This window comes from Hyperolius riggenbachi, chromosome 2 (assembly GCF_040937935.1).
Source record: "Hyperolius riggenbachi isolate aHypRig1 chromosome 2, aHypRig1.pri, whole genome shotgun sequence".
NCBI classification, from domain to species: Eukaryota; Metazoa; Chordata; class Amphibia; order Anura; family Hyperoliidae; genus Hyperolius; species Hyperolius riggenbachi.
This window is the reverse complement of record NC_090647.1, coordinates 367965495-368542210: the sequence shown is the minus strand read 5'-3', so window position 1 is coordinate 368542210 and position 576716 is coordinate 367965495.

The following is a 576716-nucleotide window of genomic DNA, read 5'->3' as shown; positions in this document are numbered from 1 at the left end:
GCAGTGACAACTTCTTCAAAAAAAAGTGTACAGAATGTACAAAAACCTGGACAGTGGCATGGCGGAGGGGGCTCAAAATAGTCCGCAAAAATTATGTATTTTACGCAGAGGCTTTTTTCTCATGTGTAAATGCCAAAGATCACATATAGTTTCTAGATTTTTCAAATAAAGGTCTTTAGAATGGCTGCTGCGGCTATCTGACTATAAATGTTTATTTGCAGCCCCTTTAGCAGAGACCAGAATTGTGTGTCATTGCAGATGTATCTATTTTGAAACTTTTTGTAACTTAAAGTTTCAACAATTCAAATATTTCAACTCAACGTGTCACATTGCAAACATATTTACTGTACAGCCACACCATCCTTTCTGTCTGACAGAAAATAGCACCAGTCCTCAGAGAGGCCTGAAACGTGTCATTCCAAATGTATGCATTACATTTTTAAAAAATTGTATGTCATCAAAATTTTAAATTTCAAATATGTCCTGTCAATTGGTGTACAACACTGTAATTGCTTCCACTGTATGAGAAAAAATGTGGTGCAAGAAACTCCGCTCTAGACCTAGAGATGGCCCGAACCCCCAATTTTCGGTTTACGAACCGGGTTTGCAAACTTCCACAAAAAGTTTGGTTCGGACGAACTTCCGCGAACCGCAATAGACTTCAATGAGGAGGCGAACTTGGAAAACTATGAAAATGTATGCTGTCCACAAAAGTGATGGAAAAGATGTTTCAAGGGGTCTAACATCTGAGTTTTTGCATGGATGAGTGGAATAGACGCCAAAAGTCCCGGGGAAAAATCTGGATTTGACGCAAAGCAGCGTTTTAAGGGCAGAAATCACACTGAATGCACTGAATGCTAAATTGCAGGCCTAAAGTGCTTTAAACATTGTGCATGTGTATACATCAATCAGGTAGTGTAGAGTACAGCTTCACACTGACACACCAAACTCACTGTGTAACGCACCGCAAACAGCTGTTTGTGTTGTGACGGCCGTGCTGGACTGGTGCGCACCATGGCGAGAGTGCAGGCGATATCGGTTTTCAAGCCCATATGGTCGCCAGGCTGAGGTGATTGTCCAGCTGATCGAATTTGGTCTGTCCACAATGAAGCAAAGACCTTATTCATTTTGGGAGGTGGGTGCGGATGGCCCTCCCCGGCGCTGGCCACACTTGGGGGAGTCGTCTGTGCCACCCAGCCTCCCCCTCCGGGGTGTCGCTGTGGTCCCTAGGCAGTGAGAGAGCCTGGGGTCCCGCAGCCCCCCCGGTTGTATGGGGACATTGGGAAGCCTCCCCGTGGTGCTCCTGGATAGTGCTATGTAGCATGAACTAATTCCCGCAGGGCAACCGCTTTGCGGTATTAGTTTTTGACCCTGCAAAGTTTGGCATGCGAAAGCAAATGCAATTTTGCATGAGCAATGCCTCATGATAAGCCAATTTAGCCAGATTTGTAAGGGTTAAGCTTGGTGTTGAGCACGCATAAATCTTCTTGTGGTTAGCATTTTGCCTTTTCTGTCCTTTGGAGGCAGGTGGTGGATGGCTTGCTCTAGGTGGTGTGAGCCCTGGAGTGGGCTGTCTGTGCCTGTCCTCCCCCCCCCCCTTCTGGAGTGATGTGTGTGAGCCAGCCCCGAGCCCTACAGCTCGGGGTGACCCATGCGTCACTCCTTTCCCATGCAGTGCCCCCAAGTTAATGCGCAGTAGCAGAACACAATGGATGTTAAGGTAAGTGCCTGTTTTTAATTTTGGGAGGTGGGTGCGGATGGCCCTCCCCGGCGCTGGCCACGCTGGGGGGGTCATCTGCGCCACCCAGCCTCCCTCTCCGGGGTGTCGCTGTGGTCCCTAGGAAAACCTGCACTGGGGCCCATAGCTTCTTAGCTATGCCACTGGTTCTGCAATCCTAGTGGTGAAAATGATTAATTAGATTATCAGAAATGTATTTCTGCATATATATTTACAGGAAAACTCCAATTGCTTAAGATAATGACAGTCAATCTAGCTGCAATCTAGCTGCTAACCTGGGTTTCCTATCAGCAAGCTAGGCAAAGGGCTTTGCTTTTTTTGCAACATTTCTCAGTTAAAGAGGGTAGAAAAGGTAAGCTGAAAGGCTAATTGTACTGGCTGTGTTGTCTGGCTGTGACATATGAATCACAGGACTGGCTGGAGTGAATGCATTGTAACTGTGTTTTAGTTATCTAGTTTTAGTTCATCTTTAATTTGCCAGTCTAGATATGTACATTTAAATTGGAAAATCAACACGGTAATGAGAATTTTCTTTTCCTTTACATTATACCTCCTTACCCTAGAATAAACATTTTCCATGTCATTGTTGTCCGTCACACTAGCTTTCTGTTTTCCTATATAGCCCTGAATAGACAAATGAAATAATTAATACTGACAATCTCTTGATTGGAACATTTTTACACTGTAAGTCTTCTGTTGCTCTGACACATCTACTGCTTTGTTCTAACAAAATGGAGAGAAAAAAATCCACTAACTTAATAGTGCTTAACCTCATCTGACACTAAGTAAGTCCTTCTATCAAGCAATAATGCTGAATTGTAAATGTCAAGTCAATAAACGTTAAATATCTGGCTATATATATATGTGATACAGTGTATAAGCAAGCTGTTGCTGTAAATGAAGTAAAATGTAACCGGGGCGTTTGTGCTCAACAAAAGTCAGCCTATTAGAGTTAAATTTCCAACACAATGCAATATCAATGTATTTATGACCTTATGAGTGGTGAATTATTGTAGCTAGTGAATGTGCTGCCGAGATTATTGCTTATATCAATCTTCCCATGGCACGCAAGCAATAATTGGCGAAATTTGGTGGAGTACTTCAAGCTGTATAACATCTCGACTCGGATGTGACACCATTATCTGTTTGTTTCAAGAGAGCAGCTGCTTCATCACCATCATATTATCATTATAAACACTGAACAGTTAGGATTTCAAGGCGACATAGTTTCCAAATTTGACTCCAATGCACGGATAATTTTCTTGATAAATGTTGTAATTTTACAGCGATGATGCTCTGTTCAGGTTTAAAAAATGCATGAAATAGTCTTGATCCATCAGAAGCTGCAGTAACCGCACATGTGAGGCAGCAGGCCTGGAATTTCTTTATTGCTTCACAGCTACAATAATATTACAGGCAGTAGAAATCAGAGAATACTATAATAGACATAGAGATGTGTATTCAAAAAAACACAGAAAAAGCACCTATAGGAACACCAGTTTTCTGGTATAAATTATATATGCCCATTAAAAATTAAAACTGAAGGTTGGGTCCAGCAGGGCTCAAGCCTATAGAACAATTCCAGCCACCAACCAATTTCTGCCCAGTGAGTAATTCAGCAAAAATGAAAGAAAAAAAAACCACCGTTATTTTAACTTTCCTTATTGAAATCTATTCCCAACCATTAAAAAAATTAAAAGCATAGTAAGGTAGAATTTGAGTTGCCGTAATTTAACTTTATCCCAATCAGTAGCTGATACCCGCTTTTACATGAGAAATCTATTTCTTTTCACAAACAGACCATCAGGGGGCGCTGTATGACTGATATTGTGGTGAAACCCCTGCCACAAGAAGCTCTGAGGACCGCTGTACTTTTGACAGTTTGCCACAATGTACCAAGCTTCACAGACAGGAAATAGCTGTGTACTGCTGTCTCCAATGGCCAAAACAGCTAGCAGCAGCTACATAAACTGCCCACAGTAAAAATGTCACCATGTAATAAATTTCAGAATGTAAATCGGGGAGAGGAAAGATTTTACAATGAGCAAACACTGACTAAATCATTTATACATAATTATTGTAAAAATGAAGCACTTTTTTTATTACACTATTTTCACTGGAGTTCCTCTTTAAAGTGTGTGCCACAACCCACACCCAGGTACAACAGGGGTCAAAAGTCCAATATCAACAAGTAACTATAGCTCGATTATGTTTATTGATAAGAACACGCAATGACAATAGTGAGAGATTGCTGTTTTGGACAATATCCTTCATCAAGCTGCTATTTGACATCACTAATCGCATAAAACTACAAGCTTATATAGTTGAACACCACACACACCACACAACCATCAGAGATCAGTTAACAACTCATGAAGAGGAAGAGCCAAAACACAGGCCCAGGGAGGAACTACAGTATGCAAAAAATGGCAGCTCACCTGCAAGTACAGAACCATCCGGTATCCATGTCTGTGTGACACCGCAGACAGACACTTTTCTGTCCCACTCTGCACCTGCCAGATACTCACAACACAACTGCTGGACACTCCTGGTCATGTGACTCACCACATGAACGTAGCTGGCCTATCACATATGGTCTGCATACCTAATAATAAATTAATTAATCAGCAAGCAATATACAAAGTTAAAAACAAAAACTGAGGTCCAACTCCCTGCTAAGACCCCTTGGACCCATACCATGCAGCATTCTGATCCACCATGCCACCTTCTCGAGGAGACATTTGTGTTTGATCACCCCCTTCCAATCAGATGGATCCCCATTGATCACCATTACTCGGAGTCGGGACTGAGATTTTTGATTTCTTGTAAAGTGTTTGGCATCTAGATTGGTCAAACCATTTCTGATGGCAGATTGATGTGCTCCTTGAGATGTTGTGTGGTCTTACCCACATAAACCAACCCACATGGGCACTACATATCTAGAATTACAAGCTAAGGGACTCCTAATGGTAAATGAAGTGCCCTGTGTGGGGTGGTAGAACTTATCACCTCGGAGGACATTTCCACACATATGGCATCCCAAGCATCAGCTTTTGCATTTAACTTTGTATTTTGCTTGCTAATTAATTAATTAATTAATTAATTAATTCATGTATTATTAGGTATGTATTTAAGTTGTTGTATATATTATATTGTTATTGATCTTTTACAATCATTTGCATAACTACTTTCATACTAACTATTATTCATTTATGTTTAGAGATGGCCCGAACAGTTCGCCCAGCGGGTAGTCCACGCGGATAACAGCCCGTGGCGGGTAGCCGACACATATCGTGTTTGTCCTGTCTCCTATACCTCGTCATTAGGCTAAACTTTGACCCTCTACATCACAATCAGCAGACACATGGCAGCCAATCAGACTGCACTCACCCACGGACCCTGCCCCCCCCTATAAAATCACTGCAGCGTCGGCCATGTTCTCAGTCTGCTGATCTTGCTATAGTGAGAGCAGGGAGAGCTTGCTGTAGAGCTAGGGAAAGCATTAGTTATGCTGTTGTTAGCTTGCTCCTCACTTAATCTTGTTGCTGAAAGCACCCCACAAAAAGCTCTTTTGAGAGGTAATATTCTTCTGATCTGTTCGTGTGTGTGTGTGTATGTGTGACCACATACAGCCCGGTCACAGCTGGGCCTAATTGCTGTACTGTGCCAGGCCCACACTCTTTATACCATTGCATATCTTTTCCCTGCATTTGTGATTTAACTTACTAAACATAGCTGTCTTTGTGGGTGACACTGCATACAGCCCACAGAGAGACTGGGGCAGTTAGCTAGGCTGTTGCTGGGCCTTGCAGTTTTACTATCGCCTTCTATCTATTACAAGCCAGCACACTGTCTATCATCATAAGCTGTGCTTAGCTTGCAAGTTTATCTGTTATTGATATCTGTGTGGGCTACACACTGCATACAGGCCATAGTCAGTTGCTGGCCCTTGTTCTACTATACTCTTCTAACTATTGCAATTTGCAAGCAAGCCAGCACACTGTCTATCATAAGCAGTGCTTAGCTTGCAACTGTATTTGTGATTTGAAGTACTACATAGGATACCTCTCTGTGTGTGTTAAAGTACGCAGCCCAGTGATACACACACACACACACACACACACACACACACACACACACACACACACACACACACACACACACACACACACACACACACACACACACACACACTAGAGATGGCCCGAACAGTTCACCGGCGAACGATTCCCGGCATACTTTCAGTGGTTCGCGTTCGCCAGTGAACGCAAACTTTTCTGGAAGTTCGGTTTGCCCCCATAATGCACCATTTGGGTCAACTTTGACCCTCTACATCACAGTCAGCAGGCACATTGTAGCCAATTAGGCTACATTTCCTCCTGGAGCCCCCCCCCCCCCTTTAAAAGGCAGGCAGCATCAGGTAGTGGACTCACTCGTGTGCCTGCAGTAATTAGTGAAGGGATAGCTGCTGCAGACTCTCATAGGGAAAGCTTAGTTAGGCTCTTGTAGGCTTGTTAGCTTGCTCCTTGCTGATTCTTATTGCTAAAAAAGCACCCCACAACAGCTCTTTTGAGAGCTAATCTTGTTCTTGTGATCTATTTTTTTTTCTGTGTGTCCCACTGACACTTGTGTTGCATAGACAGCCTTGATAATTCATACTGTGTGTGCCACTGCCAGGCCCAGCACATTCAGTGACTACCTGTGTGTGTGACAGGTGCACATTGTAATACCCATTACTGCATATACCTACCTACCTGTTGTTCACAGTGCACCCACCTACCTACGTGAGTTGAGTGCACGCATTGTCACTGTGCCTGTCTGTGTGTGACAGGTGCACATTGTAATACCCATTACTGCATATACCTACCTAGCTGTTGTTCACAGTGCACCCACCTACCTACGAGACAGGTGTGTGACAGGTGCACATTGTTTTTGGTCACTACCTTGGGATGTGCATGCCATGCCTGCTGCCTTCCTTGGATGTGTGGTAGCCGTTCTTGTTCTTTTGCCCACAGCATGCCTGCTGCCTTCCTTGGATGTGTGGTGGTGTTAGCCGTTTCTTAGGCTCTCAATCCGTACCGGAATTGAACCAGGATTTTCTGGCCATCACCCATGGTCACTCGAAATGGCAGACTTGCCCTCCATAAAAGATTCTTGATGCAGGTACCGAACAGCAAGCAGAAGTATTTAAAAAAATAGATGTAAGCTTTAACAATGGTAGAGAAAGAACCATCTAAAGTTGATAAGGCAGTCAGACATTACCTGACATCACTGAGTGAGGAAAAGCAATCTTGCCATGGTGCGCACCAGTCCAGCACGGCTGTCACTACGCAAACAGCTGTTTGCGGTGCGTTACACAGTGAGTTTGGTGTGTCAGTGTGAAGCAGTACTCTAATTACACTCCCTGATTGATGAATACACATGCAAGATGTTTTAAAGCACTTTAGGCCTGCAATTTAGCATTCAATGTGATTTCTGCCCTTAAAACGCTGCTTTGTGTCCAATCCAGATTTTTCCCCGGGACTTTTGGCGTCCATCCCACTCCACCATGCCCCACTCCAAGTGTTAGACCCCATTAAACATCTTTTCCATCACTTTTCTAGTTTTCAAAGTTCGCCTCCCCATTGAAGTCAATTGCGGTTTGCGAAAGTTTGCACGAACCGAACTTTCTTGGGAGTTTCGCGAACCGAAAATCGGAGGTTCGGGCCATCTCTAACACACACACACACAGCTGCTGTGTATTTGAGACTGATTGTGTGCCTCTTCGTGATTACACACACTGTCTACCACTATTGAATATTGTTAGTAGTACTGCACATGCCCAATATGGGAAAACTAACAGGCAGATGTGGGCCACCCCGCAGGTATGTTCGAGGACGTGCTGGTGTGATTTTGTGAAGCCCTCGACCAAAGTACAGTGTTCAGAAGGCACGTACCCGCCTCAACCCTCACAATTCTGAGGACGTGGTTGACTGGCTTAAACATTGCACCACATCTTCTACAGCTTCCGCTCAGATCATCCATGACACACACCTTCTTCCTCCTGCTCAGCTTCTGGTTTCACACAAAAACGTAACACTACTACCACTAGCAACCCAGTTGCTCCACTTGATGTGTCAGAGGAGTTATTCACACATGATGCATTTAGTTATACACTTGGGGTCATCCAGCCAACACGCCCTTCAAGGCCCACCACCCGATGCCAACATTCCAAAGCTCACCAGTGTGGAATTTTTTTTTATTTGTGTGCCTCTGATACCAGCAATACCATCTGCAACCTCTGCCAAAAGAAACTGAGTCGTGGGAAGCCCAACACCCAACTAGGGACAACTGCTTTGCGAAGGCACCTGATTGCAAAACACAAACACCAATGGTATGCACACATTAATAAAAGCAGCACACAAATATAAACAGCCTTTGCGGCTGTTTGCGGCGGTGCATTAAACAGTGAGTTTGGTCTGTCAGTGTGAAGCAGTACACTACGTATACTACCTGATCGATGTATACACATGCAAGATGTTTTAAAGCACTTTATGCCTCCAATTTAGCAATACAATGTGATTTCAGCCCTTTAGGGATTATAACCCTGCTCTGCGTCAAATCCAAAATTTTCCTCGGGACTTTTGGTGTGTATTGCCCTCCGCCATGCCCCCCTTCAGGTGTTAGACCCCTTGAAACATCATTTTCCATTACTATTGTGGCCAGAAACAGAGATTGTAGTTTTTAAAGTTCGCCTGCGCATTGACATTTATTGCTGTTCGCCGAGTTCGACAGTCCGCATACTTTTGCGGAAGTTCGCGCCTGCAGTCCATGGACCCAAAATCTGAGGTTCAAGCCATCTCTATTTATGATAGCTCTTTCAACATTCCTGGTGATGGAGAGGAGCACCGCTGAGGATTACATGCATGCAGAGGCAACCATTAACTTCGATGGATATTCTGAACTAAGCCAGCTACTACAGCACTGATGATTACTGCAGCATTGTTGTTGGTCACTATGACAACCACTAGCTGCTTTGATATTAGCTACAGTAATGGTGATGCTGCCTTGAGGGGCCTAACTATCCAGTATGTTGGTTGCAATGCAGGCCATCTTTGAGTAGCTGGCAGGAGAGTGGATCTTTTTTATTTGTTTTGTTTTGGATGTGGTGTCACATGGACATGGATACCAAATGGCTCTGAACTGTCAGGTGAACTACTCTTTTTGCATACTTTAGTTTCCCACTGGGTTCATGTTTTGGCTCCTCCTCCCCTACCCCAGGAATTTCAGGCCTCTGATGGTTGTGGGGTATGGTGTTGAATTATATACCCTTGTGGCTGCAGCTTAATGAACGTTATCGCCTGAAACAGCCATCTGTCCTTGCTGTCATTATGTTTTCTTATGCTGTGCTAAATAAACCTGATTTTTTGATATTTCACAAAAGTGAGTATACCTCTCACATGTTTGTGTACACCCCTCAAAGTAACTCAAGACACGTCCATTAATGTGGAAACTACTGGCAACAAAAGTGAGTACACCCCCTAATTAAAGAATTTCAAATCTGTGCTGAAAGTGTTAATAGTTTGTGTGCCCACCATTATTGTCCTGCACTGTCTTAACTCTCTTGGGCATGGAGTTCACTAGAGCTAAAGAGAGGCCACCACAGGAACTCTCTTCCACTCCTCCATGATAAAGCTAGTGGATGTTAGAGACCTTGTGCTCCTCTACCTTCCATTTGAGGATGCTTCACGGATGCTCAATAAGGTTAAGGTCTGGAGACATGCTTTGTCAGTCCAGCACCTTTATTCTCAGTTTCTTTAGCAAAGCAGCAGTTGTCTTGGGGATGTGTTTAGGGTTACAATGTTGGAATACTGCCCTACAGTCCAGTTTCCAAAGGAAGGGGATCATGCTCTGCTTCAGTATGTCAAAGTACATTACTGGTTCCCTCAAAGGACTGTAGCTCCACAGTGTCTGCAACACTCAGGCAGCTCCAAACCATGACATTGACAGCAACATTCTTGATTGGCAAGACACGCTTGTCTTTAGGGCTAGTTCACACAACAAGAGCTTTTCTAAGCACTTTATGATTTTAAAAGCTCCTGCTATTGTAAACCTATGTGTGTGTTCTCACTGGAGAGATGTGATTTTGTAAAAATCCCCCAAAGCAATGCATTAGCAAGAGCTTTTTAAAATCACTAGTGCTTAACTTCTTGGCGACCGTGTCATGTCGATTGGCTAGCACGCGGCAACAGCCCCAGGACCGCCTAACGCCAATCGGTGTAAAGTCCTTGGGGCGGAGTTTGCAGGGGATCGTGTGCAATGATGCGCGCGATCCTCGCTTGAATTATGGAGCGGAGCATTCGCTGTTAGGAGACAGTTAGACGTGAAACCACCATCTAATAACAGTGTACAGCACTGCAAACTAAGGCAGCGCTGTATGACACGGCTGTCCCCTCCAGAGGCGCAGAATTGATCGGTTGTCATAGGCTGATGCCTATGACAGCCGATTACAGTGCTTGGCTGTCAGGGAGGGAGGGTGGGTTATTAAAAAATAAATAAATAAATAGGGAATTTTATTATAAAATAATAACAATACTATTTGTAAAAAAAAAAAAAAAAAACACTGGGAGAGCGATCAGACCCCACCAAAAGAAAGCTCTGTTTAGAATCGGGTGCCTGATACTGTGACCTAGGCAAATGTCACTTGCAAAGTACTTCTCCAATATATCAGCACACAGAATTTTCTGGAATCACGCTCTTTTATTGAGCCATCTGTATCCACAAAGTAATAGTCGACAATTGTTTTGGGGCCTCGCAGGGTCCCCCTTTATCAAGGCGTGTGGTTTACATGCATCAAAAGTGAACCTGTGTTATATACTAAACTAATCCATGATACCCTTCCCCAAAAGTGACCCAAACAGTGATGTCATCTCCCAACTTAGCATAGTAAACATGTCATATTTCAAACAATATCACATAATCAATAAACAGAGATGGCCCGAACCTCAGATTTTCGGTTCGCGAACCTCGTTCGACTTCAATAGGGAGGAAAACTTTGAAAACTAGAAACACTTATGCTGGCCACAAAAGTGATGGAAAAGATGTTTCAAGGGGTCTAACATCTGAGGTTTTGCATGGATGAGTGGGATAGACGCCAAAAGTCCCAGGGAAAAATCTGGATTTGACGCAAAGCAGCTTTTTAAGGGCAGAAATCACACTGAATGCTAAATTGCAGGCCTAAAGTGTTTTAAAACATCTTACATGTGTATACATCAATCAGGGAGTGTAATTAGAGTACTGCTTCACACTGACACACCAAACTCACTGTGTAACGCACAGCAACCAGCTGTTTGTGTTGTGACGGCCGTGCTGGACTGGTGCGCACCATGGTGAGATTGCTTTTCCTCAGTGATATCAGGTAATGTCTGACTGCCTTATCAACTTTCAATGGTTCTCTCTCTACCATTGTTAAAGCTTACATCTATTTTTTTTTTAAATTACATTTTCTGCTTGCTGTTCAGTACCTGCAACAAGAATCTGTTATGGAGGACAAGTCTGCTATTGTGAGTGACCACGGGTAATGGCCGGGGAATCAGGGTTCGATTCTGGTCCAGAGTGGGAGCCTGAGAACTGGCTACCACCACCACACATCCAAGTAAGGACCCATTTTATTATTATTATTATTATTTATTGTATTTATAAAGCGCCAACATATTACGCAGCGCTGGACAATAAATATATACAATGATACAAGGATGACAGACATAACAAGGTTATACAACATAGAACAAAGTTATACATGCAAATTGTACAAAATACATGATCATGCAATATGGGCTAGTTATGTAGGCCCAGTAATACAAGTACAGGCTGTCATAGAACAGGAGCACATGATCCTGTAGATTACACTAGGGAGTAGAGGACCCTGCCAGAGGCTTACAATCTAAAGGGAGGGGTGGAAACACTAGGGGGGGCTGTTAAATATTCCTTAAAGAGTTACTGTGTGGTAGGCGGTGGGTAGACCATCATAAAGAGGTGGGTTTTGAGGGCTTGCTTGAATGTGTTGAAAGAGGGAGCAAGTCTGATGGGTGGTGGAAGGGCATTCCAGAGGGTGGGGGCAGCTCTTGAGAAATCCTGCAGGCGGGCATGGGAGTGTGAAATGTGGTGAGGCGAAGGTCGTTGGAGGAACGGAGGGGGCGACCTGGTGTATACTTGTGAACAAGCTCCGAGATGTAGGTAGGGCAGGTTTTGTGCACAGATTTTTACGCCAGGCATAGAATCTTGAAACTTATCCTGAAACGGATAGGGAGCCAGTGCAGGGATTCACAAAGGGGAGATGTGGATGCAGAGCGGTGCGAAGAATGGATGAGTCTTGCAGCCGCGTTCATCACTGATTGAAGGGGGGCAGTGCGTGTCAGGGGGAGGCCAGAAAGGAGGGAGTTACAGTAATCAAGGCGGGAGATGATGAGGGCATGGATGAGCAGTTTGGTCGTGTCCGGGGTTAAGAAGGGGCGGATCTTGGAGATATTACGGAGGTGGAAATGTTTTGGATGTGTGGGATGAAGGAGAGGTCAGAGTCCAAGGTGACACCCAGACAGCGGGCCTGGGAGGTAGGGAGAATGGTTGTGTTGTCGATTGTGAGGTGGAAATCTGGGAGGGGTGCAGCAGCATGGGGTGGAAAGATCAGAAGCTCAGTTTTGTCTAGGTTAAGCTTTAGGAACCTAGCTGACATCCAGGAGGAAATTGCTGAGAGACACGAGGAGACCTTGTTTATGGTGGTGGATGAGAGATCGGGGGTATGGAGGTAAATCTGAGTGTCATCTGCATAAAGGTGGTAATTGAAGCCCAGGGAGGAGATAAGCTTGCCAATTGAGGAGGTGTATATGGAGAAAAGAAGGGGGCCTAGAACAGAGCCCGGGGGGACCCCAACTGAGAGGGGGGCAGGGGTTGAGGAGGAGCCATTGAAGGAAGTGGTGAAGGAGCGATTGGATAGGTAGGAGGAGATTCAGGCCAAGGCAAGACCATGGATGCCCATGGACTGTAGTGATTGGAGGAGGAGGGAGTGGTCAACAGTGTCAAATGCTGCAGAGAGGTCAAGGAGGAGCAGGATGGAATAACTGCCTTTGGCCCTGGCAAGGGTAAGGTCGTTGACCACCTTGGCGAGGGCTGTTTCAGTTGAGTGTGCAGGTCGGAATCCAGACTGTAGGGGTCAAGTAGGGTATTAGTGTTGATGTATTGGGTAATGCGCTGGTGGACTAGGCGTTCGAGGAGTTTAAAAGCATAGGGAAGGAGGGAGATTGGGCGGTAGTTTGAGGGTAGGGATGGGTCGAGTGAGGGTTTTTTCAGCAGGGGAAGTACAGTGGCCTGTTTGAATGCTTTGGGGAAGATGCCTGTGGAAAGGGAGAGATTGTACAAGGAGGTGAGGACTGGGGCCAGGTCAGGGAAGTGAGGACGAAGAGAATTTGCGGGTACCGGATCACAGGGAGAGGATGTGGGGGGGGGGGGAGCCACTAGCAGCAGGCTGACTTCATCAATGGTGGCAGGAGCAAAAGAGGCCGAGGGGTGGATGAGTCAGGGGAGCAGCTGGGAGGGAAGGCAAGGGGACAACCTGAGAGGCATTGGGAAGGGAGGGATGGAGGAGGGAAATTTCATTGCGTATTGTTGCACTTTTAGTGGTGAAGTGGTTGGCAAAGTCATTGGCTGAGAGGGAGGAGCTGGGAGGGGGAGGAGTGGGGTTGAGGAGGGAATTGAAGGTAGCAAAAAGCTGTCGAGGGTTGGAAGCTTGGGTTCCAATCAGTGCAGCAAAGTACCTTTGTTTAGCCTCAGAGAGGGCAGTGTGGAAGAGTAACAGTTTGGCCTTGTAATCTAGGAAGTCAGAATTGAGATGTGATTTCCTCCATTTCCGTTCGGCTGCTCGAGTTTCTTTCCTGAGGTTACGTGTGTGGGTGTTGTGCCAGGGTTGGGGGGCTCGATAGGGTGGAAGATTGAGGGAGCAGCTTGATCTAAAGCAGATGAGAGGGCAAGGTTATAATGTGCAGCCGCTTCATTGGGGCATGTTAGGGTAAGTAGGTGGGAGGAGAGGTAGAGAATGGGACTTGCTAGGACATTTGGCCTGAGATTACATAGGTCTCTCTGCCATCGACCAGGCTGAGGGGTGGGGAGAGAAGTTGTTGGTGGGGAGATGGTGCAGGTGAGGAGGTGATGGTCAGAGATAGGGAAAGGTGTGATGTCCAGGTTGCTGAGGGAGGTGGACTTTGAGAATATGAGGTCAAGAGTACGACCAGCGTGGTGGGTGGTGGAATTTGTGTGCTGCGAGAGACCAAGGGATTTGGTGAGGGAGAGTAGCTGCTTGGCAGCAGTGGAGATAGGCTCATCAATAGGTAAGTTGAAATCCCTGAGTATGATGGTGGGGAGGTCAGATGACAGGATGTGGGGGAGCCAGGAGGCCAGGTTGTCCAGGAAGAGTGAAGTTGGAGCAGATGGGGGGTGATATAGGACCGCAATGATGGCTGGGAGAGGTTGGTACAGGCGGATTACACGGGCCTCAAAGGATGAGAAGCAGGGCCGGATTTCTGGGAAGGTCACAGAGGCCAAGGCCTAGGGCGTTAAAAATCAGCAGGGCGGCAGGACTTGGAGAGATAAGAGGTCACATGTCAAAGTAAATCACCTCTCCTGCTTTGCTCTGGTCTGCCTGAATTCCAGAGACCCCTGCATCTCTTTTACTTGTGCAAAGTGTGTGTTATGGCAGTCAGCATCTGCTGTCACCTGCATGATGAGAGGGGACAAACAATCTGCTGTGAGAAGAAAAATATATGGTCTCAAGTAGCAGAACTCTTGAGTTCCGATTAGTTTTTTTCATGCAGCACGCATTCACGGGCAGGAATTAGGAGCTCTCCCCCTTCTTGACTGATGTTAGTTTATTACTAGTAGGTCAGTGCTGTTAAAGACCTCAGATCTGTTAGATTTATGGCTTTTTTTTTTCCTCCTAGAGAATGACAACAACATTCTTTGTGCTACAGTTTAACTCTTTCCTGACATTTTTTTTGCCAGCAAAGTACTGTGTTGACCATCAGTGAAAGCAGGATGTTTTGAAACAGAATGACAACTGTGTTATATTTATTTATATTTACAAAACAATCAATGCATTTCCTGCTGACTGTATATATAGCTGTGTGCCTAACATCTTGTATATAGTAACAAAGTCTGAAGACGGCTCATTAGCCAAAGGCTCACTGTTTTTCTTTTGGTTAGCCAATAAAAAGTGTTATTCTGTTACAAAACTTCCTGCTGACTGATTTTAAGATCTGTCTTAAGTGCTAAATTGTCACTGCTGGGTACACACAATGCAATTTTCTGACAGATTTACTGTCACATCGACTATTTCCAACATGTCCAATCTGCTTTCCAATCAATTTTCTGAATGTTTTTTCATAGAAGTGAACAGCAAATTGATCGAAAAATTGAAATTAGATCAGCCATGATGGAAATAATGGACCTGACAGTAAATCTGTAGCATTACACTACATCTATGCCAGCATGTGTAGTGTCAGATCCTTCTACTTACCTGTTCTCTGGTTTGGATGGGCTTCTCTCCATTGCGCTGCACTGTCCCCTATTTGTGGCTCTGACGGCAGAAAGTTGCACAGAGGACAAAGAAGCAGCGCTGTCCACTGGGGCTCCTTGTGATTTTGCACTCCTGTATGCATGTGCACAGGAGCCAAGGGAGTGTTATGGGTATATGTACTTGACAAGTGCTGCTGAGTGCTCATACATGAGCATCATTTCTAAAGTATGCAAGCCCAGAACACTATCGCCTGCTGTGTATGCAGACAGAAGCGCAAAATTACATGGAGTGGACAGAGCATGCACTGCTTCTTTGTTGAACGGGGCAAAGCAGAAACACAGAGGGGGCCCCGTTCAAACTAGTCAGAGTTGGACAGAATGTTTGGGGGGGGGGGGTGGCGGTTGCTGACAGCCGGCCTAGGGCGCTGTAAAGTACAAATCCAGCCCTGATGAGAAGTGCAGGGAAGGGGGAGGTGATAGGACCCGGAAGGTGCAGGGTGTGGAGAGAAGCAGACCCACTCCTCCTCCAGACCTGTTGTCAGGTCTGGGGGTATGACTGAGATGCAGTCCCCCATAGGAGAGAGCAGCGGCTGCGGTACAGTCAGAGGGGGTGAGCCATGTCTCTGTGAGGGCGAGGAAGGTGAAGGATTTGGAGAGGAAGAGCTCATGGATGGATGTGAGCTTGTTGTGGACAGATCTGGCATTCCATAGACCACAAAACAGAGGGAGAGAGTGCCTGGGGGTTGTATGGATGGGAATTAGATTATTATGGTTTGGTCTGCGGATGCAAGAGGAGTGTGGAGGGACTGGAAGGGGGGTGGCTGGGAGTTTGGGGACCAGTGGGGGTCTAGGGATGGGTGGGTTGAGGATGGAGGGAGAAAGTACTGGGACCAGCTGGAGAAGCAGGTGGAGGAATAGCATGTGGTAGTGGTGGAGGGGTAGCAAAGGGTTGGTAGGAATATGGTGGGTGAAGTGTGGGTGAGCCAGAGAAAGGTCAGGGGGGAAGGGGTACATTACGTTGTGTGGTGAGGAGGCTGGCAGTGGTTTGGACTGAGGTAGATGTGTAGAGAACGGTGGAAGATGCATGGAGTAGGAGAGAGGAAGAAATGTGTGTAAGGTTTGGATAGTGATCAGGAATGCAGGTGAGGCTAAAAGATTGAGGAAGTTACCTTGGTGTAAAGCTGATTTCTGCTGAATTGCTGTTGAATTTTGGTAAATTCTGGTTAATTTCCACCCTTTGAAAATTACCCTTAGAAGACGACCCGAAGTTGGCCGACCCGACTACCAGACCTCCTGATATACACACAGCATCAGAGCAAATGAGTAATCAGGATGGTCTGGCAGACGATTTGCAGTTAAGCAGGGGGGTGGGCCGCTAGAGTCTCCTGCAAGTCAAACAAGCTTGTAGGTGTTACAACTTTGTTTGAAATTACAGACAGGCCAGCAGTGTGAAACAAAAGCCAGAATTTCAATAGCAAGTAGTAAATTACAATGTAAATATGTTACTTAGGCGCTACTAATATGAAAAGCAGAGCAGGACAGCAGAAATGAGGCACATGTAATAGATTAGAGATGAAACATACACAGCAGATGGATGCAGTAGGAATCGGTTTTAAATTGAGTGCAGGTCAGATTAGAGGTGAAACATACACAGCAGATGGATGCAGTAGGAATCGGTTTCAAATTGAGTGCAGGTCACCCATTTGCTGTATAAGTAATGTACCTGCCCTCACCGTGCTTTGCAGACTAGGCATCTGTGGTCACCACTTGCCTTTAATGAGAATCTGTTATGGTGGGCAAGTCAGCCATTCATTCAACTGTGTGAAACTTTCGATGGTACCTTCTCAGTAGCATGGTGACCACGGGTAATGGCCGGGGAATCCTGGTTCGATTCCAGTCCGGAGTGGAAGCCTAAGAAATGGCTACCACCACCACACATCCAAGGAAGGCAGCAGGCACGCTGTGGGCAAAGGAGCAGGAATGGCTACCACAAATCCAAGGAAGGCAGCAGGCATGGCATGCACGTCCCGAGGTAGTGACCAAAAATAACAATACAGGAGGACTTTCGAGGCCCTGCTGTATATGAGATGAATCAGCTTTAAATCCTTTAATGAGAATCTATTATGGAGGGCAAGTCTGCCATTGTGACCACAGGTAATGACCGGGGAATCAGGGTTTGATTCCGGTCCGGAGTTGGAGCCTGAGAAACGGCTACCACCACACATCCAAGGAAGACAGCAGGCATGGCATGCACGTCCCGAGGTAGTGACCAAAAATAACAATACAGGAGGACTTTCGAGGCCCTGCTGTATATGACACTGATTGACTTTACTGCCTGTAATAAGAATCTGTTATGGAGGGCAAGTCTGCCATCCATTCAAGTGAAAGGTATGCACTGACTGCCAGGTATAATACAATGTGCAGTCACAGCAGCAGTGAAAGGTATGCAGTGACTGCAAACAGCTGTTTGTGTAGTGATGGCCGTGCTGGACTGGTGCGCACCATGACGAGAGTGCAGGTGATGGCGGCTTTCCAGCCCATATGGTCGCTGGGCTGAAGTAACTGAATGATAGAACAGTGACTGTCTAGCTGATCAAATTTGGTCTGTCCACAATGAAGCAACGGCCTTATTATCGTGGGTGTGCCCCCTTGCCCCGAGACACATATATAGCTGGCGTCATTGCTTCATTCTGATATGCAAGCCCCTTCACCGTGGCAAGGTAATGATCACGAAGGGGAATGGGCACATGTACATGCCTTTTGTTTTGTTGTTGCAGCTGCACTGCAGCCAGAAAAATTAGGCAGGCATGTACACACACTAGAAAAATTATTATAGCGGCCGCTGCTAGCAGCGGCCTTAAAAATTCAGGAATCCACCTGGAGTCCTGGACCCTGTTGGTGGTGCCGGAGAAGGCAGTCAATCGGCCTGCAGGCAGAGGTGCTGTGTGGGGAGCGACTTAGTCTTGGGGCAGGCAGCCAGTCACACAGCGTGCAGGCAGAGATGCTGTGTGTGGGGACTGACTTAGTTTTCGGGCGGGCAGTAGCCCTCCGGGATCCATGCCTCATTCATTTTGATGAAGGTGAGGTACTGAACACTTTTGTGACTTAGGCGACTTCTCTTCTCAGTGACAATGCCTCCAGCTGTGCTGAAGGTCCTTTCTGACAGGACACTTGAGTCAGGGCAAGACAGAAGTTGGATGGCAAATTGGGACAGCTCAGGCCATAGGTCAAGCCTGCACACCCAGTAGTCCAAGGGTTCATCGCTGCTCACAGTGTCTACATCCACACTTCAGGCTAGGTAGTCGGCTACCTGGCGGTTCAGGCGTTGGTGGAGGGTGGATCCGTAAGCGCTAAGTCGAGGTGTTGGACTAAAGAATGTCCGCATGTGATGTCTGCTGCGGTTGTTCTTCCGCCGCCGCCTCCTCCTCCAAAAAAAAACACCTTCCTCATCATCCGAGTCTGACTCCTCTTCCCCACACGACTCTTCCTCCTCCTCCCCCTCTGTGCTGCCGCAGCTGTTGAGGAAACATCTGGTTCTGTTGAAATTTGCTCCCACAACTGTTCCTCCCGTGACTGTTCCTGTTCACGCTCCTCCACAGCTTGATCCACCACTCTACGCATGGCACGCTCCAGGAAGTAAGCGTACGGGATCAAGTCGCTGATGGTGCCTTCACTTTGACTCACCAGGTTGGTCACCTCCTCAAACGGCCGCATGAGCCTGCATGCATTTCGCATCAGTGTCCAGTTGTTGGGACAGAACATTCCCATCTCCCCAGATTGTGTCCTTTTACTGAAATTGTATAGGTACTGGGTGACAGCTTTCTCCTGTTCTAGCAGGTGAGAGAACATGACCAGGGTCGAATTCCAGCGAGTCGGGCTATCACATATCAAGCGTCTCACCGGTAAGTTGTTTCTCCGCTGAATGTCTGCAAAGCGTGCCATGGCCGTGTAAGACTGCCTGAAATGCCCACACAACTTCCTGGCCTGCTTCAGGACATCCTCTAAGCCTGGGTACTTTGACACAAATCTTTGCATGACTAGATTCATCACATGTGCCATGCAGGGTACATGTGTCAGCTTTCCCAAATTCAACGCGGAAATGAGATTGCTGCTGATGTCACACACCACGTTGCCGATCTCCAGCTGGTGTGGGGTCAGCCACTGATCCACCTGTTTGTTAAGAGCAGCCAGGAGAGCTGGTCCAGTGTGACTCTCCTATAAACAACAAGTGTGAGCGCCAAGGCAGAAGGCGACCACAGCCGAGAAGGACAATGTCCAAAAGTCCACACAAGCAATGAATATATAAAGTCAGCGCAGGTCTATAGTAATACAGCTTTCGTCACATTATAAGGTTGTAAACGAGTTTGATAGATGGTCCGCAGAACTTTCAAATGGTGTCGTTTCACCAGCGATGTTGCACACCACAAATTCCTCCGGAATATAGTAGATATCCTGAGGTCGCAGAGACTCGCCAAAGGGGAGTCCAGTAGGATAGTGACATGAAAGAGATGTATGGCACATCTAAGTGTAAACCGTCTTTATTACATAACAAGTAAAACTATTTAAAAACAAAGATAAAAGAAACTCACATACGGGGCCCGTGCACTGGGAACCCCGAAAAAGTAGCATGCATAAAATGGTCAATAGAAGACCTCAAATAAAATGGTGCCGCCTGTCACCTTCCCGACCGGTTTCGCAATCTTCCGTCATCAGGGGAGAAAGGCGACCAGGCGGCCAGCACCAACTTTATAACATTTTTTGAATTAAAAAGTGGGAGTGGTTAGGCTCCACCTTATTCAGACTACACTAGTCAAAGGCAGAAAGCATCAAACACAAAATAAAACATTGTGACAAATTGCATTGTGTCAGAGGGAAAGTAGCAAAAGATCTCTCAGATAGTGTGAATAGGAAGAGGTGAATGCAATATTACCTGCATATTCAATTCATAGTAGGCTAGTTAAGGCTAAATTAAAAACTAGATTGAGGGCATGTCTTTCCTATGTAAAAACTTCTTTCTAGCTGAAAAGCAGGCACTTCCTGTACCGGAAGTAGTCACTGGTACTCAGCAACCTACTTTTTCGGGGTTCCCAGTGCACGGGCCCCGTATGTGAGTTTCTTTTATCCTTGTTTTTAAATTGTTTTACTTGTTATGTAATAAAGATGGTGTACACTTAGATGTGCCGTACATCTCTTTCATGTCACTATCCTTCTGGACTCCCCTTTGGCGAGTCTCTGCGACCTCAGGATATCTACTATATTCTGGAGGAATTTGTGGTGTGCAACATCGCTGGTGAAACGACACCATTTGAAAGTTCTGCTGACCATCTATCAAACTCGTTTACAACCTTATAATGTGGGTTGTTGGAATCTGGTAAGCCTTGCTTCCTTACCTTTTTATTCGAAGATCCTGTATACCAGTGTGACTCTCCGCTTTGAGGCAAGACATGTCTAAGATGGCGTGACACCATTGTAGCTGGCATGCAGCATAGGCCCTGGCGGGGGCTGTGTAGCTGGAGAGGAGATTGCAGCACCAGTAGAATTGAACTGCCATTCAGCCAAGGAGGAGGAGGACGATAGCAGGAGGAGACGGAGAGGAGGTGGCAGGAGGCCTGCAAGCCGTGGAGGTGTCACAAGTTGGTCCGCTGCACAGCCACATACTCCCTGCTTGACATTGGTCACCAGGTTGACCCAATGGGCTGTGTAAGTAATGTAGCAGCCCTGACCGTGCTTGGCAGACCAGGCATCCGTGGTCAGGTGGACCCTTGACCCAACGCTGTGTGCCAGAGATGACACCACTTGCCTCTCCACTTCATGGTACAGTTTGGGTATCGCCTTTTCAGAGAAATAATTGCGGCCTGGTATCTTCCACTGCGGTGTCCCAATGGCCACAAATTTACGGAAGGCCTCAGAGTCCACCAGCTGGTATGGTAACAGCTGGCGAGCTAACAGTTCCGCCAAGCCAGCTGTCAGACACCGGGCAAGGGGATGACTGGCAGAAGTTGGCTTCTTCCGCTCAAAGATTTCCTTCATGGACACCTGGCTGATGTGGGCAGAGGAGCAGGAATCGCTCAAGGGCAGAGGAAGAGTGGAGGAGGGTGGCTGTGAAGGTGAAAGGGAGAAAGTAGCTGAAGATGCTGCACCTGAAGGAGGAAGAGGAGAAGGAGGTGGCTTTTCTTTTGTGTGCTGCTTTTGCTCAGGTGCTCTTCTCATTGCAGTTTGTGCCTTTTCTCCATGTGCCTTTGTAAGGCACTTGTCCCTACGTGGGTGTTGGACTTTCCATGGCTCAATTTTTGGAGGCAGAGAGAACAGATGGCATTGCTCCAATCTGAGGCAGACACACTAAAAAATGTCCAAACCGCTGAGCCCCCCTGGGGTGATGGCATTATGGTGGCATCAGCAGCTGATGTTAAAGGTCATGTTGGCTGGCTGTACATAGGTGGCGATACATGGCGCCGGACACTGCCACCAGCTGTCTCTGATGACGAGCTCCCCCTGCTTCTTACAGGAACTCGTCTCCTCCTACTCCTCTCTGACTCCCCCTCTGAACTGTCCGCCTGTTCATCTCCTCTATTGGGAACATACAGTGGCTTGCAAAAGTATTCGGCCCCCTTGAATTTTTCCACATTTTGTCACATTACTGCCACAAACATGAATTAATGTTATTGGAATTTCATGTGAAAGACCACAATACAAAGTGGTGTACACATGAGAAGTGGAACGAAAATCATACATGATTCCAAACATTTTCTACAAATAAATAGCTGCAAAGTGGGGTGTGCGTAATTATTTGGCCCCCTGAGTGTAACAATCGGTGTAACACAGAGAGGGTCTGATTACCGGTGAACTGCAGTATCACCGAGAATACAGAATATACCCGATTATCGATGATCTGCAGTATCACCGATAATCAGATATATCTACTAACCTCTGGACACCTGAGATAACGAGTGAGTGTTAAGTGCAACAGCAATACTTTGAGTACTGCACAGTAGTATGTTCCTTCCGATGGCCTAGACTCTCCCGGGGGAGGAGCTAGGCTGAGAGTAGGAAGGACAGAGCGTGAGTGACACCAGTGAGAGGGTGTCACTAACAGGTCTGGGAACTGCCTCTAATAGTAAGGCCAGTTCTTGAGGTCGGGCAAGCCAGGTCGTTAACACACAGACAGATAAGGTACAGATTCAGGAGACAGATACGGAATCCAATAAACAGGCAGGGTTTGGCAACGGAGTATCAGAATAGCAAGGTACAGAATCAGGAGGCAAATACAGAGTCTAGGAATGAGCAAAGTTTGGCAACAGGATATCAGAAATAGCAAGGTACAGGATCAGAGTTTCAGAAGAATAGTCAGGCAGGCAAAAGGTCATAACAAATAATACAGATAGTATTCCTAACGCTAAGGTGTGAGGTCCTTGATCGTCAACACCTTTGGAAACTATGCTAGAACACAGATACGAACAAGGTCTGAGTGCTACCACGTTGTGATCGCAACGCCAGACAACCAGAGAATGACCAGCACCCAGTATATATCCACCTGTGCTCTCCGGCACCTCCCTAAGTGCTGGACCAATGAAATTTGCTGTACTTGTCAGCTGACCGGCCTGGTCAGCTGACCCTTCTCTGATTGCCATAAAAGTTCTGCCTCTCCGCGCGCACGCGTGTCATTCTGAATCTAGGTGGACTATCAGTCCCAGTCACACCAGTACTGCTTTGCAATGTCCCTGCTGACCCATGCGCGGGGTTGGTCGCACCGCTATCTGCACCGGCGGCCGCCTTTCCGCGCTGGGTCAAAGTGTCAGCAACAGGGCCATGCGTGCTAACCGCCGCGTCAGACGCAGCGTCTTTTCCGCGTTCCGCCATGCTCTCCATGGAAACAGCCGCCTCACGCTGAGTAGAGGCGGCTGATTTTCAACGTTTCCTTACACTGAGTCAATACTTTGTAGAACCACCTTTTGCTGCAATTACAGCTGCCAGTCTTTTAGGGTATGTCTCTACCAGCTTTGCACATCTAGAGACTGAAATCCTTGCTCTTTCTTCTTTGCAAAACAGCTCCAGCTCAGTCAGATTAGATGGACAGCGTTTGTGAACAGCAGTTTTCAGATCTTGCCACAGATTCTCAATTGGATTTAGATCTGGACTTTGACTGGGCCATTCTAACACATGAATATGTTTTGTTTTAAACCATTCCATTGTTGCCCTGGATTTATGTTTAGGGCCATTGTCTTGCTGGAAGGTGAACCTCCACCCCAGTCTCAAGTCTTTTGCAGACTCCAAGATGTTTACTTCCAAGATTGCCCTGTATATGGCTCCATCCATCTTCCTATCAACTCTGACCAGCTTCCCTGTCCCTGCTGAAGAGAAGCACCCCCAGAGCATGATGCTGCCACCATCATATTTGACAGTGGGGATGGTGTGTTCAGAGAGATGTGCAGTGTTCATTTTCCATCACACATAGCGGTTTGCATTTTGGCCAAAACGTTCCATTTTGGTCTCATCTTCATCATGTTTGCTGTGTCCCCTATATGGCTTGTGGCAAACTGCAAACGGGACTTCTTATGCTTTTCTGTTAACATTGGCTTTCTTCTTGCCACTCTTCCATAAAGGCCAACTTTGTGCAGTGCACAACTAATAGTTGTCCTATGGACAGATTCCCCCACCTGAGCTGTAGATCTCTGTAGCTCGTCCAGAGTCACCATGGGCCTCTTGACTGCATTTCTGATCAGCACTCTCCTCGTTCGGCCTGTAAATTTAGGTGGACGGCCTTGTCTTGGTAGGTTTATCAGATGTGGTACTTGGAGTAGCGCTGGTGGATGCGAAAGATGGTGTTCTGTGTTAAATAGTCAGCCACGTCCTGACAATCTTGGGAGTTGATGGGACGTGCCTTCTTCTGAGATGAAATCAAATCAGCACGACCTTACACAGACCTGCCGGGTGGCCTTCCTCTGGGTATGCCTCTACCTGTTTTGTCAGTTTTGTCCGTATCGGAGGGGATGAAGTGAAAGGTATGCACTGACTTGTCTAATACAATGTGCAGTCACACAGGTGCAGTTAACAGGTATGCACGGAGTGGTATATCACACTGCGTGCACTCACGTAGGTATGTGGGTGCACTGAACACAACAGGTAGGTATATGCAGTGATGAGGAGTGTGCACTGAACACAACAGGTAGGTATATGCAGTAAAGGGTATTACAATGTGCACCTGTTACACACAGACAGGTAACGGACAGGCACAGTGACACTGCGTGCGCTCAACTCTTGTAGGTAGGTGGGTGCACTGTGAACAACAGCTAGGTAGGTATATGCAATAATGGGTATTACAATGTGCACCTGTCACACACAGACAGGTAGCGGACAGGCACAGTGACACGGCATGCGCTCAGCTCACGTAGGTAGGTGTGTGCACTGTGAACAACATGTAAGTAGGTATATGCAGTAATGGGTATTACAATGTGCACCTGTCACACACAGACAGGTAGCGGACAGGCACAGTGACACTGCGTGCGCTCAGCTCACGTAGGTAGGTGGGTGCACTGTGAACAACAGGTAGGTAGGTATATGCAGTAATGGGTATTACAATGTGCACCTGTCACACACAGACAGGTAGCGGACAGGCACAGTGAAACTGCATGTGCTCAACTCACGTAGGTAGGTGGGTGCACTGTGAACAACAGCTAGGTAGGTATATGCAGTAATGGGTATTACAATGTGCACCTGTCACACACAGACAGGTAGCGGACAGGCACAGTGACACTGCGTGCGCTCAGCTCACGTAGGTAGGTGTGTGCACTGTGAACAACATGTAAGTAGGTATATGCAGTAATGGGTATTACAATGTGCACCTGTCACATACAGACAGGTAGCGGACAGGCACAGTGAAACTGCATGTGCTCAACTCACGTAGGTAGGTGGGTGCACTGTGAACAACAGCTAGGTAGGTATATGCAGTATTGAGTATTACAGTGTGCACCTGTCACACACAGGTAGGTAGCGGATAGGCAGTGGCGGCTCCAGCTTCAGATTTTTGGGGGGGCTCAAAGGGGGCACGAGGGCTGGCAGGCCGGGCTCGGGGGGGGGATTCGCGGTGAAAAATTGGGCGTGGTCATGATGTCATGTGGGCAGGGCTAACTGTAATGTAGTTGTACCAGCTAACGTAGTTACATGGAAAAAAAAATGAAGTAAACGCACATAATGACAGGTAGCCTTTCACCAGTAAATGCACATAAGAATCAGCTTTTCAGCAGTTAATGCACGTAATGACAGACAGCGTTTCCCCATTAAATGCACATAAGAGACAGCTTTTCACCAGTTGATGCACATAATGACAGACTGCGTTTCTGCAGTAAATGCACATAAGAGCCTGCTTTTCACCAGTTAATGCATGTAATGACAGACAGTTTCCCCATTAAATGCACATAAGAGACAGCTTTTCACCAGTTAATGCACATAATGACAGACTGCGTTTCCACAGTAAATGCACATAAGGGACAACTTTTCACCAGTTCATGCACATAATGACAGACAGCATTTTCCCAGTAAATGCACATAAGAGACAGCTTTTCACCAGTTAATGCACATAAGAGACAGCTTTTCACCAGTTAATGCACATAATGACAGACAGCCTTTCACCAGTTAATGCCCATAAGAGACAGCTTTTCACCAGTAAATGCGCATAAGAGACAGCTTTTCACCAGCTAACGCACGTAATGACAGACAGCCTTTCACCAGTAAATGCACATAAGAGACAGCTTTTCACCAGTAAATGCACATAATGACAGACAGCTTTTCACCAGTAAATGCACGTAATGACAGACAGCTTTTCACCAGTAAATGCATGTAATAACAGACAGCGTTTCCCCATTAAATGCACATAAGAGACAGCTTTTCGCCAGTTAATGTACGTAATGACAGACAGAGTTTCCCCATTAAATGCACATAAGAGACAGCTTTTCACCAGTTAATGCACATAATGACAGACAGCGTTTCCCCAGTAAATGCATGTAATGAGAGACAGCGTTTCACCAGTTAATGCACATAATGACAGACAGCCAGTGTCCCCAGTATATGTAGCCAGGCGTATAGCTGTCCCCAGTATATGTAGTCAGGCTAGTGATGGTGGGCTGGGGGCCCCAGGGCACCTCAGGCCTGGCTGGTGGTGGTCTGGAGGCCTGAGACCTGGCTGGTGGTGGTGGTGGGCTGGGGGCCCCAGCGCAGCTCTGGCTTGCCTGGTGGTGGGCTGGAGGCCCCAGGCTCAGGCCTTGCTGGTGGTGGTAGTGGTGGGATGGGGGCCCCAGGGCAGCTCTGGCCTGCCTGGTGGTGTGCTGGAGGCCCCAGGCTCAGGCCTGGCTGGTGGTGGTGTGGGGTGGGTTGGGGAGTAGAGGGGAGACAGAGAGAGAGAGGGAGGGAGGCCCCAGGCTCAGGCCTGGCTGGTGGTGGGCTGGGTCTGGGAGCCCCAGGCTCAGGCCTGGCTGGTGGTGGTGAGGGGTGGGTTGGGTAGTAGAGGGGAGACAGAGAGAGAGAGAGGGAGGCCCTCAGCTCAGGCCTGGCTGGTGGTGGTGAGGGGTGGGTTGGGTAGTAGAGGGGAGACAGAGAGGGAGGGAGGCCCCAGGCTTAGGCCTGGCTGGTGGTGGGCTGGGTCTGGGAGCCCCAGGCTCAGGCCTGGGTGGTGAGGGGTGGGTTGGGGAGTAGAGGGGAGACAGAGAGAGAGAGAGAGAGGGAGGCCCCAGGCTCAGGCCTGGCTGGTGGTGGTGAGGGGTGGGTTGGGGAGTAGAGGGGAGACAGAGAGAGAGGGGGAGGGAGTCAGGCCTAGCTGGTGGTGGGCTGGGTCTGGGAGCCTCAGGCTCAGGCCTGGCTGGTGGTGGTGAGGGGTGGGTTGGGGAGTAGAGGGGAGATAGAGGGAGGGAGGCCCCAGGCTCAGGCCTGGCTGGTGGTGGGCTGGGTCTGGGAGCCCCAGGCTCAGGCCTGGCTGGTGGTGGGCTGGGTCTGGGAGCCCCAGGCTCAGGCCTGGCTGGTGGTGGTGAGGGGTGGGTTGGGGAGTAGAGGGGAGACAGAGAGAGAGAGGGAGGTTCAGGCCTGGCTGGTGGTGGTCTGGGTCTGGGAGCCACAGGCTCACATGTCACATCAGCATCACATCACATGCCCCCCCCCCCCCCCAAAAAAAAAGGTTGGCTGCCTACCCCACGGTAACCCACCTCGAGTCACTAGTAGTGACACAGTCTGGTCTGGTCTGGTGTGGCTGGCTGCACTGAGTCCCCGGTGCTGCTGCTGCTGCTGCCACCTACAACGGCTGTTGGTTGGACGGAGCGAAAGTGGCAAGCTTCTCTCTGAAGCTGTGCGAGTCAGGCGAAGGGGAGACTGAGCGCGCTGCACACTACGTGAGTGTCACGTGACGGACATCGTCACGTGACGTGACTCAAATTTAACTGCCCCGAATGTCCCCTTCCCTTGCGGGCTGCTCTGACTGTGCCTGGCTGCACCTGTCAGTATAATTACAGGCAGGGACGTCTGACAGGCCAGCCCTCTTCCTCCTCCTCCTTCCAAGTTCCGACGTTCTGAACCGCGCAGCCATGGCCCGCCGTGGGGGTGGCTTTAAGGGGGGCTAAGAGGTTGACAGCTGGGGCTTAAGCCTGGGTAAGCCCCAGTGTGGCGCCGCCACTGCGGATAGGCACAGTGACACTGCGTGCGCTCAACTAACGTAGGTAGGTGGGTGCGCTATGAAGAACAGGAAGGTAGGTATATGCAGTAATGGGTATTACAATGTGCACCTGTCACACACAGACAGGTAGCGGACAGGCACAGTGACACTGTGTGCGCTCGCGTAGGTGGGTGGGTGCACAGTGAACAACAGGTAGGTTTCTGCAGTGATAGGTAATGTGCACCTGTCACACACACAGGTAGTCACTGAATGTGCTGGGCCTGGCAGTGGCACACACAGTATGAATTATCAAGGCTGTCTATGCAACACAAGTGTCAGTGGGACACACAGAAAAAAAAAATAGATCACAAGAACAAGATTAGGTCTCAAAAGAGCTGTTGTGGGGTGCTATTTTAGTAATTAGAATCAGCAAGGAGCAAGCTAACAAGCCTACAAGAGCCTAACTAATCTTTCCCTATGAGAGAGTCTGCAGCAGCTGTCCCTTCACTATTTACTGCGACTCAAGGAACACTACCATGATAAGGAAGCCTGTGATACAATGGATAATGGACCAGAACGCACCAGATCTAAAAATAAAAAAAATAAAAAAAGATGGACCCCCAAAGAAGGAAAAAACCCGGCCCTGGATAAATACATCAACAAATTCAGACGCAGAATCTCTGACAGGATCCTGAGTAAAAGAAAGACACTGGCCCAGAACGTAACACCACAGGAGCGACAGGCCATCAGATCCCTTAAGGAGAATAAGGACATTATTATTAAACCAGCGGATAAAGGTGGTGCCATAGTCATAATGAACACCAGTGACTACATCCGGGAGGCACAAAGACAATTATCCAACACCGCTCACTATGCCAAATTACAGGGGGACCCCACAAAAGGCTACAGGATGGCACTTAATAGGATGGTTAACAGATTGCCTGCAAACATCAGACAACATGTAAGGACCCTTGTCCCTGAAGAGCCTAGAACAGCCTGCTTTTACATGCTTCCCAAGATCCACAAAGAGGGAAACCCAGGCAGGCCCATAATCTCAGGGAGCGGAACTCTTACAGAGAACATCTCAGGGTGGCTGGAAAACATCTTGAAACCTCTTGTCTGTAAAAGACCCAGCTACTTACAGGATACCACCCACCTCCTGAACAAACTGACAGCCATCGGCTCAGTACCTGAGGGAACCATACTGGCCACGATGGACGTGGAGTCCCTGTACACGAACATTCCCCATGATGATGGTATTGCGGCCTGCCGTAAATATCTTCAGGGTCAGGGCATACCTGTAAAGGCTATTACTGGACTGATCAAATTCATTCTCACTCATAATTATTTCACTTTGCGTGGCAATGGGTTCGCGATTTGCTCCACAGTATGCAAATCTATTCATGGCCAAAATCGAAGAGGAATACCTCAATGCATGTGGCATAAAACCCTTGGCCTACTTCCGCTTCATTGATGATATTTTAATCATCTGGTCCGCAAGTGAGGATGATCTTCTCCAGTTCCACAGGAACTTCAATGCCTTCCATCCTACAATCAAATTGAAACTTACCTACTCTCACACAGAGATTAACTTTCTGGACACCACCATATACATCAGGGGTAACAACATACAAACCTCTGTGTATCGCAAACCTACAGATTGTCCCACATACCTAAGATATGACAGTTTTCATCCCAAGCACATTAAGAACTCTATAATTTACAGCCAAGCTATAAGGTACAACCGGGTTTGTTCTGACAGGATGGACAGAGACAAGCACCTGGATCACCTTAAGAACACTTTCATTAAACAAGGTTACAGTCCTCCCATGGCTGAGGCCCAAATCAGGAAAGCCAGCAACATCCCCAGGACTGAACTCCTGAAATATAAGCAAAACCAGAAAGAGGAGCGTGTCCCTTTGGTTGTCACCTACTACCCACATCTGGAAATCTTAAGGAGGATTGCTAAGGAACTTCATCCCATTTTACACAAGGATCACAGACTGAGAACGATATTCCCTAAACCTCCACTCTTGTCATATCAGCAACCACACAATCTAAAACAGATGATTGTCAGGAGCTCTTTGAATAGGCCTCAACAAAACGGAACATCGCCCTGCCGACAAAAAATATGTGGGACCTGCAGACACATTTACTCCACTGACAGGGCAACGATACCAGGTTCACAACAAGAGTACAGAGTACAAGGTACATTTTCCTGTGGGTTCACCAATCTGGTATATCTGATCATGTGTGCTAAATGCCCCAATGCTATGTACGTGGGAGAAACTGGACAAACTCTGCGCAAACGTATGAATGGACACAGGCACACTATTAACGATACCAAATCTGGACTCCCAGTTGCTACACACTTTCGGTCCAACGGACACAGCATGGATGATCTTCGTGTCACTGCCCTGAAGGGCGGCTTCAAAACGTCAAATGACCGATTAATAGCAGAAACAAAATTTATAAATTGGTTCAAAGCTGTGGAGAAGGGTTTGAATAAGGACAACAACTTTCTATATTGGTATGAGATTGACGATATTTAAACTGTCTCAGCCACTCTAGCTGAACTTGTGAACTAAGAATTTACGATACCTCTGGGTCAATCCTAATACCAGGTCTGTGAGCAATGGAGTAAACAAGGATCCTTATCTTACCCCATTTAGATGGTCTGTTTGAATTAAGGCATCTTAATGACGTATTTATGCTTGAAAAAAATATCTGTTTTCCCTTTTGATGTTGCATGTATATAAGCTGTCTGTACCACCAGCTTGCAAACTAACAGGATGTAAACCTGACGAGTGACGAAGGCTGCAAGGCCGAAAGCTTGTTTATTCTTATTCATTTGTAGTTAGCCAATAAATGGTATCATCCTGATTTAAAACTTCTTGCTATTTACTGCAGGCACACGAGTGAGTAAAATCGCCGGCGATGCCTGCCTTTTATGGGGGGGAGTGGCTCCAGGAGGGAGTGTAACCTGATTGGCTACAATGTGCCTGCTGACTGTGATGTAGAGGGTCAAAGTTGACCCTAATGGTGCACTATGGTGGGAATCAAACTTCCGGTAAAGTTCGGGGTTGTCCGCGATCGTGAACCCCCAGAAGTTCGCCTGGAACTGTTCGCTGGCAAACCATTCGGGCCATCTCTATCAATAATGATAATCATCACTTCATACATGCTAGTGCGCACAGGGCTACTGCAATTTGCAGGCTTACCTGTCCCTAATTTGCCCCATAACGCTCTTCCTGTGAATGGTGATTAATTGGAGAAGGATTCACATGTAAACAGTGGCTGTGCAGCTGTTGCTGTCAGTGAATAACAGCTCACCGCTGCGTGCACAGGGAGGCACACAGTGCTCTCCCTGGCAAACACATATGACGTAACGTGCTTGGAACACTAGGGAGACCCCTACTGTTCAAATAACAAACTGCATTTAACATAAGAATACATTGTCCAACTCACCTATTCAAGCGTTGTCCTTTGCATGATTTTATGGGCTGAATAGGGACAGGGTCCTGAACCTAAAAATAAAGAAAATATGAAAATAATTATATAACTATATGTTCATTATATATGCTCACATTACACATGCTAAACATTACGGGCAAGACATTTTACACCAATAGTGCAAAATTAAAATCACAATTATGATCCTGCTAATAAAATTATTAATCATCATATAATCATTACAAACTGACTGTCATCATGTATTCATATTATTCTACCTCTCCTTAATAAAGCAATTTAGTGGATTATTATGATTGAGACCATTAGGATGCATAGTTCCTAGTTCAAATATCCAGAAGGCCTTTCTCTGTAATAGCATGGTTGTCTCTGTCACCCCCTCTCTTAGGGCATGGCACCTGTTCAATCACATGTCCTCTGAGCTGATATGCCCAGTGGTTATTTTCAATACAGTGGACGGCCACAGGTTTTGTGTAGTCCAGTTTCTCATTTTTCTCCTGTGCTCTCCATGCAACATTAGTTACTTAGTGTTACATTAGTGTTACAATTGTAACACTGACTATTGTGTTTATATGCTGAAATGCCCTTGTGGCCTAGCATATGTTGGTTAAACTACATCCCCATTTAAAAAGAGGTTCCAAAAACACCAAAGTGACATTAATGTTGCATGGAATGCACTGGAGGAGAGAGCTTGGGTTCCGGCCAAACATGTACATGCCGATGAAATTGTCAAAGAGTTTTATGATAAATTTCCTAATAAACCTCGTATTGAGTGTCCAGGGGTCACTCCTTAAAGGGGGTTAATGTCAGGAACTTACCTCCGGGATCCAGCGAGGCGGCCATTCCCGCCGAGACTGGATCACGACCCGGCACTTCCGGCTCTGCGCAGCTCTCGCGCACACACCGCAGTCCCTGCGTTCATAGCAAGGGGGGGGGGTGCGCACTGTGCTGGAAGAAGAGGACGGACGTGTCAGCTTAGGCGTTCGTCCTATGTTGCCAGGCGACGAAGAGTTTAGTGTCAGCTGACACTCAGGCAGGGCTGTGTATTGGGTCAGCAGAATTTGTATCAGCTGAGTCACAGGTAGGGATGCTGCAGCGTGATTGGTTCTTGCATGAGTGGCTGGCCACTGATTGGTTGAATGTATGTATTTAAAGCCTGCTCTGACAGTTTGATGTTGCCCGTGATAGCTTTGGCTGTATGCTTTTGCTGGGTGTGATTACTTATTGGATTATTTGTGTACCAACCCTTTGCCTGGAATCTGACTACTCTCTGTCTGCCACCTGTATCAACCCTTTGCCTGGAATCTGACCACTCTCTGTCTGCCGCCTGCATCAACCTTGGATTGCCTGACCCTGATATTGCCTGCTCCTAGTGTACCTAAATATTTCTGATATACGTGTATGACCTCGGCTTGTTGTTACTAGACTTTCGCTACCTCCTGTTAGGTTCTGGTAAGTTACATAGTTCACTCTATGTTCAGCTCCTATACCTTGAACCTACAAGGCCTGGGTGTAACCAAAGTCGGGCAGGTGTTGCTTGTCCCCTACCGTTCAAGCGGGGACGCCCCACGTAGGGTGAAGAAGGTGGTGGTAGATTGGGGCATAGGAGCTGAGCTGTGAGCTGATAACTTGCCAAGCCTAACAACAACATACCATAATGTCTCTCTAAGAAGTGTTTTTTTATTTAACATGATGCTCTGTTCATACTAATACTGTTCTAAAACAGGAGGATAAAGGAGAGGTTCTCAGGATTGGTGCAGTATTTGAGAGAATACTGAGGCACTTAATTAAAAGAGAAAAGGAGACTTACAAAAATACTTTAATGCTAATGTAGCAGTAGTTATAGCACTTCTTAGAGTTAGTTGAACTTAAGTATGTTAGTCTGGACACGCTGAAACTCACTCTTGCTTTCATGCAAGAATGTGGATCTCCTAGTTCACGTTCACAGTAAAGTTTTTGGCCGGGCTTTAAAAGAAACAGCTGACTGATGGCTTTGAAAAAATTAATGACTTAAAAAACAGCAGTTAAGTGCCTCAGAAAGACAGCTATGCACATGCTTTGCTGAAACTACCTCCCGTTTCTGTTACGTCTTAAACTTTTTTTTTTTAACTGCTCACCAGTATGAGATTTCTGGAAATGCATGTAGAAATAGTGCAGTGTTTTCTTACTTTGAGAGAAATTAATTTACTATCAAAACTTCCAATTGTGATAATCAAATAAGTACTATATAGGTAGTAAACATTTTGTATGCACAGAAAAAAGAGAGAAAAAGAAGCGCTCCGATAGTGCTTGAAAACTTTTAATCCAAATCATGCAGTATAAAATTGCACTTACATCATCAGTGTCTTTAAAAACAACGTGTTTGCGGCCTCCTACGATCAGTCACCTCTGCCGCTGTCTGGCCAGGACTCACGGCTGCTCCGATGTTATCCACGCTGGACGTGATGAGACGAGGAGGGAGTGAGGAGGCTTGGCCGTTACACGTGACAGCCTCTACGTCACTACCGGTTTTGGCGTTTCCAGGTCCCTATTTTGGACCGCTAGGAACAATTTATATTTTATCTACATGTTTTCAGTACATAAGATTGTAGTCATGACAACCTGACTGAAGCTGTGAATTAGCAGAGATACTTTATTGATCATTTCTATAAGAGAGAGGTTTTTTAATAATAATGTTCCAAACATGAACATAAACATGTTCCACAACAGACACATACATATCAATGTGGATTTTGTTTATATTTCTACACATAGTTTATATCATAATTTAAATATGTGTTTTTTACTGCTTGCAAACGTAATGTACGGTGGCTTGCAAAAGTATTCACCCCCCCTTGAAGTTTTCCACATTTTGTCACATTACTGCCACAAACATGAATCAATTTTATTGGAATTCCACGTGAAAGACCAATACAAAGTGGTATACACGTGAGAAGTGGAACGAAAATCATACATGATTCCAAACATTTTTTACAAATCAATAACTGTAAAGTGGGGTGTACGTAATTATTCAGCCACCCTGATTCAATACTTTGTAGAACTACCTTTTGCTGCAATTACAGCTGCCAGTCTTTTAGGGTATGTCTCTACCAGCTTTGCACATCTAGAGACTGAAATCCTTGCCCATTCTTCTTTGCAAAACAGCTCCAGCTCAGTCATCATGGGCCTCTTGACTGCATTTCTGATCAGCGCTCTCCTTGTTCGGCCTGTAAGTTTAGATGGATGGCCTTGTCTTGGTAGGTTTACAGTTGTGCCATACTGCTTCCATTTTTGAATGATCGTTTGAACAGTGCTCCGCGGGATGTTCAAGGCTTTGGAAATCTTTTTTGTATCCTAAGCCTGCTTTATATTTCTTAATAACTTTATCCCTGACCTGTCTGGTGTAATCTTTGGACTTCATGGTGTTGTTGCTCCTAATATTCTCTTAGACAACCTCTGAGGTCGTCACAGAGCAGCAGTATTTGTACTGACATTAGATTACACACAGGTGCACTCTATTTAGCCATTAGCACTCATCAGGCAATGTCTATGGGCAACTGACTGACCAAAGGGGGCTGAATAGTTACGCACACCCCACTTTGCAGTTATTTATGTGTAAAAAATGTTTGGAACCATGTATTACTTTTTATTCCACTTCTCACGTGTACACCACTTTGTATTAGTCTTTCATGTGGAATTCCAATAAAATTGATTCATGTTTGTGGCAGTAATGTGTAGCTTCAAGGGGGCCGAATACTTTTGCAAGCCACTGTAGATGCATTGTTATTGTATGCACTGTGGGAGGCCTCCCAGGATTAATCCCCGTGCTCAAACGGGTGCACATCCCCTCCCATCCACATACCATTTAGCGATCTATAACAGCCACCCTCGGTAGCCCCTACATCACCTGAAGAAGGCATGAAAATGCCAAAAACGGTTGTGATTTAGAGGCTGTTACATGTAACGGCCACGCCCCCTCACTCCCTCCTTGTCTCACCGCGTCCAGCGTGGATAACATCGGAGCAGCCGCGAATCCTGGCCAGACAGCGACAGAGGTGACTGATCGTGGGAGGCCGCAAACACGTTGTTTTTAAAGACTCTGATGATGTAAGTGCAATTTTATACTGCATGACTTGGATTAAAAGTTTTCAAGCACTATTGGAGCGCTTCTTTTTCTCTCTTTTTTCTGTGCATACAAGACTGGTTCCATCCAGTGAGAAGCAGCTCTGATAGTGCACCAACGAAAGATATTACAGTATAAGTGTATACAGCCATTTAGTCAGATAGCTAGCGCTAGACAGAAATCTTTTTGTTCTGCTTCTTCTATGTGGGTCTGGCTGCAGCTCTACTATGGCTGAACCAACTGAGTTAATGGAGTTTCTGAATGAACTTGAAACTCATAATACTGCTAATACACCAACAAAATTGGATGATTTAAAAACAGATATACAAAAACAACTGAAAGTGATTTCTGAATCCATTAGGGCGAATAAGCCAACAAAAAAAACGGCAGAAATATCAACAATAAATCCAATACAAAAATACAATGAATCAACGTGAGAGATGTTAGGTCTATTTAGAGAACTGGATGCATTAAAATATGAGTGTGCCCAATGGCTGGACTCATCTTTCCTAAGTGAGTACTTAGAATACAACATTGCCCCGAGAGGGTTAAGAAATAAGAAGGAATGTGAATTTTTGGAGGAAGATCTACTTGAATTATGGAAAAAAGTTGCTAACCTATCCTCTCAGTGAATGAAAATAGTCATCTTTCAACGCAACCGGAATCTTACTCGAGTAAGAGAAGTGCTGCCCACCATCCGGGAAGATCTAAGCAAATTTAAATGGCTATTTGATTATGGAAAATGGGGATAAAAAACAATGACCACCGTAAAAACCTTTGAGAAAGAGCAACTAGCCAAAAAAGTCAAGAAATTCAGACAGAAAGGGACAGACAAGATTATGCCCTAGGGCATGTGTTCAACTGGGCCCAGCAGAAAAGATCCAATAATAATTCTCATCCACCAACAGAGAAGCCAGACAATCCCCCTAAAAAACCATTAGGGGAAGTGCCCAAACCAAAATTAGCTCCTAGGGACAATATAAAACACGATACCCCACAAAGATGGCAAAGGGTTAAACACAACAATAGAAAAAGAGAATACAAAAGACCTAACAAAACAGCAACAAGAAGAGGATCCCCCAATAAAGGACCACGGAGGAACCCCAATGACCCTCCGAGAATTTCACAATCTGAGTTTGTCAATTTTTTCTATCAGCATTTTAACAAACGATGATAGGTCCAAATACATATGAGATATACCCCAAGAGAATATAGATTATGAAGCGAAAGGTGCTAGACCTAAACACCAAGGCTGAGCATAATAATTATTACCACTACACCAATTCCAGGAATAATCACTATGGAAAATATGATAACAGCAAAAGAGACACTCATCCAGACAAGTTCAAAGTAGTAACACCAAATAATCAAACTCTGATAAAAACTATAGAACAGACACCTGAAAAGAATAACCCCAAGAAACCACAGGAAGAGGATGTTCTTAACACACAAACTTTAATTACAACATTTATGAAAACAAATCTATACCAACCCAACGAGAACAAAACATTGTGACGACACAGCAATCCCCAATGGAAGTACCAATTAGGGATCCTAAGTTGGATCATTTTTTAGGGCTCCCCTCCACTCCCACTGCTGGGAAGAGACAACTAGAGCAAGAAGACGATGTGGGACCAGAGGAGGATGGAGAACTCAAAAGCAAAAACAAAAAAGGTAGGAGGCAGGAGAAACAAGACTTGGAGCAGAATCCACAATAAAAATATTCAATCTGTCCTCCCATACATTAACAGATGGGGACTTATCTCTCCTTAGAAAAGGTTTAAACTTTGCGCCAATGGCAAATCCAAATTCATTTCAATTATTCAAAGATCTCCATAGATTTGTAAGATCATTAACATTAAAAAGATTTTTTGCTCTAAAGGAAATAAAGAAACCAAGAGGAATAATTGCCCAAGAATTACAGACTTCGGGAATGCCCTCCTCGAATGATAGCTGAATCAATTTAGATCTAGATGGGATACTAAGTTTGATAGACAATGAAAAAGATCTCGAGGCCCTAAATGAACTTGAAGAGGAACAGAATTATCCATTTGATCAGTTTCAGATAAATACGGAAATGAAGGACACTGGTCTAAAACCCAGATCAAACTTCTACCCTACCCAAGCTAAAGGGCAGTACATCACCTCCTTCTATCAAACAGTCATGAATCAATTTAAGATCTTATGCAAAAGTAATAATTATAAGAAACGAGGAATGCCTACCAGAAATCTAACCAAAGCAGAACTTGAATCATTAGAGATTTTGAAAAGTACAAGAACCTGGTAATCAGACAGGCTGATGGGGGGGGGGCATTGTTATTCAAGATTTTGAAAAATACCAGTCAGAGGGACATTGACTGTTGACTGATGAGATGACATACCAGAAGCTCAAGACTGACCCGACAACAAAGTATGCTGATGAACTAAATGTAATACTGGCAGCCGGGAGAGAGGAAGAAATCATCAATCAAGATGAACTCAGATTTTTTAACATCAAAAATCCCAGTTATACCATATTTCTATCATATTCCAAAAGTGCACAAAAATATCACAAGCCCTCTGGGTCGACCCATAGTGGCTGGCATGGAAGGGCTCCTTCCCCCCATATCAGACTACACAGATAATTTTTTACAACCACTAGTACAAAACACCCAAGCTTACACCAGAGATTCATTACATGTCTAAATATTGGAGACATACAGCTGGGGTGCTGACTACATGTGAGAATCACTCAATGTTTGTTCATTATATACAAGCATCCCCATGACAAAGTTATTGAAGCAGTTTCATATTTTCTCATGGAAGAAGGATCATTTAACCAAGAACAAGCGCAGTTCATTATAAGCCTCTTACAATTTGCTTTAACACACAATTATTTTACTTTCAATGATAGTTTATTTTTGCAGATTTGTGGTACATCCATGGGGGCAGGGTTTCCTCCGAGTTTCGCCAATCTATACATGAACTATTGGGAACGAGAACATATATGGTCCAATAATCCCTTTGGAGCAAACCTCGCCCTATATACTTGCTTTATAGATGATGTGCTTATTATATGGGAGGGAACAAAGGAAAAAATTGATGAATTTGTCACCTACTGTAACAATAACAATTTTGGACTCAGATTCACACAAGTGGCTGAAAAAAAATGAAATAGTATTCCTGGATTTGGAACTATATGCAGACATGGTTATGGAAATAAAATTGAGGACACATTTCAAACCAACCTTGGGGAATTCATATTTGTATGCAAACAGGTGCCTCCATCCGAAATGAATACGCAATATACCTAAACGCCAGTTCTGCAGACTGCGGAGGAACTGTAGCAGTGATGCAAACTATCTGACACAGGCATCCAAATTAAAAGAAAAATTCATTGAAAAGGGGTATAAACAGGATGAATTGCAAAGGACAATACTAGAATTCCGGTCACAGAAAACAATGGAAGAAAAAGAACAAAAACAAGATCAACAACAAACCGAATCTGGCGGAACAAATAAGAATCGAGGAGAACACCTTCTTTCATTACAACTTACACTGGGAAGTCAAGAGAAATACAAAATATTGTCAAGAGAAACTGGTCACTGATCCAGCAGGGCCCTATTTTACGGAACATAGTATTCAGTGAACCTCAAATAATTTTCAAAAAAGACAGATCTGTAAAAAGATTATGGCCCCTAGAAATGTGAAAGCACCAAATATATCAAATAATTTTACCTGGAGGTCAGAAGAACTACCTGGTACTTATAGATGCGGAGTACCCAGATGCGGCTGTTGTAGCTACATACATCATGGAGTCAAGAATATTCAAGAATCAAGTGGTTCCGTTATTCAATTAAAGCATTTCATTAACTGTGGCACAGAGTTTGTTGTATATCTACTTATTTGTTCGCGCCCCAAGTTGTATGTGGGGCACACCACTAGACCCGTAAGGAAAAGATTTGGCGAACATAACTGTAACATAACTGTAATATTATTAATAAGTCTCATAAACACAGCGTCCCCAGGCATTTTATGGAACGTCACAAATCAGATCTATTTGTTCATGCCCCAAGTTATATGTGTCATGATAGCTGCTAGTTATGATGTTAAGGATAATACAGGAACATATTTTTCATTTTTCATTGTGTGTCACATGTGTATGGTTGAAGGGAGCTGCTAGCTTGAGTCTGTATTCAGTCCTCTGGAAATTGGAAGCTGCTAATTGGATCTCCTGTAGTACATTTGCATCTGAGGGTGAACAATAACAGTCAGGTCTTCACCTTTGATCTGCTGTCTCAGATGTGGTTGTCTGTGTCTGGGTACAGGTAATTACATAACAACATTGCTTCGAACTCTGTGTACATGTAAACAGCTACCTGTTGGCCAAAATACAATTTGACTAATTGAGTCTGCCAAGTTCAAAGTGGACAGGAAAAGCCTTGCAATTTACATATGACAGGAGGAAGCCTCACTCCACAACCTTTTGATGTATGTACTAGACTATAGTTTTACCCCAAACTTCACAAGCTAAAACAGGAACGCTTTGAAGTTGCACGCGTTAAACAGGAAATTGGATTATTCCTGGACCTGGACATTGGGGTGGCCCTAGGGCACAAATTTTGCTATAAAACAGCAGCTAGGACAGTCACAGATCATCTTCTCTTGGAGGTAGCGCATAGCTAGGCAGGATCCCGAGCGAATCGGAAATGGTGTTCTCCCACCAACCACGTTCTAACCTACGCTGGTAACGTTTTTTTTTTTTTAATTTCCCTTTTATCTGTGTAACTTGTCTTGTTGTGTATCCCTGTAACTTTTAATTTGTAACTTTTTACTTTGTTTTTGTAAATCTTTTGTATATATTATTTTCTGCATTGTTCCACTTTTTTCCTGGAATATTAAATCGTTATTTATTAAGTTTGACTTCTGCAGTACTAAACTAACACTCATAGCCTAGAAGGAGAGACTGCAGTGCAGCTTGCATTACAAGTCAGTGCCTGATTGTGCTGTGCTACTGCACTATAGTGTGTGTGTGTGTGTGTGTGTGTGTGTGTGTGTGTGTGTGTGTGTGTGTGTGTGTGTGTGTGTGTGTGTGTGTGTGTGTGTGTGTGTGTGTGTGTGTGTGTGTGTGTGTGTGTGTGTGTGTGTGTGTGTGTTGGCGTTCCCGTATCCGGCCTAAAGCGCAAAGCTGACCCGAATACGAAAACGCGGATTGCGTGCAGATTACTCGACAGCAGAGTGGAAGCAGTGGCGGCGCTACACTGGGGCTTGCCCAGGCTTCAGCCCCAGCTGGCAACTTGCTATCCCCTCTTAAAGCCCCCCCCCCGCTGGCCGTGGCCACCGCAAGTCTGTTAGCCAGCCGCGCTAATAAGGGATGCGGGAGCCTGCTTTATTCCTCCCTCCCTCCCTCCTCCCTTCCTCTGAATGCCCCCACCTGCTGTGAATGTCCCCCCCCCCCGTAGGCAGTGTGTGCGGACGGAGCAGAGCGGAGCGGTAGGTCCTCTTACAGCAATCCATGCTCACCGGCAACTAGTCTCCTGCTTCCTGTGACGTCATGGTAAACAGGAAGCAAGAGACTAGTTGCCGGTGAGCATGGATTGCGGTAAGAGGACCTACCGCACCGCTCTGCTCCGCACACACTGCCTACGGGGGGGGGGGGACATTCACAGCAGGTGGGGGCATTCATAGGAAGGGAGGAGGGAGGGAGGAATAAAGCAGGCTCCCGAATCCCTTATTAGCGTGGCTGGCGCCTCGATCATTTTCTTCCTGTCTTCTCTCCCCAGGGCAATCTCCTCACACACAGGGGCACCTTCCTCCCCACCCACGGGCATTCTCCCCCCTCCACTGACGACCCCCCTACCCACTGGCACCCTCTTCCCCACCCACTGGCACCCTCCTCCTACCCACTGAGACTATCCTCCTACCCACTGGCACCTTTCTCCCCCACCCAGTGTCACCCTCCTTTCCACCCACAGGTACCCTCCTCCCCACCCACTGGCACCCTCCTTCTACCCACTGACACCCTCCTCCTACCCACTGGCACCCTCCTCCCCACCCAGTGGCACCCTCCTCCCCACCCACAGGTACCCTCCTCCCCACCCACTGGCACCCTCCTCCCCACCCACGGGCATTCTCCCCCCTCCACTGACGACCCCCCTACCCACTGGCACCCTCTTCCCCACCCACTGGCACCCTCCTCCTACCCACTGAGACTATCCTCCTACCCACTGGCACCTTTCTCCTCCACCTAGTGTCACCCTCCTTTCCACCCACAGGTACCCTCCTCCCCACCCACTGGCACCCTCCTTCTACCCACTGACACCCTCCTCCTACCCATTGGCACCCTCCTCCCCACCCAGTGGCACCCTCCTCCCCACCCACAGGTACCCTCCTCCCCACCCAGTGTACCCCTGGCCCACCACCACCAGCCAGGCCTGAGCTGACCTGGGGCCGTTTTTCCGCCAACCACGTTCTAACCTACGCTGGTAATGGTTTTTTTTTATTTCCCTTTTATTTTTGTAACTTGTCTTGTTGTGTATCCTTGTAACTTTTATTTTGTAACTTTTTACTTTGTTTTTGTAAATCTTTTGTATATATTATTTTCTGCATTGTTCCACTTTTTTCCTGGAATACTAAATCGTTATTTAATAAGTTTGAATTCTGCTGTACTAAACTAACACTCATAGCCTAGAAGGAGAGACTGCAGTGCAGCTTGCATTACAAGTCAGTGCCTGATTGTGCCGTGCTACTGTACGATTGTACTGTGTGTGTGTGTGTGTGTGTGTGCGTGGTGTTCCCGTATTCGGCCTAAAGCGCAAAGCTGACCCAAATACGAAAACGCGGATTGCATGCAGATTACTTGACAGCAAAGTGGAAGTGTGTAGCGGCAGCTAGTGGTGGCAGTGAGAAGTGTTTGATAGGTCACAGCCTTGGTTTTAGCTTGAATAAGGCTGCTCCTTGCTTGATCTGGTCAATCCCGCAGTCGGGAACTGTATACGCAGGCGTGCCACGGGGCCGGTTCATGACAATATGTGGGGTGCACCACTAGACCACTAAGGAAAAGATTTGGCGAACATAAATGTAATATTATGAATACGTCTCATAAACACAGCGTCCCCAGGCATTTTATGGAACATCACAAATCAGATCCAAGTAAAATAAAAGTAGTGGGGCTGGAAAAGATCCCATCCACATATGCTACTGGTGTGAGGTATAAAAAAAGTCTGTGAGCAAGAAATGCAGTGGATCTTCAAGTTCAACTGTTTAAGCCCTGAAGGATTAAATTAGGACATTGAAGTTAAAAGCTTCTTGTAGGATATATCATGTTCTTATAGTTTTAACCTTTTATGCTTTTATTTTACTTGTTTTACCCCCTGCAACCCAAGGTGGATGCACTTTCACTATACATATTAGCCAAAAGCCATAATCCTTTCCCCTCCCACATCTCCCTCCCCCCCCTCCTTTCTCGCCTTTGTTGTTCCTTTTTCCTTCCCCTTTCCCCCCACACCTGTCCCATTCCACACATCTGGATATATACGGACATCAAGATCCAGAGTTTTATTACATTTCCATCACATTGGTCACATAGATTCCCCTACCAGCTGTCCCTATTTTGGATCACTAGGAACAATTTATATTTTATCTGCATTTTTTCAGTACATATTATTGTAGTCATGACAACCTGACTGAAGCTGTGAATTAGTGGAGATATTTTATTGATCATTTCTATGAGAGAGAGATTTTTTAATAACAATGTTCCAAACATGAACATAAACATGTTCCACAACAGCTTGAAAATGGGGGAGAAACCGAGAGCCCAATATGGTGCAGTATGTTAATATGGAGAGATCTGTTGTGAATAAATGAGATGATTATACTCACAAGGATGGGTCGCCACAAAGGCAACCACTGGAAAGGCCGGCGGGGAGAATTGTAACCTGACCCCGCTCAGGTTAAAAAGTCGCTCTCTGTAGATAGGAGAAAATGGGGATACACCCCTCCACCAAGGGTGGACTAGATAATATTGAAATACGATAACAGAGGCGCCAAGCAGAATCAAATTAGTTAAAATTGTTAAAAAGGGGGAAGTGGGTGGACTCACCTCCCTTCTGAAAAAAAGGCCGGACAATGGACAGGTTACTTACAGTCTAAAGTAACATTTATTAGTAACTCCAAAAGTGCAACGCGTTTCACGGGTAACAGTCCCGCTTCTTCAGGCAAACGATTATTTGGAGGGTGCTGGGGAAGGGAAACAAAAGGAAAAAAAGGGGATTGCCAGAGGAACGCAAATACCAGGCACCCAAAGGTGCACCGCAAGTCTACAGCAATAAAATGTGCAATTATGCATTTAACAGCAAGATATGCATACAAAATAGACTGAGAACGTGTGCAAATAGCATGTATAAAGTGACAGTGCACATATCCATAATATAAAGGCAGAGTATGAGTCACTCTTAGTAAAATGATAAAACAGTAAAAAAGTGAATAAAACAGGGGGAAACAGAGAAAGGTTTAGTTTTTAAAGGAGTGAGTGCAGCAGTATATTATGATAAGGCAAAAAAGGCATACTGAAAAAAAAGGAAGGGCGACCATTCCCTCATTCCTACTTTCCTCACCTTCCTGAACGATAACCCGGCCGGTCTGACGTTCCCCCACCAACATCATCCCACCACCATCGATTTTCTCGATCTAGTTTTATTTACTAACACCCATCACATCAAAACCAAGACACATTTCAAAAAAGTTGACTCTAACAATTACATTCATTTCAATAGCCATCATCACCGACCCTGGACAACCAATACTCCCTATAGTCAAGACCGCAGAATCTTCCGCAATTGCACCGATTTCTCCGATTACCAATCCCAATCAGATATCCTTACCAAAAAGTTTGTAAAACGTGGCTACCCAAAAAAACTGATCAAAGACGCCAAATGGAAGGCCACCATCACCAATACCAACAATACTGTTTCGTCCTCGACCCCCAGTCCTTTCCCCAGATTCATCACTGGATTCAGTAAACACCACAAACAGATCAGATCCATATTACAAAACAGATGGGAGATTCTGCTATTTGCACAGATGCTTTTTGCACACGTTCTCAGTCTATTTTGTATGCATATCTTGCTGTTAAATGCATAATTGCACATTTTATTGCTGTAGACTTGCGGTGCACCTTTGGGTGCCTGATATTTGCGTTCCTCTGGCAATCCCCTTTTTTTCCTTTTGTTCCCTTCCCCAGCACCCTCCAAATAATCGTTTGCCTGAAGAAGCGGGACTGTTACCCGTGAAACGCGTTGCACTTTTGGAGTTACTAATAAATGTTACTTTAGACTGTAAGTAACCTGTCCATTGTCCGGCCTTTTTTTCAGAAGGGAGGTGAGTCCACCCACTTCCCCCTTTTTAACAATTTTAACTAATTTGATTCTGCTTGGCGCCTCTGTTATCGTATTTCAATATGTTCCACAACAGACACATACATATCAATGTGGACTTCATTTATATTTATACACATAGTTTATATGATAATTTAAATACGTGTTTTTACTGCTTGCAAACATAATGTATATGCATTGTTATTGTATGCACTGTGAGGCCTCCCAGGATTAATCCCCGTGCTCAAACGGGTGAACAAATACCCGCCCACCTGCATACCATTAAGCGATCTATAACAGCCACCCTCGGTAGCCGACACGTCACCTGAAGAAGGTGTGGAAACGCCAAAACCGGTAGTGACGTAGAGGCTGTTACGTGTAACTGCCACGTCCCCTCACTCCCTCCTCGTCTCACCGCGTCCAGCGTGGATAACATCGGAGCAGCCGCGAGTCCTGGCCAGACAGCGGCAGAGGTGACTGATCGTGGGAGGCCACAAACACGTTGTTTTTAAGACACTGATAATGTAAGTGCAATTTTATACTGCATGACTTGGATTAAAAGTTTTTAAGCGCTTCTTTTTCTCTCTTTTTTCTGTGCATACAAGACTGGTTCCTCCCAGAGAGAAGCAGCTCCATAGTGCACCAACGAAAGATATTATAAGTCTACACAGCCATTTAGTCAGATAGCTAGCGCTAGACAGAAATCTTTTTGTTCAATAAACATTTTGTAGCCTTCTTTGATAAATCTATCACAACGTGTGTCAAATTGCCTTACAGTGGCGCAGCTAGAGATCATGGGGCCCCATAGCCAAACTTTCATGGGGCTCTCAGATGGAAGCACTACTAAGCAATACCACCTGCCTCTAACCTATGTATATAAGTTAATTGGGCAATTTATATTCTTATGCAATCAACACTACACATAGTTCATGGGCACTGAGACAAAGTCAGAGGGTGGAGAAACACAAAGTCAATGATGGATACATTAAGTACCACCAGGGCCCCCTCTGCTCTAGGGCCCCATAGCAGCTGCTATGGCTATTGCTATGCTCCTGAATTGCCAATCAATCTACATTTATTTAAAACAGGCCTGAAGATTGCTTAACCCCTACCCAATTGTCTAACGCTGATAGGTGTTAGGAAGGTGACAGCTCCAGGACCTCCTAACACCTGGGGTGGGGGTCTTACAGGGGACTGCACATGCCAATGTGCATGCATACCCGGTTTAGTGATGGAGCTTCACTCCGTCATCAGTCTACCAGCAGCGATCGCTGATAGCAGACTATTTGACAGTGAAACCGATATCTATTTACATTGTACAGCGCTGTGATCTACTGCCGTGCTGTACTGGGGACAGCCGTGTCACTTGGCTGTCCCCTAGAGAGACTTTGATTATGATCCCCCCACCCCCTCATAGGCTGATGCCTATGAGAGAGGATTGCCCTGATTGGCTGGCGGGGGGAGGGAGGGGAATAATAAAATTAAAGAAAAAATTGAGAGATATATTTAAAAAAATACAAATAAAATAAATAAATAAATAATACTCCAGTGATCAGAGCCCACCAACAGAAAGGGGGGGGGGGGGGTTAACTTGTGTGCGAAGCGATATGGCTGTGCAGAAAACTATTAAAGCTGCAGAGCATTGAATTGTAAAAAATAGCCTGGTCTCTAAGGGGGTGTAAGCCTAATGTTCTGAACTGGTTAAAAAAAAAGAAAAAAGATTTACTTACCTGGGGCCTCTCCTGCAGCCGCCCTGTCCCGCGCCGGTACTCAAAGATTTTCCACTACACTGCCGCAGCTCAGTATCTTCACTGCCAACCTACCACTGTCAACCACCACTGCGTCTGAGCGGCCCTGGCTGCGTCTATCGCCGGCCGCAGACGCATTACAAAAAAATCTCCACTGTGCCTGCGCAGGATGTGAATGAGGATGCCCCCAGTGTAGGCAACTGGCGAAAAAGAAAGTGAGCCGTGGCGGGGACCTGAGGATCATTCCAGGTACAGGACCACTGCAGGGGGGCTGGCAGAAACACTGCCCTGGGTAGGTAAAACTTTTTTTTCTTTTTTTAGTAATCCTCATGTCCGCTTTAATCCTGTGTCATTTCATAAAGGCCATCTTTGAAGAGGCTTTGTCATCTTCAGCTACAAATTAAATGTCTACTTGCTAAATACTTGGAATCTGCCAGAGGAGCTCTAGTTATATAAGATACATCATATTGATTCAGTTAATAATAAAAATTGGAAAGTGTCCCAATATCACCTGTGCTTGGACATAATTTCCTCTGTCTATTATTCATTTGAAGTCACAGGCATAACAATAACCAAGCAACCCCCACCATCATGGTCAGTTGTTGGCCCTATTGGTTAACAAGTAAAGCAGCAGCAGTGGTGCAGTATCCTTCTCACTCCTTTTCAGTATAGCTTATCACCACACCATGCAGCCATACACCATGGGGCTCTTGAGAGCCTCATGTATGACGCTTAACTGCCACTCTGCCTAATGGGTAGGGACAAAGCGATGACACCTGACACTGTGACTTTTAGGGATGGAATTGGAAAGTGTTGTCACCAGGGCCAGATTTGTGGGCAGGCCACATAAGCCCAGGCCTAGGGCGGGGCTTGAGTTAGGGCGACTAAGTTAGCTGTATCATAATTGCCCTGTGTGCGGTGCTTCACTTGTGCCCTGTACCGCAGGTCTGTCTGTGAAAATTAGCATTGCTCGCCTCCCCTTGCTGACTGCACTGCATACACACAGTGGCTCACAGTGATGACTCATCACTGTGCATCGCTCACTCTAATGACTGAGCCACCACGCTGCTGATTGTCTGCAGCGTAGTGTATGTAGTGCAGTGAGTGATGGGGAAGTTAGTGAAGGAGAGGCGACTTGAGCAGGGCTGTAAATCGCTCACTGAATGTGCGGAGGGGCCCGCAGTCAGGCAGCGGTACAGGAACAGACATGGGTATGTGAAAGATGAAATTCCTCCTTTCACACTGACCTGTAATGGAGTCCAGTAGCTGTATAGATAAGCTGACTTGCCAGATGCTGCTGAATGTTTTGTCTCAGTCAGCCTGCCTGATTTATTACCCATCCCAGTAACTGGACATGTGTAACGTCTCCTTCCCTCCTCCACTCTTTTCACTTTCCTTCCTATATCATCCCCCCTCTCTTTGTTCTCTCATCTTGAGGTCTATTTCTGTCCTTCTTCCTACCCTCTTCCTCATCTTATTCCCTCTCTGTCTTAATCCCTCATCATGTGCCCTCTATCCTTTCCTCCACTTTTCCTCATTTTCCTCCTCCTCTCATTTTGACTGTCCTCAGGAACTCGCAATCTATCCCTACCATAGTCTAAGCTTCACCATATTATGATAAAGCATTTGTATAGCACTGACATCTTCTGCAGCACAATACAGAGTACATAGTCATGTTGCCGACTGTCCTCAAAGGAGCTCACAATCTAATTCTGCTAGTCATAGCCTAATGTCCTACCATACTATCATGTATTTATATAGCACTGACATCTTCTGCAGCACTTTACGGAGTACATAGTCATGTCACTAAATGTCCTACCGTATTATTGTTATTATTATTATTATTATGTATTTATATAGCAGTGGCATCTTCTGCAGCACATTACAGAGTACATAGCCATGTCACTGACTGTCCTCAGAGGAGCTCACAATCTAATATTACCTTAGTCATAGTGTAATGTCCTATCATATTATTATTATGTATTTATATAGCAGTGACATCTCCTGCAGCACATCACAGAGTACATAGTCATGTCACTGACTGTCCTCAAAAGAGCTCACAATCTAATCCTACCATAGTCATAGGCTAATGTCCTACCATATTATTATTATGAATTTATATAGCACTGACATCTTCTGCAGCACATCACAGAGTACATAGTCATGTCACTGACTGTCTTCAGAGGAGCTCACAATCTAATCCCTGTCATAGTCTAATGTCCTATCAAATTATTATTATTATGTATTTATATAGCAGTGGCATCTTCTGCAGCACTTTACAGGCATGTCACTGACTTTCCCCAGAGAAGCTCACAATCTAATCCCTGTCATAGTCTAATGTCCTATCAAAATATTATGTATTTATATAGCAGTGGCATCTTCTGCAGCACTTTACAGGCATGTTACTGACTGTCCTCAGTGGAGCTCGCAATCGGTGATATAATATTGTGTTTCCATGCACGCACATGGAGGGGGGGGCGGTTTGTTGATTGCTGGCCTAGGGCGGTAAAAAGTACAAATCCGGCCCTGGTTGTCACACTTGGGGTGGTGGTGGGGGGGGGGGGGGGGGGGTTCTGAAACAACAATTTTTTATGATGACTAGTTGCTAATATTTACTTGTAAAAAGTAACACTTTCCCTTATTTATGTAGAAGTTGTTGCATTTATTCAAATGACTTCTCCTTTGAACTCCCTGCTGGAGAGAGCATTTTAGCTCCGTAACCTCACTGTGTATACAAGGATGGTAACAGGCAAAGGAAATCAAAGCACAGCACCTTAATACATCACAAAATATCGTACATGACTGTTTTGGCATAAATGCATTGCTGCTGTGCAGATTAATGTATAGATTCCACAGCATCTGTCATTTTAATATCCTTATTTCACCAGAGATTATGACGGAATATTTACAGTCAAATCCATTTACTTTAGCGCTTTGGAGTCATCCAGCAAAAATTGGATTGTTTGCCTTTGCAAGGTGTGCACATGTGATATACTGCTATGTTTGTTCATGATGATTTTGAACCCGAGTCCTACGAAATTCTAATGAACAAAATCTTGACAATATTCCTTCCTGCATTAATCATTTGAAACTGATCCTACAGGATACAAGGGCAAATTAAATTCTATTTGCAATTTCATGCATGACGCACAGAAGCGAGGGATGTCTGAGCTAGCAGTTTTTCAGCAAGACAAGCGTGTAAGTTTTTTTCCCCCCATGTGCCAGCACTCTTATTACTGACAAATTTGTAAATGAGAATATATGAATGGTATTAAATTCACCTTCAAAGATGTGGCAAATTAAAAAGAAGAACTTTATTTTCTGAGAAATGTTCGTTGGTAAATGTTACGTATGAGTAATGGGATCCTGCGCACAAGTGTCTGCTGCTTGTGACCTTCTGTCTCTAGCAGTCTCCAAATCTATCTCGCTGAAAGAAACACTCCATATGCCCTGTGCTATTTTATGCTGCTCGGGCAACGATGATGGGTGATATGTCTTGCGAATTAGGATGATTGCTAGGATTTCACATTCTCTGCAATCCTTTTTCCTTCCTATCATTAAAGCTGCTAAAAGCCGAAAATGTATTTTACTAAAAACTATCCTGTTTGTGCTTTCAAAGGTTGAAAAAGAAAAGAATAAAGAATGAACAAATGTTGAATTTTTGTACCATAAAATGCTGGCTGGGTGCAGTGCTTTGCTGAACTTTGAAGAGAACCTGTATGCAATAAAAATGAAATCCATTTTTTTTAAATACAAGAGTAGATACTGCATATGTTGCTCAGAAGATAGTTTAGCAGTGCAAGCAGTTCTATAGTTTTGAACACTAATGTAGAAAACTTCTAATGACTAAACTCAATGTGAAAACCTACCCATGAGGTTGAGTTCATACGTTGCTTTATGCTGCATGTGAAAGTGCATTTCTGGATACATGTTTTATAATGGACACATTACATGGTCATTTTTCATGCTGTGATAATAATGTGCACAGTTTATCATGCAGATTGTGCATTGTCCGCACTGTTGTGCCACTCTTGAGCATTGTACATGGTGTGAAATTAGCCTGAAAGTGGGGATGGTGCTGATGAATAGAATCCTTTCTGCATAGACTATGGGATATAGTTATAAAAGGTGTGGAACGGCATTTTATTAGTTTTATCACCAAGGAAAGGTGAAAAAGTATCTTTTTCTGTTTCAGGCACACTTATAAATTATTCATCAAAAAGTTTATCAGTAATAGTTGCTTGATTGGCACATTTAAAAGGTGATAAAAAGGACTTCTTAGCACTGTACCATGGAAGTGTTGAAAGCAGAATGAAAATCTAATTTGTTGTAACAATCCACCACATTATAAGTGTTAAGACAAAATGCTAGTGTGAATATATATATATATATATATATATATATATATATGTGTGTGTGTGTGTGTGTGCGTGTGTGTCTGCAGCATTTAAGCAGAGACAACTAGAGTAGGTATAGAGTAGGAATGATTCATTAACACACTGACCCTCCAACTTCTTCAGTTCTTTCCCATTGCTTAAAGGGAACCTAAACTGAGTATGATATGGATTTTTCCTTTTAAAATGATACCAGTTGCCTGGCTGTCCTGCTGATCCTGTGTCTCTAATACTTTTAGCCACAGCCCTTAATCAAGAATGCAGATCAGGTGCTCTGACTGAAGTCAGACTGGATTAGATGCATACTTGTTTCAGGTGTGAGATCCAGATACTACCGCAGCAAAGAGATCAGCAGGAGAGTCAGGCAAATGGTATTGTTTAAAAGGAAACATCCTTATCCTTCTCAATTTAGGTTCCCTTTAATGTGCAGTTCGCTCAGTTGTCAAAGTGTGCGTTAGTAAGTGGTCTGTCTAGGAAGATTGGGAATTAGGAATGAAGTGGGATTCTTACTATATATATACATATACTGTATATATATATATATATATATATATATATATATATATATATATATATATATATATATATTCAATAAACAGTCAAATTAATAAATAAATATAGAATACCATCACGTTCTAAGCAGGATTGGTACTATATGTTTTTCAGTTTGCGAACCTTGAACGCGAACTTCTGCAAAAGTTCGGTTCGCGCGAACTTTCGCAAACCCCAATAGACTTCAATGGGGATGCAAACTTTGAAAACTAGAAACATTTATGCTGGCCACAAATGTGATGGAAAAGATGTTTCAAGGGGTCTAACACCTGGAGGGGGGCATGGATGAGTGGGATGGACACCAAAAGTCCCGGGTAAAAATCGGGATTTGACAGAAAGCAGCGTTTTAAGGGCAGAAATCACATTACATGCTAAATTGGAGGCCTAAAGTGCTTTAAAACATCTTGCATGTGTATACATCAATCAGGGAGTGTAATTAGAGCACTGCTTCACACTGACACACCAAACTCAGTGTGTAACGCACCGCAAACAGCTGTTTGTGTAGTGACGGCCGTGCTGGACTGGTGCGCACCATGGCGAGAGTGCAGGCAGTGGCAGTTTTCAAGCCCATATGGTCACCATACTGTGGTAGCTCAATGATAGAACAACAGTGACTGTCCAGCTGATCAAATTTGGTCTGTCCGCAATGAAGCAATGACCTTATTATCTTGGGTGTGCCCCCCCGAGACACTGATATAGCCGTCGGTCTTTGCTTCATTGTGATATGCAAGCCCCTTCACCGCGGCAAGGTAACGATCACGAAGGGGAATTGACACATGTACATGCCTTTTGTTTTGTTGTTGCAGCTGCAGTGCTGCCAGAAAAATTAGGCAGGCATGTACACGCACCAGAAAAATTATTATAGCGGCCGCTGCTAGCAGCGGCCTTAAAAATTCAGGATTCCGCCTGGAGTCCTGGACCCTGTTGGTGGTGCCGGAGAAGGCAGTCAAGCGGCCTGCAGACAGAGATGCTGTGTGGGGACCGACTTAGTCATGGGGCAGGCAGTCACACGGCATGCATGCAGAGATGCTGTGTGCGGGGACTGACTTAGTCTTTGGGCGGGCAGTAGCCCTCCGGGATCCATGCCTCATTAATTTTGGTAAAGGTAAGGTACTGAACACTTTTGTGACTTAGGCGACTTCTCTTCTCAGTGACAATGCCTAAAGCTGCGCTGAAGGTCCTTTCTGACAGGACGTTTGAGGCAGGGCAAGACAGAAGTTGGATGGCAATTTGGCACAGCTCTGGCCACAAGTCAAGCCTGCGCACCCAGTAGTCCAAGGGTTCATTGCTGCTCACAGTGTCTACATCCACACTTAAAGCCAGGTAGTCGGCTACCTGCCGGTCCAGGCGTTGGTAGAGGGTGGATCCGGAATGGCTAAGGCGAGGTGTTGGACTAAAGAATGTCCGCATGTCTGACATCACCATGAGATCGCTGGAGCGTCCTGTCCTTGCCTGCGTGGACATGGGAGAAGGATTACTGGCAGTGGTACCTTTATTCCATTTTGCTGTGACATCACCCTTAAACACATTGTAAAGCATAGTTGCCAGCTTGTTCTGCAAGTGCTGCATCCTTTCTGCCTTCATGTGATTTGGAAACATCTCTGCCACTTTGTGCCTATACCGAGGGTCTAGTAGCATTGCCACCCAGTACAGCTCATTCCCCTTGAGTTTTTTTTATACGGGGGTCCCTCAACAGGCTGGACAGCATGAAAGATGCCATCCGCACAAATTTGGATCCAGACGTACTATCCATCTCCTCTTGCTCTTCCTCAGTGATGTCAGGTAAGTTCTCCTCCTCCCCCAGCCATGAACAATACCACGGGAACATTGAGCAGCAAAAGCCCCCTGCGATGCCTGCTGCGGTTGTTCTTCTGCCACCTCCTCTTCCTTCTCCAAAAAAACACCTTTCTGATCATCCGAGTCTGACTCCTCTTCCTCCCCCCTCTGTGCTGCTGCAGGTGTTGAGGAAACATCTTTTTTTAATGAGAATTGATCCCACAACTCTTCCTCCTGTTCCTGTTCACGCTCCTCCACAGCTTGATCCACCACTCTACGCACGGCACACTCCAGGAAGAAAGCATACGGGATCAAGTCACTGATGGCGCCTTCACTGCGACTCATCAGGTTGGTCACCTCCTCAAACGGCTGCATGAGCCTGCATGCATTTCGCATGAGTGGGCCAGCACATCCCCATCTCCACAGAGTATTTCCTTCTACTGTAGTTGTAGAGATACTGGGTGACGGCTTTCTCCTGTTGTAGCAGGCGGTCGAACATCACAAGGGTTGAATCCCAGCGAGTCGGGCTATCGAAAATCAGGCGTCTCACCGGCAAGTTGTTTCTCCGATGAATATCGGCAAAGCGTGCCATGGCCGTATAAGACTGCCTGAAATGCCCACACAACTTCCTGGCCTGCTTCAGGAAGTCCTGTAATCCTGGGTACATTGACAAAAATCTCTGAATTATGAGATTCAGCACATGTGCCATGCAGGGCACATGTGTCAGCTTTCCCAAATTCAAAGCACAAATGAGATTGCTGTCGTTGTCACACACCACGTTGCCGATCTCCAGTTGGTTCGGGGTCAGCCACTGATCCACCTGTTTGTTCAGAGTAGCCAGGAGAGCTGCTTCAGTGTGACTCTCCGCTTTGAGGTAAGACATGTCTAAGATGGCGTGACACCGTCGTACCTGGCATGCAGCATACGCCCTGGGGAGCTGGGGCTGTGTAGCTGGACAGGAGATCGCGGCACCAGTAGAGTTGAACTGCCACTCAGCCAAGGAGGAGGAGGAGGAGGATGACAGCAAAGAGGATTTAGCAGGAGGAGAGGAGGTGGCAGGAGGACTGCCTGCAAGCTGTGGAGGTTTCACAAGTTGGTCCGCTGCACAGCCACGTACTCCCTGCTTGTCATCGGTCACCAGGTTGACCCAATGGGCTGTGTAAGTAATGTACCTGCCCTGACCGTGCTTGGCAGACCAGGCATCCGTGGTCAGATGGACCCTTGACCCAACGCTGTGAGCCAGAGATGACACCACTTACCTCTCAACTTCACGGTACAGTTTGGGTATCACCTTTTTAGAGAAATAATTGCGGCCTGGCTTCTTCCACTGCCGTGTCCCAATGGCCACAAATTTACGGAAGGCCTCAGAGTCCACCAGCTGGTATGGTAACAGCTGGCGAGCTAACAGTTCCACCAAGCCAGCTGTCAGACGCCGGGCAAGGGGGTGACTGGCAGACATTGGCTTCTTCCACTCAAAGATTTCCCTCACGGACACCTGACTGCTGCTGTGGGCAGAGGAGCAGGAACCACTCAAGGTGAGAGGCAGAATGGAGGAGGTAGGCTGTGATTGTGAAGGTGCAAGGGAGAAAGCAGCTAAAGATGATGCACCTGAAGGAGGAAGAGGAGAAGAAGGGTGGCTTTTCTTTTGTGTGCTGCTTTTCCTCTGGTGCTCTTCCCATTGCTGTTTGTGCCTTTTCTCCATGTGCCTTCGTAAGGCAGTTGTCCCTATGCGGCTGTTGGCCTTTCCACGGCTCCATTTTTGGAGGCAGAGAGAACAGATGGCATTGCTCTGATCTAAGGCAGACACACTAAAAAATTCCCAAACCGCTGAGCCTCCCTGGGGTGATGGCACTATGGTGTCATCAGCAGCTGACATTGAAGGGCATGTTGGCTGGCTGTACATAGGTGGCGATACATGGTGCCGGACACTGCCACCAGCTGTTTCTGATGACAAGCTCCCCCTGCTTCTTTCAGGAACTCATCTCCTCCTACTTCTCTCTGAACTGTCCCTCTGAACTGTCCCCTTGGTCATCTTGCCTCTTAGGATCCCACGTGACATCCGTATCATCATCATCATCATAATCATCCTGCCCAGCTTTGCTTGCCTCAGACACCTCCAAAACTGCACCAACAGCAGGTACTTCATCATCCTCCTCCTCACACGTTACGTCCATAGTGTCGCCTAACTCAGGCATATGAGGTGGTGTAACTTGCTTAGCACCTTCATCTTGTTGTAACAGTAGTGTCTGTGGATCAGTAATTTCCCCACCAAATAACTCCTGCAAAGTTTCAAATAAAATGGATGTGGTGCTAGTAGTAGCGCTGGTGGCTGCGGAAGATGAGGTGTTCTGTGTTAAATAGTCAACCACGTCCTGACAATCTTGGGAGTTGATGGGACGTGCCTTCTTTTTAGCATTGTACTTTTGTCCCGGGCAGCACAAAATCACATCAGCACGACCTCGAACAGACCTGCCGGGTGGCCTGCCTCTGGGTCTGCCCCTGCCTCTGCCTCTACCTGTTTTGTCCATATTGGGGGGATGAAGTGAAAGGTATGCACTGACTTGACTAATACAATGTGCAGTCACACAGGTGCAGTTAACAGGTATGCACCGAGTGGTATATCACACTGCGTGCGCTCATGTAGGTAGGTGGGTGCACTGAACAACAGGTAGGTATATGCAGTGATGGGGATTACAAATGTGCACCTGTCACACACACGTACCGTGAACAGGTACAGTGACTGGTGGTATTAAATATCACATTGTGTGCACTAACGTAGGTAGGTGGATGCACTGAACAACAGGTAGGTATATGCAGTGCTGCTGGGTATTACAAATGCGCACCTGTCACACACAGACACAGGTACCATGAACAAGTGCAATGACTGGTGGTATTAACAATGCGTTCACTCATGTAGGTAGGTGAAAGGTATATGAGATCCATTTTGTCTGCCCATCTAGTTACACGGCATCCATTTTGTCTCTTCATTCATTTGTGTTAGTTAAATGGTCTATATTCAATGTCTAATATTCATGGTTTAATACTAGTTTTATTTACAGACTCTGTGGAAATTCCCCTCTTGATGTTTTGACATCCAGTGGCCTATGTTTTGATATCTAGCAGCATAAAATGTCATGACGCCCTGAACATCCCAAACCGCAGAATGTATTTTAGTTTCATTTATTGTAAACATGCTCATTTATCCTGAATACTCTCTGCTAATGAGCAATTAGTAGAAAGTTGTCTTTTCCTTAAATATAGCACCTGGCCTACAGGAAATATACTACCATATATGTATGTTTATACTTGTATAACCCTTTTGCACTTGCGCAGTAGAATCATGGTTACCTCACCTAATTTTGGCTATATAAACCCCGTGTCCATTAAAGCTTTCAGGCAATTCTTTGATACTCCTTGGGTGTGCGTGTCATTTCTACAAAGAGTTGTCTCCAGATGCATCTGCCACTCTTGGGTGAACCACGGTGACTATATCTGGGCGACTGGTAGAGGTCCAATTCCTTTCAGTAGGTAGGTAGGTGCACTGAACAGTGAACAGGTGCAGTGATTGGGATGGGATTACAAATGTGCAGCTGCCTGTCACACACACAGGTAGTCACTGAATGTGCTGGGCCTGGCAGTGGCACAGTAGGAATTTAGTGGCCAAAGGCCAGCTGCGACTGACTGACAGGGCTGTATATAATGCAAGTGGGCCACACAAAAAACAAAAAAATAGATCACAAGAACGAGATTAGCTCTCACAAGAGCTGTTGAGAGGTGCTTTTTTTAGCAATAATAATCAGCAAGGAGCAAGCTAACAAGCCTACAAGAGCCTAACTAAGCTGTCCCTATACAGTAGCTCTCTCTGCAGCAGCTCTCCCTTCTCTAATTACTGCAGCCACACGAGTGAGTGAAAAGGCTGACGCTGCCTGCCTTTCATAAGGGAGGGGCCTTCAAGGGAGGGAGTGTAGCCTGATAGGCTACAATGTGCCTGCTGACTGTGATGTACAGGGTCAAAGTGGCTGTCCCTATACAGTAGCTCTCTCTGCAGCAGCTCTCCCTTCTCTAATTACTGCAGCCACACGAGTGAGTGAAAAGGCTGACGCTGCCTGCCTTTTATAAGGGAGGGGCCTCCAGGAGGGAGTGTAGCCTGATAGGCTACAATGTGCCTGTTGACTGTGATGTACAGGGTCAAAGTTGATCCTAATGATGTAGTATAGGAGGCGGGTCAAACCGCCATAAAGTTCCCGTTCGTTTGCAAACGTGAACCACTGAAGTTCGCGCAAATAAGTTCGCGGTCGAACCGTTCGGGCCATCTCTAATGTACACATGTCATGTCACTTCCTGGTCGTAATTAGATATATTAGAGACAGATTCAGGTCCATTTCATTTTTCACCCTTAAAGTACCCTGCAAGCATTCTAAAAATAAAAATAATGGTAAATAGTATACTTAACTTGATAGTGGCAATGTCCAAATATGCAATGACCTCCAACCATACCTTGAAAGTTGTGGCAAAATTGCTCAAAGACAACAATGTCGAGGTAATAAAGTAGCCATCACTAAGTCCTGACTTTAATCCAACTGAACATCTGTGAGCAGAAATGAAAAGTGTGTAAGTAAGGAAGCTTACAAATCTTTCCCAGTTGTATCAGGTCTGTCTGGAAGGGTCCGTCAATATTCCAGCAACTTAATATTAGGTTTAAAGAGACTACCCAAAATGTTTGGCTTAAGTTTAAAGTTAAAGCCAATGCTACCAAATATTAAGAGAGTTTTTAGCAATTCATTGGCCATCCATTTTTCTCAGCAAGTTCTGAAAACAATTCTCAGAGGCTTTGAAGGAATCAGAATTCCTGTGACTAATGATTTAGGCGATAAAGGCCCCTATTCACCTAACCTCTCTGTAAAGGTGGCCACACACGATACAATAAAATGATCCGATTTTACAGCAATTCGATAAAAACGATCGTATCTCTCGAAAAAATCGAAAGCTTTTTTTTCATTCGACTGAAAAATCTGATCGGGTTTCCCGGTTTTTTTTTTCAATTTAAATCGATCCGGAATGCTAGATATTTCTATTCAATTTCTACTAAAGATTGTATGGTGTGTGTTGGATTGTAAGTTTATTAATATACACACCCTAGCAATTTTCTCAGAGTTTCCAATCATTTTTATCATAATTGAGGAAAAATCTAACATAGGTGTGTGGTACATTGGTCATATTTTTGAAATGTTACAATCAGTCAGAAACATTGATTGCAATTCTTAAATTGAACAGATATTTAAAAAATTGTATGGTGTGTGGCCACCTTAAGTTTTTTTTACTGGATTTATTTTCACATCTTATTGATAACATACATTTTAAGCTGCCAACATGCATTGAAATGCTAAGCATAACTTTAGTATTTCTCCTCTATCTAGTTTTCATGACATTTTTTTAACCCCCTTTCCCTCATGCTGAAATGTTAACAGCCCCCTCTCGTTCTCCCCGTGCTGCAGCCACCGCCTCTCAGATCAGCGGTGAACAGGAGATAGGAACCAGCCAGACCGGCGCATAGCAGCCGCGCTGTGGACTTTAAATGCTGGGCGTGACCGATGATGTCACTTCCTGCATTTGAATTCACTGCATGGCTGCTATGCGCCGGTCTGGCTGGTTCCTATCTCCTGTTCGTTGCCGATCTGAGATGTGTTAGAGGCCAGTCAAAATGCATTTTGTGGGGACATATGCCGCCAATCTGATTGCATTTTGTGGAGACATATGCTGTCCATCTGATTGCATTTTGTGGGGACATATGCTATTAATCTGATTGCATTTTAAGGGGACATAGGCTGCCAATCTGATTGCATTTTGTGGGGACATATTCTGCCAATCTGATTGCATTTTGTGGGGACACATGCTGCCAATCTGATTGCATTTTGTGGGGACATATGCTGCCAATCTGATTGCATTTTGTGGAGACATGTGCTGCCAATCTGATTGCATTTTGTGGGGACATATGCTGCCAATCTGACTGCATTTTGTGGGGACATATGCCGCCAATCTGATTGCATTTTGTGGAGACATATGCTGTCCATCTGATTGCATTTTGTGGGGACATATGCTATTAATCTGATTGCATTTTAAGGGGACATAGGCTGCCAATCTGATTGCATTTTGTGGGGACATATTCTGCCAATCTGATTGCATTTTGTGGGGACACATGCTGCCAATCTGATTGCATTTTGTGGGGACATATGCTGCCAATCTGATTGCATTTTGTGGAGACATGTGCTGCCAATCTGATTGCATTTTGTGGGGATATATGCTGCCAATCTGATTGCATTTTGTGGAGAATCTGCTATCATTCTAATTGCATTTTGTGGAGAATCTGCTATCATTCTAATTGCATTTTGTGAAGAATCTGCTATCATTCTAATTGCATTTTGTGGAGAATCTGCTATCATTCTAATTGCATTTTGTGGAGAATCTGCTATCATTCTAATTGCATTTTGTGGTGAAACTGCTATTTTTTTTGCTCCTATTTTTTTTCTTGGGATGGGAGGGGGGAGGGGGGGTGGTGGCCTGCCCTCCTTTATGTGGTCTGGAAAAAAAACAGCCCTCCATGCCCATGAAGTTGGACAGCACTGATGTAAGACATAACATTACCCCCTTGGAGAAAATTATGGATAAAAGTTAATTGGACCCTGAGCAGTGGCCTAATTTGAAAATCTGGATTTAACTTGGACTAGTGTAAGGGTTATAACCGCTTCACACTGACAGACCAAATGTCACGTTTGCTGAGACTGAGCGCTAACTGGTCTGTAAGGCCCTTAGGTGTGTGTGGTGCTACATTTGTGCTCAACTGAACAGATCAGCGTGGCATGCAGCAGAGGCCAGGATGGGAAGTTATTAATGGAACTTTACATTGGTACCAAGCAGACTGGTTCAGTGTACAGCCTATTTTTTTTGCCTTTTGCTGAACTGTGCTTCTGCACTTGTAGTGAATGCACAAATTACTGTGACTTACAGCTTAAGATTCACTGCACTGGATGCAGAGAGCTGTGATATTACACAATCAAAATACTGCAAAAATGGCACTTATGATATAAATGATGACTCGTGCTGGACTGCGCCTTTGAACACGCAGTGAATGCGCAAACTACTATGACTTACAGCTCAAGATACACTGCACTGGACGCAGAGTAGAGTTGGCCCAAACGGTTCGCCGGAGAACTTGTTCGCGCGAACTTAGCTGGTTCGAGTTCGCGGTGTACCGCGAACACTTAGCAAGTTCGACCCGCCCCCTTATACTACATCATTGGGCTAAACTTTGACCCTCTACAGCACAGTCAGCAGACACATGGCAAACAATCAGGCTGCACTCCCTGCTGGAAACCCCCGACCCTATAGAAGGCAGCAGCGTCGGCTGAATGCTAGCTTGTGCTGGACTGCGTTTATGCACATGCAGTAAATGCACAAATTACTGTGATTTACAGCTCAAGAAGATACACTGCACTGGATGTATTTCAAAGTAGAAGAAGCAAGTGCACGCCTTATGTCTGTAGCATCCCAATCCCAGGGCTTCCACACAACTGTAGGAGAACGGTGCACAATCTGGACAAGAGTGGCAGAAAACTACTACATCTCCAATGGAGAAAAACATCCAAGAGCAACACGTCAACTTGCCAGTAAAAAACTTCACAGCTTTATTTATTCAAACAGGGCAATACAGCATAAAAACCAGTATACTTATTGGATGCAGCAGCATGATGTTTCAAAGGAGGTGCAGAAGGAGGTCGACGATCATTTCGCCGTCTGCGGCTTTTTCAAGACCATAAACCCCCACCACACCTGCAAGCATTATATATTACATGTACCACCCACTTATTGACCCACTGTCCAATAGTACACTGCTCTAATTACCTTAAACATCCATACCTGGAGTCAGACGGAGGCTAAAGACGCACTGGGGCCGCCTCGCCGCATGCCGGCCAATGCCATGCAACACATGTCTCCAAACACAGATTAGCCATTTCTCTCCATGCAGCACAAAAGGAAACTCAATTTCTGGCAAAGTCACGCTGGAACGAATGAGGTAAATACCATCATATTTTTTCCATACAAATGCGTCCGAATGGAGGGAGGATACTAACTTGATGCATACAAAACATCGCAACGCCTTCTGCAATATCTGTGCTCCCACCTGGAGTGCAGGATGGCCTATGTCTAACTCAAGAGTGATGGTAGGTGCTCTCTACTGTCATCTAGAGGCAAAACACATAACACACCTCATTTTAATCAATATTACAATGCAAATGTAACGATTGTAAGTGATGACAGAACGCCCTCCAGAACTTGGAGACGAACTGGACTCCCCTGTCTGACACCACATTCTCTGGGATACCATGCAACTGGAAAATGTGGTGAATGAAGAACTCTGCCAGTTCTTGAGCAGAGGGGAGTCCGTCCAGCGGGATAAAATGGGCCATCTTACTGAACCTATCGACTACCACCCAGATGACTGTTTTCCCCTCAGATCTGGGCAGCTCACCCACAAAGTCCAGAGACATATAGGTCCATGGTTGTTCAGGCACTGGTAGCGACTGTAGAGTATCCACAGGAGCACGCCTGGATGGCTTACTTCTGGCACACACTCAACAACCTCCGATAAACTCTTTACAATCAGACACAATGGATGGCCATCAAACACATCTGTCTAGTAGCTCCTGCGTTCTGGCAACCCCTTGGATGCCCTGCATTCTTATGGGAATGGAAAACCTGAAGAATCTTTAATCAGAACTGTAGTTGTACAAAGAGAACGCCATCTGGTTTCCCTTCGGGAACCTCCTGCTGTTAAGGTTTTAGCGTAGATGCCCAAGTCTCAGTAGCAGCAAGAACTACTTTCTCGGGGAGGATGCTTTCAGGAGTTGGGGGCTGTATTGTCTCGGGCTCAAAACATCTGGATAATGCATCAGCCTTGATGTTCTTACTACCAGGTTTGTAAGTAATAATGAATCTGAATCTCGTGAAAAACAGGGACCAGCGGGCTTGTCTGGGGCTGAGACGTTTAGCCCCTTCAATATACTCTAAGTTCATGTGATCGGTATAGACTGTGATAGTATGTTCAGCCCCCTCGAGCCAATGTCGCCATTCCTCAAACGCAAGTTTGATGGGCAACAGTTCTCGATTTCCAATATCATAATTTTTCTCAGCGGGAGAAAACTTCCTAGAGAAAAAAGCACAAGGGTGCAGCCTGCCCTGCAGACCGGAGTGCTGAGACAATACAGCCCCAACTCCGATCTCTGAAGCATCCACCTCAACAATGAATGGGAGAGTAATGTCCACATGTCTCAAAATGGGGGCGGAGCAGAACAATTTTTTAAGTGATGAGAATTAAGACTGTGCGACAGAGGTGCTCACACGCTTTATGGACCTGAACCAGTTTTATATGCTCCTGTACTGTCTGATGAAGCGGGACTGTTGACCGTGAAACGCGTTGCGATTTTATGGAGCTGTGAATAAATTGTATATTTTTAACTCTGCATTTGAGTATATGTCCACTACCAGAGGTAGGTAAGTCCACCTCGACTTCCCTCTTTTTATCATTTTTAGAACATTTTTTTACTCTGCTTGGCACCTCTGTTCGTACATATTACAGCACGATTAAGTCCACCCCTGGTGGAGGGGTTATTTCCCCATTTTCCTATCTACAGAGAGCGACTTTTATACCTGAGTGGGGTCAGGTACTAATACTCCCCACCTGCCTGTCAAGTGGTTGTCTGATGGTAACCCACCTTTGTGAGTATAAGAACTTTTGACATTACATTATATATTGAGCTTACCAGACAATACTGCACTATTGGGCTCTTGGTGTCCTCTGTTTTGTTTTTACAAGACTGTGCATCTGCTGACCAGTTGTAGGTATCTGCCCCCTTTTTGGTAAGCTCGGTGAGAGGTGAGACCACAGAAGAAAATCCTTTGATAAACTTTCTGTAATAGTTGGTGAAGCCAAGAAATTGCTGGAGTGCCTTCAACCCTAAAGGTTCACTGGCGTATCCAGACGGGGGTTCTGGATGTATGGAACACCCCCCCCCCCCTGAGACTCCTGTACCTTTAAAAAAATTCCCTGAAATCGCTGAAGCAGACAAGCTGGTAAATATACAGAGGCTTGCCTGCAGGGTCTGTGGGAAAAACTCAGCTCTTTCCCTATTGTAAAGACTGCATGAAGACAGCTACATAAGGTATGTCACAGGTTGAAAAGTTTTTGACAGTCCCTAAACTCCAGGAGGGCTGCCTGCAGCTTGTGTAAGAGGCTGACCATCCCTTACATCCTCCACACCCCTATGGACGGCAGGGGCGTTTGTAGGGTCCTTGGAGATCGGGGGCACCTGTGGGCACCGGGTGGCAAAAAATGGGCGTGGCCATGAGGTGAGTGGGCATGGCCATAGGTGGGGGCAAATGTACATGAACTTAGCAGTGGTGTAAGCTACAGATAGCGGGCCTGCCCATCGAAATATTGGATGGAGCCCCCTGTCCTTTATTTAGATAATTTACAACCAGTATAGGCATAGATCAAAGATGTATACGCACATACAATTTTGATTGGTCAATCAATGACCCCCAATTTTACCACCCCCATGCAGTAAGTGGGCCAACAGACAATGAATTTTATGAACAGAGCTAAAATTGGCTAATCAAAATTGTATGTGTGTACCAGGCTTTACAGCTAATACTGTACATACTGAAAGTAGCAGGGATCAGCATACAATATAGCTGGTTTACAATCAGTAAAGGCACAGAGTAACACCTTACACTGTACACACTGGAGGTAAATCAGCACACAGTGCAGGCACTAGAGAACAGCGTATACTGTACATACTGTAGGCAGCAGAATTCAGCACACTGCAGCTAGTGTGCCAAAAATATGAGGATCACGATGTGCGGCGTGCTTATCGCGCCGCACCGAAAAATGGGTGGGCCATGGACCAGAATATAGGTGTGTTAACGGGTGGAGACAAATTTACATGAACCTAGCAATGGTGGGACATTAGATTATGACAGTGGTGGCGAACCTTTTGGAGGCCGAGTGCCCAAACTGCAACCCAAAAGTCACTTATCTATCGCAAAGTGGCAACAGCAATTTAAACTAAATACTGTACAAACGTTTTAACTCATACATGAACATTATGGAAAATCCAAGTTGAAAATAAACTGTGAAGATAAACAATTTCATCCATCCTATGCCTGAAAAATGTATTAAATTTTTTAGAACCTCCCAGTTTTATTTTCTGTTTTAAAAAGCTAAAAAAGTAGGTTTAATGCTATTGTCTCATATGATAAGGTTTCAGCTTTTCCCATAGTCTCGCAGTTAGCAATCATGTGACCCCCAACAAGACAAATTCAGCAATCATGAGGCCCCCAACAAATCATGAGGCCCCCAACAAGACAAATTCAGCAATCATGAGGCCTCCAACAAATCATGAGGCCCCCAACAAGACAAATTCAGCAATCTTGAGGCCCCCAACAAATCATAAGGCTCCCAACAAGACAAATTCAGCAGTCATGAGGCACATAAATAGAAAGCATTTCACATAAATAGGCAGAATGCCCCCTTAATATGGTAGCCCCCCAAGTTAGGTAGTGAGTGACAGGGACCCCGATAGTGAGTGACAGGGAGCCCCTTTAGGTAGTGAGTGAGTGCCAGGGAGCCCCTTTAGGCAGTGAGTGAGTGCCAGGGAGCCCCTTTAGGCAGTGAGTGAGTGCCAGGGAGTCCCTTTAGGCAGTGAGTGAGTGCCAGGGAGCTCCTTTAGATAGTGAGTGAGTGACAGGGAGGCCCTTTAGGTAGTGAGTGAGTGACAAGGAGCCCCATTAGGGAGTGAGTGAGTGACAGGGAGTCCCTTTAGGTAGTGAGTGAGTGACAGGGAGTCCCTTTAGGCAGTGAGTGAGTGCCAGGGAGCCCCTTTAGGTAGTGAGTGAGTGACAGGGAGGCCCTTTAGGTAGTGAGTGAGTGACAGGGAGCCCCATTAGAGAGTGAGTGAGTGACAAGGAGTCCCTTTAGGTAGTGAGTGAGTGACAGGGAGTCCCTTTAGGTAGTGAGTGAGTCACAGGGAGCCCCATTAGGGAGTGAGTGAGTGACAGGGAGTCCCTTTAGGTAGTTAGTGAGTGACAGGGAGTCCCTTTAGGTAGTGAGTGAGTCACAGGGAGCCCCTTTAGGAAGTGAGTGAGTGACAGGGAGCCCCATTAGGCAGTGAGTGAGTGCCAGGGAGCCCCATTAGGCAGTGAGTGAGTGCCAGGCAGGCCCTTTAGGCAGTGAGTGAGTGACAGGGAGGCCCTTTAGGCAGTGAGTGAGTGACAGGAGGCCCTTTAGTCAGTGAGTGAGTGACAGGGAGTCCCTTTAGGTAGTGAGTGAGTGACAGGGAGGCCCTTTAGGTAGTGAGTGAGTGCCAGGGAGCCCCTTTAGGTAGTGAGTGACAGGGAGGCCCTTTAGGCAGTGCCAGGAACCTCCCAGTTTTATTTTCTGTTTGAAAAAGCTAAAAAAGTAGGTTTAATGCTATTGTCTCATATGATAAGGTTTCAGCTTTTCCCATAGTCTCGCAGTTAGCAATCATGTGACCCCCAACAAGACAAATTCAGCAATCATGAGGTACCCAACAAATCATGAGGCCCCCAACAAGACAAATTCAGCAATCATGAGGCCTCCAACAAATCATGAGGCCCCCAACAAGACAAATTCAGCAATCATGAGGCCTCCAACAAATCATGAGGCCCCCAACAAGACAAATTCAGCAATCTTGAGGCCCCCAACAAATCATAAGGCTCCCAACAAGACAAATTCAGCAGTCATGAGGCACATAAATAGAAAGCATTTCACATAAATAGGCAGAATGCCCCCTTAATATGGTAGCCCCCCAAGTTAGGTAGTGAGTGACAGGGACCCCGATAGTGAGTGACAAGGAGCCCCTTTAGGTAGTGAGTGAGTGCCAGGGAGCCCCTTTAGGCAGTGAGTGAGTGCCAGGGAGCCCCTTTAGGCAGTGAGTGAGTGCCAGGGAGTCCCTTTAGGCAGTGAGTGAGTGCCAGGGAGCTCCTTTAGGTAGTGAGTGAGTGACAGGGAGGCCCTTTAGGTAGTGAGTGAGTGACAGGGAGCCCCATTAGGGAGTGAGTGAGTGACAGGGAGTCCCTTTAGGTAGTGAGTGAGTGACAGGGAGTCCCTTTAGGCAGTGAGTGAGTGCCAGGGAGCCCCTTTTGGTAGTGAGTGAGTGACAGGGAGGCCCTTTAGGTAGTGAGTGACAGGGAGCCCCATTAGGGAGTGAGTGAGTGAGTGACAAGGAGTCCCTTTAGGTAGTGAGTGAGTGACAGGGAGTCCCTTTAGGTAGTGAGTGAGTCACAGGGAGCCCCATTAGGGAGTGAGTGAGTGACAGGGAGTCCCTTTAGGTAGTGAGTGAGTGACAGGGAGTCCCTTTAGGTAGTGAGTGAGTCACAGGGAGCCCCTTTAGGAAGTGAGTGAGTGACAGGGAGCCCCATTAGGCAGTGAGTGAGTGCCAGGGAGCCCCATTAGGCAGTGAGTGAGTGCCAGGCAGGTCCTTTAGGCAGTGAGTGAGTGACAGGGAGGCCCTTTAGGCAGTGAGTGAGTGACAGGAGGCCTTGTAGGCAGTGAGTGAGTGACAGGGAGTCCCTTTAGGTAGTGAGTGAGTGACAGGGAGGCCCTTTAGGTAGTGAGTGAGTGCCAGGGAGCCCCTTTAGGTAGTGAGTGACAGGGAGGCCCTTTAGGCAGGGAGTGAGTGACAGGGAGTCCCTTTAGGTAGTGAGTGAGTGGGAGCCCCTTTAGGTAGTGAGTGAGTGACAAGGAGCCCCTTTAGGAAGTGAGTGAGTGACAGGGAGTCCCGTTAGGTAGTGAGTGAGTGACAGGGAGTACCTTTAGGTAGTGAGTGAGTGACAGGGAGGCCCTTTAGGTAGTGAGTGAGTGGCAGGGAGCCCCATTAGGGAGTGAGTGAGTGAGTGCCAGGGAGCCCCTTTAGGCAGTGAGTGAGTGCCAGGGAGCCCCTTTACGTAGTGAGTGAGTGACAGGGAGCCCCATTAGGAAGTGAGTAAGTGACAGGGAGCCCCATTAGGTAGTGAGTGAGTGCCAGGGAGCTAGAGTTGAGCTGAAATTTTCGTAATTTCGCATTACTATAATTACGCATGCGAAATTTGCGATTACGATGCGAAATTAGCGTAGCGAAATTGCCATTAAAATCGTAATTGAAAATACCGTAAGCGTAATTTTCAACGCGAAATTTCGCGTTTCGTTCATGCCGTAATTTCGCATTAAACGCTACCGTAATTTCGCGTTAAACCGTAACGCTCCGTATAATATAAAAAAGCCGCCGACTTTAAGGGTTAATAGCAAAGCCCCCTTAAATGCTAAGAGCCTCAAATTTGGAGAATATATTAAGGAGATCAGGAGGAATAAGAGGAAAAAATTTTTTTTCAAAAAGACCTTATAGTTTTTGAGAAAATCGATGTTAAAGTTTCAAAGGAAAAATGTAAACATTTAAAAACCCGCCGACTTTAACGGTTAATAGCAAAGCCTGCTTAAAGTTTAGGAACACCAAATTCCCAGGGTATATTAAGGGGATCAGTGGGAATAAGAGGACAAAAATTTTTTTCAAAAAGACCTTATAGTTTTTGAGAAAATCGATTTTTAAGTTTCAAGGGCGAAAATGTCTTTTAAATGCGGAAAATGTCAGTTTTTTTTGCACAGGTAACAATAGTGTATTATTTTCATAGATTCCCCCAAGTGGGAAGAGTTTTACTTACTTCGTTCTGAGTGTGGGAAATATAAAAAAAAACGACGTGGGGTCCCCCCTCCCAGACCTCTTTAACCTCTTGTCCCCCATGCAGGCTGGGATAGCCAGAATGCGGAGCACCGGCCGCGTGGGGCTCCGCACCCTGACTATACCAGCCCGCATGGTCAATGGATTGGGGGGTCTCGGAAGGGGAGGGGCAGCCAAGCTTTCCCCTCCCCCTCCGAGCCCTTGTCCAATCCAAGGACAAGGGGCTCTTCTCCACCTCCGATGGGCGGTGGAGGTGGAGGCCGCGATTTCCTGGGTGGGGGGTTCATGGTGGAATCTGGGAGTCCCCTTTAAAAAGGGGTCCCCCAGATGCCCACCCCCCTCCCAGGAGAAATGAGTATAGAGGTACTTGTAGTACCCCTTACCCATTTCCTTTAAGAGTTAAAAGTAAATAAACACACAAACACATAGAAAAAGTATTTTAATTGAACAAAAAACATAACCACGAAAAAAGTCCTTTAATATTCTTAATTAACCATTAATACTTACCTGTCCCTTTAAATAAATGATCCCACGCAATATCCTCGGAAATGTTCTATCAGTTACAATGTAACAAAGTTATTACAATATAACAACTTTGTTACATTGTAACTACGCCGCACCCGACGTCACTCACCGCAACCGCCGCCACCGCGTCTGCGCTGCAGGACCCGAGCTCTAAACTATATAGCTCAGAGCTCTCAAAAGCATCTTTGTATTTGGGCTCCAAGGAGCCCCATTGGTCCTTAGCAGACCAATGGGGTTCCTTCTGATTTGAAGGAACCCCATTGGTCTGCTAAGGACCAATGGGGCTCCTTGGAGCCCAAATACAAAGATGCTTCTCAGAGCTCTGAGCTATATAGCTCAGAGCTCTGTCGGGTCCGTGCAGGACGCTAAGTCCCCGCCGGCTCCGCTGCCCTCCCCGCCTCTCCCACATGTCACCCACATGTCACCCACATGTGGGTGACATGTGGGTGACAGATGTGGGCGGGGTGGACAGCGGGAGCTGCGGGGACTTAGCGTCCTGCACGGACGCGTATGCGGCGGCTGAGCGGCGAGTGGCGTCGGGTGCGGCGTAGTTACAATGTAACAAAGTTGTTACATAATAACTTTGTTACATTGTAACTGATAGAACATTTCCGAGGATATTGCGTGGGATCATTTATTTAAAGGGACAGGTAAGTATTAATGGTTAATTAAGAATATTAAAGGACTTTTTTCGTGGTTATGTTTTTTGTTCAATTAAAATACTTTTTCTATGTGTTTGTGTGTTTATTTACTTTTAACTCTTAAAGGAAATGGGTAAGGGGTACTACAAGTACCTCTATACTCATTTCTCCTGGGAGGGGGGTGGGCATCTGGGGGACCCCTTTTTAAAGGGGACTCCCAGATTCCACCATGAACCCCCCACCCAGGAAATCGCGGCCTCCACCTCCACCGCCCATCGGAGGTGGAGAAGAGCCCCTTGTCCTTGGATTGGACAAGGGCTCGGAGGGGGAGGGGAAAGCTTGGCTGCCCCTCCCCTTCCGAGACCCCCCAATCCATGGACCATGCGGGCTGGTATAGTCAGGGTGCGGAGCCCCACGCGGCCGGTGCTCCGCATTCTGGCTATCCCAGCCTGCATGGGGGACAAGGGGTTAAAGAGGTCTGGGAGGGGGGACCCCACGTCGTTTTTTTTTTATATTTCCCACACTCAGAACGAAGTAAGTAAAACTCTTCCCACTTGGGGGAATCTATAAAAAATAATACACTATTGTTACCTGTGCAAAAAAAACTGACATTTTCCGCATTTAAAAGACATTTTCGCCCTTGAAACTTAAAAATCGATTTTCTCAAAAACTATAAGGTCTTTTTGAAAAAAAATTTTTTCCTCTTATTCCCACTGATCTCCTTAATATACCCTGGGAATTTGGTGTTCCTAAACTTTAAGCAGGCTTTGCTATTAACCGTTAAAGTCGGCGGGTTTTTAAATGTTTACATTTTTCCTTTGAAACTTTAACATCGATTTTCTCAAAAACTATAAGGTCTTTTTGAAAAAAAAATTTTTCCTCTTATTCCTCCTGATCTCCTTAATATATTCTCCAAATTTGAGGCTCTTAGCATTTAAGGGGGCTTTGCTATTAACCCTTAAAGTCGGCGGCTTTTTTATATTATACGGAGCGTTACGGTTTAACGCGAAATTACGGTAGCGTTTAATGCGAAATTACGGCATGATACGACTGTAATGCGAAAATTACGCGAAAATTACGCTTACGCGAAATTTCGCGAAATCCTTCTTCATTACGATTATGTACTTACGGCCATAATCGTAATTACACTAATTACGCGAAATTTCGCAAAATCGTAATTAGGTCATTACGCTCATCTCTAGCCCCTTCAGGTAGTGAGTGAGTGACAGGGAGCCCCATTAGGGAGTGAGTGAGTGCCAGGGAGCCCCTTTAGGCAGTGAGTGAGTGCCAGGGAGCCCCTTTAGGTAGTGAGTGAGTGACAGGGAGTCCCTTTAGGTAGTGAGTGAGTCACAGGGAGCCCCTTTAGGAAGTGAGTGAGTGACAGGGAGCCCCATTAGGCAGTGAGTGAGTGCCAGGGAGCCCCTTTAGGTAGTGAGTGAGTGCCAGGGAGCCCCTTTAGGGAGTGAGTGAGTGCCAGGGAGCCCCTTTAGGTAGTGAGTGAGTGACAGGGAGGCCCCCCCTCTAGCCGCCGCTGCTCCCCCCTTACTTTGCACTGCAGACAGTGCGTCACTCAGACCTCAGGATCAGCGGCGACCCGACCAGTAGTACGAGCGGGCGCCGGACGCACCCGCTCTATATGCGGAAGTGATGTCACTTCCGCATATCAGTGCGGGCGCTGGGTCCTAGCGCCCACACGATTGGTCGCCGGCTCGCCACCTGATCGAGGTCTCAGTGACGTGGCGGCGGCGGCGGCTGGAGGGAGCCGCTGACAGAGGGGGTGGCGGCTGGGGAAGAGATCCGTGGCACCCCAGGACAGATTGGGGGCACGTGCCCCTCCAAAATAGGGCTAGCGACGCCCCTGATGGACGGTATACCTATATCTCAGTCTCTCCACTCCACCTGGGGGGCAATCTCCCCCCAGGCCCCCTTTCATTCAGTGATTTAGGGCTGGTGTCTGGTGTATTCAGGTTTGTTGTTGTAAGGCAATCCAAAATACTAGGCTAGCTGATAAAACTGCAATTAAAGGGCAGGCAAGCTGGTATATAAACACAGCATGATGCAGAGCTTGCCTGGAGGGTCCGTGGGCAAAAATCTGTCTCTCCCCTATGTCATAATGAGTGCATCTTGTTAAACAAGGTGAACATTTTTTGACAGTCCCTAGACTCCAGGAGGTCTGCTTTCTGACTTGTGTGAGAGACTGGCAGGGACAGGAGTCCTATTACAGGCAAGTGTGATGTGGGACTGCAATACAGATAATGCTCCATCTCAGGCTATTCTCAATTTCTCTCCACTCCTCTTCTCTATGGGCTAGTGCATGCCAAAATCACAATAGCAATCACTAGCAATTAGTGAGTGCGATCAGTGGTGCTCACCTCCAGGTCGTGATCACGCTTACACGTGGATTCACGACCATTTTGACGCATTCCGCCTCGGACACGCTAAGCCGTGAATAGATTTTCAACCACGAAAATCTACTTCGGCTTCGCGTGAATGCGGACAGAAATCCGCATTCACGCTCGTGAAACCCGGCGCTGAAATCGTGGTTTGCGGAAATGCGTCAAACTATGCGGAAGTGACACATTGCAGGCCAATCAGAGTGCCCCAGCCAGGCCCTAGCAACCAATCACAGGAGGGGAGCTATGCCCTCCCCTCCTGAATATAAAGCGGCGGCCATGATGGAAAAGCTCTGTCCTTGCTAGACTGTGGTGCTGAGAGGATTATCTCCAGGCCATTGTTGTTTGAGCAAGTGCATTTATTGTGTTAAAAACAAAGCTTTTTTTTTGCTAACACTGCTCTTATACTGTACACAGTTAGCTAGTCAGTGAGTGATTGCTGTAGTTAGTTGTAGTCAGTGTAGTGTAGTGGGAGTGTGGGAGTCTAGTGATTATTTAACTGTGTGTAGTGCAGGCAGGTTCAGTGCTGCAGTGTAGTCAGTGTAGTGGGAGTGGGGATTATCTGTGTGTAGTGCAGGCAGGCAGGTTAGTGCAGCTGCAGTGTTCACTTGTATATTCCAGTGACAGTTATACACTTGTACTATTTGCAGGCAGCCAGTCACACCGCCGGCGCCGCCACTCTCTGCCAGCGCTGTTCATTCATTCTGTCAGTGACCTTGAGCCGTGCCCAGTGCCCACTGCTCGCTCGCTGGCATATGAGCATCTCATTACACAGTGTGACATCCTTGTGTGCCCACTGCATCCTTCAGTGACCTAGTTGTATATCCAGTGCCCACTGTTGTGCCCACTGCATCCTTCAGTGACCTTGTACTGTGCCCACTGCATCCTTCAGTGACCTAGTTGTATATCCAGTGCCCACTGCTGTGCCCATTGCATCCTTCAGTGACCTTGTACTGTGCCCACTGCATCCTTCAGTGACCTAGTTGTATATCCAGTGCCCACTGCTGTGCCCACTGCATCCTTCAGTGACCTTGTACTGTGCCCACTGCATCCTTCAGTGACCTAGTTGTATATCCAGTGCCCACTGCTGTGCCCACTGAATCCTTCAGTGACCTTGTACTGTGCCCACTGCATCCTTCAGTGACCTAGTTGTATATCCAGTGCCCACTGCTGTGCCCACTGCATCCTTCAGTGACCTTGTACTGTGCCCACTGCATCCTTCAGTGACCTAGTTGTATATCCAGTGCCCACTGCTGTGCCCACTGCATCCTTCAGTGACCTTGTACTGTGACCACTGCATCCTTCAGTGACCTAGTTGTATATCCAGTGCCCACTGCTGTGCCCACTGCATCCTTCAGTGACCTTGTACTGTGCCCACTGCATCCTTCAGTGACCTAGTTGTATATCCAGTGCCCACTGCTGTGCCCACTGCATCCTTCAGTGACCTTGTACTGTGCCCACTGCATCCTTCAGTGACCTTGTACTGTGCCCACTGTATCCTTTAGTGACCGAGTTGTATATCCAGTGCCCACTGCTGTGCCCACTGCATCCTTCAGTGACCTTGTACTGTGCCCACTGCATCCTTCAGTGACCTAGTTGTATATCCAGTGCCCACTGCTGTGCCCACTGCATCCTTCAGTGACCTTGTACTGTGCCCACTGCATCCTTCAGTGACCTAGTTGTATATCCAGTGCCCACTGCTGTGCCCACTGCATCCTTCAGTGACCTTGTAATGTGCCCACTGCATCTTTCAGTGCCGTTGTACTGTGCCTGGTGCATCCTTCAGTGACCTTGTACTGTGCCCACTGCATCCAGTGAATCATTACTAGCAACATGTCTGGCAGGGTTTCACGGGGTGAGAGGAAAGGGAGTTCAATTGCCTCAGCCACTTCTGGGACTGCTCCACGTCCAGGGAGAGGACGCCCAGCTGTACGTGGTCGTGATGCAGCAGAAAGGGGGGCAGCAAAGCCTGGGCCGAGTCAGCGGACGCCATTGTCCAAATATTTTAAAGTTTCTGGTCCCCGTGTGGTGGTTGAGCAAATGGAACCTGACGTACTCATGGACATCATGACTTCCTCCCAGACCTCTACTGTGAGCACCACTCCAAGCAGCAGCAGCAGCAGCAGCAGCCAACATCCCACGCTTGTTGTGACATCCACCCCAGCACCCACTGGTCAGCAGCCCTCCCAGGATGACAGCGTTCTGTCCCTCAGTCCGGCTTCTGGGAACCTGCTGATGCAAGAAGCTCAGGACTTACTGGGGACTGATGTGGCAGAGATTGAGATCGGGCCACAATCACAAGCGTTGTTGAGTTCTGGTGATGAAGAAGAGGGGTCTGTGTCTGGGGATGTAGGGACAGAAGAGGAGGCGGGGGAGTCAGAGGAAGAGCTGGATTATGATGATGCTGCTGATGATGACGACGTTGTGGACCCTAACTATGTGCAGCCTGCTGAGTCCGTGGAAGAATGGTCAGAGGCAGAGCAGGATGACGAGTCACCTCGGCCTAGGCAAGGATATCGCCATATGCCAGGCAGGGGCAGGGGCATCGGCAGCAGTGGGCGTGGAGGAAGTAGACAGGACACTGCTTCAGCCGGCACCACCACCATGCAACCCCCGGCAACTACTACCACACATTGTTCCGCTGCACCCTCTGCTAGTGGGGGCCGCAGTAAATTAAAGTCACCAGTGTGGGATTGCTTTGAGGAATGTACTGATGACAAAAGGTATGCGGTGTGCAGGTTATGCAGCAAAAGATTGAGCCGTGGGAAAAGTCTGAGCAAGATGGGTACCTCATCCCTCCAGGGCCACATGAAAAGCCGCCACTGCCGCGAGTATGCGGACTTTAAGAGGAAGCAGGCACTGCTGGCAGGGGTTCCTGAGAGCAGAAGGCCCACCAGCGCAGCAGCATCATCCCTCCCTCAGGGTCGTGAATCCCCCACAGCAGCAGCAGTAGTAGCACGCAAGCGCTCTTCCACCTCGGCTACTCAGGACACAGACATTGAGGCTGGCAGCCAGTGTTCGTCTCTCTCCTCTGTCTCCCCTGCATCCCAGCGTCGTCAGACCCTGCTGAGCGACACCTTTCAGGGTCTGACCAAGCCTCTGCCTCCAAGCCACAGGCGGATCCGCAAACTAAATGGCTTGCTGGCCCGGGCCATGGCATCACAGCTGCTTCCCTACTCCCTGGTGCAGGAGGGGAGCGCCATGCGGACGCTGCTCCAATTTGGCATCCCCAAGTGGCAAGTCCCCAGTCGCCACTATTTCAGCAGGAGCGCGATCCCAGCACTCCACAAGTTTGCGGTGGAAAACATGGCCCGTTCCCTGGACTACTCTGTGGGCAAGCGGGTCCACGTGACCATGGACTCGTGGAGTAGCAGATTTGGGACAGGTCGCTACCTGTCCTTTACGGCCCACTGGGTGACACTGATGGAAGGGAGGGAGGACAAGAGCGCATCAGCCCAGCTAGTGGTGCCACCATGCGGGATCAGGGGGGATGCAGAAGAGTCCTGTCACGACACTCCCTCTGCACCCGGAAACAGAGCCGGGACAAGGTCCTCCAGCACCCAAGGCTGAGACACCAAAGTGCGCCCCTCCATCCCTCCACCCCAGCCGTCACACACTGATTGCTCTTAGACTAAGAGGCACCCCAGGGCCCCCAACACCTTAATCTCTAGTTATCTGGCTTGTAGTCACTTCCATGTATCTCCTTTTCTTACTTCTTTCTGCTTCAAACACAATTAGGAATGACAGCTGAGTGAATTGTGCGCCCCCTCCTACACTGCGCCCTGAGGCTGGAGCCTCTTCAGCCTATGCCTCGGCCCGGCCCTGCCCGGAAAGCAAGCCCGCCTCGGCAGCAGCAGCGCCAAGCCTCGGCACTGCCAAGCCCTTTTAAAATTGGTGACCCTGGGGAAGGAGAGGCTTACGGCCACCAACGTCCTGGCCGCCCTCAGGAAGCAGGAGCGGAGGTGGCTGACCCCCAGAGGCCTGGAAGTGGGGTATGTGGCAGCCGATAACGGGGCCAACCTGGTGGCAGCAGTGCAGCAGGGAAACCTCCAGCACATCCCCTGCTTGGCCCACGTGCTCATTCTTGTGGTGCAGCGCTTCTTGCGCACCTACCAGGGGATGAGCGAGCTGCTGCAGGATGCCCGGGCGGTGGTACGCTTTTTCCGCCTGTCAGCCACTGCCTCTGCACTCTTCTCCACCTTACAGCAGCAGTATGGAAGGCCACAACACCGGATGATCATCGACATGCCAGTTCTCTGGAATTCGACTCTGGCCATGTTGGAGTGGCTGTGTCAGCACAGGCTGGCTCTTAGTATCTACATGCTAGACCCAAGTGTCCCCAGCAACCAGCAAGTCCCCATGATTACTGCCACTCAGTGGACACTGATGCAGCAAGTATGCCTGGTGCTGAGTCCCTTCCTGGAGGCAACCAAGATGGTCAGTGAGGAGCGGGCCTCTGTGTGTCAGTGGGTGCCCTTGGTTTGTCTACTGGAGCAGGCAATGGACAATTTAATTGAGCGTGGGGATGAAGCCCTGAGGCAGTTGGAAGAACAGGAGCAGATGGCAGCACAGTCCAGCTCAGAGGAGGGCTCACAGCAGGTAGTGGAAGAGTTGGAGGTCCCTAACCTGAATGAGGAGGAGGAGGAGGAGCAGAGTGCAGCAGGCGTTGTACATGGATGGCGGTTTGAGGAGGACAACGACATGGCTCAGGAAGAGGACAGGCATGCGTTATGGGACAATGGCGAGGACGAGGAAGATCTTGCTGGCAGGGCCCACTTGTTTCCCATGGCTGTGCACATGTTGCGCTGCCTTCGCAGGGACCCCCGGGTGATCCAGATGCGTTCAAGGGAGGACATCTGGATTACCTTGATGCTTGATCCCCGTCTGAAGGGGAAGCTGGGAGACTTAATGACGCCATCCACCACCGAGCAACGCACAAGGGAGTTGAAGGAGGCCCTTGTGCGCAGACTACTGGAAGCATTCCCCCAGCCTTCCACCCCCACTGTAACTGCTCTGCCAAGCCAGCAAGAGGTGCCTGCCATTGCCACTAGCAGCACAACAACAACCACCAGCAGCATCAGCAGCAACTGGCGCCCCGGAAACCTGAAGAGCCTAAGCAAGAGCCTGTATGCAGTGCAGCAGCCCAGAACAGAGGTGCCCGCCACAGCATCCACCACCAACCAGCACAAGCAACGACTGACCACCATGGTGTCTGACTATATGGGGTCATCCAGCGGGCTCAATGACACCGACAGCCCCGTGGACCCCTTGGAGTACTGGGTCAAGAGACTGGACATCTGGAGCGAGCTTTCCCATTATGCCCTGGAACTCCTATCCTGCCCTCCTTCCAGTGTCCTCTCAGAGAGATGCTTTAGTGCGGCCGGTGGCGTGGTCACAGAGAAGCGCTCTCGGCTCTCCCACGCCTCTGTGGACAAACTCACCTTCCTGAAAATCAACCAGGCTTGGGTGGAAGGTGAGTTCCTGGCCCCTATTGTCGGACACAGGGGGACATGAAGTGGCTGCTGCATGTGCTGTTAACTATGCCTGCCTTTATAAAGACAGTTACTACCTGCCTAGTGCCTACCTTGGTTAATTTTTTGGTGTTATGGTACTACTACCAGTAAGTTGCCATGGTCCTCCTCCTGAGCTGCTGAGCTACTACACTCTGCGTTCACACTGCCCGGGTCACTGGGTGCATTTAATTTTTTGGCCAGCACTATGACGCTGTGCTGCTACTACTACCACCAGTATGTTGCCATGGTCCTTCTGTGCTGTTGAACTGACCGCCCGCATTGTCCTCCTCCTCCTGACTGAGTCGCTTCCCACTGCTGCACTCTGCGTTCACACTGCCCGGGTCACTGGGTGCATTTAATTTTTTGGCCAGCACTATGACGCTGTGCTGCTACTACTACCAGGGCCGCCATCAGAAATTTTGGGGCCCCTCACACAACATCAAGCCTGGGCCCCCCTACAGACTGCTGTGCACGCCCAGTACAGTGCCCCAGTATAGCCAGTACAGTGCCCCAGTATAGCCAGTATAGTGCCCCAGTATAGCCAGTACAGTGCCCCAGTATAGCGCGCCAGTATAGTGCCCCAGTATAGCTAGTATAGTGCCCCAGTGTAGCCAGTATAGGGCCCCAGTATAGCCAGTATAGTGCCCCAGTATAGCCAGTATAGTGCCCCAGTATAGTGCCCCAGTATAGCCAGTATAGTGCCCCAGTATAGCCAGTATAGTGCCCCAGTATAGCTAGTATAGTGCCCCAGTATAGCCAGTATAGTGCCCCAGTATAGCGCCCCAGTATAGCTAGTATAGTGCCCCAGTATAGCCAGTATAGTGCCCCAGTATAGCTAGTATAGTGCCCCAGTATAGCCAGTACAGTGCCCCAGTATAGCCAGTATAGTGCCCCAGTATAGTCAGTAGAGCGCGCCAGTACAGTGCCCCAGTATAGCCAGTATAGCGCGCCAGTATAGTGCCCCAGTATAGTGCCCCAGTATAGCCAGTACAGTGCCCAGTATAGCCAGCACAGTACCCCAGTATAGTGCCCCAGTATAGCCAGTATAGTGCCCCAGTATAGTGCCCCAGTATAGTCAGTATAGTGCCCCAGTATAGCCAGTACAGTGCCCCAGTATAGCGCGCAAGTATAGTGCCCCAGTATAGCTAGTATAGTGCCCCAGTATAGTCAGTATAGTGCCCCAGTATAGCGCGCAAGTATAGTGCCCCAGTATAGCTAGTATAGTGCCCCAGTATAGTCAGTATAGTGCCCCAGTATAGCGCGCAAGTATAGTGCCCCAGTATAGCTAGTATAGTGCCCCAGTATAGTCAGTATAGTTCCCCAGTATAGCGCGCAAGTATAGTGCCCCAGTATAGCTAGTATAGTGCCCCAGTATAGCTAGTATAGTGCCCCAGTATAGTCAGTATAGTGCCCCAGTATGGGTAGGTGGTGCTCGTCCCCGCCGCTGTTGTTACCTTAACAGCGGCGCTCTCCCCTCTCCGCCGCGCGTACTTTCCAGCAGCATCTCCCGGCTGCTTTGTGTGAGGCGGCAGGAAGCATGGCAGCGGCTTCCTGTAACGGCGATCTGTATCGCCGTTACTATGGGAACCGAGCCATGCTTCCTGCCGCCTCACACAGAGCAGCCGGGAGATGCTGCTGGAAAGTACGCGCGGCGGAGAGGGGAGAGCGCCGCTGTTAAGGTATTAACAGCGGCGGCCGCTGGGGGAGGGGAGGTGGGAAAAGACCTCTCAGGAGGTTAATGCCGGGGGGGGGGGGCGAGGCTGCGGGCCCTAGGCCCGCCCCGGGCCCTAGGCCCGCCCCGGGCCCGTGACGGCAGTCACGCTTGTACCCCCCTGATGGCGGGCCTGACTACTACCACCAGTATGTTGCCATGGTCCTTCTGTGCTGCTGCTGCTGAACTGAACGCCCGCTTTGTCCTCCTCCTCCTCCTGACTCAGTCACTACCACGGTACCACCAATGTACTCTGTCTGCGTTATCACTGCCCGGGTCACCGGGTGCATTTAATTTTTTGGCCAGCACTATGACGCTGTGCTGCTACTACTACCACCAGTATGTTGCCATGGTCCTTCTGTGCTGCTGCTGCTGCTGCTGAACTGAACGCCCGCTTTGTCCTCCTCCTCCTCCTGACTCAGTCGCTACCACGGTACCACCAATGTACTCTGTCTGCGTTATCACTGCCCGGGTCACCGGGTGCATTTAATTTTTTGGCCAGCACTATGACGCTGTGCTGCTACTACTACCACCAGTATGTTGCCATGGTCCTTCTGTGCTCCTGCTGCTGCTGCTGAACTGAACGCCCGCTTTGTCCTTCTCCTCCTCCTGACTCAGTCGCTACCACGGTACCACCAATGTACTCTGTCTGCGTTATCACTGCCCGGGTCACCGGGTGCATTTAATTTTTTGGCCAGCACTATGACGCTGTGCTGCTACTACTACCACCAGTATGTTGCCATGGTCCTTCTGTGCTGCTGCTGAACTGAACGCCCGCTTTGTCCTCCTCCTCCTCCTGACTCAGTCGCTACCACGGTACCACCAATGTACTCTGTCTGCGTTATCACTGCCCGGGTCACCGGGTGCATTTAATTTTTTGGCCAGCACTATGATGCTGTGCTGCTACTACTACCACCAGTATGTTGCCATGGTCCTTCTGTGCTGCTGCTGTTGAACTGAACGCCCGCTTTGTCCTCCTCCTCCTCCTGACTCAGTCGCTACCACGGTACCACCAATGTACTCTGTCTGCGTTATCACTGCCCGGGTCACCGGGTGCATTTAATTTTTTGGCCAGCACTATGACGCTGTGCTGCTACTACTACCACCAGTATGTTGCCATGGTCCTTCTGTGCTGCTGCTGCTGAACTGACCGCCCGCATTGTCCTCCTCCTCCTCCTGACTCAGTCGCTTCCCGCTGCTGCACTCTGCGTTCACACTGCCCGGGTCACCGGGTGCATTTAATTTTTTGGCCAGCACTATGACGCTGTGCTGCTACTACTACCACCAGTATGTTGCCATGGTCCTTCTGTGCTGCTGCTGCTGCTGCTGAACTGAATGCCCGCTTTGTCCTCCTCCTCCTCCTGACTCAGTCGCTACCACGGTACCACCAATGTACTCTGTCTGCGTTATTACTGCCCGGGTCACCGGGTGCATTTAATTTTTTGGCCAGCACTATGACGCTGTGCTGCTACTACTACTACCAGTATGTTGCCGTGGTCCTTCTGTGCTGCTGAACTGACCGCCCGCATAGTCCTTCTCCTGACTCAGTCGCTACCACCACTGCACTCTGCGTTCACACTGCCCGTGTCCACTGACAACTCTGCTGCGATATCATTGCTAATTGCTGCAAAAAAAACAAAAAAAAAAATTACAAAAACCTCTCTGGGGCCTTTTTGGCGTCAGCCACTCATCCTCCTCCAGCGGTACCTTCGCCGCCAAGTGCTATTGGAACTCGCCTTCACCTCTTTGACTGCTTAACGTGTATATCCCTTTTTAAAACCACTTATTACCGATTAATAGCCCCATTTAAAGTGTTGATTTCACTTTAAAATCCATTTTCTCTAGAAAAAAAAAATTTTGGGAATTTTTTATGTTGAAGTTATGTTGCCCCTTATCACCTCGATAATCCATGCAATTTGGGGGATTGTAGCATGTATGGGGGCTTTGTTATTAACGTTAAAAGAAAATCCACCTCCGGGCGGGAATCCACGCGTGATTACGCCATTCACGGCAGAAAATCCGCGTGGTTGCGTGGACGCGGACGAAAAATTTTTTTTGCAACCACGCGGATTGCCGAATTCGTGAATGAGGCACATCCGAGCATCCCTGAGTGCGATTTTCAGAGCGATTTCTAAATGAATCACTCAAAAAAATGCTGCATGCGGTATACCTGCGATTTTGAAAAAATCACAACGCTGCTGTGGGAACACCCACATAGGGTAACATTAGCCAAGCGCTTTTCAAATCAATGTTGATTTGAAAAACACTCAGAAGCCCTCTTGGTGTGCACCAGCCCTCCCTCATTCAACTTTGTTTCCCTCTCCTCTAGTGCTGGCTGGCTATGTCTTCTTGTCATACAGGAAAGCTAAATAAAAGTGCAATCCTGGTGAGGCAAATTATTATTATTTAGTATTTATATAGTGCCGCCATCTTCCGCAGATGCATATATCCCTGCATCATATGGGTATCGCTTGCGCTATGTGACATGCGACATATTCCACTGAATTATCCAAACTAAAGCAGGCCATACACTGGCTCGATTCACGGCCGTTTCGACAGCAGATCCGATCCTGGGATCGGATCTGCTGCCAATCGCTTGCGCTAAACGCACACGCCGATCCGATTCCCTCCCGAAATCGGATCGGACCGTCGATCGCGCCGTGCGGGAAATTACCCTCGATCGCCCGGCGGTAGGAGCGCGTCGCTTGCGGCGTACGATTCGGGCCCGATCCGAGCATGTATACATTACCTGAAGCTGGCTCCGGGGTCCTCTTCTCCTCGCTGCACCGCATTTCCGCATCTCCCAGTGTACGCTTATACTTCCTGTGTCACTCCGGTGACCAGGAAGTTGAAATAGAGGGCGCTCTATTTGAACTTCCTGGTCACGGAGTAACACAGGAAGCGCCGGGATGGAGCAAGAACAGCGGTGCGGTGCAGTGCGGAGAAGACGCCCGGGAGCCAGCCTCAGGTAATGTATACGGGGGGGGGGACAGGCGGCAGGAGCAGCTGAACAGATTGTGATCGGTTTCAGGCTGAAATCGATTCACAATCTGTTTGCAGTAAAGGCAGCCATACGATCCCTATCTGATCAGATTCGATCAGATAGGGATCTGTCAGCTGGTCGATCTAATGGCACATCGACCAGTGTATGGCCACCTTAAGTCTATCTCCCGTTCCTCTCTCGGGAAGTTGTTCCAGCGCTGTCCCCTGTTCAAATTTGCTGCTTCCAGAAGCCCTCAGTCCTTGAGTACTTCCAAAGATAGGCAGCTCAGTAATACGCCAGCGCACTTTTGTGCATGGGCAGTATGGAGCCACCTGTATTCGGAAGCACTCGGGGACATAAGTGCTTCTGGACCTTTCAGGAATCCCCCCTTAAAAATCCTGCGTTTGCCCCTGAGTAGGGGCGTAACTAGGCCCCACCGGGCCCCCCTGCAGAATTTCTGAGCGGGCCCCCCCCTGGGGCCCGCTCGGGGCTGTTTTGTGGGGGTTGGAGGGGACGCAGCATGAGGGGAAAGCCATGCAGCAATTCGGCGGGGAGGGGGGAAGGTCCCCCCTCTCCCTCACCTCGGGGCTCTCCCCTCTGCGCTCCCCTCCACCTTAAATCTAAGTCCGGGCAGTGTCTGGGCAGCGGCGGGCAATCTTCGGGTGATCCAGATAGTAGTTATCCGGATGACACCCAGTACTGCTGTGCTGTGCGGGCTGGGCGGAGGATCAAGCTTACCCTTCTGACGTCTTCTCTGGCCGTCCCTCGGCGCCTCCCACGATGCGTTCCACTCGGCGCTCACGTGACTTCAAACACTTCCTCCTGTGCAGTGGGCACAGTACGAGTACGATGTGGTGGTGGTATGGAAAGGGGATCAGACATCTTTACAATTGTTTATTAACCATATTAATGATAATACTAATAATCTGGTATTTAATTGTGTTTGTAGTTCTGAGGAAATACATTTTCTCGATCTGACCATTCGTTTGGAATCTGATAGATTTATTACAAAGACCTATTTTAAGGATACCGACAGAAATAGTTTTATCCCTGTTACCAGCTGTCACTATTTCCCCTGGTTAAAGGGAGTTCCCAGGAGCCAATTTACCAGGATTCAGAGAAATTGCACCCTGCCCTCTGATTATGTTTTGCAAAGTGATCTGTTGATCACTAGGTTTGAGGCCAAGGGATATGGTCCGGAGGACTTAAGGGTTGTTAGAGACCAAATTGGTGAGAAAGACAGGCCTATTAATAGAGGGATCAAGGCTGTAAGTTTGAGAGACAATTGTGGACTTACATTTCTCACTCAATATTATTTCCAACACAAAGATATCAAAAAGATTTTGCGCAAACATTGGCATCTCTTGAAAGGCGATCCAGTGATTGGTTCATTGCTTACGGACAATCCTGAGATTATATTGAGGAGAACACCAAACTTGCTCGATCGTCTTGTGCATAGCCATATTGATCCACCCAAAATAAGCCTTTCCAGCATAGTACCACTTAAGTGTTTTTATAGATGTGGAAAGTGTAAAGGATGTAAAGCATGTAAATCCATGCCATGCAGAATTCACACCTTTTCGGGGAACACTACCTCACGGCCCTTTTAAATTAAACAGTTATTAGCACTTTCACAGTTTATCTATTAGAATGCCCTTGCGGTCTAAAATATGTGGGTAGAACCAACAGATCCTTTAAGGAAAGACTGGGGGAACACATCTACCTGATCAGTAAGGGATCTATGGGACATCTAGTACCCAAACATTTTGCTTCCACACATCATAAGGACCCTTCCCTTTTGAAATACTGCATTATAGATAGCATTAAGAAAAATTGGAGAGGCCAAAATCGGGTTAGAGATGTCTCACGACTAGAAACTGAATGGATCTTTAAACTGTGAACACTACGCCCAGATGGGCTGAACGTTGAACTGGACGTAAATTGTTTTATTAATAATTCATAATTTTTATGACTGTTTATAATCTTTTATATTTTTTTTACTCTGGGATTGTACATGTGTCGGTCTGCTGCTTGGCCTATTTGTTTAATATTATATTTAACCACTTCACCACTGAGGGGTGACCACCAGAGCAATTTTCACCTTGCAGCGATCCTTCCATTAATTCGTCTATAGCTTTATCACTACTTATCACAATTAAACGAACTATATCTTGTTTTTTCCACCACCAATTAGGCTTTCTGTAGGTGGGACATTATGCCAAGAATTATTTTATTCTAAATGTGTTTTAATGGGAAAATAGGAAAAATGTGGGAAAAAATTCATTATTTTTCAGTTTTCAGCCATTATAGTTTTTAAATAATGCATGCTACTGTAATTAAAACCCATGAAATGTATTTGCCCTTTTGTCCCGGTTATAAAACCGTTTAAATTATGTCCCTATCACAATGTTTGGCGCCAATATTTTATTTGGAAATAAAGGTGCATTTTTTTCAGTTTTGCGTCCATCCCTATTTACAAGCCCATAGTTTATAAAGTAACAGTGTTGTACCCTCCTGACATAAATATTTAAAAAGTTCAGTCCCTAAGGTAACTATTTACGTATTTTTTTTATTGTAAATTTTTTAATTTTTTTTTAATTACAAAAAAAAAATTGGGAGTGTGGGAGGTAATGAGTTAATTTTTTTGTGTAAAAGTAATTTATTTGTATGTGAAAAATGTTTATGGTGTAGTTTTACTATTTGGCTACAAGATGGCCACAGTAACTTTTTGTTTTAATGCGACCTCCAAGCGTCCTTCCGGACTCTTGGAGGAAGTAATAGGAGGCTGGGTAAGTGTTTTTTTTCACAATTATCGCGCTGCTCATCGGAGAGCAGCGGATCATTGCGGGGCTTAGATCAACGAACGGGAATGGATTTTCCCGTTCATTGATCTCCGGGCGAGCGGCGTGTTTACGAGCGGCCGGGGGCGTGTTTACGAGCGGGAGCACGGGCAGCGGCGGGAGCGCGGAAAGTACGGATTTCTCCGTCCATGGGGGTTAAAGGATGGAAAAAGGGACGGAGAAATTCGTACGGGCGGGGGTAAAGTGGTTAAGGTCACTTGTATAACCTCTTGCTATACTTACTGGCATATCTGGTGTGGTATTCCCTCGACTATACAGTATATATATTTCTAAAAAAAAGTCTAGATGTGGGAATTGTTTCACTGGCAATTTCTTTTGGCATTGGTTAATGGGACCTTTCTTTCTCTCACTCTTGTTTCCTCCTTGTACATTCTTATTTATTCAACATGTCTATGCGTGAAATATTATGCACATTCCTGTAAGGAGCTCATTAGTAATTTGCTGCTCTTTACACATCCCCCCGTCACGTGGGCACGTGTACTATTTGTTTCCCTTTTTATTGGTACGTATGAGTCCTTTTATGTTCTCGGTGTACCTCTCATTCCCGTGATAGCGTTGATTATTACATTTCTCCCACGATTAATAATGGCGCATGCATAGTCTCATGTATTCCATATGTTTTTATGCATACATTTTAAACACGGTTTTATATATTCCAAGCGTATTCCTGCATAAATTTCACGCCGGGTTTGTGCACTTTACACGCATTGCCGCATGAATTTTACGCATATGTGGCACTTTGCCGCTCTAGCGTTACTAATGACACATGCATACTTTTTTTTTTGCATCAGCTTTATACATGTATGTCATTCTGCCACTCAGGCGTTGTATATGACGTGCAATGCAGATATGCGCTGTTTGTCAATCCTATTAGGAGGACTATGTTTTTTCCTCTTTGTAAGTTCCCTATGCCGGCCATTTATCCACTATGCAGTTCTGTACTCTCTGACCTTGGATTTCACTTAATATCTATCTGGCTTTGTCTAGATAAATTTTCCACTTATTTACCTTCTACAATGTGCACTTTTGTGGTTTTATATATGCCAGTATGTATTGCATACTATCGTTTTTTTTAAAAACATGGTTGCTTGCTAGGCTGGGGGAGTCGGGACCTGAACCTGAGATTCCTCTGCCAGAGACAGAGCCCTTGACCATTGCGCTGTCTAGCCACTGAAGACTTTAGATTTCTAATTTTATATCTCATTGTTTTCAATGTGTATTGATCTTGGGTTATAGTCACTCTCCTAGTAGAGTCTGATCTATACTCTATTGGAGAGGTCTTGACTGTTGGTGTTCATAGCCCCACCCTTTTCTTTATTGTAAAAGTTTATATATTTGGTGCCAGCCGCTTGTATCCTTAATCCCCTGATGACGCTAGTTTGCGAAACCGGTCAGGAAGGAGACAGGCGGCACCTTTATACTGTCCTTTACTGCTGACCCATACACGCGTGCAACTTTCTCGGGGTTCCCATTGCATGGGCCCCGTATGTAAGTTTTGTCTTTTTGCTATTTTTAAGCTGTTTTTACTATGAAAACTCTATATTAAATGGTTTACACTTAGAGTTGCTGTTTGTTTGTTTTTTAAGATGTTTACTGATATCCATTCGTGAGATGAATCATTGCTGAATTGGTAGATCCTGGACAGACTGTTGCTTCCTGATGTCCAACCAAAGCCTTGATACAACCTTATAATGTGGGTTGTCACCAGCTGGTAAGCCTCTTTCCTTTTTTTGGGTACCCATGATTGCAGAGCTGTGCCGTGACCCCCATACTTATTGTGGTGGAGATTTACCTGCTCTTATTCTTTGTTGAAGACTCGTATTTTGTGTTTGAACTCTGTGCTGATCATACATAATTTACCCAGATGGATGAACCTCTTCCAATTTTTCAGCTGATTACAATACCCACAAGTCCCACATCGAAAATTACCCTCTATTCTAGTTCGATTAAGCCATGTTCTTGACTGTAGATATTGAAATTCACTTTTAACTAGCTGATCTTTAAGATTCCTACATCTAGTGAAGGATATACAGGGGGGATCTTTGCATTTTTCCTTCAGCAGATGGTCAGACAGTAACAGGCTCCAATTCCTGCGAATGCTATTTGCAATATGGCTTTAGCCTCCGTTTGACTCAGGTGTGGCTGTTTAAAGTAATTAGAGCAGTGTAGTATTGGCCAGTCAGTCAATAAGTGAGTGGTACATGTAATATATAATACTTGCAGGTGCGGTGGGGGTTTACGGTCTTGAAAAAGCAGCAGACGGCGAAACAATCGTCAACCTCCATCCATACCTCCTTTGAAACATCATGCTGCTGCATCTGATAAGTATACTGGTTTTTATGCTATATTGCCCTGTTTCAAGAAGCTTTTTACTGGCAAGTTGACGTGTTGCTCCTGGATGTTTTTCTCCATTGGATATGTACTCTGCACTGAATGCAGAGAGCTGCGATATAACACAATCAAAATACTGCAAGAATGGCACTTATGATATGAATGCTAGCTTGTGTTGGGTTGCGGATTTGCACACGCAGTGAATGCATAAATTACTGTGACTTACAGCTCAAGATACACTGCACTGGACGCAGAGAGCTGCGATATTACACAATCAAAATACTGCAAGAATGGCACTTATGATATAAATGATGGCTCGTGCTGGACTGCGCCTTTAAACACGCAGTGAATGCGCAAACTACTATGACTTACAGCTCAGGATACACTACACTGGACGCAGAGTAGAGATGCCCAAACGGTTCGCCGGAGAACTTGTTCGCGCAAACTTAGCTGGTTTGAGTTCGCGGTGAACCGTGAACACTTAGAGAGTTTGACCCGCCCCCTTATACTACATAATTGGGCTAAACTTTGACCCTCTATATCACAGTCAGCAGACACATGGCAGCCAATCAGGCTGCACTCCCTCCTGGAACCGCCCCCCCCCCCTTATAAAAGGTAGCAGCGTTGGCCATGTTCTCACTCTGTGTGCTGCTGTATTAGTGAGAGAAGGGACATTGGAGAGATAGGGAAAGCAATAGTTAGGAGGTCTGTTAGCTTGCTCCTTGCTGATATTTGTTGATGAAAAGCACCCCAAAACAGCTCTTTTGAGAGCTACTGTTCTTCTGATGTGTTTTTTTTTGTGTGTGTACCACTGACACTGCATATACAGCCCTGTCTGTCGCAGCTGGCCCTTGCTAATTTCTCTAATGTGCAAGGCCCAGCACATTCAGTGCATAACTTTCACTGCCTCTGTGTTACTGCACTTTGTATTATACAATACCACCACCAGTCAGTGCATTCCTTTTCCCTGCACCTGTGTGACTGCACAATTGTATTATAGCAGCAGTCAGTGCATACCTTTTCCCTGCACCTGTGTGACTGCATAAATGTATGATAGCAGCAGTCAGTGCATACCTTTTCACTGCACCTGTGTAACTGCACGTTGTATTATACCAACAGCAGTCACTGCATACCTTTTTACTGCACCTTTGTGACTTCACATTGTATTATACCACCAGCAGTCAGGTCAAAAAAGTGTTCAGTACCTCACCTTTATCAAAATGAATGAGGCATGGATCCCGGAGGGATACTGCCTGCCCGAAGACTAAGTCAGTCCCCACACACAGCATCTCTGCCTGGACGCTGTGTGACTGCCTGCCCCAAGATTAAGTCAGTCCCCACACAGCATCTCTGCCTGCAGGCTGCTTGACTGCCTTCTCCGCCACCACCAACAGGGTCCAGGAATTTTTATGGCCGCTGCTAGCAGTGGCTGCTACCAAACATAATAATAATTATTCCGGTGCGTGTACATGCCTAATTTTTCTGGCTGCACTGCGGCTGCAACAACAGAGCAAAAGGCATGTACATGTGTCAATTCCCCTTCATGATTGTTACCTTGCCGATCATGGGGCTTGCATATCACAATGAAGCAATGACCTATATGAGTGTGTTGGGGGGGGGGGCGCACACCCAAGATAATAAGGTTGTTACTTCATTGTAGACAGACCAAATTCGATCAGCTGGACAGTCACTGTTCTGTCATTGAGCTACTTCATCCCAGCGACCATATGGGCTTGAAAACCGCCATCGCCTGCACTCTCACCATGGTGCGCACCAGTCCAGCACGGCCATCACTACACAAACAGCTGTTTGTGGTGCGTTACACAGTGAGTTTGGTCTGTCAGTGCGAAGCAGTACACTACTTACACTAACTGCTGATCCAGGTATACACACAGAAGATGTTTTCATGAACTTTGGGCCTCCAATTTAGCAATGCAATGTGATTTCTGCATTTTAGGGATTATAACCCTGCTGTGCGTCAAATCCATAATTTTTCCTGGGACTTTTGGCATGTATCCCACCCCGCCATGCCCCCCTCCAGGTGTTGGACCCCTTGAAAAATCTTTTCACTTTTGTGGCCAGAAACAGTGTTTGTAGTTTTTCAAGTTCGCCTGGTAATTGAAGTCTATTGAGGTTCGAGCCATTTCTAAGAGCAGTGATATTACACAATCAAAATACTGCAAGAATAGAACTTATGAAATGAATGATGGCCTGTGCTGGACTGCACATGCAGTAAATGTGCAAATCACTGTGAGGTACAGCTCAAGATGCAATGCACTGAATCCAGAGAGCAGTGATTATTACACAATCAAAATACTGCAAGAATGGCACTTATGATATGAATGATGTCTTGTTTTGGACTGCACTTCAGCACACAGAGTCACTGGAAGTCTGCACAAATCTGTGATATACAGCTCAGATGCCATGCAGTGGATTCAGTGTAAGAAGCCAGGGCACTGTGCAAATACAAGCTATGAACCCATGCCAGTCCTGAAAAGGACTCTTTTGGCACAGCAGGATGCTAACAGCAAGCAATACCAGTCCTGAGAAGGACTATTTGGGTGATCAGGATGCTGTATAAACAGCTAGCAAGGCAGAACAGAGGGCTAACTACTGTTTTCCTTATCTCAGCAATGCTCTCCGTCCCTTCTCTGTCTAATAGCAACTGAGCAATGTGTCCAAAATGGCTGCCGCAATTGCGTTTTTATAGGCGGCGGGGGGGGGGGGGGGGGGGGGGGGAGTCCATGAGGGAGTCCATGAGGGAGTGCAGGCTGATTGTCTGCCATGTGTCTGCTGACTGTGATGTAAGGGGTCAAAGTTTAGCCCAATGATAAAGAATAGGGGGCGGATCAAACACACTACTGTATGTATTCGCATGAGGGGGCGAGCTTGAATACTCCACTCAGCGAATACTTCGGCCTATCTCTAGCTGGAACCAGCCTGAGATGTGTTTAGGGGCAAATTGCCTGGGATTAGTAATGAATTGATAGGTGTTCACGTCCCTTCCTACATATTGTGCTGGCTTGCATAGCCCCTTCTAATTTTCATATAACATTTTAAGTCACTGGCTGATTCTTACATGTCAGCCATAGATAGATTCATCTATACATACTTCTATACTTTAGCACTCTGGCACTTATGTATTGAAGAAGTTGTGTGCGTTGTTTGTTACTATTTTTTTTTAAATTAGACTGTATTAGAAATGGTGGTTGTATACCTTTTTTTTCTGTAGTGTCAAGGAGATCCGGATCTCATGGAAGTAGCGGAGTTTTCTTGCATAGCTGCCAAGCACTCCTTGACTTGATATTTTCGCAAAAATTTACTTACCCATATTTTTCGGAATATAAGACGCACTTTTTCTCCCCAAAAAATGGGGAGAAAAGTCTTATATTCCAAAGACGGAATCCCCGACTTAAAAACGCCGACCCAGCGTTATGTCGGGGACTCCCTGCCTTGTCTCCCTGTGTGGTCCGCCGGCCCCCGAAAGTCTCTGTTCCCGTGAGTAACAATAAGGGCAGAGCAACTCAAATCCCTATTGATTCCAGTGCTGGGTGGTCCTCTCCGCCTCCATCATGTCAGCGCTACCCCTGCAAAAGAATCGTTAGCAGCAGAGCTGCTCACCTTCCTCCAGCGGCAGCGATCTGCAGACATCTCGCATACTGCGTGGCTTCCCCTAGTGACAGCTCATGTTAATGACTCATTTGACTCCTTAACAGGAGCCGATGAGTCATTACCATGAGCTGTCACTAGGGTGAGCCGTGCGGTACGCGAGATGTCTGCTGGAGGAAAGTGAGCCACTCTGCTGCTAACGATTCTTTTACAGGGGTAGCGCTGACATGATGGAGGTGGAGAGGACCACCCAGCACCGTTATTGTTACTGGGGGAGCAGAGACATGCAGGGGAGGGGGAGGAGGGGGGAGGGAGCTGGAGCAGACATAGAAAGGAGGACAAGGGACTGGAGGACAACACAGGGCTAAGGGGCCACAGACACACACATAATGGAGCAGGAGGGGACACAGACACACACAGGAGGGGACACAGGGACTGGAGGAGGACCACACAGAAGGGCTGAAGGGGACACAGACACACACAGGGAGGACAGGAGGGGACACAGACACACAAACAGTAGGACAGGAGTGGACACAGGGGGACTGGAGGACCACACAGGGACACACACACAGGACAGGAGGGGAAACATGGGGTCAGGAGGACGTCACAGGGGGGCAGGAGTGAACAAAGGTGGACTGGAGAACCACACAGGGGGCCAGAAGGGGAACATAGGAGGACAATGGGGGAGAACATGTCCAAGGCGCTCCTAGAACATGGACATTTTCCCTGATTTTTGCCCTCTAAACCTAGGTGCGTCTTATATTCTGAAAAATATGGTATTTGGCAAGATACATATTTTCACAAAAAAATTAGAACCTTCTTGAAAATGTATTCTCTTATGCCATTGACTTTGGTGCATTTGGTGAAAATGTGTTTTCACATTTATGCTTATTTTTTTTTGTAATATTCTCATCTGTGCAAACATGTTTTCTAATGCCTACAGACTTCAATGCATTTAGTAAAAAAAAAAAAATGTTTTCTCATCTCTGTATATTTCCTGCAGGTTTTCTCATCCGTGCAATATATTTTTTCACACCCGACCCATATATTTTTGTGGATATTCTCATCTGTGCAAAAAAAAGTCAGTTTTTCAAAATGTATGGCAAAATGAAAATGGCTATATTTATTTTTTGCTACTAGTGGGGGAGAAACTGGCAGTAGTTTAATCAACACTGAGGCCTAGTGCACACCAGAGCGTTTCCGCTGCGGTTTGCGATCCGCCTGCGGGTGCGGATCCGCTAGGGTAATGTATTTCAATGGGCTGGTGCACACCAGAGTGGGAGGCGTTTTGCAGAAACGCATACTCCCGGGCTGCAGCAGATTTTGGATTGCGGATGCGTTTCTGCCTCAATGTTAAGTATAGGAAAAACGCAAACTGCTCTGAAAAACGCCTGTTCAGAGCGGTTTTGCCGGCTTTTTTGTTACAGAAGCTGTTCAGTAACAGCTTACTGTAACAATATATGAAATCTACTATACTGAAATCCGCTGCAGCAATCCGCAAAACGCCATAGAAAAATTACAAAAAGTGTTTCAAAATCTGCTAGCATTTTGCGGATCTGCTAGAGGTTTTTGGTGTGCACTGGGCCTTAGAGTGAACAAGGCTTTTAATGCTTCTAAAAGTGTATCATTTGCATTCAGATTGATCTTGGCCACTAATTGAGTTCAATTTCGCAAACAAACAGAAAAGCACTTTAAAGTCAAGAAAATATGACAGACCACATTTAAGAATATTACTTAACATGCAACAATCCTGCATTACCGGTACTTATAGGCAGGCATACAACGTCCAATAGAATCCCATTCAACAAGTGTGAAACTGAGTACTATAGGACTATTTAGATGTCTCTATATGTGTGTTAGTATCTCTTGTATATAAAGCTGGTTTTAAATGGGAACAAATAATATTTGTATAGCACTCTTCTTCTATTGGATTTTGAGAGCTGCTATCATTAAAGCGACACCATGGCCAAGCATCTATAGTCTCTTCAACAGAGACCTATAGTCCCTTCACAGGGTTCTGTGAGTATGTCCAGGTATATACAGCAATATCCATCAGGCGCGGAGCTAGGGGGGGTCGGGGTAGGACAAGTGCCCCGGGGCGCCGGGTCCCCGAGGGCGCCCAGCTAAGCTGCAGGGTTTTTTTTGTACCCCCGACTACATATACTGGGGACATATACCCCCCACTACATACACTGGGCACATATACCCCCGACTACATATACTGGAGACATATACCCCCCACTACATACACTGGGCACATATACCCCTGACTATATATACTGGGTACATATACCCCTGACTACATATACTGGGGACATATACCCCTGGCTATATATACTGAGAACATATACACCTGCCTACATATACTGGGCATATATACCCCTGCCTACATATACTGGGCACATATACCCCTGCCTACATATACTAGGCACATATACCCCTGCCTACATATACTGGGCACATAAGCTTCTGGCTACATATACTGGGGACACATACCCCTGCCTACATATACTGGGCACATATACCCCTGGCTACCTGTTCTGTGGACATCTCTACCCCTGGCTACCTGTTCTGGGGACATCTATACTGCTGGCCACCTATTCTGGGGACACCTATAGACCTGGGGCTACCTATTTTTGGGGAACCACAGCTGTCAGATTGAGTGTATTTTGGGGAACTGCTGCCAGGTGAGAGGTGTCTACCATATTAAGGGGGCATTCTGCCTATTTATGTGAAATGCTGTCTATTTATGTGCCTCATGACTGCTGAATTTGTCTTGTTGGTGGCCTCATGGTTACTGAATTTGTCTTGTTGGGGGCCTCATGATTTGTTGGGGGCCTCAAGATCGCTGAATTTGTCTTGTTAGGGGCCTCATGATTGCTGAATTTGTCTTGTTGGGGGCCTCATGATTGCTAAATTTGTCTTGTTGGGGGCCTCATGATTGCTGAGTTGGTCATGTTGGGGGCCTCATGTTTGCTCATGATTGCGGAATTTGTCTTGATGGGGGGGCTCATGATTTCTGAATTTGTCTTGGAACATGCTGGAAGGTACATACTGAGGGAGGGTGGGTGAGCGTGAGCCTGCTAACCTCCATGTACATTTGGCTCCACCCATAACCACGCCCACATTTGGCCACGCCCCTTCACCTTAGGGGGCGCCAGGTTGCGCAAATGGTCTGGGGGGGGTGGCGCGGTGCGGTAGCGGTGAATCGGCGGGTAGCGGCGGCGATCGCGTACTACACGCATCTAGCAAAGTGCTAGCTGCGTGTAGAAAAAAAATTGTGAAAATCCAGAGCCAGAGCAGAGCAATCCTCCTGCGCAGGTTACCCCGAGCTCAGCTCGGGATAACCGGCAAGGAGGTTAATCAATACACTATCTGGCCACTATTCCTTTGCACTGCAGACACCGTTAGGAAAAGTATGTTTGTTGAGTTGGTATATACTGAACATATGTAAGATATAACGTCATAAGTTTGAGACTGTGACCATTTGTGCAATGTGATTAATTGTAGTAAGAGTACAGTAAGAGTATAGGCTAGGAAATGAAGAATAAAAGTGAACACTGGTTGAGACAAGTGTGTGGCTTATCCAAAATAAAGGCATGCTAATTTTTCAATGCCATAGTAAATTTCTGGATGAGTATAAACAGGGTTGGTAGCCTGTGGGTGCGTGAACAGTGGGTGTGATGTTCCATTTTTAGGGACATGAACTGTAAAAGAGAAGTGACGGTTTGACATTATAAGTAGCCGTCAGCAGCCTTGGAGTGATTTTTAAAAAGGTATTCTAGATGCGTATTATAGATAGGTATTATCTTTTTGTGTTAGTGTCTGTTATACTAAGGCAGAGGTTCCCAACCGGTGTGCCGCGACACATTTATGTGTCGCGGCAGCACCAGCTATGTGTCGCCGCTCTCTGCTCCCCCTGCTCGTCTCCCCCGCAGATCGCCTTATTATCTTAGCAGCGGCCGCTCTCCCCTCTCCAGCGCATGTATTTACTCAAGCAGCGTATCTCCCGGCTGCTCTGTGTGTGATGCGCAGGAAGCAGGGCTCGGTTACCATAGTAACGGCGATACATATCGTCGCTACAGGAAGCCGCTGCCCTGCTTCCTGCGCATCACACACAGAGCAGCCGGGAGATACGCTGCTTGAATAAATACACGCGCCGGAGAGGGGAGAGTAGCCGCTGTTAAGGTAATAACAGCGGCGGGGACACCACCTACCCATACTGGCTATATACCGGGGCACTATACTGGCTATTCTGGGGCACTATACTAGCTATCCTGGGGCACTATACTGACTATACTGGGGCAGTATACTGGCTATACTGGGGCACTATACTGGCTATACTGGGGCACTATACTGGGGCACTATACCGGCTATATTGGGGCACTATACCGGCTATACTGGGGCACTATACTGGCTATCCTGGGGCAATATACTGGCTATCCTGGGGCACTATACTGGCTATCCTGGGGCACTAACTGGCTATCCTGGGGCACTATACTGGCTATCCTGGGGCACTATACTGGCTATACTGGGGCACTATACTGGCTATACTGGGGCACTATTCTGGCTATACTGGGGCACTATACTGGCTATACTTGGGCACTATACTGGGGCACTATACTACCCATACTGGGGCACTATACTAGCTATACTTGGGCACTATACTGGGGCACTATACTAGCTATACTGGGGCACTATACTGGGGCACTATACTGGCTATACTGGGGCACTATACTGGCTATACTGGGGCACAATACTGGCTATACTGGGGCATTATACTGGCTATACTGGGGCACTATACTGGCTATACTTGGGCACTATAATGGGGCACTAAACTACCCATACTGGGGCACTATACTGGCTATACTTGGGCACTATACTGGGGCACTATACTAGCTATACTGGGGCACTATACTGGCTATAATGGGGCACTATACTAGCTATACTGGGGCACTATACTGGGACACTATACTAGTTATACTGGGGCACTATACTGGCTATACTGGGGCACTATACTGGCTATACTGGGGCACTGTACTGGCTATACTGGGGCACTATACTGACTATACTGGGGCACTATTCTAGCTATACTGGGGCACTATACTGGCTATGCTGGGGCACTATACTGTCTATACTGGGGCACTATACTAGCTATACTGGGGCACTATACTCGCTATACTGGGGCACTATACTCGCTATACTGGGGCACTATACTGACTATACTGGGGCACTATACTGACTATACTGGGGCACTATACTAGCTATACTGGGGCACTATACTAGCTATACTGGGGCACTATACTGGCTATAATGGGGCACTATACTAGCTATACTGGGGCACTATACTGGGACACTATACTAGTTATACTGGGGCACTATACTGGCTATACTGGGGCACTATACTGGCTATACTGGGGCACTGTACTGGCTATACTGGGGCACTATACTGACTATACTGGGGCACTATTCTAGCTATACTGGGGCACTATACTGGCTATACTGGGGCACTATACTGTCTATACTGGGGCACTATACTAGCTATACTGGGGCACTATACTCGCTATACTGGGGCACTATACTCGCTATACTGGGGCACTATACTGACTATACTGGGGCACTATACTGACTATACTGGGGCACTATACTAGCTATACTGGGGCACTATACTGGCTATACTGGGGCACTATACTAGCTATACTGAGGCAACTAAACTCCCTATACTGGGGCAACTATGCTAGCTATGCCACTGCACCCTCACCAATGCCACCCCCCCCCCCCCCCCCCCGTGATTGTTACTGAGCCCCTCAGTGTGCCTGCAGCATCAGCAAGTTACTACTGAGCCCCTCACTGTGCCTGCAGCATCAGCAGATTGTTACTGAGCTCCCCACCATTGTGCCTGCAGCATCAGCAGATTGTTACTGAGCCCCTCATTGTGCCTGCAGCATCAGCAGATTGTTACTGAGCCCCTATTTTCTATCATACGGGACGTGTCGTGTATATCTGAATGTTTGGCATGATGTGACGTGTCACGGATATCTGAATGTTTGTCGTGATGTGTCACGACCTGGAAAAGGTTGGGAACCACTGTACTAAGGGTTGATTTTAAGTGGAGACATTAACACTTATATTGCCTTTTCATGGTGCCCATACAAGGTACAATGAAAACGTTTGATTTTTCAGTTTATTCGATCAAAACGATCGAATCGAAAATAATATTTTTTTAATCAAGAAAAATTAACGATTATCCCGTTTTTTTTAATAAAAATCCAATCAGACATGTTGGAAAAGTCTTTATATTGGATCTAACAGAAAAATCAAACAAAATGATCTAATTGAGAAAAAAAATATAACATGTATGGGCACCATAAGACTCAAAGTACTTGAGAGCTTCAGTCACTAAGGCTGGGACCACCCTTGTCCATGAAAAAAATTGTTTGCATTTTTCCCGCATGTGATTTTTCGCACACGTGCATTTCTGTTTGTTCAAATGTGTACATTTTTCAACAGCAGCTGATCATTTTCAGTGTAAAAACAAACATACTATTTAGAAACAAAAGGCAATTCAAGAGTGAGCCGTTTGAAATGCGATTTGCATGCAGAAAAAAGCCTTTACAATAATTCTGATAAGTATGGTCACAGCCTAAAGGCACACTGCCACCCTGGACTATAAGGAGATTTTGATAAGGTATCCTTACCATATTGGTATTATTTCTATCTAGTAATCAAACCCTAGTTTCCTGCTCCATCAAGTACCTGGAAGGGGCAGGGTACTCAAGGCATACCTGAAGCTGTTCTGGTTTCACATACTTTGAAAGTTAGGTATGTATCTTTATGGTACACATACCTGCTGCCCCAGTCTGGACCGCGATGCCCAGTGGCATAGCTTAGGAGCCCCAATACAAGTTCTATATTGGGCCCCCTCAAGCAGGCCAGTCTATACATAACAATTGATATGGAGCACCAAAACCTGCCAAAGACAGCTGCAGTGTTAGTGAGGTGTAAGAAGGGGAGGCAAACTGTCTATTAATGTTTACGACTAATTAGATCAAACATAGAGGTGATTATTACCAGCATAACATAAAAAAAAACCCCTAATAAAGCAGTCAAAGGAGGGCCTCTACTAGTCCCCTTTGGTCCAAGGGCCCCGGTGCGGTCACTACCTCTGCATCCCCTATTGCTATGTGACTGGCTACATCCCCTGATGCCTCCTTGTCCCTGTAGCACCTGTGAAAGAAGCAGCAAGGGGTAGATTTTCTGACCTGTTCCCTCCTGCTCTCTGCCTTCTTTTAATCCTCCTCTCCTCAACATGGAGGAGGGGAGGGCTGGAAAAAAGGAGGTGAGTAGGTGGAAAGCAGGAGGGAGCAGGGGAAAAGATCTTCTCCTTCCTGCTTCTCCAAGTTCGACAATATTGTCCCATTTTTTAAACAGGTGCCATGGGACCAGGAGGCAGTGGAGCTGAGGATGGCGCAAACGGGGCAGCAGGTATGTGTGCTTTAAAGGCACATATCTAACCTTATCTGATAATGCAAGCCAATCTCTCTAAATGGGCCCATACACAGGCTGTTTTAAACGATCATGGGGACGGGTCATGGAAGGATTCCCTCCCTCTCATGCATATTCATAACTCTCCACGCCGTTTTTCCTCAATGGGCTACAACTTTTTTATTATTTCATATTTTTCCAAATTAAACCTCACAGATTGTGGTCTGTGGAGTGATATACACTTATATGTGAATTAGCGCTCTCCCCTGATCTTGTGGGGTTTTAATGTTTTTAATAGGTTTTACAGTCTGCTTTCCCACAGTAATATTAATTTTGTACCAATAAAGTTTCATAATGCACATGAAGGGCCTTTTTGCTTTAAATTCTTAATGTAATCCCTTACAGAGAGGCCCTCCTCATTGGAGTAGTGCACATTTGATAGTAACTGCTCGCAAATTCTTATATATTGACTCCAAATTATTTTCTTGCTTGCAGCAGTTTTCAACTTAATCCTCAGTTGAGGGGCGGGACGAAAATATGGTGGTGAAGGCAGACTGGTTATACAACCTAACATTTTAATTGACTGTGGCTAGATAGCAGAGATCGGTGGGACACACGTGGCAAGCACAACAAAAAACACCATGGCATATACACTCACGTTGGAATTAGAAAAAGACATATAGACAGCATTTGAAGTGCAGGAACATGAGGGTAAGGCAGATGCAGGAATAGAACAGATAGAATATTCACAACAATTACGGCACCCTGATACTGCGCTCATATGCTGAGTCAGATGTTATATAGGTCACCTCTAAAAAATGTTTTATATAAAAGATAATGAATCAAACATTCATCAAACATTCATATTACAGGTGCTAAATTCTAAGCAAAACACAATAGCAGGCAGTAACCACATGTATAATGTCCTTGCTCATATAATAATTATCATGTAGGAGCGCTCTTCCTAGATGCGTGCAACCATCAAAATAAAGTTCTTCAGTAAAAATGGTTAAGCGCTCTTCTCTGCCAGTTCCTTCTTAGACACAGCAAATATGTCATATAATGAAAAAGCCCCCCCTTCGGGGAAAGACTCACCAGACTTCTAGGCCTCCAAGGCCAATGCTCGCATTCGGGGTATTGGCCACCCCGCAGCCTCTCTGGCAGTCCTCTCTTGGCTATTCCCAGTCTGTGTAAGCAAAAAGCGGATTCCACATCGCGTAAAAGCGTACCAGTTTATTTTTAAAAAAGTTAAAAACAGATCAGTGGTGTATAACCACTCATTGGGTCAGAAAACTTCATCAAAAATGAAAGACACAGCCAGCCCCTTGTTTTACAAGCTACCTGATTCCAGGTACAGGGGTATGCAGAGATGAGATGCACTAAGCTGGTGACAAGGCGCACGCCTCTGTCATTTAGCGTCCCTCTCCGCAATAGCTTACTGGCTAGTGCTCTAAAAGATACCGAGCCTGCTGCACACAGACAATCCCGCCGCGTCCAGCGAGCGTCGTGCGCTGTGACGTCACTCCGTGGATTATTCCAGCAGGACATCTACAGAATCCGAGATTTATGAAGACATGGAAGGAGGAGTGTATTAAAAGAGGTGTTCACATAATGAGTATGATTGTGGAGGAGGAAAAAATTCAATTTGAAGAATTAAGAGTTGAATTAGAAAAAAGTAAGACGATGCTAGAGCACCGCTGAAGCCCGTGGAGTGGCGACACATGCATAGCTGGATCCAAAGCTACCGGAGCGGTTAGCTGCACAGATGCTAAAGCCGTGAGTACATACACAGGAGGGGTCATGGAAACAGGCAAACTGTGACAGCGCAGCAATCAAGGTACATAAGCTGTTTTTGAGCAAACGCTGAGTATAAATGTATTGAAGCTGAATCACCAATGAAAAGCCTTCTAAAGTATTGTCAACACCAGGGAGACCCATTTTTCCCATTATGAGCATAGAAAGTCAATTGGACTGTTGTGAAGATTTCAGAGGAAACTGGTCCCCGAATTGTAAGCTCTCCGGTTTTTGCACCCTGACGGGAATGTGCAGCTGCTTTTTTTGAGGCCTCTTGGTGTGTGCAGGTGGCGGGTCCACGTAGGGCCAAACCAAACGGGTGGCGGAAGCGATTTGCATAGACTGAGGTTGGGCGATCGCCGTACGCAATAACCCATTGGTGGTCTGTGGAGTGATATACAATTATATGTGAATTAGCGCTCTCCCATTGTTAACCTCCCTGGCGTTTTTAATGTTTTTAATAGGTTTCACAGTCTGCTTTCCCACAGTAATATTAATTTTGTACCAATAAAGTTTCATAATGCACATGAAGGGCCTTTTTGCTTTAAATTCTTAGTGTAATCCCTTACAGAGAGGCCCTCCTCATTGGAGTAGTGCACATTTGATAGTAACTGCTCGCAAATTCTTATATATTGGTTATTATTTAGTATTTATATAGTACCGTTATATTCAGCAGCACTGTACAGAGTACATTGTCTTGTCACTAACTGTCCCTCAGAGGGGCTCACAATCTAATTTCTACTATAGTCACATGTCTATGTATGTATCATAGTCTAGGGCCAATTTAGGGAGAAACCAATGAATTATCTGTATGTTTTTTGGGAGAAAACTGGAGTGCCCGGATGAAACCTATGTAGACACGAGGAAAACATACAAACTCAGTGCAGATAGTCCCCTGGCTTAACATACAAAAAATATGAGAAAAATTCAGAGTAGAGTTTTCATCTAACAATATTCCATCTGATTGGGCCTTCATAGTCAAGCTATCTTAAATCTTCAATTATAACGGTTGTATTATGTAGAATAGAATAAAAAATAGTCTCAGCTGTATTAGTAGTTGTTTCAAAACTCACAATAACCTTCTTGAATAAAATTATGGAAAAATAACACCTAACCGATCTTCTTACTGGCATCTTAACAGAACTTCATACTGAAAAATGTATAAAGTAAATCACCAGAATATTAACAGCATATTCAGGGACGGGCCGAGGCAGAGGCTAGAGAGGCTCCAGCCTCAGGGCGCAGTGTAGGAGGGGGCACACAACTCACTCAGCTATCATTCCCCTATTACCTATAAGGGGATACATGGCAGTGACTGCAAGCCAGATAACTAGAGATGAAGGTGTTGCGGGCCCTGTGGTGCCTCTTAGTCTAATAGCAATCAGTGTTGGACGGCTGGGGTGGGAGGGATAGAGGGGTGCATTTTGGTGTCTCAGCCTTGGGTGCTGGAGGACCTTGCCCCAGCTCTGAGCATATTACCTCCTTGTCTCAATGGAACCACTTGTGGGAAGTAGAGTCAGGGCCCTTTCACACTGGTGCGGTGCATTAATTTTACCACAGCCCACCGCAGAGAAAGGCTATGGGGCCATATTCATACTGATGCGGTGCAGCGTGATACAATGGAAGTGACGTTTTTGCCACATCCCCAATGTAATGAAAGATCTACCTTACCACACTGTTCGACAGCGAGCTGCGGCAACATGCGGTGGACCGAAAGTCATGTAAGTCTATGGTGAAACAGGGTTTTTAAAAAATGTACGCGGTGGAGTTGCAGCACAGAACTTCAGTATTTTCAAAACAGGAAGTGAGACCAAGCAAGCATCACTTCCTTTGGCCGTCGGCCAGAAGGGGATTACTGCGTATTAACGTGGCAATCCCTGAAGGCCTGTTTTGGCAGTGCGGCCCACCACTAATGCCAATTCTCTGTGTAAAACCGCCTTTAGGCTTGTAGCTGGGTAGATGTCTTTCAGAATAGATTTAGTCTGACTGTGTGAGCTATGGGCTTTAGCTTATATTTTTATAGTAAACATTTCCAATATGGCTCCCATGTAGAATTTTGGTCATGATTGGCTGAATTTTCCTTGCGTCAATCCTATTATCTTATTTTAAATTCCTGACATTTAATTTAGCCATAGCTGACAATTTGTTACAAGGGGACCAGGAGGGGGTGCAGAAACTGACTTTGTCCCTGGGCACTGAAAACCCTAGCTACACCTCTGTTTAGTTTATGGATGGGTGAACAGTGGTGGTGTAACTTTCTATGGACATAAATCCAGTGTGAGCCAGTGACATCAAAAGTAGTAAACCTACAAGTCTACACAGTAGAATGAGATTTAAAATTATATTAAAGATGTAGTGAGGTCTCTTGGAGTTTATCTCTTTGCAGTCTGCAGTAGGGTGATGCAGCTATAAATTTGGCAAGTGCATTTGACTGACTCAGTTCCAAGCCACATACAATTTGAATTAAAGAGAACCCGAGTTGGATCTTTGAGGAGCAGATGTGCCACAGAGGCACGTTCTCTGTCTCATGACATGACTCTGTGTCCCCACCCCGCCGCTCTCTCCCCCCACCCCCGCCGCACTATAGCTCGCCGAGGTTTTCAACAATATTTGTAGCTATTCCCTGTTTAAAACGCCCACCAGGGGTCATCCTACAGGGTTTACAGAGCTGCCATTGAGAAGCTCTCTCTCCTTGGCCATGCCCACTGCCACTCTCCTGCCTCCCTGCACGCTGCGAGAGACTACCTTATCTGCTCATCCTCGCGGATCAGGTAGCCTGCTTTTTTTATTATTTGAGCCCACTTCGGGCTTTCTTTAAATGTGCATGCAAGTTATAATTATAAGCATTTCATTGACCACGTTTGTATGGGGAGGAACATGTGAGATCACATTATTAACTACTAGTGGACCTAAGCCCGTTTAAAAACGGGCTAGATCTGTGACTGCGCATGCGTCCGCCGCTCACGCACATTTCTGCCACGCGCGTGCACGACGCGTCCGCCCACCCTCTCATGCCTGCCCGTCCGCCCCTTCGCCCGTCATCGCTCGCCGCGCGTCACTCTCCCTCAATGTCTCTGCATCCCTGCACATGTGTAGAGCGCATGTGGGACACACACAGGGACATGGGATGCAGAGACAGTAGGGTTTTATTATAGAGGATGTTAAGATTCGCAATGAAGAAATGTGCATTATAATTTTAACCATTTCTGTACTGGACATATATGGCCCCTGAAGGAGCAGAGACATCTATTCCTTAAGGGCCTGAGCCCACTAACGCAGTTGTGTCCGTTTTTCAGTTACACATCAATGTTACAGATGCTAATAACTACATTAGTGGGCTCAGGCCCTTATTGATATACTGTGATCCCTCTGATTGGCTCACAGTAATCACTGTCAGGAGCCAATGATATTACACAACTGAGTGAGTGGCCTGCAGCGGTGCCAGCGTGTAAAAAAGTGGTGACATTGACATGACCACGTAAGAACGAGTAGTTGAAATCTGTGCCTTGGCAGGGATAACAAACAGTAAACAGGGTTTAGATCTCAACTACTACACTCCGGAAATGTTTTTTTCACTTTTTGAACTGTCGCAATAGAAGTATCTATTGCTACATAACCAAACTACAGTCATAGTAAATGGAAAAAATATTGCTCAGTAAACCTGTGTCACTATGCAAGCTATCTGCATTTATTGTAAGTAATTTTAATCACATTCTGAAAACAGAAGTCTAAAGTAGGGCCCTGTAAGAAATAGCATGTATTACTGAACATATAAGAGAAACTTAGCCCCATAAAATGTGAACGTAAATACAGTATTTCTGTTAACTGAATAATAAATACTAAAACAGGTGAGGTGTAATTTCTGGCCCCGTTCAGTTATTGTATAGCTTTTACAAAAACTCCTCCCACAATAATAGCCAACTGTTACCATCTCAATCCATTTATGTCCCTTGCTATCCCCCTTGCAAGTGAGAGGCCAGCAGCCAGCTGAATGCCAAACAATGTGGTGTCATACAAATCTCATTAGAGTCAAAGTTTCAGCTTTATGCAAAATGAGTTTGGCACCTTGACAGCTCTGCATAGCACACACATTGTAATGAGATGCATAACATTTCACATTAGCATTTAATTTGGCCATGTAAATGGTTTGATAAATGTGGTTTGCTATATTTTTTTTTTCACTTCAGACTTGTCATTGCATTATATTTTGGAGTGTTTGACAAAATACGTGCTCCTATGTGCGCTCATTTTCACATTTTGACTAGCTGTATGGGTCAGGTCATTTCCTTACAGACACCGAACATGTTTCTAGTCTCTTCATAGTTCTGTTAATGTTATATAGTCTTCTATTCAATAAGGCATTTTTAATTATTTGACTACTGGTAAGTTTTATAGAAGAATGAATGGTATGTGTACAAATACATTACAGCTGCTATAAAGCAACAGGAATCCTTTCTCGAGTTTACATTGTACATTGCTCTGAGATGCATGGCCCTGTATTTCAAAAGTCTTTCATAATATTATTGTGCGCCATCTACATTCAGTGCATCGATTCCAAATAGACAGAAAGGCTAGGTTCACACTGGGGCATTGCATACCCTGTATAAACCATATTGCAACGCAGCAAGGGGAAAAATGTTTTGCGCACGCAATGTTACGCACCTTGTGAAGCATACAATGAAAAATATGCTTCACATAAACTTTAAACACACATGTTATGCGGTACCACACTGCATGCCTCGCGTAATGCCAACTAATCTGTCACCCCACAATGCTAACACGCTGATGAGAGTGTACCATTACAATATGATTGCATCACGCCCCAGTGTGAATATAGCCTTTTACCTACCTATTCAACCACTGCAATACTGCCATTGTTAACTTCCCTGGCGTTTAGCCTGTAATAATGATGGGCAGGAAAAAGAAGTTCAAAGTTTTATGCCCGTCACCATTATTGGCATGCCGCCTAGGAGGTTTTCTGACCTATAGGTGTTCCCCAGTATAGGTTAGCAAGGTATAGGTACCTCCGTAGTAGCCAGCAATAGGTACCTTAGTACATGTGTTCCCAGACCCACACCCCCTGATCCCCCCCAATCCCCAGCACTGTTACTTACCGTGTCTTTCTCCAGTGATCACAGCACCCTGCTGCACAGCTTGGGTCTTCTCTGTGCATCGTCATTAACATCATGATGCTAGGTCTTGATCTTTCGCACAGAGAAGACCCAAGATGTGCAACTGTGCAGTGTATGCAATGCATGCATACTGACCATCAGGAAACCCAAGCAGGAAATTTCCTGCTATTTCTGTATATGCATATACAGTGGCTTGCAAAAGTATTCGGCCCCCTTGAACTTTTCCACATTTTGTCATATTACTGCCACAAACATGAATCAATTTTATTGGAATTCCACATGAAAGACCAATATAAAGTGGTGTACACATGAGAAGTGGAACGAAAATCATACATGATTCCAAACATTTTTTACAAATAAATAACTGCAAAGTGGTGTGTGTGTAATTATTCGGCCTCCTTTGATCTGAGTGCAGTCAGTTGCCTATAGACATTGCCTGATGAGTGCTAATGACTAAATAGAGTGCACCTGTGTGTAATCTAATGTCAGTACAAATACAGCTGCTCTGTGAGGGCCTCAGAGGTTGTCTAAGAGAATATTGGGAGCAACAACACCATGAAGTCCAAAGAACACACAAGACAGGTCAGGGATAAAGTTATTGAGTAATTTAAAGCAGGATTAGGCTACAAAAAAGATTTCCAAAGCCTTGAACGTCCCACGAAGCACTGTTCAAGCGATCATTCAGAAATAGGAGTATGGCACAACTGTAAACCTACCAAGACAAGGCCATCCACCTAAACTCACAGGCCGAACAAGGAGAGCGCTGATTAAAAATGCAGTCAAGAGGCCCATGGTGACTCCGGACGAGCTGCAGAGATCTACAGCTCAGGTTGGAGACTCTGTCCATAGGACAACTATTAGTCATGCACTGCACAAAGTTGGCCTTTATGGAAGAGTGGTAAGAAGATAGCCATTGTTAACAGAAAAGCATAAGAAGTCCCGTTTGCAGTTTGCCCAAGCCATGTGGGGGGCACAGCAACCATGTGGAAGAAGGTGCTCAGGTCAGATGAGACCAAAATGGAACTTTTGGGCCAAAATGCAAAACGCTATGTGTGGCGGAAAACTAACACTGCACATCACTCTGAACACACCATCCCCACTGTCAAATATGGTGGTGGCAGCATCATGCTCGGGGGGTGCTTCTCTTCAGCAGGGACAGGGAAGCTGGTCAGAGTTGATGGGAAGATGGATGGAGCCAAATACAGGGCAAACTTGGAAGAAAACATCTTGGAGACTGCAAAAGACTTGAGACTGGGACGGAGGTTCACCTTCCAGCAGGACAATGACCCTAAACATAAAGCCAGGGCAACAAAGGAATGGTTTAAAACAAAACATATCTTTGTGTTAGAATGGCCCAGTCAAAGTCCAGATCTAAATCCAATCGAGAATCTGTGGCAAGATCTGAAAACTGCAGTTCACAAACGCTGTCCATCTAATCTGACTGAGCTGGAGCTGTTTTGCAAAGAAGACTGGGCAAGGATTTCAGTCTCTAGATGTGCAAAGCTGGTAGAGACATACCCTAAAAGACTGGCAGCTGTAATTGCAGCAAAACGTGGTTCTACAAAGTATTGACTCAGGGGGCCAAATAATTATGCACACTCCACTTAGGAGTTATTTATTTGTAAAAAATGTTTGGAATCATGTATGATTTTCGTACCACTTTTCACGTGTACACCCCTTTGTATTGGTCTTTCACGTGGAATTCCAATAACACTGATGCACGTTGGTGGCAGTAATGTGACAAAATGTGGAAAACTTCAAGGGTCTCTTTGAAACATTTTTTTCACTTATTCCCATTTTTCTTCTTAACCCCCTTGGCGGTATGAAAAATACCGCCAGGGGGCAGCGCAGCAGTTTTTTTTAATTTTTTTTTTAAATCATGTAGCGAGCCGAGGGCTCGCTACATGATAGCCGCTGCTCAGCGGCATCCCCCCTCCGCTTCGATCGCCTTCGGCGATCTCCGATCAGGAAATCCCGTTCAAAGAACGGGATTTCCTGGAGGGCTTCCCCCGTCGCCATGGCGACGGGGCGGGATGACGTCACCGTCACAGTGAGGGTCTAGTAGCGTGGCCACCCAGTACAGCTCATTCCCCTTGAGTTTTTTTATACGGGGGTCCCTTAACAGGCTGGACAGCATGAAAGGCGACATCTGCACAAAGTTGGATGCAGACATACTATCCATCTCCTCTTGCTCTTTGTCAGTGACGTCAGGTAAGTCCTCCTTCTCCGCCCAGCCACAAACAATACCACTGGAATGTCGAGCCACACAAGCCCCCTGCAACGCCTGTTGCGGTTGTTCTTCTGCCGCCGCCTCCTCCTCCTCCAAAGAAACACCTTCCTCATCATCTGAGTCTGACTCCTCTTCCCCACACAACTCTTCTTCCCCCCTTGGGCTGCTGCAGATGTTGAGGAAACATCTGATTCTGATGTAAATTGCTCCCACAACTGTTCCTGCCATAACAGTTCCTCTTGACACTCCTTCACAGCTTGATCCACCACTCTACGCACGGCGCGCTCCAGGAAGTAAGCGTATGGGATCAAGTCGCTGATGGTGCCTTCAGCTCGACTCACCAGGTTGGTCACCTCCTCAAATGGCTGCATGAGCCTGCATGCATTTCAGTGTCCAGAGTTCGGGGGCCAGAACATCCCCATCTCCCCAGATTCTCTCCTTCTACTGTAATTGTACAGGTACTGGGTGACGGCTTTCTCCTGTTATAGCAGGCGAGAGAACATGACCAGGGTCGAATTACAGCGAGTCGGGCTATCACATATCAAGCGTCTCACCAGCAAGTTGTTTCTCCCCTGAATGTCTGCAAAGCGTGCCATGGCCGTGTAAGACTGCCTGAAATGCCCACACAACTTCCTGGCCTGCTTCAGGACGTCCTCTAAGCCTGAGTACTTTGACACAAATCATTGAATGACTATATTCAGCACATGTGCCATGCAGGGTACATGTGTCAGCTTTCCCAAATTCAACGCGGAAATGAGATTGCTGCCATTGTCACACACCACGTTGCCGATCTCCAGCTGGTGTGGGGTCAGCCACTGATCCACCTGTTTGTTAAGAGCAGCCAGGAGAGCTGGTCCAGTGTGACTCTCCTCTCTGAGGCAAGACGTGTCTAATATGGCGTGACACCATCGTACCTGGCATGCAGCATAGACCCTGGGGACAATATAAGTGGAACTCCGCTCACTTTTAGCTTGTTATGTGTATTGATTAAATAAAGCCACATTGATTCTACCGACATCGTGCAGATTTCACTTTCGACAGTATAGGCCCTGGGGAGATGGGGCTGTGTAGCTGGAGAGGAGATCGTAGCACTAGTAGAGTTGAAGTGCCACTTAGCCAAGGAGGAGGAGGAGGATGACAGTGAAGAGCATGTAGCAGGAGGAGAGGAGATGGCAGGAGGCCTGCCTGCAATCCGTGGAGGTGTCACAAGTTGGTCCACTGCACAGCCATGTACTCCCTGCTTGCCATCGGTCACCAGGTTGACCCAATGGGCTGTGTAAGTTATGTACCTGCCCTGATCGTGCTTGGCAGACCAGGCATCCGTGGTCAGGTGGAACTTTGACCCAACGCTGTGTGCCAGAGATGACACCACTTGCCTCTCAACTACAGTTTGGGTATCGCCTTTTTAGAAAAATAATCGCGGCCTGGTATCTTCCACTGCGGTGTCCCAATGGCCACAAATGTACAGAAGGCCTGGTATGGTAACAGCTGGCGAGCTAACAGTTCCACCACACCAGCTGTCAGACACCGGGCAAGGGGTTGACTGGCAGAAATTGGCTTCTTCCGCTCAAAGATTTCCTTCACAGACACCTGTCTGCTGTGGGCAGAGGAGCAGGAACCGCTCAAGGGCAGAGGCGGAGTGGAGGTGGGTGGCTGTGAAGGTGCAAGGGAGAAAGTGGCTGAAGATGCTGCACCTGAAGGAGGAAGAGGAGGCGGAGGGTGGCTTTTCTTTTAAGTGCTGCTTTTGCTCAGGTGCTCTTCCCATTGCAGTTTGTGCCATTTCTCCATGTGCCTTCGTAAGGCACTTGTTTCTAAGTGAGTTTTGGCCTTTCCACGGCTCAATTTTTGGAGGTAGAGAGAACAGATGGCATTGCTCCGATCTGAGGCAGACACGTAAAAAAATTTCCAAACCGCTGAGCCCCCCTGGGGTGATGGCACTATGGTGGCATCAGCAGCTGATGTTGAAGGGCGTGTTAGCTGGCTGTACATAGGTGGCGATACGTGGTGCTGGACACTGCCACTAGCTGTTTCTGATGACTAGCTTCCCCTGCTTCTTTCAGGAACTCATCTCCTCCTACTCCTCTCTGACTCCCTCTCTGAACTGCCCCCATGGTCATCTTGTCTCTTAGGAACCCATGTGGGATCCGTATCATCATAATCCTCAAAATCATCCTGCTCAGTTTTGCTTGCCTCAGACACCTCCAAAACTGCACCAACAGCAGGTACTTCATCCTCCTCCTCCTCACACATTAGTGTCGCCGCCTAACTCAGACCTCGCACAGACCTGCCAGGTGGCCTTCCTCTGGGTGTGCCTCTACCCCTGCCTGTTTTGTCCGTTGTGTCAATATCGGGGGGAGGAAGTGAAAGGTATGCACTGACTTGACTAATCCAATGTGCAATCACACAGGTCCAGTTAACAGGTATGCGCGGAGTGGTATATCACACTGCGTGCACTCATGTAGGTAGGTGGGTGCACTGAACACAACTGGTAGGTATATGCAGTGATGGGTATTAGAATGTGCACCTGTCACACATGGATAGGTAGCGGACAGGCACAGTGACACTGTGTGCGCTCAACTCACCTAGGTAGGTGTGTGGGTGCACTGTGAACAACAGGTAGGTAGGTATATGCAGTGATGGGTATTACAATTTGCCCCTGTCACACACAGACAGGTAGCGGACAGGCACAGTGACACTGCGTGTGCTCAACTCACGTAGGTAGGTGGGTGCACTGTGAACAACAGGTAGGTAGGTGTATGCAGTGATGGGTATTACAATGTACACCTGTCACACACAGATAGGTAGCGGACAAGCACAGTGACACTGCGTGCGCTCAACTCACGTAGGTAGGTGTGTGGGTGCACTGTGAACAACAGGTAGGTAGGTATATGCAGTGATGGGTATTACAATTTGCACCTGTCACACACAGACAGGTAGCGGACAGGCACAGTAACACTGCGTGTGCTCAACTCACGTAGGTGGGTGGGTGCACTGTGAACAACAGGTAGGTAGGTATATGCAGTAATGGGTATTACAATGAAAAAAAAATGTGATCACAAGAACAAGATTAGCTCTCAAAAGAGCTTTTGTGGGGTGCTATTTTAGCAATAAGAATCAGCAAGGAGCAAGCTAACAAGCCTACAAGAGCCTAACTAACCTATCCCTATGAGAGTCTGCAGCAGCAGCTGTCCCTTCTCTATTTACTGCAGGCACACAAGTGAGTAAAATGGCCGGCGGTGCCTGCCTTTTATAAAGGGGGGAGTGGCTCCAGGAGGGAGTGTAACCTGGCTGGCTACAATGTGCCTGCTGACTGTGATGTAAAGGGGCAAAGTTGCGGGGACGAGCGGCAATCGATCCGTGCAGACGAGCGGGGACGCGGCTGGGGTCGATCCGGCGGCTAATCGGCAGCCGGATCGACTTGTGTATTCCCAGCATAATACAGCTCATAAACTAGGTACAACAGAATGTATTTCTGGAAAGATCAGTAGTAGCAAAAACCCACCCAGAGAGGGATATGGACCAATGGTCTATTGAGTGGTCTTTTGTTCTTGAACCCTGCTTAAATGTGAGTTGAGACCCAACTAGAAAGAGGTAATTAAAGCCACACACCTATGCATCCTCTATAATAATACTCTAATGTCTCTGCGTCCCGTGTCCCTGTGTGTGTCCCACATGCACTCTGCGCATGTGCAGGGACGCAGAGACATTGAGGGAGAGCAAGAGCGATGACGGGCGAAGGGGCGGACGGGCCGGCGGGCGGGCCTGCATGGGCGTGTCATGCACGCGCGTGGCAGAAATGTGCGTGCGCGGCAGGCGCATGCGCATTGACAGACCTAGCCCGTTTTTAAACGGGCTTATGTCCACTAGTATATGTATATTTTACTAAGTAACTGAAACGTCAGTGACTTAAATTGGTTAAGCAGGGCAGTTTTAGTCATCACCCATCAAGACTACCAGAGCAATTCATTGGTCAGTTCAGATATGTGTTTAGATAGTTGTATGTTTTCTTTCTATTCTACAGTAGAGCTCTACACTTCTATAGCTGTTTGATAACAAAAGATATGTTTGGTTTATTAGTGTTATATAGAGATAATCAGCACAATGTCAAAAAGAAAATTATTTTGAAATCAAACTTTAGTTGAAAAAATGTGTAGTATTGGCATTGATTCATCAAGTTGCACTGCTAAAGCAGTGCAGCTTAATGTGAGGGAATCCTTACGCATGCCTTACATAGCAGCACTTGTTGCTATGTAAGGAGCATGCCCTCCTTAGTTACACACCTTGCTTACATAGCAATGCACATAACTTTAAGGCCTTGCTCATATCTAAAATTGCAATTGCTGACGCCAGTGTTTTGCAAATTGTGCGCAATTATTTTTAGCACCTTCCAGCGCTTACCTGTGTGTTGCGATTTTATCTAAATCACTTTTCTAAGCGCTTTTGCAGAGCAATTTGTTTTTTCAGTTTCTGACGCAAGTCAGGAAGTAAACTCTTTGACCTGGAAAAGAATAAAAACAATGGGCCTGATTCACATAGCGGTGATAACCAAGTTATCACGCCTAAAAGACTTTAGGCGTGATAACCTTTGCACCGCTGAGTTAGCACCGCTTTGTGCTGGTGATCGCGCGCAAAGTCCTGTGCGCAAAGTTTTGTGCGTGCAATTGCGCAATTCCACACGCGATACTTTGCGAGTTTCTTCTTATCACGCCTAAACTCAGTTTAGGCGTGATAAAGGGCTTTTCACTGGCGTGCAAACAGTTTGCACCACTTTGTGAATCAGGCCAAATGTATTTATTCTTAAAAGCGCTGGGGAAATTGCTACACAAAGCGCTTTTTCCAGTGCTTTGCGATTTCCCTATATCTTCCATTAAGGCAAATCACCCTAAAAATGGTACAGGCACCGCTTTGGTGAGCGGATCGGAATTGAACCACTCATATGTGAACATTCTCATAGGGAATCATTGCACAATCGCTTTTAAGGCAATTTTAAAAATCGTTGGCACTTAAAAAAAGCCAAAAGTGCGCTTACTGCATGCAGTCTTTTAAAGTATTGTGACCGCAATAACTATGTTAACTAGCATAGTAGCAGTGGCTAGTGAAGTATTGTGGTCACAATACTTCACAGGACCGCTTGCAGTTAAAGTTATGGAAGCAGCTTTAGCAGCACATCTTGATGAATCAAGGCCATTGAGGTTGATGTCCTACACCTGTTAATAGCACCCAGACAATCATTGACTACTACAGTTGAAAGTCAATTCTTTAGTAGTCTCAGACAGAAGAAGGTTAAACAAATCTCAAATTAATTTGTAACAAAATAATTGTAAGCAATGGTTTGTATATTTACATTCATTATGTGAATGGATCCTATTTCAGAAATAATAAGTTTGTTCAAATGTACAAATGTACCTTTTTATGTTGAAAACTCAATAAAAACCACTGAAACAAAAAATAAAGACTATAATGTGTAATGATCTGCTCGGCTGCCTGTGCAGGCAGGCAGCTTTTTGGCCATTGTTTAGGTTTGCATGCTGCAGGACTCTGGAAAGAAGAGCTTCTGTCAGTTCTGCAGCTTGCTGCAGAGGAATTTGCATACGTTTATCATGCAAATTGCCTAGCCACATCCATTGTGGGCTTGCTCTATAAGTACTATCTGTTTCCCACAATGCTGGGCTGGTCATAAGGAGTCTTCCTATGAAACACTCTGGAGGAGTGTCAGCCTTACTCTCTGTTTGAAGATCAGCTTAGAGTAATTCCTGGAAAACTGCACTAGGCAGGTTTCCTTAGTGCAGTTAGGATTGCTTATCTGTTTGTTTGTTCTGTTGCTATTGTCCTGTCCCAGCGGTGGTCGACAGGAAATGGTTCTGATCTCTGTTTTTGGAGTATAGCTGGTGCAGCGGTTGCTACCAGCTATCTCTTCTGATCTGTCTCCTTGGATCGCGCTAGCCACTTTCCGCTAGTGCTGTGGATCCTTCTGTTCTGCTACTCTGTACCTGGATCGCGCTAGTCACTTTCGCTAGTGCTGTGGATCCTATCTCTCGCTTGTCCCTGTTTTTGTGTGTCTGTCTTGTCTGCTACGAACACTTGCTGGAGGCTCGGTGAGGTAACCGTTAAGCAAGCGCTCGCATTCTCTGTTTCATGTTTGTCTGTCTTTGGTTAGTTAGGCGTGCTTGTCTCTGTTGTGCGTAAACACGTGGAGACCGCGCACGAACGCGTTCACTGTTGCAAATGAGTGCAGTGTTCGCGTTCAGCTAGCGTTTATTTTCCTTATCGTTCTCTTTGTGTTATTTGCTGTGCCTTTGCTAACCTCATATTCTGTTCTGATCTGCCTTGTGTCACCTCTCGCGATCGCGTTCCTATTTCATATCTGCTGTTGTGTGTGCACTGTCGCAGGGTGGCGACTAGGTTGGCGCACACACATACAACCTGTCCCTTTGCTCGTTCTCATTTGCAATCGCCTGTCTTGCGATTGCGTTCTGCGCTTCGTACAATTCCTGTCTGGCATTTGTGGAGGTACAGAGGATTGGTTCCTCTGCACTCCCCAGCGCCATCTGCCGACAGGAATTTCCCTCTACGGGTGCGTAGCACCTTTTGCTGGGTGCCTGCAATTATACGCTTGTGGAGGATTTCCGCCGTATCAGCGCACGCGTTGTGCGCTGATCACGGAGAAAGTTCCACAATCGTTACAGTATGACCAGCCCAACCCAAAACCCCAGTATAGACGGAATTTCTGATTTGTACGATTTTGTCGAGTTTGGGTCCTGTGTCTTTAAGAGCTTTAAAAGGCTAAACTCAGAGACCAAAGCGGAATTTCTTTCTGAATGTGTGAGGTTTTGTCTGAATCCCACCTTTCAGATTACTGATCCGTCTACGTCGGCTCTTCAGTTTGCCTATGTGCTCTTAAAAGATGATTTGTTCACCTGGGCATATGATGTGCTAAAAAATAATTTTTGGAATGGTAATCTGTATCAGTTGCTTGCAGTGATATTCTCTCACTGGTTTAAACTGCCTGGCTTACCACCTGCTCTGATTGAATGTGTAGCTGCTGATAAGTCAGCTGATCTTTCCCTTCCATGCAAAACTTTTCAGTATGACAATCAGTTCAATGTGTCTGTTGCCACTTCAGGTTTTAAACAGCAGACATGCAAAGTGGCTAAAAAGAGAAAAACTAAAAAACGCAAGCATCGGAATAAAACACTCCCTATTGATGTTTATAATGATGTTGTTCCGTCTCCGGCTTTTTTGCCCCAATCCAAAGCTTATGTGGATCCTGCTATAGGTAGGATCGCACGCTATATTAAAGCAGTTAAAAAATCTGTTCTTGTTCCTGAACTCCACCCATATGGAGAGTATCTGGATACTGGCCTGTTTGAACCCCCATTTGCTTCCTGGGATGTTGGGGTCCTGCTGGAAGAATTCGATTTTGATTGGAAAGCCTTTTGCGATTTTTACATCGCAAAAAGCGAAGATGTCTTGAATGATTGTCTCGATTCAATGTACCTTTTGATTGATTCCGATGAATGTGACGAGGGTGATGTGGATCTGGTGATTTATGTGTGGCAGACGATTTTGGATGAGTTGCACACACACCAACCAATTGATTCCAATAAAGAGACATCGTTGTCGGATGATTGTTCCTGCCTTTCTGGGGTAAAGCATGAGAGTCTTGACTTTGTGCAATCTGAAATGAATGAGTGTGCCGCTGTGGTTGATTCCTGTGCGAATCCTGAAGGATTCTCTCCTGACAGTGTGCAGTTTGAATCTGTGCGATCTGATGCCTGTTTCCTGGATGTTCCTGCAGATTGTGATCGGCATGAGTCTGCCGGTTTCCTCAAGGATGTGTGGGATCCTTTTTCATTTAGAAACAGATCTTTGAGATCTTCCGTCTGTGACCCTGCTATGGGGAAAATTTCTCGACTATGCAGCGTCAAAAGTAAAATTAATATGCCTAATAAAGTTTATCCTGTTGATGTCGCTATTTCTTCTGCTAATAAGTCTCTGTCTCACCCTGTTCACACCTGTAAGGGCCCGTTGCCTGGTGACAGTTGCTCCAGTGTTTCTGTCCTGAACACCTTACAGTCTGCTCCGCAGATCGCGGAGGTTTGCGCTATGGAAGCGTCAGTTTCACAACCTAAAGTGAATTTTGATTCACAGGTTTTGCGTTCTGGTTCCTCGGATTCGACATTGTTAGCCGAATCTAAGAGTGAGACAGCGATTCGGTTTTGCGAATCTGATGCTGAACCTACTTTGCCTTATTCAGAGACGCTTTCTCTGAACCTGCTCTGTACCAGGAATGAAAACATGTTTTCCTTTCACACTGACATTTGTGAGCCCCTTTCTTGCTCTGAGGGAAGTACTGAATCTGCACCCTGTACTTTGGATGAGTCAATGTGGCCTTGCTTAGAATCCCCTGCAGTGTCCCTAGAGGCTCGTCTAGGTATTGCCACCATACTCACCTGTTTTTCTGCAGTTTTGGAATTACAAGCTAGTTTGACTGCCACACAGAATTCTGGGTACAGTGAGAATGAAGTTAGGGAGTCAGTGTGTGCTCCAGTAAATATTCCTGTACATCCCGCTAATTATGATGAAGTTCAGGCTCAGGTTATGGAGGAACCATTCCTGGGACATCTGCCCTGCCTGCAGGAGGTATTTAATGTTCAGCCCTGTAACATGGATAGTTCAGAATCCTTCTTAGAAAACCTGGAAAATGATGTTCCTGAGGTCTTGTTTGATGTTCTGGAGGTCTCCGAGTTCCTCCCAAAGGGTCCAGAACTTGTAGGAGATGTCTCCTGCCCTCCAAGTCCTTTTGGGGTGTTGCCCTCTTCCGTAGGCATTGCTGCCTTGCTGGCTACCTTTTTTAGCTCTGGTGGAGCTTCAGTCATGTGTAGTCAATAATGAATTTCTGTCAGATACCATTACAGTCATTGAGATTTCTAAGCCTGAGACCGAGTCTTCTTTTGAAAGACCAGTACCTGTGACCTCTACTCGTGATGATTTTCTGCCCGATCCTGGTTTTGGTCTTGTCGTGCCAGACTCTGAGGTTGGTAGTTCCCCGACATGTCCTGAGGTTTCTCCTGTGCTGGTGCACCCCAGTGTGCTCTGTGACCCAGAAAGCCCTAGTGTGCCTCGGTTACCAGCGTACTCAGATGCTTTCTCGGTGGAGACATGTTCTGATTTAGCCTGCCTGCTTGCATGCCCCGAAGTGGTCCCTGAAAGTCCTGATCTCGATGGGTGTCCTGCTAATTCTGAATCTGGAGCTGTCATAGGTTCCATAGGGGTGCTTGGTAGCTCTACATGTGAGCCTGGTGAGCGTTCTGGCTTCTTGGAATCTCTGCGGAGCTTCAAGGCGTTCTGGGAGATTCCGAGAGAAGTTTTGCTTGGTACCCTGAATACGATCAACAGCGGCTTTTGTTTTGAAAGAGACACTTCGAACAGGTTTTGTGGCAGATTTGGTATTTTTGGACGCTCCTTGGAAGGTGGTGGGTATTGTCTGGAGGGTGTCGGTGGCTTCTTCTCTGGTATCCACAGTCCTGATGGGTGTTACGCCGAGACTTGTAGTGCTGATGGGCATGTTTCGGTGGCTTCTGTTTCCGATGAGGTCGGTTTCGAGTGGACTGACTCTGGAATTGGACCTTGTCGGGCTGTCCCGACCTTCATGAGTCTTCGGTTGGAGTCTTTTGCTAATAGCAGTTTTGAGGGTCGTCTGGAATTCGACCCTGGAGGGGGGGGGGGGGGTACTGTAATGATCTGCTCGGCTGCCTGTGCAGGCAGGCAGCTTTTTGGCCATTGTTTAGGTTTGCATGCTGCAGGACTCTGGAAAGAAGAGCTTCTGTCAGTTCTGCAGCTTGCTGCAGAGGAATTTGCATACGTTTATCATGCAAATTGCCTAGCCACATCCATTGTGGGCTTGCTCTATATGTACTATCTGTTTCCCACAATGCTGGGCTGGTCATAAGGAGTCTTCCTATGAAACACTCTGGAGGAGTGTCAGCCTTACTCTCTGTTTGAAGATCAGCTTAGAGTAATTCCTGGAAAACTGCACTAGGCAGGTTTCCTTAGTGCAGTTAGGATTGCTTATCTGTTTGTTTGTTCTGTTGCTATTGTCCTGTCCCAGCGGTGGTCGACAGGAAATGGTTCTGATCTCTGTTTTTGGAGTATAGCTGGTGCAGCGGTTGCTACCAGCTATCTCTTCTGATCTGTCTCCTTGGATCGCGCTAGCCACTTTCCGCTAGTGCTGTGGATCCTTCTGTTCTGCTACTCTGTACCTGGATCGCGCTAGTCACTTTTGCTAGTGCTGTGGATCCTATCTCTCGCTTGTCCCTGTTTTTGTGTGTCTGTCTTGTCTGCTACGAACACTTGCTGGAGGCTCGGTGAGGTAACCGTTAAGCAAGCGCTCGCGTTCTCTGTTTCATGTTTGTCTGTCTTTGGTTAGTTAGGCGTGCTTGTCTCTGTTGTGCGTAACACGCGGAGACTGCGCACGAACGCGTGCACTATTGCGAATGAGTGCGGTGTTCGCGTTCAGCTAGCGTTTGTTATTTTCCTTATCGCTCTCTTTGTGTTATTTGCTGTGCCTTTGCTAACCTCGTATTCTGTTCTGATCTGCCTTGTGTCACGTCTGGCGATCGCACCTCTCGCGATCGCGTTCCTATTTCATATCTGCTGTTGTGTGTGCACTGTCGCAGGGTGGCGACTAGGTTGGTGCACACACATACAACCTGTCCTATTGCTCGTTCTCATTCGCAATCGCCTCTCTTGCGATTGCGTTCTGCGCTTCGTACAATTCCTGTCTGGCATTTGTGGAGGTACAGAGGATTGGTTCCTCTGCACTCCCCAGTGCCATCTGCCGACAGGAATTTCCCTCTACGGGTGCGTAGCACCTTTTGCTGGGTGCCTGCAATTATACGCTTGTGGAGGATTTCCGCCGTATCAGCGCACGCGTTGTGCGCTGATCACGGAGAAAGTTCCACAATCGTTACATAATGTAGTGAGGATTATTTGTAGATAGTTTCCCATGTGCTAATTTTACTAGTGACTCTCTGCCAAAACACTAGTGAATTTGTTTTATTTCTTTCAGGCACAGAATATCGTGAATGGTGATTTGGGTGCAAGCATTTGGTTTTTCTGGGGTTGGAGCTCTGGATCAGTCAAGGAAAGGAGGTTGGAGAAGCCTCTGGATTGTCTAGGCTTCCCTCTACTGAGATAAGTATCTAAATGTGGCACTTTTATTTCCTTGCAGCTAGACTTTGGGCTCGATTCATTAAGCGGTGATAACCCAGTTTTCGCGCGCCCTTGCGGTTGCGCGCGGACATGCGTGCGCCGTGGCTCGCGATGTGCGGACTCGCGCGGAAAATGTGTGCTCGCGCGCTATATTGCACACGCGCGAAGAGCGTTGTGTTTCGCGTGAACCGGGGCTATTCACGCGAAGTACTGCTCTTCGCGCGATGCCTGCACATTTTAAAATCTCGCCGGCGCGTGCTCGCGTGCTCGCGTGCTTGCGTGCGCGCGTTCGCCGGCTTCGCGCGAAAATGTGTGCAATTACATGTAATTAATTCTATTGGTGATTTCAATTGAGCTATTTAGTGTGTGTATTAAAGGATTAGTTGGAGGCTGCTTTTTTGTGGGTTGACATGGATCCAAGCAGGAGGAGAAGCTTGCGCCTTTCTTCGCAGGTGCAGTCGCCCACCCCTGATCGTCATGGCCGTAGTGGCCGATCAGATCGGCATGCCTCTGAGCGCAGCCGCAGTCCCCGTCGCCGCAGTCCCCATCGCAGCACTAGTCCCCATCGCAGCAGTCCGAGTCCCCGTCGCACCAGTCCCAGAGGTGGCAGTTACCGCCACCGCAGTCCCAGCCCCCATCCTGGCACCTCAGGCACTCAGAGGAGCTCGCACCAGACCACCAGCCAAGAGCCCCGGAGAAGGGGGATCAAGTTCTCTGAGGCGGAGAACTTGGCACTCTGTGAGGAGGTTGTGCTGAGGTTTGATGATCTCTACGGGCGAAATTCCGGCAAGACCGATGTGGCCACAAAGAACCGCCTTTGGCGAACTATTTGCACGGAAGTGTGCGCTGTTGACCATCGTCAGCGTACCGAGCAGCAATGCCGCAAGTGCTTCGCGGATATAAAGCTGAGGCTGCGGAAGAAATTGTCCAAGCTGCGTCAATATGCGTAAGTTTTTAAAGCATGTGTAATTTTTAAAACAATGTTAGTTAATTACCCATGTGCTAAACTACAATAATGGTCAATTTTATTGGTGGCATGTATATTATTTGTCTTCCACAACGGAAGCCACAAATATGTAGTAGTGTAATTGATGTTGGCCATCCATGGTTAAAGTAAATTTGATCCAATCTTAACCGTTTATATGTAGTATAATGGGCAATGCAATGCATAAACACAATTTTTTATTATTTGCGTCCTGGCACATAGCAAAACCAGCTATCACATCCACTAAATGCTAGCATATGTTTCAAGGGAATCTGAGATGTGCAAAATTGTGTGAAGTGTAAGCTTTGCAATATATCTGGGGTGTTAAAGGCCCATAAGCCTGGATTGCTATCCTCAGTATTGGCAACTCATCCCTTTAATTAGTGACATATCTAAGTTATACCGGTTCAGGGGCTATTTGGACATAATCAGTGCCTTAACTGCATCCACCTAGCCCCAAAACAAGCATAATTCATGTGTAATTAATTAAAGGGATGAGTTGCCAACACTGGCTCCCACGCCGCCATCCTCCACTTCCTGGATGGTCGGTACCGCCTCCAGTCACTTTTGGGGGACGTGGACAATTGTCTGCATCACAGGGGCGCCCTCCATACCTGATTGCAGGCGGCTGCGCAGTAAGCTGTGTCATGTGTATGGATATGGAGGGCGCCCCGTGTGATGTGGTACATTGGCCGCATCTGGCCGCTGACTGGCGGACATGACGGACCCTTGTACCGGCGGATCCAAGCAACAAAGGACGGCGTTGTGGGAGTGATCCGTGTGTATGGGGCTGGAAGTTATGTATACAATCTTTTGCTATGGACTCTGGGTCCCTTTAATAGGTTTTGGTTATGTTTTCTGTAGCGCTTCACCTAGCATTTAGTGTTTTGTGAAGAGTCTTAAGGCTCATACACACATCAGACTATAGTGTTTTGGAAATGAAAGATCACAGACCAATCTTACCACCCTTCATGTAGTATGAGAGCCATACTCTACACAGTCTTTTCTATGGAGCCCAACTCCACATCAGATAAAAATCTTTGAAAGATGCTGCACACACAGATGCTGGACACACCCAAAAGATCAGTATCTGCAAAAGAGGTGTTCTTGCAAAAATGCATTCCTGCAAATTGCAATGATCGTCGATGAGATCGGCAGATCAGCATACACACGATTTAGCTGTCATTCATCTGCAGATCAAGCAATCTTCTGCAGATCTGTAAATCCATCCTGGTGGATCTGATCTGCAGATGAATGTCAGTGAAATCATGTGTGTATGGTGATCTGCATATCTCATTGACTATTTTTGCAATTAGCAGGAATGGTTTTTTTGCTGGAGCAGATATTTGCCAGCTACTGATCTTTTGAGTGTGTGCAGCATCTTGCAAAGATTTCTGTCTGCTGGGGAGTTCAGCTCCATAGAATAGACTGTGAAGGTATGGCTCTCATACTACATGAAGGGTGGTAAGATTGGTCTGTGATCTTTCATTTCCCAAACACTATAGTCTGATGTGTGTAGGCACCTTTAGTTGTTTGAGATTTCAAACATTCTTAAAGGGCCCAATCTCAGCTCAGCATGAGTTGCACAATTTGCACTCACGGAAAAAAGCTAGTGGTTTGACACAATCCGCTACCCAATGTAGCGAGTGGCAGTGGTCACACTGCTGCATTAGCATTTTGTGCAAAACGCTGTGGTTTGGTGGCGATGAGTGTTCCTCAAGTAGCGTTGGTGATTAGTGTGGATAGAATGCTAATTGCGATTGGTCATAAACTGTGTTAAGTGATGTTTTTGTCTGAATGGCCGCCAAAGCACTCCCGCAAAAGGCTACCGATAATGTGCGGCATTTTGCCATTATAAGTGTGAATGAGCCCAGCTTCTCTATCCCTAAATTGTGTCAACCAGCTCCTAAGTGGTTATTTTTCTGAGTGTTTGATTTGCTGAATATACTTTTGGTGCGGATTTCCACGATGAAATGGCGTTGCGAATCCAAATCACAATTGCTTTTCACTGTACAGTATGCTATTGTGTTTGAGCTACTATACTCATTATAGTACATCTCAATTGCATACAGCTCTATCGCATACTAAACGCTGCAGGATGACGATTGCACGGTTACCAACATTGCATCGCTATTGGCTCACACAAAGGCCCTTTTGCCACTCGGCTGCGCTGTGCATATTTTTAGGAAAAGGCAAGGTACATGCAGCAAATGGAAACTGCAGCAGCAATTTATTAGGGCCGTTTTGCACTAGCAATCGCTAGCGTTCACGCTGAACGCTAGCGATTGCTGTATCTCAAATGTTATTGAAAGTTCAGGCCATTGCGTTCCCGATGTTGTTATGCTGTAGTGCATAGCAAATTGGAGGGAAATTTGGTTCCGTGCCGCTATTGCGTTTGCTGCAAAAGCAAAGCACGGTAGTGCAAATAACCTACCGCCATTCATATGTTATTTAGCAAACCATAGTGATTGTACAATCAGTAGCGCTTTTCCATTTGGCACTTCACCTAGCGCAAATGCGCTAGCGGAAAAGGGCCCCAAGTGCCATCCGCGTGACATGCAATGTTGGTAAAAGCACAATTGGTGGCCTGCCGCATTTGGTATGCGATTGAGCTGTACTCTAATGAGTAGAGTAGGTCACTTGCAATCGCATACTGTCAATTGAAAGCCAATCGCTATCGCATTTCATAGTGAAAAACAGCCCTTGGAAATTGCTGCTGCAGTTTCCATTTGTTTAATGTACCTTGCCATTTGCAATCACAAGCAAATTGCAGGGTAGTGGAAAAAGGACCTAAGTGTTGTGACCCACCCCACTCAGATTCATTGACCAAGCATATCTGCATCCACAAGTGGCTGCAGAAGCGCTAACAAAGCAGCTTGGTGTGCACCAGCCCTTTAGCAGTTCCCTTTTATACGACATGCAATTGTAAGCCACACATGTCAAGATGGATAACGAAGTTAATGGTATTTTGCAGTGTGAATTTGCGATTGTATTGTGGAAATGTTGTGATGATATGTCATATAGTTGTGTTTAGTGTCTGCATGGCTGTTGGTGGTGTGATTGTTACATATGTACATAAGGCCAGTCTGTAATGTATCAATTGGTACAAGGCACAACTCTCAGCTCTTCCTGAATCCACACTTCGGTATGTTGGATGTGTCAAACCGCTAATTGATTGTTCAAGATGTGTAGGCGCCCATATGTGTAAGGTTTCATGCAATACCACTTGGCTGCTTGTGCTGTTGATCATTTGCCTATGGTACTTGGACCCAGGCCATGACCAAGCATGCATGAGTGCATGGATTTGTGTGACTAATTTGGTGTACCTTTATGTGTTTGAACAGTATAACTAATTCATACATATGCATCAGCAGGGCCGGTGTGCTGGTTTGTGTTTTTACTTTGTCTTACAAATGGCATTCAAAACATCACTCTCAGTTGATGACTTCTCGTTTTTAAAGTGACCGTGTACACTGAGTGATTGACATTGTTTTTGATTACCTCAAACCCAGTGAAGCTACAGGGATATTGAGGCTGCCACAAGTGTTCCGATTACAATAGCACAAAATGGCTGCATATCATGCTTTAGTCACTGTAAGTTTTGGAAACATAGGCCTAAACCACGGGGCCACATAACCCCTGGTATTGTGTTTGTTATTCTAATTGGATTACAGTTGTATTGTAGAAGTGGATAGACATCTCTGGTTGCTTATGGTATGCAGCAAACATGAATGTATCCCAAACGTTGCAACAACACTTTTCCCTTTCAGAACATAACAAGCAATGCTATGCTCCATTTTGTTTTCAGGTAACAAGGAGTCCTTTGCGCAGCCATTTTATGATGACTCCTGCAGAACAGTAAAGGTGCCTACACATGTCAGATCAAAGTCTTTTTCAAATGACATTTCTCCTAGCAATTTTACCACCTTCCATGTAGTATTAGGGCCATACTCAACACGGTCTCATCTATGTAGCTGAACTACCCATCAGTTAAAAATCTTTGCAAGATGCTGCACACAAAGATGTTGGACACATTAAAAAGATAATTAGCATCAAAATATCACTTCCTGCTATCCGTTGCTGCTAAATGCATTTCAAACTGATATCTGCACATCTCAGAGACACCTTGTTGAAGGGACAATTATCTGCAGTTCCAATCAACCAGGTTGTATATGCACATCTGCATACAATTGTGTGATCTGCACATGATGGCCCATTAAACAACGTGTGTGTGAAATCTGCAGATATTATAGTCTTTGAATGTATTTTGCATCAACTGAATTTGGCCACATACTGATCTGTTGCATGTGTCCAGCATCTTTGTGTCCATCCTCTTTCTAAGTTTTGTATCTGAGGTGGAGTTCAGCTCCATAGTCTAGACTCTGAAGGTATGTCTCTCATACTACATGGAAGGGGGTAATATTGGTCTGTGAGCTTTGATGTGGGCCACACTTTGAACTGACGTGTGTACCCACATTAAAGGCTGCAGTATTGTGTGAATTCGACATTACAAAGGTGCATGCAGTATGTGTCGGGTTTAAATACTAGCATGTGAAGTGCATGTTGAATGTTTGCCACTGGATCACAGTCACACAGACAGGATTATCAGGATAGTGCAGACAGTTTAGTTGTATTGGTATAATTATTTGATGTTCTTTTTTGTTTGTTCAACATAGCCTTGGTACCGGTGGTGGTCCCCCCGCATCACTCACTTTAATGGATTATGAGCAGGTGGTCGAGCCACATTTGATGACCGAGGCCCTGCATGGCATCCGGGGTGGCTACGATGCCGACGTGCCAACCTCAGCAGCTTCGGATGAGGGTAATTCATGATGCTGTTTTCCTGGAAAGTGAACACGTGTTTGAGTATGCTTATCACATTTCTAATGTTTTTTTTCTCAATTTCAAAATTGTAGGTGAAGGTGTGTCTGGGCTTCAGGCTCATGCTGGAGTGTCTACGAACATCCCACAAACATTAGAGGGCCCATCACGTTCTGCCCAAAATCCTGGTGAGTTTCCAGTGTATGTAGAAACTGCTGTTGAACAAGGCAGTGGAGGAGCAGCCTGTGTTGCCTAGTGTCCTAACCTTTGGTTCCTCTTCCTTTTGTGTAGCTGATGTTCGCTCTGCCGCTGCTTCTGGGACTGATGCTGCAGTGGGTGTTCTGCCAGTCCAATCTGTGGACTTAGGTCCGCCAGGACAAAGTGCTGGTGAGTTTCCTGTGTATGTAGAAACTGCTGTTGAACAAGGCAGTGGAGGAGCAGCCTGTGTTGCCTAGTGTCCTAACCTTTGTGTTCCTCTTCCTTTTGTGTAGCTGATGTTCGCTCTGCCGCTGCCTCTGGGACTGATGCTGCAGTGGGTGTTCTGCCAGTCCAATCTGTGGACTTAGGTCCGCCAGGACAAAGTGCTGGTGAGTTTCCTGTGTATGTAGAAACTGCTGTTGAACAAGGCAGTGGAGGAGCAGCCTGTGTTGCCTAGTGTCCTAACCTTTGGTTCCTCTTCCTTTTGTGTAGCTGATGTTTGCTCTGCCGCTGCCTCTGGGACTGATGATGCAGTGGTTTTGCTGCCAGTCCAATCGGTGGACTTACGTCCGCCAGGACAAAGTGCTGGTGAGTTTCCTGTGTATGTAGAAACTGCTGTTGAACAAGGCAGTGGAGGAGCAGCCTGTGTTGCCTAGTGTCCTAACCTTTGTGTTCCTCTTCCTTTTGTGTAGCTGATGTTCGCTCTGCCGCTGCCTCTGGGACTGATGCTGCAGGGGGTGTTCTGCCAGTCCAATCTGTGGACTTAGGTCCGCCAGGACAAAGTGCTGGTGAGTTTCCTGTGTATGTAGAAACTGCTGTTGAACAAGGCAGTGGAGGAGCAGCCTGTGTTGGCTAGTGTCCTAACCTTTGGTTCCTCTTCCTTTTGTGTAGCTGATGTTTGCTCTGCCGCTGCCTCTGGGACTGATGATGCAGTGGTTTTGCTGCCAGTCCAATCGGTGGACTTACGTCCGCCAGGACAAAGTGCTCTTGAGTTTCCTGTGTATGTAGAAACTGCTGTTGAACAAGGCAGTGGAGGAGCAGCCTGTGTTGCCTAGTGTCCTAACCTTTGTGTTCCTCTTCCTTTTGTGTAGCTGATGTTCGCTCTGCCGCTGCCTCTGGGACTGATGCTGCAGTGGGTGTTCTGCCAGTCCAATCTGTGGACTTAGGTCCGCCAGGACAAAGTGCTGGTGAGTTTCCTGTGTATGTAGAAACTGCTGTTGAACAAGGCAGTGGAGGAGCAGCCTGTGTTGCCTAGTGTCCTAACCTTTCTATGTCTGCTCCTTTTTGTGTAGCTGATGTGATTTCTGGGTCCAGTGTGGATGAGGGCCTGCAGTCTGACCCATGGCAACCTGACGACTCTTCACATGGAGCAGCAAGTGGTGGTGAGTTTTATGTGTTAGCATATGTCCTTGAGGCAAAGGGATATGAAGAGGGATTTGCTGGATAACATATCTTCCTTGTTAAAACACTGTCACAGTGTAGCATGTGGCTGGTGGAGAGGTGTGTGGGTAATGTTCAGACTCAATACATATCAAAGCATGCAGCTAATCTGCAACAAAGGACCTTTCAATGGCTCATGAATGGCAAGTGACACATGGTTGTTGAGGTTGTGAGTTCACATGAGCATATACGCCTTTGTGAAGGATTTCCTAGGGCCTGAGTCCATTCTTTTTCTTGTATGATCTACAATGCTCCATGTCCAACCACACCTACATGGCATGGCATTTTGCAGGGACTATCAATTTTGCCCAATAGGAATGCTGCAATTGGAGGTTAGATGTTGTAATTCACATTGAAAGTAGGAATCTCAGAATCCCAACATTAATCCTCTACATGGTGTTTTATTTTGTGTAAGATATGTTGTTGGTATGGGGAAATAAGCAGACACCATTCACTATTAAGTTTCAGAAATGCATTGGTACTGACCATGGGTGTGTGAAGCCTCATCCGCCTTCAGAGGCTTTCCACCTTTTCCTCGGTCGTTGGTGGTGCAGGGCAGGGAACCCAGAGCTGACCATTTGTTTATTTGGCCAATGTTACCCTTTTGCCCCTCCAGTGGGGGCACTTTCGTGACATTTAGAATTGTGATTGTTGTGCATAGGCATTTTCGGTGCTTCACACTGTAGTATGCTGCCCACTTGTGTCTGAGCATTACAGTTGCTGCATGGCTAATGCCTATAGTAGTCACTTTCTGTAAAGAGGACCCGTACTGTGCATGTGGTTGCGTGTGCTAGGTTCCGAGGTCAATTGCCGTTGGTTGAGGAGGATAGTGTCCACCACCATGGGACGGAGGAGGGGGGAAACGGTCAATAGGATCCAAAGGCTTGATACACCACAGGTGGTTAACCCCCCCCCCCCCCCCCAAGGTAATGTTTGTGCAAGACTGGTTCACTGTAACCACCATGGAGGTTGTGCATGTACTTAACAGTGCAAAGCATATCCAAATTAGATATCTATTTTGTCTGTATGTGCTTCTCACTGTAAATTCCATGGCCAGCCTCCATGGTGGTTAAATTGAAGCAGTATATATGTATGTCGATGTCTACAATCAAGGCAATTGTTAAGATAATTGTACCATGTACCTGAGTCTGCAATACTTACATGAAAGGGTGGCAAAAGTAACAGCTGGCATATACTGGTATATTTGATAGCACATCCAACCAACCAATCACTCAGGCAACAAATTCGATGAGACAGGGATTGTATGGGTGGCTTCAATGGCAACAGAATGTGATTCTATTTCAGTATGAAAATGATCAATATCTGTGGAGATGCTGCCAATGCCTTGTGCTTTCCACAGACACCACTCATACATTACCTGCTCTGGCGAGCGGTAGTCCACCTCTGTCCCTGTTGCTTCTTCTCTGCGCTGGCCTCCATCTGCACTTATTGCTGCTTGACTTTTAACCACTTGAAGACTGCAGTGCTAAACCCCCCTAAAGACCAGGCCATTTTTTACAATTCAGACCACTGCAGTTATAACTGTTTATTGCTCGGTTATACAACTTACCACCCAAACAAATTTTACCTCCTTTTCTTGTCACTAATAAAGCTTTCTTTTGGTGCTATTTGATTGCTGCTGCGATTTGTACTTTTTATTATATTCATCAAAAAAGACATGAATTTTGTCAAAAAATGATTTTTTTAACTTTCTGTGCTGACATTTTTTAAATAAAGTAAAATTTCTGTATACATGCAGCACGAAAAATGTGGACAAACATGTTTTTGATTAAAAAAAACCCATTCAGCCTATATTTATTGGTTTGGGTAAAAGTTATAGCGTTTACAAACTATGGTGCAAAAAGTGAATTTTTCCATTTTCCAGCATCTCTGATTTTTCTGACCCCCTGTCATGTTTCATGAGGGGCTAGAATTCCAGGATAGTATAAATACCCCCCAAATGACCCCATTTTGGAAAGAAGACATCCCAAAGTATTCACTAAGAGGCATGGTGAGTTCATAGAAGATTTTATTTTTTGTCACAAGTTAGCGGAAAATGACACTTTGGGACAAAAAAATTAATAATAAAAAGTTTCCATTTCTGCTAACTTGTGACAAAAAAAAATGAAATCTGCCACAGACTCACCATGCCCCTCTCTGAACACTTTGGGATGTCTACTTTACAAAATGGGGTCATTTGTGGGGTGTGTTTACTGTCCTGGCATTTTGGGGGTGCTAAATTGTAAGCACCCCTGTAAAGCCTAAAGGTGCTCATAGGACTTTGGGCCCCTTAGCGCACCTAGGCTGCAAAAAAGTGTCACACATGTGGTATCGCCGTACTCAGGAGAAATAGTATTATGTGTTTTGGGGTGTATTTTTACACATACCCATGCTGGGTGGGAGAAATATCTCTGTAAATGAGATTTTTTAGATTTTTTTTACACACAACTGTCCATTTACAAAGATATTTCTCCCACCCAGCATAGGTATGTGTAAAAATACACCCCAAAACACATTATACTACTTCTCCCGAGTACAGCGATACCACATGTGTGGCACTTTTTTGCACCCTAACTGCGCTAAGGGGCCCAAAGTCCAATGAGTACCTTTAGGATTTCACAGGTCATTTTGAGACATTTGGTTTCAAGACTACTCCTCACGGTTTAGGACCCCTAAAATGCCAGGGCAGTATAGGAACACCACAAATGACCCCATTATAGAAAGAAGACACCCCAAGGTATTCCGTTAGGAGTATGGTGAGTTCATAGAAGATTTTACTTTTTGTCACAAGTTAGCGGAAAATGACACTTTGTGAAAAAAACAATAAAAATCAATTTCTGCTAACTTGTGACAAAAAAATAAAAGCTTCTATGAACTCACCATACTCCTAACTGAATACCTTGGGGTGTCTTCTTTCTACAATGGGGTCATTTGTGGTGTTCCTATACTGCCCTGGCATTTTAGGCGCCCTAAACCATGAGGAGTAGTCTTTAAACCTAATTTCTCCAAATGACCTGTGAAATCCTAAAGGTACTCATTGGAATTTGGGCCCCTTAGCGCAGTTAGGGTGCAAAAAAGTGCCACACATGTGGTATCGCTGTACTCGGGAGAAGTAGTATAATGTGTTTTGGGGTGTATTTTTACATATACCCATGCTGGGTGGGAGAAATATCTCTGTAAATGACAATATTTAGATTTTTTTACACACAATTGTCCATTTACAGAGATATTTCTCCCACCCAGCATGGGTATATGTAAAAATACACCGCAAAACACATTATACTACTTCTCCTGAGTATGGCGATACCACATGTGTGGCACTTTTTTGCACCCTAACTGCGCTAAGGGGCCCAAAGTCCAATGAGTACCTTTATGATTTCACAGGTCATTTTGAGAAATTTCGTTTCATGACTATTCCTCACGGTTTAGGGCCCCTAAAATGCCAGGACAGTATAGGAACCCAACAAATGACCACATTTTAGAAAGAAGACACCCCAAGGTATTCAGTTAGGAGTATGGTGAGTTCATAGAAGATTTTATTTTTTGTCACTAGTTAGAGGAAAATGACACTTTGTGAAAAAAACAATAAAAATCAATTTCCGCTAACTTGTGACAAAAAAATAAAATCTTCTATGAACTCACCATACTCCTAACTGAATACCTTGGGGTGTCTTCTGCCTAAAATGGGGTAATTTGTGGGGTTCCTATACTGTCCTGGCATTTTAGGGGCCCTAAACCGTGAGGAGTAGTCTTGAAACCAAATTTCTCAAAATGACCTGTGAAATCCTAAAGGTACTCATTGGACTTTGGGCCCCTTAGCGCAGTTAGGGTGCAAAAAAGTGCCACACATGTGGTATCCCCATACTCAGGAGAAGTAGTATAATGTGTTTTGCGGTGTATTTTTACACATACCCATGCTGGGTGGGAGAAATATCTCTGTAAATGGACAATTGTGTGTAAAAAAAATGAAAAAAGTTGTCATTTACAGAGATATTTCTCCCACCCAGCATGGGTATGTGTGAAAAGACACCCCAAAACACATTATACTACTTCTCCTGAGTACGGGGATACCACATGTGTGACACGTTCTTGCAGCCTAGCTGTGCAAAGGGGCCCACAGTCTAATGAGTACCTTTAGGATTTCACAGGTCAATTTTACTCATTTGTTTTCCAGACTACACCTCACGGTTTTGGGCCCCTAAAATGCCAGGGAAGTATAGGAACCCCACAAGTGATCCCATTTTGGAAAGAAGACACCCCAAGGTATTCCATGAGGGGTATGATGAATTCATAGAATATTTTATTTTTTGACACAAGTTAGTGGAAATGGATTTTTTAGGTTTTTTTCTCACAAAGTGTCATTTTCCACTAACTTGTGACAAAAAATAAAATCTTCTATGAACTCACCATACCCCTCATGGAATACCTTGGGGTGTCTTCTTTCCAAAATGGGGTCACTTGTGGGGTTCCTATACTGCCTTGGCATTTTAGGGGCCCTAAACTGTGAGGAGTAGTCTGGAAACCAAATAATTAAAATTGACCTGTGAAATTCTAAAGGTACTCATTGGACTTTGGGCCCCTTTGCACAGCTAGGCTGCAAAAAAGTGTCACACGTGTGGTATCGCTGTACTCAGGAATAGTAGTATAATGTGTTTTGGGGTGTATTTCACACATAACCAATCCTGTGTGTGAGAAATATCTCTGTAAATGACAATTTTTTCCATTTTTTTACACTAAATTGTCATTTACAGAGATATTTCTCCCACCCAGCATGGGTATGTGTGGAAAGACACCTCAAAACACATTATATTACTACTCATGAGAATGGCAATACCACATATGTCACACTTTTTTGCAGGCTAGCTGCGCAAACTTGCCCAAAGTCCAATGAGCACCTTTAGGCTTTACAGGGGTGCTCACAATTTAGGCCCCCACCAAACAATTCCAGGACAGTAAAACACCCCAGAAATGACCCCATTTTGGAAAGAATACACGCTAAGGTATTCCACGAGGGACATACTGAGTTCATATAAAATTTTATTTTTTGTCATAAGTTAGCGGAAAATGACACTTTGTGGGAAAAAAAAATAAAAAAATCCATTTCTGCTAACTTATGACAAAAAATAAAATCTTCTATGAACTCACCATGCCCCTCAGCGAATACCTTGGGGTGTCTTCTTTCTAAAATGGGGTCACTTGTGGGGGTCTGTCCTGGCATTTTAGCGTCTCCACAATCATTACATGTATGGCCAGTATTAGGAGTTTCTGCTATACTCCTTATATTGGGCATACGGGTGATGCACTTTTTTCTCCATAAAAGGAAAAATGAACGGCAAAGATTCTCACATTCGCATTGATCAATGTGGATGAAAAAATATCTGCCGAAATATGTGAAAAAAGAGGGGGGCATGGCGTTTGCCAGGACATAGGAGCACAGCCCACAAAATTTTCCAAACCCACTTTGCTCCTATGCCCTGGCAAACCAGCTTAATCCATTCACATCGATCGATGTGGATGAAAAAAGCCTTTGCCAGTTTTGATACAAAGTGCTTGCCAAAGCATAGGAGCTCCAACACCACCCCTCAGCTCATATGCCTTGACAAACGTATCTTACTGCGGAGGAGAAATCTCGTCCTGCAGCGCTGCATGCACCGACTTGTGTGTAATCTGACAGACGCGCAATGCTTCTGTCAGGATGCACCATCAGTGCTGCAGCTGGTTGGTCGATCAGTCGTTCGCTCGGTCCACCTGGAAGGGTAAAGGATGGAAACAGAGAGAGAAAAAAACATACAAAAAAAAACAAGCAAGCAGCAATGCAAGAAATTCATTAACATTAACTTTTGTAAACTTTTATTAAACCTTTTTAACCAAACAATAACATTTGGAACTTTTGCTTACCTGTTTTTTTTTTGTTTGTTTTTAACTTACCTTCCGAGGACAAACTTCTCCTTCCCCATGGGACAGTGTGCAAAGCGCAAATCGCACAGAGATGTAGCAAAGTACACTATGCACTTTGTCCCAAGTGAAAGGAGAGGTTTCTGGCACCCCTGTGTATTTGGGTCTCTCAAAAGCAGATGTCTGGTTTCACACACAAGAGTCGCGCAGTAGCGTAGGTATGCAGTAGCTTTAAGTCGAACACTTCCGGCGTCAGGGGGGACCGCAAAGTGGGACTTTCGCTAGGCAATTTGCTGCAACCATCACTCCAATGTATTTGGGTCTCTCAAAAGCAGATGTCTGGTTTCACACACAGGAGCCGCGCAGTAGCGTAGGTATGCACTAGCTTTAAGTCAACCACTTCCGGCGTAAGGGGGGACCGCAAAGTGGGACTTTCGCTAGGCAATATGCTGCAACACATCGCTCCAGTGTGAAAGAGCCTTGAGAGACTACTACTGTGTCTCACATTCCCTACTCCAATAGCGAATGTGTTCGTGGAACTTTTCAAAACACTCCCCTATGCATAGGGCAGGCTGGTCAGGACAGTAGGGACAATAAAAAGTGGTGTCACGCCTCATTCCATCCCTCTTACAGACACGACAATGTTTTCTTGGGGTGCGTTGACCTGGGGTACTCGGAAAGACATAAGCATAGTGTCTTTCATGTAGCCGGCTAACTACATTAGGGGGATTGGCCACGGCCCCTCCTGGATACAGGAGTTCCGAAATGATCTCTTCCTGAAATTTAAGGAAGGATCCTGTTCTCCCAGCCTTACTGTAGAGAACAAAGCTGTTGTACATTGCCAATTGAATCAAGTAAATAGCCACTTTCTTATACCAGCGGCTGGTCCTTCGGGAAACTAAATAGGGAGCCAACATCTGGTCATTGAAGTCCACCCCTCCCATGTTTAAATTATAGTCGTGGACGGCGAGGGGTTTCTCAACAACCTCAGTTGCTCGCTGAATTTGGACTGTCGTGTCTCCGTGAATGGTCGACAGAAGGTAAACGTCCCTCTTGTCCTTCCATTTCACTGCAAGAAGGTCGTCATTACACAAGGCAGCCCTCTCCCCCGTGCAAGTCGGGTAGCAGTGAGATATTGGGGGAAGCCCCGGCGACTAGGCCGCACGGTGCCACAGCAGGGAATTCCAAGTATCTTCAAATGCTGATAGAGGGCCACACTTGTGTAGTAGTTGTCCACATAGAGATGGTACCCCTTGTGGAATAAGGGTGACACCAAGTCCCACACAATCTTGCCACTGCACCCCAGGTAGTCAGGGCATCCGACCGGCTCCAATTTTGTGTCTTTTCCCTCATAGACCCTAAAGCGATATGTATAGCCTGTGGCCCTTTCACAGAGCTTATACAGCTTGACCCCATACCGGGCGCGCTTGGTTGGGATGTACTGCTTAATGCCAAGGCGCCCGGTAAAATGTACGAGGGACTCGTCTATACAGATGTTCTGTTCAGGGGTGTAAGCATCTGCAAATTTGGATGACAGGTGGTCTATGAGGGGTCGAAATTTGTGGAGCCGGTCATAGTCAGCGTGGCCTCTTTCATGACAGGTTGTATCATCATTAAAGTGCAGGAAGCGCAGGATGTCCTCAAAACGTGACCTGGACATGGCAGCAGAGTACATGGGCATGTGATGTATTGGGTGCGTAGACCAATAGGACCGCAATACATTTTTTTTAGTTAGACCCATGTTAAGGAGAAGGCCCAAAAAGATTTTAAATTCGAAAACTGTGACCTGTTTCCACCGAAAAGGCTGGGCATGGGAGCTGTTCGGATTGGCGGTGATAAATTGTGTGGCCTTACGGTTGGTCTCTGCCACGACTAAGTCGTAGAGATCCTCGGTGAAGATCAGATGAAAAGCGTCTAGGGCCGATCCTAGATGATCTGTCTCCACCTGGACTCCAGACTGGGCGGTGAAAGGGGGCACTACGGGTGCGGCGGAATTAGGGAACTTCCAATGAGGGTTTGCCAGCACCTCTGGGAGCCTAGGGGTACTACGGGCCCGTGTTTCTGGTGGCTGCGACTGGGGTCTTACTGCACGTACCACCGAACCAGTTTCAACTGCCATGCTGGTGCTCGCCACTTCACCAGGGTCTACGGCAGTACTGGTTTCAAGTCCAGGATGTGCTGCGCTGTTGGTGCATGCCTCACCATCAAAATCTGGATCAGCGCTAGCACCACTCTGCTGGCCTTGAGGTTGATCCTGCGCAACCTGTGGTCCACTGACATGGGGTCGGGAACGCCTGGCGCTAGCAGGGACCACAACCTCGTCATCAGAACTATCGGTCAGAGAGTCACTGTCCTCTACAGGTTCATATTCTGAGCCGGATGATTCGTCGGATGAGAAGTTCCAATCACTCTCACCCGACTCGGCCATAATACTGTAGGCCTCTTGCAGGGAATACATCTTTTTTGCCATTTTGGGCTGCTAAATTTAGGGGGTATTCCTCTGAGACCACCCAGGAAAAAAATGCACCTGTCTAGCAAACGGGAGTATTTGTTAAGTAAAGAGCTGCGATCGCTCAGTTTTGATTTAAAAAAAAAAATCAAAACTGATCTTTATAGCGTCGCAGCTATTGTGTTTTTTTGCAGTGATCAGAAAACAAAAATTTCTTTCACTTGGTGGGGAGGGCTGAACGCAAGTGCGGCAGAACGATCAGGCCTGATCGGGCAAACACTGCGTTTTTAGTGGAGCCTACTCTAAGGTGACCCTAACGTACTTATATAGATCTGACTGTGATCAGTACTGATCACTTACAGATACTATATAGTACCAATGCAGATTAGTGATGACGCTAATCAGCGACTTATAGTGATTGCGGTGTAGTGGGCTGGGCGCTAACTACCTAACAAAAGGGGCCTAGCTAACTCACTGGCCAAAAAAACAGTGCACAGGCAATAGATGTCACTCAGACCTCGATCAGAGCTGTGACAGGCGACCAGATATCAATCACAGTGCCGCTGTCAGATGCCAACAAATGTAAACAGCAATTGGAATCACAGGGAAATCACAGATGATCAAAAACCAATCACTAATCAATCAATCAATCAGATGTCAAAAATCAGTACACAGACAATAGATGTCACTCAGATCTCACTCAGACCTCGATCAGAGCTGTGACAGGCGACCAGATATCAATCACAGTGCCACTGTCAGATGCCAACCAATGTAAACGGCAATTGAAATCTCAGGCAATCAGATGATCAAATACCAATCACTAATCAATCAATCAATCGTCAAAAATCAGTGCACAGACAATAGATGTCACTCAGACCTCGATCAGAGCTGTGACAGGCGATCAGATATCAATCACAGTGCCGCTGTCAGATGCCAACCAATGTAAACCACAATTGAAATCTCAGGCAATCACAGATGATCAAATACCAATCACTAATCAATCAATCAATCAGACGTCAAAAATCAGTGCACAGACAATAGATCTCACTCAGACCTCGATCAGAGCTGTGACAGGCGACCAGATATCAATCACAGTGCAGCTGTCAGATGCCAACCAATGTATACAGCAATTGAAAACACAGGGCAATCACAGATGATCAATAATCACAACGCAATCAATCAATCAATCAGAAGTCAAAAAACTGTGCACAGGCAATGATGTCACTCACATGTCACACAGACCTCGATCAGAGCTGTGACAGGCGACCAGATGACACTCAGACCTCAGTCAGACGCCTTGGCAGGGCCAGTGAGGGGGGTAGTGGGGGTGATCAGCGGCGATCGGGTGGGGGATCAAGCGGAGAAATGTGTGTGGCTTACTAAGCAGGGCTGCCGTCCTCTCTCCTGGTGGTCCGGGCGCGCTGTGACCAGGAGAGGAGGAGGCAGCCAGTATAATACACGTTGTTTACATAACAACGTGTATTATACACTTGGGATAGGGCTATTTGAAAGATCGCAGCCCGCCGGCGCTGCTAATTGGCCGGCGGGCTGATGACACAGGGGGGCCGCAAGTCATGCCGGGCGATGTGCGCGCGCATGCACGCGCGATCGCCCGCATTTCTTGTTGACAGGACCTTCCGCCAATCGGCGTTAGGCGGTCCTGGGGCTGCCGCCGCGGCCACGCCTACTGGCGTGACGCGGTCGGCAGCTGGTTAAACAGAGGGTGGTGTAGTGTGTCAAGTTTGTGCGGTGCCAGGAAGTTTTATGAAGCTGCAGTCAAGTGCTGCACAAAAAGCTGGGGGGGGGGGGGGGGACACAGGGTGACTTGTGCTGGCAGGAGCCGGGAATGTATTGCTGCTACCGTCAGACATTTGAGTGCCACTCCCAAAGGCCCCGTCAATGTTGTCCATTTTATGCATGGATTGTTTGAAACTAAAGATTTGACTCCAACAATGGTGTAGGCAGTGTTCGGGCACTGATTTCACACCATATTCCATCACACTGAGGGATTCAGCTGTATATAACCGGCACTATAGTTTTGTGTTTTGGTCCCTTGAAAAGTCAATAGCATTTCCTTTGGAACTAAATAACAGTTGCATGACTTTGCTGGTTGTGTGTCCCTAATATTTAGTGCCACTGGCCCTGAAGAAGCATGTAGATCATGTGCTGTGCCGAAAGTTAGAAAGGATTTGAGACATCTCATTTGACCATGAAGACAGGCAAATACATCATCAGCACTGTCAAGCAACTGTTATTGTTTACAAGGAAAGATCCATATTAGTCCATATCCCTCTCAATGTGGTTTTCCTTTAAAGCCACATCACACGCTTTGCAATTTAATGCAGTACATGACCTTTAGGTTCAGGCAAGGTGTTTCTTTGTATTAAACATTGTGGGCCATTGTGACAGTATGTAAATGCAAAAGTGATGTTTTTTTTGTTTTTTACTGTCCATTTTCAACTATACCTCACACTGACTCGAATCATGATGTTGTCATTGTGTTTGAGCCTGTGCATGCTGACCCTATTTTTTAGTTCTTGTATTTGTAATGTATTGTTTTTTGGGAAAGGTTTTTTGGGTTTTTGCAAACTTCTACTTAGAAACCATGTACTCTTCCCTTCCTAGGTGATGAAACGTCACTGCCTAGTGCTCCTGATGTGATGGGTGAATGTCCAGGGCCAAGCCTAGACCTACATATATCTGCCGAATCACACACCACTATACCAATTCTCTCGCCAAATTCAGACCAGGCCAGCTCAGGAACCTCGTCCCATTCTTCAAATTACTCGCGGGCAGACTATAATAATGACAGGTGGCATTCCCGCCAATTTCTTCACGCACAACAGGAGTATCGGGGACTCATGGAGGAACACATGACCCGCTTCCACCAGGACTTTGCATACTTAAATCGGAGTGCTACCGACATGTGTGGAAGTCTGCAGAAAGTGGCCAATGCAGGAGTGGGCGTAGAGGCTATCCAGATGAGTTTGTCCAAGGGTCTGGATAGGCAGAACCTAATTCAGAGCCGAATGGCTCGGATTGGTGAAACCCAAAATCTGATATTGGGTCGCTTGGCTGATGGTCTGGAGCGCCAAAACATGACTCTAGCCAGAATGGCTGAAGCCAGTGAAAGGCAGAATGAAATATGTGAAAGGCAGAATGATTTTCTAAGCCAACTTTTGAATAAATAATTTTTTTGGCCACACATTGCAGTTCCATTTAATATTTGTTGGGGGTATACCTTATTAAGAGTGTTAATCTTTAAAAAACATGCATCTTATTAGGTTCATACATTAGTGTCCTTTGAAGAGTACTTTATTGTTCAAACCAAACAATTCATACTGAGGTATGGACACCAATAGATTACTTGACATTGTGTACGGCGACTTGTTTATCCTAATTTGTTCAACAAGCTTGACTATGTCCTTAGTTACACATTGACTATTGGAATATTATAATGCTGTCTGAGTGTGAAGTTCTCAGCCATCATTGTAGTTGGGCGCTTGGTACTGTGACCATGCCAATAGGTTATGTATAACAAGTTGACCACACACTGCAGAAAGCATTGGCCTGAAGGCCCACAAACAGTGAAATGGATGTAAATTAAAATCAGGCTCACTTTCATGCATATTGCCTATGTATGTTGCCTGAGAATACATTCACTGTTGGTGGCCCGTGTGGCGAGGGAGTTCGAACTGTGCATTATGCTGGATACACACGGTGCGTTTGCGCACTCGATGTTCCCATCAATTGGTTGTTTTCAAACATTTCCAATGCGGAAAATTGAGTGCGCAAACGCACCGTGTGTATCCAGCATTAGGTGTTTGGAGAAAGATAATGAGGCCAGTAATGTAACCAGAATCTCCTAATCATGTGTAGTGAAGGAAGCCTAAGTTGTAGCAACTATAGAACAACAACACAATGCTAACCACAAGTGTACCATTCGAAACATATATTTGAAAATTTTTGAGCAAGATAAAACTATATACACAATATATACACACAATATACAATATCAAAATATATACACAATATACAAATATATACACAATATAAAAATATATACACAATATATACACACACAATATACAAATATATACACAATATAAAACTATACACAATATATACACACACAATATAAAACTATCTACACACCATATCAAACTATATACAGCAGCTCGACATAAAACAAATTTAACAAACAAAACTATTTACATTATTCTGAGGAGTCTGACAGGGTCCCCTGCAAGGCAGCAGCCAGTTGCCCCAATTGGCGGGCTATGGCTGCCAATTGCGAACGTCCTTAAAAAAAACACAACAAAACAAAAGTTAGTTTTAAAACAATATGCATGCAAACTTTCTTGAAGTAATAAGAATGGTTAAACTTACTCTGGCGTCTTCGCCCATGTTGTGGGGCTGCAGCTGGTGCTGGGGGGCCTTCCGGGGCCACAACAACATCTGGTGGGACTCCCAGGGGTTCGGCGTCCAGAGCTGGGGGCCCAACATCAGGTGGGTCCTGGGATGGCCCACCTTCTTCACCCACATCCAACTGAGGTGGCTGGTCCAGAGCCTCGTCCGAGTCATCCTGTGCCGCATCCCCGCGGTGTCGGCGGGATGGCATTTGTGCATCTATGGAGACCAAAATAAAAGCATAGGTATTTAAGGCCCATGCAACATGAAAGGTGGTCATTTTTTTGGGGGCTAATGGTTACCAGCCATTATATAGTACACAGTCACCAATACAGGCATTCAGAACGCTCCCTCCCTAATAGTGGCTCTGAAAGCAGACATGTGGCAGATATGTACAGCTATTAGTAAGGATTCCATCATCCTGTAGGTACCTTCTCGGATCATTAAGGGGGCTGTGACGGATGGTACTTAAGTGGCTCAGCCACTTAAGGGTGATCAGCACTGTTTCACACAACACAATTCGTATACCTCTGTATTGTGTAAAGAAGTATATTGCTAACTAGATGTAAGATTACACAATGCTTACCAAATGTACTATGACATTGTGCACAATCGATGTCGTATAAGGCAAGTGGATTCAATTAATTACGTAGCCATTTCCCTTATCTTCATTAGAAATAGTTTGAGTGACAGAAACAGATTTAATCATCAGTGGGGCCCATTCCAATAATAAGCCATCAATCAAACCTCGCCTATAACGTTTCTCACTGTTACTTTGCTTTATAAATGCACATGGATGTGTGTGAAATAATTTGTATATTCCCACAAAGCAAGTTATGGTTTGAGAATGATGGTGCAGAGAACACACCTGTAGTACTGGTGTATGGCCAATCACACAAACACTCGCTGCTATATCTGTAGTGCTATTTCATGGTTAAATGCAATGGTGTGTCCAAGGCATGAAGGGATCTGCTTGGCCTCTAACGAATATTCACAATTTCTTACACAACAGTGTACCAAACATAGGTTTCAATCTCACTGTAATGCTAATAGAGATGCATGCTCGTTCCTGTGCTCTAGGTAATGATCCCACATAAAACCTACTTAAGCTACCCCTGCAATATGCATTGAGGCTCCTTCGGTCCACAATTTGGGCCACAAACACAGAAAGCATGGCACACACAATAATTACATAGGGACCTGTAAATTACATATTTATATTACCAGCGGCCATCCATCATAATGCTGATCGTTCATATACATTACTTACCAGGAACATGCTCCCGGCGGACCTCTCGGACGAAGCTCCGCTCCCTGCGCTTCATGTCGGACCACCTCCGTTGGATCTGGGTAATGGTGTGGTGGCCCCGGAAGTTCTGGCGGAGATCACGCTGCAGCTCCTCCATCACCCGCCTCTTCTCATACATATTGGTCATCCCGTCATAGTTGGTACGGAGGAGTGTCTGTAAGAGAAACAAGATTGGGAATAAATTCTCATTTCAAATGAAAGTATAGCCGAAGTGAGATGCTGAGATAGACATGTGTATGGACAGTGGGTAGCACACAAATAACCAACTATGCTGTGTTCCTTTTCACTTTCTGTGTCTGAAAGAGTGACATATGTGGTATTTTAAGTGGGTGACTCACTCCTGAGTCTGTACTGACACTGATTGGATTGTTGTTAACTCTAATGTAATGTATTTTATTATAACTCATTATCTGGATAGTAAGTAGTTAATATTAATTTGCTTGTTGCAGTGAGGCAACTCTCACTTGCTGTCTGAGTCTGAAATGAGTGAGCCACTTAACAAACAACAAATGTTTCAAGTACAGAATGACAACAAACACAGCATTGCTGTGTGTATGCTACACACTGTACATTACACATGTTTGACATGAGACTTTGGGGACCTTTATGTTGGCTAATGCAAATAATGTTAATTGGTGAAGTTAATACATACTTTACCTAAAATGTCACCCCGTCTGTTTGCGAAAAGAGTGAACGTTTGGTTAAGTTACACAAACATTACCCACACACAACCAATTCCTCATATTTGATTGAGGACCTTTTCTCAGTGTCAGCTTGCCAGTGATACAGTAACCAAGATAAGGAGTTATGTTGGCTGCTGCTAGCGTGCCATTACCAGCGCCCACACCCAATACATACAAACTATTACTGCCTAAATAACACTTCACAAATCCCACCCAAGTCATCAGTACAAGGAGGGTAGAGTGATCTGTCGCCACAGTATTACTACGATCAGGCTACTAGTCACAAACATCATTTACAACACAGGACACCAAGGGAGAATAGGTTTGTGGTGGTGGTGCCCTCAGTGACTTAATAGCCTAAGTGGCCTCAAGCCCTTCTCACACACACATACATTCCTCTAAAGGTCGCTACAGGGGCATGAGTATTAATGTAATGGGTTATAAACCCTTGCCTTCAGCAACTCCACATACCATGGTGTTGAAATTGTGTTGTCTGTGGCATTGACAAATGTTTCACCAAGTTGGTGACACAGCCTTACAGTGTGTGCAAAATACCCAGCTACATTGCATTCCTGCATCAACAAGGTCAGCAGCTAATTAACCACTCCCCCCCCCCCCCCCCCCCGTGTAGGTATTTATCTGCCCATTTTTCTCTCCTTTCACTAACAGGGATGGGCAAATCCCTTCTTCCCGCAGTCCCAGGCGCTCATGGGAACGCTCACATGCACACTGGCTGGTGAGCTGGAGATCAATGAATGGGCTAAACTATTACCGGTCATTGATGTAACCCTTGCAATGATGCGCTGCTTCTATGAGAAGCAGTGCAATTATTGTGACCTTACAAATTTGGGCTCAGCATCGTACTACTTCCTGCAAGCGTACTTAAGAACGCTTGCAGGGCGCATCAACCAAAAGTTACTGTGGACATCTTGTGGGCAAATAGTCCAACCACACCCTAAAGCATTTTTCACATACCACTATTTTTTTGGGCCCACACAAACATTCCATAATTCCCGGCCACAGTTCCTCAAATGTTATGATTTCATATGACCAAAGACAACAATAAAATTTCAAAAATACCTTAGGGATTGAATGTGGAAAACTGTTCTGTCAAGAGGGTATAACACTGTTACTTTCCAAACTATGCACTTGGAATTATGGATGGAGGCCAAATGGGAAAACATTCTCCTTAATTAGCACATGCAATATTTGGAACAAAAAATGAGATCAAGACCCAAATATCATTGGTTTCTAGCCGGGACAAATGTGCACCTAAATTTCAGGGTCTTTAAAGGGACTCCGAACAGGGCATAGCCTATGGAAAGATGCAGCTAATTTGAAAGCTCTCTTTCTCCTCTTTGAAATGATATATAAACCAGCGCCCTACACCTTTTATTGTTGAGTAGTTTTGCTATTGTAATGTGCGCGGGCCACATTTTGGTTGCGAAGATAGAGAAAACAAAAAGGCGTAGAATGTCGATTGAGCTGTCGGCAGAAAGAGTAAAACAATTACTTTACAATGAAAGCCATCTTTCCATACTTAAATTGGATTACACACGGCGACATTTGTGGCTGAATGGAGCTGTTGACTTAGCAAAAATGTCGCCCTGTGTAATACAAGATCACTATGGCAAGATGGGCATGATTGAAAAGGTATCTTTCTCCGCTTTCAGACAACACCAAATTTGTCATTCTACGCCTTTTAGTTGTCTGGATATTTGCAAGCCAAATTTTTGCTGCGGCAATTACAATCCTGAACATAGCAAAACTGAAAAGGCATAGGGCGGCGGTGTATATATAATTTGAACGAGGAGAAAGAGAGCTTTACATGATATTCATCTTTCCATAGTTTATGCACTGCTCGGAGTCCCTTTAACCACTTGCCGACCGCCCACAGCCCATGGGCGGCGGCAAAGTGGATGCCTTAAGGACCGCAATACGGCGGGTCCTTAAGGCGTGTCCGGGGAGCGATCGCGTCATCTATGACGCGCGCTCCCCACGGCGAAAGGTCCCGCCCACCTTGCCCGATACCCCGCCGGCCAATTAGCAGCGCCGGCGGGGTTTAAAATTACGATCTGGGCCAATGAAATAGTATAATACACTTTGTTTACATGACAAAGTGTATTATACTGGCTGCCTCCTCCTCCTCTGCACTCTTCGTCGCACGGATCTCGGAGGAGGAGGCAGCCCTGTGCGGGAGCAGCAGAAAACAGTTTGTGAACCCACAGATCCCCCCGATCGCCCACCCCAGCCCTCAGGACCCCCCCTGACCACCCCAGCACAGCAATAGTTGCACCCAAGCACCCCCCAATAAAGCCATCAATCACCCCCTGCCACTATCTGCCGACGCTATCATTTAGGTTAGGTCCCTAACTGCCCCCTAGGGTCCCTTGATCACCCCCCCTACCCTCAGATCCCCCCAGACCCCCCCCCCCCAGCCCCCCACCCCTGTATACTGTATACTACTGTATACATCTGCCTCACCCACTGACCACCTGTCTATCACCTGTCTGTCACTTGTCTATCACCCCTTGTCACCACCACCCATCAGAGCAGACCCTAAACTGTCCCTTGGGGGCACCTGATCACCCACCCAGACCCCCAGATTGTCCTCAGACCCCCCCCCTGATAACCTCCCCAGTGCATTGTTTACATCTATTCTCCCCTGTAATCACTCACTGACCTCCCATCGGTCACCCCCTGTGTCTGCCACCCATCAGATCAGGACCCAATCTGCCCCGTGCGGGCACCTAATCAACCCCCCTCACCCTCAGATCGCCCTCAGACCCCCCCCCCAATCACCTTCCCAGTGCATTGTATTTGATTGTGCTGTCATTGTATTTCATTGTGCTGTCATTGTATTTCATTGTCCCGTGATTGTATTTCATTGTCCCGTGATTGGCCTGTGATTGTCCCGTGATTGGCCTGTGATTGTCCCGTGATTGGCCTGTGATTGGCCTGTGATTGTCCCGTGATTGGCCTGTGATTGTCCCGTGATTGTCCCGTGATTGGCCTGTGATTGTCCCGTGATTGGCCTGTGATTGTCCCGTGATTGGCCTGTGATTGTCCCGTGATTGGCTGTGATTGGCTTTGATTGTCCCGTGATTGGCTGTGATTGCCCTGTGATTGCCCTGTGATTGCCCTGTGATTGGCCTGTGATTGGCCTGTGATTGTCCCATGATTGTCCCGTGATTGGCCTGTGATTGGCCCGTGATTGGCCTGTGATTGGCCCGTGATTGGCCTGTGATTGGCTTTGATTGTCCCGTGATTGGCCTGTGATTGTTTCTGATTGCTTCTGATTCCCCACTCGCCACCACCCCCCTGTCACTATCCTAGTGATCTAAAAACAGTGATCAGTGGAAACTGTCACTTTTTTAGTATCACTAGTGTTAGCAGTTAGGCCAGTTAGCTAGGCCCCTTTGTTAGTGTCAGTTAGTGCTCAGCCCACTGCACCACAGTCACTAATTAGCGTCATCACTGTCGCTAATCAACATTGTTACTATATAGTATCTGTAAGTGATCATTACTGATCGCAGTCAGATCTATTAGGGTCACTAGGATCCACTAAAAAATGCAGTGTTTGCCCGATCAGGTCTGATCGTTCGCCTGCACTTGCGTTCAGCCCACCCCACCGCAGTGACAGAATTTTTTTTTCTGATCACTGCAAAAACCACTGTACACTAGCTGTGCACTGTAAACATCAGTTTTGATTTTTTTTTAATCAAAACTCAGTGATCACAGCTTTCTACCGCTCAAATACTCCCTTTCGCTAAGTAGGTGCTCTTTTTTCTGGGTAGTCTCAGAGGAATACCCCCTAAATTTAGCAGTCCACCATGGCAAGAAAGGGGTATTCCGATGATGAGGTTCTCAGGTACATGGCCCAGTCGGATGAGGACGATTGGGACGAACCATTCGACGAATCATCTGGGTCAGAGTTTGTACCTGAATTGAGCAGTGGCTCACTGACCGATAATGATGACGAGGTTGAGGTCCCGGCTAGAGCCAGCCGTACCACACCCCATGTCGTTGGACCGCAGGTGGCGCAGGATCAGCCTCAAGGGCAGCAGAGTGGTGCTCGTGCTGGTCTGAGATTTCATGGTGGGGCAGGCAGCACAGCATCTCCTAGACCTAGAACCAGTACTTCCGTACACCCTGGTGAAGTGGCGAGCACCAGCGTGGAAGTTGAAACTGGTTCGGTGGCACGTGTAGTAACACCCCAGTCGCAGCCATCAAGTAGACGGGCCCGTACTACCCCTAGTTTACCAGAGGTGCTGGCAAACCCAAATTGGCAATCCCCTGATACCGCCGCACCCGTACTGCCCCCTTTCACCGCCCAGTCTGGAGTCCAGGTGATGACAGATAATCTAGGATCGCCCCTAGACTTTTTTTATCTGTTCATCACCCAGGATCTCTTAGACCTAGTCGTGGCAGAGACCAACCGTAAAGCCACACAATTTCTAACCGCCAATCCGAATGTCTTCCTTGCCCAGCCATTTCGGTGGAAACCAGTCCAAGTTTCCGAACTTAAAATTTTTTTGGGCCTTCTCTTAAACATGGGTCAAATCAAACAAAATGTGTTGCGGTCTTATTGGTCTACAGACCCATCACAACATGTTCCCTTGTACTCTGCTGCCATGTCCAGGACACGATTTGAGAACATCCTGCGCTTCCTGCACTTCAATGATGATGAAACCTGTCATGAAAGTGACCACCCTGCTTTTGACCGGCTCCACAAAATGCGGCCCCTCATAGACCACCTGTCATCAAAATTTGCAGATGCTTATGTCACAAGAGCCCCACTGGCCGTGAACACGCAAAACCGTCCGATCCGATTCTAGCACACAGATTGAGAGCTATGGACGCAATCTGCGTAGAATTGGCGGAGTTTGAGCGTCACGACGCAGTAGGGAGCCTGTGAGGTTACGAAAATACACTTTTACTCCAACCCAGGGGTAGATTTGCCACCATCTCTGTTTTCTATCAGCCCAGAGAAAACTGCTAACTGGCTATAGACCTGTGAAACAAACAACCGGTTAAAACTGTGCAATTCCTATCTATCTATCAAAACAGTAGCGTCCCTTCGGAAGTTTAGGTCTCGTCTGTGTATACTGAATAGAAGGTTTTACTGAGAGGTAAAGACCTTTTAAAAAGCCTTTATTTGTTACAATATAAATAATTAATATATACAGACAATCGTGAACAATTAAACGATGAGAGACAGTGATAACACAGTACATAAAAGAAAAAGGGATAAAAAGAACGAATACTTATGATTCTGTGGAAAGTCAGTTCGGGAAAAGACAAAGTTCCTTTGTTGCAGTTAGTTCGCAATATGGCCGAACCACATGGCCGTTGCTCCGCCTGCAAGATGGCCACTGCTATTTCCCCAAGCAGTGGCAGTCTTTTCGGTATGATGGAAAGTGGGGGAATTGGCTGGGGGTCCTCATGCAATCAGTTTTGAGCACTGACATTTCTGGGCGGAGTCTCAAGCTCAGCCCAGGGGCGTGTCAGGCAGTGAGTTCTCAGGGGAGGAACTTCCAGCCATCCACAAAATATGTCCAATTTCATACCCCGCCGGGGTTTTGTCGCACATGCAAACCGATTTCATATTCAGATTGGGCTGAGAATACACGTTCATAGGACATCAAACTTGCAATATTTGGGGCGCACGGGGACCCCATTATTCATATCTCAGCCCCTGCTCGGGTTACCTGGCTATGTCTAGTATCACCATATTCTACAGAATTAGGGAAACAAAATTATGTAATTTTCATATTCCTCCCATGGATGGTATTTGCAAAATGTGACAAAGTTATCAACACCATGCATTCCATACTCAGTTTAGTCGGTGCCGTCAAGACTGGGAGGAATGTAGGTGTCAATAGACCTCATGCTGTGCTAGCTTCCCCTGTTGAATAGACTCTGTTGGTATTTCAGCTCTGCCCAATTAGCACATTAGTGTCACCAGAGCTTTTCCGGGAGCCTTAACAGGATTTCTTGCTAAACCAGGTTGCTTTAGCCATATGCTAACGCAGGCCCATTCAGCCCTCATGGCAAAAGGGGGGGGAAGGCAGGAAGGAAAAACTTCTATTTTAAAAATAAAGAATGTCAGTTTTCCGATCACGGTTGCGATCGGACAATCGGCCGCGAATCCTCGGACGACTGGGCGTCGCCCGGCGTCACACCTCCCCCTTCCCGAGCTCTGCTCAGGGAGGTGTCAACAGGACGCCTTCCGTAGCAGCTATTGGCGCTGTTGGGTCGGGTTCCCCCTGACACCGCGACAGCCCATCAGTGTTTTGGTGTCGGCTGCCTGCTTTGTGTTGGATCGTAAAGTCGTACTGCTGCAATGACAGGCTCCACCGTAGGAGCTTGCCGTTGGTTCCAGCAGTACGGTTTAGCCAACTCAGGGGATTGTGAGCAGTGACGATCGTGAAGGAGCGGCCGTACAGATACGACTGCAGTTTCTGTAGGGCCCACACGATCGCCAGGCACTCCTTTTCAGTTGTGGAGTAGGCTACCTCTCGGGGCAGGAGCTTCCGGCTCAGGTAGAGGATAGGGTGTTCATCCCCCTTTCCATCCACCTGGCTGAGGACTGCGCCGAGACCGTAGTCAGAGGCATCGGTTTGCACCACAAACCGACGACTGAAGTCTGGGGCCTGAAGCACAGGGGCGCTTGCGAGGGCCTGCTTCAAGGCCTGGAAGGCATTCTCGCAAGCGGGGGTCCAGCTAACAACCTTGGGGTGCTTCTTGCTAGTGGCATCGGTCAGGGGCTTCGCCAGTGTACTATAGGCGGGAACAAATTTCCTATAGTAGCCGGCGGTCCCCAGGAACGCCTGGACCTGCTTTTTCGTGATAGGTCGAGGCCATGCCAGGATGGCGTCCACCTTTCCCGTGTCAGGTTTCAGGGTGTTACCCCCCACCCGGTGACCTAAGTACTGCACCTCGGTCATGCCAATCTGACACTTACTCGGTTTAACCGTCAGATTGGCCATGGCCAGCCTCTCTAGTACCTGGGACAGGTGTTTGAGGTGTTCTTCCCAGGTGGGGCTGAACACCGCAATGTCATCCAGATACGCTACAGCGAACCCTTGCATTCCCTCTAGCAGGTCGTTCACGGCCCGCTGAAACGTGGCGGGGGCGTTCTTCATCCCAAAGGGCATCATCGTGAACTCGAAGAGGCCGAAAGGGGTGATGAAGGCCGACTTTTGCCTCGCGTCAGGTGCAAGTGGTATCTGCCAATACCCCCAGCTCAGATCCATGATTGATAGGTACCTGGCTGATGCCAGTGTATCTAGCAGCTCATCAATGCGAGGCATGGGGTAGGCGTCTGTAGTGGTGATGGCGTTCAGTTTCCTGTAGTCTACGCAGAACCGAGTTGTCTGGTCCTTCTTGGGGACCAGGACAACAGGGGCTGCCCAGGCACTACTGGACTTTTGAACCACCCCTAACTCCAGCATCTCCCTCACCTCCTTCTGCATGTCCGCCTGTACCTCGGGAGAGACACGGTAAGCGGATTGCCTGATGGGGGGATGGGTACCTGTATCTACCCCATGCACCGCCATACTGGTCCGCCCCGGGATACCGGAGAAGGTGTGCTGGTACTGGCCCAGCACCTTCTGTAACTGCTCTTGCTGGGCTGAGGCGAGCTGTGGATTGACGTTTAGGTCGCCGTCCACATCTCGTACGTCAGCCAGCAGGTCTAACAGGGGGTCTGCCTCTCCCTGCTCTAACCGGCTGCACACTGGCAGCGCATACTGGGTCCTGTCATGGTGGGCCTTCAGCATGTTTACATGAAAGCTCTTCTGCTTCCTGCCCCCCATGTTCACTAGATACGTCAGAGGGTTTAACCGCTGCACTACAGTAAAAGGCCCCTCCCAGGCTGCTTGCAGCTTGTTCTGCCTCACGGGAAGAAGGGCATATACCTTGTCACCCACATCAAATGACCGCTCTCCAGCAGTGCGGTCGTACCATGCTTTTTGTTTAGCCTGAGCCTGGGCCAGGTTGTTGGTCACTACTGCGGACAGGGACTCCATTTTGTCCCTGAACTTGAGGACGTAATCGACCACGGAGACATCAGTGGGGTCGCCCTTGCCCTCCCATGTCTCCCGCATCAATTGTAAGGGTCCTCGGACATTCCTCCCATACAGGAGTTCAAACGGGGAAAACCCGGTTGACTCCTGCGGCACCTCCCTGTACGCAAACAACAGATGAGGCAGGTATCGTTCCCAGTCCCCACCTTGCGACTCAACAAACGTGGTCAGCATTTGCTTCAGCGTCCCGTTGAACCGTTCACACAGTCCATTGGTATGCGGGTGGTAGGGACTGGAGACAATGTGCGTCATGTGTATCTTTTTGCACAGGGCCTCCATGAGTTCGGACATAAACTGGGATCCCTGATCGGAGAGCATCTCCGCAGGGAACCCGACTCGGGAGAAAATGTTAAGTAGCGCGTCTGCTACCTTGTCCGCCCTCAGGGAGGAAAGCGCCATGGCCTCAGGATAGCGGGTGGCGTAATCCACCACCGTCAGGATGTACCTTTTGCCACTGCTGCTGGGAGTGGGCAATGGTCCAATTATGTCGACTGCCACTCTGTGAAAGGGCTCACCTATGATTGGCAGTGGACACAAGGGAGCCTTGCGGGGGTTCCCAGCCCGTTTTACCTTTTGGCAAACAGTACATGAGCGGCAATAGTTGGTCACATCGATCCGCATCCTGGGCCAGTAGAAATGACCCTGGATACGGTCAAGTGTCTTGTGGATTCCCAAGTGCCCTGCCAGGGGAATGTCATGTGCGGACTTCAGCACATGCCCCCGGAAGGCACTGGGTACCACAAGCAACTTGGTACCCACACTTGTTTCACCTTCGGTGGGCTGTACAGGCTCGCTGTACAGCTTACCACCTTCCCAATATACCTTGAAGGTATCTTCATTCGTGAGGGGCTCCGAAGCCTGCCTTCTGAGTGCCTCGAGGCTAGGGTCAGTCTGGAGTGCTTGCACAAATGCAGCACTCTCGCTCTCAGCCAGCTGGCCCGTGGCATATGCAGTTAGTGGCTGAAGGCTACCATCCCTGTGGTCAGAGGAGGGGGAGGAGGCCGGAACCTCTTCCACCTGCTCTGAGCCCAGGTTCTGAGCAGCGCGGCTGCGTGTTACTGCCAGTACAGGTACACCTTCAGACTGGCACATACTGGCATTACTCACATCCTGGCTGCATGCATGAATTACAGTGACAGGTACAACAACATTTCCATCACAAACAATCGGTAGATCAAACACAGGTACCTGTGACACAGGTACTATTGGACTCGGTACCCCTGGACTGGGCACATTCAACCCACCTCCCCCCTGTTCTTGCCCCTTGGTGCAAAGTACCTTAGTGTGGGCGGAGAGTCCGTCTCCCTCCTGGCAGTCTGAGGGGCTTGGGGCAGGTTCATAATAGGACACAAGCTTGCCCAGGTCGGTCCCCGACAAAACTGGGACCGGCAGTTGGTCCAGGACCCCAACAACCTTCTCTTGAACCCCCACCCCCCAATCGATGGACACCCGAGCCTGGGGAATGCGAGAAAGAGTGCCCCCCACTCCAGTGAGGGTAAGGTATTTGTCAGGGAGGATATTTTCCGTCGGGACCAGGTGCGCACGCACCAGGGTGACATCCGCTCCAGTGTCGCGGAAACCGGTAACAAGCTGGTCGTTCACTGTAACCAGCTGGTGGTTGCTCGTAGCGGAGTGGATCCCTCTCCCACCTGCGAACATGACGTTGTTGGGTGCTCCCGGCTGGGGTGCGCTGGCTGGCGGCAGTTGCCGTGGGCGAGGTGTAGGTGGTGCAGGAGCTGGCGCGGTCTGCCTCCGCTCCGGGCAGTTAAACTTCATGTGTCCGGGCTTGCGGCAAAAGTGACAGGTGATGCCCTCTGTTACTGCAGGCCTGGACGCAGCAGCTGCGCTGGAGGGCCTCTGGGGCGCACGGCTCACAGAGGTAGGAGAGTCTGCAAAATTGTGGGACTGACCTCCTCTCCAGCTAGATGGGGCAGTCCTGCGGGTCTCCGGCACCCTGGTCGTTGCAAAGGTCTCAGCGAGGTCTGCAGCGACCGTCGCTGACGCCGGTCGGCGCTCCAGCACAAACTGGCGTACATCAGCCGGGCAAATGTTCAGAAACTGCTCCAGGACGATTAAGTCCTCCAGGACACCGTAAGACCCTTTAGTGAGGCCTAGCGTCCACTGGCGGAGTGTGGTGAGCAGACTGCTGACCACATCTTGATAAGAATCAGTAGATTTTTTCTGCCAGGACCTGAACCTTTTCCGGTAGGCTTCTGGCGTCAGCTGGTACTTAGTGATTATAGCCTCCTTTATAGCGGTATAATCATTGTCCTTTTCCACAGGCAGCTCTGAGAAAGCATCAAGCGCTTTGTAGCGCAGCAAGGGTGTCAGATGTCTGGCCCACTGGTCTTGGGACAGACGATACTGACGGCAGGCCTTTTCAAAAGACCTCAAAAACAAGTCAATGTCAGTGTCTTTTTCGATAATAGCAAATTTAAATTTTGCACTTACTGGAGCGGCAGTCCCTTCAGCAGGGAGGCTGGGCGTTGAACTCCGGCTGGCTTGCTGCACTTTCGCCATGTTCAGCTCATGCTGTCGTCTCTCCCGCGCCTCTGCAGATTGGCGTTCCTCTCGCTTTTGCTCCGCCATGTACTGCAGGTACTTGTCCACATCAGTTTCCATCAGCTTTTGCAATGCCTGCTGCATTACTGGATCAACATAACTGGACAGTCCAGTACTGGCCGGTTCCAGGCGAGTACTTTCAGGGGTTCTGGGGTCGGGGATCACACTGACAGCCTCCTGCGTATCTGTTGCCGCATTGCCCGCGGGTTGCTCAACCTCGGTACGCACAGGATCTTCAGTCTCTGGTTCCCCTCGACTTGCGTTAGATGAGCCGGTGTCCTCCACAGTGGACACCTCCAGCGTCCGCAGATTCTGGCTATCCCATCGGTACAAGTCCGTTATCAGGTCCTGCTGTTTCTTGCCGCGGATGTCCATGCCTCTCGCCTCGCACAGACTCTGCAGGTCGGATAGGACCATGACCTTGTAATTCCCGGACATTTCCATGCCAAATAAAAGAAAACTTAGGGGAGGGGTACTGGTTACACAGTCTCTCTGTATATATGAAAAATATATTGCACTCAGTCACTACCAACGAATTAGTTCGTTTCTCGATAGGGCTAATTCGATAGCCCTACCTGAGATACTATCAGCACACACAGATCCCAAACGCTGCCGACCACTGTCACAAGAGCCCCACTGGCCGTGAACACGCAAAACCGTCCGATCCGATTCTAGCACACAGATTGAGAGCTATGGACGCAATCTGCGTAGAATTGGCGGAGTTTGAGCGTCACGACGCAGTAGGGAGCCTGTGAGGTTACGAAAATACACTTTTACTCCAACCCAGGGGTAGATTTGCCACCATCTCTGTTTTCTATCAGCCCAGAGAAAACTGCTAACTGGCTATAGACCTGTGAAACAAACAACCGGTTAAAACTGTGCAATTCCTATCTATCTATCAAAACAGTAGCGTCCCTTCGGAAGTTTAGGTCTCGTCTGTGTATACTGAATAGAAGGTTTTACTGAGAGGTAAAGACCTTTTAAAAAGCCTTTATTTGTTACAATATAAATAATTAATATATACAGACAATCGTGAACAATTAAACGATGAGAGACAGTGATAACACAGTACATAAAAGAAAAAGGGATAAAAAGAACGAATACTTATGATTCTGTGGAAAGTCCGTTCGGGAAAAGACAAAGTTCCTTTGTTGCAGTTAGTTCGCAATATGGCCGAACCACATGGCCGTTGCTCCGCCTGCAAGATGGCCACTGCTATTTCCCCAAGCAGTGGCAGTCTTTTCGGTATGATGGAAAGTGGGGGAATTGGCTGGGGGTCCTCATGCAATCAGTTTTGAGCACTGACATTTCTGGGCGGAGTCTCAAGCTCAGCCCAGGGGCGTGTCAGGCAGTGAGTTCTCAGGGGAGGAACTTCCAGCCATCCACAAAATATGTCCAATTTCATACCCCGCCGGGGTTTTGTCGCACATGCAAACCGATTTCATATTCAGATTGGGCTGAGAATACACGTTCATAGGACATCAAACTTGCAATATTTGGGGCGCACGGGGACCCCATTATTCATATCTCAGCCCCTGCTCGGGTTACCTGGCTATGTCTAGTATCACCATATTCTACAGAATTAGGGAAACAAAATTATGTAATTTTCATATTCCTCCCATGGATGGTATTTGCAAAATGTGACAAAGTTATCAACACCATGCATTCCATACTCAGTTTAGTCGGTGCCGTCAAGACTGGGAGGAATGTAGGTGTCAATAGACCTCATGCTGTGCTAGCTTCCCCTGTTGAATAGACTCTGTTGGTATTTCAGCTCTGCCCAATTAGCACATTAGTGTCACCAGAGCTTTTCCGGGAGCCTTAACAGGATTTCTTGCTAAACCAGGTTGCTTTAGCCATATGCTAACGCAGGCCCATTCAGCCCTCATGGCAAAAGGGGGGGGAAGGCAGGAAGGAAAAACTTCTATTTTAAAAATAAAGAATGTCAGTTTTCCGATCACGGTTGCGATCGGACAATCGGCCGCGAATCCTCGGACGACTGGGCGTCGCCCGGCGTCACAGCTTATACCCCTGAACAGCAAATCTGCGTAGATGAGTCCCTCATACGTTTTACCGGGCGCCTTGGCATCAAACAGTACATCCCAAGCAAGCGCGCCCGGTATGGGGTGAAACTGTATAAGCTCTGTGAAAGGGCCACAGACTATACATCTTATTTTAGGGTCTATGAGGGAAAAGACTCCAAATTGGAGCCGGTCGGATGCCCTGACTACCTGGGGAGCAGTGGAAAGGTTGTGTGGGACTTGGCGTCACCCTTGTTCCAGAAGGGGTACCATCTTTATGTGGACAATTACTACTCAAGTGTGGCCCTCTATCAGCACTTAAAGTTAGAAGGAATCCGATGCTGTGGCACCGTGCGGCATAGTCGCCGGGGCTTCCCCCAACGGCTCATTACCACCAAACTTCAACGGGGGCAGAGGGCCGCATTGAGTGCTGACGACCTGCTCGCGGTGAAATGGAAGGACAAGAGGGACGTTTACTTTCTGTCCACCATTCACGCAGACACGACAGTCCAAATTCAACGGCGAACTGAGGTCATTGAAAAACCCCTTGTCGTCCACGAGTATAATACCAACATGGGAGGGGTGGACTTCAATGACCAGAGGTTAGTGCCCTATTTACTTTCCCGCAAAACAAGGCGCTGGTATAAAAAAGTGTCCTTTTATTTAATTCAATTGGCAGTTTACAACAGCTTTGTTCTCTACAGTAAGGCTGGGAGAACTGGATCGTTTCTACAATTTCAGAGACAGATCACTATGGAACTCCTGTATCCAGGAGGTGCCCGGGCCCAACCCCAAGATGCAACTAGCAGGCTGCATGGAAGGCATTACGCCTATCCGATTCCAAGTACCCCAGGTCACCGAATCCGAAGAAAACGCTGTCGTGTCTGCAGCAGGGCTGGAACAAAGCGTGACACCACTGTTTATTGTCCCCGCTGCCCTGACCAGCCTGGACTATGCCTAGGGGAGTGTTTTGAGAGGTACCATGAGCAGGTACACTATTAGAGAGTAGGGAACTACAGACACAGCGGTAGGCACACAAGGGTCTCTCAGTGCTATTTCACACTGCTGCGATGCGTTAGGGCAAAATGCCTAGCGAAAGTCACACTTTGCGGTCCCCCCCTACGCCGGAAGTGCTTGACTTAACACTAGTGCATGCCTACGTTACTGCGTGGCTTCTGTGGCAATTTCGATCGGCCCGGAAGTCATGTTAGTCTATGGCGACGCAGTTCATTACTAGGCCGAATGCTACTCTTGTGGTATTCCCTGAAGGTCTGTTTTGGACGATACGGTGCGGCGGGCTCGACCCACCGGATATGTCAATATGCAGTGTGAAACCAAACATCTGGTTTTGAGAGAGCGTAATACACAGGGCTGCCAGAAACCTCTCCTTTCACTTGGGACAAAATGCGTAATGTACTTCGCCACAACTCTGTGCGATTTGCACTTCGCACATTGTCCCATGGGGGAGGAGAGGTTTGTCCTCGGGAGGTAAGTTAAAAAAAACAAAAAAAAACAAAAAACAGGTAAGCAAAGAAGCTAATGTTTAGTTTGCAATGTTAAGGTTTTTATTAAAAAAAAGTTCAGTTTATTAATGTTAATGAAGTAATTGCTTTGCTGCTTGCCTGTTTTTTGTTTTTTTTTTTTGTATTTTTTTTCCTTTTTCCATCCAATAACCTTCCAGGTGGACCGAGCGAACGACTAACCAGCTGCAGCACTGATGGTGCATCCTGACAGAACATTGCGCGTCTGTCAGCTTACACATAAGTCGGTGCATGCAGCGCTGCAGGACGAGATTTCTCCTCCGCAGTCAAAAAGATACATTTGCCGAGGCATATGGGCCGAGGAGTGGTGTTGGGGATTCATATGCTTTGGCAAACACTTTGTATCAAAAAAGAACTCTGGCAATGATTTGTTCATCCACATCGATCGGTGTGAATGGATAAATCAGGTTTGCCAGGGCATACGAGCTGGTGGGTTTGGATTTTTGGGGCGGCAGCTCCTATGTCCTGGCAGACGCCTTCCTCTTTTTTTTTTTTTTTTTTCTCCAAAATTTTTTGGCAGATATTTTTTCATCCACATTGATTGATTGTTTGACGTTCATTTTTCCTTTCAGCCCACAGTGCATTACCCTTATGCCCAATATAAGGAGTATAGCAGAAACTCCTAATACTGGCCATACATGTAATGATTGCAGAGACCCTAAAATGCCAGGACAGACCCCACGAATGATGCCATTTTGGAAAGAGGACACCCAAAAGTATTCCGTGAGGTGCATGGTGAGTTCATAGAATGTTTTATTTTTTGTCACAAGTTAGCAGAAATTGTGGTTTTGTGTTTTTTTTTTGTTTTTTCACTAAATGTCATTTTCCGCTAACTTGTGACAAAAAATAACATTTTCTATGAACTCACCATGGCCCTCATGGAATACCTTAGCGTGTATTCTTTCCAAAATGGGGTCATTTGTGGGGTTTGTTAACTGTCCTGGCAAGTGGGCGGGGTGATAAATTTTGAGCACCCCTGTAAAGCCTAAAGGTACTCATTGGACTCTGGGCCCCTTAGCGCAGTTAGGGTGCAAAAAAGTGCCACACATGTGGTATCGCCGTACTCGGTAGAAGTAGTACAATGTGTTTTGGGGTGTATTTTTACACATACCCATGCTGGGTGGGAGAAATACCTCTGTAAATGACAATCTTATGATTTTTTTACACACAATTGTCCATTTACAGAGTTATTTCTCCCACCCAGCATGGGTATGTGTAAAAATACACCCCAAAACACATTGTACTACTTCTCCCGAGTACGGCGATACCACATGTGTGGCACTTTTTTGCACCCTAACTGCGCTAAAGGGCCCAAAGTCCAATGAGTACCTTTAGGATTTCACAGGTCATTTTGCGGAATTTGATTTCCAGACTACTCCTCACGGTTTAGGGCCCCTAAAATGCCAGGGCAGTATAGGAACCCCACAAATGACCCCATTTTAGAAAGAAGACACCCCAAGGTATTCCGTTAGGAGTATGGTAAGTTCATAGAAGATTTTATTTTTTGTCAAAAGTTAGCGGAAAATTGATTTTTATTGTTTTTTTCACAAAGTGTCATATTCCACTAACTTGTGACAAAAAATAAAATCTTCTATGAACTCACCATACTCCTAACGGAATACCTTGGGGTGTCTTCTTTCTAAAATGGGGTCATTTGTGGGGTTCCTATACTGCCCTGGCATTTTAGGGGCCCTAAACCGTGAGGAGTAGTCTGGAAATCAAATTCCGCAAAATGACCTGTGAAATCCTAAAGGTACTCATTGGACTTTGGGCCCTTTAGCGCAGTTAGGGTGCAAAAAAGTGCCACACATGTGGTATTGCTGTACTCGGGAGAAGTAGTAAAATGTGTTTTGGGGTGTATTTTTACACATACCCATGCTGGGTGGGAGAAATAACTCTGTAAATGGACAATTGTGTGTAAAAAAATCAAAAGATTGTCATTTACAGAGGTATTTCTCCCACCCAGCATGGGTATGTGTAAAAATACACCACAAAACACATTGTACTACTTCTCCCGAGTACGGCGATACCACATGTGTGGCACTTTTTTGCACCCTAACTGCGCTAAAGGGCCCAAAGTCCAATGAGTACCTTTAGGATTTCACAGGTCATTTTGCGGAATTTGATTTCCAGACTACTCCTCACGGTTTAGGGCCCCTAAAATGCCAGGGCAGTATAGGAACCCCACAAATGACCCCATTTTAGAAAGAAGACACCCCAAGGTATTCCGTTAGGAGTATGGTAAGTTCATAGAAGATTTTATTTTTTGTCAAAAGTTAGCGGAAAATTGATTTTTATTGTTTTTTTCACAAAGTGTCATTTTCCACTAACTTGTGACAAAAAATAAAATCTTCTATGAACTCACCATACTCCTAACGGAATACCTTGGGGTGTCTTCTTTCTAAAATGGGGTCATTTGTGGGGTTCCTATACTGCCCTGGCATTTTAGGGGCCCTAAACCGTGAGGAGTAGTCTGGAAATCAAATTCCGCAAAATGACCTGTGAAATCCTAAAGGTACTCATTGGACTTTGGGCCCTTTAGCGCAGTTAGGGTGCAAAAAAGTGCCACACATGTGGTATCGCCGTACTCGGGAGAAGTAGTACAATGTGTTTTGTGGTGTATTTTTACACATACCCATGCTGGGTGGGAGAAATACCTCTGTAAATGACAATCTTTTGATTTTTTTACACACAATTGTCCATTTACAGAGTTATTTCTCCCACCCAGCATGGGTATGTGTAAAAATACACCCCAAAACACATTTTACTACTTCTCCCGAGTACAGCAATACCACATGTGTGGCACTTTTTTGCACCCTAACTGCGCTAAAGGGCCCAAAGTCCAATGAGTACCTTTAGGATTTCACAGGTCATTTTGCGGAATTTGATTTCCAGACTACTCCTCACGGTTTAGGGCCCCTAAAATGCCAGGGCAGTATAGGAACCCCACAAATGACCCCATTTTAGAAAGAAGACACCCCAAGGTATTCCGTTAGGTGTATGGCGAGTTCATAGAAGATTTTATTTTTTGTCACAAGTTAGTGGAAAATGACACTTTGTGAAAAAAACAATAAAAATCAATTTTCTGCTAATTTTTGACAAAAAATAAAATCTTCTATGAACTTACCATACTCCTAACGGAATACCTTGGGGTGTCTTCTTTCTAAAATGGGGTCATTTGTGGGGTTCCTATACTGCCCTGGCATTTTAGGGGCCCTAAACCGTGAGGAGTAGTCTGGAAATCAAATTCCGCAAAATGACCTGTGAAATCCTAAAGGTACTCATTGGACTTTGGGCCCTTTAGCGCAGTTAGGGTGCAAAAAAGTGCCACACATGTGGTATCGCTGTACTCGGGAGAAGTAGTACAATGTGTTTTGGGGTGTATTTTTACACATACCCATGCTGGGTGGGAGAAATAACTCTGTAAATGGACAATTGTGTGTAAAAAAAATCAAAAGATTGTCATTTACAGAGGTATTTCTCCCACCCAGCATGGGTATGTGTAAAAATACACCCCAAAACACATTATAGTACTTCTACTGAGTATGGCAATACCACATGTGTGGCACTTTTTTGCACCCTAACTGCGCTAAGGGGTCCAAAGTCCAATGAGCACCTTTAGGCTTTACAGGGGTGCTTACAATTTAGTACCCCCCAAAATGTCAGGACAGTAAACACACCCCACAAATGATCCCATTTTGGAAAGTAGACCCTTCAAGGTATTCAGAGAGGGGCATGGTGAGTCCGTGGCAGATTTCATTTTTTTTTTGTCGCAAGGTAGAAGAAATGGAAACTTTTTTTTTTTTTTTTTCTCACAAAGTGTCATTTTCCGCTTACTTGTGACAAAAAATAATATCTTCTATGAACTCACTATGCCTCTCAGTGAATACTTTGGGATGTCTTCTTTCCAAAATGGGGTCATTTGGGGGGTATTTATACTATCCTGGAATTCTAGCCCCTCATGAAACATGACAGGGGGTCAGAAAAGTCATAGATGCTTGAAAATGGGAAAATTCACTTTTTGCACCATAGTTTGTAAACGCTATAACTTTTACCCAAACCAATAAATATACACTGAATGGGTTTTTTTTTATCAAAAACATGTTTGTGCACATTTTTCGCGCTGCATGTATACAGAAATTTTACTTTATTTGAAAACTGTCAGCACAGAAAGTTAAAAAAATCATTTTTTTGCCAAAATTCATGTCTTTTTTGATGAATATAATAAAAAGTAAAAATCGCAGGAGCAATCAAATAGCACCAAAAGAAAGCTTTATTAGTGACAAGAAAAGGAGCCAAAATTCATTTAGGTGGTAGGTTGTATGAGCGAGCAATAAACCGTGAAAGCTGCAGTGGTCTGAATGGAAAAAAAGTGCCTGGTCCTTAAGGTTTAGAAAGCCTGTGGTCCTCAAGTGGTTAAATACAGTACCAGGCTTGTTTGAACTACTATATTTGGCCTAATGAGGGCCAAACTATTTGGACACACATTTTGGGCAAATTCCCCATTACAACATATGAAAAAAAGCAAACAACAATTGCCATAATGTCACACCTCCAAAAACCCTATTTTGTGTGGATAAAAACAAGATTGAGTTCATTTCATTGTGAAAAGTAAAGCTAACGTTCAAAACAATTGAATGGAAGTAGCACAGAAGGGTGAAAAATGCTCTGGTGCTCAAGGGGTAACATCACTCATGGGAACAAACCATTTCACAAAGGACAAACCATTAACCACTGCCACATAATTAGCCTTTCAATACAACACTTTTCCATCCCAAAAATATACTGTGCACTGGCCCTTTAAGTACTACAAATAACATTGTTAAAAGAAGCTTCTGCTTCCCCAATGCCACATAACAGCACAAGACATTTTCCAGCATTAGCACATGACAACTTAATAAACCAACACATTTATAATACTGTCATAAAAAACATGCGGCTGAAATTGACACTGATCAAAATGTAGAATGTAGACAGTCAATATCATCAATCAGATCTAGAGACATGGCAACATTTACAAAAACAACAGTCTGTGATAGAGGCAGGTTGGAACCACACCCTGATATACAGTAATGAAGAAACAACAACAACAAACAACTACATACAGACATATATACATACAGGCAAGACAACAGATACATGTAATACACAGGCACAAACTCAGATACTTACGGTGGCCAAATAAACTCGCTCACGCCTGGTGAAGTGCTGGACCATGATGGGTGATCAGTCTTCTTCCCTCTCACCAGATGAGTCACTTCCTGTCACTTCCTGTTTCCTAAGGGCGCCAACGCGCGCGTACCACGTAGCGCGCTATGCACATGTCACTGAACGCCGCGCGCACACGGTGTCCCGCGGCGTGTGCGCATACCACTCTGCACTATACGCGCATAGGACTCTGCGCTATACGCGTATATTGCACACAACACAGGAGAGCCTGAAGTAAAAATTAAAGGTAAACATACAGAGCTATTAATTAGCTACTTAGGGCCCGTTTAGGCTGCTTGCACCCAGGGACATTACAGGCGCAGGTTAGGGCAGCCTGTAAGACACAACAATGTCACAGGAGGCCTGTTCACACTGGCCACGTTGCATTACATGTAAGTCTGCACGTTGTAGTAACAGTCCAGCCTGCAACTGCGTTTTTCGTGCCTCAAAATGCATTGCCAGGTGCCTTTTGCAATAACTATTGCAAGCAGAATTAATCCCAGTGATCACACAGTTGGACAGTGTCCAACTGTGCGATCACTGTGATTTATTCAGGTGCTAATAGTTTGTGCAAATGGCACCTGGCAATCCATTTTGCGACCGTAAATATTTTGGGGGCCTCTATTGCGGCGTGCATGATTAGTATGTGGCTGGGGCGCGGGCAGGGAGCGCAACGCTAGTGGCGGTCGTTCCAATACAGGTAGACATTACCTGACACTGCCCAATGGACACATGCAATGGCATGCAGTGTGCAAATTACATACATTATTCATTAATTTTTGACAAATACACGTGTAGGCCACAATATACATGGACAACAGCATTGCAGGCCTATGCCCAGCGTACTATTGATAGTCCAAATATTTACTCTACGCTGCAAAAAAGGGAGCCAAAAAAAAAAAAAATCACTCAAAAAAGTCTACAATTACTCTTCCACGCACTACATTGCCAGCCTCATCGGGCTCCTCTTCCTCATCAAAGGCATCGGATTGCACAGATAAGGGTGTGTGTGGAAGCCTGTAGCCAGGGAGGTTTTGCTTAATGCAAATGTTATGTAACACACAGCAGGCCACTATAATGTCAATGACCTTCTGTGGTTTGTATAACAACGCACCTCCACTGTTGTCAATGCAGCGGAAACGCGTTTTTAAGTGCCCAAAACAACGCTCTATAACAGAACGGGTACGCACATGTGCTCTGTTATAGGCCTCTTCCGCATTATTGCTTGGATGGCCAAGAGGTGTCAGAAGCCAGGGCAGGCAAGGATATCCTGCATCACCTTGAATGTAATACAAAGCAAACAAATTAGTAGGGCAACATTAGACATACCGATATATCTAGGACAAATGCAAAACTCCCCCCAAAAAAAAAAAAAAGGATAAACTTACCAAGCAACCAGCCGCCTTCACCATAAAACGCATGAAAAAAATTAAAAAGGCCAGATTCACGCAAAATATGGGCATCATGACACGAACCAGGGAATTTAGCGACAACAGAGAATATTTCCATGTCAGGGCCACACACTACTTGGACATTCAACGAATGGCCAAGCTTCCGGTTCCGATACATGTATTCATCGGCACTTGGAGGAACAAGTGCAACATGGCTGCAGTCAATGGCCCCGATGACATTGGGCATTTGGGCAAGATGGTGAAATGGCACTTTGACTGCATCCCATTGGGCACGGGACCTAGGAAAGTGGATAAACTCTCCGCTTATCCGCCGCATGCCTATCAGGAACTGGGATTTAACCCTGCTCATGGTGGACTGGGACACCCCACAGGCAAAGCCACCTAGCCGTTGAAAGCTCCCATTGGCCAGGAACTGCAGGCAGGCAAACAACTTAGTTTGCCCACTCACAGCATGACTTTGAGATGTTAATGGCCTGAGATAGGTCTCCAAACGAGCATACAGCTCATCAAAGGCTGCCCTGTTCAGCCTTGTCAGCCTCAGCAGTTCTCTGTCTGAAAGCAACGCAACATCAATGCGTTCCGGGATGAGACGTGGAATCCGTCTCCTGCGCAGATTATAGCGGCTCATGCGGTCAACAGCCCGAGCCTCGCTCAACCAACTAGCAAAAGGCTCCATCTGCAAATGAAATTGGAAAGGAAATAACAATAACAACTTTGTACTAACTAACACTGCACATACAGGACATTTTTGACCTACCAATGCTCAAGGCATTCACACTAGCAGGGGCCCATGAGCAGAGGGACCCCTCAGGACATCATAGTCAACTCACTTCAACTCATAATAAAAATACACATTCATTCACATTGACACAAACAAATATGTTACAAAAGTAGCATTTCACCTTGAAAATAAATGGAAGGCACAACATCAAACAGCACTTACTTGCTCAATCACAAACTGAATCCTCAATGAATCCTCTCCTCATAAGCCAAACTTATAAAGGCCAAAAACACCTGTTAGATGTTAACCACATTATTGTATTAACATCATTAATTGATTGGGCATGCGCGGCGCCTACTGCCCATCGCGCGTAGTGGCAATGGCGCACGCGCACCGCCGAACGCGCGAAGTCAACGCTGAAACAGATGTTATTTTATTTATAAGTTCACTTCGCGTGATTTGGACGTAGTACGCGCAATCGGAGGCATGTTCACGCGGAAACAGCTGCATCACGCGGTGCGCCTCGTTTGCGCGCGGAGCGAGGTGCGGTTCGCGCGCACGCTGGTACGCCCAAACTTTGCGCGCGAGGCCTCCTTTATCATGCCTAAAGTGACTTTAGGCGTGATAAGGGCCTTTTCACCACGGTGCTAACACTTTGCACCGCTTTGTGAATCGAGCCCTTTGAATCAAACACTCTCTTCACACTTTGCAAACCATTTTTGTTATTTCAGTTACTGCTACTATAATATACAGTATAACTATGCATATGTGCTGTCTTCAGTCTCCTCACATTAGCCACTTTAAAGAAGGGGGGTCAGCCATACTATGCCAGGAAAAAAAACACATTTATAAGTAGATAAATGCTTGTTCTACTTACATAACAGATGTTTTGATTTCAGTGAATTTTATAAAGTAAATTAAGAGAATTATGTTCCTGGCAGACTCCATGTCTTTTTCCCACAGTCTGAGGCTAAATCCTAATGACATTTCTTCCCTTATGCTGGGGATACACGGTACGTTTCTGTACCGTGTATCAACCAGCTGATCCGGTCAGCTGATAATATTCAGCTGGCCCGATCATACCGCTCGACCCGCGCCCGCTCGATTCCCGCCGGTGGACAATGGTAGGGAATCGATCAGCTGATAAGGACCGCCGGCGGGGATGAGCGCAAATCAATACGCGCGGACGAACGGGGATGCGGCTGGGGTCGTTCCGTCGGCTAATCGAGCCGCCGGTCGACCTGTCCCCAGCAGTTCTCCTCCAATCTGCTGTGTCATCCTGGCTTGCTTTCCTTACCACATGTCAGCACAGGATCATGTTTCAGCCAACCCTGTCACACTGCAGTGTGCTCAGCCCAATCAGAGAGGAGCAGGAAGGTGGAAGGGGAGATAACAAGCTTCCCTCTCTCTCCGTCTTCTGCATCGGTGAGAGAATAGAGCTTGGTATACTGAGATAAGATAATTACAGCAGAGACATTTCTAAATAGATTGGAGAGTTTTCACTGCAGGGTGAGATTCCTGGCAGCATTATAAATATAGTTAAGTGTTTAAATTAAATTTGATTTTGTGGCTGACAATCGCAATTTAACAATTTTTTAAAATACAAAAATAGGGAATAGATTTTTTTGTAGAGCAAACTAACCCATGGCTGCACAGGAAATTACATTCCTTTAACTTCAGACTAGTGATGTTGTTATGTTATACTTGTGTATATGTATTATAGATGCACTATATTTCATACATTCAGGCCCTATTTACACTTGCATCGAGTTGCACTGAGTTGCATCGCTTTGCATCCCATTTTGATAAATGGGATTCAACGTGATGCAACTTATCGCAATGCATTAAGTGTAAATAGGGCTTTAAGGTTCTCCACAATGAAAAGTGAAGGTGCCTATACAATTGAATAGGCAGTGTGTTCACGTGCTGCTCAAAGCAACATGCATAGCATGAATTCGCCTTTAGTTGTATTGTCTATTTAATTATTTTCTGTTCTGCGCATCTCCAATTCCTGATAACAGAACAAATAATATGTACATTTTAATAATAATTTCTCCACTTCAAGACATTTTAGTAGTTGTAATATTATAGTTAGAAATAGACTATTAAGTTTGCTGGGAGCAAAAGCTGCTGGAAAAAAGTGTCTGCTGTATATTTCTGTCAGCACCATGCAAGGTTAAAGATTATATTATAAAGTCATGCTGGTAAGTTTGTACATACTACATTACAACTTTAATGTACCCTTGAGATTTCCTTCTTACAATGTGTAGATGAAAAGTACACTAGTATTATAGCAAGACTCATTAGCATATTAATGAACAGAATCTCCAGCTTCACTGGAAATAATATATGAGTCGTATATAATGTAAAAAGGCTAGTTCTAGACTAAGTGGAGTAAATTTACAAAGATGATTGTCATTTGTTGCCTTTCCTCTGCAAGACTAAGCAGACAGAAATGTTTTGGCCCTATTCTGAAACAGTGTATTTCAGCAGCGTAAGTAAATGAATAGCCTAGAACAGAAATGTGCAAACTACCGGTAATAAATCTTTTTGCAAAATGTGGGATAAATGCACCATGGATTAAACTCAGCTATGGGAACAGGTCTGGGGTGAGAATCTAGCACATGTATAAGAGGCCCCTGCCAGATCTTTAGCAATGTCTGACACCCCGAGCGACCCTTGACCTCACTGTTCTCCTACTCACTCCACCCTTGGAAAACTGCTTTGCCATATACCACATTTCATCTCTCCTCACTGATCCATAGTAACAGATGTGGCACTAGCCATTAGCAGGGCTGGATTTGAGCCAAGGCCACATAGGCCATGGCCTAGGGCACCACAGGATCAAGGGGCAGGTGGGCAGCAGGCTATACTAGGAAAGAAAAGAAGAGTCACATGACTACCTATGCTGGAGGGAGGGGTGATCATTAGGCTAACTGTACAGAAGGGGGAGGGTCATCTGGCTTGTTCAGGCCTAATTAGTACTGGTAGTGTTGTGTGCTGGCTGCACACGGCACATTTATGGGCGATTGGCCGAAGTAACGGGATTCAATACCGGAGCGGAAGGCAGCAGAAGACTGCGGCGTGGGAGCGATCCGTTTGCATGGGGCTGGAGGAAGACCCAGGTATGTATAAATCCTTGATTATTTTTTATCTCTAGTTTGTGGTTTCCTTTAAAATATTACAGTATGCCTGAGGCAAAAAGGTGGTAGATGTGTGTTTACCGGGGTATCATAGCTGTTGCTACACATGGTGTAACATGCGTTATCAGAACAATGGGTGTGCTACCCCAGTAATGCTAATGGTCGGTGGCGTAGCAATAGGGGGTGCAGAGGTTGCGACCGCATCGGGGCCCAACCTCAAATGCAATATTAGCTCTTTATTTGGTCCTTTATTGGTAATTATCATTTCCATGGATACGTTGAATAGTAGTGATTATTAACAAACTGTTCCCCATCCCCTTCTTGCACCTTCCACGGCTACCACTGATCCCTCCACTCTCCCACCACTGCAGCCCACTCATGGGAGGAGCAGATTTCATTGGCTCACAGTGATAACAAAGTCCAGAGGCAATGAAATCGACCCGTGACTGGCTCACAGAGTTCTGCTGCCATACTGACAGCAGAGCAAGTGGGCTTCATCAATGGGAGAGCGGTGTGAATTGCGAGAGAGACGGATCCATGCGGCAAGACATCAATGAGCCCTGTTTATTTTACCCAGAAGTCTCTTAGGGGGCCAGATACTTCTGGTACTGAAGTGGCTAAAGGAGGCTTCCAGATACCACATAATTCCCCCTATCCCCATATGTGTGGGGCTTAGCTACCCCCACCTTTAAGGCATAGAGGTAAGGATGAGTCACTTGTCTATGATATAGAAAGGGCTGTGTAGGTAAAGGGGACCCTTTGAGGAGGGGGGGGTTACATTTTTTTTTTTACATATAACTCAAATAAATAAAAACTTTTCAAAGTATTTCTGACAGTGAATCATAAATGGGTGTGATTAGCCCCATCAATATCACAGAAAAATATAGCATGGTCAGCTACACCATAAATGGTGTATTCAAATATTAATTTTGAAAATGGATTTACATATTTGAAATGTGTTCCCATTGTAAGGAAAACTACTTTTCAGATTACATTACTCATTTAAACTGATGCATACAGCAATGTGGGAAGAAGTCTAGTCAGAAATTATTTAAAAAGTATGTACACTAAAAATATGTTCAATAGCCTTTAGACAACTTAAAGTTACCAATTATACGTTGCTCAAGTTAACAAACTGATGGAATTTATGTCACTGCTTGTTACCACCTTAATATCATGTCACTATTATTAACCACTTTACAACTTCAGTGTGAAATTTGTCCAAATTATCACCTTTTACAGTTTCTTATGGCTAAAAATTCTTTGCTCTTCTGGAGACAATTTAATAATTGGCTTCAACATTTTTCTTAATTAGCCATGTGCTTATAAATGTAGAACAGAATGTAGTTCAGGGTTTTCAGAGTTTGAAAGTTAAAGTCACGTAATGTGAATTAAGGCTATAGCAGTGCTCAGTGACTAATTTAAGGTGCAATTGCCGGAGCTCAAATTAGAAAGAAACTAGGTTATTTGGACGTCGAAAATAGCTGGTGCCTGATTTACGTGTGTGCCACTCCTCTCCCCCGATTTGTTATAGTTTGGAGAGGAAATGGCATTATTGCCAATCCGGACTTTCAGCTGGTAGAGGGTGAGCTGTCTTTCCGCTTCACCCTGCGCCAGAATTTGGCGGCAGCTATTTTACCAGCCAGAACGCGTTGTGACTTAAGGTGGCCGACTAAGTCCCAAAGTTTCCTTCACCACTCCCCGCCACCAGCTGCTCTCCTCTCCCCACCGCCAGGAAGCCCTGCTCACTGCTCCTCCCCCGATGCCACTACTTAGACCTCCGATCAGGGCGACCAGGGAGAGGCATAGCAGCTCACACGCGACCTGCATGCGCGCTGCTCTGCCTTTCTCCGCCTCTCTGGTCATCCTGAGCAGAGGTCTGAGTAGCGCAGGCAGCCTCCAGCAAAAGCCCCCCCCCCCCGCCCAGCAAAGCACCTCCAGCCTAAAAGGCACCCAGCAAAGCCCACTTCCAGCCATGCAAAGCCACCCCCCACCACCACCATGCAAAATGCACAGCAAAGCATTTCCAGCCATGCAAACACACAGCAGAGCCCCCCAGCAAAGCACCCACAGCCACGCAAAACACCCAGCAAAGACCCCCCAGCCATGCAAAGCCCCCACAGACCATGCAAAGCCCCCAGCCATGCAAAGCGCCCAGCAAAGCACCCCCAGCAATGCATCCCCCCCTCATCGGTGACTAATCACCACTGTAATTTGATCTCTCCCCTGTGTCACCTGACTGCCACAGCAGAGCAGCTAATTTAACCTCCCTGGCGGTATGCAGTTTCAGTGGCTGCGTCCGCAGGAGGGATTTTTTTTAATCAAAAGTGTTTTTTATTTGTTAGCTAGCACTAGGCTAGCTAACTATGTGCCCCAAGTCCCTCGACACCTCTCTGACCCCCCCCCCCCCCCAATTGCTGCCGGCTATATTTACCCATCTGCGATCCCGCAACAGCCGCAGCTTCACCAATTAGCTTCACTCGTCACTATGGCAATGATCGGACATGACGTCATGCACAGTTCCGATCCTCCCCATAGCAAAGCCGGGTGCTGATTTGGAGGCTGCATCATCACAGGATCCCTGGGGGGTACAAATTACTGCGGCAATCGGAGGGGACTGGAGGGACTTGGCACACATAATTAGCGAGCCTAGTGCTTGCTTAACAATAAGCAAAAGATTTTATTTTAAAAAATCCTCCTGGGGCGATGTGATCCTCTGCGACAGCTAGCCCGAACGTGGCGTAGGTGGGGCTTACCGCCAGGGAGGTTAAAAGCACAGGATGTTAACAATATGTCTGCTCCCAAGAAAGCAGGATGTAGACACACTGCAGATTTGTATCAGCTGTAACAAAGAAATGCTTTTTTAAAAAAGAATATTATTTATTTATTATTATTTATTTATTGTACTTATAAAGCACCAACATATTACGCAGCGCTGGACATTAGTTTAGGTTACAGACAATATTTAGGGGTGACATACATCAAAATGACAATACATGAATACAAGAAAGACCAGATCACACAGCACAGTATGAGTTCAAGGTAATGCTTAGTCACTGGAGGAGAGCATGGAGATTAGGCAAGTTAGGTTCACTCAGATGCATAGCATGGGTTCACAGTAATAGAAGTGCATGATCAGGTAGGACACAAAAGGAGGAGGACCCTGCCCAAAGGCTTACAATCTAGAGGGAGAGGTAAGGACACGAAAGGTAGGGGACCAGAGTTCAGCTGTGGGTTTGGAGCACTTGTGAGGGGTAGTAGGCCAGAGTGAAAAGGTGAGTTTTGAGGGCTTTCTTGAAGATGTTGAAGGAGGGGGCTGCCCTAATGGGTGGAGGTAGGGAGTTCCATAGTGTTGGAGCAGCTCTTGAGAAGTCCTGGAGGCGTGCATGGGACTGGGTGATGCGGGGGGGCGGTTAGGCGAAGTTCATTGGAAGAGCAGAGTGAGCGGCTAGGTGCGTACCTCTGAGTAAGATTGGAAATGTAGATTGGACAGGTTTTGTGGACAGATTTGTAGGTCAGACACAGTATCTTGAATCTGATTCTGGACTGGATAGGAAGCCAGTGGAGGGATTCAAGGAGGGGATCCATCGTGGTGGAGAGATGGGAGCAGTGGATAATTCTGGCTGCTGCATTCATGATGGACTGCAGTGGGGCTGTTCGGGTCATAGGGAGACCAGACAGCAGGGCATTGCAGTAGTCAAGGCGGGAACTTATAAGGGCATGGATGAGGAGTTTCGTGGTGGCAGAGGTCAGGAAAGGGCGAATCTTACAGATGTTACGAAGGTGGAAGTGCAGGACTTTGTGAGGTTTTGGATGTGGGGAGTGAAGGAGAGTGCAGAATCCAAGGTGACACCCAGACAGCGGGCTTGAGAGGTTGGGCGAATGGTAGTGTGGTTAACAGTGACATGCACATCTGGGAGGTTTATGGATGGCCGGGGTGGAAAGATCATAAATTCCGTTTTGTCTAGATTTAGTTTCAGGAACCTAGCGGACATCCAGGAGGAGATGGCTGATAGGCAGGAGGATGCCTTATCCATGGTAGTGGTGGATATGTCAGGGGTGTAGAGGTAGATCTGGGTATCATCTGCATACAGATGATAGTTAAAACCCATGGAGGAAATAACCTTGCCAATGGAGGATGTGTATAGGGTGAACAGTAGGGGGCCAAGGACCGAACCTTGGGGGACTCTCACCGAGAGGTGGTTGGGGGTGGACAAGGACTCATTGAAAGCGGTTGGAGAGGTAGGATGAAAGCCAGGACAGGGCGAGATGGTGAATGCCCATGGACTGGAGGGACTGAAGGAGTAGGGGATGATCTACTGTGTCAAAAGCTGCTGAAAGGTCAAGGAGGAGGAGAATGGAGCATTTACCTTCAGCTTTAGCTAAGGCAAAGTCATTGACCATTTTGGTGAGAGCACTTTCGGTTGAGTGGGCAGGCCGAAATCCAGATTGCAGTGGGTCTAGCAGTGAGTTGGCATTGAGGTACTGGGTCAGGCATTTGTGAACCAGACGCTCAAGGAGTTTTGAGGCAAAGGGGAGGAGGGAGATAGGACGGTAGTTGGAGGGTAGCGAGGGGTCGAGGGAGGGTTTCTTGAGCAGGGGTAGTATTATGCTGTTGTGTATCTTTCAGTGCAGAGAGGAAGTTCCGAGTGCCATTCATAGTGCTGGATAGGACCCGGGATGTTCTGGGATTTGTGCGTTTTGGACTTTGGCCGACTGACTTTGGCCATTTTGCAAACTGGCCACCCAATGTCAGAAATTCCCAGCATTTTGGACTTTGGCCGACGTCAAATCGGCCGCAAATGTCCGGCCAATTCCCACTTTGGCCGATTTCTGGTTTTGGCCATAACATATATATATAATTGAATATGCTAATTTTCATGGTCTGTGAATCAAGTTGAGTTATTCCAGTGTTTCCTGCCACTGTCCCCTGTATGTAGCATGCCTTGTCTAATGGTTATACAGTGCTGCCCATAATTATTCATACCCCTGGCAAATGTTGACTTAACCACAGTGCTAAACCCCCCTAGGCCAGGCCATTTTTTACTAAAAGGGCCACTGCAGCTTTAAGGGCTCGCTGCAGGGCCATACAACACAGCCCACAAGTGATTCCCCCTCTTTTCTCCCCACCAACAGAGATTTCTGTTGGTGGGGTCTGATCGCCCCCCAGATGTTTATTTATTTTTTGACAAATATTTATTTATTTATTTTTTTATAAAAAAAGAGTATTTTTATTTAATTTTCCCCACCCCCCCTCTCCCGGCCAGCCTATCACAGCGATCGGCTGTGATAGGTTTCAGCCTATCACTGCCGATCGCCCCTATGTCACACGGCTGTCCCCAGTACAGCACTGCTGCAGATCGCAGCGCTGTACAAGGTTTATAGACAGTCTCCCACTTGGATCGCCGCAGATCACCACTGGGAGACTGAAGACGGGGCGGAGCTTCGCCTTCCAAGTGGAGATGCGTGGACATCAGCGAGTGCGATCTTCTGCAGTAGCCGGCCCCAGGACTTGATGACAATTGGCGTTAGGCAGTCCTGGGGCTGGTGTGACGCGGTCATTAGGTAGTTAGAGGGGCAGTATGGCGAAAAAAAATTCTGTCAGATTTCTACTACCTACTGTAAGCGACAGCAACATAGGAGAAAAGTAATTTATGGCTCATTTTTACTCTGGAAAAAACATACTTCTTATTTGTATATGTTTGCACGTATTTAAAATTTTAATTTTTTTGCCATAATGTCCCTTTAGAGTTACTTTTATTCAACCAGCAAATAGTTTTTGATGGGAAATTATATACCGTATTTTCCGCCGTATAAGATGCACTTTTTCTCCCCAAAAAATGGGGAGAGAAAGTCCCTGCGTCTTATACGGCAAAGGCAGGGAATCCCCGACTTACGGACGCCCGCCGATACAAACCGCTGACCCGACGCCATCAGGGATTCCCTGCCTTGCCTGTGTCCCGCTGTGAGTCCCCCCCCCCCCCCGCTTGTCTCCACCCACTACTGTGTCGCCGGGTCCCCCCCCTGTGTCGCCGGGTCGCCCCCTGTGAGAAGCGGCAGCGGCAGAAGCTTACCTCCTCCATCTTGCCCGCGGCGACTTAACCACTTCCCGACCGCCTAACGCACAGAGGCGGCCGGGAAGTGGACCCTGCAAGGACCGCCGTATAGACAGGAGGCGGCGGTTCTTGTAAGGGCATGGGCGGAGCGATCGCATCATCCGTGACGCGATCCTCCGCCGGCGCCTCTCTCCGCTCACCCGCCGCAACATCCCGCCGGCCATACGGAAGCGCCGGCGGGATGTTAACCCCGCGATCGCCGCATACAAAGTGTATAATACACTTTGTAATGTTTACAAAGTGTATTATACAGGCTGCCTCCTGCCCTGGTGGTCCCAATGTCCGAGGGACCACCAGGGCAGGCTGCAGCCACCCTATGTCGCACCCAAGCACACTGATTTCTCCCCCCCCTGCCCTAGATCGCCCACAGCACCCCTCAGACCCCCCCTGCCCACCCCCCAGGTCCCTGTTTGCACCCAATCACCCCCCTAATCACCCATCAATCACTCCCTGTCACTATCTGTAAACGCTATTTTTTTTATCCCCCCCCCTGCCCCCTGCCCCCTGCCCCCTCCTGATCACCCCCACCCCTCAGATTCTCCCCAGACCCCCCCCAGACCCCCCCTCCTCCCTGTGTACTGTATGCATCTATCCCCCTAATCACCTGTCAATCACCTGTCAATCACCTGTCAATCACCCATCAATCACCCATCAATCACCCCCTATCACTGCCACCCATCAATCAGCCCCTAACCTGCCCCTTGCGGGCAATCTGATCACCCACCCACACCAATAGATCGCCCGCAGATCCGACGTCAGATCACCTCCCAAGTGCAGTGTTTACATCTGTTATCTACCCTAAACACCCACTAATTACCAATCAATCACCCATCAATCACCCCCTATCCCCACCTGTCACTGTTACCCATCAGATCAGACCCTAATCTGCCCCTTGCGGGCGCCCAATCACCCGCCTACACGCTCAGATTGCCCTCAGACCCCCCTTATCAATTCGCCAGTGCAATATTTACATCTGTGCTTCCCTGTAATAACCCACTGATCACCTGTCAATCACCTGTCAATCACCCATCAATCACCACCTGTCACTGCCACCCATCAATCACCCCCTGGCACTGCCACCCATCAATCTGCCCCTTGTGGGCAATCTGATCACCCACCCACACCAATAGATCGCCCGCAGATCCGACGTCAGATCACCTCCCAAGTGCAGTGTTTACATCTGTTATCTACCCTAAACACCCACTAATTACCCATCAATCACCCCCTATCACCACCTGTCACTGTTACCCATCAGATCAGACCCTAATCTGCCCCTTGCGGGCACCCAATCACCCGCCTACACGTCTCAGATTGCCCTCAGACCCCCCTTATCAATTCGCCAGTGCATTAGTTACATCTGTTCTTCCCTGTAATAACCCACTGATCACCTGTCAATCACCTGTCAATCACCAATCAATCACCCCCTGTCACTGCCACCCATCAATCACCCCCTGGCACTGCCACCCATCAATCACCCCCTGTCACTGCCACTCATCAATCAGCCCCTAACCTGCCCCTTGCGGGCAATCTGATCACCCACCCACACCAATAGTTCACCCGCAGATCCGACATCAGATCACCTCCCAAGTGCAGTGTTTATATCTGTTCTCTACCCTAAACACCCACTAATTACCCATCAATCACCCCCTGTCACTGCTACCTATCAGATTAGACCGCTATCTGCCCCTAGGGCACTCAATCACCCGCCCACACCCTCAGAATGCCCTCAGGCCCCAGCCCTGATCACCTCGCCAGTGCATTGCTTGCATCTATTCTCCCCTCTAATCACACCTTGAGACACCCATCAATCACCTCCTGTCACCCCCTAGCACACCTACCCATCAGATCAGGCCCTAATTTGCCCCGTGTGGGCTCCTGATCACTCGGCCAAACCCTCAGATCCCCCTCAGACCCCCTTCCGATCACCTCCCCAGTGCATTGATTGCATCTATTTTCCCCTCTAACCACCCCCTGAGACACCCATCAATCACCTCCTGTCACCCCCCTAGCACTCCTATCCATCAGATCAGGCCCAATACAACCTGTCATCTAAAAGGCCACCCTGCATATGACCGGTTCCACAAAATTCGCCCCCTCATAGACCACCTGTCATCAAAATTTGCAGATGCTTATACCCCTGAACAGTCATTTTTAGACATTTGGTTTCCAGACTACTCACGGTTTTGGGCCCGTAAAATGCCAGGGCGGTATAGGAACCCCACAAACTGACCTCATTTTAGAAAAAAGACACCCCAATGTATTCTGTTAGGTGTATGACGAGTTCATAGAAGATTTTATTTTTTGTCAAAGTTAGCGGAAATTGATTTTTGTTTTTTTTTCACAAAGTGTCATTTTTCACTAACTTGTGACAAAAAATAAAATCTTCTATGAACTCATCATACACCTAATGGAATACCTTGGGGTGTCTTCTTTCTAAAATGGGGTCACTTGTGGGGTTCCTATACTGCCCTGGCATTTTAGGGGCCCTAAACCGTGAGGAGTAGTCTAGAAAACAAATGCCTCAAAATGACCTGTGATTAGGATGTTGGGCCCCTTAGCGCACCTAGGCTGCAAAAAAGTGTCACACGTGGTATCGCCGTACTCAGGAGAAGTAGTATAATGTGTTTTGAGGTGTATTTTTACACATACCCATGCTGGGTGGGAGAAATCTCTCTGTAAATGGACAATTGTGTGCAAAAAAAATCAAACAATTGTCATTTACAGAGATATTTCTACCACCCAGCATGGGTATGTGTAAAAATACACCACAAAACACATTATACTACTTCTCCTGAGTACGGCGGTACCACATATGTGGCACTTTTTTACACCCTAAGTACGCTAAGGGGCCCAAAGTCCAATGAGTACCTTTAGGATTTCACAGGTCATTTTGCGACATTTGGTTTCAAGACTACTCCTCACGGTTTAGGGCCCCTAAAATGCCAGGACAGTATTGGAACCCCACAAATGACTCCATTTTAGAAAGAAGACACCCCCAGGTATTCTGTTAGTAGTACGGCGAGTTCATAGAAGATTTTATTTTTTGTCACAAGTTAGCGGAAATTGATTTTTATTGTTTTTTTCCACAAAGTGTCATTTTCCGCTAACTTGTGACAAAAAATAAAATCTTCTATGAACTCATCGTACTACTAACGGAATACCTTGGGGTGTCTTCTTTCTAAAATGGGGTCATTTGTGGGGTTCCTATACTGTCCTGGCATTTTAGGGGCCCTAAACCGTGAGGAGTAGTCTTGAAACGAAATTTCTCAAAATGACCTGTGAAATCCTAAAGGTACTCATTGGACTTTGGGGCCCTTAGCGCAGTTAGGGTGCAAAAAAGTGCCACACATGTGGTATCGCCGTACTCAGGAGAAGTAGTATAATGTGTTTTGGGGTGTATTTTTACACATACCCATGCTGAGTGGGAGAAATATCTCTGTAAATGGACAATTGTGTGTAAAAAAAATTAAAAAATTGTCATTTACAGAGATATTTCTCCCACCCAGCATTAGTATGTGTAAAAATACACCCCAAAACACATTATACTACTTCTCCTGAGTACGGCAATACCACATGTGTGGCACTTTTTTGCAGCCTAACTGCGCTAAGGGGACCAAAGTCCAATGAGCACCTTTAGGCTTTACAGGGGTACTTACAAATTAGCACCCCCCAAAATGCGAGGACAGTAAACACACCCCACAAATGACCCCATTTTGGAAAGTAGACACTTCAAGGTATTCAGAGAGGGGCATGGTGAGTCCGTGGCAGATTTCATTTTTTTTTTTGTCGCAAGTTAGAAGAAATGGAAACTTTTTTTTTTTTTTTGTCACAAAGTGTCATTTTCCGCTTACTTGTGACAAAAATTAATATCTTCTATGAACTCACTATGCCTCTCAGTGAATACTTTGGGATGTCTTCTTTCCAAAATGGGGTCATTTGGGGGGTATTTATACTATCCTGGAATTCTAGCCCCTCATGAAACATGTCAGGTGGTCAGAAAATTCATAGATGCTTGAAAATGGGAAAATTCACTTTTTGCACCATAGTTTGTAAACGCTATAACTTTTACCCAAACCAATAAATATACACTGAATGGGTTTTTTTTTTATCAAAAACATGTTTGTCCACATTTTTTGTGCTGCATGTATACAGAAATTTTACTTTATTTGAAAAATGTCAGCACAGAAAGTTAAAAAAATCATTTTTTTGCCAAAATTCATGTCTTTTTTGATGAATATAATAAAAAGTAAAAATCGCAGGAGCCATCAAATAGCACCAAAAGAAAGCTTTATTAGTGACAAGAAAAGGAGCCAAAATTCATTTAGGTGGTATGTTGTATGAGCGAGCAATAAACCGTGAAATCTGCAGTGGTCTGAATGGAAAAAAAGTGGCCGGTCCTTAAGGGCGGTAAAGCCCTAGGTCCTCAGGTGGTTAAGGGCATCCGGCTTCTGCGGGCGGCTTCCTCTAGTGCCGGCTTCTAATGATGCGTAATTGATGATGTGTCATTACAAGCTGGCACTAGAGGAAGCTGCACACGGAAGCCGGATGTCTTCAATCGCCGTGGGCAAGATGGAGGAGGTAAGCTTCTGCCGCTTCTCACAGGGGGAACCTGGCAAAAGGGGGGGGGGGAAGAGACAAGCAGGGGGGGACTCACAGCGGGACACAGAGTGTAGAGGACACTTGGGGGGACAGGAGGACACTTGGGAGGACACTTGGTGGGACAGGAGGACTCTTGGGAGGACACTTGGGGGGACACTGGGGGGGACAAGAGGACACTAAGGGGGACACTTGGGGGGGACAGAAGGACACTTGGGGGGACAGGAGGACCCTTGAGGTGGAAGGACACTTGGGGGGGACAGGAGGACACTTGGGGAGAGGAGGACACTTGGGGGGTACAGCACTGACACATGGGGGTGCAGCACTGACACACCTGAGGGAGACATGGGGACACAGGAGGGCACCATTTGGGGGAGGTCATGCACAAGACGCTCCTGAAATATGGACGCACCAGGTTTAGTTTATATTTTTTTCCCCTGGTTTTTGCCCTCTAAACCTAGGTGCGTCTTATATTCTGGAGCGTCTTATACGGCGCGAAATACGGGTAGGTGTCTGCCAAAACATAATGAGACGATGTACGAGAGGCATTATTGTGGAAAAAAAATTCTTAGCTTTTATTTACATTTGAGCAAAAAGTGTCCAGTCCAAAATTATTCATACCCATCACAAACTGTGACAGTCTGTGAGGAAATCTAAAGTTCTATACCATTTCAAATTGTCCACGTTGTTCTAAAGCATCCTAAGTACCCTGATTAATTGGAAACAGCTTGTTTTAATCAAATTAACATGTGAAAAACAGCATCTCTATGCAGTTGGTTTGTGGACAGTCATGGCTAAGACAAAGGGGCTCAGTGAGGACCTGTGGCTGCGCATATTGGCTGCTCACAAGTCAGGAAAGGGCTACAAGGCCATTTCTAAATGTTTTCAAGTTCCAGTGGCTACAGTACAAAGTTTTATTAAAAAATACAAGATGTTCTGTTTCACTGTGTAAAATCTCAGAGGACGTGGTCAGAAGCCAAAAGTGACACCTATGCTGACCAGGAGGATAGTGAGAGAGGTGAAAAAGAATCCAAGGATCACCAGGGTTGCTCATCACTTTTCGCAAATTTGAATTTACCCATGATCACGGGTTGTTTTTCATGAATCCAGACTCGAATTCGAGATTAATAAGATTAATACCGATCCCGAATTCGAATGTAGCCGGATAGTGACGCTTGCATTCGGCCGTGATCACGAATCCGGATTGTGGTATCCAGGGGATGATGTCATCAGGCTAATCAGAAGGCCCCCAGCTGAGGCCCTAGCAACCAATCAGAGGAGGGGAGCCTGGCCCCCCATCTTAAGTAGCACGTCCTTGTTTGTGACTCTGCGGTATTGAGAGCATCTCCAGTGCTGCTGTTGGTCAGAGCAAGTGCTTTCCTATTGTTAAACCCAGCGCTTTACATTGTATTCACCTCCTGAACACATATATTATATTGATTTATAGATAGATAGTGATTTGATTGTTATAGTTCAGTCAGCTAGTGTAGTGTATATATTGTATACTGTGCTAGGCTAGTGTTAGGTCTGTGTGCAGGCTAGGGCCTGCTAGCCTAGGTAGCCTTAGAGATTATAGTTAGTTGTTGTGTACTACTAGTTTACTTAATTTGTACTGTACTAGTCTGTGAGTTTATTTAGTGACACAGCTGCAGTAGTGTGTTAGTTACTTTACAGGCTAGCATCTGTTGTAATCTGTGACTGCATCTGCCTGACCCAATTGATTGCATCCGTGTGTGACAGACTTTTATTGACACTGTCTGCCACACTAGTTATCGACTACTGTCTGTAGACTTGGGGAGTATAATTAGTAATAGTTGTGTTACCTACAAACTAGTTTACTTAATTTGTACTGCTAGTCTGTGAGTTTATTTAGCGCTGCAGCTGCAGTAGTGTGTTAGTTACTTTACAGGCCAGCATCTGTTGCGATCTGTGACGGCATCTGCCTGACCCTATTGATTGCGTCCATGTGTGCCAGACTTTTATTGTCATTTGTCACTGTCTGCCACTCTAGTTATCGACTACTGCCTGTAGACTTGGGGATTATAGTTAGTAGTAGTTGTGTTACCAACGTACTAGTTTACTTAATTTGTACTGCTAGCCTGTCAGTTTATATAGTGCCGCAGCTTCACTACTGTGTAATAGTTACTTTACAGGCCAAATTCCAGAATCAGTCCCACCAAGACTGAACCAATTGGAACCAAAACCTCCAAAACCATGCCCATCAGTACTAGAAGCCCCAGTGTGATACCCATCAGAACTGTGATTTTCAGGAAAAAGCCCCCAAAACTCTCCGAGTGATACACACCACCTTCCAGGGACTGACCAAAAATGCCAAACCTTTTAGGCTGCTTTCACATAAAGACGTTACAGGCGCACGTTAGTGCAGCCTGTAATGCAGCCCACCGCACAGCAGTGAAGAATCAATGGGCTGTTCACAGTGCCTGCGTTGTGTTACATTGTAACGCAGCACGTTTAAAGAAAGTGCTGCACGCTATACGTTATACGCGGCAAAGCCGCATTAGACTGTTTGCACATGTGCAGTAATGTTGGAGGAGGAGGTCTCACCTCCTCCTCCGCGGCCAGCCACATGGCTAAGTGATATTCACTGCACTGAGTGACGTGCAGTGTTTACTTCCTGGAGCGGCCGCTCTGTGCGGCGATTGGCTGGCTGGACCATGTGATGCGGATCACGTGGTCTCCACATCTCACAGCACAAAAAAGGCGCACCAAGAGCTGCATAACACAGCACTAGGTAGCGTCCGCCTCCAACACCACCAGGTGTTGCGTTAGGGGCACGTTTTGCGACCTATAATGTCCCCTAAAACACAACGTCTTGGTGGGAAAGAGGCCTTAATGCAATGCCCACCGGAACTGTCCTTTCCAACACAGTACCCACTGTCGAACCAGTCCAAGGCACCAGGACAAGTTTCCTCAGAAATCTCCCAGAACACTTTGAAGCTCCACAGAGATCCCAAGAGGTTAGAATGCCCTTTAGGCTCACATGGAGAACTATCAAGAACCCCTATGAAACCTAGGGCAATTCCAGAGTCAGGGTTAAGGACAAACATCAAGATCAGGGCTTTCAGGGACCAGAACCATCTCTGGGCATGCAGGCAGACTGTCAATATCAGAACATGTCACCACTAAGGAAGCATCTGGGTACGCTGACACACAAGACACACTTGGGCATTCTGGCACAGAGAGCACATCTGGGCACACTGGTACGAGAGAAACTTCTGGGCATGTCAAGGAACTGTGGACCTCAGAGTCAGTCACGATAAGACCAAAACCAGGACTGGGCAGAAAATCATCATGACTGGACTTTACAGTTACTGGACTCTCACTAAAGAATCAGACTTAAGTGTCACTGATTTCACCGAGGTTATTAACAAGTCATGTTCAGGGGCATTAACAGGACAGGACAAATCTTCTGATGTATGCACTGAACTAGATAGGGTCTCCACAATTCCTCTGGACTAGACAGAACTCATCATCTACTACACTGGATTGGAGCTCCAAAAGAGCTGCAAAACAAGTCAGTATTGCAGCAACCCCCACTGAACTGGGCAAGACTGAGGAACTCACTGGACAGGAAGGAGACCCCGGAACCTCTGCCATACTGCACAGAGAACCACAACTTTCCAAGATACAAGGCAGGATTTCAGGAACACTCACTAAACAGGACTGAAATTTTGAGACTTTTATTATTTTTACCAGAGAGTCAGAATTATCCATGTTACAGGGCAAGACTTCTGAAACATTCAGAGGACAGAGCTGGAGTTCCCTGGCTGCTACAACATCAGACATAGATTCAACAACATTAGCTAAATCAATCTGTGTACAGGGTAAGGTATCTAAAACACTTGCTGACGAATACAATGCCTCAATGGCTTCTGATTTACTGGACAGAGATTCATCAAATTTTACTAGAGTGGACTGTAATTCTAAGACAGCTGCTAAACAGGTGAATATTACTGCAACACCAACTGAAGTAAGCAGAGCCTCTGAGTCCTCTGCTAGAGATCTTAAAGCATCCAAAATACTGGTGAAGCATAAGACTCTGCGACCTCAGCTTCACTGGACAGGATCACTGAACAGTCCATGTTGCAGGGCAGAACCATGGAAGCACCTGCTGGACATCATAATGATTCTGTGACCTGTGCTTCATTGGACAGAATCACTGAACAGTCCATGTTGCAGGGCAAAACCGTGGAAGCACCTGCTGGACAGCATAATGATTCTGTGACCTGAGCTTCATTGGACAGAACTACTGAGTAATTCATGGGACAGGGCGAATTTACTGGAACATTTTCTGGATAAGGCAATGATTCTGTGATTTCAGGTTCACATAACAGAGGCTCTGAACCATTCGCGGAACTAGAGCAAAGTGTGAAAATAGAAGTATCAGAACACAGAGTTTGCGAATCTGAACCACAGTTCTTCAACTGTGAAGTTGGAAAATTCAGATGCTGGGGTTCTAAGGTTACTAAACATGATTGCTAAGACTGAGGAACTGATGTAGTGCATCTATTGGTGTCTGTTGGATCATATGGTTTGCAGGATGCAGAAAACAAATCAGTAGGAATTTGTTTGTATTTTTTCGCAAAACGTTTTGCGATCAATTTAACAAAATCCAGGGGGTCATCAAAAAACCTCCTTGTTTTCATCAGCAACTTCCTCAGCCCAGGTTCTCATCTTGCTATCAAGCAGGTATAATAATAAACCTGGACTGCTGAAATGTTGTAGCTGATCTGAAGAAAGAACATGAATTCAAAATTTTGCAATTCTGCAAGAAATTAAAAAAAGGCTTCTTGCCACCATTGTAACGGGTTAGAGAAGCATGGCGTGCACCTGGAGCAAGGCTAGCAGGTGATGTTGTTGCTAGGGGTAGAATTGACATTGGTTACTGAGTGTTGCTCACACTGACTCCCAGAGCGATCATTCAAGATCTCATTCCATGCATCAATTAACGGAATCACAAAGTCATGCACACACAGATTCATTTCAATCAAAGAAAAAGCAGACTTTTATGTTACTCCTAGCAGTGTAAAATTCAGTGCAGTGTAAAAATATTTTCAATTGTTCTCCAATTCATAAATCAAAGCTTCAATTTCCCATTTTTCAAACGGAGGATCCCATTCATTCTTGTCAGGAACTAAACAATTATTCTGGGCATAATTTCCAGTTGGACCACTCTGCAGGAAGCTAGCTGGAGTGGACTTGGCTTGGTTTACTCCTGACAGAGAATCAACTCGATTAACTGGATCATTACTAGGGTATTTCCAATTCTTAAAGGGATACTGTAGGGGGGTCGGGGGAAAATGAGCTGAACTTACCCGGGGCTTCTAATGGTCCCCCGCAGACATCCTGTGTTGGCGCAGCCACTCACCGATGCTCCGGCCCCGCCTTCAGTTCACTTCTGGAATTTCTGACTTTAAAGACAGAAAACCACTGCTCCTGCACGCCCGTGTCCTCGCTCCCGCTGATGTCACCAGGAGTGTACTGCGCAGAGACAGACCATACTGGGCCTGCGCTGTGCGCTCTTGAGGACATCAGCGGGATCGAGGACACGGCAACGCAGGCGCAGTGGTTTTCAGACTTTAAAGTCTGAAATTCCAGAAGTGAACCGGAGGCGGGGCCGGAGCATCGGTGAGTGGCTGCGCCAACACAGGATGTCTGCGGGGGACCGTTAGAAGCCCCGGGTAATTTCAACTCATTTTCCCCTGACCCCCCTACAGTATCCCTTTAAGAATGCCCAGAACTTGTAACAAGTGTTGAACTGCAGAACATGCAAATTTTCCTTGCTGCACAAACAATTTGATTTGCTCAATACTCTGTAATATTTCATCATAAGAATATTTAGACAATTCTTTTAAACAAAAATCTTTATTCTTTATCCCTGGCTAGCAAGGAAAGTTCATTGATAGCTTCATAGGTCCATTTGACTCCCATGAATGACAATTTTGCTAATGACAGAGTCTGACTATGGGTCTGATGCGCAGTTGCAATAGACAAAGACTCTACTGGTTGTGAACATTTTCTGGAACGTTTGCGTTTAGTTTTATGCAAGACTTTAGACTTTGCTGCATACATATTGCTTTTAAATGCTGCTGAAGAGACATTTGATTGACTAGCAATCAGGAGTTCATTAAAAGGATATGATAATGGAGATATTCTTAACCAGTTATGGCACCAATTCTGGCATCAATTTGCTTGCTGTTTCACAGTCAAGCTTTTCAAATCTTTCAAAAGACAGGGAACCATAACACATGGTGTTAGAGGCCTCCTCCATGGGATTTTGCCTTTGGCCCATCATAATGTAATGCTTGGGGGGTATACCTTGACCACCCAGAGCAACAAGGCTGGTAGCTGAATAATGGAAGAGGCTAAACAGGCTGCCCAGAGCAACTGCAGCTCTGGGCTTCTGATATTGCTACAAATAAAACACAATGGCAGCGCAGTGCGATGTTGCGCTGCCTTAGTTTGCACTGTGCTGCCCTAGCGATAGCAAGCATTCAGACAGGTACAAGACAGGACTATAGATTGGAGCGTAACTAGTAGCAACCGCAGCTCACAGTCACATCCACAGAAGAAGAGAAAGCAGGCTAACAACAGTCACTAGCAAGCATCCACCGAGGCAAGACTACAGGATAGAACGTAATTAACAGCAACTGCAGCCTATAGTTACGTTTCCAGAAACTAGAGTAGCAGGAATACTACCAGTCACCAACGTGGTAATGGCAGAATCCAAGCTATCTGGATAATGGCCTTAACTGACCAACCACGGAAGCAGCGAACGTCCATCAAACATGGAACTTGCTAATACACAATAATAACACAATAATAACAAAAATAACAAACGGCTCAACTAACAGAGATATATATATATATATATATATATATATATATATATATATATATATATATTAGCAAGTCTGCATATATATTTAACAAAAACCTAACTAGGTGCCCAGCAGACCAGCATACTGACCTCTATAACGGGCCGGGTCTAAAATGGGAGGCAGACTTTTAAACCGGCTTCAGCCAATGGATGCAAGTATGCAAATTTCCTCACAGCTGAATGGTAAACATTCAATCCTGAGCTGGCTTGAATACCATTTGCTAGCTGGCTGTGAATGCAAAGGACTCCCATAAGAAATACACGCAGTATTATGTAACAACATGCATGCAGGAAATCCATGGCTATCTTGACGCAGCTCAGCTGCAACAAGCAATTGGTGGAATGATGACAGCATCCTGAGCTGCCCAGAACTGCAGATTCGATTGCAAATGACAATGAGACTTATTGTGAATGCACAACCGAATGCAAGCAGATAAGCCAGAACTGTCAGTTTGCAGCTCCACTGCAATGGACAGAACACGCTACAGGAGGGATCCTGACAATCCCATAAGAACTTCATACTAGCATTTGTCCAATTTTATGCAATATGCATCTGAATAGTCATTCTTTTTTTACTTTTGTACTTTTTCCATCCTTACTTTCCCCCCCTTTTCTTCCAATACCCACATTAGTTGTTCCATGTCCTTTTTTGGGTTTTTAGGTTTCTATCATTGGTAATGACACTGGGATTCCCTCTTACTATACTAAAATAAGGTACTATAGCTATGTATATTCTTTACCTTTTATCCACTCTTCAAGTGCTTTTTGGTATACTAGTAACTGTCCATTTTGGATCCTTTTGCACTATCTTACTGCTCAATCACTCTGGATCATCTTTCTGTACCATATTGCAAAATATACGATCCTTTTGTCTTTATATACTAAGCCGTATGGCTATTTCTCTTCTATTTGAGTAATTACGACTCCTCTATGCCCCACTATGCAATCCCCATTGGCCAATTCCCCATGATGTATGACTGCCCATACTTTTAAAGGCAACGTGGTTTAAGTGTATGTGTATATTTGACTTGATAAAAAGGAGGACTTACCTCCATGAAACTAGTTGTCTCCTTTTAAATAAACATTTTTTTACTTTTTTAAGCCCATTGCCCTACTTTATTAGCCACAACTACATCAGCGGCTTCCTTTACCCAGAACCACCGTGACGTCCATGCGCCGCTCGCTTACTCCATACAGTAGCATGCTGGCGTTTTGGTTTCCATGACGGCCAGTGGATGCTAATGACGTTCCTTCGTTGACACCGGCTGCATCACGTGATCTACAGCGGGATCTCGGAGAGCTCGGTCCCCGGCTGCCTAAGAGGGACGCAATCGCTTCCTGACTAGGCACTTGTTGTCAGCCATACTTTAAACAGGTGAGACCTGTCTTGGCATTATTTTCTTCCTTCCAGAAATACTATCTCAGAGCGCACCTTTCTTCTTTCTTCTTGTTATTGAGGTAAGCCACCTCTCCCTTTATTATTTTAGCTGTTTAACACAGTTTTATCTATCAATTGGTGCCTCTTCCCCCTTTTGTGCTTTAACCCCTCCTTTGCAGTTGTGTACTCTGCTACGGATAGGTCCTTTGTTATTTTGCCAAGAGTGCGACCGGATCCAGGTCCAGCAGGTCACCCAAGTGGATGCAGGTTTATAAATCTCTACCTGCCTTCAGTGGTTGGTTGCCCCCTGTGCAACCTTCCTTTGTGAGTACCACAACCCCTTTTTTACATTTGCCTTTAAAGGGAAGGTTCAGGGACAGTTGAAAAAAAAATAAAAATCCGAATCCACTTACCTGGGGCTTCCTCCAGCCCGTGGCAGGCAGGAGGTGCCCTCGGCGCCGCTCCGCAGGCTCCCGGTGGTCTCCGGTGGCCGACCCGACCTGGCCAGGCCGGCAGCCAGGTCGGGCCTCTTCTGCGCTCCATTGTGCGTTCCACGCCGGCGCGCTGACGTCATCGGACGTCCTCCGGGCTGTACTGCGCAGGCTCAGTAGTTCTGCCACGGGCTGGAGGAAGCCTCAGGTAAGTGGATTCGGATTTTTATTTTTTTTTCAACTGTCCCTGAACCTTCCCTTTAACTTGTGATGTTCTGCACCATTTGGGCCCCCACTGTTTCTGTGTTCCTTTTTAGGGTGTCAATAACCCTTTACCACAGTCACTGATTCAGTACTCTTCTCATAAGTTTTCTTTCTTACCTTTCTTTATTATTATTATTATTATTATTATTATTACTATTATGTATTTATATAGAATAGCATTAGTATTTTCTGTCCTTAAGAGGGCTGATTCACTAAACTTCTTCAGTGCTTCTAATGTCAGTTTTATTTCATTTTTGGGGTAGGATTTAGTAGATTTCACTTTTTTCCTCGATGTGCTATCACTGAACACTCACGAAAAAAATAGCATTAAGTTAGTTTTCAATTATGAGGTTAAAAAGGATAAACTTAATGGTATTTTCCCCTCAACTTTTATGTACTTTCAAATACCATTTTAAACTCAGCAGCTGACTACATGATAATAATATATTAACTTTTTTCTTACGTTTTCTACCAGGAAATATTTGTTTCCACCTTATCTATAAATTAATACTTCAGCATCTAGCAAATAATATCACTAAAATATAGGTTAAAAATAAACTTATGTTGAGGTCTGTGAAAATGTCTCCTGTGAGAAAACATCTACTTTGAGAAAACTCAGGAGAAATGCTAATTGACTATTCAATTAACAAACTGAAATGCAAATTGATCACATTATTGAAAATAATCAATCTTTACTTTTAAATTAAAAAAATCACTATTGAACTGACCAAATTTATAAACACACAAAAACACAATCCCAGCATACAAATGCATATCAAGGTTAAGCTCTTATGGGAGCAACCTTATACATTGTGTGCACTGTTTATTACAGGCTGCACTTGAATTTGCAGCAATGACTAAAAGGAATTCTCTGTGTTGGTTGTTTGATTGATATTTGTAAAGACATTAGAGGAAAGCATGATCAGATCAGTAGACATAATTGAAGGGGAATTCCACTAATAGCATTTTGAAACTATGTTCTATAAATAGAAGCTATTTTATAGAGTCTCACTCTGCATAGATTACAATGCTTTTTTCCCCTGAAAGAATATAAAATGCTGCATTAAACTGATTTTTTTAACCATACACAGTATGCACCTCTTATGGATATCATTTTCCTCATGACTTATTCTGACTTCACATTGTCTCTCTGCCTTATTTCTGACATGGCATGAATAAAAAAGGTGGGTAAAGTGATGTCTGTTCTGGCTGCCCGGCATACACGGGGCAGATTACAATATCTGAGCTATTGCTGTGTTCGCAAAAAGTTAAGAGGTATGAAATGTTTGTGTCGAGACAAAAAACAAACAAAAAACAAAACAAAATACAAAATGTGCATACCACACATAGGGCCTGATATGCAATTTGCAAATGATTCGATTACACTTTACTGTCAGGTGAATGTTAAAGTGGACCCAAGCTCTTGCAAAGAACAGACTGAAAGCCGTTCATTCCACATAGAAATGCTGTAGAAATCAGCTGCATTGAGCTGTGGTTGTTTATTTAGATACAATTCAGTGTAATAAGTGTGTAATCAGTAGACATGATTCACAGCGCCTAAGGCTACATACACACATCAGACTATAGTCTTTGGAAAATGAAAGATCACAGATCAATCTTACCACCCTTCATGTAGTATGAGAGCCATACTCTACACAGTCTATTCTATGGAGCTGAACTCCCCATCAGAAAAAAATCTTTGCAAGATGCTGCACACAAACATGCTGCACACACTCAACAGATCTGTAGCTGCAAAAGATCTGTTCCTGTCAAAAATCCATTCCTGCAAAAAGCAATGATAGTCTATGAGATCTGCAGATCATCATACACACATGATTTAACTGACATTCATCTGCAGATCAGATCCACCAGGATGGATTTTCAGATCTGCAGATGATTGTCTGATCTGCAGATGAATGTCAGTTAAATCATGTGTGTATGATGATCTGCAGATCTCATAGACTATCATTGCTTTTTGCAGGAATGGATTTTTGGCAGAAACAGATCTTTTGCAGATACTGATCTTTTGTGTCTGTACAGCATCTGTGTGTGCAGCATCTTGCAATGATTTTTTTCTGATGTGGAGTTCAGCTCCATAGAAAAGACTGTGTAGAGTATGGCTCTCATACTACATGAAGGGTGGTAAGATTGGTCTGTGATCTTTCTGTTTCCAAAGACTATAGTCTGATGTGTGTATGCACCTTCGGTGTTAGCTGTACAGGAAAGAAAGATGCTTTAACACTTCCTTTGCTCCCTGACAGTTCATCCAGTAAATTTTCTGAGCTTTTTTTTGGATTTCTGTGCATCATAACAAATCATTTTTTTCCCTGATTATTTTCATACTATCCCTAATCTTTTAGAGGAAGTTCTGAGCTCAGATCCACTTGAACTCACCCAGCAGCGTGAGAGAGAACTTTTTTTTAATCTGATTAATTTAGTAGATTCCAATGTCGGGAGGTAAATGAGGGTCAGATGAGATCTTGGTAATAAGCTATACTGCTCATCCTAGAACTTTTTTTTTTTTTTGACGCAGAGTCGTGTTTTAATCCGTAAAGGGCATACCGGTAAATCACAGTACATTCCTACATTTGAGAAATAAAGGGCTGCTTTTAAATGTCCAGAGTGGTAATGTAAGGGTCATGCCCACTTCACACTGACAAACCAAATGCAGTGTTTACCGAGTTTGAGCGCTAACAGGTCTGTAAGGCCCTTAGGTGTGTGTGGTGCTGCATGTGTGCTCAACTGAATGGACCAGAGTTGCTAGAAGTTTTACCAAACAGGCTCAGTGTACAGCCTAATTTTTTAGTTTGTTTGTTTTTATAACCTATTTGTGAACTCCACCATGCTAACTAGTTAAGCGTCCATGCAGCCACGCGAGATTGAGTGTAACAGGTCTGTAAGGCCCTTAGATGTGCGGGTGCTGCATGCACCCTCAACTGAACGGAACTTTGTGAGCTCCACCATGCTAACTAGTTACGTGACCATGCAGCCACGTTAGATGGATGAATGTAACATAGACATGAGGGTGCTACATACACGCTCAACTGAACGGACCAGCGTTGCTAGAAGTTTTACCAAACAGACAGGGCTGTGTGTACACGTGGTAGTGTAATGGTAATGTCCGCTTCACAATGACAAACCAAACTCTGACAGACCAAACCCGCACTTTAACCTCTTGAGGACCATGGTGTTAAACCCCCCTAGTGACCAGGACATTTTTAGAGAAAATGGCCACTGCAGCTTTAAGGCCAAGCTGCAGGGCCACACGACACAGCACACTAGTGATTCCCCCCCCGCCTTTTCTCCTCACCAACAGAGCTCTCTGTTGACGATAAACCAAAGACAAGTCCCAGCAGCACCATGAAGCATAAGTGTGTGCTATATGACAATGTGCTCAAAGGAATTTATGACTATATATAGCACCACACAGTAGATATCAAAAATTATAACAATTTATTAGAATAATTCATCAAACAGCACTATACAGTATTAAAAACATCTAAAAAAGCAGAAGAACACCTCATCTCATTGGTATATATCCATAAACAGTTGCTCAATGAAAGCTATAATAGCAATAATATAAATCTCCTGTGCAGCGCAATGAGAGCTGCCACAGGGATTGAACCCGGGTTCAGAAAGCCACAAGCTAACCTATATGACGTGAATGAAACTTGAATAAATAATCAAACTACAGTGACAATATAAATACCTGTGGAAAAAGTGCGTTAGTGCAAACAATGAATGAAGATCAGCCCAAACCAATGGATGCTGAATAATAAGTGTTAGGATGCTGGGACTAGCCTAATAGAAATAGTGACGGACAAAAGCAAGAGGCTTACGTGACCCGATGGAGGATGAAACCACGGAGGTGTCCAGGAGTGGAGGAAGGCCCCCGGTAGACTTCTCTACCGGTATCGCGGCAGTCACGCCGCTTTATCAAGAGAGGGGGGATCCAGTGTATTTCCGGCTGGCGTGCCGGCTAGATATAGTGCCAAGGAGGTGGTCACGTGAGCGCCAGACGCGCATCACGTGATCCGCCTCAGTCCAATGCGGAAACAAGGAGAGCGAGGCGGAAGTAAACCACGCTGGAGCGCATGCAGTGTAAGTATATGGTGGGCAAGAGGGGACAATTGGCAACGCTCGTTCCTGCTTGCTATTAGCAGCCGGAACGGCGCAAAAGCGCTTATAAACAGTATTATTCAAGCATCCAAAAGTTTGGGTCCCAAAATGTTTATTAAAAAATAGCAATACAAGCCCAATATACCAATCTCTATCTAAACATAATACATGGGCACAGATGACAAATATACATGGGGGGAAAAAAATCACAGTGTCCCTACATTATAGATTGTTACAAGCACAGTACAGATTACAGGGAATTGATCCAATCCTCATAAGGGCAGAGTCCACACAGCACCAGAGACCATGAAGAGATAGTCCCACGTCACAATTCCAAGGGCAACCACGATGCAGCGTGGAAAAACGTAGAAAAAAACGTAGAAAAAAAACGATAGTCCATTCCAGAGTAGCAACAGCGGCAGTCCATTTTAAGAGGCAATTAGATAGACAACATAAAGTCCACCAAAAGTCCATCCAGTAATACAAAGAGGCAATTACATAACCAGTAGGATCCACTAGAGGTCCATCCAATATGAAAAAACAGTAGATTAGATACTACAGAATCTGTAATAGAGAGAATAAGTGTTAATTATGATTATAAGAATCCTGTAAAATCCATTTCCTCATTGAGGCCCTGGGGGATTTTGACCCAAGATAATAAATCCACCTAGCCTCCCTCTGCAAAAGCTTGGACACTAGGTCACCCCCTCTAATCGTGGATCTAATGTGTTCCAGCCCTATCACCTGCAGACCAGAATAAGAGCCAGAGTGGTTGTATAAAAAATGTGCGGCTACTGAGGTCAATGTTTTACCATCGTCTAGATCACGTTGTGCCAATCTAATCTTGGATAGATGTTGTTGTATCCGTACTTTTAGGGCGTTTTTGGTTTGCCCCACATAGATTTTAGGGCATGAACATCTCAATGCATAAATGACCCCCTTAGTTTTACAATTAATATACTGTCTCAGAGCAATTTCTCTTGTATTGGATGAATCCATAATGTGACCATGTCTATATATCAACGGACATATGTTACAATTGCCGCATGGATAGCTCCCACGTAAACAACCTGTCTGTGATCTTCCACCCACAGATCTAAGGTGGCTTGAACATAATCTGTCCTTCAATGTAGGGCTTCTTTTAGCTGTAATAGAAGGGTGTGGAGAGATACAGCACGAAATATCAGGATCAGATTGCAAGATAGGCCAGGCCCCTTGTAGAGCCTTATAGATCTCAGGCCAACCATTATTATATGTAGAACAAAGTCTCACCAAATTAGTGGAGGGTGGAGGTCTGCTGTTGATCAGTTCAGTCCTAGTTCTATGTAGTGCCGTATAAAACGCCTTCTTGACCACCTTTCTGGGATATCCGCGATCCAGGAATCTCTTTTGTAGTTCATTGGCCTGTCAAAGTCAGAATCATTAGAACACAGTCTGCGTAACCTGAGGAATTGACTCACGGGTATGTTATTTTTCAAGGATTTGTTATGGGAACTCTGATAATGTAACAAACTGTTCACTGCTGTGGGCTTACGGTACAGATCCGAGGATAAGGAGCCATCATCTTGTACTTTGATGGTAACGTCAAGAAATTCCACTTGATGTTGTGACATCTGTGCAGTAAAAAAAATATTCATATCATTCTGGTTAAGTTGTGAAATAAACTTCTCACACAATTCTTTAGGGCCATTCCAGATAATGAGCAGGTCGTCAATATATCTATGCCACCCCAATATATATGGGTGGTATTGGAGGAACTGGTCCCCAAAAACGATTTCTCTTTCCCAGAACCCCAAAAATAAATTAGCTATGGCCGGTGCACATTTGGCACCCATGGCCACGCCACATACCTGCTTATAAAATCTTCCATTAAAGATGAAATAATTATGGCCCAACACGAATTGTAACAACTGTAATAAAAAAGAATGTAGGTCAGATTGTGATTGATCCTCCATCTCCAGGAAATACTGGGTAGTGTGTAATGCCCACCGATGAGAGATATTAGTATACAAGGATTCGACGTCGCATGTGACCAATGTCGAACCAGGTGGAATCCGGATATCTTCAATAATCCTCAGAAGATCCAAACTGTCTCGTAGATAGGAATCAAGAGCCGTAACATGGCGTTGAAGAAAAAAGTCTAAAAAGGAACAAGCAAAAGAGGTGAGACTGGTAATGCCGGCAACAATGGGTCTACCAGGTGGATTGGTGACTGTCTTATGCACCTTGGGGAGCATGTAAAAAGTAGGTACCACTGGTGTTTTAGGTAAAAGATTTTCATACTCTCTAGTAGTGATGGGCGAACACCTGGATGTTCGGGTTCGGGAAAGTTCGCCGAACATGGCCGAGATGTTCGGCATGTTCGGGCCGAACCCCGAACTTCCCGAACATCCCGCTTTTGGGGGCCCTATGGGGTCGCAGGCATAAGGGGGGAGCATGCCCCGATCGCGGGGGGGGGGGGGGGGGTCGGAAATTCCCCCAACCCCCTCCGCTAGCGCTCCCCCCTCTGCCCGCTTCCCCATACAAAAGTTTAAGCAAAGTACCTGTAATAGTGGATGGCCTGGCAGTGGCACTGTGAAGTGAGGAGGAGGAGTCCGGAGAGTGACGCGTTGAGGGAGGCCGGGCAGCGGGCGTGAGGTCAGAGAAAGGGCGGAAGTACCACAAGGGTACTACCGCTGAACCGCCCGCTGCCCGGCCTCCCTCAACGCGTCACTATTATATTGGACCGATTCCTTTGAACATTCATCTGGGCAATAGACTTCCACATTACCTCAAAAAATATTTTAATGGGAGGATAATTACTAAAACTTGGCATAAATTTAGAAGGATTCCTAAACAATCTGGATCGTGCACTCACCACATGCCGGCTCTCCTGATTTTCACTTAATAAGTCCATCAAGTCATTGAGGGCCTGTCTATCCATTTCACTAAGACCCAATTCCATAGGTGTAGAGGAAGAAAAATGTTTCTTAAATGAAAGTTTCCTGCAAAACAGATAAATGTCTTTGACCAATTCAAATTTATCAAGCGTTTTTGTTGGTGAGAATGAAAGACCTCTCTCCAATACTGCAATTTCAGTGTCACATAGTTCATAATTGGAAAGATTAATTACATTTAATCTGTTTCCGTGTGATGGCCCCTCAGCCGTTTGCGTCTCTGCCGTATGGGCTGTCCAGTAGATTTCTGAGTCTTTCTATATTTACGCCCGCCCCTTCTAGTTCTCCTTCGTTGTCGCTGGATAAAAAATCGCTCTGAGAGTCAGAGTTGTCAACAATACTATTATCTGCACCAACTCCAGAACCACTAGGCTGGTTAGGTCTTGGTTTATTGGGGGGATGTTTAGGGGCAGGTTTCTGCCCTTGTGGTCTACCTCGAGGTCTACCTCTGCCTCGTCCGCCATTGCCCCTATGGGTCCACCTATAAGCAGTCCCAGCATCATAATCACGCCTGTCTCGATCCAGCTTTTTCTTTTTGTTATCAATGATCGAGACTTCTAATTTTTCTATATCCCTTTTAAACAATACAATAAATGGTTCTACGATCGACTTTTTATCCAACCTGGAAATTTCACCTTCAAGAGCAGTGATATCAGACTTAACCTTGGCCAATACCTGTACGTCATGCTCTAACAACATATCAATAATGATAACTGAGCATTTGCCCAGTCCTTTTTCCCATGTTTGTTTGCTATCGCCAAGTAGTTCCCAAGTGGGGAAAATTTGTACTCGGAGACCTCTTGGGTAAATTTGTTCCTTTTTGTATTGTTCCAGACTATGTATATTCCACCATAATTTGAGGTGTTTTTTTATGAAGATCCTTATACTGTCTCAACAAGGACCTGGTTTCGTCTGGTATCTGCTGCTCAACATTAGTTTTGATAGAGAAAGTTTTCTTAAACTTAGCATCCCAGCTGGCTTCCATAGAATCTAATAAGCTCTCCATTTTAAAGATTTTTTTTAAAAATAATAATAATAATAATAATCAATGATTATAGTTCACAGGTGCATGGAACAAAGAATGAGGGAAAACCCCTCTGGAAATTGCTAAACCAAAGACAAGTCCCAGCAGCACCATGAAGCATAAGTGTGTGCTTAGTCACTATATGACAATGTGCTCAAAGGAATTTATGACTATATATAGCACCACACAGTAGATATCAAAAATTATAACAATTTATTAGAATAATTCATCAAACAGCACTATACAGTATTAAAAACATCTAAAAAACCAGAAGAACACCTCATCTCATTGGTATATATCCATAAACAGTTGCTCAATGAAAGCTATAATAGCAATAATATAAATCTCCTGTGCAGCGCAATGAGAGCTGCCACAGGGATTCAACCCGGGTTCTGTTGACGATGTCTGATTGCCCCCTAGATGTTTGTTTGTGTATTTTTGTTTATTTATGTTTATTTTTAATAAAAAATGTTTTTTTTTTATATTTGTTATACTCCCCCCTCCCCCCGCCAGCCAATCCACGTGATCAGCTGTCATAGGCTTCGGCCTATGACAGCCAATCACCCCTGTGCCTAAGGAGGGGACAGCCGTTTCACATGGCTGTCCCCAGTACAGCGCTGCTGTAGATCACAGCGCTGTACCAGTAATTAGACAGCAGTTTCACCACCTAACAGTCTCCAGAGCAGCGATTGCCGCTCGGAGACTGAAGGCGCAACTCCGCTGCACCCACCAAGCAGGAGATGCGCACGCACCCTGCGTGCGATCTCCTGCAAACAGAGCCCCAGGACTTTATGTCGATCGGCGTTAGGTGGTCCTGGGGCTGCCGCCGCGGCCTTGCCCATCGGCGTGACGTGGTCGGCTACAGGTTAGTGTACCATAAACAACCACAAAGAGTTGTTAATAGTTGACACTCTCAGGACTTATATGTTAGTCCTCTCGGTAACAATCTTTGTGTAGTGGTTGCCGTGCTAATGTGCGCACGATGGCGAGAGTGCAGGCAATGGCTGTTTTCCAGCCCCTATGGTCGGGCTGAGGTAGTTTAATGACAGTAAAGTGACCCAGAAAACAGTGATTCTGCAGTGTGGGCCCAGTGTTGGCCTAGGAGGCTTTATTGAATGATCACCTAAGGTGACCATAAAAAAAAAAAAGGTTTTGCCAAAACTTATCAAGCCAATCGAATTGTGTCTGTCCCCAATCAAGCAACAACCTTATCATCTTGGGTTTGCCCCCAACACATTCATATAGGTCATTGCTTCATTGTGATACACAAGCCCCTTCTTCATGACAAGGTATCAATCACAAAGGGTAATTGACATCACGTACATGTCTTTTTTTTTGGCTTTTGCAGCCACTGTGTAACACTAGAGGCCAGAAACATTGGGCATGTACAGTCAGTTACATGCCAGAAAAATTAGGTTTTGAAGTCATATAGCAGGCAGAGAGGATATACAGCTGTGTGGGGACTGATTTACAAGTCTTCCAGCAGGCAGTAACCCTCCAAGATCCATGCCTCATTAATTTTAATAAATATCAGGTAGTCAACACTTGATATCGGCAGTTAAGGCCGGGTAGTCCACTACCTGTCGGTTGAAGCATTATTAATATTATCATGTATTGTATTTATAAAGCGCCAACATATTACGCAGCGAAGCATTCTCGGAGGGTTGTTGCTGGTCAAACTCCTCTACGGCCTGATGCACTGCTCTTCACAGGGCCCACTCCAAGAAGAAAGCGTATGGGATCAGGTTGCTGATGGTGCCTTCATTGTGATTCACTAGGTTTGTAACCTCCTCAAAAGGATGCATGAGCCTGTAGGCATTGCACATGAGCGTTCAGTAACTCGGCAAAAAAATCCACAGCTCCCCAGAACCATACTCGTACAAATACTTATTTATGGCTTTCTCTTGTTTGAGCAGGTGGTCAAACATGAGCAGACTTGAATTCCAGCGAATTGTGCTGTCACAAATCAAGCACCTCACTGGCAGGTAATTTTGCTGCTGAATGTCTGCAAAGTAAGCCATGGCTGTGTAGGAATGCCTGAAATGGCCACACACCTTCTTGGACTGCTTGAGGACCTCCTGTAAGCCTGGATACTTAGACACAAAGCACTGTATGCTAATATTCAACACATGTGCCATGCAGGGCACATGTGTTAACTTTCCCAAATTCAATGCCATCAACATATTGCTTCCGTTGTCACAGAACTTTTCTGATCTACAGTTGGTGGAGGGACAGCCACTGATCCACCTGTTCATTCAGAGTGGCCTTGAGTGCTTGTCCATTGTGAATCTCAGCTTGCAGGCAAGTCAGGCCCAGGATGAAATGACACCGTCTTACCTGGGATGTGGAATATGCCCTAGGGAGATGGGGGGAGTGCAGTTGTTGTTGTTATAGAGGAGAAATCTGCAGCAGAAGAGGAGGACTCAGCCGAGGAGGATAGCAAAGAGGTTGCAGGAGGGAGTAGGAGGAGAAGAGGAGGTGGCAGCATGCCTGTCTGCAAGTCGTGGCGGTGTCACCAACTCCACTGCAGTGCCACACGTTCCTTGCTTGGCAGCCGTCAACAGGTTTACCAAATGCGCAGTGTATGTGATATACCTGCCCTGACTGTGCTTTGCAGACCAGGTATGAATGTTCAAATGGACCCTTGCCCCAACACTTTGTGCCAGAGATCCCATGACTTGTCTTTCCACATGACGGTACAGGTTGTGGATAGCCTTTTTGCAAAAGAAGTTTCTGCTTGGTACCTTCCACTGCAGTGTCTCAATCACAACAAATTTTTTAAAGGCCTCAGACTCCACCAGCTTTTATGGTAGAAGCTGGTGGGCTAACAGTTCCAACAAGCAAACTGTCAGATGCCAGGCAAGGGGGTGATTCCCTCTTGCAATTGGCTTCTTCTACTCCAAAACTTCCTTGACAGAAGGCTGACTGTGGGCAGATGAGCAGGAACTGCTCAAGGTGAGAGGCGGCAGAGTGGAGGGTGGTTGAATGGGGGCAAGGACAGCGGCTGAAGATGCTGGACCAGGAGGAAGAGGGTGGCTTTGTGTTTGTGTGCTACTTTTCCTGATGTGTACATCCCATTGGTATTTGTGCTTGAGATCATGTGCCTTAGCAAAGCAGTTGTCCCTAGGTGGGTGTTGTACTTTCCACGACTCAGTTTCCTTTGGCAGAGGTTGCAAATGGCAATGCTGTTATCACAGGCAGACACACAAAAAAGTGCAACACTGGTGAGCTTTGGAATGATGGCATTCTGGTGGTGGCAACAGCAGGCGGTGTAGGGCGTGTTGGCTGGCTGACCCCAGGTGCTGATACATGCTTTCTGAGAGTGCCACATGCTCCTTTTGACAAGCTCCCCCTGCTACCGTAGTTACAACTAGTCTCCTCTTCCTCTCTATCTCCCCAACTGTCCCCTGTTCTTAATATCTTCTTGCAGGCACCCACGTGACATCCATGGACACATCGTCATCATCATCATCATCATCCTTCCTCACACCTTACGTCCATGTGTGTACTGACACCTGACTGAGACATATCAGATGGTGTAACATCCTTATTACCTTCATCTTCTGCCTATAATGGGTGTGCATCACTAAATTCATCATACGAATGTGTGAATAACTCCTCTGACGTATTAAGTGGAGCAGCTGTGGTGCTAGTGGTGACTTTGGTGGCCAGGCGAGTGGCAAGTTGTTGTGGGGCACCCGAATCAGAGCAGAATGAGGATGGTGCATCAAGAATCCATGTGGAAGCTGTAGAATGTGGGATGTGCTGTGGAAGCCAGACAACTATGTCCTCTGAATTTTTGATGTTGATAGTACGTACCCTCTGAACACTGGGCATTCTTCCAGGGCCGCAGGAAATCACAGCAGCACATTGAGGACCCCTGCGGGGGGGCCTTCCTCTACTTGTCATTTTTATTTATTTTGGGTACTGTGCCTGCAACAAGTTAAAAATTAATGCACTGAAGTGGTACTGTGTCTGCAACTTAATGTGGCAACAACAATAGCAGTAGTGTACACATCCCTGGGTGTCAGTGGGCTGTGTAGTGTCACACACAGAGAAATGCAATAGTTCCATAACAATACAGTGGAAAATAAGGCACTGGAGTAGTACTGTGCTTGTTTTTAATGTGTCACACAATTATAGCAGTAGCAATGGGCAGTGGGCACAGCTCTGAGTGAGTGCCAGTGGGCTCTGTGGAGTGACAGACACAGAGATATGCAGTAGTTCAAACACAATACAGTGGGAAAATGAGGCACTAGAGTAGTCCTATGCTTGTGTCTAATGTGGCACACAATAGCAGTAAGCAGTAGTACTGGGCACAGCTTTGGATGGGTGCCTGTGAGCTGTGGAGTGTTGCTCACACAAAAAAAAACAACAACAACACAGTAGAAGGATCTAGTAGTAGTAGTAGTAGTAGTAGCCTTTAGAAGGGCTTTATGAGGTGCTTTAACAGCAAGTCATTCAGCGAGGAACAACAAAAACAGACCTAGCTAATGCTCTCCCTATGTGCAGCAATGTCTCTCCCTTCCTCTCACTTTATCAGCTGAAGACAGAATGAAACATGGCCGGTGCAACTGCGGCTTTAAAGGGGGGCAGGTATCCAGGAGGGGGTGCTAGCTGATTGGCTGCCATGTGTCTGCTGACTGTGAGGTAAGGGGTCAAAGTTTAGCCCAATGATGATGTATAGGGGGTGGGTCGAACACGCTACGTGTTTGCTACCTGCTGCGGGCACAAATAGCTGATCTTTGCTGGGAGCTGTCTGTCGGCGAACCGCTCAGGCCATCTGTACCCTCTGTTGGAGATACAACTGCATGTACTTTATATAGTACTGAGTATTAACACCACTAGACCAGTAGATGGCACTGTAGCAAATACTAAGGTTAACAGTTATGTGTGTCTGTCTGAAAACTTGTTTTCTTTATCTCTTCCTCTCTCTTCACAACTGAGATGTCTGCTGTTACAGTTTACTGAAATGCTCTGTATGCTTGCAACTTAAAGGGAACCTTAACTGAATGGGGGGTAAAGAGTTTTACTTACCTGGGGCTATTACCAGCCCCCTGCAGCAGTCCTGTGCCCTCGGCGCTGCTCTGGAATCCTCTGGTACCCCGCTGTCACTTAGTTTCGTTTTTGACGACTCACCAGTCGCCGGCCGCCATGCGTATTATTGGACGCATTCACCAATATCTACAACGCGTATTTTTGTACGCGTTGCGGTCCGCAATAGCGCTAATTGCATTGGTGAATGCGTCCAATAATACGCATGGCGGCCGGCGACTGGTGAGTCGTCAAAAATGAAACTAAGTGACAGTGGGGGACCGGAGGATTCCAGAGCGGCGCCGAGGGCACAGGACTGCTGCAGGGGGCTGGTAATAGCCCCAGGTAAGTGAAACTCTTTACCCCCCGTTCAGTTAAGGTTCCCTTTAATCCAGCGAAGTAAACCAAGTTCTGCCTCATCACAAGCTTCTAGTGTCTTCTCTAATACATAACCAACAGGTTATGGGCCCAGCTCCAGACACTAGAAAGAGGAAAACTACAAGCAAGTAAGTGCTGCATCTATAATCATACTGAATCCTGTGTGAGGAAACAAGAGCTGCATCCGGAAAGATGGCAAGTGCTTCAGATATGAAGTTTACAATAGCAAAGCTTAACAATACAAACTACCAGCTGTGGAAGTTTAAGCTTGAAATGCTGTTATCCAAAGATGACTCGTGGCAGGTGCTGGATACAGACAGGCCCAATGACAACCCAGAAGAATGGGACAGGAAAAACAGGCAAGCAAAAGCAGTCATAAGCCTGCTAGTGGAGGATGATCAACTCATTCATATAAGGAAAGAAAATACAGCTAAAGGTATGTGGACTGCATTACAAAGGCTGCATGAACGTGCAAACCTAAACAGTAAACTATATCTGCTACGCAAACTGTATAAGATGAGGCTGGAAAAAGGGCAGGAAATGAGTGAACATGTAAATGCTATGCTAGAGATTGTGGACCAGCTGGGTGCAATAGGCGAAGAAATGAAAGACAATCACGTAGTAGCATTACTGCTATGCAGCCTCCCGGAATCATACAGTGCCCTTATAAACGCTCTAGAAACTAGACCAGAAACTGAACTGACTCTAGAATATGTTAAGGGAAAACTAATTGATGAATACAGCAGAAGAAAGGTAAACCTGCATAGTGAAGAGAACAAGAGATCAGAGACAGCTCTAAAGGTGCATGAGCGTACATCAAAAAAGGGCGTCGGGAAAAAAGGGCGCGTGGTGTAAACGATAAACAGTATTATCGTTTATTGAAATATTGTGTAGAATTTCATTTACAAATAGTGTTTTAAGAATTTATAAATCACTAAATAATGTGTATCAGATCGGAAATTCTTAAAACGTTAATCTTTCCTATTTCTAAACTGAAACTTATATTTACGTTTATTAAAAACCCTCCCTGTACCTATCCCTAACCCCTAGACCCCCTGTTGGTGCCTAAACCTAAGATCCCCCCTGTTGGTGCCTAAACCTAAGACCCCCCTGTTGGTGCCTAAACCTAAGACCCCCCTGTTGGTGCCTAAACCTAAGACCCCCCTGTTGGTGCCTAAACCTAAGACCCCCCAGTTGGTGCCTAAACCTAAGACCCCCCTGTTGGTGCCTAAACCTAAGACCCCCCTGTTGGTGCCTAAACCTAAGACCCCCCTGTTGGTGCCTAAACCTAAGACCCCCCAGTTGGTGCCTAAACCTAAGACCCCCCTGTTGGTGCCTAAACCTAAGACCCCCCTGTTGGTGCCTAAACCTAAGACCCCCCTGTTGGTGCCTAAACCTAAGACCCCCCTGTTGGTGGCTAAACCTAAGACCCCCCCTGTTGGTGCCTAAACCTAAGACCCCCCTGTTGGTGCCTAAACCTAAGACCCCCCAGTTGGTGCCTAAACCTAAGACCCCCCTGTTGGTGCCTAAACCTAAGACCCCCCTGTTGGTGCCTAAACCTAAGACCCCCCTGTTGGTGCCTAAACCTAAGACCCCCCTGTTGGTGGCTAAACCTAAGACCCCCCAGTTGGTGCCTAAACCTAAGACCCCCTATGGATAATAATGTTTTACAGACATTAATAAATAAAAAATGTAAATAAAATAATGTAATTAATTTTTTTGGGTGGATAATAATGTTTTAGAAATGTTTTAGAAATAGTGATTTATTATCTTTATAAACGTTATTCGTCACGGGCTCATTTTGTAAAGTTAAATCATCACAAACATAGTTATAAATCCTTAAAAATCTCCGGGCGCCGTTTGTAAAACGTTAATAATCTCCGGCGCCTTTTTTTCCCTGTTCGGCGCCCATTAAACGATATTTATAATGGGAGTGAATGGGGCGCCCTTTTTGTCCACTTGTCTCATGCGCCCAAATCTCCTGCTTCCGGTGCATGAAGGCACAAGACAAAGCAAAGGAACCAGGGTGTGTTTTCGCTGTAAAAGGCCAGTCACCTGAAAAAGAACTGCTCAATCTGGAAAGCTGAGCAAAGAAAGCAGGAACCACCCACAAGAGAAAGAGCTAAAGCAGTCATGCAGGAAAATGAAAGTGCATCATGGTGTGGTACTTTTAAAGTGACTGAGAACAGCACCTCAAGCGGATGGTACATCGATTCAGGGGCAACAAGCCACATGACAAGCGACGAGACATTCTTCACAGAAATCGATTACAGTGTTAAAGACAAAGTCTTCCTAGCAAATGGGAAAAGTATTACTGCTGAAGGTAATGGTCAGGGATTTCTGAACTGCAAAACACCATCAGGGGGCAAGCAGAGTATCCTTGTAAAGAACGTTCCATATGTTCCAAGCCTAGAAGGAAGCCTCCTATCAGTGAAAACCCTTGCAAGCAATGGACTCGCCGTCCAGTTCAGAGGTAATGAATGCACAATTCAAAATGGAAAGCAAATCCTAGCAAGAGGAAAGTTAAATGAACACCTGTACAGGCTCCCTTTGCCATATCGACTTATTCATTTGGCACTTTTGTTGGCCTGATGAAGCGGGCTTGGACCGGCGAAACGCGTTGCCTGTGCTAAATAAAAATCTGTTGTCATATACAAGGATTTCGTTATTGAGGTAAGCCACCTCATATTATTTCCTCGATTTTAAGCTGTTTTTAGATGCTTTTATTTCAACCAGGGCGCCTCTTTACCTTCAATTGTGCATAGCTATACCCCCAAACAATCTGTGTTTGAGGGGTGGTGACAGACCACCTGTGGGTGCCCCACAGTGGACACCTGTCCCTACTTTTTCTTTTTTTTTTTTCAAATTCTTTATTGAAAAAGAGGTACAAACAGATCAACTGACACGGTACAATAAAATATCATCATATGGGGTTCAAGTCCATCATGTCAAGTACAGCAGAATCCTCTCAATTTGCATACAAAAACCATACGTTAATAGCAAAAACTGATCATAGCGAAAGGTTGGGGTTAGGTTGTATGAAAACCTCTAGGATATTTCACCCTCCTTGTCACTAGTATATATCATAAAATCTTTGGAGGGATTAGCTTCTACTGCTAACGTAGCAGGGTTTTAAACAGAACATTAACTGGTCCGGTTCAGGGTAGGGACAGGGGGGTTTACAATACAGAGTCAAGATTTTTGCGTGTATACATGACAAACACCAGGAGGGGTATGCTGGGGATACAATCTGTTATTTCTCAGGGGCCTCTTTGCCACTATGATATGGCTTCTCTCAGCTCTTCTGATTCTCTATATACAGACCATAAATTCCAAGTCTTGGAAAACAGCTCTTGTTTATTTATGAGAAACATCCTATCTCTCTCTAGACTTTGGATCTGATCTAGTTCCTGGATCACCAAGGTAAGGGAGGGTATGGTGGTTTTCCCCCAGAGTCTAACCAAGACTGTTTTGGCCGCATTTAAAATGTGTCTGACGACAGATTGTTTGTAGGCTTTCATTTTCCAGTTGTGCATATGTAACAAATAAAACTGGCATGTAAAAGGTGTGTCTCCGTTTGTCATTTCTCTGATCGTTTTCTCAACCATTTTCCAAAAATGAGAGAGTTTATTACAGTTCCATAGGATATGTATCAGGGATCCCATCTCAGATTTACAACGCCAGCAATAAGGGTCTTTGAGTGGAAAAATCTGACTAATTCGTAAGGGCATATAGTACCAACGTGCTATTATTTTGTAATTGATTTCTTGGATGCGGACTGCCACGCTAGATTTATGTGCAAAGATGCACATGTTAGCTCTCTCCTTCTTGGAAAATGTGACGCCCAGGTCTCTTTCCCATTCTTTCAGATATTGTAGGTCATCTAGGGGTTTGTCAATCAAAAGTTTATAGATTAAGGACAAGGTTTGTTTGATGGGGCCTGCTGCCAGACATGCATCCTCAAAGGGTGTCTTAATGGTTCTGTGTGATGTGTTTACATCTAATGAGGCTAAGAGATGTCTGATTTGGAGAAGGCCCCACCAATCCAATGACTGGTTGTTGAATGCCAATCCAAGTTCAGTTAGGGTGAGCCATTTTTGGTCCTTATGGAGCCTACTGATATCAAAGTGTGGTAGTGTCCTCCACTCCCTGAGATAGAGCGGGGAACAGCCCTGTGGAAACTCTGGGTTGTTAAAGATAGGAAAGAGAGGTGTAGGCCAGGGGGAGATCTGTTGGGAGGATCTGACTGCCTGTAATACTTTAAGAGTTGTGTAAACTAATTGTGAGGAGGACCATTGGTGCTTAGGGTTATTTTAGGGTTATAGGCCCAGGGGAGCAGGCGAAGAGTGGAAGGGGTGAGTGATTGTTCCAAGGATACCCATTGTTTGGAAGTAGAGTGTCTATTCCAGTCTACAATGCGTGTAAGTAAAGCAGCCTGGTAGTAGCTCAGTACATCAGGAACTGCTAGGCCACCATTCGCTTTAGTCCTATATAAAGTGAATCTATTGATTCGTGGGGGTTTGCCTTTCCAGATATACCTGTTGAAGGTAGTTTGTACTCGCGTGAGGAACTCTTTTGGGATAGCTACTGGGAGAGTCTGAAAAAGATACAGCAGACGAGGCATTAGATTCATTTTGATAATAGAGATTCTTCCTAGCCAAGAGACATGTGGCATATTCCATTTTTTAAGATCTGCAGATAGTCTATCTAAGAGAGGTGGGAAGTTAGCCTTAAATATGTCCCCAGCGTCAGGTGTCAGTTTGGTGCCCAGGTAAGTGATGTGGTTTGTATTCCATTTAAAGGGGAAGTTGTTCTTTATCTGGGCCAGGAGGTTAGCATCTAGGTTCACATTCAGGGCCTCACTTTTATCGTAATTAATTTTAAAGAGAGTGAGAGCCCCAAACTCGCCAAATTCTGCCATCAGGTTAGGAAGAGAGATGACCGGGTTGGAGATGTAGAAGAGCAAATCATCTGCATAAGCGGCCACTTTATGCATAGTATGTCCCATTTGAAGGCCCGTAATATCTGGGTTGTCTCTTATGTGGCAAAGGAAAGGCTCTAGGGTTAAAGCAAATATTAGGGGAGAGAATGGACAGCCCTGTCTCGTTCCGTTGCCAATTGCCAGACTGTCTGATAGGACTCCGTTAACTCTAATGCGAGCAGATGATTTGGAGTATAGACAATTGACACACGCGCACATTCTGTCACCTAGGCCAATGTGAGACATCACCTCCATCATCCAGGTCCAGTCCACCCGATCAAACGCCTTTTCGGCATCTGTTGATAAAAGCATACAGGGTAAGTTGGCCGACCGGGCGGACTGGACCAGGTTCAGAGTGCGTATCGTGTTGTCTCTGGCCTCTCTATTTGGTATAAAACCTACCTGGTCCCAGTTGACCAGGTGGCTCATCCAAGGGGCAAGTCTATTGGCCAGTATTTTGGCAAATATCTTTAGATCAAGGTTGAGAAGCGAGACAGGCCTGTAACTCGCGCAAGAGGTGGGATCTTTGCCGGCTTTATGGATCACAGAAATATGTGACTCTAATGTTTGTGGTGGGAACGAGACAGGGCTATCCAGGTTAGCTATTGCATTAAAAGTGGCGCACAACTTGGGGATCAGAACTTGTTTGTATTTCTTATAATATTCTATGGGTAGCCCATCTGGCCCTGGTGCTTTGCCAGGCTTAATCTGAGCAATCACCCTAGCTACCTCATCTTCAGAGAAGCAAGCATCAAGTTCCTCAATCATATGTGGCTGGAGGCTTGGCATTTTTGAGGAGCTTAGGTAAGCCTGTATTCTACTGCGAAGGTTCACTGTAGAATGTTGATCTTGTTTTTCTATAAGGTTATAGAGCCCTGCATAGAATTCTTTGAAGGCTCTTGCCATTGATTCATTCCTGATGTGATGCTTAGCCTTACGATCGATAATCCTAGCAATATAGTTTCTTTGTTGCTGCTGTCGAAGAGCTCTGGCCAGGAGCCTACCTGATTTATTGCCATGTAAATAGTAGAGATTCTGTAACCTGAAAGCTGCTCTCTGGGCTTTGAAGTGCATGATTTTCTTAACTTTTTCCCTGGCCATAATTAGGTTTTCAAGGTCTTGTTGAAGGAGATGTTTTTTGTGTTTCTGCTCAAGGGTCAGGATTTTCTGAAGCAGTCTGGACAACTCTGCGGCTCTCTCTCTCTTAAGTTTCGCCCCAAGTTGAATAAGATATCCTCGTAAAACACATTTGTGGGCCTCCCAAACAGTGGGCTCTGGGGTTTCTCCAGTACTATTAATCGTAAAGTAGTGTTCTATTTCTTTTCTAATTCTGTCGGAGGTGACCTCATCATTTAGCATTGTGGTATTAAGTTTCCAATGGAAGGGCCTTTCATTTTTGGTCTTATTAACTAGAGTCAGGAGTACTGGGGCGTGGTCAGAGTATGTCATGACACCGATTGAGGCATTAATCACATCAGACAGTAAGTTATGCGTTATCAGTATGCAATCAATTCGGGAGTACACGTTGTGCACAGCAGAATAAAAGGAAAAAGTCCTTATCAGTGGGATGGAGGGCCCTCCATACGTCTACTAATTGTCTTTCGGCAAGGGCTTTTTTAATTTTATTAATCTTAGAGTAGGAGATAGAAGATCTGCCTTGGGATGTATCCAGCGCAGGATTAAGCGGGACATTTAGATCTCCCCCTATAATGATACTGCCTTCTGCAAAGGATTCTAGAGTGTTTAAGAATCGTAATAAGAAGGAGACCTGATCAACGTTAGGGGCATAAACTGAGCACAACGTGTATCTCTGTTCATTAATTAAACACTTGAGTATAACATATCTACCCCCTTCATCTCTAAGCACTTGTTCTTGAGATATTGGGACATTATTACCAATGAGGATTGCCGTGCCCCTAGACCTGGACTCAGGTGTGTTGCTAAAATAAGCTTTTGGATAGTGTTTATTCCCAATCCTAGGGGCAGAGCCCTCCCTAAAATGGGTCTCTTGAATAAAAACCACGTTTGCTTTCTGCTTCCAAAGGTCATTTAAAAGGGTAGAACGCTTTTCGGGGACATTAAGCCCTCTGGCGTTTATCGAAAACACCCTCAGGTCTGACATTGCATAAAATTAAGGGTGCCAATATGCCCCCATGCGCCACCCAACCGGAACCATATACAACAAAACCTAGAAATTAACCAATAAAAACTAAACACGTAGTCGCGTTTGACTAACGAGTGTACTGTCTTACAAGACAGTAAATCAGCCATATTGACTGCCCTATGTGGGTGCGGGGAGGCCAGGACTAGCACGAGAGAAGCTGGCCAGAGTTAATAGAAAAGCAAAAGTGGAGTAAGGAAGAGAGAGGGGGTGAGAAGAAGAAGGAAATGGGGTTCTGGCTCCTCATCTCTCATATATCATTATATTTTAATTCCTCCGGGTGCCTGTAAGGAAAAAGAACATAAAACATATCTCTATTTTGCAAGCTCATTAATAATGGTGGTTTAACCTAGAGGGAAAAAAAAGGAAGAAAAAAGAGAAAAAACAGCAGTGAGTCTGCAACACTTTGCTCAAGTAGCTGTAAGCCTTAGTAACAGTAGGAGTGCCAAACCCGTACGCTATTTTTGCAGGTGGAAACAGGTAGGTGTCTGTAGTAGCACACATATAGTACATATGTCAAATATGAACAGGAGCAAAGGAGGCCGGCTTTGTATATCATGAGCAATATTGCAATTGCGTATGAGTGCATGGAATGTTGCGGCCGACCCCCCTCAGGCGGACGCGTCCAAGTCGTTCTGTGGCGCACTTGGTTTAGAGGCCTATGCAGTAGTATTGTAGAGGGTAAAAAAGTGCCAGACCCTTGTCTTGTCAGATGGCGCAGATCAGGTGAAGATAGTCTCATTATCACGGAAATAATCCCTAGCCCTCCCCACCTATCTGTTCCCCACCCATAGAATAGGATAACTAACTTGTGCTTACGGACCCGAGGGGTCGGATTTAGCAAACCAATCTTGGAGTGGACTCCTTTGATAGCAGCGTTCGAGCAAAAAGTTCAGATCAAAATGAATCGCCACAGTCATTTTGCCTAAAATAGTAATGCGCACCTAAAAAGGAGATCACATATATGGGTCATAATGGACCATAGCGTGAGCCTATTAGTCCCTCTGGGCATGGAAAAACAGAAAATAATAGGTATAAAAGTACTTAGCTGAGTCACGGAGGTATGGAAGGATATCTCAATCTGGTTGTTGTCTGCGGAGGTTGGAACGCTGTCTTTTCTGCCGTTGTGGAAGGCCAGTGGAGACCCGATCTGGCTGCCATTCGGGGACTTCTACGGCAGGTAAGTCCAAGCATTGGAAGAGCTCAGGCAGCTCAGCAGGTTGTCGTAGGATGAAGGATTTATCCCGCAGCGTAAAGGACACTTGGAAGGGGAATCCCCATTTGTAACCCACGCCATGTTCCTGAGCGTGTTTAAGAAGGGGTTGTAGGGCTCTTCTTTGCTCGAGTGTGCTAGGCGCGAGATCCTGATATAGGCCCAAAGAGGCTCCATTGTGGACGATTTCCATTCAGTTTCTGGCAGCTCTCATAATGCAGTCTTTGACTCCAAAGTATTGGAGTCTGCATATGATGTCTCGCGGCGTTTCTCCGATTGCTGGCTTAGGCCTAAGCGCCCGGTGTACTCTGTCAACCTTGATGGGGTCGTCTGGAGGATTGCCCAGTAAGCCATTAAAGATGGTGGTGAGAGTAGCTAATAGCTGCTTATCTTCCACTGCTTCTGGCAGGCCTTTTATACGAATGTTGTTCCGTCTGCTGCGATTTTGCAAATCTTCCATACCAGTTCGGAGGAGGTAGTTGACTTTCTGCTGGTGGGTATGTGCCTCTTTGAGCTTGGCCAGCTCCGAACGGACTTCTGTCAACCCGGTTTCCAAGACTTGTAATCTGCTATCATGGTCAGAAACTTCCGCGCGGATTTCTTGTAAGTCAGCCCGAGTAGCCGAGCTGATCTTTTCGGCCAGTTCCGCAAGGTCATTTTTCGTCGGTAGACTGTGAAGGTAATCACGGATCTCACTCAGGGATCTAGCTGTGGTGTCTACGCTATCCGGGCCTTTGGCGCCTTTGTTTGTGGAAGCCTCCACCATCTTAGGTTGGGCCGGGTCCAGTGAGCGCAGATATCTCGTAATGGACTGCTGCATGGGGGGTTTAGCTTTAGGTTCCTTAACAGCGTTCTCCTTCTTCTTGGAGTTACCTCCCATACCTTTTGGGGCAAAAATTGCAAGTTTGATCAGGCTAACGTAGGTGTAATTGCCATGAGAGTGAGGAGCTCTGTTCAAACACGTCTTCACGCCATCCCAGTCGGCTCCGCCCCCCTGTCCCTACTTTTTCAAGGAGAACGACCACATCCAGGTCCCGGCTGGGACTACCCCGAGTGGAGTCGGGTTTATGGTCTCCACCTGCTTCCTACGGTTGGTTGCCCTTGCAACCTCCTTTTGTGAGTAGTAATTTTTTGAAATTCCTTTTTTCAATTACATACTAATATACTACACTATTGGGCTCCCGTATTTGTCTCCTATTTTTTTTCCTGCAAGGTGCTGAGACACCCCCACTACACTACCTGTACAAGCTCGTCACTGAAAATGAGAAGGCTAAAGCAGCAACTCATAACCCACATGACAAGAGCATCCACCTGTGGCACAGAAGATTGGGACATCGAAACCCAGAAGCTATAAAGGACCTTGCAAAGAGAGGTCTATCAGAAGACATGAAGATACTGCCTTGCCACACACTCAGCAAGTGCACGTGCTGCATCAAAGCAAAAGCCATCAGAACCCCTCTTCCACAGACCAGTCAGAGAAAAACCACTAAACCTATGGAACTGATACATAGTGATGTGTGCGGACCAATGAAAACCGTCACACCCGGCGGGAACAGATATTTACTGACTTTCATTGACGATTATTCTAGGTACACAATAACTTATCTGATGAAGCACAAAAGTGAAACTTTAGAAAAACTTCAAGAGTTTATAGCTATGACAAGCAGCAAGTTTCAAAGAAAACCTGGAATAATACGCACTGACAATGGAGGAGAATATACGAGTAAGGAGATGCAATCATACCTGAAGAAACAGGGCATCCTACACCAAACAACTGTACCATATACTCCTGAGCAAAACGGTGTAGCAGAAAGGAAGAATCGCACTCTTGTAGAAATGACCAGATGTATGCTTTCAGATGCTGGCTTACCTAACAAATACTGAGGAGAAGCTATAATGACTGCAACATACTTACAAAACAGGCTCCCATCAAAAGCTATTGAGAGTACACCATACGAAATGTGGAATGGATCGAAACCTAATGTAGGCCACATCAGAGTGTTCGGCTGTAAAGCATATGCCCACATTTCAAGTGACAAACGCTCCAAGTTGGAGAACAAAGCCATAGAAGGCATTCTGGTGGGCTACAGTGAGCAGAGGAAGGGATACAGAATACTTTGTCCAAAGACCAATAAGGTGACAGTCAGCCACAGTGTCTATTTTGACGAAAGCGAAGCACCAGATAATACAATTCTTGAAAAATGCGGAGAGGATTTTAGGGCTGAATCATCAAGAGTAGTGTTGGGCGAACAGTGTTCGCCACTGTTCGGGTTCTGCAGAACATCACCCTGTTCGGGTGATGTTCGGGTTCGGCCGAACACCTGATGGTGTTCGGCCAAACTGTTCGGCCATATGGCCGAACTAAGAGCGCATGGCCGAACGTTACCCGAACGTTCGGCTAGCGCTGTGATTGGCCGAACGGGTCACGTGTAGTGTTGGGCGAACATCTAGATGTTCGGGTTCAGGCCGAACATGGCCGAACTCCGAACATAATGGAAGTCAATGGGGACCCGAACTTTTGTGCTTTGTAAAGCCTCCTTATATGCTACATACCCCAAATTTACAGGGTATGTGCACCTTGGGAGTGGGTACAAGAGGAAAAAAAATTTAGCAAAAAGAGCTTATAGTTTTTGAGAAAATCGATTTTAAAGTTTCAAAGGGAAAACTGTCTTTTAAATGCGGGAAATGTCTGTTTTCTTTGCACAGGTAACATGCTTTTTGTCGGCATGCAGTCATAAATGTAATACATATAAGAGGTTCCAGGAAAAGGGACCGGTAACGCTAACCCAGCAGCAGCACACGTGATGGAACAGGAGGAGGGTGGCGCAGGAGGAGAAGGCCACGCTTTGAGACACAACAACCCAGGCCTTGCATGAGGACAAGAAGCGTGCGGATAGCAATTTGCATTTTGTCGCCATGCAGTCATAAATGTAATACAGATGAGAGGTTCAATAAACAGGGACCGTAAACGCTAACCCATCACAGATGTTCATTGTTCATGTTACTTGGTTGGGGTCCGGGAGTGTTGCGTAGTCGTTTCCAATCCAGGATTGATTCATTTTAATTTGAGTCAGACGGTCTGCATTTTCTGTGGAGAGGCGGATACGCCGCCGATCTGTGACGATGCCTCCGGCAGCACTGAAACAGCGTTCCGACATAACGCTGGCTGCCGGGCAAGCCAGCACCTCTATTGCGTACATTGCCAGTTTGTGCCAGGTGTCTAGCTTCGATACCCAATAGTTGAAGGGTGCAGATGGATTGTTCAACACAGCTACGCCATCTGACATGTAGTCCTTGACCATCTTCTCCAGGCGATCGGTGTTGGAGGTGGATCTGCACGCTTGCTGTTCTGTGTGCTGCTGCATGGGTGTCAGAAAATTTTCCCACTCCAAGGACACTGCCGATACCATTCCCTTTTGGGGACTAGCTGCGGCTTGTGTTGTTTGCTGCCCTCCTGGTCGTCCTGGGTTTGCGGAAGTCAGTCTGTCGGCGTACAACTGGCTAGAGGAGGGGGAGGATGTCAATCTCCTCTCTAAAGTCTCCACAAGGGCCTGCTGGTATTCTTCCATTTTGACCTGTCTGGCTCTTTCTTCAAGCAGTTTTGGAACATTGTGTTTGTACCGTGGATCCAGAAGGGTATAAACCCAGTAATTGGTGTTGTCCAGAATGCGCACAATGCGTGGGTCGCGTTCAATGCAGTCCTAGGCCGAAGAGGTCATAGCCTAGGGTCACAAAACCTGTTTATTTGGGCAATTTCAATGGTGGCGAGTCTGACGTACATAAATCGCAGCAATGGCCGTTAGCAACGTCTGAATCTCACGAAATGTCTCATGCAGGTAGAAGACATATTGTTAGACTTGGGCTCCAAAGATGGGTTCCCTACATCTCTGCAAACCAGAGTTACAGGGCTCCAAATTTGGTAAAATCCCCCATAGGCTTTCATTGGGCCTCCTATTTACAGTTCCAAAATCTCACATCTTTTCAAAGGGCAATTACTCAGCAGTGGCAAATTTTCTAGCATTGTAGGGACCCTTAGGGGGAACATGACTGGTGAGTTTCGGGCCCCTAGGCCCAAGAGGTCATAGCCTAGGGTCACAAAAACCTGTTTATTTGGGCTATTTCAATGGTAGTGATGGTGACGTACATAAATCGCAGCAATGGCCGTTAGCAAAGTCTGAATCTCACGAAATGTCTCATGCAGGTAGAAGACATATTGTTAGACTTGGATTCCAAAGATGGGGTCCCTACATCTCTGCAAACCAGAGTTACAGGGGTCCAAAATTGGTAAAATCCCCCATAGGATTTCATTGCCTCCCTATTTCACTTTCCAAAATCTCACATCTTTTCAAAGGGCAATGGCTCAGCAGTACCAAATTTTCTAGCATTGTAGGGACCCTTAGGGGGAACATGACTGGTGAGTTTCGGGCCCCTAGGCCGAAGAGGTCATAGCCTAGGGTCACAAAAACCTGTTTATTTGGGCTATTTCAATGGTAGTGATGGTGACGTACATAAATCGCAGCAATGGCCGTTAGCAAAGTCTGAATCTCACGAAATGTCTCATGCAGGTAGAAGACATGTTGTTAGACTTGGATTCCAAAGATGGGGTCCCTACATCTCTGCAAACCAGAGCTACAGGGGTCCAAAATTGGTAAAATCCCTCATAGGATTTCATTGCCTCCCTATTTCACTTTCCAAAATCTCACATCTTTTCAAAGGGCAATGGCTCAGCAGTACCAAATTTTCTAGCATTGTAGGGACCCTTAGGGGGATCATGACTGGTGAGTTTTGCCACTGCTGAGCCATTGCCCTTTGAAATGGTGTGAGATTTTGGAACGGTAAATAGGAGGCCCAATGAAATCCTATGGGGGATTTTACCAATTTTGGACCCCTGTAACTCTGGTTTGCAGAGATGTAGGGACCCCATCTTTGGAATCCAAGTCTAACAATATGTCTTCTACCTGCATGAGACATTTCGTGAGATTCAGACGTTGCTAACGACCATGGCTGAGATTTATGTACGCCACCATCACTACCATTGAAATAGCCCAAATAAACAGGTTTTTGTGACCCTAGGCTATGACCTCTTCGGCCTAGGGGCCCGAAACTCACCAGTCATGTTCCCCCTAAGGGTCCCTACAATGCTAGAAAATTTGGTACTGCTGAGCCATTGCCCTTTGAAAAGATGTGAGATTTTGGAAAGTGAAATAGGGAGGCAATGCAATCCTATGGGGGATTTTACCAATTTTGGACCCCTGTAACTCTGGTTTGCAGAGATGTAGGGACCCCATCTTTGGAATCCAAGTCTAACAATATGTCTTCTACCTGCATGAGACATTTCGTGAGATTCAGACTTTGCTAACGGCCATTGCTGAGATTTATGTACGCCACCATCACTACCATTGAAATAGCCCAAATAAACAGGTTTTTGTGACCCTAGGCTATGACCTCTTTGGCCTAGGGGCCCGAAACTCACCAGTCATGTTCCCCCTAAGGGTCCCTACAATGCTAGAAAATGTGGTACTGCTGAGCCATTGCCCTTTGAAAAGATGTGAGATTTTGGAAAGTAAGATAGGGAGGCAATGCAATCCTATGGGGGATTTTACCAATTTTGGACCCCTGTAACTCTGGTTTGCAGAGATGTAGGGACCCCATCTTTGGAATCCAAGTCTAACAATATGTCTTCTACCTGCATGAGACATTTCGTGAGATTCAGACTTTGCTAACGGCCATTGCTGAGATTTATGTACGCCACCATCACTACCATTGAAATAGCCCAAATAAACAGGTTTTTGTGACCCTAGGCTATGACCTCTTCGGCCTAGGGGCCCGAAACTCACCAGTCATGTTCCCCTAAGGGTCCCTACAATGCTAGAAAATTTGGTACTGCTGAGCCATTGCCCTTTGAAAAGATGTGAGATTTTGGAAAGTGAAATAGGGAGGCAATGAAATCCTATGGGGGATTTTACCAATTTTGGACCCCTGTAACTCTGGTTTGCAGAGATGTAGGGACCCCATCTTTGGAATCCAAGTCTAACAATATGTCTTCTACCTGCATGAGACATTTCGTGAGATTCAGACTTTGCTAACGGCCATTGCTGCGATTTATGTACGTCACCATCACTACCATTGAAATAGCCCAAATAAACAGGTTTTTGTGACCCTAGGCTATGACCTCTTGGGCCTAGGGGCCCGAAACTCACCAGTCATGTTCCCCCTAAGGGTCCCTACAATGCTAGAAAATTTGCCACTGCTGAGTAATTGCCCTTTGAAAAGATGTGAGATTTTGGAACTGTAAATAGGAGGCCCAATGAAAGCCTATGGGGGATTTTACCAAATTTGGAGCCCTGTAACTCTGGTTTGCAGAGATGTAGGGAACCCATCTTTGGAGCCCAAGTCTAACAATATGTCTTCTACCTGCATGAGACATTTCGTGAGATTCAGACGTTGCTAACGGCCATTGCTGCGATTTATGTACGTCAGACTCGCCACCATTGAAATTGCCCAAATAAACAGGTTTTGTGACCCTAGGCTATGACCTCTTCGGCCTAGGACTGCATTGAACGCGACCCACGCATTGTTCGCATTCTGGACAACACCAATTACTGGGTTTATACCCTTCTGGATCCACGGTACAAACACAATGTTCCAAAACTGCTTGAAGAAAGAGCCAGACAGGTCAAAATGGAAGAATACCAGCAGACCCTTGTGGAGACTTTAGAGAGGAGATTGACATCCTCCCCCTCCTCTAGCCAGTTGTACGCCGACAGACTGACTTCCGCAAACCCAGGACGACCAGGAGGGCAGCAAACAACACAAGCCGCAGCTAGTCCCCAAAAGGGAATGGTATCGGCAGTGTCCTTGGAGTGGGAAAATTTTCTGACACCCATGCAGCAGCACACAGAACAGCAAGCGTGCAGATCCACCTCCAACACCGATCGCCTGGAGAAGATGGTCAAGGACTACATGTCAGATGGCGTAGCTGTGTTGAACAATCCATCTGCACCCTTCAACTATTGGGTATCGAAGCTAGACACCTGGCACAAACTGGCAATGTACGCAATAGAGGTGCTGGCTTGCCCGGCAGCCAGCGTTATGTCGGAACGCTGTTTCAGTGCTGCCGGAGGCATCGTCACAGATCGGCGGCGTATCCGCCTCTCCACAGAAAATGCAGACCGTCTGACTCAAATTAAAATGAATAAATCCTGGATTGGAAACGACTACGCAACACTCCCGGACCCCAACCAAGTAACATGAACAATGAACATCTGTGATGGGTTAGCGTTTCCGGTCCCTGTTTATTGAACCTCTCATCTGTATTACATTTATGACTGCATGGCGACAAAATGCAAATTGCTATCCGCACGCTTCTTGTCCTCATGCAAGGCCTGGGTTGTTGTGTCTCAAAGCGTGGCCTTCTCCTCCTGCACCACCCTCCTCCTGTTCCATCACGTGTGCTGCTGCTGGGTTAGCGTTACCGGTCCATTTTCCTGGAACCTCTTATATGTATTACATTTATGACTGCATGCCGACAAAAAGCATGTTACCTGTGCAAAGAAAACAGACATTTCCCGCATTTAAAAGACAGTTTTCCCTTTGAAACTTTAAAATCGATTTTCTCAAAAACTATAAGCTCTTTTTGCTAATTTTTTTTTCCTCTTGTACCCACTCCCAAGGTGCACATACCCTGTAAATTTGGGGTATGTAGCATGTAAGGAGGCTTTACAAAGCACAAAAGTTCGGGTCCCCATTGACTTCCATTATGTTCGGAGTTCGGGTCGAACACCCGAACATCGCGGCCATGTTCGGCCTGTTCGGCCCGAACCCGAACATCTAGATGTTCGCCCAACACTAATCAAGAGACACTGACTCATGTGAAGCAGAACAAGAGCCAGACCAAGAAGTGGAACTTACAATCAATGAGCCAGTAGAACCCACTGAGCAACAAGAAATCAGAAGATCCACTCAGACTACAAAAGGGATACCACCCCGCAGGTTATCATATGCTGCAAAAACACATCAAACACAGGAGCCAACATCCTGGGAATACATAGAAACTTTGCCAAGAAGGGAAGCTGATCAATGGAGAAAAGCAGCTGAAGAAGAAATAAAATCACTTCAAGAAAATAAAACTTGGTCACTAACAGAACTCCCTCCTGGTCGTAAGACAATCGGAAGCAAATGGACTTTTAAAGTGAAATATGATGTAGAGGGAAACATCTATAGATACAAAGCAAGATTATTTGCCAAGGGATACTCTCAGAAATTTGGAGAAGATTATGATGAAACATTTGCTCCAGTTGTGAAATATTCCACCATGAGAACACTCCTTAGCGTTGCTGCCGGAAAGGGAATGCAAGTGAAGCACCTAGACGTCAAAACTGCCTTGCTATATGGAGACATAAAGGAGGATCTATACATGGAACAGCCACCAGGATTTGAGGAGAAAAAGAACCTTGTATGCAAACTGCAGAAGAGCATCTATGGGCTCAAGCAAGCGGCGAAAGTGTGGAATGAAAAAGTGAATGAAATACTCACGAAGGAAGGTTTCTCAAGAAGTAAAGCGGATCCATGTCTGTACTCAAAGAATCAAGAGAACAGATGGACATATATCCTAATTTACGTTGATGACATCTTGACGTGTTTTAAACAAGAAGGGGACTATGACCAAATAGTTCACAAACTTAAACAAAACTTTGAAATTAAAGAGTTGGGGAACATTACTCACTACCTAGGAATTCAAATAGAGCGGGAAGAGGATGGAAGCTATCTTCTTAACCAAAATCAGAAAATTACAGAAATATTAGAACAGTTTCACATGCAAGATGCAAAGGAAGTGAGAACACCAATGGAACCAGATTATCTGAAATACAATGGAACAGAAAATGTGTTACCTAACAATGATTACTACCGCAGGGCAATTGGAAAATTGCTATACATTACCACCGTGACAAGACCAGACATTGCTGTAGCAGTGGGAATACTTTGCAGAAAAGTCGCATCACTGTGTCAACGCGACTGGAACGCAGTAAAAAGGGTAATGCAATACCTAAAGGGAACAAATCAGATGAAGCTGAGACTTCCAGCATCGTCAAACCCAAAATTGATTGGATATGTGGACGCCGACTGGGCTGGAGACACCACTGACCGGAAATCTACAAGTGGTTACATCTTCCAGTATGGACAAGGAACCATAAGCTGGTCAAGCTCACACAATCTGAGAAGGTTAACCCAAGAACCAAGCACATTGATGTAAAATATCATCTGCTTAGGGACATGCAAGAACAAGGAGTTATTGACATTCAGTACTGCCCATCGGAGGAGATGACTGCAGACGCACTCACCAAACCTTTGCCAAGGGAACGTCGTTGTTTTCTACAAAAGAGACTGAATGTTGTATAATAACGCACATGCCGTTGAGAAGGGGTGTTGGAGATACAACTGCATGTACTTTATATAGTACTGAGTATTAACACCACTAGACCAGTAGATGGAACTGTAGCAAATACTAAGGTTAACAGTTATGTGTGTCTGTCTGAAAACTTGTTTTCTTTATCTCTTCCTCTCTCTTCACAACTGAGATGTCTGCTGTTACAGTTTACTGAAATGCTCTGTATGCTTGCAACTTAATCCAGCGAAGTAAACCAAGTTCTGCCTCATCACAAGCTTCTAGTGTCTTCTCTAATACATAACCAACACCCTCCACAGCAACAGAACACATTGCTAGCCTGTGTCTATACAGAACTTGACCCCAGACGGTTGACCGAGGGATCAAGTCACAATCCTTCTGGTTAAAGCGGGATTGTCACCATAAAAATCTAATTTCAACAGCAACTGGTCTAAGTGTATTAAGTGATAAAGATGTTAATCCTGCATTCAAAACTTTCAAAACCTGTTCTGCTGTTATGTTTTGGAGTTATCACATACCTCAGGAGCACTGGCCCTTTAGTTGCCATTGCCAAACAGTTGCATGCTGGGGGTCTTTTTATCTATAATACTGTATATTCCTCCTCCTCTTCCCTTTATTTCTTCTGCCTTCTGATGATATAAAACAGTGCACTTCCTAATATAGACCTCAGTTGGAATGTCTGAAGACAGGCAGGTAATGAATACACAATTGGCAAGAAAGAAAGAGGGAGGAAATGTCGTCAGGAGATCAAAGGTAACCAAGATGGAAACTGTCTAGAATAGGATTCTCTGCCTATACTTTATAAAATTCACAGGGATCATAATGTGGACAGTGCAATATATCTGTTATGTAAGTAGAACTAGTATTTATCTACTTATACAGTATATGTATTTTTTTATTTCTAGGTTAGCATGGGTGTCACTTGTTCTTTAACAGTCCTCATATTGTGTACAAGGCATTCGTAGTTTTGGTAAAGCAGGTTTGAGAAATCTTGAGAACGTTTAGTTCTCTCTAGTTAAGTCTCTCTCGCTCAGCTACCGTCCAGAGCGAGCGGGATTGAGCAGCTCCTGATATTGCCAATACAGCATTGGACCATGGACATCAGACCTCAGCGTCATTTGGATGCACACTGAGGCCTGGTACACACCAGAGGAGTTTTTCTGAGTGTTTTGAGTTTTTGAAACCTCCTGCTAATGTTATCCCTATGTGTCTATGCACACTGGAGCGATGAGGCTTTGTAAAAAAAAAACCCATAGTATTACATTGAGAAGAGCTTTTGAAACCTCTAGCGTTTGGGAAGCTTTTCTGGTGTATCTCAGCCCTTACTCAGATTGGGACTAAACTTCCTTACATCCGCATAGGACTCTACATTCTACACTAACTGTATGAAGAGTCGTGAGTATATTAGCTACTAATGTGCACATTAGATTTCATCTGGAAACTATGTGTTGTTCAGGAATTTATGCATATGAGAAGGAACACTGCAAGAATATATACTATTCAATTCATTGGAGTGACTCTGCTATTACTGAATACAGGATCATAGTAACATCTGAAGGATTATTAGTATACCTGAAAGATGGGGACAATTCCTTCTAAACAGTGCTTCATTTTAAATTGCGCAATAGATTAGGTTTATGAGAAAATTTTAGGATTTTTTCATTTTTTTTACTGCAGTAGAGTGTTATTCATGAGATCACCATATTGGTGACTTGAGAATAATTTTTGCCAAGATCACTATTTAGATTATTAATAAAACCTTGCATTTTATGTATGAGCGCTGTCTGTATTATTAATACATTGTCACGTTTAGTAATTAGCTAGAACTACTGGTCAAAAGCAGAAATATTAATTGCCCCTCATAATAACATTTCTTAGACCTTAAAACTGTTAATCACAGGGTGTGACTCTCCAAGGCGATTGTAAAAGGGGAATCCAAAGTTCATTACCACAGAGCAGAGCAGAACGTAATAAGGGACATACTCAGTGATGTAGAGCCCACAAGTACTATCAGCACACCAGGAGTATCAGCACACACTTCTTTTATTGAGCCGGTTTCCACAATATGGTCAAACAATTGTTTCAGGGGCCTCACAGGATCCCCCTTTATCAAGGCATGTGGTTACATATCCATCTCACAAACAGACATTTATATATCTACATAATCCCAAATACCCCACCCCTACTAGTGACGTCAAACGAGCATAATGGTGATTGACACTGGTAAACACTAGAACCACAATACAAAATATACATAATCAATACATTCTCTGGAGGCAATAAAGGATAAAGTGCACACTGTATTTCCATTGCCCATGATCTTACCATTCAAGAATGCCCATTCTGTCTCCGGTGTCTGTGTGTATCAATTAGGTCCACAAATTTGAACATAATCATGCCCCCTTTCACCGTTATGTCCTGGGGCTCCGGCAACTCTCCGCTATGCAGCCATCTCCGTGATGAACCTGGGAAGAGTCTGCGCTTGCAAACCTTGGCACCTGATTGGCTAGTGTAATTTCTTGCTGCCCCCAATAGTCACGTGAACTCCCCCATGACCGCAGCAGCCAATCGGAGCTATCATAGAGCGGAGTGTGTCATTGTTGACGCAACAGGCTGTGCATGCGTACTCTCGTCGCATGTTGCGTTTCACTTGACGCTTGCATCCCACATGACACGTATCTCTACCGACGGTGCCAAGCCCAAGCAGGGAGTAACAGCCTGACTCGTTGCTTGGAAACCAATAGCAACAAAACCTCGGGCATGTGTGATAATGAATTAGGCAATGATAGCCTAATTCGTTGCTTGGCAGTCCCTGACACAACAGCTTCGGGGGGATAATTTAGGTTGCAAAATAGTGCAAAACTATGTAAAGAGATTCAAGTAAACTCACCACCCAACGACCGGCAGGGCACTCAGAATGTTGACCATTAAAAGATAGGGAGGGGAGTAGGATCCAATCCAGTCCTACTCCCCTCCCTATCCTTCAATGATCAACATTCTGAGTGCCCTGCTGGTCATCGGGTGGTGAGATTGCTATGTAACCACATGCCTTGATAAAGAGGGACCCTGTAAGGCCCCCGAAACAATTGTTGGACCATATTGTGGAAACTGGCACAATAAAAGAAGTGTGTGCTGATACTTCTGGTGTGCTGATAGTACTTGTGGACTCTATTGACTTGTAGCATTGCCTGTGCCACTCTATCAAGCACCCACAAATACAGATGGTGTGCCTACTTCATATGTGGAAATACTCAGTGATGTGGTACATGCACAACAGGTGTATTTTATGCACACTGGCCCTACTCAATTAAATTAATCGCCTAAATTTTCTCCAAGGAGATATATGTTCATCTTCTGTTTAAAATAATTCTTCATTATTCTGCAATTAAACAAAAAGTATCAAAACGTAGGTAAAGAGTACTGTCAACATTGTTCAGTGTGAGGCCCACCGGACTCTTCACCTTGAATCCGCTCCTATGTCCCAATCTATCTCAGCAGTCTTTATCCTATGTGGCATGTCCCTGCTTGAACAGGAGACTGGAAACATCTGCCTGATTACGGTTACACCCAAGCCTTAATGCTGAAGATTTAGGAGCTGATTATCGGAAGGCAAAGATACCAGAAGTACCCACAGGAGTCAAACTAAGCCCAAGGTCATACATGTAAGATACAAAGTTACAGTATCAGGGAGCAGACGAGAGAGTGGTCAGGAACTAGCAGAGCAGGGCCGACCTTTGACCTGAGCGACCGGTGCGATCGCTCAGGGCGCCGGCTTCCAGGGGGCGCTCCTCTCCCCTGGCTGCGTGTTTTAATATCGATGCTGCCGCTGCTCCTGGTGCCGCTGCTGGGGGTGATGTAGTGCGTGCGCCGTGATGGAGGGGGGAGCCGCGGGGAGGGCAGCCCGACCTCTCCCTCCCTTCCTCTCCGGGCCATCCTCTGTGCTCCCCCCTCCGATGCAGACTGCAGCAGAAAGAACTCACCTCCCTGGTTCCGATCGCCGGCGCCTCTCACTTGCCGCTGGTATCTTCTACATTAGTTACTGATGCACACTAAACTTCCTGCTTAACAGGAAGTTTAGTGTGTATCGGTAAACTATGTAGAAGAGAGTAGACCAGCGGCAAGTGAGAGGCGCCGGCGATCGGAACCAGGGAGGTGAGTTCTTTCTGCTGCAGTCTGCATCGGAGGGGGGAGCACAGAGGATGGCCCGGAGAGGAAGGGAGGGAGAGGTCGGGCTGCCCTCCCCGCGGCTCCCCCCTCCACTATGGGGGGGGGGGGGGGGCACCTACCTACCTACCTACCTACCTACCTACCTACCTTAAACTGGGGGCAGCTACCTATCTAACCTATACTGGGGGCAGCTACCTATCTAACCTATACTGGGAGGCACCTACCTATCTAACCTATACTGGGGGGCAGCTACCTATCTAACCTATACTGGGGGCGGCTACCTATATAGCCAATACTGGGGGCACTTACCTATACTGGGGGGCAGCTACCTATCTAACCTATACTGGGGGGCAGCTACCTATCTAACCTATACTGGGGGCGGCTACCTATATAGCCAATACTGGGGGCACCTACCTATACTGGGGGGCACCTACCTACCTAACCTATACTGGGGGCAGCTACCTATCTAATCTATACTGGGGGCAGCTACCTATCTAACCTATACTGGGGGCAGCTACCTATCTAACCTATACTGGGGGGCACCTACCTATCTAACCTATACTGGGGGCAGCTACCTATCTAACCTATACTGGGGGCAGCTATCTAATCTATACTGGGGGCAGCTACCTATCTAACCTATACTGGGGGGCAGCTACCTATCTAACCTATACTGGGGGGCACCTACCTATCTAACCTATACTGGGGGGCAGCTACCTATCTAACCTATACTGGGGGCGGCTACCTATATAGCCAATACTGGGGGCACTTACCTATACTGGGGGGAAGCTACCTATCTAACCTATACTGGGGGGCAGCTACCTATCTAACCTATACTGGGGGCGGCTACCTATATAGCCAATACTGGGGGCACCTACCTATACTGGGGGGCAGCTACCTATCTAACCTATACTGGGGGGCAGCTACCTATCTAATCTACACTGGGGCAGTTACCTATCTAATCTATACGGGGGGCACCTACCTATCTAATCTATACTGGGGGGCAGCTACTTATCTAATCTATACTGGGGGCACCTACCTATCTAACCTTTACTGGGGGCAGCTACCTATCTAATCTATACTGGGGGCGTCTACCTATCTAATCTATACTGGGGCAGCTACCTATCTAACCTATGTTGCAGGTACCTACCTATCTAACCTGTACTGGGGGCACCTACCTATCTACCTACACACTACTAAGCCTCCCCCCCCATTAGTGTATGTGTGTGGTGCGCTCACACGCGAAGAGGATGAATGGGGGGGGCACCAAAATCTGGTTCGCTCAGGGCGCTGTGAAACCTAAGGCCGGCCCTGTAGCAGAGGTCTATTCAGGCAGCAAGCAATGAGTAATTGATAATCCAAGCATAAGGTCAAACCAGGACGTGATCAGGGTTAGTCAGTTCCAAGCAGAAATTCAGTCCAGGCAGCAAGAAGAAAGAATGGTCAGTAAACAGGCAAGGTCGGTAATATCCAGGTAATCCAAAAATAATATCACACCCAGTCACTTAGCAGCAGCTAAACGCTATCACAGGCAATGACAGTGTGAGCAACCCAGGTTGTTTAAATACAGAGAAGCACAAATCAGTGGCCGGCCACATAGACACTCACCAATTACACCACATACAAAACTGCCTGAGTGTCAGCTGACACTAAGTACACCAGCGCCGGAGAGCACATCCTGGCCGGGAGAAGATGCATCCGCCCCTTATGCCTGACATCACACGGAATGCATGGGAGATGCCACGATCAACACAGTGTGCCCGATACCCGGAAGTGCGCAGGAGCATACAGCAGGTGAGGTAATGACATTCAGGCTATTTTCTTGCTTGCGAGTGGCTTAAAAGGAATTTTAGTAGGGAGCAGTGAAATTATCACCTAGGGAAAAAAAAAAAGGGAATTGAATAAGGCCCATCGGCCCATATCCTTTTAAAGTTTTTCTCCCAGGATAACATTTTCATATCTAAAAAATAATTTTTCAACAATAAGCTTCTAAAAAACTACTAAAATGTAGGTTAAAAAAAATACCAAAAATACCAAACTTATTTCTAGTAATATTTAGCTCATTGGGAATCGCTAGAAAAAAAATCAGCCAGATACTTACCTAAGGAGAGGACTCAGGGTCCTATAGAGCCTTCATGCTTCTCTCCTAGTCCCCTCCATTAAGCCCTGGCTCCCCCGTTTTCATCCCCTACTGCGGGGGACTTCGGAAATCTTCGGGAGCTGAGTCTTCCCAAAAACAGGTGGCTCTCTACTACACATGCATGAGAAAGGGCACTCACACGTGTACAGTATGGAGCGGCCTGTCTTCGGGAGCATTCAGGCTCCTGAAGACTTGCAAAGCCACCTTCGGCAGCAGAGAGAGCAGTATTTGACCAAGTTGGTCGAATACTGCTACCGGGGAGCCAGCGTTGGAATGGGAACTGAGAGAGAAGAGGGAAGGCTTTATAGGACCTAGAGCCTCCCTCTCCATAGGCAAGTATTTGGCTGATTTTTTCTCGTGCGATTCCCAAAGACTTTAAAGTTATTTTATTGGTAAGGCTTGAAAATATCTCCTTGGAGAAAACTGAAAAAAATGTATTTAATAGGGTATGGGCCATTGTTTGAAGTAGAGATGGCCTGATTGGATCGATCGCAAACTTGTTCACGCAAACAATGCAAACTTTATGCAAGATTGACCCGCCCTCTATACTACATCATTGGCCTAAACTTTGACCCTCTACATCACAGTCAGCAGACACATGGCAGCCAATCAGGCTGCACTCCCTCCTGGAGCCCCCCCCCCCTTTATAAGGCAGCAGAGTCTGCCATTTTCTCACTCTGTGTGCTGCTGTTTTAGTGAGAGAAGGAAGAGAGGTTTCTGCAGAGATAGGGAAAGCTTAGCTAGGCTCTTGTTAGTTTGCTCCTTGCTGATATTTATTGCTGAAAAGCACCACCAAAACAGCTCTTTTGAGAGCTAATGTTCTTGTGATGTTTTTTTTTTCTTTTTTGTGTGGCCCACTGACACTGCATATACAGCCCTGTCTGTTGCAGCTGGAACTTGCTAATTGCTACAGTATACTGTGCCAGGCCCAGCACATTCAGTGCCTACCTTTTCAATGCACCTGTGTGACTGCTGCACATTGCATTATAATAACAGTCACTGCATACCTTTCACTGCATCTGTGTGACAGCACGCTGTTTTATATACCAGTTACTGCATACCTTTCACTGCACCTGTGTGACTGCTGCACATTGTATTATAATACCAATCACTACATACCTTTCACTGCACCTGTGTGACTGCACATTGTTATACCAGCAGTCACTGCATACCTTTCACTGCACCTGTGTGACTGCACATTGTTATACCAGCAGTCACTGCATACCTTTTCACTGCACCTGTTTAACTGCTGCACATTTTAATATAATACCAGTCAGTGCATACCTTTCACTTCACTTGTGTGACTGCATGCTGTGTTATATATCAGCAGTCACTGCATACCTTTCACTGCATCTGTGTGACTGAAAACTGTTTTATATACCAGTCAGTGTATACCTTTCACTGCATCTGTGACTGCACCTTGTATTATACCAGCAGTCAGTGTATACCTTTTACTGCACCTGTGTGACTGCACATTGGATTATACCAGCAGTCAGTGTAGACCTTTCACTGCATCTGTGTGACTGCACATTGTATTAGTCAAGTCAGTGCATACCTTTCACTTCATCCCCCCAATATGGACAAAACAACAGGCAGAGGCAGAGCCAGAGGAAGGCCACCCGGCAGGTCTGTGCGAGGTCATGCTAATGTGATTTCGTGCGGCCCTGGACCAAAGTACAGTGCTCAGAAGAAGGCATGCCCCATCAACTCCCAAGATTGTCAGGACGTGGTTAACTACTTAACACAGAACACCTCATCTTCCGTATCCACCAGCACTACTCCAAGTACAACACCCGCTACATTTGACAGTTTGCAGGAGTTATTTGGTGGGGAATTAACTGATTCACAGCCATTATTGTTACAACAAGATGAAGGCGCTAAGCAAGTTACACCACCTCATATGTCTGAGTTAGGCGTCACTATGGACGTAAGGTGTGAGGATGATGAAGTACCTGCTGTTGGCGCTGTTTTTGAGGTGGCTGATACAAGCAAAGCTGTGGAGGATGATTATGATGATACTGCCATGGATGTCATGTGGGTTCCCAATAGAGGAGATGAACAGGGGGACAGTTCAGAGGGGGAGTCAGAGAGGAGTAGGAGGAGATGAGTTGCTGAAAGAAGCAGGGGGAGCTCGTTGTCAGAAACAACTCGTGGCAGTGTCAAGCATGTATCGCCACCTATGGACAGCGAGCCAACATGCCCTTCAACGTCAGCTGCTGACGCCACCAGCACAGTGCAGTCATCCCAGAGCTCAGCGGTGTGAACATTCTTTTGCGTGTCTGCCTCAGATGACAGCGATGCCATCTGTACTCTCTGCCACCAAAAATTGAGCCGTGGAAAGACCAAGACCCATGTAGAGACAACTGCCTTACGAAGGCACATGATGAAAAAGCACAAACGGCAATGAGATGACCACCTGAGGAAAAGCAGCACACAAACGCAAAGCCACCCTCCACCTCCTCTTCCTCCTTCAGGTGCAGCATTTTCAGCCACTTTATCCCTTGCAGCCACCCTCCTCCACTCCGCCTCTCACCTTGACTGGTTCCTGCTCCTCTTCCCACAGCAGCCAGGTGTCCGTGAAGGAAATCTTTGAATGGAAGAAGCCAATGTCTACCAGTCAACCCCTTGCCCGGCGTCTGACAGCTGGCTTGGCAGAACTGTTAGCTCGCCAGCTGTTACCATACCAGCTGGTAGCCTCTGATGCCTTCCGAAAATTTGTGGCGATTGGGATACCACAGTGGAAGATACCAGGCCACAAATATTTCTCAAAAAAGGCGATACCCAAGCTGTACCATGAAGTTGAAAGGCAAGTGGTGTCATCTCTGACAGCGTTAGGTCAAGGGTCCATCTGACCACGGATGCCTGGTCCGCAAAGCACAGTCAGGGCAGGTACATTACTTATACAGCACACTGGGTCAACCTGGTGACTGCTGGCAGCAAGCAGGGGGTACGTGGCTGTGCAGCAGACCTAGTTATGACACCTCCACAGCTTGCAGGCAGGCCTGCTGCCACCTCCTCTCCTTCTCCTCCTACTCCTCCTGCTACATCCTCTTCACTGTCATCCTCCTCCTCCTCCTTGGCTGAGTGGCATTGCTACTCTACTGGTGCTGCCATCTACTCTCCAGCTACACACCCCTAGCTCCCCAGGGCCTATGCTGCATGCCAGGTACGACGGTGTCACACCATCTTGAACATGTCTTGCCTCAAAGCCGAGAGTCACACTGGAGCAGCTCTCCTGGCTGCTCTGAACAAACAGGTGGATCAGTGGCTGACCCTGTACCAACTGGAGATCGGCAATGTTGTGTGTGACAACGGCAGCAATCTCATTTCGGCTTTGAGTTTTGGAAAGTTGACACATGTACCCTGCATGGCAAATGTGCTAAATCTAATAATTCAAAGATTTGTGTCTAAGTACCCAGGCTTACAGGAGGTCCTGAAGCAGTCCAGGAAGGTGTGTGGGCATTTCAGGCGGTCCTACACGGCCATGGCACACTTGGCCTATATTCAGCAGAGAAACAACTTGCCAATTTGCGATAGCCCAACTTGCTGGAATTCAACGCTCCTCATGTTTGACCGCCTGCTACAACAGGAGAAAGCTGTCAACCAGTATCTGTACAACTACAGTGAAAGGTCATGCCCTAGGAAGCTGGGCATTTTCTTGCCGAAGTACTGGACACTCATGCAAACTCATGCACTCATGCATAATACCTGCTGGCTCATGCGTCCGTTTGAGGAGGTGACAAACCTGATGAGTCGCAGTAAAGGCACCATCAGCAACTTGATCCCATATGCTTTCATGCTGAAGAGTGCCATGCGTTGAGTGATGGATCAAGCTGTGAAGGAGCATGTACAGGAAGAGGCGGAAGAGTGGGAACAATCATCAGTAGAACCAAATGTTTCCTCAACACCTGCGACAGCACAGAGAAGGGGGGAGGAAGAGTTGTGTGGGGAAAAGGAGTCAGATGACGAAGGTGTTTTTTTTTTTTTTAGGAGGAGATGGAAGAACAACCGCAGCAGGCGTCGCTTGTGCTGCCCACCTTTCCTGTGGTATTCTTTGTGGCTGGGGGGAGGAGGAGAACTTACCTGACATCACTGAGGAAGAGCAAGAAGGGATGGATAGTAGGTCGGCATCCAACTTTGTGCAGATGGTGTCTTTCATGCTGTACAGCCTGTTGAGGGACCCCCGTATAAAAAAAAAACTCATGGGGAATGACCTGTACTGGGTAGCAAGCAACGCTACTAGACCCTCGGTAAAAGCACAAAGTGGCGGATCTGCCTCCCCCTCCCATGTCCACGCAGGTAAGGGCAGGACGCTCTAGCGATGTCATGGTGATGTCGGACATGCGGACATTCTTTAGTCCATCGCCTCGGCTTAACCCTTCCGGATCCACCATCCACCAACGCCTCGACCGGCAGGTAGCCGACTACCTGGCCTTAAGTGCGGATGTAGACACTCTAAGCAGCGATGAACCCTGGACTACTGGGTGCACAGGCTTGACCTGTGGCTAGAGCTGTCACAATTTGCCATCCAACTTCTGACTTGCCCTGTCTCAAGTGTCCTGTCAGAAAGGACCTTCAGCGCAGCTGGAGGCATTGTCAGTGAGAAGAGAAGTAACCTAGGTAAAAAAAAGTGTTCAGTACCTCACCTTTATCAAAATGAATGATGCATGGATCCTGGAGGGCTACTGCCTGCCCAAAGACTAAGGGCTTGATTCACAAAGCGGTGCTAACCTACTTAGCACGTCTAAAGTTTTTAGACGCGCTAACCAGGGTGCTAAGTAGGTTAGCACCGGATTTCTCAATCAGATCACGCGCAAAGTTTTGCGCGCAAAGTTTTACGCGCGCAAAGTCCTATGCGCGTGCTAAGACCCATAGGCTTTAATGGGCACTTAGCGCGGAGCACCCTGCGCTCTGTGCAGTGCGCGAATAAAGTTTTACGCGCATAAAGTTTTGCGCGCGAAAAGCTCGTTTAGATGCGCTAAGGGGGTTTTCACAGGCGTGCTAACAGTTAGCACCGCTTTGTGAATCAAGCCCAAAGTCAGTTCCCACACAGTATCTCTGCTTGCCTGATGGCCACTGCTGCCTGCCCCAAGACTAAGTCAATCCTCCCATACAGCATCTCTGCCTGCATGCCGCTTGACTGCCTTCTCCGCCACCACCAACAGGGTCCAGGACTCCAGATGGATTCCTGAATTTTTAAGGCCGCTGCTAGCAGCGGCCGCTAACAAAAACAGTAATATTTTTTTTCTGGTGCGTGTACATGCATGTCTAATTTTTCTGGCTGCACTCCGGCTGCAACAACAAAACAAAAGGCACGTACATGTGTCAGTTCCCCTTCGTGATCATTACCTTGTCGCAGTGAAGGGGCTTGCATATCACAATGAAGCAATGACCGGCTATATGAGTGTGTTGGGGGGCACACCTGACCCAAGATAATAAGGTCGGTGCTTCATTGTGGACAGACCAAATTCGATCAGCTGGACACTCAGTCACTGTTTTTCTGTCATTACGCTACCTCAGCCCGACCATATGGGCTTGAAAACCGCCATCACCTGCATTCTCGCCATGGTGCGCACCACCAGTCCAGCACGGCCGTCACTACACAAACAGCTGTTTGCGGTGCGTTACACAGTGAGTTTGGTCTGTCAGTGTGAAGCAGTACACTAATTACACTACCTGATTGATGTATGCACACGCAAGATGTTTTAAAGCATTTTATGCCTCCAATTTGGCAATGCAATGTGATTTCTGCCCTTATAACCCTGCTGTGCGTCAAATCCATAATTTTCCCCGGGACTTTTGCCATGTATCCCACTCCACCATGTCCCCCTCCAGATGTTAGACCCCTTGAAACATCTTTTCCATCACTTTTGTGGCCAGAATTAGTGTTTGTAGTTTTGAAAGTTTGCCTGCCCATTGAAGTCTATTGCGGTTCGCATGGTTCACGCGAACACGAACTTTTGTAGAAGTTCGCGTCCGAGGTTCGCCATCCTAAAATCGGAGGTTCAAGCCATCTCTAGTTACAAGTTTAAAGGGAATCCGAGGTGAGAGGGATATGGAGTCTGCCATATTTATTTCCTTGTGAACAATGCCAGTTGCCTGGCAGCCCAGTTGATATTCTAGCATCAGTAATGTTTGAGTCAAAACCCTGGAACAAGCATATGATCCAGTAAAATTTGAATCAGCTGAGTACCTGATCTGCTGCATGCTTGTTCAGCATTTATAGAACAAAATAGAAGACGGCACACAGAAGGCTTCTTCAAGTAATCTGTATTAGGTGCATACAGTTACAGAGTGTCAGGACACAACATGGTTTGGGCTCCGGCCTTCCTCAGGTGTCCCTGAGCCCGAAACATGTAACACATGTAAATATGTAACATCTAACATCCTGACACTCTGTAACTGTATGCACCTAATACAGATGACTTGAAGAAGCCTTCTGTGTGCCGTCTTCTATTTTGTTCTATAGTACGGTCCAGCAGGAGTGGTGTACCTGCAGAAGTTGGCACCGGCTTCCAGGTCTATAGTCACAGACCTGTTCCAGGTGTGTGTCCAGTGTGTTGCAATACATTGTTCAGCATTTATGCCTGAAAGTATTGGAGACACAGGATCAGGAGGACTGCCAGGAGACTGGTATTGTTTAAAAGGAAATAAATATGACAGCCTCCATATCCCTTTTACCTCAGGTATCCTTTAAGAAGTGGGGCATATAAACCAATGAAATAAAAATAAAAAAAAAAAGCAACAAAATCTGTCAAATTATAAAAATCTTCTTCTAAATGCATTTTAATGAATCTATATACATCTACTGAGTAAAAAAAGAAAAGAAACCTGAAGCTTATTCCTGAAGAAGCATTAATAAAAGTAAAATAGTGAAGGACACTAAAAGAAGCAATGTCAGACGCAACGTTGCTTTACCTCGATGCTTATCTGTTTAACTTTTCTGCATTTTATAACTTGCCAGACTTTAGCTCTGGACACCTCCATCTATCATCAATCACTCTTACTAACTGTAGTTTTCTTACTGCTTTAAGTCATCTGTCTTGTTTGATTGAATCAAATGATTTATGTAAATTACGCAACCTTTGTGCACTACTCAATACTTTAGAAGAACATCAACTCCCCCCTACCCCCACCCCACTAAACAGTTCTGATATACACAAATATCTACCAGCAGTACAGTCTTTCATTTTATAACAAATAGCTCTCAAATATTCTGGACATATATCATTGTATTAGTTAAGGAAGTCCTTTGAGGTTTAAGATTCAGAAATTAATTTGGCCTTTTGGCACTCCTGGGGTCTGATCATCCCATTAAATGTGCTGTAAGTATGCATTTATTTTAGACAAAAGTAGAAGTGTTATAAATAGCATTTCTAGCCCTTCAGTAGATGTACCCATTGCTGCTAAGACCCATGTAATTCCTGAAAAGGACTTGTCAGCTGCTGTGAAAGAATTAATTTGATCTCTCAGGGTGACGTTCAGCATCACAATTTGAATATTATATCAATCCCATGCTGAAGCATAAGTGTGTATTTGATACATTTACAAGTTTCAAAATAGTGAAAATTTACCTCTAGAGTCCCAGATTAACTGCTTATGGCTCCAGGACATAGAATCCACATCCTAATTAGTGCTGCTGTAAGTTTTTTAGGATGTAGAATCTATGTTTGCGGCCCACTGACACATGCTTATACACGCTCCCATGCCTGTTCCCTACCTCCTTTTGATTGTAAACCTCTGGCAGGGTCTCCCCTTCCTTGTATATTCTACATGAGCGTGTGCTCCTTTCATGGCAGCCTCATACCTGTACTACTAGGGCCACTTGACCAGCCCAAAATCGCATGATCATGTATTTGTTTTCTGGTTAAACTCGGTGGACGTATGTCTTTTTTCAACCCAAATAACTATGTAACTATGTATTTTGTAGAGATGGCTCGAACCTGCGATTTTAGGTTCGCGAACCTCGAACGCGAACTTCCGCGAACCTGCGAATTTTGGAAACCGCAATAGACTTCAATGGGCAGGCGAACTTTCAAAACTTTAAACACTAATTCTGGCCACAAAAGTGTTGGAAAATATTTTTCAAGTGGTCTAACTCCTGGAGGGGGTCATGGTGGAGTGGGTTACACGCCAAACGTCCCGGGTAGAATTACGAATTTGACGCAGAGCAGGGGTTTAAGGGCAGAAATCACATTGCAATGCTAAATTGGAGGCCTAAAGTGCTTGAAAACATCTTGCGTGTGTATACATGAATCGAGTAGTGTAATTAGTGTACTGCTTGTGTTGTGTTGTGTGGTGTTGTGTGGTGATGCTGTGTGGTGGGGACTGACTTAGTCTTTGGGCAGGCAGTAGCCCTCCGGGATCCATGCCTCATTCATTTTGATAAAGGTGAGGTACTGAACACTTTTTTTGACCTAGGTGACTTCTCTTCTCACTGACAATGCCTCCAGCTGCGCTGAAGGTCCTTTCTGACAGGACGCTTGAGGCAGGGCAAGCCAGAAGTTGGATGGCAAATTGTGACAGCTCTGGCCACAGGTCAAGCCTGCACACTCAGTAGTCCAGGGGTTCATCGCTGCTTAGAGTGTCTACATCCGCAGTTAAGGCCAGGTAGTCGGCTACCTGCCGGTCGAGGAGTTGGTGGAGGGTGGATCCGGAACTTTTTTAAAAGGTACAGGTAAGTATTTCTGGTTAATTAAGAACATTAAAGGACTTTTTTTTCATGGTTGTGTTTTTATTTCATTTAACCCTTTATGGAAATGGGTACTCATTTCTCCTGGGGGGGGGGGGCATCTGGGGGTCCCCTTCTTAAAGGGGACTCCCAAATGCCACCATGAAGCCCCCCAGGGAGTCGTTGCCCCACCTCCCCCTGGGGCAACGGAGGTGGGGAAGAGCCCCTAGTCCATGGATTGGACAAGGGCTCGAGGGGAGAGGGGAAGGCTTGGCCGCCCCTCTTCCCCGGAGCCCCCCCATCCACATGCGCAGCTGGTTTTAACAAAGAGACTTGAAAAGATTTTGTACCTCTCATACTAGCAGGCAATGCAATCACATATGTCGCATTATTGATCTTTTTGGAGACGGGATATGGGCCTATAAATCTGGGGCACAATTTGGCCGAGGGTTGTTTTAATGCCAGATGCCGGGTTGAAACCCACACCAAGTCCCCAGGAACAAATTCCCATTCTACAGATCGCTTCTTGTCAGCTTGTCTTTTCTGGGTTAGAAAGGCCTTTTCCAGATTCCTTTTGACTATAGTCCAGATGTCCCTAAAAGATCTCTGCCAATCTTCCATTGCCAGAAGAGAAGAGGATACTACTGGTAACGGGGAAAATTTAGGAGATCTCCCCGAAACCACCTGGAACGGAGAGAAGCCTGAAGAGGTACTTTTTAGATTGTTATGCGCAAATTCCGCATGCGGCAGGAATTTTGCCCATTTCAACTGAGCATCGGCCACATAGCACCTAAGGAACTGTTCAAGTGACTGGTTGACCCTTTCGGTTTGCCCATTGGTCTGTGGGTGGTAGCTGGAGGAGAATGACAGATTAATTCCTAGATGATGACAAAATGCTCTCCAAAATCTGGATACGAATTGGACTCCCCTATCTGACACCACATTCTCTGGTATCCCATGCAACCGAAAAATGTGCTGGATGAAGAGATCTGCCAGTTCCTGCGCTGAGGGGAGTCCGTCCAGAGGAATAAAATGAGCCATCTTGCTGAACCTGTCAACTACCACCCAGATGACAGTTTTACCCTCAGATCTAGGAAGTTCGCCCACAAAGTCCATGGACAGATGGGTCCATGGTTGCTCAGGCACCGGCAATGACTGAAGCATGCCTACCGGAGCCTGTCTGGAAGGTTTACTCCTGGCGCAGACTGAACAATCTTTGACAAACTCCTTCCAATCTGAGACCAGAGATGGCCACCAGACGCACCTAGCCAGAAAATCCTGCGTTCTCGCCACCCCAGGATGCCCTGCATTCTTATGTGCATGAAACAATTGTAAAAGTTGCAAACAAAAATGCAGTGGTACAAACAGAACTACATCTGGTTTCCCCTCAGGAATGTCTTGTTGATAGGGACCCAAAGTAGACAACCAGTCCTCCCATGTGTCGATGGCTGCTAAGACAACTTTGTCGGGCAGGATGTTCTCAGGGGTTGGTGGCTGTACTGTCTCAGGCTCAAAACATCTAGACAGAGCATCTGCCTTGATGTTTTTACTTCCTGGCTTGTAGGTAATGATGAATTTGAATCTCGAAAAGAATAAAGACCATTGAGCCTGTCGGGGGCTAAGTCTCTTGGCCCCCTCAATATATTCTAAATTCTTGTGGTCAGTATAGACTGTAATCGTATGTTCTGCCCCTTCGAGCCAATGGCGCCATTCCTCAAACACGAGTTTGATAGCCAACAACTCTCGGTTTCCAATATCATAATTTTTCTCGGCAGGAGAAAACTTCAGAGAGAAAAATGCACATGGATGCAATCTGCCCTGAAGTCCAGAGTGTTGAGACAGCACAGCCCCAACCCCAACCTCTGATGCATCTACCTCCACTATGAAAGGGAGAGTGACATCAACATGCCGCAAAATGGGGGCGGAACAAAACAATTTTTTCAATGATGAGAAGGCAGTATGCGCTTCAGCTGACCAATTATAAGTGTCTGCCCCTTTTTTGGTAAGTTCTGTGAGAGGTGACACCACAGCAGAAAATCCCTTGATACATTTTCTATAATAGTTGGCAAAGCTAAGGAACCTCTGGAGTGCCTTCAGCCCTAAAGGTTGTGGCCACTCCAGCACAGCGGAAACTTTATTGGGGTCCATGGAGAGCCCGACAGTAGAAATGATGTAACCCAAAAAGGGGACCTCGGACACTTCAAAGAGACATTTCTCTAATTTAGCATATAAAGAGTTCTGCCTCAATTTCCTTAAGACAAATTTTACATGCTCCCTGTGTTCAGCCAAATTGGGTGATAATATAAGTATGTCATCCAGGTAAACCAGGACGAACCACCCTAAGACATCTCTGAAGACCTTATTGATCAACTCTTGGAAGACGGCGGGAGCATTACACAACCCGAAGGGCATGACTAGGTACTCGTAGTGCCCGTCGGGTGTGTTGAACGCTGTCTTCCATTCGTCACCCTCCCTTATGCCTACCAGGTTGTATGCTCCCCGTAGGTCGAGTTTGGAAAAGATACATGCATCAGTAACCTGGGAAAACAAGTCATCGATTTAAGGAAGTGGATGATTCTTTATAGTAATCTTGTTTAGCCCGCTGTAATCAATACATGGCCGGAGCCCACTATTCTTTTTTTTTTACAAAAAAGAATCCTGCTCCGGCCGGAGACTTTGAAGGACGGATGAACCCTTTGGCCAAGTTTTCTTTGATGTAATCCTGCATAGCAAGTTTTTCAGGACCAGAAAGGTTATATAAATGGCGTCTAGGGGGCATACAACCTGCTCTTAACTCAATGGGACAGTCAAAGCTTCTATGTGGAGCAACTTTGTCTTAGGACAAAAGACATCAGTAAATTCAGTATATGGTGCTGGCAATCCTTCCATTTGAACCTTGGTAATGCAAACAGCCACTTTCTCCAAACGATGATGACAGTAGGAGGACCAGCTTAAAAGCTGCCCGGAACTCCAGTCAATCTGAGGAGAATGCTTTTGCAACCATGGCATACCAAGGATCACGGTGGAAGTGGCCATCTTGAGCACAAAAAATTGTATTTGCTCCCTATGCAGCACCCCCACCTGACATAACAATACAGGAGTTTGGGACAGAGGTTGTTTCCCCTGAAGTGGAGAGTCATCCACTGCAGTAACAAAAATCTGTCTCTCCAAAGAAACAAAGGGAACTCCTAACCTCCTAGCGAAATCATAATCTATGAAATTAGCTGCTGAGCCTGAATCTATGAATGCCTGGGTGAACAAAACTCGGTCCTCCCAGGTAATAGAACACGGGAGAAGTAAACGATTCTCGTTTAGAGGTAACACCGGCTTGGCTAGGGTAGTACCTCTAGCTACACCTAGGCGGAAGAGTTTTCCGCCTTCTTGGGGCAATTCTGTACCACATGGCCCTTCTCCACACAGTATAAGCAGAGCCTCTCTGTTCGTCACCGATTTTTCTCTACCTCAGACAATTTGGAATGTCCGATCTGCATCGGCTCATCCTGAGGCAGATAAGGAGATGGAGAAGATGAAGTGATAGGAACGGGTCTCCCCGTGAATCTACCTCGAGTTTGTCTTTGGTACCGAACCCGGCGATCTATTTTAACGGCTAATGAGATCGCATCATCAATAGTCTTGGGTTCCGGATGGCTTAACATAAGATCAGCCACTGCATCAGATAATCCCGTTAAAAAAACAATCCAATAACGCAAATGGTCCCCATCTAGCCGACACAGCCCACCTTCTAAATTATGCAGCGTATGTTTCAACGGTGTTATGCCCCTGCCTGAGAGTTTTGAGTTTCCTCTCAGTTGTAAAATAGTTTTAAAAAAATCCTGAACAGACGTTAAAGCTTCGTGACTGGTAGGGAGACTGTAAGCCCACATCTGCAAATCCCCAGATAATAGAGTTTTAATAAAAGTCACCCTCTGACCCTCAGACCCTGATGACGTAGGTCGTAACTCAAAATACGAAAGGCATCGATTTCTGAAATTCTGAAAGTCAGACCTATGCCCTGAAAACTTTTCAGGGAGAGGTATCCTGGGCTCCATAACAACAGGGGATGGCACTGGTGCATTAGTTGCCTGAAGGGTGCGTACTACCTCAGACAACTGGTTGATCTGTGTCTGTTGAGTGTTAACCGTGTTGGTTAGGCCGTTAATGGCCGTGGCTAACAGTTCAACTTGACTGCACAGTGTCTCCATAGACATTTTTGGTCTGCTGTTCTGTAACGTTTTGTGTCAGCAATAACAAGGTTCTGATTATTTGGTGATCTGCAGTATCACCAATAATGCAGATACTATATCTGATTATATGGTGATCTGCAGAATCACCAATAATACAAATATAGCAACACAGAGAATATCGAGACCTTAGTCACACTTTATTGTAATGAGTGTAGTGATTGGTGCAAACAGTAAATACTGACAGATTTGACTATACTTCACCAGAGGAGCTGGTGGGTACTGTCAGTTCAGTGAGCACCTCACTAGTAGTGTTGGGCGAACATCTAGATGTTCGGGTTCGGGCCGAACAGGCCGAACATGGCCGCGATGTTCGGGTGTTCGACCCGAACTCCGAACATAATGGAAGTCAATGGGGACCCGAACTTTTGTGGTTTGTAAAGCCTCCTTGCATGCTACATACCCCAAATTTACAGGGTATGTGCACCTTGGGAGTGGGTACAAGAGGAAAAAAAAATTAGCAAAAAGAGCTTATAGTTTTTGAGAAAATCGATTTTAAAGTTTCAAAGGGAAAACTGTCTTTTAAATGCGGGAAATGTCTGTTTTCTTTGCACAGGTAACATGTTTTTTGTCGGCATGCAGTCATAAATGTAATACATATAAGAGGTTCCAGGAAAAGGGACCGGTAACGCTAACCCAGCAGCAGCACACGTGATGGAACAGGAGGAGGGTGGCGCAGGAGGAGAAGAAGGCCACGCTTTGTGAGACACAACAACCCCGGCCTTGCATGAGGGCAAGAAGCGTGCGGATAGCAGGCTTTGTACCGCCATGCAGTCATAAATGTAATAAAGATAAGTGGTTCAATAAACAGGGACCACGCGGCAACGCTAACCCAGCAGCAGCAGACGTGATGGAACAGGAGGAGGCGCAGGAGGAGAAGGCCACGCTTTGTGAGACACAACAACCCAGGCCTTGCATGAGGGCAAGAAGCGTGCGGATAGCATGCTTTGTACCGCCATGCAGTCATAAATGTAATAAAGATAAGTGGTTCAATAAACAGGGACCACGCGGCAACGCTAACCCAGCAGCAGCAGACGTGATGGAACAGGAGCAGGCGCAGGAGGAGAAGGCCACGCTTTGTGAGACACAACAACCCAGGCCTTGCATGAGGGCAAGAAGCGTGCGGATAGCATGCTTTGTACCGCCATGCAGTCATAAATGTAATAAAGATAAGTGGTTCAATAAACAGGGACCACGCGGCAACGCTAACCCAGCAGCAGCAGACGTGATGGAACAGGAGCAGGCGCAGGAGGAGAAGGCCACGCTTTGTGAGACACAACAACCCAGGCCTTGCATGTGGACAAAAAGCGTGCGGATATAGCAGCAATGCTTTTTGCCGCCATGCAGTCATAAATGTAATACAGATGAGAGGTTCAATAAACAGGGCCCGGAAACGCAACACCATCCCAGATGTTCATTGGTCATGTTACTTGGTTGGGGTCCTGGAGTGTTGCGTAGTCATTTCCAATCCAGGATTGATTCATTTTAATTTGAGTCAGACGGTCTGCATTTTCTGTAGAGAGGCGGATACGCCGATCTGTGACGATGCCTCCGGCAGCACTGAAACAGCGTTCCGACATAACGCTGGCTGCCGGGCAAGCCAGCACCTCTATTGCGTACATTGCCAGTTCGTGCCAGGTGTCTAGCTTCGATACCCAATAGTTGAAGGGTGCAGATGGATGGTTCGACACAGCTACGCCATCTGACATGTAGTCCTTGACCATCTTCTCCAGGCGATCGGTGTTGGAGGTGGATCTGCACGCTTGCTGTTCAGTGGGCTGCGGCTGCATGGGTGTCAGAAAATTTTCCCACTCCAAGGACACTGCCGATACCATTCCCTTTTGGGTACTAGCTGCGGCTTGCGTTGTTTGCTGCCCTCCTGGTCGTCCTGGGTTTGCGGAAGTCAGTCTGTCTGCGTACAACTGGCTAGAGGAGGGGGAGGATGTCAATCTCCTCTCTAAAGTCTCCACAAGGGCCTGCTGGTATTCTTCCATTTTGACCTGTCTGACTCTTTCTTCAAGCAGTTTTGGAACATTGTGTTTGTACCGTGGATCCAGAAGGGTATAAACCCAGTAATTGGTGTTGTCCAGAATGCGCACAATGCGTGGGTCACGTTCAATGCAGTCTAGCATGAATTGAGCCATGTGTGCCAGAGTCCTACCAGAATCCTCATCATCCTCTTGTGAGCGTTGTGATAGTTGTTGTGATGCATCATAGTCGTCACCTTCCTCCTGGTCTGCTTCTGCTGACCATTCGCGTTGAATTGTGGAAGTCCAACGTGCACCGCTCTGGCCCTCGTCAGTGGTGGCATGAAATTCCTGCTCCAACTCCAGCTGTTCCTCCTCCTCTTCTTCGTCATAGCTGCTGGGGCCAGCGTTCCCTGAGGCGGATGGCCTGATGTTGGTACCATCACGCTGATCGTTTTCTCCTTCAGATTCCCCCAGTTGCATCATGACAGCTGTTTCCTTGATTTTTAACATCGACCTCTTCAGTAAACACAGCAGTGGTATGGTAATGCTGACTGAAGAGTTGTCACTGCTCACAAGCAACGTGGATTGCTCAAAATTTTGGAGGACTTGGCAGAGGTCCAACATGTTGGCCCAATCGGATCCACAGAAGCTTGGCAGCTGGCCGGATGCGCCTCGGTACTGCGCCGTCATGTACTGGACCACTGCACTCTTCTGCTCGCAAAAGCGGGCTAGCATGTGCAGCGTAGAATTCCAGCGCGTAGGGACATCACACAGCAAGCGATGGTGGGGGAGATTGAAGCGCTCCTGCATCTTGGCGAGTGCCCCCGAAGCAGTACTGGAATTTCTACAATGTTTGGACACTCGACGCACCTTCAACAGCAGATCGGGCACGCCTGGGTATGTCCTCAGGAACCGCTGAACTACTAGGTTCATCACGTGCGCCAGGCAAGGGATGTGTGTCAGCTTAGCCAACCTTAAAGCGCGAATGAGATTACTCCCATTATCACACACAACCATGCCCGGTTTCAGGTCCAGCGGTGCCAGCCACAAATCCGTCTGTTCCTTTATTCCCCTCCAAATTTCCTCCCCTGTGTGCTGCTTATCCCCAAGGCAGATTAGCTTCAGCAACGCTTGCTGACGCATGCCAACAGCTGTGCTGCACTGCTTCCACGATCCTACTGCTGCTGGGTTAGCGTTTCCGGATGAGGTACAGCTTTGAGATGCGTTGGAGGAGAAGGAGTCAGAGAGGTAGGTGCTGCTGTTATCCAGTGGGAGGGACGGCGGTGCAGCTGTTTGTGGCGTGGGCAACACCCGTGCCGTAGCAGGTGAGGAATCGCTGCCAGGCTCCACAAGGTTCACCCAGTGCGCGGTAAGGGAGATGTATCGACCCTGGCCGAACGCACTCGTCCAGGTGTCAGTGGTGAGGTGAACCTTGCAGGCAACGGCATTCTTCAAGCTTCGGGTTATTTTGCTGACCACGTGCTCATGCAACTCAGGCACTGCAGAGCGTGCAAAGTGGTAGCGGCTGGGAACCACGTAACGTGGGATGGCCACTGACATCATGCCCTTGAAGCTGTTTGTCTCCACCAATCGATATGGCAGCATTTCGCAGGCCAGAAGCTTGGCTATGCTGGCTGTTACTGCCACGGCCCGGGGGTCATTTGCTGGCAATTTCCTCTTGCGCTCAAACATCTCCGACACAGACAACTGAACCGTAGCGCTGCACACGGAAGGGCTGTTGGTTGTTGTGTTTGATGAACACTGGGAGACCTCAAGAGCACTACTCCGGAAAGTGACAGTGTCAGCGTCGTCTGATGTTTGTGAATGTTGTGAACCACGCAATGGCTGGGCTACTGCTGCTGCTGAGGCGGGTCTGGTGAACCCAAGGGAGGCAGTGTTGTTTCTGGTACCCTGTCCTGACGCGTTTGCCCAAAGAGTGGGATGTTTGGATAGCATGTGACGGCTCATGCTGGTGGTGGAGAGGTTGTTAATATTTTTCCCCCTGCTCAGGCGGGTCTTGCACACCTTGCAAATCGCCATGGTAACATCCTCAGTGCAGTCTTCAAAGAAAGCCCAGACTTTGGAGCACCTGCCTCCTTGCTGGCGATTTCTGTTTGCTCCTCTTTTGCCTCTCACTTGAACTTCCACGCTTGTGGTGCCTGAAATTGCGCGCCGCCTACCTTGTGGCACAAGGCGAACTCGTGCAGCAGTGTGTTCTTCAACAGACTCATCTGTGCTGCTGCTACGACGGCGATGTTCTCGTTCACAAACAAAATCTGGGTCTCTGTCCACATTGTCCATACCCTCCTCTTCCATCTCCTCAAACTCGTCATATGTCATTGTGGGCCACCGCCGTGGAGTAGAGCTCCCCACAACAACCTCTGCGCAGCACACTCCAACGTCGTCTTCCAGATCTTGTCGGCCGACCTCCTGCAATTGCAACCCCTCCTGCCCAAATTGCTCTGGGATTTGGGTTTCCGAGTCCTCTTCGGACTCGCCTTGTATTTCAGTGCGCGGTGCATTTCCCACAGTTAACGGTTGTGAATCCAGGCACAACATTTCTGGCTGTTCCTCCATTGACCTTTGAAAGGTGGAAGTTTGTTGGGCTGGGAATAGCTCCTGCGAATACCCCATTGTGTCCTGAGGTAATTCATCGGACTGGTTATCTGGCAGTTGTGTGCGTGGTGTCGCTGCCGGTTGTGTCAGCTTTGTGCCCACTGGCTCCTTGTAACTGGCTGAGGACTCGGACCTCGTGCGTGATGTGCTGGTGCTGCTTAACCCACTGCTGGACGCTTGAGAGGTCATCCAAGTAATTATCTGGTCCTGTTCTTTTGGATTTGTGAGGGTTGTTGTCCTGGACAACATGGGCGGTATTGAGTGGGTTTTCTTGGGTGCTCCCCTGTGGCCTGTACGTGAACCGTCAGGGGAAACACCTCTTCCCTTGCCCCTCCCTCTTTCACCGGATTTCTTCCTCATTTCACTTATCCTTACAGTACACGCTGACTGGCAGCAGTACAGTGGCAGTACAGAAATGCTATACAGTACCACTATTCCCAGCAGCGACACAGAGCACAATGCTATACAGTGACGGGTGAGCGGTGTACCACTATTCCCAGCAGCGACACAGAGCACAATGCTATACAGTGACGGGTGAGCGGTGTACCACTATTCCCAGCAGCGACACAGAGCACAATGCTATACAGTGGCGAACGAGCGGTGTACCACTATTCCCAGCAGACACAGAACAGTACACAGAATGCTATATAGTGTGGCTGAACGAGCGGTGTACCACTATTCCCAGCAGACACAGAACAGTACACAGAATGCTATATAGTGTGGCTGAACGAGCGGTGTACTACTGTTCCCAGCAGACACAGAACAGTACACAGAATGCTATATAGTGTGGCTGAACGAGCGGTGTACTACTGTTCCCAGCAGACACAGAACAGTACACAGAATGCTATATAGTGTGGCTGAACGAGCGGTGTACTACTGTTCCCAGCAGACACAGAACAGTACACAGAATGCTATATAGTGTGGCTGAACGAGCGGTGTACCACTGTTCCCAGCAGACACAGAACAGTACACAGAATGCTATATAGTGTGGCTGAACGAGCGGTGTACCACTGTTCCCAGCAGACACAGAACAGTACACAGAATGCTATATAGTGTGGCTGAACGAGCGGTGTACCACTATTCCCAGGAGACACAGAACAGTACACAGAATGCTATATAGTGTGGCTGAACGAGCGGTGTACTACTGTTCCCAGCAGACACAGAACAGTACACAGAATGCTATATAGTGTGGCTGAACGAGCGGTGTACTACTGTTCCCAGCAGACACAGAACAGTACACAGAATGCTATATAGTGTGGCTGAACGAGCGGTGTACTACTGTTCCCAGCAGACACAGAACAGTACACAGAATGCTATATAGTGTGGCTGAACGAGCGGTGTACCACTATTCCCAGCAGACACAGAACAGTACACAGAATGCTATATAGTGTGGCTGAACGAGCGGTGTACTACTGTTCCCAGCAGACACAGAACAGTACACAGAATGCTATATAGTGTGGCTGAACGAGCGGTGTACTACTGTTCCCAGCAGACACAGAACAGTACACAGAATGCTATATAGTGTGGCTGAACGAGCGGTGTACCACTATTCCCAGCAGACACAGAACAGTACACAGAATGCTATATAGTGTGGCTGAACGAGCGGTGTACTACTGTTCCCAGCAGACACAGAACAGTACACAGAATGCTATATAGTGTGGCTGAACGAGCGGTGTACTACTGTTCCCAGCAGACACAGAACAGTACACAGAATGCTATATAGTGTGGCTGAACGAGCGGTGTACCACTATTCCCAGCAGACACAGAACAGTACACAGAATGCTATATAGTGTGGCTGAACGAGCGGTGTACTACTGTTCCCAGCAGACACAGAACAGTACACAGAATGCTATATAGTGTGGCTGAACGAGCGGTGTACTACTGTTCCCAGCAGACACAGAACAGTACACAGAATGCTATATAGTGTGGCTGAACGAGCGGTGTACTACTGTTCCCAGCAGACACAGAACAGTACACAGAATGCTATATAGTGTGGCTGAACGAGCGGTGTACCACTGTTCCCAGCAGACACAGAACAGTACACAGAATGCTATATAGTGTGGCTGAACGAGCGGTGTACCACTGTTCCCAGCAGACACAGAACAGTACACAGAATGCTATATAGTGTGGCTGAACGAGCGGTGTACTACTGTTCCCAGCAGTGACACACAATGACTGGGGGGGACCCTGGCTAGCGTGGCTGGAGCGCGAACTACCCTGCCTGCCTACCCAAAGCTAAACCCACAGACAAATGGCGGAGATATGACGTGGTTCGGGTATTTATTTACCCGAACCACGTGACAGTTCGGCCAATCAGAGCGCGTTCGGGTCCGAACCACGTGACCCGTTCGGCCAATCACAGCGCTAGCCGAACGTTCGGGGAACGTTCGGCCATGCGCTCTTAGTTCGGCCATATGGCCGAACGGTTTGGCCGAGCACCGTCAGGTGTTCGGCCGAACTCGAACATCACCCGAACAGGGTGATGTTCTGCAGAACCCGAACAGTGGCGAACACTGTTCGCCCAACACTACTCACTAGTGACAAGGGCTCACTGGTGAGTAGAAAGGTCAGACTAAACGAGTCGGCAACAGACAGACAGATACAGTACAAAATCGGAAGGCAGAGAAGTAACGATAACAGGCAGAGTCGGCAGCAGTATCAGATGGGCAAAGGTACAGAATCACGGAGCAGAGAGAGGTAACGATTTTCAGGCAGAGTCGGCAACAAGGTCAGATAGGCAAAGCTACAGAATCACTGGAGAGTAAGAATAGTCAGTAAGAAGCCAGAGTCATAAAAAAATAATATACAATATAAAGCACAAATCCTATCACTGTGTGAAATCCCCGGTTTCCTCCCGGATCAAAGCACACCGGATCTAACTAAGGTCTGAGCGCTAACACGTAGTGATCGCAACAGCAGACAGGTTGCGAATGACTCCTCCGGGCTTAAGAGCCCAAGGAGATCCTGAGGCACGCCCCCCTGCTGCCAGCCAATCAGCAGTGGCAGGCGCACGGCAAGACGTCAGCCGACCCGCAGGCTGACACGTCTCCTGGCCGCATAAAGATTATGACGGTGCGTGCGCGCACGCGTCAATGCGGCCCTATGAGCACCAGAGAGACCCGTCCTCGGTGTGCTAGATGCCCGAGGCACGGGATTGCTACAGGGTAGGGAGATGGAGGCAGCTGCGGTGGCGGTGTGGTTTGCCGCAGCTGCCTCCACAAAAGTTGTTACACTGAGGCTCACAACATTTGGCATGCCATCGTCCTTTGAAGAAATTTGAGGTTTTTGAAATTAAAATAGGAAGTCCAATACAAACAAATGGCAAAATGTAGCATTTTTGCACCCCCATAACTCTGGTTTGCAGAAATGTAGGGAACCCAAAATTGGAGTGCAAGTATAACAATATGCCTTCTACCTGCATGCCAAATGTTATGAGCCTCAGACTTTGCAGACGGCCATGGCTGTGATTTATGTTCATCACCAGTACCATTGCAAAAATAAACAAGTTTTTGTTACCCTAGTATATGGGTTAGGGGCCCGAAACTCACCAGCCCTGAGCCACCTTAAACTTCCTACAAAGCCTGAAAACTTGGGGCCGCTCAGCCGTACCGTTCAGCAGAAACCTGCACTTTTGTACCCTAAAAACCTAGGCCCCAATGAAAGCCTATAGGGGATTTTAGCACTTTTGCACCCCCATAACTCTAGTTTTCAGAGATGAAGGGAACCCAAAACTGGATTGCAAGTACAGCAATATGCCTTCTACCTGCATGCCACGTGTTGTGAGCCACAGACTTTGCTAACGGCCATGGCGTTTTGTGACCCTGTCGGGCGTTTTGTCAATGTTTGTATAACTTGTTTAAAAATAAATATAAAATCAAAAATGTAAATGTAATGCTCCTGGGAAAATAGGAGGAGCTAAAATACAAACATACGCCTAACTGTGTGAGCTCGTTTTTCGAGGTTTTACAGTACTGGTTTAAACATGTAAATAAACGTAGACCAATTTATAAAAATATCAATTTAATATCGAATAAATATTACAATATCAAAACAATATAAAATTGCACTTTTGATATATAACAAAACTCATAAGGTCATTCTTATAATAAGCAATGAGCTGGATAATAATTTCAGTAAAACATCAAAATGTTATTATACTTAATCACCAAATACAAAAGGCTTAAACCATTCAGCAGTCAATTCAAATACAATGCATAGATGTGACTCCTCAAATATGGCCGTCGGCCCTGTTACTCAATTTACCACAGGGTGTCTGGAGACAAAATGGATGACTTGAACGAAAACAAAATGGCTGTTATCAAAATCAAAATGGCTGCTATCAAAAATCAAAATGGCTGCTATCGCAAACAAAATGGTGGCTATCAAAAACAAAATGGTGGCTATCAAAAATCAAAATTTCGCAGTCCAAAATCAAAATGCGCTATCCAAAATAAACTGGCTGATGTCAGCTATACCATTCAATATAACAAATTTAGGATGACTCAGTGGATCTGACGACTGGGCGTTGCCCCACAATCGCTATGCAATCAACTATAAATGACAGGAATTTTCCCTCTGTCTACACTTTAACCTCCGCTGGCCTGTGTTACTACACAGAGCAGGCGGGTAAAATACATATAATTTTGGAATAAAATATCTATTGAGTCGTCCTAAACTTGGCTAGGTGTGGCTTGCACATGCTGCGGCAAAGTATCAAAATATCTAGAGGAGGTAGCTTGAAAGGTCTAGTTTTTATTCAAGACTGAGTTAAACAGCCAGTTATCAATGAACATATGGTAGAACTTAGGTGAGTTGTTTCCAACTTGCAACTTTGGAAAAGCTCACCCCTTTTTAAAATATCAACCAATGAAATTCAATCAATACATCATATGTTCAGATATTCTGCGCTGTAATAAGCCGTTTAACTAACAAGAAAATCAGAACTGGGTTCAAGTATAGTCACCAAGATGGCCTCTGGGCGTGTTCCTCTTAGGCGTGGCTGTGTTCAGATGGCATGAATCCTCTATGTCCTGGTCTGCTCAGATCTCCTGATGGTCTGATCCTCTTTTTCTCATTGAATGACCCCTCTCATCTTATTCCCCTCACTACCTATGGTCCTGCCCAGGAGATTAAATCTTCTAGCCTATCACTGGGCAGTGGGAGTGACCAATGGGAGCTTTCTGTGACTAATCTTTAACCCAAGTGTAATACTGGCTTTCACCCTTTGTAGGTGCTGTTGGCTAACTAATCACAGACTTACTGGGATATTTGGCAAACTAAAAACAAAAATCATGTTTTATTATAACCCAACAGTGAATAAATCAATGTTATAATTCCTCTATGGATAGCTGACTTTGCTGGAATCACTGGTTATTATTTATTATACAGTGACCTTTTCTACCATATTTAAGATAGATTGGATTTGATCCAAAAATCATTAGCATGCTTAAAACCACCATGGATCTCTCATTATAACACATTGTGCTTGTTAGCAGGGTTTTATATCTCTAACATTATTGTTTAACATACAACACTGGTAAACATATAGCATCTCTATATCATCCTGGATATATTCATTCAAATAATCTTTATATTAATACATATACAATGCCATAACCTTTTTTTTATATTCATTCTTAATTGTTATGCAATGATGCATACATGTGCTGTCTGTTTTCTTAACCTAGATGGGGAATTGTAATATAACTTTATGCTTTTTAATATGAACTATTGCTGACAGCACAGTCAATATATTTCCCAAGCTTTGTTTTTGTGTCTGAACTTTGGAAACACATACATTGTGAAAGGAAAACAACCCCCATCCAAGGTTTCTATGCATTAAATACAGCCAGGTCTGAGCCATTGTTTACAAAAACTGGTTCATTTACCGACAAAAGCTAGTTAAGGTCTGGTCTGTCTCTTTCATTGTCCTAAGACTCTTCTTGTTTGGCAATTGTTTGGTCAAACAAGGTACTTGTCTGCTTCCATTGTTCAAGTAAGGTGAATGAGATTACCTATTGCAAATAGCACTCAGCTGACTGCCTGTTATTCCCAACTAATCTTTCTAGAGGGACACATACTGTGCAATTCAGTATTACTTGGCAATATTATATCGCCATATGAAAATATGCTCTGCCTTTCTCAATGATCAATGTATATATTAACCTACAAACACCATACATTAAAAAGTCTTTGTCTCCTGTACCTTAGGGGAAGGAAATTATTAGATTTTATTCCTATTTGATCATGTACAGTTCAGTTTATCAGAAAAACGTTATTCCGTCATATGGAAATCTCGACACATCCCCCTTTTTTCCAGAACGTTTCACAACGTGTGAACTTTCTGGAAAGAACAACAAGGATTATTAAACGTTTTTCGTTGCTTCATTCCTGTGGGAACGCGTTGTGAATAAACCTTTGTTTTGTACTGGTAATCCAAGTATGAAAGGGAAAAATGGACTTTAAAACATCGTCTTCATCACATTGAAGTTCATGTTTCACGCTTCAAGAAAAATAAACTTGGCAAATGATACTCCGGATGTAAACAAACAGGTTTCCTCTTGTTGCAAAGGTGGCACACAGTAAACAGCGATGAACTGCTTTGGCCTTTGGTTCAAACAAAAGGATTTTCTGGATTTGCTTCAAGATTTGAACAACTCACTCCTGTGAGTATCTGGTGTGCAACAGGTATCAGAATTGCATCTCCATCAAATGGACCTCGGATACATCAGCTCGTCATTCAACGACACATCGCGGGTTTAGGCTCATCTGGACCCTCTAGGATAGGAACATCTATCTGGTCATGATGAACTCCGCGGTATCCGGTAACCTCACGGATGCTGGATCTAGCATCACTCGTGGCTCGGCACTCTTCCCCAAGATTAGGACTGCGTAAAGGATGGCAATCATCAGGTGGGGCATCTTTGCGCCGGATTGGAATCTTTGTGTCCATATGGATTCTAGTAGAGATTAACACATCATTAGGTATACCTGTCAGGAGAAAAATAATTTGTTAGGATACGTTTCAAGATTGCTCAATTCTCCGCAATTGTGAACTTGGGTGACATATACGCAGTTGATTAATATGCACCCATTTTTCAACAAAGTCATCCCCCTTAGGGATTTTAACCTTATAAACCACAGGAGACAATTTATCGGTGATTGGGTATGGACCTTTCCATGAAGGGAGGAATTTCCTTTCCTTTACCTGGTCTCTGGCAAAATTGTACAGATACACCTTATCGTCAACCTGATACTCCTTTTGGGTAGTTTTGAGGTCATAGTACGTTTTCGTACTGACTGCGGCTTTTTCGATGTTTCTTTGAGCAAATGCAAAGGCATGCTGGAGGTGCTTTCGTAAGTTCTCCACATATTGATGTGCAGTAGTTGCATTCATCAAGTTATGATCTGAGGTTTTGTAAAGCAAATGCTGGGGTAACACCATCTTTCTACCTGTGAGCATCTCAAATGGTGAAAGTTTGGTTGCTGCGCTTGGAGTAGCTCTAATAGCCATGAGAACTAGTGGCAGCTTGACATCCCAGTCTTTTCCTGATTCGCTAACAAATTTTTTCAGGATATTTACAATAGATTGATTGTAACGCTCCACTCCACCACTAGAGGCTGGTCGGTAAGCTATGTGTAGCTTCCGTTTTACCCCTAGGATTTCCCACATTTTGGTCATTACTTCACTGGTGAAGTGACTTCCGCGATCGGATTCGATACGCTGGGGAAGACCAAATCGGGAGAAAATGTGGTTAATGAGCAGTGATGCGCACACACTGGAACTGCATGTTTTACTTGGTAGACATTCTACCCATTTAGTGAACAGGCATGTTACGGTTAACATATACCGGTTTCCTTTTGAGGACGTTGTTACTGGACCAATAAAATCGATCTGGATGTCTGACCATGGCATAGCTATGCCTCTTTTCATCAGCGGTGCCCTGTGAGTGGGACCTTGTGGCTGGAATTGAGGGCATACCAAGCACCCTTGACAATATGTCCTGACATCCTGTAACATGTGTGGCCAGTAAGCGTAGTCTCTTAATAACTCATACGTTATTTTCTCTCCTCGATGACCAGCTGTCGGGGCATCATGAGCATGTTGCAACATTAAACCCCGATATGCTGCGGGTACTACCCATTGCGTAATACCATTTTTCGAGGTACGTATTAGCAATCCATCCTGTAATGAAAATTGTGACACACCTTTCATCAGAATACGTAATTCTTCGTTGTCACTGCAGTCTTCCACGGTGATGGGATAATCATGTGGACTTCCAATATGTTTATAAAACAAACCAATAATGGGATCCCCCTTTTGGCTCGCAATGAGATCCTCATTAGGAGAATCTTGACTCCACATTGCTACACTGGGTTGAGACTCCTTTTGGGCCTGCCCCCTAGTGGTGACATTTACTTCGATAGTTCCCATGAGGTCATTGATATCGAAGATTTCGCCATCAATGGCTGCTTTCTTAGCGAGGGAATCTGCTAGATCGTTCCCATCTTTATCAGCGCCAGGGTGTTTCGAATGACCCCTTACCTTTTTCCAATAAATGGTAAGGTCGTGGGTATTAACCAGTTCATCAATTTTACAAAACAATTTACCATGTTTGACTGGCTTTTTGTTACTCCTTGTCATGCTAGTCCTTTTCCAACTGGGAAAATATTCCACAAAACTGTTCCGAACATACTCAGAATCTGTTATCAAAACAAATTCCTTAAGGTCATGTTCGATAGCCATTTGTATAGCTTTATACACGGCAGCGAGTTCTGCGACCTGGCTACTTTTGGGACCAATTTTGTATCCCGCAGATATCTCTGGAAATATGTTATTCCATACGATACCGATACCTGCAGCCAGCATCTTTTCATCTCCTTCTGTGTGAAAAGAACAGCCGTCAACATATGCACATGGTAGTGATTTGCAGTACTCCTCTTCATAGGATTTATATGGAGATAGAGATTGCTCTTCCAGAAAATCGTTTTCTGGTGGCTCATCTTTATGTTCCACATGAGAGCAATCATGGAGTTCAGCTAATCCTTGAGCAACTGGATTTTTGGTATCCTGTTTATATTTGATTTCCAGTGGCCATCCCATTAGGGACATTGTCCATGCGGTTATCCTACTGTTTGACAGGTTACCTTCTTTTATTTGATCACTTTGTAAATATTGTAGTGATTGGTGTGCAGTTTCCACAATGATCTTTTCACCTTGAATAAAACTTCTGAAAAATTGCAAAGCCCACACAGTTGCTAATAATGCCTTCTCGCAATTATTAAATTTGATTTCAACTGGTGATAATGATTTGCTGGCATAAGCAATTATTTTATTCAGTCTTTCTTGCTTTTGGAAAAGAACTGCACTTACACTCTTGTCGGTAAAACCTGTTTCAACATAGAAGGGTTTACCACCTTCTGGATAAGCAAGGCATGGGGCCTGTATGAGTTTTGTTTTAAGCTCAGATACAGCTTGTTCATGGCACTCATTCCATTCCCATTGTACTCCTTTCTTTAGCAGCTGCAATAGCGGTTTTGTAATCTCAGCATAGTTATCTATGAACTTGCGAGAATAATTCATCATCCCCAGGAATGATCTCAGTTCCTTGAGATTTGTGGGGGACCTTGTATTTTTGATTGCTTCCACTTTCTTTTTCTGTGGATTAATTCCTTCTGCAGTAATTTCATGTCCTAGGAAATTTACTTTAGATCGGCACCATTGAGCTTTCTGTAGGGAAAGTTTAACACCTGCTTCTCTTAGTTGATTCAATACATATCTCAACTCTGAAATATGTTCCTCAAAGATTGTACTTTTGATAAGGATATCATCGACATAAGTTAGGGTACCTCGTTCAGCTGCATCAGGCATTGCTTTGTGCATGAACACAGCAAATTCGTGGCCTGCGTTGATGTATCCGAAAGGCGTACGGGTCCACGCAAATTGTCTATTACCGAATGTGAAGGCTAGTTTGTATTGATCCCTTTCATCCACTTTAATTGTCCAATATCCTTGTGCGCAGTCAAGGGCTGTGAATATTTTAGACCCTTGGATTTGCGCCAAGCATTGGTCAATGTATGGTACAGGCCAACCAGACATGTAGACACGTTTGTTTAACTGTCTCAAGTCTGAGCATAGACGGAACTGACCATTTGGTTTAAGAACTCCGAGTACTGGATGATTGAAGGAACTGTGTACTGGTCGGATAATACCTTTCTTTTCCAGGTTCTTAACTATTTCTGATAACGACTCGTAGGCTGCTAGCGGAAGTCGATATTGTTTGATAAACACAGGGGGTGCATCTGGATCAGTCAGGATTCTCGTAACATGCAGGTTAGTCTCCCCACAGTCATAGGAGTCCTTGGCAAACATCTCCTGGAAATCCCAGAATAGTTGCCTTAGCTGCTGTCGTTCTGATTCATTAGAACATCCATCAGCTATAGAGAGTTGTTCTTCTACCCGTTCCTGAAATTCTGGGAAAATCTCAGGTTGACCTACCTCATAAGCTTCTTCAAGCCTATTAGTTAAGTCATTTGGGGTGTAACATGCTTGATCCTTACCCTGCTGGAGTGATTGATACTCACTTTCATTGATTTCATGGTTAAAAATCAATGATGTTTCCTCGACATGACATGTACCTTCCTCAGAACTGAAAGGATAAACAGAGTGTATGCTGAACAATCCTTCAGGTGTTGAGAAATATTGTTGGCCCACTATTTGTTCTTCTGTCAAATATTCATCAGGTATTAATCCAATGACTTCATTTTGGAATCCAAAAGTGTAATATTCTGAGTCAATGGCTAAGCCAATCATTGTATCCTCCTGTAACGTGATACTATGAGGGCTCATGTTTTGCATGACCATGTATAATGGTTCCTGATGAATATTTATTAGGGGAATTGGTTTTACCTTCAACCCCAATTGTTGCATCCGATTGGATAAACAAATCAATACATCTGCATTTCTCATCTTTTGCCCCTTCTTTACTTGAATGGGTAAAAGAAATGATTTGCAACCTTCAGGGACTTTTACTTTTTCAGCGACAGTGATATCCACCGCATATGGTATTCGCTGTCCCCATCTCAGGGCTTGTTCTCTATCCTGGAATTCCTCTGGGTTTCCGGATAATTTGGACCACAGAACATTATTGACCAGATCAACCTGTATGGCAAATCGGTGAATAATGTCGTTTCCTAAGTACATTTGGTACTGTGGTTCCTTTAACACACTGAAGACATGTTTTGCAGATTTGTTTCCTAGAGACACAGATAAGATGCATTTTGCAATTACATTATGACTCTGGTTATCGTTATCCAGATCGTGGATCCATTCCTGTGTAGAGATAAATTTGATTACCTGAGGGTCGGTAACCTGCTTCAGCAGTCCTAGGCTTATGTAGCTGGCCTCAGATTTGAGATCCAACTTGGCATATTTTACCCGAGCAATATTATTTACCTGCACGGGAACCAGCACATTATCATTGATTTTCTCGATTTCAACCAATGCCTGTGTATGCTTGGTTATGCCTGCCACTTCCTGACTTCCCCCTTTGAGGGCAATAGTTAACACATCATCTTCCAGAATTATCTTTTCAATCTTATCCTTTCGGATATTTATGATGTGAAAAGCAGTGTTAGCATTTTCCTCGGGTTTACCGTTTTTCAGGATCGTGACTTCTGGTATCTGACTGTTCCGGAAATGGATTTCAACAGAGTTAGGCCTTTCCTCAATCATATGGCAGCTACGTTGCGACTGTGCATTGCTGGAGCGCTCAAAATCAATTGGAGTATTGACTTGAGCCCATATTGCTTCATTTATGAAGTCAATTATGGAATTTAGTCGTTTGAGCAGATCGATTCCAATGATCAATCTATCATATGGAAGATCAACAATCAAAGTTGGATGTTTAATGACCTTTTTACCAATCTTGTATGTCAGCCAGGATGTGCCTTTTACTTGTAAACTATTACCACCAACGCTTATCAGCGCACCGTCAAAGGCTTTTAATCTTGGCTTCCTTTGTGATGAATCCAAGATCTGCTGGTAATAGTTAAAAGACAGAATAGTAACCTGGGAACCGGTATCCAGTAAACCTGGGATCGGTCCGATACATCCATCTTGTAGATGGGTATCGATAAAATACCGGCCATCTACCTGTTCAAGATTGCAAAGAAAATTGGAATGTTTTTCCATTTGTTGCTTCAGAGAATGATCTCTCTGTAGCGTCAGGGTATTAGGAACTTGTTCCTCCTGATTCTGCCTGCAAGGCATTTGGGTTCCCATGGATTCTACCAATGGGACAATCTGAACAGAGGGTACTTCACGCTCTGGCTCAAATGACCTAATATCACCCATTTGTGGTGAAATATCAAGAACATTAGACTTCCCTTCCTCGACCTGGGGTAGGTCGGTACATTGCACATCATTTTCATTAATCGTATTTAGTACTGCCATTTCCATTTCCGTACAGTGATTTGTCTCGGTTTCCTTTAGTTGGCAGAGCTGGGCCCTGCCTCCCCAGCTAAAAAATCCTCAGGTTGTCTTCCTGCAGATCCCTGAGCCAACTTACCCATCATGTCACTTATTTTGTTCACTTGATCAACAAGCTGATCAAACCTATTAGGTCGGTGAGGGTTCTGGTTCCTGGGATCATATCTGTTCCCTGCGGGTGATCCACTCCTAGGTGAGTTAGGTGGTGATCTACCCCTAGGTGAATTAGGTGGGTGCTGTCTCCTTTCCCACTGCTGCCTGGGTCGGTTATCCCATTGTCTATATCTTTGGGGTCGTCTGTACCCCTGGGGTTCTCTATATCCCTGGTAACCTCTGTAACCCTGGCCACCCCGGTTTCCTTGGTAACCCTGGTATCCTTGATACCTGCGATTAAACCGAGGACGGTAGTCCTGGTTTCCAGAGCCTGAACTCTCCCTATCTGACCCTTTAGGGTTTTGGGGCCTATTTTGATTTGGATTTTGTTGCTGTCTTTGGCCCTGCTGGATAGGTACTTTTGCGGGAGGTATTTTCTTCTGCTGGGATTCAAGGTTTAGGTCCGTCTTCACTTTGGTTTCATCTACTCTGCGTTCTGGGTACTTTTTGTTGTTTCTTACATTGGAACTCCCACCGATATTGAACAGCAGGGTTGCTGAGGTAACCATTTTCTCTAGGGGGTTTCCGAAGTCTAACTCATTGGCCATGCTTAACTTTATTTGGGTAGGCAATGCATCATAATATGCCTGTTTAAAATCAAGAGACTCCCAGTTAGGATTCCGATATGCCAAACTGTAAGAGTTTTTTAGCACAGAAAGGAATTCTCGGGGGCTTTGATCGGGTCGACAAGTAAGTCGATACACATCTCGTTTTGCTTCTGAGATAGTGCGATACGGCCCAAACTCAAGCTTCACTTCGTGTGAAACTTCTTGCCATCTAATGATACCCCGCTCCTTAAATGAGGTGAAATAGTGGCGGTATCTGTCATCAAAAACCCATGGGAGAAATCTGATCCTGTCTGCTTCAGACAGATTTAAAGAATCCATAGTGGATTCATATAACTCCAAGTGGGATGCGATTTGTGCTGAACCCTTTTTAGTGAATTTTGGCACAGCGGTGTTTAAGAATTTTATGATGCTGGCCGAGCTCTGCTTTTCCTGGGAGTACTGATTATTTCCCCTGCTTGAAACCCCTTTATACGTACCTTTCCCCCTTCTTGGGATAGGGCTGGATTTCCGCTTTCTTTCATCAGCCTCAAATTCATCTGAATCGATATCAGCAAGGGAGTTGTGACCTTTACAGGAACCATCATACCCAGGGGCCCTCATTTGCATATCTCTCTCTGGAGAAGAATCCAACTGTCGATCTTTAGGGACCCTTGTACTGTCATCGATTATGGTATTCATAGTCTTACATACCGTCTCCATACGATCCAACATGCCTTGCCATTTTAGGTCATATGGAGTGAGTACTGGCGGGCAAGGGCTGGATGATCTATCGAGTCTACCTGCCTGTTGGATTTTGAAGTACTGCTGTTGTAGTTCTTCAAAATCCTGTTTAAGTCTGCGATGCGCTTCACGATTCCGTTCGGCGTCTCTTTCCAGACTTTTGATCGCTACCTCCCTGTCTGAAATATCAATCATTAATTGGTCTCTATCAGCCCTTATAATTTGAAGATCTGATTCCACATCCCGTAACTGGGAGTTCAATGATTGGACGTTTCCCTCTGTTCCTTGCAATTGGGATCTCAACTGTACAATCTCTTTTTTCCTAGATTGTGCAAGAATATCTACCTCTAATAACCCATATAACACAGAGGGTAGGGCGCCTAACAACCTCTTCTTCAGTTCGGAATCCGAGGTTATTGTGATCATACATGAAAGATAATGATCCACCATACCTTTAGATTGAAATATACAATCAGCTTCCTGTTTTACACTTTTCCTCATTCTGCCTATCCATTCATCTACTTCCTCATTATATTTTAGTTGTATAAATATAAATTCCACAATTTTTCGGAACGTCTGTTCCAAATGCAGTTCTGAATCACTACCTGTAGCACTCATGATTCAATAGCCAATGCAATAAAACCAGCTCAATAAAACGTTTTTACACTGTTTAAACCAGTAATGGAAGGTAAACGAATCTCACTAGGGCCTCCAATCTTATGTCGGGCGTTTTGTCAATGTTTGTATAACTTGTTTAAAAATAAATATAAAATCAAAAATGTAAATGTAATGCTCCTGGGAAAATAGGAGGAGCTAAAATACAAACATACGCCTAACTGTGTGAGCTCGTTTTTCGAGGTTTTACAGTACTGGTTTAAACATGTAAATAAACGTAGACCAATTTATAAAAATATCAATTTAATATCGAATAAATATTACAATATCAAAACAATATAAAATTGCACTTTTGATATATAACAAAACTCATAAGGTCATTCTTATAATAAGCAATGAGCTGGATAATAATTTCAGTAAAACATCAAAATGTTATTATACTTAATCACCAAATACAAAAGGCTTAAACCATTCAGCAGTCAATTCAAATACAATGCATAGATGTGACTCCTCAAATATGGCCGTCGGCCCTGTTACTCAATTTACCACAGGGTGTCTGGAGACAAAATGGATGACTTGAACGAAAACAAAATGGCTGTTATCAAAATCAAAATGGCTGCTATCAAAAATCAAAATGGCTGCTATCGCAAACAAAATGGTGGCTATCAAAAACAAAATGGTGGCTATCAAAAATCAAAATTTCGCAGTCCAAAATCAAAATGCGCTATCCAAAATAAACTGGCTGATGTCAGCTATACCATTCAATATAACAAATTTAGGATGACTCAGTGGATCTGACGACTGGGCGTTGCCCCACAATCGCTATGCAATCAACTATAAATGACAGGAATTTTCCCTCTGTCTACACTTTAACCTCCGCTGGCCTGTGTTACTACACAGAGCAGGCGGGTAAAATACATATAATTTTGGAATAAAATATCTATTGAGTCGTCCTAAACTTGGCTAGGTGTGGCTTGCACATGCTGCGGCAAAGTATCAAAATATCTAGAGGAGGTAGCTTGAAAGGTCTAGTTTTTATTCAAGACTGAGTTAAACAGCCAGTTATCAATGAACATATGGTAGAACTTAGGTGAGTTGTTTCCAACTTGCAACTTTGGAAAAGCTCACCCCTTTTTAAAATATCAACCAATGAAATTCAATCAATACATCATATGTTCAGATATTCTGCGCTGTAATAAGCCGTCTAACTAACAAGAAAATCAGAACTGGGTTCAAGTATAGTCACCAAGATGGCCTCTGGGCGTGTTCCTCTTAGGCGTGGCTGTGTTCAGATGGCATGAATCCTCTATGTCCTGGTCTGCTCAGATCTCCTGATGGTCTGATCCTCTTTTTCTCATTGAATGACCCCTCTCATCTTATTCCCCTCACTACCTATGGTCCTGCCCAGGAGATTAAATCTTCTAGCCTATCACTGGGCAGTGGGAGTGACCAATGGGAGCTTTCTGTGACTAATCTTTAACCCAAGTGTAATACTGGCTTTCACCCTTTGTAGGTGCTGTTGGCTAACTAATCACAGACTTACTGGGATATTTGGCAAACTAAAAACAAAAATCATGTTTTATTATAACCCAACAGTGAATAAATCAATGTTATAATTCCTCTATGGATAGCTGACTTTGCTGGAATCACTGGTTATTATTTATTATACAGTGACCTTTTCTACCATATTTAAGATAGATTGGATTTGATCCAAAAATCATTAGCATGCTTAAAACCACCATGGATCTCTCATTATAACACATTGTGCTTGTTAGCAGGGTTTTATATCTCTAACATTATTGTTTAACATACAACACTGGTAAACATATAGCATCTCTATATCATCCTGGATATATTCATTCAAATAATCTTTATATTAATACATATACAATGCCATAACCTTTTTTTTATATTCATTCTTAATTGTTATGCAATGATGCATACATGTGCTGTCTGTTTTCTTAACCTAGATGGGGAATTGTAATATAACTTTATGCTTTTTAATATGAACTATTGCTGACAGCACAGTCAATATATTTCCCAAGCTTTGTTTTTGTGTCTGAACTTTGGAAACACATACATTGTGAAAGGAAAACAACCCCCATCCAAGGTTTCTATGCATTAAATACAGCCAGGTCTGAGCCATTGTTTACAAAAACTGGTTCATTTACCGACAAAAGCTAGTTAAGGTCTGGTCTGTCTCTTTCATTGTCCTAAGACTCTTCTTGTTTGGCAATTGTTTGGTCAAACAAGGTACTTGTCTGCTTCCATTGTTCAAGTAAGGTGAATGAGATTACCTATTGCAAATAGCACTCAGCTGACTGACTGCCTGTTATTCCCAACTAATCTTTCTAGAGGGACACATACTGTGCAATTCAGTATTACTTGGCAATATTATATCGCCATATGAAAATATGCTCTGCCTTTCTCAATGATCAATGTATATATTAACCTACAAACACCATACATTAAAAAGTCTTTGTCTCCTGTACCTTAGGGGAAGGAAATTATTAGATTTTATTCCTATTTGATCATGTACAGTTCAGTTTATCAGAAAAACGTTATTCCGTCATATGGAAATCTCGACACATCCCCCTTTTTTCCAGAACGTTTCACAACGTGTGAACTTTCTGGAAAGAACAACAAGGATTATTAAACGTTTTTCGTTGCTTCATTCCTGTGGGAACGCGTTGTGAATAAACCTTTGTTTTGTACTGGTAATCCAAGTATGAAAGGGAAAAATGGACTTTAAAACATCGTCTTCATCACATTGAAGTTCATGTTTCACGCTTCAAGAAAAATAAACTTGGCAAATGATACTCCGGATGTAAACAAACAGGTTTCCTCTTGTTGCAAAGGTGGCACACAGTAAACAGCGATGAACTGCTTTGGCCTTTGGTTCAAACAAAAGGATTTTCTGGATTTGCTTCAAGATTTGAACAACTCACTCCTGTGAGTATCTGGTGTGCAACAGGTATCAGAATTGCATCTCCATCAAATGGACCTCGGATACATCAGCTCGTCATTCAACGACACATCGCGGGTTTAGGCTCATCTGGACCCTCTAGGATAGGAACATCTATCTGGTCATGATGAACTCCGCGGTATCCGGTAACCTCACGGATGCTGGATCTAGCATCACTCGTGGCTCGGCACTCTTCCCCAAGATTAGGACTGCGTAAAGGATGGCAATCATCAGGTGGGGCATCTTTGCGCCGGATTGGAATCTTTGTGTCCATATGGATTCTAGTAGAGATTAACACATCATTAGGTATACCTGTCAGGAGAAAAATAATTTGTTAGGATACGTTTCAAGATTGCTCAATTCTCCGCAATTGTGAACTTGGGTGACATATACGCAGTTGATTAATATGCACCCATTTTTCAACAAAGTCATCCCCCTTAGGGATTTTAACCTTATAAACCACAGGAGACAATTTATCGGTGATTGGGTATGGACCTTTCCATGAAGGGAGGAATTTCCTTTCCTTTACCTGGTCTCTGGCAAAATTGTACAGATACACCTTATCGTCAACCTGATACTCCTTTTGGGTAGTTTTGAGGTCATAGTACGTTTTCGTACTGACTGCGGCTTTTTCGATGTTTCTTTGAGCAAATGCAAAGGCATGCTGGAGGTGCTTTCGTAAGTTCTCCACATATTGATGTGCAGTAGTTGCATTCATCAAGTTATGATCTGAGGTTTTGTAAAGCAAATGCTGGGGTAACACCATCTTTCTACCTGTGAGCATCTCAAATGGTGAAAGTTTGGTTGCTGCGCTTGGAGTAGCTCTAATAGCCATGAGAACTAGTGGCAGCTTGACATCCCAGTCTTTTCCTGATTCGCTAACAAATTTTTTCAGGATATTTACAATAGATTGATTGTAACGCTCCACTCCACCACTAGAGGCTGGTCGGTAAGCTATGTGTAGCTTCCGTTTTACCCCTAGGATTTCCCACATTTTGGTCATTACTTCACTGGTGAAGTGACTTCCGCGATCGGATTCGATACGCTGGGGAAGACCAAATCGGGAGAAAATGTGGTTAATGAGCAGTGATGCGCACACACTGGAACTGCATGTTTTACTTGGTAGACATTCTACCCATTTAGTGAACAGGCATGTTACGGTTAACATATACCGGTTTCCTTTTGAGGACGTTGTTACTGGACCAATAAAATCGATCTGGATGTCTGACCATGGCATAGCTATGCCTCTTTTCATCAGCGGTGCCCTGTGAGTGGGACCTTGTGGCTGGAATTGAGGGCATACCAAGCACCCTTGACAATATGTCCTGACATCCTGTAACATGTGTGGCCAGTAAGCGTAGTCTCTTAATAACTCATACGTTATTTTCTCTCCTCGATGACCAGCTGTCGGGGCATCATGAGCATGTTGCAACATTAAACCCCGATATGCTGCGGGTACTACCCATTGCGTAATACCATTTTTCGAGGTACGTATTAGCAATCCATCCTGTAATGAAAATTGTGACACACCTTTCATCAGAATACGTAATTCTTCGTTGTCACTGCAGTCTTCCACGGTGATGGGATAATCATGTGGACTTCCAATATGTTTATAAAACAAACCAATAATGGGATCCCCCTTTTGGCTCGCAATGAGATCCTCATTAGGAGAATCTTGACTCCACATTGCTACACTGGGTTGAGACTCCTTTTGGGCCTGCCCCCTAGTGGTGACATTTACTTCGATAGTTCCCATGAGGTCATTGATATCGAAGATTTCGCCATCAATGGCTGCTTTCTTAGCGAGGGAATCTGCTAGATCGTTCCCATCTTTATCAGCGCCAGGGTGTTTCGAATGACCCCTTACCTTTTTCCAATAAATGGTAAGGTCGTGGGTATTAACCAGTTCATCAATTTTACAAAACAATTTACCATGTTTGACTGGCTTTTTGTTACTCCTTGTCATGCTAGTCCTTTTCCAACTAGGAAAATATTCCACAAAACTGTTCCGAACATACTCAGAATCTGTTATCAAAACAAATTCCTTAAGGTCATGTTCGATAGCCATTTGTATAGCTTTATACACGGCAGCGAGTTCTGCGACCTGGCTACTTTTGGGACCAATTTTGTATCCCGCAGATATCTCTGGAAATATGTTATTCCATACGATACCGATACCTGCAGCCAGCATCTTTTCATCTCCTTCTGTGTGAAAAGAACAGCCGTCAACATATGCACATGGTAGTGATTTGCAGTACTCCTCTTCATAGGATTTATATGGAGATAGAGATTGCTCTTCCAGAAAATCGTTTTCTGGTGGCTCATCTTTATGTTCCACATGAGAGCAATCATGGAGTTCAGCTAATCCTTGAGCAACTGGATTTTTGGTATCCTGTTTATATTTGATTTCCAGTGGCCATCCCATTAGGGACATTGTCCATGCGGTTATCCTACTGTTTGACAGGTTACCTTCTTTTATTTGATCACTTTGTAAATATTGTAGTGATTGGTGTGCAGTTTCCACAATGATCTTTTCACCTTGAATAAAACTTCTGAAAAATTGCAAAGCCCACACAGTTGCTAATAATGCCTTCTCGCAATTATTAAATTTGATTTCAACTGGTGATAATGATTTGCTGGCATAAGCAATTATTTTATTCAGTCTTTCTTGCTTTTGGAAAAGAACTGCACTTACACTCTTGTCGGTAAAACCTGTTTCAACATAGAAGGGTTTACCACCTTCTGGATAAGCAAGGCATGGGGCCTGTATGAGTTTTGTTTTAAGCTCAGATACAGCTTGTTCATGGCACTCATTCCATTCCCATTGTACTCCTTTCTTTAGCAGCTGCAATAGCGGTTTTGTAATCTCAGCATAGTTATCTATGAACTTGCGAGAATAATTCATCATCCCCAGGAATGATCTCAGTTCCTTGAGATTTGTGGGGGACCTTGTATTTTTGATTGCTTCCACTTTCTTTTTCTGTGGATTAATTCCTTCTGCAGTAATTTCATGTCCTAGGAAATTTACTTTAGATCGGCACCATTGAGCTTTCTGTAGGGAAAGTTTAACACCTGCTTCTCTTAGTTGATTCAATACATATCTCAACTCTGAAATATGTTCCTCAAAGATTGTACTTTTGATAAGGATATCATCGACATAAGTTAGGGTACCTCGTTCAGCTGCATCAGGCATTGCTTTGTGCATGAACACAGCAAATTCGTGGCCTGCGTTGATGTATCCGAAAGGCGTACGGGTCCACGCAAATTGTCTATTACCGAATGTGAAGGCTAGTTTGTATTGATCCCTTTCATCCACTTTAATTGTCCAATATCCTTGTGCGCAGTCAAGGGCTGTGAATATTTTAGACCCTTGGATTTGCGCCAAGCATTGGTCAATGTATGGTACAGGCCAACCAGACATGTAGACACGTTTGTTTAACTGTCTCAAGTCTGAGCATAGACGGAACTGACCATTTGGTTTAAGAACTCCGAGTACTGGATGATTGAAGGAACTGTGTACTGGTCGGATAATACCTTTCTTTTCCAGGTTCTTAACTATTTCTGATAACGACTCGTAGGCTGCTAGCGGAAGTCGATATTGTTTGATAAACACAGGGGGTGCATCTGGATCAGTCAGGATTCTCGTAACATGCAGGTTAGTCTCCCCACAGTCATAGGAGTCCTTGGCAAACATCTCCTGGAAATCCCAGAATAGTTGCCTTAGCTGCTGTCGTTCTGATTCATTAGAACATCCATCAGCTATAGAGAGTTGTTCTTCTACCCGTTCCTGAAATTCTGGGAAAATCTCAGGTTGACCTACCTCATAAGCTTCTTCAAGCCTATTAGTTAAGTCATTTGGGGTGTAACATGCTTGATCCTTACCCTGCTGGAGTGATTGATACTCACTTTCATTGATTTCATGGTTAAAAATCAATGATGTTTCCTCGACATGACATGTACCTTCCTCAGAACTGAAAGGATAAACAGAGTGTATGCTGAACAATCCTTCAGGTGTTGAGAAATATTGTTGGCCCACTATTTGTTCTTCTGTCAAATATTCATCAGGTATTAATCCAATGACTTCATTTTGGAATCCAAAAGTGTAATATTCTGAGTCAATGGCTAAGCCAATCATTGTATCCTCCTGTAACGTGATACTATGAGGGCTCATGTTTTGCATGACCATGTATAATGGTTCCTGATGAATATTTATTAGGGGAATTGGTTTTACCTTCAACCCCAATTGTTGCATCCGATTGGATAAACAAATCAATACATCTGCATTTCTCATCTTTTGCCCCTTCTTTACTTGAATGGGTAAAAGAAATGATTTGCAACCTTCAGGGACTTTTACTTTTTCAGCGACAGTGATATCCACCGCATATGGTATTCGCTGTCCCCATCTCAGGGCTTGTTCTCTATCCTGGAATTCCTCTGGGTTTCCGGATAATTTGGACCACAGAACATTATTGACCAGATCAACCTGTATGGCAAATCGGTGAATAATGTCGTTTCCTAAGTACATTTGGTACTGTGGTTCCTTTAACACACTGAAGACATGTTTTGCAGATTTGTTTCCTAGAGACACAGATAAGATGCATTTTGCAATTACATTATGACTCTGGTTATCGTTATCCAGATCGTGGATCCATTCCTGTGTAGAGATAAATTTGATTACCTGAGGGTCGGTAACCTGCTTCAGCAGTCCTAGGCTTATGTAGCTGGCCTCAGATTTGAGATCCAACTTGGCATATTTTACCCGAGCAATATTATTTACCTGCACGGGAACCAGCACATTATCATTGATTTTCTCGATTTCAACCAATGCCTGTGTATGCTTGGTTATGCCTGCCACTTCCTGACTTCCCCCTTTGAGGGCAATAGTTAACACATCATCTTCCAGAATTATCTTTTCAATCTTATCCTTTCGGATATTTATGATGTGAAAAGCAGTGTTAGCATTTTCCTCGGGTTTACCGTTTTTCAGGATCGTGACTTCTGGTATCTGACTGTTCCGGAAATGGATTTCAACAGAGTTAGGCCTTTCCTCAATCATATGGCAGCTACGTTGCGACTGTGCATTGCTGGAGCGCTCAAAATCAATTGGAGTATTGACTTGAGCCCATATTGCTTCATTTATGAAGTCAATTATGGAATTTAGTCGTTTGAGCAGATCGATTCCAATGATCAATCTATCATATGGAAGATCAACAATCAAAGTTGGATGTTTAATGACCTTTTTACCAATCTTGTATGTCAGCCAGGATGTGCCTTTTACTTGTAAACTATTACCACCAACGCTTATCAGCGCACCGTCAAAGGCTTTTAATCTTGGCTTCCTTTGTGATGAATCCAAGATCTGCTGGTAATAGTTAAAAGACAGAATAGTAACCTGGGAACCGGTATCCAGTAAACCTGGGATCGGTCCGATACATCCATCTTGTAGATGGGTATCGATAAAATACCGGCCATCTACCTGTTCAAGATTGCAAAGAAAATTGGAATGTTTTTCCATTTGTTGCTTCAGAGAATGATCTCTCTGTAGCGTCAGGGTATTAGGAACTTGTTCCTCCTGATTCTGCCTGCAAGGCATTTGGGTTCCCATGGATTCTACCAATGGGACAATCTGAACAGAGGGTACTTCACGCTCTGGCTCAAATGACCTAATATCACCCATTTGTGGTGAAATATCAAGAACATTAGACTTCCCTTCCTCGACCTGGGGTAGGTCGGTACATTGCACATCATTTTCATTAATCGTATTTAGTACTGCCATTTCCATTTCCGTACAGTGATTTGTCTCGGTTTCCTTTAGTTGGCAGAGCTGGGCCCTGCCTCCCCAGCTAAAAAATCCTCAGGTTGTCTTCCTGCAGATCCCTGAGCCAACTTACCCATCATGTCACTTATTTTGTTCACTTGATCAACAAGCTGATCAAACCTATTAGGTCGGCGAGGGTTCTGGTTCCTGGGATCATATCTGTTCCCTGCGGGTGATCCACTCCTAGGTGAGTTAGGTGGTGATCTACCCCTAGGTGAATTAGGTGGGTGCTGTCTCCTTTCCCACTGCTGCCTGGGTCGGTTATCCCATTGTCTATATCTTTGGGGTCGTCTGTACCCCTGGGGTTCTCTATATCCCTGGTAACCTCTGTAACCCTGGCCACCCCGGTTTCCTTGGTAACCCTGGTATCCTTGATACCTGCGATTAAACCGAGGACGGTAGTCCTGGTTTCCAGAGCCTGAACTCTCCCTATCTGACCCTTTAGGGTTTTGGGGCCTATTTTGATTTGGATTTTGTTGCTGTCTTTGGCCCTGCTGGATAGGTACTTTTGCGGGAGGTATTTTCTTCTGCTGGGATTCAAGGTTTAGGTCCGTCTTCACTTTGGTTTCATCTACTCTGCGTTCTGGGTACTTTTTGTTGTTTCTTACATTGGAACTCCCACCGATATTGAACAGCAGGGTTGCTGAGGTAACCATTTTCTCTAGGGGGTTTCCGAAGTCTAACTCATTGGCCATGCTTAACTTTATTTGGGTAGGCAATGCATCATAATATGCCTGTTTAAAATCAAGAGACTCCCAGTTAGGATTCCGATATGCCAAACTGTAAGAGTTTTTTAGCACAGAAAGGAATTCTCGGGGGCTTTGATCGGGTCGACAAGTAAGTCGATACACATCTCGTTTTGCTTCTGAGATAGTGCGATACGGCCCAAACTCAAGCTTCACTTCGTGTGAAACTTCTTGCCATCTAATGATACCCCGCTCCTTAAATGAGGTGAAATAGTGGCGGTATCTGTCATCAAAAACCCATGGGAGAAATCTGATCCTGTCTGCTTCAGACAGATTTAAAGAATCCATAGTGGATTCATATAACTCCAAGTGGGATGCGATTTGTGCTGAACCCTTTTTAGTGAATTTTGGCACAGCGGTGTTTAAGAATTTTATGATGCTGGCCGAGCTCTGCTTTTCCTGGGAGTACTGATTATTTCCCCTGCTTGAAACCCCTTTATACGTACCTTTCCCCCTTCTTGGGATAGGGCTGGATTTCCGCTTTCTTTCATCAGCCTCAAATTCATCTGAATCGATATCAGCAAGGGAGTTGTGACCTTTACAGGAACCATCATACCCAGGGGCCCTCATTTGCATATCTCTCTCTGGAGAAGAATCCAACTGTCGATCTTTAGGGACCCTTGTACTGTCATCGATTATGGTATTCATAGTCTTACATACCGTCTCCATACGATCCAACATGCCTTGCCATTTTAGGTCATATGGAGTGAGTACTGGCGGGCAAGGGCTGGATGATCTATCGAGTCTACCTGCCTGTTGGATTTTGAAGTACTGCTGTTGTAGTTCTTCAAAATCCTGTTTAAGTCTGCGATGCGCTTCACGATTCCGTTCGGCGTCTCTTTCCAGACTTTTGATCGCTACCTCCCTGTCTGAAATATCAATCATTAATTGGTCTCTATCAGCCCTTATAATTTGAAGATCTGATTCCACATCCCGTAACTGGGAGTTCAATGATTGGACGTTTCCCTCTGTTCCTTGCAATTGGGATCTCAACTGTACAATCTCTTTTTTCCTAGATTGTGCAAGAATATCTACCTCTAATAACCCATATAACACAGAGGGTAGGGCGCCTAACAACCTCTTCTTCAGTTCGGAATCCGAGGTTATTGTGATCATACATGAAAGATAATGATCCACCATACCTTTAGATTGAAATATACAATCAGCTTCCTGTTTTACACTTTTCCTCATTCTGCCTATCCATTCATCTACTTCCTCATTATATTTTAGTTGTATAAATATAAATTCCACAATTTTTCGGAACGTCTGTTCCAAATGCAGTTCTGAATCACTACCTGTAGCACTCATGATTCAATAGCCAATGCAATAAAACCAGCTCAATAAAACGTTTTTACACTGTTTAAACCAGTAATGGAAGGTAAACGAATCTCACTAGGGCCTCCAATCTTATGTCGGGCGTTTTGTCAATGTTTGTATAACTTGTTTAAAAATAAATATAAAATCAAAAATGTAAATGTAATGCTCCTGGGAAAATAGGAGGAGCTAAAATACAAACATACGCCTAACTGTGTGAGCTCGTTTTTCGAGGTTTTACAGTACTGGTTTAAACATGTAAATAAACGTAGACCAATTTATAAAAATATCAATTTAATATCGAATAAATATTACAATATCAAAACAATATAAAATTGCACTTTTGATATATAACAAAACTCATAAGGTCATTCTTATAATAAGCAATGAGCTGGATAATAATTTCAGTAAAACATCAAAATGTTATTATACTTAATCACCAAATACAAAAGGCTTAAACCATTCAGCAGTCAATTCAAATACAATGCATAGATGTGACTCCTCAAATATGGCCGTCGGCCCTGTTACTCAATTTACCACAGGGTGTCTGGAGACAAAATGGATGACTTGAACGAAAACAAAATGGCTGTTATCAAAATCAAAATGGCTGCTATCAAAAATCAAAATGGCTGCTATCGCAAACAAAATGGTGGCTATCAAAAACAAAATGGTGGCTATCAAAAATCAAAATTTCGCAGTCCAAAATCAAAATGCGCTATCCAAAATAAACTGGCTGATGTCAGCTATACCATTCAATATAACAAATTTAGGATGACTCAGTGGATCTGACGACTGGGCGTTGCCCCACAATCGCTATGCAATCAACTATAAATGACAGGAATTTTCCCTCTGTCTACACTTTAACCTCCGCTGGCCTGTGTTACTACACAGAGCAGGCGGGTAAAATACATATAATTTTGGAATAAAATATCTATTGAGTCGTCCTAAACTTGGCTAGGTGTGGCTTGCACATGCTGCGGCAAAGTATCAAAATATCTAGAGGAGGTAGCTTGAAAGGTCTAGTTTTTATTCAAGACTGAGTTAAACAGCCAGTTATCAATGAACATATGGTAGAACTTAGGTGAGTTGTTTCCAACTTGCAACTTTGGAAAAGCTCACCCCTTTTTAAAATATCAACCAATGAAATTCAATCAATACATCATATGTTCAGATATTCTGCGCTGTAATAAGCCGTCTAACTAACAAGAAAATCAGAACTGGGTTCAAGTATAGTCACCAAGATGGCCTCTGGGCGTGTTCCTCTTAGGCGTGGCTGTGTTCAGATGGCATGAATCCTCTATGTCCTGGTCTGCTCAGATCTCCTGATGGTCTGATCCTCTTTTTCTCATTGAATGACCCCTCTCATCTTATTCCCCTCACTACCTATGGTCCTGCCCAGGAGATTAAATCTTCTAGCCTATCACTGGGCAGTGGGAGTGACCAATGGGAGCTTTCTGTGACTAATCTTTAACCCAAGTGTAATACTGGCTTTCACCCTTTGTAGGTGCTGTTGGCTAACTAATCACAGACTTACTGGGATATTTGGCAAACTAAAAACAAAAATCATGTTTTATTATAACCCAACAGTGAATAAATCAATGTTATAATTCCTCTATGGATAGCTGACTTTGCTGGAATCACTGGTTATTATTTATTATACAGTGACCTTTTCTACCATATTTAAGATAGATTGGATTTGATCCAAAAATCATTAGCATGCTTAAAACCACCATGGATCTCTCATTATAACACATTGTGCTTGTTAGCAGGGTTTTATATCTCTAACATTATTGTTTAACATACAACACTGGTAAACATATAGCATCTCTATATCATCCTGGATATATTCATTCAAATAATCTTTATATTAATACATATACAATGCCATAACCTTTTTTTTATATTCATTCTTAATTGTTATGCAATGATGCATACATGTGCTGTCTGTTTTCTTAACCTAGATGGGGAATTGTAATATAACTTTATGCTTTTTAATATGAACTATTGCTGACAGCACAGTCAATATATTTCCCAAGCTTTGTTTTTGTGTCTGAACTTTGGAAACACATACATTGTGAAAGGAAAACAACCCCCATCCAAGGTTTCTATGCATTAAATACAGCCAGGTCTGAGCCATTGTTTACAAAAACTGGTTCATTTACCGACAAAAGCTAGTTAAGGTCTGGTCTGTCTCTTTCATTGTCCTAAGACTCTTCTTGTTTGGCAATTGTTTGGTCAAACAAGGTACTTGTCTGCTTCCATTGTTCAAGTAAGGTGAATGAGATTACCTATTGCAAATAGCACTCAGCTGACTGACTGCCTGTTATTCCCAACTAATCTTTCTAGAGGGACACATACTGTGCAATTCAGTATTACTTGGCAATATTATATCGCCATATGAAAATATGCTCTGCCTTTCTCAATGATCAATGTATATATTAACCTACAAACACCATACATTAAAAAGTCTTTGTCTCCTGTACCTTAGGGGAAGGAAATTATTAGATTTTATTCCTATTTGATCATGTACAGTTCAGTTTATCAGAAAAACGTTATTCCGTCATATGGAAATCTCGACAACCCTAGGTTATGACCTCTCTGGCCTAGGGGCCCCGCACTCACCAGTCCTGAGCCCCATAAGAGTCCCTACAATGCCAGAAAATTTGACACAGCTGAGCCATTGTCTTTTGAAGAAATGTTAGGTTTTTGACAGTGAAATAGGAAGCCCAATACAAGCCAATGGCAAAATTCTGCATTTTTGCACCCCCATAACTCTGGTTGATTATCACCCACTGACTTTAGCAGTTATTAGCAAAGGCCCTTTACATCCTAGCAACACCAAATTTGCAGGATATGTTATAAAGATCGTGGGAAACAATATTTTAATTTTTTTTTTTTTTTTTTTATGTTCAGATAGTGTGAATTTTTTTTTAAAGGACGTGGGGTCCCCTCTTCTCGAGCCTCTGTAGCCCCTTGTCCCCCATGCAGGCTGGGATAGCCAGAATGTGTAGCCCCGGCCGCCTGGGGCTTTGCACCCTGAGCTATACCAGCCCCCATGGTCCATGGTATGGGGGGGGGCTCTGGGGGAGAGGAGTGGCCAAGCATTCCCCTCTCCCCCCGAGCCCTTGTCCAATCCATGGTCAAGGGGCTCTTCCTCACCTCCGGTGCCCCAGGAGGAGGTGGGGGCAATGACTCCCGGGGGGGGGGTTCATGGTGGCATCTGGGAATCCCCTTTAAGAAGGGGACCCCCAGATGCCAACCCCCCTCCCAGGAGAAATGAGTGTACGGGTACAAAGTACCTCTTACCCATTTCCACAAAGGGTTAAATTAAATAAAAACACAACCACAAAAAAAGTCCTTTAATGTTCTTAATTAACCAGAAATACTTAGGAAGCATCCTTTAGGAAGCATAGCCGCTGCCTCCCGCTGTCCTTCCCGCCTCCTCACCTTTCACCCTCACCTAGCCTGGCACCATGGGTACACCAGGTATAGCTAAGCAAAAGCATCTTTACATTTTGGCTCCAAGGCTCCCCATTGGTTCATTTACAGACCAATGAGGATCCTCCTGGGTGCAATGGGTGTCAGCATGGGTGAGGGTGACAAGTGGGGGGGCAGGGAGGAAAGCAGGAGCCAGCGGCTTTAGCGTCCTATGCGGAAACTCTCTCATCTATACTAAGTATAGCTGAGAGCTGCGCGGGTGTGACGTGTGTGTGGTGGCGGCCGGCGGAGATCTTCAATCAACTTAAGAAGATCGCAAGATTAGATGATATTGGCATGGGACCTTTTCCGAGGATATTGATGTGGGACATTTTTGAGAATATTGGCGTGAGACATTTCCGAGAATATTGGCGTAGGAATATTTTTTAAAGGTACAGGTAAGTATTTCTGGTTAATTAAGAACATTAAAGGACTTTTCCCCAGAGAATCGTCGCCCTCACCTCCTCTTGGGGCACCGGAGGTGGGGAAGAGCCCCTTGTCCATGGCTTGGACAAGAGCTTGGGGGGAGAGGGGAAGGCTTGGCCACCTCACCCCCGGGGCCCCCCCATACCATGGACCTTGCGGGCTGGTATAGCTCAGGGTGTGAAGCCCCAGTCTGCCGGGGCTCCACATTCTGGCTATCCCAGCCTGCATGGGAGACAAGGGGTTACAGAGGCTCGGGAGGAGAGACCCTACTCCATTTTTTTATTTCCCACACTCTGAACATAAAAAAATTTAAAAAAAATTTTAAATTACAATTTAAATTTTTTTTAAAATATTGTTTCCCACTATCTTTTTAACATACCCTGCAAATGTGGTGTTGCTAGGATGTAAGGGGCCTTTGCTATTAACTGCTAAAGTTGGCGGGAAAGAAGAACTGTCATTTAGGCATTTAAATGTATACTATTTTCCTTTGAAATTTTAAAATCGATTTTTTCAAAAAGTATAAGGTCTTTTTGAAAAAACAAATTTCCTATTGTTCCCAATGTTCTTAACATTCCCATACAAATTTGGTGTTTTTGGCATTTAACCACTTGCCGACCGCACGCTTATACCGTGCGTCGGCAAAGTGGCAGCTGCAGGACCAGCGACGCAGTACTGCGTCGCCAGCTGCAGGCTGATTAATCAGGAAGCAGCCGCTCGCGCGAGCGGCTGCTTCCTGTCAATTCACGGCGGGGGGCTCCGTGAATAGCCTGCGGGCCGCCGATGGCGGCTCGCAGGCTAAATGTAAACACAAGCGGAAATAATCCACTTTGTTTACATTGTACGGCGCTGCTGCGCAGCAGCGCCGTAAGGCAGATCGGCGATCCCCGGCCAATCAGCGGCCGGGGATCGCCGCCATGTGACAGGGGACGTCCTGTCACTGGCTGCACAGGACGGATAGCGTCCTGTGCAGCCCGGATCACCGGGGGGGAAAGGTAGGAGAGGGAGGGGGAGAATGTCACCGCGGAGGGGGGCTTTGAGGTGCCCCCCCCCCGCATCATGCCTGCACGCAGGAGTGATCAGACCCCCCCTGCACATCATCCCCATAGGGGGGAAAAAAGGGGGGCGATCTGATCGCTCTGCGTGCACCCTGATCTGTGCTGGGGGCTGCAGAGCCCACCCAGCACAGATCACAACAAACAGCGCTGGTCCTTAAGGGGAGGTAAAGGGTGGGTCCTCAAGTGGTTAAGGGGGCTTTGCTATTAACCGTTAAAGACGGCAGCGGTTGGAATATTTCTCACACTCAGTATGAGATCTTTAAAATTGGTTTTCTTAAAAAGTATAAGTTCTTTTTGAAAAAAGTTTTTTTTCTTCTTGTAGGCACTGACCCCCTCCAGGTGTTAGACCCCTTGAAACATCTTTTACATCACTTTTGTGGCCAGAAACAGTGTTTGTAGTTTTTCAAGTTCACATGCCCATTGAAGTCTATTGCGGTTTTTCCGTTTCATGCAAACTCGAACTTTTGCAGAGGTTTGCGTTCGAGGTTCGCAAACCCAAAATTGGAGGTTCAAGCCATCTCTACTGAGGACACAGAACACAGCCCTACCTAACTCTCTCCCTTTCACAACACACTGTCCCTCATCTGCCTAGCACAGAAGACAAACACAGACTGCAAAATGGCTTCTGTTCTAGCTTTCTGATAGGTGGGGGGGAAGGGGGGGCGGTCCAGGTGGGAGGGATAGCTGATTGACTGCCATGTGACTGCTGACTGTTACATAGTTGCATAGTTACAGTTATTTGGGTTGAAAAAAGACATACGTCCATCGAGTTAAACCAGACTGTAAGGTAAGTGGTCAACGTTTAGCTCAATGATGATCTATAGGGGGCAGGTCAAACATGCTATGTATTCGCCTGAGGGGGCAAACACAAACACCCCTTGTTCGCCGTGAAAAATTTGCGGGGCGAATATTTCGGCCTATCTCTAATGCTAATGTTAACTTCGGCCCAGTTATCTTCAGACACTGTTGACCCTTCCACTGATGGAAGAGGGGTTGCCCAGTAGTGGGGTCTAAGTGTCCACGGGTCTTCGCCCACACACCCTTGAGGGGAGTGCAGGATTTTGCTGCCTAGTGCCCACCAGGTCACTACTGGGAAAACTTCAGCTAGTGGTTGGGAGAACAGTGACGCTAGTATAGGAGAAGGAGAAAACGTAGTCAGACAGTTAGCCAGAGGTCCGGGGCAGGCGGCGATCAACGTAGTCAGGACACAAGCCAGGGGTTGGGGCAGGCGGCAATCAACAGAGGTCGGGGTCACAAGCCAAGGGTCACAACGGGGATCAATCAGAATAATAACAGGAAGCAGTGGTATGACCACGGGGCTTACGCCAAGCTGTCAGAACGAGCAGCACTGTCACTGAGGGCAGTGCTGCTTAAATACTGTGGGGAACTAATCAGAATGCCAGTAATTCACGCTAATGTTTTGCGCATGCATGAGTGCGAACCTTTCGGCACATATGCTGGTGTGACCTTTTCGGCGCATGTGCTGGTGCGACCTTTTTGGCGCATCCGCCTGCAATGTGACGCCAGATGCTGCTGGCCAGGAAGTAAACAAAGTCCCAGGGAACCTCCGCGCGTGTGTACAAGGGAACAGGTTCCTTGAATGCCGCAGGAGCCTAATACGGTGAGTGTGGCAGCTAATAAATGTACCTAAAGAAACACAATGGGCCTGATTCACAAAGCGGTGCAAACTGTTTGCACACCAGTGAAAAGCCCTTTACCACGCCTAAACTCAGTTTAGGTGTGATAAGAAGAAACTCGCGCAAAATTCCCGCGCGCAAAGTTTTGCGCGTGCAATCGCGGTGCGTGCGGCGATGCGCTCATTAAACCCTATGGGCGCTGCGCGTGTAATTGCGCGATGGCGCGCGCAAAACTTTGCGCGCGGGACTTTGCGCGCGATAATCAGCACAAAGCGGTGCTAACTCAGCGGTGCAAAGGTTATCACGCCTAAAGTCTTTTAGGCGTGATAACTTGGTTATCACCGCTTTGTGAATCAGGCCCAATGACAGGAAAATGTAGCTGGCCACTCCGCATACATCTTACTAGTATTAAATTTGACCCCATTTTGTTTTCAACACTGCTTTATTCTTCATGGCATTCCTCAGAAATTTTGGTCCATATTGGCACGATGGCATCACACAGTTTCTGCAGATTTACCACTTAATCAGACCATGGGGGGAATGCTGTTTCGTACTGTTTCTTATTTGTTTGAATTTTTGGGGGGATACACTGCCTTATTATGTGTATATGGGGGGGGGATTTTTCATGGGGAGGGGGGTGTTGTCTAATTACCTAAAGGGTCCCTTTGCCTAACTGAGTTTTGGGGAAAAAAATTGAGCCCACTACCATTGAGTTACATAGTTACATTACAGTGAGCTATATCCACATCCTAGCCACACCAATTTTTGCCAGGGGATGTATGTCTGTAAATCATCAGAACTGAGTGTCAAATACACTAGCTATGCCACTGGCTAGCATTACACTCCACAGTAAGCAATTACCCAAAATCACAATGTTTCTTTTCTTGTAGTGTTCTTTTTATGGTTCACTAGCTGATGACCTGGCGTTTCCCAGGTATGTATTTGGTTGTTGTTGGCTATGTCTACTTTTTCCAACCTTGACACACAATCACTTAATGATCAAGTTTATGAGCTTTGGGGGTCAATAATTTGTATTTTCCCATTGAAATGAAACAAATCTGATTGACTGTTTGTGGCTCCTCCCCCTTTTCTGAATTTGAGCCCTAGTCACCCAATGACTAACTGTTTGAGGCCTCTGCCATTAACAGTGCAAGAATGGCAGCAATTTAAATATTGCCCTTGAAAATCAATAGGTGAATTGGCTTTTGTAGGCTCCACCCACTTTTCTGAATATTAATCCCAATCACCCAGTGACCAACTGTGCAAAGTTTGAGAACCCTGCCATTAACACAGTGGCGTAACTAGAAACCACTGAGCCCCCCTGCAAAACTTTGGATGGGACCCCCTCCCCTTCCAACCCCACCCACCCCCCCCCCCCCCCCGGCCCCCAACAGAAGTCATGCAGGAAAAAAGCCCACAGAACGGAGATCAGGCACCCCTCCCCCTCAAAAAACAATTATGCAGTGAGCCACCCCCACCCTTCTCAGTACCCATAAAACATATCAGGCAGGTACCAGACCCTGCACCCCCTCCACTCCCCCCCCCCTTCCCAAAACCAGCACCTCCGCCTTTTCCTTAAAAAAAAAAAAAAAAAATAGGCAGCCATGCAGACAGTATAAAAATATTTTTATATATATATATATATATATATATATATATATATATATATAGTGTAGATTACAAAAAAAACATACACTTACACCTCTGCAGTCCCAGGCCAGCCTCTCCACCAATCCTGTCCCCTCTCGACACATCCACAGATAGGCTGTTTCACAAGCCGGCATAATGACACTGGCTGCAGGCAGGCAGGCTGGGTCTCACTAATGACCATGGGAGAGTCATCCTCCTATCCTTTCTCCCAGCCTGCACTGTGTGGAGTTGAAGCAGGAGGGATCATCATGCATACTGCGTGTTGAGGGGGCAGCAATGGCGAGGATGAGGAAGCAAAGCATCTGATCCGCCCCCTGTCCAGCAAGTATGCCTCCTCCTCCCAGGTCCTAGTGCACGCCACCGCACACTACAGCACACCGCAGCACAATAGCAGTGGTGGGCGGTGGGCCCCGGACCCTGTCTCAGGCGGCGCAGCTTCTCCTCCTCAGGGCCCCCCTGCGCCTGCATGGTTTGCAGGCTCTATAGTTATTCCCCTGCATTAACAGTTTAAGAAAGGCTGCCGTTCACATTTTCCCATTGAAAATGAAAGGCTGAAATTTGATTGGCTGTTTTATGCTCTGCCCACTTTCTGTGAATTTTTAACCTTGGTTACCAAGTAACCAACTGTGCCAAGTTTGGGGACTCTGGCTTTATTACTGTAAGAATGGCAGCCTTTTACATTTTTTCCATTGACATGAAGGGGTGAAATCTGATTGGCTGTTGTAGTTCTGCTCAGATATGAGGGGGGGGGGTGGCATGAGACCACCAGAACATATCATCCCAGGTAGTAAGGGATATGTATACCAAGTTTCATTGAAATCGGTAAAGGCGTTTTCGAGTGATCATGGCACATACACACACACATACACACATCCGATTTTATATATATATATATAGATGTTGCAATCTAAGGTAATATTGTTTTCACTGAAATGCAGCTTTAACATTACCTCTAATAATATGCAACGTGATGACATATCTGACGTGGAGTATAAAATACTAATAAGTGTTTCCACAAAACTTTATTTTTTATTTTACATGCCACTATCACTGATTTCTACACCTACAGAACATGAAAGCAGTACCTTTGTGATGCTGACTTTAGTGAATGGTGTAAAATTTAATATGGACATTGCCTCTATCTCTTCCAACTGCAGAATACGTATACACAGCAGAAACATCTGCAGCATACATGCTATGTAAACAGAAAACTTTTTTGGGCTGGCTAGATCTCAGACAGGTAAAATATTACCAAACAGATTTTCTGAGAAAAGTTGAGCTATTTTAAAGGCAAGACGTGTATCAAAGGTAGTAATACAATTATCCTTTAATATTTTATTGATTTTGCTTTCAGTGCATTGCTGTATTCCTGCTTCCAAGAAGTATATTGTAGCTACTGTGTATTTTTCGTTTGTCTAAAGAAATATCCCAAAAAGTCTTATTTCTTAACAGATACTAAAAAGATCCTGCAGAAAATAACATTTCATTACATGTTTACATGAACTGCTTTAAATGCCAGTGACAAAGTGAATTTGAACTGTATAATGTTTGTTGATTTTTTTTCCTACCCAGATCACAGGATGGGAGCAGTGGTTTGTGTTAACTGCTGCCTGATATTTTTCAAGGTTCCAGTGCTTATATGTAGATACATGGTTACATAGGCTTTTAAAAAGAAATGTCAGTCAAGCTCATTATTTCTCCAGTTTTGTGATCCACAAGAGGGCAAAACAGCCAGCCCCATTTCTATACCTGGGCAGCCTGGGGGAACACCCGGGGCGCTATGAGGGAGGGGGGGGGTGCAGTGGCAGTACATAGGCACCCAACTCCCCCTCCCTCACCTCGGGTCCCCTCTGTGCTTCCCCCTGTATTAAGGACCAGTTGGCAATTACTCAACTCCTGTGCTCCAGACAATGCTCACGTGTTGCTGGGCTGCTCTCTCTCTCTGAACATCGCCGCCGCTCGCAGGAAGCAGTCATAGTAGTAGTTACACTACTTCCTGTGAGTGGCAGATGTTCAGACAGAGAGCAGACCAGCGACACATGAGCATTGTCTGGAGCCCGGAAGGTGAGTAATTGCCAACTCCACACTTCCGCACTGGTCCTCAATGGAGGGGGGGTCACGGAGGGGAACCGAGGAGATGGAAGGGGAGGCGGGTCCTTCTCCCCGTGGCTGAGTCCTATGTACTGCCGCTGCTCCCCCCTCCTGCTTTGTACAGCCTGCGGGGTGGGGGGGGGGGGTAGGGGAGGGGACCTATACTGAAGGGACCTGCGGCTAGCTAACCTATACAGGAGGCACCTATGGCTGGCTAATCTATACAGGAGGCACCTGTGACTGGCTAACCTGTACTAAAGGTACCTATGGCTGGCTAACCTATTGAGGAGGCACCTATGGCTGGATAACCTATACTGGAGGCACCTATGGCTGTCAGGAGGAAGTTGTGGGCACAGTAGGAGTCCAGGGGGCTGGAAGAAGCCCCAGGTGAGTTAAAACCTTTTTTTGACTTAAGATTCCCTTTAAGGTTTGCTATTGGTTTTGCCACTTCCTGTGGACATTCAATAGCTTTACTACTGTAATTGAGAATAACCATTTCCTTGTATGATGGTTGGTGACATTTTTTTTTAACATTAAATTGGGATGTACAGTATTTTTCCATATTACATTACCTCTATTTTTTATGTAAATAAACTATCATTTTCTCTAAGTTCCTTGAATTTTTCATTATAAGTTAGATCTCCAAACATTTTATAGATAACATCCTCTTTTGTTCAGAAACAAATAATTTCTATAGTTCAGCTCTATACATTGCCAAGATTAATGGCAATAATTATTCCAACTCACTAACCTTTTTTTGCACATGTAAAATACAGTCACTTAATGTGAACTTGACACAGATGACTAAATAGAGAGTGTCAAAGCTGCATTCATATAGTGCAAGTATGGAAAGCGAGTAACAACTATTCCTGTTCTCTGCAGCTAATGACTGATGCAGGAGGGAGAAAATACCTGTGTAGTAACACAGTATAGGTTCAAGGCTTGAAAACAAATGCATTTTGTTCCCTATTCCATTCACCTTTTCTCCTAAGTTTTCCCCTAGGTGATATTTGCACACTTAAAGGGAACCTAAACTGAGAGGGATATGGATTTTTCCTTTTAAACAATATCAGTTGTCTGGCAGCCTTGCTGATCTCTTTAGTTGCAGCAGAGGCTGAGCCACACACCTGAAACAAGCATGCATCTAATCCAGTCTGAATTCAGTCAGAGCACCTGATATGCATGCTTGTTGAGGGGCTGTGGCTAAAAGTATTAGAGACACAGGAGCAGCAGGAGAGTCAGGCAACTGGTATCAGTTTAGGTTCCCTTTAAACAATGAAATGCCTTTATTGATTTTAATATTACTTTTTCACCTAATTTTGTTTACCAAAGTTGCCTGAAAATGGAAACAGAAAAATCAGTTTTGAATATTAGAAAATGATATTAAAAAAAAGCATTATTAATACATGTTCATAGACATTTTCAAGTGGATCTTTGGACATTTTCCAAATCATTTATGTCTTTCTTAAGCTGAGTACACACGTACGATAACGATCGTTCAAAAACGAACGATAACGACAATTGGACCGATAATCGTGCGCTCCAAATTTTCCAACGATCGTTTTTTGGGACGATAACGACCGTTATCGTTCAATCCGACCTATCCAACCCGGCGGATTTTTTCGAAAGATAATCGTTCAATCGTTGCAGTGTGTACAAAGATCGTCCGATAACGCATGTTCTTATTGCCTGTCATAACGTCACTTCCGTTTGCGCACGCATTTTTTAATCGTTCGTCGTTCAGTACTTTATACTTATATCGTTCACGTGTGTACACAATCGTTCATTACGAACGATCTTTTCTGTCTAATTTGAATATCGTGTAAACGTCACGAATCGTTCGTAACGAACGATCTTTATCGGACGTGTATACGAACCTTTACAGTTGAGTTTAGTATGATACTCACAACTACATTTTGCCTACCTGTGCCTTATACAATTCATAGGATGCCATGCCATTACAGTGACCTAGTGCATAACCTTATATGTATCACCATTCATTTAATTCAGCTGCTGCTTTAGAGCACATTCTTCGATTTTGTCAAGATCTTTCTGCAAAATGTCATCATTTTAGTGAATTTCAACAATTCTACTTAATTTTGTTTTGTCAGCAAAAATGTCAGTATCTCTATTTATTCCTTCCACTATGTCATTAAAGAAATTGAAGACAACCGACCCTAGTGCATATCTATGACCGTGAGGCGCACACTTTGACCCTAGCCCATAATGAATATGTTCTATTTACATTTGCTTTCTTGCTATCCTTTAACCAGTTGTTCAGTGATGTACATACATTTTTCCCTAGTCATTGCAACCGCAACTTCTGTACCATACTGTTACATGGAATAGTGTTAAATGCTTTGGTAAAATTCTAATAAATCGCATTCTCTACACAGATATAAATGTATCTTCTTGTAAAAGAAGATTAAGTTATTAGATAATAGCTGCCTTCCAAGCAGCTGACCTGGGTTCGGTTCCTGGCCAATGTATGTGAGGTTGCTTTTGACATCCTACAAATCCCTAAGCAAGCTCATTTTTCTCTTGGGTATATCACAATGGTACATGCTAGGCTGGCTTCAGCATGTAGTGTTGGTGTTATAGTGGTGAGCATAGCTGCCTTCAAAGCAGTTGACCTGGGTTCGATTCCTGGCCAATGTATGTGAGGTTGCTTTTGACATCCTACAAATCCCTAAGCAAGCTCATTTTTCTCTTGGGTATATCACAATGGTACATGCTAGGCTGGCTTCAGCATGTAGTGTTGGTGGTATAGTGGTGAGCATAGCTGCCTTCAAAGCAGTTGACCTAGGTTCGATTCCCAGCCAATGTATGTAAGCTGGCTTTTGACATCCTACAAATCCCTGGAAGACAAAACAAGAGAGGAGGAAGGAGGGAGGAAGGTGGAAGGTAAAAAAAAAAAGCACAAGAACAAGATTAGCTCTCAAAAGAGCTGTTGTGGGGTGGTATTTTAGGAATAACAATCAGCCAGGAACAAGCTTACAAGAGCCTATCTAATCTTTGCCTATGAGAGTCTGCCAGCAGCTTTCCCTTCACTAATTACTACAGGGACGCGAACGACTATAATGGCCGGTGCTGCCTGCTTTTTATAAGGGGTGGGGTGGCTCCAGGAGATAGTGTAGCCTGATTGGCTACAACGGGCCTGCTGACTGTGATGTAGAGGGTCAAAGTTGACCCTAATGGTGCACTATGGGGACGAACCGAACTTCCGGGAAAGTTCGCATGCAATCACGAACCACCCAAAGTTTGCCTGGAACCGTTCGCCAGCGAACCGTTCGGGCCATCTCTAGTGCTGGACTACTGCGCACCATGGCGAGATTGCTCTTCCTCACTCAGTGATGTCAGGTTAGGTAATGTCTGACTGCCTTATCAACTTTCCATCGTTCTTTCTCTGCCATTGTTAAAGCTTACATCTATTTTTTTTTAAATAACATTTTCTGCTTGCGGTTCAGTACCCGCAACAAGAATCTATTATGGAGGGCAAGTCTGCCATTGTGACCACGGGTAATGGCCGGGGAATCCTGGTTCTATTCCGGTCTGGAGTTGGAGCCCAAGAAACGGCTACCACCACACATCCAAGGAAGGCAGCAGGCAGGCATGCACATCCAGAATTAGTGACCAAAAATAACAATAAAGGAGGAGGACTTTCGAGGCCCTGCTGTGTATGTGAAATGAATCAACTTTAAATCCTTTAACGAGATTCTGTTATGGAGGGCAAGTCTGATGGTGCCTTCACCAGGTTGGTCTCCTCCTCAAGGAGGCGAGAATCTTTTATGGAGGGCAAGTCTGCCATTGTGAGTGACCACAGGTAATGGCCGGGGAATCCTGGTTTTATTCCGGTCCGGAGTTGGAGCCTAAGAAACGGCTACCACCACACACATCCAAGGAAGGCAGCAGGCATGGCATGCACGTCCCGAGGTAGTGACCAAAAATAACAATACAGAAGGAGGACTTTCGAGGCCCTGCTGTATTTGAAATTAATTAACTTTAAATCCTTTAATGAGAATCTGTTATGGTGGACAATGATGACACCACTTCCCTTTCACGAGAATCTGTTCTGGAGGGCAAGTCTGCCATTGTGACCAGTGGGTAGTGGCCGGGGAATCAGGGTTCGATTCCGGTCCAAAGTGGGAGCCTGAGACCCATGCTGTGTAAGTAATGTACCTGCCCTGACTGTGCTTTGCAGACCAGGCATCTGTGGTCAGATGGACCCTTGACCCAGCGGAATACAAACCAATTTGAAGGCATTTGCCAAGAATGTGTTATGGAGGGCAAGTCTGCGATTCATTCAACTGTGTGAAACTTTTGATGGTACTTTCTCAGTACAATGGTGACTGACCAGGGGTAATGGCTGGGGAATCCTGGTTCGATTCCGGTCTGGAGTGGGAGCCTAAGAAACGGCTACCACCACCACACATCCAAGGAAGGCAGCAGGCACGCTGTGGGCAAAGGAGCAGGAACAGCTACCACCACACATCCAAGGAAGGCAGTAGGCATGGCATGCACGTCCCGAGGTAGTGACCAAAAATAACAATACAGGAGGACTTTCGAGGGGTTGCTGTATTTAAAATGAATTAACTTTAAATCCTTTAACAAGAATCTGTTATGGCGGACAATGATGACACCACTTGCCACAACAGCTAGGTATATGCAGTGATGAGGTGGGTTCAATGAACACAAAAGGTAGGTAAGTATATGCAATGATGAGGTGGGTTCACTCGACACAACAGCTAGGTATATGCAGTGATGAGGTGGGTTCACTGAACACAACAGCTAGGTATATGCAGTGATGAGGTGGGTTCACTCAACACAAAAGGTAGGTAAGTATATGCAGTGATGAGGTGGGTTTACTCGACACCACAGCTAGGTATATGCAGTGATGAGGTGGGTTCACTGAACACAAAAGGTAGGTAAGTATATGCAGTGATGAGGTGGGTTCACTCGACACAACAGCTAGGTATATGAAGTGATGAGGTGGGTTCACTGAACACAAAAGGTAGGTAAGTATATGCAGTGATGAGGTGGGTTCACTGAACAAAACAGCTAGGTATATGCAGTTCAGAGGTGGGTTCACTCAACACAAAAGGTAGGTAAGTATATGCAGTGATGAGGTGGGTTCATTCGACACAACAGCTAGGTATATGCAGTGATGAGGTGGCTTCACTGAACAAAAAAGGTAGGTAAGTATATGCAGTGATGAGATGGGTTCACTCGACACAACAGCTAGGTATATGCAGTGATGAGGTGGGTTCACTGAACAAAACAGTTAGGTATATGCTGTGATGAGGTGGGTTCACTTAACACAAAAGGTAGGTATATGCAGTGATGAGGTGGGTTCACTCAACAAAACAGTTAGGTATATGCAGTGATGAGGTGGGTTCACTCAACACAAAAGGTAGGTAAGTATATGCAGTGATGAGGTGGGTTCACTGAACACAACAGCTAGGTAAGTATATGCAATGATGAGGTGGGTTCACTCAACACAACAGCTAGGTATATGCAGTGATGAGGTGGGTTCACTGAACACAACAGCTAGGTATATGCAGTGATGAGGTGGGTTCACTCAACACAAAAGGTAGGTAAGTATATGCAGTGATGAGTTGAGTTTACTCGACACCACAGCTAGGTATATGCAGTGATGAGGTGGGTTCACTGAACACAAAAGGTAGGTAAGTATATGCAGTGATGAGGTGGGTTTAATCGACACAACAGCTAGGTATATGCAGTGATGAGGTGGGTTCACTTAACAAAACAGCTAGGTATATGCAGTTCAGAGGTGGGTTCACTCAACACAAAAGGTAGGTAAGTATATGCAGTGATGAGGTGGGTTCACTCGACACAACAGCTAAGTATATGCAGTGATGAGGTGGCTTCACTGAACAAAAAAGGTAGGTAAGTATATGCAGTGATGAGGTGGGTTCACTCGACACAACAGCTAGGTATATGCAGTGATGAGGTGGGTTCACTGAACAAAACAGCTAGGTATATGCTGTGATGAGGTGGGTTCACTTAACACAAAAGGTAGGTATATGCAGTGATGAGGTGGGTTCACTCAACAAAACAGCTAGGTATATGCAGTGATGAGGTGGGTTCACTCAACACAAAAGGTAGGTAAGTATATGCAGTGATGAGGTGGGTTCACTGAACACAACAGCTAGGTAAGTATATGCAGTGATGAGGTGGGTTCACTCGATACAACAGCTAGGTATATGCAGTGATGAGGTGGGTTCACTGAACAAAACAGCTAGGTATATGCAGTGATGAGGTGGGTTCACTGAACACAAAAGGTAGGTAAGTATATGCAGTGATGAGGTGGGTTCACTCGACACAACAGCTAGGTATATGTAGTGATGAGGTGGGTTCACTGAACAAAACAGCTAGGTATATGCAGTGAGGAGGTGGGTTCACTCGACACAACAGCTAGGTATATGCAGTGATGAGGTGGGTTCACTGAACACAAAAGGTAGGTAAGTATATGCAGTGATGAGGTGGGTTCACTGAACAAAACAGCTAGGTATATGCAGTGATGAGGTGGGTTCACTGAACACCAAAGGTAGGTAAGTATATGCAGTGATGAGGTGGGTTCACTGAACACAAAAGGTAGGTATATGCAGTGATGAGGTGGGTTCACTCAACAAAACAGCTAGGTACATGCAGTGAAGAGGTGGGTTCACTCAACACAAAAGGTAGGTAAGTATATGCAGTGATGAGGTGGGTTCACTGAACCCAACAGCTAGGTAAGTATATGCAGTGATGAGGTGGGTTCAGGGGCGGACTGGCCCGGGTGGACGGGGGGGCGATTGCCCCCCGGGCCACCTCCTGTACTTTGCATCAGGGCCGATGCTTATGTTATAGAAGTGGCTCCCTCCCCCGAACGCAGTGTTGGCAACCGCCCGCTGTCTGGTGAGTTGGTCCCACAGCAGCACTTTAAGCTGCGGGACCTCGCTCCGGCTACAGATGCTGCTAGGCAACAGAGGTCCTGCCCCCTGCCAGCAGCGACAAACAGCCAGTGAGGAGAGAGCAGCTCAAGCGCGTCATTTGAAGTGGCCGAGGCTGCTGGAGGATTCCAGTCTTGCCTTGTGACAGGAAAGATGACAACTTTCTCCCTCATTCCCAGCCTTCTGCTTGAAGCTGGGACGCTGATCACAGCAAACATCAGGTACATACAGACCAGACAGATACTGTCTTGTAAGCGGACACCTCCTCCCCATTTGTTTATTGTGCTTTGCAAAGGCCAGCTCTGATCACACTAGCCCTGCATCTCCCTGTCTCCTGTAACATTTTCACTGCTGCCTGCTGGTGTTAGCTGATTTAGCTTTTTGTAGCACTGGTGCTTTGTATCATGCATATTTATGCATTGTACTTTGGCTGCACACTGATGTATTGTACTACCTCAATAGCACTAAGCACTTTACTTTTAAAGGACTTCCAAGGCAAAATATATAATCTATTTTTTTACTCACCTGGGGTTTCTTCCAGCCCTGAGCAGCTATCTCAGTCCCTCGCCACAGCCCTGGTCCTTTGCGTTTTCCCTTCTGGCCTTCCACTGGCGGGGTCAGTTCTTCTGCACCTGCCTGTGCATCCATGTCACCCGGCGCATACTGCGCTTGCACATTAGTTGTGTACAAGTACAGTATATGCCAGATGATGTTGACGCACAAGAGCAGAAGAACTGACCCCGCCAGTGGAAGGCCAGCAGGGACAATGCAAAGGATTAGGGCTTTGGCGAGGGACTGAGACAGCTGCTCAGGACTGGAAGAAGCCCCAGGTGAGTAAAAAAATAGTATTTTTTACTTTGCATCGGAAGTTCTTTAAAGGAAGCCTTAAAGGGATACTGTAGGGGGGTCGGGGGAAAATGAGCTGAACTTACCCGGGGCTTCTAATCGTCCCCCGCAGACATCCTGTGTTGGCGCAGCCACTCACCGATGCTCCGGCCCCGCCTCCAGTTTACTTCTGGAATTTCTGACTTTAAAGTCAGAAAACCATTGCGCCTGCATTGCCGTGTCCTCGCTCCCGCCTATGTCACCAGGAGTGTATAGCAGAAGCCCAGTATGGTCTGTGTCTGCGCAGTATGCTCCTGGTGCCATCAGCGGGATCGAGGACACGGCAACGCAGGCGGAGTGGTTTTCTGACTTTAAAGTCAGAAATTCCAGAAGTGAACCGGAGGCGGGGCCGGAGCATCGGGGAGTGGCTGCGTCAACACAGGATGTCTGCGGGGGACCATTAGAAGCCCCGGGTAAGTTCAGCTAATTTTCCCCCGACCCCCCTACAGTATCCCTTTAACGTGTACCTGTGTTGTGTACTGGTGTATTTATACTTACTTGGGCCAGCCCCATGAAGTGCTCCCTCGCTGTCCTCTCCGGTTGCTTTTTTGTCTTCTAATATTACACAACCCCACCCCCCAGTACTCTGGCCACTCACAGCCAGTCATGCGCTTCTGCACATGCCCTGCCACGCATGCACCAACGCTGCTCTCCTGTGCCCGGGAGTGCTCTGTGCCTGCACAGTATTACTCCCAGCTGTGGGAGCGGAATGGGGGCAGCAGTCATGCTGCACCTGTGCAGAAGAGTGCAGCCAGCCAGATTACTGTGGGGGACTAGAAGACAACGGTGTGGGCAACCTCATGAGGCTGGAGGAAGCCCCATGTAGGTATAAATATACCACTTCTCAGGTTTCCTCTAAATAAACCTAATGTGGTCAGTGTAACTTACCTAGAGCTTCTTGTAGTCCTTCTGGTTCTTATTTGATATCCATTCAGCAGCATAGGAAAACATGGGCATTACTTTGAAAATCAGTTTTCTTTCAGTTATAACTGAGAACAACTGATTAGGTGGAAAAGGGGACTTAAAGAGAAACTCCGACCAAGAATTGAACTTTATCCCAATCAGTAGCTGATACCCCCTTTTACATAACAAATCTATTGCATTTCACAAACAGACCATCAGAGTGCGCTGTATGACTGATTTTGTGATGAAACCCCTCCCACAAGAAACTCTGGTACCGCGGTACTCTGGGCAAACTGCCACAATGTAACAATGTTCACAGACAGGAAATGGCTGTTTACAGCTGTCTGTAACAGCCAAAACAGCTAGGAGCAGCTACATAACCTGCCCACAGTAAAAATGTCACCATGTGATAAATGTCAGAATGTAAATCTGGGAGAGGAAAGATTTTACAATGAGCAAACACTGACTAAATCATTTATACATAATTATTGTAAAAATTAAGCACTTTTTTGATTACATTATTTTCACTGGAGTTCCTCTTTACAGAGAAACCGTAACCAAGAAGTGCACTTCATCCCAATCAGTAGCTGATATCCCCTTTCCCATGAGAAATCTTTTCCTTTTCACAAACGGATCATCAGGGGGCTCTCAATGGCTGATATTGTGCTGAAACCCCTCCCACAGGTAACTGTGAGGACCATAGTCCTGGCAGTTTCCTGTCTGTGAACCTTGTTGCATTGTGGGAAATAGCTGTTTGCAGCTGCCAAAAAAGTAAGCAGCAGCTACTTCCACTGACATCACCTACCAGCAGTAAAAATGTCACCATGTAATATATGTCAGAATGTATATCAGGGAGAGGAAAGATTTTACAATGGGCAAACACTGACTAAATTTTATACATAATTATTGTAAGCACAGGGGGGAACAAAAGTGACACGGGGACAAAATAGATACAGGGGAACAGGTGACACAGCGGGACAACAGGCAGAAGGGGAACAGGTGACACAGGGATATGAGGCAACACAGAGGGGCACAAAAGAGACACAGACGTAACACAGAGGGGGACAAAAAAGGCACAGGGGTAATAGGTGACTTAGAGGGGGACAGAAGAGGCACAGAAATGACAGTGTTCTAACTTAAGAACAAACCTACATTCCCTATCTCCTTCATTAACCGGGGTCTACCTGTATTTCACTAGCTTCTTTATTAGGCATGTCTTGCTAGTACTGAACATTTTTTTGCCATCAAAACTGCCTGAATATTTTATGGCATTCCTCAGAGATTTTTGGTCCATACTGACATGATAGTGTCATGCAGTTGGCCCGCCCACATCATGGCATGGTCACGCCCATTTTGTCATTCGCCTCACTGTCATAGCCCCCCCAACTCCCCCCTCGGGCCTCTGGGTTGTGTTTTCCCCCCAGGCCAAAAGGTCCCAGTCCTCCCCTGGGTGGGTTCACGGAACACAACAGCTAGGTATATGCTGTGATGAGGTGGGTTCACTTAACACAAAAGGTAGGTATATGCAGTGATGAGGTGGGTTCACTCAACAAAACAGCTAGGTATATGCAGTGATGAGGTGGGTTCACTCAACACAAAAGGTAGGTATATGCAGTGATGAGGTGGGTTCACTCAACACAACAGTTTGGTATATGCAGTAATATATATGCAGTAATTGGTATTACAATGTGCAGCTGCCTATCACACACACAGGTAGTCACTGAATGTGCTGGGCCTGGCAGTGGCACACACACAGTATGAATTACAAAAGCTGTCTACGCAACACAAGTGCAGTAATGGCCGGGTATTACAATGTGCAGCTGTCACACAGGTAGTCACTGAATGTGCTGGGCCGGGCAGTGGCACACACACAGTATGAATTACAAAAGCTGTCTATGCAACACAAGTGTCAGTTAGATCAGTGGGACACACATAAAAAAAAATAGATCACAATAACAACATTAGCTCTCAAAAGAGCTGTTGTGGGGTGCTATAAGAATTAGCCAGGAGCAAGCTAACAAGCCAAGAGCCTAATCTTTCCCTATGAGAGACAGTCTGCAGCAGCTTGCCCTTCTCTAATTACTGCAGGCACACGAGTGAGTGTAATGGCCGGCGCTCCCTGCCTTATATACGGGGGGAGTGGCTCCAGGAGTGAGTGTAGTCTGATTGGCTACAATGTGCCTGCTGACTGTGATGTAGAGGGTCAAAGTTGACCCTAGTGGAGCATTATGGGGGCGAACCAAACTTCCGGGAAAGTTCATCTTCACCAGCGAAGGCAAACCACCCAAAGTTCACCGGCGAACCGTTCGGGCCATCTCTATACACAAACACATAAGGGGCTTGATTTACAAAACGGTGCTAACTTTAGCACTGGCCCTTAGCACGTCTAAACTCAGTTGAAATGTGAGAAGTAGTGATCGTGCGCAAAGTACAGCGCGCAAAGTTTTGCGCGCGCACTGCATAGAGCGCAGGGCGCTCCGCGCGAAGTGCCCACTAAAGCCTATGGGACTTAGCGCGCACATAGGACTTTGCGCGCGGTACTTAGCGCGCCATCTGATTGAGAAAACTGGTGCTAACCTACTTAGCACCCTGGTTAGCACGCCTTAAGACTTAAGACGTGCTAAGTAGGTTAGCACCGCTTAGTAAATCAAGCCCATACATTCTCAGTAATTCCTTTCTTCTGTACAACAGCACTCCCTAGAAAGGATCTATACAAAGATTCCATTCAGTCTGTCTACTTGCTTATATAATATTATGGCAGTTGGACTTAGCAACTGTCGTTCAGTAAGTCCTTTTGAAAATAAAGGAAAACCTGAGAATCCTACATGAGGAGATAGACTAACCAAAACCCATCAGATCTGTCAGAATTTTAATGCCTACTGTAAGTGACAGGAACATAAGAAAACGTAATTTATTTAGCATTTTACTTTGGAAGAAATGTACATATATATGCGTACGCATCATCTTTTTTTTTACAATTTTTCACGTCAGTGATACTTTAACCATATGGGGTTGATGATGTCATTTAGGTAATGTGTTTATCTATTTTAAAATTGTTTAGGATAAATTCACTATGTGAGAGCTGCATAACGTGTTAAAATGTGTGAACTGAAATGGAGACTAGATATAGACATTAGTTCAGAGCCTGTATGCAGCAACTGATGCAGTGTGAATGCACCCTTAGACATGATTTTACCTCCTCTGCTAGACAGACAAGTTTTAAAGTGTGGGATAAAGACAACAATGTCAAGCTGTATTGTCCTGCTGTAGCATCTTCTGTCTGATGATAGATGACACATTTAAAATATGTGCTTCCAGTCTGTTTTCCACAATTGTGTTTGCTGCTTTATTGTTTTATGGAGCCTTAGGCCCCTTTTACACTTAATCAGTTGCTCTCAGAAGACAACTGATTTTCAAAGTAATGCCCATGTTTTCCTATGGCACCTTTCACACTTAACGCGTTTTAACTGAAATCTTTTTCACAATGCACTGCTATGGAGAAGAAAAAATAACGTGTACTAACTGGTTAAGTGTAAATGGGGCCTTACTGGCAGTTTTTTCGTTGTGTTTAACAACTTTACGACCGCTCCATGCCCATGGGCGTGGCCGCCGCGGCAGCCCCAGGACTGCCTAACACCAATTGGCGTCAAGTCCTGGGCCTGCACTTTGCAGGAGATCGCGCGCATCTCCTGCTCGGGGGCAGAGCTCCGCCCCCTCTTCAGTCTCGGAAGACTGTTAGACGGCGTGAACGCCGTCTATTTACATATAAAGCGCTGCGATCGGCAGCAGCGCTGTACTGGGGACAGCCGTGTGACATGGCTGTCCCCTCCATAGGCTGGACAGTGATCGGCTGTCATAGGCTGAAGCCTATGACAGCTGATCACCCTGATTGGCTTGCGGGGGGAGGGAGGGAGGGAGCAGGGGTGCAGAAATAAAAAAAAGTGCAATTTTTATTAAAAAACAAAGGCAATAAATATTTATATAAAAAAATAAATAAACAAATGTGGAGCGATCAGACCCCACCAACAGAGAGTTATATTTGTGGGGGGAAAAGGGGGGGGGGGGGGGTCACTCCTGTGCTGTGTCCTGCAGCTTGGCCTTAAAGCTGCAGTGGCCAATTAAGGAAAAAACAGGCTGGTCTTTAGGGGGGGTTAAACACTGTGGTCCTCAAGTGGTTAAACTGTTATTTTTATGGATTTAATGTTACATTTATCTTATTCCTTTTCTCTTTTGCATAGTTTACACATCTTATATTGCATTTTCTCAATGCTTTTAAGTTTACCTTTAGCAAATGAAATGATGATTTCCTGGTTTTGATTCATCATATAGATACTAAATATATCTTAGAAAACTCTGTTAGTTGTTCTAACTTTGCTTCTTCAGAGTCAGAAGATTTAGTACCCCCTCTGTTGTTACCATATGGTGATCACTATTGCAACTGGTTTTTGATTGACTGGAGAAGACAAAATCCAGCAAAGTATTCTTTCTGGGTGGTTCACCTGTCACCTGCTTGCCCTCTGACGGCATATATGGGCTGGATAGGAGAGACAGCTGAACTAAGCAGAATTTGCACTATCGTCATTTCTTAATTAATCTTTAAAGATAAGATGAGCTTCTCTAAATGTCTAACTTAAAGATAAACCGTAACCAAGAATCAATAGGTGATACCCCCTTTCCCATGATAAATATTTACCTTTTCTCACATAAAACATCAGGGGGCTCTGTATGGCTGATTATGTGGTGAAACCCCTCCCATGGTGTGATGTCGGCACCTCACAGCACTGAGGTGCTGACCTTACACTGTGGGAGCCTTGTTGCATTGTGGGAAATAACAGCTGTTTCCAACTGCCAAAAGCAAACAGCATCTCCTTCCACTGACATCACCTGCCAGTAGTAGAAATGTTGCATATGATACATTTCAGAATGTAAATCAGGGAGAGGAAAGATTTTACAATCAGCAAACACTGACTAAATAGTTTATATATAATTATTGTAAAAATTATGCACTTTTTTCATTATGTTATTTTCACTGGAGTTCCTCTTTAAGTAGTTCAATTTGTAATGGTTCCCTATGCATTTGTGTTACTTAAACCCAGCAGGACTCAGTATTGTACAGAAGGTGTGTGGATCAAACACTATAACCTACTGATGTTCAATATATTGCTGTTCGCTCATACACTTTCCAGGAAAAAATCCATTAGCAAATTCAACAACAGATTTGTGAAGCTTCACGAACATGTACTAGTTTTGTGAGACCTCATCTTTAAGGTGAATCTAATTGGGGGAGGGTCAGGAATGTGTATGGGGAAATCATTAGATTCCAGGAGATCATATTTAAATGTGATCTGAGAATCAAGAAAAACAACAACACCCCATCCCACCCCATCCCAAACTTTAAGCATTAAATGATCAGCTGAGAACCTCTGATTTTTATCTTATATGATATAATGAGCTCATTTTTTGTGGCTTAGATGCACAGACATGAATAAGACTACTTGCAATAAATAACATTAGGATGGACATGAAAGTGATTTCCATGATTCGTCCGAAGATACTATAGACATGTATTATGTACAGAATATCAGGCAGCTTTTTCTTTGTGCAGCTAGTGCCAGAAGTCATGAGCAAATATTTCTCCCATAGCGTCAATTATCTTTACCCATCATGCAGTGCATACATGTCAGTATGCAGCCTTCACATATACAGGTATGCAGCTTGGTCTGTGCTATTTTCTGCATAATACCACTGAGGCCTCGCTGTGATTAGCTCAGCAAGGAAATCTGATTAGGCTTAGTCAGTGACTGCCAAAACTGCTGAACTAGGGCACAAGTAAATATGTTTTCAATCAAAATATGTTCTTTTTTTCTTTATTTTTTCTTCCAAAAATGCAAGATATCCTCTTATTGCAAAGTCATACAAAAAAAACTGCAATTCACACTTGTCATTGTGGTCTCATTTTTCCACATACTTTACAGCTGTTAAACTCCCTAAAGGAATGGACTAAAGAAGTGCTAGTACTATTGTTTCTCATCACTGTGCTATTTCTGGACATGACACAAATGTAATCCTTTGCCTTCTCTAGTAAAACAATAAGAGATGATTTAAAGTATCTTTTGAAGATTTATATGTGATTATTCAATCTTTATCAATCTTACAGTTACCATATTTTTCGGACTATAAGACACACTTTTTCTCCACCAAATGTGTGTGTGTGTGTGTGTGTGGGGGGGGGGGGGGGATTGCATGCGTCTTATGGTCCGAATGCTACTGAAATGATTGGTGTCTGACTTGTGCACAGCGTCGGGGGGGCATTGTTAGCGTGGCTGTAGACGCAGGCGTGAGAGCTCTGCTGAATACTTCTATGCCAGCAATTTGCATCCAGCAGGTCCTGGGGTTCTCTCACCTTCCCGCTACTGAGGACCATGGATTTAGGCCTTGTTTCCATCTGTGCGCTTCTGTCCGCTTTTTATCAGCACATCAATGTTACAGATTGATACATGTTGCTGAAAAGCGGACAGAAGCGGATAGAAGCACACAAAGTGGAAACAAGGCCTTAAGGTACCCGGCGACAGAATCGAAGGGGTTACCACACAGACACCCATGCACAGGCAGCCTGGGCTTTGCTGCCATGAGCACTTCAATGCCCGCAATTTCAATTTTTACCTGCATACAGCAGGTTGTGAGGGGTCTCTTACCATCACCTTACTGACGGCCATGGAACCAGGATATCCGGCGGCAGAATCGCGGTGGTTACCGTGCCGATCCCATGCAGAGGCAGCCTGGGCTCCACTACCGTGAGCACCTCTATGCCTGCAATTTCAACTCTTACCTGCATCCAGCAGATCCTGAGGGGTCTCTCACTTTCCCCCTACTGAGAAACACGGATTTAAGATACCAGGTAGCAGAATTGAGGTGGTTACCCCGCCAACCCCATGCACAGGCAGCCTGGGCTCCGCTGCCGTGAGCATTTCTATGCCCACAATTTAAACCCTAACTGCATCCAGCAGGTCCTCAGGGGTATTCCACCTTCCCTCTAGAGGTCCACGGATTCAAGATACCCGGTGGCAGAATCGCGGTGACTACCACGCCGAACTCCATGTGCAGATGGCATGAGCAGGGCCGGCGCTATAATTCAGGCAGAGAAGGCAGCTGCCCCAGGGCCCCGGCCCCCTGGGGGGCCCCAGGCCCCCGCTGGCAGCAAACAAAAAATCTGCGCAGCCTGGGACACGTATGCGGCATGCCTGCTGTGCTGCAGCTGCTCTGCTGCCTGTGTGTCCTCCTGCCCCTGGGCTGTGAGACTCCTGTCCTGCGCCTGCCTGCTGCTGCCTGTTGTGGTGGGTCAGGTGCGGACTCGGAGACCGCAAGCTAAATTTGAGCCGCCAGAGAACTGGGGAGCGGGCCAGTGGGGAGGAAGGAAGAAGAGATACCGCTTCCTGCCGGTTCCAGCGTCGCGTCGGGTCTCCATGGATACCACCCGGCGCCGTGTCCTGACTCCTGAGCCAGCCTTCATTCACTCTGCACTGCCTGCTGGCTCCACCTCCTGGTCCTGGATGGATGCGCACAGTCAGTGCGCAGAAAGCGGAGAGGACGTCGCGTCACGTGCCGTTCGTGACGTCAGGAACAAGCCTGGCTGGCGGCATCAGCGTGCAGAGTCTGTGGACGGAGAGCGGCGGAGGCGGAGCCTGACTGACAGTGACTCCTACACATGGGTAAGTCAGTCAGGGAAATCTATTTAATATACAACATGTGGATGTTTTGGGGGGGGGGGGGTCGCAGGGGATCTTTGGTGGTGATGGGGGTTTAATTGTTGTTGTTTTTTTATTAGTAATGTGGTGGCGGAAATTAGATGCCTGGGGGGGGGGGGGGGGAGTTAGTGGGGGGGGGGTGCTTTGGTGGTGATGTGGTGATGGGGGTTTAGTTGTGGGTCTTTTTTAAACTAGTATTATGTGCAAGGGGGGACTCGGGGAGGGAGGGGGATTCCCATTTGCCACCCAGCTAGGCCAGGCCAGCTTCATCAATGTGGTGGGGGAGATGAGATCCTGATGCCTGGGGGGGTTAGCGGGGGGGGGGGAGGGGGGCTTTGGTGGTGATGGGGGTTTAGTTGTGTTTTTTTTTTAAATTAGTATTATGTGTAAGGGGGGGACTCGGGGAGGGAGGGGGATTCCCATTTGCCACCCAGCTAGGTAATGGAGCGGTAATGTTAGCAAGTGTCATCTAGGGGGCCCCCTATTTTTTTTCTGCCCCAGGGCCCCACTTCACCTAGAACCGGCCCTGGGCATGAGGGTGCTACTTAAGGCCCTCTAGAGGTCCACGGATTCAAGATACCCGGTGGCAGAATCGCAGTGACTACCGCGCTGAACCCCATGCGCAGATGGCATGAGGGTGCTACTTAAGGCCCCGGCTTTAGCACCGGAAGTAGGCCGCACTTGGGAGTTGAATCTCTGGACACTGCCAAATACTTAAAGAGAAACTGAAGCCTCCTTAAAATCACGTTTTTATTTTAAAAACCTCTTAAGTATGTTTGCCCTAACTAAAACGCTGCATCCCCACGGCTGAAATCTAACTAAATCCCCCCAAACTCCCCTCGCAAAATCCACAACTTTCTTGGTCGTGGATTTTGCTGCCTTGTGCAGCTCTGCGTCTATCAGCGCGTATCTCCACCTCTCCCCCGCCCTTCTCAGTGAAGGAAGAATGAGAGGGGTGGGCAGAGGCGGATAAACACGCTGATAGACACGTGGAGAGGCAGAGCTGCAGTTGAAAGCTCTGCCTCTCACGGAAGCGCTCCCCGCAGTGTGCCCCGTGGAGTTTGGGGGGATTTAGTTAGATTTCAGCCACGGGGATGTGGTGTTTTAGTTAGGGCATACTTAAAAGGTTTTTAAAATGAAAACGTGATTTTAAGGAGACTTCAGAGTCTCGTTAAGCTAGCTTGCTATTGCAGGGGACCTCCAGAGTTCAATACTGGCTTGGCTGAATGTGGTATGTACAGTACACTTATCTGTGTGGCTTAACAGTTTGCTGCATTGTTAAAGAGACACTGAAGCGAAAAAAAAATATGATATTATGATTTGTATGTGTAGTACAGCTAAGAAATAAAACATTAACATCAGATACATCAGTCTAATTGTTTCCAGTACAGGAAGATTTAAGAAACTCCAGTTGTTATCTCTATACAAAAAAGCCATTAAGCTCTACGACTTTCAAAGTCGTGGAGAGGCCTGTTTTCTGACTTTTATTATCTCAACTGTTAGTTAATTTTTTACTTTTCCTCTGCCAGGGGAGAGGTCATTAGTTCACAGACTGCTCTGAAAGAATCATTTTGAATGCTGAGTGTTGTGTAATCTGCACATATTAGAGAATGATGCAATGTTAGAAAAAACACTATATACCTGAAAATAAAAATATGAGAATATTTTCTTTGCTGCTAATCTTCTAGTAATTATTCATAGTACACAACCAATTAATTATATCATATATTTTTTTCGCTTCAGTGTCTCTTTAAATATAATCATGCTATATTACGGCTAGCTTTATGGGCTTTATCTGACTGTTTATGTGCTTTTAATTGTTATGATAGGGTTAGTTTAGCCCCTTTATTGTTCTATACTACTATTGTGCTATTTGTTTTCTCGTATTGTATTTCATTATTTTTTTTTTATTATTAGCTGGCACTGTGACCCCAGCTTTGTGTACTGCCACACAGCGCAGTTTTTAGGGAGAAGTGCCACAAGACGCCCCTGTACCATGGATGCACCAGGTTTAGAATAATGGTTCTTGTTGTTTTTTTTTTTTTGCTGGTTTTTTCCCCTCTAAACCTAGGTGCATCTTATGGTCCTGTGTGTTTTATGGTCCCAAAAATATGGTACTTAATGATAGTGTGGTTTAAAGGAAGCCTGAAATGAAAATAAACTGCTGAAAAAAGTAATAACATCTATAGCCCTAATCCTCAAAAGGACTTCATTGGAATGTCATTGCCATAGTCCAATTTTGTATTTAAAGACTACAATCTCCTTTTAAAATGAGCTGTAAACATGTCTAGGGTTTGTACGGTCACATCTGAAATTGTCAGCTTACATGTCCTACTCCCCTACCCTTCCACCTTCACCTCACACTTCACATGAAAGATCATTCTTTTGCTCAGAATGGCCACACAACACATAACCCCATATGCAATTTACTTTTTCTCCGGAGTTATCTCCTAGAACTAGGAGATTATTTTTTATCTTCTGTTTAAACTTACTTTTCAGCACTCAGACAGTAAACAAGTACGAAGAGGAAGTGAAAAAGTACTGTCAAAATGATTTTGAGTATTTTCCTGTCTGCTGATGGCTTAAAAGGTATTTGATTGATAAGGTTTACCTAGGAGAAAATGTGGGAGGAAAAATGAATTGAATAAGGGCCATAGTGTAGCACCAGCAGGACTATATTCTGTTAGAACTGCAATGAAGACCTTTCCTCTTGCAGCAATCATTTAGACATAACAAATTATGCTGGATAAGTCTATCAGTAAAATTTAAATAACATTGCTAACTATTAACATCTTGTTATGACACATCCAGGAGAATTGCCCACTGACTGGCATATGTTTTTGGAGCAGAGAGAAAGCCAATATGGATGTATTCTTGAAAGAGAGCCAAAAGCTCTACAGCATACTTTTTCACCTTTCAGAAACATAAGAGTAGTGTCCTTCGGCAAATAAAATGTAAAGAATCACTTTATTGCACGTTTGTTTTTGTTTTTTTTTTTCTTTAAAAGTTCATATCAGTAACTATAAGGACTGAGCTCAGGTCATGCATGGATGGTAAATAAATAATGTTACTTTTAAGTATGGATGGCAGAAGGGCAGAAGGGTTTGTCTGATGATTGGTTCCCAGCTGGTACGTCAGCTTGCACTGAGTGCTAACAGTACGGGCTTGCGCCCACCCCATAGTTCAGAATCAGAATCATTTATTTTGCCAAGTACAAACGGGAGGTTGCAGCTGGAATTGGTTTTGGCTCATATAGGTCCTGGAGGGATGGAGGGGGGGGGGGGGATAATTGATGGAGACAGCAGAGAGAGGGACCTGCGGCGATGGGAGAACGGTGTGACCAGCAGGAGCGATGGGTATGTGCATTTATCAGTAAGCGCTGTTTTGCTGTACCAGATGTCTCTGGTCCTTAAGGGGCCAGAGACTGTTGGTACGGAGGTAGTTAAAAGGGCAGTTTAGTGAAAATTATAATTTTCTATTAATAACATATCAGTTTTTTTTTAATAAGGAGAGCATACGTTTCTCCATAGACTTTATGTGAAGAAAAGTAGATAACTAACATTAATTCTGCTTTTTAAGACAGCTGAGCTGCGTCCTTACCATGCTCTAAGTTGCTCTAAGCGATGGACTTCACTGATAGTAGCAGACACTGCAGCTGATTTATAATGGATGGCTAAGGGCCTGTTCATACTTGCTGCGTTTGTAGAACGCGTATAAATTCAAAGAAACGCAAGTTGAAAAACGCATGCGTTTTTCTTGCGTTTGAATGCGTTTTCTATTGCGTTTTGCACAAACACGTGACCCAGGGGAAAAAAAAGAATTATGGGAACCGCAGAGGAAAATGGACGCTAAAAACGCAATAGTACGCGTTTTTGATACGCGTCCATAGACTTTCATTGCGTCCGTTTCTATGCGTATCGCACAGAACTGCGTGCAGCAATGCGGATGAGAAACGTATGCGTCTCATACGCATACATGTAAACTAGCCCATTCAAAAGCATTAGGAGCCGTTTCTATGCGTTTTTGGTACCAGTACGCGTTCCCTGAAAACGGCTAGGAACGCATATAGTCTGAACAGGCCCTAACTCACTACAGAGAGCCGTGCTGTTCTCACATGTAACTAGCTAAGTAAATAGATAAAAACAGGCTGCTAATTAGTTACTTACTTTGCAGCCTGTTTGTTTATTTACTTAGCTAGTTACATGTGAGAACAGCACAGCTCTCTGTAGTGAGTGAGCCAGCCGTTATAAATAAGCTGCAGTGTCTGCTACTATCAGTGAAGTCCGTCGCTTAGAGCAGCTTAGAGCTAGTGTTGATCGAACAGTGCTCGGCACTGTTCGTTATTCCCCGAACATTGGCGTGTTTGTGTCGAGCACAGCCGAGCACCGCATGGGGCTAGGCCATGCTGTTCGGTCTCCTCCCCTCGCTTATTGGCGCCTTTGCACGCAGCCAATAAGCAGCGACGATGCTTTTTCCACAGCTATGCTCACACAGCCTAGCTGGCTGTGACCATAGCTGTGATTGGCCGAGTGGGTCACATGGTTGGGGTACATAAATACCCGAACACGCGCTGGCTCCGTCATTCACATGGGGGTTTAGCTTGGGGTAGGTAGGAGACAGAGCTAGCGGTTAGGTGCCAGCACTGCCAGCCAGGCCAACCACAGTGTCCCAGCCTCACCACCACTGCCAGCAGCAGCCACAGTGGCCCAGCCTCACCACTGCCAGCAGTAGCCACAGAGATCCTGCCTCACCATTGCCAGGCATTGGCAGCAGCCACAGTGCCCCTGCCTCACCACTGCCAGCAGGCGCTGCCAGCCCACTGCCAGCAGCCACTGTGCCCATTGTTTTTGTTGCCAGGCCAGCCACAGTGCACCTGCCTCACCACTGCCAGCAGGCACTGCCAGCAGCCACAGTGCCCATCTTTTTTGTTGCCAGCCACAGTGCACCTGCCTCACCATTATCAGCAGGCACTGCCAGCAGCCACCGTGCCCATCATATTTGGTCCCAGTTTCAGTGCCAGCTGGGAACAGTTGTGCCCATAAAAAACACAGTTTATTGAATCCTACTGTTGCTTATTGTTAGAAAAAAAACAGTACTTTCAGTGCCAGCTGGGAACAGTTGTGCCCATAAAAAAACACAGTTTATTGAATTTTACTGTTGCTTATTGTTGAAAAAAAACAGTACTTTCAGTGCCAGCTGGGAACAGTTGAGCCTATAAAAAAACACAGCAAGGAGAACGCCAGCGCATACCACTAAGGCTGCATCTGAAATGACCACTAGCTCAGTGTGTAGCACCTATATAGACTTTCTGCACACTTCGCATTTTTTTTTTTAAATTCAGATGCAAATCATATGCGAAGTGTGCAGAAAGTCTATATAGGTGCTACACACTGAGCTGGTGGTCATTTCAGATGCAGCCTTAGTGGTATGCGCTGGCGTTCTCCTTGCTGCTCTACCAAATGTAAGTTACACATTTTTTCTGCATAGCTGCTCCCGAGGTTTTAAATTTAGGTTAGGTCACTTGCCCGGAGGTCTGCCTCACCATGGCGCAAGTGTCTAGTATAATATACTTTGCATGCAAACCATATTGGAAGCTAAAGTACCTCCTAGTTTAATAAATGTTAGCACTTGTCTTGGATGCAGGGCATGCATTTTTCAGTCTGGCAGAGGCGGTGTATGCCTGTGCGATTAACCATTTAATTGCAACATGTGTTTAGGGATGCGCAGCCTCCCCCCCCCCCCCCCCACCACCTTTCTATAAAAAAAACACAGTTTATTGAATTGTACTGTTGCTTATTGTTGAAAAAAAAAACCAGTACTTTCAGTGCCAGCTGGGAACAGTTGTGCCCATAAAAACACACAGTTTATTGAATTTTACTGTTGCTTATTGTTGGAAAAAAAACAGTACTTTCAGTGCCAGCTGGAAACAGTTGGGCCCATTAAAATAACACAGTTTATTGAATTTTACTGTTGCTTATTATTGAAAAAAAAAGTACTTTTAGTGCCAGCTGGGAACAGTTGTGCCCATAAAAAACACAGTTTATTGAGTGACAGTGTTACTGTTGCTTATTGTTGGAAAAAAAAACAGTACTTTCAGTACCAGCTGGGAACAGTTGTGCCCATTAAAATAACACAGTTTATTGAATTTTACTGTTGCTTATTGCTGAAAAAAAACAGTACTTTCAGTGTCAGCTGGGAACAGTTTTGCCCATAAAAAAACACAGTTTATTGAATTTTACTGTTACTTATTGTTGAAAAAAAAACAGTACTTTCAGTGCCAGCTGGGAACAGTTATGCCCATAAAAAAACACAGTTTATTGAATGTTACTTTTGCTTATTGTTGAAAAAAAACATACTTTTAGTGCCAGCTGGGAACAGTTATGCCCATAAAAAACACAGTTTATTGAATTTTACTGTTGCTTATTGTTGAAAAAAACCCAGTACTTTCAGTGCCAGCTGGGAACTGTTGTGCCCATAAAAAACACAGTTTATTGAATTTTACTGTTGCTTAGTGTTGTATAAAAAAGCAGTACTTTCAGAGCTAACTGGGAAAACTTGTGCCCATAAAAAAAAAGGTTATTTCATTTTTCTTTGTGGCAAGTAACAACTACTATGAATAAATCCAGTGAAAGAGGGAGGGGCAGGGGAAGTGGTGTTTCCCCTGACAGTTCACGTAGAGGCCGTGTTTGCGCACCAAAGAAGAATACAATACAATACAATACAATAACATTTGTAAAGCGCTTTTCTCCCATAGGACTCAAAGCGCATAGTTGAGTCTCAGATTATTATTTTATTTATTTATTTATTTATTTGTTGTATTTATAAAGCGCCAACATATTAAGCAGCGCTGGACATTAATTTAGGTTACAGACAATATTTAGGGGTGACAAACAGCAATATGACAATACAGGAATACAAGAAAACCAGATCACACAGCACAGTATGAGTACAAGGTAATGCTTAGTCAGTCACTGGATGGGAGCATGGAGTTAGGCAAGTTAGGTTCACTCAAATGCATAGCATGGGTGCACAGTAATAGAGGTGCATGATCAGGTAGGACACAAAAGGAGTGAGGACCCTGCCCAAAGGCTTACAATCTAGAGGGAGAGGTAGGGACACGAGAGGTAGGGGACCAGAGTTCGGCTGTGGGTTTAGAGCAATTGTGAGGGGTGGTAGGCAAGAGTGAAAAGGTGAGTTTTGAGGGCCTTCTTGAAGGTGTTGAAGGAGGGGGCTGCCCTAATGGGTGGAGGTAGGGAGTTCCATAGTGTCGGAGCGGCTCTTGAGAAGTCTTGGAGGCGTGCATGAAACTGGGTGATGCGGGGGACGGTCAGGCGAAGTTCATTGGAGGAGCGGAGTGAGCGGCTTGGTGTGTATCTCTGAGTAAGATCAGAAATGTAGGTTGGACATGTTTTGTGGATGGATTTGTAGGTCAGACACAATATCTTGAATCTGATTCTGGACTGGATAGGAAGCCAGTGGAGGGATTCACGGAGGGGAGCCGCCCTGGTGGAGCGATGGGAGGAGTGGATAATTCTGGCAGCCGCATTCATGATGGACTGCAGTGGGGCTATTCGGGTCTTAGGGAGTCCAGACAGAAGGACATTGCAGTAGTCGAGGCGGGAAATTATAAGGGGAAAGGATGAGGAGTTTGGTGGTGGCAGGGGTCAGGAAAGGGCGAATCTTACAGATGTTACGAAGGTGGAGGTTGCAGGACTTTGTGAGGTTTTGGATGTGGGGAGTGAAGGAGAGTGCGGAGTCCAGGGTGACACCCAGACAGCGGGCTTGAGAGGTAGGGTGAATAGTAGTGTGGTTAACAGTGACCTGCACATCTGGGAGGTCCAGGGATGACCGGGGTGGGAAGATCATAAATTCCGTTTTGTCTAGATTTAGTTTTAATTTAGATTAATACAGAGTTGCAGGCTGGGTTGTGTTACAGAGGAGATAGTCAGATGTTCATGAATGCCAGACTGAAGAGGTAGGTTTTCAGTTTAGACTTAAATGCTTCCAGGGATGGAGCTGTCCTGATTGGGTGCGGCAGGGGGTTCCAAAGTGTAGGGGCAGCATGACAAAAGGCTCTGTCTCCAAAGGTTTTGAGGTAGACTCTAGGGGTCATGTGTGTGCGGGAGGCGTAAGCCGAGATATGACAAAAGTTATATTTGGTGGGCACGGAAAACCCACCCAGGAGATTAACCGCCCCTGTCCAGCCCCTGGGCTGAACCTGAGACTCCACCCAAAGATGGGGGTCAGTCAAAAGTGTTTGCGAGGGACTCCTCGTTCAGTCCTCCATTTTGAATCACCATCTTGATCACATCTATGCCAGCTTGAGGATATGCTGGCATCCACCTGGTCTGAACTCTGAACTTTGAACTGAAACAAAAGGAACTCTACAAGTTTTTCCCACAACACGACATCTTTCCACAAATCCTAAGTATTTTCTCCCTTTTTATTTCATACTGGCTATTAATCTTTCAATAATTGTTGATTTTAATAATTTTCTGTATATTTTAATTATTTATATTGCACGTAAATAAAGACTTTATCAAAGTCGTTTACTGTTCCGCTACACCTGCTATACAGCCATACACAGAAACTGAACTCAGGTCTCTGAGGAGTCGCTACTATTGTTGATATCTAGACAGAATACAGCGTGTTTTAACCATTTTATTTGCAGGATCAGTCAGTCAGTCGGTAGGGACCACTGGCCCGTACCAGTGGTGGTGGCAGATATACCCTGAAATAGTGTGTAAGTTGTAATTACCGTACCTCGCAGGCTCCATACGTCGATTTCCATGCACCGATTGCAACCACAGTTTGCATGGTCTGTGTGCTGAAACCGATTGGAAGGCAAATTGCGTTCCGACCACTAGGGCTCCTGTGGTAAACCCACTCAATACCGCCCATCTTGTACGGGCAAAAAACAACCCTCAATAACGCACAAGAATGGGACCAGGTAGTTAAATGGTTGACCTCTCAAGCGCCCAGCAGCGGGTTAAGCACCAGCCCATCCTTGTCAGGCACGAGGTCCTCTGCCAGTTACAAGGAGCCAGTGGGCACAAACGTGACACAACCGGCAGCTACACCATGCACACAGACCAAGTCCGACCAATTGTTCCACAGCACAATGGGATATTCGCAGGAGCTATTCTCCCCCAGATGTGCAACCTTGCATCTGTGAAAGGTCAATGGAACAGCCACAAATATTGTGCCTGGATTCACAAGCAGTGGATGCTGAAAATGCACCAATTACTGAAAGGCAAAGCGAGGACGAAGACACCCAAATCTCGCAATGTGTGCAGGAATTTGAATTGCAGGAGGTCTGCCAAGATGAGGAAGAGATGGGATTGAGGTGCGCAGAGGTTGTTCTGAGGTGCTCTAGTCCAGTGCACACACATGAGATGGAAGAGGAGGTTACGGACGATGAGTTCACAGACCCAACATGGGAAGCAGGCCATCGCCCTCGGGATAGCAGTACAGATAAGTTATCTGAAGAGCCCACTGCTACAAGAGTTTGCGTTGTGCCACAAAGTATTCAGGGAATATCCACCACAACAAGCGCACAAGTGAGACGCAAAAGAGGCTTGCGCCAAACTTCCCAGCAAAGCAGTAGGTCTTCAAAAGTCTGGTCTTTTTTTGAAGACAGCAGGGAGGATGTAACCAAGGTGGTTTGCAAGGTGTGCAGAACCACAATGAGCAGGGGAAAAAATGTCAACAACCTCACCACCGCCTGCATGCGCCGGCACATGGAAGCCAAACATCGCAATCTGTGGGCAGACACACAAGGCCAGGGTACCAGCTCGCTTCCAGCCCCCAGCAACACTGCCTCCATTTTGGACACCAGACCCTCCTCAGCAGACCAGTCATTATGTGTTGGCCAACCATCAGTACCCGATGTCAGTTGCAGCTGTATTGCTCTTGACTGTCCCCAGTCATCGACGACAACAACCAACTGCCCTTCAGTGTGCGAGCCTACTGTTCACTTGTCTGTCCCAGAGATGTTGGAGCGAAGGAGAAAATTGCCACCAAACTACCACCAGGCCATGGCACTAACAGCCAGCATTGCCAATTCCTGACCTGCGAAATGCTGCCATATAGTGTGGTAGAGACAGAGAGCTTCAAATCCATGATGTCGATGGCCATACCACATTACGTGGTTTCCAGCCACCACTACTTTGCGCGCTGTGCCGTGCCAGCATTACAGGAGCACGTGGGAGCTAACATCAGCCGAAGACTGAAAAAGGCAGTTGCCTGCAAGGTTCACCTCACCATTGACACGTGGACGAGTGCGTTTGGCCATGGTCGGAACATCTACCTTATGGCGCACTGGGTAAACCTTGTGGAGCCTGGGAGCGACACCTCAGCCGCTATGGCACAGGTTTTTTGCCAACACCTCAAATAGCCGGACCTGCGTCCCTACGAGTTGATGACAGCACCTACCTCTCTGGCTCCTTCTCCTCCACCACCTCTGCAAACTCTACCTCATCCGGCAGCGCTAACTCAGCAATAGGTGCGTGGAAGCGGTGCAGCAAAGCTGTTGCCATGCGTCAGCAGGCCTTATTAAAGCTGATATGCCTTGGAGATAAGCAGCACACAGGTGCTGAAATTTGGAAGGGAATACAGGAACAGACCCAGTTGTGGCTGGCAACGCTGGACCTGGAACCAGGACTGGTTGTGTGTGATAATGGGAGCAATCTCATTAGTGCATTACAGTTGGCAAAGCTGAGACACATCCCCTGCCTGGCCCATGTTCTGAACCTAGTGGTTCAGCAGTTCCTGAGGACATACCCAGATGTTGCGGATCTTCAGCAGAAAGTGCGACGAGTGGCAAAGCATTTTCGCAAATCCAGTACCGCTTCGGCCACACTCACCAAGTTGCAGCAGCGATTCAGTCTACCCAACCATCGCTTGGTGTGTGATGTCCCCACGTGCTGGAATTTGACGCTGCACATGTTAGCACGCCTTTGCAAGCAGAAGAGTGCAGTAGTCGAGTACCTGATGGAGCAGTACAGAGGCAGTCAGCTGCCAAACTTTTGTGGTTTAGAATGGGCCACCATGTTGGACCTCTGCGAAGTCCTCCGAAATTTTGAGCAATCCACGTTGCTTGTGAGCAGTGATAACTCATTAGTCAGCATTACAATAACACTGCTGTGTTTACTGAAGAGATCAATGTTGAAGATCAAGGAAGATGCAATCAGGATGGAAGAGGAGGAATTCAAAGAGGACACCACACAGCGTGATATTATCCACATCAGGCAATCTGCCTCAGGAACTGCTGGTCCCTTGTATGATGAAGAGGACGAGAAACAGCTGGAGTTGGAGCAGGACATGGATGCCTCCACTGACGAGGGATGCTGGATGAGCAGGAGGGTGGGATGCTGTGCAGTGGCTGGCTGTCTCTGACCACTGCCTGCACCACTGTCCCTCAGCCTCACAAACTCAGTGTAGGCCTCAAAATGTTTGCTCTGCAAGTGGTTCGGCAGGCACGAGGTACCCAACTTGTTCAGATCGCGACCTCTGCTCAGGCTGACACCGCAACTGTGGCAAATGACATGGGTCTCATCGTCATCGCATAAAGTGAAGTACTGCCAGACTTGGGATTTTAACTTGCCCTTCTTGCTTGAGAGACTAATAGAGATAAAAAACACAGGGACACCAGGAGCCCGATATCGTGTATTACCGTTGCGTGAGATTATCTATTGTAGTAAAAATATACTCACAATTCTGGGTTGCTGTTTAGGCAACCACCATCAGAACATGTGGAGAAGTACCGTCTCCACTCGGCCTTGTCGGTCGCCGCTCCTGGAAAAAATACCACTATAATTAACTACAGTAAGTATAACCCCACGTGTTGATTAGTATAAAACACTGTGGGAGGCGCCCTTAAGTCTTGTAATATAAAGTGCCATATCAATTGATCACAGGTAAGCGTAATGCGTCTTACCTGGTATGGAGGCTCATACACATAAAAATCATATAAGTCGAGTTTATTTATAGCACTATGGACTGGACAACGCATTTCGCGACTGCAAGTCGCTTCCTCAGGTCAAATATAGTGCTTCAGAGAAAAAAATAAGAACAAAAGTGTCGCTCAGGCTAAAACATCTCACTTCACATAAATTAAAATAACAGTCCAACAATTATATATATATATACACATGTACTAAAAATACATATATACACACACATATACACACCAATTTACGTTTAAGAACATAAGTACCTAATATGCAGACATCTGATCAGTATGAATCTCATATACATGAGAACTGGGTGCAATCCAGATTGGTCCCAATACAAGACAAATTTATACCCTGGCAGTGATCAATATTTACTCTCGTGTCAGATTACATACAGGCACCCATAGAAACACCTATAACAGAACTGTTAATAAAAAGTGTCTATGACAGTGACACGTATAAGACTAGATATGTAAAAAATATATAGTAGCAGAAGGGTGTAAATAGTTAAAATAACAGTCCCGTTTGTGGCATAAGGCCTTCTATTCAGCTCGTTGCCCTACGTTAATAATTGAGTCTATGAATTTAGTGAATTCGGTATAGAGAAGGAACTAAATGAAAAATGGGCCAGAGCTCCAATATTTAATATGACAGCTAACAGAAGGAGAGAGATAGGGCGAGTATAGCTAGGGGCTCCCATGTTATGTGTAATCACTAGTGGCAATGCGGGCAGTACCGAAGAGGCAGGTAAAGGAGTGGTGGCAGGGTGTAAGTGGCAGGGAAGCGGCTTACCTGTATGCTAGAGACGTGCAGCGTGGGCGCCATATGCGCGGTCCGCTGTGCTGCTGTTTAAAATACGAGTGGCCGCGAACAGTGCGCCTGTGAGGGCGGAAGTTTAGGACTAGCGTGACGTCACTTCCGAATTGGTAGTGCGTCATATCGGGGGAAGTGTATAGACGGCGGCCATCTTGTGTGTGGCCGTCCTGTAGCGGCGGCCATGTTGCTAGTGCCAGCCGACACACAGTGTGGCCATATTGGAGGAGCCTAAAAGAAACGGCAGCCATCTTAGATGTGGCTTCATATTAATTTCGGAAAGCAGTGTGGGTATTCGGAGGGTCTATTGGGGGCAACGATGGCCACATTAGGGGAGACCTCTGTTAAAAGGCATTAGTTCAATAAGCAGCTGAGACATTTAACACCTTATAGTAAGCGAAAAAATAACATAATTGGTACAGAAAACCTAATAAATACCGGTAGTCTTTTTAATAATATACCTCTACATGAGCAGATGCATAAAAAGGATATATATACACATATAAATATGGAAAATATATATATATATATATATATATATATATATATATATATACCGTCAATTATAAGAAAATACATGGGAATATGAAAATGTATGCGTAATACACATAAAGGAAAAAAAAAATATATATATATACCGGCAATTATAAGAAAATACATGGGAATATAAAAATGTATACGTAAAAAAAGGGGGGCATTCCTCATGGTATATGTATGTATAAATAATTAATTACACAAGGTCTCTACAATCTGTAAACCCTACTAAGACATATAGTTGGAAGATTAAAAACTAGTTTAAGGTGTATATATAGAAGATTAGGTACTAATACAGTAATGGGTTATCCAGGGCGTATGTATGGTAAATCAGGTACTAATAGAGTAGTGATCTATGTGTATGGTCTGAAAAGAGGGGGGGGGGAGGGGTTTAAAGGTAAAAGATAGTGGTTCACACAACTCATGTAATGGAGTCTGTCTAGAACTGCTATGTGGGACTCGTTCAGTTTGTTGTCTACAACTCGTCCCTATCAGTTGGACCTGATAGGCTGGGTATTTTATTCAAAGGTTGTGTTCCAGACAAATGTTGATTCCTTGATGTTCTCAATTTAAACACCCAATACATTTCTCTTGCCCTCAGTGTGCCATATCTGTCAGTGGCATCCTCGGGAATTTGTTCTATGGGGCAGATGTTCAGGGAAGTGGGATCTCGATTATGTGCTTCTTTGCAGTGTCGGGAGAGACCATGTTTTGAGTAACCCTTGAGGATGTTACGTCTATGTTGGCCCCATCTTCCTCTACATGATTGTGTGGTTCTACCCACGTATTGGAGGTTGCATGTGCACGTAATCAAGTATATTATGAATCTTGAGCCACACGTCATGTGTTCTTTAATCTGGAAGGTTTAGCCTGTTGTTGAGGATTTGAAATCCTTCCACTTATCCATGATTCTTTGGCAGCAAAGACATCTTTTTACTCCACATTTCCCTACTCCTCTTTCATCGACTGCGATCGTTGTGTTTCCTGTTGGTTTAGAGGATCTAATCCTACTAGGGGTCAGGTGGTTTTTCAGTGTTTTGGCCCTCCTAAAGACTCATTTTGGTTTGTTCCCTAGAGTATTCTTCAAATATGGGTCATTCAGTAGGAGTTGCCAATGCTTAGTAAGGGCCTTCTTAATGACTGCATGATTGGTTGAGAATCTGGTTATAAAAAGTGCTTCGGATGATTGGGCGATGGTTCCTGATGATCATGGTTTGACCTTCTTCCTTAAAGAGACACTGAAACGGAAAAAAAAATATGATATAGTGAATTGGTTGTGTACTATGAATAATTACTAGAAGATTAGCAGCAAAGAAAATATTCTCATATTTTTATTTTCAGGTATATAGTGTTTTTTCTAACATTGCATCATTCTATAATATGTGCAGATTACACAACACTCAGCATTCAAAATGAGTCTTTCAGAGCAGTCTGTGAAGTAATGACCTCTCCTCTAGCAGAGGAAAAGTAAATAGTCCAGGAACAGTTGAGATAATAAAAGTCAGATAACAGCCCTCTCCACGACTAACTTAGTCGGAGAGCTTAATGGCTTGTTTGCATAGAGATAACAACTGGAGTTTCTCAACTCTTCCTGTACTGGAAACAATTACACTGATGTATCTGATCTTAATGTTTTATTTCTTAGCTGTGCTACACATACAAATCATAATATCATCATTTTTTTTTCGCTTCAGTGTCTCTTTAATAGGGTCTGTCTATCTGCCTTCCTGGCTCTCAATCTTGCTTCTTTAATCAGGGGTTTCGGAAAATGCTTCTGTCTGAATTTACTGGTCAAGATCTCAGCCTGCTTGTCATATGTCCTTAGTTCTGTGCAATTCTTCCTGATTCTGCGAAATTGGCCAAAGGTATATTCTTCCTCCAGGGCTTATAATGGCTGCTCCTATAGTCGACATACCCATTTGCATCTACAGTTTTGAAGTGGTTGCGCATTTTAATTAGACCATCTTCGATATATAAGGCTACATCCAGATACTTGATTGTGGTCACTAGTGTTTGACGTGAATGAAATACCCCATGTTTTATCATTCATGTAGTCTACAAATTTGTTGATTGATTCAGAGTTCCCTTCCCAGATCAATATAATATCATCAATAGAGCGAAGATAATAGACGATATTATTATTAAATGGGTTATCTGGACCCAGCATTATCTTCTCCAGCATCCCCATCGTTAAATTTGCATAGTTCGGAGCATAGGTTGTCCCCATCGCCGTGCCCTGACTCTGCAAATATAGAGTGTCCAGGAATTTTAAATAATTATGAGTCAAAGAAAACTCAGTTGCTTTAAGTAAAAACCTCTTCTGTTCATATGGCATGTTCCCATCCATCGCTAGGTAATACCAAATGGCTCGTAGGCCCACGTGATGGTGTATATTGGAGTACAGCACAGTGACATCCAAAGTTAGCCATCTATAGGTCGATTTCCAGGTGATTGCTTCAAGTTCCGAGAGTCTCTAAGATAAGATGGAAGTTCTTGTACGTATGGTTTTAAATGTAGATCTATTAGTTCAGATAGGTGAGAGGATAGGGAGTTGATCCCTGATATGATAGGTCTGCCAGGTGGATTTATCAGGGACTTGTGTATTTTAGGAAGGTGGTAAAAGTGGGCAGTATTAGGGTTGTCAATAAGAAGGTAATCTTTCTCCGCTTTGCTAATTATCCCTTCCTCCTTGGCCGCTTTCACTAAGGTTTTTAATTCTTCTGTATATGCGACTGTAGGATCGGTGTCAAGTACAGTATAGTAATCGGGGTCTCCCAAGATCCTTTCGGCCTCTCTAATATAATCGCTCTTATTCAAAATCACGATTCCTCCTCCCTTGTCTGCTGCCCTGATGACGAGTGATGGATTATCCTTGAGGTTTTTCAGGGCCTTCTCTTCATCCCTCGTGATGTTACGCTTGGTCTCTTTTTCTTCAAACTTTCGAAATTCTTCGAGTACTTGAGTGTAGAACGTCTCTACATAGGGTCCTCGATAAGATGTGGGGTAGAAATTTGATTTTTTCTTGAGATTAGTGTGTATATATTGTTCCATTCTTAGTTCATCTTCATTGACATACGCCCCATTCATTATTTCTGAGTCTAATATGATCGGGGTAAGGTTGTTGTCCTTGTTGTTTGGTAGGTCCTTCAATCTTTTTGTTGCAAAGTATCTCTTAAGTGTCAGCTTTCTTGTGAAATCGTTTAGGTCAACGAATAATTCATATAAGTTTGCTTTCCTGGAGGGGCAAAAAGAAAGACCCCTACTCAAGACTGTCTCCTCAGCATGGTTTAATTTTTATGTTGATAGATTGAAGATAGATTTTACTCCCTCTTTGTGTGTTTCACCCTCTTTATCTCTTTCACTTTGTCCTTTTTTGGCTCATTTGGATTGTCGTCTTCCTCTACTACCTTTCTTCTTTTTTCTATTTCTATCATGTCCTTCATTTCTAGATTTATTGGAGGAACTTTGTGCATCTGTACGTGATAAATTATTGGATTTGGAATTTGAGGTCTTAATATCGGTGTTTCTCCCAGAATTGTAGGAAGCTCTAAAAAAGAACTTGAGGATGTGCAGCCAGTTGTGTTGAATTCCGATCCACTACTCGGTTCCTGAGTTGGCAGAAAAAACTCTGTGATCTGCTTGTTTTTAGGACCTCCCATGTTCTGGTGTGGTCGACTTGAGACCGGTATTCTAAATGTCAAGGACGGTGTTGGAGTATGGTATACGCGGGCTTCAACTGAGTTATTATTATTATTATTATTTATTTATAAAGCGCCAACATATTCCGTAGCGCTGTACAATGTAAGAAAGCAAACAAGGGATACATAATGATACAGACAGTGATATACATCAAATATAAACACTGATACAAGATACAGCACTGCTGATTACAATTTGATTTAACATGATGACTAAAATGTATAAATGTCTAACAGTGTGCAAGCAATTAAATTAATAACAGTCCATGACACAAAATGGTGAGAGCCCTGCCCTTGTGAGCTTACAATCTAAAGGAATGGGGTGGAAACAAGAGGTGGGGATGTATACAGTATATGTACAGGCAGTGCGTAATTAGGTTATTTAGTGGGTGATCTGAGATTGCGGTTGGGTTGGTATCTGGAGACTAGTGAGGAGATGTACAGGGGAGAGAGATTGTGGAGAGCTTTGTAGGTTAGGGTTAAGTTCATAACCTTTAGAACATCTGGGTTCTGGGGTCCTTTATTATCAAGTTGGTTTGTTGTATAGTGTGGTTTGCATACAGATTCCTCCTGATCACTATATATGCTCAGGTCCAGCAGTTCCTCAAAGGAAGTATGGGTTTCGCCAGTGGGGTACTGAATATTTCATCCTCTTCTGATATTCTTCGTCTCTCTGCCGGGGTTCCAAGATTTTCATTAATTATTCCATTTTTCCGATTCTTTGGGTGAGTAGATAAGTGTTCCATGTCTTTTACTCTCACAACCGGATTCTTTCTCTGGATTTTTCTCATTTGGTCACCCGTTCCTCCTATGGTAATAGTGGGTGGAGCCTTATCCAAAGGCAGGTCAGGTTGTGGTGGATCAAGGACTGGATTAGGAGGTCTGGTATTAACGTTCGGATGAATGTTTGTAGTGGTATGTGGCTCAGAGGGTGTTTGGTGGACTACAACATTATTCTGTGCTATTGAAAGTTGTTTTTTGAGGTTCCTTTGTTTATTGTGTAGGTATAAATTTCTGTCCCTATTGATTTTATGCAATTTTCCTTCAGACATATCTACCTCGAACCTACTGAGTTTATTGCACAGTATATGGGAAAAAGATTTATAGTCACTGGTCTCACTGAATGGAGCCAGTTCTAGTTTTTTGTTCTCGATTTAAGGCTTGAGTTCTTGGATGATGGATCTACGCTTGGTGGTGATTCTTTCCATCATACCCCTGGAGCAAGTCTCCAGGTATTCGTACCATTCTTCGGTGAAAATCGGGTCATTGGGAAAAGGGGATTCTGTCATAACTCTCAAGCCTCCTGGCGAGATCTTTTCCTCTATGTAAATAGTTTACATTTCAATGTCTGCTATTTCTGTCTTTAAAAGTTTTTCTAGAGCAAAAAATAAGGGACTCAGGTCAGGTAGAGCCTGTCCTGATGTACTTGTTTCAGCAGATTTGTTCGATGTCTCGTTTTCCTGTGGTCTAAAGTCTTCTTAAATTGCATAAAATCAATAGGGACAGAAATTTATACCTACACAATAAACAAAGGGACCTCAAAAAACAACTTCCAATAGCACAGAATAATGTTGTAGTCCACCAAACACCCTCTGAGCCACATACCACTACAAACATTCATCCGAACGTTAATACCAGACCTCCTAATCCAGTCCTTGATCCACCACAACCTGACCAGCCTTTGGACAAGGCTCCACCCACTATTACCATAGGAGGAACGGGTGACCAAATGAGAAAAATCCAGAGAAAGGATAAAAGACCTCCAATTAAGGATAAGATTGAGAAAAAAACGCCATCCAAACTCTCTCGGAAGAATCCGGTTGTGAGAGTAAAAGACATGGAACACTCATCTACCCACCCAAAGAATTGGAAAAGTTGAATAATTAATGAAAATCTTGGAACCCCGGCAAAGAGACGCAGAATATCAAAAGAGGATGAAATATTCAGTACCCCACTGGCGAAACCCATGACGGAACAACAATCTACTTCCTTTGAGGAACTGCTAGACCTGAGCATATACAGTATAGTGATCAGGAGGAATCTGTATGCAAACCACACTATACAACAAACCAACTTGATAATAAAGGACTCCAGAACCCAGATGTTCTAAAGGTTATGAACAGTTGAAGCCCGCGTATACCATACTCCAACACCGTCCTTGACATCTAGAATACCGGTCTCAAGTCGACCACACCAGAACATGAGAGGTCCTAAAAACAAGCAGATCACAGAGTTTTTTCTGCCAACTCAGGAACCGAGTAGTGGATTGGAATTCAACACAACTGGCTGCACATCCTCAAGTTCTTTTTTAGAGCTTCCTACAATTCTGGGAGAGGCACCGATATTAAGACCTCAAATTCCAAATCCAATAATTCATCATGTACAGATGCACAAAGTTCCTCCAATAAATCTAGAAATGAAGGACATGACAGAAATAGAAAAAAGAAGAGAGGTAGTAGAGGAGGACGACAATCCAAACGAGCCAAAAAAGGACAAAGTGAAAGAGATAAAGAGGGTGAAACACACAAAGAGGGAGTAAAATCTATCTTCAATCTATCAACATAAAAATTAAACCATGCTGAGGAGACAGTCTTGAGTAGGGGTCTTTCTTTTTGCCCCTCCAGGAAAGCAAACTTATACGAATTATTCGTTGACCTAAACGATTTCACGAGAAAGCTGACACTTAAGAGATACTTTGCAACAAAAAGATTGAAGAACCTACCAGACAACAAGGACAACAACCTTACCCCGATCATATTAGACTCAGAAATAATGAATGGGGCGTATGTCAATGAAGATGAACTAAGAATGGAACAATATATACACACTAATCTCAAGAAAAAATCCAATTTCTACCCCACATCTTATCGAGGACCCTATGTAGAGACGTTCTACACTCAAGTACTTGAAGAATTTCGAAAGTTTGAAGAAAAAGAGACCAAGCGTAACATCACGAGGGATGAAGAGAAGGCCCTGAAAAACCTCAAGGATAATCCATCACTCGTCATCAGGGCAGCAGACAAGGGAGGAGGAATCGTGATTATGAATAAGAGCGATTATATTAGAGAGGCCGAAAGGATCTTGGGAGACCCCAATTACTATACTGTACTTGACACCGATCCTACAGTCGCATATACAGAAGAATTAAAAACCTTAGTGAAAGCGGCCAAGGAGGAAGGGATAATTAGCAAAGCGGAGAAAGATTACCTTCTTATTGACAACCCTAATACTGCCCACTTTTACCACCTTCCTAAAATACACAAGTCCCTGATAAATCCACCTGGCAGACCTATCATATCAGGGATCAACTCCCTATCCTCTCACCTATCTGAACTAATAGATCTACATTTAAAACCATACGTACAAGAACTTCCATCTTATCTTAGAGACTCTACGCAGCTCCTCTTGGAACTTGAAGCAATCACCTGGAAATCGACCTATAGATGGCTAACTTTAGATGTCACCGCGCTGTACTCCAATATACACCATCACGTGGGCCTACGAGCCATTTGGTATTACCTAGGGATGGATGGGAACATGCCATATGAACAGACACTGGACACTCTATATTTGCAGAGTCAGGGCACGGCGATGGGGACAAACTATGCTCCGAACTATGCAAATTTAGCAATGGGGATGCTGGAGAAGATAATGCTGGGTCCAGATAACCCATTTAATAATAATATCGTCTATTATTGTCGCTATATTGATGATCTCATTTGATCTGGGAAGGGAACTCTGAATCAAGCAACAAATTTGTAGACTACATGAATAATACATGGGGTATTTCATTCACATCAAACACTAGTGACCACAAAATCGAGTATCTGGATGTAGCCTTATATATCGAAGATGGCCTAATTAAAATGCGCAACCACTTCAAAACTGTAGATGCAAATGGTTACGTCGACTATAGGAGCAGCCATTATAAGCCCTGGAGGAAGAATATATCTTTTGGCCAATTTCTCAGAATTAGGAAGAATTGCACAGAACTAAGGACATATGACAATCAGGCTGAGATTTTGACCAGTAAATTCAGACAGAAGCATTTTCCAGAACCCCTGATTAAAGAAGCAAGATAGAGACCTAGGAAAGCAGATAGACAGACCCTATTAAGGAAGAAGCTCAAACCACGATCATCAGGAATCATCGACCAACCATCCGAAGCACTTTTTATAACCAGATTCTCAACCAATCATGCAGCCATTAAGAAGGCCCTTACTAAGCATTGGCAACTCCTACTGAATGACCCATATTTGAAGAATACTCTAGGGAACAAACCAAAATGTGTCTTTAGGAGGGCCAAAACACTGAAAAACCACCTGGCCCCTAGTAGGATTAGATCCTCTAAACCAACAGGAAAAACAACGATCGCAGTCGATGAAAGAGGAGTAGGGAAATGTGGAGTAAAAAGATGTCTTTGCTGCCAAAGAATCATGGATAAGAGGAAGGATTTCAAATCCTCAACAACAGGCGAAACCTTCCAAATTAAAGAACACATGACGTGTGGCTCAAGATTCATAATATACTTGATTACGTGCACATGCAACCTCCAATACGTGGGTAGAACCACACAATCATGTAGAGGAAGATGGGGCCAACATAGACGTAACATCCTCAAGGGCTACTCAAAACATTGTCTCTCCCGACACTGCAAAGAAGTACATAATCGAGATCCCACTTCCCTGAACATCTGCCCCATAGAACAAATTCCCGAGGATGCCACTGACAGATATGGCACACTGAGGGCAAGAGAAATGTACAAGTTGTAGACAACAAACTGAACGAGTCCCACATAGCAGTTCTAGACAGACTCCATTACATGAGTTGTGTGAACCACTATCTTTTACCTTTAAACCCCTCCCAGCCCTCTTTTCAGACCACACACATAGATCACTACTCTATTAGTACCTGATTTACCATACATATGTCCTGGATAACCCATTACTGTATTAGTACCTAATCTTCTATATATACACCTTAAACTAGTTTTTATTCTTCCAACTATATGTCTTAGTAGGGTTTACAGATTGTAGAGACCTTGTGTAATTAATTATTTATACATACATATACCATGAGGAATGCCCCCTTTTTTATGTATACATTTTTATATTCCCATGTATTTTCTTATAATTGCCGGTATATATATATATTGTGAGGAAACGCGGAAAAACCGCCGTCTCTCATAGTGAGGCGGCTGTTTCCGCGTCCAGCAGGGCGTCACAACGCGGGAAAACCGCCGCATGCCGCTTAGGCAGAGCGGCGGAATCCGCATTGGGAACGGCGGAATCCACATTGAGAACGGCGGAATCCGCATTAGAGGCGGCCCCCGCGAGCGGTTCACATGATACATTGCAAGACAGTACTAGTGTGGCTGGGACTGATAGTCCACCAAGGCTCAGAGTGACACGCGCGCGCGCACAGGGGCTGAGTTTAAATAACAGCCAGAAGTGAGTCAGCTGATCAGGCGGGTCAGCTGACATTTTCCACAACTCTCATTGGTCCAGCAATTAGGGAGGTCCTGGAAAGGTCCTTGTGTATATATATATATATACTGCTGGCTGTTCACTTGCTCTTTGTCTGGCGTTGCGATCACATACGTAGGAGCACCCAGATCCGTAGTCAGATCCGTAAGTGTGCCGGGACCAGCTGGAGCTGTAATCCTACACTTAGCTATCTGTTGATAGCTAAAGTACTAGTTTGATTGTGATTATCTGTTATGACCTTTGCCTGCCTTGACTACCCTCCTGAACTCTGATCTTGTACCTCGATATTTCTGATACTCTGTTGCCGAACCCCGGCTCGTTCCTAGACTTCGCCTCAGCCTCCTGATTCTGTACCTCGATATATCTGATACCTCGTTGCCGAACCCTGCCTGTACTTTGACTCCGCCTTTGTCTTCTGATCCTGTACTGTATCTGTCCGTGTGTGTACGACCTGGCTTGTCCGACCTCGAGAACCGACCTCACCCTTAGAGGCGGTTCCTCGCTCTGTTAGCGACCCTTCCTCCTGAGGGTCACTTTCAGACTTCCTTCCTACTGTCAGTCTGACTCCTCCCGTCTTGGAGAGCTCAGGTCTGCGGAAGGAATCTGTGCAGTACTCCTTGCTGCACTGAGGCCTAGTCCTCAAAGTGTTACTGTCACACCAAACACTACACTCTACTCAGGTGAACAGAGGTTAGCTAGTATATTGGATTATCGGTGATACTGCAGATCACTTATAATCTGGTATACATCTGTATTCCCAGTGATACTGCAGATCACCGGTAATCAGATCCTCTCTGTGCTTCACCGATCGTTACAGAACGCCAGACCAATAAACAGATGGACGCACGCGCTGACCCTCTGACTGTGCTTGCCACTTCAGTGGATACTATCCAGCAAGCACTGGGCCAGCACAAAGCTTTAATTGATGCCCTAACAGGCTCTGTGCAAACCCTTCAGACGTCAGTTGATTCGGTGCGATCCCCTCATAGTGATGACATACGGATGCCCGTACCAGATACATTTTCCGGCCACAAGTCTGACTTCCGGAATTTTAAGAGTAGAGTGTTGTCATACTTCGAGTTGAGACCCCGATCCTCGGGGACTGAGACCCAATGGGTCATTTTTATTAAAACATTGTTAACTGGCGACTCCCAGACCTGGGCATACAATCTGCCTCCCACTGATACAGCTCTGACCTCAGTAGAGGAATTTTTTAAGGCCATGGCAGTGATATACGACGACCCTGACCTTGCGGCAACCTCTGAGCGGAAGCTCAAACTTTTGCGACAAGGCAGGGGCTCAGTCGAGGATTACACGGCAGAATTTCGCAGATGGTCAGTCACTGCCAGATTTGACAATTTTGCCCTGATGGATTACTTCTTGTCTGGGTTGTCGGAGGAGGTCTCCGATTTAATGTTAACTTTGCCCGAGCCCAGGACAGTCGATGAGGCCATCACATCAGCCATTCGAGTCGACCGCCGATTACGCCATCAGAGGCAGATTCGGGGCAGTCACCGTGTCTAAGTGACATCCTATGCGGCACCCTCCGCTGCACCCTTAGTAACGCCATCTCCGTCTGTCTCATCTCCTCCGGCCTTGCCTCCACCCGAACCAATGCAGATTGGTCGATCGAAATTGACCCAGGTGGAGCGAAGGCGGAGAATGACAGAACAACTGTGCCTATACTGTGCAGAAGCAGGGCATAGGGTGCGAAACTGCCCAAACAAGTCGGGAAACGAGTTTGCCTAGGAGTAGTGGGGGGTGACACCCTAGGCACACCATTTTCACCCCTTAAAGAAAAGAAATTGCTTCTCCCCTGTACAATTACATGGGAGAATAAATCTGTGGCCACTGAGGCTTTTATTGATTCGGGCTCAGCGGCCAATTTTATGAACTTTAAGTTTGCTCAGGAGTTGGGTATTCCTCTCACTCCTGTGAGACCCCCCATTCAGGTCACAGCAGTAGACGATTCCCCTCTGCAACGGAATCGTGCTCTGTCACAGACTCCGGAGGTGAAGGTCACCATAGGGGTACTGCATGGGGAACAATTGTCGTTTTTTGTTTTGCACATGTCTACCTCCACTATTATCCTAGGCATGCCGTGGTTGCAACTCCATTCACCTCAAATAGACTGGGCCACGGGTCAGTTAACTACTTGGTCACCTCGTTGTTTTCAGCGGTGTTTGGGGAAGTTGACCTTAGGGCAAACCAGAATTCAGGTGGGAGGGGTACCAGACCAGTACTCTGAATTTTCCGACGTGTTCTGTCCCAAGGCAGCAGACAAATTGCCCCCACATCGCTGTTTCGATTGTCCCATCGATCTCCGTTCAGGTTGTGTACCTCCCCGTGGTCATTTGTACAATCTGTCAGGGCCCGAAAAATTGGCCATGCAGGAGTACATCCGTGAAAATTTGGCCAAGGGTTTCATTCGCCCGTCCCGGTCGCCTGCTGGAGCAGGTTTCTTTTTTGTTAAAAAGAAAGACGGAGGTCTGCGACCCTGCATCGACTATCGCGGTCCTAACAAGATTACAGTAAAAAATCGCTATCCGCTGCCACTGATAGACGATTTGTTCACACAGATTACAGACGCTAAGATCTTTTCTAAGCTAGATTTGCGGGGCGCGTACAATCTGATACGTATAAGAAAGGGCGATGAGTGGAAGACGGCCTTTAATACACCAGACGGGCATTATGAGTACCTGGTGATGCCCTTCGGGCTATGTAATGCTCCGGCCGTTTTCCAGGAACTCATTAACGAGGTATTCCGGGAGGTGTTGGGGAGATTTGTTCTAGTTTATCTTTATGATATTCTTATCTTCTCCAACAACCTCGCTGAACATAGAAACCATGTGAGGTTTGTTTTGAATCAGTTAAGGCAGAACTCGTTATACTCAAAGCTTGAAAAGTGCATCTTTGAAGTAACATCTCTCGCTTTCTTGGGGTACATCATTTCCACCACGGGCCTGTCTATGGATCCTGCCAAGGTCTCCGCTGTTCTGGAGTGGCCCCAGCCGGTTGGGTTGAAATCCCTTCAGCGCTTTCTTGGCTTCGCCAACTATTATAGAAGGTTTATAAAGGGGTACTCCACGGTCATTGCTCCCCTTACCAGCCTCACTAAGAAGGGGGCAGATACCAATCACTGGTCTCCTGAGGCTTTACATGCTTTTGCCACCCTGAAGGGCCTATTCTGTTCAGCACCCATCCTCAGAAATGTGGATACGTCTTTCCCGTTCATTGTGGAGGTGGATGCCTCGGAGGTTGGGGTGGGGGCTGTGCTGTCTCAGCGGTCAGGCTTGCAGGGTAGAATGCACCCGTGTGCTTATTTCTCTCGCAGGTTCTCCCCTGCAGAGAGGAATTACGATATTGGCAACAGGGAGCTCCTGGCCATTAAATTGGCTTTGGAGGAATGGCGACATTGGTTAAAGGGAGCTGAGCATACCATCACGGTTTACACCGATCACAAAAACCTAGAGTACATCGAGGGGGCTAAGAGGTTGAGCCCTCGTCAGGCTCGATGGTCGTTGTTCTTCTCCAGGTTCAGTTTCATTATTACGTACACCCCAGGGAGCAAGAATGTTAAGGCGGATGCTTTATCCAGATGTTTTGAGTCAGAGACAGCACAGCCCTCCGTTCCAGAGACCATTATTCCCCAGAGATTAATACTGGCAGCCACTGGAACTTGGGAGGATTGGAGGGAGACGTTGGCTCCCTTTCAGCAGGACATCCCGGAAGGGAAGCCCGCAGGGGTCCTGTTCGTTCCTCTGCCATTTCGCCTTCAGGTTCTTGAGATGTTCCATGCGCATAAGAATGCAGGGCATCCTGGGGCATCTAGAACACAGGATCTGGTAGCCAGATGCGCCTGGTGGCCTTCCTTGGCAGCGGATTGCAAGGAATACGTGAAAGAGTGTGTGATATGTGCCAAGAGTAAACCCTCCCGGCTGGTACCAGTCGGTACTTTGCAGCCTTTGCCCACCCCGAGTGAGCCGTGGACCCACCTGTCCATGGATTTTGTGGGTGAGCTCCCCAGGTCTGAAGGTATGGCGGTCATTTGGGTGATAGTCGACCGCTTTAGCAAAATGGCCCACTTTGTGCTTTTGAAAGGACTCCCCTCGGCTCAGGAATTGGCCGAGTTGTTTATCACTCATGTCTTCCGTTTACACGGCATTCCCGAAGACATAGTTTCAGACAGGGGAGTCCAATTTGTCTCACGATTTTGGAAAGCTTTTTGCCACCTCATGGACATAAAGCTGTCTTTCTCATCTGGCTATCACCCACAGACCAATGGCCAGACTGAGAGGATAAATCAGTCTTTAGAGCAGTTTTTAAGGTGTTATGTGGCAGAGGCGCAGGACGATTGGGTCAGATTCCTGCCCTTCGCAGAATTTGCCCAAAATAATTTAAAAAAACTCGTCCTCCGGATTCTCTCCTTTTCAGGTGGTGATGGGGAGATCACCCAAATTTTCCCCATTACCTATAGCCTCCACTCCGTTCCCAGCCCTGGAGGCCTGGCAAAGGTCATTTAAGGACCTTTGGGGGACGGTAAGAAGTAACCTGGAGAAGGCCTTTCTGAGTCAGAAGGGTCAAGCTGACAAAAGACGGTCGCTGGAGTGGAAGTTCCGACCAGGTGACTTGGTCTGGGTGTCCACACGTCACTTGACCCCTAGACAACCTTCTAATAAGCTTGGTCCCAGGTTTGTGGGTCCATTCCCGGTTGTCAAGAAAATCAACGATGTTACTTACACCGTTGATCTTCCCACTAGCATGCGGGGGGTAAGGTCCTTCCACGTATCCCTTCTTAAACCAGCAGTCCAGGTGGGTCCCACTCCTCCTCCTCCTGTCTTGGTAGATGCCCAACCCGAATATGAGGTGGAAAAGATTCTAGATTCACGCTCTGTACAAAACTCGGTACAATATCTTGTACACTGGAAAGGGTACGGCATTGAGGACAGGCAATGGGTACCGGGGACGCGCATGCATGCAGACGAATTAAGGAGGGAATTTCATGCCTTACACCCCGAGAAACCTGGTGGGAGTTGTTCGGAGTCCACTCCTCGAGGGGGGGGGTACTGTGAGGAAACGCGGAAAAGCCGCCGTCTCTCATAGTGAGGCGGCTGTTTCCGCGTCCAGCAGGGCGTCACAACGCGGGAAAACCGCCGCATGCCGCTTAGGCAGAGAGGCGGAATCCACATTGGGAACGGCAGAATCCGCATTGGGAACGGCGGAATCCGCATTGAGAACGGCGAAATCCGCATTAGAGGCGGCCCCCGCGAGCGGTTCACATGATACATTGCAAGACAGTACTGGTGTGGCTGGGACTGATAGTCCACCAAGGCTCAGAGTGACAAGCGCGCGCGCACAGAGGCTGAGTTTAACCACTTCCCGACCGCCTAATGCACAGCGGCGGCCGGGAAGTGGAGCCCTGAAGGACCGGCTCACCCACAGAGGCGACGGTCCTTCTAAGGGCATGGGCGGAGCGATCGCGTCATCCGTGACGCGATCCTCCGCCGGCGCTTGTCACCGCTCGCCCGCCGTAACATCCCGCCGGCTATACGGAAGCGCCGGCGGGATGTTAACCCCGCGATCGCCGCATACAAAGTGTATAATACACTTTGTAATGTTTACAAAGTGTATTATACAGGCTGCCTCCTGCCCTGGTGGTCCCAGTGTCCGAGGGACCACCAGGGCAGGCTGCAGCCACCCTAGTCTGCACCCAAGCACACTGATTTCTCCCCCCCCTGCCCCAGATCGCCCACAGCACCCATCAGACCCCCCCCTGCCCACCCCCCAGACCCCTGTTTGCACCCAATCACCCCCCTAATCACCCATCAATCACTCCCTGTCACTATCTGTCAACGCTATTTTTTTTTTATCCCCCCCCCCTGCTCCCTGCCCCCTCCTGATCACCCCCCACCCCTCAGATTCTCCCCAGACCCCCCCCCAGACCACCCCCCCCCCTGTTTACTGTATGCATCTATCCCCCTGATCACCTGTCAATCACCTGTCAATCACCTGTCAATCACCCGTCAATCACCCGTCAATCACCCCCTGTCACTGCCACCCATCAATCAGCCCCTAACCTGCCCCTTGTGGGCAATCTGATCACCCCCCCACACCAATAGATCGCCCACAGATCCGACATCAGATCACCTCCCAAATCCATTGTTTACATCTATTCTCTCCTCTAAACACCCACTAATTACCCATCAATCACCCATCAATCACCCCCTATCACCACCTGTCACTTTTACCTATCAGATCAGACCCTAATCTGCCCCTTGCGGGCACCCAATCACCCGCCCACACGCTCAGATTGCCCTCTGACCCCCCTTATCATTTCACCAGTGCATTAATTACATCTGTTCTTCCCTGTAATAACCCACTGATCACCTGTCAATCACCTGCCAATCACCTATCACCCATCAATCACCCCCTGTCACCCCCTGTCACTGCCACCCATCAATCAGCCCCTAACCTGCCCCTTGCGGGCAATCTGATCACCCACCCACACCATTAGATCGCCCGCAAACCCGCCGTCAGATTACCTCCCGAATGTATCGTTTACATCTGTTATCTTCTCTAAACACCCACTAATTACCCATCAATCACCCATCAATCACCCCCTATCACCACCTGTCACTGTTACCTATCAGATCAGACCCTAATCTGCCCCTTGCGGGCACCCAATCACCCGCCCACACGCTCAGATTGCCCTCAGACCCCCCCCCCTTATCAATTCGCCAGTGCATTAATTACATCTGTCCTTCCCTGTAATAACCCACTGATCACCTGTCAATCACCTGCCAATCACCTATCACCCATCAATCACCCCCTGTCACTGCCACCCAACAATCAGCCCCTAACCTGCCCCTTGCGGGCAATCTGATCACCCACCCACACCATTAGATCGCCCGCAAACCCGCCGTCAGATTACCTCCCAAATGTATCGTTTACATCTGTTATCTTCTCTAAACACCCACTAATTACCCATCAATCACCCATCAATCACCCCCTATCACCACCTGTCACTGTTACCTATCAGTTCAGACCCTAATCTGCCCCTTGCGGGCACCCAATCACCCGCCCACACGCTCAGATTGCCCTCAGAACCCCCCCCCCCCCCTTATCAATTCGCCAGTGCATTAATTACATCTGTCCTTCCCTGTAATAACCCACTGATCACCTGTCAATCACCTGCCAATCACCTATCACCCATCAATCACCCCCTGTCACTGCCACCCAACAATCAGCCCCTAACCTGCCCCTTGCGGGCAATCTGATCACCCACCCACACCAATAGATCGCCCGCAGATCTGACATCAGATCACCACCCAAGCGCAGCGTTTACATCTATTCTCTCCTCTAAACACCAACTAATTACCCATCAATCACCCCCTATCACCACCTGTCACTGTTACCCATCAGATCAGACCCTAATCTGCCCCTTGCGGGCACCCAATCACCCGCCTACACGCTCAGATTGCCCTCAGACCCCCCCTTATCAATTCGCCAGTGCAATATTTACATCTGTCCTTCCCTGTAATAACCCACTGATCACCTGTCAATCACCTGCCAATCACCTATCACCCATCAATCACCCCCTGTCACTGCCACCCATCAATCACCCCCTGTCACTGCCACCCATCAATCACCCGCTGTCACTGCCACCCATCAATCAGCCCCTAACCTGCCCCTTGCGGGCAAACTGATCACCCACCCACACCAATAGATCGCCCGCAGATCCGACATCAGATCACCACCCAAGCGCAGTGTTTCCATCTATTCTCTACCCTAAACACCCACTAATTACCCATCAATCACCCCCTGTCACTGCTACCTATCAGATTAGACCCCTATCTGCCCCTAGGGCACTCAATCACCCACCCACACCCTCAGAATGCCCTCAGACCCCAGCCCTGATCACCTCGCCAGTGCATTGCTTGCATCTATTCCCCCCTCTAATCACACCTTGAGACACCCATCAATCACCTTCTGTCACCCCCTAGCACACCTACCCATCAGATCAGGCCCCAATTTGCCCCGTGTGGGCTCCTGATCACTCGGCCAAACCCTCAGATCCCCCTCAGACCCCCTTCCGATCACCTCCCCAGTGCATTGATTGCATCTATTTTCCCCTCTAACCACCCCCTGAGACACCCATCAATCACCTCCTGTCACCCCCCTAGCACTCCTATCCATCAGATCAGGCCCAATACAACCTGTCATCTAAAAGGCCACCCTGCTTATGACCGGTTCCACAAAATTCGCCCCCTCATAGACCACCTGTCATCAAAATTTGCAGATGCTTATACCCCTGAACAGTCATTTTGAGACATTTGGTTTCCAGACTACTCACGGTTTTGGGCCTGTAAAATGCCAGGGCGGTATAGGAACCCCACAAGTGACCCCATTTTAGAAAAAAAGACACCCCAAGGTATTCTGTTAGGTGTATGACGAGTTCATAGAAGATTTTATTTTTTGTCAAAAGTTAGCGGAAATTAATTTTTATTGTTTTTTTTTCACAAAGTGTCATTTTTCACTAACTTGTGACAAAAAATAAAATCTTCTATGAACTCGCCATACACCTAACGGAATACCTTGGGGTGTCTTCTTTCTAAAATGGGGTCACTTGTGGGGTTCCTATACTGCCCTGGCATTTTAGGGGCCCTAAACCGCGAGGAGTAGTCTAGAAAACAAATGCTTCAAAATGATCTGTGAATAGGACGTTGGGCCCCTTAGCGCACCTAGGCTGCAAAAAAGTGTCACACATGTGGTACCGCCGTACTCAGGAAAAGTAGTATAATGTGTTTTGGGGTGTATTTTTACACATACCCATGCTGGGTGGGAGAAATTTCTATGTAAATGGACAATTGTGTGTAAAAAAATCAAACAATTGTCATTTACAGAGATATTTCTCCCACTTAGCATGGGTATGTGTAAAAATACACCCCAAAACGCATTATACTACTTCTCCTGAGTACGGCGGTACCACATGTGTGGCACTTTTTTACACCCTAAGTACGCTAAGGGGCCCAAAGTCCAATGAGTACCTTTAGGATTTCACAGGTCATTTTGCGACATTTGGTTTCAAGACTACTCCTCACGGTTTAGGGCCCCTAAAATGCCAGGGCAGTATAGGAACCCCACAAATGACCCCATTCTAGAAAGAAGACACCCAAAGGTATTCCGTACGGAGTATGGTGAGTTCATAGAAGATTTTATTTTTTGTCACAAGTTAGCGGAAAATGACACTTTGTGAAAAAAAAAACTATTAAAATCAATTTCCGCTAACTTGTGACAAAAAAATAAAAACTTCTATGAACTCACCATACTCCTAACGGAATACCTTGGGGTGTCTTCTTTCTAAAATGGGGTCATTAGTGTGGTTCCTATACTGCCCTGGCATTTTAGGGGCCCTAAACCGCGAGGAGTAGTCTTGAAACAAAAATGACCTGTGAAATCCTAAAGGTACTCATTGGACTTTGGGCCCCTTAGTGCAGTTAGGGTGCAAAAAAGTGCCACACATGTGGTATCGCCGTACTCGGGAGAAGTAGTATAATGTGTTTTGGGGTGTATTTTTACACATACCCATGCTGGGTGGGAGAAATACCTCTGTAAATGACAATCTTTTGTTATTTTTACACACAATTGTCCATTTACAGAGGTATTTCTCCCACCCAGCATGGGTATGTGTAAAAATACACCCCAAAACACATTGTACTACTTCTCCCGAGTATGGCGATACCACATGTGTGGCACTTTTTTGCACCCTAACTGCGCTAAAGGGCCCAAAGTCCAATGAGTACCTTTAGGATTTCACAGGTCATTTTGAGAAATTTCGTTTCAAGACTACTCCTCACGGTTTAGGGCCCCTAAAATGCCAGGGCAGTATAGGAACCCCACAAATGACCCCATTTTAGAAAGAAGACACCCCAAGGTATTCCGTTAGTAGTATGGCGAGTTCATAGAAGATTTTATTTTTTGTCACAAGTTAGCGGAAATTGATTTTAATTGTGTTTTTTCACAAAGTGTAATTTTCCGCTAACTTTTGACAAAAAATAAAATCTTCTATGAACTCACCATACTCCTAACGGAATACCTTGGGGTGTCTTCTTTCTAAAATGGGGTCATTTGTGGGGTTCCTATACTGCCCTGGCATTTTAGGGGCCCTAAACCGTGAGGAGTAGTCTTGAAACGAAATTTCTCAAAATGACCTGTGAAATCCTAAAGGTACTCATTGGACTTTGGGCCCTTTAGCGCAGTTAGGGTGCAAAAAAGTGCCACACATGTGGTATCGCCATACTCAGGAGAAGTAGTATAATGTGTTTTGTGGTGTATTTTTACACATACCCATGCTGAGTGGGAGAAAGATCTCTGTAAATGGACAATTGTGTGTAAAAAAAATTAACAAATTGTCATTTACAGAGATATTTCTCCCACCCAGCATGGGTATGTGTAAAAATACACTCCAAAACACATTATACTACTTCTCCTGAGTACGGCAATACCACATGTGTGGCACTTTTTTGCAGCCTAACTGCGCTAAGGGGTCCAAAGTCCAATGAGCACCTTTAGGCTTTACAGGGGTGCTTACAATTTAGCACCCCCCAAAATGTCAGGACAGTAAACACACCCCACAAATGACCCCATTTTGGAAAGTAGACCCTTCAAGGTATTCAGAGAGGGGCATGGTGAGTCCGTGGCAGATTTCATTTTTTTTGTCGCAAGTTAGAAGAAATGGAAACTTTTTTTTTTTTTTTTTCTCACAAAGTGTCATTTTCCGCTTACTTGTGACAAAAAATAATATCTTCTATGAACTCACTATGCCTCTCAGTGAATACTTTGGGATGTCTTCTTTCTAAAATGGGGTCATTTGGGGGGTATTTATACTATCCTGGAATTCTAGCCCCTCATGAAACATGACAGGGGGTCAGAAAAGTCAGAGATGCTTGAAAATGGGAAAATTCACTTTTTGCACCATAGTTTGTAAACGCTATAACTTTTACCCAAACCAATAAATATACACTGAATGGGTTTTTTTTTATCAAAAACATGTTTGTCCACATTTTTCGCGCTGCATGTATACAGAAATTTTACTTTATTTGAAAAATGTCAGCACAGAAAGTTAAAAAAATCATTTTTTTGCCAAAATTCATGTCTTTTTTGATGAATATAATAAAAAGTAAAAATCGCAGGAGCAATCAAATAGCACCAAAAGAAAGCTTTATTAGTGACAAGAAAAGGAGCCAAAATTCATTTAGGTGGTAGGTTGTATGAGCGAGCAATAAACCGTGAAAGCTGCAGTGGTCTGAATGGAAAAAAAGTGGCCGGTCCTTAAGGGGTAAAAAGCCCTAGGTCCTCAAGTGGTTAAATAACAGCCAGAAGTGAGTCAGCTGATCAGGCGGGTCAGCTGACATTTTCCACAACTCTCATTGGTCCAGCAATTAGGGAGGTCCTGGAAAGGTCCTTGTGTATATACTGTATACTGCTGGCTGTTCACTTGCTCTTTGTCTGGCGTTGCGATCACATACGTGGGAGCACCCAGATCCGTAGTCAGATCCGCAAGTGTGCCGGGACCAGCTGGAGCTGTAATCCTACACTTAGCTAGATTCTGTTGATAGCTAAAGTACTAGTTTGATTGTGATTATCTGTTATGACCTTTGCCTGCCTTGACTACCCTCCTGAACTCTGATCTTGTACCTCGATATTTCTGATACTCTGTTGCCGAACCCCGGCTCGTTCCTAGACTCCGCCTCAGCCTCCTGATTCTGTACCTCGATATATCTGATACCCCGTTGCCGAACCCTGCCTGTACTTTGACTCCGCCTTTGTCTTCTGATCCTGTACTGTATCTGTCCGTGTGTGTACGACCTGGCTTGTCCGACCTCGAGAACCGACCTCACCCTTCCTCCTGAGGGTCACTTTCAGACTTCCTTCCTACTGTCAGTCTGACTCCTCCCGTCTTGGAGAGCTAAGGTCTGCGGAAGGAATCTGTGCAGTACTCCTTGCTGCACTGAGGCCTAGTCCTCAAAGTGTTACTGTCACACCAAACACTACACTCTACTCAGGTGAACAGAGGTTAGCTAGTATATCGGATTATCGGTGATACTGCAGATCACTTATAATCTGGTATACATCTGTATTCCCAGTGATACTGCAGATCACCGGTAAACAGATCCTCTCTGTGCTTCACCGATCGTTACATATATTTTTTTTTCCTTTATGTGTATTTATATGTGTAGATATATCCTTTTTATGCATCTGCTCATGTAGAGGTATATTATTAATAAGACTATTTATTATGTTTTCTGTACCTATTATGTTATTTTTTTGCTTACTATTAGGTGTTAAATGTCTCAGCTGCTTATTGAACTAATGTCTTTTAACAGAGGTCTCCCCTAATATGGCCATCGTTGCCCCCAATAGACCCTCCAAATACCCACACTGCTTTCCGAAATTAATATGAAGCCACATCTAAGATGGCTGCCGTTTCTTTTAGGCTCCTCCAATATGGCCACACTGTGAGTCGGCTGGCACTAGCAACATGGTCGCTGCTACAGGACGGCCACACACAAGATGGCCGCCGTCTATACACTTCCCCCGATATGACGCACTACCAAATCGGAAGTGATGTCACGCTAGTCCCAAACTTCCGCCCTCACAGGCGCACTGTTCGCGGCCACTCGTATTTTAAATAGCAGCACAGCGGACCGCGCATATGGCGCCCACGCTGCACGTCTCTAGCATACAGGTAAGCCACTTCCCCGCCACTTACACCCTGCCACCACTCCTTTACCTGCCTCTTCGGTACTGCCCGCATTGCCACTAGTGATTACACATAACATGGGAGCCCCTAGCTATACTCGCCCTATCTCTCTCCTTCTGTTAGCTGTCATATTAAATATTGGAGCTCTGGCCCATTTTTCATTTAGTTCCTTCTCTATACCGGATTCACTAAATTCATAGACTCAATTATTAACGTAGGGCAACGAGTTGAATAGAAGGCCTTATGCCACAAACGGGACTGTTATTTTAACTATTTACACCCTTCTGCTACTATATATTTTTGACATACATAGTCTGATACGTGTCACTGTCATAGACACTTTTTATTAACAGTTCTGTTATAGGTGTTTCTATGGGTGACTGTATGTAATCTGACACGAGAGTAAATATTGATCACTGCCAGGGTATAAATTTGTCTTGTATTGGGACTTATCTGGATTGCACCCAGTTCTCATGTATATGAGATTCATACTGATCAGGTTGCATCATGCAATTATATAGATGTCTGCATATTAGGTACTTACGTTCTTAAACGTAAATTGGTGTGTATATGTGTGTGTATATATGTATTTTTAGTACATGTGTTTATATATATATATATATATATATATATATATATATATATATATATAATTGTTGGACTGTTATTTTAATTTATTTGAGGTGAAATGTTTGAACCTGAGCGCCACTTTTGTTCTTATTTTTTTCTCTGAAGCACTTTATTTGACCTGAGGAAGCGACTTGCAGTCACGAAACGTGTTGTCCAGTCCATAGTGCTATAAATAAACTCGACTTATATGATTTTTATGTGTATGGGCCTCCATACCAGGTAAGACGCATTACGCTTACCTGTGATCAATTGATATTGCACTTTATATTACGAGACTTAAGGGCACCTCCCACAGTGTTTTATACTTCTTGCTTGAGGGCTGATGAGGTTTTTTTGCCTTTGGACTTGGAGGGCTGTTTTTTTCCCCTTTGCTTGAAGGAGGTTTGGTGCGGGTGGTAGTGGCTGAAGCAGCAGGTTGTGGCTCCGGCCTTCCACGCCCTGTGCCAGCCATGCTGCTGCCGCACCTCTGTGCCTGAGACGCCTCCTCCTCCGATGATGAGCTGCCTTCACCCAACTGTGGTGGTGGCACATAGGGACGGTCCCCCCTCATCATCCACATTCCCAAACATCTCCTCTGAGCCCCCAACCAAATCCTCTGCCCCAACATCCCCTGCATCAGGCCCTCCCTCCTCCTCATGAAATTTTGGTTGTTGTGCGCCAACAACAAACTCCTCCACCTCATACTCCTCCTCCTCCTTGCATGCCCCCATCATCTCCTCCTCAAACTGTTCCACAACATCCCTCAAAACGCTCGCGGTTCCTGGGGTGAAGAGCGAGCTCAGTGAGGGCATGCTGGTCGCTGGGGTGGACGTGACCGCAAGCGGTGGTGGAGACCTGCTGCGGACCGGAGTGCTGGTGGTGGTGGCACTGGTCTCGCTGGTGCTGGAGATCTGGCTGGAAACGGTGGCTTGCTGCTCCACCATCATTTCCACGGCAGCCTGTGCCTGATTCTCCGCAATATGCCGGGGGCGACGACCAGTCTCAAAGATGGGCGCAACACGCTGCTGTTGCGCCTCTGCTCCCTCCTCCACAACTCTGCGGTCAGTGGCTGGCGGCGGACCAGTCACAGACCTGCTGGTCCTGGCAGTGGCTGCAGCAATTGCGCTGCCTTTCCTGGTGGTTCCTCACCCTCTACCTCTGCCAGTCATTGTGCAATAATATAAAAATACAATAAGAAAAACAAAACCAAAAAAAATAAAATATATATATATAAAGGGCGGGAAAGGCTGTAAACTTTATTAAAGCAGAATGAAACCCAGCATTTCTACTTTGCTCTAATAGATTATTTACAGCATATTCTAAGTTACTTTACAGGCCAGCATCTGTTGTGATCTGTGACTGGCATCTGCCTGACCCTATTGATTGCATTGGTGTGTGACAGACTTTGATTGTCACTGTCTGTCCAACTAGTTAGTTATCGACTGCTGTAGACTACACTACTAGTAGTAGTACTACTACTGTTTAAAAAAAAAAAAAAAAAAACTTTCTTTTTTTTTTTGTCACTCAACACCAACCCAGACAATTTAAAGCAGTATAAAACCCTGACATAATATTCAATAAAAACATGTCAGGCAGGTGCCAGTCACAGATAACAACAGATGCTGGCCTGTAAAGTAGCTATTACACAGTAGTGAAGTTGTGGCACTAAATAAACTGACAGACTAGCAGTACAAATTAAGTAAACTAGTACGTAGGTAAATCAACTACTACTGACTATAATCCCCAAGTCTACAGACAGTAGTCGATAACTAGTGGGACATACAGTGACCATCAAAGTCTGTCACACACGGACACAATCAATAGGGTCAAGCAGATGCAGTCAAAGATCACAACAGATGCTGGCCTGTAAAGTAACTAGCACACTACTGCAGCTGCGGCACTAAATAAACTGACAGACAAGCAGTACAAATTAAGTAAACTAGTATGTAGGTAACACAACTACTACTAACTATAATCCCCAAGTGTACAGACAGTAGTCGATAACTAGTGTGGCAGACAGTGACAATAAAAGTCTGTCACACACGGACGCAATCAATAGAGTCTGGCAGATTCAGTCACAGAGCACAACAGATGCTGGCCTGTAAAGTAGCTAACACAGTACTGAAGCTGCATCACTAAATAAACTCACAGACTAACAGTACAAACTAACTAAACTAGTAGTACACAACAACTAACTATAATCCCTAACCTACCTAAGCTAGTAGGCTAAAGCTACCTAGGCTAGCAGGCCCTAGCCTGCACACAGACCTAACACTAGCCTAGCACAGTATACAGTACACTACACTAGCTGCCTGAACTATAACAATCAAATAACTTTCTATCTATAAATCAATACTATCAATTTGTTCAGGAGGTGTAAATTAGCAAAAAACGCTGTGTTTAACAGTAGGAAAGCACTTGCTCTGATAAACAGCAGCACTGGAGATGCTCTCAGTACCACAGAGTCACAAGCAAGGACGGACTCCTTAAGATGGCCGCCGCCTACTATAGAGGAGGGGAGGGCCAGGCTCCCCTCCTCTGATTGGTTGCTAGGGCCTCGGCTGGTGGCCCGATGACGTCATCCCCTGGATATCGCAATCCGCATTCGGGATCACAGTTATCTTGCTGAATTCGGCTGAATTCAAGTGTCACTATCCGGATACATTCGAATTCGGGATCGGTATCGATCTTCGAATTTGAGTCTGGATTCATAAAAAACAACCCGTGATCACAGGTAAATTCAAATTGGTGAATAGTCATAAGGAACCCGGTAGGTGGGTGCACTGACGTGAACAACAGGTAGGTAAATGCAGTGATGGGTATTACAATGTGCACCTGTCACACACACACAGGTACCGGACTGGCACAGTGACACTGCGTGTGCTCACGTAGGTAGGTGGGTGCACTGTGAACAACAGGTAGGTATATTCAGTGATGGGTATTATAATGTGCACCTGGCACAGTAGTAATTATACCACCAAGGGGCCAAAGGCCAGCTGCGACTGACTGACAGGGCTGTATATAATGCAAGTGGGCCACACAAAAAAAAAAGTAGATCACCAGAACAAGATTAGCTCTCAAAACAGCTGCTGAGGGGTGCTTTTTTAGCAATAAAAATCAGCAAGGAGCAAGCTAAGAAGCCTACAAGAGCCTAACTAAGCTTTCCCTATAGGTCTCTGCACAGCAGCTCTCCCTTCTCTAATTACTGCAGGCACACAAGTAAGTCCAATGCCTGACGCTGCCTGCCTTTTATAAGGGGGGGGGGGGGCTCCGGGAGGGAGTGTAGCCTGATTGGCTACAATGTGCCTGCTGACTGTGATGTAGAGGGTCAAAGTTGACCCTAATGATGCACTATGGGGGCGAATTGAACTTCCGGAAAAGTTTGCGGTTCTCTGCGAATGCGAACCACGGAAGTTCGCCAGGAACCATTCGCTGGTGTACCGTTCGGGCCATCTGTACTCTTCAGGTGGGTCTGGAGGGATGAGGTACCCATCTTGGCCACTTGAGCCCGCGACTCAAGATTTTTCTTGCAGATGTTACACTCTGCATAGCTTGCATCCAGTGTGGACAAATGGAAAAAATTCCATATTGGGGATGTAAACACCCCCCTACGGTGTGAAGAGGGTGCAGTGGCTCTCCCTCTAGTTGGAGGTTGAGTGGTGGTGCTGCTGATGGTGGTGCCGGCTAAAGCAGCTGCCTTTGGCTCCAGCACTGCTAAACCTGCCCCTGGCTGACATGTTGCAATACAATTGCCTACGCTCCTGTGCCTCATCCTCCTCCAAGCTGCCTTCCGAGACCTCAGGCACATAAAGATGGTCCTGCCAATCATCCTTGTCATCAGGAAACAGCTCTTCTTCTGACCCCCCACCACCTTTTCCACCTCAACATCCCCAGACCCCTCCTCATCCTCAAAATCTGTTTGTTCTGACCCGAGACCAACCTCCTCCACATCAGGCCCTATGATCTCCTCAGAGACAGCCATTAAGATGCTCCCAGATGCCGGACTTAAAGTGAACCTTAAGTCAGAAAAAAAGAAGAGTTTTACTCACCTGGGGCTTCTACCAGCCCCCTGCAGCAGTCCTGTGCCCTCGCAGCCACTCACTAATCCTCTGGTCCCCCGCTGCCAGCTAGTTTCGTTTTTGCCGACAGGCCCGTCAGGACTGGCCACGCATAGCTTTTTCCGCATTCCCGACTGCAATTAGCGTTATTGCAGGCCGCAACGCGTACAAAAATACGCATTGCCGCATATCTATGCGTTCATAATGCGGCAACGCACACTCACATGCAAATGTTCAAACAATTGCATTCACAGATTCACTCATCCAGGCACAACTGTTATCCCTACAGCTAAATTAAAAGCCAGGGTTTTAGTTCACAAAAGAATGCATTCTTATGCTTAATCACCTATACTGCGCAGAAGTACCCAGGTAAACATAGGTGTCCTAACTCTGGCCCTGTAACATGCATAGTGCAGACATGCAAACACATTCATTGCATCAAACCTATCAATGGATTAGGAGCACACATCCTTCTGGGTACTTCTGTGCAGTATAGGTGATTAAGCATAAGAATGCATTCTTCTGTGAACTAAAACCCTGGCTTTTAATTTAGCTGTAGGGATAACAGTTGTGCCTGGATGAGTGAATCTGTGAATGCAATTGTTTGAACATTTGCATGTGAGTGTGCGAAGGGTTAATAGATTTTTGCTGTTTTCTAGCCACACCCCCTTCAGCACCTCCCTTTCCCTAATAATAATTTATTTAATGTCCTAACTAGAGGTGATGTGCCTGGATATATGTATGTTTATTCTTATCATTGACCCCTGTGGCTAGGGTCCAATTCGGTGCACTCCCCCCTTCCCCTGTATGTTTGTCAGCATGCAGACAGCTTATGCTGGTGTATGCGCATGGTGCACATGGACACATAACATTAGCTCCCTTGTGCGATTGGTAAGATGCACTGTCTTTCCCAGGAGAGGAAGTTAGGATGTGTGCTCCTAATCCATTGATAGGTTTGATGCAATGAATGTGTTTGCATGTCTGCACTATGCATGTTACAGGGCCAGAGTTAGGACACCTATGTTTACCTGGGTACTTCTGCGCAGTATAGGTGATTAAGCATAAGAATGCATTCTTCTGTGAACTAAAACCCTGGCTTTTAATTTAGCTGTAGGGATAACAGTTGTGCCTGGATGAGTGAATCTGTGAATGCAATTGTTTGAACATTTGCATGTGAGTGTTCGAAGGGTTAATAGATTTTTGCTGTTTTCTAGCCACACCCCCTTCAGCACCTCCCTTTCCCTAATAATAATTTATTTAATGTCCTAACTAGAGGCGATGTGCCTGGATATATGTATGTTTATTCTTATCATTGACCCCTGTGACTAGGGTCCAATTCGGTGCACTCCCCCCTTCCCCTGTATGTTTGTCAGCATGCAGACAGCTTATGCTGGTGTATGCGCATGGTGCACATGGACACATAACATTAGCTCCCTTGTGCGATTGGTAAGATGCACTGTCTTTCCCAGGAGAGGAAGTTAGGATGTGTGCTCCTAATCCATTGATAGGTTTGATGCAATGAATGTGTTTGCACGTCTGCACTATGCATGTTACAGGGCTAGAGTTAGGACACCTATGTTTACCTGGGTACTTCTGCGCAGTATAGGTGATTAAGCATAAGAATGCATTCTTCTGTGAACTAAAACCCTGGCTTTTAATTTAGCTGTAGGGATAACAGTTGTGCCTGGATGAGTGAATCTGTGAATGCAATTGTTTGAACATTTGCATGTGAGTGTGCGAAGGGTTAATAGATGTTTGCTGTTTTCTAGCCACACCCCCTTCAGCACCTCCCTTTCCCTAATAATAATTTATTTAATGTCCTAACTAGAGGCGATGTGCCTGGATATATGTATGTTTATTCTTATCATTGACCCCTGTGGCTAGGGTCCAATTCGGTGCACTCCCCCCTTTCCCTGTATGTTTGTCAGCATGCAGACAGCTTATGCTGGTATATGCGCATGGTGCACATGGACACATAACATTAGCTCCCTTGTGCGATTGGTAAGATGCACTGTCTTTCCCAGGAGAGGAAGTTAGGATGTGTGCTCCTAATCCATTGATAGGTTTGATGCAATGAATGTGTTTGCATGTCTGCACTACGCATGTTACAGGGCCAGAGTTAGGACACCTATGTTTACCTGGGTACTTCTGCGCAGTATAGGTGATTAAGCATAAGAATGCATTCTTCTGTGAACTAAAACCCTGGCTTTTAATTTAGCTGTAGGGATAACAGTTGTGCCTGGATGAGTGAATCTGTGAATGCAATTGTTTGAACATTTGCATGTGAGTGTGCGAAGGGTTAATAGATTTTTGCTGTTTTCTAGCCACACCCCCTTCAGCACCTCCCTTTCCCTAATAATAATTTATTTAATGTCCTAACTAGAGGCGATGTGCCTGGATATATGTATGTTTATTCTTATCATTGACCCCTGTGGCTAGGGTCCAATTCGGTGCACTCCCCCCTTCCCCTGTATGTTTGTCAGCATGCAGACAGCTTATGCTGGTGTATGCGCATGGTGCACATGGACACATAACATTAGTTCCCTTGTGCGATTGGTAAGATGCACTGTCTTTCCCAGGAGAGGAAGTTAGGATGTGTGCTCCTAATCCATTGATAGGTTTGATGCAATGAATGTGTTTGCATGTCTGCACTATGCATGTTACAGGGCCAGAGTTAGGACACCTATGTTTACCTGGGTACTTCTGCGTAGTATAGGTGATTAAGCATAAGAATGCATTCTTCTGTGAACTAAAACCCTGGCTTTTAATTTAGCTGTAGGGATAACAGTTGTGCCTGGATGAGTGAATCTGTGAATGCAATTGTTTGAACATTTGCATGTGAGTGTGCGAAGGGTTAATAGATTTTTGCTGTTTTCTAGCCACACCCCCTTCAGCACCTCCCTTTCCCTAATAATAATTTATTTAATGTCCTAACTAGAGGCGATGTGCCTGGATATATGTATGTTTATTCTTATCATTGACCCCTGTGGCTAGGGTCCAATTCGGTGCACTCCCCCCTTCCCCTGTATGTTTGTCAGCATGCAGACAGCTTATGCTGGTGTATGCGCATGGTGCACATGGACACATAACATTAGCTCCCTTGTGCGATTGGTAAGATGCACTGTCTTTCCCAGGAGAGGAAGTTAGGATGTGTGCTCCTAATCCATTGATAGGTTTGATGCAATGAATGTGTTTGCATGTCTGCACTATGCATGTTACAGGGCCAGAGTTAGGACACCTATGTTTACCTGGGTACTTCTGCGCAGTATAGGTGATTAAGCATAAGAATGCATTCTTCTGTGAACTAAAACCCTGGCTTTTAATTTAGCTGTAGGGATAACAGTTGTGCCTGGATCTGTGAATCTGTGAATGCAATTGTTTGAACATTTGCATGTGAGTGTGCGAAGGGTTAATAGATTTTTGCTGTTTTCTAGCCACACCCCCTTCAGCACCTCCCTTTCCCTAATAATAATTTATTTAATGTCCTAACTAGAGGCGATGTGCCTGGATATATGTATGTTTATTCTTATCATTGACCCCTGTGGCTAGGGTCCAATTCGGTGCACTCCCCCCTTCCCCTGTATGTTTGTCAGCATGCAGACAGCTTATGCTGGTGTATGCGCATGGTGCACATGGACACATAACATTAGTTCCCTTGTGCGATTGGTAAGATGCACTGTCTTTCCCAGGAGAGGAAGTTAGGATGTGTGCTCCTAATCCATTGATAGGTTTGATGCAATGAATGTGTTTGCATGTCTGCACTATGCATGTTACAGGGCCAGAGTTAGGACACCTATGTTTACCTGGGTACTTCTGCGTAGTATAGGTGATTAAGCATAAGAATGCATTCTTCTGTGAACTAAAACCCTGGCTTTTAATTTAGCTGTAGGGATAACAGTTGTGCCTGGATGAGTGAATCTGTGAATGCAATTGTTTGAACATTTGCATGTGAGTGTGCGAAGGGTTAATAGATTTTTGCTGTTTTCTAGCCACACCCCCTTCAGCACCTCCCTTTCCCTAATAATAATTTATTTAATGTCCTAACTAGAGGCGATGTGCCTGGATATATGTATGTTTATTCTTATCATTGACCCCTGTGGCTAGGGTCCAATTCGGTGCACTCCCCCCTTCCCCTGTATGTTTGTCAGCATGCAGACAGCTTATGCTGGTGTATGCGCATGGTGCACATGGACACATAACATTAGCTCCCTTGTGCGATTGGTAAGATGCACTGTCTTTCCCAGGAGAGGAAGTTAGGATGTGTGCTCCTAATCCATTGATAGGTTTGATGCAATGAATGTGTTTGCATGTCTGCACTATGCATGTTACAGGGCCAGAGTTAGAACACCTATGTTTACCTGGGTACTTCTGCGCAGTATAGGTGATTAAGCATAAGAATGCATTCTTCTGTGAACTAAAACCCTGGCTTTTAATTTAGCTGTAGGGATAACAGTTGTGCCTGGATGAGTGAATCTGTGAATGCAATTGTTTGAACATTTGCATGTGAGTGTGCGAAGGGTTAATAGATTTTTGCAATAAACAGATAGGAGTATACAGTGTAGTCTCAACAGAGGCGCTATTCGTGACCTTGAGACTATACTGTATACTCCTATCTGTTTATTGCCTGAGGAAGTGGGAACATACCTGTGAAACGCGTTGCACTGTTTGTTTTGGAGTATATTAATAAACCTGTTGTCATAAAACTGACAGTATCTTGTCTGCTTTGGGGAGGCGAGTCCACCACCACCTCCTGAGGGATTTTAAGCCTTTTAGAATCTTTTATCCTGCTGGCGCCTCTGTTCACTCTTACATTAAAGTATCAAATACAGTAACAGAGCAGTAAAATAAGTGAACATGTGCCTGCCTGCACTACACACAGCAAAGTAACTGCCTGCTAGCACAGTACAATGTCACTGACTACACTGAGTGACTACAACTAACTTAAGTTGATCACTGGCTGGCTAGCTAAATACTAGTATCAAATACAGTAATAGAGCAGTAAATGAGTGAACACCTGCCTTCCTGCACTACGCCCAGCAAAGTAACTGCATGCTAGCACAGTACAATGTCATTGACTACACTGAGTGAATACAACCAACTTAAGTTGATCACTGGGTGGCTAGCTAAATATACAAGTATCAAATACAGTAATAGAACCTGAAAATCAGTGAACACCTGCCTGCCTGCAGACCTGCACTAAGCTGCACAGCACTCAGTAGACTGTCACTGACGACTACACTGACTACAACTAACTTAAGTTAATCACTGGCTGGCTAGCTAAATACAAGTATCAAATACATTAATAGAGCAATCAAATGAGTTAAAATCCTGTATTTTTAACAAAAAAACGCTCTTGCTGTGGAACAATATGGCCTGGAGATGCTCTCAGTGCCACAGTCTAGCAAGAACAGAGCTTTTAACATGGTTGCCGCTTTATGTACAGGAGGGGAGGGCAGAACCTTCCCTCCTATGATTGATTGCTAGGGCCTACGTTGGGGGTCTCTGATTGGCCAAGTGACGTCATTTCTTACAGTCATGGATTCGGTGTCGTGATCACTGTTAGAATCTGCTTAACACTTGTTCGATCACAGATTTTATTCACGATGTTGGATTTGGGGAAAAGGCCTCTGGATCACGGCAATGCCTTGATCACGAGGTCATAATGAGCACCACTAGTAGTAAATGCCTAATGTGGATGTTGGGAGTGCTGTAGATGTGATATACTTGGACTTTTCAAAGGTCTTTGATACTATCCCTCACAAGAGTCTAGTAAAGAAGTTGAGGATGCAAGGACTGGGGAAGAAGCAGTTTTAAAGCAGGTGCAGAGTTTAAAAACAAAATTGATTAGCGGGATGGAAAGTCTCCCTTACCAGCAAAGGTTACATAAAGTGGGCCTATGTAGTCTAAAGAAAAGATGCTTTAGAGAAGATCTAATAACATGTATAAATACATCAGAGAGCAGTATAAAAGGTTGGCAGATTGGCTTTTTGTCTCCTAGGCTTGTGCAGAGGACTAGGGGAAATATGTGCATGGAAGATTTTTTTCTTTCTTCCATTTATTTAGGAAATAATTATTTACAGTAGAAGTGATTAAAGTGATAAGGTGATAAAAGCTGAAAAACTTGATTGACGTATGTCAATTTTTTTCAATCCAAATAGCCATATAACTAACAGATTTTAAATGCAGTTAAATTAAAAACCTCCTTACCCATCTGTATTGCAGCTGTACATATATCCCTTAATTAACGATAATGTTTTCTTTACAATTGTTTTTCTAATCAAATGCTATAGTTTAGCTAAACTAATTTGTGAGATTGTAAACTACCAATCGCCCGTTGAACAAAAATCTCGCAGAACTGCTAGCGATGATTTCGCTTACCCTGTTGGGCATATACAATATATATGATTAGTCGTTTTAAAGGGCCAAATAAATATGCTGTGTACTTTTTCTCTTACTCTCTTCCCGAAAGAGTTAATATTTAGCTATGCAACTGACAATTTTTCTCCAGTCGGGACCTAGTCGGACTATAGCATCCCTCACTGATAAGGAAGTACACAAAAAAATGCCATCAGCAACCAAGAAAATAATTTTTACTGTACTTTTCACCTACTTTTTAGTACTTTTTCAGTTACAGAGTGCTAAAATGTTTTTTAAGCAGAAGATGAAAAATGTTTTCCTAGGAGCCCAATAGGTGTTGTGAAGCTCTTCATGGGAACTTTTTTCCTTGGTCCTTTGAAAAGCCGGTTTACAGTAACTATAAATCTTACAGGAGCTCACTCATCTAGTGATGTGTGGGCGGATTTAACCAAGAGACAGATCCCTCTCTCTGATCGGAGAGAGATCTGTTGGCTGCCCATACACCACTGGCCCATTACCAATCTGTTTCAGCATGAAATCTTTTGAGAAATCTTTTTGAATTTGCCTTGTGATGCCTTATCTGCCTGTAATGCCTGGCAGATCTCCTGCTTTCTTTCAGCCACTATACCCCAATCTAGTGCCATAGCTCTGAGCTCAGCCCTTGTCTTCACCTATAGACAAGCCCCCACTTGAACAGGACACTGCATATGTCTCCTGACTTCGGTTACCCCAGGTCTTAAAGTGCAAGGTATAGCACAGCTGAGGCAGAGAAAGCCAGAGTACCACCAAAGCAAACAAGACTATGCAGCTGGGTATTATTAGGTAGTAGAGCAGGATGCTCTTGGAGGAAGTACACAGATCACAGCAGGAGCTATGAACAAGGAAGCAAGTTTGCTCAGAGAGATTGCAGCTCTGAGCTTCCAATAAAGCTTCACAATAAACAAAACATAATGGTTGCTCAGTGCGACCACAGCACTGAGCCTCTGATGTCCACCACACTGAGTAACAAGGACAGACAACAGACAGACAGAATGCTTGTCAGTTAACAAGACTCAATGGTTGCTTATTGCAACCTGAGCACTGAGCATCTGATGTCCACCACACTGAGTAACAAGGACAAACAACAGACAGACAGATGGAATTTTTGCCAATCTAATCACTGCCCCGGCGATAGCAAACATCTACACTCACACGGACAAGACAAACAAGTAGGAGTGTAACTAATAGCAACCGCAGCTTATAGTTATGTCCACAGGAACAGGACTAGCAGGAACAGACAGGCAGAAGGATTGTTTGCCATTGTAATTTCTGCCCCAGCAATAGCAACATCCACACTGGCACGGAAAAGACAAACAAGTAGGAGCTTAACTAACTAATAGCAACCACTGCTACAGTCACGTCCACAGGAACAGAACTAGCAGGAATACTACCAGTCACCAATGTGATGATGGCAGAATCCAAGCTATCAGGATTGGTAGGTCTTCACTGTACCCCCACGAGTACAGTGAACATCCAGGCAAGAAAGACGAGGTTAAACAATGCAATTCACACTTCACATGAGGGACCCAGCAACCAGCTACGGCAGAGCTGAATGCTATGATGGGCAAGATCTGAAAGGAGGAGCAGGCTTTTCTATGGAAATCAGCCAATTAGAGCAGGAATGCAAATGCCCACACAGCTAAATGGTAATCACTCAATCCTCAGCTAGTCTGGTTGAAGATTAAAGGCTGACTATTGATGGAAAGAACTCTCATTACAAATGCATGCAATGTTATGCAGCAATATGCATGTAGGGAATGCATAGCTGTCTGGCTGCAGTTCAACTGCAGCAGGCCATAGGTGGAATCATGACAGCATCCTGAGCTACTCTGAACTGCATGGTGATTGCAGATGACAATTAAACTTATTGTGAATGCAATCACAACTAAGCAACCAAATGAAAGCAGAGAAATCAGAATTGCCCGGTTGCAGTTCCACTTCAACCGACAGGACATGCTACAGGAGAGATCCTGACACTGCCATCTCGCCACCCCCGACCACTGTCCCCCCAAATGATAAATGTCCCCCCATGCCCGTGCATGTAAATACTTTTCCTGTTTGCTGTCTCCAAATGTCTGCACTTTACTTCCAAATTCGCATCCCACGTGACTACTGGCATATTGCATGTTGGGCAAGTGTGTGACATCACACACACATCCCAAGTGTAATATGGCATTAGTCACGTGGGGCACAAAGGCGGAAGTGTGACAGAAACTCAGACACTAGATGGTAGCAGATGAGGGGGGGTCTAACATTAGGGGATTAACAACCAGGGGCTCCATTGCTTTCTTTGGTCGTTGCAATATTGCACACAGTCAATGCTGCGCACCTGATCGCCCACGTCGCCCAAGATTTCCCAGCATGCCTGATATACATTCAACCAAATTGTTCAAATAATTCATTGGGCATGCTTGTTGGGGCACAGATTTACATCCAATTTAAAAATAATACTCAAATTGGATGGTTGATAGGCCGCAAAATCAACAGCTGTATGGCCCCCTTAACACTCCATATGGTAAACCACTAGTGACAATTTTAGATCTGGTTTGTGTGGTTAACATCTATTGTCACTCTCAGTTATTCACAATGTAACACATAATCAATAAAGCAAAAAGCTTTATTGGGGAAAAGAAAAAAAATTGTTCTCCCTCTTTTTTTTTCCTCCCACCAAGTGTTCTTCCTTCCTTTATAACATCATAAGCTAAAGTTGGATTGTAAGAACTACATTGGGAGATACTTGGGGTGTTCAGGCTGCATACCTTGAAGCCTAAACGTGCCTAGAAATTGGCCCATAAAATGTAAATCTAATGAACACCCTATGTTACCACAATATATACCAGTTCTTCCCTTCTTCTTCTTTCCCTTAGTCCTATTACCCCCCCCCCCCCCCCAACAAACACACTTTTCTTCCCCTCCACCCCTCTAATAGCAGTATGTATTATTTGTGATCCACCTAAATACCTAGTCTATTCCTTCCTCGGTATTATCTGGACCATATTACCTGCTTACACTTAATGGTATATATATATATATATATATATATATATATATATATATATATATATATATATATATATATATATATATATATATATATATATTCACACTAGCATTTTGTCTTAACACTTATAATGTGGATTGTTACAACAAATTAGCTTTTAATTCTGCTTTCAACACTTCCATGGTACAGTGCTAAGAAGTCCTTTTTTATCACCTTTTAAATGTGGCAATCAAGCAACTATTACTAATAAACTTTTTGATGAAGAATTTATTAGTGTGCCTGAAACAGAAAAAGATACTTTTTGTCACCTTTCCTTGGTGATAAAACTTATAAAATGTCATACCACATCTTTTATAACTATATCCCATAGTCTATGCAGAAAGGATTCTATTCATCAGCACCATCCCCACTCTCAGGTTAAGTTCACACCATGTACAATGCTCAAGAGTGGCACAACAGTGTGGACAATGCACAATCTGCATGAAATGAGTCAGTGTTTCACTAACCATACTTTAATGAAATATCCCATGCAGTTCTAGGGGGTGGAATGGCAATAACATTTCATAATTCATTTTTTCTGTGTGATAGGATGTAGTCAGAAAGCCTGTTAGAGATTATATTGTGTTGCAGGACAGAAAGCTGTTCGTTAGCTGTAATTAACCTACCTACTTAAACTGAGATTAGTAGGATGTATTTTGTACTTATTCAGATAGGTAGAAATGTGTGTAGTTTGTTAGTTACTACTTAACACCTGTAGTGTAATGCTGCAGGGGTAGATATTTTGTTACCTAGCTGTATTATACCTACTTTGAACTCTTGATTATTAGGATTTACTGAGTGCTGATTTAGCCAGGTAGAACTGTGTGTAGTCAGTTTACTGCTTACTAAGTAGTAGAGATGGGCCGCTACAATTAAGGCAAGGGAAGCAATTGCCCCCGAGCCCCAGAGCCCACGGGGGCCCCCTAAGCCTGTCACATACTAATTTAATTAGTCCAGCCGGGCTGTCAGTACCATCTGCATCCGTTGGTGGTGGAAGCAGTGGCAGGCAGGTGAAGGAAGAAGCCCCCCCCCCCCCGAGTGCCTTTCTCCTCCCTCGTCTGCCCATATGCAGAGCAATTGCGAGTAGAAGCAACAAACTCACATATCAGGAACTTCTCAAAGTCTTCTCCCTGTTCTTAGTTGCTGTCCAGTATCAAAGTCAACAACATAGCAGCTGTTATATATTGTGCAAAGTGCACACCTTTATAAAAAATACACCTGTCCCCATACACATTACTCCTGTGTCAGGTACTGTAAATAAAAAGGTTATTTTCCAGTTTCAGAATGCCTTTCACCTGCTGTATTTGCAAAGGCAGACAGTCCTTGGAAGAGTCCTCTTTACTAAAAAATATGCATGCCAGAGAGTAGAGGCCAAAGGCTGTGGGAGGGGCCTTCGTATTTATAAGAATAAATAAGGTATGTTACAGAGCACAGACAAAAGGCTATGGTAGGGGTCCTCATCTGAGTTTGGTGCTGACCTGCAATTCAGGAAATGCAGGAATGAAAGGCGATATTGTTGATGGTGAAGGTAACTCTACTTGAAGCCTTTCTTGTGGCAGTTTAGCCTCAATCTTGCGTAGCAAGATTCTCATAAAATCAGCAGCCATTTCTTGCCATGAAGCCATGTTAGATGAGAACAAGGATTTTACATACCGTAAAAACAATCTTAAATAGAAGTAAAAATGTTAATATGACCTTTTGATTAATTTTAGCCCTTAATAGTGATCAAAAGATTGCAGGTTGATTTTTAATTGCAGTTAAATAAAATGTGTCCTTACTAGGGATGGAATAACTAGGTCGCCGGTGAACAGTTCCTGGTATATAATAAAAAAATCACCATTAGTTGTTATTGTAAACTTTCACAGAAAAAACGTGTGTTCGAATTTAACATTGAAGTCAATGGCTGCCAACTTTAGCGGTTAATATCAAAGCCCCTATATACTCTAGAATCACCAAATTTGTGGAGTATGTTAAGAAGAGAATTGGGAACAAGCGGAAAAAATATTCAAAAAGACCTTGTAGTTTTTGAGAAAATCGATTTTGAATGCTTCAAAGAAAAAATGTTTTTGTAATCAGCAAAATTAAATTCTGCACCAGAATTCAGAATGTCATTGTTTTGGGGCTTGCTATACTTACTATAGCAAGTCCAGGGCTGGGAATGGAATGAGTGTGTGGTAGAGACCTGCAGCGGGTCGGGTACCCGCGGGTACCCGCGGGTACCCGCGGGTAACCCGAAATGCGGGTCGGGTTCGGGTATCCGAATTGATTCAAGCTGCGGGTGCGGGTCGGGTGCGGGTAGCGACTTGCGGGTGCGGGTAAGGTTGCAGGTAGCGGTCTGCGGGTGCTGGTCGCGGGTAGCGAAAGCAAGCTAAAAACCTTCTTTAGCTTTGGTTTGTGTATAAAAAATAGGTTTTATTAACTTTACATCTCCCCAATGTTACTTTAAAGGTGCACTTTAAGAAAATGTAAAAAGGCGGGTCGCGGGTAGCGGGTCGGTAGCGGGCCTGCGGGTCGCGGGTCGGGTGTGGGTAGCGGTTCTGTGGGTGTGGGTCGGGTTGCGGGTATCAAATTCACCAGAAAGCGGGTCGCGGGTCGGGTGCGGGTAGCGGGTCGCGGGTGCGGGGCAGGTGCGGGTATGAAAAAGTGGACCCGCGCAGGCCTCTAGTGTGTGGGGCACTCTTCGTCAGTCATCAGGCAGAGATCGACGTGTGCGACATTCTACATCGTTTGCTTGTTTGTTATGGTACTGAATCATTTCCAAGGAAACTATCATGGAAGTAAGAAAGGCAAGTATTTATAGTTAATTAAGAACATTAAAAGATTTTTTAATGGCTGCGTTTTTATTTCATTTTAACTCTTTATGGAAATGTTAAGGGTTATATCAGTATCCTTATGTTCATTCGACCTGGGTATGGTATATTGGGGTTCCATTCTTAAAGGGGACTCCCAGCCCCAGATGCCACCATGTTGATAGGGTGTTGACGGCTGCACCTCCTCCTGTGCACAGAGATGGGGAAGAGCCCCTTGTCTATGGATAAGAGAAGGGCTCTGGAGGAGAAGGGAGGCTTAGCTGTCCCTCTCTTTTAGAGTCCCTCATACCATGGACCATGCGGGCTGGTATAGCGCAGGGTGCATAGCCCCACGCGGTCTGGGCCCACATTCTGGCTCTCCCAGCCTGCATAGTAAACTACAAGGGATTTTTTAAAAAATATGTTTTCTTCTGGTCCCTACTGTTCCTCTTAACATAATCTGTAAAGCTGGTGATTCTAACATGTCGGCAGCCATTGACCTCTCTTTACAAACTGGTAAAAAAAGCATAAAATACTGATTTTTTTTTGGGGGGGGGGCAAATATTTTGCCATTGACCCCCTGCAGAAATGCCCTGAAGGTTTTAGAAGTTCACCTGTCATTAAAGTCAATGGGACTTGCTGCAACTGATTGTTAAGCAAATTGTTGTGGTAAAATTCACAAACTTTATTGGGACTACACATCAGCAATTCAAATAATCTGTAGCAGTAGTTGTTGGAGGCAGGCAAAGGAGGCCATGGTCCCAGGTGTTAATGGGACAACACATCAGCAATTTAAATTGTCAGTAGTACTAGCAGCAGCAGCAGTTGTTGTAGGCAGGCAAAGGAGGCTATGGTCCCAGGTGTTAATGGAACTACACATCAGCAATTTAAATAATCAATAGCAGTAGTTTTTGGAGGCAGGCAGGGGGAGGACATGGTACCAGGTGTTAATGGGACTACACACCAGCTAGCAGTACAGCAATATACAGTATATACAGTAGTATGAAAAACAGAAAATTCAGGTTTTTTTTTACAGAGATCGCTTGCACACAGACAACAACACTGGAGCAGTCTCTCAGTGAGCTATCACATAGCAAATGTGAGCAACCTAAAATGGCCACCATATATATAGTAGAGGGGTGGGCACAAGCTCCCCTCTTCTGATTGGCTGCCAGGGCATCTACTGGGGGCTCTTTGATTGGACCACAAGTCAAGTTCTGCTGGAATTTACGGCCAAATTTGGTCATTTCAAATTCATAAATGTAAGGCGTAATTGTCCGAGATTACGGATGTTAATTACGTACGTGTGTATTCAAAACTGAGACACGAAGGGACTCGAAATTTTGATTATGAGTAAAGATTTTGGGTCCCGGTTTCGAATACACACATAATTAACATCCGTAATCTCGGGCGATTACGCCTTACATTTACGATTGAATGACCAAATTTGGCCGTAAATTATGGGAAGCCATAATTTCGACCTCATAATGAGCATCTTTAGTGTGTATAATTCTATGTTACTGTCAAAAAATATTGTAGATATGTTAAAAACACAAACATTTTTTGTAAAAAGAATGACCATTGGGTAAACGCCTGAACGTGTGACTGTGTTCGTGTGTGTGTGTGGCACCCGTAGCAATTTTACACTACTGGCAAAAAAGCTATTTTAGATACCTGAAGACTAGAAATACTTTGTTTGGTAGAAGAATCACTATTGCTGAAACATGTACAGCAGCGGTAAAAGTGTTAATATTCAATCCCTCTAGCACTGCTTCTTTTACTACCAAAAACCCCCCCAAAAAACCACACAGCGAAAAAACAACATCCTGCAGCAGTACTAAATCGTACTGAACTACCATTAGGCCCAGTTCACATTTGCACTAAAAATGGTCCACTTATCATAGCTAAATGTAACGGATCCTAACAGACATGAACGGATCTTATGTTATAATCAGTAGGTTCTGTTCATAATGCTCCATTAGAATGGATCAGTTCAGCACGCTCCATCAAATGGACCGTAAGTTTGGGGAGGCTGAGATAATTCCAGAGCATCGGATGTGTCCCATTGACAATGTGCTAATGGACGGATCAAAAACTGATGCCCACTAAAAACGGATTCATTTCACAGATCAGTTTTGATCCATCCAGTGTGGATAGGGCCTAAGACTAAGACTCTAAAATGGATGCTATCCAGGCCCACAGCTCCTTTTCATACAGGTAAGGCTGGGTAAAGACCAGATGACTAGCAGAAATCTGAGTGAATGCCTGTATGCCAATATAAAAAATAGATGCCCCTGCTCTTCCTTGCCCTTGAATAGAGGACCAGGGCAGCATGGTAAAACCAAGGTATTAAGGGGAAACTGCCCTACACCTGCCCTGTAGGTGTCCCCGCTGCCAGCGTCAGTCCTCCGGAGACCACTAGTGCGGGCGCTAGGATCTAGGAAACCGCACTGATATGCCGATGTGACATCACTTCCAGGGGCGTACCTAGAAATCCCCGGGCCCCCCTACAAAAAAAATAATCCGCCCTCCCAGGGCCCGCTCAGGGACTTTTGGGGGGCAGGAGGGGTCGCAGCATAAGAGGAGAGTATGGCAGATCGGTGGGGAGGGGGGAAATCCCCCCCCCATCCCTCACCTCCGGCTCTCCTCTCAGCGCTCCCCCTCCTGCAATCATTGGTGGTGTTCGTGGCAGTAGCGGCGGTGGCGGCAGGATGACTCATTACATCCTTCTCGCCGGAGCTCTTCCGTTCTCTAAGTGCAACTTCCTGTTTACACAGAAAGTTGAATGAAGCACTTAGAGAACGGAAGTCCTCAAGCGAGAAGGAGGTAATGTATTCATCCTGCCGCCACCGCCGCTGCCGCCACGAACATCACCAATGATTGCAGGAGGGGAAGCGCTGAGAGGAGAGCCCGAGGTGAGGGAGGGGGGGGGGGAATTTCCCCCCTCCCCACCGATCTGCCACACTGTCCTTTTATGCTGCAACCCCTCCTGCCCCCCAAAAGACCCCGAGTGGGCCCTAGGGGGGCCCGCCCCCCCCCCCACGACGGCAGGGGTCGCATCCACTATTGTTACGCTAGTGATCACTTCTGCATATACAGCGTGGTGTGTCCGTGCGCCCATTCTAACTGGTCGGGTCGCCAGCTGATACTGAGGTCTGATGCTGGCTTTCAAGGTGAGGGAGGCTAACCTGGGGGGGCTCCTGTCACTAACTAAACTGGGGGTCCCTGTCTCTACCCAAACAAAAGCAACGAAAATCCTTGCGCTCCTCTCTGGAGGCTGCAGTCACACATACACAGTTGTGGGTCTTCTTTGTTTAAAGGAGATAATGTACAGTGCCGCTCCAGATATCAGGGCAAAAGAGGATGTCTATAAAAGAAATGGAGCGCACAATAGTGCATTACCTATGTTTGTTTTTATTGAAGAATTAAATGTTATACTCACAAGAGTTCAAATCTAAAAACGCTTCTCAGCGGTAAACCCAACAGCTTATTATCCCAGGCAGGGAGGCAGCAGCGCACTGTGGCCAGCAGCGCGGGACCCGTCTCGCTGTCGGGATGGGCGTGGCTGAGGGCTCAGCCACGCCCATTCCGACAGCGAGACGGCTCTCCCCAACCACCGGGTCCCGCGCTGCTGGCCACAGTGCGCTGCTGCCGCCCTGCCTGGGATAATAAGCGGTTGGCTTTACCGCTGAGAAGCGTTTTTAGATTTGAACTCTTGTGAGTATAACATTTAATTCTTCAATAAAAACAAACATAGGTAATGCACTATTGTGCACTCCATTTCTTTTATAGACATCCTGTCTCTACCCAACCTGGGGGGGGTCCTGTCACTACCTAACCTGGGGGGCTCCTGTCCCTACCTAAACTGGGGGTCCCTGTCACTACCTAACCTGGGGGGCTCCTGTCACTACCTAAACTGGGGGTCCCTTTCACTACCTAACCTGGGAAGGCTCCTGTCCCTACCTAAACTGGGGGTCACTGTCACTACCTAACCTGGGGGGCACCTGTCACTACCTACACTGGGGGTCCCTGTCACTACCTAACCTGGGGGGCTCCTGTCACTACCTAAACTGGGGGTCCCTTTCACTACCTAACCTGGGAAGGCTCCTGTCCCTACCTAAACTGGGGGTCACTGTCACTACCTAACCTGGGGGGCACCTGTCACTACCTACACTGGGGGTCCCTGTCACTACCTAACCTGGGGGGCTCCTGTAACTACCTAAACTGGGGTCCCTGTCACTACCTAACCTGGTGGGGCTCCTGTCACTACCTAAACTGGGGGTCCCTGTCACTACCTAACCTGGGGGGGCTCCTGTCACTACCTAACCTGGGGGGCGCCTGTCACTACCTAAACTGGGGGGCTCCTGTCTCTACCTAAACTGGGGGCTCCTGTCATTACATACACGGGGGGTCCCTGTCACTACCTGAACTGGGGGGCACCTATCACTACATACGCTGGGGGGCTCCTGTCACTACCTAAGCTGGGGTGCTCCTGTCACTACCTGAACTGGGGGTCTCCTGTCACTACCTGAACTGAGGGGCTCCTGTCACTACCTGAACTGGGGGCTCCTGTCACTACCTAAACTGGGGGACTCCTGGCGCTACCTAAAATAGGGGGCACCTGTCACTACCTAAACTATCCAGGCCAGCCAGCCCAGTATCACCACCAGCCAACCAGCCCAGAATCACTGTCAAAAAGGCCACAGTATCACCACCAGTCAGGCCAGCATTTACTTCAACCAGCCAAGCACCACCACCAGCCAGGTCACAGCATCACCACCAGCCAACCCAGCCACAGCATCACCGCTAGCCAACCCAGCCACAGTATCACCACCAGCCAGGCCACAGCATCACTGCCAGCCCGGCCACAGCATCACCGCCAGCCCAGCCACAGCATCACCGCCAGACCGGCCACTGCATCACCGATAGACCGGCCACTGCATCACCGCCAGCCAGGCCAAAGCATCACCGCCAGCCAGGCCACAGCATCATCGCCAGCCAGGCCATAGCATCACTGCAAGGCCTTTCAGCCTACACATCATCCCCAATCCAGCCAAAAACAATATTGCCAGGTCAGCTAGGCACAGCAGCCATTAGAGAATTCAGAAGCCAGGTGAGAGGTGTCTATCATATCAAGGGGGCATTCTGCCTATTTATGTGAAATGCTGTCTATTTATGTGCCTCATGACTGCTGAATTTGTCTTGTTGTGGGCCTTATGATTGCTGAATTTGCCTTGCTGGGGGCCTCCTGATTTGTTGGGGGCCTCAAGATTGCTGAATGTGTCTTGTTGGGGGCCTCATGATTTGTTTGGGGCCTCATGATTTCTGAATTTGTCTTGTTGGGGGGCTCATGATTGTTGAATTTGTCTTGTTGGGGGCCTCATGATTGCTAAATTTGTCTTGTTGGATGCCTCATGATTGCTGAATTTGTCATGTTGGGGGCCTCATGATTGCTGAATTTGTCTTGATGGGGGCCTCATGATTGCTGAATTTGTCTTGATGGGGGCCTCATGATTGCTGAATTTGTCTTGTTGGGGGTCACATGATTGCTAACTGCGAGACTATGGGGAAAGCTGAATCCTCATCATATGAATGAGACAATAGCATTAAACATACTTTTTTAGCTTTTTAAAACAGAAAATAAAACTGGGAGGTTCTAAAAAAAAATAATACATTTTTCAGGAGTAGGATGGATGAAATTGTTTATCTTCAGTTTATTTTCAACTTGAATTTTCCATAATGTTCATGTATGAGTTAAGACGTTTGTATTTAGTTTAAATTGCTGTTGCCACTTTACGATAGATAAGTGACTTTTGGGTTGCAGTTGGGGCACTCGGCCTCCAAAAGGTTCGCCACCACTGTCCTAATCTAATGTCCCACCATTGCTAAGTTCATGTAAATTTGTCTCCACCAGTGACCACACCCACATTCTGGTCCATGGGCACACCCACTTTTTGGTGCGGCGCACTGAGCGCGCCGCACAACTTAACCCTCAATTTTTTTTCACCCCAGTTTTTTGTGCGGCGCTATACACGCTCCGCCCCACTTCTTTCCCACCTCCCCCCCTGGAAAATTTTCTGCGGACGCCCATGCTTGAGAGAGGACAAAATAAAGAGAAAAACAAGGTGTTTACCGGTTAGAAACAGGCATTGTGTACCATATAGACATACATGCCATATACTGTTTGATATGTGGAAACTTTTGAGCTTCTCATTACAATTCTGTTAATTGTCTCTTATTTATTTATGATATTTAGAAAGCTGATTTACATCTTTAATTAACAATGAAGCCCACTGTGTGAATTGATAATGAGGTAAAACCTTTATGACAATCATTTTATTTTAGACAGAAGAGGCTGATTTTATGCAGTGCACAGTGCAGCACCAGCACATGAAGAATGGGTGATGGATAATGCCAGCATATCAGAATATAAATTACACTCCAGCCTGACTGCCAGAAAAGTCATTTTTTTATTGCACTTGAACTAGTATAGTTTATTATTATTATTATTATTATTAAGTATTTATATAGCGCCGACATATTACGCAGCGCTGTACAGTGTATATATATATCTTGTCACTAACTGTCCCTCAAAGGAGCTCACAATCTAATCCCTACCATTGCCATATGTCTATATTATGTAGTGTAAGCACTGTAGTCTAGGGCCAATTTTTTTTAGGGGGAGCCAATTAACTTATCCGTATGTTTTTGGAATGTGGGAGGAAACCGGAGTGCCCGGAGGAAACCCACGCAGACACGGAGAGAACATACAAACTCTTTGCAGATAGTGCCCTGGCTGGGATTCGAACCAGGGACCCAGCGCTGCAAGGCGAGAGAGCTAACCACTACGCCACCGTGCTGCCCATATATAGTTTAGGAAGCATATAGGACACAAGAAGTGCTATGGACCATGGAAAGGCCTAGTCCTTGGTAGGTAATCCAATAAACCTATTTCCAGATTTATATTAGTATATCAACGTCATCCAGCAAAACAGAATAATGGAGGACTGAGTTAACCACGCAGCCAATCAGTACATTTCATCAAGGTAAATTGGATCATAAATCAGAATGCGTATTCTGTCAGACATGACTATATATCCATTACTTAGCCTTTAGACATGTAAAAAGATTTTTGTTTTCATTTTGCACAGAATTTTTCGGACTTCATATATTTATTTATTACAAAAAGAGCATGGTCTTTAATATATGCTATAGTCTATAAAAATCCACAGTCTTCTATAGTGAAGGTGCTGAAATTGTGCTGTGTGGATTTGCTGGATGCCACAAAATGTATTACCAAATAGGCTTGTTATGTGCTTTGTTGTGTGTATATAATATATATATATATATATATATATATATATATATATATATATATATATATATATATATATATATATATATATATATATATATATGTATATATATATATATATATATACACACATATACAGTGGCTTGCAAAAGTATTCGGCCCCCTTGAAGTTTTCCACATTTTGTCACATTACTGCCCTAAACATGAATCAATTTTATTGGAATTTCACATGAAAGACCAATACAAAGTGGTGTACACGTGAGAAGTGGAATGAAAATCATACATGATTCCAAACATTTTTTTTTTACAAATAAATAACTGCTAGGTGGGGTGTGCGTAATTATTCAGCCCCCTTTGGTCTGAGTGCAGTCAGTTGCCCATAGGCATTGCCTGATGAGTGCTAATGATTAAATAGAGGGCACCAGTGTATAATCTAATGTCAGTACAAATACAGCTGCTCTGTGACGGCATCAGAGGTTGTCTAAGAGAATATTGGGAGCAAAAACACCATGAAGTCCAAAGAATACACCAGACATGTCAGGGATAACGTTATTGAGAAATTTAAAGTAGGCTTAGGCTACAAAAAGATTTCCAAAGCCTTGAGCACTGTTCAAGCAACCATTCAGAAATGGAAGTAGTATGGCACAACTGTAAACCTACCAAGACAAGGCCGTCCACCTAAACTCACAGGCCAAAAAAGGAGAGCGCTGATCAGAAATGCAATCAAGAGGCCCATGGTGACTCTGGACGAACTGCAGAGATCTACATCTCAGGTGGAGGAATCTGTTCATAGGACAACTATTAGTCGTGCACTGCACACAGTTGGCCTTTATGGAAGTGTGGCAAGAAGAAAGCCATTATTAACAGAAAAGCATAAAAAGTCCCATTTGCAGTTTGCCACAAGCCATGTGGGGACACAGCAAACCTGTGGAAGAAGGCTCTCTGGTCAGATGAGACCAAAATTGAACTTTTTGGCCAAAATGCAAAACACTATGTGTGGCAGAAAACTAACACTGCACTTCACTCTGTCAAATATGGTAGTTGCAGCATCATGCTCTGTGGGTGCTTCTCTTCAGCAGGGACAGGGAAGCTGGTCAGAGTTGATGGGAAGATGGATGGAGCCAAATACAGGGCAATTTTGGAAGAAAACCTCTTGGAGTCTGCAAAAGACTTGAGACTGGGGCGGAGGTTCACCTTCCGGCAGGACAACGACCCTAAACATAAAGCCAGGGCAACAATGGAATGGTTTAAAAGAAAACACATCCATGTGTTAGAATGGCCCATCCAAAGTCCAGATCTAAATCCAATCGAGAATCTGTGGCAAGATCTGAAAACTACAGTTCACAAACGCTGTCCATCTAATCTGACTGAGCTGGAGCTGTTTTGCAAAGAAGAATGGGCAAGGATTTCAGTCTCTAGATGTGCAAACCTGGTAGAGGCATACCCTAAAAGACTGGCAGCTGTAATTGCAGCAAAAGGTGGTTCTACAAACAGTATTGACTCGGGGCTGAATAATTACGCACACCCCACTTTGCAGTTATTTATTTGTAAAAAATGTTTGGAATCATGTATGATTTTCGTTCCACTTCTCACGTGTACACCACTTTGTATTGGTCTTTCATGTGGAATTCCAATAAAATTGATTCATGTTTTTGACAGTAATGTGACAAAATGTGAAAAACTTTAAGGGGGCCGAATACTTTTGCATGCCACTGTATATACAGGATCTTCTAAAAAAAATTAGCATATTGTGATAAAGTTCATTATTTTCTGTAATGTACTGATAAATATTAGACTTTCATATATTTTAGATTCAAATACACACAGTTGAAGTAGTTCAAGCCTTTTATTGTTTTAATATTGATGATTTTGGCATACAGCTCATGAAAACCCAAATTTCCTATCTCAAAAAATTAGCATATTTTCTCCGACCAATGAAAGAAAAGTGTTTTTAAAACAAAAAATGTCAACCTTCAAATAATTATGTTCAGTTATGGACTCAATACTTGGTCGGGAATCCGTTTGCAGAAATAAATGCTTCAATGCGGCGTGGCATGGAGTCAATCAGCCTGTGACACTGCTCAGGTGTTATGGAGGCCCAGGATGCTTCGATAGCGGCCTTAAGCTCATCCAGAGTGTTGGGTCTTGCGCCTCTCAACTTTCTCTTCACGATATCCCACATATTCTCTATGGGGTTCAGGTCAGGAGAGTTGGCAGGCCAATTGAGCACAGTAATACCATGGTCAGTAAACCATTTACCAGTGGTTTCGGCACTGTGAACAGGTGCCAGGTCGTGCTGAAAAATGAAATCTTCATCGCCATAAAGCTTTTCAGCAGATGAACAATTCACAATTGTGAATAATGAACTTTATCACAATATGCACATTTTTTGAGAATATCCTGTATATATATATATATATATATATATATATATATATATATATATATTGTAGGGGCCATCGGGGCTGGGTAATAGATGGGAGGTATATTTCCCCGGTATTTGGACTATGGTCACTTTAAAACCCTGTGTGGTCCTAGGAAGGGAGTCCGGATTTTAGCAGCAAGCAGATGCTGCTTGTTTTTTTTCTTCTCAGGGCCGGACTCCTGGGATGGGAGGGAAGGAAGGGCGGGCCTTCCCATCCCACCTAGGTACACACCTGGTTGTCAGTGAGGCTGAGAGTCTCACTAATTATGGTATTGATGAGATGCAAATTTATGCTTAAGAAGCAGCCTCAGAGGCAGTCTGAGGAGAGGTGTTGAAGGAGTAGCAAGTATGCTATGGAAGCTCCTGACAAGGAATATGGGAGTATTTGATGGAAGCCAAACCATACCCTGTCTGTTGTTTGTATGGTGTTGGCCTGATGAAAACTGAACTTTGTTTGATCCTGCTGGACTGTATATTACCAAGCTGAAGTAAGCTGAACTGTTATTTTCCAGTTATTACTGCTGCATTGAAGCTGTTTTCTTCTACTGCACAATAAACGGACTTTGTTTTATACATCTGTGTACTGCGTGCTGGCTGCGACCCCCTCTAAACTTCACAATATATATATATATATATATATATATATATATATATATATATATATATATATATATATATATATACATACAGTATATATACATACATACACACGCACACACTCACGTATATACACACACACACGGGCGACTGCAGCGGTGTGGGGAGGGCGGGGCGGTGCTGAGAGATAGTTGTGCTGGATCAAATATGTATTATTCAGCTATTACACTTTCCTTCCCCACTTTTAGGAAACAAAAAGTGCGTCTTATGGCAATGTATGCATGCAACAATAGCCTTCCCCAAACTCCACATGACAAATATATAAATGCAAAGGGCAACACACAACAGGAAAAAAGAGTAACAGGGGTTCTTGGACACGCTTTACAGCATTAGTACAAGTGCCTAAAGAGAAACTCCGGCCAAGAATTGAACTTTATTCCAATCCGAAGCTTATACCCCTTTTACATGAGAAATCTATTCCTTTTCACAAACAGACCATCAGGGGGCGGTGTATAGCTGATATTGTGGTGAAACCCCTCCCACAAACAAATTCTGAGTACGTAATCTTGGCAGTTTCCTGTCTGTGAACCTTGCTGCATAGTGGGAAATAGCTGTTTACAGCTGTTTCCAACGGCCAAAAAAACATGCAGCAGCTACATCACCTGTTCACAGGAAAATGTCACCATGTAATAAATCTCAGAATGTAAATCAGGGATTTAAAAGATTTTACAATGGGCAAACACTGACTAAATCATTTATACATAATTATTGTAAAAATGAAGCACTTTTTATTACATTATTTTCACTGGAGTTCCTCTTTAAGCTAGCAACTGCACCAAAATGTCCCCAGTATGGCGAGTCCTACTCTAACCATGCAAAAAAATGCTAGTTCTCTATGTTTTTCTTATGGGTACATTGACAAAAGCCCAAGAGTCAAATAAATGGGAGTGAAAATGAAATTAAAAACACTTCACCTTCCAAATGGCTACTGCCTGAACTCTCTGGATATATGCAATCTACTTAATTTTATGCTATGACTGTGCTAGAGGTGGGTGGGGTCATGCAGGCTCATACGGGATAATATTGAATAATGCAGAGATTGCATAAAAGTTGTTTTGGTTGCTTACCACCTGCATTATCTATATATATAATAAGCTAAGTGCCTCAACCTTCAAGCAAGAAGAAGAAGTAGCGCCCTGCCCCCAGGGCTGGTCCAAGCAAGAAGAAGGGGCTGGTCCAAGCAAGAAGAAGAAGTAGCGCCCTGCCCCCAGGGGCGGTCCTACACTTCCCGCCGAGCTGGAGGGGGTAGCGGGCAGGAAGGGGGTATTGGGCACAGCGGCGGGGAGGGGGGTCGGACCCCCCCTTTCTCACCTGGGTCCCCCATCTGCGCTCCCCTTCTAGCTTAAGTTCAGCAGCAGCCACCACTATTAGTAAGAGGCAGTGGGCGGGGATGACTCACCGCTTCCGCATTCCAGTGTGCGTTCCACTGTTGTCACTTCCTGCAATGCCGTCCACTTACAATACAGTGGGCGGCATTGCAGGAAGTTGTGATGATTTGCTCAGCTGCCTGTGCAGGCAGCCAGCCTTTTGACCATTGTGTAGGTTTGCATGCTGCAGGACTCTGGAAATAAGAGCTTGTGTCAGTTTTGCAGCTTGTGCTTGCAGAGGAATTTGCATACGTTGTCATGCAAATTGCCTGGCCAAATTCATTGGAGGCGTGTACTATAAGTACTATGTCTTTCCCACAATGCTTCGCTGTTCATAAGGATTTCGTCCTATGTAACACTCCTGGTGGGGTGTCAGCCTTGCTCTCTGTTTGAACATCAGCTTAGAGTAATTCCTGAATCTGCGCTAGGCAGATTTCCCTAGTGCAGTTAGGATTGTATTACCTGTATTGCCTGTTCTGTCTTGTCTTGCCTGTTGCCATTGTCCTGTCCCTATGGTGGTCGACAGGAAATGGTTCTGATCTCTGTTCTTGGAGTATAGCTGGTGCAGCGGTTGCTACCAGCTATCTCTTCTGTTCTGTCTCCTGAATTGCGCTAGCTACTTTTCGTTAGCGCTGGGGATCCTTCTGTTCTGTCTTCTGGGATCGCGCTAGCCACTTTTTGCTAGCGCTGGGGATCCTTCTGTTCTGCTACTCTGTACTTGGATCGCACTAGCCACTTTTCGCTAGTGCTGTGGATCCTATCTCTCGCTTGTCCCTGTTTTCGTGTGTCTGTCTTGTCTGCTGCATTGAAGCTGTTTTCTTCTACTGCACAATAAACGGACTTTGTTTTATACATCTGTGTACTGCGTGCTGGCTGCGATCCCCTCTAAACTTCACAACTGGTGCTCGGATGCGGGCAGCGCAGCACTGCAGGAAAAGAAAAAGTTCCGTTTAAAAAGTGACATTTAAAGGGCCAGTCTCCTTGTATGCATGATGGAGGAATTGCTGAAACAAATGGCCTTAGCAACTGTGCAGCTACAGCAGAGTATGGTGGCTCAGCAGGTGTGTATGGTGTCTCAACAGCAAGCCACGGAAGCCCTGCGAGAGGCCTCAGAGGCGCAAGCCAAAATCCTGCTTGAGGCGGTGCAGAAGCTGGCCCAGGGGAGAGAGACAGCAGGAGCTGCCCCTAGCAACCAGGCGATGGTGAGAGCCAGCCACTTCCTGCAGAAACTAACCCCCACCGATGATGTGGAAGCCTTTCTGAAAACGTTCGAAAGGACAGCAGAGCGGGAAGGATGGCCGAAAGACAAATGGGCTGGTATCCTTGCACCGTTCCTGACGGGAGAACCCCAGAAGGCCTACTACGATCTCAACTCTGCAGACGCCCTCGACTATGATCGACTACAGGCAGAGATCCTGGCCCGACTAGGTGTAACAACAGCGGTCCGGGCACAGAGGGTGTACAGCTGGCAATACCGGATGGAGCATCCAGCCAGATCGCAGATGTATGACCTTATCCAACTGGCGACAAAGTGGCTGCAACCAGAGGTACTTACCGGGCCTGAGATGGTGGAGCGATTCGTGCTGGATCGTTTTCTGCGTGCCTTGCCAGTGGGACTACAGCGATGGGTCAGTCATGCAGACCCCAAAAAAGCAGAGCAGCTGGTGGAGTTGGTGGAGAGATATACCGTAGTGGAAGATCTACTCTCTCCAAAGGGCCAGGCGGGCCCCATCTTACCCCGTGTTGCAAGGTTCCCTGACTCTGGAAAGGGTGCTTCACGGAACCCCGCAACCAGCATCACCAGAAATAGGGAAGTATTCCCAAAAGCTGCTCAGGGGTTGCCACCTGCTATGGCTACACCCCGGAAGGGAGGTGTGATCCAGTGTTGGAGATGTTCTGCTTGGGGCCATACCAGAGCCCAGTGTCCACTGCAGGAGGAACCCATGCAGTGTGACGTACTACGGAGGGTGTCCTTTTTTGCCCAGGAGGTATGCCTGGCAGAGTGCCAGGAGAGTTTTGTGTGTCCCGTCAGTGTGAACCAGGTACCTGCCAAAGCCTTGCTGGACTCAGGCAGTATGGTAACCATGGTGCATGCTGATCGGATTGGAACTATTGACACTGTGCTAAAGCCGCTTAAGGTGGTGTGTATTCACGGAGACACAAAGACTTATCCTGTGGTGCCAGTGTCGATTTCAACGGACTGTGGGACAATTACTCACGACGTCGGAGTGGTAAGAAACCTAATGTGCCAAGTTATATTGGGTCGAGACTTTCCACTATTTTGGGTACTGTGGGAGAATGTCAAGGGGAAGTTGTTTAAGGACTCTGATAATAACTTAGCCCCTCCTCCCCCTACCAGAGAACTTGATGTACCAAGTCTAGATACAAATGTTTCAGAAAATGTATTGCAAAATGATCATGTATTATTGCAAAAAGATGATGTCATGTTGCCAATGGATGAAAATGAGACTGACCATCCTTGTCGGGACCCTGAGCAGGTTATTGAGGGGGGGGGATGATTCCCCATTACAAGTTATGTTGGGCGAGGATGATGAGGAATCTTCCCCCCAATCTATGCTCCCTGACCTGGATGTGTCAAAAGGGTTGTTTATCACTGCGCAGATGCGGGATCCAACGTTATCCCATGCGAGAGAACAAGTATCTGTGGTAAATGGAGTTCCCCAGGAACCGGGGGCAGAGGAGAAATTCCCTCATTTTTCAGTTCATGGGGATATGTTATATCGGGTTGCCAAGGTCAGAGAAGAGGTTGTTGAGCAGCTGCTAGTGCCTCAGGAGTTTCGGAGGATGGTACTAGACTTGGCTCACAATGAAGCATTGGGAGGTCACCTGGGTGCCGAGAAAACGGAGGCGCGGATAACTGACAGGTTTTACTGGCCTGGGTTAAAGGCCGAAGTAAAGAATTACTGCGCTTCTTGCCCCACCTGTCAGTTGACCGCGCTAGTGTCCCATTTTCGAAGCCCTTTGGTGCCCTTGCTAATCATCGAGGTGCCATTCGAGCGCATTGCCATGGATATAGTGGGGCCACTGGTAAAGTCTGCCAGGGGGCACCAATATATCCTTGTCATACTCGACTATGCCACTCGCTACCCGGAAGCCTTTCCGTTAAGAAAACCCACGTCCAAAGCTATCGCCCGAGAATTGTTTAATATGTTCACTCGGACGGGTTTTCCTAAGGAAATTCTTACGGACCAAGGAACCCCGTTTATGTCTAAAGTGATGGGTGATGTGTGTAAACTGTTCCAGATTAAGCAGATGAGAACCTCTGTTTACCACCCTCAGACAGATGGGCTGGTGGAACGGTTTAATAAAACTTAAAAATGATGTTAAAAAGAGTTGTTCAAAGGGACGGAAAAGATTGGGATTGTTTATTGCCGGCAGTGATGTTTGCTGTTCGGGAGGTACCTCAAGCCTCCACAGGTTTTTCACCATTTGAACTGGTCTATGGGCGCAGACCTCGAGGGTTGCTTGACTTGGTCAAAGAAACCTGGGAAAGTGAGTCCAGTCCCCACAAAAGTGTGGTGGAACACGTTTCCCAGTTGCAAGAACGCATTGCCAAGGTGATGCCCCTGGTCAAGGAACACTTACTGGCAGCCCAAGAAGCGCAGAGTCGGGTATACAACCGCTCCGCAAAGATCAGGCAGTTCCAGGTGGGGGATAGAGTGGCAGTATTGATCCCAACCGTGGAGAGTAAATTCTTGGCCAGGTGGCACGGTCCCTTCGAGATCGTTGAAAAAGTGGGGGAAGTGAATTATAAGGTACATCAGCCAGGGAGACGGAAACCCTATCAACTGTATCCCGTCAATCTGTTAAAACCCTGGAAAGAGAGAGAGACCACGCCGGTTAGGGTAGGTGTGAGTGTTGTACCCAAAATCAGCATGGAGGATGTGAAAATAGCCCCCACTCTTTCCAAATCCCAGGTCCAACAAGTAAAAGAGTTTCTTCAGAGAAACAAGGGGATATTTTCGGATTTGCCTGGACTTACGGGTATGGTGGAGCACAACATTGTTACTGAGCCCAGGGCTAAAGTGTTTGTCAGGCCCTATCGCATCCCGGAGGCCCGCAGAAAGGCGGTGTCAGAGGAAGTGAAGCGCATGTTAGAATTGGACGTTATTGAAGAATCGCAGAGTGAATGGTCAAGCCCGATTGTGTTGGTGCGCAAGCCAAACGGAACTCTGCGATTCTGTAACGATTTCCGGAAATTAAACGAAATTTCCAAATTTGACGGTTATCCCATGCCCCGTGTGGACGAATTGATAGAAAGGTTAGGCCCAGCCCGCTACATAACCACATTAGATCTGACCAAAGGATATTGGCAAATACCCTTGGCCAAAGACGCCAGAGAGAAAACGGCATTTTCTACACCTGAGGGCCATTTTCAGTATAAAAGAATGCCGTTTGGGTTACAGACAGCCCCGGCCACATTTCAGAGAGTTATGGACAGAATGTTGCGTCCACACCAAAGATACGCGTCGGTCTATTTAGACGACATCGTAATTTTCAGTTCAGACTGGGAGTCCCACCTTCCCAAGGTGCAAGCAGTCCTGGATGCGTTAAAGAAGGCAGGTTTTACAGTGAACCCCGAGAAATGTGCCCTAGGTATGGAGGAAGCAAAGTACTTGGGGTACATTGTCGGAAGGGGGTTGGTAAAACCCCAAATTAACAAAATTGAGGCAATCCAGGAATGGCCCCGCCCCATCAGTAAGAAACAGGTTCGAGCTTTCTTAGGGATAGTGGGATACTACAGACGGTTCATTCCCAATTTTTCTACCCTAGCAGCTCCCCTAACTGACTTGACCAAGGGCCGGAAGTCAGTGATGATACAGTGGACAGCAGAGACAGAAAAAGCATTTTTGGAGCTGAAATCGGCATTATGTAGTCACCCTGTCCTGGTAGCCCCCGATTTCACTCGAGAGTTCGTAGTGCAGACAGATGCCTCAGATGTTGGGTTAGGGGCGGTCCTGTCTCAGGTGATTGATGGAGAAGAACATCCCATAGTTTTTCTCAGTCGGAAGCTGACGGCCGCTGAGAGAAACTATGCGGTAGTGGAGAGGGAATGCTTGGCCATAAAATGGGCCCTGGACTCCCTGCGCTACTATTTGTTGGGTAGAAAATTTAGGTTGATCTCTGACCATGCCCCGCTAGCATGGATGAAAAGAAACAAAGGAACGAATGCAAGAGTGTCCCGGTGGTTTCTCTCTCTCCAGGAGTTCAACTATGTGGTGGAACATAGGCCGGGTAAAGTGCACCAGAATGCTGATGCCCTTTCCCGAGTCCACTGTTTAGTGGGTCTATGTGCCTCCACCGCCTCGGCGTTGAGGCAGAGGGGGGGGATATGTAGGGGCCATCGGGGCTGGGTAATAGATGGGAGGTATATTTCCCCGGTATTTGGACTATGGTCACTTTAAAACCCTGTGTGGTCCTAGGAAGGGAGTCCGGATTTTAGCAGCAAGCAGTTGCTGCTTGTTTTTTTTCTTCTCAGGGCCGGACTCCTGGGATGGGAGGGAAGGAAGGGCGGGCCTTCCCATCCCACCTAGGTACACACCTGGTTGTCAGTGAGGCTGAGAGTCTCACTAATTATGGTATTGATGAGATGCAAATTTATGCTTAAGAAGCAGCCTCAGAGGCAGTCTGAGGAGAGGTGTTGAAGGAGTAGCAAGTATGCTATGGAAGCTCCTGACAAGGAATATGGGAGTATTTGATGGAAGCCAAACCATACCCTGTCTGTTGTTTGTATGGTGTTGGCCTGATGAAAACTGAACTTTGTTTGATCCTGCTGGACTGTATATTACCAAGCTGAAGTAAGCTGAACTGTTATTTTCCAGTTATTACTGCTGCATTGAAGCTGTTTTCTTCTACTGCACAATAAACGGACTTTGTTTTATACATCTGTGTACTGCGTGCTGGCTGCGACCCCCTCTAAACTTCACAATATATATATATATATATATATATATATATATATATATATATATATATATATATACATACAGTATATATACATACATACACACGCACACACTCACGTATATACACACACACACGGGCGACTGCAGCGGTGTGGGGAGGGCGGGGCGGTGCTGAGAGATAGTTGTGCTGGATCAAATATGTATTATTCAGCTATTACACTTTCCTTCCCCACTTTTAGGAAACAAAAAGTGCGTCTTATGGCAATGTATGCATGCAACAATAGCCTTCCCCAAACTCCACATGACAAATATATAAATGCAAAGGGCAACACACAACAGGAAAAAAGAGTAACAGGGGTTCTTGGACACGCTTTACAGCATTAGTACAAGTGCCTAAAGAGAAACTCCGGCCAAGAATTGAACTTTATTCCAATCCGAAGCTTATACCCCTTTTACATGAGAAATCTATTCCTTTTCACAAACAGACCATCAGGGGGCGGTGTATAGCTGATATTGTGGTGAAACCCCTCCCACAAACAAATTCTGAGTACGTAATCTTGGCAGTTTCCTGTCTGTGAACCTTGCTGCATAGTGGGAAATAGCTGTTTACAGCTGTTTCCAACGGCCAAAAAAACATGCAGCAGCTACATCACCTGTTCACAGGAAAATGTCACCATGTAATAAATCTCAGAATGTAAATCAGGGATTTAAAAGATTTTACAATGGGCAAACACTGACTAAATCATTTATACATAATTATTGTAAAAATGAAGCACTTTTTATTACATTATTTTCACTGGAGTTCCTCTTTAAGCTAGCAACTGCACCAAAATGTCCCCAGTATGGCGAGTCCTACTCTAACCATGCAAAAAAATGCTAGTTCTCTATGTTTTTCTTATGGGTACATTGACAAAAGCCCAAGAGTCAAATAAATGGGAGTGAAAATGAAATTAAAAACACTTCACCTTCCAAATGGCTACTGCCTGAACTCTCTGGATATATGCAATCTACTTAATTTTATGCTATGACTGTGCTAGAGGTGGGTGGGGTCATGCAGGCTCATACGGGATAATATTGAATAATGCAGAGATTGCATAAAAGTTGTTTTGGTTGCTTACCACCTGCATTATCTATATATATAATAAGCTAAGTGCCTCAACCTTCAAGCAAGAAGAAGAAGTAGCGCCCTGCCCCCAGGGCTGGTCCAAGCAAGAAGAAGGGGCTGGTCCAAGCAAGAAGAAGAAGTAGCGCCCTGCCCCCAGGGGCGGTCCTACACTTCCCGCCGAGCTGGAGGGGGTAGCGGGCAGGAAGGGGGTATTGGGCACAGCGGCGGGGAGGGGGGTCGGACCCCCCCTTTCTCACCTGGGTCCCCCATCTGCGCTCCCCTTCTAGCTTAAGTTCAGCAGCAGCCACCATTATTAGTAAGAGGCAGTGGGCGGGGATGACTCACCGCTTCCGCATTCCAGTGTGCGTTCCACTGTTGTCACTTCCTGCAATGCCGTCCACTTACAATACAGTGGGCGGCATTGCAGGAAGTTGTGATGATTTGCTCAGCTGCCTGTGCAGGCAGCCAGCCTTTTGACCATTGTGTAGGTTTGCATGCTGCAGGACTCTGGAAATAAGAGCTTGTGTCAGTTTTGCAGCTTGTGCTTGCAGAGGAATTTGCATACGTTGTCATGCAAATTGCCTGGCCAAATTCATTGGAGGCGTGTACTATAAGTACTATGTCTTTCCCACAATGCTTCGCTGTTCATAAGGATTTCGTCCTATGTAACACTCCTGGTGGGGTGTCAGCCTTGCTCTCTGTTTGAACATCAGCTTAGAGTAATTCCTGAATCTGCGCTAGGCAGATTTCCCTAGTGCAGTTAGGATTGTATTACCTGTATTGCCTGTTCTGTCTTGTCTTGCCTGTTGCCATTGTCCTGTCCCTATGGTGGTCGACAGGAAATGGTTCTGATCTCTGTTCTTGGAGTATAGCTGGTGCAGCGGTTGCTACCAGCTATCTCTTCTGTTCTGTCTCCTGGGATTGCGCTAGCTACTTTTCGTTAGCGCTGGGGATCCTTCTGTTCTGTCTTCTGGGATCGCGCTAGCCACTTTTTGCTAGCGCTGGGGATCCTTCTGTTCTGCTACTCTGTACTTGGATCGCACTAGCCACTTTTCGCTAGTGCTGTGGATCCTATCTCTCGCTTGTCCCTGTTTTCGTGTGTCTGTCTTGTCTGCTGCATTGAAGCTGTTTTCTTCTACTGCACAATAAACGGACTTTGTTTTATACATCTGTGTACTGCGTGCTGGCTGCGATCCCCTCTAAACTTCACAACTGGTGCTCGGATGCGGGCAGCGCAGCACTGCAGGAAAAGAAAAAGTTCCGTTTAAAAAGTGACATTTAAAGGGCCAGTCTCCTTGTATGCATGATGGAGGAATTGCTGAAACAAATGGCCTTAGCAACTGTGCAGCTACAGCAGAGTATGGTGGCTCAGCAGGTGTGTATGGTGTCTCAACAGCAAGCCACGGAAGCCCTGCGAGAGGCCTCAGAGGCGCAAGCCAAAATCCTGCTTGAGGCGGTGCAGAAGCTGGCCCAGGGGAGAGAGACAGCAGGAGCTGCCCCTAGCAACCAGGCGATGGTGAGAGCCAGCCACTTCCTGCAGAAACTAACCCCCACCGATGATGTGGAAGCCTTTCTGAAAACGTTCGAAAGGACAGCAGAGCGGGAAGGATGGCCGAAAGACAAATGGGCTGGTATCCTTGCACCGTTCCTGACGGGAGAACCCCAGAAGGCCTACTACGATCTCAACTCTGCAGACGCCCTCGACTATGATCGACTACAGGCAGAGATCCTGGCCCGACTAGGTGTAACAACAGCGGTCCGGGCACAGAGGGTGTACAGCTGGCAATACCGGATGGAGCATCCAGCCAGATCGCAGATGTATGACCTTATCCAACTGGCGACAAAGTGGCTGCAACCAGAGGTACTTACCGGGCCTGAGATGGTGGAGCGATTCGTGCTGGATCGTTTTCTGCGTGCCTTGCCAGTGGGACTACAGCGATGGGTCAGTCATGCAGACCCCAAAAAAGCAGAGCAGCTGGTGGAGTTGGTGGAGAGATATACCGTAGTGGAAGATCTACTCTCTCCAAAGGGCCAGGCGGGCCCCATCTTACCCCGTGTTGCAAGGTTCCCTGACTCTGGAAAGGGTGCTTCACGGAACCCCGCAACCAGCATCACCAGAAATAGGGAAGTATTCCCAAAAGCTGCTCAGGGGTTGCCACCTGCTATGGCTACACCCCGGAAGGGAGGTGTGATCCAGTGTTGGAGATGTTCTGCTTGGGGCCATACCAGAGCCCAGTGTCCACTGCAGGAGGAACCCATGCAGTGTGACGTACTACGGAGGGTGTCCTTTTTTGCCCAGGAGGTATGCCTGGCAGAGTGCCAGGAGAGTTTTGTGTGTCCCGTCAGTGTGAACCAGGTACCTGCCAAAGCCTTGCTGGACTCAGGCAGTATGGTAACCATGGTGCATGCTGATCGGATTGGAACTATTGACACTGTGCTAAAGCCGCTTAAGGTGGTGTGTATTCACGGAGACACAAAGACTTATCCTGTGGTGCCAGTGTCGATTTCAACGGACTGTGGGACAATTACTCACGACGTCGGAGTGGTAAGAAACCTAATGTGCCAAGTTATATTGGGTCGAGACTTTCCACTATTTTGGGTACTGTGGGAGAATGTCAAGGGGAAGTTGTTTAAGGACTCTGATAATAACTTAGCCCCTCCTCCCCCTACCAGAGAACTTGATGTACCAAGTCTAGATACAAATGTTGCAGAAAATGTATTGCAAAATGATCATGTATTATTGCAAAAAGATGATGTCATGTTGCCAATGGATGAAAATGAGACTGACCATCCTTGTCGGGACCCTGAGCAGGTTATTGAGGGGGGGGGATGATTCCCCATTACAAGTTATGTTGGGCGAGGATGATGAGGAATCTTCCCCCCAATCTATGCTCCCTGACCTGGATGTGTCAAAAGGGTTGTTTATCACTGCGCAGATGCGGGATCCAACGTTATCCCATGCGAGAGAACAAGTATCTGTGGTAAATGGAGTTCCCCAGGAACCGGGGGCAGAGGAGAGATTCCCTCATTTTTCAGTTCATGGGGATATGTTATATCGGGTTGCCAAGGTCAGAGAAGAGGTTGTTGAGCAGCTGCTAGTGCCTCAGGAGTTTCGGAGGATGGTACTAGACTTGGCTCACAATGAAGCATTGGGAGGTCACCTGGGTGCCGAGAAAACGGAGGCGCGGATAACTGACAGGTTTTACTGGCCTGGGTTAAAGGCCGAAGTAAAGAATTACTGCGCTTCTTGCCCCACCTGTCAGTTGACCGCGCTAGTGTCCCATTTTCGAAGCCCTTTGGTGCCCTTGCTAATCATCGAGGTGCCATTCGAGCGCATTGCCATGGATATAGTGGGGCCACTGGTAAAGTCTGCCAGGGGGCACCAATATATCCTTGTCATACTCGACTATGCCACTCGCTACCCGGAAGCCTTTCCGTTAAGAAAACCCACGTCCAAAGCTATCGCCCGAGAATTGTTTAATATGTTCACTCGGACGGGTTTTCCTAAGGAAATTCTTACGGACCAAGGAACCCCGTTTATGTCTAAAGTGATGGGTGATGTGTGTAAACTGTTCCAGATTAAGCAGATGAGAACCTCTGTTTACCACCCTCAGACAGATGGGCTGGTGGAACGGTTTAATAAAACTTAAAAATGATGTTAAAAAGAGTTGTTCAAAGGGACGGAAAAGATTGGGATTGTTTATTGCCGGCAGTGATGTTTGCTGTTCGGGAGGTACCTCAAGCCTCCACAGGTTTTTCACCATTTGAACTGGTCTATGGGCGCAGACCTCGAGGGTTGCTTGACTTGGTCAAAGAAACCTGGGAAAGTGAGTCCAGTCCCCACAAAAGTGTGGTGGAACACGTTTCCCAGTTGCAAGAACGCATTGCCAAGGTGATGCCCCTGGTCAAGGAACACTTACTGGCAGCCCAAGAAGCGCAGAGTCGGGTATACAACCGCTCCGCAAAGATCAGGCAGTTCCAGGTGGGGGATAGAGTGGCAGTATTGATCCCAACCGTGGAGAGTAAATTCTTGGCCAGGTGGCACGGTCCCTTCGAGATCGTTGAAAAAGTGGGGGAAGTGAATTATAAGGTACATCAGCCAGGGAGACGGAAACCCTATCAACTGTATCCCGTCAATCTGTTAAAACCCTGGAAAGAGAGAGAGACCACGCCGGTTAGGGTAGGTGTGAGTGTTGTACCCAAAATCAGCATGGAGGATGTGAAAATAGCCCCCACTCTTTCCAAATCCCAGGTCCAACAAGTAAAAGAGTTTCTTCAGAGAAACAAGGGGATATTTTCGGATTTGCCTGGACTTACGGGTATGGTGGAGCACAACATTGTTACTGAGCCCAGGGCTAAAGTGTTTGTCAGGCCCTATCGCATCCCGGAGGCCCGCAGAAAGGCGGTGTCAGAGGAAGTGAAGCGCATGTTAGAATTGGACGTTATTGAAGAATCGCAGAGTGAATGGTCAAGCCCGATTGTGTTGGTGCGCAAGCCAAACGGAACTCTGCGATTCTGTAACGATTTCCGGAAATTAAACGAAATTTCCAAATTTGACGGTTATCCCATGCCCCGTGTGGACGAATTGATAGAAAGGTTAGGCCCAGCCCGCTACATAACCACATTAGATCTGACCAAAGGATATTGGCAAATACCCTTGGCCAAAGACGCCAGAGAGAAAACGGCATTTTCTACACCTGAGGGCCATTTTCAGTATAAAAGAATGCCGTTTGGGTTACAGACAGCCCCGGCCACATTTCAGAGAGTTATGGACAGAATGTTGCGTCCACACCAAAGATACGCGTCGGTCTATTTAGACGACATCGTAATTTTCAGTTCAGACTGGGAGTCCCACCTTCCCAAGGTGCAAGCAGTCCTGGATGCGTTAAAGAAGGCGGGTTTTACAGTGAACCCCGAGAAATGTGCCCTAGGTATGGAGGAAGCAAAGTACTTGGGGTACATTGTCGGAAGGGGGTTGGTAAAACCCCAAATTAACAAAATTGAGGCAATCCAGGAATGGCCCCGCCCCATCAGTAAGAAACAGGTTCGAGCTTTCTTAGGGATAGTGGGATACTACAGACGGTTCATTCCCAATTTTTCTACCCTAGCAGCTCCCCTAACTGACTTGACCAAGGGCCGGAAGTCAGTGATGATACAGTGGACAGCAGAGACAGAAAAAGCATTTTTGGAGCTGAAATCGGCATTATGTAGTCACCCTGTCCTGGTAGCCCCCGATTTCACTCGAGAGTTCGTAGTGCAGACAGATGCCTCAGATGTTGGGTTAGGGGCGGTCCTGTCTCAGGTGATTGATGGAGAAGAACATCCCATAGTTTTTCTCAGTCGGAAGCTGACGGCCGCTGAGAGAAACTATGCGGTAGTGGAGAGGGAATGCTTGGCCATAAAATGGGCCCTGGACTCCCTGCGCTACTATTTGTTGGGTAGAAAATTTAGGTTGATCTCTGACCATGCCCCGCTAGCATGGATGAAAAGAAACAAAGGAACGAATGCAAGAGTGTCCCGGTGGTTTCTCTCTCTCCAGGAGTTCAACTATGTGGTGGAACATAGGCCGGGTAAAGTGCACCAGAATGCTGATGCCCTTTCCCGAGTCCACTGTTTAGTGGGTCTATGTGCCTCCACCGCCTCGGCGTTGAGGCAGAGGGGGGGGATATGTAGGGGCCATCGGGGCTGGGTAATAGATGGGAGGTATATTTCCCCGGTATTTGGACTATGGTCACTTTAAAACCCTGTGTGGTCCTAGGAAGGGAGTCCGGATTTTAGCAGCAAGCAGTTGCTGCTTGTTTTTTTTCTTCTCAGGGCCGGACTCCTGGGATGGGAGGGAAGGAAGGGCGGGCCTTCCCATCCCACCTAGGTACACACCTGGTTGTCAGTGAGGCTGAGAGTCTCACTAATTATGGTATTGATGAGATGCAAATTTATGCTTAAGAAGCAGCCTCAGAGGCAGTCTGAGGAGAGGTGTTGAAGGAGTAGCAAGTATGCTATGGAAGCTCCTGACAAGGAATATGGGAGTATTTGATGGAAGCCAAACCATACCCTGTCTGTTGTTTGTATGGTGTTGGCCTGATGAAAACTGAACTTTGTTTGATCCTGCTGGACTGTATATTACCAAGCTGAAGTAAGCTGAACTGTTATTTTCCAGTTATTACTGCTGCATTGAAGCTGTTTTCTTCTACTGCACAATAAACGGACTTTGTTTTATACATCTGTGTACTGCGTGCTGGCTGCGACCCCCTCTAAACTTCACAATATATATATATATATATATATATATATATATATATATATATATATATATATATATATATATATATATATATATATATATATACATACAGTATATATACATACATACACACGCACACACTCACGTATATACACACACACACGGGCGACTGCAGCGGTGTGGGGAGGGCGGGGCGGTGCTGAGAGATAGTTGTGCTGGATCAAATATGTATTATTCAGCTATTACACTTTCCTTCCCCACTTTTAGGAAACAAAAAGTGCGTCTTATGGCAATGTATGCATGCAACAATAGCCTTCCCCAAACTCCACATGACAAATATATAAATGCAAAGGGCAACACACAACAGGAAAAAAGAGTAACAGGGGTTCTTGGACACGCTTTACAGCATTAGTACAAGTGCCTAAAGAGAAACTCCGGCCAAGAATTGAACTTTATTCCAATCCGAAGCTTATACCCCTTTTACATGAGAAATCTATTCCTTTTCACAAACAGACCATCAGGGGGCGGTGTATAGCTGATATTGTGGTGAAACCCCTCCCACAAACAAATTCTGAGTACGTAATCTTGGCAGTTTCCTGTCTGTGAACCTTGCTGCATAGTGGGAAATAGCTGTTTACAGCTGTTTCCAACGGCCAAAAAAACATGCAGCAGCTACATCACCTGTTCACAGGAAAATGTCACCATGTAATAAATCTCAGAATGTAAATCAGGGATTTAAAAGATTTTACAATGGGCAAACACTGACTAAATCATTTATACATAATTATTGTAAAAATGAAGCACTTTTTATTACATTATTTTCACTGGAGTTCCTCTTTAAGCTAGCAACTGCACCAAAATGTCCCCAGTATGGCGAGTCCTACTCTAACCATGCAAAAAAATGCTAGTTCTCTATGTTTTTCTTATGGGTACATTGACAAAAGCCCAAGAGTCAAATAAATGGGAGTGAAAATGAAATTAAAAACACTTCACCTTCCAAATGGCTACTGCCTGAACTCTCTGGATATATGCAATCTACTTAATTTTATGCTATGACTGTGCTAGAGGTGGGTGGGGTCATGCAGGCTCATACGGGATAATATTGAATAATGCAGAGATTGCATAAAAGTTGTTTTGGTTGCTTACCACCTGCATTATCTATATATATAATAAGCTAAGTGCCTCAACCTTCAAGCAAGAAGAAGAAGTAGCGCCCTGCCCCCAGGGCTGGTCCAAGCAAGAAGAAGGGGCTGGTCCAAGCAAGAAGAAGAAGTAGCGCCCTGCCCCCAGGGGCGGTCCTACACTTCCCGCCGAGCTGGAGGGGGTAGCGGGCAGGAAGGGGGTATTGGGCACAGCGGCGGGGAGGGGGGTCGGACCCCCCCTTTCTCACCTGGGTCCCCCATCTGCGCTCCCCTTCTAGCTTAAGTTCAGCAGCAGCCACCACTATTAGTAAGAGGCAGTGGGCGGGGATGACTCACCGCTTCCGCATTCCAGTGTGCGTTCCACTGTTGTCACTTCCTGCAATGCCGTCCACTTACAATACAGTGGGCGGCATTGCAGGAAGTTGTGATGATTTGCTCAGCTGCCTGTGCAGGCAGCCAGCCTTTTGACCATTGTGTAGGTTTGCATGCTGCAGGACTCTGGAAATAAGAGCTTGTGTCAGTTTTGCAGCTTGTGCTTGCAGAGGAATTTGCATACGTTGTCATGCAAATTGCCTGGCCAAATTCATTGGAGGCGTGTACTATAAGTACTATGTCTTTCCCCCAATGCTTCGCTGTTCATAAGGATTTCGTCCTATGTAACACTCCTGGTGGGGTGTCAGCCTTGCTCTCTGTTTGAACATCAGCTTAGAGTAATTCCTGAATCTGCGCTAGGCAGATTTCCCTAGTGCAGTTAGGATTGTATTACCTGTATTGCCTGTTCTGTCTTGTCTTGCCTGTTGCCATTGTCCTGTCCCTATGGTGGTCGACAGGAAATGGTTCTGATCTCTGTTCTTGGAGTATAGCTGGTGCAGCGGTTGCTACCAGCTATCTCTTCTGTTCTGTCTCCTGAATTGCGCTAGCTACTTTTCGTTAGCGCTGGGGATCCTTCTGTTCTGTCTTCTGGGATCGCGCTAGCCACTTTTTGCTAGCGCTGGGGATCCTTCTGTTCTGCTACTCTGTACTTGGATCGCACTAGCCACTTTTCGCTAGTGCTGTGGATCCTATCTCTCGCTTGTCCCTGTTTTCGTGTGTCTGTCTTGTCTGCTACGCTTGCTGGAGGCTCGGTGAGGTAACCGTTAAGCAAGTGCTCGCGTCCTCTGTTTCATGTTTGTCTGTTAATGGTTAGTTAGGCGTGCTTGTCTCTATTGTGCTTATCACGTGGAGACCGCGCATAACCGCGTGCACTGTTGCGAATGAGTGCGGTGTTCGCTGTTAGCTAGCGTTTGTTATTTTCCGTATCTTCTCATTGTATTATTTGCTGTGCCTTTGCTACCCTTTTATTCTATACTGATCTGCCTTGTGTCACGTCTGGCGATTGCACCTCTCGCAATCGCGTTCCTATTTCATATCTGCTGTTGTGTGTGCGCGGTCGCGGGGTGGCGACTAGATTGGCGCACACACATACAACCTGTCCCTTTGCTCATTCTCATTCGCAATCGGCTCTCTTGCGATTGCGTTCTGCGTTTCGTACAATTCCTGTCTGGCATTTGTGGAGGTACAGAGGATTGGTTCCTCTGCACTCCCCAGCGCCATCTGCCGACAGGAATTTCCCTCTACAGGTGCGTAGCACCTTTTGCTGGGTGCCCGCAATTACACGCTTGTGGAGGATTTCCGCCGTGTCAGCGCACGCGTTGTGCGCTGATCACGGAGAAAGTTCCACAATCGTTACAGAAGTGATGACAGTGGAACACACGCTGGAACGCGGAAGAGGTGAGTCATCCCCACCCGCTGCCTCTTACTAACAGCGGAGGCAGCTGCTGCAGAGCTTAAACTGGAAGGGGGACCCAGGTGAGGGAGACCCCAGTGTAGACGGAATTTCTGATTTGTACGATTTTGTCGAGTTTGGGTCCTGTGTCTTTAAGAGCTTTAAAAGGCTAAATTCAGAGACCAAGGCGGAATTTCTTTCTGAATGTGTGAGGTTTTGTCTGAATCCCACCTTTCAGATTTCTGATCCGTCCACGTCGGCTCTTCTGTTTGCCTATGTGCTCTTAAAAGACGATTTGTTCACCTGGGCATATAATCTGTTAAAAATCAATTCTTGGAATGGTAATCTGTATCAGTTGCTTGCAGTGATATTCTCTCACTGGTTTAAACTGCCTGGCTTACCACCTGCTCTGATTGAGTGTGTAGCTGCTGATAAGTCAGCTGATCTTTCCCTTCCATGCAAAACTTTTCAGTATGACAATCAGTTCAATGTGTCTGTTGCCACTTCAGGTTTTAAACAGCAGACATGCAAAGTGGCGAAAAAGAGAAAAACTAAAAAACGCAAGCATCGGAATAAAACACTTCCTATTGATGTTAGTAATGATGTTGTTCCGTCTCCGGCTTTTTTGCCCCAATCCAAAGCTTATGTGGATCCTGCTATAGGTAGGATCACACACTACATTAAAGCAGTTAAAAGATCTGTTCTTGTTCCTGAACTCCAACCCTATGGAGATTATCTGGATACTGGCCTGTTTGAACCCCCATTTGCTTCCTGGGATGTTGGGGCCTTGCTGGAGGAATTCGATTTTGATTGGAAAGCCTTTTGCGATTTTTACATCGCAAAAAGCGAAGATGTCTTGAATGCTTGTCTTGACTCTATGTACCTTCTGATTGATTCCGATGAATGTGACAAGGATGATGTGGATCTGGTGATCTATGTATGGCAAACGATTTTGGATGAGTTGCACACACACCAACCAATTGATTCCAATAAAGAGACATCGTTGTCGGATGATTGTTCCTGCCTTTCTGGGGTAAAGCATGTGAGTCTTGACTTTGTGCAATCTGAAATGAATGAGTGTGCCGCTGTGGTTGATTCCTGTGCGAATCCTGAAGGATTCGCTCCTGACAGTGTGCAGTTTGAATCTGTGCGATCTGATGCCTGTTTCTCGGATGTTCCTGCAGATTGTGATCGGCATGAGTCTGCCGGTTTCCTCAAGGATGTGTGGGATCCTTTCTCATTTAGAAACAGATCTTTGAGATCTTCCGTCTGTGACCCTGCTATGGGGAAAAGCTCTCGACTATGCAGCGTCAAAAGTAAATTTAATATGCCTAATAAAGTTTGTCCTGTTGATGTCACTATTTCTTCTGCAGATGAGTCTCTGTCTCACCCTGTTCACACCTGTAAGGGCCCGTTGCCTGGGGACAGTTGCTCCAGCGTTTCGGTCCTAGATGCCTTGCAGTCTGCTCCGCAGATTGAGGAGGTTTGCGCTATAGAAGCGTCAGTTTCACAACCTAAAGTGAATTTTGATTCGCAGGTTTTGCGTTCTGTTTCCTCGGATTCGACATTGTTAGCCGAATCTAAGAGTGAGACAGCGCTTCGGTTTTGCGAATCTGATGCTGAACCCTCTTTGCCTTATTCAGAGACGCTTTCTCTGAACCTGCCCTGTACCATGAATAACAATATGATGTCCAATCACACTGACATTTGTGAGTCCCTTTCTTGCTCTGAGGGAAGTTTTGACTCTCCACCCTGTACTCTGGATGAGTCAACATTGCCTTGTACAATATCTCCTGCCCTGCTCCTAGAGGCTCGTCTAGGTATTGCTGCTATTTTTACTTGTTTTTCTGCAGTTTTGGAGTTACAAGCTAGTTTGACTGCCACACAGAATTCTGGGTACAGTGAGAATGAAGTTAGGGAGTCAGTGTGTGTTCCAGTAAACATACCTGTACATTCCCCTCATGATGATGAGATCCAGTCTCAGGTTATGGTGGAACCATTCCTGGGACATCTGCCCTGTCCACAAAATAAAGTTCCAGTTTTGCCCTGTAACATGGATAGTTCAGAATCCTTCCTAGAAAACTTGAAAAACGATGTTCCTGAGGTCTTGTTTGATGTTCTGGAGGTCTCCGAGTTCCTCCCAAAGGGTGCAGAACTTGTAGGAGATGTCTCCTGTCCCCCAAGTCCTTCTGAGGTGTTGCCCTCTTCCGTAGGCATTGCTGCCTTGCTGGCTACCTTTTCAGCTCTGGTGGAGCTTCAGTCATAGTAGTAGTCAGTGTAGTCAATGATGATATTGCAGTCACAGAAATTTCCGAATTTGAATCCGAGTCTTCTTTTGAAAGTCCAGTGCTTGAGACCATTGCTCGTGATGATTCTCTGCCCAGTCCTGGTTTTGGTTTCCTCGTGCCAGGCTCTGAGGTTGGCAGTTCCCCGACATGTCCTGAGGTTTCTCCTGTGCTGGTGTACCCCAGTGTGCTCTGTGACCCAGAAAGCCCAAGTGTGCCTCGGTTACCAGCGTACTCAGATGCTTCCTCGGTGGAGACATGCTCTGATTTAGCCTGCCTGCTTGCATGCCCAGAAGTGGTCCCTGAAAGTCTTGATCTTGATGGGTGTCCTCGTAATTCTGAATCTGGAATTGTCATTGGTTCCATGGGGGTTCTTGGTAATTCTCCATGTGAGCCTGGTGATTGTTCTGCCCTCTTGGGATCTCTGTGGAGCTTCAAAAGGTTCTGGGAGATTCCGGGAGAAATTTTGCTTGGTCCCCTGGATAAGATCAACGGTGGCTTTTGTGTTGTAAGGGACACTTCGAACAGGTATTTTGGCAGGTTTGGTATTTTCAGACGCTCCTTGGAAGGTGGTGGGTATTGTCTGGAGGGTGTCGATGGCTTCTTCTCTGGCAGTCATAGTCCTGATGGGTGTTATACTGAGACTGGTAGTACTGATGGGCATGTTTCGGTGGCTTCTGTTTCCGATGAGGTCGGTTTCGGGTGGACTGACTCTGGAATTGGACCTTGTCGGGCTACCCCGACCTTCATGAGTCTTCAGTTTGAGTCTGTTGCTAATAGCAGTTTTGAGGGTCGTCTGGAATTCGACCCTGGAGGGGGGGGTACTGTGATGATTTGCTCAGCTGCCTGTGCAGGCAGCCAGCCTTTTGACCATTGTGTAGGTTTGCATGCTGCAGGACTCTGGAAAGAAGAGCTTCTGTCAGTTTTGCAGCTTGTGCTTGCAGAGGAATTTGCATACGTTGTCATGCAAATTGCCTGGCCACATTCATTGGAGGCGTGTACTATAAGTACTATGTCTTTCCCACAATGCTTCGCTGTTCATAAGGATTTCGTCCTATGTAACACTCCTGGTGGGGTGTCAGCCTTGCTCTCTGTTTGAACATCAGCTTAGAGTAATTCCTGAATCTGCGCTAGGCAGATTTCCCTAGTGCAGTTAGGATTGTATTACCTGTATTGCCTGTTCTGTCTTGTCTTGCCTGTTGCCATTGTCCTGTCCCTATGGTGGTCGACAGGAAATGGTTCTAATCTCTGTTCTTGGAGTATAGCTGGTGCAGCGGTTGCTACCAGCTATCTCTTCTGTTCTGTCTCCTGGGATCGCACTAGCTACTTTTCGCTAGCGCTGGGGATCCTTCTGTTCTGTCTCCTGGGATTGCGCTAGCTACTTTTTGCTAGCGCTGGGGATCCTTCTGTTCTGCTACTCTGTGCTTGGATCGCGCTAGCCACTTTTCGCTAGTGCTGTGGATCCTATCTCTCGCTTGTCCCTGTTTTCGTGTGTCTGTCTTGTCTGCTACGCTTGCTGGAGGCTCGGTGAGGTAACCGTTCAGCAAGCGTTCGCGTCCTCTGTTTCATGTTTGTCTGTTAATGGTTAGTTAGGCGTGCTTGTCTCTATTGTGCTTATCACGTGGAGACCACGCATAACCGCGTGCACTGTTGCGAATGAGTGCGGTGTTCGTGGTTAGCTAGCGTTTGTTATTTTCCGTATCTTCTCATTGTATTATTTGCTGTGCTTTTGCTACCCTCGTATTCTATTCTGATCTGCCTTGTGTCACGTCTGGCGATTGCACCTCTCGCAATCGCGTTCCTATTTCATATCTGCAGTTGTGTGTGCGCGGTCGCGGGGTGGCGACTAGATTGGCGCACACACATACAACCTGTCCCTTTGCTCATTCTCATTCGCAATCGCCTCTCTTGCGATTGTGTTCTGCGTTTCGTACAATTCCTGTCTGTCATTTGTGGAGGTACAGAGGATTGGTTCCTCTGCACTCCCCAGCGCCATCTGCCGACAGGAATTTCCCTCTACAGGTGCGTAGCACCTTTTGCTGGGTGCCCGCAATTACACGCTTGTGGAGGATTTCCGCCGTGTCAGCGCACGCGTTGTGTGCTGATCACGGAGAAAGTTCCACAATCGTTACAGAAGTGATGACAGTGGAACACACGCTGGAACGCGGAAGAGGTGAGTCATCCCCGCCCGCTGCCTCTTACTAATAGTGGAGGCAGCTGCTGCAGAGCTTAAACTGGAAGGGGGACCCAGGTGAGGGAGGGGGGGTCCTACCCCCCTCCCCGCCGCTGTGCCCAATTCCCCCTTCCTGCCCGCTACCCTCTTATGCGGCGTATGCTACACCACGGGTCTGCTAGTTTATTATAAAACTGATAATCAAAGACTTTCCTCTTTGATTAAGAAAGCAGTGAATTGATAATTTTCAGGTGTTCTGGAGCAGTTGTCTTCAGCCTGTTAAAAATCATCTGTCTGACAATGGTAGACATTCAGGACTATACATTTTGGTTTTCATTTGGTTTCTCATTTCTCAAAGCTGGAAAGAAGATTCAACAAATCCAGTCAAGATCGATAATTCTGCAGAAATCGGAATTTTCCATTTCTGACGGTCTGATTTCTGTGGAAAGGGCTTTTTGTCATTTTTGGTTTTTAAAGCTAGGTAATTTTTTTTAAAGTTTTTTTTCTTTCAAGGAATCTGCTAGAATTCAAAGATGTACGCTATTATGAACCCAACCACAGTATACTTCCGAATTCTCTGATTGGCCTAATACTTGCGAGTCTTGAGATTGGCCTAAACTTTCTGTAGTTTTCCGATTTTCTGCAGTACAATACTGATTGTCTTATTAGCCTAATACTGCAGAGTCTTGTTATTGGCCTAAAATTCCTGAGTCTCTGTAATTAGAGATGGCCTGAATAGTTCACCGGCGAACAGTATTCTGTGAAGGGATTGCGTATTCGCGCTGCTATGCTGATGCTGATGCTGCTATTTGACCCGCCCCTATACAACATCATAGGGCTAAACTTTTACCCCTTACAGCACAGTCAGCAGGCACATGGCAGCCAAACGGCCTGCACTTCCTCATGGACCCACTCCCTTATAAAACCGCTGCAGTGCCTGCCACGTTCCAGTCTGTGTTTGGCTGAAATAGCTAGAGGAAGAGAGAGACATTGCTGGAGGTAGGGAAAGCGGTAGTTAGGCTTGTTTATCTTGATACTCACTGGCAGATAGCAGCTTAATCATCCCAAACAGCCCGTCTGAGAGTTACTTCATCCTTCTGTTTTTGTTTTTGTTTTTTTTGTTTAGTGTATGCAACACTCCACAGCCCACATGCACCCACCATTGTGCCCAGTGCCTACTACAAGCACAATAGTGCTCCAGGGCCTGTGTTATTATCACTGTATTGTGTTTGAACTACTGTGTTGTAGCATTCTCAGTGTCTGTGTATTAGTGCACAGACAGCACACTAGCACAGAGCCACACACACGTGCCCACTTACTCTGATATGGAATTGTGTGCCATATAAAATCAATTTTTTTCCACAACTGCTGCAGGGCCTCTGTTATTATCACTAAATTGTGTTTGAAGTTATGGTGCATATTCTCAGTGTCTGTGTGTTAGTGTGCAGACAGCACACTGGCACAGAGACTCTGATATCAAATTGTGTGCCATATAAAACCACTTTTTTTTCCACAACTGCTGTAGGGCCTCTGTTATTATCACTAAATTGTGTTTGAAGTTTTGGTGCGATATTCTCCGTGTCTGTGTGTTAGTGTACAGACAGCACACTGGCACAGAGACGCACACATGCCCACTTACTCTGATATCAAATTGTGTGCCATATAAAACCACCTTTTTTTCCACAACTGCTGCAGGGCCTTTGTTATTATCACTAAATTGTGTTTGAAGTTTTGATGCATACTCTCCGTGTCTGTGTGTTAGTGTACAGACAGCACACTGGCAAAGAGATGCACACGTGCCCACTTACAGTGATATCGAATTGTGTGCCACATGAAAAAAGCACAAACACAGTTTTTCCACTAGTGCGCCAGGGCCTCTGTTATTATCACTGTATTGTGGTTGAACTGTTGCGTATCTCGGTGTGTGACACTACACAGTCCACTGACAACCAGAGCCATTTACACTAGTGCTATTGTTGCTGACATAATCAGTTGCAGGCACCTCCACTGCATTACTTTTCACTTGTTGCAGGCACAATACCCCAAATAAAAACAAAAAGCCAGGCAGAGGACGGCCACCATGCATGTGTCCTCGAGGTCATGCTGCTGTGATTTCCTGCAGCCCTGGAAGAATGCACAGTGTTCATCGGGCACTTACCCTCAACCCCCAAAATTCTGAGGACATGGTTGACTGGCTTACACAGTGCACCGCATCCTCTACTGCTTCCACACAGAACTTTCTTGATGCACTGTCCTCCTCCTGCTCTGCTAGTCTGCTTCTGGTACCCCACAAAAACTTAACACCACCACTAGCAACACAGCGGCTCCACTTCATGTGTCAGAGGAGCTATTGACATATGATGCATTTAGTGATACATTTTGGGTCATCCATCCAACACGCTCTTCAATGCCTGCTGTCACCACCCGAATGCCAACATTACAAAGCTAACCAGTGTGGCATTTTTTTTTGCTTGTGTGCCTCTGATACCAGCAATGCCATCTGCAACCTCTGCCAAAAGAAACTGAGTCGTAGGAAGCCCAACACCCAACTAGGGACAACTGTTTTGTGAAGGCACCTGATCGCAAAACACAAACACCAATAGCATGCACACATTTAAAAAAAAAGCAGCACACAAATATAATAACGTTATAAATAATTTTTGATAAATTTGACAAAGATGCTTTAAGAAAAACAAAAGAAAAAGATTGTACAGTGAGCCAGTCTGCTTGCTACCATCATAAAGTTCCATAATTAACTTCCCAGCCTCTGGTACATGTGACATCATGAAGCGGCGCCACGCTGGTCCATTTACTTGAGCATAACGCACTCATTTAATTATTTTTTTTGTAATTGACATTCACATTTTTTTTTCAAAAAAAACAAATACTTTTTTTTTTTTTTATATAAATAACAACGCTCAAGTTGGTCTGTTCAGTTGAGTGCACATGCAGCACTGGCACAGCTAAGGGCCTTAGAGACCTATTACTGCCCAATCTCGCATGGCTGCATGGTTGCAAAACTAGTTAGCATGGTGGAGCTCCAGGACTTCTGTTATCACTGTATTGTGTTTGCACTATTGCACAGCCCTGTGTCTGTGCGATACTCTACAGACAGAACACTGTCACTGAGGGGCTGGGGGGAGAAGGAGACCTTTTGTGACCTCAGTGAGGAAGAGGAGCTGACTATCTTGGGCTCCATCCTTGTTCAAATGGGGCCTTTCATGCTGTCTTGGCTGTTGAGGGAGGAACCCCAATATAAAAATGGGTAAAGAAGAACGACATTGTAAGGATTCCTCCTGTGGCGTGTGCTGTCCATTGCGGTGGAGCCGCAAATGGACATTTCTGGCTTGTCAGCCTGCATTCGGTTGGGCATTCGCAATGAGTCACATTGTCATTTGCAATTGATCTGCAGTTCTGGGCAGCTCAGAATACTGTCATCATTCCACCAATGGCTTACTACAGCTGAACTGCAGCCAGATAGCCCTGGATTTCCTGCATGCATGTTGTTACATAGTACTGCATGCATTTGTTATCATAGTCTTTCAGCTAGCAAATGGTAATCAAGCCAGCTCAGGATTGAATGATTACCATTCAGCTGTGTGGAGATTTGCATGCTTGTATCCATTGGCTGATGCCAGCAGAAAAGTCTGCCTCCCCTTTTAGACCTCGCCCGTCATAGTTTCAGCTCTGTCTAAGCTGTTACTGGGTCCTTTGATACTGTGAAATATATTCCTCATCTTGTTACTTTCTAGTTCAGTTATCTTGTGGAGCTACGATTATATATTTCCCACGGGGACATATATATGTACTCCTTCTAGTGGAGAGAATTTGTATTGTTTGTATTGCCTAGTTAGTTCGCTGTATTGCTCCAGTCCAGATCTAGCTAGTCTCCTTGCTTATGTTATATATTGGTTTATCGCCAATATACACATATTCTAGTCAGCATTTGATATTTTCCTTGTATTCATGTTAAGGTGATATATCAGTGCCGCTGATATATACGTACTCGAACTGTTGATATCCTGTGTTCAGCTAGTCAGTTTTTAGCATGTTTCGGTAGGTTGCGCTTAGCGTGATCACCCGTGCTTAGCTAGCATAAGCCTGTCCTTGTGAGGTAGCCATTGCTGTGGTTGCTATTGGTTACCTCACTCTTGTCTTTGTCAATGCTTGCTGTCACTGAGGCAGTGACTAGATTAGCAAGCATTAATTCTGTCAGCCTCTGTCCTCCTAGTTCTGTCCTTGCAATTGGCTACCTCACTCCAGTCTGTCTTGTATCTGTCTGAATGTTTGCTATCGCAAGAGCAGCGCAACATCGCATTGCGCTGCCATTGCGTCTTATCAGAAGCCCAGAGCTGCAGTTGCTCTGGGCAGCCTGTGTAGCCTCTTCCGTTATCCAGCTCTTAGCCTTGTTGTTCTGGGTGGTCAGAAAGTATTACAGACATGTGCTGGGTGGCAATGCTACTGGTCCCTCGCTATAAGCACAAAGTGGTGGAACTGTTAATGGAGGTCTCACCACTTTCGAACCCTTAGCTCCTCTTGATGTTTGTATGTTCCTCTGAGCAAGCATACTGTGATGTCCAAGCCCAGTTGAGTGAGATACTCCCACTCAACACATTAACAGATGTTTAGTTTATTTTGTATTGTTATACCCCCCAAAATAAATAAATAAATACAATCTAAAATAAAAATTATTTCAAGCTAAATCAGTTTTGGAAGAGATCTAAAAGCATGATCCCTGGGCATAACAATAAAAACAAAAGGGAAGGCTATTCAAAGCAAGGTAATTGGGTGGGTGAAGGACAAAAAATGATGCCAGTTGTGTCCAACACTTAAAGAAGAGCTTATCACACAGCTGAAAGGAAGGCTCATGGTGAAGGAACTGCCAGGACAGGAAAGCCATCTTGTGGTCATATTTGCAGGGTGCTGGCACTCTGATGGTTCCAGGCCAGTTCCAGTACATGTGGCACAATTTGAAAGTCGACCTTTGTAGATGGTCAGGGCTGAGGTTTGCAGTGTTCAACACACATATATACCTTGCCTGACATGGTGGGAGAGCAGGAAGAAATCCACCTAGTCGTGGTTGGTGACAGTGTGGTCCACCACAGTACCAGAAGCAGGAGTGACAAATGCTCCGGACGCGGAGCAGTACAGATTGGTGCTGACCCGTTTCTGCACTACGATGACAATCATGCGATGGGAATCATTTTCAAAAGTACCAAAGCAGGTCTGTAACTGCGGGATCACATAATTCTCAACTGTGCTGAGCTGTCCATCTGACACTCCAGGTCGGTACACCACAATCTTCTCTAGCAGTGCATGATTTACCTCGTAGTATTTCTGGTGAGCGGCCACAATGCACAGCTTCAAGCCACCCATAATCTCCTGATGTGGAAGCTGAAAGACTACACGGGAGTAGCAGCGGGTAAATCAATAATTTATGCTGGCCACAAAACCTGTCACTGAACGGGAACTCCGACCGGCATCATGGTAGATCCATTCCTATCACCATCAGATTTTTCAGGGAAAAGTCCACTCCCCACAGCTTTTCTTCAAGCTTGCAATTTATCTGCATCAAAATTTTCTGTGCAATGCTTCTTAGTTTTTAGGTTTGGATTTGGATTGGATTAGAGATTGTTTTTACATTCACAACTTGAGAAGGCACAGGTGTTTGTACATAGCACAACTTCTTTATGGCACAATACAGATCAGCGCTTGTCGGCAGGTATTAGCTCTGGAATTACCACAGTTATCAAAGTAACATTTTTAGGGAAAAACTATTGTAGAATTGTATATTATAAGAAGGTTTTTATTTTGTTTTTTTTTTTTTCAATTTTCAAAATATCAAAAACACAAATATTTTATATAATCAAGTATTGTAATGATCTGGGGGCGATTTCAACAGTCAGCACACAGCAAGTGCGCTGAAGCAGATGGAAATCCCCACAATCACAAAAGCAGAGTACCCAGTATATATTTGTAGAGGAGAATTCCAACCAGCAGGTGGAGCTGTGGAGTACAGAGGAATAAGTCCTCTGTACAGCCACAGATGTCAGATTGAAATTGCACGATTAAGCAACACTGGACAATATAAACAAAGTAGCAACTCAGAAGAAAGCAAGAACAGAGACAGAGTATATAAATGTCTACCAATCTAGTCGCCACCCAGCGACGGTAGACATATCACATCAGAACAAACCAGAAAGAAAAAGCGAATCGCAAGAGAGGCGATTGCTATCAGCAACACAAGACTGAGCAAAGACAGAGCATGAGTTGAGTAAAGGAATACACAGCAAATAAGTACAAATAAGTACAAACTGGATGCCAAGGAAAATAATAAATGAAGTAACTAAACGCGGTCAACGCACGTTATGCGCAACAGTGACAAGCGCGTTAATAGTACAGTCACCGCACGTTAAGCGCAACAGTGACAAAAACGTACCAACCCTGACTAACAAATGAACACGGAGAACAAAGACAAACAGATAGCGGGAACGCTTGCTAATCGGTTGCCTAATACCAGACAACAGCAAGCGTTCGTTCCAGACAAAACAGACTGAAGGAGTAACCAGTAGCAACCGCTGCCAAGGTGTACTCCAAGATACAGACAAGAGGGGAATGCTTGCTAATCGGTTGCCTAACACCAGACAACAGCAAGCGTTCATTCCAGACAAGACAGACTGAAGGAGTAACCAATAGCAACCGCTGCCAAGGATATACTCCAAGACTCAGACAAGGGAGATCCACCGCCTCTAACGCTAGGGCGAATGCAATCTAGGAACAGGACTGAACGATTCACTATCAGCCACCGCTGGAGATAGTACAATCGCAAGGACAAGACAAGACAAGAATAGGCAGTACAAATTATACACAAACCTGACTGCACTAATAGGAGTGCAAAATGCACTCCCCAAGTATTAACTACACTAGAATATACGCAACAAGATACAAAGATGCTGAGGCTCTAAGGTTAGTCTCACTAGACAGAAACTATGAAGAGCAAGGAATTCTGGGAGGAAGTTGTAATAAATCACCTTTTGCTCTGGCACCAGCAAACTCATTAGCAAGAGTTTGCAAACCTGACTCCTCACACAGCAAGCAGGAGATAGACTTTTCTCAGGCTTCTTCAATGTTTACGGAGTTTATTCAGAAAACAAATATACAGATAGATACAGTTCATCATATCCTAGCAAGCAAAGCAGATCTTCATGTTTCTTGGCATTACAGCTCTTGCTTAACTCCCTGCGGAAGTTAGTCAGGTATTCTTATATCTACTCTATGTTACACTAGACTACCTATGTACAGCATACATCATATCAGATTACAGAAAGGAATGAACATACTTAGAGGTCCCAGTCAGTATTGAAGCATAGCAGGAATCAGAGAGACCCCTTTGTCAGCTCGTCCGGCTATTAATACCGACTAGGAAAGAGTTAAATGTGATCTCATCTTCGCCACGACTATTGGCTGAGCCCCCTCGTGGTGTCATAATACACACCTCCTCGATTAATATTCAATAAGGCTTCTGCCCCACTTACTAGAAATTTGGTTGTTTAGTAAATATGGCTGATGTTTACTGTTCTAGTGGTGTACATGCACAGGTCAGGGAGACCTGTGGCCTTGTCCATAGAACAGCTTCTTGGTATGTTCTGGTTCTGTCAGTGCAGGTCTGCTCCCCAAGCCTTTTTGACTAACTCAGTCCAAATAACTGAGGCCTACTTAAATTATAACAATCCCCTCTAAAAAGGCTTGACCTGCAGATCCCAGCTTCTGAACCCACCAGTACCTAGTTTCTTTTCTTTATGTTTCACTTTTTGATGTTCGTGCTCACACAACTTCTCTGCTCTAGGCGGTTATCCCTGGAAGAGAGAGAGCAAGACCTCTTGGTCTTCCTGTAACCAGGCTCTCTGGGGAGGCCCTACTTCTAAGTCCCTCTATACCACATGTTCAGCATTTGCGTCACTTGCGTATCACTCACAAACTTGCATGACCACAGAAAAGTGAACCTCGTTTGTTTGTTACACAATGGAGCAGTGCCAGGTGCCTTCTAAAAGAGCGCCTTTATACAATCAGCTCCATCACCGGTACTACTAAACCTATACCCGTAACCCTGTGTATCCCTTAATTTGGAAATATTGGTTCATGAGATTGTTTATGAGGCACCAATCTCTTGACCAGGTTAATTTGTTTTGCGTACTTTTAACACACAACCTCACCTGGATAATGATGCCTAAAGCTGTCATCCCCATCCAGACGACCAGTGGGTGTAGGAAGAACTTGTGAACTGCAGAGGCCCAGTCCGAGTGTCCCTGAAACATCGCCGGAAACCTTTTCCACCAGGTCAGACTGGAACTCACCTGCTTATTTTTGTGTTCTACCTCGTTAAGATCACCTGGATCATGGTGAAATCTTACCTCTACCTTAGTGTACTGTTTGTTTAACCTTTGTAACAAAATGTGGTCGTCTTGGGTCAAAACCTGTTCCCCTTTGTCCCATGTCGTGTTATCTTTCAGGATGGGAACTTCACGTGAAACTTTGAACTTTAGAGTTCTCTTAACAATTTGAGAAATAACGTCATCAAACTTGGATGACTCGATCCATACGGTATCTCTGCTCACACAATATGTTCCTCTTGATGGATTCCCCTTCTCGGAACAATTATGCAAATGTACCTTAAATGTGTCCTTAGACCTTTTGTTAAAAAACAAACCTTTCCTTCAGCCACCGGAACTATCGGTTTGGCTTCAGGGCGGATCTTTTGAATGGTAGCCTCGCATTCTGTGTTATTGAGCCAGCAGGCTTCTTCACTAAATTTGTCTTGCCCCGGCCACCACAGGTACCTCTGTGAGAATTGCCCGCATGAGGACAACTCTACTCTTTTCACCTCCCCGTCTAGCACCAAAAAAGGTTGACCTCTCAGGTCCTGGTGTAAGACATGTGTTGAGGTGGGAACTAAGGAAGTGGCGGTGCCTAAAGGAATGTTGCACCGTTTCCATTTGTTCACCCAAACATCTCGAAGCTTCCATGCAAAAGATCCTTCTCCAGAAAAATCGATGTACCTCCCCTTGTTCAATCTCAGTTGTACAGGATCTTTAATCATCTCCCTGACAAAATATGTCCCTAACTGTCCTGATTGGACCTCTTCCCCCCTTATGTCCTGAGGCACAATATGTACCTGAGGTCGAGAAGACTGTACTCTCTGCAATCTTTCAATTAAGAGTACCTCTTCACTTACCCAACTAGCATGAGGATAAGCGGCTGCATATGGACTGTGTAATATCGTCCCCTGTTGTGACCCATGTAGTGTGGATGGGGTTCCCTGTGCTGGCTTTCCCTCCCCCGGGACCGCTCTCCCCACCCTCTTTGTCACCTGGAAATGTGGCTTGATCTCGATTTTTACTTCTTGTTTCGAGAACCACCAACCCTCGGCTTTCCAGCCTTTACGTGTGTATAGTTGTTTCAGAGGCACTCTCTGTTGGTAGTTCCAGAGTGTGATGTTGTCCCCTGCGTCTCTCTGGTAGGAGAATTGACGCCTCCTGCTCGTTCCTCTCCAATCTGGAACCATCTCACTCTGCATAACCAAGACAAGGTACCCCTGAATCACACACTCCACCTTTTGCATGTACCCATTGTACTGCAATGTACCTTTTAACAAAACTTTGGATCGGTGCATCGATTCTGGGAGTGTGGCATTCAATAGCAGATTTACATTGCCATTCAATTCCCACTGCCCGCACACCTGACCCTTCAGACCTTTCACCCACATTGTGCCATGAAATTTGTTTTCTCCTGGCACAAGTGCTCTTTCCCTCCATCCCCGCTTGGTCCATCTGTGCCAAGTGGAGGGAGGTGTGAAAGGATCAGTACCTTTGTCACCCAACATCAACATGTTTGGGCCTTGTATTCTCATTAACCCCTTATTATTCATGAGAATGTCCTCTCTTCGTTCTCCTAGGACGAAATGGCAACCTAGGATCACCATCAGCACGGTACTCTTCATTAGGAAAGCACCTCCTTGGGAAAGAAAAACATTAGCACTTTGCATTATGCTTTGCTCAGACAGTTTTGTTAGTCTCTTTCCGATCTCCGAAATCTCGTTTTTTAGTCTCTTTCCAATTTCAGGAATCTCGCTTTTTAGTCTCTTTCCAATCTCAGGAATCTCGCTGTTCTCCAAACTCAGATTGGCATCTGGAACCTTTCGCTTATCTGACTGACATCTCCACTTTTGCTGCCAGCACTGCAGCTGTCTGGATTCCACATTGCCAAACTACTGAAATCGAAATACAAACAAATCAATTCTTATTAATGATTTGGGATTCGCCCTGCGGCTTGTACTCTTTACACTTTAAATTGATCAATATATACCGTAATTGATCTTGTTGCTTTATGGTTCTCCTGAACTCTGTTTACTCTTTTTGGTAGATTGGAGTTACAACCTCTCTCCCCTACCTAAGTACTATCCGAAGTACTTACCTGTGTAAAATATGCTCCCACGGACTTCACCTTTGGAAGCTCTCACCTCATTGCAGGCTCCTTCCACCGCCCCCCCATTTCTGTACATACGCGGCCGTCGCATGCACAGATTACAGATGCCACACCTGTTGCTGCTTTGCAGGTGAGCCTTCAATGCTCTTACTCATTTTCGCATTTACTTATCTAGAACCTCATTGCGATACCAGCTCTGCTAGAAGTTCTGTGTGTTGTACCCTCTGATCAATGTTTGCCGTGCCACTACCCCCAGACAACAACAAAAAATGGCTGCCTCCCTGTAGGAAGGAGCACTCTGCTCTTAAACTACACAGGGTGCAGGGCTAAGCATTCCAGCGTCAAATGCCTGTATGCAGATCCCTGAATGCCCCCTTGGTAGGTAGTCAAATGGCAAGCACTGTACTGATACACTGTCACTCTGTAAATGGCAATTGTTGCATCCCTATAATTGCCCCTTGAACTGCTTCCAGTTCTGTTCTGTGCTAAACTGAATCAGAGCTGGAGAAAAGAGGAGAAAGAAAAAAATATATATATATTTTTGACCAATCGGTGGGTGAGGAAAAACACGCTAACAGCCCAGCAATGACATCTTTGTCAATCTCTGGTCCTGTCCCTGACACAAAAAAACCCCGAAACAAACACTCTGCAGTCGCAGTGACGTACACCTGGATTGGCCAACTCCTTTCTTTCTCTCTTTTCCTTTCCCCCTCTCCCACTATGCACTGTCCCCCTATCTCTATGGGGAACACATGCTGCACCGCACTTTAAGGTGCCTCACTTAAAGGAATAATCCCATAAGCAAACCCGTACAGATACTTCCCTGATTTGCGCCGCACTTGCACTTGCAAATCACTCCCTGGGGACTATCTGACTTCTTATACGTGTTTTCCTAGCTGGGAAACACTTCCTATCCGTGAGCCTGCAACTTGCTTGGCTCACGTATGCGGACACTCCCTGTGCCCCGACTTCTTCTGAGGAAATCATCTGGAAGCCGAGAAACTCAGTAGAATCTCTCTTCTGTCCCCACTCTGGACCCCCCTCCCACCAGCTGCTTCCGTGCACGGCGCCTTGTGCACAGCTGTGACGTGGGACGTGGGATCTCCCCCAGCACATCAGGGCGTGCCTATCAGTGGGCGCTTCCCGCCCCCTCCCCTCCTGATACATCATGAAGATGGGAGTGGTTTTCTCAGAATTACGACGCCATGTTGAGTCAAGATGGCTACTATGTCAGTCCCCCATAGCAACCTCTTAATCCTATGCACCTGTAGAAAAAAACAACTCAAACAGAACAAACATTTTATGCATAGTTACACATAGCATATACGATACACAGTGCAGAAAATCAGCATTCCGCCACCCACACTCTGGGATGCCCGCCAAAATTTGAGACAAACCCCGTCACAGCTGTAAATGCTATCAGACCTAAGGAACCCCAGTGACGAGGACTCTCTCTCTCTACACAAACATCTGCTTATCTCAGACATGGCTCAGAACCACTAGAGCGTGCTGTAACCTTTTAGCAGCACTGACAGGGACTAGCTTGCAGAACATCTCAGAAACACCCCTATGGACAGGGAAAAAAAAACATGCTGCCCGAAAAGAACACGCCAGAGTACAGTCGCACTTCACCCATTATCTCAGTTGTAGCTATAACCTGCATCCTACTGTCACAGCGACCCAGAGCCATGGGCTGTGCATTCCTGTCTCCCCAGCTCACCGAAGAAAGAAAAAACTGCAACTGCAACAGCTAACACTTGCATTAAAGAGAATCTGTACTCTAATATTCTTACAATAAAAAGCATACCATTCTATTCATTATTTTCTCCTGTGCCCCTCTGTGCTGTTTCTGCCACCCTCTGCTGCAATCCTGGCTTGTAATTAACAGTTTTAGGCAGTGTTTACAAAAAAACTAACCAGCTTCTAATAGACTCAGCTAAGCATAGTGTGTGAGTCATTCAAAGTGTGCAGGGGGCCTGCAGAGGGTGTGTATCGCTTCTACCAATCACAAGCAGCCCTGCACATTCCACACAATGAAGCCTTAGCCCGACAAACAGGACAGAGGAAAGATACATTGATTTATTACAGAGACAGTGCAGTTAGGAAAGACTGCAGTAAGCCAGAGCAGATTAGAACAGGCATAGGAACTTATAGGATAGAAGAACTAAGGCTGAAAAATTTGTTACAGAGTCTCTTCAACTCCTACTAAAACTCACAGCTGTCTCTCTCTCACTTTTCTCACTACCAGTCTCCTCTCACTTCCCTCTCTCTCCTTCTCCTCTCCCCCCCCCTACTACTCGAAAGCCTTAGCCCCCCCTTATCTCTCCTGCGGGGGACACCCATATCTGGCAAACCTCCCAAACTCACGCTGTGACACACGGGAGAAAGAAAAAGAAAAAAAAACCTGAAACTGCACGCAGCAGGCAGCAGCCACTAGCACAACCCGAGAGAGAAAAAAAACCAACACAGGAAAACCAGTAAGAACACACACTTGAAAAGTTTAGAGAGAAAACACTGCTGGAACAAACTGTCAACATGTAATACCAAACACTTGCATTATAATTAAACAAATGAAACACTATACTTGCCAGTGTCTTGAGACGTTCTCCCCCAAATGACCGTTCGTTACAGCATTGGTCAAGTTTTGCTCGCGAAGTTCTGGTCCCCCTCGGGCTACCGACTCCTTCGTTCAGCAGATCGACACCACTACGGCACTTGCACCCAAGCCGCCGCCCGGGACAGCCCACGATCTGGATTTTGGCGTTAGGCGTGTGTACAATCACACCTATATTATTCAGTCCACGAACCTTCGCCACTGTAATTACTCGAACGTCATTCCATGCATCCGGCTTCCTCGCAGCCTGGCAGCACCACTTATCTCTTCTCGATACGTTTCCAGCGAGCGTCTCAACGTCTCCTCCGCTTGTTACTGTGGAAGTCCTGGAAAACTAGATAACAGACTGACATCTGGCCCGGTCCTTGCCTGCCTTTTCTGCTAGACAGCGCTGGGTTCACGGCACCAATTGTAATAAATCACCTTTTGCTCCGGCACCAGCAAACTCATTAGCAAGAGTTTGCAAACCCGACTCCTCACACAGCAAACAGGAGATAGACTTTTCTCAGACTTCTTCAATGTTTACGGAGTTTATTCAGAAAACAGATATACAGATAGATACAGTTCATCATATCCTAGCAAGCAAAGCAGATTTTCATGTTTCTTGGCGTTACAGCTCTTGCCTAACTCCCTGCGGAAGTTAGTCAGGTATTCTTATATCTACTCTATGTTACACTAGACTACCTATGTACAGCATACATCATATCAGATTACAGAAAGGAATGAACATACTTAGAGGTCCCAGTCAGTATTGAAGCATAGCAGGAATCAGAGAGACCCCTTTGTCAGCTCGTCCGCTTTTCCGACTAGGAAAGAGTTAAATGTGATCTCATCTTCGCCACGACTATTGGCTGAGCCCCCTCGTGGTGTCATAATACACACCTCCTCGATTAATATTCAATGAGGCTTCTGCCCCACTTACAAGGAATTTGGTTGTTTAGTAAATATGGCTGATGTTTACTGTTCTAGTGGTGTACATGCACAGGTCAAGGAGACCTGTGGGCTTGTCCATAGAACAGCTTCTTGGTATGTTCTGGTTCTGCTGACAGAACTGCAGATTTCTCTCTAAGAGAAAATCCCCTTAAAGGGCAGGTCTGCTCCCCAAGCCTTTTTGACTAACTCAGTCCAAATAACTGAGGCCTACTTAAATTATAACAGAAGTGACATTTATACTGAAAACCTTCAAAGGAAGCAGACAAGCAGATTGCAAGATAAGTGAATGCAAATCAGTCAGCCTTGCAAACTGACAAAAAGGCCTCTTTTCCCTGGACTGAACTATGCAACCTGCATAAGAAACCAACAAAATGTCCATTGAATCAAGGCCAGCAGAGCAGATTCTGACAAGTATATTTTTCAAAAATAACTTTGCCAAACAGGGTAAACTAAAAAAAAGAGGGTGCAAGTTCAAGTTCAAGTACACCACCCACTACCCTCCCTTCTCATTCTTGGTTCTTCAGACACCATGGATGGAGTTTCAGGTAGCCTTTATTTCACTGCTTGCAAGCCTCCACTGTGTGGCTCTGCAGTGGAATTGGTGGCACCACCATCAGCAATGGTAGGCAGGACTGCTGCCACCCTGGCTGACACCTAACTAATAACTACCACCTAAAAAAAACTTTGTCAAACATGGTAAGCTAAAAAAAGAAGGGTGCCAGTTCACGGCACATACCAGCCACCACCATCACCGTCCCTTCTCATTCTTGGTTGTTCAAACACCTTGATGGAGTTTCAGGTAGCCTGCATTTCATTGCTTCCAAGCCTCCACTGCGTGACTCTGCAGTGGAATTGGTGGCACCACCACATCACCCCCACCACGAATGGCAGGCCGGCCTGCTGCCAGCCTGACATCTGCTGACTTAACATTTTTTTGAAAATGATCATTGAAATTATATAAATAATACCTTGAAATGTTGTATTTTTGTAAAGAAATGTATATTTTTTAATTTGTTATAAATAACAAATCTATACATAAACAACTTTCCAAATAATTTTTTTTATCGATAATTTTCACAAATAGGCCCAAGAAAGAAATACAATTTCACCTGTACACTGAGCCAGTCTGCCTCAGTTGAGCACGCATGCAGCGCCCACACACCTAAGGGCATTACAGACCTGTTAGCGCTCAACCTCAGTAAACGCAGCGTTTGGTCTGTCAGTGTGAAGCAGGCATAACCCTTACAATATCATTCTGGACATTTTAAAGCAGCCCTTTTCCTCAATGTGGGAATGTACTGTGATTTCTGCCCTTTAGAAATTAAAACCTGACTCTGCGTCAACTCCATAATTTTTGGTGGGACTTTTGGCATGGATCCCCCTCCTTTGAAAATAGTTTTCCATCACTTTTGTGGCCAGAAACAGTCTTTGTAGTTTGTCAAATTCTCCTGCCCATTGAAGTCTATGGCGATTCGCCCAGTTCACATGAATCCAAACTTTTTCCACAGGTTCGACGTTCGTGAACCCAAAATCTGATGTTCGCAATATCTCTATCGGTAATGTGGTCTGCATAATTCAAATTTCCGCAGTCCATTTTCTGCTTACTAATTTACTATTTGCCACTGAAGAATGCTGATTTCTGATCTGAAATTGGAATTCCGCAGAATTCGGAAGCTTGTCATGCCTAAGAATGGGCAGGAGATGCATTAACTGATAAGCATTTCAAAAGTAATAAATGGGTATTCATAATTGTATTTATTTACAAGAGACAAACCAACAAAGCTATCCCTCTTGCCACTAGGGATGCTCAATCGGATTCTGCAGAATTGAAGTTTCTGCATTTCCAATTGGAAATCCTCATTTCCGATTGGAAATCAGAAAACGGAAATTGTAATTCTGCGGAAATCTAGTTTACTGCAACTCTGTAATTTTAGCCCAAAAACGGAAAATCTGAAATAGGAAAAACAGGAAATCGGAAAAATGGAATATCGGAAATCAGAATTTCTGTGGAATCGAAATTCTGCATTTCTGACCATCCCTACTTACCACTAACATTTACTTGTGCAACATTAGGTCTAACATGTATATAAAAGCAGCTAATATTCCTTCTTTCTTTCAGAATGTAGCAATATATAATACTCTAACTTTTTTTTTATCACTATTCCCACAGTTACCTTGTCTAATATGCAAAAGAAATTATCCACATGTAGGACTAGGAAAAATGCAACTTTTAAATTAAATGATCATAAATCAGAAGCCCTTAATATTTCCCTAACAGATACAGTTAAGGATTCCTTAGAATGTATTTTCCATTTCAGGGCGTCCCAAAAGAAATTATGTATTTAGGCACTAATATTACAGCACATTTGAAAAAATATCTTTGCATCTCATTTCCATGCAATTTTGGCATCCACAAAGGCTGATCTAGAAAGCTGAGATAACTCTCAGTTCTCTTGATTTGTGAGAGCAAATAGAATTAAAATGAGTATGCATTCCGGATAACTACTTATTCCATGCTTTGATTTTACAAACTCGATATTTTTAATACTATATGTATACAGAAGAAGAAGCACCTAGACTAAACCTTTCCTTTACTTTAGCTTAAACTTATAATGAAGTCATAAGGTCTACCATATCCCTCTATTATTTAACACATTCCGCCAATTATAAAGAAGTAGTCTAGACCCTAGGTTTTCAACATGTAGTACTTGTACCCACTGAAGCGCTTGGGTTATGTATAAGAGTTACTTTAACTTGTCATAATCCAGTTTTGAGGAAGAATAAAGACAAAACATTTATAAGTAAGCATCAATGAGCATTCTTAGTAAATTAAAATCACAAGGTAATTTAACAAAGGCAGTTAGAAATATTTAGTAGTCCCAAGTAGGAGCTTAAACTTAGCCCCTGCTGCCCTCAAGACCAGGGGAGGTTGCAGACTGAGGGGATGTGGAATGAAGGGGAAATCCTCTCCTGCTCACCCAAAGGCCCTCTTCCTGTGCTTCCCTGTAGCATTCATCAAATTGTAGAGTGGTGCAGGTAGCACAGTATGTTACGTTTAGGAATCCTGCTCTATGTGGTTGTGCCTGGTAGTGGCACTCATTTCCTGGACTGTTGAATTACTTTGGTTCACCAGCAGGAGGCATTTTTCAGCACCTTGCGGACATTATATTACCTGCAATTTCTCAGTTTACCTGCTGGTGTTCTGTTGCTTTGTTCTGTGCTGTGCTAAATAGCTCTGTTCTGATCTGATCTCTAATGATGGTCCAAATATAAAATTTTAGGTTCGCAAATTTCGTATGCAAATTTCTGCAAACATTTGTGAATCTGCTATTCACAGCAGGCTCCATAGACTTACATGACAGGTGAATGGTCGGTTAAGAAACCAATGGAGAGAACTGAAGGAAGATTTAACCTCTGTGAGGAAACGCGGAAAAGCCGCCGCTAGTACTCAAAGTAAGGCGGCTGATTCCGCGTTCAACAGGGCAGCTGGCGCGCAGTCGGAGTGCGCGAGAAACCGCCGCATGCCCAGACAACAGGGCGCGCGCAGAGAGGCAGGGCCTTTGTGACAGTCAGAGGGGAGTCAGCTGACCGGGCCGGTCAGCTGACAATTTCAGCAACTTCCATTGGTCCAGCACTTAGGGGAGGCGCTAGAGAGCGCTGGTGTATATATACTGGCTGCTGGTCATTTCTCTGGTGTCTGGCGTTGCGATCACTACGTGGTAGCACTCAGACCTTGTCAGTATCTGTGTTTATTAGACAGTTTCGTAGGTGTTGATGATCACGGAGCTCACACCTTAGCCTAGGAATTCTGTTATTATCTCTGTTATTATCTGTATTATTATCTAGACCAGTTTCCAAGGTGTTGATGGCCAAGGAACTCACACCTTAGTCTAGGAATTCAGTACCATCTGTATCATTGTTATTGTTCTAGTCTAGTTCCTGGAGTGTGAGAATCTAGGAGCTCACACTCAAGTCTAGGCATTGTTGATTATCTGTTATGACCTTCTGCTTTCCTGACCATTCTCCTGATCTCTGATTAGGTACTTTGCTATATCTGATACTCTGTTGCCAAACTCTGCTAGTCTTAGGATTCTGCACCTGTATACTGTTTCTGTACTTTATCTGTCCGTGTGTGGACGACCTGGCCTGTCCGACCTCGAGAACTCTCTCTCCTGTTAAGAGATAGTTCACAGATCTGTCAGTGACACTTCCTCATTGGTGTCACTCACGTTCTGTCCTTCCCACTCTCCCCTTGGGGAGCTTCAGACCTGTGGAAGGAATCTGATCTCAAGCAGTATCTCTCACTGTTTAGCACCCCTCCCGCGGGTGCTCTCCTCAAAGTATTACTGTTGCACCAAACACTCTTATCACTCAGGTGTCCAGAGGTTAGAGATATATCGGATTATCGGTGATACTGCAGATCATCAATAATCAGGTATATATTTGCATTCTCGGTGATACTGCAGATCATTGGTAATCAGACCCTCTCTGTGTTACACCGATCGTTACAACCTCCCTGGCGGTACGCAGTTTATGAGGCTGCGTCCACGAGAGGGATTTTTGTAATAAAACTTGTTTTAATCTTCGTAGCTAGCACTAGGCTAGCTACCTGTGTCCCCCAAGTCCCCTGGCACCTAACTGCTCCCCCCGATCGCTGCCGGTAATATTTACCCAGCCGCGATCCCGCGAGAGTCGCAGCTTCCTATTTAGCTTCAGTCGTCGCTATGGCGATGATCTGACATGACGTTGTGGCGTCATCAACGTCATGACATCATGCGCAGTCCCGATCCTCCCCATAGCAAAGCTGATCGGGAGGCTGTGACATCGTGGGATCCCTGGGGGGTATGTACTGCGGCGGGGATCGGGGGAAGAGGGGAGGCACTTAGGGGGACACACATAGCTAGCCTAGTGCTAGCTGAAGAAAATGGCACAAATTTTATTTTAAAAAATCCTTCCGGGGCCATCCCCTGTGGCGGCTAGCCCGACACTGTGTCGGGCATACCGCCAGGGAGGTTAAAGATGCTCAAGTTCTCAGCTTTACTTACTATAGCTGAGAGCGCGCCCTATGAGGACGCTTTACTGCCAGCTCCCACTGTCCTCTCCACCTACTTATACCATGGACCATGCGGGCTGGCATAGCTCAGGATGCGAAGCTCCACTCGGCAGGGCTCTGCATTCTGGCTATCCCAGCCTGCATGGGGGACAAGGGGCTAAAGAGGCTTAGGAGGAAGTACCCCATGTAATTTGTTTATTTCCCACACTCTGAACGTTCAAAAAAAATTCCAAAAATAGTTAAAGTTGCCAGGGATCTTTATACAGACATATTGCGGCTGTATAGCGATCCCTGGCCGAAGCGTTGCCACTTCCACAGAATTTCCATGGAGTCCTTATGCACTGCATACGGAAACCCTTTCATGAAATTCATTGTTCTTTCTTTTGATATATGTAAATTTACACTACTTTTAGGTTTGCTACATTATATGTCATTTACTGCATTTAAATGTATTCTTTTTTTCTATGAAACTCTATTTTTTTTTCTTTCCAACTCAGCTCTTGTATCTGCCCAACCATTTAAAACTTTATAATTGATTTTCTCACAAACTATTAGGTCTTTTTGAATTTATTTTCCTCTTGTACCCAATACCCCCCTCCACATACCCTGAAAATTTGGTGCAAGGGGGCTTTGCTATTAATTGCTAAAGTTGGCGGCTGCGTGCCTGCCATTAAAGTCTATGGGAAAGAAAATTTTTTGAAAGAAAATTGTGTTAAATTTGAATTTCGAATACCACTGGTTCGCTGCGAAGTATTCACCAGCAGAACTGTTTGCCCCATCTCTACTGATCTCCTGTCTATTGTTCCTTGCTTGATTCTCACTCTGATTTGCCTTCCCCTTGCCCTTGTCTGTATATATATTTGTACACTTTGTATAGTTCGCTATTTAGTCAGGATTGCTGTTCCCTTGTGGGTAGAGATGAGCGTAATGACGTAATTACGATTTCGCGAAATTTCGCGTAATTAGTGTAATTACGATTATGGCCGTAAGTACATAATCATAATGAAGAAGGATTTCGCGAAATTTTGCGTAACCGTAATTTTTGCGTAATTTTTCGCATTACATTGGGTATTACGAAATTAATGCGTATGGCCATGCTCCCAAGCGGAAAAGTTGACGCATGGATCAATGTTAGGTAGCCGCCGACTTTAAGGGTTAATAGCAAAGCCCCCTTAAATGCTAAGAGCCTCAAATTTGGAGAATATATTAAGGAGATCAGGAGGAATAAGAGGAAAATTTTTTTTTTCAAAAAGACCTTATAGTTTTTGAGAAAATCGATGTTAAAGTTTCAAAGTAAAAATGTATACATTTAAAAACCCGCCGACTTTAATGGTTAATAGCAAAGCCTGCTTAAAGTTTAGGAACACCAAATTCCTAGGGCATATTAAGGGGATCAGTGGGAATAAGAAGACATTTTTTTTTTCAAAAAGACCTTATAGTTTTTGAGAAAATCGAATTTTAAGTTTCAAGGGCAAAAATGTCTTTTAAATGCGGAAAATGTCAGTTTTTTTTGCACAGGTAACAATAGTGTATTATTTTCATAGATTCCCCCAAGTGGGAAGAGTTTTACTTACTTCGTTCTGAGTGTGGGAAATATAAAAAAAAAACGACGTGGGGTCCCCCCTCCCAGACCTCTTTAACCCCTTGTCCCCCATGCAGGCTGGGATAGCCAGAATGCGGAGCACCGGCCACGTGGGGCTCCGCACCCTGACTATACCAGCCCGCATGGTCCATGGATTGGGGGTCTCGGAAGGGGAGGGGCAGCCAAGCTTTCCCCTCCCCCTCCGGGCCCTTGTCCAATCCAAGGACAAGGGGCTCTTCTCCACCTCCGATGGGCGGTGGAGGTGGAGGCCGCGATTTCCTGGGGGGGGGGGTTCATGGTGGAATCTGGGAGTACCCTTTAAAAAGGGGTCCCCCAGATGCCCACCCCCCTCCCAGGAGAAATGAGTATAGAGGTACTTGTACCCCTTACCCATTTCCTTTAAGAGTTAAAAGTAAATAAACACACAAACATTTAGAAAAAGTATTTTAATTGAACAAAAAACATAACCACGAAAAAAGTCCTTTAATATTCTTAATTAACCAATAATACTTACCTGTCCCTTTAAATAAATGATCCCACGCAATATCCTCTGAAATGTTATATCAGTTACAATGTAACAAAGTTATTACAATGTAACAACTCTGTTACATTGTAACTACGCCGCACCCGACATCACTCGCCGCTCAGTGTTTGTGTTTGTGTGTTTATTTACTTTTAACTCTTAAAGGAAATGGGTAAGGGGTACAAGTACCTCTATACTCATTTCTCCTGGGAGGGGGGGTGGGCATCTGGGGGACCCCTTTTTAAAGGGGACTCCCAGATTCCACCATGAACCCCCCCCCCCCCCAGGAAATCGCGGCCTTTACCTCCACCGCCCATCGGAGGTGGAGAAGAGCCCCTTGTCCTTGGATTGAACAAGGGCTCGGAGGGGGAGGGGAAAGCTTGGCTACCCCTCCCCTTCCGAGACCCCCCAATCCATGGACCATGCGGGCTGGTATAGTCAGGGTGTGGAGCCCCACGCGGCCGGTGCTCCGCATTCTGGCTATCCCAGCCTGCATGGGGGACAAGGGGTTAAAGAGGTCTGGGAGGGGTTAAAGAGGTCACGTCGTTTTTTTTTTATATTTCCCACACTCAGAACGAAGTAAGTAAAACTCTTCCCACTTGGGGGAATCTATGAAAATAATACACTATTGTTACCTGTGCAAAAAAAAACCTGACATTTTCCGCATTTAAAAGACATTTTTGCCCTTGAAACCTAAAAATCGATTTTCTCAAAAACTATAAGGTCTTTTTGAAAAAAAAAATTTTCCTCTTATTCCCACTGATCCCCTTAATATACCCTAGGAATTTGGTGTTCCTAAACTTTAAGCAGGCTTTGCTATTAACCGTTAAAGTCGGCGGGTTTTTAAATGTATACATTTTTACTTTGAAACTTTAACATCGATTTTCTCAAAAACTATAAGGTCTTTTTGAAAAAAAAAATGTTCCTCTTATTCCTCCTGATCTCCTTAATATATTCTCCAAATTTGAGGCTCTTAGCATTTAAGGGGGCTTTGCTATTAACCCTTAAAGTCGGCGGCTTTTTTATATTATACGGAGCGTTACGATTTAACGCGAAATTACGGTAGCGTTTAATGCGAAATTACGGCATGAACGATTGGGTCCACACTGTTTTCATCTGTTCCCTGTAGTCAGAGCCGGTTCTCTCATGAAGTAAGGTGAAACACTTGCGTCAGGTGCAGAGATTACAGGGGCGGCATGTTTGTACTGTGTGTTTACACTTACAGCAGTCAAAGTAGGAAAAGCGAAAGGAGAGCGAGCGAGTTGAAGAGGTCATCATTGGGGAAAAGCAGATTTTTGTGCTATGTGAGGAGTCTGACATTCAGTGAGGAGGGAGAAGGCATGAGAGCAGCAGTGTTTCATTTGACTTACACAGCAGAAGAGATGAGGTGGCACTGCTGTTCTAACTGAGGAGATGCCCCTTTTTCTTGGTTTAGATTCTCCTTTGACATATTAATTGGCCTGAGATAGTGGGCTAGTACCCATGAAATGCGTTGCAAGTGCATATGAAAAAATCGTTATTTATTAACAACTTTGTTTTTTTTTTTCCTTTTATTGTTTTTAACTCAGTTTATCATATCTTGGGCACCTCTTCCCCCTGTGTGTTTTCACCCTCCTCTGGAGGGGTGTTCTAATTGGTCTTTGGTGGTTCAACCAATATTTGACATTTTAGTTATCCTTTACCAAGAGCGTGACAACATCCAGCTGGGCTGGACACCTGAGTGGAGTCGGGTTTGTGCATCTCCACCTTCCTACAGTGCTTGGTTGCCCAATTGCAACCTTCCTTTGTGCGTACTCCATTTTACAATACCTTATTGCATGTTGTTGTGACTTACTGCACCATCGGGGCTTCATTGTCTCTGTGTTTTCTCCTCTCAGGGTGTATTCTGACCAACCTCCACATTTGTACTTCCTGAGTGAGGAGAAATGGGGGATGGCTGACTGGCTGAGGTTGGGCAGTTTGTTTGTCACAGACTCACCGCCAACCAGCCAGTGTGTTATTGTGTTGAGCTAGCTACCTACCTACTGGGGTCACCTACCTGGCTAACCTATTTAGTGGGCAACTATACTGGCTATCTATACTGGGGGCAACTATACTGGCTTCCTACTGGGGCACCTACCTGGCTAACCTATACCCGGGGCAACTATACTGGCTGCTTATACTGGGGGCAACCATACTGGCTGTCTATACTGGGGGCACCTATACTGGCTACCTATACTGGGGGCACCTATGCCTTGCTATCTATACTAGGGGCACCTACACTTGACTACCTATACTGGAGGCAACTATACTGGCTACCTATACTGGAGGCAACTATATTGGCTACCTATACTGGGGGCACCTACACCTGGCCACCTTCCTACCTATACTGAGGGTGTTTTTTTTTTGTTGCACTGCAGTTATAACGGGCGGTGCAAATTGTTGGGTGCTATGCGATCACAAGTTTGCCTCAAGCAGCAAAAAAGTCCAGAACTGGCCCTGCCTGTAGTCAGATGGTTTTTCTTGCAGCTTGCCTTGTTATGGTTCCAAGTGCATGTGCACATGACACCAGGGAGACGTACAGTGAACAGAAGGAAGGAGCATGGATCCCTGTGCAGCCTGCGTTACTCTGCAATATCTGTGAGACACTAAGGCCTCTTTTCCATGGGCAGTTGATGGGCAGTGAAATGCATGTCAAACTCTCACAACTGCTTGCTGCTGCCTGGCAACTGCTCACTGCTGCCTGGTAACTGCTTGCTGAGCACACAGTTCAACTGCCCATGGAAAAGAGGCCTAATACTACCTAAATACTTTCATAAAAGCCTGCATGGTGTAATAATGTTGAGAAAAACTGGCCTAGACCAGAGTTTCCCAAGTACCCCTACAGTGTATGTTTTGAAGGAAACCACAAACATTCATAGACAATAGCAGAAAGAAAGACACGGCACTCAGAAGCTGTATGCAGCAACAAGCTGTATTGGAGCAGGCGATGACACTACGTGTTTCGGGTGGAGCCCTTCCTCAGGTGTGAAGGAAACCACAAACATTAGTGTCTCGGCAGAGCTCATCATTATTCATTTACTACCTCTGTGAATTTCCACAAAACATGCACTGTTGGGGGAACTGAGTTGAGAAGATCTGGCCTAGACCACTAGATTTGTGTTCTTTTAAAATAAATGCATAATCCAGGAAGGTAAGATAGATTTCTCTAAGGCCCACCCCCTAATTCCTATTTTGTACAATCTAAATCAGATGTTCTTAACATGTCGTATGTTATTCCTGAAGGTATATGAGTGAAGTTTAGGGGTACTTGAGCTTGTTTATTACAGTGAGTTCAAAAATTAAAAATCATACAGTATATAAATAAGCCAGAATAAGTGCTATAAATCAAATATAAATAAGCATTTTAATTTATTAAAGACAAATAGGAATGTTAGACAATCAATTATATACCCGTATCGAGCATGCCCAACAAAGGTATTTGTTTGAAGGGGTACTTGAGATTATGTTCTTACTAATTTGTGATTGGGTTACATGCTTTAATAATTCTGACAATCACTGATTTATATCACAAAACAGGAAATTCAGATTTAACATAGCAGTAGCCAGTAACCTCATTTGCAAATCCCCAGTCCTTGGCTGCTGACTGAAGTTTACAATCTACAAAAGCAGCACTATATCAGGCATGGTCGGAATAGCCAATTTCCGATTCCGTGGTAATTCCGCATACCGGCACTACCGAAATTGCGCTACCGTTTCATTCCGACGGAATTCCTGAGCCGTTCCGCAGAATTCCGAGATACACGGAATTCCGTCAGAAAATTTTAAAATCTCTCTCTCGGAATTCCGCGGAAATTTATAATTCCGAATTCCGGAACCACATCAAAATACTACTTTTTCTATTGCATTGATCATAATGGTAGTATGGTTTATGCTAGGATAGCATAGAGAGAGAGAGAGAGAGTATTTTGATGTGGTTCCGGAATTCGGAATTATAAATTTCCGCGGAATTCCGTTTGAGAAATTACGTTCCGACTAACAAAATCGGAATTATTAATTCCGACCGGAATTTTCCGACCATGCCTGCACTATATTTTGACAGCAACCCAAGAACTAATACAGATAATACACACATATGCAACAAATGTTTCTTGAATTACACCACAGCTTTTATGAAAGCACACTTTTGGATCAGGGGGAGGGGACCAGCGCAACATCACCTTGCAACAAACATAGAGAACTAGATGCAGGGCCGGTTCTAGCTGCAATGGGGCCCTGGGGCAAAATTAACCCTCCCCTCATATTTTAGTCAGATGTGGCCCTTTACAACCTGACCCCCTCCACACACACACTTTAAATAGTTACATAGTTACATAGTTATTTTGGTTGAAAAAAGACATACGTCCATCGAGTTCAACCAGTACAAAGTACAACTCCAGCCCGTCCCCCACATACCCCTGTTGATCCAGAGGAAGGCGAAAAAAACCCCACAAGGCATGGTCCAATTAGCCCCAAAAGGGAAAAATTCCTTCCTGACTCCAGATGGCAATCAGATAAAATCCCTGGATCAACATCATTAGGCATAACCTAGTAATTGTAGCCATGGATGTCTTTCAACGTGAGAAAAGCATCTAAGCTCCCTTTAAATGCAGGTATAGAGTTTCCCATAACGACTTCCTGTGGCAATGCATTCCACATCTTAATCACTCTTACTGTAAAGAACCCTTTCCTAAATAAATGGCTAAAACGTTTTTCCTCCATGCGCAGATCATGTCCTCTAGTTCTTTGAGAAGGCCTAGGGACAAAAAGCTCATCCGCCAAGCTATTATATTGCCCTCTGATGTATTTATACATGTTAATTAGATCCCCTCTAAGGCATCTTTTCTCTAGACTAAATAAACCCAGTTCATCTAACCTTTCTTGGTAAGCGAGACCTTCCATCCCACGTATCAATTTTGTAGCTCGTCTCTGCACCTGCTCTAAAACTGCAATATCTTTTTTGTAATGTGGTGCCCAGAACTGAATTCCATATTCCAGATGTGGCCTTACTAGAGAGTTAAACAGGGGCAATATTATGCTAGCATCTCGAGTTTTTATTTCCCTTTTAATGCTTCCCAAAATTGTGTTCGCTTTAGCTGCAGCGGCTTGGCATTGAGTACGATTATTTAACTTGTTGTCGATGAGTACTCCTAAGTCCTTCTCCAAGTTTGATGTCCCCAACTGTATCCCATTTATTTTGTATGGTGCTAGACCATTGGTACGACCAAAATGCATGACTTTACATTTGTCAACATTGAACTTCATCTTGGACACAGTGGTATATGCGCTCCTTATCGGGCAAGCAATAATCAATATCAAATGTGCATAAGTTTCCAATGATAATAAAAAAATCACAAATGCTAGCTGGATGGATCGCTATACAACTGGGTGAGTATTGACACCCTAAATAAATGTAATTAAAAGGTACAGCGCTCTCACACCAGCCACATATAGTCCAAAATAACCTTCCCAGTTCCTTATGGCAGTTCTCAACAGTTCACTATAATGTCCAATGGCCTTAGCCTTCCTTCACAGTAGTAGGTATCACGCTCACCAGATGTGATGGCTGACAAGCTACAATCAGCATAAACAGCATGTATCAGATGTCATCTGACGCTCCCTTCTCAGAATTCCTCTTATGCGTACCTCAGAGCAAACAAACACATGGCATAGCGTAATACTGTTTAGATGGTAAATAGGCACACCTCCACCTGTGACAGTGATCACCCGTGTATTAAAGCAAGTCACCATACACCCAGTGTGTATGAATGATATGGTTGCGGGCTCACCAGATTCAAATGCTGATCATGTGTATTACCAGCTAACAGCGCTTTAGTGAACAATCAGCCTCCCAAGTCCTGCAGAGTCTTCTTCCTTCAAAGACTCAAAGCGGAATCGCCATAGTGTAATATCATTTATTAAAAGATTAAAAGACAAGTAGTGCACTCACATTTTATAATCCAATCATGCGCATGTAATAAAAGTTCCTGTGGACGTCCTCCTAGATGCCAAACTCGCGTCTCCACACAGCGCCACCTGTGTGGAGACGCGAGTTTGGCATCTAGGAGGACGTCCACAGGAACTTTTATTACATGCGCATGATTGGATTATAAAATGTGAGTGCACTACTTGTCTTTTAATCTTTTAATAAATGATATTACACTATGGCGATTCCGCTTTGAGTCTTTTAAGGAAGAAGACTCTGCAGGACTTGGGAGGCTGATTGTTCACTAAAGCGCTGTTAGCTGGTCCTACACATGATCAGCATTTGAATCTGGTGAGCCCGCAACCATATCATTCATACACACTGGGTGTATGGTGACTTGCTTTAATACACGGGTGATCACTGTCACAGGTGGAGGTGTGCCTATTTACCATCTAAACAGTATTACGCTATGCCATGTGTTTGTTTGCTCTGAGGTACGCATAAGAGGAATTCTGAGAGGGGAGCGTCAGATGACATCTGATACATGCTGTTTATGCTGATTGTAGCTTGTCAGCCATCACATCTGGTGAGCGTGATACCTACTACTGTGAAGGAAGGCTAAGGCCATTGGACATTATAGTGAACTGTTGAGAACTGCCATAAGGAACTGGGAAGGTTATTTTGGACTATATGTGGCTGGTGTGAGACCGCTGTACCTTTTAATTACATTGAACTTCATCTGCCATGTATGTCCCCATATAGCCATCCTATCCAGATCCTGTTGCAATATGACACTATCTTCCTGAGAGTTGATGATTCTGCACAATTTTGTATCATCTGCAAAAATAGCAACATTGCTCACTACTGCATCTACTAGGTCATTAATAAATAAATTGAAGAGCACTGGACCCAGTACAGACCCCTGTGGGACCCCACTGCTAACAGTTTCCCATTTTGAGTACGATCCATTGACCACAACTCTTTGTTTTCTGTCCATTAGCCAGTTCCCTATCCATGCACACAAACTCTTCCCCAGTCCTTGCATCCTCAACTTTTGCACCAGACTTCTGTGGGGAACAGTGTCGAAGGCCTTTGCAAAGTCCAAGTATATCACATCTACAGCATTCCCAATATCCATATTAGCATTCACTACCTCATAAAAGCTGAGCATGTTAGTCAAACAGGACCTGTCTTTAGTAAACCCATGTTGATGCTGAGAAATAAGATTATTTTCTACTATGAAGTCATGTATAGTATCTCTTAGTAACCCCTCAAATAGTTTGCATACAACTGATGTTAAACGTACAGGTCTATAATTTCCTGGATCAGATTTTTTGCCCTTCTTAAATAATGGGAAAACGTGGGCTTTACGCCAATCCACTGGGACTCTGCCAGTTGCAAGAGAGTCACAAAAGATAAGATAAAGGAGCTCAGCTATAACTGAACTTAATTCCCTTAGGACCCGAGGATGCATGCCATCCGGGCCAGGTGCCTTGTCGATTTTTAATTTATTTAGTCTTGCCTTTACTTCTTCCTGCGTTAAGTATTTGATATTACAGTTAGAAGATTGAGACTCTTCTGCCTCTGTAATTTGCAACAGTGATGTTTCCTTTGTGAAGACAGAAGCAAAGAAAGCATTTAATAACTCTGCCTTACCTTGGTCATCCACCATTGAGTTCCCACCCTCATCCTTTAGGAGTCCTATACAGTCAACCTTTCTTTTTTTAGAATTGATGTACTTGTAAAACTTTTTTGGGTTAGATTTGATATACCTAGCGATTTGATTTTCAGCTTCGATCTTTGCCAGCCTAATTTCTTTTTTACAATTTTTATTGCACTCCTTATAATTGCTTAGTGCAGCCTCGGTCCCCTCCTGTTTTAGGACCTTATAGGCATTCCTTTTCCTCTTCATTTTATCCCTAACCTTTCTATTCATCCATAGAGGCCTTTTTTTATTCCTAGACATTTTGTTTCCATATGGGATATACATACTACAATATTGATTGAGAATAACTTTAAAAGCTTGCCATTTCCCTTCAGTGTCCTCCCCTTGTAGTACATTATCCCAGTTCACCAAACTTAGTGCCTGCCTAATTTGATTGAACTTTGCTTTTCTAAAATTCCTAGTTTTAGTGGTCCCGCTGCCCCGTGGCCTATCAGTCACCAGATCAAACGTTATCATGTTGTGATCACTATTTCCCAAATGTTCTTGAACCTGCACATTTGATACATTATCTGGTCTAATAGAAAGGATCAGATCCAGTAACGCATTCCCCCTAGTTGGTTCCGTTACCATTTGAGTCAAGTAATTGTCCTGTAGTGCTGCCAGAAATCTGCTGCTTTTACCAGAATGGGTAGCCTCAATACCCCAGTCAATGTCTGGAAAGTTGAAGTTGCCCATAATTATGACCTCATTTTTACTTGCAGCTTTTTCAATCTGCTGTAGTAATCGCAGTTTTGCAGCTTCATTAATATGAGGTGGTCTGTAGCATACCCCAATAAGCAATTGGCAACTTTTATTTCCACCATGAATATTTACCCAAACGGACTCCACATCTTCGCAATCTTCTTCCATCTCATCGCTGAGGACAGCTGTAAAAGAATTCTTAACAAAGAGACAAACCCCTCCACCTTTTTTCCCTGTTCTATCCCTCCTAAACACATTGTATCCTTTTAAATTAGCTATCCAGTCATGGCTTTCATCCATCCATGTCTCGGTTATTCCCACAATGTCATAGCCTTTGTCATTCAGAATGAACTCTAGTTCATCTATTTTATTTGCAAGGCTCCGAGCATTGGTTACCATGCACTTTATATTTTTACCACCACATTTACCAATTTTGTTTACACGAAATGGGCTACTTGAAGTTTTACCAACCTCCTTAATCTTTACACTGTCCCCACCCCCCTCTCCACCCCTTATAATGTTAGGCTCCCACTGTCTTTTTACCTTATCTTGTCTACATATTAAGACTTTATCCTCCTGCCTCCCCCCAGATCCTAGTTTAAAATCTCCTCCAACCGTTTAGCCATCTTCTCCCCCAATGCAGCTGCACCCTTCCCATTAAGGTGCAGCCCATCCCTGCTGTAGAACCTGTAGCCAACTGAAAAGTCTGCCCAGTTCTCCAGGAACCCAAACCCTTCCTTCCTACACCAATTTCTCAGCCACTTATTTAACTCCCTAAGCTCCCTCTGTCTCTCAGATGTAGCACGTGGCACTGGCAGTATTTCAGAGAACACCACCTTGGAGGTCCTTGCTTTAAGTTTATCTCCAAGTACCTGAAAATCATTTTTGAGGACCTTCCATCTCCCACTAACTTTGTCATTGGTGCCAATGTGTACCATGACAGCTGGGTCTTCCCCAGCCCCACCCAATAATCTGTCAATTCTTTCCGCTACATGCCGAACCCGAGCACCCGGAAGGCAACAGACTGTACGGCATTCACGGTTTCTTCGACAGATTACCCTATCTGTGCGCCTAATAATTGAATCCCCTACCACCAGTACCTGTCTAGCCTTAGCTGCACTCCTAATGCCTTTCTCGTTACAGCAGTCTGCCCCTTGGTTGCTAAGGAGCACATCCTGCTGCAGCATTGCTACTCCTGAATCATCCTCCCCAATATTACGCAAACAAGCATACTCCCTGCCACTTCCTTTTCCAATTTTTTAATAATTGCTCCCCTCCTCCTTCCCCCAGAAACTAGCCAGATGCCCCCCTCATCCCCGGTATAGTAGTTAGAGCTAGTAGCCTGATTTGCCCCTCTCCCTCCCCCAGTGTAGTACCCTGATGTGCCCCCAGTGAAGTAGCCTGATGTGCCCCCCCCCAGTGTAGTAGTCTTATGTGCGCCCCTCCACCCAGTGTAGTAGCCTGATGTGACCGGTACCCCCCAGTGAAACAGCCTGATGTGCCCCTCCCAGCCATGGCTGGATGGGAAGGCTGGACAGGACTTCTTAGTTAGCCCGCCCATCCAACTCTCTATGCTCTTGGGGCAGGAACCAGAGTAACACAGTGCCTAATGAGTCATCCTTGTCTGCAAGCTAATAACCCGGGCAACAGATCTTCCTCCCCCTTGCAGCTTTCTGAAAGAAGCAGTTGATAAGTGTGTGTAAAGCAGCTTTAATAGCGCAATGAAACCTACATTGTGTATAGCTACATACCCCACTAGTTTAATGGACTAATTGTATGTGATTTTCAGTTGTAGGTGGAATTTAATATGTTATCAATAGGGATGGAGTTTGGCGCAGCAAATTTTTTATCCTATAATTCTCTGCATGATCTTTGGCCTAAAGTTAGTTGGCCAATATGGATGGAGTTCACTGAGGTGACTGCACCTGTGAATCTACATGAGCACAGTCACTGCAGCAAAAGCCGTCCCTATTGGCCAGCTGACTTTAGGCAAGAGGTCATGCTGAGCATCATGGAATGGAAGTTTACCATAACAAACTTCTACCTATCCCTCCTGATAACATTGCTTACCTGCAACTCAAAATAATATGCAATCCTTTTATTCACAGCTTGACCTTTGGCCTGAAGTCATCTGGCCAATAAGGATGGAGTTTGCTGCAGTGACTACACTTGTGTGGGTTCATGGGCACAATCACCACAGCAAACACCATCCCTGTTCGTCAGATAACTTCACACCAGATGAATTGCTGGGTATGATGGAGTAGCTGCACAAGCGTCACTAGGGGGGTGCGGGGGGTACGATCTGCACCCCCCTTTACACTATAAGAGGGGTGACAGGCTTGCCAACCATGCTGCCTCCTTGCAGACAGCAATGCTTGATGCCGCAATTTACAAGAGCGCATCGCTCTGTGCTACAGGGTACAGGGCGGGGATCTCAGGCCACAGCAGAAAGTAGCATTCCCCTTTCTCTTCCCACCCTCCAATCATTAAAGCCCTTCACTATGCTGGTGCCTCTCTCCATCCAATGATACAGAGGCAGCCAGCTGAGAGCCCGCCCACACAATCCCCAAGAGACTAGCAGAAGCTGCAGGAGGAGAAAGCAGCGTGTCTGTGAGAGAAATGATCCTCCTCAGATTCCTGTGTGTTTCTGCAGCCAGCCAGATTCATATAAGCTGTCCTGTCCTGTTGTGATCTTATCTTTATTATCGTTCCACTCTCTGCACTTTCTGGCTGCTGTCTGCCTCCCCCCCCCCCCCCTCTCCTTTTTATCTACACTTTTCCTTACCAAAGGCACTTCTCTTTCTCAGTGGGACAGCTTATTTATTTTAATTTCAACAGCAATGATTCTATTTGGATATACTGTATTGTGTATTTGCTGTGCTGGTCATATTACTGCAAGCTGCAATACATTAACTCTTAGGGGGGCATACATCAGGTGACTTGGCAGCCGATCCACCATCCAATTATAATCAAAAGTAGATGAAAATCTGCCAAGTGTATGCCTGACGAACAATACAACCAATTTCGGCCGAAATTGGTTGCATTAGTCAATCAGACATGCTGCAACATGTAGGGCCAACTTGCTTGACAGGGTGCGTTGCGGTAACGGCAAACGCTATCGGAACGATTGACGAAACCCCTGACGCTGTTCTTGCAATATGTGTGTGCATACGTAATGCATAAATGGGCAGCACGGTGGCGTAGTGGTTAGCTCTCTCGCCTTGCAGCACTGGGTCCCCGGTTCGAATCCCAGCCAAGGCACTATCTGCAAAGAGTTTGTATGTTCTCTCCGTGTCTGCGTGGGTTTCCTCCGGGCACTCCGGTTTCCTCCCACATTCCAAAAACATACAGATAAGTTAATTGGCTCCCTCTAAAAATTGGCCCTAGACTACGGTACTTACACTACATAATATAGACATATGGCAATGGTAGGGTTTAGAATGTGAGCTCCTTTGAGGGACAGTTAGTGACAAGATATATATATACACTGTACAGCGCTGCATAATATGTCGGCGCTATATAAATACTAAATAATAATAATAATAATAAATGTGCTGTAATGTGCGTTTATACCTTACTTGTCCTGACGGTGGTCATCTGTCTTTCATCTCTTCAATTACCCGCATACATGCTGCTGGTGCATAACATGCAGGCGCATGATGTCACACCGCGCCAGTAGCGTGTATGCGGATAATTGAAGAGAGGCGGAAGATGGATGGCCAACGCGAAACAGGACAGGTAATGTATAAACACACATTACAGCACATTTACAGTATAGATTACACACACAGAACGGCGAGGTGGACGATGCGGTGGGCTCCCAAGATATTTCATGCTGAATTTGATTGGGAAGCGAACAGCAGTGTATGGGCAGCCAATAGTTCTTTCTCTTATCAGATTCGATTATAGAGAGATTTGTCTCTTGGTCGAATCTGCCCATCATTGCTAGATGTATGGCTACCTTTAAGGTGGACACAGATCTCCCTCTGATCAAATCTGATCAGAGAGATAGATCTTTTGGCCACCCATACACAGCAGACTGATTCCCAATCAATTTCAGCTTGAAATCTCTCAGGAATCTGCCGCCTTCATCCCTGTGCCTCTAATGTAAATGTGCCCCCCTGCACATGCATTTATACTGTACACTGTTGTCTGCCGCAGTGCCCATCCATCTTCTGCATTGCCGCCCTATATGGCTACTGGCATATAGCACTAGGAGGGCGTGCGTGATGTCATGTGCTATACCCTGGCAGCCTGTCACAGTGCCCATCCATCTTCTGCAATGCAACCCTATATGGCTACTGGCATATAGCACTAGGGGCGTGTGTGATGTCATGTGCTATACCCTGGCAGCCTGTCACAGTGCCCATCCATCTTCTGCAATGCAACCCTATATGGCTACTGGCATATAGCACTAGGGGCGTATGTGTGATGTCATGTGGTATACCCTAGCAGCTTGCCACAGTGCCCATCCATCTTCTGCAATGCAACCCTATATGGCTACTGGCATATACCACTAGGGGCGTGTGTGATGTTATGTGCTATACCCCAGCTGCGATTGAGGCATGAAAGCAGAGGATGGATGGGCACCACAATGGGCAACCGTGGACAGGTGAAATATAACTGCCCATGGGCACATTTGCATTAGGGGGGACAGCACTACAGGTTCCATCTCGCATATCACAATATCTCGTGCCATTACTGACATGGACCCAAAACTTACCACGACAGCCTGAGATTTCCCAGCATGTCCGATTGATACATTTTACCAATTTTTGGCTAAAATTAGTTGAATCATCAATCTGGCATGCTTGTGGTGGCACCGATTTGCATCAGATTTGATAATTATTGAATTGGATCAGTGATTGGCTGCTGAATCGTCTGATGTATGGCCACCTTAACTTTTTTGACTTTATTATTAATATAGCGCTGACATCTTCCGCAGCATTGTACAGAGTATATTGTCATTTAACTGTGCCTCAGAGGGGCTCACAATCTAATCCCTACCATAGTCATATGTCTATAATATAGTGTATATGTCTATAATGTAGTGTATGTATTGTAGTCTAGGGGTCAATTTATGAGGAAGCCAATTACCTTATCTGTATGTTTTGGGGATGTAGGAGGAAACCGGAGTGACCCCTTTTTGTCATCAGAACTGCCTTAATTCTTCATGGAATCCGTTTAGGGTCATGGCAATTACCTTAAAGCGGATCTGAGATGAAAAACTAACTATAACAAGTAACTTGTCTATATACCTTATCTAAAGTTTAGACAGTTTAAACAGCAAATCTAGCTGCAAACAGTTTCAGCAGTTTATGATGATTTATTCCTGTGATACAATGACAGCAGCCATGTTGTTTGTAAACATTACACACAAGCAGGCTTATCTGCTTCTTGAGCAAAAAAACTGATTCCTCCCTCCTCCCCTCTGCCTCTGAAATCTCTGGCTAGTAATACCTCCCCCTCCTCCTGCCCAGACTGAGCTCCCATGAGCCCTTGCTACTGTCTGAAAATGCCAAGGCTCTCTGAAATGCTGTGGGCGTGGCTTGTTTAGTTTATAGGGAATTAGAGTATTAAAACAAAAACAAAAAAGTATTTAGCTTTAGGAATGCCCTATAAACTATATGAAAGGAACGCAATTATGCAATGAGTAAAAGTTCATCTTGGATCCACTTTATATATATATATATATATATATATATATATATATATATATATATATATATATATATATATATATATATATATATATATACATACATACATATCGGTATATATAAAATCTACTTACCCGGGGCTCCCTCCAGTCTGGCAGCCACCCTGTGCCCTTCCCGCAGCTCCGCTTCCCGCCGGTGTCCCGGGGTCCCCTCCGGTGCAAGATGCTGACTTCAGAAGGTCGGCATCTACTGCGCCTGTGCAGTACACTCCAGATGACGTCAGCGCAACCGTGAGTGGCTCTTGTGCAGACTCAGTCGATGCCGACCTGACGAGGGTGGCATCTTGCATCGGAGGGGATCCCGGGTCGGTGGCGGGGAGCAGAGCTGCGACGAGGGCACAGAACAGTTTCCAGGGACTATATATCTCCTCAGACATTCCTTTTAAGGGTCACTTTGCTAGCTGTGTTTTAGAAGGAAATGCAAGCCCACTGAGTTACACTGCAATATTACAGTTGGCTCAGCACATAGCCATTTTTGTTGTGGTGTGCCCCGCATACTGCATTCACTTATTTTCCCCAAACTTTGACTGTAACACAGCATTCCACCCCCTCCACCACAAAAAATTGCTTGATCAGAGGGGGGGGGGGGGTGTCTGTGAATAGTCTGCACCGGGTGCCAAATACCCTAGCTACGCCACTGAGTAGCTGTCATGATGATTTTATTGGCCTCAGCAGTTTGCATCACTAACTGGAAATAGCATACAGTCAGCAAAGGCCAGGACACCTGATATGCCTACTTGTACTGGTCAACGCTTTTCAATGTATTAGACAGAAGATCAGTACTGTTGTCAGAGTACAATGCAGAATTTTAAACTATTGCAAAATTAGTTTTGCATATAATTGTAATTACAATGCCTAATTTTGCAATGACTCTATAATGGATTTTCATAAGAAAACTTTCTGGTTTTATCTCATAAGAAAAGACATGGTATGGAGGTGTGGTCTGTATTGAAGGGTGGAGTTAAAAGCGCAAGAACTTCTGTGCCTATAGGCTCACGAGATGTAAATTCATCCCTGATTTTGGGTACACAATGGGGAATAAGAGGCGCCAAGACTAATAATACAATTTTAAAAACTAAAAACATTGATAGCAGCGGTGTCGTACCTTAATGATGGCCTCAAGGTCAAATTTCAGTGCCTGGTGTGCTACTGAGCCAAGCGGAGAGGTACTTGATGCTTAGCTTAATAGCACACTTGGCACTGAAATTTAGCCTGATGAAGTGAGACATATGAACTCACAAAACACATTGCTTAGTGCAAATACATTTTCTTGTGTACCTTACTTGGTGTTATCATTAAGGCAAGCCACCTCTGTTTTTCGATTTTAGGGGTTTTATCAATCTGGGCGCCTCTTGTCACCATGTTGTGTTTACACTCCTCCCTCTGGAGGGTGACCTCCTGTAGCATTCTTAGCTAGTGGGTCACAGGTTGTCTTTTAAACCAAGAGAGAGAGACATACAGGGGAGATCCTGTACCCGTGTGGAGATGATTATTGTCCAGAAGCCTTCATTGCATGTTTACTGCACTTTTTCTTATGTTCTGCCTGTCTGCAAACATCTACAAGTTGCATTGCAATATGCATCCTCCCAGTGTACCTCACTCCATATTCATTTCATCTGCTCTGCTTTGCTCACCTTACTCAGCTTCTCATGAACTGTTAGCTCTCCTGAAATCTCTCTCTCCCTCCAGCAGCTCAAAAACCTTACAAACATTTAAATCCCATTCACATTTGCTTACTCTCTCCCTCCTACTCTTACTTGCTGCTGGTGATGTATCGCCTAACCCTGGGCCACAGCCTGCTGCCAGACAAGCATCCCCTGCTGACCCGCTTCACAGCTCTCTATCCACAAATAACTTCAACACCCATCCTCGCCCCAACCTCATTTCCATCCATCCCACTCACAAGCACATGCTCCCCCTACCCTGCGGTCTCTGGAATGCCAGATCCGTCTGCAATAAACTTACAGAGGTCCACAACCTCTTCCTCTCCAAATCCCTCACCATCCTCGCACTCACTGAGACATGGCTCACCCCCTCTGACTCTGCCGCAGAGGCTGCCCTCTCATACGGGGGGCTTCACCTCAGTCACACCCCCAGACCAGACAACAGGACCGGGGGAGGGGTGGGTCTGCTCCTCTCCCCATCCTGCACATTCCGTGTCCTCACTCCACCTTCCTCCCTACAATTCACATCATTTGAGGCCCACACTATCCGCCTCTACAATCCCTTCCCAACCATTGTTGCAGTCTTATACCGCCCTCCGGGCTCCACACGACAATTTCTCGACAACCTTGCCTCCTGGCTCCCACACATCCTCTCCTCTGACCTCCCCACCATCATCCTCGGGGATTTCAATATACCCATCAATGAACCCAAGAACTCTGTTGCAACCCGGCTACTCACCATAGCCAACTCACATGGCCTAGTACAACACACCAACGCCCCCACTCACACTGCACGTCACACTCTCGACCTTATATTCACTAAATCCACCACCATTGCAGACCTCGACATCGCACCATTTCCACCCTCAGACCATTACCTTCTCGCCTTCAACCTCCTCACGGAAGGCACCTCCAAACTACCCGCCCACCCACCTGGTCGATGGCAGCGAGACCTACGCAAGCTCAACCCTGGCATCCTTGCTGGCTCCCTCCATGGCCTATCCTCCACTCTCCCCACCCTAACCTGTCCTAATCTTGCTGCAGCTCAGTATCACCAAATTCTCTCATCAGCCCTAGAGAAAGCTGCTCCACCAATATTCCGCCGCAACCGACCCCCAGCCCTGGCGCACTACCCATACTCGCAACCTCCAGAGGGAAACACGCGCCACTGAACGAAAATGGCGGAAAACTCGACTAAACCAGGATTTCCTACAGTACAAGACTAACCTGCAGCAGTTCCACACTGCCCTTGCTCATGCGAAGCAGGAATACTTTACCAAGCTCATCGGAGCACAAGCTTCCAATCCCCGGCGTCTTTTTAGCACCTTCAACTCCCTGCTTAAACCCACCCCCCCACCTTCTGTTTCCTCCCTCTCTGCCACAGATTTAGCCACCCACTTCACCAACAAAATAGTCTCCATCCGTCAGGAAATATCCAATCTTCAATCTTCACCTCCCACCCGCTCACAACCTACTCCTTCTCCACCCTATCCTCCCCTCACCTCCTTCACTCCTACTACCACTGAGGAGGTCAACCACCTACTGCAGACTTCCCATACCACTACCTCCCCCCTTGACCCTATCCCTTCTGATCTACTTCAGCCTCACTTCACGGATCTGGCCCCAGTCCTCACTACCATGTTTAAGCTCTCCCTATCCACAGGCACCTTCCCCTCAGACTTCAAGCAGGCCACTGTACTGCCTCTGCTCAAGAAACCCTCCCTCGACCCCTCGCTACCCTCCAACTACCGCCCGATCTCCCTCCTCCCCTTCGCCTCAAAACTCCTTGAGCGTCTGGTTCACAAACGCCTGACCCAGTACCTCAATGCCAACTCACTACTAGACCCACTGCAATCTGGATTTCGGCCTGCCCACTCAACCGAAACGGCTCTCACTAAAGTGGTCAATGACCTTTCCTTAGCTAAAGCTGAAGGTAAATACACCATTCTCCTCCTCCTTGACCTTTCAGCAGCTTTTGATACAGTAGATCATCCCCTACTCCTCCAGTCCCTCCAATCCATGGGCATTCACGATCTCGCCCTGACCTGGCTTTCATCCTACCTCTCCAACCGCTCCTTCACGACCTCCTTCAATGAGTCCTCGTCCACCCCCAACCACCTCTCGGTGGGAGTCCCCCAAGGCTCGGTCCTTGGCCCCCTACTTTCCTCCCTATACACATCCTCCATTGGCAAGGTTATCTCCTCCATGGGTTTTAACTATCATCTGTATGCAGATGACACCCAAATTTATCTCCACACCCCTGACATATCCACCACTACCATGGACAAGGTCTCCTCCTGCCTATCTGCCATCTCCTCCTGGATGTCCGCTAGGTTCCTGAAACTAAATCTAGACAAAACGGAATTTATGATCTTCCCACCCAGGTCATCCCTGGACTTCCCAGATGTGCAGGTCACTGTTAACCACACTACTATTCACCCTACCTCTCAAGCCCGCTGTCTGGGTGTCACCCTGGACTCCGCACTCTCCTTCACTCCCCACATCCAAAACCTCACAAAGTCCTGCAACTTCCACCTTCGTAACATCTGTAAGATTCGCCCTTTCCTGACCCCTGCCACCACTAAACTCCTCATCCATGCCCTCATAATTTCCCGCCTCGACTACTGCAATGCCCTTCTGTCTGGACTCCCTAAGACCCGAATAGCCCCACTGCAGTCCATCATGAATGCGGCTGCCAGAATTATCCACTCCTCCCATCGCTCCACCAGGGCAGCTCCCCTCCGTGAATCCCTCCACTGGCTTCCTATCCAGTCCAGAATCAGATTCAAGATATCGGGCTCGATTCACAAAGCGGTGCTAACCCAGTTAGAGACTTTAGGCATGATAACCATTGCACCACTCTGGTGAAAAGCCAGTTTAGGTGTGATAAGTTTAGGCATGATAAGTTTAGGTGTGATAAGTTTAGGCATGCTAAGTTTAGATAAGTTTAGAACGCTTGCAAAGTCCCGCACGCAAAGCAGCGCCATTAAACTTTATACAAAGTGCACCAGTCTTTGCTAGCGTAAAACTTTTGATCAGCTGTGCACTGCGGTGCTAACACAGTTGGCGCTTAAACTTATCACACCTAAACTTATCACACCTAAACTTATCACGCCTAAACTTATCACACCTAAACTTATCACACCTAAACTTATCATGCCTAAACTGAGTTTAGGCATGATAAAGGGCTTTTCACCAGGGTGCTAACTGTTAGCACCGCTTTGTGAATCAGGCCCATTGTGTCTGACCTACAAATCCATCCACAAAACCTGTCCAACCTACATTTCTGATCTTACTCAGAGATGCACACCAAGCCGCTCACTCCGCTCCTCCAATGAACTTCGCCTGACCGTCCCCCGCATCACCCAGTCCCATGCACGCCTCCAAGACTTCTCAAGAGCCTCTCCGACACTATGGAACTCCCTACCTCCACCCATTAGGGCAGCCCCCTCCTTCAACACCTTCAAGAAGGCCCTCAAAACTCACCTTTTTACTCTTGCCTACCACACCTCACAATTGCTCTAAACCCACAGCCGAACTCTGGTCCCCTACCTCTCGTGTCCCTACCTCTCCCTCTAGATTGTAAGCCTTTGGGCAGGGTCCTCCTCCTTTTGTGTCCTACCTGATCATGCACCTCTATTACTGTGCACCCATGCTATGCATTTGAGTGAACCTAACTTGCCTAACTCTATGCTCCCATCCAGTGACTGACTAAGCATTACCTGGTACTCATACTGTGCTGTGTGATCTGGTTTTCTTGTATTCCTGTATTGTCATATTGCTGTATGTCACCCCTAAATATTGTCTGTGACCTAAATTAATGTCCAGCGCTGCGTAATATGTTGGCGCTTTAAAAATACAACAAATAAATAAATAAATAATTGCATGGTTTCCCTTCTTGCAAGCTAATTTTGTGAGTACAACAACCTCCAAATAACATTCTGCCTTCTATTCCTGAATATATTACACCATCCAGACTCCCGGTGTGTCTGTGTTTATTTTTATAGGGTTTTTCCTTTTTCTACCTAAGGTCTGCTTTTGGGTAGTACAGCAATGACCTCAAGGTAGAATCCTATAATATCTTACCAGGGCAGAAAGCAACCACTGTGTGCAAAAAATATGAGCTACTGTGGTCTCCAGCACACAAGGAACCTTGCATGACTTCACTACTTATAAAATTAGTTATACATCTTTTTACTAGCACTAGTTATACATCTAGTTACTATAAAACATAGCATTTAATTAACAGGCTTAAAACAAAGACAGATATGACAATAAAGCATTAAAGGGGAACTGAAGTAGAGGTATACGGAGGCTGCCATATTTATTTCCTTTTAATCAATACCAGTTGCCTGGCAGCCCTGCTGGTTTATTTCTCTGCAGTAGTATCTGAATAACACCAGAAACAAGCATGCAGCTAGTCTTGTCAGATCTGACTTTAAAGCCTGAAACACCTGATCTGCTGCATGCTTGTTCAGGGGCTATGGCTAATAGTATTAGAGGCAGAGGATCAGCAGGGCTGCCAGGCAACTGGCATTGATCAGAAGGAAATAAATATGGCAGCCTCCGTATACCTCTTACTTCAGTTCCCCTTTAAAACATCCATATGTCTCATATGTCTCAAGTGACCTTATGAAATTAGTAGGAAAACGGTGCACATACACTGATTGAGCCCCGTTTCAGGGGCCTATTGATTCTCGGCACCAGTGGTTGGTGTGGGCACTCCCAGGGTGTGGAGTCTAAGCGACCATGGGACCACCAGGTGATCCAGCAAGGGATGATGGTCCAACAAGAGGGTAAACCCTGAAGTTAGAGGAGGAGAAACAGGGAGAGAGAATGAGAGGGCGGATTGGAGATTAGGAAAAATTGACAGGACAGACTGGAAGAACAGGATGGGCAGACAGGACTGTATAGACAAGATTGTCTAAAAAGGACTGCCTGGACAGGACTGGCTTGACTGATAGAAATAGATTGGACATGATGACTGACCCAACAAGTATGTCCAAAAATTAGGCAGTGCGTTGAGATTTCAGTATGTAGACAGTTTATCAGTGATCCCTAGCGCAGCACAGTCCTTATATTCTTTCTTGCTATACAATTCAGGTTGTATCACCGCCACCACACCCGATTAGAGTACGACTCACCCTCTTGTAAGACCAACAATATGGTCTAATGGCGCCTTGGGGTTATTCCCTGGTCACCCCTGACCAATCTATCTAGTTTGCCTCCTGTAGATATTAGGACCTCCGTGACAGGATCAATGGTTCTCCAATACTCCCACTCTACGTTTTCCTCTTCATATAATCTTATATGCAAACCTCCAAAAAGAGGCACAACATAGCGTAATACTGCTTTAAAAGTTTTAATACTAAAAAATAAAAGGTGTTCCTGATGAGTCAATTGACGAAACCGTTAGGGCGGTACCCGAAAGTGGCGGCAGAGTGCGAGGACCTGAGCGTTCGGTGAGGAGTGGACGGCTGTGCGCGCGGCAGCTGTTACCAGCCTCGGAAAACCGTCGGTGGCCCATACAAACGGGGGAGAGCCCGTCCAAAAACTCATGTGCTGTATACTACTTTTAACGTGTAAGTGCAATATTTTTTAGTATTAAAACTTTTAAAGCAGTATTACGCTATGTTGTACCTCTTTTTGGAGGTTTGCATATAAGATTATATGAAGAGGAAAACGTAGAGTGGGAGTATTGGAGAACCATTGATCCTGTCACGGAGGTCCTAATATCTACAGGAGGCAAACTAGATCGATTGGTCAGGGGTGACCAAGGAATAACCCCAAGGCGCCATTAGACCATATTGTTGGTCTTACAAGAGGGTGAGTCGTACTCTAATCGGGTGTGGTGGCGGTGATACAACCTGAATTGTATAGCAAGAAAGAATATAAGGACTGTGCTGCGCTAGGGATCACTGATAAACATGATGACTGACTGGACAGACTGAATTGACTGGAAAGCATTGACTGGGCATTGACTGAGAATTACAGGACTATCTGCCTGAAACAGTGACCGAAATCGCACTGGACGATATGGTAACACATGGCTGCAACACAACGAAACCACACTGAGTGCTGTTTGGCCAAGGTTTAAATAACTCTGGCCTTCATGCCAGTGCAGAAGCTCCACCCCCACTGCAAGCTCAAATCAAATGAGTGTAGGAGGCATGTGTGCTCCCCAGGAATGCACCGAACAGTGGAGGAGAAGGACGGCGACCACGCCATCTTGACCAGCCTCCAAGAACAGTGTCCATGGACACTGAACGTGATAAAAAGCCCCCTGCTGGAATCTGGGAGTTTAAAAGTCTTATTCTCATGAGAGAACAAGGTGAAGAAAGTTCACTGTAAAGGTGGCCACACACCATACAATTTTTTAAATATCTGTTCAATTTAAGAATTGCAATCAATTTTTCTGACTGATTGTAACATTTCAAAAACATGACCAATGTAGCACACGTATGTTAAATTTTTCCCCAATTGTGACAAAAATGATTGGAAACTCTGACAAAATTGCTAGGGTGTATATATTAATAAATTGACAATCTAACTCACACCATACAATCTTTAGAAAGATTGAAGAAAAATATCTAGCATTCCGGATCGATAAAAATCGAAGAAAACGGGAAATCCGATTGTATTTTTCAGTCAAATGGAAAAAAAAAGCTTTTACATTTTTACGGGAGATCCGATCGTTTTTATCGAATTACTGTAAAATCAGATTATTTTATTGTATCGTGTGTGGCCAGCTTAAGATTGACTTACACATTTAAGAACCTCAAAACCACATTCCACAATTTCTATTGGTACATAAAAAAATCCTCTGGTGCTGATACTATACTTCTTCATAGCCCCGAATGGGAAGAGGTAAATCGCATGCCCACTCCTTCAGTATCATAGCGGGAGACGGTTTTTCTAAATAAGTTAGTGGAAGCCATGCCTGGCTCCAAGCACTGTACTATTAGTAAGACTCAACCAAGGAAATGTATATATACCAACCAAGGAAAAACATTTTCAACCATGAAAATTGACAAGTTCAAACACCATTATTCCTGACCTATAGTTCAGTAAACATGAATATGGATAACGTGAGCTTATTTGGTTAAAAGGATACTCATCTTATAAGAAAAAGTAACTGCATGTTAGTAAACAATGCTGTGGGAGCCACTATTAAGTCAAAAATCAGCTTTTTGTGGCAGAAATCGGTATTTGGAAATCGGTATTCAGTAATCGAAATTCTGTGGAATACCGCATTACAGAGACTCTGAATGTTAAGGCTAATCATATGATTTGGAAGTATATGGCCAATCAGAGAATCAGGGCCATATCCTATTGCTTAACTCACCAGTGCTAAGCCCTGCCAAGTTCTTATTTTAGGTAAGGGGAGCATCGCCTAATATTATTTGTTTTAACACATCCCCCCTCCTTTTGGTGGAAAAGAACTTACTTGGGTGATATAATCGCCCAGCGAGTTCTTTAAACCATATCCTAAACCAGTGAATGCACGTCATTGCTGCTGCATCTGGGAGAGTCCTTTAATAAGGAGGAGTCCCCCAGAGCTTCCCTGTCGGGCTGCCGCACATCGCCGAAAACCCCCACGCAGCTGCGCCATCACCCCTGTCAATTTACACACTGCTGCTAAACACCTGCTGCCTTTCGCCGCAATATAATTACAATGTATCTGTCAGTTGTAAAACATCTGTGAAGCTCCCGCCGAGGGACTATTTTCATTAGTTCAGACATTGGACCAATGGGGAGCCCTGGCTTGAGTTTCAAAGATGCTTTGCCGGGGCTCTGATAACAGTAATTACAGTGAGAGTACAATGTAATTACAGTGTCGTTGCAGCGTGAAGCGGCAGATGTTCGGTGGCAGTATGTAAATTGACAGAAGTGACGGCGCAGCTGCGTGGGGGACTTTGGCATTGGCAATGGGTGGTGGCCTGACGGGGAGCTCTAGGTGTCTCCTTATTAAAGATGCAGTGGTGGAAGATGGCAGCAGATGTTTGGCCATTATCTCTTGAGAGTTGAAATATGCAGAAGAAAGAAAGAAAGCTATGAGAATTATTAGTGCTTTGTGATAAGACATGCTATAATAAGTATATTCTACATTTCTTAAGCCTGTTTGATAAAGACACCACACAAGATAGTAAAGGTAACTTTATCCACAATTATTGCATTGCAAGAAAAGGTTTTATATTGCAAATACACACATGTATATTTGCCTTTAAGTAATGAAGAAGTGTCCCTTTGTATTCTATCCTAACATGGGAAACTTTAGCTCTGCTTTGACAAGGCTACACAGTTTGCTACCAAGGAACCACACATTGTGCCCCAAGGCACTAAACTATAAACGTACTTTGGAGTGAACAGACTTTTATTTAGTTATGATTGGGTATTTCAGATCACTGGTAACTTAAACAACTAGCAAAAAAAACATATGGTAGAGGAGAGGTCTGTAAAATTCCAGCCCATATAATCATAAGCATTTCTTCTGTTGGGCTAGTGCTAACTAGTTAAAGACTAACACATATCCTCTTCTGCATCTTCTTTCTTTAGGTATGGTTGACTTACACCAATCTTCAGTCCATGCCACAGTTATGAGTACCAGGCAAACAGCCACTACTGCAGTTAAAGGACTTACGATATCATCAGTATAAAATAAGTTAAGTACCTATGTTTATTCTGTATCAACGGAGGACGCCATCCGCGCCCTCTGTTTACTTCCGCCGGGTCCCCCGCTCTTTTCCAGACCCCCGGTCGGCTCCTGACTCCACCGCCCGGGTCGGGCTCTCATTCCACATGTAAAATGGCCACCGGAGCTTGCCGCGGCTTTGCAGTCCGCATAGACTTGAGTGCGGCTGTGCAGCTCTAGGGCCTCCCCCCGATCCACGCACAGCACACAGCCTGTAGTGAGGATACGGCGGGAGGAGCCCTAGAGCTCGCTGCACAGCCCCACTCGCTTCTATGCGGACTGTGCAGCTGCGGCAAGCTCCGGCGGCCATTTAACATGTGGAATGAGAGCCTGACCCGGGCGGTGGGGTCAGGAGACGACCGGGGGTCTGGAAAAGAGTGGGGGACCCGGCGGAAGTAAATAGAGGGCACGGATGGCGTCCTCCGTGGATACAGAATTAACACAGGTACTTAACTTTTTCTACACTGTTGACATCATAAGTCCTTTAAGATATGGTGTCAGCTGCTCTAACTAGGCAAACACTGTGCTGACATGGAGGAAACATACTAGTTGTTAGCTAATCAGTGTACAGTAAGTCAAGGGATAGTTAACACTCGTTTGAGCGTATAGTTTAAATGAAAGCAGTGGAAATGTATAACATGATCGAGAAAAAGAAATCCTTTGATTTAATTACCCACCATAGTTTTCAGGATCAGTTGTATTTAAATACAGGATTCTATTATCTTGTACCCTTTCCATTTTCTGTATTTTAACATATAATCATCTTACTGGTATTTGTCAAAGCCTTCTTCTAAGGCTGTACAACCATGGGGATAGAATTCATTCATTCCACTTATGCCAAGATGTTCGCAAAGAGCTGTGAGGCTGTCATAATCCCTCTACTAATCAGATGTACTTATATGGAAGATTTATCTATTATAATTTCATTATTTGAAAACAGAATAAAAATTAATTTCAATAACTTTTATGTAACATCAATAGTAATGATTTTAATTTGCATTTTATTTCTTAGAATAAGGGAATGTCTGCTGCTGGTTTCGTAGAATTATTTTTAGAGACAGGCAAGGATTATTGCTAAGACTTTCAATAAAAGGCTTTGAAACACTGTAGGTGCTACATCTGCAGAAACCCCTGTAGTCTGTTCCCAACAGTTAAGTGAAAATGTAATGAAATTTAGATCACTTATGTTATGCTGAACATTTTACAATTATAAAAATGTGAAAATCTCTGGTGAAATTTACACCCAACTTTGTTAATTTAAGGGGAAGGGAGCATAACCTTTGTCTCTACCATTTTCTCGTCATTAAAACATGTCATGCTCCTCTCTTTCTTATTATTTTCTTCAAGGTTTTCACTTCTACTAATATGTGGCTATTAACAATATGTAATTTATCTAATCTATATATTCAGTGCAGTGCCCATCACTTCTAGATTTCCTAATTTATTTTCTGAAGTAGCTGCATGAAAGCAGCTGTTCATCTATTTCTGCTGTCTAAAACAGAGCTAGTATAACTATCAATGCAGTAATCTCAGCACAGCAACTGTGTTAATGCGATAGTCCCATCTAGGAAATTATGCATAATTATGCATACAAGTTTAATTAGAAACCTAATATTTTTTATTTGAATAAACTTTTGCAAACCTGTGTTGATGAAAAAATACATTATTAACCACTTCAGCCTTTAGTGTTGTTTCACCTTATGCATCTGAGCAACTGTCACCTCCCATTCATTCACCAATAACTTTATCACTACTTATCTCAATGAAATGATCTATATCTTGTTTTTTTTTCCACCATTTAGGTTTTCTTTGGGTGGTACATTTTGCTATGAATTATTTTATTATAAATCCATTTTAACAGGAAGATTAAAAAAAATGGAAAAAAATCATTATTTCTTAGTTTTTGGTCATTATAGTTTTAAAATAATACATGGTACCGTAATTAAAACCCATGTATTTTATTTGGCCATTTGTCCCGGTTATTACACCATTTAAATTATGCCCCTATCACAATGTATGGCCCCGATATTTTATTTGGAATAAAAGTGCATTTTTTTCAGTTTTACGTCTATCACTTATTACAAACCCATAGTTTAAAAAATAACAGTAATATACTTTACTACATACATATTAAAAAAGTTCAGTCCCTAAGGTAACTATTTATGTATTTATTTTATTGTATATTTTTTATTTATTTTTTCCCCAAAAAGTTTTGTGTAGCTATTGGGGAGTGTGGGGGGTAAGGGGATAATTTTAAAAGTAAAAAAAAAAAGTCATTATTTGAAAAATTTTATTTCTAGATATAATTTTACTATTTGGCAACAAGATGTCCTTGCAGCTCTCTTCCGTATGTGTAGTATTAGTATGCAAAATGGAAGTAATGCGTGGACGTAACGTGAGGGCTTTGTGAAAGACGGAGCCATCTCGTAGACGGCGTCGGTCTTTCATACGGCACTGTGCAGTGAACAGGTATGCAGTGACTGCTGGTATATAACACTGCGTGCTGTCATGCAGGTGCTGTGAACATGAACGGTATGCACGGTCGGACTGGTATTACAAATGTGCAGCTGTCACACACATAGGTGCGGTGAACAGTTATGCAGTGACTGCTGGTATATAACACTGTGTGCTGTCACGCAGGTACAGTGAACATGAACAGGTATTCACGGTCAGACTGGTATTACAAATGTGCAGCTGTCACACACACAGGTGAAGTGAAAAGGTAGGTACTGAATGTGCTGGGCCTTGCACAGTATAGCAATTAGCAAGAGCCAGCTGTGACACACAGGGCTGTATAATGCAGTGTCAGTGACACACACACACACAAAAAAAGACTTCACAAGAACATTAGCTCATTAGACTTCACAAGAAAAGAGCTCTTTTTGTGGTGCCTTTCAACAACAAATATCAGCTAGGAGCAAGCTACAAGAGCCTAACTAAGCTTTCCCTATCTCTGCAGCAGGTTCCTCTCCCTTCTCTCACTACTGCAGCAACACCGAGTGAGATAATGGCCGGCGCAGCTGCCTTATATCCGGGGGGGGGGGGCTCTTGGAGGGAGTGCAGCCTGATTGGCTGTCATGTGTCTGCTGACTGTGATGTAGAGGGTCAAAGTTTATCCCAATGATGTAATATAGGGGTGGGTCGAACTCGCCATAAAGTTCGCGTTTTGACGCGAACGCGAACCACCGATGTTCGCGCGAATAAGTTCGGGACAACTCTAGCTGTAAAGTGTAAACAAAGAATACAGTTTGCTCTGCTAACTACAGATTCTTCAGATTTCACATACATGGGCTGCAGACAAATCTCCTGTTTCCAGTCTGCAGCTCTGGCAGTATGTGCTGCAGGACATGGCTGTTGAAGTGATTTCTAACAACATTCTTAAACATAATTTTATTTTAGCTAATCAAAGTTAATCATAGATAAAAAACTAGATGTGCCTACACAAGGCCAGGAAATCATTTGTCCTGGAAATTTAGCTTTAATCAACAACTTTGATAATAAGGATGGCTGTAGATATAATTTTTTTTTTCAGCTTTCCCATAGACATCATAGGGCAGCTCATTGTGGAAGCATGATCTAATCACCGTAAACACATCCAAGCAGCAGATACATTGCCATTTGGCTTCACATACATTCTGTGTTTATATCTGTATAAAGGAGTTCAGCCAGCACCATGCTTAAAATTTAATTTATCATAACTCTTTAAAACATGGCATGAAAACAAAGCTGAGGCATTTCAAGAAAGATTCTGATAGCGAAAGGAACAGTAGCTCCATTGTAGATTCCAAGACATTTTTACAGAGCTACAGAGCTAAAGGATTTTTTTAAAGGATTGGGCTGGCTGATACAATGCATTTGATTTACACCTGATATGCTGACAGGTGATGTCGTAAAAATCCAGTGAGATTCAAAGTGTTTTACTTCGTGCTTCGTGTATACTGTGTCTGTGAAAAGAAGAGGAGAAAGGAGCTGGGACAGACAGCAGAGGCTCTGACACAGATTATCTCTGGGAATAACGGCAAATGTACCATTTTTTTAGACTTTTATTATTTGTCACTAGGTGCAGGAATATTTGACCTCCAATCCTCCATAGCCTGACCCATCAAAAACAGAGTTCCTGCAATCTCATATCTGTGGTCAGCAGAGAACCTACAGTGGAAAGGGTAGTAAATTCTTGCTGTACAGTGTTTTTAGTTTTCCTGAGTAGTTATGAAGACTTTACAGTTTTGGGGTCATGCACTTTCTTTTCATCATGAGCCTTGCTAATCTGCTGTAATAGTATTATATACTGTATATTATATTGTATTGTCAGTGAGTGATAGACCTTGCAAACTGGCATATCTAAAATATGTTCCGTCTTTGGAGAAAAGAACAACATAATAGTTGAGGAAGAAAAGCGCTGGGCACTGGTGTGCTTGCTCCAAAATGTTAATCCATCCTGTGCCCCAGATGGCATCTTTTTGCCTCTGAAGAAGCAGGGTGACCTGTGAAATGACTGTTAGGCCGCCCCTTTACTTTCCTTTGTTGTTTACTGCTATGTACCGGATGGATTAAAATTAAAAAATTTTGGAGCAAGCACACTGGTGCCCAGCGCTTTTCTTTTTCAATTACCATTGTGACTGTATGTAGGCTGTGAGCACAGTGAGGTACCATTATCCCTCTGTTGGGCTGTACCAGTCTGTGTGTGAGTGCCGACTTACCTTTTGTTTCTTTTGTTTTGGAGAAAAGGAGCATCTTCTAGTACTACTGCCATTGTGAATTGCTAAGTAAACAAGAGTAAGAAGTATATCACATATAATATAACAGTACTATGATTTCACTAGTGAAATTTATGTGTAATACAAACATTACAGTACAATAATATTTGTAAAGTGTTTTTCTCCCATAGGACTCAAAGCACATAGCTATGTCTCAGATCAATACAGGGTTGCAGGCTGGACTGTTTGAGGCCTGGAACCCACTAGAGTATTTTTTTTAGCGTTTAGGGAGCGTTTTCAACCGCTAGCGATTTCCCTAAATGCTCTGCCAATGTACATGGATGGGACAGATTCCACTAGAGCGATTGCGATTAAGGAAATCGCAATCGCAGGACATGAGGCATTTTGGGAGCATTTCCATTCTAATGAATTGTATCGGAGCAGGGAAATCGCTCCAAAAATCGCTGGCAAAGCGCTATCACAAATCGCCAGTGATTGCGATAGCGCTTTGCGCTTTTTAGTGGGTTCCAGGTCTTATAGAGGAAATAGTCAGGTGTTTATAAATGCCAGACTACACAGTTGGCTTTTCAGTTTGGACTTATATGCTTCCAGGTATGGAGATCTCCCGATTGGGGGTGGCCGAGAGTTCCAAAGTACAGGGGCAGCATGACAGAAGGCTCTGTCTCCAAAGGTTTTGAGGTGGACTCTGGGTGTGACTAAGTTATTAGAGACTTTTAAACTAAGACTGTGGGGGTTGGATGCAGTGCAACAAGTCCATCAGGTATCCAGGGTCCAGATTATGCAAGGGTTTGAATGTCAATAAGCAATCTTAAACACAATTCTCCATTTTATCGGTAGCCAGTGGAGTGAGCGATGGGTTGATGTTATGTGGCACTAGCAATGATGGGGTTGGCTAACAGCCTTGCAGTGGCATTTTGTATTTATTTCAGGCAGTGCAGGTCTTTGTTTGGAAGGCCTGTATAGAGAACATTGCAGTAGTCCAGCTATGATGTGATGAAGGCACAAACTAGAGTTGGAAGATCTGCTGGAGGTATGAGGTGTTACATTTTTACAATGTGGTGAAAAAAGGAATGTTTCGCAAGAACTGAGATTTGATTCCTGAACCTTAATTCCTCATCAATCAGTACAACCAGGCTGCACACAAAGTCTGAGTTAAGATCTGAGCTCCATATCCTTAGTGATGTTGGCTTAGACTGGAGCTGCTTTTCTGATGAGCATTGACCTCCGATAACAAGAATCTCGGTTTTTTCAGCATATAGTTTTAGCCAGATGCCATTCATCCACTACTGAAGTTCAGCTAAGCACATGTTTATTTGTGGGGTAGGGGCTGTGATGCCAGGTTTGAATGATTAATATAGCTGTGTGTCATTAGCATAGCAATGACATATCAGGCCAGGTTTTGTATGATTTTTCCAAGTGGCAGCATGTATATCAGGGGTCTCAAACTCGCGGGCCATTTGCGGCCCTCGATACAATATTTTGTGGCCCTCGCCGGCAAAAGCTTCCTTATAGTTCGCTTCAGTGCTCCCAAGTAATCCGCCGCATCCCCGCCGCTAAACGAGGGCTGCAGAGCCCCCAAATCGCCCGGGGGGCAATCCGCCGGCATTTCCTGGAAGGGGCAGAGCTTTCAGCTTAAGCTCTTCCCCTCCTGACGTCAATCGCCGCACGGATCGCCGCCTCTCCCCACCCTTCTCTGTGAAGGAAGAGTGAGAGGGGCGGGCAGAGGCAGCGATGCGGCGCGATTGTGAAATTCCTTATGCGGCCCAGCCTCATCCTGTCTTTGCCTCCTGCGGCCCCCAGGTAAATTGAGTTTGAGACCCCTGATGTATATGGTGAACAGCAAAGAGGATTGTATTGTGCCCTGTGATATATTAACTTCCTGTTTGTGGCACATTAGTATATGTTAGGGGGAAAACTTTTCAAGATGGATGGTGACCATGGCGGCCATTTTTAAGTCGGCCATTTTGAATCCAACTTTTGTTTTTTTCAATAGGAAGAGGGTCAAGTGACACATCAAACTTATTGGGAAATTCACAAGAAAAACAATGGTGTGCTTGATTTTAACATAACTTTATTCTTTCATTAGTTGGACAAAAGTTGGATTCAAAATTGCGACTTCAAAATGGCCGCCATGGTCACCACTGTTATGATCGCTTCTGCAGCAGATACTGCTGGCAGTAGTAGTGCTGCAGCTCAGGCAGTTCTGATCTCTTTCCATGCAAGCTGCATAGCTTTGTCTGCCTTTTCCTGCTGTCAGCTTGTGACTAATTATCATTCACCTGTGTGGGAATCTGCATGTCTGCTCCCATTGGATGACCTCAGTATAAAGATCTGCTTCCTGCAGGGCTCCTTGGGCTATCATAGCTTCAGTTTAAGCCTGTCTTGCTGTTGCTTCAGCCCCAGATCGTGTTTCTTGTTCTAAAGATACTTTGCTGGTCTTGCATCATATATTGGTTCATTGCCAATATATATGCATACCAGCACGTTTATTATTTTCCTTGTATTCGTGTTACGTTGATACATCAGTGTCGCTGATGTATACGTACACGAACTGTTTATATCCTGTGTTCAGTTAGTCAGCTTTCCAGCACGTTTGGTAGTTTGCGCGTATCGTGATCACCCGTGCTGAGTTAGTTATCCTGCTCCTGGTTCTGTTTGTGGATTGCGTTCATCTCTGCGAAGAGATAACGAATCCTTCTGAATCCTGTTCTGTTACCGTTTGTGGATTGCGTTCATCTCTGCGAAGAGATAACGAAACCTTCTGAATCCTGTTCTGTTACCGTTTGTGGATTGCGTTCATCTCTGCGAAGAGATAACGAATCCTTCTGAATCCTGTTCTGTTACCGTTTGTGGATTGCGTTCATCTCTGCGAAGAGATAGCAAATCCTTCTGAGTCCTGTTCCCTGTATTGCTCCAGTCCTAGTCAGTGTTCCTGCTTATGTCATATATCGGTTCATTGCCGATATATACATATGTTAGTCAGACGTTACAAATAGTTTCATTGATAGCTGTAATTGTAATGCGCTAGGAAAACATACTTATTGTATTTTTGTCTGTGTTACGTTCATCTATCTTGATCCTGCTATTTCCTGACTATCCTGTCCTGTCTTTGTGAGGCACGCCATCGCTGCAAACGCATTGGCTGCCTCATTCCAGTCTGTCTTGTGGTGGACGCGTGCTGTCACTAAGTAGAGGTTAGTTAAGCAAGCGTTCATTCTGTCTACCTGTCCTGATATCCTCAGTTCTGGTTTATGCGCTCAGCGCTACTTTGCGCTGAGACGTTATCACGAAAGTATTGTTTGTGGCTGTTCGGATCTGCACTGGCTCTGTGCGCCACAATCTCCTATTGGAGTCAATCCTCTCCTCCACTAAACTGGGGATATCCTGATTCCTTGTGCTGGTGTGTGTACCTCCTTCACGACAGCTTATGTGTTGCATGCTGACTGTGGAGAATACACCATCAAGCCTAACATTATGATAGCCCCATTACCAATCCCCATTGTGGGGGGGATTCCCAGAAAGTATGACACTGTTAATTATGGTTCCTGTTCCTTTAAGAAATTTGAAGAACTAAACTCTGAAACAGAAAATGAGTTTTTCTCTGAATGTGCCAGGTTCCTGGCCAATCCCGATCTCCAAGCGACTCCTGTTTCAACCTGGGCACCCCAGCTAGTTTATATCTTGTTTAAAGGGGAAATGTTTCAGTGGGCTTTTGATGTCCTCGATCATACCAATTTGAAAGAGAGACCACTGGAATTTCTAGCGTTTGTGATCCATAACTGGCTGCGCAAAACTAATTTGCCTTACCCTTTTAATGAACTCCTGGCAACAGGCCAATCAGCTGCTCCTTCAATTGCTTGCAAAAATGATCAGCAAGCAGAGAGTATTACTGATAATTTTCCTGCAGCTTTGAATAAATCACCAAAGGCAGCAGGGTCTAAGGCCAAACGCAAACGTTATAAGAAACGTGTCCGTCCTGCAGAGTCGTTATCTTTAGCGACTGCGCATCAGACCTGTAATGAGATTCTGCCATTAACGGATAATGAAATGCAATTGTCTTTCAGGGGAGTTAAATGGACTTATGAAACTACTAATGAACTTTCATCCCTGGCTAGGGAAAATAAAGATTTTTGTTTAAAAGAATTATCTGAGTATGATTATGAAGAGATATTACAGAGTATTGAACAGATCAATTTATTCGTGCAGCAAGGGAAATTTGCATACACTACAGTTCAACACTTGCTACAAGTATTGGTGATCCTTAGGAATAAGAAATCTGCCAATCGCCTGCTAAATAACCCTATACATGTTCCTGCCACAATCTGTAATCAGCCTGAATGTTTAGATGTTAAGTATGCATGGGATCCTCCATTTGAGAAAGGAGAGATGGAAGCCCTGGTCTGTGAATGGAAGCATGATTTAAGTTCATTTTGTCAATTCTACAGTGGTAAATGTGAATTAGTATTGAATGCGTGCATTAAGTCTGCCTATAACCTAATAAAAACTGGTGTGTGTGGGTATGACTTTGTGGCTCCATTGATCGATGTGTGGGAAATGATTTTGGATGATTTTTATGTGATTCAGTCAGTTGATACCAGGGAAAGTACCCTGCCAGTTGGAGACTGTCCCACTTCTCCAGTTCCTGAGTCCCTGCCTTGTCCAGTGAATGTTCCTGTAATTCCACCCTGTACCATGGATAACTCAGTGTTACTTCCCAGTAAAACAGAAGCTACTGATATTTCCTTAACCTTGCCCTGCACAAATTTATCAGCAGAGGTTCCAGAGGTCCTGCTGACTTCTGAGTCCAGCCTAGCCAGTATTCATGAGTCTTTGTTCAGTGAAACAGACAGGGCTAGCAAAAAAGGGCGCACAGGGATAGTGGACAAAAAGTGCGCCGCCATAGACTGCAATGCAAAATATTGGCTATTCGGCGCCCGACAGGAAAAAAGGGCGCCCGAGAAATAGCGTTTTACAGGGATCGTGTTAACAAAAGGCTCCGTTTACAGGATAAAGTTTATAACAAATATTGTTTACAAGTTCGTTTTGACTTTGTATTATACTTATTTTTTCGTTTGTAAATTTCGCTTATATGAGTTTTAACTAGTTTTTACGTTTTAAAATTACGCTTACAAACCTATTACAACTAAAATTTCATTTACACTTCTTTTAGCATTTAAAATTCGTTTTCATATGTATAATGCTTAAATAACGTTTCTCAACCTGATTGTATTAGAAATACATCGCTTTTGGTATTAACTTTGTTTTTACACTTATAATGCGTTGAATATAGTTACTAAAATATCGCTTTAAATATTACTGTTATTTTAAGATTTCTAATGCATAAGTGATTGTAAGGTTATCTATTGTATTGTATGTGTATATATATTATATATACCTTTTTCTACTTCTAATATTATTAATATATACGTGATTTTAAGGCTACCTATTCCATGACAAATATATAAATTATTTTATTCATGTTATTTGGAGTGAAGTATTTTAAGGATTAAATATATTATTTTTTTTATGTGTTTAGCGTGTTTGTGCAGTGGGGATGGTTAGGTTTAGGCATTACTAGGGGGTCTAGGGGTTAGGGATAGGTACAGGGAGGGTTAGGTATAGTTACAGTGCAATATACACCCCCAGGGGGGTGGTTAGTTTTAGGCACCACCACAAAGGGGACTTAGGTTTAGGCACCACCAGGGGGGTCTTAGGTTTAGGCACCACCAGGGGGGTCTTAGGTTTAGGCACCAACAGGGGGGTCTTAGGTTTAAGCACCACCAGGGGGGTCTTAGGTTTAGGCACCACCAGGGGGGTCTTAGGTTTAGGCACCACCAGGGGGGTCTAGGGGTTAGGGATAGGTACAGGGAGGGCTCTGTGTGAGAGTAAGGTTAGGTATAGTTATAGTACAATATATGTCATATATACAATTTATTAAATTATGTGTATTTACACAAAGGGGGGGTCTAGGTGAGAGGGATAGGGATAAGGAGATATATCTGTGACCCTAAAGTTCGGTATAATTGTAGTAAAATACCTGTAAAACCTACCATTCTAATACTATGCTTAATACAAGTGTAAATAGCGTTTTTTTTCTATAGACGCTATTTGACGTTTTATTTCAGAATTCGTTTACTGTTATAGACGGTATTTTGCCATTTCATTTCCGTTTATTTAACCTATTTAGCACTAAATTATCATTTATAACATATTAAACGAAAATATGGTTTTGCAGTCAAACGTACAATTTTGGCTACACCCCGCGCCCTTTTTTCCAGGCGCCCTTTTTTGATAGACACGAAACAGACATCAGAAAATCTTTGCCTGCCTCTGCAAACACTTCTGTAGAATTTACCTGTGTTAATAAAGTTCAACTCCTGTCTGATCCAGCAGATGCCAATAGATGCACTACATTCGTTTCTGAGTCCCAGCAATCCTGTCTAGAAACCTCAGAACCCCAGCATCTGAATTTCCCAATTTTACAATTGAATAGTGATTCAGATGTGCAAACATTGTGTCTTTATCTTCCTGTTTCTACACCTCGCTCTAGTTTCGTGAATAGCTCAGAGCATTTGCTATGTGAACCTGAAATCACAGAATTATTACCTTGTTCAGAAAATGTTCCAGTAAATTTGCCCTGTACCATGAATTGTGCAGTAGATCTCTCCAATGAAGCTCAGGTCACAGAATCATTGTGCTGTCCAGCAGGTGCTTCCATGGTTTTGCCCTGCAATATGGACTATTCAGTCATCCTGTCCAGTGAAGCTGTGGTCGCAGAGTCTCATGCTTCACCCTGTACTTTGGATACTTCAGACCCTCTAGCAGAGGAGTCTGAGGCACTGCTTACTTCAGTTGGTGTTGCAGTAATATTCACTTGTTTAGCAGCTGTTTTGGAATTACAGTCTGCTCTAGTAAAACTTGATGAATATCTGCCCAGTGAAGCAGAAGCCATTGAAACATTGTCTTTGTCAGCAAGCGTTTTTGATACCTTGCCCTATACACAGTCTGATTTAGCTAATGATGTTGAGTCCCTCTCTGATATTACTGTAGCCAGGGAACTTCAGCCCTGTCCTCTGAATGTTTCAGAAGTCTTGCCCTGTAACATGGATGATTCTGATTCTCTGGAAAGGGTAATAGAAATCTCAGAATTTCAGTCCGGTTTGATGAGTGTTCCTGAAACCCAGCCCTGTATCCTGAAAAATTCTGGTTCTCTGGCCGGTGTGGCAGAAGTTCCAGAGTCCCCTTCCTGTCTAGTGAATCCCTCAGTTTTACCTAGTCCAGTGGGGGTTTCTGCAATACTGACTTGTTCTGCAGCCCCTCATGAGCTCCAATCCAGTGTATTAGATGAGTCTCTGTCCAGTCCAGAGGAAGTTGTGGAGTCCCTATCTAGTTCAGTGCGTACATCAGAAGAGTTGTCCTGTCTTATTAGTGCCCCTGAACCTGATTTGTTATTAACCTTGCTGGAATCAACGACATCTAAGTCTGATCCTGCATTCGTTTGTGAGAGTCCAGTAGTTGCGAAGTCTAGTCATGATGGATTTTTTTTGGCCAGTCCTGGTTTTGGTCCTATCTTGGCTGACCCTGAGGCTCACAGTTCCTTGACATGCCCAGAGGTTTCTCTTGTGCCAGTGTGCCCAGATGTGCTTTGTGTGCCAGAATGCCCAAGTGTGTCTAAGGTGTTAGCGTGCTCAGATGCTTCCTTAGGAGAGACGTGTTCTGATGTTGCCAGTCTGCCTGCATGCCCAGAGATGGTTCTGGTCCTTGAAAGCCCTGATCTTGATATTTGTCCTTGTAACCCTGTCTTGGGAATTGCCCTAGGTTCCATAGGGGTTCTTGATAGTTCTCCATGTGAGCCTAAAGGGCGTTCTGACCTTTTGGGATCTCTGTGGAACTTCGAAATGTTCTGGGAGATCTCTGAGGAAACTTGTCCTGGTACCTTGGATTGGTTCAACAGTGGGTTTTGTGTTGGTAAGGACAGTTCCGGTGGGCATTGCAAAGGCTTTGGCATTTTTGGACGGTCCCTGGAGGGCAGTGGGTATCCCTCAGAGAGCTTCGGTGGGCTTTCTTCCGGAAATCATGGTTCTGATGGGTGTCACACTGGGGCTTGTAGTACTGATGGGCATGGTTCTGTAGGTTCTGGTTCTGATGGGTCCAGTCTTGTGATGACTGATTCTGGATTTTGGTCTTGCCGGGCTATCCCGGTCATCATGAATAATCAGTTAGGTTATTTCCTTGGGAATGTCAGTTTTGAAAGGCGTCTAATATCCGCCTTTAAAGGAGGGGGTACTGTTATGATCGCTTCTGCAGCAGGCACTGCTGGCAGTAGTAGTGCTGCAGCTCAGGCAGTTCTGATCTCTTTCCATGCAAGCTGCATAGCTTTGTCTGCCTTTTCCTGCTGTCAGCTTGTGACTAATTATCATTCACCTGTGTGGGAATCTGCATGTCTGCTCCCATTGGATGACCTCAGTATAAAGATCTGCTTCCTGCAGGGCTCCTTGGGCTATCATAGCTTCAGTTTAAGCCTGTCTTGCATTTGCTTCAGCCCCAGATCGTGTTTCTTGTTCTAAAGATACTTTGCTGGTCTTGCATCATATATTGGTTCATTGCCAATATATATGCATACCAGCACGTTTATTATTTTCCTTGTATTCGTGTTACGTTGATTCATCAGTGTCGCTGATGTATACGTACATGAACTGTTTATATCCTGTGTTCAGTTAGTCAGCTTTCCAGCACGTTTGGTAGTTTGCGCGTATCGTGATCACCCGTGCTGAGTTAGTTATCCTGCTCCTGGTTCTGTTTGTGGATTGCGTTCATCTCTGCGAAGAGATAACGAATCCTTCTGAATCCTGTTCTGTTACCGTTTGTGGATTGCGTTTATCTCTGCGAAGAGATAGCGAATCCTTCTGAGTCCTGTTCCCTGTATTGCTCCAGTCCTAGTCAATGTTCCTGCTTATGTCATATATCGGTTCATTGCTGATATATACATATGTTAGTCAGACGTTACAAATAGTTTCATTGATAGCTGTAATTGTAATGCGCTAGGAAAACATACTTATTGTATTTTTGTCTGTGTTACGTTCATCTATCTTGATCCTGCTATTTCCTGACTATCCTGTCCTGTCTTTGTGAGGCACGCCATCGCTGCAAGCGCATTGGCTGCCTCATTCCAGTCTGTCTTGTGGTGGACGCGTGCTGTCACTAAGTAGAGGCTAGTTAAGCAAGCATTCATTCTGTCTACCTGTCCTGATCTCCTCAGTTCTGGTTTATGCGCTCAGCGCTACTTTGCGCTGAGACGTTATCACGAAAGTATTGTTTGTGGCTGTTCGGATCTGCACCGGCTCTGTGCGCCACAATCTCCTATTGGAGTCAGTCCTCTTCTCCACTAAACTGGGGATATCCTGATTCCTTGTGCTGGTGTGTGTACCTCCTTCACGTCAGCTTATGTGTTGCATGCTGACTGTGGAGAATACACCACCAAGCCTAACAACCACCCATTTTGAAAAGTTTCCCCCCTCACATATACTAATGTGCCACAAACAGGAAGTTAATATTACCAACCATTCCCATTTTATTAAGATGTATCCATATAAATGGCCCACCCTGTATTCTATTTTTAATGACTCACAAGGACAAGCTAAGAGCACATTTTTCAGACAAACACTAGAGTTGAAATCAAATTAGTGCCTTTAGTAAGATGACTTAGTTATCTTGCCTAATTATTCTTATCATTTCCTCCTTTTATTATCGTAACATAGAAACTGCTTTTTCTATAATAACTGGAAAGCAAATCTGTGAAAATATATAAAGAGCAGCAACTTTACCTCTGCCTTTAGTATTTTGTGTGTCTTATACAGATATAGATACATGCGCGTAGCAATCACCCCTGCGACCCCTGCCTTCGCAGGGGGGGCCTAGAGGCTTTGGAGCCCCTTCTTCTCCCTCTCCCCAACCGCAAGTGTGGCTAATTAGCAAAGAAACCTCCCTGTTTGCTCACAAAGACTGTGTGCAGTAGTGTGTGTAACTTTTTTTCCTACTTCCATAGGCTGCTTCACAGCAGAACATTCTCTGTTGCCATTCCCTGGCTCCCAATCCCACGGAGTTCAGGGACAAAGGAGGCCCCATGCTACCATTTTTGCAGGGGGGCACTATTAAGTCTAGCTACGCCCCTGTATAGATAGGTGTATATTGTATAACTAACATCCTTAGTGGTAAAAGACACTTGTCGGCATAGCTAAGACTCATGTTATTGCTCATGGAACAGGGTTTTCAGCAAACCAAACTTCTGAATACATTCTTCTATGGAGCTATGATGATCGTAGATAAATAAGTAAGACATTGTAAACAAAAGTATAAATTCTGACCTGGCTAGCTGTCAATAAATAAAGTGCAAGCCTACTACTTACGAAGTCTCAAGTCTTTATAAAAGGAAAAAGTACTTCTTTTCAATAGGAATGTTCCATTAACAGCAGTTTCACATATCAAAATATGTTGCATAATACCATAAGAACACTAGAACATTTGCTTTTACTTACATTTATGAAAGGCACATAGAGGCATAAACACCCGTTCTGATAATGCAGTAAGAAACATCCAGTTCTTAGTAATGCATTTATCAGGCTTTCATATGACACTGAACTCTCCTGACCACAGGTCTCTGGAACAAACCAAAACATCCCGATTGATTTAGCTCGTTTTTTTAGCATTAAGTAATTGTAGTAGTACACAAATTCTGCAGCATTGCTCAGTACTTCCTTAAATATGTAGTGAAGACAAAGTTAGAACAATTGGTATAAGACTGGCGCGAACAGACTCTGTTGACCCAGTCACAAGTAATTAGCTGGGGCTCTCCCAGGGCATGGAGTCTAAGTAGCTACAGGTCTTCAGCACCCGCCAAGGGATGATGCATCCGCCAAGGGATGATGGGCCGCTTCCCCCAGTAGGCAGCAGACACTTTGCTGCCTGGTAGCCACCAGGTCAAAACCCCTGGGATCACCCCTCCGGTGATCAGGGAAAACAGGAGTGTGTGAAGTCGTTCAGGTGCTGGAGATAACAGTGTGCGTAGTTGAGAAACAAAGCCAGAGGTCAGGGCAGGCAGCAATCAGCACAGTCGAGGTCACAGGCCAAATGTAGGTACAGAGTAAAGGCTTGAGGCCGGTGGCAAACAGGAGTAGTCAGGGTCACAAGCCAAGGATCAATACCAGGAACAATCAGATGCAGTTTAGCAAGCACAGGTTTCACCTCACTGGCTTAACCCAAGCTGTCAGAACTAACAGAACAGCCAGTGGGGTGAGGTGGCCTTTCATGCGCAACCACACCTGGCCATCACAATAAAGCCGTGGGAGGTACCACGTGCGCAGAGAGATGCTGTCAGTACCCTGGAAGGTAAGGGTAACAACAATACAATAACATTTGTTAAGTGCATTTCTCTCATAGGTCTCAGAGAGATACAGGGTTGCAGTCTGGACTGTGTTACAGAGGAAATAGTCAGGTATTCATAAATGCCAGACTAAACAGGCGGCTTTTCAGTTTGGACTTAAACACTTCCAGGGATGGAGATGCTCTGATTGATTGTGGCAGAGAGTTCCAAAGTACGGAGGCAGCATGTGTGACCAAGTTATTAGAGCCTGTTGATATAAGATTCTGGGGGTGTGATGCAGTTGCAACAAATCCTTCAGGTATCCATGGCCCAGATTGTGCAAGGATTTGAATGTCAATAAGCAAATCTTAAACAAAATTTTCCATTGTATCGGTAGCCAGTGGAGAGAGAGAACTGTTGTTGTTATGTGACAATGGCTGGGTTGGCTTGTTAACAGCCTTGCAGAGGCAATCTGTATTAACTGTGGTGCAGGACTTTGTTTGGAAGGCCAATTTAGAGAACACTGCAGTAGTCCTGTTGTGATGTGATGACGGCATGAGGTAAGCATAGACACATTCAGCATGATGACTATACTTACAGTCAGTATTATTGATGGTCTCATTCCTGTTAACATAGTGGAGTATTCCCCAGTGTCAACCTCTGTTTAAAGTTGACTGTAAATTCTGCTGCCGAAGGTTGAACTGTATCTAGTGGCTGACACCAACACTCTCTGCCCACATTTTGACATCACTTCCCACCCACTTTCTCATTGCTGAGAAAATGGAAAGGCCATTTAAGGGTAGATGACTGAAGATTGACATCACAATATGAGCAGAGAAGAGCAAAGGTCATCCATCCATGTCACACTCCAGTGACTGTTTTTTGCATGAAATAAGGATCAAAATATAAATGGCATTCACTGTCAGTGCAGTTTAAAGTGTACCTGAGACCATAAGTATTGTTGTATTTATACTTACCTGGGGCTCCCTCCAGACCCAAGAGGTGTGTGGGCTCCCTCGCTGTCCTCTCCGGCCACTCTGTTTACCGGCAGCAATAACAGGACAACGGAATGGCTGGAGAGGAGTGCAAGGAAGCCCAGGCACCTTATGGTGCTGGAGGAAGCCCCAGGTAAGTATAAATACAATGATACTAATGGTCTCAGGTTTCCTTCAAATACTATCTCTGCAGGCTGTGCCTTTTTTTTTGTGTCTTTGTCCTCACAACAGGATTACTTTAAATCTCCTGTGACTCCTAGACTTTATTATGCTTTTTTACTCTTCTCTAAAGACTCCTTTGCTAATGGAAGGTTAACTCATCCTGTGTTTTATGTCCTCTTAATTGTGCCGTTTAGTGTTCATGTCTATCAAAGATTCAACAGTTTCATTAGTAATCTTATCTAATATAGCAGCAAGAGCATTAGGATTATTTAAACAACCAGTTATTAAGAAAGAATGAAAGGGGGAAAGAAAAGAAAACTTTGAAATGAAAAAAGATTTTGGAAAACTGCTATCAAAAGTGTATCAATACAAATAATTGCATGTAAAAGTGTGTACTAGGACACATCTATTAAAAACAACAGCGTGGTTGCACACAACTGTTGCACGCTTCACCGCACCCGGGAAACCACAGCCTCACACATGCATAAGGGCCCATCAGTAATGTCCACCTCATAAATCAGATAAACAACTACTCAATGGCAGAGTTCATCAAACTATCACCAATAACTCAGAGTTTTCAACATAGCACAGCATAAATTAATTCCAACAAAGCTTGTGTTAGTTGTATTAGTTGCAGGGTTGGTAGGCTTGTATAGTCACGCCACCCAGATAGATTCTCTCAGAATGAAGTATGATTACATCTGGGGGGCCCCCAAACATTCCTGACAATCAACTTGCTGCTCCAACCTCGTGTAATCCACGTATTCCATTGAGTTTTGCTAGGACAGATGCACTAAGCGTCTTGAGTCTCCGCATAGTTAAATTGCGGACATGCAGGACTGCCACTCGCATCTCTCACACTGCGAGTCAGCTGACTTGTCCTCTGCAGATGGGCATCAGATGGGCGGAACTTCGCCAGTAGCAGTACACTACCAGTCCCACTAGTTAGCCTCTCTCCACTCCGGGACGCCTCAGCTGGCAGCACAGTTCACGGGCAAACGGCCGGGAAGCCCGGGTCGGCAGCGCTCCACAGCATTGGCCGACTAGTTTCGACCGTCACTTCTGGTCTTCATCAGGGCGTGGCTTGTACACCGTGGGCCAATCCTTAACTAAAGGTAGAAGACCGAGAGCCCAATATAGTGTAGTATATATTAGAAAGGGAGGGGGTGTAATATGAAATGTAAGTATTATACAGACAGAGACAGAGGTGCCAAGCAACTTCTCGACTACATGCTGTGTATTGCTCCTGTCCTTTATTGCCCGCAAAACGCAATGTGACTTTCATTGGGAGTAAATGAATAAATTGTACATTATTGGAATTTTGACAGTATTTATGTCTGTTTATGGTTGACTGGTCCACCACCGCAACCGGAACAATTTTAAACTTTTTAGTGACTTTTATCCTACCGGCGCCTCTGTACATCTCTGTGCAATCCTTAACTAGGCACTTTCAGCTCCACCACCTTCACGCTGATTGGATGGCGATAGTATGGCTATCTTTGATGGACTTCTTGAACAGTTCTCCCTCTGGTGGCCTGACTCCAAACTACCTTCACTTCTCAAATGCAAAGGTTTTTCTACATGATATATCACGATTATATATTAACCTTAAATCCACATAAACTTCCAACTATAGTAGGCATTGCTAAATACAAGAAGACTAGATCAAATTATATGGGAAGATGCTTAAAGATGACTCAAGCTTTTATTTCACTGTATATCTAAAAAAAGCTATAGATAATCACAAGGTTCCTCCACTCATCCTCCACCATACATTCACATCATACATCTAAGAGTGCTTCTCCTGCTCTAAATTAACATTATTCATTCCTCACAGGAAACTTTTCAGGGAAAAATCTACATTCAGGCCATGCGGATGCCTCAACCTAAGTCGGTACATCCACATGGCCTCTCGATGGAGCAGCATCTCCTCCGTTCTACATGAACACGTGGGCATTTCCACATTATTAATACACATCACTCGTAGGCCCACAATTGAACCATTATGTTCCTCCTGGAAATGTTCCACAATTGCTTTCACCACTTGCAAATATTACACAGGTGCTCGAGCAATCGTGTCTTGAAAGCCTGTGTGGTCATGCCCACATAATATTTATTACAAGGATATATGATGAGGTATACTATCCATGTCAAGTTGCAGTTAAAAAAGTGTTTAGTTTATATTCCCTCAAGCCATCCTGCGAGTTAAAAACATTTGTTCTCATCACAAAAGGGCATGCTTTACATGTTCCGCAGCGAAAGATTCATATCGGGGGTGTTCCTCCCTCCCTTATTGGTAATTATGATCGAACTATGACGTCTCGTAAACATTTTGCATGACATGCAGTTAGAAAAGGTCTTGGACCCACAATCTCACGTATTTTAGGGTCCAACTGCAAAATATCCCAGCAATCTCAGAGGACTGCTTTCAGCTTACTCCAATGTGCATTTAACTGTGTCACAATTCTGGTATGGCCTCTCCCTACCTCATTATCAGGACGAGCACGGGGGCAGAGCAAAGATTCCCGATCTGTGCCAATTGCTCTATTGTAGCTCCATCGAAGGGTTCTGTGTGAGTATCCCCATTTCTGAAACCGCCCGTACATCTCTTTCGCTTCTCACTCAAACTGCTCCACATCGGAGCAGTTGTGTCAGATCCTTAAAAATTGTCTCGTGGGGATGCCCCTAATTACAGTCCTAGGGTGATGGCTTGCCGCGTGTAGGACTGAGTTCCCTTCAGTGGGCTTGCGGAATGTTCACCTCGTCAACCTATCACCAATCTTGATAATCTCCAAATCCAGAAAGGAAATCCTCTCTCGATCGACCAAGAAGATCAGACGTATATTACGCCAATTTTGGTTTAAGGTCGCAATGAAATCCGCAAAACCTTCCGCAGTTCCCCTTCACACGACAAGCACATCATCGATATATCACAGGGACACACTCCCATGGGACAACACATTTGTATATACCTCCTGCTCCTCCCACACTCCCATATGGAGGCAGGCATACGCCGGGGCACAAGCTGCCCCCATGTTCGTCCCCCTAAGCTGATGATAATATCGACCTTCAAAAACAAAAAAGTTATTGTGCAGGACAAAGGACATAAGCTCCAGTATAAAGGAATTATGTGTGTCATGGAGAGGGAAGGTCTCAGAAAGGATGTATTACAGGGTTCTCAGCCCAGTTTCATGGGGGATTGGTGTATATAATCCCTCAACATCAATTGAGGCTAGGATGCAGTCATTCCCGATCACAAACTCATGCAATTTATTAAATACTTCCATTGAGTCCCGAATGTAAGGGGGGATTTGAAACTCACCTTGACCACTGATTCCTCAGTCACATCTCCGTGGCAACAGGATATCACATGACTAGACGTCGGGATGTGCCAGTGAATTACACCCCTTAACCACCCGCTCAGGACTCTGCAGAGAGGGAGGGAGAGGAATCTGGCCACCTCTCGGCGGGTCGCAGTAATGTCGTATGCGGGTCAGATACTGCCTGTGGGCTGTAGTTGGTTCAGCGAGGTTCTACAATAAAGGTATATGCGTGATGATCATAATCCGCTAATTAGGATTACATTACATTTCTTGTACATTTTCGCAATTATGCCTATACATAATTACAAATTGTCAATCCATTAGATTTTTTATAATCATTCATAATTTTGCATGAAATTTTGTGTAATTTTGTGCCAAATTTGGTGGTAAATATCAAAAGCCCCTATAAACGCTATTGTCACCAAAGGTGCTACATACGTTAAGAAGAAGAATGGGTACAAACCATGCTGTTTTTTGAGAAAATCGTTTTTAAAAATGGAAAGAAAAATGATTTTTAAACCGTTATTTTTCTGAGTTTAAAAACCTTCTTCTTTACGTTTTTAAAATCGATTTTCTCAAAAACAACAAGCAAAACATTTTTTTTTGACTTGTACCCACTATCCTCCTTAACCTCCTTGCCGGTCTAAAAAATCCGGCAAGGAGGCAGCGCCGCACTTTTTTTTTTTTTTTTTTTTTTTTTTAAATCATGTAGCGAGCCAAGGGCTCGCTACATGATAGCCGCTGAGCGGCGGCATCCCCCTACCTACTCCGATCGCCTTCGGCGATCAGAGTATGCAAGAAATCCCGTTGAGAACGGGATTTCTTGCAGGGCTTCCCCGGTCGCCATGGCGACCGGGCGGGATGACGTCACCGACGTCATAGACGTCGTGACGTCAGAGGGAACCCCGATCCGCCCCTTAGCGCTGCCTGGCACTGATTGGCCAGGCTGCGCAGGGGTCTGGGGCGGGGGGGGGCGGCTCGGCGCGGCGGGTAGCGGCGAATCGGCGGCGAGCGGCGGCGATCGCAAGTTACAAGCAGCTAGCAAAGTGCTAGCTGCTTGTAACAAAAAAAAAATTATGCAAATCGGCCCAGCGGGGCCTGAGAAATCCTCCTGCGCAGGTTACCCCGAACTGTGTTCGGGATAACCGGCAAGGAGGTTAACATATGTAGCACTTTTGGTAGCAATGGCCTGTATGGGGGCTTTGCAATTGACCGCTGGTACAAAATTATGCGAAATTATGAATGATTACAATAACATACAAAATCAATTACAGTTTTCCTCAAAATTTTGCATTATGATGCGTAATTGTGAATTACATTGTGTAATTACGCATAGGTGGATTGTCTGTTCATCACTACTTGATGGAACTGTGCATCAGCTGTTCCTACTTCTGTTTGGATAATACCCTTGAATATGTACATGCACACTTGTTAATTCACAAACCTTTAAGCAACCCTCAATATGTTATCCATGTTCAGGCCTGCTCATCATCATCTCCACTGAATGTACGTCAAAGTTTAGAAAATATTTACAAGACACAGGATTTATGACCATACTACTTATAAAGCAGCCATTATAGTTTTTATTCCACACTGCTGAATGAAATCAGAAGACTGTAAACCATGTACTGTTACTTCTACATTTCTGCACCTTGCGCATTACTAGCACTGTTAGTTATTCTGCTTATAGTGTCAGTCAACAGAACACAATGCAGCAGTTCAGATGTTGAAATATTGTTTGGATCAGGGTATTCCTGACATAAGGGCAGTCTGTGTGCCTTCCTGCTTTAATTTTTAATACCTTTTCTTCTGAAGCGTTCTTCTTTTAGAATCACAAATACACTGCATACAAGAGTCGCGTGCAATTTCTAGCAAACAGTGGCAGAAGTGTGTAATTGAATTTTAGTCAGGTATGAAATATTGCATATATAACGCTGTAAGTCCTGGAGAAGGAGATTGTAGCTGAGAGAAGAAAATAATAACACCATGCAGCTCAGACTGCTAGTTACTGTGTAATAAATCGATATTCATAACTTACAGCACTATTGATCTCCAATTAAACAGCAAATACAAAGGGTTACAGCTAAAAGAACCTTATGGTGGTAATTTACTAAGCTAAAGGCTTGCTATTTTTGATCATTCAGCTTAGTGCACCTGTTGTGACCGCACTCACCAGGTGGGATGTGATCAAATCCTACCCAGGTGGTAATGCAGCCATGATGTATTGAAACCATGGACTCCTGCAGTTTCCAGCATATAATGAACACTACAAGTTCCATTTTAAATAACTGGTAAAAGTCCACTTGTATGTGTTTTTATATATACATATATATATATATATATATATATATATATATATATATATATATATATATATGGCATTCTGTGTTATAAGTTTATACTACACAGGCATACACTATTCATTAAGTAATATGTTGCAATGCTACAAACAAACAAACAATGAATAATTTGGAAAATATTAAAAGTAGTATACAGTTACCTAAAAACATGGAAATAGGTACATCATATATAGCTGCATCCGTGCCAAAATGAGGTTCAGGTGCAACAATGGCACACTCAGGTTCACAATAAATCCTAAGTTTGGTACACACTTTTAATTATGATTAAATCACTGACGAAGTTTGCCACCTCTATGTAGTATGAGGGTCAACAGATATTAAATACTATGAGCAGTGGTAAAATTGGTTAGTGATTGGCCAATCATGATTGAAAGTGAGTGTTGGAATTTAAGGATGATATGCTTGAATTCTGGGCCCTCAGTTACTTTAGATAACTGGTTTTAGTAAGACTGCAGAGTATAACCACTTGAGGACCACAGTGTTAAACCCCCTAAAGACCAGGCCATTTTTAACAAATAGGCCACTGCAGCTTTAAGGACTCGCAGGGCCGTCCAACTCAGCACACGAGTGATTCCCCCACCCCCGTTTCTGCCCACCAACAGAGCTCTCTGTTGGTGGGGTCTGATCAATCCCCCAATGTTTATTTTTTTTTTGTAAATATTTTTGTGTTTTATTTTTAAATAAAAATGCTTTTTTTTTATTATTTTTATCCCTCTCCCTCCCTCCCCCGTCAGCCTATCACAGCAGATCACTTTTGTGCCTCTGGAGGGGACAGCTGAGTGACACGGCTGCCTCCAGTACAGCGCTGCCTTAGATCGCAGCGCTGTACTAAGTAAATAGATGGTGGTTTCGCCGTCTAACAGTCTCCATGCGGAGATGATCTCCTGCAAATCCCTGCCCCAGGACTTGATGCCGATTGGCGTTAGGCGGTCCTGGGGCTGCCACCTTGATCATCGTTAGGTAGTTAAATGACATAGAGACATTTGGAGGAATTACAGTTCTGAGGTTTAGTAAGAAGACTTTATATGCAGTTTATCTTTAAGGAAAATTTCTCTTAGAGAGAAATCGAGACATTGCAAGGAGCACAATGTTCAGTAGAACATTTTGTGTGTCTTCCACAAGGCCGGAGTGCGGTATCCGCTCAAGATGTACTGGCATCCAGGTGGCAACGGGGTAAACATAAATATATTTTCATATTTCCTAGGTAAACAATGGCCAGGGAACAGAAAACAATGCTTTCCTAAGAATAAGGGAACAGGTCACTGAAAAATTGGATTTTCCAGTGCATGCGCAGTAAAGATTGTGCTGGTCATTCCATCACATGCTCCTGTCAGCCATTGGTAGGCTGAGTATATGATTGACAGCAGACTCCACCCACTACGGGTGGACCCCAGAGTTAACCCTTGACTGGCTGTTTATAAGGAATGGACGGTCTCAGGGAAATTACTTCTAGTTTCTCTTCTAGTTACTTCTACTTCCTGACTACTTCTACTCACTTATAATTTCCTATCATCTGTCTGCATGCAGTACATAGGCTTATACAGTATGCCATAGTGCCTGTACTAATGCAACATAGTATAGATGTTCATAAGAGAAGGCCTAGTCTATTCACAAGGAATGGACCAAGAGCATGAAACGCTTAAGAGGACTTATTAAGGATTGATTGCTTTGCTGAGGTAACGAAGATAAGATTGCTGATGAACACACCTGTATATCAGTTTTGCCAAATAAATTCCATAAAGCTTGAGTCGTTTGTAGTCCACTTTTGAGATGAGCTATCTGCCAGCTGTGGAAATGTCGTATCGCTGTGTGCAGCTATAAGCTAAGCTGCTGGCGTTGAACCGAAGGTGTGTTGTTGCCCATAGCAACCAACAAAGTACATTTCTACAGTGAGTACCAGGCTTTAGGAAGCTTTGGGGTTAATTCACTAACTAAAGGTAGCCATACACTGGTCGATTTGCCATTAGATCGACCAGCTGACAGATCCCTATCTGATCGAATCTGATCAGAGAGGGATCGTATGGCTGCCTTTACTGCAAACAGATTGTGAATCGATTTCAGCCTGAAACCGATCACAATCTGTTGAGCTGCTCCTGCCGCCTGTGCCCCCCCTGTATACATTACCTGAAGCTGGCTCCCGGGCGTCTTCTCCACGCTGCACCGCACCGCTCTGTTCCGGCTCCATCCCGGCGCTTCCTGTGTCACTCCGTGACCAGGAAGTTCAAATAGAGCGCCCTCTATTTGAACTTCCTGGTCACTGCAGTGACACAGGAAGTGCCGGGATGGAGCCGGAACAGAGCGGTGCAGCGCGGAGAAGACGCCCGGGAGCCAGCGTCAGGTAATGTATACCTGATCGGATCGGCCGCCGCTAGCGACGCGCACCCTACCCGCGGGCGATCGAGGGTAATTTCCCGCACGGCGCGATCGATGGACCGATCCGATTTCGGGAGGAAATCGGATCGGTGGGTGCGTTTAGCGCGAACGATTGGCAGCAGATTCGATCCCAGGATCAAATCTGCTGTCGAAACGGCCGCGAATCGGGCCAGTGTATGGCCACCTTAAGTTGTACTACAACTAAGTTGTATGAGTGTTTACCTACATGATATTCTCATAGTATTCAATATCTCTTGACCCTCATACTACATGAAAATGGTGAAATTGATTAGTGATTGGTCAATAGTAATTGTGCACCAGGCTTTACAGAAAAATGGTTCCAACGTAAACCGGGTGAAAGTGTGTACCAGGCTTTATTGGCCAAGCTGAAGGATGCCATCCATGGGAAAGGTGTGCCACGTGTTTGTCAATGCACCGTCCTTCTGCAGGACCACGGAATGCTGCTGCTGATTTTTATTTATTTACTTACTCAGAAACAAAACAGAAATTATGATTCAAAGGTTAACACTCATGTTTTTTTTTTCTTTATTTTGTTTTTGTTGTGCCGTATATTTGCAGATATGTTGAATCTCTGCAGCAGCCATACATTTTACAATCTTCTTTGCAGTGTCCTAAGAAAAACTATAAAAGTATACAAATTGCTTACTGACATGAAAGCAACAAAAATCTAGAGGGTTTGATAGCAAAATAAAATTGATCAGAATAATAAAATAAAAATTTAAAAGTATTCACAAACACATCGTTTTTCCTAAACAATTCAGCAAATAAAATATTTGAATCTGTAAACAATAGGGTCTGGCACTGGCATTATATGTGATCTCCAGATCTTCAGATAGCACAAGAGCAATGTCTTGATAAATTTGTTCTTAAACCTTATAAAGATTAATCTGTCATATGATTCATCTATTTTTCCTTCTCTAAATTACTTTTGATGTAGCCTCACTTTTGTCATCTTTTATTTCCTTTTAAACCCAAAGCCACAAGGTTAAAAGCGTTAACATTTCACTGTGACTCACCAGAGTCATATTACGTTACTAAAAGTCAAGTGTTTTAAACTGTTCTTTTCAATGCCATTACACTTGCATAATCTAAAGGTGAATGTACAAAATGCTCTACTGTCAGAAATTGTTACACCTTTATTATTACTGTGCTACTCATATGAGGATACTTGGGTATTGGGTTAAGCAATATATAACTGTATTAAATGTGTCCAACAGGCATAACTAATTTCACTATCTACTTCTGTCATAAGATACACAGTGAAATATTAGTTTAGTTGAACCCTAGTACTGGGGCCCAGAAAGATGGTAGATGGAGTAATCCTATCCATTTTCTACTCATTAATATCCATTTTCACAAGCAGTGATGGTTTGCAAGATATTTAATCATCAATGATGTCTTGCTTCAACAGAAAAAAGATAATACAGGTTATCAAAAACATGGATTACTCTCCTGGTATGGTGACCATTGATAGAGATATCATGAGATACCTACTAAGCATTAAAGGTAGCCGTACATCTAGTAATGTATGGGCGATTCGACAAATAGACAAATCTCTCTCTTATCAAATCTGATAAGAGAGAGCTCTGTCAGCTGCCCATGCCCATACACCACAGTCCGATTCCCAATCAATTTCAGCATAAAATCGCTAGAGAAAAGGCCTTGTGACACTGCATACGTCCGCATCGCTGCCCCGACGCTGTCCCCTCTGATGATAATGTCTCCCCGGTGCCCAGGTGCAATGTATGCATTTCCTTTCCTCTGCCTCCACTAGACTCCACTGGCTCCGGGCGCACTATGCTCATCATACATGTGCTACGTGGTTGCCTAGTAACATGGCTGCTTGTATGACGTCTGATGTCATACGCATGCCCCTTACTAGGAAACCACGTGGGGCACGCGTGTATGCACAGTGGAATGCGCCCAGAGCCTGCGGGGACAAGTGGAGGCGGTGGAAAGGTAATGTATACATTTCACCAGGGTGGGGGACATTTATCATTAGGGGGTACAGCGCCGGGGTTTCGTTGCGTTCGTAGATCGTCAGAAAATTGCACGCCGTTCCCGCTGTGCACCCGATTGAGCAAGTGGGCAGTGGCGTATCTAGGCAAGACAGCGCCCAAGGCAAATACTAAAATTTCGCCCCCCCAAACACACACACACACACCTACAATTAACAGCATCCTGTCTAACCTTTTTGGACATGGTAACCCCATCATGCATTCAGAACACACACGCACACACAAATACCAGAATGTAACAGTCACTATGAAATAAATGAGGCTATCCTTCTGATCCTCTGCCTCTAATACTTTAAGGCAGGGAACATACTTGACTGTTTTCATACGTGTTTTCTGCACAGAAGAACTAAAAACTCATGTTAATCAAGGGGCTAGTTTACACTTAGAGCTTGATTCACAAAGCGGTGCTAACTGTTAGCACGCCTGTGAAAACGCACAGGCGTGCGTTTTCACAGGCGTGAAAATGCCGGGCGGATTGCTCAAACTCACTCTTATCACGCAAACGACATCTGTACACACGCCCGATTTAGCGGGCGAACGACTGAACGACGGGACGTTCAAACGACCCGTCGTTCGCAAAAAACGGACGTGTGTATGGGCCTTTAGACTCAGGAATGCTGTCAGCAGCACTGCGCTCCCCTGATGATTGAAGAGGGAGGTCGCCTGGGGCACGTGTCATGCCTGCATCCCTCCAGATACGCGTCTGCAAGTGGGCCCAAAATCTTGCAGCATGAGCGATCGACTATGTGACCCCGACCAATTTCGGGGCCAAAATTGGTTGCATTGTTGGTCAGGCATGAACTTGGCTGCACAGATTTTCATCCAATTCAATTATAATAATTGAATTGGATGGTCGATGGGACGCCTAGTTGCCTGAGGTTTGGCCACCTTAACATATTTTAAAGTTCACTCTGGAGGTGTAACAGCAGGTGGTGAGGCCATTACTTACAGCTAAGAGGGCCCTTAACCTCTGTGATCACTTCGTTAGGAGCAAGGTCCCCAAAGTAATGTACAACTGTAGAGGCTGAAAAACCTGTTAATTTGTGGAGGGGACAGATCAATGTTTTGATAGCAGTAAATTGAGATCTTTTCAATGCGCTCATTTATTAGTTGCACAGTGGAAGGGATTGTCTACAGTGCCCATGTGGCCTCAGTTATGTGGGCAAGATCATCCGGCCTCTCAGGATTAGGTTGTTAGAGCATAAACATGACATAAAGGATCATAAGGAAAATGGCAGCTCTGAGAACCCGTTTTCATGAATGCCATTGAGGAAACATGAGGTGAACTAGGGTTAAACGTATCTTAAAGAGAACCTGTACTGAGAAAAATATTTAAAATAAACACATGAGGTAACTTCAAATGAACATTACATAGTTACCTTGCCATCAGTTCCTCTCAGAAGCTCACCATTTTCTTCTGACAAAAATCCCTTCCAGTTCTGACAATATTTTGTCAGATCTGAAATATATCCGTTGCTGTCAGTAAAATATCAGTTGCTGTCAGTTATAGTTGAGAGGAAAACTGATGTACCAGGTAATGTCCATGTTTCCCTATGGCTCAAGTGGGCGATGTTACAGTTTAACTGTGTGCTGACCAGAAAGCTTTTATGGGTAATGGCCATTTTCAAAATGGAGGACGGAAAATTCCCTTGATCACAGTGAACAAACAGGACACGGGACAGGAGAAAGACACTGAGGAGTAGACTACATGGAAGGTAAGTATGACTTGTGTATGCTTATTTTGACTTTTAACTCTCAGTTCAGGTTTTCTTTAAATCTTTCTTCCAGACACAGTGATTTTGTAAAGACAAAAAGAAACAATGTAAATATAGAAATTAGACACACTTAAACCTAGCATTCTTAATACTAAGTTAGATTTGCCTTCCTTTTTGTGGGGTCAGTATACTTAAATTCCTCCTTGTGTTCCCTTATTTTGTTGAATAAAACTTGTGTTTTGTCTGCTCTGTAGATCCAAGTAACTTAACCCCTAATTGCTTCCACTATCTTTTGATGAAAATAGTAGATCTTTTATCACGTGGACAGGCTGTGTAAAGTTACTTGTTTTAATAAGGTTTATGGAGGTTGGTGTTCTGTATCTCAATGATGTTGGGACAGACATGAACCAACCACCATGGAGAGAGGTGGAGTCATTCCGCTTTATATGCTTGACCATATTGTTGAGATATCCACACCCTGATGAAGCACAAAAGGTAAGGGTCTACTGTCTTGCCTGCGATATCACAAATTTAATTTTCTGGGCCTCAGCACATCGCAAGGCCTGCGCCTCAATCTGCAAGTAGATGTAATTCACATGTTGCAACAAGAACAATCATCTATGTTGTCTATGATCCACTTTGAATTTGACATTTAGCAGCCTCACATTGGGAGCCCATCTAAGTAATATATGGTTTCAATTTTGCTGTTGCTGTGGGAAACCATTGTCATCATTGAGCATATTTGCTCCCTTGATTGCTGCATTGAAAGGGGACCTTCCAGCTTCATTCAATTATTAAACATGCTTTGATCATATCTCTAATGGATGTTCAAGAGGTATGTTTGTGACTGTGGATGAATGTATCAGTGCAGGCATATTCAAACTCACTATTTATAAAAAAAAGACTTTGCCTACAACTTACAGTGCTTCAGCAACAGATACAGTGGTTTGCAAAAGTATTCGGCCCCCTTGAAGTTTTCCACATTTTGTCATATTACTGCCACAAACATGAATCAATTTTATTGAAATTCCACATGAAAGACCAATACAAAGTGGTGCACACGTGAGAAGTGGAACGAAAATCATATACGATTCCAAACATTTTTCACAAATAAATAACTGTAAAGTGGTGTGTGCATAATTATTCAGCCCCCTTTGATCTAAGTGCAGTCAGTTGCCTATAGACATTGCCTGATGAGTGCTAATGACTAAATAGAGTGCACCTGTGTGTAATCTAATGTCAGTACAAATACAGCTGCTCTGTGAGGGCCTCAGAGGTTGTTTAAGAGAATATTGGGAGCAACAACACCGTGAAGTCCAAAGAACATACAAGACAGGTCAGGGATCAAGTTATTGAGAAATTTAAAGCAGGTTTAGACTACAAAAATATTTCCAAAGCCTTGAACATCCCACGGAGCACTGTTCAAGTGATCATTCAGAAATGGAAGGAGTATGGCACAATTGTAAACCTACGAAGACAAGGCCATCCACCTAAACTCACAGGCCGAACAAGGAGAGCGATGATCAGAAATGCAGTCAAGAGGCCCATGGTGACTCTGGACGAGCTGCAGAGATCTACAGCTCAGATGGGGGAATCTGTCCATAGGAAAACTATTAGTCATACACTGTACAAAGTTGGCCTTTATGGAAGAGTGGCAAGAAGAAAGGCATTATTAACTGAAAGCATAATAAGTCTCGTTTGCAGTTTGCCACAAGCCATGTGGGGGACACAGCAACCATGTGGAAGAAGGTGCTCTGGTCACATGAGACCAAAATTGAACTTTTTGGCCAAAGTGCAAAACGCTATGTGTGGCGGAAAACTAACACTGCACATCACTCTGAACACACCATCCCCACTGTCAAATATGGTGGTGGCAGCATCATGCTCGGGGGGTGCATCTCTTCAGCAGGGACAGGGAAGCTGGTCAGAGTTGATGGGAAGATGGGAAGAGCCAAATACAGGGCAAACTTGGAAGAAAAACTCTTGGAGACTGCAAAAGACTTGAGACTGGGGCGGAGGTTCACCTTCCAGCAGGACAATGACCCTAAACATAAAGCCAGGGCAACAATGGAATGGTTTAAAACAAAACATATTCATGTGTTAGAATGGCCCAGTCAAAGTCCAGATCTAAATCCAATTGAGAATCTGTGGCAAGATCTGAAAACTGCTGTTCACAAACGCTGTCCATCTAATCTGACTGAGCTGGAGCTGTTTTGCAAAGAAGAAAGAGCAAGGATTTCAGTCTCTAGATGTGCAAAGCTGGTAGAGACATACCCTAAAAGACTAGCAGCTGTAATTGCAGCAAAAGGTGTTTCTACAAAGTATTGACTCAGGGGGCGAATAATTATGCCCACCCCACTTTGCAGTTATTTCTTTGTAAAAAATGTTTGGAATCATGTATGATTTTCGTTCCACTTCTCGCATGTACATCACTTTGTATTGGTCTTTCTCGTGGAATTCCAATAAAATTGATTGTATGCTTGGTAATGTGTTCCGAGAACAGGCTCTTCAGACAACCCTGTTGGAATCCAGGCAAAACAGTAAAGCGTCCTGCATCATAGCTCAAGGACATACATGCACTGCACCTTAAGTCTCATCAGCAAGGAACAGCGGCTGTATAGGACTAATGCATTAGCAAGCAAGCAGGCAGTTATAGCAGCGTGGCACAGAGGGCTTACAACACTTCCTGCCAAAAGTCTGCGGTGCCCCAGAGGGCTCTCACCACCTCCACAGGGCATCCACCGCCACTTCAAACAGGCCGGTACTTCGCCGAATCTCCGCTCAGGCTGGCTCTGCTTGCCGCCTCAGCCGCTGGTATTGAACGCCAAGCCGTCTCGTGAGTTGTTGCGCTGCAGTGACGTCACCACACGTGACCGTCTGACGAAGCCCGGATGTGCGGGCGATACTAGTTACGGCTAGAAGAGCAGCGTGGTGACGTCACTGCAGCGCAACAACTCACGAGACGGCTTGGCTTGGACTGGACACTTTTTGCTCAAATGTAAATAAAAGCTAAGAATTTTTTTCCACAATAATGCCTCTTGTGCATAGTCTTATTATCTTTTGGGAGACAACTATGTAATTTCCCGTCAAAAAATTACTTTCTAGTTGAATAAAAGTAACTTAAAGTCAACATTTGCCAGGGGTATGAATAATTATGGGTAGCACTGTACATAATTAATGTATCCTTTACTAGTTTATTAAGCCTATAATAATAATAACCATGACCATTTCCAAAATATGACAGTTGGTCCAACTGATCTGTGGCTGAAACAGCTGTTATCCGTTGCTAGACTGTGTGTACACATGTCCAACTTGTTAAAAGACAAGTTTGACAACAAGTTGGTCCGAAAATCAGGATGTGTGTACGCACCTTAAAAGACTGATCTCTCTCTGATTGATTGACTGATCAGATCGGAGAGAGATCTGTTGGCAGCCATAAACCATAGGCTGATTCCTGATCGATTTCAGCTTGAAACCTTTGAGAATCAGCCTTGTGACGCCGCCTCATTGCCTCACCAACTCTGACCACTGTTCCCCACAAATGTTAGATGTACCTCCTGGTACCCATGCTTTTATACTTTACCTATTCGCTGTCCCTCCACTGTTCACCACTGTGTCCACACTGTACTTTCTCATTGATGCCCCTCGTGGTTGCTGGCATTATAGCAAGTGATGTCACACACACGCCCCTCTTACAATATGTCGGTAATCACATGGGATGCCAATGAGGGAGTACAGTGCAGACACAGCAGTGGACACTTGGGGGATGTTGTGAAAGGTAAAGTATAAATGCATGGGCATCAGGGGTACAGCTGACATTTGGGGGGACTCTGTCGCATTCATCATTCTTGATGATCACAGGCTGTTACCACTGTGCACCTGAAAAAACACATTGGCCCAATGATTTCCCAACATGTCCAGTTGAAACATTTGATCAATTTTGGACAGAAATTGGTTGAATTGTCAATCGAGCAGAACCATTTTTCATCCGATTCCATAATAATTATTGCAGATATATGGTCACCTCTAAACTTTGGAAATACGTCACAGACCAATCCAAGAATGAAGACCTTTTTTATGCAACAAGAGATTATCCTGACAGGAACACCATCAACAATAAAAAAAAAAAAACAAAAAAAAAAAAACAATAAAAAACATGAAAGCTATTATAGTATTTTCTCACTGTTACTTAAAAAAGTTTAAGATGGGCTTCCTGTTTAATAAATAAAATCATTAGCTTATTAATTCTGCGTGAACTCTGTCTTATAACTACCTATTAAAATTACTACAGTCTGCCTTATTAAAACTAGTTAAAGATCTGAAGAATTCTAGATTGAATTGCTAGCTTTCAAAGAAACTTAATTTGATGTCACGGTAAAATATTTTTAATTATCACTTGCAGTCTTTATGTGGTTGTACTTTTTTTTTATATTCATTATACCGGGCAGTAGAATATTAAGTCTGTTATAAAACAAATGCTCAGAAATATGCACATTTATAAGTATTGTAGAAAGATAAAAAGTTTCACAGTTAGCTGTTTGAACTTTATAATTAGTAGCACCATGGTATATAACAATACTATTTGAAAGAAAATAGTGTAAGAGGTTTGTGAACTTGAATTTAAATCATATCTTACATTAGGGGCCAATGCCATTGAAGCTGCCATCTTCACTACCTTTCAAAAATGCCAGATTTCTGGCTATATTTCTGACCCTACATCTACTGCCTTTTGTATCACTCCCCTGGGACAAGCACATATACCATGGACATAAGATTACCTGATCCGTATATAACATGTCATGTTTCTGCCTCCATTAGGGATTAGCTTGAATTTACTTCAATTAATGTTTGCATTGAAATTTGCATTTTGCTTAAAGTGTAACCTGAGACACTTCTCGTCTTAGGTTCCATACTTACCTGGGGCTTCTTGAATGCCCCTTAAGGACGCTCGTCCCTCGCTGTCTACCCGGGTATCTCAGGTCCTGTGCAATTCAGCCCGAGTCACGCTTCATCACTCATGCAAGACGTGCTCTTGTGTGCGCTACCATGGCTGGGAATGTTCTGCTCTCAGTGGCAGGAGCATGACAGCGGAGTGCACCTTGCCGGACCACACATGTGTGATGAAGCGCGCCTCGACCAGACTGAATTGTAGGGGACCGGAGCCAACCAGGGAGTCAGCAAGGGACGAGCGGCCTTAAGGGAGCTTAAAGAAGCCCAAGGTAAGTATGGAACCTGAGACGCTTCTAATCTCAGGTTCCCTTTAATGTGGAATTTTCATGGAAATATAATAGATTTTCACAGGCTCAGGAAAAGCAGAACTTTCTTCAAAAGTATTTTTTGTGCCCATAGACTTGAATGCATTTTAAAATGTGTTTTTGCATGCCTATATTTTTTCATGAAGATTCTCATTTGTATGAAAGTGGCTTTTTTTCACACCACATTAGTTCATATATGGGTGCTAAATCATACAGTGTAACATACATAGAAATACGTATTGATATTAGTTAATATCTCAACATCTTGAAAAGTCATGCTCCCCCCCCCCCCCCCCAAAAAAAAAAATTCAAATGAGAACTACTTTTTAGGAGATTCATCAAATCCTAGATGAAACTGGTGACAGACACAAACTACAGAGGGTGATAAGATCAGCGGAGAGGATAATCGGGAAACCACTCCCCCCTCTGGACCTCCTCTACAATTCCAGACTGCGCTCCAGAGCACTGAGGATTACTAGCGATCCCTCTCATCCAGGTTACCGCTTTTTCAGCCGACTCCGCTCAGGCCGGAGGTTCAGGTCCATCGCCACCAGGACCTCAAGGCACAGGAACAGCTTCTTCCCCTCTGCTGTTAACTCTCTAAACTCTATTCATAAACTCCCTACACACGCTGTTAATCCCCCCTCGCAAGCAGGGTTGGTCAGAACCCGATTACATTGACGCACCTTACGTAATTTGTAAACCTGGGGATGAGAATGCGGAATCATCCAGGATGATGATCTATGGCAGTCCAAAGTTAAAAACATTTTATAGCAGTAGCGCAATTGTGTTCGAAACTGTATTTGTATTGTATTGTGTTTTGTTTAGCATTTACACTGTGTTTTGTGTTTTTCTCAGCCCTATATGCCAAGTCCAATTCCGGGCACGACCCAGTCGTGCTTGGCGAAATAAAAATGATTCTGATTCTGATTCTGATCTAATTAATCAATATAAAGAAAAAACGTCATACAAGAGGTTATAAGATCCTCACTGGCAATTGACTTGATGCATTTCATAAACGAAGTTCACTTCCTCATTATTTCAAAAAGTACAAAGAATCAAAATGACTTTTGTCATGTGCGTTGATGTCAGGCATAGCAAGTTACCAGGTCTTTGTAATAAATTTACCATTTTAACATAAATTAGCCATGAGTACATAAATTATACATGAAGTAGAAAGAAACGCTATAATTTTAATCTCAGAATTTCATATTGGTTTAGTAAGGGTCAAGTAAGATAAAGCAAAAAAATATTTTAGGAGCAAATACATCAATGGTTGAGTCTAAAGTTTCTGTTGAATTCAATCATGGACACGCTGGTTTTCTAACTTATGTTTTTCACAAAGAGCTTTTGTGCTTGCTAACTTTTACCAATGTTGTAAAGATAGGAGCCTAAAATCAATCCATCTGAATGCAATCACCTTTCTTGTCAGAAACAGAGATTCTCTAAGAAATATTCTTCAGTGGTGGGTAAAAGATTTTTCATCTAGCAATCCAGATAGCCTAACTAAGCAGAGATTAATCAGAATCACAAAAAAATATTGCATAAGAAATCGACTATGGAGGTCAGTCAAATTGTTTAAAGAACTTTCTGAGACTTCGCTAAGCATGGGCAGGTTCCCTGTTGTGTAGTAATAGCTTCAGTAAGCTGTACTTAATCAATGCAATGTTGCTCTCAGAAGATTGGTTTATTGGTTTATTAACATCCTTGGTGTCTCTAATGGTGGCAAGACGCTGACTATTTGATGTTCTGATCAGTTTTTGATGTTCTGATCAGTTTTGTTTTTTTTGTTTGTCAAGGGGGAAATATTGTATCAGTACTTCACACTCTGGAATTGATATTTACTAGATTTAGATAATTTAGACAGATAATGTGTTGTCAATCAAATTGTTCAGGCAGTCATTCATGATGACAACTAGGCATGAGCTCCATAGAGCTCCTCCGTTCGGATTACAAATTCCAAGTAAAACTTGCAGGCCACAGAAGGGGGTGGGGGGGGGGTGTTTAACTTGTTGGAGCTACACACATTTACACACATGGAGGAGTGGAGACACGAGGGGGAGGGAGCGGAGGCACGTAAGGGCAGTGGATACACATACAGGGAATCCCCGACGTGGCGGCGGGACGTCGGTTCATATAGGCCAGCGATGGCGAACCTGTGGCACGTGTGCCAGACCCGGCATGCATACCCAGATCTGCTGGCATGCCATCGCTGCTGCACTAGACTGGCTGCGGCGTCTACTAGATGCCGCACCAGTTCATAGCCCGCAGCCCCGCTCCAGCCTGCATAGTCTTCCGCAGGCAGAGCAGGGCTACGGGAAGATGGCGTCCGAAGCTCTGTACTGGAGACTATTTGTATCTCCAGTACAGGGCTTCGGGTGCCATCTCCCCATAGCCCTGCTATTCAATTCAGTGTGGGAGACTGCAGGAGGATCGTCCGGGGAGCTGCGCGCCAGTGGTGGACCGGGAGAGGAGACTTCTGTCAGGTGAGTAAAAAAATTTTTTGCAGGTGAAATGTGGCCCACATTGCGTTATTTTCTGCTGAAATGTTGCCCACTGAGTTTATTTTCTGCTGAAATGTTGCCCACTGCGTTTATTTTCTGGTGAAATGCTGCCCACTACATTTATTTTCTGGTGAAATGTGGCCCACTGAATTTATTTTCTGGTGAAATTCTGCCCACTGCGTTTATTTTCATGGTGAAATGTGGCCCACTGCGTTTATTTTCTGGTGAAATGTTGCCCACTGCGTTTATTTTCTGCTGAAATGTTGCCCACTGCATTTTTTTTTGGGTGAAATGTTGCCCACTGCGTTTATTTTCTGGTAAAATGTTGCCCACTGCATTATTTTCTGCTGAAATGTTGCCCACTGCGTTACTTTCTGTTGAAATGTTGCCCGCATTGCGTTATTTTCTGCTGAAATGTTGCCCACATTGAGTTTATTTTCTGGTGTCTGGGGTAACTGTCGCTGCATTTATTTTTTAATGGTCATAGTTGGCTATATTTGCTGCTTTGGAGTTACGGCGGGTATACTAATAGCATCACACAGTTTCTGCACACCCATGATGCGAATCCTCGTTTCACCACATCATGGCGAAAACACTGCTTTCTTATGCCTCGCTGTTACATCATTACGTTATCTCCGCCCATACAATGTCATGACCATGACCATTTTTGGCGCGGCGCAACCCCCCCCCCCCATTGGCACTCAGTGATAAATAAGTCGATTTTGGGTCACAGTTTGGGCACTCGGCCTCTGAAAGGTTTGCCATCACTGGTATAGGTGGTGTTCACAAGTCTGGAATTCCCTGCCTTTGCCGTATAAGACGCAGGAACTTTTTCTCCCCATTGTGCATCTTATACGGTGGAAAATAGGGTATATTAGATTAACCTTTCTCAATTTCTTAATTAGCCATGTATGTTTAGAAAAAAGTCGATAGCATATTGTCGGGATTGCATGCCATGTGTGCATTTACTTGTATTTCTAAAACTAAGTTTTACAAAATAAATCCCTTTAGCTAGAGAAGCCCACAAAGAACCTAATGATTAATAATGCATCTATAGTGATTACATACATTTTACATCCTTACATATACACCAACAGTGGTGCTCAGATACCCCTAATCTCGGATTCGACTTATTCGGCCGTGATTTAAAAAAAAATCCGGAAATGGCGTGATTAATTTCCAGATTTGAGACAGACTCACAAATTCAACTCTGATTTTTTTCCGTGAATGAGGCAATCACGCAAATCACGGCCGTGATCATGGAATAGTGTTTAGCTATTATTAAAGCCCCCATACATGCTGCAATCCCCCAAATTGCATGGATTATAAAGGTGATAAGGTGCTACAACTTAAACAAAAAAATCCAAAAAGAACTTTTAGTTTTTGAGAAAATTAATTTTAAAGTTAAATCAACACTCTAAATGGGGCTATTAATCGGTAATAATTGGTTTTAAACAGGGAAATACACTTTAAGCAATCGCAGCAGAGGTGATGGCGAGTCCCAATGGCACCTGGCGGTGGTGGTACCACTGGAGGAGGATGAGTGGGCGATGCCACAAAAAACACCCGGAGAGGTTTTTGTAAATGTTTATTTTTTGGGGTTTTTTTCTTGCAATGATAGCAATGACATGGCAGCAAAGTTGTCCGTGGACCCGAGCAGTGGGAACGCAGACTTTAGTAGTGAAATAGAACATCAGAGGCAGCAGGAGGAGGACTAAGCGGTCAGCGTGGCAGCATAGAACGACCATGGCACCTCACTGGTGGTACCACAGCATGATAATGCTGGCCAAAAAATTGTATGCATCCGTGGACCGTGGCGATGGCAGTGGAAACAGACTTTAGTAGTAAAATACAACATCAGCGGCAGCAGAAGGATGACTAACCACTCAGAAGCAACACAGAAAAGCATGGCACCTCATTGGTGGTACCTCAGCATGATAATTGTGCCCAAAAATTGTAAGCATCCATGGAACCCTTGTGGTGGGAACACAGACTTTAGTAGTAAAATCCAACATCAGTGGCAGGTAGCAGGAGGAGGACTAAGAACTCAGCAGCAGCAGCAGCAGCACATAAGGGCATGGCACCTCACTTGTGGTACCACAGCATCATAATGCTGGCCAAAAAATTGTATGCATCCGTGGACCCTGGTGGTGGAAACACAGACTTTAGTAGTAAAATACAACATCAGCTGCAGCAGGAGGAGAAGGAGGACTAACCACTCAGCAGCAGCACTTAAGGGCATGGCACCTAACTGGTGGTACCTCAGCATGATAATTGTGCCCAAAAATTGTAAGCATCCGTAGACCCTGGCAGCGGGAACACAGACTTTAGTAGTAAAATCTAAGTTGATCACTAGCTATAGAGATGAATATAAGTGATATACGGTAAAATAATAAAGAGCACAAAATTAGTGGACAGCGGTCTGCCTGCACTAATAGAATAGTACAATGTCACTGACTATACTTAGTGACTGACCACTGGCAGTGACTGCAACTAACTGAAGTTGATCACTGGCTAATGAGCTGAATACAAGTGATACAGTAAAATAATAAGATCCATCCTATTGGCTGACAAGCAGTCTGCAGACTGCATAAGTGGCAGAGTGCTGTCTGTCAGTGAGCATTTTCTTTGGTGTTTGGTAAGTTGAAGGAGTGGTGCGGGCTGGTTCCTGGTGGTGGCAGCTCCAGGGCCTGCCTGCACCCCCTATTGTGTTACATGCTGGTTTTTGGGTCCCTAGTAGTGGCAGTGCTCGGGGCCTCGGCCTGTCATGTGCACTAGTGTTTGCATACCCTAACTATTTACTATGGTCACTATATGCTCACTTACCCTGTGAATCCAATACAGCTCTACCTATAACTCTCTCTATTTCTATAGCTAGTGGGAAAGCAGAAAACAGAATGAGAAAACCCTCCTACTTTCTGTTTATAAAGGGATGGAGACAGGTAAGTACCTGAGAACCATCAAAACCTGTCAAGAAAAATCTGCAATGTCAGAGAGATGGGCAGGGGAGATGGACAGTTTATTAATGATCACCTCGATTGAAAGCCCCTACTGAGGGGATCACTACCAGCATAGCACCAAGGAAGAGCACAATTATACAGCAGTTGAAGGAGAACCTCTGATTGCTCCTCTATTACAGGGGCTTCAGTACGGTTGCAACCTTTGCATCAGGAGACGAGGAATCTGGGAAAATGATCAATGGTATGTCTGTGAGTCCAAGATTTCCCATCTGTACTATCATTTTAATCTGCTTCATGATTTTGTGCCCACTCTGAAATGTACTCAAATTTACAGAGAGATCCAGACCAGTAATTGACTGTTTCCTAAGAGAGAGAGACAAGTTAGGAGAGACAAGTTGCCAGTTTGTGCCCCCCAGTATAATAAATGAGATCCCATGCCTGAAAACCCTTTAGCTAGCACTAGGCTAGCTAGTACAAATGCCCGGCACCCTCCGATCCCTGCCGCTCCCCTGTTTATACATTACCCAGCCTAGATCCAGCAATCGGTGCAGCCTCCCTGCACAGCTCCAGTCTTCACTATGGAGAGGATTACACATGATGTCATGACTGCTGCGCGATCGCTAAATCCAGGCTGGGTAATGTATTAATGGGGGGATTGGGGGTGCCGGGCACTTGTACTAGCTGGCCTAGTGCTAGCTAAAGGATTTTCAGGCATGGGATCTCATTTATTCTGCATGGGGGACTCCTGGGGCCGTGAAGCAGTATGCCCGACACTGTGTCGGGCATACCGCTAAGGAGGTTAAAGACTTATCTAGCCAGTCTGTGGCAGCCTGATAGAGGAAAATCACACAGGCAGTGATTGTAATTTTATGCTGGAAAAATTACATTTCATCCTTGTATAGAAAGGATTTTCTCAGTGTTTGTTTAGTTGGTAGCCCATCCAGTGGCAAAAAGTTTGAACAGCACAATTAATGCTTGGTGTGAGGGCCGGTTCAAATAGATGGAGGCTGATGGCCGTCCCAGGCATTTATGGCTAGGGATCCACCGTGTCATGATTGTCTTTTCATTGCGATGAAAGAGTTCATCTTATATGGTTTACTGTCATTTAGTAGATTGATTTTTCCCAAATACAACATGTAGCTTCTGGAGTTGTACAGACTAACCAGCAAGCTCATGGTGAACCAGAACTCATTGGAGTGTGTGAGGGGCTACAATGGTCCTAAAATCCCCTTACTAAAATTCTAAGAAAAACAAAAGTTTGCTTTCTTAAAACAGAAAGAATTTGCGATAATTCAGGTTGGAGTGAGCTTGAGATGTCTCCCAGTGCATCACTGCTGAATATATGCAAATTAACCATTGTTAACCTTAGAAGCTAAACACACCTCCAGAACCGCTAGAATGCAGTGATGTGTCAGCTTGTTAATTTGTACACAGCCATAATAATCCAACATGCATACAGACTGTTGTGGATTGTTTGATCCTCATCAGTGCATGGCATGGATTAATTTGGTTCTATGGAGTAGGGCTTGTAACACCGAGAGGTACAGACTAATCAGCAAGCTCATGGTGAACCATAACTCATTGGAGTGTGTGAGGGGCTACAATGGTCCTAAAAGCCCACTTACTAAAATGCTAAGAAAAACAAAAGTTTGCTTTCCTAACCACTTAAGGACCCACCCTTTACCCCCCCTTAAGGACCAGCGCTGTTTTTGCTGATCTGTGCTGGGTGGGCTGTGCAGCCCCCAGCACAGATCAGGGTGCAGGCAGAGCGACCAGATCGCCCCCCTTTTTTCCCCATTAGGGGGATGATGTGCTGGGGGGGTCTGATCGCTCCTGCCTGCTGGGTGTTGCGGGGGGGGGGGCACCTCAAAGCCCCCCTCCGCGGCGAGATTCCTCCCCTCCCTCTCCTACCTGTCCACCCCCGGTGATCCACGCTGCACAGGACGCTATCCGTCCTGTGCAGCCAGTGACAGGCTGTCCCCTGTCACATGGCGGCGATCCCCGGCCGCTGATTGGCCGGGGATCGCTGATCTGCCTTACGGCGCTGCTGCGCAGCAGCGCCGTACAATGTAAACAAAGTTGATTATTTCCGCTTGTGTACATTTAGCCTGCGAGCCACGATCGGCAGCACGCAGTCTATTCACAGAGCCCCCCGCCGTGAATTGACAGGAAGCAGCCGCTCGCGCGAGCGGCTGCTTCCTGATTAATCAGCCTGCAGCTGGCGACGCAGTACTGCGTCGCTGGTCCTGCAGCTGCCACTTTGCCGACGCACGGTATAAGCGTGCGGCCGGCAAGTGGTTAAAACAGAAAGAATTTGCAATAATTCAGGTTGGAGTGAGCTTGAGATGTCTCCCAGTGCATCACTGCTGAATAAATGCAAATTAACCATTGTTACCCTTAGAAGCTTAGAAACAATGGTTAATTTGCATTTATTTAGCAGTGATGCACTGAGAGACATCTTAACCACTTGCCGACTGCCCACAGCCGATGGGCGGCGGCAAAGTGGACGCCGAAAGGGCCGCAATACGCCCAAGGGCGTTGCGTCCTTTCGGCATGCCGGGGGAGTGATCACGTCATTGATGACGCGCACTTCCCCAGGCAACTGGCTCCGCCCATCCGCGACTACAACCCGCCGGCCGTTTGGAAGCGCCGGCGGGTTGTTAACCCCGCGATCGCCGCTACAAAGTGTATAATACACTTTGTAATGTATACAAAGTGTATTATACAGGCTGCCTCCTGCCCTGGTGGTCCCTGTGTCCGAGGGACCACCAGGGCAGGCTGCAGCCACCCTAGTCTGCACCCAAGCACACTGATCTACCCCCCCTTCCCTCTGAGCCCCCACAGCACTCCTCAGACCCCCCTGCCCACCTCCCAGACCCATGTTTACACCCAATAACTCCCCTAATCACCCATCAATCACTCCCTGTCATTATCTGTTAACGCTATTTTTTTAATTAGGTCCCTAACCGCACCCTGGGGACTCCTGATCACCCCCCCACCACTCAGATTCTCCCCAGACCCCCCCTGTGTACTGTATGCATCTATCCCCCCTGATCACCTGTCAATCACCTGTCAATCACCCATCAATCACCCCCTGTCACTGCCACCCATCAATCAGCCCCTAACCTGCCCCTTGCGGGCAATCTGATCACCCACCCACACCATCAGATCGCCTGCAGACCCGCCGTCAGATCACCTCCCAAGTGCATTGTTTACACCCACTAATTACCCATCAATCACCCCCTGTCACCACCTGTCACTGTTACCCATCAGATTAGACCCTAATCTGCCTCTTGCGGGCACCCAATCACCCGCCCACATGCTCAGATTGCCCTCAGACCCCCCCCCCCCTTATCAATTTGCCAGTGCATTATTTACATCTGTTCTTCCCTGTAATAACCCACTGATCACCTGTCAATCACCTGTCAATCACCTATCAATCACCCATCAATCACCCCCTGTCACTGCCACCCATCAATCACCCCCTGTCACTGCCACCCATCAATTAGCCCCTAACCTGCCCCTTGCGGGCAATCTGATCACTCAACCACACCATCGGATCACCTGCAGACCCGCCTTCAGATCACCTCCCAAGTGCATTGTTTACATCTGTTCTCTCCTCTAAATACCCACTAATTACCCATCAATCACCCCCTGTCACCACCTGTCACTGCTACCCTTCAGATTAGACAGAAATACTAAAAGAAAATGGAGCGCGCCATAGTGCATTAAACGTAGAGGAGATTTTATTAGCAAATAAAAGTTATACTCACAAACATGAGTTGTAAAATCGCATCTCAGCGGACTGCCAGCTGCTTGCCTCTGCAGTGGAGGATAACGCGCTGTGGCCAGCAGCGCGGTTTACGATGTTTTGGATTCCGTCTCACTGGGAGGTGGGCGTTGCTGGAGTGTCAATGAGCGTGTGACGTCATTACGCGTTTCGGCGCACAGCGCCTTCGTCAGATGACGTCTCACGCTAAGGAGGACAACTTATAGTGTCGCTCTGTAAGGTCGCCATAGCGACCAGAAAGCTAAAATAAACTTTATTGAACAATGGACAAGGGGGGGATGAATGTATAGCGGCGCAATAGCGCTAGAGGAATTTACAGCGCGTCATCCTCCGCAACAATAAAAACGACAACATAGATCAACACATGCTGAAATTAAATAATCCAGCAAGGTACAATTAAAGGCCAATACTTTAGATGATATGATCAACATTTTGCGTCAGCATACTTGAATAACATTAATAGGTCATATTGACCGATTGGCACAAAATGCTAAAAAATTAAAATATTAAAATATTAAAAAGATTCAAAAAAAGAATATTATTACATCAACATTAGCTATAACGTATATCTCGCAATGGGCATAACAATACAAATACATATACCCTAGCAGAATAAGATACAACAACTCTTAATTACGCTTAAAGGGTTCCTTGCGTGATGGATCATCAATAAATGGATATTCTGTAAAAAACACATTAATTGATTGGTATCTAAAAACAACCAAACGGATATTTTTGTTATGAACTCTTTTTGACAAGGTTGTATTTGGGGAGGGAAAAATACTCTGAATTGTATAACCTATACCGGCTGGCTCAGGGGCCAAAGGGATACAGGGAGATAAGGGGGGATAGAAGGGAATTACAATATGGGATGAACAGGGATGGGGAGAGGGATCGGGGGAAGGACCAATCGTTGGGGTCTTATCACAAGGACCACAGTGGAGACCAGGGGGGCGGGGACCAAGGGAATGGTGGGTGAAGAGGGAAAAGAATAGAAGGATGTACGTGAGGGCTTTCAAGGGACCTTAGGGTGGCGACCAAATGGATGGAGAATACAATGTGGGGAAGGCAGAACCTGCTATGGACCATGCCTATTATACAGCATACTCACCACCCTCATCTAGTGTACAGTTCTGCTACTATTAAGTGAGCTAGAGGGAGAGAGAGGAGAAGGAAGACACATTAGTAACCAACTACGCTATAAGGTGTAAACAGACAATCAGAAACTCAAAAACAGAATTTAGTACATCACAAATACGTGTATATCTCTAGGCCTTCATTAAGGCCCTTTGGGCTGAGAGCATCCAATTTAAAAATCCAAAAAGTTTCTCTCTCACAGAGCCTCTTGAATCTTTGTCCTTGTAATAAATTTCTTGAAATCATCTCGAGGCCCACTATCTTAAGAGTGTCCACCATACTGTTATGACACTCCTTGAAATGGCGTGGAACGCTATGTTTCTCCACCCCATCAAGTATGTTCCTTTTGTGCTCCCCTAGCCTTTGCCTAAGAGGTCTGGTGGTTCTGCCCACATAAAATTTGGGGCAACCACAAGTTAAAAGGTACACCGCATGATCACTTCCACAGTTTATGAAGTCTTTCAATTTGTGTACATGATGGTTGTCATCTATTACTTCAGTGGCTCTGTGTCTAATGAATGGGCAGCACCCACATATCTTCACATTACACCTATAGGTGCCTTTTAGAGAAGGAAACATACTGTCTGGTTTCTTGGTTTTTCTCTTAACATTACTTGGGGCTATGATGTTCTTGATGGACTTGGCTCTTTTGAAGATGACTGCTGGATGTTCTGGAATTAGATCTCTCAGTACAGAGTCCTGTTTCAAAATAGGCCAGTGTTGGACCACTATATTCTTAATGGTTTTGGAAGCTTCCCTGTAGGTGGTAATAAATGGAAGGTCAGAGTGCGTGCTTATTTGGGTATTCAAATCTTCCTTAGGTTTGGGTCTGACTTTATATCCTTCAAACACCTTCTTTATATGTTCTGACTTATATCCCTTTTTGATAAATTTATTAGAGAGTGTCTCACCCTGTTCTAAGTAGTCCTTATCTGAAGTGCAGTTACGTCTGAGCCTACAAAACTGGCTTTTAGGGATATTCTGTATCCACTTGGGATTATGGCAGCTAGACGCATGCAAGTATGAATTGCCCGCCGTGGGCTTGAAGTGTGTTTTAGAGCTTATCAAGCCCTCATCGTTTGCAAATAACTCCAGATCCAGGAATACTAAACTATTACTAGAGATGACATGAGTAAAAATCAAACCAAAGGAATTATTGTTACAACGGGTCAAAAAACTCTTCAAAGATTGATTCTCCGCCTTCCCAAATTAATAAAATATCATCTATGTACCTGGTGTAAAACACCAAGTTTTTACTAAAGGGGTTGCCAGACCAGATTTGTTGGCTTTCCCAATAGGCCATGTACAAGTTGGCAAAACTGGGGGCACAACCCCGCCCCCATCGATGTTCCACAGGTCTGTAAATAAAGTTTATACATAAAACTAAAATAGTTATGTGAAAGGGCGAATTGAAGTAGATCCAAAATGAATTGGCCTTGTGAGATGGGAAGTAAACAATCCTGAGTGAGAAAATATTGTACAGCCTCTAAACCCTTTTCATGGGGAATGCTGGTGTAAAGGGATGACACATCTAGTGAGGCCCAGAGATAACTTTTTTCCCACTTGTAGTTCTGTAGCATGCCCATCACATGTAGAGAATTCCATGTGTATGCTTGGGAATTCAAGACCAGAGGTTGCAAAAAATAGTCTACATAGGAAGACACATTTGACAACAATCCCTCCATCCCAGCTACGATGGGTCTTCCTGGGGGTTGGATCATACTCTTGTGAATCTTAGGGATATGGTAAAAATATGGAACAGATGGGTGGCTGGGAACTAGAAACCTTTTTTCGTGATAATTAACAATGTTATTCAGATGGGCTCTATTAACCAACTGTTGCAATTCATTCTTATATATGGTGGTAGGATCTATAGGAAGCTGTTGGTATGTTGATACATCTGTTAGTAATCTTAGACCTTCTTTCAAATAATCTGCAAAATCCAACAAAACAATCCCTCCCCCCTTGTCCGCCTGTCTGATAACAATCTCTTTGTTATCTGTAAAGTCTTTCAAAGCTTTCTTTTCAACTCCATTCAGATTGTGATGTTTATTAGGCGGCCCTTTTTTACATACATTCTTAAATTGGTCCAACACTACTTGATAGTAGGTGTTGACAAAAGTTCGTGTGTCTGGTGTTAGTATCGGGCACATATTGCAACCAGTCATCATCTATCCCATATAGGGCGTCATCATTCATCATTTGTGTCATTTGTTCATCATGGGTGTCTATGGGTTCCACTGTTAGTATCTCCACTTTGTCTTCAGACAGTGTGGTGGTAGGTTGTATTCCTTCTTTTTTGGAAGCGAAAAAACGTTTGAGAGTTAGTGACCTGATAAACCTATGTAAATCTTTATAGAGTTAAAATTCATCTGGCTTAGCAGAAGGAGCAAAATTTAACCCTTTCCTTAGCAATGTTTCTTCATCAGGAGTCAGGGTATGGGACGACAGATTGAATATCTTTATGGTGGACTGTCCATTGTTAGTGATTCGACGTTTCTTTCTTTTCTGGACGGCTCTCCCTCCTCTACTCCCCCTTCTACCTCTTCTTATCCTCTTTTTCTTATGCTCCCTTGGGTTGGAGGGGGTCCTGACACTAAAAAATGGTCCTGGCCTGGATCCCTGACGCCTCCTTCTGGGCTTAGAGCTCTCAAAAGGGATCTCTTAGTGGTGGAGGACTGAACACCCTGTTTATGGGCTCCAGATTCTCCACTTGCCATCGGAACAGCAACAGTTCCTGATATTATAGGTGGACCTTGTTCACGTTTTTTAGAGATGGCACCCTCCCTCTCTCCCCTCATTCTTTCCCTGAATCTTTCCAAATACCCTGATGCTGTGTACTCATTGTCCTCAGGGTACCTGTTTTTCCTGGAAAACTTCTGGGGGGTACTTGGTCTATCAAGGGCTCTAAAGGTTTTACCATCAGTTTGGGGCATGTCCAAGGTCCTATTCTTTCTATCCATTTTCCCCCTCTTTACATGTTGATTATTCCCCCCTCTGTTTTCATACGGGTAGTTTCTCCCATGAAAGTCTGGGGGATGATCGTATTTGTATGGTCGTTTCCGTGTTTTATTTGAGGCATACTGTGACCTCTTAGGTGGTGTTGGTTGATAGGAAACGTTTTTGTGGGGCAACTTTGGTTTCTCGGTTGGTACTCGATTTGATCTATTATCTATCGGTTCCTTATTTAAATATCTCGAGTGGTATTTACCTCTTGGTGATTGGGTAATAGGTATCGATGGATAATTGGGTTGTATTGGCACCCCAGGTTTTGGTGGACCCCTATCTGCCCCTAGGGCACCCAATCACCCGCCTACTCCCTCAGAACGCCCTCAGACACCAGCCCTGATCACCTCGCCAGTGCATTGCTTGCATCTATTCCCCCCACTAATCACACCTTGAGACACCCATCAATCACCTCCTGTCACCACCTGTCACCCCCTAGCACACCTACCCATCAGATCAGGCCCTAATTTGCCCTGTGTGGGCTTCTGATCACTTGGCCAAACCCTCAGATCCCCCTCAGACCCCCTTCCGATCACCTCCCCAGTGCATTTATTGCATCTATTTTCCCCTCTAACCACCCCCTGAGACACCCATCAATCACCTCCCTAGCACTCCTATCCATCAGATCAGGCCCAATACAACCTGTTATCTAAAAGGCCACCCTGCTTATGACCGGTTCCACAAAATTCGCCCCCTCATAGACCACCTGTCATCAAAATTTGCAGAAGCTTATACCCCTGAACAGTCATTTTGAGACGTTTGGTTTCCAGACTACTCTCGGTTTTGGGCCTGTAAAAAGCCAGGGCAGTATAGGAACCCCACAAGTGACCCCTTTTTAGAAAAAAGACACCCCAAGGTATTCTGTTAGGTGTATGACGAGTTCATAGAAGATTTTATTGTTTGTCAGAAGTTAGCGGAAATTGATTTTTATTGTTTTTTTTTTTTCACAAAGTGTCATTTTTCACTAACTTGTGACAAAAAATAAAATCTTCTATGAATTTACCATACACCTAACGGAATACCTTGGGGTGTCTTCTTTCTAAAATGGGGTCACTTGTGGGGTTCCTATACTGCCCTGGCATTTTAAAGGCCCTAAACCGTGAGGAGTAGTCTAGAAAACAAATGCCTCAAAATGACCTGTGAATAGGACGTTGGGCCCCTTAGCGCACCTAGGCTGCAAAAAAGTGTCACACATGTCATATCGCCGTACTCAGGAGAAGTAGTATAATGTGTTTTGGGGTGTATTTTTACACATACCCATGCTGGGTGGGAGAAATCTCTCTGTAAATGGACAATTGTGTTTAAAAAAAATCAAAAATTTGTCATTTACAGAGATATTTCTCCCACCCAGCATGGGTATATGTAAAAATACACCACAAAACACATTATACTACTTCTTCTGAGCACAGAAGTACCACATGTGTGGCACTTTTTTGCAGCCTAACTGCGCTAAGGGGCCCAAAGTCCAATGAGTACCTTTAGGATTTCACAGGTCATTTTGAGACATTTGGGTTCAAGACTACTCCTCACGGTTTAGGGCCCCTAAAATGCCAGGGCAGTATAGGAACCCCACAAGTGACCCCATTTTAGAAAGAAGACACCCCAAGGTATTCTGTTAGGTGTATGACAAGTTCATAGAAGATTTTATTTTTTGTCACAAGTTAGCGGAAATTGATTTGTATTGTTTTATTTTTTCACAAAGTGCCAATTTCCGCTAACTTGTGACAAAAATAAAATCTTTTATGAACTCACCATACTCCTAACAGAATACCTTGGGGTGTCTTCTTTCTAAAATGGGGTCACTTGTGGGGTTTCTATACTGCCCTAGCATTTTAGGGGCCCTAAACAGTGAGGAGTAGTCTAGAATCCAAATGCCTCAAAATGACCTGTGAATAGGACGTTAGGCCCCTTAGCGCACCTAGGTTGCAAAAAAGTGTCACACATGTGGTATCGCCGTACTCAGAAGAAGTAGTATAATGTGTTTTGGGGTGTATTTTTACACATACCCATGCTGTGTAAAAAAAAATCAAAAAATTGTCATTTACAGAGATATTTCTCTCACCCAGCATGGGTATGTGTAAAAATACACCACAAAACACATTATACTACTGCTCCTGAGTACAGCGGTTTAGGGCCCCTAAAATGCCAGGGCAGTATAGGAACCCCACAAATGACCCCATTTTAGAAAGAAGACACCCAAAGTTATTCCGTTAGGAGTATGGTGAGTTCATAGAACATTTTATTTTTTGTCACAAGTTAGTGGAAAATGACACTTTGTGAAAAAAAACAATTAAAATCAATTTCCGCATACGTGTGACAAAAAATAAATTCTTCTATGAACTCACCATACTCCTAACGGAATACCTTGGGGTGTCTTCTTTCTGAAATGGGGTCATTTGTGGGGTTACTATACTGCCCTGGCATTTTAGGGGCCCTAAACCGTGAGGAGTAGTCTTGAAACCAAATGTCGCAAAATGACCTGTGAAATCCTAAAGGTACTCAAGGACTTTGGGCCCCTTCGCGCAGTTAGGGTGCAAAAAAGTGCCACACATGTGGTATCGCCGTACTCAGGAGAAGTAGTATAATGTGTTTTGGGGTGTATTTTTACACATACCCATGCTGAGTGGGCGAAATATCTCTGTAAATGGACAATTGTGTGTAAAAAAAAAAAATTGTCATTAACAGAGATATTTCTCCCACCCAGCATGGGTATGTGTAAAAATACACCCCAAAACACATTATACTACTTCTCCTGAGTACGGCGATACCACATGTGTGGCACTTTTTTGCAGCCTAACTGCACTAAGGGGCATCTTTAGGCTTTACAGGGGTGCTTACAATTTAGCACCCCCCAAAATGCCAGGACAGTAAACACACCCCACAAATGAAGCCATTTTGGAAAGTAGACACTTCAAGGTATTCAGAGAGGAGCATAGTGAGTCTGTGGCAGATTTCAATCTTATTTGTCGCAAGTTAGAAAAAATTGAAACTTTTTTTTTGTCACAAAGTGTCATTTTCCGCTAACTTGTGACAAAAAATAAAATCTTCTATGAACTCACCATGCCTCTCAGTGAATACTTTGGGATGTCTTCTTTCCAAAATGGGGTCATTTGGGGGGTATTTATACTATCCTGGAATTTTAGCACCTCATGAAACATGACAGGGGGTCAGAAAAGTCAGAGATGCTTCAAAATGGGAAAATTCACTTTTGGCACCATAGTTTGTCAACGCTATAACTTTTACCTAAACCAATAAATATACACTGAATGGATTCTTTTTTATCAAAGACATGTAGCACAATAAATTTGGACAAAAATGTATACAGGATTTTTTATCCATCTATTTACATGGTGCAGCGCTGTGATCTGGGGGACAAGAGAGCGATTGGCTCTCATAGGCAGAAGCCTATGAAAGCCGATCGCCGTAATTGGCTGGCTGGGGGGAGGGAGGGATGAAATTGAAAGAAACAGTGTTTTTTATTAAAAAAACACTGACAAAAATATTTATATAAAAAAAAAATAAACATGGGGGGAGCGATCAGACCCCACCAACAGAGAGCTCTGTTGGTGGGGAGAAAAGGGGGGGGGGGGAATCACTTCTGTGCTGTGTTGTGCGGCCCTGCAGCTTGGCCTTAAAGCTGCAGTGGCCAATTTTACCAAAAATGGCCTGGTCACTAGGGGGGTTTAGCTCTGCAGTCCTCACGAGGTTAAGAAAGCCAACTTTTGTTCTTCTGGAGTTAGTGACAGTTGCGGTTATGATCTATCTCCCTAGGGCTCTAACACGATGTAATGACACATGATGACCAAAAAAAAGAAATGTCAAATGCTTTTCTGTTATAGCAGAAAAGGTTAGGTCATGGCAAAATGAGCCCGCCGGCAGCAGGCCGTGTGAACCAGCCCTTAGTGCACCACAAAGACAGCTTGTCTAGACTTGCTTCCAACTCTCCCTTTCCCAGAAGGCAAAAGCAACCGCAATCCCCTTTCTTGCAATCCTCTATTGCTATGCCACGGGATAAGGATATCCTAATTAATATTGGTTGCTAGGAGCAGGATCTATATTGTCGGTTTCCTTTGCAAGGACATTTTGGAAAATGCCACAGGATGTAGAAAAGAAAATAGGCAACTCCCCAGGGGCATATCTAGAGGGGAGCAGCCCCTGCAACTGCAGGGTGGCACAGAGCTGTAAGGAGACCCCAATTACTACTCCCCTCCTTCCAATAAAGGGTCCATCCTTCAGATCAGGTGTTTTTGTGGTTACACTTGTTATGGGTGTAAAAATTATGATGTCCACTCTTGTTTTTTGACCCTTGTAAGATGAGCCCACAGGCTGTAAGAGTCTCCAGGGGTAGGCAAGGGTATAAACATTTGGGGCCCTGTCAGAGTTTTGGTGGGGCCCCCATGATTTGTAGTTACACCCCTGCAACTCCCCCTCAAAAATTCACCTCATGGGGGATTTTGGCCCCAGGTTCACAAGGAATTTGCCTTAAAGCGGATCCGAGATGAAAAACTAACTATAACAAGTAACTTGTCTATATATCTTCTCTAAAGTTTAGATAGTTTACACAGCATATCTAGCTGCAAACAGCTTCAAAAGTGTATGATTATTTATTCCTGTGATACAATGAGGGCAGCCATGTTCTGTTTTCCACATTGTCACAGGCTGAGGGCTGGAAATGCTATCAGCTTGCCTGTCTGTAAATTCAGTCCCCTCTCCTCCTCCCTCCTCCCCTCTGCCTCTGAAATCAATGGCTAGTAACCTCCTCCTGCCCAGACTGAGCTCCCATAAGCCTTTGCTACAGTGCCAATGGACAAAAGGAGCTGTGGACGAGGCTTGTTTAGTTTATAGGGAATTAGAGTATTAAAACAAAACAAAAAAGTATTTTGCTTGCTGAATGCCCTATGAACTATATGAAAGGAACACAATTATACAATGAGTAAAAGTTTGTCTCAGATCCACTTTAAGCCAATTGGCCAGACAAGAGGCTCACTTGCACATCTCTAAAAGGAAAGGATTGTGTTTGAGGCAACCTGCATGAGTTCTAAGAGAATATACAGTATTTTAATAATGCAGTCTGTATGTGTGGATTTAGAATATACAGTATTTTAATAAAGCAGTCTGTATGTATAGATTTTCTGATCACCATCACCACCTCATCTTAAAGTTCTACTGATGTCTTCATCATGTTCTCAAGGTAAGGAGGCGCCAAAAGGATAAAAGGAGGATCAGATATAAAATGTTAAAATTGTAGGTGGCAATGGTGGGCTTGCTCACCTCACAAAAACCAGCACTGGTTCAGTGTAACAAAATCAGATAATTTATTTACTACTCCTTATCAGAAAAACAAAATTGCAACGCGTTTCACGGATCACAAGTCCGCTTCATCAGGCAACAAAAAAATCAATCACATAGGCAGGAGCAACTAAGATACAAAGACAAAAAGTACAGTAAACACAAAATAAATAAAAATAATAGAAACAGAATAAAAGATTAATAATAAAATAGTAATAGTAACAGCAGATAGAGCCCTGTGTCATAGTCCGCACGCAGTTGGACTCATCAATATATACCAATGATCAATATACATATAAACACATTCCATTATGGGATCCTATCAAAAAGACACATATCTATGTGTGAGGTTGTCCATCCCACACATCTCCACATGTGGAGAGGATCTGTGTAGTATAATAAACACATATAACATATAAATCTCTCTTGTGCAATAGTGTGCACCCTGAGCTTAAGTTGTAATTGTACCCACATACTGGGAGTGATAGTCCCCCTTATATGTAGGTATGCATTATGTGATTATGCCCCCATGCTGGGGGCGATGATCCCCCTTGCGTATAAGTGTGGGCTGTTGTTATCCCTAAGATGTATGTGTACCTGCTTGTGTGTCAGGTTTTTAAAAACAGGGGGAAATATTCCCAGGGTGTCAGTAAACAGAGCACGTTTCATCTCTCCCGGGGTAGGTGATAGCCTGCTATCTGAATTATACCTGGGTGTGTGGATGGACAGGTAATAGCCCTGGCGCGTGTGGAGAAGGGAAAAAGAGGGACTTACCCGTTGTGCTAAGTGGACACGTATGGCGCCTCCGCTGTGATCTGGCGCCACTTGTCCGTAGGTTATATCCCTCCTGAGGTGGGAGGTTGCGTCCTACTGAGGGGCGGGGTGTGGTGCGCTGTAGCCTCCGCTGTATGACCAGCTGATAGGCTGTGGGTGCCGGCGGAAGTGCGTGAGGTAAGGGCACGAAGCCTGTTTCCTCATTACTATTGTGGGCAGGATACGTCCGTATTGTGTGTCCAGCGGAAGTGTGTCATATGTGGGCAGGAGGCCCAACACCATCTTCTTTGTGGGCAGGATGCCGTTTGTAGGGTGGTACCTAATAGCAAATAGCAACACCTAAGGTGTATATAAATTAAAAGTATATAAAATGTAAATTTTAGTATTACATAAAAGTATAGTTGTGGATAATAAATTCTCTACTCCCTCTTGTGGTAAAAGTGCTAGGTGTCATAAATGTAACAAATCTTTTTCTTTCTTGCAAGAAAATCCCCTTCTTCCCCATATATATACACATGCATATATATACATACACAATGCGCATGCACAATTACACATACACATGAAGAGGGAAGGAGGTGCGCCGATCAGGGACTAAGGGTGTTCTGTCCTGTCTGGGATGTTTGCCATAAGGTTACCACACAGATCAACGTGTGGGTAGTGGCACCTGTACCAATATGATCACGATAAAAAACACAAAATATATAATAATACATCACATGCACATATATATATAAAAAGGATAAAAGATACATATATATAAGAGATATGAATTATAAATTATAAAAAATATAAGACATAAGATATAATATATAATATATGATATATAAGATATAAAATATAAAGGATATAAAAAATCCTGTACATAAAATATATACATATATATATATATAAAAATATATACATAATATAATAACATACATATATAATAGAAGACTAGTAGAGATAAAAATAATATTAATGATAAGAATATAGAAATAGCAGATATATAACCGTGCATTATTAAAAAAGAGCGACTTATGGGTTATCTCGGTAATAGGTTTGTCTGTGGAACTGGGAGTGTTCTAGGGAGAGGTGGGAATGGTTCGGGGTGGGAATACTTATCTTTCCCTTCGGTCTAAACCGGACAATGGTGTGTATGACAAATTGTCGTACACAAATGTGGACTTTTCAATATTGTTAGAAGGTCTTTTCCAGTTGTTCGTTCAGTCCTAGAGGCGTTAGTGTTTTGAGTGTCTGGATCCAGTACATTTCTCTATTTTTCAGTGTTTGAATAGCATTGGGAGCCATAGGGTTTATGGATTCCAATGCTATAAATGAGACTTCAGAAACATTTCTGTAATGGGTCTGATCGAAATGCCTAGAGAGACTGTGGGTAGCCAAGCCATTCTGAATGTTACGTCTGTGTTGGCCTATTCTGTCTTTCAGTTGTTGGCTGGTGCGGCCTACGTATTGGACCAGGCATGGGCAAGTGGCGACGTAAATGACATATCTGGTGTCACAGTTAATGTGTTTGTGTATGGGATATACTAATTTATTACTATGGGAGATGACATGGTCGGTGATGGTGATGAAGTTGCACGCTAGGCATCGTTTTTTGAGGCATGCATAGGACCCTTCAGGTAAGGTTACCTTATCAGTATGCGACTTGAGTCTGCTTGGTGCCAATAAGTTTCGGAGATTAGGTGCTCTCCGATAGGTCATAATGGGTTTATTGGGGATTATTGTACATAGATAGGGGTCCTGCTGCAGTATCTCCCATCTATGGGTAAGTATGTCTCTGATGGCTGTGTGTTGGGCACTGTATTTTGTGATGAACCTTAATGGAACCTCCGACTTGGATTCATGTGGCCTGTCTTGGGTAGTGGGTGATCTTGACTTACATTTAGCTATATGTTTTGCATTTTGGATGAGTTTTTTTGGGTACTTCCTCTCTTTGAATTTTTTCTCTAGTATTTTGGATTGTGTTTCGCAATCTTGGATATCCGTGCAGTTCTTATATATTCGTTTAAATTGGTTATAGGGAGTATTGGTGGTCCATGGTTTGTGGTGAAAGCTTCCAAAATGGATATAGCTATTTGAATCTACCTTTTTAAAGTGAGTTTTGGTTTTTATGGTGTTGTTCTCATGAAACAAGACCAAGTCTAGAAACTCCAGGGACGTGTTACTGTGTTGGAAAGTGAATGAAAGTTTGGCCCTGTTGGAGTTGAGGTATTGAACGAATAATGGGATGTGGGCTGTGTCCCCCTGCCAGATGAACACCAAATCGTCTATATAACGCCTGTATAAAACAACATGATCTTTGAAAGGGTTGTTGTTCAGAATATATATGGTCTCAAGCAGACCCATCGCTAGGTTGGCATAGCTCGGCGCGAAGCTGCTGCCCATCGCCGTGCCCCCTATTTGTTTGTATATAGTGTCCAAAAAGGTGAAGTAGTTATGCATGAGTATGAACTCCACGCATTGTAGCAAAAAGGTTTTTTGTATTTGTGGCATGTCTGGGTCAGATTTCAGATAGAATTCTATGGCTTCCATGCCGAATCCATGTGTAATATTAGTATAAAGTGCAGATACATCGCATGTTAGCCAGGTATAGTTCGTTTTCCATTCGTAGTCCTTTAATATTTCAATGAGGTGTTGGGAGTCCCTCGTGTATGAGTCCAGTTTTTGAACATGTTTTTGTAAGTGTAAGTCTATGAATTTGGATAAGTTGCTGGTGATTGAGTTGATGCCTGATATAATGGGTCTGCCAGGGGGATTATGTAAATTTTTGTGTATTTTTGGCAATTGATAGAAATATGGGACAGTGGGCTGTTCGATCAATATAAAATTTCTTTCATCCTTGGTAATGATGCCTCCCATCAGAGCATAATTGATGAGGGTTTTTAGTTCCCTATTGTATGCAATGGTGGGGTCTTCTGGAAGGACACAGTAGCTGACCGGGTCCTGTAGCAGACGAAGCGACTCCCTGACATAATCCGCCCTATTTAGTATGACTATGCCACCCCCTTTGTCTGCTGGTTTGATTACCAGATTCTTATTGTTTTTGAGATGATTAATGGCTCTCTTCTCGGATATGGTAAGGTTGGTTTGAGAAATTATAGGTTCTTGACATAATTTTTGCAGATCTTCTAGAGCAAGGGCATAAAAGGTTTCTATGAAGTGACCCTTAGACGAAGTGGGATAGAATCTGGATCTCGCCCTGAGGGATGTTGTAATACATCTCTCAAGGTGTAGTTCCTGATCATTGACAGTTACAATGGGTGTGTTAGTGTCTTGGGTGAGAACCGGTCTGATATTATTCCCTACTTTTTTTATTGCAAAATGTCTCTTTAACGTTAATTTTCGTACAAAGGAATTCAGATCTACAAACAGTTCGCTTAGTTGCGCCATGTTAGTGGGGCAAAAAGATAACCCCTTACTCAATATTTGTATTTCATTTTCTTTAAGTGTATAATCAGAAAGGTTGAAAATAGATTTGGTTTCGTGATTGGTGGGTGCGGCTATGTTTTGTTTCTTTTTCCCCTTTCCCCTTGATCCTCTTTTCCTGTGTTTTTGAATGGTCGTTTGCGGATGCTTTTCGGTTGTAAGATAGTGTTTGAGGCTTTGGGACTGGGGAGTTGTGTGTGTAGTGGATCCGGTTGGTGGTTCGTGAGGGTCAATGGAAGATCTAAAAAAGACTCTGACTGTTCGTTTGGGCTGTCAGGTACTGGTTCTGTTGATGTTGACGGATCTATGGTTTCTGTGTTCTGGTTTGGACCCTCCAGGGATGCCCCAAAGGCCAGGCCTTCTTGTGTGTTATAGACACTGTATTGGGAGTAATTTTCGTTGTCCTCTTTAGTGAATGAGTTATTATCTGTGGGGGACTTACGGGGTGTAGGCTTGGGTTCTTTATTCAAGATGATATTACGATCATCTGGGGTGTTGATTGGTGTGTCCCCTAGAGTAATTGAAGTGGGGTGCACCCCTGTGGGGTGGCATAGTCATACTAAATAGGGCGGATTATGTCAGGGAGTCGCTTCGTCTGCTACAGGACCCGGTCAGCTACTGTGTCCTTCCAGAAGACCCCACCATTGCATACAATAGGGAACTAAAAACCCTCATCAATTATGCTCTGATGGGAGGCATCATTACCAAGGATGAAAGAAATTTTATATTGATCGAACAGCCCACTGTCCCATATTTCTATCAATTGCCAAAAATACACAAAAATTTACATAATCCCCCTGGCAGACCCATTATATCAGGCATCAACTCAATCACCAGCAACTTATCCAAATTCATAGACTTACACTTACAAAAACATGTTCAAAAACTGGACTCATACACGAGGGACTCCCAACACCTCATTGAAATATTAAAGGACTACGAATGGAAAACGAACTATACCTGGCTAACATGCGATGTATCTGCACTTTATACTAATATTACACATGGATTCGGCATGGAAGCCATAGAATTCTATCTGAAATCTGACCCAGACATGCCACAAATACAAAAAACCTTTTTGCTACAATGCGTGGAGTTCATACTCACGCATAACTACTTCACCTTTTTGGACACTATATACAAACAAATAGGGGGCACGGCGATGGGCAGCAGCTTCGCGCCGAGCTATGCCAACCTAGCGATGGGTCTGCTTGAGACCATATATATTCTGAACAACAACCCTTTCAAAGATCATGTTGTTTTATACAGGCGTTATATAGACGATTTGGTGTTCATCTGGCAGGGGGACACAGCCCACATCCCATTATTCGTTCAATACCTCAACTCCAACAGGGCCAAACTTTCATTCACTTTCCAACACAGTAACACGTCCCTGGAGTTTCTAGACTTGGTCTTGTTTCATAAGAACAACACCATAAAAACCAAAACTCACTTTAAAAAGGTAGATCCAAATAGCTATATCCATTTTGGAAGCTTTCACCACAAACCATGGACCACCAATACTCCCTATAACCAATTTAAACGAATATATAAGAACTGCACGGATATCCAAGATTACGAAACACAATCCAAAATACTAGAGAAAAAATTCAAAGAGAGGAAGTACCCAAAAAAACTCATCCAAAATGCAAAACATATAGCTAAATGTAAGTCAAGATCACCCACTACCCAAGACAGGCCACATGAATCCAAGTCGGAGGTTCCATTAAGGTTCATCACAAAATACAGTGCCCAACACACAGCCATCAGAGACATACTTACCCATAGATGGGAGATACTGCAGCAGGACCCCTATCTATGTACAATAATCCCCAATAAACCCATTATGACCTATCGGAGAGCACCTAATCTCCGAAACTTATTGGCACCAAGCAGACTCAAGTCGCATACTGATAAGGTAACCTTACCTGAAGGGTCCTATGCATGCCTCAAAAAACGATGCCTAGCGTGCAACTTCATCACCATCACCGACCATGTCATCTCCCATAGTAATAAATTAGTATATCCCATACACAAACACATTAACTGTGACACCAGATATGTCATTTACGTCGCCACTTGCCCATGCCTGGTCCAATACGTAGGCCGCACCAGCCAACAACTGAAAGACAGAATAGGCCAACACAGACGTAACATTCAGAATGGCTTGGCTACCCACAGTCTCTCTAGGCATTTCGATCAGACCCATTACAGAAATGTTTCTGAAGTCTCATTTATGGCATTGGAATCCATAAACCCTATGGCTCCCAATGCTATTCAAACACTGAAAAATAGAGAAATGTACTGGATCCAGACACTCAAAACACTAACGCCTCTAGGACTGAACGAACAACTGGAAAAGACCTTCTAACAATATTGAAAAGTCCACATTTGTGTACGACAATTTGTCATACACACCATTGTCCGGTTTAGACCGAAGGGAAAGATAAGTATTCCCACCCCGAACCATTCCCACCTCTCCCTAGAACACTCCCAGTTCCACAGACAAACCTATTACCGAGATAACCCATAAGTCGCTCTTTTTTAATAATGCACGGTTATATATCTGCTATTTCTATATTCTTATCATTAATATTATTTTTATCTCTACTAGTCTTCTATTATATATGTATGTTATTATATTATGTATATATTTTTATATATATATATATGTATATATTTTATGTACAGGATTTTTTATATCCTTTATATTTTATATCTTATATATCATATATTATATATTATATCTTATGTCTTATATTTTTTATAATTTATAATTCATATCTCTTATATATATGTATCTTTTATCCTTTATATATATATATGTGCATGTGATGTATTATTATATATTTTGTGTTTTTTATCGTGATCATATTGGTACAGGTGCCACTACCCACACATTGATCTGTGTGGTAACCTTATGGCAAACATCCCAGACAGGACAGAACACCCTTAGTCCCTGATCGGCGCACCTCCTTCCCTCTTCATGTGTATGTGTAATTGTGCATGCGCATTGTGTATGTATATATATGCATGTGTATATATATGGGGAAGAAGGGGATTTTCTTGCAAGAAAGAAAAAGATTTGTTACATTTATGACACCTAGCACTTTTACCACAAGAGGGAGTAGAGAATTTATTATCCACAACTATACTTTTATGTAATACTAAAATTTACATTTTATATACTTTTAATTTATATACACCTTAGGTGTTGCTATTTGCTATTAGGTACCACCCTACAAACGGCATCCTGCCCACAAAGAAGATGGTGTTGGGCCTCCTGCCCACATATGACACACTTCCGCTGGACACACAATACGGACGTATCCTGCCCACAATAGTAATGAGGAAACAGGCTTCGTGCCCTTACCTCACGCACTTCCGCCGGCACCCACAGCCTATCAGCTGGTCATACAGCGGAGGCTACAGCGCACCACACCCCGCCCCTCAGTAGGACGCAACCTCCCACCTCAGGAGGGATATAACCTACGGACAAGTGGCGCCAGATCACAGCGGAGGCGCCATACGTGTCCACTTAGCACAACGGGTAAGTCCCTCTTTTTCCCTTCTCCACACGCGCCAGGGCTATTACCTGTCCATCCACACACCCAGGTATAATTCAGATAGCAGGCTATCACCTACCCCGGGAGAGATGAAACGTGCTCTGTTTACTGACACCCTGGGAATATTTCCCCCTGTTTTTAAAAACCTGACACACAAGCAGGTACACATACATCTTAGGGATAACAACAGCCCACACTTATACGCAAGGGGGATCATCGCCCCCAGCATGGGGGCATAATCACATAATGCATACCTACATATAAGGGGGACTATCACTCCCAGTATGTGGGTACAATTACAACTTAAGCTCAGGGTGCACACTATTGCACAAGAGAGATTTATATGTTATATGTGTTTATTATACTACACAGATCCTCTCCACATGTGGAGATGTGTGGGATGGACAACCTCACACATAGATATGTGTCTTTTTGATAGGATCCCATAATGGAATGTGTTTATATGTATATTGATCATTGGTATATATTGATGAGTCCAACTGCGTGCGGACTATGACACAGGGCTCTATCTGCTGTTACTATTACTATTTTATTATTAATCTTTTATTCTGTTTCTATTATTTTTATTTATTTTGTGTTTACTGTACTTTTTGTCTTTGTATCTTAGTTGCTCCTGCCTATGTGATTGATTTTTTTGTTGCCTGATGAAGCGGACTTGTGATCCGTGAAACGCGTTGCAATTTTGTTTTTCTGATAAGGAGTAGTAAATAAATTATCTGATTTTGTTACACTGAACCAGTGCTGGTTTTTGTGAGGTGAGCAAGCCCACCATTGCCACCTACAATTTTAACATTTTATATCTGATCCTCCTTTTATCCTTTTGGCGCCTCCTTACCTTGAGTACATTTTGATCCACCTGGTGGATGGGTGTTGACACCTTTTCTCTTTTTTTCTACGGAGAGCGACTTTCTTAAAACCTGAGCGAGGACAGGTTTAATTTCCTCGTCTGCGATTGAAGTGGTTGCCCCCATTGGCAACCCATACTTGTGAGTATAAACCCTTCTTTTCCACAATTGTGCCATATACCATACGATAATACACTATCGGGGGCTCTCGATTTCTTCTTTTTCTTCTTGTTGCGTCTTCATCATGTTGATATAATTTCTATTGTATTTTTCATTATATGTGCAGTTTTCATTTATTTGAGTTTTTCCTCCTGAAAAATGTTTATTACTTTTTAAGATCTTTGTCTCTAAAATATTGCTTATTTTTGAACAATGAGGCTTCCACAAGATGTATTTCTAGCCTCAAAACTAAACTATCATGTTGGCTGCTGTTTTAATATATAATCTCTTGAGGGCTTAATCCATGTGTCCAGATTTTCATCAGATCACTTTTTTTTAACTCTTTACAGCTTTGCTGTCTGCTTAGTTTTCTTGATAAGTTATAAATAAACCACACAGTATGGTAGTAGTAGTGAACAAACACACATCTTATTAAAAGCAAAAGAAGTGAAGATGATTAGTAGTCATCTGGGGGTTACACAATATAACCAAGTATGCCGTGTTCACTCTTCATAGCATGCTCTATTATAGGTGTGTTGTCATTTTGTATTACTGCCATCTTTGTTATTCTGAAGTATGGAAGAAATATAACAGAATACATCAAAGGGACTTGAGAAGCATCGTTAACCTGCATCACATATGGAGACCTTGGCAACTACCTTCACAGTTGGGGTAGAATGGGAATACATGTTGTAAGATCAAAAGGAATCCAATACAATGATAAGCATAAGAATACTCCTTCTAGTGGATGCATATAAATAAGGACCTTCAAATACATGTTGCTGTAAAACATAATAAGAATAAATGTGAGATTAATATTTTCTGTTCGGAGGCATGGATATCAGTGGATAAAAAAATCATCTCAAAATGAATAAAACAAATTACAAGATGGGATGAAACTGGAATGTTTTATATACCAATGGACTATTAATGCATCTGGATTTGTTCCATAGATGCATTTCTAAATGTATTTAGTACAACATGAGCGTCCATGTGACCCTCCTGTGTCAGCTGCACTGAAATTATTACTGGAAAAAGAGGTATTGGAAAAACTGTGTGTAACTATCCTTACTAAGAAAAAAAATAATGACAAAAATATCTCTTCTAAAATATTCAGAGACTTTTCCTTCCCAGTGCTGGTGGCCAAATGTATGTACAACACCTGGTTTCAAAAATAGAACTACAGCTTAATTAAAGATTATAAAATTATATCAGAATGTATTTAATTTCAACAAAGCCATAACAAGTGAAACAACAAATGAACAGGGTTTATTCACTAAGAAAACACAATGAACAGTAATCCACAGCAACTAATCAACTTTCATTTATAGAAGTCAGAAGATTTCAGTGGTTGCTATGGATCACTACACATCATAACTGCTCTATGTACTGTTATTTAAAATGCCATTAAGCAATGCATGTGAAATAGAATTACACTTTCCTTATTAGCCAGTTTGGAGCAAACATCTGGAAATTTGCTCTGCTGGCTGTTTGACTGCATGGGTGACATATTGCAATTAGTTACATGGGGATTCATTCTATCTATGGAGAATATTTATTTATTTATTAAACCACTTTAGACGTATTACTGTCTTGAAGGACCACCATTGCAAGACTGTGTGTAACCCTTTGAATGCTGTTCTAGTAAAAAAAAATGCTGGTTGTATATAATAAGCTGTACATAATCTATTAGAGCAAAGAAGAAATGCTGGGTTTCATTCCACTTTAAGGACTGAAGTGATAAGATAACTCTCTCCCTGTGAAAACTTATCTCTACACCTTAATAAGGCTAGCTTCTTTAGTAAATTAACACTAAACATACCATTCAATGGCCTCAATTAACTAAGATCATGCTGGAGATAATAAGGCAAGAGAAAACTTACCACCACACATCGATTGCATTTTTGGAAGCAGGAAATTTGGGCACATAAGGCAAGTGTACAAAAAGTGGGCCACCATTTACTCCCATAATAAATGTCGTTTGATGGGCGTCGAACAGGAAAGAAGGGCAATAGAGATTATTAACGTTTTCAAACGGCGCCCAGAGATTTTTAATGTTTTCTAACGGCCCTTGTGATGATTTAAGTTTACACAATGCACTCGTGACGAATAACGTTTACAAAAAAACTAAACATACCGTATTTTCCAACGTATAAGACGCACTTTTTCTCCCCCAAAAATGGGGAGAAAAAGTCCCTGCATCTTATACGGCAAAGGCAGGGAATCCCCAACTTGCGAACGCCCGCCGATATGAACCGGGGATTCCCTGCCTGTGTGCGCGCTCACTGTGCCTGGCTCCCCTGTGTGCTTAAGTTCTCCCCCTCTAATTTCCTCCTGCCCCCTCCATGTGTGCATCTCCCCGGTCCCCCCCACATGTCTCCGATATCTCTGATGTACATCCTTCCCCCCCCCCGGGTCTGCAGTTGCAATGGCTTACCTGATACATGCCGCCGCGAAGACTGCAGACACCCGGCTACTCCATGTGTTTCCTCTACTGTGCGGCTTGTACTGGTTGCGTCATCAGTAGCCGAACTTAAGCACGCAGGGGAGCCAGGCACAGGACACATGGGGGAAACAGGACTGATGGGGAGAGGGACACAGGAGGACACATGGTGAGACTGACACAGGAGGACACATGGGGAGAGGACACAGACTGACACAGGAGGACACATGGGGAAAGGGACATAGGAGGACACATAGGGAGATTGACACAGGAGGACACATGGGGAGATGGACACAGGAGGACACATGGGGAGAAGGGACAGTCAGGATACATGTGGGAGACAGGACACATGGGGAAACAGGCAGACAAGGTGCACATGGGGAGAAGGGACACACAGGACACATGTGGGAGACAGGACACAGGAGGACATATGGGGAGAAGGGGCAGTCAGGACACATGGGGGAAACAGGACACATAGGGAGACAGGCAGACAGGGTACACATGGGGAAGGAGGGGCACACTGGACACATAGAAAAACACATGGGGCATACAGCAGGACAGATGGGGCACACAGGAGGAGACATGAGGTACACAGGATCACACAACATGTACAAGACGTTACTGGAACATGGACGCACCAGGTTTAGTATTTTTTTCCCTGGTTTTTGCCCTCTAAATTTGGATGCATCTTATATTCCGGAGCATCTTATATGGCGGAAAATACGGTACTTATCGTATTTAACTAAAACATTATTTAAAATTTTATCCCTTACTGTTTGTAAAACATTATTATTCACAAAATACGGTGATCAGTACGTAAATTGTAATATATTTTTTACAGTCACTAATTGGAAAACATTATTCTCCACACAATAAAGTGATCACTAAGGGGAGATTTAAGGTTAAGCACCACCAGGGGGGTTTTAGGATTAGGCGCCACCAAGAGGGTCTTAGGATTAGGCACCACCAGGGGGTTCTTAGGGTTAGGCACCACCAGGGGGGTTTTAGGGTTAGGCACCACCAGGGGAGCTTTAGAGTTAGGCACCACCAGGGGGGTTCTAATGGTTAGGGAGGAAGGGTACAGGGAGGGTTTTGTGTGAGAGTATGGTAGTAATATTTACTAATGTTTTACAATAGTTATTATGAACACACTTATATTTTTTATTTCATCCTTATAAACAATATTTTCAGATTTTATTATATGAAGAAACGATAAATGAAGGTTATTCACAATATTATACAATTATAACGATTAAACATATATTATCGTTTTTTTAACAAATGTAATTGTAAGTTTCACTTTTAAAACTTGGGAGATTATCGTTTTCACAATTTGCGAATTCATACATAAACGTTTTTTAATTTGTAAAACATTATTTGTAAACGAAATACAACACAATATTTTTATAAACGCTATTACTTCTTATCGTTTACAACCCGTGCCCTTTTTTCCCGATGCCCTTTTTGCATGTACGCATATTTTCATTGTTAATTCACTAAAGAAGCTTGCCTTATTAAGGTGTAGAAATAAGTTTTCACAGTGAGAGAGTTATCTTATCGCTTCAGTCCTTAAAGAGAAACTCCGACCAAGAATTGAACTTTATCCCAATCAGTAGCTGATACCCCCTTTTACATGAGAAATCTATTCCTTTTCACAAACAGACCATCAGGGGGCGCTGTATGACTGAGATTGTGGTGAAACCCCTCTAACAAGAAACTCTGAGTACGTACTCCTGGCAGTTTTCTGTCTGTGAACCTTGCTGCATTGTGGGAAATAGCTGTTTACAGCTGTTTCCAACTGCCAAAAAAACATGCAGCAGCTACATCAGGGTGAACAAAATGATGTAGAACTGTATGAGTATATGGAAAAATGTGGAAATGGGTTAGTAAAGTTGTGCATTAAAAGGAAAAAAACTAGGCTAGAAAGACTGGGCAAAGACATTGAACAGATCAAAATACGGTTAGAACCATACAAAGAAGATGAGGAGTATGGTCGCAGATCAAAATTTATACAGGAATCACTATTAAAAACAGAAAATGAAATAATATTGGATAAACATAAACAATATGCTAGGGATGTAGAGGCCTATCAATCTAATAGTGCATACAAATGGCAAAAAAAGAAAACTGAACAAAATAATGGTCAAATTAACAATCCTATAGGCTCCAACCCATCTAGACCCACTCCAGCCGTTCCCACACAGAGGGCGGAACATGCTCCACAGGGTAGGGGCAGCCCTGTCAGTAGAGATCCACATGCCAACCGACCCCAGTGGGAACCCACATATCAACAGAGGGGAAATTACCAGTTTAGACCAGGAAATAGGGGTCAATTTGGTAGAAGAGGTGGGTATGGAGTTAATAGGGATGACAACCCATATAGGGGAGTACATGGGGGGTATACGCCACCAAGGGGAGGCCATATGCGGAGTGGTACTCCTAGGGGGCCCTATCAGAGAACTGAGTTTAGAGTCCCCATCTATAATCGCTATCAGCACCTTGAAGATGACCTTAGGGCAAATTATGAGAACACTTTTTTAGGGAGAGGCAATCACAGACAGTACGGAGAGGACAGGAGGGACGATTTAGATGCACCCCCGTACACACCAGGAAGACAAATACAAAGAAGAGCAGCAGGGGATGTAGAGCAGGATATAGAAAACAAAAGGCTAAGGAATTAGTGGGGGAGGGTATTTTCAATCTGAGTGGGGTAGAATTATCCAGGGGGGAACTCAGGATGCTTGACAAAGGTCTGAAATACGCCCCCCCCCCCCCCCAAAACATCAATAAATTTAATACGTACATTGACCTGCAGAAATTTGTTAGGAAAGTTAATCTGCGCCGCTACTTCCTGGACAAGGAGGGCCCCAATCAGAGAGTAAATGCAACAAGTACATATCTACACACCACGCTACGTAACAATTCTACTTTTAATCCACAAGCAAGTGGTAGTCAGAACAGTATAGAAGTCTTCAAAAGGATGGAGGCAGGAGAGATAGAGAACTTGTCTGAACAGAAAGTGGGGGGCTTTAAAAATGAGGCTAAAGATATGCTGGAGAAAAAGAATCTTGTAATCCGTCCAGCGGATAAGGGGGGAGGGGTTGTGGTTCTCAGTAAGGATCAATACTTCACTGAACTAGATAAAATAGTTCTTGATGAAAACACTTATGAGAAACTGTCTGGTAATCCGACTATAGGTTTCAAAAAGCAATTGATAGAATTATTAAGGGGAGGTTTAGATAAAGGGATGCTCACAGATAGAGAATATTGTTATCTGGTTCCGTCAGCACCTCGGGTACCAATTATATACCAGACCCCCAAAGTCCACAAAGACCCAGCTAACCCGCCTGGGAGACCCATCATAAGTGGGATTGGGTCAATCACCCACAGGCTGGGTATATAGTTGGATTCCTTCCTCCAACCGCTGGTAAAAAACCTACCCAAAGTATTGAAGGACACTGGCCATACACTTCAGGTGTTGGAGACAGTAAAAGTGGAAGAGGGTATGATAATGGCAAGAGCTGATGTAAGTTCTCTGTACACCAATATACCCCATGAGGGGGGGATCGAAGCAGTGCGATTCTATATGGAGGAGGCTGGGAATATGGATGCACATCAGATTGAATTTATATTGGATCTACTGAAATTTGCATTATCAAAGAACTACTTCTGGTACAGGGGTGACTACTATGTTCAGAGGTTTAGCTGTGCTATGGGGGCGTCCTTCGCACCTTCCCTGGCTAATTTATATATGGGCAGGTGGGAGAAGTTGGACATCGCGAAGGGCGCCCCCAATATTGTTTTGTGGGGCCATTATCAGTGGTGCTCAAATACCCCTTTTTAAAATTCGAGTTTGGTCGAATTCGAATAGTAAATTATTCGAGGTCAGTCGAATATTCGAGTCGAATAATTTTTACTATTCGATTCGACCTCGGACTTCGAGCTCACTATTCGAGTCGGTATTCGAGCTCATTATTCGAGCTGACTATTCGAATTGGCCTTAAATAGCTTCCAACACTTGTTTTGAGGGTGAATGATGCGAGAAACATCTTTTTTTCCAAGTAACAACAGCAAGTGATTATGTGGGGATGTTCCTTTAAAAAAAAAAGGTGGAAAAAGAAGTTGTGTCCAGAATTTTGTTCAGTACTGTATATACTTCTTCTTCTTCTTCTTCTTCTTCTTTATCTTCTATATCTTCTTCTTCTTCTATATCTTCTTCTATATTTTCTTCTTCTATATCTTCTTCTATATCTTCTTCTTCTTCTTCTATATTGTCTTCTTCTTCTTCTTCTTCTTCTTCTTCTTCTTCTTCTTCTTCTTCTTCTTCTTCATCTTCTTCTTCTTCTTCATCTTCTTCATCTTCTTCATCATCATCTTCTTCTTCTTCTTCTTCTTCTTCTTCTTCTTCATCTTCTTCTTCTTCATCTTCTTCATCTTCTTCTTCATCTTCTTCATCTTCTTCTTCTTCATCTTCTTCTTCTTCATCATCTTCTTCATCTTCTTCACCTTCTTCATCTTCTTCATCTTCTTCTTCTTCTTCTTCATCTTCTCCATCTTCTTCTTCTTCATCTTCTTCATCTTCTTCTTCTTGATCTTCTTCATCTTCTTCTTCTTCTTCTTCTTCATCTTCTTCTTCTTCTTCTTCTTCTTCTTCTTCTTCTTCTTCTTCTTCTCCTTCTTCTTCATCTTCTTCTTCTTCTTCTTCTCCTTCTTCTTCTTCTCCTTCTTTTTCTATATCGTCTTCTTCTTCTTCACTTATTTCTCTTTTCAATTTTTTTTTAAAGAAATGCAGCTATTTTTGAGCGTAACAAATAGCTGGTGGCGCACGCATGTTGGAAGCGCCATTGTATGTGCTCCCTGGCAGTGGAAACACACAGACAGCAGGAGGTAAATTCAGCAGCAGGAGGAGGAGGATGAGTGTGTGGCAGCAGGCAGTCAATGAGGCAGGCAGCGTGACATAATAGCCCTGGTACCTAGCGGTGATACCAGGGCTGTAAATAAACACAGCAGGCAGGAGGTCCCAGACAGCGGTCGTGCAGCCCACATCGTGTCCAATACACAACTGGGACAACACAGTTTTCAACCCGGGCACCTCTGAAAAATTAACCCTTTTTTTTTTTTATGGTTTTTTGGTTTTGTTTGTAAAACAAATTACACAGATATATAGCTATTTCTTTACGTAATAGCTGGTGGCAGAGTGGCAGCAGAATGTAATTCTGTGTACCCTGGCAGTGGGAAACACAGACAGACAGCAGCAGCAGGAGGAATGGAGGAGTAGTGTGAGTGTGGCAGCAGGCAGGCAGCGTGACATAATAGCCCTGGTACCTAGCGGTGATACCAGGGCGTAAATAAACACAACAGGAGGTCCCAGACAGCGGTCGTGCAGCCCACATCGTGTCCAATACACAAATGGGACAACACAGTTTTCAACCCGGGCACCTCTGAAAAATTAAACCTTGTTTTTTTATGGTTTTTTGGTTTTGTTTGTAAAACAAATTACACAGATATATAGCTATTTTTTGACGTAATAGCTGGTGGCAGAGTGGCAGCAGAATGTAATTCTGTGTACCCTGGCAGTAGGAAGCACAGACCGACAGCAGCAGCAGCAGGAGGAATGGCCATACACTTCAGGTGTTGGAGACAGTAAAAGTGGAAGAGGGTATGATAATGGCAAGAGCTGATGTAAGTTCTCTGTACACCAATATACCCCATGAGGGGGGGATCGAAGCAGTGCGATTCTATATGGAGGAGGCTGGGAATATGGATGCACATCAGATTGAATTTATATTGGATCTACTGAAATTTGCATTATCAAAGAACTACTTCTGGTACAGGGGTGACTACTATGTTCAGAGGTTTAGCTGTGCTATGGGGGCGTCCTTCGCACCTTCCCTGGCTAATTTATATATGGGCAGGTGGGAGAAGTTGGACATCGCGAAGGGCGCCCCCAATATTGTTTTGTGGGGCCATTATCAGTGGTGCTCAAATACCCCTTTTTAAAATTCGAGTTTGGTCGAATTCGAATAGTAAATTATTCGAGGTCAGTCGAATATTCGAGTCGAATAATTTTTACTATTCGATTCGACCTCGGACTTCGAGCTCACTATTCGAGTCGGTATTCGAGCTCATTATTCGAGCTGACTATTCGAATTGGCCTTAAATAGCTTCCAACACTTGTTTTGAGGGTGAATGATGCGAGAAACATCTTTTTTTCCAAGTAACAACAGCAAGTGATTATGTGGGGATGTTCCTTTAAAAAAAAAGGTGGAAAAAGAAGTTGTGTCCAGAATTTTGTTCAGTACTGTATATACTTCTTCTTCTTCTTCTTCTTCTTCTTTATCTTCTATATCTTCTTCTTCTTCTATATCTTCTTCTATATTTTCTTCTTCTATATCTTCTTCTATATCTTCTTCTTCTTCTTCTATATTGTCTTCTTCTTCTTCTTCTTCTTCTTCTTCTTCTTCTTCTTCTTCTTCTTCTTCATCTTCTTCTTCTTCTTCATCTTCTTCATCTTCTTCATCATCATCTTCTTCTTCTTCTTCTTCTTCTTCTTCTTCTTCATCTTCTTCTTCTTCATCTTCTTCATCTTCTTCTTCATCTTCTTCATCTTCTTCTTCTTCATCTTCTTCTTCTTCATCATCTTCTTCATCTTCTTCACCTTCTTCATCTTCTTCATCTTCTTCTTCTTCTTCTTCATCTTCTCCATCTTCTTCTTCTTCATCTTCTTCATCTTCTTCTTCTTGATCTTCTTCATCTTCTTCTTCTTCTTCTTCTTCATCTTCTTCTTCTTCTTCTTCTTCTTCTTCTTCTTCTTCTTCTTCTCCTTCTTCTTCATCTTCTTCTTCTTCTTCTTCTCCTTCTTCTTCTTCTCCTTCTTTTTCTATATCGTCTTCTTCTTCTTCACTTATTTCTCTTTTCAATTTTTTTTTAAAGAAATGCAGCTATTTTTGAGCGTAACAAATAGCTGGTGGCGCACGCATGTTGGAAGCGCCATTGTATGTGCTCCCTGGCAGTGGAAACACACAGACAGCAGGAGGTAAATTCAGCAGCAGGAGGAGGAGGATGAGTGTGTGGCAGCAGGCAGTCAATGAGGCAGGCAGCGTGACATAATAGCCCTGGTACCTAGCGGTGATACCAGGGCTGTAAATAAACACAGCAGGCAGGAGGTCCCGGACAGCGGTCGTGCAGCCCACATCGTGTCCAATACACAACTGGGACAACACAGTTTTCAACCCGGGCACCTCTGAAAAATTAACCCTTTTTTTTTTTTATGGTTTTTTGGTTTTGTTTGTAAAACAAATTACACAGATATATAGCTATTTCTTTACGTAATAGCTGGTGGCAGAGTGGCAGCAGAATGTAATTCTGTGTACCCTGGCAGTGGGAAACACAGACAGACAGCAGCAGCAGGAGGAATGGAGGAGTAGTGTGAGTGTGGCAGCAGGCAGGCAGCGTGACATAATAGCCCTGGTACCTAGCGGTGATACCAGGGCGTAAATAAACACAACAGGAGGTCCCAGACAGCGGTCGTGCAGCCCACATCGTGTCCAATACACAAATGGGACAACACAGTTTTCAACCCGGGCACCTCTGAAAAATTAAACCTTGTTTTTTTATGGTTTTTTGGTTTTGTTTGTAAAACAAATTACACAGATATATAGCTATTTTTTGACGTAATAGCTGGTGGCAGAGTGGCAGCAGAATGTAATTCTGTGTACCCTGGCAGTAGGAAGCACAGACCGACAGCAGCAGCAGCAGGAGGAATGGAGGAGTAATGTGAGCAGCTATTGTTTGACGTAATAGCTGGTGGCAGAGTGGCAGCAGAATGTAATTCTGTGTACCCTGGCAGTGGGAAACACAGACAGACAGCAGCAGCAGCAGGAGGAATGGAGGAGTAGTGTGAGTGTGGCAGCAGGCAGGCAGCGTGACATAATAGCCCTGGTACCTAGCGGTGATACCAGGGCTGTAAATAAACACAACAGGAGGTCCCAGACAGCGGTCGTGCAGCCCACATCGTGTCCAATACACAACTGGGACAACACAGTTTTCAACCCGGGCACCTCAGAAAAATTAAACCTTTTTTTTTTTTTTATGGTTTTGTAGTTTTGGTTTTACAACCAATTACACAGATATAGCTATTTTTTGACGTAATAGCTGGTGGCAGAGTGGCAGCAGAAGGTAAATCTGTGTACCCTGGCAGTGGGAAACACTGACAGACAGCAGAAGGGCAGAACACAGCAGCCCACTGTAGTTGTAAAATGTGTGGCTGCAGGCGACGTAATAGTCAAAGTGAACCAGGCTGGCTTAGTGAGCAGGAGCCAGGAGGTGGTAAAGGGTGGTAAGGCACATTAACGATGGTTCTAAGTTCCGGCAGCCAGTTCATGTCCCCCTCTCGCCGACAACAGGGGCCAGGAACTCGCCTTCCACCCACGCCTGGTTCATCTTGAGAAACGTCAGTCTGTCCACAGACTTGTGAGACAGACGTGAGCGTTTCTCGGTGACCACGCCACCAGCTGCACTGAAGCAGCGCTCGGACAGCACGCTGGAAGGGGGGCAGGACAGCACTTCCAGGGCGTACTGCGCCAGCTCGCTCCAGATCTCCAGGCGCTTGACCCAATACTCCATGGGATCAACAGGGGCATCGCTGTCAAGCCCGCTGTAGGATCCCATGTAGTCAGCCACCATGCGGGTCAGGTGCTGGCTGTGACCGGAGGAGGATGCTGCTGCATGCACCTCCTCTCTAGTCACTGCTGCCGGAGCCTCTACAGTCCTGTAGAGCTCGTGGCTGAGAGACAGCAGGTCTGTGGGGCGCTTGCTGCTGGATGCAGGCACCTGCTGCTGCCTCTGTGCTGGCTGGACAGTGGGGGTGGAAGGCTGGGGGAAGGCTTCCTCCAAGCGCTCAACAAGGGCCTGCTGCAAGCTCCTTATTTGTTGCGCTGGGTCTCCTCCTGCAGGCGGCAGGAACTGGCTCAACTTCCCCTTGAGGCGCAGGTCCAACATCATGCTGATCCAGATGTCCTCCCTCTGCTTCATCTGGATCACCCTGGGGTCCCTGCGCAGGCACGTCAGCATGTGCGCTGCCATTGGGCCACGTCTGCTGGCACATCGACGGCAGTGCTATCCTCCTCATCCTCCTCCTCTGCCGCCTCATCCTCTCTCCACCCCCGCACCAACTCAGCTGCGCTGTGCTGATCCCCCTCATCAGCAGCAAGGTCAGGGACCTCCACCAAGTCCTCCTCCTCCTCCCCCTCAGAGGTGGACTGTGCAGCTGCTTGCCGCTCCTGCTGGTCCAAGGCTGCCGCTCCCTGTTCCAGCAAAGCATCGAGGGCCCTGTTCAGCAGACAAACCAGGGGCACCCACTCGCAGACCATAGCATGGTCCCTGCTCACCATGTTAGTGGCCTGCAGAAAGGGAGCCAGCACTAAGCACACCTGCTGCATGTGCCTCCAGTCATCATCGGGGACGATGGACGGGATGTTGCTGGTCTTGTCCCTTCTCTGAGCGGCGGAAACAGTGGCCAGGGCAAGGTACTGGTTGACAGCGTGCTTCTGTTCAACCAGATGATCCAACATCGCCAGGGTGGAGTTCCAGCGAGTCGGAACATCAAGGATCAGCCGATGGCGTGGCAGCTCCAGCTCCTTTTGCACGTCTTCCAGGCTCGCACAGGCTGCAGCCGAGCGCCGGAAGTGACGCACAACGTTCCTTGCCATTTCCAGCAGTTCGCCCATCCCCTGGTAGGTGAGCAAGAACTTCTGCACCACCAGGTTCAGCACGTGGGCAAGACAGGGGATGTGGGTCAGGTTTCCCCTGTCTATTGCGGCAACCAGATTGGCCCCATTGTCGGCCACCACCTCTCCGACTCTGAGGCCTCTGGGGGTCAGCCAAATCCTCTCCTGCTCCTGGAGTTTGGCCAACACATGGGTTGCCGTCAGCTTGGTCTTCCCAAGGCTGACCAACTGCAGCAGCGCTTGGCAGTGGCGGGCCTTCACGCTGCTGCTGAGGCGGGGGGTTTGGCCAGGTGTGCCGGAGGATGGCAGAGGATCGGAGGAACCTGCTGCAGTTCCCCCGACCCTGCGGGGTGGCACCACCCACTGTGTTGCTGCTGCTGCTGTGCCCGCTGCTGCTCTCCCATCCTCACCCCCTTCCACCAAGCTGACCCAGTGGACAGTGAAGGACAGGTAGCGGCCTGTCCCGAAGCGGCTGCTCCAGGAGTCCATGGTGACGTGGACCCTTTCACCAACCGCGTGCTCCAGCCCTCGCTCCACATTGGCCATCACAAAGCGGTGCAGTGCAGGAATGGCCTTGCGGGCGAAGAAGTGTCTGCTGGGGAGCTGCCAGTCTGGGGCTGCGCAAGCAAGCAGCGCACGCATGTCGCTCCACTCCTGCACGAGCGTGTACGGCAGGAGTTGGGAGCACATGGCCCGTGCCAGCAAGCTGTTCAGCTGCCGCACGCGACGGCTGCTGGGAGGCAGAGCCCTAACCACCCCCTGGAAGGACTCGCTCAAAAGGCTCTGGCGTGGCCTTTTGCTGGCACGGGAATCAGCAGACACAGCAGAGGAGGCCACTGAGGACTGGCTGCCAGAACAGGCCTCAGTGTCGGCGGCAGGAGTTGCAGAGGGGGGAGGAGCAGTGCGTTTCCGCACTCCTGCTGGTGCTGCTGGAGGAGCAGGAGGGCGGGTGGCTGCTGTTGCTGCTGCTGCTGCTGCTGAAGGCTGTGCAGTGATGGGTGTGGTGCCACTGCCAGCACCAGATGCCTTCAGCCTCTGGAACTCCTCATGCTGGTGGAAATGTTTCGCAGCAAGGTGGTTGATGAGCGAGCTGGTGCTGAACTTTAAGGGGTCTGCACCTCTGCTCAACTTCCGCTGACAGTGGTTGCAAGTGGCGTACTTGCTGTACACTGTGGGCATGGTGAAAAAGCGCCAGATTGGTGACAAAAACAACCCCCTACGGCATGGAACCGCTGCTGCCTGTCTCCCTGTGGTGGTTGGGGGGGGGGGCTTGGGTGCGGCTGGTGGTGGTACTGGCAGATGCTGCTGCTGCTGCTGAGCCTGAGACACCAGCAGGCTGGGGGACCTGCCTACTGCTGCCAATGCTTGCAATGATGCGCCTCCTTGCAAGGCCCACAAGCGCATCCTCCTCCTCCTCTTTAGAGCTGCTGATGACGACATCCCCTGGAGCTGGTGGCACCCAGTCTCTGTCTGTCACCGTGTCATCATCATCCTCCCCCTCCTGAAACATGTCCTGCTGGGATGATGACCCCCCCAAACTCCTCTCCTGATGCATGGATGGGCTGCTTGACTGTCGCCACAGTCTTGCTGTCCAATCCCTCATCCCCCAAAGTGCCCATCAGCATCTCCTCCTCCAAATCGCCAACAACAGCAGACAATTGACTCATCATGCCTGGGGTCAAAAGAGTGCTGAGTGAAAGGTCGGCGACTAACAGTGAACTGGCCTCCTCCCCAGGCCCTGCTGGGCGGCTGCTGCGAACAGGGGTGGTGGTGGTGGTGGTGAGGGTGGAGGCCTCGGATACAGAGCTGATGGCGGGCTGCTCATCCTCCGTCATCAGTTGCACCACAGTGTCTGCATCCTTTTCCTCAATGGGACGTTTCCGACCCGGCTGGAGGAAAATCGGAGCAGGTGCTACACGCTGCTGCTGTGTCTCTGCGGCGTGAGTTGCAGATGCTCCTGCTGGGCGGCGCCCAAGGCGTCCACGGCCAGTGGCTATAGGAGGAATGTTAGCCACTGACGCTGCTGCTGTGGAACTGTGCATGGTGGCGCGGCCGTGCCCGCGGCTTGCCACAATGCTGCTCCCTCTCCTCCTGATTCCCTTGCTGCCCTTCCCCTTGCCCAAACCGCGCTGGCTGCCACTTCCAGACATGTTCGATGTTTTGGGCGTAAACACAAAAGTTTTTTAAAAGGGCGGGTAAAAAGTGGGGTACTTTAATGGAGTGGGTTCGTGGGTGAGGTGACTGAGTGAGTGTCTAGTACAGTAAGTAAGTAGTAACAGTCAGGAAGTACAACTAGAAGTTACAATAATCAGTAGTAATAATCACAAGGAAATAGAGTGTGTGTACACTACAGACAGTGAGTGCACGCACGCGCAAACACGCGCAGGAGCTAGCCTATGAACAGTGACTGAGTGAGTGTCCCTACTACAGTAAGTAAGTAGTAACAGTCAGGAAGTACAACTAGCAGTTACAATAATCAGTAGTAATCACAAGGAAATAGAGTGTGTGTACACTACAGACAGTGAGTGCACGCACGCGCAAACACGCGCAGGAGCTAGCCTATGAACAGTGACTGAGTGAGTGTCTAGTACAGTAAATAAGTAGTAACAGAGTCAGTAAGTACAACTAGAAGTTACAATAATCAGTAGTAATAATCACTAGCTAGCCTATAAACAGTGACTGAGTGTCCCTACTAGTACAGTAAGTAGAAACAGTAAGTACAACTAGAAATTACAATAATCAATCAGTAATCAGAAGGAAATAGAGTGTGTGTACAGTACACAGACAGTGAGTGCACGCACACGCAGGAGCTAGTAGCCTATGAACAGTGACAGTGAGTGTCCTAGTACAGTTACAGTATATAACTATTCAGAAGGAAATAGAGTGTGTGTACAGTACACAGACAGTGAGTGCACGCACACGCAGGAGCTAGTAGCCTATGAACAGTGACAGTGAGTGTCCTAGTACAGTTACAGTATATAACTATTCAGAAGGAAATAGAGTGTGTGTACACTACAGTACACAGACAGTGAGTGCACGCACACGCAGGAGCTAGTAGCCTGTGAACAGTGACAGTGAGTATCCTAGTACAGTTACAGTATATAACTATTCAGAAGGAAATAGAGTGTGTGTACAGTACACAGACAGTGAGTGCACGCACACGCAGGAGCTAGTAGCCTATGAACAGTGACAGTGAGTGTCCTAGTACAGTTACAGTATATAACCATTCAGAAGGAAATAGAGTGTGTGTACACTACAGTACACAGACAGTGGGCTTGATTCACAAAGCGGTGCAAACAGTTAGCACGCTGGTGAAAACCCCCTTATCACGCCTAAACTCACTTTAGGCATGATAAACTGAGCCCCGCGCGCAAACTTTGCGCGCACCTGCGTGCGCGCGAAGCGCACCTCGCTACGCGCGCAAACTAGGCGCACCGCGTGATGCAGCTGTTTCCGCGTGAACATGCCTCCGATCGCGCGTACTACGTCCAACTCACGCGATGTGAACTTGTGACTAAAATGGCAACTGCTTCTGCGTTGACTTCGCGCGTCAAGCAGTGCGGGCGCGCGCGCCATCGCCACTACGCGCGATGGCCAGTACGCGCCGCGCATGCGCAATCAGTTAATGATGTTAATGCAATAACGTAGTTAACATCTAACAGGTGTTTTTGGCCTTTATAAGCTTGGCTTATGAGGAGAGGATTCAGAATGGTTTGTGATTGAGCAAGTAAGTGCTGTTTGATGTTGTGCCTTCCATTTTGTTCCAAGGTGAAATGGTAGTTTTGTAACATATTTGTTTGTGTCAATGTGAATGAATGTGTCTTTTTATTATGAGTTGAAGTGAGTTGACTATAATGTCCTGAGGGGTCCCTCTGCTCATGGGCCCCTGATAGTGTGAATGCCTTGAGCATTGGTAGGTAAAAAATGTCCTGTATGTGCAGTGTTAGTTAGTAAAATGTTGTTATTGTTATTTCCTTTCCAATTGCATTTGCAGATGGAGCCTTTTGGTTGTTGGTTGAACGAGGCTCGGACTGTTGACCGCATATGCCGCTATAATCAGCGCAGGAGACAGATTCCACGTCTCATACCGGAACGCATTGATGTTGCGTTGCTTTCAGACAGAGGACTGCTGAGGCTGACAAGGCTGAACAGGGCAGCCTTTGATGAGCTGTATGCTCGTTTGGAGACCTATCTCAAGCCATTAACATCTCGAAGTCATGCTGTGAGTGGGCAAACTAAGTTGTTTGCCTGCCTGCAGTTCCTGGCCAATGGGAGCTTTCAACGGCTGGGTGGCTTTGCCTGTGGGGTGTCCCAGTCCACCATGAGCAGGGTTATATCCCAGTTCCTGATGGGCATGCGGCGGATAAGCAGACAGTTTATCCACTTTCCTAGGTCCCGTGCCCAATGGGATGCAGTCAAAGTGGCATTTTACCATCTTGCCCAAATGCCCAATGTCATCGGGGCCATTGACTGCACCCATGTTGCACTTGTTTCTCCAAGTGCCGATGAACCGGAAGTTTGGCCATTCGTTGAATGTCCAAGTAGTGTGTGGCCCTGACATGGAAGTATTCTCTGTTGTCGCTAAATTCCCTGGTTCGTGTCATGATGCCCATATTTTGCGTGAATCTGGCCTTTTTAATTTTTTTCATGCGTTTTATCGTGAAGGCGGCTGGTTGCTTGGTAAGTTTAGGGGTTTTTTTTTTGGTTTTTGTTTGTGTTTTCCATTTGTCATAGATATATATGTATGTGTAATGTTGCCATAATAATTTGTTTTGTTTGTATTACATTCAAGGTGATCCAGGATATCCTTGCCTGCCCTGGCTTCTGACACCTCTTGGCCATCCAAGCAATAATGTGGAAGAGGCCTATAACAGAGCACATGTTCGTACACGTTCTGTTATAGAGCGTTGTTTTGGGCACTTAAAAACGTGTTTCCGCTGCCTTGACAACAGTGGAGGTGCGTTGTTATACAAACCACAGAAGGTCATTGACATTATAGTGGCCTGTTGTGTGTTACATAACATTTGCATTAAACAAAACCACCCTGGCTACAGGCTTCCACACACACCCTTATCTGTGCAATCTGATGACTTTGATGATGTCGAGGAGCCAGATGAGGCTGGCAATGTAGTGCGTGGAAGGGTGATTGTAGAATTTTTTGAGTGATTTTTTTTTTTTTTTTTGCTCCCTTTTTTGCAGCGTAGAGTAAATTTTTGGACCATCAATATTACGCTGGACATAGGCTTGCAATGCTGTTGTCCATGTATATTGTGGCCTACACGTGTATTTGTCACAAATTACTGCATAATGTATGTCATTTGCACAGTGCATGCCATTGCATGTGTCCATTGGGCAGTGTCAGGTAATGTCTACCTGTATTGGAATGACCGCCACTAGCGTTGCGCTCCCTACCCGCGTCCGATCCACATACAAATCACTCACACCACAATAGACGCCCCCAAAATAGATCCTGTTGCAAAATGGATTGCCAGGTGCCTTTAGCACAAACTATTTGCACCAGAATAAATCACAGTGATTGCACAGTTGGACACTGTCCAACTGTGCAATCACTGGGATTGATTCTGCTCGCAATAGTTATCGCAAAAGGCACCTGGCAATGCATTTAGCAGCACGAAAAACGCCGTTGCAGGCTGCACTTTTACTACAACGTGCAGACTTACATGTAATGCAATGTGGCCAGTGTGAACAGGCCACGTGTGACATTGTTGTGCCTTACAGGCTGCCCTAACGTGCGCCTGTAACGTCCCTGGGTGCAAGCAGCGTAAACAGGCACTAAGTAGCTAATTATTATCTCTGTATGTTTACCTTTAATTTTTACTTCAGCCTCTCCTGTGCTGTGTGCAATATGCGCGTATAGCGCAGAGTCCTATGCGCGTATAGCGCAGAGTCCTATGCGCGCACGCCACGGGGCACCGTGTGCGCGCGGCGTTCAGTGACATGTGCATAGCGCACTACGTGCTACGCGCGCGTTGGCGCCCTTAGGAAACAGGAAGTGACAGGAAGTGACTCATCTGGTGAGAGGGAACCTGACTTAACAGGCATCATGGTGCAACATTTCACCAGGCGTGAGCGAGTCTATTTGGCCACTGTAAGTATCTGAGTTTGTGCCTGTGTATTACATGTATCTGTTGTCTTGCCTGTATGTATATATGTCTGTATGTAGTTGTTTGTTGTTGTTTCTTCATTACTGTATATCAGGGTGTGGTTCCAACCTGGCTCTATCACAGACTGTTGTTTTTGTAAATGTTGACATGTCTCTAGATCGGATTGCTGATATTGACTGTCTGCATTCTACATTTTGATCCGTATCAATTCCAGCTGCATGTTTTTTCTCCCAGCATTATAAATGTGTTGGTTTTTGAAGTTTTTATGTGCTAATGCTGGAAAAAGTCTTGTGCTGTTATGTGGCATTGGGGAAGCAGAAGCTTCTTTTAACAATGTTATTTGTAGTACTTAAAGGGCCAGTGCACAGAATATTTGTTTTTTGGAAATGTGTTGTATTGAAAGGCTAATTATGTGGAAGTGGTTAATGGTTAGTCCTCTGTGAAATGGTTTGTTCCCATGAGTGGTGTTACCCCTTGAGCACAAGAGCATTTTTCACCTTTCTGTGCTACTTCCATTCAATCGTTTACAACTTTAGCTTTACTTTTCGCAATGAAATGAACTATATCTTGTTATTTTCCCCACCAAATAGGGTTTTTGGAGGTGTGACATTATGGCAATTGTTTTTTTTTTTTTTTTTATATGCTGTAATGGGGAATTTGCCCAAAATGTGTGTCTAAATAGTTTGGCCCTGATTAGGCCAAATATAGTAGTTTAAACAAGCATGGTACTGTATTTAAAGTGACTCCGAGCAGTGCATAAACTATGGAAAGATGAATATCATGTAAAGCTCTCTTTCTCCTCTTTCAAATTATATATACAACGCTGCCCTATGCCTTTTATGTTTTGCTATTTTCCCAATTGAAATTGTGGCACCAATTTGGCTTGCAAATATAGAGACAACTAAAAGGCGTAGAATGACAATTTCGGTGTCGTCTGAAAGCGGAGAAAGAGAGCTTTACAATCATACCCATCTTGCCATAGTGATCTTGTATTACACAGACCGAAATTTTCTCAAAGTCAGCAGCTCCATTCAGCGGAAAATGTCGCCCTGTGTAATACAATGTAAGTATGGAAAGATGGGTATCATTTTAAAGTTCTTTTTTTACTCTTTCTGCCGACACCTCAATCGACATTCTACGCCTTTTCGTTTTCTCTATCTTTGCAAACAAAATTGGGCCCGCGCCAATTTCAATAGCAAAACTAGTCAAAACTAAAAGGCGTAGGGCGGTGGTTTATATATCATTGCAAAGAGGAGAAAGAGAGCTTTCAAATTATATGCATATTTCCATAGGCTATGCCCTGCTTGTAGTCCCTTTAAAGACCCTGAAATTTAGGTGCACATTTGTCCCGGCTATAAACCAATGATATTTTGGTCTTGATCACAATGTTTCTTCCAAATATTGCATGTGGTAAGTAAGGAGAATGTTTTCCCATTTGGCCTCCATCCCTAATTCAAAGTGCATCGTTTTGTAAGTAACAGTGTTATACCCTCTTCACAGAACATTTTTCAACATTCACTCCCTAAGGTATTTTTGTTATTTAATGTGTTTATTTGGTCATATGAAATCATAACATTTGGGGAAGTGTGGGAGGGAATTAGTGTATGTTTGTGTGGCCAAAAAAAAAGTATTGGTATGTGAAAAATGCTTTTGGGTGTGGTTGGACTATTTGCCCACAAGATGTCCACAGTAACTTTTGCTTGATGCGCCCTGCAAGCGTTCTTAAGTACGTTCTTAAGTACTTACGTAAGTAAGTAGTACGATGCTGAGCAAAAATTTTTAAGGTCACAATTATTGCACTGCTTCTCATAGAAGCAGCGCATCATTGCAAGGCTTACATCAACGACCGGTAATAGTTTTGCACGTTCATTGATCTCGAGCTCACCAGGCAGTGTGCATGTGAGCGTTCCCATGAGCGCGTGGGAGCGCGGGAAGTAGGGATTTCTCCATCCCTGTTAGTGAAAGGATAGAAAAATGGGCCGAAAAATACCTACGCCGGGGGGTGAAGTGGTTAATTAGCTGCTGACCTTGTTGATGCAGGAATGCAATGTAGCTGGGTATTTTGCACACACTGTAAGGATGTGTCAACAACTTGGTCAAACATTTGTCAATGGCACAGACAACACAATTTCCACACCATGGTATGTCGAGTTGCTGAAGGCAAGGGTTTCTAACCCATTACATTAATACTCATGCCCCTGTAGCGACCTTTAGACGAATGTATGTGTGTGTGAGAAGGTCTTGAGGCCACTTCGGCAATTCAGTCACTGAGGGCCCCACCACCACAAACCTATTCTCCCTTGGTGTCCTGTGTTGGTAATGATGTTTGTGACTAGTAGCCTGATCGTAGTAATACTGTGGCGACAGATCACCATACCCTCCTTGTACTGATGACTTGGGTTGGATTTGTGTTGTGTTATTTAGCCAGTAATAGTTTGTATGTATTGGGTGTGGGCGCTGGTAATGGCACGCTTGCAGCAGCCAACATAACTCCTTATCTAGGTTACTGTATCACTGGCAAGCTGACACTGAGAAAAGGTCCTCAATTAAATATGAGGAATTGGTTGTTTGTGGGTAATGTTTGTGTAACTTAACCAAACTTTCACTCTTTTCTCAAACAGACGGGGTGACATTTTAGGAAATGTATGTATTAACTTCACCGATTAACATTATTTGCATTAGCAAACATAAAGGATCCCCAAAGTCTCATGTCAAACATGTGTAATGTACAGTGTGTAGCATACACACAACAATGCTGTGTTTGATGTTGTCATTCTGTGCTTGAAACATTTTTTGTTTGCTAAGTGGCTCACTCATTTCAGACTCAGACAGCAAGTGAGAGTTGCCTCACTGCAACGAAAAAAATAATATTAACTACTTACAAACCTAATATTAACTACTTACAAACCAGATAATGAGTTTTAATAAAATACATTATAGTTCTTCACAATCAAATCTGTGTCAGTACAGACTCAGGAGTGAGTCAGCCACTTAAAATACCACATATGTCACTCTTTCAGACACAGAAAGCGATAAGGAACACAGCATACTTGGTTATTTGTGTGCTACCCACTGTACATACACATGTCTATCTCAGCATCTCACTTCGGCTATACTGTCATTTGAAATGATAATTTATTCCCAATCTTGTTTGTCTTACAGACACTCCTCCGTACAAACTATGACGGCATGACGGACATGTACGCCAAAAGGCGTGTCATGGAGGAGCTGCAGAGTGAGCTCCGCCAGCACTTCCGGGGCCACCACACCATTGCCCAGATCCAACGGAGGTGGTCCGACATGAAGAGGAGGGAGCGGAGCTTCGTCCGAGAAGTCCACCGGGAGCATGTTCCTGGTAAGTAATGTATATGAACGATCTGCATTATGATGGATGGCCGGTGGCAATATAAATTTGTAATTTACAGGTCCGTATGTAATTATTGTGTGTGCCATGCTTTGTGTGTTTATGTGCCCCAAATTGTGGACCTAAGGAGCCTCAATGCATATTGCAGGGGTAGCTTAAGTAGGTTTTATGTGGGATCATTACCTCCAGCACAGGAACGAGCATGCATCTCTATTAGCATTAAAGTGATCTTGAAACCTATGTTTAGTAGACTGTTGTGTAAGAAATGGTGAATATTCGTTCTTGGCCAAGCAGATCCCTTCATGGCTTGGACACACCATTGCATTTAACCATTAAATAGCACTACAGATATAGCAGCGAGTGTTTGTGTGATTGGCCATACACCAGTACTACAGGTGTGTTCTCAGCACCATCATTCTCAAACCATAACTTGCTTTGTCGGAAGATACAAATTACTTCACACACATCCATGTGCATTTATAAAGCAAACTAACAGTGAGAAACATTATAGGCGAGGTTTGATTGATGGCTTATTATTGTAATGGGCCCCACTGATGATTAAATCTTTCTGTCACTCAAACCATTTCAAACTAATATAAGGGAAATGCCTACGTAATTCATTGAATCAAGTTGCCTTATACAACATAGATTGTGCACAATGTCATAGTACATTTGGTAAGCATTGTGTAATGTTACATCTAGTTAGCAATATACTTATTTACACAATAAAGAGGTATACGAATTGTGTTGTGTTAAACAGTGCTGATCACCCTTAAGTGGCTTAACCACTTAAGTACCAGTCGTCACAGCCCCCTTAATGATCCGAGAAGGTACCTACAGGATGATGGAATCCTTACTAATAGCTGTACATATCTGCCACATGTCTGCTTTGAGAGCCACTATTAGGGGGGGAGCGTTGTGAATGGCTGTATTGCTGACTCTTTACTATATAATGGCTGGTAACCATTAGCCCCAATAAAAAAGTGACCACCTTTCATGTTGCATGGCCCTTAACCACTTAACAACCTCTGCCACGCTTATCTACGCCCCTTTAAAATTCACCTGAGTCACAGGGGCGTAGATAGGCAACTCCTGTTTATTTTCCTGCTGTGCGCGATCGCGTGCGCGATCGCGTGCGCGATCGCGTCCGCGTGTACGCGGACGTGCATACGCGTCGGGCACCCGCTGGTCTGTGATTGGCTGATGTGAACATGTGTTCACAAAGCCAATGACAGTGCTTATTCATGCAGAATGTGTGTAAACATTGCATCAGTCTCTTTGCTGTTACAGTTACTGAGATCACTCGTGAGAGGATCTCAGATAACTAACACAGCATTAGTGACTGATCAGCATCAGTGAGGTTTTTTTTAAATAAATTATACCCCCATTAAGCCCATTAACCCTTGCCTCCCTTAAATGTGAAAATTGCTGTGGTTTTTAGGTGAAAAACCCCGTGGTAGAGAAGTGGTTAAATATGTATGTTTTTATTTCTGTCTGTATAGATGCACAAATGCCACCCCGCCGACACCGCGGGGATGCGGCAAATGACTCGGACGAGGCTCATGACCACCCACCTCCGTTGGATGTGGGTGAAGAAGGTGGGCCATCCCAAGACCCACCTGATGTTGGGCCACCAGCTCTGGAGGCAGAACCCCTGGGAGGCCCACAGGATGTTCTTGTGGCCCCGGAAGGCCCCCCAGCACCAGCTGCAGCCCCACAACATGGGCGAAGACGCCACAGTAAGTTTACCCATTCTTATTACTTCCAGAAAGTTTTCATGCATATTGTTTTTCAACTAACTTTGGTTTTGTTGTGTTTTTTTAAGGACGTTTGGAATTGGCAGCCATAGCCAGGCAATTAGGGCAACTGGCTGCTGCCTTGCAGGGGGCCCTGTCGGACTCTGACTAGTGTAAATAGTGTAGTTTGTTTAAAATTTTGTTGTTATGTTGAGCTGATGTATATATTTTGATATTGTGTGTGTGTATATAGTTTTATATTGTGTGTATATATTTGTATATTGTGTGTATATATTGTGATGTTGTGTATATAGTTTGATATTGTGTGTATATATTGTGATGTTGTGTATATAGTTTGATATTGTGTGTATATATTGTGATGTTGTGTATATAGTTTGATATTGTGTGTATATAGTTTTATATTGTGTGTATATATTTGTATATTGTGTGTATATATTGTGATCTTGTGTATATAGTTGGATATTGTTTGCTCTTGTGTATATAGTTTTATCTTGCTCTCTAAATTTTAAATATATGGTTCTAATTGTACACTTGTGGTCAGCATTGTGTTGTTGTTCTATAGTTGCAACAACTTAGGCTTCATTCACTACACATGATTAGGAGATTCTGGTAACATTACTGGCCTCATTATCTTTCTCCAAACACCTAATGCACAGTTCTACCTCCCTCGACACACGGGCCACCAACAGTGCATGTATTCTCATTCGACATACATAGGCAATATGCATTAAAGTGTGACTGATTTTGGTTTACAGCCATTTCACTGTTTGTGGCCCTTCAGGCCAATGCTTTCTGCAGTGTGTGGTCAACTTGTAATACATAACCTATTGCCATGGTCACAGTAGCAATCGCACAACTACAATGATGGCTGAGAACTTCACACTCAGACATCATTATAATATTCCAATAGCCAATGTGTAACTAAGGACATAGTCAAACTTGTACAAATAATTTGGATAAACAAGTCGCCGTACACAATGTCAACTAATCTATTGGTGGCCATACCTCAGTATGAATTGTTTCGTTTCAACAATAAAGTACTCTTTAAACGACACTAATGTATGAACCTAATAAGATGCATGTTTTTTAAAGATTAACATTCTTAATAAGGTATACCCCCAACAAATATTACATGGAACTGCAATGTGTCCAAACAAAAATTATTTATTCAACAGTTGGTTTAACAAATCATTCTGCCTTTCCATGATTTGATTTTGCCTTTCCATGGCTTCAGCCATTCTGGCTTGAGTCACGTTTTGGCGGTCAAGACCATCAGCAAATCGACCTAAAATAATATTTTGGGTTTCCCCAACCCGAGCCATTCTGCTCTGAATTAAATTGTGCCTATCAAGACCATCGGCCAAACGCATTTGTATTGCCTCTTGCCCCACTCCTGCATTGGCCACTTTCTGCAGACTTCCCACCATGTCCGTAGCACTCCTATTTAAATAGGCCAAGTCCTGATGGAACCGGGTCATGTGGGGTTTCCATTAGTCCCCGATACTCATTTTGTGCCTGTAGAAACTGGCGGAAATGCCACCGATCATGATTGTAGTCTGCACGGGAGTAAGTTGGTGAATGGGAGGATGTTCCTGAGCTTGCCTGCTCTGAAGTTGGTGACATAATTGGTATAGTGCTGTGGGATTCTGCGGATACATGTAGGTCTAGGTTTGGGCCTTGACATTCAACAATCACATCCGGAGCACTATGCAGTGAGGTTTCATCACCTAGGAAGGTAAGAGTAAATGGTTTCTAAGTAGAAGTTTGCAACCACCCAAACAAACTTTTCAAAAAAAACCAATCCATTACAAATAAAAGAAATACAAAATAGGGACATCATGCACAGGCTCCAAGACAATGACAACATCATGATTAGAGTCACTGTGAGCTATAGTTTAAAATGGAACGGAAAACCAATAAAAACCATCAAGTTGCCATTTACATACTGTCACAATGGACCACAATGTTTAATACAAAGAAACACGTTTAGTGAACCAAAAGTTCATGGACTGCATTAAATTGCAAAACCTGTGATGTGGCTTTAAAGGAAAACCACATTGAGAGGGATATGGACTAATATGGATCTTTCCTTGTAAACAATAACAGTTGCTTGACAGTGCTGATGATGTATTTGCCTGTCTTCATGGTCAAATGACATGTCTAAAATCCTTTCAAAATTTCCGCACAGCACATGATCTACATGCTTCTTCAGGTGCAGTGGCAATAAATATTAGGGACACACGAACAGCAAAGTCATGCAAGTGTTATTTAGTGCCAAAGGAAATGCTATTCACTTTTGAAGGGCCCAAAACACAAAACGATAGTGCCGGTTAAATACAGCTGAATCCCTCAGTGTGATGGAATATGCTGTGAAATAAGTGGCCAAACGCTGCCTACACCATTGTTGGAGTCAAATCTTTAGTTTCAATCAATCCATGCATAACATTTTCACGATTGACGGGGCCTTTGGGAGTGGCTCTATAGTGGCACTCAAATGGCTGACAGTAGCAGCAATACATTCCCGGCTCCTGCCAGCACAAGTCACCCTCTGTCCCCCCCCAGCTTTTTGTGCTGCACTTGACTGCAGCTTCATATAACTTCCTGGCCCCGCACAAACTTGACACACTACACCACCCTCTGTTTAAAAGTCAAGCAGCAATAAGTGCAGCTGGAGGCCAGCGCAGAGAAGAAGCAACAGGGACAGAGGGGGACTACCGCTCAACAGAGCAGGTAATGTATGAGTGGTGTCTGTGGAAACCACAAGGCATTGGCAGCATCTCCACAGATATTGATCAGTTTCATACTGAAATAGAATCACATTCTGTTTGCAGTGAAGCCATCCATACAATCCCTCTCTCATCAAATTTGTTCCCTGAGTGATCTGTTGGTTGGATGTGATATCAAATATACCAGTACTAGCCAACCCGCGTCGTAGCATACGCCGCATCTATCTATCTAATAGAGTACGTGCCTCAACCTTGAAGCAAGAAGAAGTAGGCTTTCCATGAGAAAATGTATGCGTGCTCAAACACCAAGTTTAGCAAGTCTGGCTTTCCAAATCTGGCCTAATTGGCTATTCATGAGGCAATGCTCATGCAAATATGCATTTGCTTTCGCATGCCAAACTATGCAGGGTCAAAAAACCAATACTGCAAAGTGCTCTCTCGCTGCCTGGGAACCACAGCGGCACCCCGGAGTGGGAGGCTGGGTGGCGCAGCTGCCCCCCCCCAAGCGTGGCCAGCGCTGGGGAGAGCCGTCCGCACCCACCTCCTAATATTAAAAACAGCCACTTACCTTAACGTCCATTGGGTTCTGCTACATGCGCATTAATTTTCTCATGGAAAGCATTTTGTGCAGTTTGTATCCTTTGGAGGCAGGTGGTGGATGGCTTGCTCCGGTGATGTGAACCCTGGAGTGAGTGCGCCTGTCCTCCCCCCCCCCCCCCTCTGGAGTGCTGTATGTGAGCCAGCCCTGAGCTCTAAAGCTCGGGGTGACCCATGCTTCTCTTTCTCATGTGGTGCCCCCAAATTAATGCGCATGTAGCAGAACGCAATGGACGTTAAGGTAAGTGCCTGTTTTTAATATTGGGAGATGGGTGCAGACGGCTCTCCCCGGCGCTGCCCAAACTTGGGGGGGGGGGTCGTCCACGCCACCCAGCCTCCCCCTCCGGGGTGCCGCTGTGGTTTCCAGGCAGTGAGAGAGCCTGGGACCCTGCGGTCCCCCCAGTTGTATAAAAGGGGGGCATTGGGAATCCTCCCCGTTGCGCTCTGGAGGCCTGGAGCACACCAAAACCTGCTAGCAGATCCGCAAAATGCTAGCAGATTTTGAAACGCTTTTTCTTATTTTTCTGTAGCATTTCACCTAGCATTTTGCGGTTTTGTAAAGCGTTTTTGGTGTAGTAGATTTCATATATTGTTACAGTAAAGCTGTTACTGAACAGCTTCTGTAACAAAAACACCTGCAAAACCGCTCTGAACTGCCGTTTTTCAGAGCGGTTTGCGTTTTTACTATACTTAACATTGAGGCAGAAACGCATCCGAAATCCTAAAAAATGCCTCACCTCGGGAGTATGCGTTTCAGCAAAACGCCTCCCGCTCTGGTGTGCACCAGCCCATTGAAATACATTACCTAAGCGTATCCGCAGCCGCAAGTGGATCGCAAAACGCTGCCGAACCGCTCTGGTGTGCACTAAGCCGGATAGTGCTAATGTAGCATGTAGCAGGGTGACTGCTTTGTGGTATTGGTTTGTGCATGCATTTGCATGAGCATTGCCTCATGAATATCCAATTAGGCCAGATTTGCAATGTCAGACTTGCTAGGGTAAGGGCTCTTTTCCATGGACTGTGAATAGGCAGTGAAATGGCTCTCAAACTCTTACAACTGCTCACTGCTGCCTGGTAACTGCTTGCTGCTGCCTGGTAACTGCTTGCTGCTGCCTGGTAACTGCTTGCTGCTGCCTGGTAACTGCTCGTTGCTGCCTGGTAACTGCTCGTTGCTGCCTGGTAACTGCTTGCTGCTGCCTGGTATCTGCTCACTGCTGCCTGGTAACTGCTTGCTGAGCACACAGCTCAACAGTCCGTGGAAAAGAGGCCTTAAACTTGGTGTTTGATCACGCATAAATTTTCTCAGGCAAAGTACTTCTTCTTCTTGTTTGAAGGTTGAGGCACTTAGTCTATTATATATATATATATATATATATATATATATATATATATATATATATATATATATATATAGATATGCCAGCTGTTCCTTTTGCCACCCTTTAATGTAAGCATTGCAGACTCAGGTACATGGTACAATTATCTTACCAATTGCCTTGATTGGAGACAGACATCGACATACATATATACTGCTTCAATGTAACCACCATGGAGGCTGTCCATGGACTTTACAGTGAGAAGCACATACAGACAAAATACATATCTAATTTGTATGTGCTTTGCACTGTAAAATACATGCACAACCTCCATGGTGGTTACAGTGAACCAGTCTTGGCCAAACATTACCATAGGGGGGGGCAACCACCTGTGGTGTATCAAGGCTTTGGATCCTATTGACCGTTTCCCCCCTCCTCCGTCCCATGGTGGTGGACACTATCCTCCTCAACCAACGGCAATTGACCTCGGAACCTAGCACACTCAACCACATGCACAGTACGGGTCCTCTTTCCAGAAATTGCCTACAATAGGCATTCGCCATGCAGCAACTGTAATGCTCAGACACAAGTGGCCAGCATACTACAGTGTGAAGCACGGAAAATGCCTATTCACAACAATCACTATTATAATCGTCACTAAAGTGCCCCCACTGGAGGGGCAAAAGGGTAAGATTGGCCAAATAAACAAATGGTCAGCTCTGGGTTCCCTGCCCTGCACCACCAACGACAGAGGAAAAGGTTGAAAGCCTCTGAAGGCTGTTGAGGCTTCACACACCCAAGGTCAGTACCAATGCATTGTTGAAACTTATTAGTGAATGGTGTTTGTTTATTTCACCATACCAACAACATATCTTACACAAAATCAAATACCATGTAGAGGATGAATGTTGGGATTCTGAGATTCATTCTTTCAATGTTAATTACTACAACATGTAACCTCCAATTGCACCATTACTATTGGGCAAAATTGTTAGTCCCTGCAAAATGCCATGCCATGTAGGTGTTGTTGGACATGGAGCATTGTAGATCATACAAGAAAAAGAATGGACTCAGGCAATAGCAAATCCTTAACAAAGGTGTATATGGTCATGTGAACTCACACCCTCACCAACCATGTGTAACTTGCCATTCATGAGCCATTGAAAGGTCCTTTGGTGCAGATTAGCTGCATGCTTTGATATGTATTGACTCTGAACATTACCCACACACCTCTCTACCGGCCACATGCTAAACTGTGACAGTGTTTTAACAAGGAAGATATGTTATCCAGCAAATCCCTCTTTTCATATCCCTTTGCCTCAAGGACATATGCTAACACATAAAACTCACCACCACTTGCTGCTGCATGTGAAGAGTCCTCATCTTGCCATGGGTCATACTGCAGGCCGTCATCAACACTGGACTCAGAAATCACATCAGCTACACAAAAGGAGCAGACATACAAAGGTTAGGACACTACCCAACACAGCCAGCTACTCCGCTGCCTTGTTCAACAGCAGTTTATACATACACAGGAAACTCACCAGCACTTGGTCCTGGCGGAGGTAAGTCCCCAGATTGGGCTGGCATCAAAACTACTCCAGCATCTGTAGTCCCAGCAGAGCGAACATCAGCTACACAAAAGGAGGAGGAACACAAAGGTTAGGACACTACCCAACACAGCCAGCTCATCCGCTGCCTTGTTCAACAGCAGTTTATACATACACAGGAAACTCACCAGCACTTGGTCCTGGCGGAGGTAAGTCCCCAGATTGGGCTGGCATCAAAACTACTCCAGCATCAGTAGTCCCAGCAGAGCGAACATCAGCTACACAAAAGGAGGAGGAACACAAAGGTTAGGACACTACCCAACACAGCCAGCTCATCCGCTGCCTTGTTCAACAGCAGTTTATACATACACAGGAAACTCACCAGCACTTGGTCCTGGCGGAGGTAAGTCCCCAGATTGGGCTGGCATCAAAACTACTCCAGCATCAGTAGTCCCAGCAGAGTGAACATCAGCTACACAAAAGGAGGAGGAACACAAAGGTTAGGACACTACCCAACACAGCCAGCTCATCCGCTGCCTTGTTCAACAGCAGTTTCTACATACACAGGACACTCACCAGCACTTGGTCCTGGCGGAGGTAAGTCCCCAGATTGGGCTGGCATCAAAACTACTCCAGCATCAGTAGTCCCAGCAGAGCGAACATCAGCTACACAAAAGGAGGAGGAACACAAAGGTTAGGACACTACCCAACACAGCCAGCTCATCCGCTGCCTTGTTCAACAGCAGTTTCTACATACACAGGACACTCACCAGCACTTGGTCCTGGCGGAGGTAAGTCCCCAAATTGGGCAGGCAGCAAAACTACTCCAGCATCAGTAGTCCCAGCAGAGCGAACATCAGCTACACAAAAGGAGCAGACATACAAAGGTTAGGACACTACCCAACACAGCCAGCTCCTCCGCTGCCTTGTTCAACAGCAGTTTCTACATACACAGGAAACTCACCAGCACTTGGTCCTGGCGGAGGTAAGTCCCCAGATTGGGCTGGCATCAAAACTACTCCAGCATCAGTAGTCCCAGCAGAGTGAACATCAGCTACACAAAAGGAGGAGGAACACAAAGGTTAGGACACTACCCAACACAGCCAGCTCATCCGCTGCCTTGTTCAACAGCAGTTTCTACATACACAGGACACTCACCAGCACTTGGTCCTGGCGGAGGTAAGTCCCCAAATTGGGCAGGCAGCAAAACTACTCCAGCATCAGTAGTCCCAGCAGAGCGAACATCAGCTACACAAAAGGAGGAGGAACACAAAGGTTAGGACACTACCCAACACAGCCAGCTCATCCGCTGCCTTGTTCAACAGCAGTTTCTACATACACAGGACACTCACCAGGATTTTGGCCAGAATGTGATGGGCCCTCTAATGATTGGGGGATGTTAGGTGACACTCCTGCATGAGCCCGAAACCCAGAAACACCTTCACCTACAATTTTGACAGTGAAAAAAAAAAACATTATAAATGTGATAAGCATATTCAAACACGTGTTCACTTTCCAGGAAAACAGCATCATGAATTACCCTCATCCGAAGCTGCAGAGCTCGGCAAGTCGGCATCGTAGCCACCCCGTATTCCATGCAGGGCCTCGGTCATCAAATAGGGCTGCACCACCTGCTCGTAATCGGTTAAATTTAGTGATGCGGGGGGACCACCACCGGTACCAATGCTATGTTGAAAAAAAAAACAAAAAAACCAAAACATTATACCACTAGTACTAAACTGTCTGCACTATCCTGATAATCCTGTCTGTGTGACTGTGATCCAGTGGCAAACATTCAACATGCACTTCACATGGTAGTATTTAAACCCTACACATACTGCATGCACCTTTGTAATGTCGAATTCACACACTACTGCAGCCTTTAATGTGGGTACACACGTCAGTTAAAAGTGTGGCCCAAATGAAAGCTCACAGACCAATTTTACCCCCTTCCATGTAGTATGAGAGACATACCTTCAGAGTCTATACTATGGAGCTGAACTCCACCTCACATACAAACCTTTGCAACATGCTGGACACAAAGATGCTGGACACATGCAACAGATCAGTATGTGGCCAAAATCAGTTTATGCAAAATCCATTCAAAGCCTATGATATCTGCAGATTTCACACACACGTTGTTTAATGGGCCATCATGTGCAGATCACACAATTGTATGCAGATGTGAATATCCAACCTGGTTGATCGGAACTGCAGATAATTGTCCGTTCAACAAGGTGTGTATGAGATGTGCAGATATCAATTTGAAATGCATTTAGCAGCAACGGATAGCAGGAACTGATATTTTGATGCAAATTATCTTTTTAATGTGTACAACATCTTTGTGTGCAGCATCTTGCAAAGATTTTTATCTGATGGGTAGTTCAGCTACATAGATGAGACCGTGTTGAGTATGGGCCTCATACTACATGGAAGGTGGTAAAATTGCTCTGAGAACTTTCATTTGCAAAAGACTTTGATCTGACATGTGTAGCCACCTTTACTGTTCAGCAGGAGTCATCATAAAATGGGTGCGCAAAGGACTCCTTGTTACCTGAAAACAAAATGGAGCATGGCATTGCTTGTTATGTTATGAAAGGGAAACGTTTGGAAGCAACGTTTGGGATACATTCATGTTTGCTACATACCATAAGCAAACAGAGATGTCTGTCCACTTGTACAATACAACTGTAATCCAATTACAATAACAAACACAATACCAGGGGTTTTGTGGCCCCGTGGTTTAGGCCTATGTTTTTAATAATTACAGTGACTAAAGCATGATATGCAGCCATTTTGTGCTATTGTAATCGCAACACTTGTGCCAGCCTCAATATCCCTGTAGCTTCACTGGGTTTGAGGTAATCCCAAACAATTACAATCACTCAGTGTACAGGGTCACTTTAAAAAGGAGAACTAATCAACTGAGAGTGATGTTTGGAATGCCATTTGTGCGACCTTGTCAAAAATAACACCAGCACACTTGCCCTGCTGATGCATATGTATCAATTAGTTATACTGTTCAAACACACAAACACATAAAGGTACACCAAATTCGTCACACAAATCCACGCACTCATGCATGCTTGCTCAGGGCCTGTGTCCAAGTACCATAGGCAAATGATCACCAGCACAAGCAGCCAAGTGGTATTGCATGAAAGCTTACACATATGGCCGCCTACACATCTAGAAAAATCAATTAGCGGTTTTACACATCAAACATACCGAAGTGTGGATTCAGGAAGAGGTGATAGTTGTGCCTTGGAACAATTCATACATTACAGACTGGCCTTATGTACATATCTAACAATCACAACACCAACAGCCATGCAGCCACTAAACACAACTATATGACGTATCATCAAAACTTGATGCATGCTGGTGCAGGCCATCAAACATTTCTACAATACAATGGAAATTTCACACTGCTAAATACCATTCACTTCGTTATCCATCTTGACATGTGTGGCTTACAATTGCATGTCGTATAAAAGGGAACTGCTAAAGGGCTGGTGCACACCAAGCTGGTTTGTTAGCGTTTCTACAGCCGCTTGTGGATGCAGATATGCTCGGTCAATGAATCTGAGTGGGGTGGGTCACAACACTTAGGTCCTTTTTCCACTACCCTGCAATTTGCTTGGGATTGCAAATGGCAAGGTACATTAAACAAATGGAAACTGCAGCAGCAATTTCCAAGGGCTGTTTTTCACTATGAAATGCGATAGCGATTGCGTTACAATTGACAGTATGCGATTGCAAGTGACCTACTCTACTCATTAGAGTACAGCTCAATCGCATACCAAATGCGGCAGGACAACAATTGGGCTTTTACCAACATTGCATGGCAATCGGATGGCACTTGGGGCCCTTTTCCACTAGCGCATTTGCGCTAGCTGAAGTGCAAAATGGAAAAGCGCTACAGATTTTACAATCACTAGGGTTTGCTAAATAACATATGAATCACGGTAGGTTATTTCCACTACCGTGATTTGCTTTTGCATCAAACGCAATAGCGCCACGGAACCAAATTTCCCTTGATTTTGCTATGCACTACAGCATAAAATCGTGAACGCAATCGCCTGAAGTTTCAAAAACATTTGAGAGACAGCAATCGCTAGCGTTCAGCGTGAACGCTAGCGATTGCTAGTGGAAAAGGGCCCAAATGGAAATTGCTGCTGCAGTTTCAATTAGCTGCATGTACCTTGCCTTTTCCAAACAAAATGCACATCGCAGCCGAGTGGCAAAAGGCCCTTTGTGTGAGCCAATAGCGATGCGATGTTGGTAAACGTGAAATCGTCATCCTGCGGCCTTTAGTATGCGATTGAGCTGTATGCAATTGAGCTGTACTATAATGAGTATAGTAGCTCAATCACAATTGCATACTGTACATTGAAAAGCAATTGCGATTTGGAATCGCAATGGCATTTCATCGTGGAAATCAGCACCAAAAGTATGTTCAGCAAATCTAACACTCAGAAAAATAACCAGTTCAGAGCTGGTTGACACAATTTAGGGATAGAGAAGCTGGGCTCATTCACACTTATAATGGCAAAATGCCGCACATTATCGGTAGCCTTTTGCGGGAGTGCTTTGGCGGCCATTCAGACAAAAACATCACTTCACACGGTTTATGACCAATCGCAATTAGCATTCTATCCACACTAATCACAAACGCTACTTGAGGAACACTCATCGCCACCAAACCACAGCGTTTCTCCAAAAATGCTAATGCAGCAGTGTGAACACTGCCACTCGCTACATTGGGTAGCGGATTGTGTTAAACCACTAGCGTTTTTCCGTGAGTGCAACTTGTGCAACTCACGCTGAGCTGAGATTTGGCCCTTTAAGAATGTTGGAAATCTCCTACAACTAAAGGTGCATACACACATCAGACTATAGTCTTTTCAAAATGAAAGATCAGAGACCAATCTTACCACCCTTCATGTAGTATGAGAGCCATACCTTCACAGTCTATTCTATGGAGCTGAACTCCCCATCAGACAGAAATCTTTGCAAGATGCTGCACACACAGATGCTGTACAGACACAAAAGATCAGTAGCTGCAAAAGATATGCTCCTGCCAAAAATCCATTCCTGCTAATTGCAATAATAGTCTATGAGATATGCAGATCATCATATACACATGATTTAACTGACATTCATCTGCAGAACAGATCCACCAGGATGGATTTTCAGATCTGCGGATGATTGCTTGATCTGCAGATGAATGACAGCTAAATCATGTGTGTATGCTGATCTGCAGATCTCATGAGGCTCGATTCACAAAGCGGTGCTAACCCAGTTAGAGACTTTAGGCGTGATAACCATTTTTATCATGCCTAAACTCAGTTTAGGCATGCTAAGTTTAGGCATGCTAAGTTTAGGCATGATAAGTTTAGGCATGCTAAGTTTAGGCATGCTAAGTTTAGATACGTTTAGATCGCATGCAAAGTCCCGCACGCAAAGCAGCGCCATTAAACTCTATGCAAAGTGCACCAGACTTTGCTAGCGTAAAACTTTTGATCAGCTGTGCACTGCGGTGCTAACCCAGTAGGTGCTTAAACGTATCACGCCTAAAAACTTATCACACCCAAACTTATCATGCCTAAACTTATCACACCTAAACTTATCACACCTAAACTTATCGGGCCTGATTCACAAAGCGGTGCTAACAGTTAGCACGCTGGTGAAAAGCCCTTTATCATGCCTAAACTCAGTTTAGGCATGATAAGTTTAGGTGTGATAAGTTTAGGTGTGATAAGTTTAGGCATGATAAGTTTAGGTGTGATAAGTTTAGGCATGATAAGTTTAAGCACCAACTGCGTTAGCACCGCAGTGCACAGCTGATCAAAAGTTTTGCGCTAGCAAAGTCTGGTGCACATCGCATAGAGTTTAATGGCGCTTCTTTGCGTGCGGGACTTTGCACGCTATCTACACTTATCTAAACTTAGCATGCCTAAACTTATCACACCTAAACTTATCACACCTAAACTTATCACGCCTAAACTGGCTTTTCACCAGCGTGGTGCAATGGTTATCACGCCTAAAGTCTCTAACTGGGTTAGCACCGCTTTGTGAATCGAGCCCATCATGCCTAAACAGAGTTTAGGCATGATAAAGGGCTTTTCACCAGGGTGCTAACTGTTAGCACTGCTTTGTGAATCAGGCCCTTAGACTATCATTGCAATTTGCAGGAATGGCTTTTTGCAAGAACAGATCTTTTGCAGATACTGATCTTTTGTGTCTGTACAGCATCTGTGTGTGCAGCATCTTGCAAAGATTTTTATCAGATGTGGAGTTCTGCTCCATAGAAAAGACTGTGTAGAGTATGGCTCTCATACTACATGAAGGGTGGTAAGATTGGTCTGTGATCTTTCATTTTCCAAAGACTATAGTCTGATGTGTGTATGAGCCTTAAGACTCTTCCCAAAAACACAAAACGGTAGCTGAAGCGCTACAGAAAACCTAACAAAAACCGATTAAAGGGAACCAGAGTCCATAGAAAAAGATTCTATACATATCTTCCAGCCCCATACACACGGATCACTCCCACAACGCCGTCCTTTGCTGCTTGGATCCGCCGGTACAAGGGTCCGTCATGTCCGCCAGTCAGCGGCCAGATGCGCCCAATTGTCCACATCACACGGGGCGCCCTCCATATCCATACACATGACACAGCTTACTGCGCAGCCGCATGCGATCGGGTATGGAGGGCGCCCCTGTGATGCGGACAATTGTCCGCGTCCACCAGAAGTGACAGGAGCCGGTACCCACCATCCAGGAAGTTGCGGATGGCGGCGTGGGAGCCAGTGTTGGCAACTCATCCCTTTAATTAATTACACATGAATTATGCTTGTTTTGGGGCTAGGTGGATGCAGTTAAGGCACTGATTATGTCCAAATAGCCCCAGAACCGGTATAACTTAGATATGTCACTAATTAAAGGGATGAGTTGGCAATACTGGTGATAGCAATCCAGGCTTATGGGGCTTGAACACCCCAGGTATATATCAAAGCTTAGACTTCACACAATTTTGTTCATCTCTGATTCCCTTGAAACATATGCTAGCATTTAGTGGATCTGATAGCTGGTTTTGCTATGTGCCAGGCCGCAAAAAAAAAAAAAATTGTGTTTATGCATTGCATTGACCATTATACTACATATAAACGGTTAAGATTGGATCAAACTTACTTTAACCATGTATGGCCACCATCAATTACACTACTACATATTTGTTGCTTCAGTTGTGGAAGACAAATAATATACATGCCACCAATTCAATTGACCATTATTGTAGTTTAGCAAATGGTTAGTTAACTAACATTGTTTTTAAAAATATACATGCTTTAAAAACTTACGCATATTGACGCAGCTTGGACAATTTCTTCCGCAGCCTCAACTTTATATCAGCAAACCGCTTGCGGCATTGCTGCTCTGTGCGATTCCGCTGATCAACAGCGCACACTTCCGACCGAATGCTGCGCCAAAGGCTGGTCTTGGTGGCCACATCGGTCTTGCCGGAATTTCGCCCATATAATTCATCAAAACGCAGCACCACCTCCTCACAGAGCGCCAAGTTCTCCGCATCAGAGAACCTGATCCCCCTTCTCCGGGTCTCTTGGCTGCTGGTCTGCTGCGATGTCCTTTGAGTGCCTGAGGGGCCAGGACGGGGGCTGGGACTGCGGTGGCGGTAACTGCCACCTCTGGGACTCTGACTGCTGCGACGGGGACTCTGACTGCTGCGACGGGGACTGCGGCTGCGATGGCGCTCATAGCCATGGCTGCCTGGGCGATCTGATGGGCCACTACGACCATGTCGATCAGGGGTGGGCGACTGCACCTGGGAAGATAGGCGCAAGCTTCTCCTCACTTCATGTCTCCTGCTTGGATCCATGTCAACCCACAAAAAAACTGCCTCCAAATAATCCTTTAATACACACACTAAATAGCTCAATTGAAATCACCAATAGAATTAATTACATGTAATTGCACACATTTTCGCGCGAAGCCGGCGATCGCGCGCACGCGCGCACGCGAGCACGCGCCAGCGCGTCAGATTTTAAAATTTGCATACACATCGCGTGAAGAGCGGTACTTCGCGTGAATAGGCTCAGTTCACGCGAACCACAACGCTCTACGCGCGTGTGCAATATAGCGCGCGAGCACACATTTTTTCGCGCGAGTCCACACATCACGGGACTCGGCGCACGCATGTCCGCGCACAACCGCCAGGGCGCGCGAAAACTGGGTTAGCACCGCTTTGTGAATCGAGCCCAGTGAGTGCACGCACACGCAGGAGCTAGTAGCCTATGAACAGTGACAGTGAGTGTCCTAGTACAGTTACAGTATATAACTATTCAGAAGGAAATAGAGTGTGTGTACAGTACACAGACAGTGAGTGCACGCACACGCAGGAGCTAGTAGCCTATGAACAGTGACAGTGAGTGTCCTAGTACAGTTACAGTATATAACTATTCAGAAGGAAATAGAGTGTGTGTACAGTACAAAGACAGTGAGTGCACGCACACGCAGGAGCTAGTAGCCTATGAACAGTGACAGTGAGTGTCCTAGTACAGTTACAGTATATAACTATTCAGAAGGAAATAGAGTGTGTGTACAGTACACAGACAGTGAGTGCACCCACACGCAGGAGCTAGTAGCCTATGAACAGTGACAGTGAGTGTCCTAGTACAGTTACAGTATATAACTATTCAGAAGGAAATAGAGTGTGTGTACACTACAGTACACAGACAGTGAGTGCACGCACACGCAGGAGCTAGTAGCCTATGAACAGTGACAGTGAGTGAGTGTCCTAGTACAGTTACAGTATATAACTATTCAGAAGGAAATAGAGTGTGTGTACAGTACACAGACAGTGAGTGCACGCACACGCAGGAGCTAGCCTATGAACAGTGACAGTCAGTGAGTGTCCTAGTACAGTTACAGTATATAACTATTCAGAAGGAAATAGAGTGTGTGTACAGTACACAGACAGTGAGTGCACGCACACGCAGGAGCTAGTAGCCTATGAACAGTGACTGAGTGAGTGTCCTAGTACAGTTACAGTATATAACTACAATACAAAATACAATCAATCAGTACTAAAGGACAGCAGAAATACTGGTATAGATGAGAAATAAACAGAGGACAGGAGAGAACAGCTGCCCACACAGGCAAGGCCCTGAGGCCTAAAGCTGTAAGCCTGCAGCAGCTGTCTCTCTCTATGTAACACAAAAGCTACTAACTAAAATACAATGTCTATCTAACTAACAACAATATAGGTGTATATAGGAGGTGTATGTGAGCAAAAACGCTAGGTAAATGACCACAATAAAGCTCTTGCTAAGCCAACGCACAAAGGAGCAGATCTCTCTCTGTGCGAAGTCAGGCAAGGACGGAGAAACGGAACATGGCGGCCGCTATTTATAGGGTAGGGGCTGGCCAGGGTCCCCCTCAGTGATTGGCTGCCGTCAGAGGGCCTGGGAGCCCTTTAATTGGCTCTAAGGACATCAATCTGGGCTATGACACTATTCGAGCTCGGTATTCGAGCTCGAATAGCGCTGTTAGCTCGAATAGCGCGAATAGTGAATGGGCTATTCGAGTTCACTCGAATAGCCCATTCGAATAGCTCCAGCTATTCGGAGCTCGAATACCGAGCTCGAATAGCTGAAAAAGAGCTCGAATATTCGAGCTACTCGAATATTCAAGCTCTGCTGAGCACCACTGGCCATTATATAGACGACCTGTTGGTCATGTGGAGAGGATCAACAGATGCATTAAATACATTTTTTAATGAAGTGAACGAGATGTGGCCAAATATAAAATTAACAGTGGAATATGATACACAAAGTATTCATTTTTTAGACTTGAATATTTTTTTGGAAGAGAGTAGGTTAAAAACAAAATGTTTTTTTTTAAACAGACTGACAGAAATGGTTTTATCTCCACAGATAGCTGCCACCACCCTCAATGGCTTAGGGGAGTGCCCAAAGGCCAAATGGTCAGGAATTGTGCAAATATGCAGGATTATGACGAACAAGCTGTCATTTTAAAGAATAGATTTCTGAAAAAGGGATATCAGGAAAAATTTCTAGACTCCACAATTGAACATGTGAGAGAGATGGATAGGAATAAATTAATACAAGGAAGCCCTAAGGAACAAAAAAATCAGGGTGCACTTGCCTTTATTAGCAATTATAGTACCCAGCATAGACAAGTTGAAAGGATTTTTAAAAAACATTGGTCTATTTTAACCAGTGACCCGGTCTTTGCTAGAGCCCTGCCACCACACAAACCCACCTTTATATATCGCAGGGCACCTAACCTAAGAGATAAACTGGTGCCCAGCTGTGTGGACCCTCCCACACAGCGATCTCTAAATGGATGGCAACAGCCGGGTTTCTACCCCTGTGGCAACTGCCAAGGTTGTGGGTTGCAACAGAGACGTGAGATAGTGAGGTCTATCGTCTCAAATGCAAAACAGTCTGTATTTAATATAAAGACGTTCCTCACGTGTGCATCCACCTATGTGGTGTATTTACTCTGGTGTAGCTGTTGCACCCAATATATGGGTAGGACCACCAGGGATATTAAGACCCGCATCAGGGAACATATTTACAAGATAAAAAAAGGGCCATGAGGATCACAGTGTTTCTGTGCATTTTAAAAAATGTCATGCATGTGACCCTAGAGGCCTAAAATTCTGTGTGCTGGACAAATTATCACCCAACTGGAGAGGGTGCAACAGGGTGAGGGAATTATCGAAGATGGAGACGAGCTGGATATATAGGCTGGGCACCTTAAAACCCCTTGGTCTTAATATAGAAATAGACATCAATTGCTTTATAGCAAACGACTAGGTTAGTCACTTGTGAAACTTTGGTACGTAATGGAGAGAGAGGCAATGTAGTAGCTTTAGAGTCAGGATATCATGTACTGTATCAGTCTGCTGAATAGTGGCTTCCTATCATGTATGTCAGGGCAGATCATTTATTTGGGTTGGACATGCTCTGAATTTCTAACCATTTTTACCCTTATGGAACTTATGGAGGGGGGGTGGTGTAGGGGCGGGAGGTGGGAGGGTATAAGGTTGATTAAGTAAATGAGTCGCAAGCAGGTGTTGTCTACTTTTATTCACTTGTATTTTTATTATTTTGTTTTACTTCATGGCATAATCTTTATGCTCTAAACCGTTATGTTTATTTATATAATGGGAAATATATTTTTGCTGAATTCCGTGCAGTAGGAAAATGGTAGAAGAATATGTTATAAGTAGCCTGGTCCAGCGCTCTGCCCTGCACACTCACAATCCCATGACGTACACCCTAGTCGGGGCGAGCGAGAGGTGGGCGGGCACGTGGGCGGGGCTCTGCAGACAAATGCCTGCAGTTGAGCGTGTGCGTCAGAGCCCCTGATGAGTCACGCCTTCAGTGACGAAACGCGTAGGGCGGAGCTAATTGACGCACACGCTACCTAACTCAGGAACTACTCCGGGCGGCTTGGGAGCGGTGACGGGCAGAGACCTGAAACGCTGGCCGATGGATATGTGAGATATGCCTAACTTTTTTATCTATTTGGTACGCTTTGTTTTATTGGGGCTGAGTTGGCCATATTAAAAAGCAGTTTTACACTATGGGAAGCGCTTTTCCGTCTTTATGTTTGTAGATGCTGGATATTATTGTGATACGCATATGATCAAGAAGCCTGATGATGAGCAGGGAACTAAGGGGGGAGTGAGTGTCCCCTCCCCTACATTGGTGGCAGCAACTCCGCTCAGTGTGTGTGTATACACAAAAAGGGTGTACTGTTCTGGAGATAGCTCGCTATGTTTGTGTTTTTCCCTTCTCCCAGGCATATGGAATAACAGGAGGTTGTAGCAGGACATCTAACCGGATGCGCAGCTGTGTTTTTGTTACAGCTACATCACCTGCCAAGAGTAAAAATGTCACCATGTAATAAATGTCAGAATGTAAATCAGGGTTTTAAAACATTCTACATTGGGCAAACACTAACTAAAGCATTTATACATAATTATTGTAAAAATGAAGAATTTTTTATTACATTATTTTCACTGGAGTTCCTCTTTAAGTTACCTCCTCTGTAGTTATTTTCACATGCAGTTAATTAACAGCCTGTCTTTAACTTTAGAATTCTGTAGTTATTTTAAGGATTGAAGCATTAACTTTAGAGATCTCACCTTAACTTAAAGACAGAAGAGTTATCTTTAGGTTTGCCTGAGGTGAAATGTTTCCTGAATACTACATGCCTTATCGCCATGGTGATAACTCTAGAAATGTTAAATAAAGACAGGAATTGAATTAGTGAATTGAGGCCAATGTGTGGTGATAACTTTTCTCTTGCTTTATCACCAGCATGATCTTAGTGAATTGAGGCCGTACAATCTGGTTGGCTAATCAAAAGTGTGTTTTCCTCTAATCTACAGCATCTAAAGCAACATTGATTGACAAGGTAATCAAAAACTTCTGAATGACCGCAACATAAAGTGGTTAATCCCTTTGTACGGTAATTTCTATACCCAGCCAGAATCCTCATATGACACTGAAAAGTACGGCATTTAATCTGCTTAATTCTTGATTATTTCCCACAGAATATAATTAATTCCTTAATTAGCATATACATTTTATACTTCCACAAACTTCTACAAAGCAGCAGATTTATACCTCAAATTCCCATAAATCTCAAAGAGCTCTTAAGATATTTTATAAAGGTGACATTTAAGCATAATTTTATGTGTAAGTCTCACCACCACTTGTGGAGTAAGAGAGCATGTATTAATACAAAGGATAAGAACAGTTTCATAGCATTACATAAAACATTGACCCTGCAATAATGGGATTTATAATGTCATTGGAATCATGTCTTATCATCCTATTGTAATTGAACAGTGAAGTTCTATTTCTGAAGAATCTTATTAAGCTATACTTGGTTGTCTAAACAATACTAATTATCACTCTGATCCAATACATCAGGTAAATAAATCAATTGCTTACTGTCCCTAAACATTTTTATACGTCATACTGTGTACAGAACATCCACAGATGTGCAATGGCATATGAAAAAATTCACTAGATGCTAACCAAATGTTTGTAATTTTTATATAAAGACCTTTGTAAGATACACCAAGCACAATGCATTATTTTTGTGGAATGGCATTACTGCAAAAATAAACTACTTTGCTTTAACCAACTATTGCACAGGGAAAATTACCATGGAAAATATAGAATTTTTGCACAAGTGTTCAAAATCCTCTTTTTTAATTATCTTTAATTCCACTCACATGAAACCCTGCTTGCAGCAGTGTCATGTATTTGGCAAGTAGTTCTTGAATAAAGTATGCATCAGTATGTATGTGACAAAACCAAGTAAAAAAAAAAAGCTCTTTGTAAACTATGAAGAATTTGAAGTGAGAAAAATAAGAAGATCAATTTATGCCCACTAATGAAATCTGCTCTGATGACTTCAACAGTTTCTTGGTTTCACATCTGCAACAAGCAGAAAACTAGCGGTGGCAAGAGCTTGTCTGCGTACATAAGGGGAGCATGGTGACATAGTTCATTGCACTCAGGGATGGTCGTAGTCAGCCAACGTCGCCTACGCTGGAACTATGCGTAGTTTTAAGCAATTACACTTCGCCAAACCACGACTCCGAAATCAAATATTCGCTACGTATGCATTTCGTCGACTACGCGTTAAAATATGCAATTACGTGTAGTGCGAAGCGGAGTGTATGAGGACGCTTATGCCTTTATGCGGAAAAATTTCCGCATTAATTCCCCATGAAATATTTCTGACGGGAACTATTCTATGTGTACATTCCCCTTTCCAATTTACATATTCCTGGGCATGCGCAAGCGTAAATTTGAACCATATGCGGAAAAATATACGCGATTACCGCATTGGTAGTTTACTTCACAATACACATGTAAACTACGCATATCGGTACTTCGCTACACGTAAATGCGTAAGTAGAGATGGCTCGAACCTCCGGTTTTCGGTTTGCGAACCTCGAACGTGAACCTCCGCAAAAAGTTCGGTTTGCACAAACTTTCACGAACAGCAATAGACTTCAATGGGGAGACGAACTTTGAAAAGTAGAAACATTTATGCTGGCCACAAAAGTGATGGAAAAGATGTTTCAAGGGGTCTAACATCTGAGTTTTTGCATGGAGGAGTGGGATACACGCCAAAAGTCCCCGGGAAAAATCTGGATTTGACACAAAGCAGCGTTTTAAGGGCAGAAATCACATTGCATGCTAAATTGGAGGCCTAAAGTGCTTTAAAACATCTTGCATGTTTATACATCAATCAGGGAGTGTAATTAGAGTACTGCTTCACACTGACACACCAAACTCACTGTGTAACGCACCGCAAACAGCTGTTTGTGTTGTGACGGCAGTGCTGGACTATTGCGCACCATGGCGAGATTGCTCTTCCTCACTCAGTGATGTCAGGTAATGTCTGACTGCCTTATCAACTTTCGATGGTTCTTTCTCTACCATTGTTAAAGCTTAGATCTATTTTTTTAAATACTTGTTCTGCTTGCTGTTCAGTACCTTTAACGAGAATCTGTTATGGAGGGCAAGTCTGCCATTCAACTGTACAGATGGCCTGAACGGTTCGCCATGTAAGGCGAACTTTCTCGGAAGTTCAGTTCGCCCCCATAGTGCACCATTAGGGTCAACTTTGACCCTCTACATCACAGTCAGCAGGCACATTATAGCCAATCAGGCTACACTCTTTCCTGGAGCCACTCCCCCTTATATAAGGCAGGCTTCACCGTCCATTACACTCACTCGTGTGCCTGCAATAGTGAGAGAAGGGACAGCTGCTGGCAGACTATCATAGGGAAACATTAGTTAGGCTGTTGTAGGCTTGTTAGCTTGCTCCTGGCTGATTCTTATTGCTAAAATAGCACCCCACAACAGCTGTTTTGAGAGCTAATCTTGTTTTTGTAATCCATTTTTTTTCTGTGTGTCCCATTGACACTTGTGTTGCATAGCCAGCCTTGCTAATTCATACTGTGTGTGTGCCACTGCCAGGCCCAGCACATTCAGTGATTATCTGTGTGTGAGACAGGTGCACATTGTAATGCCAAGTACTGCATATACCTACCTGTTGTGTTGAGTGCACCCACCTCATCACTGCATATACCTACCTGTTGTGTTCAGTGAACCCACCTCATCACTGCATATACCTATCTGTTGTCTTCAGTGAACCCACCTCATCACTGCATATACCTACCTGTTGTGTTTAGTGAACCCACCTCATCACTGCATATACCTACCTATTGTGTTCAGTGAACCCACCTCATCACTGCATATACCTACCTGTTGTGTTCAGTGAACCCACCTCATCACTGCATATACCTACCTGTTGTGTTGAGTGAACCCACCTCATCACTGCATATACCTACCTGTTGTGTTGAGTGAACCCACCTCATCACTGCATATACCTACCTGTTGTGTTTAGTGAACCCACCTAACTACGTGAGTACACGCAGTGTGATATACACCTACCTACGTGAGTGCACGCAATGTGATATACACCTACCTACGTGAGTGCATGCAGTTTGATATACCACTTCGTGCATACCTGTTAACTGCACCTGTGTGACTGCACATTGTATTAGTCAAGTCAGTGCATACCTTTCACTTCATCCCCCCCTGATATGGACAAAATGGACAAAACAGGTAGAGGAAGAGGTAGAGGCAGAGCCAGGGGAAGGCCCCCCGGCAGGTCTCGGTGAGGTCATGTTGATGTGATTTTGCGCGGCCCTGGCCCAAAGTACAGTGCTCAGAAGAAGGCACGTGCCATCAACTTCCAAGATTGTCAGGATGTGGTTGACTATTTAACACAGAACACCTCATCTTCTGCAGCCACCAGCGCTACTACAAGCAATACATATGCTGCATTTGACACTTCGCAGGACTTATTTGGTGGTGAAATCACTGATTCACAGCCACTACTGCAACAACAAGATGAAGGCGCTAAGCAAGTTACACCACCTCATATGTGTGAGTTAGGCGACACTATAGACGTAACGTGTGAGGAGGAGGAGGATGAAGTACCTGCTATTGGTGCAGTTTTGGAGTTGTCTGAGGCAAGTGAAGCAGGGCAGGATGATTATATGATGATGATGATGATACGGATCCCACATATGTTCCCAATAGAGGAGATTAACAGGGGGACAGTTCAGAGGGGGAGTCAGGGAGGAGTAGGAGGAGACAAGTTCCTGTAAGAAGCAGGGGGAGCTCGTCATCAGAAACAGCTGGTGGCAGTGTCCGGCGCCATGTATCGCCACCTATGGACAGCCAGCCAACATGCCCTTCAACATCAGCTGCTGAGGCCACCATAGTGCCATCACCCCAGGGGGGCTTAGCGGTTTGTAAATTTTTTAGTGTGTCTGCCTCAGATCGGAGCAATGCCATCTGTTCTCTCTGCCTCCAAAAATTGAGCCGTGGAAAGGCCAACACTCACGTAGGGACAAGTGCCTTACAAAGGCACCTAGAGAAAAGGCACAAACTGCAATGGGAAGAGCACCTGAGCAAAAGCAGCACACAAAAGAAAAGCCACCTCCTTCTCCTCTTCCTCCTTCAGGTGCAGCATCTTCAGCCGCTTTCTTCCTTGCACCTTCACAGCCACCCTCCTCCACTCCGCCTCTGCCCTTGAGCGGTTCCTGCTCCTCTGCCCACAGCAGCCAGGTGTCCGTGAAGGAAATCTTTGAGCGGAAGAAGCCAATTTCTGCCAGTCACCCCCTTGCCCGGCGTCTGACAGCTGGCGTGGCAGAACTGCTAGCTCGCCAGCTGTTACCATACAAGCTGGTTTACTCTGAGGCCTTCCGTAAATTTGTGGCTATTGGGACACCGCAGTGGAAGATGCCAGGCTGCAATTATTTATCTAAAAAGGTGATACCCAAACTTCACCGTGAAGTGTAGAAGCAAGTGGTGTCATCTCTGGCACACAGCGTTGGGTCAAGAGTCCAACTGACCACGGATGCCTGGTCTGCCAAGCACAGTCAGGGCCGCTACATTACTTACACAGCCCATTGGGTCAACCTAGTGACGAATGGCAAGCAGGGAGTATGTGGCTGTGCAGCGAATCAACTTGTGACACCTCCATGGCTTGCAGGCCGGCCTCCTGCCACCTCCTCTACACCTGCTACATCCTCTTCGCTGTCGTCATCCTCCTCCTCCTTGGCTGGTGCCGCGATCTCCTCTCCAGCTACACAGCCCCATCTCCCCAGGGCCTATGCTGCATGCCAGGTACGACGGTGTCACGCCATCTTAGACATGTCTTCAGGGCCGGATTTCTGGCAAGGCCACATAGGCCATGGCCTAGGGCACCAGAAATGTAGGGGCGGCTCAGTGAGGGACAGTAAAGCTGTTCCATGCAGCCATCCCTATCTACAAGGACAGCTTTAACCTTTGAACTCTCTGTCCTGTACTTGTGTCTTCCCTGCAAGACCTGTAAGCTCTATCCTGCAGGTACACTTTAGCTTAACTCACATGGTGGCACAATGGGCTCATCATTAATGAGATGGCAAACATAACGTAAAAGTTCTTAAGGAAAATATAACTTATAATTTATACGCAGTATTACTGAAATAGTTATTGTCTGTGACATCCAATGATGTAAGTAGAATTCTCATTGGGGCACACGGAGATAACAACCATACAGATGGTATAATTGGCCTTGGGCGGTAAAAAGTACAAATCCGGCCCTGCATGTCTTGCCTCAAAGTGGAGAGTCACACTAGACCAGCTCTCCTGGCTGCTCTTAAAAAACAGGTGGATCAGTGGCTGACCCTGCACCAGCTGGAGATCGGCAACGTGGTGTGTGACAACGGCAGCAATCTCCTTTGAATTTGGGAAAGCTGACACATGTACCTTGCATGGCACATGTGCTGAATCTAGTCATTCAAAGATTTGTGTCAAAGTACCCAGGCTTAGAGGACATCCTGAAGCAGGCCAGGAAGTTGTGTGGGCATTTCAGGTGGTCTTTCACGGCCATGGCACACTTTGCGGACATCCAGCGGAGAAACAACTTGCCAGTGAGACGCTTGATATGTGATAGCCCGACTCGCTGGAATTCAACCCTGGTCATTCTCTCTCGCCTGCTAGAACAGGAGAAAGCCGTCACCCAGTACCTGTACAATTACAGTAAAAGCACACAATCTGCTGAGATGGGGATGTTCTGGCCCAACAACTAGAAACTGAAGCGAAATGCATGCAGGCTAATGCGGCCGTTTGAGAAGGTGACCAACCTGGTGAGTCGCAGTGAAGGTCCCATCAGCGACTTGATCCCGTACGCTTACTTCCTGGAGCGTGCCGTGCGTAGAGTGGTGGATCAAGCTGTGAAGGAGTGTGAAGAGGTACAGTTACGGGAGGAAGCATTTTGGGATAAATTCTCATCAAAACCAGATGTTTCCTCAACACCTGCAGCAGCACAGAGGGGGGAGGAGGAGGAAGTGTCGTGTGGGGAAGAGGAGTCAGACTCGGATTAACCGCAGCAGGCATCACAGGGGGCTTGTGCTGCTCCTCGTTCCCATGCTATTGTTTGTGGCTGGGGTGAGGAGGAGGACTTACCTGACATCACTGAGGAAGAGCAAGAGGTGATGGTTAGTACGTCTGGATCCAACTTTGTGCAGATGACATCTTTCATGCTGTTCAGCCTGTTGAGGGATTCCCGTATAAAAAGACTCAAGGGGAATTACAATTACTGCGTGGCCACGCTACTAGACCCTCGGTATAGGCACAAAGTGGCGGACATGTTACCAACTCACCTGAAGGCAGAAAGGATGCAGCACTTGCAGAACAAGCTGGCAACTATGCTTTACAATGCGTTTAAGGGTGATGTCACAGCACAACGCAATAAAGGTACCACTGCCAGTAATCCTTCTCCCATGTCCACACAGGCAAGGACAAGATGCTCCAGTGATCTCATGGTGATGTCGGACATTCGGACATTCTTTAGTCCAACGCCTCGCCTTAGCCCTTCTGGATCCACCCTCCATCAACGCCTGGAATGGCAGGTAGCCGACTACCTGGCCTTAAGTGTGGATGTAGACACTGTGAGCAGAGATGAACCCTTGGACTACTGGGTGCGCAGGCTTGAACTGTGGCCAGAGCTGTCCCAATTTGCCATCCAACTTCTGTCTTGCCCTGCCTCAAGTGTCCTATCAGAAAGGACCTTCAGCGCAGCTGGAGGCATTGTCACTGAGAAGAGAAGTTGCCTAAGTCACAAAAGTGTTCAATACCTCAGCTTTATCAAAATGAATGAAGCATGGATGCCCGCCCCAAGACTAAGTCCGTCCCCACACACAGAATCTCTGCCTGCACGCCATGTGACTGCCTGCCCCATGACTAAGTCACTCCCCACACAGAACCTCCGCCCGCAGGCCGCTTGACTGCCTTCTCCAGGTGGATTCTAGAATTTTCAAGGCTGCTATTATAATTTTTCTGGTGCGTGTACATGCTCGCCTAATTTTTCTTGCTGCACTGCAGCTGCAACAACAAAACAAAAGGCATGTACATGTGCCAATTCCCCTTCGTGATCATTACCTTGCCGTGGTGAAGGGACTTGCATATCCCAATTAAGCAATTAAGCAATGACCGTGTCTTGGGGGGGAGGGGGGTATTGTTATTTTTGGTCACTACCTCGGGGCGTGCATGCCATGCCTGCTGCCTTCCTTGGATGTGTGGTAGCCGTTCCTGCTCCTTTGCCCACAGCGTGCCTGCTGCCTTCCTTTGATGTGTGGTGGTGGTTGCCATTTCTTAGGCTCCCACACCGGACCGGAATCGAACCCAGATTCCCCGGCCATTACCCGTGGTCACTCACAATGGCAGACTTGCCCTCCATAACAGATTCTCGTTAAAGGTACTGAACAGCAAGCAGAACAAGTATTAAAAAATAAATAAATATAAACTTTAACAATGGTAGAGAAAGAACCATCGAAAGTTGATAAGGCAGTCAGACATTACCTGATATCACTGAGGAAGAGCATTCTCGCCATGGTGCGCACCAGTCCAGCACGGCCTGTAACTGTCCTCGGATCCTTGAAAGACTTTAAGAACATACCGCTGGTACAAAAACACTTTTCTTTATTGGTAACATCAGAATAGGGAATCAGAAATAAAGATGATCACAGTTCTAGTAATATTGGTGGCTGAATATGGCGATTTGAGTGGTAGAAAGCGTAGAAAACATAATCAAGCGTAGAAAGCGGTAGAACTAGGGGCAAACATACAAAAACAGTATTCAGTATAGACTCTAACATATAACCACTAACATTGTCATTAGCAGCATGAATCAGTACACATAAAACAAGATAGCTCACCTATTTTGGCCTCATAGGATCTTAAGGGCAGTTTCTCTGCTCTGTCTCTCTCATAAGCTCTGAAGATTCTGTCTGTAAGATGGCTGCTGGCATGTCTGGATAGAAGATTCTAGAAGATCTCAGAGTGAGGCTGGGTTCTGATTGGACTAGAGTGTCAGGTGACTGGAGTACTCAGATTAACCCTGTAATGTCCTGTGCTTAGCTAGCTATATTGTAGCTGATGCTGCAGGCTGTTACTCTACACACAAATAAACGTAACAGCAGGCTAACTTTTCTGCTTATCATACAACAGGCCTATATAGGTGTATATGTATTGTTCTGTACAGAAAACTAGCACTAAATTGCTATAAACCTCTCTTATTAGCAGTGACTATGAATTATGCTGTTCAGATGTTTGATTGGCTTGGGCGGGCAGCTACACTCCCACCAAATTACCTCTAATTTATGCTTTAATTGTTGAGTTGGGTTGCATAAATTAAGGGAATTTTACTTCTTCCTTCTTGCTAGGCATTTTGGAATGGCCTTTATTATTCTCGATAAGGACAACCAATTTTTGGATAGGACGTTCTAGTATGAGTGGAGTGGTGAGACGTTCTCCTCTCTTACTTAATTTTGAATCTCCCATCTGTAATTTCACTCTTCTCACCATTCCATCTTTGTCTTTCTGGACTTCAAGAACTTTAGCAATTCTCCATCGATTTCTGGGTATGTCCTCTTCTTTGACCATCACTATGTCGTTTATTTGAACATTTCTCCTAGGAGTATGCCATTGTTGGTCCTTGGCTGTTGTGTTTAAGGCTTGAATGACTTTCACTTCAGGATCACACATTGATAGCTCTAGGAAACCTTTCTTGGGTACTATTTTCCTCTCCCATAGGAACTTTGGGCCTGTGAACCAGTTTGAGTCCTTCATTTCTGAAACTTTAAGACCTCTTGAAGCATGATCAGCTGGGTTCTTTTCTGACTCAATGTAGTACCACTGGTCTGGATTAGTAATTTCTCTAATTCGTTGAACTCTGTTCGCCACAAAGACATGAAATCTTCGAGCTTCATTATTTATGTAGCCTAGAACCACCTGTGAGTCTGTCCAAAAGTACTCTTCATCTATTTTGAACTCTAATTCATCTCTCAGGAACTTGCTCATTGAAGCAGAAACTACAGCAGCTGCTAGTTCCAGTCTTGGTATTGTGAGAACATTGGTAGGTGCAACTCTGGTCTTGGCCATAACAAGGGAGCAATGTACCTTTTCATCTCTTATCACCCTGATGTAGGAACATTGGCCATAACCGTAAGTACTAGCATCTGAGAAGTGATGCAGTTCAATTCTGTCATACTTTCCAAAGTTGTAGGGTGCGAAGCACCTCGGTATTCTGACCTCTTCAAGATCTGGCAAATCCTTAATCCAACTCTCCCACCTTGGCCTCAGTTCTTCTGTTATAGAGTCATCCCAACCTAGCTTCTGCCTGCACAGCTCTTGGAGTATTCCTTTTCCTCTGAGGATCACTGGGGCTAAGAATCCCAATGGATCATACACAGAAGCTACCATGGAGAGAATATTACGTCTTGTTGCTGGTTTCTCTTCAATTGAGACCTTAAAGAAGAACTCATCCTTTTCAACATCCCACCTCAGGCCAAGTGCATTCTGGACTGGAAGATCATCATAGTTGAGGTCTACATTTTCCATTGCTGATGCACGTTCAGATTCGCAAATGGATTCCAACACTTCTCTGTTGTTTGAGATGAATTTGTGAAGGTGCAGATTTCCCTTTGCACACAACTCTTGGGTTTCTTTCACTAATTTGATCGCCGAGTCAGCAGATTCCAGGCTTATAAGTCCATCGTCGACATAAAAGTTTTTCTTAATGAAGTTTGCTGCAGATGGATAACTTCTTTCGTTTTGACTGGCAAGGTGTTTCATACCATAATTGGCACAACCTGGGGATGATGCTGCTCCAAACAGATGAACTTTCATGCAATATTCTACAGGCTCTGTATTAGTATTTCCATTCTCCCACCATAGGAACCTCAGGAAATCTCTATCTTCTTCTTTCACGTGAAACCTATGGAACATCTTTTCAATGTCACACATGACAGCAATAGGGTATTTCCGAAATCTACAGAGAACTCCAGACAGCATATTCGTGAGGTCTGGTCCCGTTAGCAGATAATCGTTCAATGCAACACCATCATACCTTGCTGAGCAGTCAAATACCACTCTGATCTTGTCTGGTTTCTTCGAGTGATAGACACCTTGATGTGGAATGCACCAAACTTTTCCCAGGTCTGGTTGATTGTCAACTCTTTCTGCATCTCCGTCTTGGATGATGCCTTCCATAAACTTAAAATAGTCACTTTTGAATTTTGGCTCTCTTCCCAGCTTCCTCTCCAAACGTCTTAGTCTCAATAAGGCGAGATTCCTGTTGTCTGGAAGGTAAGGGCGTTTTCTGAAAGGTAAGGGCATCTCTAAATGTCCTTTTTGGTTTTGCTCAATGCCTCCTTCCAAGATGTGTAGGAATTTTAAATCTTCTTGAGATATGCTCCTTTCCTTTGAGCTGGTGTCTGCAAAGTCAGACTCAAAAATCTTGATTACTGTATCAGGACTTGGAGTTAGTGACATCTTGACAGATATGCGATGACATAACCCGGTTACTTGTCTTGAGCATGCAGCCTGTTGTGGCCCTCCGACAATGCTCCATCCTAAATCAGTTTTGATGGCATATGGTTCATCATCCCCTCCTGCAATTATTTGTCGTGGCATCAGTGCTTTAGAACAGTCATAACCTATCAGGAGCCCAACACCGTACTCCTTCAGAGGGGGTATTTTATGAGAGATGACTGATAGGTGCTTCCACTTTTTAGCTGTTTCACAGGTAGGTATGTGTTCACGATCAAGGGGTATGAAGTCTCTTGTATAGACCGAAGGTAGATCTATTCTGACATCTGAGCAAAGTCCCTTGACTTTTAGTCCTGTGACTCTTTGACTATCTTCCAATGAGTCTTTTCCCATAATTGTTGAGAGCTTAAGCTTCACTGGCTCCATGGCTACTTGCAATTTCTGACAGACCTCTTGGTCAATAAAAGTGTTACTGCTTTGTGTGTCTAGTAGTGCATAAGCAAGTACTTCCTTACTTTCTGTACCCGGAGATGAGATACACACTGGGATGATCATTGAAGTATTCTTGCTCTCACTTTCAACCATACAGCAGGATAGTGTGGATACGCTTTCTCCCTCAATTGGAGTACTGGGTGTTGAAGCTTTATCCTTCTTTGGGTGCTCCTCATGTAATGGGGTTGGGTGACGTCCTTTACAAATGCCACAGGTGGCTCTTCTCTTACAGTCCTTGGCACTGTGTCCCTTTCGTAGGCACCCAAAACAGAGCTGGTTATCCAGTATGAATCTTTTCTTCTCCTCTACAGACCTTTCCTTCATTTGTTGACATTTGTAGATGGAGTGGTTCTCTCCACAGAACATGCATTGAAGAGATGTGCGACTATCCGTCTGTACTTTCTCTCTGTTCTTCACATCAGTGACCTTAGGCTTACTCTCCTTGGTATCATTGCCTTTATCCACTGCATTGACTGCAAATGAAGTTGCCTTTGCACGCTTTACCTCTCTTGTTGGCTTTCCTTCCAAAGGTTTCAGAATGTGGAGGGATGACACTGGATTGCATGCTATGCGTGCTTCTGTATTGACAAACGAAGAGAACTCTTCAAAGCTGGGATACTCCTTGCCTTGGTCTAACCGTTTAGTTACATGACGATTCCATCTTGAGGTCACCCAGTCAGGAAGCTTAAGTAACATTTTCTGATTTTCTTCACAGTCATTCAGTACTTGCAAACCCTTTACGTGAGGAATGGCGTTGCTACATGCTTGCAGGAAGTCACCATACTCTCTAAGCTTAACATACTCTTTAGCGCCTATCTTTGGCCAACTGTTAAGTCTTTCTCTGAAGGCTCGCTGTACTACAAAGGGATGACCATACCTTGCATTCAGTTTTTCCCATGCTTGTTTGTAGGCTTCTTCATCTTTCCTGTAGAAGCTACCTTCAAGAGCACTCTTTGCTTCTCCACTAACATACTTCTGTAGGTAGAACAACTTGTCTGCTGAATTGGGGCAGCGACGTGCAATAAGTGCTTCAAAGCTTGTACTCCACTCTATGAACTTCAGTGGGTCTCCTGAGAATACAGAGGGTTCAGGAGTTGGAAGTCTTGTAAGAACCATTGTCTCATGTATTGCTTGAGCAATAGCTGCAACATTTTCTTGGTCACTATGATGACTAGTGGGGATAGAAGGACAGGAATCTGTTCTCTCACTGCACACGGATTTAGATTTCTTTCTATTTTCGTCAGTGAGGACAGAAGGACAGGGATCTGTTCTTTCATGTAGTGCTGCTCTGGATCCATCACCATTTTCTTTTATTTCCTCTTCAGCATATACTCTAAGTTTAGCTTCCATGACCTCAATGTCTCTTTGGTTTTTCAACTTTTTTAATTGTAGACGTTGTGCATCAATTGCAGCTTCCATCTCAATCTCAGCTCTTTTAGCGGCAAGTCGTGCAGATGCTTCTACCCTTTTGGCTGAGGTACTTGTGCACTTAGATACGTGGCTAGAATGCTTGCTAGAAGAGGTTACTCTTGAAACTGTTGATCCATATACAGACTTGGCATAATCCCTTTTATAAAGCTGTAGTAGCCTTGTCCTCTCTGTCTCTGCATCAAAGTCGGTTTCAATTGATCGTATTCTCATAAGCCCTAATAAATCTGCTGTTATTGCAGTGCAGGTGTCGATCTTCCTCTTAATGTCCTGGGAGGGTGCCGTGTGTGACCTTAGCTCATCATATATTGTCTTCATATCTAACTCCTGCTTCTGTACAGCATCCATCATGTTGGATAATTCATCCTCTGCACACTCTAGTTTTAGCTTCATGCGAACCTCATTGGTGTGCGTCTTCCATTTTATGTACATTTGGTTGAATTTCCTTTCTCTTTGTGCAGCCTCTTGTTGCATATATTCTAGCATTTTTGGGGTGGGTCTTCTCTCACAAGATGACTGTCTCAACTGGCCTATCTGTTCTGAGACTGCCTGAGACTCCCTAAGTTCAGCTTCTAAATTCTCTATTTTATACAGGTACTCTTTTAGGTCACAATTTATCCTTTCTATCTCTTCAGGATTTGTCTCTGCCTCTAAGGTTTCCCTCAACTCTAATACCTTCTGCTGTAAGGAATATCTCTCACTATTTAACTCTTCACCCTCTAACAATGGCATTGAAATACTATAAACAGACATTTTGACCTGAAATAGTTAAATAGCAGTTAAACTCAAAGGAATAATAACTTTGTTCAAATACACATAAAGTCCTTATAATGCAAATGTCTCTTGATGTGCCAAATTCAGCACACAATCATCAATAAAGAATAAACAGGAAACTCTGACCTTATTATGAAGAGCAGGATACAGTGACTTGACAGCTGATTTAATATTAGTGTCTTTTGAAACAGAAGTTAGGAATCACTCAGGATCAGTCTTTGCAGATGTAGATGCAAGGTGAGGGACTTTGACTTGCTTGTAGTTGCTTACAGGATGCAGACTGTCTGTGTCTTTACTTGCATAGATGCAGCTGTGAGTGTCTGTGTCTTCACTTGCAGAGATGCAGCTGTGTCTGTGTCTTTACTTGCAGAGATGCAGCAGTGAGGATTGTTGCTCTGATTGTGTGCGGTTGCTCGAGGTGAATTGCAGCATGTGGTTGTTTCACTCTGTGTGGTGGCGCGCCTGTCGATATGTGCACTCTCACTGTGGCAATGTTGTGACTCTGAAGGCCGCAGGAAAGGCATACATCTATTTGGGTGCAATACTTGGCTCTATTTCTGCTTCTACTGTGGTGTTTTGTGAACTCTGTGGCCACAGGGAAGGCAGGTTATCTTTAAAGTGCTTTTTGACCTTTTGTGCGCTGTCACTTTAAGGGCTTTGCAATTACACTCTGAGGCACACTTGGTATGGCTTCTGCTCTAGCTCTGATGAGGTGCGTCTTCTCGCCTCCTCAGAGGGTAATAGTTCTACTGTAACTGTCCTCGGATCCTTGAAAGACTTTAAGAACATACCGCTGGTACAAAAACACTTTTCTTTATTGGTAACATCAGAATAGGGAATCAGAAATAAAGATGATCACAGTTCTAGTAATATTGGTGGCTGAATATGGCGATTTGAGTGGTAGAAAGCGTAGAAAACATAATCAAGCGTAGAAAGCGGTAGAACTAGGGGCAAACATACAAAAACAGTATTCAGTATAGACTCTAACATATAACCACTAACATTGTCATTAGCAGCATGAATCAGTACACATAAAACAAGATAGCTCACCTATTTTGGCCTCATAGGATCTTAAGGGCAGTTTCTCTGCTCTGTCTCTCTCATAAGCTCTGAAGATTCTGTCTGTAAGATGGCTGCTGGCATGTCTGGATAGAAGATTCTAGAAGATCTCAGAGTGAGGCTGGGTTCTGATTGGACTAGAGTGTCAGGTGACTGGAGTACTCAGATTAACCCTGTAATGTCCTGTGCTTAGCTAGCTATATTGTAGCTGATGCTGCAGGCTGTTACTCTACACACAAATAAACGTAACAGCAGGCTAACTTTTCTGCTTATCATACAACAGGCCTATATAGGTGTATATGTATTGTTCTGTACAGAAAACTAGCACTAAATTGCTATAAACCTCTCTTATTAGCAGTGACTATGAATTATGCTGTTCAGATGTTTGATTGGCTTGGGCGGGCAGCTACACGGCCGTCACAACACAAACAGCTGTTTGCGGTGCGTTACACAGTGAGTTTGGTGTGTCAGTGTGAAGCAGTACTCTAATTACACTCCCTAATTGATGTATACACAGGGGCAAATCCAGGATTTCCAAGGGGGGGGGTTCCTGAAAGTGGCGTGTGGGCGTGGCCAAAATATGGTGTGGGTGGAGCCAAATACTAGCAGTTTCTAGGCTAAATTGCACCCAGGGTGAGGGCGTAAAATGCGCCCCCAACGTGGAGACAGGTATAGGTGCCCGCAGTATAGGTAGCCAGCTATAGGTCCCCCCCAGTATAGGTAGCCCATATAGTTGCCCCCAGTATAGGTTAGATAGGTATATGCCCCCCAGTATAGATTAGATAGGTATATGTCCCCCAGTATAGGTTAGATAGGTATATGCCCCCCCAGTATAGGTTAGATAGGTATATGCCCCCCAGTATAGGTTTGATAGGGATATGCCCCCCAGTATAGGTTAGATAGGGCTATGCCCCCCAGTATAGGTTAGATAGGTATATGCCCCCCAGTATAGGTTAGATAGGTATATGCCCCCCAGTATAGGTTAGATAGGTATATGCCCCCCAGTATAGGTTTGATAGGGATATGCCCCCCAGTATAGGTTTGATAGGGATACGCCCCCCAGTATAGCTTAGATAGGAATATGCCCCCCAGTATAGGTTAGATAGGTATATGCCCCCCAGTATAGGTTAGATAGGTATATGCCCCCCAGTATAGATTAGATAGGTATATGCCCCCCCAGTATAGGTTAGATAGGTATATGCCCCCCAGTATAGATTAGATAGGTATATGCCCCCCAGTATAGGTTAGATAGGTATATGCCCCCCAGTATAGATTAGATAGGTATATGCCCCCCAGTATAGGTTAGATAGGTATATGCCCCCCAGTATAGATTAGATAGGTATATGCCCCCCAGTATAGGTTAGATAGGTATATGCCCCCCAGGATAGATTAGATGGGTATATGCCCCCCAGTATAAGATAGGTGAAGGTCCGGTGCCCGCCCCCTGTGTGGGGAGAAGATTGCCTGGGGGAGAAGACAGAATAAAATGATGGAGGCGCCAGCCGCGCTAATAAGGGATGCGGGAATCGGCTTTATTCCTCGCTCCCTCCCTCCCTCTGAATGCCCCCACCTGCGGTGAATGTGTGCCGGCTCCCCCATGAGTGTGTGCGCAGCGGAGCGGTAGGTCCTCTTACCGCAGATTAGGCGCACCAGCAACTGGAGTCTCATGCTTCCTGTGACGTCATGGTAAACAGGAAGCATGAGACTCCAGTTGCTGGTGCGCCTGATCTGCGGTAAGAGGACCTACCGCTCCGCTGCGCACACACTCATGGGGGAGCCGGCACACATTCACCGCAGGTGAGGGGCATTCAGAGGGAGGGAGGGAGGAATAAAGCTCCCGCATCCCTTATTAGCGCGGCTGGCGCCTCCATCATTTTCTTCTGTCTTCTCTCCCCAGCCGGCCGGACCATGCGGCAGCCCCACTTCCGGTCCCGGTGCAGGGGGTTGTTTTAGACACTCAGAACAACCCCCTCCGTGCGCCACTGATACACATGCAAGATGTTTTAAGGCACTTTAGTCCTGCAATTTAGCATTCAATGTGATTTCTGCCCTTAAAACGCTGCTTTGTGTCAAATCCAGATTTTTCCCCGGGACTTTTGGCATTTATCTCACTCCGCCATGCCCCCCTCCAGGTGATAGACCCCTTGAAACATCTTTTCCATCACTTTTGTGGCCAGCATAAATGTTTCTAGTTTTGAACGTTTGCATCCCCATTGAAGTCTATTGCGGTTCGTGAAAGTTCGCGCAAACCAAACTTTTGTGGAAGTTCGCAAACCAAAAATCAGAGGTTTGGGCCATCTCTAGTGTATAGTAAGCCTATAGCTTTAAATATTACACAGCCACATCAACCTCACATATAGACAACCTGTTTCGGGCTTTTGGCCCTCATCAGTACATGGCAGGGATAGATATGGCTGTATGGGATAGGGCTTGACCAGTACAACAGAGTAACCAAGCAGCTCAGGGTGACACAAACCACTAGGAATGTATAGGGGGATAAAAGAGACCGAAAAGCCCTCCTACTAATAAACAATGCTAGGTGAATGTTTGCCTTGCTTACAAGGGTGAAAAGGGGATAATTTGCATATTCCGTAGTGGAGCATTGTGGGTAACCACCCATGTTCACTTATAGCTGAATTATTGCAAATTTACTTCTGTTTTAAGAAGGCAACTTTCACCTAGCATTGCTTATTAGTAGGAGGGCTTTTCGGCCTCTTTTATCCCCCTATAAATTCCTAGTGGTTTGGGTCACCCTGAGCTGCTTGGTTATTTTGTTGTACCAGTCCAAGCCCTATCCCATACAGCCATATCAATCCTTGCCATGTACTGATGAGGGCTAAAAGCCCGACACAGGCTGTCTACATGTGGGGTTGATGTGGCTGTGTAATATTTATAGCTATAGGCTTGGTATACACAAGCGGTTCTGGATGCTTGCCTTGCTTACAAGGGTGAAAAGGAATAATTTGCATATTCAGTAGTGGAGCATTGTGGGTAACCTCCAATGTTCACTTATAGCTGAATTATTACAAATTTCCTACTGTTTTATGAAGGCAAATTTCACCTAGCATTGCTTATTAGTAGGAGGGCTTTTCGGTCTCTTTTATCCCCCTATACATTCCTTATGTGATAAAACATGCATGTTTTACACATACAGACACTCATGGGGCTTGATTTACTAAACCGTGATAACTCAAATATCACACCTTATCAAAGATATCACACCTTATCGAATATATATCAGACCTTATCAAAGTTAACAAGCCTTATCAGAGTAGCATAGCAAGCGCTACGAACCCGCAGGTGCTCAGGGCAGGATGAGTGTCATCGCCAATTAGCAGGCATAAGTTTGTAGCACTTGCTATGCTACTCTGATAAGGGGTGTTAACTTTGATAATGTGTGATATCTTTGATAAGGTGTGATATTTTTGATAAGGTGTGATATCTTTTCATAAGGTGTAATATATTTGATAAGGTGTGATATTTGAGTTATCACTGTTTAGTGAATGAAGCCCCTGGTGTGCAGAAAACTGACAGATGGGTGTGCTCCCAGGCTCAGCTCATTACACTCCCTCTGCCCATCACTGATGGAGCAGAATTGGCTCTGCAGACTTTTCTTGAGTACAGAGCACTTGGAGAGGGGTAGAGAGGTTGGGGGCTGGGCGCTGTACACTAGTACCTGCTGCACACTGAATGGGAACTGTCTACAAATCTTTGTCTAAAAAAATTTGTATGATTTATTATCAGTTGCTGAGCAGATGCAGTCATTAGAACAATAGTTGTCGTTGTCAGTCTCTCCTGTCAGGGAAAATAATCTTGAATTAACTTAATTATTAGTGAGAGATTATATATATAAATATATACAGTGGGTTGCAAAAGTATTCGGCCCCCTTGAAGTTTTCCACATTTTGTCACATTACTGCCACAAACATGCATCAATTTTTTTGGAATTCCACATGAAAGACCAATACAAAGTGCTGTACACGTGAGAAGTGGAACAAAAATCATACATCATTCCAAACATTTTTTACAAATAAATAACTGCAAAGTGGGGTGTGCATAATTATTCGGCCCCCTGAGTCAATACTTTGTAGAACCACCTTTTGCTGCAATTACAGCTGCCAGTCATTTAGGGTATGTCTCTACCAGCTTTGCACATCTAGAGACTGAAATCCTTGCCCATTCTTCTTTGCAAAACAGCTCCAGCTCAGTCAGATTACATGGACAGCGTTTGTGAACAGCAGTTTTCAGATCTTGCCACAGATTCTCGATTGGATTTAGATCTGGACTTTGACTGGGCCATTCTAACACATGTATATGTTTTGTTTTAAACCGTTCCATTGTTGACCTGGCTTTATGTTTAGGGTCAATGTCCTGCTGGAAGGTGAACCTCCGCCCCAGTCTCAAGTCTTTTGCAGTCTCCAAGAGGTTTTCTTTTTCTTCCAAGTTTGCCCTGTATTTGACTCCATCCATCTTCCCATCAACTCTGACCAGCTTCCCTGTCCATGCTGAAGAGATGCACCCCCCGAGCATGATGCTGGCACCACCATATTTGACAGTGGGGATGGTGTGATCAGAGTGATGTGCAGTGTTAGTTTTCTGCCACACATAGAGTTTTGCATTTTGGCCAAAAAGTTCCATTTTGGTCTCATCTGACCAAAGCACCTTCTTCCACATGGTTGCTGTGTCCCCCACATGGCTTGTGGCAAACTGCAAACGGGACTTCTTATGCTTTCTGTTAACAATGCCTTTCTTCTTGCCACTCTTCCATAAGAGCCAACTTTGTACAGTGCATAACTAATAGTTGTCCTATGGACAGAGTCTCCCACCTGAGCTGTAGATCTCTGCAGCTCGTCCAGAGTCACCATGGGCCTCTTGACTGCATTTCTGATCAGCGCTCTCCTTGTTCGGCCTGTGAGTTTAGGTGGATGGCCTTGTCTTGGTAGGTGTACAGTTGTGCCATACTCCTTCCATTTCTGAATGATCGCTTGAACAGTGCTCCGTGAGATGTTCAAGGCTTTGGAAATCTTTTTGTAGCCTAAGCCTGCTTTAAATTTCTCAATAACTTGATCCCTGACCTGTCTTGTGTGTTCTTTGGACTTCACAGTGTTGTTGCTCCCAATATTCTCTTAGACAACCTCTGAGGCCCTCACAGAGCAGCTGTATTTGTACTGACATTAGATTACACACAGGTGCACTCTATTTAGTCATTAGCACTCATCAGGCAATGTCTATAGGCAACTTACTGCACTCAGATCAAAGGGGGCCGAATAATTATGCACACACCACTTTGCAGTTATTTATTTGTTAAAAATGTTTGGAATCATGTATGATTTTCGTTCCACTTCTCACGTGTACAGCACTTTGTGTTGTTCTTTCATGTGGAATTCCAATAAAATTGATTCATGTTTGTGGCAGTAATGTGACAAAATCTGGAAAACTTCAAGGGGGCCGAATACTTTTGCAACCCACTATATATATATATTTGTATATATATATATATATATATATATATATATATATATATATATATATATATATATATATATACACAGTATATATATATGTGTGTGTGTGTGTGTGTGTGTGTGTGTGTGTTTGCATTATACTGCTTTTCTGGTCTTTTGTACACCATCCTAACTTTTTGGACACAATTCAGAAATAGGTATATATTTTTCCCAAAGCAATGAAGCTACTAAGTTTCAACCCTTTGATATGTTTTATGTACTATTTCCATATAAATGTGGGGTTTAAATGATTTGCAAATTATAGAATTTAAAATAAAAAATACAGCAATTTGGAGTTCCATCACTGCCTCACAGAGTGGTAAGTGTTAATACCAAAGTGAGTAGACCTAATGGAGATGAGGTGTCGATAGTTATTCCAACAGCTCCATTCCTGCAATGCTTTATGTTGAGCCTCTGCCTGGTAGCTGTATAAACACTGAGCAAATGTCTGATCACTGGCAGCTTATTTTAGCCTAAATAGCTGGCTGTCAAATCAGACATACATTCATATGCTAAGCAGATGGCATTACTATATAATTCCAGGGTTATGTTGTATGCAGTGGCGGATTTGCCTATATTTTAAGCAATAACTGAATTTTAGCTTTGTGGGAAAAGATCAGGGGTGTAGGAATAGGGGTTGCAGAGGTTGCAACAGCATCGGGGCCCTTGGGCCAGAGGGGACCCGGAGGGCCCTCCTTCAACTACAGTATAAGCTCTCTTTTGGTCCTGTGCTCATAATAATCACTTCTATAGATACTTTGAATATTGGTAATCATTAACAAACTGTTCCCCATCCCCTTCTTGCACTTCTGACACTGTGGTTGTCCTTGGCAGGTTTTGGTGTGCCGTATCAATTGTTATGTTTAGAGTGCTAGGGGGCCATTGTAAAACTTGCATCGGTGCCCACAGCTCCTTAGCTACACCACTGGAAAAGATTCATAATAAAACAATTAATTTGTTAATAACGGCTGAGTTTAGAATTTCGTATCACAGGATAAATAGGGCTATTTCTTTAAAATTAAAGGATAGGCTGTTTCCCCTGTTTAATGCCAAGCTGACTGACTAGAAGTCATCGCACTGCAGAAATGAAGCATCATATGATGATCCTGTGCCACAATACTGTGACAGGGTTATATGCGTAGCGCCGATCACGGCTAGTGACGCACTTCCTGCTCAGCAGGAAGTACGTCACTGTGATTCCTGTCTTTCTGGATTCCTGTCGTTCCACGCATGTGCAACATATTGCAATGCTCTCCTGTCGTGCACACTTACTGCGTTGCCCATTGACTTGCATTACTGCATAATCTGTGCAGTATGCAGGGATCATGGGGTAACACGCTGCAGTCTTTGCATCAGCATTGCAGCGATTTGGATACTTCTGGTACACTGGGTTGCATCGCTCCATAGACTTGCATGGCCTTTGCGGCGGGGATATGGTGGGAAGTAACACGGTGCAACACAGCATGCTAGTGTGCAGCAAGAGGCCTGAATTATATATTAAAAATAGGGATAGAAAATAGGGAATGCCTCCTGCGGTCTCACACACATTTCCTTGAACTTCCAATCTATGTTGGTAGTACAATACAGTTTGTTATGGGACAATTTGACCGTGTAGAAGTACAGTCTGTGCCTAACCAATGTGTACACACAGTTCTATCTAAGTTACTCAGCACTCAAGGAATGCTCTAACTGACCGTTCTTCTCACAGTAGTAGGTGAAGTGTCCAGTTACAAAATAAGTGGAGGACTACATGTACCTGGCTGTAAATTGTAGCAAAGCACACATACAGGATCTTCTCAAAAAATTAGCATATTGTGACAAAGTTCATTATTTTCTGTAATGTACTGATAAACATTAGACTTTCATATATTTTAGATTCAAATACACACAACTGAAGTAGTTCAAGCCTTTTATTGTTTTAATATTGATGATTTTGGCATACAGCTCACGAAAACCCAAAATTCCTATCTCAAAAAATTAGCATATTTCATCCGAGCAATAAAAGAAAAGTGTTTTTAAAACAAAAAAAGTCAACCTTCAAATAATTATGTTCAGTTATGCACTCAATACTTGGTCGGGAATCCTTTTGCAGAAATGACTGCTTCAATGCAGCGTGGCATGGAGGCAATCAGCCTGTGGCACTGCTCAGGTGTTATGGAGGCCCAGGATGCTTCGATAGCAGCCTTAAGCTCATCCAGAGTGTTGGGTCTTGCGTCTCTCGACTTTCTCTTCACAATATCCCACAGATTCTCTATGGGGTTCAGGTCAGGAGAGTTGGCAGGCCAATTTAGCACAGTAATACCATGGTCAGTAAACAATTTACCAGTAGTTTTGGCACTGTGAGCAGGTGCCAGGTCGTGCTGAAAAATGAAATCTTCAACTCCATAAAGCTTTTCAGCAGATGGAAGCATGAAGTGCTCCAAAATCTCCTGATAGCTAGCTGCATTGACCCTGCCCTTGATAAAACACAGTGGACCAACACCAGCAGCTGACATGGCACCCCAGACCATCACTGACTGTGGGTATTTGACACTGGACTTCAGGCATTTTGACATTTCCCTCTCCCCAGTCTTCCTCCAGACTCTGGCACCTTGATTTCCGAATGACATGTAAAAGTTGCTTTCATCCGAAAAAAGTACTTTGGACCACTGAGCAACATTCCAGTGCTGCTTCTCCGTAGCCTAGATCAGGCGCTTCTGTCGCTGTTTCTGGTTCACAAGTGGGTTCATGCTTCCATCTGCTGAAAAGCTTTATGGAGATGAAGATTTCATTTTTCAGCACGACCTGGCACCTGCTCACAGTGCCAAAACCACTGGTAAATGGTTTACTGACCATGGTATTAATGTGCTCAATTGGCCTGCCAACTCTCCTGACCTGAACCCCATGGAGAATCTGTGGGATATTGTGAAGGGAAAGTCGAGAGACGCAAGACCCAACACCTGGGCCTGCATAACACCTGAGCAGTGCCACAGGCTGATTGCCTCCATGCCACGCCGCATTGAAGCAGTCATTTCTGCAAAAAGATTCCCGACCAAGTATAGAGTGCATAACTGAACATAATTATTTGAAGGTTGACTTTTTTTGTTTTAAAAACACTTTTCTTTTTTTGCTCGGATGAAATATGCAAATTTTTTGAGATAGGAATTTTGGGTTTTCATGAGCTGTATGCCAAAATCATCAATATTAAAACAATAAAAGGCTTGAACTACTTCAGTTGTGTGTATTTGAATCTAAAATATATGAAAGTCTAATGTTTATCAGTACATTACAGAAAATAATGAACTTTATCACAATATGCTAATTTTTTGAGAAGATCCTGTAGTTCTAACCTATATAAATCTATAACAGTTCTGCACAGCACACAATACACCCATTAAATCTCAGTTATAATTATAAATTGGTAAGATAAACCTAACTTCCAGCTATCTCTCCCTTGAAGCTGTTATGATCACGTCTGCAGCATGTACTACTGGCTGCAGTTTTACTGAAGACAAGCAGTTTTTGATGTCATTACATGCATTTGCTTGCATAGTTTAGTTTGCACTCAAACTAGTTGCTGATTCCATCTGCAGTGGCTCTTCAGTTCTTGCCAGCTCAGGATTGAATGATTACCATTCACCTGTGTGGGAATCTGCATGTCTCCTCCCATTGGATGACCTCAGTATAAAGATCTGCTTCCTGCAGGGCTCCACGGGCTATTATAGCTTCAGCATAAGCCTGTCTTGCTGCTGCTGCTCTGGCCCCATAGTTCTAATGTTAATTCATGTGGACTGCACTGATCTCCTGCATAGGAGTCAGTGAGTCCTAGTTCTGTTCTGTTTATCAGTAATTGTTACTTTGCTAGTCTTGCTGCATATATTGGTTCATCGCCAATATATACGCATACTAGCGTGTTTGTTATTTTCCTTGTATTCGTGCTACGTTAATACATCAGTGTTGCTGATATATATACGTACTCGAACTGTTTATATCCTGTGTTCAGTCAGTCAGTTTCCAGCACGTTTTGGTAGGTTGCGCGTATCGTGATCACCCGTGCTTAGCTAGTCAGTCCTGTTCCTGTTGCCTTGCGTGGATTGCGCTAGCTGCTGCGTAGAAGTAGCGAATCCTTCCTAGTCCTGCTCCAGTTCTTAGTTAATGTTCCTTGCTTATGTCATATATCGGTTTATCGCCGATATATACATATGTCAGTTAGTCGTTTGTAGTTCATTGATAGCTGTAATCATAATACGGTAGGAAATCATACCTATTGTATATTGGTGTGCATTACGTCTGCCTTCTTTGACTCTATTTCCCGACTATTCGGTCCTGTCCTTGTGAGGCACGCCACCGCTGCAATCGCATTGGCTGCCTCATTCCAGTCTGTCTTGTTATGGATGCTTGCTGTCACTTAAGCAGTGACTAGTTTAGCAAGCATTCATTCTGTTACCTGTCCTGATCTTCTGAGTTCTGGTTTATGCGCTCAGCGCTACCTTGCGCTGAGCCACTATAGTGAAAGGATTGTTTGTGGCTGTTCAGATCTACGCCTGCTCTGTGCGCCACATCTCCTGTTGGAGTCAGTCCTCTCCTCCACTAAACTGGGGATATCCTGGTTCCTTGTGCTAGCGTGTGTACCTCCTTCACGTCAGGTTATGCATGTCGTGCTGACTGTGGAGAATATACCACCAAGCGTAACAGAAGCATACACTTCTCTCTGTGTCTCTGTCTCTCTAGCTCTAATCACCTAGACATTGCAAGATGGAGTGAAAAACTCCTCCCTCTACCCCCCTTTATATCTGCCTGTGGTGAGATCTGTTCTCACTGGCTGCTGGGGCTTGCTGTACATCTTGGGTGCAAATGATTTGCTCAGAACATGCCTATTCTGTGCTTCCCACTGACATTTTTGTGCCATACTGCCCTTTATTTTTTGCTCACGACCAATTGGCAAAAAACACAACCAGATAGTAAATCACTTTGTTGGTAAAAATTTCAGTAAGCGAGAAAGGCCCAAATAGCAGCAAAATCTAACCCATGATTTTCTCTCGCTCATTACTATTAAAAAACAATTCTTACAATTTTAAACTTTTTTTTTTTTTTATTATATCTTTGCATTTCAGTTTTAATCCACCTTCTGTGCTTTGTTTTTAGAGCACATTAAGCATGTAAGGCCTAAAAACATCCCAATTCCATGGTGATATAGTGAATAACCCATCTGTTCTGTAGTACTAGAGTTCAAAGATAAATTATTACCTGATAGCTGAATAATTAACCGTAATTAGCTTTCAAAATCTGCTTATCCCTGTGCCAACTTCCTGTTAGTCCTAGCCATTACAAATAAATTAAAAGAGACTACTTATCACAAATGGAGGTTTTTAAGCAATTGACATTTTCAACTTCTTGCTATCCATTTTCTGCACATAAATTAATATGGCAGGGTTCACACTTAAAATTGGCATGCGATTCATGAAATTGTAAAAATGTGTTTGCTGCAAATGCAATGTATGGCAATGGCACTGCATTGTAGTTTCACTTTTCTGTTAACTTCTGTTTCTGAATTTTCTATATTAAAAATGTGTACGTCAGATCTACTTTTTTCATAGACAATGTACGATTCATGTTTCAAATCATAGGGACTGTGGAAAATGTGCATAAAAATGTGCATGTCCTGTTTAAGTTAATTAGTTTAAGAAGTCACATCAAGCATCCTCCTTCACCTCCGCCTAACTATCTGTGACCTGGATCCTGGCCCAACACAGTTCATGTTGAACTGCCCCGACCTGTTCGTACCGGTATTCCTCAGAATTGTTAACTGTTCCTTACAATCAGGGATATTTCCTGCTTTACTGAAGGAAGCAATCATAAGGCCTCTCCTCAAAAAACCCTACCTGGACCCAGATGCAATGACCAGCTACAGACCTGTCTCTAACCTCCCCTTTCTGGGAAAGCTAATTGAAAAAGCTGTTTAACTCCAGCTAGAAGCCAAAAACCTACAAAACAACAGTTATGACCCATTCCAGTCTGGCTTCAGGAAACACCACAGCACTGAAACTGCCCTCATCCAAATATGCAACCACCTGCTCATGGCAAGAGACAGAGGAGAGTGCTCGATCCTCATACTGCTAGACCTTTCTGCAGCCTTTGATACAGTTGACCATGACATCTTGATAAACAGGCTACAGAAATACTGCGGCATTGATTGCATAGTTCTTCAGTGGTTCCAATCCTTCTTGAGTGGCAGAACCCACAAAGTGTCTATGGGGCCCTTCCTGTCCACCCCTGTATCACTTAAGTATGGGGTGCCCCAGGGCTCAATCCTCTCTCCCCTGCTTTTCACAATTTACATGTTACCACTTGGAAAACTAATCCAAAAACATGACCTGACATACCACTGCTATGCAGACGACACCCAACTATATCTTTCCTTCAAGCCTGGTGTGACAGACCCAACTCTAACTATAAACGCCTGCTTACGTGAACTACAGCAATGGATGAATGACAACTGGCTGAAACTAAATTCAGACAAAACTGAAGTCCTTCTGATTGGAGGGCAAAGCATGATAACAAAACAACTTAACCTGGAGTCTTCAACACTGGGAATAGGAGGCACGGATCTACACAGCTCTGATCATGTGCGTAGCCTGGGAGTTCTAATTGATGGGGATTTAAACTTCAGAACTCAAACTCTGCTGTGGTGAAATCATCCTATTTTCACCTGAAGAACATTGCAAAAATCAAGCACCTCATCCCCCCAGAAGATCTGCCAACCTTAGTCATTGCCTTCATCACATCCCGACTGGACTACTGTAATGCTCTCTACACTGGCCTTCCAAAAAAGGTCTTGTACCGCCTACAGCTAATACAGAATACTGCTGCCAGACTGCTAACCAACCAACCCCGTCACTGCCACATAACGCCAGTCCTGCACTCCCTACACTGGCTACCTATAGAATGGAGGGTCCTATTCAAGATCGGCCTACTGACATTTAAATCCCTGAATAATCTAGGCCCTGGATACATGAAAGATATGTTGCAGCTACGTAGCAATCCCCGCATTCTCAGATCCACAGGTTCTTATAATCTAGTCATACACAGCGTCCATTTGGAAACTTTTGGTCCCAGAGCCTTCTGTCATGCTGCCCCTACGTTTTGGAATTCCTTACCTCAACAGATCAGGACAGCTCCATCCCTGGACGTGTTTAAATCCAGACTGAAAACCCACCTGTTCAGTTTTGCATTTGCAGAAATATAACTTGTGTGAATACTTCATCCTACTACCAATTACTGAATCTGAAAGAGCCTAAGCGCTTTGAGTCCTATGGGAGAAAAGCGCTATAGAAATGTTATTGTATTGTATTGTATATAGATATATTTTATGTAAATTATCTTCATTGATATTCACAGTAAAATTGCAATTCAAATTTTCAAATTCAAATGCATATAAAAATCACAAAACTGTGCACAAATGTTCATTCAGAAAAAATACAAAAATTGCAAACACAGAGTAGTGCATGTGGAGAAATGCATGCTTTTCCCACAAGGACAAGTAAAAATAGCCCCTAAAAATGTTGAGATGAAAAGAAAATGCACATTTTATTTTAGAATCTGTTTATTATTGATATTACTGTCATCATGTATCATTATTGTGCAATTATGTAGAACTAACATTTTCTACAGATAAACTCACCACCATTTGTCAACTGTTCCTGTGCTCTGGCTGGGTAGTGTCTAGCACTCAGCACAGGCAATGGAGGAGAGGCATCCATCACAATGAGTCTCATATGAGCTGGCCATGCTTGCCCTCAGGCATGAAATGAGGTGATGTCTTGCTTCTGGGTAATTGCACCACTGATACATGTGGGGTTTTAAATTCTGCCATGCGGCAGGCCGGCAGCATAATATTTAAATGACTCCGGAGGCAAACAGCGATATCTATTTTTACAAATATGAGCCTTCTTCCAGCCACTAGTAGTCATTTGGGTCCCTCGCCGCAGCACTGGTCCTCCTCGATGTCCCGCTGACCACCTGTAAGGATCGCTGATGCATCGGTGGGTTGGCACTTATGCAAGTACCCATGCGCTAATGCCCCCTGTGCAGCATGTGGCCAAAGATGTGGGTACGTTCACACATGGGCACTAGCACATGCCCACGCATGCGCAGAAGTGCTGACACACTGTTCACCTAGAGAGTCCTTTCAGCTGTAAGGCATTTGGTGGCTGCCAAGTGGGAGGCTAAACTGTCTGACAAGTGTGCAGCTAAGACTCCTGTGGTAAAAGAAGCCTATTTATTCCTCAGGGGAGCTAACAGGCGGCTAAAACCTGCCATAGGCTGAGGTTCTGATGGGTTTCAGCCTGTGAGTCCTTATGAAAGTCTGTGGTCAATTTTTTTGAGGGAACCAAATAACTTGCTAGCCTGTATTTGGGACATGAGGGAAACCGATGCAAAAATAATTTGATCACATTAATCAAATCAACCTTTCCATTGAACATCTTGATTGTATTGCATGTAGCCATACCGTATATACTGCTTTGAGAATGTGAGCATACAGACAGACTGGCACTCTTGCAAGTTCCAAATATCAGTACATGTATTTCAAGCACTTGTTAGATTAGGTGCAGGGGAAAGCTGATGATGAGTATTGATGATCAGTTTTGTGACATTTCCATTGCTCATTTTGGAATTTATCTTCTTTGTATGCATACATCTAAACAACTGCTTTTAGGCCTTGTTCACATGATAAATTGCCAGCGCTATCGCAAACGCTGAGCGATTTATTGAGCGGTTTTTAAAGCGATTTTCCCTGCGCTTTGCACTCAGAAAAGTTCTTTTCTAAGTGCTTTTTGCTGAGCGGTGATTTTTTACACTTCCTGAAATTAGTCAGGAAGTGAACTCCTTGACCCGAAAATGAATAAATACAATGTTTTTAATTCATTACAGCGCTTGGGAAATCGCAATTCCAAACACTTTTTTCAAACGCTTTGTGATTTCCCTATACTTTGTATTGAATCACAAATGCTCAGAAAATGGTACAGGAGCCGTGTTTGCGATTCAATACAAAGGGGAGCGCTCATCTATAAACACTCCCATAGGAAATCATTGTACAAGCGCTTTTAGAGCAATTTTCAAAATTGTCAGCGCTTTAAAAAAATCAAACGCTCATAGGGCTTGATTCACTAAACCGTGATAACTCAAATATCACACCTTATCAAAGATATCACACCTTATCAAGCGTACGTTAAAAAGGGGCGCTGGGAAAAAAGGGCGCGGGGTTTTAAACGATAAACATGGATAACGTTTAAAAATATAATGTACTATATTTCGTTTAAAAATAATGTTTTATAAAGTTAAAAATCATTAAATAATGTTCATGAAATCGTCAATTGTGAAAACGTTAATCTTCCGTTTAAAAAGTGAAACGTATAATAACGTTTAAAAAAAAATTAGTAAGTAACCCTCCCTGTACCTACCCCTAACCCCTAGACCCCCGTATTGGTGCCTAAACCTAAGACCCCCCTGGTGGTGCCTAAACCTAAGACCCCCTGGTGGTGCCTAAACCTAAGACCCCCCTGGTGGTGCCTAAACCTAAGACCCCCCTGGTGGTGCCTAAACCTAAGACCCCCCTGGTGGTGCCTAAACCTAAGACCCCCTGGTGGTGTCTAAACCTAAGACCCCCCTGGTGGTGCCTAAACCTAAGACCCCCCTGGTGGTGCCTAAACCTAAGACCCCCCTGTGATAAGCATTAATAACGTTTCAAAAAAAAATATTGTGCGGTTTTTCGTTTAAAAATAATGTAAAAAAAAATGTACTGTTTTTCGTTTAAAAATAATGTTTGAAAAAAATATTGTACTGTTTTTCGTTTAAAAATAATATTAAAAAATGTATAAATCATTAAATAATGTGTAATCATGAGAAGCAGTTATAAAACATTAAGTCTCCGGGCGCCGCTTTTAAAACGTTATTTTTCTCCGGCGCCCTTTTTTCCTGTCGGGCGCCCATTAAACGATATTTATTATGGGAGTGAATGGGGGCGCCCGATTTGTCCACTAGCATCCTGCGCCCTTTTTTACTGTTACCCCTTATCAAAGTTAACACACCTTATCAGAGAAGCATAGCGAGCGCTTTGAACTTGTGGCTGTACTAATTGGCAAAGGCACTCGTGTTGCCCTGAAACCCTGCGGGTTCATATTGCTCGCTATGCTACTCTGATAAGGCGTGTTAATTTTGATAAAGTGTGATATCTTTGATAAGGTGTGATATATTTGATAATTGAGTTATCACGGTTTAGTGAATAAATCCCATAGCGTGGAACAAGCCCTTAAAAAACATTTCATTTTTGAGTCTGTCATCCAATGTTAGGAAGGGGAGGTAGGGAGACAGTTTCCTCACTGATACAATTGTATTAATCCATGCCATGCACTGATGAGGATCAAACAATCCGAAACAGTCTGTATGCATGTTGGATTATTATGGCTCTGTACAGTTTAACAAGCTGACACATCATTGCATTCCAGCGGTTCTGGAGGTGTGTTTAGCTTCTAAGGGTACAATGGTTAATTTGCATATATTCAGCAGTGGTGCTCTGGGAGACATCTTGAGCTCACTCCAACCTGAATTATCGCAAATTCTTTCTGTTTTAGGAAAGCAAATTTTTGTTTTTTATACTATTATTAAAGGGACTCCGAGCAGTGCAGAAACTATGGAAAGATGCATATCATCTTAAAGCTATCTTTCTCCTCTTTCCAATGATATATAAACCACCGCCCTACGCCTTTTAGTTTTCGCTATTTTCGCGATTGAAATTGCCGCGGCCGCGATTTCAATCGCGAAAATAAAGAAAACTAAAAGGCGTAGAGCAACGATTTAGGTGTCGCCAGAAAGAGGAGAAAGAGAGCTTTAAAATGATATCCATCTTTCCATAGTTACTTGTATTACACAGGACGACACTTTCCCCAGTGTCAGCAGCTCCATTCAGCAGAAAAAGTCGGCCTGTGTAATACAATGTAACTGTGGAAAGATGGATATCATTTTAAAGCTCTCTTTCTCCTCTTTCTGGCGACACCTAAATCGTTGCCCTACGCCTTTTAGTTTTCTTTATTTTCGTGATTGAAATCGCGGCCGCGGCAATTTCAATCGCGTAAATAGCGAAAACTAAAAGGCGTAGGGCAGCGGTTTATATATCATCGGAAAGAGGAGAAAGAGAGCTTTAAAATGATATGCATCTTTCCATAGTTTCTGCACTGCTCGGAGTCCCTTTAAGTAAACTGGGTTTCATAAATACTTCTGTTTGTATGGGTTCTAAGGTTCAAAGAATAGTTGTGTTTCTTAGGAGTTTGAAACACACACACGCACACACACACACACACACACACACACACACACACACACGCACGCACGCACGCACGCACTCACACACACACACACACGCACACACACACACACACACCTATTGTTTTGTCATTTTTTTAAATGGAAAAAAATTAATTTTTTTGCACAGATGGTAATGTGTGAAAGTATATGTGCATAACAAATCATAATTTTACACAGATAAACTTTTTTTGCAAAAAATATTTGGGCAAGAGAAAACTCAGTTTTGCCAAATGCATTGAAGTAAAAAAATATATTTTATTATGAGTGAAAATATATGTGCATGCATGCACAAACACGTTTTCAAGAAAATGCCAATTTTTGTTAAAAGGTATATCTTGCAGGAATCCATTATATTTTTGAGCACAAGTTGATGGGAGTAGAAGGTGGAGGTAAAGCCAGCTGGAAACCATGGGTGGTGAGATGCGGTAACCCAGAGGTACCTACCTGTTGCATGAGTTGCTCAAAGAAGGATATACTGGTGTTTTATGCTTGATGACAAGAGATTTTAAGTAAGCACAATTTTATTGTAGTGAGAAATAAACACCGGTGGTTTTTACACCATGGAAGTGGTTTGTTGTCTTTGAGTCATATGTGGATGTGAAGTGAGGAAGCAAAGTACAGTGTTTTGAGAGTATTTTCCTTGACTTTAATTCTGGCGTGGCATAGATGTTGGTAAGCCACTTGCAGAACCCGGTTAAGGCATCCTGAAACAGCCTGGGAGTGCCACAGTGAAAGGACTTTTCCATTCAAAAACTTCTATATTTTTGTGAGATCTGGAGTCAGGCAAAAATGCTAATATCAATGCCTGTATGGTGATTGGGTTTAGCCAAGCCTTAATTTCTGTTACAACTGTGTGGGTCCTCATTATACACATTGCATTGTGCTGCAGCACTATGATACACTGCAGCACTATGATAGTGAAAAGTCACTTGCACATTAGAAGTATGCATCAACACATACAGTGAAGCATACCATACACTGAAACTATGCTTTACTACCACTATAGACCCACACGTTGTTTAAGTACACGGGACCCATGCACTGCACCTGCTGTAAAGTTATAAAATATAATTGCATGGCAGGATGTGATTACAGTATATTGTCCAATGCAATGGAATGCAATAGACGCAGTGGGAAAGGACCAAATCAGTTTGCGCTCAAGTTCGATTCAAACCCTAGCCCAAGCCAGTATGTAAAACAATAAGGCCTGGAATCCACTAGGAGTTCTTTTCTGAGAACTTTGTGATTTAAAAAAAGCTCTTGCTAATGTAATGCTATGGGATGATCCCACTTGAGCGATGTTATTTTATAAAATCCCCCATAGCATTCCATTAGTAAGAGCTTTTTCAAGTCACTAGAGCTTAGAAAAGGCTTCTAGTGGGTTTGAGCCCTATAAAGTGTTTGAATGTGAAGCTCCTGGTTCCCTGTGGAGTTTGCCCTAAGTGGCTGTAACTTTGAAGCACTTTCAATCTGCCAGGAGAAAAGCGTGATATAAATGTTATGTGTTTTGTGTGTGATCACTTGACTTTGTTTCAGAGAATCTGATTTAATTTTTTTTTCTTTGGCAGATCTCATACCTACGCTTATTGAACCCAATCACCCAAATTTACTATCATGGATACCTCTCATTTTCAATGGGTCTTACAATTCCCAATTAACAGTAAAGGGAATAAGGTATTAGCAAGAGAGAATTTCTAAAATGTAGAGTGCTGGAACTTGCCACAATTCATCCAGTACTGTAAATTATTTATTTGGCAAATCCACAGAAATATATATAAACAATCAGTGGTCAGTATCTTTAATTTTAACGCATGGGTATAGTTACACACATCAGCCCACTGTTTGGCATAGATCTAGACTTTGGACACGGACTGCTGTCTTTTCATTATTACTATCACTTTATCACTTTATCATGTGTGGTCCACAAACATACAGTATATGAAAGTAAATACACCGTCTTTTATCTAAGATAATCTACCAGTTTTAGGCCTGGAGCCCACTACAAAACGCTATCGCCAATCACAATCGCTAGTGTTTTGTATGAGCGATTTTGGTAGCGTTTTTAAAAAGTGTCAGCTTTTTGCCAGCAATTTGTGTAGCGGTTAGTGATTAGCGTTTTTAATTCTGATTGGTCCTTTCAATGAATTTTAACTTATTTACAGTGTGCAGTAATGTAAAAACACTAGCAAAATTGCTCTGTGTAGGTTTTGACGAGCGATTAGGCCAGCGTTTCTACACTTTACATTGCAGAAATGCTAACGCTAATCGCTGAATGCTAAATATGCTGCATGTCCTGCGTTTGCGATTTTGGTAATAGCAATTGCTCCAGTGGAATTTGGCCCAACCATTAACATTAGCTTAGCATTTAGGGAAATCGCTAGCGGTTTGAATCGCTCCCTAAACGCTCACAAAATCGCTCTAGTGGGTTCCAGCCCTCAGGCCTGTTTAATTTAATTTATTTGGATACTTCATATTTTAATTAATGACCAGGTCAACCAGATTCAGAATCTGTTTTTTTATTTTTTATTTTATCGAGTATGTCCATCAACACACTGGGTATCCACAATCTTGCTTACAATACTGGGGAAGACAGATTGACAGACAGACAGTTTTCAGGCCTGTTTTTCCATCTATCTTAGATTCTGCAGTTAATTGTATATTAGGGCTTTGGTAATTACACCTTTTCTATTATTTAAAAAGTTAAAGGAGGTATACATTTATTTGTCTATTTGTTTAGCTGGCTTACAGAACAAGTTGAAGTCTTGTATGACTTAACTACTTCCCGACCGCCGTATAGACAAATGGCGGCCGGGAAGCAGACGCCGCAAGGACCGCCGTATTGACAAAATGCGGCGGTCCTTGTTTGGGCATGGGCGGAGCGATCGCGTCATCCGTGACGCGATCCTCCGCCTCCGCCTGTCGCCGCTCACTCGCCGCAACATCCCGCCGGCCATACGGAAGCGCCGGCGGGATGTTAACCCGACGATCGCCGCATACAAAGTGTATAATACACTTTGTAATGTTTACAAAGTGTATTATACAGGCTGCCTCCTGCCCTGGTGGTCCCAGTGTCCGAGGGACCACCAGGGCAGGCTGCAGCCACCCTAGTCTGCACCAAGCACACTGATTTTCTCCCCCCCCCCGCCCCAGATCGCCCACAGCACCCATCAGACCCCCCCCCTGCCCACCCCCCAGACCCCTGTTTGCACCCAATCACCCCCCTAATCACCCATCAATCACTCCCTGTCACTATCTGTCAATGCTATTTTTTTTTAATACCCCCCCCCCCCTGCCCCCTGCTCCCTCCTGATCACCCCCCAACCCCCCAGATTCTCCCCAGACCCCCCCCCCCAATGTACTGTATGCATCTATCCCCCCTGATCACCTGTCAATCACCTGTCAATCACCCGTCAATCACCCCTCAATCACCCGTCAATCACCCATCAATCACCCCCTGTCACTGCCACCCATCAATCAGCCCCTAACCTGCCCCTTGCGGGCAATCTGATCACCCCCCCACACCAATAGATCGCCCGCAGATCCGACATCAGATCACCTCCCAAATCCATTGTTTACATCTATTCTCTCCTCTAAACACCCACTAATTACCCATCAATCACCCATCAATCACCCCCTATCACCACCTGTCACTTTTACCTATCAGATCAGACCCTAATCTGCCCCTTGCGGGCACCCAATCACCCGCCCACACGCTCAGATTGCCCTCAGACCCCCCCTTATCAATTCACCAGTGCATTCATTACATCTGTTCTTCCCTGTAATAACCCACTGATCACCTGTCAATCACCTGCCAATCACCTATCACCCATCAATCACCCCCTGTCACCCCCTGTCACTGCCACCCATCAATCAGCCCCTAACCTGCCCCTTGCGGGCAATCTGATCACCCACCCACACCATTAGATCGCCCGCAAACCCGCCGTCAGATTACCTCCCAAATGTATTGTTTACATCTGTTATCTTCTCTAAACACCCACTAATTACCCATCAATCACCCCCTATCACTGTTACCTATCAGATCAGACCCTAATCTGCCCCTTGCGGGCACCCAATCACCCGCCTACACGCTCAGATTACCCTCAGACCCCCCCTTATCAATTCGCCAGGGCATTATTTACATCTATCCTTCCCTGTAATAACCCACTGATCACCTGTCAATCACCTGCCAATCACCTATCACCCATCAATCACCCCCTGTCACCCCCTGTCACTGCCACCCAACAATCAGCCCCTAACCTGCCCCTTGCGGGCAATCTGATTACCCACCCACACCAATCGATCGCCCGCAGATGCGACATCAGATCACCACCCAAGCGCAGCGTTTACTCTCCTCTAAACACCCACTAATTACCCATCAATCACCCATAAATCACCCCCTATCACCACCTGTCACTGTTACCCATCAGATCAGACCCTAATCTGCCCCTTGCGGGCACCCAATCACCCGCCTACTCGCTCAGATTACCCTCAGACCCCCCCTTATCAATTCGCCAGTGCAATATTTACATCTGTTCTCCCCTGTAATAACCCACTGATTACCTGTCAATCACCTATCAATCACCCATCAATCACCCCCTGTCACTGCCACCCATCAATCACCCCCTGTCACTGCCACCCATCAATCACCCCCTGTCACTGCCACCCATAAATCAGCCCCTAACCTGCCCCTTGCGGGCAATCTGATCACCCACCCACACCAATAGATCGCTCGCAGATCCGACGTCCGATCACCTCCCAAGTGCAGTGTTTACATCTGTTCTCTACCCTAAACACCCACTAATTACCCATCAATCACCCCCTGTCACTGCTACCTATCAGATTAGACCCCTATCTGCCCCTAGGGCACTCAATCACCCGCCCACACCCTCAGAATGCCCTCAGACCCCAGCCCTGATCACCTCGCCAGTGCATTGCTTGCATCTATTCCCCCCTCTAATCACACCTTGAGACACCCATCAATCACCTCCTGTCACCCCCTAGCACACCTACCCATCAGATCAGGCCCTAATTTGCCCCGTGTGGGCTCCTGATCACTCGGCCAAACCCTCAGATCCCCCTCAGACCCCCTTCCAAACACCTCCCCAGTGCATTGATTGCATCTATTTTCCCCTCTAACCACCCCCTGAGACACCCATCAATCACCTCCTGTCACCCCCCTAGCACTCCTATCCATCAGATCAGGCCCAATACAACCTGTCATCTAAAAGGCCACCCTGCTTATGACCGGTTCCACAAAATTCGCCCCCTCATAGACCACCTGTCATCAAAATTTGCAGATGCTTATACCCCTGAACAGTCATTTTGAGACATTTGGTTTCCAGACTACTCACGGTTTTGGGCCCGTAAAATGCCAGGGCGGTATAGGAACCCCACAAGTGACCCCATTTTAGAAAAAAAGACACCCCAAGGTATTCTGTTAGGTGTATGACGAGTTCATAGAAGATTTTATTTTTTGTCAAAAGTTAGCGGAAATTGATTTTTATTGTTTTTTTTCCACAAAGTGTCACTTTCCGCTAACTTTTGACAAAAAATAAAATCTTCTATGAACTCACCATACTCCTAACAGAATACCTTGGGGTGTCTTCTTTCTAAAATGGGGTCACTTGTGGGGTTCCTATACTGCCCTGGCATTTTAGGGGCCCTAAACCGCGAGGAGTAGTCTAGAAAACAAATGCCTCAAAATGACCTGTGAATAGGACGTTGGGCCCCTTAGCGCACCTAGGCTGCAAAAAAGTGTCACACATGTGGTACCGCCGTACTCAGGAAAAGTAGTATAATGTGTTTTGGGGTGTATTTTTACACATACCCATGCTGGGTGGGAGAAATTTCTATGTAAATGGACAATTGTGTGTAAAAAAATCAAACAATTGTCATTTACAGAGATATTTCTCCCACTTAGCATGGGTATGTGTAAAAATACACCCCAAAACGCATTATACTACTTCTCCTGAGTACGGCGGTACCACATGTGTGGCACTTTTTTACACCCTAAGTACGCTAAGGGGCCCAAAGTCCAATGAGTACCTTTAGGATTTCACAGGTCATTTTGCGACATTTGGTTTCAAGACTACTCCTCACGGTTTAGGGCCCCTAAAATGCCAGGGCAGTATAGGAACCCCACAAATGACCCCATTCTAGAAAGAAGACACCCCAAGGTATTCCGTACGGAGTATGGTGAGTTCATAGAAGATTTTATTTTTTGTCACAAGTTAGCGGAAAAAGACACTTTGTGAAAAAAAACTATTAAAATCAATTTCCGCTAACTTGTGACAAAAAAATAAAAACTTCTATGAACTCACCATACTCCTAACGGAATACCTTGGGGTGTCTTCTTTCTAAAATGGGGTCATTAGTGGGGTTCCTATACTGCCCTGGCATTTTAGGGGCCCTAAACCGCGAGGAGTAGTCTTGAAACAAAAATGACCTGTGAAATCCTAAAGGTACTCATTGGACTTTGGGCCCCTTAGTGCAGTTAGGGTGCAAAAAAGTGCCACACATGTGGTATCGCCGTACTCGGGAGAAGTAGTATAATGTGTTTTGGGGTGTATTTTTACACATACCCATGCTGGGTGGGAGAAATACCTCTGTAAATGACAATCTTTTGATTTTTTTACACACAATTGTCCATTTACAGAGGTATTTCTCCCACCCAGCATGGGTATGTGTAAAAATACACCCCAAAACACATTGTACTACTTCTCCCGAGTATGGCGATACCACATGTGTGGCACTTTTTTGCACCCTAACTGCGCTAAAGGGCCCAAAGTCCAATGAGTACCTTTAGGATTTTACAGGTCATTTTGAGAAATTTCGTTTCAAGACTACTCCTCACGGTTTAGGGCCCCTAAAATGCCAGAGCAGTATAGGAACCCCACAAATGACCCCATTTTAGAAAGAAGACACCCCAAGGTATTCCGTTAGTAGTATGACGAGTTCATAGAAGATTTTATTTTTTGTCACAAGTTAGCGGAAATTGATTTTAATTGTGTTTTTTCACAAAGTGTCATTTTCCGCTAACTTTTGACAAAAAATAAAATCTTCTATGAACTCACCATACTCCTAACGGAATACCTTGGGGTGTCTTCTTTCTAAAATAGGGTCATTTGTGGGGTTCCTATACTGCCCTGGCATTTTAGGGGCCCTAAACCGTGAGGAGTAGTCTTGAAACGAAATTTCTCAAAATGACCTGTGAAATCCTAAAGGTACTCATTGAACTTTGGACCCTTTAGCGCAGTTAGGGTGCAAAAAAGTGCCACACATGTGGTATCGCCGTACTCAGGAGAAGTAGTATAATGTGTTTTGTGGTGTATTTTTACACATACCCATGCTGAGTGGGAGAAAGATCTCTGTAAATGGACAATTGTGTGTAAAAAAAATTAACAAATTGTCATTTACAGAGATATTTCTCCCACCCAGCATGGGTATGTGTAAAAATACACCCCAAAACACATTATACTACTTCTCCTGAGTACGGCAATACCACATGTGTGGCACTTTTTTGCAGCCTAACTGCGCTAAGGGGTCCAAAGTCCAATGAGCACCTTTAGGCTTTACAGGGGTGCTTACAATTTAGCACCCCCCAAAATGTCAGGACAGTAAACACACCCCACAAATGACCCATTTTGGAAAGTAGACCCTTCAAGGTATTCAGAGAGGGGCATTGTGAGTCCGTGGCAGATTTCATTTTTTTTTGTCGCAAGTTAGAAGAAATGGAAACTTTTTTTTTTTTTTTTTTTTCTCACAAAGTGTCATTTTCCGCTTACTTGTGACAAAAAATAATATCTTCTATGAACTCACTATGCCTCTCAGTGAATACTTTGGGATGTCTTCTTTCCAAAATGGGGTCATTTGGGGGGTATTTATACTATCCTGGAATTCTAGCCCCTCATGAAACATGACAGGGGGTCAGAAAAGTCAGAGATGCTTGAAAATGGGAAAATTCACTTTTTGCACCATAGTTTGTAAACGCTATAACTTTTACCCAAACCAATAAATATACACTGAATGGGTTTTTTTTTATCAAAAACATGTTTGTCCACATTTTTCGCGCTGCATGTATACAGAAATTTTACTTTATTTGAAAAATGTCAGCACAGAAAGTTAAAAAAATCATTTTTTTGCCAAAATTCATGTCTTTTTTGATGAATATAATAAAAAGTAAAAATCGCAGGAGCAATCAAATAGCATCAAAAGAAAGCTTTATTAGTGACAAGAAAAGGAGCCAAAATTCATTTACGTGGTAGGTTGTATGAGCGAGCAATAAACCGTGAAAGCTGCAGTGGTCTGAATGGAAAAAAAGTGGCCGGTCCTTAAGGGGTAGAAAGCCCTAGGTCCTCAAGTGGTTAAAGAGGAACTTCAGTGAAAATAATGTAATAAAAAAAGTGCTTCATTTTTACAATAATTATGTATAAGGCCCCATTCACACCTAAAAGCGCAAAACTTTTGCAGGAGTGATTTTTCCACGATTAACGCGGAAAAATCACTAAACACTGCAGCGTTTTGGGAGCGATCACAATTAGCTGTGCTATACATGCGAATCGCCGGCAAAACGCTGCATGTTACGCGTTTGCTGTTAATGCTAACCGCAAATGCGGCAGTGAGAACACTTCCATAGGCTTACATGAGCTAGCGTTTTTAAAAACCGCTAGCGTTTTGCGCTGAGCGGGAATCGCGCGATTCATGCTCAAGTGTGAATGGGGCCTCAATGATTTAATCACAAGTTAAATAATCGTATTCAATGCCAAGCCGCTATAGCTAAAGCTAATGAAATTTTGGGATGCATTAAAAGGGAAATAAAAACTCGAGATGCTAACATAATATTGCCCCTGTTTAACTCTCTAGTAAGGCCACATCTGGAATATGGAATTCAGTTCTGGGCACCTCAATACAGGAAGGATATTGCAGTTTTAGAGCAGGTGCAGAGATGAGCAACAAAATTGATACGAGGGATGAAAGGTCTCACTTACCAAGAAAGGTTAGATAAACTGGGTTTATTTAGTTTAGAGAAAAGACGCCTTAGAGAGGACTAGAGGACATGATCTGCGCATGGAGGAAAAATGTTTTAGCTATTTATTTAGGAAAGGGTTCTTTACAGTAAGAGTGATTAAGATGTGGAATGCATTGCCACAGGAAGTAGTTATGGAAAATTCTATATCTGCATGTACATTTGGCCCCACCCATGGTCACGCCCACTCACTGCATGACCACACCCAATTTTTGTCGCGACCGCACAGGTGCCCCCGATCTCCAAGGACCCAAGGAACGCCTCTGCCAGTGCTACAATGTTTTCTGATGCATACTATACAGGCCTATAGAAAAAAAGCACATTTAGGCCTCTTGCACACTCCAAGCGATTCCGATTCAGATTCCGCTTTTTAATCAGTTTTTACATCCAATTCAGATTCTGATTTGCAGTTTGCTCCCTGCACACTGCAAATCGGAATCTGAATCGGATGTAAAAACTGATTAAAAAGCGGAATCTGAATTGGAATCGCGTGCAGTGTGCAAGAGGCCATACTCATGTCTCTCTCTCTCTCTCTGCTTTTACAGTGTGGTGTAGACGTGTTGGACCAAATGGCACGGATGTATTCTGTAAGAGCAGCAACACGCAGGTGGCCAGTAGCAGTTTTTTTACAATATGCTGGACCTGGCGGCGGTGAATGCCTACATTTTGTACAAGGCATGTACAGGGTGGACAGGCAAAAGAAGATTGTTTCTGAGTCTTCTAGCTAAGGAACTCCGTTGCCGATTCATGCAGCACAAGGAAATATTGGCACAAAGGCGGGCTACTGAAGCTGTTGCAGCTGCTGTGCCAGGGACTGTACAGACAACACAGTGCCAGGTGCAAGAGAGCTGCAACAGGAATCACAGCAGGTTTATCTGTGCAACATGTCAGAAATTCACCTGTGCCAAATGCAGGGACGATGGACACTGGGTCTGCAAACGCTGTAAACTCTGTAAAGTTTGAAACACTGAAAAAAAAACAGAATTTTTGCGTTTTGCGCGATCATGAATTTTCACGTGAAACGATAACGTTTTCGCGCGCAAATGAGAATTTTTGCGCGCAACCAATATCTATAAACGTTATCGATACACACCATGTCGCTCACTCAGCTCCTCCAATGAACTTGACCGTCCCCTGCATCACCCAGTCCCATGCACGCCTCCAGGACTTCTCAAGAGCCGCTACAACACTATGGAACTCCCTACCTCGACCCATTAGGGCAGCCCCCTCCTTCAACACCTTCAAGAAGGCCCTCAAAACTCACCTTTTCACTCTGGCCTACCACCCCTCACAATTGCTCTAAACCCACAGCTGAACTCTGGTCCCCTACCTCTCGTGTCCCTACCTCTCCCTCTAGATTGTAAGCCTTTTGGCAGGGTCCTCCTCCTTTTGTGTCCTACCTGATCATGCACCTCTATTACTGTGCACCCATGCTATGCACTTGAGTGAACCTAACTTGCCTAGATGGTTTGATAGATAATTTCCGACAGGTCCGATCTGATAACCAATCGCTTTTCTGATAATTTTCTCATTGAAATGATTGGAAATTGATCAGAAAAACGTTTGGAGAATCGACTGGACAGTAAATCTGCTGAAAAATCTCATTGTCTATTCCCAGCATAAAAGAACACACATATCTATCTATGTATATATATTTATATATACTGTGTATATATATATTTATATATATATATATATATATATATATATATATATATATACTAGCTGGACGCCCGGCGTTGCCCGGGTATGTATTTGGCTAGTGTTGGCTCTGCCCACTTTTCCTAACCCTAACACACAATTACTTAATGACCAAGTATGTGAGTTTTTTGGTCTTTGGCATCAATAATTTGCAATGAAATAAAATTAATCTGATTGGATGTGGCTCCACCCCTTTTCTGAATTTGAACCTCAATCACCCAATGGCCAACCGTACCAGGTACAGGTGATTAACAGTGCAAGAATGGCAGCAATTCAATATTCCCCCTAAAAATCAATAGGTGGATTTTGATTGGCTTTTATAGGCTCCACCCACTTTTCTGAATATTAATCCCAGTCACCCAGTGACCAACTGTGCAAAGTTTGAGAACCCTGCCATTAACAGTGTAAGAATGGCTGCAGTTTACATTTGCGCAATGAAATTTGTATTTTTCTCCACGCACTTATTTCCTAACATTGTTCAGGTATGTATTTGGCTGGTGCTGGCTCCGCCTACTATTTCAAACCCTAATACACAATTACTCAATAACCAAGTTTGTGAGCTTTGCGGTCTTTGGCATCAATAATTTGCATTGAGATTAAACAAATCTAATTGTCTGTTTGTGGCTCCACCCCTTTGTCTGAATTTGAACCCCAGTCACCCAATGACCAACTGTACCAGGTTTAAAGAGACACTGTAACATCAAAAACATCCCCTGGGGGGTACTCACCTCGGGTGGGGGAAGCCTCGGGATCCTAATGAGGCTTCCCACGCCATCCTCTGTCCCATGGGGGTCTCACTGCAGCCCTCCGAACAGCCGGCGACAGACCCGACTGTCAATTCAATATTTACCTTTGCTGGCTCCAACGGGGGCGCTGTGGCTGGTTTCGGCTCCGAAGTAGACGGAAATACCCGATCTCAGTCGGGTCCGCTCTACTGCGCAGGTGCCGGAGACTTGGGCCTGCGCAGTAGAGCAGACCCGACGGCGATCGGGTATTTCCGCCTACTTCAGAGCCGACAGCCGTCAGAGCGCCTGCGCAGGAGCCGGGAAGGTAAATATTGACGTCACCACTGTACGGAGGGCTGCAGCGAGACCCCTGAGGGACGGAGGATGGCGTGGGAAGCCTCATTAGGATCCTGAGGCTTCCCCCACCCGAGGTGAGTACCCCCCAGGGGACGTTTTGAAGTTACAGTTTCTTTTTAAGGCTTGTGCCATTAACAGTGCAAGAATGGTAGCAATTACATATTCCCCTTTAAAATCAATACGTGAATTTTGATTGGCTTTTGTAGGCTCCACCCACTTCTCTGAATATTAATCCCAGTCACCCAGTGACCAATTGTGCAAAGTTTGAGAACCCTACCATTAAAAGTGTAAGAATTGCTGCAGTTTACATTTTCTCAGTGAAATTTGCATTTGTCTCCACCTACTGATGACCCAGCATTGCCCGATTATGTATTTTGCAGGTGCTGGCTGCGCCCACTTTTCCTAACCCACAATTAATCAATTACTCAATGCCCAAGTTTGTGAGCTTTGCGGTCTTTGGCATCAATAACCTGCATCAAAATGAAACAAATCATATTGGCTGTTTGTGGCTCCACCTCCTTTTATAAATGTAAACCCCAGTCACCCAATGATCAACTGTACCAGGTTTGAGGCTTGTGCCATTAACAGTGCAAGAATGGCAGCAATGAAATATTCCCCTGAAAAATCAATAGGTAATTTTTTATTGCCTTTTGTAGGCTCCACCCACTTTTCTGAATATTAACCCCAGTCACCCAGTAACCAACTGTGCAAAGTTTGAGAACCCTACCATTAACAGTGTAAGAATGGCTGCTGTTTACATTTTCCCAGTAAAATTTGTATTTGTCTCCGCCCACTTATGACCCGGTGTTGCCCGCTTATGTATTTGGCTGGTGTTGGCTGTGCCCACTTTTCTAACCCTAACACACAATTAATCAATTACCAAGTTTGTGATCTTTGCGGTGTTTGGCATCAATAATGTGCATTGAAATGAAACAAATTTAATTGGCTGTTTGAGGCTCCACTCTCTTTCTGAAATTGAACCCTAGTCACCCAATGATCAACTGTACCAGGTTTGAGGCTTGTGCCATTAACAGTGCAAGAATGGCAGCAATGTAAATATTCCCCTTGAAAATCAATAGGTTAATTTTGATTGGCTTTTATAGACTCCACCCACCTTTCTGAATATTAATCCCAGTCACCCAGCGACCAACTGTGCAAAGTTTGAGAACCCTACCATTAACAGTGTAAGAATGGCTGCAGTTTACATTTTCCATTGAAATGTGTATTTGTCTCCGCCCCCTTTTTGGTTATGGAAATAAAAAGTATCCTATACTTTATTCCAGGTAGTGTACTATGTGTGTGCCAAATTTCATTCAAATCCGTTCAGCCATTTTTGCGTGATCGAGTAACAAACATCCAAACATCCAAACATCTAAACATCCAAACATCCAAACATCCGAACTTTCCCATTTATTATATTAGTAGGATAACATATATAGCTTAGAAGTCAAGTCAAGTAGAAGTCAAATACGACACTACTCAATTTTTCATCTTATTCATTGTTCCATCCATGTTATGAAAGGGACCATTTATACTTTGTCTTCTGTAGATATTGATATAGATATTGATACTTCAGAATGCAGAGCACGCTCTCCTCGAGGAACTGTTTCCTCTATTGCACTCTCAATAGGGATCCCGTTACAAGCTAGCTTTTGGCCATGAATTAGATTTTGATGAAAACATTTTTTAACTACTACTGCCATCCTTCTGAGATTGACAGATTTAATTCCCAAACACAATCACCAGGTGTGTGCTAGTCTGACCACCATCAGCTGTTGCTAAGTGACTGCCTCCCATAAGAAGAAGTTGGAGGTATCTATGAACTGAAAAACACATTGTTTTTTCATAGAGAATAGAACAGCCACCTAGCAACAGAATATGCCCCATATTCTATTCATATATCATTGCTAACAATTGCACCTTTTTGTTGTTTAGCTGTCTATGGAGAAGTAATTTTACTTTGCCTCAAAAAAAAAAAGGGTTGATTTAGTACACTTCTGTGGTGCCATTAACACCTGTTTTTAACTTTCAAAGATTTTTTATTCCTTTGCATTGTCTTAACATTTACAATTTAACAACCTGAGCAAGGTTTTGCATTAATGCAGTGCCTAATTTTGCACACAGAACACATTCGAATAACCTGTGAATAAAGCATTAAGTGAATTACCAAGGTATTCATCATATTTTTACAGGCACTAGTAAAGTGTAGCTTATGCTGGGAATACACGGTTCGTTTTTGCCTTCGTTTAAACCTTCGATTCGTTCGGTAAACGAATCGAGTGTTGAAAACGTATGTGAAAATAGTCATAATCTCATTATAGTTTCGATTAATAGACCCCAAAAACGAACGACTAGTGATCGAACATGTTTGATATTATCTCTCTTTATCCATCTAATCGAGCCATTGGTAGGCTTGATGGCTGTTCAGATCGATTATACATTCGTTTTTGCTAGTCCGTCCCTGTAAAAAGGGATTTTCGTTTCGTTTCTTTGCAGCCTTCGATCATTGGAAAAACGAAACCATCAGAATCGGAAAAAAAAACTAAACCGTGGGTGGTGATATTAACCGTATGACTGATTATTTCGGGATCGAAAAGGACAAAAGGCACAATCGAAACGAAGGTTTAAACGAAGGCAAAAACGAACCGTGTATTCCCAGCATTAGGGACTGAGTTAAGACCTGCAAACAGCAGGCCTTCAGTGATAATGCACAGCAGAGGGTGCTCTGTAAAAATGGACAGTGAGATGCTAACAATTCTGAGATAATGCAATTGATGCCATTAGAAAATCAGCCCACAGAAAGGCTTGCATCTACTCCTGAATGCATGGGATATATATATGTGTGTGTGTGTGTGTACACATTACAAGGGTATGATGCCATTCTGACATAGTGTGAACAGAGCCCTACAAAGCTAGATTTGAAGATTTCTCAATGGCATGACTGCTCTTCCTATACAGAGTAGTAATAACCTATTGAACTTTTATCTCTGTTTTCCTATCAAAAGTGTTCCTACAGTCACACAGATGTTTTATTACCTCCAATTAGTGATCAAGGAGAGCTATGCTGCATTTCGACCTCACCTGACTGCAGAGAATGTGTTATTTATAACTCTGGTTGTTTTATGTATACACGTTATCCTCATCATGCTACTTGTAGCTTTGGGTATCCTTTAAGGACTCAGTTTCACAAAGAACACACACGTGGCTTTGTTCATCGCTTTGGCATGTTTATATGTAAATTAGACATGGCAAAATTTGCTTTTTAGTGGCTGTTGTGTCTATGTGTGTTAGTTTGTTGGCACCTGGTCAGAGGCCTGCAAACAGCCTGCCATGATCTTGCTGAGTTCAGCCTAATTTGTCAGGTTATTTGTAGGACACACAGAGCAGCTGTCCACTCTGGGACTTCTGCCTTTATGCCTCCAACTAATTAATTATTTAATTAACCCCTGCCTGCGGCAATAGCCAAGGCATCCAAACAGCGCTATGTGCTGCTAGAGGAATGCTAAAATGAATGCATTTTCTTTTCAGCTACTTACCCTAGACATATCCCTTTCTCCAGTAGAGCATGTATTCCCAGGTTGATCAATTATTTAATGCATTTCATCCTCTTTCCCAGCTCCCTAAAGAGTGTTGTTCTAAATTAAATACATTCCTCTTTGAATCAGCTTGATGCTTGCACAGCAAATGAGATTATCCGAATACTGAATCTCACCTGAAAGCAAATGTATTTTTCTTTTCCTTCCTGGTGTTTTTCTTTTGTTGATGCCAGTTGTTTTTGTTGTTTTAGTTAGCTTTGTTCCTACGCCCACCATTTATCTAGAAGCACAATCGCATAACTGCACATTTCCAGAACATCTATAGCAGAAACAACCCTTTCAAATACTTCCCCTGCCCTCCAATTAAATTTTAGCTTTGCAACGACACTAAACATTAACATATTTCAATATTAGAGTAAAAAAATTTTTGAAGTGTAGATGCTGCATTGTTTTTCATTTCTTGACAATTTTAGAATTGCTTCACCTGTGAGTGAGTCAATCTTTGGTTAATTAGTCATTTTAATAAAATTCAATAAAAAGAATTTAAATTTTTTTTTTTTTAGAATTGCTCTGTTCCAAATGCAGTTAATTATGTGAGTACATTTGCATGCACATACGAAAATGAAAATGTGTTATGTTACTGCCTAAATATAACAATAACTAGCGTCTGATCAATGAAGTATGCATATAACAAGCCGGGTAAGGTGCATATTAGCCTCTGTGAGATGGATGAAATATTAATGTACTGTACATCCTTTATTGTTTGAATGTATAGGGAGCATATACTGAGGCATCTGATATCACATCTAAATTGCTTCTAATGTCTAAAACATAAACATATTGATATGGTGGGCAACAAGTTAGTATTGAAACCTGGGTCAGTACAACTTCTGTATGGAGTGTGTATGTTCACTCTGTGTTTACCTGGGTTTCTTTTAGTTGCTCAGGTGTCCTTCCATTTCCTATTGCTATATAAATGCATAATAGTAATAATAATAATAATAATAGTAATAATAATAATAGAACCTAGCATGTAACTGTATTCACTGATAATTCTAATCACAACCTCTTTTTAAAGACAGTAAAAAAAAGTATGCCATTTTGAACCATGATTCATGTCCTATGCTTTCCTATCCTTTTCCTATCCGATATTGGACATAGTCTGACATTAGCCTTTTCCTGTATAGGCCCAATGTCGGACATAGTACTCTGGAGCCCGGCTTTTGATCTTTTTTCAGGGTCACGAATGTGGGTGATCCTGATTCCTGAAAAAAAATTGGAAAGGATTAAAGCAAACACCTGCCAAAGCACAGGTGAAAAATTTCCACTTTTCCACTTTTGATTTTCTACACTTCAAACAGATGATCAAGGTAATTTGAGATTAAATTGATCAGGATTGTTTTTTTTTTTTTTTTTTGCCACTGTGTCAGTGAAGCCCAAAGAGCACTGCCTCCTCCATGCTACCACTGGCACCTCATGTGACACTATGCAATAAGTATATTCACATGCATGTATTTTAGAGTTGCAGAGATGAGCGCCCTCAATGTGCTGAATGGAACCATACTGCTCCAAAAGCAGAGTGGCTTCATTCAGCAATCAGTACAAGCAATGGGCTGCTCATCTCTGCAGCTCTGAAATGCATGCATAAACTTTCTTTACTTGCATATTACAATCCGTAGAAAGAAACTAGCAATATATTGCACAAACTTTTAATGGTAAAATGTACCTGCTTTCTACGATCTGTAAACTTGTTCCACCTTCTCCCCAGTGCTCCCCACTCAACTCCCTCATCCCACAACTGATAGGCCTTGGAAATGACTTTTCAGCCGCGGCTACAGAAAGCACTATGAAGCGGCAGGACATGTAGCCACGTGCACCTGACGCTGTGCACTTGTGGTGAATAAAAGGAGCAGAGATGGAGGCGGCAGGACTGTAGGCTTCCTGTGATGAAACGCGGAAAAGCCGCTGTCTCTCAAGGCGAGGCGGCTGTTTCCGCGTCCAGCATGGAGTCACAACGCGGAAAAAACGCCGCATGCCGCTTAGGCAGAGCGGCGGAATCCGCATTGGAGGCGGCTCCCGCACTCAGTTCACGGGATACATTGCAAGACAGTACTGGTGTGGCTGGGACTGATAGTCCACCAAGATTCAGACTTACACGCGCGCGAGCACAGAGGCAGAGTTTAAATAGCTGTTAGAAGGGAGTCGGCTGACCAGCTGGGTCAGCTGACAAATTCCACTGCTCCCATTGGACCAGCAATTAGGGAGGTCCTGGAAAGGTCCTAGAGTATATATACTGCTGGTTGTTCACTTGCTCTTTGTCTGGCGTGCGATCACACATGTGGGAGCACCCAGATCCGTAGTCAGATCCGCAAGTGTGCCGGGACCAGCTGGAGCTGTAATCCTACACTTAGCTAGATTCTGTTGATAGCTAAAGTACTAGTTTGATTGTGATTATCTGTTATGACTTTTGCCTGCCTTGACTACCCTTCTGAACTCTGATCTTGTACCTCGTTCTTTCTGATACTCTGTTGCCGAACCCCGGCTCGCTCCTAGACTCTGTTTCTGCCTCCTGATTTTGTACCCCGATATATCTGATACCCCGTTGCCGAACCCTGCCTGTACTTTGACTCTGCCTTTGTCTGCTGATCTTGTACTTTATCTGTCTGTGTGTTTACGACCTGGCTTGTCCGACCTCGAGAACCGACCTTACCGTTAGAGGCGGTTCCTCGCTCTGTTAGCGATCCTTCCTCCTGAGGGTCACTTTCAGATATACCTTCCTACTGTCAGTCTGACTCCTCCCGTCTTGGAGAGCTCAGGTCTGCGGAAGGAATCTGTGCAGTACTCCTTGCTGCATTGAGGCCTTGTCCTCTAAGTGTTACAGTTACACCAAACACTACACTCTACTCAGGTGAACAGAGGTTAGTTTGTATATCGGATTATCGGTGAGACTGCAGATCACTTATAATCTGGTATATATCTGTATTTCCGGTGATACTGCAGATCACCGGTAATCAGATACTCTCTGCGCCCACCGTTCGTTACAGAACGCCAGACCAAATACAAAATGGACGCAAACACTGATTGTCTGGGTGTACTTGCCACTTCGGTGGACAACATCAATCAAGTACTGGGCGCCCACATGACTCTTATTGATGCCCTATCAGGGTCTGTACAAATCCTCCAGACATCAGTGGATCATGTGCGATCCTCTCCTAGCTCTGACATACGTATGCCTGTACCTGAAAGCTTTTCCGGCCACAGATCTGACTTCCGGAATTTTAGGAGTAGAGTATTGTCCTATTTTGAGTTGAGACCCCAATCTTCGGGTACTGAGACCCAGAGGGTCACGTTTATAAAGACTTTGTTGTCCGGTGACTCCCAGTCTTGGGCATATAGCCTGCCCGCCGGAGACAAAGCTCTTACCTCTGTAGAGGAATTCTTTAAAGCTATAGCAGTAATTTACGACGATTCGGACCTTGCTTCGACTTCTGAGCGGAAGCTCAAGCTTTTGCGTCAAGGCGAAGGTCCGGTCGAAGATTACGCGGCCGAGTTTAGGAGGTGGTCAGTTACGGCCAGGTGGGACACTTATGCCCTATTAGATCGTTTCTTGTCAGGGCTGTCCGATGAGGTCTCTGATTTGATGTTAAGCCAGCCCGAGCCCAGAACAGTCGATGAGGCCATCTCAGCGGCCATCCGAATCGACCGCAGGCTGCGCTACCAAAAACAGACCAGGGGTAGTTCCCGTGTCAGAGGGGTATCTTACACTACGGTCCCAGTGACTCCACCTCCTACTATTGCACCTTCTCCCGTCTTGCCTCCATCCGAGCCAATACAGATTGCTCGGTCAAAATTGACCCAGGTAGAGCGAAGACGGAGAATGACCGAACAGCTGTGTCTGTACTGTGCT